Raw genomic sequence first — 576,716 nt, forward strand, 5'->3', positions numbered from 1 at the left:
TTGCCTTTGCAACGTGGTTGGAACAACGAATGCACCTTACCCAGGCATTCCTTTAGCATGCATTTCATTACAGCGACATGCCTTAGGCAAAGCGGCGTTGGACTTTAAAGTCCAACGCTTTCCCCAATGTTGCACAGACTAGAGTTGGAATAGTAAATAGCAATAGTAAATTATACTGTTCCAAATTCCAGCGCCTTCCCTAAGGCAAGTCGTTGTAAACACTTGTGTGGTGAAGGAATGCATGGTTAATATGCATTTGTTGTTCCCACTGTGTTTTTAAGACACACATGGTTTAGCCATGCATGGGTCTATCATACAACTAGATAAAAGTAGATGGCACGGGAGAAACCATGCATATCTGAGAAATAAGGCAATTGTTAAAATCAAGAGAAATACCATCCATTGTACATGTTGCTACAGGGTATACAATGGGTATCACATGTACTGTGCCAGAGAATATGCTCAGCAGAATTGCCATGCCACATAATAACTACATTGGAACTAAAAGTTACTATTCCCACCCATAGACCAATGCAGAGAAACAGCCTGCTGATAATGGAATTATATAAAAATATCGAAAAACCATATGAACATCTAAGTAACATGCTATACTTGTGTAATACATTGAGTTACTGGTGAGTCGATAATAGTAACTGACTGCACACGACCTTGGCTGACAGTCCAATGAGAGGTCGGAGGAGCAGTCTGATTGAAGTTAACAGGGGGCTGACTCCATGAACTGCAGCTTGTCTCTTTCCCCAAGACCCTGCTTGCAATTATATACAGAGTGCAGGCTCAGCCCCTTGTGCACACTTTAAGATCTTTCTTAACCGTCTGCCACGCCCAAAAATCCCTCAGGGCAGCCATGGCCGTGGTACTGATTTAGCCTTAAATACATGCGCGACATAGGTGTTCCCCCTATACACTTGATCAGGCGTGTTCCCTTTCTCACGCACTCCCTAAGACTCACTCATTCTAACAATCTGTTTTTCTCACTAAAGCTCTTATACTTTCACATTCACCCTTGCTTTTTAGTAACTTGCTTCAAGAGGCTCGGATTACATTTGGGCCACTTTTCCATGTCAATTTCAAACTCCTGTGCACATCTGAAAAGGGGATTTACATTGCCGTTGCAAAATTCCCTTTGTGGTTTTACCCTTTGAACTTTCAAATAAAACCTGCAGTAAATCAGGGATGGGAGGGGTCACATAGTATCACAGCTCGGCTTACACACCTCTGACTCCGTGAAAATGTGCAGTTGGCATGTGCTCCCCATTCTGATAGCTTTACTGCGTCCCAGGTGAATGGTAATTAGTGGGTGCACAATTTGCACCCAGACTAACACTTGAGTTGTAGTTGGGTCCCTCATTCTGCTTCACTTTCTAACTTTCAGTTTCGTTCATGTAAAATCAGCCCTATTTTCAACTAACTGCACATGCTGTTGTCAGCTACCTAGCACACATACAGTTACTGGGAAATGGGCACCCATACCAAATGAGTAAATACATAAGCAATTAAGGGGCATATCATCAAGGGACGGCGATAACGCAAAGCGCTCTTAGCGCTTTTTTATTTATCGACGTCTATCTCTGGAATTTATCGCCCTGGTAGCGCGGTATTAACAACGCGTTTCTCCAGGGCGATAAAAATTCCAGCGATAGCTGGGAAATCGCCGTTTTGCAGGGAACATCGCTGGTTTTCCAGCGATGTTCCCTGCAAAACGGCGATAACCTTGCTGATACGGCCCTGTGGTCGTATCAGCATAATCCACCCCCAATGTTAGGGGTAGGTAAGTCTGCATTTTAGCAGACGTTAGTTTTTGCCGAAAACAGTGGTTTTCTCCAAAAACTAACATCTGCTTAAATGCTGGGGCAGCCTTGTAAATATCGCGATGTGCACATCAGCGATATTTGCAAGGTTGTACTGCCCAGTGACATCCACTTTGCATCTCATTAGAGAAATAAAACATTTAAAATAAAGGGTAGGGGCTTTTACAGCAATCAACAAGCATTGGCACAGCCACTATGTCTGGTTTTGGCTGCCGGCTTTTTGGTTTTGTAAATCCTTGTTATATCTTGCCATGGTTTTTTGTGAAACTTTGATGACGGCCCATCAGATTCCCAAACAACAATCTAAAAAAACAATAATTTAAATAAGAGAAACGTGGCTAAGAGCAAAACTATTTTTGGACGTCACAAAGCACACATTAACATAGTAGTCCTCGGCACTTAAGGTACACACTTGTTGTGTACATGTGCTACTTTAGAAAGGGCAGAACGCTGTCTCTCACAGTGTAGTTAACCAATGACTAAAGTGGGCTCATCCATTACATCATGGTGTAGTGAATAGAGAAAAAATGTGAATGAAACAGCAACAGAACAATGGATGAGAAAGCTCCCTCTAAGTATATTATTTATATAATTGTAGTCAAATTAAAAGGTCTTGAGTAAAGGCAGACCTAAAAATGTACAATAAATCCCAAACCTATCATCCACACTAGCTAAACATACCTTTTAGTCAATGGTGTGGACAATTTGGGATGAGCCCTTGTACAAGTAAGGGAGGAAAGGACCCCCTAGCTGCTGTTTGAATTGTAAAATACAGCAATAGTTATGGTTGAGTGGGTCCCTGAGACCTCTGAGCCAGGCTGCCACTCCTCCTATTGCACTCATGGAAGAAGCACTCCTGGACCTAGTCTTCATTCTTGCAAGCTAGTTTGGTTGAAAAAAAGGTGAATGGTTTTATATGAAATCATTTGCATTTTTGGATAGTGTGTACAAGGCCCATTCGACATCAGAGATTTTACATAGAGACGAGAAAAGTCTGAGTACGAATAGAAAATACGGTGAAAAGGAGATACCAAGTAGACAAATAAAGTATATGCAGAAAGAGAGGAGTGAGAGGAAAGAAATATATGCATTTTTTATTGTAATACATACAATGGATAGGTTCTCAAAATATTGTATGGGGTTTCATTGCACAAATCCCACATAAACAGAACGCACGTGAAAACAGAGGGCTCAGGCATGGTAAGGTGCATAGATGTCAAAGCCACCTGCAGCCTGTGCGGCACTTGTTCTGAGCTAGTGTGCCCTTTCTCTGACGTTGTGGTGACGCAATGTAAAAGCGAGTTGCAGTCAGTGGTGCTGGATCCATTCTCAGAGTGGTGTGCTTTCATCAATGGAACATCACTGAAGTCATAGGGATTGTGAAAATTCCAAGCGTCACCGCACGAAGAAAAAGTGTAGAAAATGCATGCAGCAGGACAGTGGCAAGGGTGTATGTAGCTGGTGGTGTTTTTTGGAGAACAGATGACTAAAATATGGTGTGGTAGCGCACCGTCTTTTGCAGACAGCACACTTTCCACTTGAATACCCACTAAATTTGCTCAACTATAGAGTGTTTTACTGATAAAAAGTGCACAAGTGATAATGTGTGGAAATCGAATTTCAGGAAATATGTTCTGATTTATTTTTATCCTATTAAAATCTATGGGTCAGATTTACAAGCCACTTGCGCAACTTTTCGCCACTTTTAACATGGGAAAGTGGCGCAAGGGGCTTCTAAATCTGCCCCTATGTTTCCATTATTACGTCAGAAATACAAACAAATTGTGCTTCATTTGTGCTTTCGAACTGCTGATATAGGGTGAAACATTTGAACAGTTCATTTACAGGTATTTAGATTTTATTATGTGTTTGAAAAAATGACATTTACTGTACCCCTGCAACACTGTCAGATAGTTCACTTTGAAGTTCATGTAAACACCAATTCCCTTGTTAACATAATAAACAGCCATTTGACAGAAGTTGTTGCCTTTCATTTGACCTCTGTCTTTGAAGCACAGCAAACCTTACCAGATAAAAACAACATTTAAAGGCATCTTTATTGCTCATTAATATTCTGAACTCCAGCATGATTATTTTGGGGGTGCTGAAGCATCCCCAGCAACTCTACTTTCAGCACCTTTCGTTACAGTTCAGAGAAAACAATGTTGATCTTAATGTCACAACCATTTGCTTCCACTGCCTCAGCCAATTAGCTTTTCCAATTGGCGAAGGGTGCAGGAGTAAGATACGGAGGGAGACGTTGATGTGGGCACCATCTCGACCTTGAAGAGGCTGATGGAAATGTATTCATTCCATTTCCATCAGCTTCTTCAAGGTTGTGTTTGTTTTTGTGTCCAGGGGAGCAGCAGGGGACTGACGTTCCCTGTAGCAGTGCATCCAAGCCAGGGTATCCAGGAATGTGACGCCACCCATTTTCCATGTTTTGAGTTGCTGCAAAGGCCCACTCATCTTTCTAAAACAGACTTTTTATTAGAAAAGTCAGTTTACATTTTTAACATGGCCCTTCTGTCTTTTTTTAAATTTATTATGAGCCAGGGATCATCCATGCAGGTCTAGAACACATTTTAAAGTGCTTTCTTGTTGTAAATACTGTTTCAAGTCTGCACAGATAAGGGGGAAAAAGGCTAAAATTGTGGTGATGCCGGTGGAAAAAAAGGTCAGTTGGCAAACCTATGTAATTGCACCCATGATGTGCATGCATACATGCCAACATTTTCAATCTGGGAAGTGATAGATGTTGGAAACATTTGGGTGAATATATTTTCTTCATTAGCTTGTATTGCAACAGAGGCAATTTTAGTCAGGAGACACCTACAATAATGCTATTTTTGGCTTCAAAATCAGGATCCGCCCGCCCGAATAGGTTCTATTGGCATGTATGTGCATATGTGTACTGACCCCTTTGACATTTTTTGTGCTGGGCTTCACAAGTAACGGAGTTTGGGAATATGGTGAGGGAAAGCATTGCCCATCCAGGCAGTATTTCAGAATACCATGCAGAGATCCTTCTGTGTCCAGCAATTTTCAGGGACCAATAATCAAGCAAAATAATTCTGGTGGTTAATGCAAGCTATGGAAAGTTCAGTGATTTATCTAAGCATTGTTGTGGCTCATCATAAAATAGCATAGATGGTTAATGTTTCTGCTTCAAAGCACTATGTGTAAAATGTAGATCGCAGATTTATATTTTGTGTAGGTAGCTCAATGACTTACTAATCATGTCACAGAGATCCTTTTTAGGTCAAGCATTCAAGACCTGTTGTGTATACTTTGAATATACTTCTTCGTGGGCTTACAGCCTCCACATTGCTTTTCACTTGTTTCAGTGTCCTTTAAAAATCCTTGCTTTCAAGTGGTTAATCTTTCCTATTTGGCCATCCTGTTTCGTCAGTAATTTACCCCCACAGAGCAGCACCCTAGTACTGGTAACCTTCCACTTGTCGCATTGTAGCATCTGTATGGGGACTACTTTTCTCTTTCTCTAAGGTCATTTGACAGGAGCGCTAGATGTTTTCAGTCGCACAAGGTCTGTTTCTGTAAACAGGGCTGTAAAGCATGTTCTTGTCTCTTTTCATTTGCTGTGCATTGAAAGATAGAGGTCAAATGTAAGAGGCTGTTTTCCAAGGGCGCTTGTTTCCGCCCCCGCCTCCGCCACTTTCAAACATCTGAGCTGCCCCTGCTGCCATGTTAGGTGTTGTGCACACTGCCTGCTGGGACATGCAGTTCCTTGTGTGTTTTCAAAGCGCTTCTTTTCCCTCACCAGTCTACTCATGGGAACAAGAGCAACCCAATATGTACACGTGAACTTGGGTATAAATGTAGCAATTGATAACAAGTGTTCACTTGGAGCTCATTTATAAATACAATTTAAATACACAGACCTCTGTGCCAACTGAATCTAAATACGCAAATATCTAATAGAACGGACATAATATTCTGTAAGGAATTAATTATTTCTCAGACTTAAGTAAACTTAAGTAGAAACAACAACAACCAGTGTTTTAATATTTCATTGCCAGTTTCGATTCAACTGAATCGAAGTTTATTTAAAGACACATAACTGAAACATGTCATTGCAACTTGTAATGAAGTGAAATGGTGAGAAGATCTAAAGATACACCCCAAGTGCAAACAAGCATTTGCAATGTAATAGGTCTCGCATTTACTAGAGTTTGAGGTATTGGCATTGTAAATGACAATGCCATTTATTTACTTGAAGCAAATCCAATTTTGTGGGAAATTAAGCTAATGGGAAGAGAGGAGAGGATGTGAGGTGTAAAACTGTGCCCTGGTACAGGAGAGGAGATGCTAGAGGGGGGGTTGGACTTGGAGGTGCAGGATGAAGGGCGAGGAGGGACAGTGGGGAGGAAGCAAACAAGGGTGAGCACATCACGGAGGGAAGTGGGGAGGAAGCACACAGGGTGAGCACATGACAGAGGGAAATGGGGAGGAAGCACACATGGGTGAGCAGGACAGAGGAAAGTGGGAGGAAGCACACAGGGTGAGCACATCACGGAGGGAAGTGGGTAGGAAGCACACAAGGGTGAGCACATCACAGAGGGAAGTGGTGAGGAGTACACATGGGTCAGCACATCACGGAGGGAAGTGGGGAGGAAGCACACATGGGTGAGCACATCACAGAGGGAAGTGGTGAGGAGTACACATGGGTGAGCACATCACAGAGGGAAGTGGGGAGGAGTACACATGGGTGAGCATATCACGGAGGGAAGTGGGGAGGAAGCAAACAAGGGTGAGCACATCACAGAGGGAAGTGGGGAGGAAGCACACAGGGTGAGCACATTACAGAGGAAATTGGGGAGGAAGCACACATGGATGAGCACATGACGGAGGAAAGTGGGAGGAAGCACACAGGGTGAGCACATCACGGAGGGAAGTGGGTAGGAAGCACACAAGGGTGAGCACATCATGGAGGGAAGTGGGGAGGAGTACACATGGGTGAGCACATCACGGAGGGAAGTGGGGAGGAAGCACACAAGGGTGAGCACATCATGGAGGGAAGTGGGGAGTAGTACACATGGGTAAGCACATCACGGAGGGAAGTGGGGAGGAAGCAGACAGGGTGAGCACATCACGGAGTGAAGTGGGGAGGAAGCACACATGGGTGAGCACATGATGGAGGAAAGTGGGAGGAAGCACACAGGGTGATCACATCACGGAGGGAAGTGGGGAGGAGTACACATGGGTGAGCACATCATGGAGAGAAGTGGGAGGAAGCACACAAGGGTGAGCATATCACGGAGAGAAGTGGGGAGGATGCACACAGGGTGAGCACATGACAGAGGGAAGTGGGGAGGAAGCACACATAGAGAGAGGTGGGGAGGAAGGAAACAAGGGTGAGCACATCACGGAGAGAAGTGGGGAGGAAGCATACATGGGTGAGCACATCATGGAGGGGAGTGGGGAGGAAGCACACAGGGTGAGCACATGACAGAGGGAAGTGGGGAGGAAGCACACATGGAGAGAGGTGGGGAGGAAGGACACAAGGGTGAGCACATCACGGAGAGAAGTGGTGAGGAAGCACACATGGGTGAGCACATCACGGAGGGAAGTGGGAGGAAGCACACAAGGGTGAGCACATCACAGAGAGAAGTGGGGAGGAAGCACACAGGGTGGGCACATCACGGAGGGGAGTGGGGAGGAAGCACACAGGGTGATCACATGACAGAGGGAAGTGGGGAGGAAGCACACATGGAGAGAGGTGGGGAGGAAGGACACAAGGGTGAGCACATCACGGAGAGAAGTGGGGAGGAAGCACACATGGGTGAGCACATCACGGAGGGAAGTGGGAGGAAGCACACAAGGGTGAGCTCATCACGGAGAGAAGTGGGGAGGAAGCACACAGGGTGAGCACATCATGGAGGGAAGTGGGGAGGACTACACATGGGTGAGCACATCACGGAGGGAAGTAGGGAGGAAGCAGACAGGGTGAGCACATCACGGAGTGAAGTAGGGAGGAAGCACACATGGGTGAGCACATGATGGAGGAAAGTGGGAGGAAGCACACAGGGTGATCACATCACGGAGGGTAGTGAGGAGGAGTACACATGGGTGAGCACATCATGGAGAGAAGTGGGGAGGAAGCACACAGGGTGAGCACATCACGGAGGGGAGTGGGGAGGAAGCACACATGGAGAGAAGTGGGGAGGAAGCACACAAGGGTGAGCACATCACAGAGAGAAGTGGGGAGAAAGCACACATGGGTGAGCACATCACTGAGGGAAGTGGGAGGAAGCACACAAGGGTGAGCACATCACGGAGAGAAGTGGGGAGGATGCACACAGGGCGAGCACATCATGGAGGGGAGTGGGGAGGAAGCACAAAGGGTGAGCATATGACAGAGGGAAGTGGGGAGGAAGCACACATAGAGAGAGGTGGGGAGGAAGGACACAAGGGTGAGCACATCACAGAGAGAAGTGGGGAGGAAGCACACATGGGTGAGCACATCATGGAGGGGAGTGGGGAGGAAGCACACAGGGTGAGCACATGACAGAGGGAAGTGGGGAGGAAGCACACATGGAGAGAGGTGGGGAGGAAGGACACAAGGGTGAGCACATCACGGAGAGAAGTGGGGAGGAAGCACACATGGGTGAGCACATCACGGAGGGAAGTGGGAGGAAGCACACAAAGGTGAGCACATCACGGAGAGAAGTGGGGAGGAAGCACACAGGGTGGGCACATCACGGAGGGGAGTGGGGAGGAAGCACACAGGGTGAGCACATGACAGGGGGAAGTGGGGAGGAAGCACACATGGAGAGAGGTGGGGAGGAAGGAAACAAGGGTGAGCACATCACGGAGAGAAATGGGGAGGAAGCACACATGGGTGAGCACATCACGGAGGGAAGTGGGAGGAAGCACACAAGGGTCAGCACATCACGGAGAGAAGTGGGGAGGAAGCACACAGGGTGAGCACATCATGGAGGGAAGTGGGAGGACTACACATGGGTGAGCACATCACGGAGTGAAGTGGGGAGGAGTACACATGGGTGAGCACATTACAGAGGGAAGTGGGGAGGAGTACACATGGGTGAGCACATCACGGAGGTAAGGGGGAGGAAGCAGACAGGGTGAGCACATCATGGAGTGAAGTGGGGAGGAAGCACACAGGGTGAGCACAAGACGGACAAAAGTGGGAGCAAGCACACATAGGTGAGCACATCACGTGGAGAAGTGTGGCTCAATGATTAGAGCGGCAGACCCTGATGCAGAGGTCTAGCCCGGGACCAGGGTTCAATTCCACGCCTCGGCGGGTCTTGGGCTCAAAAATTCCACGGACCTGATAATTCTCGCCTCGGTGCCTATTCCAATCATGGAGTCCCACTCTGCAACTCTGGGCAATAGCTTGCTTAATCTCCACAACGGCCCCCACAACGCTAAGGATGCCTGGCCACCACCTTAGGGGTGCCCAGGAGTGGACGCCTCACAGGGAAAGCCAGGATGGGTTCCATAGCGGTATTCGTACAAGCGCCTTGAGACCCTTGCGGGTGAGTAGTGTGCTATACAAGTATCAAATTTACATTTACATCACGGAGGGAAGTGGGGAGGAAGCACACAGGGTGAGCACATGACGGAGGGAAGTGGGGAGGAAGCACACATGGAGAGAAGTGGGGAGGAAGCACACAGGGGTGAGCACATCACAGAGAGAAGTGGGGAGGAAGCACACATGGGTGAGCACATCACGGAGGGAAGTGGGAGGAAGCACACAAGGGTGAGCACATCATGGAGAGAAGTGGGGAGAAAGCACACAGGGTGAGCACATCATGGAGGGGAGTGGGGAGGAGTACACATGGGTGAGCACATCACGGAGGGAAATGGGGAGGAAGCACACAGGGTGAGCACATGACAGAGGGAAGTGGGGAGGAAGCACACATGGAGAGAGGTGGGGAGGAAGGACACAAGGGTGAGCACATCACGGAGAGAAGTGGGGAGGAAGCACACATGGGTGAGCACATCACGGAGGGAAGTGGGAGGAAGCATACAAGGGTGAGCACATCACGGAGAGAAGTGGAGAGGAAGCACACAGGGTGAGCACATCATGGAGGGAAGTGGGGAGGACTACACATGGGTGAGCACATCACGGAGTGAAGTGGGGAGGAGTACACATGGGTGAGCACATTACGGAGGGAAGTGGGGAGGAAGCACACATGGGTGAGCAGATCACAGAGGGAAGTGGGGAGGAAGCACACAGGGTGAGCACATCATGGAGGGAAGTGGGAGGAGTACACATGGGTGAGCACATCATGGAGGGAAGTGGGGAGGAGTACACATGGGTGAGCACATCACGGATGGAAGTGGGAGGAAGCACACAGGGTGAGCACATCAGGGAGGGGAGTGTGAGGAGTACTCATGGGTGAGCACATCACGGAGGGAAGTGGGGGTAGTACACATGGGTGAGCAGATCACGGAAGGAAGTGGGGAGGAAGCACAGAAGGGGGAGCACATCTTAATCTCCTTCTCCCGTGCCTACCAAAAACTAGAGACAATGATAGTTCTTAACATTTTGAAGGATGGGGGACTGAGGCTTCCTACATCAATAGTTTAAATAGAGCGAAACTTAGGGCAGCGAGATCGGTTTTCTCCAATTTTAGTGTCATGAATTTACGGAGAAGTTGTTCACTTCAATATCTCGGACATAAGGTGCATACTGGCGTGCCTGCAGCCGTATGCGCCGACAGCGACCAGTATATGCCTCCTGTTCAAAAGCACTGCCATGACCTTGCTTTCGCATAGCTCCAAATGCATCAGAAAGCAAGCGTCTTTGGCACTTGACCTGTGGTAAGAATCCGTCTGACCTGACAAAACATGGCCAACACTGCCGCTGGTGTACTGCTGTGTGCAGGCACACAGCACCTCCGAGAAACGACGCGGTTTCTGAGGCCATCGATTGGCCATCCGTCGGAGTACACAAGGTAAATGGCAGACGCAGGGCTCCCTGTGGCCTGGGCCGACGCAGGGCAGTGGAGCACGCACAAGGGTGAAGTGCCATACCTGGCGCTCGATCACGAAGCGCAGGAAGGCCTCACCCCGTGAGTAGCGGCTGGGAGCCTAGGGGTCTCTGTTACTGACTGGGTCGGGCCACTGCTCCTTGAATGGTCAACACGGGACGAGTCCTAGGCTGGATTCTGACCCCTAGGCGGGTCTGTGATATGGTTAGTGGGGGTGTATAGCAGCAGTGTGCCCAGGTCCCTACCCCTAAGAATGTTAGCTGATAGTGAGAGGCGCACCAGTAGACTAGCTGCCACTCTCAGCGGTCTGCGGTATTACTGGGTGGGTGGCAATAGACGGATTCTGGAGTGTGGCTACCACATCTCGATCTCGCAGTGTGTGTTACTGAGTGTGATGCACAGCAGTGAAGGGCGTCTCTGCCCGCCCTTCGATCCCTACGGGCATTAGTTACTGCTAATGAGATGCCCAGCAGTGCAGGGTGTTCTCGGGTCGGGCTCCTCGCCCATAGGCAGCGGCAGGCGGTGCTGGCATTGGCCCTCCACACCCCGAGGAGCGTCAGTCCATGTTTCTGATTTGGACAGCAGCGCAGGGGTGGAGGCCGCGCTCCCACTCATATGAGCACGAGCCTCTGTCCCGGTATGAACAGGGGGAGTGAACGAGCAGCCCACTGGGAAATGGATCCAAAAAAGAAGAAGCCCACGAGTGGTGCGCGGTGTCTGAGCACGATAATTGAAACCACATGACGGCCGGTGCGCATAATAGACACCGATAGGCCAGGGGCGGAGCAATCCGCCCGGCTTTGGCCAATTGCATGCTGTCTTTGCTAAAAAGACGCACGCAAAAGCCAATAGAGTGCCACAAAAGGAAAAGTACACGCACGAGCGTGTGCGATTCCTAGGTACATTTTCAAACCCCCCTCAAGAGGTCTCTCGCTGGTCGAGCAGGGCTGCGCACTGCAACGGAGGCGTGAGACCTTAAAAAAAACAAAACCAGAGAAAGGACAAAGTGATCAAATAAGTGAGCATAAATTGAAAATTGGTTTAATTGGAGAGACAGCCAATATATATAAAAGTAATAATTCACAAAGGGTAGATACACAATGTGTTCCTTATATATGATTAAGTCTGTCGCCTGTTTTCTGTAGTCGGAATTTCAACCCTCATAATGGGTACTGGGGTCTCATCAGGACTGACTAATAACCTGTAGGACTGAGAAGGAGTAAATGGTAGGCAATAGGGAAGAATTACACAGTCAAAAATATACATACTGGTTGTGTCGGGAATGCACAAATTTGCATCAAGTGGGTATACCATGGGTGGCACAAGGACATCCCCATGCAACTATCAATGGAGTTTTGATGATAAACTTCTACTAACATTTAAAGAAATTATGCCTCCTCAAGGCAGGTGTAACGTTGGGTAAAGGTTTTATTGTCTCTAAACTTTTCCAACCTTGCATGTGTGCTGCACTGTACAACAAAATTACAAAATTGGAAAAATGTTAAACTTTCTCAAAGCATAGGGGCCTATTATGATGGTGGGCGTATCGCCACCGCCCGGCCGGCGGTGGCGATCCGCCCGCCATCACAACTACATTTACCCCCCACCATATTACAAAGGCAGGGGCTACCGCGGCAGACGGAAAGTCCGTCTGCCGCTTTTCCGCCGGTCGGCAATCGTCACGATTGCCGGCCGGGCGGAAAAAGCCCACGATGGTGGTGGTGCCTTGCAGGCACCGCCATCCATATTATGATGGCTGTGGTGGGTATGCCTTTCCATGGCGGATACTTCCCCATGGAAAGGCATGCGGGAAATGCCTATCTGCGGGCCCCCAGGGGGGGTGGGAGGTGGAGGGCTGCACTTGAGGGGTACCTATGGTAGCCCCCTTTATTGCTATGCACAAGGTGGCAGGCACCGTGCGGTGCCAGTCACGTTGTGCATGGCAATGCACAACATGCCTCTTTGGCATTGGGGAAGGTGCTGCTTACAGCACCGCCCGCCGCAATGTCAAAGAAGCGGGATGCGACCGCCAGGGTGGCGGTCGCATCCTAATTGGCGGTGCGGGGCCACCGCACCCTTGGCGGGCGGTCCCAGCACCGCTAGGGTGGCGGGCGGACTAAAGTCCGCCCGCCATCCTAATGGGGCCCATAATTTTTTGTACTAGAAGTATACCCTTCCCATATTTAATCTATGCATGCCATCACACACACACCTTTTCACTACAGTGTAAGGGTGTGAGTTTTGGTTACAGCTATGTATTTTATATAAGGAGCAGTTAGTGCACAGCCTTGTGGCTACCCCATGTGTTCCAAAAGGTAACGTTCGGAAGGAAGGAAAGCAGTGTGCGAGCAGTCTACTTCATCTTCTTCGTACTGCATTATGTGACTCAAGGTTGCTGACGGGTTGCGCAGAAATGAAGCTGCAAGCGGTGATTGTTTTACAAACATTGATTCACATTTTCACATCAAGCCGCATCAGCAACGCTCCACTAACCAACTACAACTTTGATCATATGTTGTAAGGACTCTGCTTTGACAATAGACAGAGCTCCATTGATTTTCAATTAGGTTTATATTTAAATAACTTATACATACAACTTCTGTACTGAATATAGGCTAAAATATTAACCAAGCGTATGTGTGCTGCGCTAAAATGGCTTAACAAAAGCATGTATTATAGCTCGTTGAACACATGCCAAAGGGAGCTTAGGTAATCTGCAGTAATGGTTTCCAATTCCATTTAGGTAGCGCAATGCATTAATGCTTGAGCTGGCTAACATCAACAAAAAGCATTTGCAAACCCAATAGATCTACAGGGGCAGACAAAACATCTAACATACATCACTTAATCAGCAAAACATTCAAAACTATTTCATTAACACAATCTACACTTAAAATCCACACAACTACTGTATAATAGACAAAATAGAAAAATAATTATTGCAAAGGCAGGACCTATTGGCACTGTCAATGCTTGTTCTTTAATGTTCTCCAGCTGGACTACTGCAGTATATCACACTTCAGTAAAGTAACATTAGACAGTAGGTGGAGATTTCCAGAATGACATTTCACATTTGTTGGTATGTGTTCTACACACCACAAAGCTGAGTCACAGTAGCGAATACAACTAAAAAAAAGAATGTCTGCTGGCTTTGAAAACTGAGATAGAAACAAGACCACAAGGCACCAATAATGCCAACCACATCCTAAACCTAGTGTGAGACTCACATGCACGCCTCTGCCCTTTTACCCCTTCTGGAACTGATACCTTCCATTGTCTCAATTCAGGTAAGTTATGGAAGGACTCTTGCTTCAATCATCCCAATTCTTAAGCAACAGCTAAAAGAGCTCACACCCAGTCTCCTATAAAAACCCTCTCGCGCAGTTCACTGAAATGTAATGCGAGCCTTTCCACCCATCGCTCGGAAATGAGTAACCATACTCAGTCTTTGAGCCAGATCAAGGTTTTTTCACCACTCAAAAAAGCAATGATCTTGTCTACACTTTAATAATAATAATAATAATAATAATAATAATAATAATAATAATAATAATAATCTAAATAAATACATTTTATCTTGGCAGTGCCTCATTGGGTTGTGCAGAAACAAATATTTGGTTTTACATACACATGGCTACTCCTCACTGTCTGCAAAAAGTGGCTTTTTAGTTTATGACAGAGTGCATTATCAGAGACACCAGAAACTGGCTATAATGTCTCGATAATGTTTCGGTCTCTAAATGCTACAGTAAGGGTTTTGCAGAAACGGTGCAGGGATGTTTGCCACTTAGGATAACACAACATTTTGCCTCTGGAGAACTCCCCATCTTCAGCCATTTTCAGGCCTTTTTTCGTAACTTGGAACCATTCGGTGGTGCACTGAGGCTACTGATTACCAATGCACACGGAGCACCGTACCGTATGCATGAAGATCAGAACCACTGTATGATTTCCTGTCCGTTCAGCCCTCTTGTCTTCACTGTGGTGTGGTCAGGTCCCCCTGATAAAAGGGAACTTCTGGGATTTACAGTATCACCTTTTGGATGTTGGCCCAAGGGGCAGTAGCTGCCTAGTCAATGAGAGCTTGTCTTGGTGTGGAGGTGAAAGAGTGTGGCATCCTGTCATTGCTAGTTTGCAGTGGCCGCCATGCCTCGACATGGCAGGTTCTTACGTAAGCTCTGCTGACTTCCTCAGGCAGGTCTGAAAGAGAAAGGGCTAATAAGGAGGCTATCAGGATGCTAGATCGACCTCTTCAGACCTGACAACTCACAAGGTTCCATGGTGTGTCACACGATATCGGCTCTCTTCACACCGTCACCTGGCGAGGAGCCGATATCATATGCACTGAGCACATTTCCAGCTCACCTTTGGAGGCTCTAAGGAGCTAAAGTCCACACAGTGGTGTGAAAAACCCCCAGGATATTGGCGGTAGCCTCGACAAGCTTTTTTATTTTTTGGGAGGAGAAGGGGGTTTGGTGGGGGTAAGAGACATGAAACCCCTCCCCCTCCAAGGCCCTGCCCCACTCGTAATTATGAATTTCATTTTTAAGTTGGTGGGTCTGCATTCTATTCAGCTTATTTCCAATAGCACCTAAAAGCTGCCTAATCAAAATGTTTTATTGAGTATGGACGTGCCTGTGATGAGTTCTTTGACTACTGCACGTGGTCGGGCGTGGGGATTTGCAAAGATTGAGTTATTTCTTAATGTACTATTTCTTAGTGTATAAGAGAATGCAATCACATATCGCTTTTTAAAAGACGACCAGGAAATTGAATTGCATACTTTAAATGTAGTTAGATGGTATTATGTATAAGGGCGGGTGTAAAATGTAAACTTTACCTGCAATGCTAGGGAAACATCACACTCCATGAAATCATGTAAAAATTACATACCGCATAAAGCGGCAGGACATCTGGCATCATGAAGTGGACACTCACAACTAGGGAGTTCTGAGGTTTAGTGTCTGCTGACCGACAGCTGCACTCCTGTGCCCCTAAGGAGATGCAGGAACGCTTTCACGTCATCATGGCGGGCTCAACTTTTTTGTGTCTTCGGCCACTTCGCCCTCAATGAAGCTGGTAAGGTTATAAAACATTATGTGAAGTTGAAAAGTTTGCAACTTTGCATAGTCCCGATTATGTTCCCCATCAATTTCACTACTTTTTGAGCCTTCATCATGATATATCACGAAAAACAGTTACAATTGATATACAGTTTTCTCCAGTGCTATACCTGTATCTTCCTGTTCATCAATGCAGCCATTTGATGTGCAGGAAGATAGGTAAGGGCATAACACATAAAGATAACATTTGGGCTGGGCTGACCTTTATCCAAGGGTTTGATTTATTACCCTGCAGCATGCAATGGAGACCTTCACATTAGGCCCTGATCAGTTTCTTCAGTATGCAAAAATTGCTGCTACGGCACGCCAAATATGGCAGATGTTTCTTGATGTTTCTGAAACCACACACACACTTGCCACTAATTTATCAATAGCGATGGTCGCAGAATTATCACGCGTCTTTATCGAGTGCCGCGTATGGATAGACCAGTTAAACCGCTATGGATAGAGGAGACATGGCAGCAATATACCGATGAACTTCTCTTCCTTAAGTACTGGTCCAAGATTCATGTGGGGTTTTGAAGGGTCTCAGTATGCGATAGGTTCAAACAAATACCTTATAATTTTACACATATGACTTACCTATCCCCCAAACGGCTCCACGCTATTAATGCAACAAGAGATCGGTGTTGCCCTGGATGCAGGGAGGCAGAGGCTGACTTTCTCCACATGGTTTGGAGGTGTAAGGTGGTAGCTGCATACTGGCAGGCAATTTTAACCCGGCTTAAACGTTCGACAGGGTGGGATGTTCCATGCACAGTCACTAATTGCTTGTTGGGGCTTTTCCCTGAAGACCCGAAGCGGCGCTTAAGCAGGTGCTTCACTGTATTAGGACTTACATTGGCGAAGCAGCTCATACTGATACGCTGGTTGGGCCTCCGACTACCGACTAAGGAAAACTAGAAGAAAGGCATGCTGGAATGGGCGGGGGCAAAACAGGCGCATATGAGGAGGACCAGAAAAGATGATAAAGCACAGGATGTTCGTCTTGCATGGGGTGCGATGACCCAGGCATTTTCAGAACCCCCTGGTTGGACCCAGGATGTGCCAGACTAAATACGTAGCATGGTGCCTTGACGCAGTACTGGGTTGGGTATGGTGGGTTCCATGGCCCTTTGTCAAAGAATCTGACATGCATGGGTTAATTGGTATCATCTCTGAGAGAAGAGCACTTGCGGGATGGGACCCAACACGTTCATGGAAGATTCGGGGGTAGGATTGGGTGGGGGGTTACGAAGGTTAACAGAATTGTTGTTTGCTGAGACTGTTTATCTCTGTTCATATAAATGTTTGGTGCATTGTCATGCATGTAATCTTGTATCCTGCACACGCATACTAAACACCAATAAAGAAAATAAAAAAAATAAAACATTTGGTGTGGGCTACATGCTTAGTAGATTAAAAATCTCTCATCACAATAATTAATAATACTGGAGCTTGGAAGTATGGATGTGTGGGATTCTTACCCCAATCAGATTCTTGTCGGGTATTCTAGCACAAATAAATTGAGTTACGTAACATTCTACATATTATTAGCAAATATCTTTACGAAAGAGAACATGTGAAATAAATAAACATTCACAGCTATTAACTAAAGGCATCTCCGGTATGAGTCTCATTTCTTAATATTATTTATATAGCCATTCATGTCACTAAAGCTGCGTCCGAACACTTGCAAAATGGCTCCCAGTACAGGTAAGGCAGGATGAAGCCACTGACTCTATGTGAAACTTCTCAGACAAAGACCAGAGATTAAGCATCTATGTGATTGACTATGAGAAAGAGAAAATAAAGGATATGGATACATAGTTTATGCTGTTCTTTTAAGGGGTCCATATTCCACAGAAAGAGTAAAAAGATAGTGCATGCATACCATGCTTCTTGAACACTAAAATGACTTCCAGGCTTATATAGCTAATAGACAAACTCTTCAGGCTGGACTCAATTTCTCATTGAGCTTTTGTGTTTGTTCACAACATGTATTCCTTTCTCAGTGAGTCTAAATGGCACTTGCAAGTTCTCCTCTGCTTTAGGTAGGGCAAAGGAAGGAGGAAACAAAGTTCAGTGTGTTGATAGAGCAGATGAATTTACTTTATCAACATACTTGAAAGGGAACCTCCAGGTGGTGACTACTAAAATGTAATCCTCGTTGCTGGTTATCCTCTATGGGTAGGCCTTTTCTCTCTAAAATGTCTTGTCTAAAGTGAAGGCTAATGACCCTTTATCTTGCAAAGTTTGGCCAGCACTGTGCCTCCTTTGCAGCTAAAGGTGAGGTGGACGTAGGGCTTCTTTTTGCAGATATCTCAGATACTAATCATTACTCAAAAATGCATCTGATCTTCTTCTTCCTAAAAAACGGGAGGGCCGGCTTCAAGACGACTGAATCCTTTCATGTTGTTTTCATGGCTATCCAGGAAAATGTGGAGATGTGGGAAACAATGCCACTGTCATTTCGCTGCTCATCCCTTCACAACCTTCCCATGCACAACCTTTCTCACCGAGCAACCAGAAGAAACTCTGCAATCAATTCCCTTAAGAGTGCTAGGTTGAATAGCTAAGTGCAGAATCCTGTAAGAGTCAAAATATTTAATTTGTTAAAGGTTGGCATATAGAATTTTTAGTATTAATCATACAACATTACAAGCTACTGTTGCTCTGTCATAACATTGCCTCTCCAGTGGTTGCTCACGGTTGGTAAGTGAACCTGAACAATTGGTTAACTTTCTCCCATAAAAATGGTAGATCGCTAGGCAGGTGATTCTCAAGCAACCGTGGCGTGAAAAGCTATATCTAGATTGGCTGGTCTAGAAAATCATGCTGCAGTGATAGGTCGGAGAAAGTGATCCCACCCCGGCAACTTATGACAGTGCAACTTTCCTTAAGTTTAACTGTCTTAGGAAGGATACTGTACAGGCTGAATGGGGACCAGCCCTCCTCATCTTATATGTAGTCACCATGATGTTCATACTTCTAATATGTTTATGCATTATGACGTACCATGATCTCAGAAACAGAATGGTCTTCTTAGCTCAGTCTATTTTGAGAATTTGTCCTTCTGGAATGTAATAGCATATGGAAATACCAGAACAGATGTCACAATGAAAGAAATTTGATAACAAGACCATATGAATTTGGTGTTTCCTTCATAGGCTATGAAATTCCAAACGGTAATGTGTATACTAACACAAATGTTTTGTTTTCACTCTCTTCAAACTTCATGTGTGTATTTTGGATGGTGAGGCCAACTCCAGAGGATCCGATGAGCACGTGACTCCAGCAGTAATACACCAAAACACTAGTTTTTTTCCCCACCAGTCAGTGGCTGAAAGACCTTGGATCCACATTGGCACACATTGTCTTGGGGTTAATAAATGTTCTCCCCTCTGACGTGCCAGGGGACTGAGGCTTCTCACGAACTGTGCGGCAGAGCTATTTAGACCAATGCGTAATTGTTTCAGTCTGACATGCCACATGCAGTGCAAAGTAACTTCCAAGCAGTAAAAGAAGACCCTGGATAGAAATATAAGAATATAGGAGTCGTAGAATTATTTTAACAATGTGAACAACTACTGATAACAGATGCAGAAGTTGACAGCTAGATTTTGTAATATAAAATTGGGTTTCTGCTATTTCTGTGTTAGATTTTAGATCTGCTACTGGGCAAGTCCACATGGGGACTGAAACCAACTGCTAAGGAGATGAGTAATAAGAAAACAGGCGGGGAGCCAACAAATAATAATTTCCTCCTGTTTATTGTTTCATGGAGCAGTGTCTCCATTCTTTTGCCACTCAACAATGGTCTCTCTTCTGTCTTTCCCGGGCACCTCCTTCCTTGTCCACATCCCAGCCTACGCAAAGAGCTGAAGCGACACCCAACCATGGCTCTGATTCCATGGAGTGATCAAGGTGAGAGCTTTAGAGAAAACACAATCATGTTTATCTTTCCGCCATATAAAATAAGATAACCTTTGTGTCGAGGAGGCTGTTATTAGAGCGCTCGGATCTCTCTGTTTGTTAGGGAAAGATGCCAACACTCTGTAATTTCAGATCTTGGAGGGCGGCGCTGCCACCCCGCAAGCTGATCCTTCTCTCAGTTATCCAAGCAGGGCGCCTTTGTATGTGCTGATCCATAGAGCATAAAGCCCCTGCAGCTCAAGTAAAATGATACCCTTAGGGAAAAGCGCTTTGGCAATTTCATGAAGACAGCGCAAAGAAATCTGAATAGGTGTCTTTTGCTAAATATCATGTAATCTGAGAAGCCAACTAATCCTCCCATCTCTATTAAAATACACCTCTCTTTTTGAGTCAACATGGTCCCTCGAATTCTGCATGCCATGTAGGCCGCGTATCAGAAAACTACACTGCTATGTGAAGTATTATGGAGCTAATCCTTTTCAGCGGCAGCCCACCATGCATGCAGGATCCGTCATGAAGCCAGGACCATCCACTGCCTGCATAAGATTGGTCATGAGGCTAGGAGACTTACATAAGATGCATCATGAGCTTAAGACAGACCAGATCCATGTAAAATTTGTCATGGGGCAAGGCCATTGCACCCTTACATAAGATCCATTATGAGAGTAGAATTGCCCACCAACCACTCATGATCTGTTATAAAGGTAGGGCCGCGCACCAGACAGTTATGACCTATTTTAAGAATAAGACAGCACACCAATCACATATGATCCTTTAAGCAGTGTGATGGTCGTTGCCTCATCTTACCTCCATTTATATGTGTTTTTATTCACTTGTAAATAGTGGCTCAATAGAAGCAGTTCTGTGGTGATGAATGCAATTTTTTATAAATATAAATTAATGACTCGCTTAGTTCTGGAGTAAAACTTAAAGCCGAGTTATTAATGTCTAGCAGCGAACCCTTCAACAGGTGAGTTCAAGTCTACTGAAGTTGCTCGGTACACAGTACACTGTTGTTGTTATTCTTTTTTGGGATGATCATGCTGCTGGCCATGTGTGGCAGTCTTCCTTGGGGTCAGACTGTCCTGCTGTTATGAAGTGCACCAGTCCAGGGTCACATGCTCTGCTTTTGATACCCAGCCCACAGCAAGAGAATTGCACTCCTGCAGCAGCCTCCCTGTCTCTTCAGTGCTTCACCCCTCTCAAGATGGTGGTAGCTTTGCTCTCTGCTGACAGTCACTCTGCTCAGGGGGCAGGTGACTTGTCAGTTGTTGTTATTACAGGTTGGAGCTGGTGAAACTAGCACATTGTGTGATCCTCTAGGATTCGGTGTCTCCTTTTCTCGCCATATTCAAACGCAGTCCCACAAGGAGGTAAAAGACACGTGGAAGGTGAAGAGAGGAAGACATAGTTTCAGATTATAATGAAGAATTTAAGATGGCTTATTATACCAAACTCGGATACTTATTTGCTTCCTTGAGGTGTCCAAGGACACAGATGTCTCAAACTTCTTTTCAAAAGCATGCCTGGCGCCCTTGGGAAATGAAGGGCGGAAGCGTTCCTCTTTCTTTATATTTCACCATCCCAAATCCTACAGGTAACAATCAGGCTTTACCTTACTGCATTTGCTTCTTGATCACCCAATGGGAGCTGAATGTGCATTTCTGTGCATGAATGAGCGAGGGGATTATATGTGCATGAAGGTTTTGTGAATTTATATATGCACTTATTCTGGGCATTATAGGCAGCCCTCTTTGTAGAGTGTGCATTTTGGCACCATGCTCACTGGTCCTCATCTAATGGCGGCCCCTGGGGCCAACATCGTTGCTGTCGCTCATAAAATGGCGGCTCATGAATGACCTATTACCTTAACACTAAACGACAGCTGGCTGCCATTACAAATGTTGACTTGAAGTTGTCAATTTGCAATGGCACTTCCTTTAGAGGACTGTTTTTGTGATAAGAAAATCTGGAAATACATAAATCCTTTTTTTGTGGCCATTGGCAGGGTTGACTGAAACAAAGAGCGGAATGGAGGCACTAAAAGATGAATGAATCAATCTGGAAATATGATATCAATGAGAGGTCAAGGAGCTCCCCATGCAATCAATGAATTCATAAATGTTGGTGCTGAAACGCGTTGCTGTTCCATGTGCACTCGACAAAGTCTATCGAGGAGGCACTGTTGAGACTTCACAGCCCTGACAACAGAAGCCTATGCACAGTTCTTTAGGGGAAGACATTTTTCGAGATTGCAAAGCCCTTAGAAAACAATAAGTACAAAATTTGCTCCCATTGACTTTTATTAATCTTAGATGGTGGCTGCAGTGTATGTTCTGTGTAGACAACATGTGAAATGTGTAAGGTGAGGCGCTCTTTGTCCTCACTCCCTGCAACGTGCCTCACCTTAGAATGAGTCTTAGGTACCTTCTGATAGGGTTCAGTGGAATACAACCAATCCATTCCAACAATGCGGCTTGCCCCACTCCCTCCTCCTAGTTGATCTTTGGGGTACACTGATTTTATGACTTTGGCCTCTCTTTCATCTTCAGACACCTACCCATCTCTGCCCTGGATCATCAGCCAAAAAAGACCTCCTGCAGCCTCCGCTGAGACGATGGCCATCTTGTTTGCTTGGAGTAGGGAGCTGCTCCTCTTGTAGCAGTATCTTTGAGCCGGAGTACCATTATGTTAGGGGATTAATAGTACTTTGTTGTTTTCAACCCAATAAAAGGCATCAGAACCTCCCTGAATGGATTTGTCTAGCTGTGTCTTATGTTCAATAGTACATATATGGTTCTGTACATGCTTACGTTCAGCTTTGGCTTATGGCCAGGAGGGTCAGAGATTTTTTCAGTAATTCTCAGGTGAAGAGTAAATGCATAAACCTTGTAGGCTGTACTCTTGTTTGAATTACAACATCTGGCATTACTGTCTTGACCAAGTGAGTTACAGAAACAGCCAGTCGATGCAAACAAATGCTACCAGAAGGTGGTTAGAACACTGATTGTTTATAAAGAATGGGAAGAAGACACACAGAAATATAATAAAAAATATATACACATACTTCAAAAATAAAATTTCTTTTCATTTTTAGAGTGGTTGCACTGATTTATAACATAGGTTACCCCAGATAGAGGCTTTCTCTTCCAAGGTGGCCAATTTGCGAAATATGTTTTGTTGTTATGTGATTTATGTTGCCCAACACCCTGACATGAGAGTCAAGCACCTTTTCCAGACGTGTGTGGATAGGTTGTTTAACAGCCAGTAGAGTTATGTGACCCAGAATGACGGTGCAGGGAGGAAGATATATTATATACTCTCATGTAGCCATGTGAGGTGTTCTCAGGCAATCGCCTTCTGTTGTCCAGCCATTTTTAGGTCTCATCTACCAGCGAGCACAAGCTGTTTGTTGGCAAAAAAGATCTATTGTCAGAGTTCACCATTGCTTACCATTGGTTGTCTTTAATAATCGCATTTGCTTGCTTCCATGTGTTAGCTTGCATGGGCTTTCCTTCCTCTTATGTTTCTCCCTCCCTTAGAGCATGGATATGTTACTTGTGTCCTTCTGCTTTTCGATTCTCAAGCATTAGTTGTAACTTTTGGGTTAAGCACACCATGTTAGTGCATGTATTTTCCAGCTGTCTCCCTGGTGTACTTCTCTGACTGGCTGCATTCTGTGTTGCTCTCTGTCGCCGTGAGCTTCTCCCCTTCTCCATGTGGTGCTGGCCCTCATTTACTTCTTCCCCATGTTGCTTTTTCACCTGTGTGCTTCTCCCCACCTGTTCCACGCTTTTCTCTTTAGCCCTTTGCTCTTTCCACTACTCCCACCTTCAGAGTTGCTTCCATCCACCTGCGCTCTCATTGATGCATCCTGCCACCAACGCATTTTGTGTTGCTTCCTGCCCTCCGTGTCCTCCATGTTGTTTCTCTACTCACCCTCTTCGTGCTCTTTCCCCCACCTGCACCCTTCGCTATGCTTCTCCCACCCACTCCCTTTGTAATGCTTCCCCCACCTGCACCCTTTGTTATGCTTCTCCCACCTGTTGTGTTGTCCCCTGCCCGCCCGCCCACAGAGAACGTCGGAGAAACGTCGGAGAACGCCGATTGCGTTGATCGAGCCCCGCCCCGCCCATTGAGGCCGAGGGGATCGCGCTGCTACGGAGCACGGACGCTGGAGGATTACGGCACCGTGTAGTGCAGCCGTTACAGGAGAAGGGCAACAGGAGAAGAGAAGAGAAGTCAGTTTTGGTATACGCTCTCGGGAGCCGGCAGACCTGGAGGACCTGGCGGTAATGTGTTAATGGAGTAGGGGAAAGAGAGGTAACCCCAGTTCTTTCAGGTACCGGGGAAGCTGTACTGGAAATTGACCTCGGCCCCCCCCTCTCTGTAAAAGGAGAGAAGTAAGAGGGAGGCCCCAAGGTCCTAAGGACATTTGGGACATTTGAAGCATTTAAGCCACAAAAACCATAAATTGCAAATTCCAAGGCACTTGGTGGGCAAGGCAGGTTAGCGGCACAACAGAGGTAAGTGGATGTGGATGAATGATTATTGACCCTGAATATTCCCCCAAAAGTACATAGACTTAACTGTCTAGGGGGGTAGTAAGGGAGGGGAAAGTCAAGCGAGGAATATATAAGTCCATTCAATAGAATATACCTATTTACGGCTGTTCGTTATGGGGTCAAAAAGAATGTTAAGAACCCGAAAAAAACAAACGGAGGGAAGCCCAGGTTGGAGAGAACTACTCGGAAAATCAAAGTCTACAGAAGAGAGCCTGGAGAGTCAGGTTAGCCCCAAAGCAGGTGCCAAAACAGTACCGCAAAGGAGAAAAACTAAAAAAGTTAACAAGCAAGCTATTAAAGAGATCGAGCAATTAAATAAAGGATGTTTATCAGCCTCCAACTCCGTAAAGGATTTTTTAGGGAAATATTACAAAAGAACTGATACACCTATGAGAGCCATGGTTATGGGAGCAGCGCAGGAGATCGGAAATGGCACTGTAGAACTCGTGGAAGAACTACAGGAGACATCACTTCTGTTAAATTATTCACAAATAGGTCAAAGCGAATTGTTAATACCGCCGCGACTGTCTTCATCCCCCAGATTATTCCTGTCACAAACTCAGGGTCTGGAGACCTCAGGTCAAAGGGAAAACATCAGTGAAACGTCAAGAACTGAACGGAGTGAGGTATCAAATATATCGGCTCAACAGTCAAATGAAATTCAGCAGGAACCGTTGAGAAGCACAAGAAGCGACGACCCTGAAAGGAATAGCCTACATGATTTTGACATTTCCGCTACTTCTTCCTCTTCAATGATGGACATACTGTTGATGCTTCAGAAAACCCTGCAGGGTATTCTAGAAGTTACAATGCTAAACAATGGGGTTCTAAAAACGCAAAAAATATATTTAGAAGAGATAGAGGAGGAGCTGCAAGGAATTAGAGGACAAATGCTATATATGATGAGACCGGTAGAAGATTTACAGTCTGTAGAAAAGCTAGGGAGTGCAGAAACGGTACAACCAACCCATAATGTATATATATCTAAACGCCCGATGCTGATAAGAAGAAGAGGAGAAATTCCCAGATATAGGTCTATGAACTATAGCTGTCAAGCTAGGTTTACAAACTATAGTGGCCAGGCCAGAAGAACACTAGGTAGAAAGCAGGGACCCAAAGGTAATCTAGGGGTAAAACAGCAGGTAAAGGAAGTTGAGAATAAGCCAAATCAAGCAGTAATATTAGCATCTGATAAGTCTGCAAGAGAGAAAAGTAAGAGGAAGGGTCCCAAGGACCAAGTAAAGAAACAGATCTGTAAGGGACCAAGAAGAGAGAAAGTAGAAGTAAAACCTCCATTAAAACAAAAAAAACAGGGGGGAGGAGCCTAGCGCGCAACCAAGATGGCCGCGTAGGTGCGAGGCTCCCGAGGACCTCCGCAACCTCCTACATTTATCCTGTATTCATCCTGCCTCGGTTGAGGGGACTATGTTGGTGAGCCTGAGCTGAGGTGGTACCCGTTTCTCGTTCTCAAATCGGACCTCGGGTGCCGGAGTGAGCACCGATTGAAGTTTGCGGCCTTCTCCTCGCCGGACCCCGGATTTGCGCTGGGGGGTGACCTGGTGGCAAAGTGAAGAACAACGGCGGGCTGGGCCTGGCGGGTCGCGTACCCCACACTTTCGCTTTCACTTTCGCACCCCCTCGCCTTCTCTGCGAGTGAGATCGCGGAGCTCTTTGCGTTGGTGTGGCCTCGCTGGGGGACCCTGCCTGCCTGCCGGCTGTGACCCACCCCGCCGATCTGGGGTGGCCCCCCCCGGAGCTCGTGGCCCCGATTGCCTGCCCTCTACGGCATCGCTGGTGCGAGTGTGAGAACTGTGGCGATGGCCACGAAACAAGATGGAGATCGATCAAAGACCAAGTCGACCCGGCGTGGCGCCGTACACCAGGCCAACATCATGGACCGCTATACCCTCCAGAGGGGATCTCCTGGCGGACCACACAAGTCCTCTGAGGGCCCTTCTGATGCCCCGGACTTGCCAACGGATCTGACTCTGCAAGACGTCATGGGCGCCATTGCCGAGATGAAGGCCTCGGTGGGCCAGCGGTTCGATACCCTGGCACATAAGATCGACGCGGTCCTCGTGGATGTTGGCCTGGTGAGGGCTGATCTCTCTAAGACCAACGACCGGGTTGATTCTTTGGCCCAAACCGCATCGGGCCTCACGACTGAGGTGGCGGCCCTGCAAACGGAGGTGCGCCGACTTCGTCAGGCGAGTGCACTTATGGATCGGCGCCTTGAGGATTCCGAGAGTCGGGCCCGGAGGAACAACATCCGCATCATCGGGGTACCCGAGGGACGGGAGGAAGCAGCGGCGGATCTATTTGTGGAAGACCTGATCGCTACCCATCTCCAGCCTCGGGGACTGAGTAAATTTTTTGCCGTGGAGAGGGCCCACAGAGTTCCCGGGGGAAGGCCGAAGGTCGGAGCCCCTCCGCGACCTCTCATTGCCCGGATTTTTAACTTTCGGGACAGGGACGCGATCTTGCAAGCCTCCAGACTGCAAGGGCCGATTAAGCTGGAAAATATGGCGGTGAACTTTTACCCTGATTTTACCCAAGCGGTCCAAAAGCAGAGACTGAGCTTCCTGGGCGTCAAGCGCCGACTTCGGGACATGAACCTAAAATATGCCATGCTCTTCCCGGCCAAGCTGCGAGTGGAGGTGGATGGTCGCACGCACTTTTTTGATCGTCCCGAAGCGGCCGGGGACTGGCTGGATACTCTGTCTGGGGATCGTGATCGAGATGGCGGGGGGGGCGGCGGGAGGAGACGACCCACTGGATCGGGTCTGAGGGGTTGATATTGGTCCTCACTCTGGACGACTATGATGCCACTTTCGACCAAGCTCCTGTCTTTGTTCTTTCCTCTCCCATGGAGGTTGGGTGGGGTCTGGAAGGGATACTCTTTCCTCCTCTAGGGGGTCTAGCTAGTTTCATTATATAGGGGCGACAGGCACACTGCAAGTTGGGGGGGCTGTCCGGGCTCATGCAGGGGTGCAGGGAGGGGGGAGTTTTGTTGGGGCGGGTGGGTTGGGGTGGGGTGTTGTTCGTTTATACCACAAGGCAAATGTATCATTGTGTTATCTCTAAGTGCTCTCTGGGGGACGAGTGATGGCTTCTGTTTATGATGGGGGGTAGGGGACTGGAATGTTAATGGACTGGGGGACAGGATAAAACGAGGTGTGGTCCTGCAGTTCTTGAAGCGAATTTCGCCCGATATAGTTTTTCTGCAGGAGACACACCTCATTGGCAACTCCTTTCGTGCTATGAATCGACGGGGCTACCGCCTTGTGGCCCATTCGGGCTTCACGTCTGGTTCAAGGGGTGTGGGCATTATGGTTAAGAACTCGCTCCCGTTGGAGATTGATGAGGTGCTCCATGACGACAGGGGACGTTACACGGTTTTGGTGGGCAGAATGGAGGGCAGAGTGGTCGTTTTTGTGTCAGTATATGTCCCGCCGGGGCTGCAGACGACCACCTTTGCGGACCTGGGGCGCCTCCTCCTTGGCCTTCCGGAGGGGATTCTAGTGGTGGGGGGGGATTTTAATGCTGTGGTTTCCAGAACGGTGGACCGTCACCCCCCTAGGGATCTCCCCCGGGCCCAGGCGTGGTTGCCTGGCCTCTTGGATACCTTGGGGCTGGTGGATTGTTGGCGTTTGAAACATCCCACGCAGCTACAGTACACCTTCCATTCCGGGGCTCATGGTAGTCTCTCACGGCTAGATTATGTCCTGGTTCCGGCGGCTCATGTGGGGAGGGTGGGAGAGGTGAGCCATTTGGCACGGGGTATCTCGGACCACTCCCCGCTCTTGTTGCGCTTTGATATTCTTCCGAGGGGAGAGGGTAGGGTGGCCCCGATTAATCCCTGGTACCTGCGTGACCCCACCATTCGCGCGGAGCTGGTTAAATCCCTTAAGCGCTACTTTGACGAGAATGTGGGGTCTGTGTCGTCGGCGGTCTCACTGTGGGAGGCGTTCAAAACGGTACTCCGGGGAGAGGCCCTGTCCCTTATTTCCCACTCCCGGAGGCGCGAGCAGGAGGAGGTGACCCGTGTTGAAGCTGAGATAACCGAGTTGGAGGGTGATCTAGAATATGGGGTGACGGATGATAAATTACATGTTCTCCGACTCAAGCAAGCGGCCTATAAGGCCCTCGTCACGGAGGCGGCCAGGGGCCTCAGTAGAGAGCAACAGGGGAGACTGTACGATGTGGGTGATAAGGCTGGTAAATTGATTGCGTGGCTGGACAAAAAGGAGAGAGCGAGTCGAGTTGTCCCTTTGATTGAGAAACAGAATGGTGTGTGTGTCACTGAACCGGAAGAAATTGTTTCTTGCTTTGCAGACTATTTCCGTGGGGTGTATTCCCCGGTGTCCTCCCGCTCTGAAGAGGATTCCCATGCCCTGCTCAGAGATATCGCGCTGCCTTCCCTTTCGGAGGAGGACAGAGTGTCGTTGGACGCCTGCTCCAACTTCTGAAGAAATTGCCCTCGCCATACGCTCGGTCGCTTCCGGCAAGGCCATGGGTCCTAATGGTCTTCCCATCGAGTTGTATAAACTGCGACCGGATACGCTGGCACCACATCTCCGTGCTATTTTCCTTGCGGCCCACTCGACGGGTTCCCTCCCGCTAGACCAGCGTCTGGCTACAATTGTGGTTATCCACAAGGAGGGGAGGCCGCGGGACCGAGTTACATCCTATCGGCCCATTTCGTTATTGAACGCGGAGCCCAAAATTCTTGCCAAAGTGTTGGCCAATCGGCTGGTCGGCGTAGTGTGTGACTTGATTTACCAGGATCAGTCCGGCTTCATCCCCCATTGCAACACAGCGCTTAACCTGCGGCGTTTGCATGGGGTGCTCGCACGTGTCCCGTACATACGGGAGCCGGCCATCTTGGCGTCCTTGGACGCCACTATGGCGTTTGACACACTGGAATGGCCATATATTTGGGCGACGCTCGCGAAATTTGGGTTTGGCCCTGGGTTTATCAGTTGGGTTAAATTGTTGTACTCTGGCCCGCTGGCACAAGTGGTCGTGAACGGTAGAGTATCGGCTCCGTTCGAGCTGGGCAGAGGCACGCGGCAGGGCTGCCCGTTATCGCCGCTCCTTTTCGCGCTCGCCTTGGAGCCCCTGGCGGAGTGGCTGCGGTGGGAACCTTCTATTCGTGGTCTCCGCTGGACCCCCGAGTTTGAGGACCGCGTATCTCTATATGCTGACGATATTCTCCTGTACCTGGCTTCCCCACGTAAATCACTGATAGTACTGGTTGATGTATTGCATTCATTTGGTCTTAACTCCGGCCTTGTCATCAACTGGGCTAAATCGTGCGTCTATGTTCTCTCTGGGGAGGATCCTATCCTTCCGCGGGGCTGTCCTATCCAGATCGCCCCGCGGGGATTTCGGTACCTGGGTGTCTTCATTACCCTGGATGCGGAGGCCCGATATAGTCAGAACTTGCTTCCCCCCCTCCAGCACCTGAAGGAGCATGTCGCACGTTGGAGGCGCTTGCCGCTCTCGCCGCTCGGCCGGGCGGCATTGTTTAAGATGATGTCGCTGCCGCGTTTCCTGTACGCTCTGCAGAACACGATGGACGTCGTCCCGGCGCGCTACTTCCGCGAAGTGGAGAGTTTGCAGCGCCGCCTGTTCTGGGAGGGGAGACCGCGTATCGCCCTGGCGAAGCTGACGCTCCCGTGGTATGACGGGGGGATTGCCCTCCCGGATATCAAACGGTATTATTGGGCCTCCCAGCTGGCTGCGATTAATCACGGCATGTACGGGCCCGCTCTAAACCCGGCCTTTGAAATGGATAAGATGTTACTGCCGGGTGGTGATTATAACCGAGCGCTTTACTCCAGCTCGCTCGACGCACGTCATGGTACGAGTGTGGCACGCGGCTAATGTAGCGATGGGGTGGAAAGATCGTTTGACCCGGGCGTCGCCACTATACGCATCTGAGCAGTTGGGCACCCTGTGGACTTCGAAGGGCTTCGAGAGGTGGGACATGATAGGCATCAGCAGGGTGGGTGATCTCTGGACTAGGGGGGGATTCAAAACGTTCGAGATGCTGCAGACGGAATTCCAGTTGCATGACAGGGAGTACTTTCGGTATATGCAGATCCGTCATGCGCTAGGCTCCGTCTTCCCGGATGTTGCCTCCATCCCGGAGTATTCCCCTCTGGAGGACAGAGTGCTAGATGGACATGTACCGGAAAGCACGATTTCACTAATCTATAAAAAGCTTATTAATGACCGCGCGGGATTGCTAACTAGCCTTCGTGAGGCATGGGTTGCCGATGGATTGGAGCTGGACGACGAGGACTGGGTCTCTGCGGTGGCCTCCCCGAAAGAGGTGGCCATACCGGCCCGCCTTCGCTTCGTCCAGCTCAAGATACTCCATAGGGTCTACGTCACGGGGCCAAGGCTATTGCGTATGGGCTATGCTGTGGACGGGCTGTGTAAGCATGGGTGTGGTTCTTTGGGGACCTTTCTTCATATTTTGTGGGACTGCCCGGAGGTGGAGCGATTCTGGCGTGGTGTGCATGAGGTCCTGCGAGTGGTTACGCGTGTGTCGCTGCTGCCTGAAGCGAGGAGATGCCTTCTGAATGTGTGGGAACCAACCGACTACTCGGCGCCACAGACGTGGTGGGTGACTCTGGGATATATGGTGGCCAAACGCGACATTGCCCAGCTGTGGGGTTCCCAGAGGTCGCCGACCGTCTCGGCCTGGAAGGACAACATGGACTGGTGCATGTTTCGGGAAAAGGTGGTGTATGTTGCGAGAGGTAAGCCTGGGACATGGGTGAAAGTATGGGGCCCCTGGAACGCCTACCGCGGGGGAATCTGTACCCCGCCGTTATTGCCCGATCCGTCTCCGGCCCCGTCCCCTTAGCCGGTTTATCGCCCCGGTACCGGGCACTGAGTCCACCTAGTCCCTGTCCTGACCTTTTCCCCCCCTTGATACTCCTATGGATTGGTAGGGTCCCCCTTCCAGGGGAGCACATGTTGCTGTTTCCGATTGTGGGCTGCCTTGTGGATTTGTTGTCTGTTGTTATTTATATCAAAAAGAAACCGTTATATGGGGTCCGGATGGGGTGGCTATCAACGCTGCTAACTCCTGTGTATCTCCCTTTGCCGCAGCATGCGCGCTATTGTTTGTACCATATGCTCCTTCTGTCTGCTAGCGGCCGGCCTGAAGGTTGTAGGCCCATCTTTGTATATTTTTTTGAATTTTGTAATAAACGGTTTCAAAAAAACAAAAAAAAAAAAATGGGGAACATGATAAATACCCCCAGAAGACCCGAACCCTTGGAAAAGCCGCTCCGCAATCAGGTAAGATAGGAGTGAAAAGCAACCAGGGCAAGGCTATATGGAAAGATAATGGACAGTTAGGTATAAAAATACCTAAGATAAAGCCAGAGCCTCTAAGTAATAAATGGCTATACTTTGAACCAGCCCAACCAGAGAAAAAGGGAAAGAAAACACGAAAGATCCAACCCTTAAATAGGTCCCAAATCCTGTTTTCCTTCTCAAAATGTCCAAGCTTGAGGGTAATAGGAACAAAAGATCTAAGACAAGTAGGCTTTGTAGAAGACACAAATGGGAAAGAAATTACAAGAGTCCTTGTTTATTCAGACTTGGTGAAAATGACAGTATGGAAAGCAGAGAGCGAGCTAGAGCAGGAAGGGATACGACTACTGTCAGAGAAGGAAATGGAAAAAAAGATGCACCCAGGTAGTAATTTTTTAAATTACCATGCAGGACTTGGAAGGAGACAAGTGAGGTTAACGGAGGAAAACAGAGAGGGGAGAGGTATTCTAAATATAGTAGTGAATAATACAGAATTTGATAATACTCGGGGTAACTGGAGCCAAAGAAATAGTTCTGCAGGCCCCTCCCAGTGGTATAATGAAGATTTGGCAGAGGATGGAGGTTTAAGTGAGGTAGAATAGGATGAAGGGGTGTCGCATAGCCTTAATTTCTTATCTTGGAACATAAATGGTTTGGGTGATAGAGCAAAACAGGAATGTTTAAGTAAGCTACTAAAGGATGTGGACATTATGTGTTTGATAGAAACCTGGCTATGCGACGAAACCCCAATATTTGATGGTTTTATCCAACTGCATCGATCAGCCAGGAAAAAAAGATTTGGGCGCCCGGCGGGGGGGATTATGACTTTACTGTCTACAAAAATAGCAACGAATGTGACTCCGGTAAAAGTAAAATGTAAATGGCTTTTGGTATGTAGACTGTCATTATTGATGCTAGGGAAAAAATATGAAAATGTAATTATTATAAATGTGTATATGCAATGGGGGGACATCAAGGAGTATGAAAGTGAGTTGGAGTATTTTAAAGAAGATGTAGATGTTTTATGTGAAAGGTATGAATTGGATATGTTTTTCATAATGGGGGATTTTAATCATAAATTGAGCCCAAAGAAGGTTGATCTCTGGTATAGGGATATAATGGATGCATATGAGATAAAACAAGCAATTTTTCCAGCCTGCGACCCCCAAAGACGGGATGAATGGCTGGGAAATTATTTAGGGTCGAAGGGCCTTTACGGTCTGAATGGTAGTTTTGAATCTTATTGACAAGCAAAGAAAACATTTACAATTGGTACACAAAACTGCCGAATAGATTATATGTTTATGTTTGCATGGAACTTCCCTCTAATAAAGAAATTTAGGATACTCCAGTTAGAAGGGAGTGATCATAATCCCCTGCAGCTGACAATCCAAGGTGGACGTACGAAACCCTGTGATAAGGTAATTGAACAACAAGTTGAATACCCAAAAAGAGTAACAACTAGATTAACTGAAGAATATTTAGAAAAATTAAGGAAATTGCAACAGATGATACCTTTAGGAGATATAGCGGGTCAAAATCTGGAATGGTACGAGGGAAAAATAGCGCAAGTGGTGCAATGTCTTCGAATTGAATTGAAGAGAAATAAAGTAAATCAACATACAATCCCAGTAAACTGCCTGAGATGGTTCACGGTAGATTGTCAGAAGAAAAAAAGAGAGATAAGGAGAGAAATTAGAAGTAGTAAAAAATCTAACTGGAAGAAACAAAGGCATCTTGAAAAATTGATAAAAGAATATAAAATGTTACTTAAAAATACAAAAAGAACCTATAGAGAAAAAGGCTGGGAAAATTTATTGGTGTCTATTGAAACGAAGAACCTAAGACAGTTTTGGAAACTGGTGAAAGCTGCAGAAGACCATCCTGTTGGGGCCATGAATTGTGTGATAGACGAGGCAGCATGAGAAAAGTATTTTAAGTTATTGTACGGCGTACGTAGAGAACCAGAAGAAAAAGATCCAGAGCAATGGCAAGGGCTAACGGATGAATTAAAATCAGATTTCTCAGAACAAAATGTAAAAAAATCATAGCTGATTTAAAACTAACACGGGCCGCAGGGCCAGATAACCTCCCAGCAATAATAATAAAGTCAGAGATGCAGTGGTGGGCCATTTTTTTTCTCTGATGTTTTCGGTAATTTTAGAGGTAGGGAAAATACCCAAGAATTGGAAGGGAGCCGTAATAAGGCCAATCCATAAAAAAGGTGATATGAGCGCACCACAAAACTATAGGTTAATTAACCTGCTAGATGCTGGGGAAAAAGGTTTCTCAAAAATAATTCTGAATAGATTAAAGAACTGGGTGGAGGAATTCTCAATTGTACCAATTGAACAGGGGGGCTTTAAAGAAGGACACTCCACAATCGACCACTGCTTTGCTTTATGGGCAGTGGCACGCAAGTCATTGGAACAAAATGGTAAGATGTGCTGCTGCTTTGTTGACTTTCGAGCAGCGTTCGACTCAGTTGATCGGAACTGCCCTTGGGAAACTCTAGTAAATAAAAATATCCCCGTGGGGTTGCTGAGCATAATAAAAGAGCTACATAGTGGCAATTGGGCACAAGTAATAAGAGATACAAAGGGGTCACTGACACCAAAAATAGTAATTGAAAACGGCCTTAGACAGGGCTGTGTGTTAGCCCCCCTGCTCTTTGCAATATGTTTGGCTAACCTACCAGCAACCTTAGAGGTTGAAAGAAGTGCAAGCCCAAAAATGGATGGTAAGAAAATGTCCTGCCTGCTATATGCTGACGACCTGGTGATTTTGGACCAGACTGAAATAGGCCTTCAAAGAAAATTACATGCGTTTAGAGAATATTGTGAAGGGAAAAGTTTAATTGTAAATATGGAAAAAACAAAAATTTTATGTTTTGGAAATAAAGACACAAGCTTTAAATGGATGTTAGGAGATTTTAAACTGGAAATAGTGAATGAATATCGCTATCTGGGCGTGAGGTTTGACAGGAAGTTAAAATGGTATACACATTTAGAAGCTCAGAAAGCAAAGGCCGTCACATCGATCTGTGGATTTAAGAAATTCAATCGGGACTATGGATATATGTCACATAGACCGCTGTTAAAGGCTTTTAGCTCTATGATCCCACCACAGGTATTATATGGAGTAGAGATCCTTTATCTAAGCGGTAAACAAGTTTGGGACCAAGAGGAAGGTATGTGCCTGAAAACATTGTTGGCGTTACCACGCTCTTCGATGATCCAAGCAATAAGAACCGAGATAGGTACAACTGCTTGGAGTATTCAGGCCCAAATGACTTTGGTTAGATTTTGGAAACGCCTGGATTTAGAGACAGGCCAGAAGATATCACATTGGTGTAGGAAAGAGATTATATCAAGTAGCCTAAAATGGGCGAAAGACACAAGGAAGAACTTATTACAGGCCAGTGAGAATTTAAAGGTGAAAATCACCCAGAGCCATTTGCAGGTAGAGTTCTCTAAGAAGGAGCTCATAAAATATGGACAAGAAGCCTCCCGAAGAGGAGATATGGTATATTTGGAGAAGAAAAAATCTGTGCAATTAATGAGGGATTCATGGCGAAAAGAAAATTGGTTCCCCTATCTGGAAATTTTACCAAACATGGGGTATAGACAGGAGATTTTAAGAATGAGAATAGGCATAAATCCCTGGCTGGTAAATGAGGAACTGAAAAGAAAAATGTTACATTTTGATGGCCATTGTAAGTGTAATTTGGGCACTAAAGGCGATATATTGCACATTCTTTTGGACTGTACAATGCTACTAGAACAGCGTAAATGTTATCTCCGCCCAATATTTCTAAAATATGAAATAAGGCAAAGGAATAAGGCAGCAGAACTACTTCCTGAAATGCCAAATCTTGATATAGCGATTGCAATTGGGAAATATATTAAAGAAATTAAAAAAATAAAATACATTTCCTAAGAATGATTTAGTTAAAAGATTTAATGATTTTAAACTATTTTAACTTTTGTATCATGGTACTAATAATTGTATTTTCTAAGAATATTTTTATATTGTATATATTTTTAAAATGTGCTGAGCCTCCCTGAGCTGAAATACTGGATTCATGTACTATCTATAAAAAATGTACCAACTCCCTAACATTGATAATGTATATATTGTGATGTTTTTTAAAATGATTTCATAATTGTTTAAAGACCAAGGTCTAAATAAACATTGTTTTTTGACTGACTGCTTCTCCCACCCACTCCCTTTGTAATGCGTCCCCCACCTGTGCTTAAAAAACGCATTTCACCTACTTTTTTTATTGAACATCGCAACTCGCACATGGAGTCCAGCCGGGAACAAGAAGTACACAAATGACATGGCTGAAAAACACAGGCAGCTCACAGCCTAATTAACCCAAAGTAGTGTTTGAAAAGCAAGTAGTGGAAGGACATAAGTAACGCGCCCATGTTCCAGGGGAATTACAAGCACAAGAGGAGGAAGGAAAGCCCACACACGCTAGCAAATTAAAAGCAAGAAAATGACACTATATCTGGCAAGTCTGAAGTATTTGTACTCAGTATGTAGGTCTCTTGTAAGATCCAGAGGTGTATCACAGGGTGTGTTGCCCACAGGAGCTCCTGAATGGTCAAGTCCAGGGCAGGCCTCTGAATGATGTTCCACGGGTAGTCACCTGCCGGGCGCATTCTCCTGAAGAAGAGACCTACAAGAAACAAATATAAATGATGTGTCATGAAGGAGCAGAGCTTGCTTACTGATTAAGAACAGTTGCGGGCGCTATGTATTTTACTACCTACAGTCCAGGAAGCCCTTCAACATGCAGAGGTGGTAACCTGTCAGAATCACATAGACATGTAAAAGATTGAGCTTGTCAGTGCTATCAGTGGTTATCCAACCACTCCAATGCATCTGGTGTCGCCATACATGGATTTGAGTGGCCTTCTACACATTAAATAGGCCCGTAAAGCTCTTCATCCTCTCTCTTAGCAGACCACAGCTCATTGAAGAGACACTGATCCACTGAATGTCATTGCACTAGGGAGGCACCTGCAGGTATGACTGTGGACGGATACACTTTCCTCATTTTATATGTCACTGTGACAGCTTGATTCTCAAAATGGGTTGAACAGTGATACAAAATAATGAATTACTTGTCTCCCTGCTTCTGATGTTCTATTTTGATAACATATTTTATACACAATATATCCCTTGAGGCATTATTTCTATCCAAAGTAAGTTTGACACTTATTCACAGTCACAGATGTGATCCAATCAGTTAATCGCAAAAAGAGAGGTTACATTCACGGATGTATTTCAGATATGAATGTTTTTATTTAATTTATATTATACTTATTATATATAATGCATTACACAAAACATCCACAATTTTAGATACAAACAGTATACACAGATAGCAACACTGACACTACCAAAACAATTCCTTCAACTTTCTCAATTTTATAAAGGGATTGATGGGAGTGTAATCACCCTTTTTACTTAAAACAATATGGACAGCATATAAAACAGCCCATACGATCCAAACTTCAGATATTTACATAAATGGGACAAAACGTTTTAATTCATTCTAATCCAAGGAAATAAGGGTGTGTTCTCGACGTTTCGGTCTTTTATGGCCCAATTGGTCCGCCAGACCATCCTCAGGACTCAACATTACATAAAGGATGATGACTCCTGTAGATAGTAACAAAACAAGCTAATCCCGTGACCACATTTATCGCATGCTCACAAAAAACAGTCAGTGACCGGCATACCAAACCATGCACCAGTGATACTACCACCATTTAAAAAATATCCCAAAGAAACAGCCTAAGTACCCATTGTTATATAACACCAAGTGTAACCTAGTACTTGAAACCTTACACCCAAAAATATTCCAAAACAATGTACTTTGCTTCCTTCTCACTAAACTTCAAAGCAATTTCAAAGACTCTATGTATCCAATACTAAAAGAATATTAAAGAAAAATAACCTACAATCAGTTCCAGTGATGCCACTAAGAAACAGACTGCAACAGAAAGTGCCAAAAGAACCAGAAGAAATATGTATCATGTGTCCTTACCCGACTCCAAACAAATTCGAGTCATATATTCTTCAAATTAATAATAACAAAGTAGCCACACACTGAACTTTAGATGTAGAACAATCGAAGAAAACGTGTCTTTGATAAAAGGCAGAGGTGTATTTTGATAACAGTCTTTTGTTTATCTTGAAACAACTCCAAGTTACCAAGTACAAGGCTGTCGACTTCAGGGCTGATTCACAAAACATTCTTGAGTACTTACATTTGTTTGGGAATTTCCCACAAAGCATCTATAATGTAAGGAAATGGGACTAAGCAGAAAGTAGTCATATACACGTAATACAAATAGAAAGGACTGTGCCCTCTTTGCAATTCTCCTGATAGAGGGATGGCCATTTCGGGCTGATTCACAAAGGCCTTTAAGAGTATGTAAAGTAGTAATGCTATAGTGTTATTTCACATTCTCATAAATGTCTTTATGAATCAGCCTATGGGTATGCTTCCACTGTCTGGAAGGCAGCAGGAAAACTTCCACTTGTACCCGGGCTCACAGCCACACACACATTTTCTTCAATGAACTTGGATCGCCAAATTTTAGGTATGTGCCAGCTCTTGCTGAAAAATGTAGTTTTTACATCCTACCTTACTGTTCCTTGTGAAGAAGGGAAAACATCTCACCCCATCAGAAAGCCCATCACGTGGATCTACCATCTGATCTCCTTCAGTTTAGAAAGAAACTTAAAACCTGGTTACTTGCTCAGTGATTGTGAGCTCTGATCCTTTTGTGACTCAGGATTGTTTTAGAGATTCGTAGCAACGAGTGCCATGAAACCCTCCAGAGTGCTCTAGAAAAAACTCAAAACAAATATAAATGGTGTGACAAAGTTTGGTAACAGATCTACAAAACAGCACATTTTGTGCCCCATTCTGCAAAAAAATTCATAGTACTAGTGGAGGTTTACATCACAGTCAGAACATTCTATTAAGCGCCTCATTTGGATGTCAGTTGGAAAGCCTACGACCACAGGTCGGAGGCTTTCCGATCGACATCCAAGGTTAAAACTTCTACTGCCCTATTACGAAGACAGTGGTCGGAGTTTAAACTGGCCGGTCGAACAGACTGGCTTCCGATGGGCTCAAGGACTCTATCGGGCAGACTGAAGCCGCACATAATCCCTAACGAACAGCGTTACTGCCGTCGGGATTATGATGCCGGTTTCCGACAGGCTTTCCAGGTCAGGCTTTCTGACATGGAAAGCCTATTGGTAAGCAAATTTGTGGGCCCCTGGCAGGGTCCCCTTCCCTCTGCTGCCTATGGTTGAGGGCCTGGTGCCCCCCAGAAAATCCCTGCACCGTGTCACGGTGCCTGCCACATGGTGCAGGGATTTACACAAACTCCCATTCCTCTATGGGAGTATGGGAGCTGGGGGTGATTTCCGCCTGCACCACAAGCTCCCATAGAGAAATGAGAGTTAGCAACAACGCCATGGAAGGTTGCATTGCAATACAGTTTTCAGAACCACCGACCTTCGGTCGGTCAGTTCCCACACCTAGATTGTGTCGGACCCTAAGTGTTTTGCCATTCACAAACATCACGGTAGTACACCTGGAAAGCTGCACCATGTACAGGTTTTGAGGCATGTTACTGGGAATGTAATGTGACTTTTGCCAATGGCTCCTTTTACCACTGCTCAAACTTCTCCAAAAGGGGACTCGAACTTCCAAGCAAATGCACGTTTATTTTCTCCACAGGGGAAACATTTTTAATTTTTCCTCCATGGAGAAAGCACCCCAATACCCCAAGCAAATCTGGTGGTAATCTGTTCCTCCTATCAGCCTGAAAAGGAAAGTCCTCCAGCCGTTACAGCGTGGGGAAAAATCAGAGAGGACTTTTGGAATGCCCACAAATGTAACCTTTTGTGGTCATTCTCAAACTTCCAAGGCAAAACACACTTTGGAACACCCAATTCTCACCCCTTGAATCAGTTTCACTAATATGGATTTCTATATAGTTGTGATGTAGAAATCTTCAATAGTAAATGCATTTATGCCTGCCCCAGAATCCCTTAATGAATCGTGACAGAGGTCAAAGGGTATTTTCAGCGGTTACCTTACATTTCTAATGAGATGAGTTGCTGCATTTTTACTTTTCATGCAACATATGGTTGTCAAAAATAATTGGAAAAAACGTACCTCTTCGCCGTGTCTCTCTGTTGTTGCTGCCTCTCTCCTGCATCTTCCCAGCTAGAAACAGGAAGCACATCCAGGCTTCTCTGACCAATCACAACGCTGCAATGCAGCATTGTGATTGGTCTTAGCATCATGGTTCGGCGCTCAGCCAGGAAATGGGAGCCTGGTCATGTTCTCCAACCAGGCTGTAATGCAGCCAGGGTGAAGAACATGCAGAGTACACTTGACTGTTTTGCCGGCCCGAGGGGGCAAGTCAATTAGTCATTGCACACTTACAGAGTGCTCACCCCTCCTCCCCCCTGCTCTGAGAGCAAAGCAGCCCTGCCCACCCTGCCCCGCAAAGACGCCCTAGCAGGAGCAAATAAAATGATAACAACAAGAAGTTATAATTTTATTTTTCCTTTATTTCCACTGCTAAAAGCAGTGGGGCAACGCTCCTCCGCCTTAGCGGAGTAGCCGCCACTGTCGTCAAGTACAGAATTGTATTTCACTTGTTTTATGCCACATCGACAATCACATGGGGCACACCTCTTGTAAAGGATTTGTATTATACTTCTTTGGCCACATCCCTTTTGAGGACCTCGACTTTTTGTATCCCACTTAAATCACTGTACAAATAATTTTTACTGGATTGATTTATGGAAAATGGGGTTTTGGTGGCTTTATGACATGCGTTTACCAGAACAGCAGGAGCAAATAAAATGATAACAACAAGAAGTTATAATTTTATTTTTCCTTTATTTCCACTGCTAAAAGCAGTGGGGCAACGCTCCTCCGCCTTAGCGGAGTAGCCGCCACTGTCGTCAAGTACAGAATTGTATTTCACTTGTTTTATGCCACATCGACAATCACATGGGGCACACCTCTTGTAAAGGATTTGTATTATACTTCTTTGGCCACATCCCTTTTGAGGACCTCGACTTTTTGTATCCCACTTAAATCACTGTACAAATAATTTTTACTGGATTGATTTATGGAAAATGGGGTTTTGGTGGCTTTATGACATGCGTTTACCAGAACAGCAGGAGCAAATAAAATGATAACAACAAGAAGTTATAGTTTTATTTTTCCTTTATTTCCACTGCTAAAAGCAGTGGGGCAACGCTCCTCCGCCTTAGCGGAGTAGCCGCCACTGTCGTCAAGTACAGAATTGTATTTCACTTGTTTTATGCCACATCGACAATCACATGGGGCACACCTCTTGTAAAGGATTTGTATTATACTTCTTTGGCCACATCCCTTTTGAGGACCTCGACTTTTTGTATCCCACTTAAATCACTGTACAAATAATTTTTACTGGATTGATTTATGGAAAATGGGGTTTTGGTGGCTTTATGACATGCGTTTACCAGAACATCCAAGGGAAGCTCTATTTAAATAACAATATACTGCAAAAAATAGCTGCCATCAGATACCGGTAAAATCTCCTAATAAAGTAGTGGAGTCAACTAGAATGCTCTTAGTAGTGCTCCAGCAGATCTCCCAAATTCCATGTCCAGGGACATTGTTTCTGTGAAGTAGATTAAATATATAAGAATCCTCCCTGCTAGTTTCAGAGTATACACAAGAGCCCATCCATTTAACATCGCCATTTTTACAACCTCAGCAATGCAGCTCCTCACATTTCAAAGCACAAGAGTCTCCACTCATTGACTGAAAATTGCAGCAAAACAAAGGCGCATGCAAGTTTCACATATAAGAACTTCATCAGTGCATGATGTGAGTTACCTAAAAATATCTGCAGTACTGTAGAGGCCTTTTTCTCCATTGTGATCTAAGCACTTTCCAAATATTCAGTGTCTTTTGTGTTTTTGTCTGGTGTGAGTTCGAATCCTCGTTTATCTAGTCTACTGTTATAAAAAACAAGGCTTTCCTATTGTCAAGTGTAGCGTCATTTGTGTACTTTGGGTTACCCCCTCGTCACGCTCAACTTTTAAAACACTTCCCTCTTTTGAGCAGAACTGGTGGTACAACAAGCCATGCTCAGGGAAGGGATAGTCAAAATGTTACTTTGCCTAGGGCACCATAAAAACATAGCCCTCCCCGCTGCCCCACCACACACACACCCTCGCATGCAAGCACAAACACTTACTCCCCATGCTGGGAAAGCTCATTGATTTGCTTTAACAACATCTGTAACATAAGTTCTGTAGTAGCTAATCCTGAGGACCCCATAGAAAAATGCCTTAAAATCCTACCCAGTCTTGCACAATGGTACTGGCCCAATTTGGCCTAAAATGCATCCCAAAGATACACCCTTCGCTCTGATATGTTACCTGAGTAAAACATTGCCATTTGCAATATGGGGGCTATTTGTAAAGCCTTTTATTGTCCTTCGAGGTGCGAAGTTCAGAGCATTAAAAAAAAATAGAGCAATACATGTTTAGCGTCTTCCAAGCCAGGGTACCCATCAAAGACTAAGCCACACACAGAGCTTAGTAATACACGTCTTTATTTGTTGGCATGTAACTGTAAACTGAACATTCTAAAGCAGCCTTCACTGCAATACTCTCTATTCATTACGTCATAGCTCTACAGAGTTCATCAGGAGCCAAAAGGGTTCCATCACTGTTAATTCTCAAGACACGAAATCTCCTCCTCTGTTAAATGAAAACTTGTCACTTTTACATAAATATACACACATATATACATTTATTATCTTAAATTAATCTTTTTGGTGCTATAATGGTATGAACTGACCATGTTTCATAAAGTTGAGGCCGGCCATCATCATGATCCAAGATGTGCTGGGATGGTGAAAAGGCAGCAGCAGTCACTGGTGTTTCAGAATTAATCTCTCCTCCACCGTGGAGATCTGGTGAACTATGAATCAAACGCCAAAAGTGAGAAGGGTCTCTTGTAAAAGACTTCCCAGGGCTCTGGGCAGGCACCATGTGTGTTTTGGTTGATACTACTTGGAAAGTTTCTGCATCAGATTTACTTTTCTGCATCTGTAGGACGAGCACTTTGTTTACTCTCTGGAAGGTAATGTTTTCCGAATGTTGTCTTCATTTAGCATGTGTTTTCATCTTTTTTTGCTGACCCAAGTCCCTCATACAAATGGCATTCTCATCTCTTTCTCTCTGAATGGTCCACTGGGGTATCTTGTTAGTCGTTGTTCTACTGAACATCAATGTTGGCGGATTTCACTGGTGGTGACGTGAGGTGTTGAACGGTAAGCTCGCAATGCAGAGTTTAACACAGTTTGTAAATTGAGCTTTTCAAGTATAGCACGCTAAACTGCTTTCTTTAGCATACTCATAAACCTTCCAACTAGTCCCTTTAGGCTGCCACCACCTAGGAGTTCTCTTTTGATGCTTTATACTCAGATGCTATAAAAATCTTAGAACTCCTATCTATTAAAAGGTGGGCCATTGTCAGATCTTATTATGGCTGTAACAACCCATGTGGCAAAGATGCCATCTAATCTCTCAATGACTCGGTCTTGAGTGATGGATGAGAGCTCCTCAATGAATGGAAATCACGTCAAGGAAACAACATACTTGTGTAAGAGCTTTATCATGTTCTTTTTGGGTATCTACGAAATCCAATGTCATTGCTGTAATTAAACACATTTGTGACACTGTATGATAAGTTAACCCCTTCAGTGCCCGCCCCTTTCCCCGCCCTGTGCCGGCCGTTGAATTAGCGGGCGGGGTCTATGACGAGCTGGACTCGTCATGGGCACAGCGCCACCGCGGCCCATGACGAGTCCAGCTCGTCATGGGCACTGAAGGGGTTAAATGAACTCTTCAGACTTCTGCAGCAAATGACACACCAAAACTTAGGGCCTAATTTAGATTCTGGCAGATGGGAATACACCGTCACTAAGGTGACCATATTACTATCCCATTATATCCTATGGCGATTGTAATACTGTGGACAAGATATTGCCACGTTTGTGATGGAGTATTCCATCCGCCGAGATCTAAATAAGGCCTTAGGGGCATATGTATCAAACGAATTTTTAATCGCAAACGCTGCGATTCGCAAAATAACAGCGTTTGCGATTAAAAAATCGGTAATCGGGATGTATGAGGCAAATCCCATCGCAAAATTAAGGAATTGCTAATTTAGCGATTTCTTAATTTTGCGTAAGCATTTAAGAAATCGCAAATTGCGATTTCTTAAATGATATGTAAAAAGCACCCAAGTTGTGCGAATTATCCTTAAGAAATCGCAAATTACCACCAACTTCCAGTTGGTGGTAATTTGCGATTTCCTTTCAAAAAGCACTTTTTTGAATTTTACAAAGTGCCACGTGGCGCTCATACATGCCCTTAGGGCTTGTATGTGCGCCATATGCACACACATGCTAATTTCAGGAGTGCATTAGGGTGTCATCATGACACCCTTGCACCTTTGAAATTATTCTCAAATTGCGATTCGCTATTTGAAAATTACTTCCCATTCATTCCTATGGGTCTCCTGGCCCATAGAAATGAATGGGCAGGTATTCCTTAATTGCGATTTCGCAATTTGCTAATCGCAATTAAGGAATTTTAAGAAATCGCAAAAAGTTTGCAATTTTTTAAATACATCCCGTTTTGCAATTCTCAAATAGCGATTCTTTAAAAACCGCTATTTGAGAATCGCAAATGGTGATGTTGATACATATGCCCCTTAGTCTTTTATATCAAGTGAGACCAACACGTGTAATACGGGTTGTAATGTACCTGTAATCTTCTTCAAGTTCCAAATCATGATAACCTTTATTTAAATGAAGGTGAGAGAAGACCATTGCACCATTTAGCTGCTTTGTCACGTCAGCAATGTGTGGTCCTCAATGCCATTCTCGCTCAATTGCCTTGTTTGCATGACGCATGCCAACCCATATTCGCACCACTCCTTCACTGTCTTTTTGGGCACTCGAACGATGAGAGAAACTCATGGCCTTCGTACCACTCGAACACTAAATAATATCATGCTTAAGTAATGATTCAAGTTCTTTTTTAACAACATCTTGTAAATGAAAACCAATTTGCCTAGGTCTACAAGCAACAGGACGGACTTCCTCATTAATATGTAACTTTACTTTCATAGTCTTAAGCTTTCCTAAACTATGAAACAATGAAGGGAACTGACATGCTATTTCATTGTGAGCATTCATGTTGTAGATCACAGAAATCAGATCAGTTCCATATCCGCAGCTGTACTGAAGCTGAGTAGACAGGCACTTGATGCGTACTTGCACCTTCATTTTCTTGTGTCTCATCGTCACTATAAATGATCCTTGACTTTTTAATGGTGCTGATGCAGCATACGTTGTGGAAAGGGATGCAATTCAGTATATTTCTACTCAGGCATAATGTTTATCGACACACCACTGTCGGTGATGAAAGGTATCGAACAACCATTTAATTTCAGTGTAATTTTTGAACAATGTTTGAATGACTTTGGTGCTTTGACATGCTGACTGTTCTTTGACTGACAGTTTTCTTCACATGCGAGCAGTCCGACATGTACACATTTTTTAAGTAAACATAGACACTGTACAACCATCTTCTTCACTTTCACTTGATACTGATATGCATGAACTGTTTGACGATGAATTGGATGACAATTGACTTCGTTCTGTGTAGATTTGGTGTACCTGACGCCTCAGCTGGGCAGATGGGTAGATGCACATTGCAAATTATTTCTGGAACTTTCCGACGTCCATTTTGTCTTCACGCCGTGACACACTTGTTTTTCCTTTGCTTTGCACACCATCTTCAAATGGTCCCACAGCCTCTACATGTCTGTCCAATGATGGGACATTTGTATTTGTGGGTTAAAGAAAATCCACATCTAAAACATAACATATTTTTGCGTGTAGACACAACCATATGTCCCTTAGTCTTGTGCTTTGACCTGCTTTTCAAATTCATGTCTGGCAGGGCCAGACTGGCCGTAGCCGGCACCGGGTGTTTCCCGGGTGGGCCGCTAGGGTGGGGGCCAGTTTTGGGCCCCTGGGGGCCGTTTTTGTTACCATGGTCCTGCAATATCGGCCCCTGGTAACAAAATCAGCCAAAACCAGCCCTTGCAAACAGCTCGGCTGCATCCCCTCAGCCCCCCAGGGGGGCTGGCTGAGCAGATTGCCAGGACTGGTTTTGGTTCCCAGTCCGGCCCTGATGATTGGTTCATTCTGGGCACCTCCGGCATCCATGTCAGCATCTTGTTGATCAGCACACTCGTCAGTTCTAGCAGCCATCAGCACTCATTCCAGACTCAAAGCTTCTCTCAGCATTCGCCATCTGAATGAATCGGCCAAGCATCCAGCAATGACCTTAAGAAGTTTGGCTCCTTCATCATTAAATTAATTGAACTTACAGTGTTCGATGAGTGTGCCAAGTCTCTCTACAATTTCATAGATGGATTCACCAACTTTCTGTCATCCTTGACTGAAAATATATATTTTATAGTCAACGTTTGGCATTAGATTAAACTTGACATTCAAGGTTTTTTAATCTGGTGGCATGTGATTCTTCGTCAATTTGTGGCATTTTCTTTATGATTTATTAATGCCATCACCAGCAAGATTTTTCATGTCTTTGATAATATTTTTGTTATCATTCTCTTCAAGGGTATCAAAGAAATCTTCAAATGTCTCTATCCATGTAGTCCATCAGTCGCCAATATTTTGCTTTTTGGCGGTATCGAATGATGATGGTGGTTTCAAGAAAGTGGCAACATTGAAGACAAGTGTGGAATTTATTGAGGCGGGTCGTGGTGGTCTTTCAGCCTCTGCTTCTAGCTCATTCTCCCTGAGACCCTGTGACATACTGGCCAGCAGATCATCCTTGATGATAAATGGAAACTTGATTTTTTTCTTGGTCTATATCGAAATAACAACATGTCTCTTTTCCAGACTCCTCACTGACTTTCTCTCTTTAGAAACTGTGGATTTGTTCTGAGACCCACTCAGCGGCATTGGTGGTTCGACTCTTCAGGTATGGATGGATCCATAAGCATAATGATGGGCACTTCTCCTTGGGCTACTATGCCCAGTGCTACAGTATGAAGACTCTCTTTAATTTCTTCTGCTAAGCAGACAACTGTTTCTTGCATCTAGTTTGCTTTGCTTCTGATGTTTGTGTGTACTTACTTACACCTGATTGATCTCTGCCTTACAGCACTTATAGTCACAGTATTATCTTGCGGTTGACTACCTCTTTGCACTTTTTGACACCAGGTGGATCTCTGCTTGGGTGCACTTGCAATCGCAGCGTTATCACTCCATACTGTGTATGGTTCTATGTTGCATAGTAGGGCAGTACCTTTACATATGGCCTGACCAACCGGTTCTCGAGCAACGACATGTAGATTCTCTGTAAATGCTTTAGTTTTCATCTGCTTCACAGCGGCTGGAACTACACTTTGACTCCACATGCATTAAAGGTCAATTCTATACTTCTACGGTACACACATGGCACACACTGGCAGTTTGCTTTAACCGCAACAAACTCTCTGAGAGAGCACAGTCAGTCTTCGGGTTACTTGTTCCCTGTTACGTCGCCATTTGTAGTGTCTTCCCAGCTGGAGTACCTGGAAAAGACTACACCAAACATGTATCTTAGTAATACACGTCTTTATTTGTCGGTGTGTAACCGTGAACTCAACATTCTAAAGCGGCCTTCACTGCAATACACTCTATTCATTACTTCATAGCTCTATGTGGTTCATCAGGAGCCAAATGGGTTCAGTCATTGTTAATTCGCAAGACACTATAACATGCAGCCTCGTTTTCTGTCACAGCACACCCTATGTTCTGTTCAACCGTTAATTAGGATGGTTTGAGCTGAGCAGAGACTTGTCTCAGTGAACGCATAAACCCTTTTGTTTACAAATTGTTCAGTCAGTCTGCTGTTTGGTTATGCCTGCTCTTCTCCTTCTTCTGTGACGCAGTGGAAATTTAAATAACACACTTTTTACTACGCTGAACTCCTCTTTTGATAACTGTAATTTTCTAAATAGCTGCAAAAGTTCTCTGCGGCAGAAAGATCTATTCTTGTCTCTCCCCAGGTGAGCTGCTCTGCATTGTGCAAGATGTTATGTGTGTGCCCTTGACAAATGAGATATCAGCGCGCTCCCCAACCGCGGCTTCATCTTAATTCGGCTGGCACAAGTCACGCGTGTTTTCCTCCGGGTGCACAGACTGCAAAATGTCACCTTGCTCTGTTCAGTTGGGAACCAAGACCAGAAGTGCACGTCCATCTGAAATGCTTCTGTTTGGAAGGAAATGTCTGCATGCTATTAGTTCATTTGAAGAACAAAAAAGAGAATTCTACTCTGCATTAAAAGGATGAAGAGAAATATTATTATTTATATTGCTTATTTAAAAAAAAAAACTAAAAAAAACGAACAAATTATATTGCACTGCAATCCCTATTTTTTCCATATAAAATCTCACTAAAAAAGCAGTTCAAATATTAATAGTTCAGCATATACAAACTCGAAAAAACCCTGACATTCCTCAATTATTGCATGAAATGCACACACACTGTAACTCACGCCACCAGCCAAGTTTTGCTCTTGATAGCTGTTTTTTTTCTAAGCAATTGGCAAGGTAGTTGGTGTATTGAGCATGCCAGAAGGAATTTAAAGGAATTGTACCCCTGTTCCTTTATGGTGTATCATGCATGACATGGTGCATGCCACACTGTGCAGGAGCGTGCTGTAGACGCTGTCATGGCGGCGGTCTGCTGTTAAGGCTCTCCTATAAGCCTAACACAGCTACTGGCATGAGTGTGCCTCAGTACTACACGACTGCCATGAATTCAACTCAGAATCCCAGGTGGGTGTGTGCACGATGGGTTTGGTCGTCATCCTGCCAGTTCAGAGGTGGCGGTGCTGCAGGAGGACTGCCAAACTCATAATAAGTCCCTCAGTCTCAATCCACCACAGAATACACTTTTAAAGCCCCCCAGGACCTGTGGAGAGGCACTTAGAGACTCATAGGGTGTCAGGTAGAGGCCAACAGTAGAGTCCAGGCCAGGTTCAGCTTCCACTGCTTAGCAGGGCAGTTGCAGGAAAGGCCTTTTGCAGTTTGCTGCTTCCCTGTGGCTTTAACAGCAGGTCCGTCTTCTTTTTCCTGGGTACAGGAGGGAGCATGTTCGTCCCTATTGGCTCTTCTTAGGTCCCAGTCAGCAGGTTCAGCACTTTTCTGATCTTCCTTATGTCCAGGACTGTTCAGAAGTGGCTGCCTGCAGTTCCCACATTTATGCCTGGCACGGGGTAGTGGGTAGGAATGACTCTTTGGCATACCCTAACCAATCGGGTAAAAGTTCCCATGGCCAACCCTAGCTAATTTGGGCATTTTCAAAATGGCTAAAGTCTATTGGAAACACTAAACTGAGTATATTTTGCGAAGAATAAGGGCACCCAAGTAATCAGAGAGGGAGCTGGAGTACAAGTAATTTTACAGAAACAATGGTCACTTACAACATAGGTAAAAGACAATGGTCAACACAGTGATTCAATAAAGACTGTATCATAGGAATCCCAATAGGGGATCCCTTCTCTGACATCCTTCAGGAAAGCTCTCAAAACCTGGTGGTTTAACAAATAGAGGTTCCAGCTCGCTCAGGACTGCTAACGCCAATTTGGTATTTGCGCGCTTTATAAATTTTAATAACATAACATAAAGTAGGAATTTAAATACTTTTATTTACAATAATGAATAAAAAGAACATGTAAAGTGGGACAGTATTCAAGAAGAACGATTCAAAGAACTCAGGCGGGACCAAAATACAATAAACAGCTAGGTCGCAAGCATAGGAAAAGCACCATTACACATGTGTGCAGTAACTATTTGAACCAATCAGTGTCAAGGTGCTAAAGCCGACGGCGTTTCCATCCCCAACATAATAATGGTACTATCATCAGGACAAAGGATATATGGCCTGAGAAGGATGCCTATCAGATGGAAATATTGAACCATGCATCAGAAACAACCAACAATATGAATGAGACAGTGGAATAGTCCGCACTGATCCACAGAGGGATCTAGAAATGTGCAACACACAGCGAAGGACCAATTGTGAGTACAAATTAGAATTAAAATGGTCGGTCCTGATGTGGTTCTTTCATCACTTGTGACCACTCTCAAGTCAAGTCAAGTCAAATATACTTATATCTGATTTGTTAAAAATTATAAAAGGATGGAGAACCATTGTGGAACACAATACTTTAAGTGTACATTTTTAAAAGCATATTATTAAAAAGCCCTTAAGGTCATAACCGCGAACGGTGAGCAACTAGTTGAATAAAAATATTGACAGGTGTATCAGTGCTTAAAGAATGTGTAACTACAAGTTATTTTTAGGCTACTTGAATTGAGTCACTTTTTTCCAGTTATTTTGCCGCGATTTTCCAAAATCTTTTGGCTTTGCAAGACAGGGGAATTGACAACCCTCCAAGACACCTGATGACTGCTGCTCTGCATGTTCTTATTTGTTCCTTCTTTAGAGCCTCCCGAAGGACGATTTTTTGAGTTTCTAATAAAAAAGGGCAAGTACATAATAGGTGTAATAATAATTCGTCCCCTTGTCCACAAAGGCGGCATTCCTTGGATGGCCATGTGTGTTTCCATTTCGGGGTCAGGTCCTTTGAGGGAAATGACCCTATTCGTAGCAGCGTCAGATAGTGCTTTTTCTGGTGCGAGAAGTATTCAGTCAGGTACGGTTGCGGCTTCAGCTTCTGGTAGGCATGTATCACAGCCCAAGCGGGATTTTTTTTGCAAAGGTGGTTTTGTCCGTTAATAGAGAAATCCGCTTGATGGCATGATTCACAACGCTTTTCAAACCGGAGTACGTTGAAGGGGTAAACCAGGCCTCCTCTAGCTGTAATGACAACAGGGATTCCTTCAAAACAGTCGTGGTTGAATTGACTATCCTTACTTGATTTTCAATCTCTACCCAACAGTGGTGGGCTAGGGTGTTGTCTTCTGCTTCCCTCATCCTCCAGTAATACTTTACTATTGGGCCTTGTCTGGCCGGGATCTGGTTTTTTAATCCATATTCTAGGCGGATTTGTGCCTGTGAGGTATGTAGCGGGATTAAAAACAATCTCTTGAAGAATGTGGATTGTGCTATGTTTAAAACTGTGGCATCTTTAATATTCAGAATTTCCGAGCCATAAGAGATGGAGGGTAGGAATTTTACTGCAATCACTTTTAGCAGATGGCCGATAGAGCAGCCTATGAGCTTTTTTTTAAAGATCTTAAAAGCGTACAACAATTGTTTGGCTTTCATGCGCCCTTGGTCCAAATGTAGTTTAAAGTTAAGCTTGCAATCTAGCTGAAAAGCTAGGTGTTTGTAAGAAACTCCCCAGGTCAGTGGTTGCTCACCCAATTTCCAGGAAAATGTGTGCTTTTTCGTTGTTTTATTGTGTTTAGAGAAGCACATCACTTTTGATTTTTGGTGGTTAGTCGTTAGTTGGTTCAGGGTGGTGTAAGCTCCTAATTCCGTAATCAGTCTCTGAAGGCCTACGTGAGTTTGTGCTAGCAAAACGATGTTGTCCGCATATTGGAGACACTGGGCCTGATTCACAGAACTAATTTAAGAAAAAATCCTAAACTTACTACCATTTTCGTATTCACAGAAGGCACTTACTCATTTCGGTATTCACAGAAGTTAGGAGTCCTAACTTTAGGACTCCTAAATGCCTTCTGTGAATACGGAAAGTCTTAAAATTAGGATTTTTCTCAGTTTAGGAGTCCTAAAGTTAAGACTCCTAACTTTACTACTACTAAACTGAGAAAAATCCTAATTTTAAGGCTTTCGGTATTCACAGAAGGCATTTAGGAGTCCTAAAGTTAGGAGTCCTAACTTTACTACTACTAAATTGAGAAAAATCCTAATTTTAAGACTTTCGGTATTCACAGAAGGCATTTAGGAGTCCTAAAGTTAGGAGTCCTAACTATACTACTACTAAACTGAGAAAAATCCTAATTTTAATGCTTTCGGTACTCACAGAAGGCATTTAGGAGTCCTAAAGTTAGGACTCCTAACTTCTGTGACTAGCGAAATGAGTAAGTGCCGTCTGTGAATACCAAAATGAGTAAGTGCCTTCTGTGAATAACAAAATGGTAGTAAGTTTAGGATTTTGTCTTAAGTTACTTCTGTGAATCGGGCCCACAGTGTTGGTATTTTGCCCAATTTTGGGGGATCGGCTTGAATTAACCGAAGGCGTTTATCAAGATCGGAGGTGTAAATGGTGAATAGACAGGGTGCCAACACGCAACCCTGTTTTAACCCATTAAATGTTGGAATCTTGTTAGTTAAGCTGCACCCATCTCCTTGTTTGATTTGGACCCACATGTGTGAGTAGAAATTAATGATGACCTCCAGAAGTTTAGTCGGTACCCCCCAGTCTTGCATTTTTGGCCATAACGTAGCTCTCGATACTTTGTCGAAAGCCACTTTAAGCTCGATAAAGCAGGCATACAAGGGCCTAGATTTTGCTAAGGCTTGATTGGCTAGGAGAGTAACCACATATATATATATGTATATATATATGTATATATATATATATATATATATATATATATATATGTTGCAAACAATCAGTCCATCAGGAACGACGCGAACTCCTCTTGGTGGCAAAGTAAAGTTTTTTATTTTAGTTCTCTCTGCTGCTTGTCATGACGCGTTTCGGCCGAAACGTCGGAATTGCTCACATACCATATATATATATATTTATATTTATATAAATGTAAATAAAACCTACATTTTAAAATCACAATGTATTTTAAAACATGTAAATAATAAATTATGAAAAAATAGACAAAAGATAAAAATAGGCATTCTAACTAAAAAACAACCTAAAATAGATATATAAAAAATATAAACAATTATATATAAATATATAAAGTCAGTATAACCACCTAATAAATAAAAATATATTTAAAAACACTTCCACGCTACTTCCCTGAAAATAAAACTATCTTCCAAAAATTAAAAATAAACATATAATTATCATAATTTATATTATATAATAAACAGAAAAATACAGTTAACATAATGAAGCAAATATTACATATTTAACAATTTTACAAAACAACCAAATACTCATAAAACGTTTCCCCCCTAAAAATATATATCATTACATATTTATTAAACAAAAAATGAATTAAAAATGAATTAATTCAATTCTTATACTAAAAATATATACCTTCAAAATACATCCCATAATGTCCTTTGGACTCCCTTCCTCATAAAATCTGGAAGGAACTTGCCTCAGAATTGTTTCCTAGACTTCGACAGATTTGTAATCAGTCGCTCCTTGTATAGCACACTACTCACCCGCAAGGGTCTCAAGGCGCTTGTATGAACACCGCTGTGGAACCCATCCTGGCTTTCCCTGTGAGGCGTCCACTCCTGGGCACCCCCAAGGTGGAGGCCAGGCATCCTTAGCGTTGTGGGGGCCGTTGTGGAGATTAAGCAAGCTATTGCCCAGAGTTGCAGAGTGGGACTCCATGATTGGAATAGGCACCGAGGTGAGAATTATCAGGTCCGTGGAATTTTTGAGCCCAAGACCCACCGAGGCAGGGAATTGAACCCTGGTCCCGGGCTAGATCTCTGCATCAGGGTCTGCCGCTCTAATCATTGAGCCACACTTCTCCACCTTAGTGGAGTGGTACCTTCTGGCTGGAAACAGGCTGTAGTTACGCCACTTCTGAAGAAGGCCACCCTATACTCAACCTGCCCATGCAATTATCGGCCCATCTCTCTCCTCCCCTACCCAGTGAAAATTCTTGAACGTCTGGTTAGCAAATCCCTGTCAGTTTTTGTAGAACAGACCACCTGCCTGGCAGATGTACAATTTGGCTTCCGTCCAGAACACAGAACTAAGTCAGCTCTGGTGACCGTGATGGATGATCTTCGGCAGCTGGCAGACAGGGGACAATCAGCAATACTGCCGTTTTCGACATGGTCAACCATGATATCTTGCTAACCCGTTTAGAGGAGGTGGGAGTAGTGGGTACTGCCCTGGAATGGTTTCGATCATATTTATCGGGCAGATGTCAAGCTGTGGCTCTTTCACCGTTCCAGTCAGCTTTCTCCAATATCTGTCATGGGGTCCCACAAGGATCCGCTATCAGCCCGATCTTATTCAACATCTATTTGAGCCCATTGATTAATATCATTCGAGCTCATAATATAAAATTGATAAATTACGCGGATGACACTCAGATCATTCTGTCTCTCGGTGGAACTCAATCTAATGCCCTGGAGGAGTTCCATGCATGTATGCATGATACTGCGCAGTGGCTACGAGATAATTTTTTACAATTTAATTTGGATTAGACCGAAATTTTGCACTGCACAGTTGGGAAGGTCCCTCTGCCCCTTCCTGGCAATTTCTGGCCTCTTGGCACTTCTGCTCCCTTGGCACCATCTAGGACAGTACGAAACTTGGGAGTTATGTTCAATGCCAATCTGTCATTGGAGACACAAGTAAACAAGACGGTAGGGTGTTGCTTTGGCCTCATGAGAGCCTTAAGGAAGATCCTCCCACTGCTTCCAATCTCGGCCAGAGCATTGATTGTTCAAGGCACCATCTTAAGTAGACTTGACTACTGCAACGCCTTACTGTTGGAATCTCCTAAATATTTAATCTAGAGACTACAACGTGTTTAGAACACAGCAGCAAAATTAGTTTTGTCCAGACTACGTAGCTCTTCTGCTTTGTTGTGCCTGTCCGAGCTACACTGGCTCCCGGTGCAGCAAAGGGTATTTTTTAAATCCCTTTGCATTGGGTTCAGGGCGCTGCATGGACTGGGCCCCAAGCCACTTCAGAAGAAACTGGTTTGGTACACTCCAGCCCGTAGCCTTCGTTCTTCTTCTGCCTGTCTGGCAAACGTACCCAGATTTAATAGGGCCAGACTAGGGGGAAGATGTTTTAGCTATGCTGCCGCAAAACTCTGGAATAAGCTTCCACCTGCAATCAGACAATGCAGTACCTTGTCGCTGTTCAGGAAAAAGATCAAAACATGGTTGTTTCCTAGAAATTGATCCTGCCCTCCTGAGTATCGCTCTTCCTAGGTCTTGCTATATTTTTTTCTCTTCCTGCTTTGTGTTGGTCTGTGCTCACGTATCTTTAACGACGAGGTACCCGTAGGGTGATTGTTGCGCTTTACAAATACTATATACAATACAATACAATACTCTGCTACAAACCCAACAATCCACCAACAAATTCAAAATAATATATAAAATATACACAAACATTAGACTAAAAATAATACAACATAATAAGTGTCATAAATTAACACCTTAAGAATAACTTGCACTGCCATAAACTTCAGATGTCATCAGAGATGTAATATGTAAAGTCATAAACACTGCATCACAGCAGTGCAAGTTATACTTAGGTCAGTTATATGTTTTTTTTGTTTTTGTTTTTTTGGTTTTAAAACTGTAATTGTTTTATTATTAGAAGACCTACGTATAATTCCACTTCAACCTTTGTTTTTTTCATTGTTCGCATTTTTGTGACTATTTTGCCATGTATATCAGTGGCTCACATACTGAACATGCACTCTCTAGCAATCACATTATTCTGCCCTTGGTAATCGTTTGCTTCATTGCCCTTCTTCCAACCATCCAGTGCCTTCCAAAGAGGATCCACACAAGCCATACAGGTCTGCTGGGGCAGCTTCTGGCAGTCCCTAATCTCCTGCCTCTACTTTTCAGGGGTCAGCTCACACTTCCTGGTCAGGGCTTCCTAAATGGGGGGATTCTTCATCCTAACCCCTTTTCCCAGGGCTAACAGGGCACCCCTCTGTTCATTGGAAATAGGACTCTAGAGATTGCCCCTCTCAATCCTTCTCAGAGACCCAGTTCATCTCTAAGGCAACCTCATAGGCCTCACACCAGTTATCTGCGTCATCTTTCACAGCAAATTTAGCACCAGGTCTTTTGGGATGAGGACCCTCTTTTTACCAGTGGATACATGGGTAGAGCTGCCACCACTGCTGCTGCACCTAGCTTGCTTGGCTTTGATTTCCAGCTCCCTCAGCCCCTCTCATGAGCCAATCTTTTCTCTTAAAGAACCAATTTTTTCTCTATTTTAAACCTGTTTGTTGTAGCCTGAACTTCCTCTCTGACAAACTGCTCCCTGTCCTCACACTGGGCCCACTTTCAGTTGCAGATGTCGCCCTCCTCTAGGTGCTGCAAAGCCAGGGACTCCTCAACTCCTAAAGCAAGCTCCCCCTCATTAGAATCATCCCCAATAAATTCCCCATTCTCAGATTCCTCAGGTTGGGATTGCAACCTTGAGACCTCCTAATATGCACGGAGGGCTATCTGAAGGTCCAGCTTTGTGGCCTTCTTTTCTGCACGAAGCCCCCACTCCTTGCAGAGTTGCTACAGCTCAGCCCTGCTGAAGCTGTCCACATTGATCATCTCCATCTCCCCGGTGTGAGAAAAAGAGGTAGGAAGCTAACATTTAGAAAAACAGCCAATCAGAAATTTAGGGGAATTTAAAAAGGCTAGGCCTGCTGAACAAATGTACCTTAAGTCCTGGTTGCAGGGCATTGTGGAGTCCTGCGTCAAGGATGAGTCGCACAGCGGTTATTCCTAGGAGCTGTGAAGCTGTAATGCGAGGTCCTGCATCGTCGTTGAGGATGCCATCGATGAGGGGCTTGCGATGTGAAGGCATGCATCGAGGATGTGTTGCCCAGCAGTGGTTTCTGTCAGCTAGCGGACGGCGATGCAAAGTCTTGCGTGGAGATGAACCATGCAGTGGTCCCGACATGAAGTTTGGTGAGATAATTGGTCGTGCAGCAGCCCTGATGAGTCGGTTCTGCGGGAACCGCGTTTGCGGCTGTTGGAGCACCTTCAGACCCACTCCCAAGGGTCTAGGGCTGGGGTGACACCAGTTGGGAGGGTAGGAGTAACAGCTGCTAGAGTCCATGTGCTAGGTAGAGGATGGAGGTAGCCTGTTCTCTCCCTGAGGCTTCTGATCAGGAAGTCAGCCAACTAGCCATTGGTATCTTTTTGGTGGTCTGGGTTTAAGATGCTAGTCCAGTCCTTTTTACTCAGACAGGAGGACAGCAGGCAGCTGGGCAGCAGAGTGGCAGTTTTTCTTGTTGAGCAGCACAACATTCCTTCTTCTTAGTCTTCCACTGGTCCAGATATGTCCTGGAGGAATGGGTGTAAGAGTCAATATTTATACCTGGTACCCATTTTGAAGTAGAAGAAGGTTCTGAACATTTCTAACCCCACCCACCAAGGAATCAGGCATCCTCTTACTTCCTGGTCCCAGCTTGTCTAGGGTCACAAAAGATCGGTGTCAACCCCTACTCAGAGTGGCCATCCTGCCAACCCCTTCCCTACCTTTATCTCACTGTCTGGGAGCAATACAAAAAGACCAACTACACCTAGCCATGTGACCCAGGGACAGGCTGCAGGCACCGAATGATTAGTGCAAGACAATGAAAACTTTCTAAAAGTGGCATTTTCAGAAATGTAACATAAAATTGACTTTACCATTAAAGTAGCACATTAGTGAAAAACACATTTAAGAGTTAGTTTTTCACTACCAGGACATGTAAACCTTAAAAGTACATGTACAACTTTTTAAATACCTGTGGGCTATGCAATGCCTACACTAGGGGTAACTTACATGTATTAAAAGGGGAGGTTTAAGCCTGGTAAGAGGTTTACCTTGCCAGGTCACAATGGCAGTTTACGGTTGTACACACAGCCTGCAATGGCGGCCTGAGACATGTTTAAAAAAGGGCTACTTAAGTGGGTGACACAATCTGTGTTGCAGGCCCACTAGTAGGAGTTAATTTACAGGCCCTGGGGACATGTGGTACTACGTTACTAGGGACTTACAAGTAAATTTAATAGGCAACTGTATGTAAGCCAATTTTACCATATTTAAAGGCGAAAGCACAAGCCCTTTAGCACTAGTTAGCAGGGGTAAAGTGTGCAGTCTTAAGAGCAGCACAGACAAAGTCAGCAAAACCAGAGGCTGGAAGGCAAAAACTTGGGTGAAAACCACGCCAAGGATTTCATGTCCAACAGGATCTCTTTTGGAACATGACTAAACTTTAATTTCACAACAATTTCATTTTGTTTTATCCTACAAGTTTGATATCACAGTATTGTCAGGAAGGAGAGACGTGCGCCTTCTTAATCAACACACTCTTCTATAATTAAGTGTAGACAAGAAGGGAAATAAAGAAGCCCTGATGAAATATGAGCGACATTGTATGTTGATACCATTGTGCTTTCATGAAACATCCCAACGTTGTGTTTTAGCTATGATATGGGTACTCATTAAATGAAAGAAAATGTCCAAGGCACACCCATAATCATTTTCAATTTGAGTGGATCCCTGCTTCTGTCCAGAACAATATTTTATGATAATCTCCCACTTTTTGGTTTAGCCATTCGGGTGGGATTTACCTACGAAGCAAAGACACCAAAGATGAAGCATGCCACCATTTGGAGATGTGTACAAGAGTAACACCACAATGTTATTTCAGGCCATTACCTACCATTCATTTTATAAGCATCTTCCAAGCACTGCCACCAGTCATACCTCTCCTCCAATCAAGCACTGTACAATCCACACAACATGTTTCATCTATCAGGCCTTGAAATAGGCCTGCCCGCTCTAGAAACATGACAGGGGTGGGAAAAACATCTGATTTGAATACCAGTTAATTGGACTACTGCCACTGACATGTTGTTTTTTGTTTTAGATAAAGTTCAGTTTGTTCAATTATTTTTCAAAATTTTATAACATTTGTATAACTGATTTGGTTGTGTATATTTGAGAGTGGTGGATGTAGAGAATTCCTAAAACGGTTGCAATCAGGAGGTTGGGGTAGGCCTGCTCAGCAAATTCCTAAAACATTTTTTATAGAGTAGCCTTCTTGTGTTTTATGTTGCTGCTAGCTGTGTACATATGAGAGAAACAAAAGGAAAACTACATTTGGTAAAAAATAAACCACTTTCAGCACTTATATTTCCATGATCTCTCATTTTGTTGAATTCATTCATTTTGAATGGTGTTCAGTGAGTTTTTTTTGTGCTACAGCAAGCTCCATTCACACCAATTATTCTTAAACATTTGCATTTATTCATCCACATATATGAGTAGTGTTACCATGTTAATGAATGTGTGCAGGGCCAGCAAATGTGTATGTGTGATGAATAGAAAATTACAGGTTTTGAAAATAAAGGTTAGACATGTAATTGTATAATGTAACATTCTTTAATAACTCATTTATAGTTTCAAATAATCGGGCACATATGTGCACAATTGCATAGTATATACTTGTGCTGTATTCTTATTATTTATACATTTATCACATTAAAAACACTTTCACATCATCTTAAGATTGTTAAACAAATACACATATAAAGAGTTGAAGGTGTGTGATGCAAACACTTATCACTAACAATGATTACCACCTACTCTGAGCAAGATCTTTCTCAGCAACTTGTAATCTGAATCACATGGATTAACTGCAAACCACTTTATGGAATTATAGCATGCCACTGGGCTTGAACATGGCTCCCCAGATCCAGAGTGGGCAGTTCTGGCCCTTAGACACATCAATATTTTTCAATTTAGTTTTGAAAGTCAGGCACACATGGGATGATTGTGTATGATCATGTATAGTGAGCACATTCTCTGTTGAAATGGCTTTGTGAAGTAAAAAACACAGAAACAAAAATACTGAACAGTTAACCCAGAGTTTTGCTATATTTCCATCACACTTCACATTTACAAACAAATGTGATTCGTGTTGGCTTTTTTAACTGCTGATATATTCTGAAATATATGTACAATTCATTAACAGGTATTTAAATTGTGTTGTGTGTTACAAAAAATGACATCCTACAGCCTTTCCTTTCACACTTCCTGTATCCCATAAAGATTGTCACATATTTCACTTTAAAAACTCCTCTCACTTTGCAGTCAGAGAAATAAAAGTAAACACCAATTCCCATGTTAAAAGAATAAGCAGCAATTTGTCAGAAGACAAAGCCTGATATTTGGCCCCCGTCTTTGAAGCACAACAAATGTGACAAGATAAATGCAAATGGTGAATGCATGTTTACTTATTGCTCTTTCGGGACCTACCAGAAATTGACTGGTGACCACCAGTGGGTCGTGACCCACAGTTTGGTAAACGCAACCCTAGTGATAAATCACAAGCTCTCCTTTCTGTCAACAAACTGAGAAGCTATTTGACCTTAAATAACCCACTCATCGTGCAATGAATGGAACAAAAAAATCATAAGGACTAGTAGCAGCTCTGGCATTTTCGAAGATTGTAATTCATAAAAAGCACAATTCAAACAACCCTAACCCCAGGTATTGTTTGGGGAATTAAGAAACAATATGTCCGTCCTGTCCCAGTGCACAGTTGCAGATCTAAGAGAGCTGGGAAGAAAAAATAAAGCTGCCAATCCGAATCAGATTCAAATGCATCAAACACTGGACCAAAATTCCATAGACAACTTTCTGTTCATTCTCAGTGTGTCTAGCTTTGCACACTCTTAACTCATCATGCTTCAGGCCAAACATCTTTGTTTCCTCATCTGTATTCAAACTCTCAGGTCCCACTCTCGGTTATCCCTTCCTCCCCAGATAGATAACATTTTGAGAGCAATGCATTTGATTCTCAAACAGAGCAAAGAATGAATAAATGAATGAGTTATCTTATAAAGCACGCAGCTACTCCGAGGAGCATCCTGCCACTGAAGTAACTGAGAAGGATATGGCATTCAAGTCACTAGTATGATGCGAATAGGTGGGTTTTAAGAGCTTTTCTAAATTGCAGTTCAGAAGAAATAGTGCAGAGAGTCAGAGGAAGCCAACTCCATTTTTTCCTTGAAAGAAATGAGAAGGCCCTTCCTACTTGTCTGACTCGACAGACCCTAGGTACAGTGACTAATAAACCAGTAGTGGACCTATGATTTTTGGTTGGCTGATAGTGGACAATCCTGTCAATAAGATACCTAGAACCACACTTATGGAAGGTGCAATGAGTTGTGAGGAGAGCTTTGCAAAGAATCCTTTTTTAATTGGAAGCGAATGCAGATCCCACAGATGTTGTGAGATCAAGTTCCACTTAAGTATGAGCAAAATAAAAGCAAACATCCGCATTTTGTGCCACTTGAAGTTTTCTGATTCATTTCTCAAAAACTGAGGTGCAGAATGTTAGAAAAATCAAACCTAGAGGTTATCAGAGCATGGACGACCCTCTTGTAGGTTACACACGGGAGGATATTAAGAAACTTTCTAGTCAAGTTCTTAGCAGTTGTGGTAGAGTCTGGGAGGGGGAAGATCACTGGGACAGCAATTATTAAGCCAGTGCTCTTTAGCTTGACTAAATAGAACAATCTCTGTTTTCACTGACTTGCATTGCAGGTGGCTGTCATACAACCAGTGCAGGACATCATTAAGACAGGATTTAAAAGCCACAAAAGGGTCTGTAGATGTACGGTCAAGGAGTGGAGCGATTGGGTATCATCAGCACTTGAAATGGTTACACCGCCAAATGATTCTATCAGTTTTGCTAAGCAGGCCACATAGACATATAAAAGTGTAGGCCTCAAAGAAATGTCCTGTGGCACCCAAAAAGCTAGCTGTTGGCTGGTCCTGGAATAAGGAGCCAGCTAAATATATTGCTCTCTATCTTCCAGAACTGATTTTATTCAACTCCACGCAGTGCCACCAATACCTATCTCAGCCATGCACTGAATAGGAATGGGATGGGAAAGCATAATAAGCCCACATAACCAAAGATATACACATGTTCAGCAGTTTTAATGGGCACATTGCTGCAAAAGAGAACAAATGCCACAAGGCCTTCAATTAATGGAAGGCCCTAAAAAGGAAAAATAATGATTGAGTGATAAAGAGAGCAGAATGTTGGTAACAGCATAAGAAGAATTATAAATTCAGTTATCTCTGAGCAGCTCCAAAATACCAGTGATCCAGATTTTGACTCCCGCTTAAAGGGATTCTTCTAAATCTGAGAGTATTGGCTAGTGCAGATTACCACTAACGACCTCATTATATGTGCCCTAAGTTCGATCCTCTAGAGTTATCAACATTGGGGCCATCAGTAACTCCGGGGTGGAGTGGAGTTAAGGGGGATTGCATGTGAAACCTAGTGTTAGTAATGAGTCATTACCATGGGAAGTGACAATTCAGGTCCTGGTCCCCTTTCAACATTATTCCTCATTCTTTCATTGAGAGATTTCATCTCCTTTCTAAATCTAAGATCTCGAGTTAAAAAGCACAGGTTTCATGGATTCTGATTGGCCCAGAAGCTCTGGTTACCAGTCCCATTGTGATTACTGGGGCACTTATAATCTGCCCCTCAGTGTGGACGGATGGTCAGCAGGTGGCATAAGAGCCTGATCACGGATCCAGGGAGAGAACCCAAAGTCACATCACCATTTCCTAAAATCATAGTCCTATTTCAAGCTCCAGGGTGGTATGCAACAGTTCTACCAAAACTAAGCTCCAAAACCAAGATCTTGGACGAATAATCCCCAAAGATCTTTACTGTGATTGTGACTGTGGTAAAATGAAAGCATCGAGAGAAACTGTGGCTAGCAACACCACTGTAATGCTACTGATCAGTCTGTCTTTATTTTTTCCTTCCTGATATAATTTTTTAGGTCTCGCCTGAGCTAGCGCGCATGTGCCGCCCTGCGAGACTTTTTGTAAGGGGGCTTAAAAATCTGATCACAAGCTCGTGCGTGTGGTTTGTTTTTGGTCAGAGGCTTTTCGCCTTTGTGTGCGTCTTTCTAAGAAAGACAGCACGCAATTGGGAAAAGGCAGGTGCATGTCCCGCCTATGCTCCGCCCACGGCCTATTGCTAGCGGTTACCCACACAGGCACCATCTGTTTTGAATTATCGTGCCCAGACGCGTGCACGATAATTCAAAACAGATGACTCGCTGTGGCGCGCGCACCACTCGCGTGCTTGTTTTTGTTGGTGACGTCTTTCCCTTTCACGCCGCTTATTCTTTAAATGTGTTTCAACATGGCATGCGGTTTAAATCTCCATATTGGACTTGTTTGGAAATACTCGCGGACGCATCTGACTAAGTTAAAGATTGGCCCTATATGGATGCGGGTTCTGGTCATTAGATCTACAGTATTTTGGCACTCTGCAGTTTATGTGTTTATACGTAGTATGTAATGTATGGTATTTAACATATGGTTACCTATGGTCACGCCGAATAAAGTGGCTTCATATTTGGGATCGTGCAACACTTAATAGCATGCCGCATTTCTTGAGATTTAGCCTCCACTATGTTTGTGTGCGCAGTACACCTCATAACGATTTCCATTAATGGGTACTATTTTTTCCGTATTAGGATGCGGGGTCTTATTTCCATCACGCCGCATCTCTTAATGAGGAGTCTTTACTACGGTTACGTGCACAATATGCCGTTTGTGATTGAGCACTGACTACGATCCTCACTACTGGGGATAGACTTTAATTCAACTGCTGGACACTGTGGTCACCCTAACTAAATATAGTGCGTGGCATCTATGTGCTTGAATAGGTGATATACACGTTTGTTAATGTCGACTTGCTAATGGTGCTTTCACCTTTTTAGGTCTGCCTCTCGTATTCAGCCCTCATACTCCCTCCCGTTCCCACCCATGTCCGTTTTCTTCCCACGTTTCTCGCCCGGCCTTCATCCCTCTTCCACCCGCCCTTCGTTTCACCTCTCTCCGCCATCTCTCATTCCCCCACCCCACCACTCCTTTTGTTCTTATGTCAATCCTTTAGTCCCCTCTTCTTGTCTTTTGCTACCCACCTCTCACCTGATCATTTCCTCTCCCCTCATATCCTGCATGCCCTCTTACCCCTCCACTATAACTCTTTCCCAGCTTTATTTTCTCTGCCCCTCCCCATCACTATTTTCTACACTTCTCCTCCAACTTCCTTCAGTGTTGCCTCTCCACCTTCCTTCTCTTTTCCCCTTTCTTATCTCCCATTCTCTTTTGTAACCCCTCTCCACCACCAATTCTTTCCCCTCCTCACTCATTCTCTCTCTTCACTTCTCCCTCTTATACACTTTTTTCACCTTTGCCTCTCTACCAACCCTCTCTCTCATTTACACTTTAGCTTCTTGCATGTCCTACCCAGGAGGTCCGCCTCCCTCCACCATCCCTTCTCTACCCCCTACTCCGCTTTCCCTCCTCTCCCCCTTCGCCCCCATCTATTCCTCTCTTTTTTTCTAATACCTTAAAAGTTTTCTAATGTATGATGTAATGGCTCTTTCTCGTAATATAAACTACCTAATCCTATCTCACTCAGCCCCCGCCCTTCCACACACTCACCCACTGCAGACTAACATTGGCATAAACAGAAAAGTCAATGTAATAGATCCCGTCAGTCATACATATTTTAGGTGTGTTGCAAAGCGCCTAATGGCTCCTTCCGGTACATTCTGAGCGCTAATATCTACACATATATGTGTATTTCAGCGTTACCAGTAAACAGTGGCATAGAAAGGAGAATTCCTCCCACTGCAACTGTTTTGGTCGTAAAACAGTCCTGATAGGGGTGCTGTGGGCCCCTCACGTGCCATTGCCCAAGGGCCACAGCACCTGCTGCACCAATGAAAGCCGTGAATCCGTTCAGTATTATGAATGCGCTCCGTCGCTCTAATGGGGTTTCGTGATCTGGTGCTTGACCTATCGTGGGTGCAGGGGACTGCTACAGGATAGAAGGCTTTGGTGTGGTTTCACTGTCACTAAAGCGGCCACAGCTGCCAGAACTGGCGGGGACTCGATTGAGCAGTCATGATGTGTCGGGATAGACGAACCAAAACAACCAATAGAACAGGCAGGAAAGAGTTGTCAGCATTGCCCCCCTCATAAATAAAAAAATAAACATTTGTATATTCTTTTTTTTATAAGGTTGTTCAGTTATACATATCAATCAGCTTAATTATAGAAAAGGTAACAAAATGCTTAAAACACTTTTTACTATTACTTTGCTACACACAAGCCACACTTATCTACAACATAGCTTAAACATATTAGCAAAGCCAATAGGTCTAGCTAAACACTTACAAGGTCCCAAAGGCGAGACCTATTGGCTATGCCAATGCTTGTTACTTCTTCTCTGTACCTAGAGGTGTTTTGAAGCATCCTTTGGCCCACTCCAGTGCTGTAGAAATGCAATAAAGAAATAAAAAGAAATAAACGATCACCACTCCCACATGCTAGACTGTTGTGTGACATAAGGCTGTTGTTGGACCTGACACCCTCCGAAGGTTGTTACTATATAAAAGCTCCATTAGGTCCCCCAGATATATCACGAACACACACGAGGCCCCCGCACAAACACATTTTAAACAAGCAGACAATGCTAGGCAAGAGGTCGCCGAACAGAACTGTGGCTGGCACTGTACAGACACTAGTCATGCCAAAATAAATCCAAATGTATCTGATGACAACGACAGCCCCAGGCCTCTTGAACTCACTCCTGCCTCACAGCAAGCACACACACAAGCTGAATGCTTGATACAAACACCTCAAACCTCCCATATTCGATTTGGGTTGAACGTCACCTGATCTCCTCAGCTCTGCTTCCATCGAACTCCCTCCTGTCTTTTACTTGCTCTTTCTTCACCCCTTTCTACCTGTTCGCTGACATTTTTCGCCCACATAGCAACAAGGCGCGCAGTGTTTTTGTGTCACAACTGCTGGAAGTTGGATAAGGTCTGAAATTGCTGAAAGAATGTTTCAGCTGGGAAAGGATTGGCAGAGAATCATATGTGAATGGCGTATTGAAATGAAAGCAGAGCATAAAACAATTCTAGCTTGAAACTGCAGGTCTAATATTAGGAAAACGAATATTTTGAATAATAACTGCCACCTGTTTAAAATGGTTGCCCTCGAGCTGGAATCAAACGAAAATGCCAGTTTGAGGATGCAAATAGATGTACATGTACACATAGAGAAGGGTAGGCGCATCCTGTTTGGCATCGATCTGCCTTTCTAAGAAACAGGGCTGCTTTGTGCAGGCGAACAGCCAGCCGTGGATGAATGAACCAGCAATGTGAGCGCAGGCCGCTCTTTAGGGAACGTATTCACATCATCTCTAGGAGCCTGTGTTCTGACTGACTGCCCAGCTAAGATAGGAGGATTAGGGCCAGAGCGGTGTAACTATGCCTGGAATGTAAAATGCCCGCACAGCCACAGATGGCTACAATCAAACTTCACCTAAGGCCTGCCACAAATAAAGGTAAAAAGGTTACGTTCAATGTAAGTGTGTTTGAAGGGTAGCAGACACAACGGCCTCACTTTGTCTGAAATGGTTGTTTGCAGTAAGTCAAAAAGTGGGGGTGTGAGAGGGAAAAAAAGTCGGGCCATATTCACAAAACATCAATTGGAATTCGACGCCTGTAAATTTACTCCTAGGGTACATGTTTTCCCTTTTCTGTATTCACTTAGATTTCCAAGAATGTTTCAGTAAAGCTGTGACTGTTGCAATTTCCCGAGAGCACTCCTGCAATTCTTTTGCATATTTGTTTTCCACATTAGCACCCATACACTGAATATTGGCTCATAGGAAACCCATGCCCAAGTACAAATATATTTACTAATTTTTCAATTTTTTACGTCATGTGAAAAACTTTGGGGGATATTCACAAGGATCTATCGCCGAGTTAACGGCACTTTATCGCAGTCAAAGTTGCAATAAACTTATCGCCTCAATCACAAGCTGGTGTTAATAGCCCACAGCACCAGTTTACCCACGATAGCAGCCCCAAAAAACATCACCACAGATGACCCCCGCAACTATCGCTAATGAGATGCAGAGTTGGCGTTCCCGTGCCAAAAGCCGCGACAACACCACTCCACAACATTCACAACGACCAGCCAGAATTGCGATAAGAACACAAAACAGGCGACAAGGCGCGTTAGCAGCAGGAAAATAACACCTGCCCTGACATGGTGCAAAGTTGGACCACAGCATGCACCACAAAAGGGAGCACAGCCCACAGCCACATCGAAAGGACAGCAGATGCCATGGAGCCACTGGTCATGCGGCCCGGACACCCAAGAGGGCCACAACACCCACCGCCACCACCCCAGGACCCCAACCTGCACCCGGGACACCCCCCCACCGGACCACCACAGAGGCAGTGCAGACAAAGACAGCGGACCCCCTGGAAACGCACCAGTCTCACAGACTCAACACCTGACAATGTCATTGCCCACTACAGGCTCAAAAGGACAACCATCCAGCGCATCCTGACCAACAACGGCCAACAGGCCGACGGCACTAACACAGTGGACAACCAACATCCAACCCCACACAAAGCTGCTGGCTGTGCTGCACATGTTGGCCCGCAACCAACACCCGCCAGAGTCGAAGGAGTCACACAGCCAGCCACATCCAAGTCCCTCACACCTGTCCTGGACATCACCATCAGCCTGGTACCCCAGTCCCCATACGTCCAACACAATGCGCAGGATCCGCTGGAGACCAAGTAAGGATCATACGCCATAGCTGGATGCACACGTGTGTTGGGGGCAATCCACAGCACATATGTCATACCTGTGCCCCCTGGTGCCACAGTACACAATCACCGCAACAGAAAGCACACATCTCACATGAATGTGCAGGCAACAACCGAACACTGTGGAACCTCCACCAATGTCGCCTCCAAATACCCAGCCAGTGTGCATGGTCCCTTCATCCTCCGACAGTCCATCAGCAACGAGCGTTTCCAGGATGGCACCAAGGGAAATGCATAGCCCCTTGGCAAGTTCCAAATGAACCCCCCACTCACCTTTACTCCACAACCATGCAACTCACAACTCTGGCAATGCACCGTCACAAAATCACAACCAACATGCAAAAAAACATGCCCAGAAACCAGACACGACCGAACAACTCACAATGGTAACGTGGGCAAGCCGTGAACATGAGCCATCAACGGCATGGCATCTCAGCCACACATTGGCCCAATGTGGGGATAGGTGGCAACCAGGCATGTGTGAAGGATGCAGGAGAACCATGATTGGGAAAGTACACAATTCCAAGAGTGGCGGAGATGTGCTGGACAGACCGCAGTATGCTGAACACACCCATATCCATGGCGACATACACCGCTGGTGCATGGAGTGTAGTGGACAGTGGACACAACCATGTTGCCCCAGCCAGCGGGGGAGTTCGTGGAAATGTTGCCTGTTATGTCCCCCCGTAAGCGTGAGTGGAGTGGGATGGCCCGCCGGGCCAACGTCGGGGTGTGAATAAAAAGCACGTAGCCCTGGGCGTGGTCCTCTTCCGGAAAGCCCAACGTCTCTGCCAGGGCAGCGTCTCTCACCACGCCACGAGGCCGATGCCATTCTCGTGAGCGGAGTTGCCTGCGATCCTGTGCTGTACTAAGGCCCGCTGGACCCTGAACCCGTCAGGCACGCCCCTGCCCAGCCAGGCCACTCTGATCACCTTCCGACACCGGCATGTGTCAAGGAGGTCCCACCATGTGTCAGCGCAAGCTCCAAGCCCGAGGGCCGCGACCTTGGCAGCCTCTCAGACCATCACGGCCTCCACGACACAGGCCCGCTTTAGTCCTTTCTCGTTGACGTACTCTAATGCCGCCTTGCCTACACTACGGCTAAGTAGGTCACACATTTGGAACTGAGTCTTGATCATACATTGTCTGTGTATGCACAAAAAGGAATATTCTACTTCACTGTACTCCCTTTGGTCAGGTGGCAGCAGCCATGTGCAGAGCATCCCAACGACATGTGGCTGTGGGCCCTTGCTGACCGCTGTCCCCGGCCTACAATGCGGTCGAATAGGTCACACACACCTTCGAATTCAGCCTTGATTTATTTATGGCAGACTTGATGTCATTGTACAGGCCTCATCGCAGACTGCATCCCCTTCCAGCCCAGGTGGCACTATGTCTATTCCCCGAGACCCATGGACACTTTATGGTTGGACTTTGGTGGTGACTGACACATCAAATCGAATCCTGACCGGCACAGATGTCACATCACAGCAGGAGGCACACGCCACCACCGCCAGGACCACCTCCAACAGCCATCTGCCAGAGTTGAAACGGTGGTCCTGACAGACTGACGGAGTTGCTCACACCTGTCGTGGATGCCATCATCAGACTGATACCCTGCTCGGCACTCCAGGTACCACTGACTCAGTGCACAGCAAGCCATCGTCCGTTACTGATTGAGTTTTGTGTTGTTGAGAGTTTGCGCATCAATGTCACCTCAAGCAGTGTGGGAGACCTGGGACATTGATGAGGAAGATGGTGCAGGTCTGACACACCCCACTGCATCTGCATCAGGAATGTCTCGAAGGCACACAATCCGAGACTTTTTCTGCACATGGGTGCACTCAGCTGTAGTGCCCCAACCTCAGTGCACTGCAGCTCGCCGACACTTCTGTTTGCTCATTTTGTTCCCTCTGGACTTGCTCAGGCTACCTCCATGATGCTCCGCAGTTGTCCCCATGATGCTGGTGTTGTCTGTTTACGTATTCATTGTGTTAACTGTTGTATTTGTTACCAGCACCAACAACTCTCTGAGGGCTGGCTTGCACCCACCCCACACACATCCAGCACAGGCGTCACTGTACATATGGCCCTGCCAATAAAGGGGCCGGGCGCACGTGCCCATAGCCAGTTCAACAAAATATCTGCATGTGTCCCTGTGGTCTTGTTGTATGCATGAGGGCCCAGGGCCCTACGACATTACATTATGCTGTGTACAGAGGATGCAGGCATGTCACCGCAGACATGTAGCTTTGTCGTCACCCACTCAGTTCGTAAGGGGAGTGGCCTGGGCCGTCGTACGCAGGGCCAACATGGGTGTGTGACTGGTATATGGGTGCCCCTGGGCGTGGTTGTGTACTGTGAATGTGCATCTGCATGTGTCTCTATGGCAGTGTGGGTCTCTTTTGTGGGGTGTAGGTGGTCCCTGAAGGGTAATAGACACCAACGTATGTGATCTAGTTCGCCTTCCATGGGTTGGGACCCCACCCACACCTGTTCGGCCACCTCCTTTTGGCGTGCTGACACATGGCATTGGGGTGCCATGTGTGGGTAGGTGAAGTGTCGTAAGCCAGCTGTGCTTGCAGGTGTTTCCTGCTGTGTGGTCTGTTGCAGGCTCTGTGTTCTCCTCTAAGTAGCTTGGCTGCCCGGGTCCTGGTGGTGGGACATCCATGGGCTGTTGTAGGGCATCAGGGTCGAAGGTGTGGTGGTCCTCTTTGGGATCACAGATGTGTTGTCTTCTGTGCTCTGCTGGAGGTGTTGTGTGCCCCTCTGCAATGTGAAGGGCAGTTGCATGTTGACATTGTGTTGACATGTATGTTGGTGCATTGTTCTGGTTGACATGCAGACTGTATGACAATGTACATTGTGACTGTTTGGGAGGTGCTGAATACTGCTGCGGGACAGTGTACATTTGGACTTCATGACAGATGTGAGGTCGTACGCGTACATTTCCATTTCACAGTTTCCTGCTCTGTCAGTTGTAGTAGGCATGTTTCTGTGCATGTGCAGAGCCAGTTGTGTCCTCTGTTCTGCAGTGTCGGCTTTGCGCATTGTACCACGTTGTCGTCAATGTGGGTGTGCTGTTCTTGCTATGTGTGTATGCTGCAGTGTGCCAAGGGGATGAGGGACATGATCCAGGGTAATTGTAGGTGTGCAGTGTGCTACACCTCGTTGTGCATGTGTGCCATTGTGCCCATCTGGCCCTGTCCCCCCAGTCCCTGGTCGTTACTCACCCTGTTGCTGTTGTGTCAGATCCTCTCGAGCTGTGTCCGTACTCCCTACTCCCTGCACCATCTCCACACTGATGACTGTGGCCTCGGTTTCCTCCAGCTCCTCCTGTGACGCAGAACTGCAACCTCCTGTCGCCGTTGCAGCCTTCCTGTTGGCAACGGGTTTGTGCCTGGTTTAGGTTGTCACATCATGCCAGCGCCTCTTGGCCTCCTCGATTGGTCTCCTCGGCACTCCGACTGCATTCCAGGTGGTCTACTTGTGGGTCAGTTGCTGGTAGTGTTCTGTCACGTCTGTGATGCTGATCTGGTTTTGCTGCGGACTGCACCCCGTCTTCCTCTCCCTCTTCTCCACGGCCGTCCCAGTCCCCGTTGTTCCTTGCTGGTGGTCTGTGGGGGTTGTGGGGTTCGCATTGGCCTCTGCGCTCGGTCAGGGTGCATCCATGTTGCTACATGCTTTTGCTTGTTTCTGTGGTTTTTATGGTGCGTTTTCCCGCCAGACCCGTGGGATTTGCAAGGGTGTGGCTGGTTTTTCGCTACTTTTTGTACCGCGATTGGCCTCATCAGATGATTTTTTGCATTCGCGTTTCGCATTTTTGCGGCGTGACATTGATTTTTGTGCGGCCGTTATCTGGTGACTATTGCATGCTACATGCGAAAGCTAACATTATTCTATTGCAGAAACTCAATACAAATTATTCAACAAAAAAAGAGGTTAAATAATGGATGCTAGCTCAGCAGCCATCTTATATTTTCATCAGAATCTGAAATGATCATCCAGGTGCTGGTACGGAAGGCAATTTAATTTAATCAGTTCAACCCGTAATTTAAGATTTGGGCTGCAGCTCCGCACTACGTTCTTCTTAGGGCAAATTAATCTTTGCCACTGTATAAATCGAAAATATAATAACAAACATCATCATTACACTTGATTAGTTCAGTCAATGATTAGAGTTTAGGATCGATTCAAAATCTTTATTTCTCGTTTGCACAATTATGTTCAGCTGATATATGTAAAAGGCATGATTTTAGAGTTCAAATTCCCGTTTGTAATTCATAAAACATAAATTTACGTCTATGAATCAATTTAAGCGCATATACTTTAATACCATTACATTCTAAAATGATGTGTGTGTGTAAATGCCTAAAGGGGCATGGATGGACATACGATGACAGGAATGCCGTGCAATTTTTTAAAATTGTTAATACACACATAAACATACCATTGTTGTATTTCACAGTGATTGATTGTTATATTCTTTACAGCAAAAACGATTATATTTAAGGTAGAGAATAAAAACAGCTAATTTAATTTTGACGAATCAACAAGAATCTAAAAAGATTCAAAAGCAAAACACTTTCTAAGTGATAAAGCTGAGTGAGATGTTCTCACTCTTATAATGCTCAGGCTAAATTCAGGCTGGAAAATACTAATTCCAAAGAGAGAGGCCTCTAGGAAAAAAAAACCTGTCTTTTAAATGCATACCATGATTTTCACAGGTAGAGATGCTTCACCATAATGCATGCACCATAGTCGTAAGCCATGCTCAAGAAGCCATTTTATGACAATGTTATCACGCCCACAGTCACTTAGGCCTCTGCAGGTGGTGAGAAATCCCAAAACGCCCCCTCCTCCTTTTCACTGACATGGCCTGGGTCTGGCTCGATGACAGGGTGGTGAACACCGGAGAGCTGCTGAGCTTAACCCACACCTCCTCATGCCATCTTTCAAACCTCACATTTTATTTCACAAACAAAATACACCATCGTTCATAATACCAGCACAATGACAGCAGTGGTCGTTCCAGTGCAAGATAATTGGGCTTAGATAAAGATGAAAGAGCAGTCTTTTCTCGTTCAACTAATTTAATGACTGATGCTTCCAAAGTCTTCCATACTCTGCCCCAGGTATCACTCGCGGGTGATAGTGTGCTTTATAAATACACATAACAGTGAGAGACACACCTAGGCGCATATTCTCAAGGATCTATCGCCGAGTTATCGGCACTTTATCCCAGCCAAAGTCGCGATAAATTAATCGCCTCATTCACAAGCTGGTGCAAACAGCGGATACCACCAGTTTACCTGTGATAGCAGTCGCAAAAAACATCGTCACGGATGACCCCGGCAACTATCGCTAATGAGATGCAGAGTAGGCGTTCCCGAGCAAAAAGCCGCGACAACACCACTCCACAACATTCTCAACAACCAGCCAGATCTGCGATAAGAACACAAAACATGCGATAAGGCGCGTTAGCAGCAGGAAATTAACACCTGCTCTGACCTGATACAAAGTCGGACTACAAGCTGCACCAGAAAAGGGAGCTTAGCCCACAGCCACACCTGAAGAACTCCTGATGGCCCCGAAGCGCTGTCCCTGAGTTCCTGGGAGCCTTAGAAGTGGACCAGAGGAGCTGCTCCAAGAATTCTGAAAATTTGGGACTTAGAACATTTTGTGACTTCCAAGACCTCTGGACCATCAGTAGGACCAGGCATCAAAGGTGTCTCATTTGGATGGGACTTCATTGAGCACAGCTTCAGGCTTGCCCCACTGAAGAATTTTGATCTTCATAAAAAGGACTGAGGCCTAATTCCGAGTTGAAACCTGGGTTGACAGTGAGGCGACCGACACACCAGCGGCCTGACCACCGTATTACAAGATGGGCAGTAGGACCACCATAGGACCACTGCTACCTCCAAGGATCCACAACTCCTGGCGGTCTAGCAGTGGTCTGAGACCTGTAATATGCTGGTGGTGATGCTGCGGCACCGCCAAGCATATTACGAGTTTCTTCACCACCACATTTTTCATGGCTGTAAGCTGGCCATAAAAAGTGTGGTGGTGAGGAAACTAAGATGGCCCTACATGGCCCCCTGTTGCCTTTGGGCCCGGGGCTGCATGCAGGGAGGTCCCTGTTTTAGTATAATATTAGTCATACTTATATCCACAGATATCACTGAAGTGTGTTTTTGAATAACCCCTGGTTGAAAGGGACGTTTACCCACAGCTACAGAATCAAGGACAGAGGGGGTATATATATGGGATCAAAGGTCCTCAAGGAAGCTGTATAGACCCTTGGCAAGGGCCAAAGAAACGGCTGAAACATGTTGACAAGTATGCAGTGAGGAGGGGTGAGGGGTTGCCAATAATCCCTGTCACCACCATCCCATTCTTCTTTTTAATCCTGGCCGGATAATCCAGGAATAAAGCATAAAGGGTAGATATATCCGAGTCAGTTTTAGATTTCACAATCTGCACAATTAATTTGTTGATCCTTTTATTATTTTTATGTTTTATGTATTGTCTTCCCCTTTACCTTGCTCCACCCCAGGCGTTGGTCTGTGCAGGGGTGTCAGTTAGCAAGCCACACGTAGCACATGCCACTTAAACTTAATAAGTGAGAAGTTACATCTTTTTGTGTGTATACAGTTTATTTGGAGAGGTTGGGCTAGGAAGTTGCCCTCTTCCCCTTTCTTTATGTGTGTTGGACAGCCATGTACATTGACTACTAAATAGCACATTACCTTTCCTTGGCACTTTTTGCATTACATCTTTGAAGAATCATATCTCCAGCCCCTTTTTTGGGATTTTTGTTGTGTAGTTCTTCAAAGTTGAACCAGTATTTAGTGGATTCCAAGCTGACTCACTTCAAACAGATTGGCAAGCCAGTAAATTTGTGGCTGTTGAAAAAATCCAGGGGGAGTGATAACAAGAATGGGGCCAAAACAGCAGCAGGGAAACGAGGGGGCAATAGGACTCCAAAAGAGAACTCCTTACAGTCCAAAAATCCTGACAAGGGGAAAGAGTCTCAAACCACTTCTAGGAAATAAGAAGGTGAGAACTCAGGGAGAAAGAGGCCCTTGAGACGGGTAGGTATTTTGACACTCTGCAGTCAGGTTACAAGAAGAGTGATTCCTCATGCCTAAAGAAGAGTATGCTTACAAGTGGACACTACAGGAGTGGGCAGTGGAGCACACAAGGAGTATTACCCAGAGGAGGGCATATATCATACCCTAGAGTCGCTTAGTTGGGAGGTGGATACAGAAGGTAAGTTGGTGATCTTGAAGGGTGGTAGGAAACTTTACCAAAGGGTCATAATGGATGGGGCATTTCACTGCTCCATGAGCTATTTATGCGAGCCAGAGTCTGGTGTTGGAACGGCTACTTTCCTCAGAAAATTATCTGCATGGAATGAGGGTAAGGAATGAGGGTAGTCAGATAGCTCAGTGGCCATAGTCTCAGAGTGGAAGGGGCTAGTTTCCCAGAAAAGGGAATTTTATGTTCCCACTTGCCTAAAGACTGTATCTATGGTGGTGAACTACCACAGGTGGAGAGCGTACCAGTGGGTAAGAGCACTTAGGTTAGTCCTACGCAGCACTTGAGGAGAACTTGAAAATTCTAATTTCTCCTCTGAGTTTTTCCAAGCTTTTCCTGTCAAAACCAACAGCTGCAGCACAACATCATCCACCAGCTATCTGGCTGTTTGAAACCATCAACAGATATACCCTGCGACCTTTCTGTGCTGGAGGATTTCAACAAAGTTAGAAGGTAAAATATTTGACTGGGACAAACCAGCTTGGTGTATCCAACCTGCACTCCATTACGGTAGGCCAGAAAGCATACGTAGGTTCCAGTCAACCACACAGACCATGATGCCAGTGACTACTGATAGGTGCCTCTACTTTTTATTGGTGCCTTTTGCCTTAAATCGTTACAAATTCATATCTTTAGTTCCTCTTTTTTGGTTTTTGACATTTTGGTTAAGTAAGGGTGTATGAGATTCATATAAGTTTCTTTTGCGTAATTCTGTGAAATTTCAGCAAAATTTGGTGAAATTACAGGCAATTACAGAGAATGCAATTCTGTAATTTAGGGCCACATGCATCAACGAGAAAACTGGTCGCAAACGGGCAGATTAGCAGAATCTGCCCCTTTGCGACCAGTATTTTTGCATTTGGGATGCATCATCCCAAATGCAAAAATCGCATTTTAAGGAATCTCTAAATAGCGATTCCTTAAATTGCGATTGCATTTAAGGAATCCCAAATTGAGATTCCTTAAATGCAATGCATTAAAGTTAAAACATTAGCGATTTCGCTAATAGGGGGAGCAAATTACCATGAAGTTGAACTTCATGGTAATTTGCAAAAACTTTGAAAAATGCACTTTTGTGCATTTTTCAAAGTTTCATGTTGCGCACACACATGCCTTTAGAGCATGTGTGTGTGCAACATATGTGCACTGATCAATTTCAGGGGTGCAATAGGGTGTCATTTTGACACCCTTGCACCCTTGAAATTGCATGAGCAATTTGCGAGTACCTACTGGTACTCGCAATTTGCTCATGCAATCTCCAATTCCTTCCTATGGGCCTGGAGGCCCATAGCAATGAATGGGACGGCATTCCTTAATTGCGACTCGCAATTTGCGAGTCGCAATTAAGGAATTTGTAGGAATCGCTATTTTTATAGCGATTCCTACATGCATAGGCTTTTGCAATTCCTTAATTGCGATTCCTTAAAAATCGCAATTAAGGAATCGCAAAAGTCTTTGTTGATGCATGTGCCAGTTAGTGCTATATTTTAGCGTGAAATGCACCATTTTGTTAAACATTTTGCACGAAAAATAGAGCAAAAAAACAAAAGCAGCTCAAACAATGCTACTCGCTTTCTGTTGTTTGAGTGCGTTCACTGTAAAATGATACCATGATTGGTACTTTTGCAGTAACATTTTTATGTGAATGGTGCATAATTGCATAATGCGGCGTAGTAGTGTACTTTTCAAGAATGTCACATAACAAGTTTAACATGAAATTCTCAAAATTACGCAAATTGTTCTGCCATAAATAATATTTTGCACTGGTCTAATTTTTGTGTAATTTTATTCATTACACTTTTTAACTGTTTTGTTACTGCTAAATACTTTGCACATATTCCTAAATTCAACCTGTTTGCTCTATGCCACAGCTATCAAGGGATTGAGACCAGGTTTCAATTATTGAAACTCTGTTTTAACCTGACAGGTTGATGGCCTTATCCCTTGTTGTGGACTCACATCCACCCCAACATCAACATTTTAAAAAGTCCTGTAAACCTCCACAAATTTGGTTGGCCCAGCGGAACTACTGAACAGTTTTGAACAGTTTGAAGCTTTATTGTGACATCCAAGGCTATAAGAAGTCAAGAAAAAAACATTGTGCATTTAATTCAAATGGGCATCATTGCAAACATTCTTTCACTCTCTTAACTGCTTGAATGAAAAAGTGTTCCATTTAACATGAGAACAGTTAAGTTTCTTCCACTGCTGTCCCTCGAGAGATCATCTAAACCTGACTCTTCCCTTCCTCCAAATCCTCCCACATCCTTTTTCAATAAACCACATTTAGAATTGTTTGATTTTTTCATCAGTAGAAAAAATGGAGCACTTGGATAGCAAAGAGTAGTGCTTTTAACTCAAAAGCAGTTTCCTATACTAAATAATTCCATTCAATGTATTCCTTGATTCATAGTGTTTGTCTATTTTTCCTTTGCCAAAGTTTCCAAAAGTCTTCAATATTATTGTAGTATTTAAAGACATCCTTTTTTCTTTTTTCCCCAGTTACCTTGTTAGTTCCTGCAAGAGACCTCATTCCCCTTCTCATGCTAATCCAGATTTGGGCAACAATAGAAATCAGGATTATGGATCTTTACGTAATACCAGTAGTCGCAGGCTTGTTCCCTCACTATTTTCCCCAGGTAAGACCTAGACAAAATTGTGTGGGCAAACACTGTACATTATGAATTTGTGCAAATCACAATGCTGTGGCAGTTTTCCACTTAATATTATTTTTATCATAAATTGCTTATATAGCGCTACTGTCATCTAGAAAGGTATTCTGGTGCTAGTCTATCTGTGTTGGTATTTACCAGGTGTTCAATTACCACCTGGGGTTGTAAGGGAAGGGGAATGAGCCAGTAGGTGTCCTAACAAGATTATATCACTTTGGACAAGTTGATTGTAATTATATCTCTAAAAAACAAAATAGTTACACTTTAATCTGCTGCTGTAGGATATCTCAGGACTTCTTGATTGTTTTTAACAATTCCTTCCAGAAGAACTTGAGTTTAGGAATTGCCCGCCAAACACGTACCGGGTTGTCAGCTACCCTGCAGTGTCTCCAGGTGTTGTGAGTTACCAATTAAAGATTACTTTGTACTGAGTTTCCTTGAATAAAATATTCTTGAACCCTGTGATATGTTTTAACACAACTGAAAGTAAAAATCGATATGTAGTATTTACCTTGCATGGAAATCTTGTACAAACCTATCCCTTTTTCTATTAATTAACGTGATATACCCTGTCGGCTAGCGTCTGCTTCAATAATGTTCTCCTGCCCTAGCGCCGCTCTCGGAATGTCGCCTGTATAGTCCCTCTCAGAATTCTCCACTCCTACCATTTTAACTCTGATTTTAGGTAGCCTTACGAATGCATGTCTGACAGGGTATGAGGTATGGTACGTTATACAGACTATAAAAAAAAAAAAAAACGAACTAACAACTGTTGGTATGGAGCCTTACCTGTATGCACTTATGCACCACCGACAACGTTTTCATTTGATTCGATTTAGATTTGGCATTGCCAACTCTTTGTCTCCTATCCCAGATCCACCTTTAGTGACTCAGATTTGGACTTATGTCCTTGTGATTCACACTCTAATCAATCGATGATACATTTCCTGATATTTTGCACTTTATATGATCTGCCAAGGAAGACTTTTCTTATACCCTTGCTTTGGTCTCTTAACATAAGTAAATGTGGATCAGCTTTATTTTATCTTTAGCTCTTACAGTCTGAGTATATCTGTTTGATTGTGCACAAGTTCTAACTGGCCGCTATTAGATTGAGGAAAATGATGGGGAAGTTATTTTATATTTTAGCTGATGTACTTTTTTGATATCCTCTTTTTAACGGAATGCTTGTCTAATTTTATATTTGTTGCGTTAGGTGTTCTTTAAAGTTTTACTTGACCAGATACCTCTTTTTATTAATGGAATGTTTATGCTTTGTTCTTTGATGGCGTTATATAAACAGGATAAAGATTTACAACAACAATAACAACAATACCTACTAATCCCCGGGTGGCGAGTGAGAGAGGAGAGGCCTGCTGTCCCCCGCAGGGCTCTGTTCCTGCCCAGCTCCTGCACTGCAGCAAACATGTACCCCATTCATGGCTATGAATCTGTATTGATTGTGTTCCCCCTTTTCAAAGTTAAATGGTAAATACCTCAAGCAGGCTACTGATGATTCTACGTGCAAACAGGGTGCCAGTGATGTGTGGGCCAATGAAATCCCCCTCCTCCGAAAGCTGGGTTTCACAAGGACCTCTCTGAGAGACCATCAACCAGAATGTGCCGAGGCGACTATCTTAAGTGTTTGGCTTAGTGGAATTCCCTTTTTTTTGGTGCCTCGATTGGAATTTTGACGAAACTGCAGCAAATACAAAATGCAGCAACCAAATTAGCTTTGGCTGGTCCATGGCCATCGTCTTCATCAGCAGCATTGGATGCCTTCAATTGGCTTCAAGGCACTCTAGAAACGAAAGGTATCAACTGTATAAACTCCGCTTAAAATGTTGTCCTGTTTTTTGAGGTCGCTCACCCACTTGTTATTATTATTTAATATTTTTATTTCGAGAATTTCTTTTAATTCTACAAGCAATCTGCCCACAACAATTCGTCTTTTTGTACTTCATCCAGAAAATTTTCCCCTAGAAAAAGTAAAACAAATTCCATTGTGTGCTATAAGTCAAAGGAGTCAAAGATTCAATGTAGGAAAGGCAAACATCCTGTGTGTTTACTAACTGAATTAGCTCTTGGGTGGTTCCTCCTCCCTCCATCCTGTTGGCCTCATTTGAGTACTTAACAGTTGTGTCATTTCCTGGTCTTAAAAATATCCTGATTCCAGCTGGTGCAACATCACACTCAACCTTTCACTCGACCTCCTAGCACCAGCAAGCACAGTGACCCATCTGCCTACCCTTAATGAACCCGTGACCTGTGAACCATGGTGTGCACGAAGCCATTATAACTGTACACAATGGCGCTACAGTTTGACGAAATAAACCAGACAGAAGAGGACAGGAAGTGGGCGCCCACAAATTAGTCTGAAGATTGTCTCTTAAACATGTGTAGCGGGCTTTTTATAATCATGGCCACTCTCTTTACTTCTCGCAATCCCTTGATAAATGCCACTAAATGAAACACAACCTATAGCTTGGTTCCCATAGTGATGAGGAGACGGCCACCATAGGGGCTTCATAATTAATTTGCCTTAATTCTGCTTCTTGGGTGCACCTCCAAAGTCCAATGCAATAGAGTGCAGAACACTTGGTTGTTTGGTTGGTGTTTTAAAATGTAGCTGTGTTAGCTTTAGCTTTTAGTAGAGGTGACCACCCAATTGGACCTCACATGACTGGCTTATTTCTGTGAGCAGAGGACCATAAACATTCCCCTAAAGGAGAAGCTGGTTTAAACAGTGTTTTCTTGCTCGTCGAGGAAGCCGGGCCAGAATTGAATCATCATGAATTTACTTTTATACATTTATGAGCAGGCCTCTCCAGTGTTGGTGCGAAGGAACTGCTCCAAGTTCCCATCTCAGTTCAGTTCACTTACTTTCAATCTTGTTAGCTTTACTCTCTCTGATTAAAGCACTTTGAGATATATGTTATGTTATATAGGATTTAGCATTTACACTGCAAACAAATTCCACTGGCTTGATGTGTGAGATCCTGAAATGTGGCGTTGTCAAGTTGTGACCAACTTGCTGGCATGATTGCCAATGTTATAGAGGTATAAATAATAGCAGAGAGGACTCAATATAGATTGTTTTCTATGTATCTGATTGATACATAATGTCTTGGTGTCTGTGCTGCCCAATACTTAGTTCAAAGGTCTTGGTGTGCAGCATCAGGGTAGTGTCGTCTTTTCGACGGAGATTCACTGGCAGCTCTTAATTGTATAATTCTACTGTTATTTGGAGACGAGTATTGTTAAGAAGGTTGCTGTGTTTGACAGATTAGTCAATGTTGTCTTGTGGCTAGGTTAGGATCACACCGTGAGCGGATGGTTGAAGAGCATGTTTTACCTTCCAGCAGGAGAGATAGTCAAACATCGGATGTACTTTAATTTGTGAGATATTTTATTACCTTACAATGGGCTTGGAGCATTGCTTACTACTGGTAGGCTTCATCATCAGTCTCATTTTCTTGCTTCTCTTTGGTCAGCCCGTGTTAGCTTCACTTCCCCTTTATGTGCTTGTCTAGAGCATAGCCCAAGTACTTGTGTCCTCCCACTGCTCTTGTTTTCAGAGCTACTATTATTTTTAGTTGAAACAGTCTATATCAGTGCTTGGGCTTGTAGGCTGTCTCCCTCATGTGCTTCTCGCTCTCTCTTACCCATCTGCTTTTGTCCCCCTCAGTGTTGTTGCTTGCCCCACCCACTCTCCCCACCCACCATCCGCTGTGCTCCATTTTGTTGCTTTCCCCACAGACCCTCTGTTGAGCTGTGTTTTTGCTTGTTCTCCTGTCCTGCTTTGTGTTGTTGCTTGCTCACACCCACCCTCCTGTCTCAATCTGCAATGTAGCTTGCTCCCACCAAAGCTCCCATCCTACTCCGTGCAGTTGCTTGCCCTGATTCACCTTCTATCATGCTTCATGCTGTTGCTTGCCCCATCACGCATTGTTGCTTGCATTGTCCCTTTGTTGTTTGCCCTGTCCCACGTTGTTGTTTTCCCCACTCCACTTTATTGCTTGCTCCCAGGCATCCTCCTGTCTGGGTAGCTGCTTGCCCCCATGCACCACGTTCTACACCTATTCTACGTTGTTGTTTGCCCCCAAGTCGCCCTCCTGTCAGCAATAACAAAGCGTTATGAGGAAGCTTGCGCTGGCCACGTCATTGCGCTTTTTTTCTACCTTTCAGGCATACCGTGAAGCAGTTGTGCTGCTGTACAACATGGCTAAAATACATTTGCAAAGCCTATAGCTCTTGTACGCAAGACTTCATGGGCTTTGCCAATGCTTGTGATTTTATCTGTTTTCGCCGACCCTTGGTGCAGACACCTCAGCTCCCCACAGCCCCTCCATCCGTGTGCCCACTGCAGCAAACATGAACAGGAGCAGCACCACCGCCAGCTCCATCTTCCACGCATGCATGCATGTTTGTGGTCTGGAATTGCACTTTCGAGGTCTTCCGTGGGGGTGTCAGATGAAAAATATAGTGCATGACCAGTATAGTGTTTGTGGTGTAGTGTTGGATGATGGTGTTTCCCTACAGTTGTGTTAGTCTCCGTTGCCGTTCCCAGTGGGCCGACCCAGCCATGCATCATTCCAAGGCTGACAAAATGAACAGCAATTAGTTGAGTAACAAAGTCTTGTTATTTACAGTGCTATGAAACCACAACGACATGGCACCAAAAACAATATAAAATACACATTTCCAGGCTGGGATACTGCCCCCTGCAGGTGATGCCATCACCATGCACTTCTGCGCCTAGCTGAGTTCAGACAAAAGTCCTGAATAGTGATTTTACAAGCATTGGCAAAGGCAATAGGCCTTGCCTATGGGAGGTATTAACTTTGTTAATCGGTGGCCTAATGAAGCTTGAGAGCCCCCCCCTCTGCAAAGTACATGGAGGGGCCCCCACTCAGCTCACTCAGGAGCTCTCAGGCCTGGTTACTGTGCTGGGGGGGCCTGGAACTCCGCCCCCCCCCCCACACTGCAGGGACTGCAGGGGCCTTTGTTATGCCATTGTTGTTAATCTTTTAGCCATGTTGTACAGCATCGCAGCTGCTGTGCAGAATGGATGAAACTTTAAAAACACAACAAAATTACAGGCCAGTGCCAGCCGTGCTGGTGTATAATATGGCTAAAAACATTGACAAAGCCAATACCGCGAGTAGATCAGACCCTTTTACTTTGCCAATGCTTGTTTTCCCCCCTATGTAGTGAGGTACGAATTGCCACCGTTTTCTGGAGGAGCAGCATTTCATCCATAAATTTAAAGATGTGCTGTTTTAATTCCTAGCACAGACTTGAGGCTTCTTCTATGCCAGTGAAGTCAGCGAGTGTGTGATTTCCGCTGCAGCAGCCTTGGTCTAAGGCTCGCTGTGTTACGGACAATGCGTCAAATGCGATCTAAGGTGACACTAGACACCAGTGCAACATCAGGATGTCTGGGTAATGTGATCTGACAGAACGGTCCCCGCTGGGATCATATCTAAAGCTTAATGCTAAATAAATACAGAAATATGAAGGAAACTGCATGTCAGAACATGATATTCTTAGGAAAATAATAAACAGTAGTCTGCCTGGAGACACAGAATGTCTGGAGACTGGCCTCGAGTGAGTGGGAGGGGTGTGAGAAGGACTTCCAATCCGAGGCATCAGCATCTAATTCTATTTATTTATATATTTAAAGTGGATTTGTTTGCAGAGAGGAACTGAGGACATTGTGGAACACGAAATGATTCCGAAAAAGGGTATAGCATGGGCACTGCTCCTGTGAGTACAGCCAAAGGGGAGCTTCCGTTGTTTACACTAGGGCTAGTACAATTTTGCGCTGGCATTTCAGGCTCATATAGACTGTATAGGAGAAGTACAACTTTGCACTGACATTGTGCAGTGTAGAAATTGCATTTGAACAGACTGGTGGGTGCAAAAATATAACATTTTTATATGTGGCTACAATTGGCATCAGCAGAAACACAATAGAAACCCCTGGTTCTGGCAAATGAATGAGTGCTATAGGAGTGTACCTTTTAAAGTGTGGTTCCCTTACCCACCTGAAAGTGACATGCTTCATCATAGGGTAACCTCCTCAGATTAAGAACCTAGTCATAATGCAGGCTACAACCCCCTCACAGAGAGGGAGGAACTCAGGGATGAAGAGGGTGAAGAGAGGTATACTAAATACCTTTAGATAAGCTGGGTGTGTTGGGGTGCAGAGCAAAGTGATTGTGAAGTAAAACTAACTCCATGGTGCGCAATAGACTTTATTGAAGTGCCCCTGTTAAAGTAAGGGTGTGAGCATGTGTTCCTCCTTTCAGTTGGTCTATTTTTTCATTAGGTTCATTCCTTTTTTGTAATATAACACAGTAGTCCAGTTAGCGTTCAGTGATGGTAGATATTCTATTTCCATTTATCACTTTTTAAAGCCAGTCCACTCTTTTTTATCATGTTTTATGGCAGGTTGTTAAGAAAAAGGGGACAGCCGACACGTGTTTCGCCCTATGTGGCAGATTGAGCCAGGGCTTTCTCAAGGCTGTAAAGGGAAAAAAATGTACTATTAATAACCAGATAAAGGGACCCAAGGGAAACACCAGTTGTGATTTATAAGTGAAAGTAGTGGAAATTAAAAGATGTAAATATATTTAATTATTTTACCGGTAATTGTTTTTAAAAAGAGCTACACTGTTAATGTTAAAGACAAGTGCGAATGGTGAAAAGAAAGTGACCCAAAGTTTCTTAGCGTAAGTTTGTGAGACCAGAAGATGAGAAAAATAGATTTGATAAGAAAAAAAACATAAAAGAAAAATAACGGACTATGGTGCTGGCAAGAGCAGGACTCCAGAGAGAATGTTCTGGATGTTGAAAGAGCATGTGACCGATATCGGACTAAGGATGATAGTTAGAGTGAAGAAATAGAAGCCTCATTCTATTCTATTCACAGCTTCTTTGAAACGCCCGACAGTTCGTGTGACCACTTGGGTGAGTTCATGCAGTGTCAAGGCATGCCATCAAGAAAGGTTATTATGAAAAGTGATCAGCTACAGTACCTAGTTATGATGTTCAGAAGTCTTGCAGTCTATTAGAAGTATATTACTTTCCAGATTTCTTCATAGTGCATGAGAATATTCACAGTCTTCGAAAAACAAGCATTAAATGAAGTACATTCAGGATTTCTTAGATGAAATAACATTATTATGCAACGCTTGCATCAACTGACTTTGGTAATCCATTCAATCCAGTTTCTGTATGTAAACACTATCATAGGAAAAGGCGACATTAACATGAATAAAACAGATTCCAAAATAATCCACAATGAAATTACCACGAGCTATAAGAAACCTTCCAGATGAATTTGCGGTCAGCATACAATCCCTAATACAACTCTATTAACAGTGTAACATTGTGTAGCAGTATGAGAGGTATTTACCGAAAGGAATAATGTGAACAAAGGACAGAAAAGGGTAAATTCAAATGCATCATTACACATTGATCAGTGGAGGTCTATCTTTAAGAGGTTTTTGTGCATGTATTCTTCCAAAAGAGGTGCCACGGCAGAGACACAACAGGAAGACATTAGAATGGAGGAAGAAATAGAAAACTAACAAAAATGGGATAACTGTATTGAAGCTTTCTAATTAAAAGTAAATATCGCAAGGTCTACAAAGTTTAGACAGACACCATCAATTCACAAATAGAATACCAAATTTTATCACAAAAGCCACATTGTTGAGTACGGTACCTCCCCTCCTGAGTAACAATTAATCTTGTGAGGGAAGAGCAGGAGCGTCTATATTAAGCGCACACAAGTAAGGGGATGTCAATGCTAAACGAGGCTTGTTAAGAAAACATTTAGCTGACCCGGACACTCTTAAATAGGGACTAAACAAGCAGCAAAGTATACGGGCGGCTCCTCTAAAAGGCGGACCGGACCATGCTTTTAAACCCGTGAGACACATTTAGATTGAAACAGCCATTTATTCGGCACTGACGGGTTAATGTTACCAGCTATGCACCCATTTAAAAGTTAAAAACATTGTGGCGCGCATAATTTACTTGAAGTTACGAGTTTTTAGTCGATCCATCTTTCGGAGTGTTGCTGTAATCTGACAGCATTCCGACTATGCCGCCATATTTCAATGTTGCCGGTATGCATTATAACCCAGAACTTTACTACTACCCATCTGACCCGGAAGGAGTTACTCAGAAAGAGCTTTGTGGAAATGCTAATTATTTTTAGATGTAGATTCATTGTATATTATTATTTTTAAAATATAATTGTTAAACCACAGCACTGTACGCAATACTCATACTGTTACTTTGGCGTAGTAGAGTATATTGTAACATACGGTCTATCGCCGTTAAGCTAGGGAGTTGGGGAATGGCCACCGTTTGATTTGCTGCGGGAGCGGGTCTTAGGGCAGGGCGCCTTCCCATTTTGTGGAAATTTAATAGCAGTTGTCAACCTAAATGCGGAATGGAAGTTATTATTTTTTTTTTTTAACTTTGTTAAAGCTATCCAAGATGTAACACACACAATGACACCATGAGGAACATAAGGTAAATTGAGGAAAGTGTACCTATATGCAAGCAGACCTCAGCTTGGCAGCTGCTCGCAAGGAATCACAAAGTTGACAAAGAGGCCCTTAGTGCTGCTACAACTGTGGAGAATTGGAACCAAAGGGGGTAGCACAGCACAGCCTCCTCATGCCACTGAGGGCCCGCCCTTTGCCCGGGCTTCGCCCGGCGTCCCGCGTCGCGGGAGGTCCCGACCTTTCAAGCGCCTCCAGGCGCCAGGAATGACGCACTCAGAGAGCGCTGCCGCACAGCCCGCTGGGAATCCGAGTCCTCCGCTCGGCGGCCGCGAAGGATCTTACATGCGGCAGCGGGAGGACTCGGCTGGGCAGAGGCAGGGGAAGCAGGTCTGCTGTGGCTAGGGGTGAGCTGCTGGTACACCGTTCACAAGTTAATGCCCCAAAGTTGAAATGAGGAATCCACGCTCTGTCGGGAGGTCCCAACCTTTCAAGCGCCTCCAGGCACCAGGAATGACGCACTCAGAGCGCCGCCGCACAGCCCGCTGGGAATCCGAGTCCTCCGCTCGGCGGCCGCGAAGGATCTTACATGCGGCAGCGGGAGGACTCGGCTGGGCAGAGGCAGGGGAAGCAGGTCCGCTGTGGCTAGGGGTGAGCTGCTGGTACACCGTTCACAAGTTAATGCCCCAAAGTTGAAATGAGTATATTGGCTTACATATTGGTCAAAGCTGGGAATCTCCGGCGTGGGGAAAAGACCCTGTGCGTGGAAAGCGGTGTCAAGGTACGTGTAAAGACGGGTCGGAGACAGAGGTGTTGATTAGTAGTGTTTAATCAGGAAACACTGGATCAGCAGAGAAACTCCTCTGCACTCTTCTCAACTCAGCATCCACAACTCCACGCTCTAGAACACACATTGACGTGGAGGAGTGGAGCGAGAACAAAGTGAGAAGCGTGAGACACATAATATGTACAAGCAACATATAATAAAACATAACACATCTTCCCCCTAACAAAATAAAGAAAAATAAAAAAATAAGATACATCATCACAAAAATAATCTGACATCCATTTAGGTTTAGAACGAATACGTTTGTTGTCACAACGTGGTAGGTCTACATCAGCGTTGGCTTGATCTCCTCCTTGATCTCCTCCAGATGGTAAATCCATGTTACTTTGCTCTCCACTAGATGGTAAATACACATCACAACCTCCACCAGAAACAACAATACTATTGTTCACATTGAAAGAATCAGAATCAATAATAAAACAATCAGGAGTGCTATCACAAATTTCATCACAATTGGTAGTAACATTGTCCCACTCAGAGTGAATATCATGCGAGCGGGTAGTCTTCAAAGGAGGAAATTTATTAAGCAAACTTGAAGGACGAAAAATGGCTACTCTTTTAAGGTTCCAAACTTTACCATCAGACAATTGTACAGCATATTTTTAAACTTTCTTAACTTTTAAAGGTTTGAAGAATTGACTTTCACCCTTACTAGTTTTCCAGGGTTTCTTGACCCTGACCCAGGAACCGACCATGATATAAACATCCTTAGTATGATGTTTTTGATTATACGCTTCTTGGTACTTTTTACATTTATCAACAATCCTAGACCTAATGACTTCAACAGGGACAGTAGTGGAAGTAGTTTCTAATAACCACTAAGGATTGCACTTAGTTCTGGCACCACGGCCTCTCATAACTTCAAAAGGGGATACCTCCAAAGATTCGTGAGGTGTGGTTCTTTACATCCACACAGTTTTAAAAATTTGCACTTCCCAATCACAACTGTTCTGGACGGCCATTTGAATAGAACTCTTTAAAACTCTATTAAATCTTTCAATCATGCCATTACCAGAAGGGTTGTAAAGAGAGGTTGCCCTGTGTTTAATGCCAGCTCTTTTAAAATATTCTTGGGTCAAGTTAGACATAAATTGGACTCCATTGTCAGAAATAACTTGGACAGGTAAACCTTCCTTAATGAAGGTCCTGTCAAGAAACTTCCAAAATTTCTTCAGAAGTAATTTTGTTAACAACTTTGATGACAAGCCACCTTGAAAAAGTGTCAATGAGCGCAATGACATATTTCTTCTCCAAGCCAATTGGGCCCATAATGTCAATAGCAATTGTGTGCCAAGGTTTGGTGGAAACAAAAGACTCACCTAATTTTGGTCTCAAAGTAACTAAGGATTTATCTGCATTACAGCAAGGTAAATATTCACGTCCAACTCTCTCAATTAAAACATAGACGCCAGGCCACCAAAACCATTGCTTGACCCTTTGCTTGGTTTTAACGATGCCACTGTGCTCCTCATGACAAAGTTTAACAATTTTCATTCTCATTGAAAGAGGAGGAATAACTTTGTCACCTCTGAAAATAGAACCATTGGTAACAGAAAGTTCATGTCTGATTTCTCAAAAGGTTCTAAAAGCCTAATGAAGTTTGTTTTTGCAAGACCAACCATTATTTATAAAAACGGTCAATTGTTGTAAAATAGAATCAAGTTTATAACCATTTGACCATTCTTTCTCATCAAGGTTGGATAAGCCTTGATTGTGAATCAAAGCAACTTGTTCAACGTCCAAGTCAGAAGGGTCGCACTCATGCATCTCGATAGGCAATCTAGACAGGAAATCGGCAATTACATTCTTTTTGCCTGGGACATACACAATTACACAATCTGGTAAATGTAATCTTGTAACCGCAAAGACAATCTAGCGATTCTAGTTGAAGCATTCAAGATTCCTTCTGTAGTAAGTAACTTGACTAAAGGTTTGTGATCAGTACGTATCACACAGGACTTTCCCCAAATAATAGATCGAAAATGGTCCATAGCCCAAGCACATGCATGAGTCTCCTTTTCAATGACAGAAATGTTTTCTTCAGAAGGAGATAAGGCACGGGAAGCATGACCAACAATATTCTCTTTACCATCAGCTCTTATTTGAGATAACACACCACCCAAACCCTTGTTGCTGGCGTCCACAGTTGCCTAACGTGGAACATTTTTGAGGAAAAATTTGGCGCAAATCTGGAATAGAATTCAGCAAGTCCCAGAAAGGACCGGACTTCTTCCTTGCTCTTGGGGTTGGGTGCATCACAAATTGCATCTATCAAAGAAGGTTTGGGAGAAATACTTTCTTTACTGATAGTATGACCTAAGTACGTGATAGATTTGACTGCAAACTTACACTTGGAATGCTCAACTGTTAACCCTTTGGACTCCAGGATGGTAAGGACTTAATTCATCCTGTCCGCCCCAAAAACAAGAATATCGTCTTGGAAACATCTGACATTTTTGATTTGGCCAAATAAGTGGTACATTAACCGCTGAAAGAAAGCAGCCGCAGAGGCTAAACCAAAAGGAAATCTCTTATATTGGAAACAACCGAAAGGGGTGATAAAGGCTGTCAACGGTTTACTCTCATCTGCAAGGGAAATCTGATGATAAGCAGCAGAAAGATCTATTGAAGAAAACCACTCTGCATTTTTCACCAAGGACAGCATTTCAGAAATTTTTGGAAGAGGAAATGTATCTACTACAATATTATTGTTTAGATGCCTAAGATCAATACACAATCTCAATTTGCCGTTACTACGTCTAGCTACTACTATCGGAGAAATCTATTCCGCGGATTCAATGGGTTCAATAATGTCAGCTTTAACCAATTTATTCAGCTCTTTTTCAATATCATCCCTGAGGAGAACAGGAATTTGTCTGACTTTGTGTATTTTCGGGCAAGCACTAGACTTCAATACAATGCGATGTTCAAAATCATTAAGATTCCCTATGCTCCCATTAAAGACTTTGGGAAACTTCTCTAACATTTCCTTACAGAGCAAATCATCCTCATTAAGCACCATGACAGGATCTGGACTGTTAGGGTTGAGAATTATATCTAATTTACCCTGGTCCTTCCAGCCTAAAACTGAAGTTCCTTTCTTGGCAACATATAGTTTGCTGGTGGTCTGTCTATTTTTAAACTTAAAGACTAAAGACCTGTACCCAACCATATCTATTTTCTCTCCAGAGAACCCTACTGGTTGAATATCAGGTTCGAGGAGTTTGTCACCCAAACGTGCAACAAAAAGGGATTTCCACGTTTCTTCATCAACAATAGTATATGGCGAGCCAGAATCAGCATACATTTGTACTGAAATGCTTCCAATAGACATAGTACACAGAGGTTTTTTTAAGGTTTTAATATTACTGTCATATATATTCCAAATGAATAACTCTTTCGGATTCAAATTTTGAGAACTACTGGGATCATTGATGGTAAGTTTCTTAATACTACATTCACAATCACTCGAATCACAGTCACCCTCATCCAGACACTTGATTTTCTTTTTACTGTTTCTCTTACAAGCTTTGGTAAAGTGACCCACAATACCGCAATTTGAACATCGTCGCCTTAAAGCAGGACATGTTTTACTGGATGCTAGATGTGTAGGACTATCACAACGGTAACATCTAAAATTGGTATTGCGATTATACTCTTTCTTTTTAGTGGTGTCATTTTTATGTTTTACCGGATTATTTGTTTTGGAAGTAGACATTTTGGCTTTAATCTTGCTAACTACCTCTGCAGAGCTTTCTGCAATAGCGGCATCTTGTTTAAGCAACTTTGCGCTGCGACTAGACATTTCAGCCATTCTGACAATGCTCAAAACATCTTTTAACTCAGCATCTCCATTTATTCACAACCTATCTTGTACAGCTGGGTCATTATTGTGCATTACTACTTGATCTCTGATAAACTGATCAACAACTGATCAAACTTACAATCATCAGCAAGTTTTCTCAAAGCTGATACGTATTCGTCTATGGTTTCATTAGCTTCTTGTTTCCTGTGGAAGAATCGAAACCTCACAATGCCAATATAAACTTTAGGTGCAAAGTAAGTGTCAAAATCATTCATTATGGCGTCAAATACATTGGCATCGCCACCTCCTAAAGCTTTGGTCATTCCTTCATAAGCCTTTAATCCTCCTGGTCCAACAGAATGTAATAGCAGCTTCTTTTTCCTCTCAGGCGTCATTTTCCCATCTTCATCAATAGTGTCTATAAAGTTAAGAAAATAGGCTTTCCATTCTGACCACTTCATGCATAGATCAGATCCAGCAGGCCAGAACGCTTGGGGAGGCTGGATTGAATATTTTTGACTTGTCATATTGAAGATTAGCTAAAGCAAAAAAAAATTAAAATAACTCAAACTGTCCAATTACAGAATAGTCGTAAAGGAGGAGTGCGCGTCAACCCACTGAATGAAAAAAAATAATTGTAAAATGCAACTAAAATAAGTGTGCGCATCACTGTAGGATTTAAGGTAAGATGATGCGCAGGAGAATAACAGAAGCAGACACGAGGTGTGCGTATCACCGTAGAGAATTGTATAATTGGATGCGCAATTAAACAATTAATATGGTGTGCGCATCACCGTGTACATTTATTAGCAATTGAAGGATGGTTATGGTAGAATACGTTGTAAACAGGATGCGCAAGTAATTTGGTGTGCGCATCACCGCGTATGATAAATAGAATTATAAACAGCTGTGTAACGAGATGCGCAATTGATTAGGTGTGCACATCACACGTACACTAAATGGAATGAGGAACAGCTGTGTAATAAGATGCGCAATCCGTAATATGAGGAATTACGGTGAGCGTTGGTGCCTGACAAGATGGCGGCACGTAGAGGTTACAGTACGTGACCTCAGGCGTCAGTGCTTAATTTGTAAAAATTGAAGTACAGGTGCTCAAATGTTTGTCAAAGGCCACACTCACTTTCCTCGGCTCCACCCACTTCCTCCACTGGCTCCACCCGCTTCCTCTGGGCCACTGGAATTTTATGTCAATGAAGGGTCAAATTATGCGCCAGGGTTGAGTAAATTATGCGGGAAGAAAAGGCAAAATATACAGCACAATGAGGGACATTTTATGATACTTCATTATTTTGTCAGTTTTACACTTGTCAATACTTCCTGGGCACTGACTGCACCTTATTAATACAATTTTAACACAAAAATATAGCAATAAGCAAAAGAAAGGTGGCCAGTCAACCTTTGCAAAGTGCCTTCAACTACTCAGCAACATCTGCTGCTTGCATGTTTAATAACTTTTTAACCATTTGAGCTAGGAACATTTTTTTGTTGAAAAAGGCAAATCATGAAGCAGATAATACATTATGTGGCATATGCGGCAAATCGATACTTATGTGAAAAATACTGCTGCCACACAATTGCATAATTCCAGTGGCGCTGCCTGCAGGTATGTTATCATGTACTAAACAGTGCTGTTATTGGAAGGCTTTCCAAAGTCAACCTGGAAAACTGTTATTATATCTCAATTTAAACCACAGCATAACCTTTTGGAAATTGCCTATTAGACGCTCTTGTCCATGATAACTACAGAAAACAAGATAAGGAGCAAAATATTAAGAAGATATCTATATTCATTGTTGCCATCTTCGTTACACTGGTTACATGAACATCAGAATGGTTTCTATCACTCGCTGAGCCTCATACACAGTTTCTGGGTTCTTGAGGGAACTATGCAAATGCATCTGCACCAGGAGGCCCTGGCTGAGTCAATAGAACAACAGAAAGAATTCGATCCTCTGAATTTGCCATATATGCTTGCAATATTCCGGCACATGGGATTCTGTGAGGGGATATGTCACAGGATCTCTCTATTTAATGCTATACCATCGGCAAATGTTAAGACGGGTGAAATAATATTATCACCTTTGCAGTGTCCCTTAGCACTACACAGGTATGCCAGCTATCAAACATGCTATTCGCACCCTAGTCTGGACCCTCCTGTCAACATGCTGAGAAACAAAGGGGCAGTGAGAGGGTTACAATACTCAGAGGGTCGCACAGATCACCTGCTTTATTTTATGAGACAACTGCGAGCAGGCTTAGTCTCAATGTTTTATTCTCTTCGTGGAACAGTCATGCCTCTTCGTCTAGTGGAAAAAACGAGAAACCATACATTTTCCAATCCACCCAGCTGTTGATGATGAACCACTGAGGCACTAACTGTGAAACACACACATTTAGGTATCTGTGTGTATGCACGCATTTACCATAACATCGGGCGATGAGTACAACGAGAATCTGTGGGCAACACTGCACTCGCTGAAAGACTGTCTAGAGTGCGGGAATTAAACAAAAGGGTGACGTAAGATTAACACTTTCCGGAGCGCTTTGCCAGAATGAACACATGGCTTAGATGACTTGCTTGTATATCTGAACTCGGGAAGTGGGAAGACATCGAATCCCACTTGATAAACTGACATTTCTGATCACACAAGCGCCTAGGGGGATTTAATCAAGATTTTGAACACTAGTAGGCAGCAGCACTGTAACATTCCTTTTGTTTCTGTGGGCCGATTTTGGTAAAAAACATAAATAAATAGGCCCCAGTAACAAAACCAGCCCATTTTAAAACCAGCCCAGCTCCCGCCCTTCCAGGCTCCTGGCGTTGGTTACTACTTACTCGGTAACATAACATTGCTGCAGTTACAGACCGGTCACTGCCTTATTAGGAGGCCTGCTGCACACTGCATACTACACACTTCTTCAAATAATAGTGCATTCGCTCCGAACTGCAGTGTGCTCATGATGAGAAGGCGGGCGGGAGTGGATTCTAAAACAAGCATTGGCATAGCCAATAGGTCTCGCCTTTGAGACCTTATAAGTATTTAGTTATGCAGCACAATATCATTGGTGCAACAACATCAACTGTTGCATGGGTAAACACTTATAAGGTCCCAAAGGCGAGACCTATTGGCTATGCCAATGCTTGTTTGGTTTCTGATCGCGACAGATCTCAGGACTGCCTGTAATTTCGGTCGCGATAAACGCGACTGCCGTGGGCCCGTGGCAGTGTTCTGCCAGCAGTGGTGATGCATCACGATTAAACACCAGCGGCGGCCGGGCTGGGCCCGGGCTGTGATTGTTGTTACTTATTGATATCATCTTGGCTGCAAGTTATGACTTTTGATATTTATCTAGACAAATTACCATTATTGTCGCTTTAAAGGTGCTATTAAAGGTGTTCTATTATGTCGGAGCATATTAAAGTGTATTTCCCCCATTACAATACGCTATATTGCCTTACATTCATTTATTTTCGCATCTGCGCTGCACGTCCTATGCTTTCATTATGATCTACTTTTCTAGGAGGGGGAAATTAAGCATTGCTTCCCTCTAAGTGCTGCGTTGTTTTTTTTTCGGGCTTGGGCCCTTTCCATTCAGGCTGCAAACATTGTTCATATGTACCACAAATGGGGTGGGAGAAAGGGTAGGTTAATTACCTCACTTCCGGAAAGGGAGGGCAGTATGAGGAAGGTGAGGGTGAAACATGCAGTCAGATTCGGCAAGCATGTTTCCTATTCCTGGCTCTTTGTAGACGCGCAGTGTGATCTTGTCTTTACAAATACAGAGCCCAGAAGCGTTTCATTCATACCTCAGAACCGTGGCCGTGTGGCCTTGCGTGCCACTTCTCTCTGTATGGCTACAAGCTAGACAGTTTGTGGGGATTCCGCAAAAATGCACGTAACAGTGACGCCTATTGTGATCCAAAGACAGTGCGGACTACTTCAAGCACTTTTAGCGCGCAGAAGAGGCTGGAAGCGCTATGCACATGCGCGTGCAGAAGAGGCTGGTAGCTCTATGCACATGTAGGCTCTGTGAGCATGAGTTAGAGACATTAAAGACTATTTACCCTCAGCAGGGTGAGCGCCTTCTGTACTGTTGTAGCGCCAATATGTTTGGAGCATGAAGAAAACAATGGACTTGACCTGTCCCTGTGCAAGAAGAAAGGCAGACTGCCGGGGAAAGGAAAAAAAGTCAAACCTCCGCAGAACACATTACAGCTGTGGCCAAATCTACCAAAGGAGTTTGCGCACGCCCTGCAACTGTGCCAGGAGCTTGAAGGGAAAGAGAGCCATCAGCTTCACAAATTCCCAATATGCGCTATATTGCCTTACATTCATTTATTTTCGCATCTGCGCTGCACGTCCTATGCTTTCATTATGATCTACTTTTCTAGGAGGGGGAAATTAAGCATTGCTTGCCTCTAAGTGCTGCGTGCTTTTATCGGGCTTGGGCCCTGTCCATTCAGGCTGCAAACATTGTTCATATGTACCACAAATGGGGTGGGAGAAAGGGTAGGTTAATTACCTCACTTCCGGAATGGGAGGGCAGTATGAGGAAGGTGAGGGTGAATAATGCAGTCAGATTCGGCAAGCATGTTTCCTATTCCTGGCTCTTTGTAGACGCGCAGTGTGATCTTGTCTTTACAAATACAGAGCCCAGAAGCGTTTCATTCATACCTCAGAACCGTGGCCGTGTGGCCTTGCGTGCCACTTCTCTCTGTATGGCTACAAGCTAGACAGTTTGTGGGGATTCCGCTAAAATGCACGTAACAGTGACGCCTATTGTGATCCTAAGACAGTGCGGACTACTTCAAGCACTTTTAGCGCGCAGAAGAGGCTGGTAGCGCTATGCACATGCTGCGTGCAGAAGAGGCTGGTAGCGCTATGCACATGTAGGCTCTGTGAGCATGAGTTAGAGACATTAAAGACTATTTACTCTCGGCAGGGTGAGCGCCTTCTGTACTGTTGTAGCGCCAATATGTTTGGAGCATGAAGAAAACAATGGACTTGACCTGTCCCTGTACAAGAAGAAAGGCAGACTGCCGGGGAAAGGAAAAAAAGTCAAACCTCCGCAGAACACATTACAGCTGTGGCCAAATCTACCAAAGGGGTTTGCGCACGCCCTGCAACTGTGCCAGGAGCTTGAAGGGAAAGAGAGCCATCAGCTTCACAAATTCCCAATATGTCAGGACTTTAAAAGCGACATAGGGCTTGATCTGCAACTGGTCCGAGAGAAAGACAAGTATTTTGACACGCATTGGCCGCGCGCGAGCGGCCGGAGACGCAATATGTGGTGGGGGAGGGGGAGAAGCGGGAGTTGTGTGTGCGCGTGTGTCATCGTGATCGCGATCGCTCTGAAAGCGAAAGTGTTCGCGATGACGCACGAGTTTTCAAAGTGCTGCTGGCGGCCGGCTGCGCGCGTGCACGATCGCGTGAACGCAAGCATTAGGCCAGCCAGCAGCACTTTGAAAATCCCACATACAAAATGTCTCTCCGAGACAGCGCATGCGCTGGTCTCAGCGAGACCTAAAAAGGTTACGTTTGGTTACGCTTTACGCACGCTGTAACGGCACCCCCAAAGGACCAAATCCAAGCAAATCAGTGTCCCGCCCACCGGCAACACAGACTGAAGGCATGGAATGCATGGATTTGTTATTGGCGAAGTCCACCTCACCAGAAAGACAGAGTGTGAGTAAACAACAGTAGATTATATTTGTGTTGCACAGTGACACACATGCAGTCAGTCAGTGTTGATGTGAGTTGGCAGTGGCAGGCACTCAGGTCTAGACCCGGCCATGATAAATAAGTGCCGGTGCTAAGCACCGGAAAGCACCGGCACAAATTAAGCACTGCACTGCGTGAAAGCGTAGCTGACACCAAGGTATGGAATGGCAGCAAGGAAGGCGAACTCTGCTGAGTATTCTTAAGATCGAGACGCGCAAGGTAAGTGCGCTCGTGAACAGACGGTTAAAGATTTGAATTCAAACAATAGTAGAGAAGAGAGTCAAAGGATAATAAAATCATTTAACAGGTAAATACGACCTGTAGGATAATGTCCAGCACCTCACCGAGGGCAGGAAAATCCAACGAAGTAAACTCCCGCTTTCCGATCGCTGAAGTCTGCAGTCTTTAACTTGACACAACAGAAAGCACGGAAAAGCAAAATCCGATGCATAGGTCCTTCCAGTGTTCCGCTCGTCGCCAATTGTAAAGACGGGTCAGAGACAGAGGTGTTGATTAGTAGTGTTTAATCAGGAAACACTGGATCAGCAGAGAAACGCCTCAGCACTCTTCTCAACTCAGCATCCACAACTCCACGCTCTAGAACACACACTGACGTGGAGGAGTGGAGCGAGAACAAAGTGAGAAGCGCGTGACACATAATATGTACAAGCAACATATAATAAAACATAACAGTACGTCAGCACAAAAGAGGGGACGGAGGTCAAGGGTCTAGGGACAGCCTTTGTGATGACAAAACAGCCGTCATTACAAAATGGGTCCAAGCTCGTGGACTGAACAGCAAAGAGCATTTTAAATTATTTTAGAAAAGAGATAAAAACGACCGTCAGGTTGATAGACAAAAAACGGTATGCATAAACACTTTCAATACTAACTCGCATTTTTCTCCCGAGTTAAATTCTGTTCATAGCAAATTAGGGGGAGCAGCATATGAGGTCTAGCTACAAATATTAAACCAGCAAAGTTTGAAATAGACGGGAGATAGCAAACTCTCATGTAGAGAATGAATTGAGAAAAAATGAGGGAAAGTGCAATTTAGAAGAAACAGGTCTCTTATTAAGAGGACAAAATTAGCACTGGTAATATAAATGTTCAAATGAACGAATATAAAAGTATTTTAGGTTATGGCGTGTAGAAGGGAATGCACGTAAAGTCCTATCTACCAAAGTTGTGATCTAGAAGGGCACATTTGAAATAGAGAATTAGCAGTGACGATTTAGTTTAGCAATCCAGTATTTTGCACATTTTGCACACAGTTGCGAAGAAACATAGTTAAATGGTGTAGGAATAGAATTTGGTTGGCGATTTAAACAATATGAGTTAGACATGTGTAACACTGGCAAAGATAGCTTTTCGCTGTGCAAGAGCATAAATGTGACAAACTGTTTTGTTTAATCATTTAATTATCCATTGGTAGGACGTTATCAGAATAGATGAAGGACGATGGCTAATAGGGGAGAAGAGAGGTAGCTTGCAATACATCGTAATGAATACACTGAGAATTAGAATGCATTATGATCGTGTGAGTTATTAACAGGCAACGCTAAGGGTTATATTGGTCCGTTTGGTAAAAAGAGGGAGTCCATGTATACAGTTACGCACATTACATGGTTTCTCGAGGGGATACATTAGTTTCTAGTTCCACTTTAGAGTAATTGAGACAAAGCACGCATTTTTTCAGTGCATTATGTTGAACGAAAACTGATTGTTGTTTTTTTTTTTTTTTATTATTGATAGTGACCCCTGACGAAGGGCGCTTGAAGCCCGAAATGCATTGGGTATTTTCTGAATAAAACACTGCTTTTTATGAACCATTGCTTCAGTCGTGTTCAACTTAAGAGGTCCGGATCGACACAAGTTGGGCATTAGAAATCTGGGAAATCGCAAAATATTCCACGTGCGGATGAAAACATAGATGGTGCAAATAATGTTGGATCATATGGACAATATTGGCTGACACAAATGAATAATGTTCGCCAAAATTGGTGCAATTTGGCAGTGCATCTGGTTTGGGGTTCAAGGTGGGCCCCGTTCCTTGTTGATCTTTTTGACTGGTGCCATATGGGCTGGCACCTAACCAGCTTGCACGCAATACCAGGACAGAATGGATAAATATTGAAAATAAGGAAAGAAATGGTGTGCATCCCACCCCCATTATTGATGCAAAATAGTTGCACCATAAGATGCAGGGTTTTTCCGATGAGAATATTGAATAAGATGGTAATTGTGGTATAGATGTTAAGTTCATCTCCATTGCAGCTTATCAATCTGTGGTAGCTTGGCAGAGACACCGGGCAAGATATGCCCTTAGAGCCAAATGATGCCACTCGTGTTCTTTATTTAGGACCTTTTCCACAGTTTCCAAGCCTATAATCAAGGCACTTTCCTCTTTGCCGAGACGTAGTTCTAAGTTACCGCCTCGTTTGTGCTGTTTCAGTTTTTTGAGACCAATGAAAGAGAAAGTCCGTTGGTGACAATGATGTGATACAAATGGCTGTTTCAATCTAAATGTGTCTCACGGGTTTAAAAGCATGCTCAGGTTCCGCCTTTTAGAGGAGTCGCCCGTGTACTTCGCTGCTTGTATAGTCCCTATTTAAGAGTGTCCGGGTCAGCTACATTTTTTCTTAACAAGCCTTGTTTAGCATTGACATCCCCTTACTTGTGTGCGCTTAATATAGACTCTCCTGATCTTTCCTCGCAAGATTAATTGTTACTCAGGAGGGGAGGTACCATACTCAATAATGTGGCTTTTGTGATAAAATATGGTATTCTATTTGTGAATTGATGGTCTCCGTCAAAACTTTGTAGACCTTGCAATATTTACTTATAATTAGAACGCTTCAATACAGTTATCCCATTTTTGTTAGGTATGTGTAAACAAAAGTGAAAAGAAGGAAATTTTCATATATAAAGCCGGTGGTTTGAGTGGACGTCCACTATGTCAGGAGTACACTGGTAGGATTATGCGCAAAAGTCAGGAAACATGCCTCAACTTTACCTTGGCACAAAACTCAAGGTGGCATCAAGTCCTTGTGGATTCGATGGCCTGCGATGCGGATTGTGCCAGGGAAGCCATGATTTCCTCGGCTTCCTGACTTTTGCGGCCGTATGAAAAAGAGTGCCCCGGGGGCTCAACGGGTGTTTGTGCCCACTTTGCATGCACCGCGGCACTTTGGTGTTCCAGAAGGCGCCACAGACAATTTTATGGCCCCTTCTGTAATACAGATAGTGTTTGTGCACATGTAGCTCCAGTGCTATTGAGAAACAGCATTCTCTCATTTGCATGGGGGCGTGGCCCCACGCAAATGAGGGAATCACTTTGCATCTGCACCCACGCTGTATTACTGTTGTGGGTGCAGAGGCAAACATGACCTTAGGAGGTGCACTGAAAGTGTGTCCCAAAAAGGAGGCACACTATCAGTGAGCCCCTTGAGAGCAGCCCTCTGAAGGGATGAAAGGGCAAGGCTCCCCAGACATTCTCCTGCAGGCGGACCTAGGATCGATTTTAGGGTGACCACACTGGAGCGCAGGTCAGATACACAAACCAGGTTCATCCTGGTCAAGGACTTTACCACTGACATAGAGGTGATTACGAGTTTGGTGGCCCATTGGGCTGCCTAACCCGTGGTGGCAGTCCACGAACCGTCAGACTGGCAGTCTGCCCGCTGTATTTTGAGTTTGGTGATTGGACCGCCACTGGACCACTGCAGCCGCAGGAGATCCTGGGTCCTGCTGCGGTTGCGCAGTGGTTAGGCTGAGTAATATGATGCCATTGTTCATCATTCCGTCCATCATTTGCTCCTTTTGCATTTGTCGTCCCAAGTGGGAAGAGTATGCCCAGACGTGGGTCCCGTGTTCACTATGCCACTGGATTCAAGCTAGCCTGGCTGATGAGGGGCGATACCCCGAAACTGGTCCCAGGATGCTTGGTGACAGTCCAGGGAGGGCTGGCTTGGCAGTTCGGGCTGGAGTGTTCCCACGAGGAACAGGGTCAAGACAGATTGGCATTTGGCTGGGTCCAAACTGGAGTGGCGTGTTGAGCAAAAGAACAATGGATTAAACCCAGATCTTTGTGACTGGGGGTGAATACCTGCATTGTTCAGCATTCCTTCCACCATTTGTTCCTTTTGCATTTGTTGCCCTAAGTCAGAAGGATATGCCCAGACGTGTGCCCCGTGCTCACTGCGCCACTGAATTCAAGCTAGCCTGGCTGATGAGGAATGATGCCCCGAATCCGGTCCCAGGATGCTTGTTTCCGGTCCAGAGAGGACCTGGGTTGTCAGTTCTGGCTGGACTGTTTCCATGAGGAACAGGGTCAAGACTGATTTGCATATGGCTGGGTCTAAACTGGGGTGGCATGGTGAGCAAAAGAACGATAGATTAGACCCAGATCTTTATGACTGGGGTGAATGCTTGCATTGTTCAGCATTACGTCCATCATTTGTTTCTTTTGCATTTATCGCCCTAAGTGGGAAGCGTATACCCATATGTGGGACCCGTGCTCACTGCACCACTGGATTCAAGCTAGCCTGGCTGATGAGGGGTGATGCCCAGAAACCAGTCCCAGGATGCTTGTTTCCGGTCCAGGGAGGGCCTGTCTTGGCAGTCCGGGCTGGACTGTTCCCATTAGGAACAGGGTCAAGACTGATTTGCGTATGGCTGTGTCCATACCTGGTTGGTGTGGTGACTGGGAGTGAATGCTTGCATTGTTCAGCATTCCATCCATCATTTGTTCCTTTGCGGCGCCGCTAAGCATATTACGACTTGCCTCACGGCCTGCCTTTCCACAAGGGAATCTGCCATGGAATGGCTGGCGGTGAGACAACAAATGGGGCCGGTAAATCAGGGCACATGTTGTCCCCCCCCTGCAAATGTGAACCCCAGTTCCTGCATGGCACACCATACATGAACATGCTGCCGCGGTGTCATGGTGGTGCCTGTCTCAGGCTTATCTATGGACCTCGATTTGATTTGATTTATTTTCTTATAGAGCGCCTGAATCACCCCCCAAGGGGTATCTCCGTGCTGTCGGAATGCTTGCTACCAGCCACAGATAGATACGGATTAGAACAGTAGGGTTTTAAGGAGTTTTCTAAACTGTAAGTGATCCGAACATTGTCGCAAGTGCACCAGGAGTGCGTTCCAGAGGGTAGGGGCCATGTGGAAGAAAGCTTTTCCTCCCAAGCACTCTTTATTCTAGCAAGGAGTAACAGGGAGAGATTTGGACCCTGATCGAAGAGACCTAGTCGGCAGGTAGTTGGTAAGTTCCTTCGCTAAGTAGCTAGGGCCTTTGCCATTCAGAGATTTGTGCACGATGCAACAAACCTTAAACCTGATCCGCATCCGCACTGGCAGCCAGTGTAGCTGTCGCAAAAGGGACAGGGAGGCAGTTTGAGGGGGGCGATTAGCTACCAGGCAAGCAACAGTGTTCTGAAATACTTGCAGCCTGTACAAAGATACTTCATTTGCTGAAATCATCATGGAATTACAATAGTCTAGCCGGTTTAACACTAGTGCCTGGATAACTTTTTCCACGTGTTTAGTGGCAGAAAGGAGAATACCTTCCTTAGGAGACCAAGCACGTGAAAGCATGACCGTTCGATGTAACGTGCTCTTTCATGGTCACCTCCTGATCCAAACGGACACCCAAGTTTTTTACCACTAGTTTAGGCATAGGTGCGGTGCCCATTTCCTCGGGCCACCACCAAGGGGACCACCTCAACATTGCCTCGCCAAACTGCATTATCTCCGTTTTCCCCGCATTGAGCTGGAGAACGTTATTTCGCATCCAGCTTCCGAGAAGATAGACTGAGCATTAGGATTGTTCTTGTCAAAGGAGAGTAGAAGCTGAGTATCATCAGCATAAGACATATGAACAAAACCTAATTTCCTTAGTAATCCTGCTAAGGGGGCCACAGAAATGTTAAATAAGGTGGGACTCAAACAGGAGCCCTGCGGCACTCCCTTAGTCAATTTTGTGGTTTTTCAACGAAATGGGCCAAGATTTATAGTTTGTGTTCTGTCAGACAGAAAACTAATCATCCATTTCAAAGCGCCCCCATGGAGACCAATTTCCTGAAGCCTCCTGAGCATGGTCTGATGGGAAATAATATCGAAGGCTGCCAATAAGTCAAGCAACACCAGCAGCATCGCTTGTCCGTTGTCTAGGGACATTCTAATATTGTCAATAACTTCAATCAAAGCAGTCTGCGTACTATGTCTGGGTCGGAAGCCCGACTGAGATGAATCAAGGCAGTTCGAGGCTTCGACAAAATCAGACAAATGTGTGTTGATGTGCTTTTCTAGTACCTTGCTCAGGAGAGGTAATAATGAAGTGGGTCGGTAATTGGATAAATCTTCCAAAGGGGCTTTAAGATTTTTACGGATGGGAATTATTTGTGCTGCTTTCCATGCAGAGGGGAGGATACCCTTTTCTATTGAACAGTTCAAAACTGAGCAGAGAGGAGCTGCAAGTTGCTTGGGCAGCAAAGAGGTGATCTTAGCAGGGATGATGTCCATCGGGGAACCTGATTTTATAGTTCTAAGTAGTGTCTCTACACCTTCAGACAGCAATCACTGTAACACGGCTGCAGCATCACCCACCTGCCAAGGATTACAATTGTAATCCTGCCGGTGATGCCCGCACGAGGACCACCAAATTCATAATAAGGCCCATTGGTTTTATAAGTTCTAATCCACTATAGGAGTAGCTTTGTAAACCCCACAAGACCTCAGGGGAGGCAATTAGTGTCTCATAGGGTGTCAGACAGAGGCCAACAGTAGGACCCAGTCCAGGTCCAGTTGCCACCGATCAGCTGTGCAGTTAAAGGAAAGGCCTCTTGTAGCATCCCTGTAGCTTAAACAGGAAGTCAGCCTTATGATCCTTGGAGTCCACTTCTTTGTCCTGGGCACAAGAGGAAACAAGTCCAATCCTTCAGGTCTCCTCTAAGGTCACAGACAGTAGGTCTAGTCATCTTCTGTTCTTCCTCAGGCCCAACATTGTTCTGTAGTGGGTTTTTTGGAGAGGCCACATGTATACCTGGCATGACCTAGTGGGTGGGAATGACTCCAAGCAAGCCCTAACGAATGGGGCAAAAATTTCTGGGGTCGACCCTACTCACTTTGCCCATTTTCAAGATAGCAAAAGGCTTCAGCTACACCACACCTGGGCTCTGAGGGCTATATGTGTGTGGGGGGAGTGTAATAAATAAACTCACAGCTAGAAGTCTGGTTGAACAAAGCAGGGTTCATCAGCAACCAGACAGCTGATGAACAAGATTTATCTTGCCATCCAGTTTATGTCCTTTCCAGTGCACCCCAAGAGTTATACGAACCCCAGCAGACCTGCCAGGATTTGACACTGTATGTTACAAAGGATGCTCATAGCCACCACCTGGCATACTCTGAGAGATTCGGAGGAGTCATCTCTGCTCATCCAGATGAGGCTATTGTTTGCTCCTGAGAGGCATTTCACACCTTTTTTTCCTTCACCTTTTCAAAAGCTAATCACATGCTGGTAGAAATTTGAGAGCAAATGCAAATCATTGTCCACGAAATTCAAGCAGGGAAAATGTGTCCAGGAACGTCAAGCAGGGAAAAGGTAGCTTTCCAAAAAGTACTTCTCCTTACTATTTATTAAAAATCTAACTTCACCATTAAATTGAATTATTGAATAACGATTACAAATTGTTGTTTAATTTTCCTGCTTTTAAATACCATGCACCCTGCCTTATGGGCTACAAGGCCCACATTGAGGGGATTTATTAATATTTAAAAGCGAGATTTTTACCTGTCAAAGCTTTCATTTTGACAGGTTAGATTGCAGTTTTTACACTGCTACTGTAAGGCTACACTGGTAGGCCATGTTGCGCTGGCACTATAGTGGATGATGCAATAGATTCTGCAGCCCACTAGTGGTATATAACTCCCAAGCCTTGGATACACCTTGTACCTCCTACTAGGGACTTATAGGTAAATAAAATACATCAAGTAGGATCATAACAATTTCATAATGTTGACCACAGGCATATTACCACTGGTTAGCAGAGTTAAACTGCACAGAGTTTCAAAGCCAGCAAAATTATAGGGTCCAGCAAAACAGTGCAACCACTCACAAAAAGGTGCATTTCCTACACTCAAATTTAGTAAGGTGGGTTTCTTGGAGTAAAACCACTTGATAATTAGCAGAATAAGGATACTGAAACATCCTGATTCTCTTAGCTCTCCCTGTCAGTCCAGTAATATTCCAAGAAAGAAAATAGATGTTCTCCGGGCCCCTCTGTACTGTATCAAGCATTACATATATAAAAAATGTGATAACAGAAGAAAAAACTTGGAATATCAAATAAAGAGGACTATCATTATTTTCTTAGGCTCTTCCATCCTGTGAACCCCACATCCCCGCGAACCCTCCTTATTCTAAATTGGGACACCCAGTACTGATGTAAGAGCTCATCGCTTTTTCCATCGTCCCTACCTAAGTTACATTCAAATGCATATCTTGCTTCATTACGAATAAATCATCAACCTGTTCTGACCTCAGATTATACCTTTTATAGTTAAACGTTATGCAGAATGTTGGAAAGATGAATTGCACTTTGGCTCCCAAAGCCTTTAACTCACCCATTCATTGACCCAGTCCCATTGTGGGTCATCCATGTACCTACAAATGCCCAGCCGAATATGAAATGTGAAAGATAATGTCTAAGATGACTTGGCTTTGAAGGCAATAGTTACATTTTGTTAATCAGGTTTACTAAGCTCTTCTGTGTTTTTTCTCATTAGGATTTGTTTAAAAGAGTCTCTTTGGAAACTTTGTGGTTCTTTTTCAAAGTTTATGTTTTCATTCTATGGAAAAGCCATCACTTGCAGTAAATTAAGGCAGAAAGACATTTTATGTAATTGCCAACTAATTTATCTGGCGTATTTATGAACCTTAAGAAACCTATTTAATGACTCTCTAGCCTTTCTAGATGTTCAAGAATGGCTTTATCATGACTGTAATTCTCTGATGGCCTGAACGTTCTAGAATATCTTGTTATTGGTTTGGTGCATTGATTTTTTCAGTAACTTAGGGGTTTATTTAGAGATTGCCAGTGAGAGACATGAACAAATAAGACTTACATTCTAAGAAGGATGAAGAGTCTGAATTTCCTTTTGATTAGACTCTGATATCTCAAATAGTTTTCTTATGTCCATACTGTCAGGTTCACAGCTTCCATTTTACTCATTGAGGGCAATCTATAGGCGATATGCAGCCCCTTTCATAATTTCCATCTGAATCCAGCAAAGCTTGTACATGGCCCTCATTTCTAGACAGCAGATTCCTCTCTTTTTTTAGGGGCCAGATTCCAAGGAGTCATTTTCACCCTCATTGTTACCAAAATTGAAAATAGATTTACAGTAATGAACTCACTATTGTTTCCCTCTAATACTACTTCTGAGTGCCTCTTCATTGGCCTTAGCTTTACCTCTTGTTTGGGACTGTACTACTATCTCTGTTATTTCTTAATATGGCACCTACTCTAACATATATACCCCTTGAGCCTACTTCACCTGATGTCAAATTGTATTTTGAGTACATCACCACCGTAGACTGAAGATCTTCCATGGCTGATTTTGCATAACCTGTACATTCTCCGGAAATGAGCTGAAGAAGGCTTGATCTTGATGAGTATTCATCAGTAGTGGTATAACAACTCATCTTCACCCAACACCTTCAAGTTTAACACACCTTTGCTAAGACTTTAAAGGTCGTACTACCTTGACGGGTCTCCTAATTTGAGATTTAGTCCACATGTGAGTCTAATTTTGTGTACAATGAGTAAACGTCAGGAACTAGCAAGGGAATCATGTACAAGAACATTTTCAACAAATTGATTTAGAACACCTGGCTGTCCAAGCAGTGACAGCAAGAGATAAATCAGATCAAGCGTTAACGAATATCATGACACACTTAATCCTAAAAAAGAGGTGCACACAGAAAGTTTTTGTTAATCGTTATAATTATATGTGTGTTTAAGGGGTGTTCAAATCAGCAGAATTCCACCGGTGCATCAACCTTGCCAACACAGTTTCAATCTCCAAAAAGGGAAACAAAGATTAATGTCCCCAAAAAGTCCTCTTAATTAGAATCAATATCTTAACACCATAAACATCAATAAGCAGAATGGTGAAGATACGGAAGATTAACGCAGCAAGAGAGGGACTTGCCATTGAAGTTTTGGTCTCGAATGTCACTAGTTCAAGAGACCATCCTAAGGACCATCATAGTAAATAGGAATTACAGAGACAAACCCTCATGTGTTTGAATAATCAGTTTCAAAAGGTCATTGACGCAAATGGAATGTAGGCTGCTGTTCATACCTAGACACTAATCAGGCAGCAGCTTACGGAATAACCCAGTATTGAATAAACAATATTTGAAATGGAGCACAACTAGAATCAATCAGCACATGCATGCGACGCCTTTTGTGATTTTGTGTACAGTCGCTAGCCTTAATGCGTACCGTCTCCTGAGGTTAAAGCAGATCTTTAGTCTTGGTTCAACAATGACTTTGCTTGCTTCAAGTGGCCAACAAGATGGCGGGTTAGACGAAGTCCCCGGGTGATCTGTCCAGCCACATTGATCCTGCTGTAATCCTGCTACTTATGAGGCCCATCCAGCCTCTGAAAACACAGCTACCTGCTCTGTAGGTTGTCTACCACTATTTGGAGGCGGCGGTGTGAACAGTCGTCCATACCGAGCACCAATGACTGAATCAAGGACGGTTCTCAGAGATGGGCTGCAACACCAATATGGTGCCTGAGTGAGGCGGGTCCCAGCACCAGAGATTCAGGTGTGTGTTGGGAGGCTAGTGAAGGAACCCCCCCATCCCTGTGTGGACCTGAGGAGGCTGGGAGCTGCACTTTGGAGCCCAGCCAACTCCGGCCACAGTTGTCAGATTCCCCATGAGTGCCAACAGACCGAGCTCCCGTGAAGCCTGATGCCGGGTGCGAGGTTGGGGTAGGCGAACACAGATCCAGGCAAGCTTGTGGTCAGAGAAGGAGCGCTGCCAGACTGGGTTGTGAGGCAGAAGCAACAGTAAGATGAGCCCTTCTCATGTGGGGTGCACCCCGGCCCGTTGGTGACCCCCCCCGGGGACGTGCTGATTTCCATAGCGAGGGACTCCGCTTTGGATGTTGCGGACGCTGGACTGACTGGCACGCCTAACCTGTTCTCATCAGCGGCCCTGGGAATCCTGTTACGGACTAAATGCATTATGACATTTGTCCACTCTCTTCTTCCCTCCCCCCTGCATCAAGAGATGCCAACTCGGGAGGGGGCTGCAGGGCATGTGTCACAGCGACCCCAAAGAGAGCCTGAGAGACGTGGGTTGGTGACTGCCCTGGCCAGAGGGAGGATGTGTGACACCCCTATGGCGAAAGGAAAGTACCCGAAACCTCCCCAGCAGTGCAAGATTGACTGCTAAATGGAGATGGTGGGGCCTCATGTAGAGGGCTCTGGCGACTCCCCCCGTGATTCCCAGCAATGCGGTGCTGTTAGCAGCAATCTAGACTTCCAGAGAAGCCTTAGAAAAAACAATTGGGGAAGTTCGCTCTGAGGTGTCGCTCCTCTGACATGACCTGTGCAGTGTGGCAGAGGAAGTGACCACAGCCAAGGGCAGAATCTCAGACCTTCAAACAGAGATTACAGTGGGGGGGGGGTCGCAATGGTTATGGAGACCATGAGGACCTTGCCTGGGGAGTTGAAAATGGCAAAAACAGAGCACAGATAAATAACCTGCGCCTAGTGGGATTCCTGTAGGGGTCAAGAGAGGTGACATGTTGGGATTTCTGGACCAATGGCTTTGTTCCAGCTTTCTAACAGAAATATTCTCCACCTGCTTTGTTATTAAAAGGACAGCACTATGGGGTAACGAAGTTACTAATCTTCACAAGCATGAGTTTGAGTCAAAAGTTCATTTATTCATAATGAAAAGTATGTTGCCATATTGTAAACTTCAAATGTTAAGTCACAACGATATCAACGGATATCCTCTATGCATTTCGGGTAAAACCCTTCATCAGGAGGAATCCTGTAACAGAAATAGGAGAACATGTTGCTAATCCCCTTAAAATGCAATAATTAAACAAAGCATACAAAAGAGTAAATGACATTGCCCTTCCGTGAAAGGTCAAAATTAAACTAAATAGAGTTACTCGAAAGAGTATATGTGACAGTGTTGCAGTAAAAACTGAAACGAGAAGAAGCACAGTAACGATGAAACTTAAGAGATAATAACGGTGAGAAGTGAAAAATAAAATACAAATAAACTTGGATGGTGAGAGACACCACGCGTTGTGATGCGACAGTAAGTTCAACATATATGCGAAAAAATCAAACTTTGAATGAACCTGGGTCAAACACAGGTGCATGAGTTAATACGTGAAACTGCGTGTGTGAAGTTGTACGTTTGAAGCGCTGGGGTGAACGCTCAAGCGTTGTAAACAGGCTAATAAACGTGATAAAATCAAAGGAACAGGGTCAAAGGAATCAGGGTTAGAAGAGAAAATTACCTCGATTCGTTGGTGAAACGAGCATGGTGAAATTGTGCCGATCCGGAAGATCGTGAATTGTAACGGTCACCATGTTAAATAGGAGATTGAGTGATAAACAAAAAAAGAGGACTCAAAGTGCGGCGGCCATCTTAAAGATGCAAAGTGTATTAGTAGTTGTACTATTAATCGGCAAATGTGAACCAAAAAAAAGCAAGAGATTTATGTGATAACAAAGGTTTACCAAAAAAGGGAATGTTGAAATGAAAGACATGTCGGAAACAATAAAGTTAGGAAAGTAAATAAAGTTGAAAGGGATAACAAAGTTCAAAAGAAATGTTCAAGAAAATAAAATAGGGAAAAAAGTTCGTAAATGTTAGAAACGTTGAAAACGAAAGTATAGAAAATAATGGTTGAAGAAGGTTAAAAGAAAAGATTACGAAAAAAACAATAACATTGAAAAAAGCATTAAAAGGTAATCAAAACATTGTAGAATTAAACGTAAATACATGAATTTTCACACAGGCATCGATGCAAAGTCAAATAAAGCAACTGAGTTCAAGGCGGTCATTCAGACCATGTGGTACCATCGAGTTCATTTTATATATCCAAGATGTTTCTCTTTGGATCAAGAATTTTCGATTGTCACATCCATCTTTTACTGGGACTGTCTCGCACACCAAAAAGCGTAGTTGACTGACATTGTGTTTGTGTTCGTTGAAGTGTATTGCTACTGAAGATTTGAGATTGTTGTTGCGGATATTACTTTTATGTTCATTTAATCGTATCTTCATCTTTCTTTCCGTCTTCCCAATGTATGGAAGACCACATGGGCATTTCAACATGTACACGACGTTTTTGGAATCACAAGTTGCAGACACAAAGAGTTTAATATTGTGACCCTTAGTTGGGTGCTGTATGTTGTTGCCTTTGATAATGTTGTTGCAGTTGCCGCAGTTATGGCAGGGTATGGTGCCCTTATATTCAGAAATACACTGTGGTGAGCTTGTTGGTTTCAGAAGATCCATGAGATTTTTGCTCCTTTCATAGGCGAACAGTGGTTGATCTGAAAAAATTTGGTTGAAGTCAGGCTCCATACGTAACAAAGGCCAATGCCTAAGGATTGATTTTCGTATGTTGAAACTTTCAGTTGAAAATTTGGTCACCATAACTAATCTCGCATATGGTTCTGAGGATGTCGGTTGTTTGTTTAATAATGATCTCCTTGGTTTGTTTAGCGATTTCTCAATAGCCTTCTCTAGAATTTGTGATGGATAGCCCCGCTCAGTAAAGCGTCGTTCCATGTCTGAAGTTTGTTGGTTCAGTTGATCCGGCTCAGAGATGATGCGTTTTATCCTGAGGATCTGTGAGTATGATAAGTGACGTTTCAGTGATGGCTGATGAAAACTGAGGTAGTGTAGCAAGTTGTTTCTATCAGTATCCTTCCTGTACAGGGTGGTTTGAATGTGTTGATTAACAATGTAAATGGAAACATCAAGGAAGTTTATGTGTGTATCACTGATTTGAAAAGTGAATTTCAATCTGTCGTTGATGGTGTTGAGATCCTCCATCGCTTCACTCAGGATGGGCTTGGGACCCTTCCAAATTAAGAAAATGTCGTCAATGTAACGAACAAACAGTAACAAGTGGTTTACCCATGGTGTGGTGTGTAGAATATGATCCAACTCAAACTTATGCATGAACAGGTTGGCATAGCAAGGGGCTGCACAATTGCCCATCGAAGTTCCATTCAGTTGAAGGAAGAATTGATTATTGTAACAGAAATAGCTGTGGTAAAGTGTAAAATGTAGAAGCTCCATTAAGAAAACTTGTAGATCGTGAGGAGTCTGTGATTGCAAAAGAAAATGTTCCGTGGCCTCCAGCCCCATGTCATGGGGGATTGAGGTATATAAAGAAGTCACATCTATAGTGCAGAAGTACATATCAGTTTCCCATGGAATATTGAAGTTCAAGAGGATATTCAAAAAATCCGTGGTGTCCTTAACAAAGGTAGACATGGCCTGCACTAAAGGTTGAAGATGTCTATCTATGTCCTTGCCAACTGGTTCATGGAGCGAGCCTCTGGTGGAAACAATGGGCCGCATAGGAGGATCCAATAAGTTCTTATGTATCTTGGGTAGCATGCGTAAAGATGGATTTTTTGGGAATCTAGAAATCAGAAATTTCTTTTCCGTATCACCAATGGTACCAGATAGGACTGCTTTGTCCACCAAGATCTGTAATGTTTTCAAAATAGCCGATGTAGGGTTGTAATCCAGTCTAGCGTAGGTGTTTGAATCTAGCACATGTTCATCTAATTTTCGAATGTAGTGTGTAGTATCCATGGCGACAAGTGCGCCGCCTTTATCAGCATCGAGGAAAGTGATGTCAGGATTATTTGCCAGTTGTTTGAGCAATGATTTGTCTTTTGTCGTAATGTTAGGATGTCTAGGTTTGCGATGTTTGAAAACCGACTGAAGATCTTGTTTTACCAAAGTCTCAAAAGTATCAAGAATCTTGTGGCTCACTGGAGCCACAAAAGTACTCTTTGATGATAGTCCTTTTAATGTGTTTTCGGTTTTTTTTGTAGGTTCAATAAGGACGTTGTCAAAGAAGTGTCTAAGTCTGAGTTTCCGCATGAATTTGTGGAGGCTTACTTCTGCTTCCATAAGGTTACTGGAATAGGTGGGAACAAAAGATGACCCCTTCTGTAGTAAGCGTAGTTGTGATTTATTAAAGGTGCTTGTAGAAATGTTAATAACCAAGTTATCACAATCCTTCACCGCTGGCTCCTTGTAGTTCTCTTGTCTAGTGGTGGAACTGCTTTTTTTGCCCCTCCTGGGTCTCCTTGATCTTTTTGGCCTGTCCCTAAAAAAGGGACCGCAGAAGATAAAGGGGTGGAAGTTGAGGTTGAGGGAATTTCAGTATCTGTTGTTGTTTGTGGTTGTTGTCAAAAAGATCGACAACAACCACAAACAACAACAGATACTGAAATTCCCTTTTTTAGGGACAGGCCAAAAAGATCAAGGAGACCCAGGAGGGGCAAAAAAAGCAGTTCCACCACTAGACAAGAGAACTACAAGGAGCCAGCGGTGAAGGATTGTGATAACTTGGTTATTAACATTTCTACAAGCACCTTTAATAAATCACAACTACGCTTACTACAGAAGGGGTCATCTTTTGTTCCCACCTATTCCAGTAACCTTATGGAAGCAGAAGTAAGCCTCCACAAATTCATGCGGAAACTCAGACTTAGACACTTCTTTGACAACGTCCTTATTGAACCTACAAAAAAAAACGAAAACACATTAAAAGGACTATCATCAAAGAGTACTTTTGTGGCTCCAGTGAGCCACAAGATTCTTGATACTTTTGAGACTTTGGTAAAACAAGATCTTCAGTCGGTTTTCAAACATCGCAAACCTAGACATCCTAACATTACGACAAAAGACAAATCATTGCTCAAACAACTGGCAAATAATCCTGACATCACTTTCCTCGATGCTGATAAAGGCGGCGCACTTGTCGCCATGGATACTACACACTACATTCGAAAATTAGATGAACATGTGCTAGATTCAAACACCTACGCTAGACTGGATTACAACCCTACATCGGCTATTTTGAAAACATTACAGATCTTGGTGGACAAAGCAGTCCTATCTGGTACCATTGGTGATACGGAAAAGAAATTTCTGATTTCTAGATTCCCAAAAAATCCATCTTTACGCATGCTACCCAAGATACATAAGAACTTATTGGATCCTCCTATGCGGCCCATTGTTTCCACCAGAGGCTCGCTCCATGAACCAGTTGGCAAGTACATAGACAGACATCTTCAACCTTTAGTGCAGGCCATGTCTACCTTTGTTAAGGACACCACGGATTTTTTGAATATCCTCTTGAACTTCAATATTCCATGGGAAACTGATATGTACTTCTGCACTATAGATGTGACTTCTTTATATACCTCAATCCCCCATGACATGGGGCTGGAGGCCACGGAACATTTTCTTTTGCAATCACAGACTCCTCACGATCTACAAGTTTTCTTAATGGAGCTTCTACATTTTACACTTTACCACAGCTATTTCTGTTACAATAATCAATTCTTCCTTCAACTGAATGGAACTTCGATGGGCAATTGTGCAGCCCCTTGCTATGCCAACCTGTTCATGCATAAGTTTGAGTTGGATCATATTCTACACACCACACCATGGGTAAACCACTTGTTACTGTTTGTTCGTTACATTGACGACATTTTCTTAATTTGGAAGGGTCCCAAGCCCATCCTGAGTGAAGCGATGGAGGATCTCAACACCATCAACGACAGATTGAAATTCACTTTTCAAATCAGTGATACACACATAAACTTCCTTGATGTTTCCATTTACATTGTTAATCAACACATTCAAACCACCCTGTACAGGAAGGATACTGATAGAAACAACTTGCTACACTACCTCAGTTTTCATCAGCCATCACTGAAACGTCACTTATCATACTCACAGATCCTCAGGATAAAACGCATCATCTCTGAGCCGGATCAACTGAACCAACAAACTTCAGACATGGAACGACGCTTTACTGAGCGGGGCTATCCATCACAAATTCTAGAGAAGGCTATTGAGAAATCGCTAACCAAACCAAGGAGATCATTATTAAACAAACAACCGACATCCTCAGAACCATATGCGAGATTAGTTATGGTGACCAAATTTTCAACTGAAAGTTTCAACATACGAAAATCAATCCTTAGGCATTGGCCTTTGTTACGTATGGAGCCTGACTTCAACCAAATTTTTTCAGATCAACCACTGTTCGCCTATGAAAGGAGCAAAAATCTCATGGATCTTCTGAAACCAACAAGCTCACCACAGTGTATTTCTGAATATAAGGGCACCATACCCTGCCATAACTGCGGCAACTGCAACAACATTATCAAAGGCAACAACATACAGCACCCAACTAAGGGTCACAATATTAAACTCTTTGTGTCTGCAACTTGTGATTCCAAAAACGTCGTGTACATGTTGAAATGCCCATGTGGTCTTCCATACATTGGGAAGACGGAAAGAAAGATGAAGATACGATTAAATGAACATAAAAGTAATATCCGCAACAACAATCTCAAATCTTCAGTAGCAATACACTTCAACGAACACAAACACAATGTCAGTCAACTACGCTTTTTGGTGTGCGAGACAGTCCCACTAAAAGATGGATGTGACAATCGAAAATTCTTGATCCAAAGAGAAACATCTTGGATATATAAAATGAACTCGATGGTACCACATGGTCTGAATGACCGCCTTGAACTCAGTTGCTTTATTTGACTTTGCATCGATGCCTGTGTGAAAATTCATGTATTTACGTTTAATTCTACAATGTTTTGATTACCTTTTAATGCTTTTTTCAATGTTATTGTTTTTTTCGTAATCTTTTCTTTTAACCTTCTTCAACCATTATTTTCTATACTTTCGTTTTCAACGTTTCTAACATTTACGAACTTTTTTCCCTATTTTATTTTCTTGAACATTTCTTTTGAACTTTGTTATCCCTTTCAACTTTATTTACTTTCCTAACTTTATTGTTTCCGACATGTCTTTCATTTCAACATTCCCTTTTTTGGTAAACCTTTGTTATCACATAAATCTCTTGCTTTTTTTTGGTTCACATTTGCCGATTAATAGTACAACTACTAATACACTTTGCATCTTTAAGATGGCCGCCGCACTTTGAGTCCTCTTTTTTTGTTTATCACTCAATCTCCTATTTAACATGGTGACCGTTACAATTCACGATCTTCCGGATCGGCACAATTTCACCATGCTCGTTTCACCAACGAATCGAGGTAATTTTCTCTTCTAACCCTGATTCCTTTGACCCTGTTCCTTTGATTTTATCACGTTTATTAGCCTGTTTACAACGCTTGAGCGTTCACCCCAGCGCTTCAAACGTACAACTTCACACACGCAGTTTCACGTATTAACTCATGCACCTGTGTTTGACCCAGGTTCATTCAAAGTTTGATTTTTTCGCATATATGTTGAACTTACTGTCGCATCACAACGCGTGGTGTCTCTCACCATCCAAGTTTATTTGTATTTTATTTTTCACTTCTCACCGTTATTATCTCTTAAGTTTCACCGTTACTGTGCTTCTTCTCGTTTCAGTTTTTACTGCAACACTGTCACATATACTCTTTCGAGTAACTCTATTTAGTTTAATTTTGACCTTTCACGGAAGGGCAATGTCATTTACTCTTTTGTATGCTTTGTTTAATTATTGCATTTTAAGGGGATTAGCAACATGTTCTCCTATTTCTGTTACAGGATTCCTCCTGATGAAGGGTTTTACCCGAAATGCATAGAGGATATCCGTTGATATCGTTGTGACTTAACATTTGAAGTTTACAATATGGCAACATACTTTTCATTATGAATAAATGAACTTTTGACTCAAACTCATGCTTGTGAAGATTAGTAACTTCGTTACCCCATAGTGCTGTGCGCATAGAGGGACACCACCCCGAATGGGGCAGTGCAACTAACATTTATCTACCGACCTAGGTTCAGGGGTCGCTCCTCTAGCTGCACGCAAATTACCTGCTAAGGATTTAACTAATTTCTTGACAAACAATTGGTGTGCGTGATATCTATCTCTTGTTATTAAAAGGACCCACAGAGGACTCAGTGGCAAGCCTCCGCCTGGCACTCTCCCATGACCTGTCATTGCCTGCTTCTTGAACTTTCAAGATTGAGATATGATCCTTAAGGAGGTCTGACAGAAGGGTGTCATTGAATATGACACCTCCATGATCATGATCTTTCCAAACTACTCTAGGGAGGTCCAGAAACAAAGGGGGACATACGATGTGGTCAAGGCCAAGCTCTGTGCTCTACTGTTGCAATATATGCTCTTATTCCCGGTGAAGCTTAAAGTACTCTTCCAAGAAAAGACCTTCATATTTCATTCATTGGAGGAGGCATGGCAATGGCTCAAGGAACAACCCCAACTTAAACCGGCACATGAGCGGTCAGGGATGGACAGTCGACGGGAGGAACCGAGGACCCGACCCAAGCTCTGGCCACTGTGAAAAGGTAAAAATCACGGAGCAGGTTGGGTGGCAGGAGACGCATGCAGCTGCTGGGTGGCACTCATAGGTGGAGAGGGGACACAACTTACTCTGAGGGGGTCTCACCTCCCCTGGTGCGCCTCACACACTCCGGGGGGATTCGGAGGGGGCAGTGCCCGACATACCATGGAAGATGGAGACAATTGATGTTCGGATGGTGCTAAACTGAATTCTGAACTGGAGGGCTTTTGGACGGGGAGAGATCACTTCTGTGTTTAATGTGTTTTTTACAGTTTTCAGAAGAGGGGGTTAGAGCAGACACATCACAAATGGATTCATAGTAGGTAAATGTATGGACACTGTTCCAAATCTGCCGAATGGCACAAACCAGGACCCTGGATGATATACGATATTCTCTTTTAACATGGAATATCAGTGGGCTGGGGTACAAGGCCAAACGTGAGCTAGTAGTGCAATATATCCACCTCCTAAAGCCTGACATAGTTTTTCTCCAGTAAACACTGTTGATTTCTGGGTATGGGAGCATACATCACATTGGCACACACAGGTTTCACCTCGGGGATCCAGGGGCCTAGCTATATTGCTAAAAAAGAGTCCTCGCTTTCAGGAAATGCACATGTGGATTGATCCACATAGCAGTTATGTGGGGTTCCAGGGTGTCTGGGAGAGAACAGATATTACCATGCTGAGTGTTGTTATGTTATGTTATGTTAAATGGGACTTTTATAGCGCAACGGCTACTCCAAAGGAGTGTCCCGGCGCTTTTGTGCTCCAAACCAAAGAAAGAGCTGGAAAACATAATAGTAAAAAGAGCAGGGGCCTAAAGAGGGGGCAGATTATCCAGTGAACAGCCAGGTTTTTAAGTCTTTTCTGAAGGCAAGCAGGTTAGCGGTGTTTCGCAAGGACACCGGTAAGGAATTCCATAGCTGCGGAGCAAGAAAGCTAAAGGACCGGCCGCCTAGCCGAGCCCTTTTGATGCGTGGCACCCGAGCCAAAGCCAAAGCTTCTGACCTGAGGGATCGTACAGGTCGATAGAAGTGTCTATGTACCCATCCCCGGCTGCAAGCACCCACTTCACATCTTGCACAGTTTGTGTCAATGCTGGATCTCTCGGACCTTTGGAGACACCACCACTCAGAGGAGAGATATTATTCGTATTTCTAAGGATCACATCGAGTCTCTTCCAGGCTGGACTATGTGTTTGCCCCAGTGGGTGAGATTGGTAGTACAGAATGGGCTGATTATCTGGCGTGGGGTCTTTTGGACTGCTCTCTCCCTCTGGATCTCTGTGGAGTGGAAGCAGCAGAGATCACGTGCCAGCTGGAAACTGACCCCTTGAGAACTGAGGGATACGGCATTGGCCCTGGAGCGCCAGATGGATACAGAACTCTACTTTACCAAAAATGAGGGGTCAGTGGACTCTCGATAGTCCTTTGGGAGGCATATAAAATGGTCCTCAGAAATCGAGCATAAAACATTACAGGAGAGAGATTGTGGGGTTGAGGAGACAGAGGCGATAGAGCGTCAACTTTTGCAAATGGCGGGCTCCCCCGGGGCACTGGTTGATCCGCTTGTCTTTAGAAAGACTAAAATATTTTGTACCGACTATTGTAACCTGGCAAAGGGCAAGTAAAGAAACAAATGTCAGCCACATACACCATTGATTATACGATACGGGAGGCAAAGTAGGTAAGATGCTGGCATGGTTGAGCAAGAGGGACTCAGAGACCCATTGGATGAGGCACATCACAGACCACTGCGGGTGATCTACACGTAACGGATGGCCATATTACGGACAAATTTACCCGCTGCTATGAGTCGTTCTACAAAGCATGTCCCTGGCAGGCACTGACCAAATCATTGAGTACCTTGACATGGTGACCACTCCTGTGCTCTGGAGGGAGACATTACACTTAAGGAGGTTCTTGCTGCCATTATAAAACTAACATCAGGCAAACACTCGGGTTCTAACAGCATACCAGCAGAGTTTTGTAAGTGCCACACCGGGCTCTTGGGGCCACATTTGTTGAGTCACCTCTGCGGGCATAGGGACAAGGGGGCATTACCGCCTGACCTTCAACATGCCAGTATCACTGTGATCCATAAAGAGGGCTAGCCTAGAGGAAGTTGTGGGCCATATCGTCCGTTCTCCTTTTGAATATTTAAGCTTAAATACTAGCTACTATCCTGCAACCAGGCTCCTCAGTGTTATTGTCCCTCTGATACACCGAGACCAATCCGGTTTTATGCCTGGTAGGTCCCCTAGGTTCAACTTGAAACGGCTCTATAATAGGGTGGCTGAGATACGGGAGAGGCGCGAGTCCCATTTGTTTCTTGTGTTAGAAGCCAATAAGGCATTTGATGCATGCACTGGCCTTTCCTCATGCAGACATTAGGGAAGCTTGGTTTCTGCCCCAACTACAGATAATGGTAGCACTATTGTACCAAGCCCCAACGGTGGCAGAGAGGGTGAATGGTACCCTTTTGTCAGTGTTTCCGATTGACAGAGGGACCCGACAGGTTGCCCACTGTTCCCCCTCTTGTTTGCGCTCAACATTGAGCCCTTGGCCTGTTTAATACGTGCCCACCCTGAAATAGGAAGATTTAAGATAACTGACACAAGTGCAGATGAGTAAAAGATCTTGTTATATGTGGACAATATCTTGCTTAACATCACAGACCGGGTAACAATAATCCCTGCCGTCTTCTGGACATTTGAAACGTATAGTAGCTACTCTGGCAACAGAATAAACTGGGGAAGTCAGTTCTCTGCCAGTCGTTTAGATTGACAGACCTGACTGCCCTTCCTCAGAGATTAACAGTGGAGACAGAGGGCTGTAAGTACCGCGGAATCTATGTGACCCCACATAATGAGCTGTGCTTGGCCAAGAATTAGGAATGGGCAGTGCAGAACTTCCTGGAGGACGCAGATAGAGGGTATGGGTTGGCCCTGACGTTGCTGGGTAGGGCCACCATTTTTAAAATGATCACACTTCCCAGGCTTCTCTATGCCCTCCAGAACACATATTACAAAATGTCTGATGATATGTTCACCAAAACAGATAGGGAGTTAAGGCACCTCTTATGGAACAAGGGTGGTGTTGAAGACGTTGCAAAGCAACCCCTATAACAGTGGGATTGCCCTTCCAGATGTTAAGGTTGACTATTTGGCCGCCCATCTGATTGCTATTACCGACTGGGTATTTGCAGCTCAGGACCACTCGGCATACTGGCTAAAGTGGGACAAGTTACAGACACCAACACCCCTGCATTACTATTACGGGGGAAAAGGAGTCAGACAGTTGCTACCAGCTAATCAGGTGTCCCTAGAAGCATGGGTGAAACAACCTGACGCATGGGATGGAACAATAGAGTAACCAGAGAGATGCCACTGTGGGTGGAGTCAATGATGCAGGACCTGGGGAAGCTGGGGTGTTTTGAGGCCAGCGACATGCAAGGGAGGTAGATATAAAGTCCCGACTGAGGTTAATACAGCTCAAGGTACTGCATAGGGTCTATTATGATTGGGAGGGATTGCATACAATGGGGAGAGCGACATCCACGGAATGTGTGAGATGTAATGAGAACAGAGGGGCTTTCTTGCACACATTGTGGACCTGTCAAACCTACTGGGGTACGATAATATGAGACTTAAGTGCCATTTTGAAAGTTGACATCCCACTTGAACCGAAATACATCCTCCTGGGCATTCCAAATGTTCTGAATGTCCCAAGGACCATACTTCTCTACAGCAGCCTAGGTCTAGTAGTGACGAAGAGGAATGTTGATAAATACTAGGGGGTGCCAGAAGTTCATACTGTGTTGGAATGGAGGACTGGGATGGACATGCATATGGGAGCCGAGAAAGTCGCTTATTAAAGTAGAGGATGCCCTCGGAAATTTTACAAGGTGTGGGGAAGGTGGATAAAGTATTATGATCTGGGCCTGATTGATGAAGAGACGGATCATGCCTTGGTATTGTATCATTTACCATGGATTTTCAAATTGTGTTTGATGCACTGCTGGTCGTTCTCCATGGTGTGTTGCAAATGTGGTGATGTGCTCTCCTCCTTCTGGAATTTCATTGTTACAGCTGCACAGTTGCACCGCATTGTGTTTTTTAACTTCATGCTAAAAATGAATATATTACCCCAAAAAATGACTTTGCTCCAAGTTGTATATCATAATGTGGATAGTGAGTTCTATGCTCCTGGAAAATTTCAGGTAAAACTGATTTCCTTCTCAAAAGATATTTATGTACGGCTTTTTTTTATTTTCACTTATTTTTTAATTTCCCCAAATCCAAAGCTCCTTCCCTGCTCGTGCACCTCCTCCGTACCCATTGCCCCTACAGTTACTCCTCCATTTCTCTCCCCTTCCATTCATACTATAAGTATTTTTAAAAACAATTGTTTTTTTTCGATGTTTTGGACTGGGCTGCTCCTTTTATAGAATGCACTTACCAAAATGTCAGCCGCTTCATGCCTATGTACATGCATTCGTTCTGATGCATGCGCATACATGCATAATTACGCTAGGCTGCCGTGGCATCATCATGCATGTGCTCACCTGAGTTTTGAAACATGCGCGAATACATGTCTTTCTGCTTTTTTTGCCAATGATACACAACATGATTAAAATAAATTTAATTTGCTGATGCTGAACAGCATTGCCAAAAACATTGTCAAGTCCAATAAGTTTGCATCAGCAGCCAAAAGGTGAGACATAGGGGTTGATTACGATGGCGGTCGGACCGCCACTGACAAGCCATCTGTGGCGGTCGGACCTCCGACAGCCCTTCGGTCAGACCGCAGCATTATGATGCTGGTGGTGGACCACAGCCTCCGCCAGAACCTCAGATCCCGATGGGGTGGCGGTCGGAGTTGCTCCACTGAATTGCGGCGGTGCCGAACCAGCCTCCGCCGTCGTGCTTTCGATACAAACTGAGATTTTGAGATGGATGAAACTTTGCCATTGCCACCCAGTCAACAAGTAGGTGTTCACTCATAATCAATGACTAACAGTATGCTTAGATAGCATAGGATGGAAAAATGAAAGGTGGTGAAAGGCAGACATAAGCAATGATATATACTTTTCAAATAATAACCGAACCATGTCAAAATGCGTTCCAAGATTATTTTACTTAATTGTGAAACCTTTGGCTTTTTAGCCAGTTGTTAGGGAAACAAGACTAAAATACGCTATCAGTCCAGTGCCTAATTTGAGCCGGGGGTTTCCAGTGTTTGGCATCGGCAGTTATCAACACTGGCGTATATGATGGTCTGTCAAATGGCACTGTTTATTTAATTTAGGGACAAGCATAACAACAGTTGTTTGTCAATTCAATATACCTAAAAACCTGCCCCAAGCCATTCTTGTAACTAATAGTCTGAATTTCCACACAAGAAGTCATGTAATAGTTAGTAGTTGTGTTGGTACTGTCATTGGCAGCGCCGACAGGGGCAACGGGTGGTGCAAGCTGCAGTTGCCTCCTGACAAGGGCCCAGCACTTATTTTTTCACAAATTAATCACTGCAGCAGTCCCCAATTTATATGAAGTTTCTTAGGTGTGACGCTCTGAACAACCATAAGGAGGAATAGACCTACTGTCACACCATAATAATGTGGTAATGTATCATGAGAGCCCTTTAAGAAATAGCTGTAAAACCTGCAATGGCTGTAAAACGTGTAACTTTGACAATTTTCATGAGGAGTGTGTGTGAACCCTCAAACCACCCAGAGGGAAGATAAATGCAAGATGTTTACACCTCACTACTTTAAAAGTTCACTAGTCACCACTACAAGCTGAGATACTGCTGTGCTCTCCTCTGATTAGCCAGTAGGTCTGAGGAAGAGTCAATTTCATGTTATACTCACTTACCAAGCTTACGTATGATGAACAAATGACAAGAGGCAAACCAAATCCACTGATTTTCACCTCTGAACTGCCAATATGACTGAGGAACATCAAACACACAAAAGGTGTTGGGAGGAATGCTTGCAATAAGTCTAACTACTGGCAATCACTCAGGGTAGCATTCCAATCCGTCATTCTTTTGTCTACCCTGCCACCTCAGTTTGGATATAGCCATATACAAATTAGTCTTGACACTGCCGCAATCGAAACAGTCCAGCCCAAACTGCTAGGCCAGGTCCTCCCTGAATTAAAAGATAAGCAACCTAAGATCGGTTTCACCCTGCTTGGCGCTCCTCAATCAAGTGTGGCTTAGTTCCAGTGGCGCAGTGAGCATGGGACTAAAGTTTGGGTATAGCCTTTTCACCTAGGTGGCACATCAAACACTCAAAAGTTGATTGGAGGAATGCTTGCATTAAGTCTAAGGACTGGCAATCAATCGCTTGGGTAGCATTCCAAACCATCATTCTTTTGAACACAATGCCACCTGAGTTTGATCCAGCCATAAATAAATCAGTCTTGGCCTGGATGAAGAGCATTAATAAGTCTAGCATTGCTTGTGTTCCATTTCATGTAGGACCTGGCCTGGCAGTTTGTGGTAGAATTGTTCCTATCGGAGCAGGGTCAAGACTGACTTGCATATGGCAGAGGTGGCATGGTGCACTAAATAATGATGAACCAGGATGCAGCCCCAAGTAATTACCAGTGGCTGAGATTAATTCAGGCATCACTTTTTTGTATACTTCAGTGCGATGCCTTAAGTGGGACAGGTATTCCCAGACTTGGTTCTAGTGCACTCTGGAGCTAAGCTATACCCGATTGAAGAGCTGCAAGGAGGATGAAAACGGTCTTGGGTTGTTTGTATTTCGGTTCAGGGAGGACCTGGTCTGGGAGTCCTGCTTAGACTGTTCCTATTGATGCAAGGTCAACACTGATTAGCATATGGTTGGTAAAAACTGAAGTGGCATGGTGTGCCAAATAATGATGGTCTGCGATGCAGACAGAGTAATTACCAGTGGCTGGGAACAACTCAAGCATTTGCATCCATCTCTTTTCCTTATATTACTTAAATACGGCTGAGGACATCAGTCACTGTCCATGTATCTGAGAGGCTGATAAGTCTAAGTCAATGACCCTCATTAAAAGTTTGCAAGAATTTGATGGGGAGGTACCATGGGCGGTGGTCTGGGGGAGCAGGGAAATCTACATTACCAGCTAGGATTGCTCCACTGAATCCTGGCTAGTAGGTGTATTTTGCCTAAAATGGCAAATACCTGTGTGGACTCTGTATTGCTGGTCCTATTGCCTTATTATGGCAACAAAAACACTGACCTCTTTTCATCTTCAATGAGCAAGTGGAAAGTATGAGTGGGAAAGCAGGTGGGGGTGGAGGAGTTTGATAGGGGAGCAGGGGAGCAGGAGAAGCTTGCGCCCTCCCACTTGGAACATTGTCTGCTCCCCTTGGGCTCCTGCAAGGGGACAGATGAGGGCTGGCAATGCTGCTGCCTGCAGTTAATGCCCCTGCAGCATCTGTGGCAGGCTGTGTGTCTCTGGGCCCAGAATTATCAGGTCCAAACTGTTCAGACCTAATAATTCTGTTTTCAGATGCACATAGAACTGTGACTATGTGATCACACATCAGGCATCTGAGAATCCAGTAGAGCGGGGGCACAATGAGCCTTGTGCCAATCTGATTCCTCTAAAAGGCTGGTTGGCCTGGATCAGAGTGAGATATATGATAGGACATGCTTCTAAAAATCTCATCATGTAGGTTATACACCTTTACAATGCATCCAATATCATGTATGATACTTACAACACATTTCTTGCAATGTATCTACATTTCCAATGTGGTAAGTAGGCCCAGGCGAAATTTCAATACTGGGGTAATGTGCGTAATTGCAGGAACATCATCTTTCGCTTGTTATGGGAAATTTCCCAAATTATGCATAATTACATGGAAGCAAGGTGATTGACCACAAAGTAAGCGGCCGTCATTTGCAGTACTTGTGTTTTTGGTGCTATTTTATTTTAGCACAAAACGCATCTTCGCATCCAAAATGAACACAGGATGATTTTGAGTTAAAATGTCATTCTAAATGCCATTTTTGCATTTCGCGTAATTGCCTAAAAAAATATGCCTAATTATGTGAAAGGAATTTTATGCAAATTTCAAACACTCCGTCGGTAAGTTAGAACATTTTGCATTTGCAATGCTTTGTAGAGGGGTTTAAAATAATGGGCTTTGAGGGTTTAGGGATAGGCAGTGTTAAGTTGTGGTAAGGGATTTTAGGGTGCTGGGTCGGGTAGTGAGAAGAGGTATAAGGAGATTTTAAGACACAGGATGGTTAATGCAAAGGGTAGTAAGGTGTTTTTTGGGTTCAGGGATGAGTAGTGCTAAGGGGTAGTGCCGGTGTTCAGGGCAAGATGTGTTAAATAGTAATAAGCTTGTTTTAAGGTTTAGGCAAAGGTAGTGTAAAGGGGAAGCATGGAGTTTTAGCATTCAGTGATGGTTAATGGTAAACGATTGTAATGAGTATTTAGGGTTCAGGGAGGATAGCATTCAGGGTAGTTATGAGTTTTTATGATTCAAGGATAGTTAGTGTTAAAGCCTATTAAGGAGTTTTTAGGGTTTAGAGAAGACTAGCATTAAGAAGTTGTTAGGGTTTTTGTTTGTTTCAGGAAAAGGTAGAGTTAAAGGGTAGTAAGTAGCCTTTAGGTTTCAGGGAAGGCTAGCATTACGTGTTTTTAGGGCTCAGAGAAGGGTAAGGGAAAGGGTAATAAGGGGCTATTAGGGCTCAGGGAAGCATAGTTTCAGGGGTTAATTAAGTGCTTTTAAGGTTCGGAGAAGGGTAGCACTAAAGGGTAGTAAGGGCCATAGAGGCTTCAGGGAAGGGTAGCATAAAGGGGTAGTAAGGAATTACTAGGTTTCAAGGGTGGCTAGATCAATGCCATCTCCGCCACCTGCCTTCTCACTCTAGCATTCTATGTAAGATCTTCAAGTGGCTACCCTTACACACAAGATGCACCGTGACAGAGGCCCTCATCACCAGCCGACTGGACTACGGCTGCACCCTCAAAATAGGAATCGCAGCACACCTCCTACAGAGACTTCAGACCATACAAAACGCCGCAGACAGACTCATCCTTGGCCTTCCCCAACAAACTCACATCACACCCCACCTCAGGTAACTTCACTGGCCCCCCAAACAGAAGAGATGCAAATTCAAACTGCTGCCCCACGCACATGAGGCTCTACACAACCAAGGACCTGCATATATTAACCATCGCCTGAACTTGCACCAACCGGTGAGAAGACTACGCTTCACCTCTGTTTTACTTGCTTATACTCCCCGTATCTACCGAAGTAGAAGTGGATGACGCTCCTTTTCCCATATAGACCTGGAAAAGCCTCATCATGCACCATCACTTCGCTTCCAGAATTCTGAATGGCCCTCAAAACCTGGCTGTTTGAATAAGCCTGCAAGCGCCTGAATACCATATCGGGTGATTAGCAGCGCTTTATAAATCCTTATTGATTGAAGGGTAGTTGTAAAGGGTAGTAATGAGTTTGTAGCATTCAGGGAAAGGCAGCCTTAAGGAATGCTAAAAGGTTTTTGGGGTTCAGGAAATTGTAGTGTTAGGGGGTAGTACAGAGGTTTTAGGGCTCAGGGAAGGGTAGAATTAGGAAGTAATAAAGTTTTCTTTAGGGTTCAGGTCAGAGTAGCATTTTTTATCGAATAAAGTATTACTGACTGACTGGCATTATGGAATATTAGAACATTGGAATGTTGGGAGCTCCATTGAAAACAATGGAGTGCTCCGGGCTTATAATGGCTGGTATAAGCCCGGAGCTCCAACATTCCAATGTGTCTTTGTTCACAGCTCTGGCTGTGAACAAAGACTTCAGGGAGCCTGAGGGGATTTCAATCCCCTTTCGCTCCCTGAAGGCTTTGTTTTGTTAGAACATTCTGCCCTCTAGTGGCAGAATGTTCTAATAGCCTTATAGCCCTTCGTAGCAGGGCTATACCGGCTTTTAAAGTCCCTCTGCTTTGTTAAAGTCCCTCGCCTTCGGCTCGGGCCTTTAACGCTGCAGGGGGCCTTTAACAGCCGGTATAGCCCGCTACGGCGGGCTATAAGGCTATAGTAAGGGATTTTTAGCATTCATTGAAGGGGTTTTTATTATTTATTCATATAGAGAGAGAGGGAATACATAATGGGTAACTGTGTAATATGGATAGGTTTTCCTGTTTTCAGTTTCTATTTTTGGTAAATTCTGGTGGGGTTTTTTCAGTTTTTTCAATACCTTAAAAAACACTTAAATTACTTCATAATCCAGATGACAGAGCTGCCGCTATTCGGTGAATATGGTGCCTTACTGATGCATCAACGGGCTCCTTGAGCCTGTCGGAACCACCACTAATGGTCTCTCTGCCCGATGCCTCTGCCCGCTACATCATAATGCGGCTGGGCGGACCACAGGGGCAGAGGTCAGTGGGTCCTACACCGACATGCCGTCGGTGTTAGACCCACTGACATCATAATCAGCCCCAATGTGAGGAAATATAAACATGCATTCTAAAATATGCTTTACTTTGTAGTACATAGACACTATTGAGAAGTTTTAACATAATATGTATAAAGAAAGAAAATAAAGTGCAATGTGTTTTGCCTTTGCAATGTTTATTTTCATGTAATGGGTATGATTTAGTGACAGATGCATGCATCATGACTGGCCCAGCAAGTGTGAGCTTATCAGGTTTTCTAATTAATGTCCTAAAAGCAATACTGCCATTTTGAAAGCATTTTTTTACCAGCACTAAAAAAAGATGAAATGCTGTGTTTAACTTTTTATTTGTTTAAGGAAGTTACATATCCTGCAAATTAATTCAGCACTGTGAATTATGAGAAAGAATTCACAGTTAGACATCTTTCCGGTGAAATACGAGCTTTTAAACCACTTATGAGAATCCAGTAAGAAGGCCTAACCATGTAAGGTTCTATGACAGAATATCATGGAAAAAATATTGATTCACTAAAATATCAACACAATAATATTGATTACAAAAATATTGCCATCCTATACTTAATTCGAGAAAAAACACAAATATCAATGACAAAAGCATAGTAGTCAAAAATATCTAAATGTAACAATAGCCAGCAAACAAATATGGAAACAAAAAATATCTACTACTATTCAAATATTTACATGTTGGACGTGTCTGCAGTGTCATCCCCAAGAATTTTGCCTACATTCTCCTGATTTCTGAACCCATTTTGTTGACTTTTAGGACTCTGCATACTTTACTACATCTTGCCAGTACTAAAGTGCTAGTGATCTCGCCTGTAAACATGATAGAAGTGGCTTACACCCAATCAGCATATTCAATGTACTCATACATCCTTAGTAGAGTGGTACTACATGTACCCAGGGCATGTAAATTAAATGCTACTAGTGGGACTGCAGCACTGGTTGTGCCACCCACTGAAATAGCCCACTAAACATGCCTCAGGCCTGCCATTGCAGCCTGTGTGTGCAGTCTTAAAATAAACCTTTTGCTAGGCCCAACCCTTTATTTTTGATACATATAAGTCGCTCCTATGTAGGCCCTGACCAGCCCCTATTGCAGGATGCAGAGTATTTAAACAGTTGGAACTGTACTTTCAAATTTTAGATGTCCTGGTAGTGAGAAATGCCTAAATGTGTTTTTTACTACTGCAAGGCCTACCTTTTCCATAGGATAAAAGTGGATTACCTTGTTATATTTGATAAGTGAGAACTTTCAATTTGGAACAGGTAGACAGGTTGAGTTTGGTGTCTAAATAATTTAATTGAAAGCCCTCTTTAATGGTAAAGTCGAACTTTTGGTCACAAATTCACAATTCTAAAAATGCCTCTTATAGAAAATTGGCGTTTTCTTGTCCTAACCATTTGGTACCTGCAGCCTGATCCTGGGTCACATTACTATGAGTAGCTGGCAGTTTGTCTTTGTGTATTGTTCCCAGACTATGAGACAAAGGTAGGATAGGTGTTTGCAGGATGGGCCACTCTGAGTTAATGAGGGAGAGGAGCTGTCACCTACTACACTTGCAGATCACAAAGGCTTTGCCCGAGCACTCTCACAAAGGGTTTGTGACTGTTCTTTTGTGACCCCAGACAAGGTGGGGCCAGGACATTGAGGAAGGGGATGCCTGACATCTCATTGAATGGAAACCTCTATAAGTTTCCTCTACTTCAAAGTGAGCAAAAGGAATAAATATTGGACCCTTACACCCAACTCTTGCATACACTTCTTGATCAGTGGAAGACATACCTGCCAAACTATAAACAAATTTCACTGTGCGAGAAGAGGGCGTGGCCTTAAAGGGGACAGAGCCTTGTGCCCCTTGAACCTCCAAAGACAAGCTGGAAAGCCCCTCTATGCAGTGCTTTCCTGCTTGTCTTCCCTGCCATTGTGTAATTTCGATTCCCCACCGGGTGACTGTGTGAAGGGAGCTGAAATTATGGTGGCACCATTTGAGTTGTGTTGGTGAAAAGGACTAGACCTGCAACCTGTACCCAGGACCTTCAGAGTGACTCCAAGAGTGACTCCAAGAGCTAATCTCTTGTAAGCTGCACCTGGACTGCGACTGTGAGTCCTACCCTACAAATGGTGCCACCCCACTACTGGAGCGCTCAGAGTGGGCCTAAAGGTCGTCTGCTAGCCCATCTGTGGACCCAGCAGCACTGACGTATGTTAAAATGCCCTCTAATCTTGATCGGAGGCTATCTGACTGACATTTTAGGTTTAAAATCCAACCACTGTATTATAATGATGGCGGTAGGAGTTTAAACCGGCCGGGGAATCTGACGTGGTTCTGACGGGCTCAAGGAGGGAAGGCCTCATAATCCCTTAAGGACAGCGTTTTCGCTGTCGGAAGTATGATGGCACTTTCCGACAAAAGGTCCATGTTGGGTTTGGGGGCCCCTAGCAGGACTCCCTTCCCCCTGGCACTCCGCATGTGGCCTTCTCAACCCTACACCGTGTGGTAGGCATCGTGAGGTGCCTGTCACACGGTACAGGGATGTTTGAAAACTGAACATTTTCAATGGGAGCTTGCGCTGCGGGCTCACTGCACAAGCTTCCATTGAAAAATTGAAGTTTGTGGGGTGTCAGTAACGCTGACCTGAGGTCGGTCGGTTCCTTATCCGCAGCGATGTCCCAACATCAAAATCAGGGGCTAAATGGCTCCGATTTACTATTCCCAAAACACTATACGTCATTTTGCAGAATAGAGGTTAATTACAATAAATATTTACAGTTTAGATAAATATTAAATATTTAGGGACCGATTACAATGCAGCCCGGAAAGGCTCCAACCATCGGTCAGAGCCTTTCCGGGCCGCATCTTGGTTTACTTTCCGGCCACCAGATTACACTGCTGGCGGTCGAAAACTAAACTGGCCGGTCATACCGGCTGGCTTCCGATGGGCTCAAAGAGCCCGTCGACCTGTCGGAACCAGTTTGTAATCCCAAAGGGTTTGCCTTTCTACCCTTGGGATTATGATGTTCGGTTTCCGGCATGGTTTCCATGCCAGCCTGTCCGGCATGGAAACCATGTGAGATAGCGTGTTTCTTAAAAATATGTAGTAAATACTAAATAATTGAAATACATTTCTTTGTTTAAAATGAACCTTAAGTAAATATTGCAATAGTAAATAAATGCTTTAAAAAAAAATAATTGAATGTTATTAAACATTAACACAAAATATATATATATAAAACAATAACAGAAACATATAATTAAATTCGTAGAAAATATATTAAAACATTTTTAAAAAAGACAAACTTTTTAAACTTAAATTGAATAAATCAAAATTATACATACATTCTTAAAAACAAAAAATGATTGTAATATTTACATATAAGTTTGTAACATTTAACATTTCTGATATATAGAAAATTACTAGTTAAAACGTTTTAATCTAAATAAAAAATATATAAAATAAATATTTAAAAAATATATACTTTTAAAATCTCCCCATCCTTTTCCCCATAAGCTGAATTACCCAATACCAAACATTTTATTAAACCTATGTTTTTATTAAAAAAAATAAAAACAACATTTTAAACTCAAATGCAATACAATTACTAAATGCAATAAACATTACAATTGCTTTTTAAAATAAATATACATAACATCAATCTATTTTAAATTAACAACATAAAATAAATTAATAAACTAACACAACCATTTAACAAAAAATAGATATATCTATCTATCTATATATATATTTATATATATATACATATATATATATATAGATATATATATAAACTTTACATGCTGATCATGTAAGGTGTGTAAGCATAGTGTCAATTGTAAGGAGATAAAGTTGTCTAAATGTCAAAAACCATTTGCAATCAATAAGGACCTATCCTGTAAGTCTGATTATTGTATGTATGCCTTGATCTGCCCTTGTCCTTTAACATATTGGGAGTACCATTCACCAGGTGAAAAAACGTATCCTGGAACAGATGAGAGCCATTGTAAATGAGGACTAGCAAAATCCAACAGCGAGGCACTTCAAGGATGTCCATGATAAAAATGTCAGACTGTTAAGATATTGTGCTTTAGATAGAATCCCAATCTCTGAGAGGGGTGGGAATAGAATTAAATAACTTAGACAACTTGAATCTAGAATGATCATTAAATATGAAACTAGCACCCCTTAGGGTTAAATAAGCATGAGGAATTGTCTTTCCTTTTAGGTTAAGATGTTAGCTGTCACAGAATGATGTATATATTTTATCATCTACTATAATTGTTTGCTTCTTAGATAGGTTTGTATTTTAATTGGTAACAAGTGGATCATTGATCGTGTACTTGTTTTTTATGATTGTAGGAGACGGAGACATCATCATCATATTATGGGGAGGAAAGCAAAAGAGCTCAACTTATCTGTGAAGTTTATATAATAGGCTCACTGGGTCAGGATTGTTGAATAAACATCACATATTCTGTGAAGTATCGGACTCTGGAATAAAAGCCATATTGTGGGGAATTGCGGTAACCAGGATATAAAATTATCCGTATTAATTTGATTGTCACGTGAAACGGTAAGAGTTTAAGACCACTGGGGCGGTATTAGTGTAAGAAGTCTTCATAGCACAGTGGCTGTTATTTGACGAATGTAATATGTTAATATTATAGCATATTAGCGGTCTGCTGATAACCATTGGTGCTACAATACAAAGCTATATATACATTGCTGAAAGTGACACAAGTATAAAATGCATAATATGTATTAGGAATTGACTGTGTTAGCAATTTCACCTTAGGCTATATTATATAAGAATGTCACCACTCTAAAATGGATGCATATATATGGTAAATAATGCAATGTAAATGAGTGGTTATGGTTTGTGTAGTTAATGTAAATGTCATTGTTTTGATGTGAATGAGTTGTAAGTGTACTTACTCATTGTGCATGTGGTAAAATCATGTGTCACGTAATTGTGTGTGGTAATGACCTATATTCAATATGGATGGGGTACAGGTAGTCACCTTTTTGGTAATTTTCACTGTGCTAAGTTAGTGTCTATAGAAGGCTGGCGCCTGTGGAGCAGTCAATCACAAGTCAGATCCATGCTTCTCGAGGCTGATATGGGCTTGGATGAAATCAGTGATGTACTCAATCAGTAACAGAGCACTAGAACCTTTGTATTCATGCTATTTCAATTTTGAAATAGCATGATTCTGGAACAGACCATTGAAGTTGTGATGAGTTTCCTTTTATGCATTTCATGACGCCATAAGAGTAGTGATCTATGTATTGTTCGTGGGTTGCCCTACATGATAGTACGGACCTTTACCTTTCATTCACATGCTTGGGTACAGAACATTGTTGGGGGACATGTTAATCTCCCCTCTACTTGTAGTCCTGCCCCATGTGGTATCTTAATTCTATCTGGAGCATATATATTTTTGAAGGCCAGACACCTATTACTCTGGCACCACATAAATACATTTTAGTTTCTACGGCAGGTACCTAATGTCCTGCAAAATTCATCTCAGATGGTCGGTTTAGAGTAAGGATGGACAGATATGTGAATTCTACTTTCTTGATATGTCTCTGTCATAGTCCCTTGCTGACTTTGCCACTGGATTCAGCTAGCCTGACTGAAGAGGGGTGTTACCCCGAAACTGGTCTCAGGATGCTTGCTTCCAGTCCAGGAAAGATCTGGCTTTGCAGATCGGGCTGGACTGTTCCCATGAGGAACAGGGCCAAGACTGATTTGCAGATGGCAGGGTCTGAACTGCAGTGGAGCAGTGAGCTAATAAACAATGATGGATTCAACCCAGATCTAATTGTGACTGGGGGTGAGTGTCTGAAAAGTTTCAGCGCTCTGTCCATCATCTCTTTGTATTTGCTTTGATCGCTCTAAGTTGGCAGGGTATGCCCAGATGTGGGTCCCTTGTTGACTTTGCCACTGGATTCAAGTCAGGCTGGCTGATGAGGGGTGTTACCCCAAAACCGGTTTCAGGATGCTTGTTTCTGGTCTAAGGAAGACCTGGCTTGGTGTAGGAAGGTGGAATCTGACTATATGGTTGCCCCCACTTTTATCCTGGTGTTTGAATGGTTTTTGACTAGTCTGACTGGGATCCAGCCTATCTGCTTACTCCCTTAAAAGATTGGTGTGCATATTAGATGCACTAGTGATTGGATACTGTGGTGCTTTATGAGCCCCTAGTATATGGTACCTTAGGTACCTAGAGCATTGGTACTTCACAGGCCTACCAGGGGCTGCAGCATGTATTATGCCACCCCTGGGAAGCATTCCCAATCTGACAACACAGGCCTGCTACTGCAGCCTGTGTGAGGTAGTGTTAGCACTCCTCACTGAGGTATAGGTTTCTATATCTCACCATACACACACATATAAACCTATCAGTCACCCCTATGGTAGGCCCTATCAATCCCAAGGGCAGGGTGCTTGGTTTACTATGTGAGGGGGTGCTTCTGCCTGAGCAGGACCCCTCTGCAGCTGGCAGAGTCTATTCTCTGCTGCTGTTTGTGGATGCGGTTAAACCATATACTCTTAAGTGCATTATAACCTCGCGGTAAATGCTAACTTTGGAATGACTGCATCAAAACATGTTGTGTTTGGTGTCAAACAACTTGGAATCCTACCCCCACACCAGTAACTGGTGTGGGAGTAGGATCCCACCCTTCTAGAGGGGACGACATGACCCCACTGTACTACACGGTAGAAATCTTTCAGAGCCCTGGCATCACAAAATGGATGCCACCAGCACACACACCAGGCTGCCCTCCTGCTGCTGACCGAAACTCGCAGTGGAGGGAGCCCAACAAATGGTTTCCTGTCACAGGGAGGTGTCACCACCTCCCAGACAGGATTTAGTGTATTGGAGCTGGGTGGGTGCACTCTTAGAGTGCTTTGAAGTCCTGCACTGGGGGAGCAGTAGGCTCCTCTGTGCATATGCCAGCTCAAACCGGTTCAGGGGCTACCTGCCCCTGCTCTGGCGCGAAACTGGAAAAAGGGAAGTGGGTGTAACCACCCACTACCCTGACCCTCCTAGAGGAGTGGTCATAGAGCTAGTCCCTCCCATCTTTTCACTATAAGATACCACACATTGCCAATGCAATTTAGTTTACACCTGGACGACGCTCTACATAGAAGAATCCTGGCCCTTCGACGTTCCACTATCTCTGGAAGACTGAAGAATCTCCCTCGGAGTCAAGGAGTGACTCCCCTGCTCGGCAGGCACCAAAACTCTTCGACAACAGTTGCAAACTTTACCGCTCCCGCCGGAGCCCGAAGTCCCTGCGTCTCCTGAAGCAAATTTCCTGACCTCTCGATGGCCATTTTGAGTCCCCAGCGAAACTGTGGCATCTGGACCCCACAAGTGACGAGGAACAGCAATACCAGGGAACCGTGCACTGATTTCAAGTGCAAGCCCTAATCTACGTCCAACGAAATTGTGCTTTGGACCACTTGTTGTCCAAGTCCCGAGCAGGTCTAGTACCGAAAATCAGTGGCCTACCCTGTCCCGAGTGACCGTGGGCTGTTGGTAAACTTTTCCTGCAAAGGCATCTTTGCGGTTGCTTGCCCATTGGCTAGTTACTCACCTGAAGGCTTCCACATCAACTTCAAGGGCTTGCCTGGTTGCGCTGGGCCTGCCCTCAATTACCCTCACTGGGTAAGTCCATCAGACCTTGCTGGTCTGCACCATTGCCAATCTTCACTCTACACAAGACTTGCAGTTGCCAAGGCTTGTTGGCTCCAATCCGGGTGCCGACACCGTCGTCAGCTGCAGACGTTGTGGGAACCTCCAAAGCCAGCTGCTGGTCATCTTCGATTCCTCCTGGTCCTCGTGAGTGAAGAGACAAAACAGCATCATCGACCTGAAGAGACGCGACAGCTGTGGTCATCCATCTTGCTGGCCACCGGTCACTGGCAAGTTACTCTGAACTCTGTCCCCACAATTTCTAGGTCTTCTGCAACTCCAATCAATCTTCGGATTCGAACGGACACCTCTCCAGTCGTCACAAGCAGCAAGTCTTCAGTGATCTTCATTGAAAACAGCATCGCGACCTGACACCAAAGGACACCTATGCACCCGGCTTCCCTGGGTGAGGTAACTCGTGCACTCCGGTGCCCAAGTGTGTGTTGGCCCTCGAAATACTTACCCTGTAAGTTGCTTGCTTGTTGACTTTTGCGAAGTGCCCTAGAACTGTAAAATACAAACCGCGACATTTGCCATTGAAACGTATTGAAAACCCGCGTGTGTGTTTAGACACTGCATGCGCCTCCTGTGGGCTGATTACTTACCTGCTAACACTGCAGAAGTGAAGCCCCAGCGATTCCCAAGGCCCTAGGCCTCTTCATTTCGCAAGTCGAGTTTGTTACATCATTTTTTTAGTATATGGTCTGGTACGCCCCTAGGGCTACAGCCATATTTGTGCTTAATTTATTGAGAACTGTTGATCTTTTGAATGTTTACCTGGCTCTAATCTCATAAAGAGATTAGTAGAGTATATTTAGAAATAAATACATATATATTTGATATATATACCTGTGTGGTGTCTTTTCATTTGGTAATTCAAGAGATTATAAGGTAAAACAAGCTGCTTTACATTCCTAAGAGACTTAGCCTGAAGGCTGCTCTCCACAGCTACCACTAGGATAGCTTTTTTTAAAAGGTTGTCTTTAAACCTATCTACCAAGAGTCGAATTGGACTGGTGCAAGGTGGCCACTATAACTAGTGACCAGCATATGCCAGGCCAACTTCTCACATTGGTGGGCAGCGTGTGGGATTCCAGCTTGCCATTGTTTTACCAGAAAATCTCTATTTGAATTACTAACTGAAAACCACTTAAGGTACTCAAGGTACATATAAAGTCAAGCTAGTATCAATAAGTTCTACTGAACTTAGAGCTGTTTGTGAAGGGACAAGCACACCCTTGCTACAGCTCAAGCTAGGTCTAGTAGGCCTCAAACAGTGTAGGTAGTACAACACTGCACAACACTAGTATGTCTCACCATGGTGGAGCCAGTGGGTCCACCCCATCTCAGTACAAAGATATAGCCTACACTGAACTGAAGGCCTTAAGCTTTGAAAGACAACTGAGGGTGGGCAGGAGTCCCTCATCACAACACCTGATAGATCTGTTAGTAGCAGATTACCTGAGACAAGCTCTAGGAGCAAGTGGGTCTGCATCAGGGGATGGTTCAAACATAGTCTCTGGGTCTGATGATGAAAATCAAGATGACCTAGAGTCTTTGGTTGAAGGGCCAGACCCAGAAGGGTCTGAAAAGAATAGAGGAATTCCCCCTAAGAGAACTGACAAAGTGGGAGGAAGGCCTAGGTCCCTTTCAGGGGACTCTGACCATTCATACCACTCTGGAAGAGAATCTGTTCACCAGAGGAACTCCAACTTTCCCAGGGAGTCCTCCTCTGAAAGAAGGTTCAAGATGCTCCAGTATGAGGAAGCTAGGCTTGCCCTCAGAACCAAGCTATTGGCCTTAGATAGGGAAGCCTTCGAGCTCCAAAGAGCTTCTAAGCAGGAGGGGTTAGATACCCCTGGTGGCAGCAACAGTGTCCCTAGAGGCAGAGATTACATGCCAGATCATAGGAACCTGTCCAAGGTTGTTCCTCCCTACCAGAGTGGGGATGATATCCACAAATGGATATCTGCTATGGAGAGGGCCTGTAAAGTTCAACAGGTCCCCCAGAAACAGTGGGCAGCAATCTTGTGGCTCTCCATTTAAGATAAAGGTAGAGACAAGCTCCTCACTGTCAGAGAAGAGGATGCTAATGATTATGAATCCCTGAAGAGTGCATTAATAGATGGGTTTGGCTTAACCACTGAACAGTACAGGTTCAAGTTCAGAGACACTCAGAAAGCACAGACTCAGGATTGGGTGGACTTTGTAGATTGTGCTACCAAGGCTCTGGAGGGTTGGATAGTTGACAGTAGAGTCACTGACTTTAAAGGATTGTATAATTTGATTATGAGAGAGCAGATCCTTAATAATTGTCAAAACCAACTCTTACACCAGTACCTGGTGGACTCTGATCTGACCTCTCCCCAAGAATTGGGAAAGAAGGCAGACAAATGGGTCAGAACCAGGGTTAGGCCCAAGAACCAAGGTGGTGACCAGAAGAAAGATTCCACTAAGCCCAAAGAGAAAGGTGGGGATGATAAAACAGAAAAGTCCTCTGAAGGGCCCCAAAAACCCAGTTCTGGGGGTGGGTCCCAAAATCCTTCCAATAAGAAACCATATTGCCATGTGTGCAAGCAACCTGGACACTGGAAAACTGACTCCAGCTGTCCAAAGAATGCCAATAAAGAAAATGTTCCTCCCTCTGCAGCTCCAACACCTCCTGTTACTACCAGTAGTAATCCCCCAGGTGGTGGGAGTGCACCCAAAAAATTAGTTGGGCTTTCTTGGGGAACTCAGGTGGACTCTGGCCTAACCAGGTCCCCTACACAAGCAACTCTAGTCTGTGATGGTGGCATGGGGTTTGCCAACTTTACCATGAGTCCCAATATCTTGGGCAGGTACAGACAAGAGCCCATGATCAATGGTCAGAAGGCTGTGGCCTACAGGGACACAGGGGCTAGTGTCACCATGGTGACAAAGAGACTAGTGCCCCTAGAACAGCTTTTACCTGAGTTTAGCTACCAGGTGACCAATATTGATGGAATTAGGACAGACCATCCCATGGCAGTGGTAAATCTCAGCTGGGGAGGGGTCACTGGCCCAAAGAGAGTAGCAGTGTCCCCAACCTTGCCTGTGGATTGTCTACTGGGGAATGATCTGGAAATCTCAGCCTGGGCTGAGGTAGACCACAATTCCCATTTAAGAATGTTAGGCATCCCTGAGAGAGTGGATGAGACCCTGAGGGCCTCACCTCCACCCCAGGAGAAATTAAGGGGAGTGAAGCCTGAAACTATGGATCACTCCACACAAACAGAGAGCATAGGGGGTGAGGAACAGTCCTCCCCCCACCAGACTAAAGGTAAGGGTCAGCTTTCTAAGGGAACTGCCCCTGCCCCTTGTGAAGTAACTGCCCCAGAAGTGGTCAGGCCTGTCCTGGCCACAACTCTGATGGCAGGGGATCCTTCCAAGGTGGCACCCAGTCTGGAGCAGGTATCCTGCCCCTCTCTACCCTGCCTCAGTCAGCCCAGGGCTGCAGAGGTCAGGGATGTCAGTGGACCCTTAATGGGCCCCTGTCCAGAGGAACCCCCTCATCAGCAGATTAGGGATACCCAGCAGAGTAGTTCTAGCCAGGTAAATATTCCTCTGCAAACTGAGGGATCCCCCTTACCCCTAGGTACAGGTACCCCCCAGATGGACTTTGTTGGGCACAGGGAAACCTGGGGCATAGTTGCCCCAAACATTCCAATGCCCTCCACTACTCCAACTAGAGGGACCCAACCCCCAGCTGTAGGCAGCCAGAGGTTGACCCTTAGGGCCAGATATGACACAGTCATGGACAGAAAGGCTTCCATGGTGACCAGTGTGCTGAGGAAGTTGAGACCACCCCAAATAGGGCCTCACTTCCGGACTCAGACACCCCACCAGCCTACTTAGCAGAAAACAATACAGGTAATTTCCCTAGACTTTGGAGAAACTCCAAAACCCCTTGGGGTAGGATTTCCCAAGTGGACCATGAGACAGGGAGCAACCATGCTAGTGCAGGTTCTTCCTTATATGGCCACTCAGGAAATAAAGGCTTAACTGGGCAAGGTTAGCCTTATCTCCTTTTGTTTGGGGGGGGGGGGGTTATGTAGGAAGGTGGAATCTGACTATATGGTTGCCCCCACTTTTTTCTGGTGTTTGAATGGTTTTTGACTAGTCTGGCTGGGATCCTGCTATCCAGGACCCCAGCCTGTCTGCTTACTCCCTTAAATGATTGGTGTGCATATTAGATGCACTAGTGATTGGAAACTGTGGTGCCTTATGAGCCCCTGGTATATGGTACCTTAGGTACCTAGGGCATTGGTACTTCAAAGGCCTACCAGGGGCTGCAGCATGTATTATGCCACCCCTGGGAAGCATTCACAATCTGACACCACAGGCCTGCTACTGCAGCCTGTGTGAGGTAGTGTTAGCACTCCTCACTGAGGTATAGGTTCCTATATCTCACCATACACACACATATAAACGTATCAGTCACCCCTATGGTAGGCCCTATCAAACCCAAGGGCAGGGTGCTTGGTTTACTATGTGAGGGGGTGCTTCTGCCTGAGCAGGACCCCTCTGCAGCTGGCAGAGTCTATTCTCTGCTGCTGTTTGTGGATGTGGTTAAACCATATACTCTTAAGTGCATTATAACCTCGCGGCAAATGCTAACTTTGGAATGACTGCATCAAAACATGTCGTGTTTGGTGTCAAACAACTTGGAATCCTACTCCCACACCAGTAACTGGTGTGGGAGTAGGATCCCACCCTTCTAGAGGGGACGACATGTACCCACTGTACTACACGGTAGAAATCTTTCAGAGCCCTGGCATCACACAATGGATGCCACCAGCACAGACACCGGGCTGCCCTAATGCTGCTGAACAAAACTCGCAGTGGAGGGAGCCCAACAAAGGGTTTCCAGACAGGATTTAGTGTATTGGAGCTGGGTGGGTGCACTCTTAGAGTGCTTTGAAGTCCTGCACTGGGGGAGCAGTAGGCTCCTCTGTGCATATGCCAGCTCAAACCGGTTCAGGGGCTACCTGCCCCTGCTCTGGCTCGAAACTGGACAAAAGGAAGTGGGGTAACCACCCACTACACTGACCCTCCTAGAGGAGTGGTCATAGAGCTAGTCCCTCCCATCTTTTCAGTACAAGATACCACACATTGCCAATGCAATTTAGATTACACCTGGACGACGCTCTACATAGAAGAATCCTGGTCCTTCGACGTTCCACTATCTCTGGAAGACTGAAGAATCTCCCTTGGAGTCAAGGAGTGACTCCCCTGCTTGGCAGGCACCAAAACTCTTCGACAATGGTTGCAAACTTTACCGCTCCCGCTGGAGCCCAAAGCCCCTGTGTCCCCTGAAGCGGATTTCCTGACCTCTCGACGGCCATTTTGAGTCCCCAGTGAAGCTGTGGCATCTGGACCCCACGAGTGACGAGGAACAGCAATACCAGGGAACCATGCACTGATTTCGAGCGCAAACCCTAATCTACGCCCAACAAAGTTGTGCTTTAGACCACTTGTTGTCCAAGTCCCAAGCAGGTGTAGTACCGAAAATCAGCAGCCTACCCTGTCCCAAGTGACCGTGGACTGTTGGTAAACTTTTCCTGCAAAGGCGTCTTCGCGGTTGCTTGCCCGTTGGCTAGTAACTCACCTGAAGACTTCCACATCAACTTCAAGGGCTCCCCTGGTTGCTCTGGGCCTGCCCTCACTTACCCTTGCTGGGTAAGTCCATCGGACCTTGCTGGTCTGCACCATTGCCAATCTTCACTCTACACAAGACTTGCAGTTGCCAAGGCTTGTTGGCTCCAATCCGGGTGCCGACACCGTCGTCAGCTGCAGACGTTGTGGGAACCTCCGAAGCCATCTGCTGGTCATCTTTGATCCCTCCTGGTCCTCGTGAGCGAAGAAACAAAACACCATCACCGACCTGAAGAGACGCGACAGCTGTGGTCATCCATCTTGCTGGCCACCGGTCACTGGCAAGTGACTCTGAACTCTGTCCCCTCAATTTCTAGGTCTTCTGCAACTCCAATCCATCTTCGGATTCGAACGGACACCTCTCCAGTCATCACAAGCAGCAAGTCTTCAGTGATCTTCATTGAAAACAGCATCGCGACCTGACACCAAAGGACACCTATGCACCCGGCTTCCCTGGGTGAGGTAACTCGTGCACTCCGGTGCCCAAGTGTGTGTTGGCCCTCGAAATACTTACCCTGTAAGTTGCTTGCTTGTTGACTTTTGCGAAGTGCCCTAGAACTGTAAAATACAAACTGCGACATTTGCCATTGAAACGTATTGAAAACCCGCGTGTGTGTTTAGACACTGCACGCGCCTCCTGTGGGCTGATTACTTACCTGCTAACACTGCAGAAGTGAAGCCCCAGCGATTCCCAAGGCCCTAGGCCTCTTCATTTCGCAAGTCGAGTTTGTTACATCATTTTTTTAGTATATGGTCTGGTACGCCCCTAGGGCTACAGCCATATTTGTGCTTAATTTATTGAGAACTGTTGATCTTTTGAATGTTTACCTGGCTCTAATCTCATAAAGAGATTAGTAGAGTATATTTAGAAATAAATACATATATATTTGATATATATACCTGTGTGGTTTCTTTTCATTTGGTAATTCAAGAGATTATAAGGTAAAACAAGCTGCTTTACATTCCTAAGAGACTTAGCCTGAAGGCTGCTCTCCACAGCTACCACTAGGATAGCTTTCTTTAAAAGGTTGTCTTTAAACCTATCTACCAAGAGTCGAATTGGACTGGTGCAAGGTGGCCACTATAACTAGTGACCAGCATATGCCAGGCCAACTTCTCACATTGGTGGGCAGCGTGTGGGATTCCAGCTTGCCATTGTTTTACCAGAAAATCTCTATTTGAATTACTAACTGAAAACCACTTAAGGTACTCAAGGTACATATAAAGTCAAGCTAGTATCAATAAGTTCTACTGAACTTAGAGCTGTTTGTGAAGGGACAAGCACACCCTTGCTACAGCTCAAGCTAGGTCTAGTAGGCCTCAAACAGTGTAGGTAGTACAACACTGCACAACACTAGTATGTCTCACCATGGTGGAGCCAGTGGGTCCACCCCATCTCAGTACAAAGATATAGCCTACACTGAACTGAAGGCCTTAAGCTTTGAAAGACAACTGAGGGTGGGCAGGAGTCCCTTATCACAACACCTGATAGATCTGCTAGTAGCAGATTACCTGTGACAAGCTCTAGGAGCAAGTGGGTCTGCATCAGGGGATGGTTCAAACATAGTCTCTGGGTCTGATGATGAAAATCAAGATGACCTAGAGTCTTTGGTTGAAGGGCCAGACCCAGAAGGGTCTGAAAAGAACAGAGGAATTCCCCCTAAGAGAACTGACAAAGTGGGAGGAAGGCCTAGGTCCCTTTCAGGGGACTCTGACCATTCATACCACTCTGGAAGAGAATCTGTTCACCAGAGGAACTCCAACTTTCCCAGGGAGTCCTCCTCTGAAAGAAGGTTCAAGATGCTCCAGTATGAGGAAGCTAGGCTTGCCCTCAGAACCAAGCTATTGGCCTTAGATAGGGAAGCCTTCGAGCTCCAAAGAGCTTCTAAGCAGGAGGGGTTAGATACCCCTGGTGGCAGCAACAGTGTCCCTAGAGGCAGAGATTACATGCCAGATCATAGGAACCTGTCCAAGGTTGTTCCTCCCTACCAGAGTGGGGATGATATCCACAAATGGATATCTGCTATGGAGAGGGCCTGTAAAGTTCAACAGGTCCCCCAGAAACAGTGGGCAGCAATCTTGTGGCTCTCCATTTAAGATAAAGGTAGAGACAAGCTCCTCACTGTCAGAGAAGAGGATGCTAATGATTATGAATCCCTGAAGAGTGCATTAATAGATGGGTTTGGCTTAACCACTGAACAGTACAGGTTCAAGTTCAGAGACACTCAGAAAGCACAGACTCAGGATTGGGTGGACTTTGTAGATTGTGCTACCAAGGCTCTGGAGGGTTGGATAGTTGACAGTAGAGTCACTGACTTTAAAGGATTGTATAATTTGATTATGAGAGAGCAGATCCTTAATAATTGTCAAAACCAACTCTTACACCAGTACCTGGTGGACTCTGATCTGACCTCTCCCCAAGAATTGGGAAAGAAGGCAGACAAATGGGTCAGAACCAGGGTTAGGCCCAAGAACCAAGGTGGTGACCAGAAGAAAGATTCCACTAAGCCCAAAGAGAAAGGTGGGGATGATAAAACAGAAAAGTCCTCTGAAGGGCCCCAAAAACCCAGTTCTGGGGGTGGGTCCCAAAATCCTTCCAATAAGAAACCATATTGCCATGTGTGCAAGCAACCTGGACACTGGAAAACTGACTCCAGCTGTCCAAAGAATGCCAATAAAGAAAATGTTCCTCCCTCTGCAGCTCCAACACCTCCTGTTACTACCAGTAGTAATCCCCCAGGTGGTGGGAGTGCACCCAAAAAATTAGTTGGGCTTTCTTGGGGAACTCAGGTGGACTCTGGCCTAACCAGGTCCCCTACACAAGCAACTCTAGTCTGTGATGGTGGCATGGGGTTTGCCAACTTTACCATGAGTCCCAATATCTTGGGCAGGTACAGACAAGAGCCCATGATCAATGGTCAGAAGGCTGTGGCCTACAGGGACACAGGGGCTAGTGTCACCATGGTGACAAAGAGACTAGTGCCCCTAGAACAGCTTTTACCTGAGTTTAGCTACCAGGTGACCAATATTGATGGAATTAGGACAGACCATCCCATGGCAGTGGTAAATCTCAGCTGGGGAGGGGTCACTGGCCCAAAGAGAGTAGCAGTGTCCCCAACCTTGCCTGTGGATTGTCTACTGGGGAATGATCTGGAAATCTCAGCCTGGGCTGAGGTAGACCACAATTCCCATTTAAGAATGTTAGGCATCCCTGAGAGAGTGGATGAGACCCTGAGGGCCTCACCTCCACCCCAGGAGAAATTAAGGGGAGTGAAGCCTGAAACTATGGATCACTCCACACAAACAGAGAGCATAGGGGGTGAGGAACAGTCCTCCCCCCACCAGACTAAAGGTAAGGGTCAGCTTTCTAAGGGAACTGCCCCTGCCCCTTGTGAAGTAACTGCCCCAGAAGTGGTCAGGCCTGTCCTGGCCACAACTCTGATGGCAGGGGATCCTTCCAAGGTGGCACCCAGTCTGGAGCAGGTATCCTGCCCCTCTCTACCCTGCCTCAGTCAGCCCAGGGCTGCAGAGGTCAGGGATGTCAGTGGACCCTTAATGGGCCCCTGTCCAGAGGAACCCCCTCATCAGCAGATTAGGGATACCCAGCAGAGTAGTTCTAGCCAGGTAAATATTCCTCTGCAAACTGAGGGATCCCCCTTACCCCTAGGTACAGGTACCCCCCAGATGGACTTTGTTGGGCACAGGGAAACCTGGGGCATAGTTGCCCCAAACATTCCAATGCCCTCCACTACTCCAACCAGAGGGACCCAACCCCCAGCTGTAGGCAGCCAGAGGTTGACCCTTAGGGCCAGATATGACACAGTCATGGACAGAAAGGCTTCCATGGTGACCAGTGTGCTGAGGAAGTTGAGACCACCCCAAATAGGGCCTCACTTCCGGACTCAGACACCCCACCAGCCTACTTAGCAGAAAACAATACAGGTAATTTCCCTAGACTTTGGAGAAACTCCAAAACCCCTTGGGGTAGGATTTCCCAAGTGGACCATGAGACAGGGAGCAACCATGCTAGTGCAGGTTCTTCCTTATATGGCCACTCAGGAAATAAAGGCTTAACTGGGCAAGGTTAGCCTTATCTCCTTTTGTTTGGGGGGGGGGGGGGGTTATGTAGGAAGGTGGAATCTGACTATATGGTTGCCCCCACTTTTTTCTGGTGTTTGAATGGTTTTTGACTAGTCTGGCTGGGATCCTGCTATCCAGGACCCCAGCCTGTCTGCTTACTCCCTTAAATGATTGGTGTGCATATTAGATGCACTAGTGATTGGAAACTGTGGTGCCTTATGAGCCCCTGGTATATGGTACCTTAGGTACCTAGGGCATTGGTACTTCAAAGGCCTACCAGGGGCTGCAGCATGTATTATGCCACCCCTGGGAAGCATTCACAATCTGACACCACAGGCCTGCTACTGCAGCCTGTGTGAGGTAGTGTTAGCACTCCTCACTGAGGTATAGGTTCCTATATCTCACCATACACACACATATAAACGTATCAGTCACCCCTATGGTAGGCCCTATCAAACCCAAGGGCAGGGTGCTTGGTTTACTATGTGAGGGGGTGCTTCTGCCTGAGCAGGACCCCTCTGCAGCTGGCAGAGTCTATTCTCTGCTGCTGTTTGTGGATGTGGTTAAACCATATACTCTTAAGTGCATTATAACCTCGCGGCAAATGCTAACTTTGGAATGACTGCATCAAAACATGTTGTGTTTGGTGTCAAACAACTTGGAATCCTACTCCCACACCAGTAACTGGTGTGGGAGTAGGATCCCACCCTTCTAGAGGGGACGACATGTACCCACTGTACTACACGGTAGAAATCTTTCAGAGCCCTGGCATCACACAATGGATGCCACCAGCACAGACACCGGGCTGCCCTAATGCTGCTGAACAAAACTCGCAGTGGAGGGAGCCCAACAAAGGGTTTCCAGACAGGATTTAGTGTATTGGAGCTGGGTGGGTGCACTCTTAGAGTGCTTTGAAGTCCTGCACTGGGGGAGCAGTAGGCTCCTCTGTGCATATGCCAGCTCAAACCGGTTCAGGGGCTACCTGCCCCTGCTCTGGCTCGAAACTGGACAAAAGGAAGTGGGGTAACCACCCACTACACTGACCCTCCTAGAGGAGTGGTCATAGAGCTAGTCCCTCCCATCTTTTCAGTACAAGATACCACACATTGCCAATGCAATTTAGATTACACCTGGACGACGCTCTACATAGAAGAATCCTGGTCCTTCGACGTTCCACTATCTCTGGAAGACTGAAGAATCTCCCTTGGAGTCAAGGAGTGACTCCCCTGCTTGGCAGGCACCAAAACTCTTCGACAATGGTTGCAAACTTTACCGCTCCCGCTGGAGCCCAAAGCCCCTGTGTCCCCTGAAGCGGATTTCCTGACCTCTCGACGGCCATTTTGAGTCCCCAGTGAAGCTGTGGCATCTGGACCCCACGAGTGACGAGGAACAGCAATACCAGGGAACCATGCACTGATTTCGAGCGCAAACCCTAATCTACGCCCAACAAAGTTGTGCTTTAGACCACTTGTTGTCCAAGTCCCAAGCAGGTGTAGTACCGAAAATCAGCAGCCTACCCTGTCCCAAGTGACCGTGGACTGTTGGTAAACTTTTCCTGCAAAGGCGTCTTCGCGGTTGCTTGCCCGTTGGCTAGTAACTCACCTGAAGACTTCCACATCAACTTCAAGGGCTCCCCTGGTTGCTCTGGGCCTGCCCTCACTTACCCTTGCTGGGTAAGTCCATCGGACCTTGCTGGTCTGCACCATTGCCAATCTTCACTCTACACAAGACTTGCAGTTGCCAAGGCTTGTTGGCTCCAATCCGGGTGCCGACACCGTCGTCAGCTGCAGACGTTGTGGGAACCTCCGAAGCCATCTGCTGGTCATCTTTGATCCCTCCTGGTCCTCGTGAGCGAAGAAACAAAACACCATCACCGACCTGAAGAGACGCGACAGCTGTGGTCATCCATCTTGCTGGCCACCGGTCACTGGCAAGTGACTCTGAACTCTGTCCCCTCAATTTCTAGGTCTTCTGCAACTCCAATCCATCTTCGGATTCGAACGGACACCTCTCCAGTCATCACAAGCAGCAAGTCTTCAGTGATCTTCATTGAAAACAGCATCGCGACCTGACACCAAAGGACACCTATGCACCCGGCTTCCCTGGGTGAGGTAACTCGTGCACTCCGGTGCCCAAGTGTGTGTTGGCCCTCGAAATACTTACCCTGTAAGTTGCTTGCTTGTTGACTTTTGCGAAGTGCCCTAGAACTGTAAAATACAAACTGCGACATTTGCCATTGAAACGTATTGAAAACCCGCGTGTGTGTTTAGACACTGCACGCGCCTCCTGTGGGCTGATTACTTACCTGCTAACACTGCAGAAGTGAAGCCCCAGCGATTCCCAAGGCCCTAGGCCTCTTCATTTCGCAAGTCGAGTTTGTTACATCATTTTTTTAGTATATGGTCTGGTACGCCCCTAGGGCTACAGCCATATTTGTGCTTAATTTATTGAGAACTGTTGATCTTTTGAATGTTTACCTGGCTCTAATCTCATAAAGAGATTAGTAGAGTATATTTAGAAATAAATACATATATATTTGATATATATACCTGTGTGGTGTCTTTTCATTTGGTAATTCAAGAGATTATAAGGTAAAACAAGCTGCTTTACATTCCTAAGAGACTTAGCCTGAAGGCTGCTCTCCACAGCTACCACTAGGATAGCTTTCTTTAAAAGGTTGTCTTTAAACCTATCTACCAAGAGTCGAATTGGACTGGTGCAAGGTGGCCACTATAACTAGTGACCAGCATATGCCAGGCCAACTTCTCACATTGGTGGGCAGCGTGTGGGATTCCAGCTTGCCATTGTTTTACCAGAAAATCTCTATTTGAATTACTAACTGAAAACCACTTAAGGTACTCAAGGTACATATAAAGTCAAGCTAGTATCAATAAGTTCTACTGAACTTAGAGCTGTTTGTGAAGGGACAAGCACACCCTTGCTACAGCTCAAGCTAGGTCTAGTAGGCCTCAAACAGTGTAGGTAGTACAACACTGCACAACACTAGTATGTCTCACCATGGTGGAGCCAGTGGGTCCACCCCATCTCAGTACAAAGATATAGCCTACACTGAACTGAAGGCCTTAAGCTTTGAAAGACAACTGAGGGTGGGCAGGAGTCCCTCATCACAACACCTGATAGATCTGCTAGTAGCAGATTACCTGTGACAAGCTCTAGGAGCAAGTGGGTCTGCATCAGGGGATGGTTCAAACATAGTCTCTGGGTCTGATGATGAAAATCAAGATGACCTAGAGTCTTTGGTTGAAGGGCCAGACCCAGAAGGGTCTGAAAAGAACAGAGGAATTCCCCCTAAGAGAACTGACAAAGTGGGAGGAAGGCCTAGGTCCCTTTCAGGGGACTCTGACCATTCATACCACTCTGGAATAGAATCTGTTCACCAGAGGAACTCCAACTTTCCCAGGGAGTCCTCCTCTGAAAGAAGGTTCAAGATGCTCCAGTATGAGGAAGCTAGGCTTGCCCTCAGAACCAAGCTATTGGCCTTAGATAGGGAAGCCTTCGAGCTCCAAAGAGCTTCTAAGAAGGAGGGGTTAGATACCCCTGGTGGCAGCAACAGTGTCCCTAGAGGCAGAGATTACATGCCAGATCATAGGAACCTGTCCAAGGTTGTTCCTCCCTACCAGAGTGGGGATGATATCCACAAATGGATAACTGCTATGGAGAGGGCCTGTAAAGTTCAACAGGTCCCCCAGAAACAGTGGGCAGCAATCTTGTGGCTCTCCTTTTAAGATAAAGGTAGAGACAAGCTCCTCACTGTCAGAGAAGAGGATGCTAATGATTATGAATCCCTGAAGAGTGCATGAATAGATGGGTTTGGCTTAACCACTGAACAGTACAGGTTCAAGTTCAGAGACACTCAGAAAGCACAGACTCAGGATTGGGTGGACTTTGTAGATTGTGCTACCAAGGCTCTGGAGGGTTGGATAGTTGACAGTAGAGTCACTGACTTTAAAGGATTGTATAATTTGATTATGAGAGAGCAGATCCTTAATAATTGTCAAAACCAACTCTTACACCAGTACCTGGTGGACTCTGATCTGACCTCTCCCCAAGAATTGGGAAAGAAGGCAGATAAATGGGTCAGAACCAGGGTTAGGCCCAAGAACCAAGGTGGTGACCAGAAGAAAGATTCCACTAAGCCCAAAGAGAAAGGTGGGGATGATAAAACAGAAAAGTCCTCTGAAGGGCCCCAAAAACCCAGTTCTGGGGGTGGGTCCCAAAATCCTTCCAATAAGAAACCATATTGCCATGTGTGCAAGCAACCTGGACACTGGAAAACTGACTCCAGCTGTCCAAAGAATGCCAATAAAGACAATGTTCCTCCCTCTGCAGCTCCAACACCTCCTGTTACTACCAGTAGTAATCCCCCAGGTGGTGGGAGTGCACCCAAAAAATTAGTTGGGCTTTCTTGGGGAACTCAGGTGGACTCTGGCCTAACCAGGTCCTCTACACAAGCAACTCTAGTCTGTGATGGTGGCATGGGGTTTGCCAACTTTACCATGAGTCCCAATATCTTGGGCAGGTACAGACAAGAGCCCATGATCAATGGTCAGAAGGCTGTGGCCTACAGGGACACAGGGGCTAGTGTCACCATGGTGACAAAGAGACTAGTGCCCCTAGAACAGCTTTTACCTGAGTTTAGCTACCAGGTGACCAATATTGATGGAATTAGGACAGACCATCCCATGGCAGTGGTAAATCTCAGCTGGGGAGGGGTCACTGGCCCAAAGAGAGTAGCAGTGTCCCCAACCTTGCCTGTGGATTGTCTACTGGGGAATGATCTGGAAATCTCAGCCTGGGCTGAGGTAGACCACAATTCCCATTTAAGAATGTTAGGCATCCCTGAGAGAGTGGATGAGACCCTGAGGGCCTCACCTCCACCCCAGGAGAAATTAAGGGGAGTGAAGCCTGAAACTATGGATCACTCCACACAAACAGAGAGCATAGGGGGTGAGGAACAGTCCTCCCCCCACCAGACTAAAGGTAAGGGTCAGCTTTCTAAGGGAACTGACCCTGCCCCTTGTGAAGTAACTGCCCCAGAAGTGGTCAGGCCTGTCCTGGCCACAACTCTGATGGCAGGGGATCCTTCCAAGGTGGCACCCAGTCTGGAGCAGGTATCCTGCCCCTCTCTACCTTGCCTCAGTCAGCCCAGGGCTGCAGAGGTCAGGGATGTCAGTGGACCCTTAATGGGCCCCTGTCCAGAGGAACCCCCTCATCAGCAGATTAGGGATACCCAGCAGAGTAGTTCTAGCCAGGTAAATATTCCTCTGCAAACTGAGGGATCCCCCTTACCCCTAGGTACAGGTACCCCCCAGATGGACTTTGTTGGGCACAGGGAAACCTGGGGCATAGTTGCCCCAAACATTCCAATGCCCTCCACTACTCCAACCAGAGGGACCCAACCCCCAGCTGTAGGCAGCCAGAGGTTGACCCTTAGGGCCAGATATGACACAGTCATGGACAGAAAGGCTTCCATGGTGACCAGTGTGCTGAGGAAGTTGAGACCACCCCAAATAGGGCCTCACTTCCGGACTCAGACACCCCACCAGCCTACTTAGCAGAAAACAATACAGGTAATTTCCCTAGACTTTGGAGAAACTCCAAAACCCCTTGGGGTAGGATTTCCCAAGTGGACCATGAGACAGGGAGCAACCATGCTAGTGCAGGTTCTTCCTTATATGGCCACTCAGGAAATAAAGGCTTAACTGGGCAAGGTTAGCCTTATCTCCTTTGGTTTGGGGGGGGGGGGGGTTATGTAGGAAGGTGGAATCTGACTATATGGTTGCCCCCACTTTTTTCTGGTGTTTAAATGGTTTTTGACTAGTCTGGCTGGGATCCTGCTATCCAGGACCCCAGCCTGTCTGCTTACTCCCTTAAATGATTGGTGTGCATATTAGATGCACTAGTGATTGGATACTGTGGTGCCTTATGAGCCCCTGGTATATGGTACCTTAGGTACCTAGGGCATTGGTACTTCACAGGCCTACCAGGGGCTGCAGCATGTATTATGCCACCCCTGGGAAGCATTCACAATCTGACACCACAGGCCTGCTACTGCAGCCTGTGTGAGGTAGTGTTAGCACTCCTCACTGAGGTATAGGTTCCTATATCTCACCATACACACACATATAAACCTATCAGTCACCCCTATGGTAGGCCCTATCAAACCCAAGGGCAGGGTGCTTGGTTTACTATGTGAGGGGGTGCTTCTGCCTGAGCAGGACCCCTCTGCAGCTGGCAGAGTCTATTCTCTGCTGCTGTTTGTGGATGTGGTTAAACCATATACTCTTAAGTGCATTATAACCTCGCGGCAAATGCTAACTTTGGAATGACTGCATCAAAACATGTTGTGTTTGGTGTCAAACAACTTGGAATCCTACTCCCACACCAGTAACTGGTGTGGGAGTAGGATCCCACCCTTCTAGAGGGGACGACATGTACCCACTGTACTACACGGTAGAAATCTTTCAGAGCCCTGGCATCACACAATGGATGCCACCAGCACAGACACCGGGCTGCCCTAATGCTGCTGACCAAAACTCGCAGTGGAGGGAGCCCAACAAAGGGTTTCCAGACAGGATTTAGTGTATTGGAGCTGGGTGGGTGCACTCTTAGAGTGCTTTGAAGTCCTGCACTGGGGGAGCAGTAGGCTCCTCTGTGCATATGCCAGCTCAAACCGGTTCAGGGGCTACCTGCCCCTGCTCTGGCTCGAAACTGGACAAAAGGAAGTGGGGTAACCACCCACTACACTGACCCTCCTAGAGGAGTGGTCATAGAGCTAGTCCCTCCCATCTTTTCAGTACAAGATACCACACATTGCCAATGCAATTTAGATTACACCTGGACGACGCTCTACATAGAAGAATCCTGGTCCTTCGACGTTCCACTATCTCTGGAAGACTGAAGAATCTCCCTTGGAGTCAAGGAGTGACTCCCCTGCTTGGCAGGCACCAAAACTCTTCGACAATGGTTGCAAACTTTACCGCTCCCGCTGGAGCCCAAAGTCCCTGTGTCCCCTGAAGCGGATTTCCTGACCTCTCGACGGCCATTTTGAGTCCCCAGTGAAGCTGTGGCATCTGGACCCCACGAGTGACGAGGAACAGCAATACCAGGGAACCATGCACTGATTTCGAGCGCAAACCCTAATCTACGCCCAACAAAGTTGTGCTTTAGACCACTTGTTGTCCAAGTCCCAAGCAGGTGTAGTACCGAAAATCAGCAGCCTACCCCGTCCCAAGTGCCCGTGGACTGTTGGTAAACTTTTCCTGCAAAGGCGTCTTCGCGGTTGCTTGCCCGTTGGCTAGTAACTCACCTGAAGACTTCCACATCAACTTCAAGGGCTCGCCTGGTTGCTCTGGGCCTGCCCTCACTTACCCTTGCTTGGTAAGTCCATCGGACCTTGCTGGTCTGCACCATTGCCAATCTTCACTCTACACAAGACTTGCAGTTGCCAAGGCTTGTTGGCTCTAATCCGGGTGCCGACACCGTCGTCAGCTGCAGACGTTGTGGGAACCTCGGAAGCCATCTGCTGGTCATCTTTGATCCCTCCTGGTCCTCGTGAGCGAAGAAACAAAACACCATCACCGACCTGAAGAGACGCGACAGCTGTGGTCATCCATCTTGCTGGCCACCGGTCACTGGCAAGTGACTCTGAACTCTGTCCCCTCAATTTCTAGGTCTTCTGCAACTCCAATCCATCTTCGGATTCGAACGGACACTTCTCCAGTCATCACAAGCAGCAAGTCTTCAGTGATCTTCATTGAAAACAGCATCGCGACCCGACACCAAAGGACACCTATGCACCCGGCTTCCCTGGGTGAGGTAACTCGTGCAATCCGGTGCCCAAGTGTGTGTTGGCCCTCGAAATACTTACCCTGTAAGTTGCTTGCTTGTTGACTTTTGCGAAGTGCCCTAGAACTGTAAAATACAAACCGCGACATTTGCCATTGAAACGTATTGAAAACCCACGTGTGTGTTTAGACACTGCACGCGCCTCCTGTGGGCTGATTACTTACCTGCTAACACTGCAGAAGTGAAGCCCCAGCGATTCCTAAGGATCTAGGCCTCTTCATTTCACAAGTCGAGTTTGTTACACCATTTTTTTAGTATATGGTCTGGTACGCCACTAGGGCTACAGCCATACTTGTGCTTAATTTATTGAGAACTGTTGATCTTTTGAATGTTTACCTGGCTCTAATCTCATAAAGAGATTAGTAGAGTATATTTAGAAATAAATACATATATATTTGCTATATATACCTGTGTGGTGTCTTTTCATTTGGTAATTCAAGAGACTATAAGGTAAAACAAGCTGCTTTACATTCCTCAGAGACTTAGCCTAAAGGCTGCTCTCCACAGCTACCACTAGGATAGCTTTCTTTAAAAGGTTGTCTTTAAACCTATCTACCAAGAGTCGAATTGGACTGGTGCAAGGTGGCCACTACAACTAGTGACCAGCATATGCCAGGCCAACTTCTCACACTTGCTATTTCGGGTTGGACTGTGCCCATGAGGAACAGGTCAAGACTGATTTGCATATGGGTGGGTCTGAACTGGGGTGGCCACGTGAGCTAAAGAGCGATGATGAATTAAATCCAGATCTAATAGTGACTGGGTTTGAGTGTCTGAAAGGTTTCAGCGCTCCATCCATCATCTCTTTGTGTTTGCTTTGTTTGCCCTAAGGTGACAGGGTATGCCCAGACTTTGGCCTCTTGCTGACTTTGCCACAGTATTCATGCTAGCCTAGGTGAAGAGGGGTGTTACCTCGAAACCGGTCTCAGGATGCTTGTTCCTGGTCCAGGGTAGACCTTACATGGCAGTTTGGGCTGAACTATTCTCATGCAGAACAGGGTCAAGACTGATTAGCATATGGCTGGGTCTGATCTGGGGTGGCAAAGTGAACTAAAGAACGATTATGGATTCAACGCAGATCGAATAGTTTTTGGGGGTGAGTGTCTAAAAAATGTCAGCGCTCCGTCTATCATCTTTTTGTGTTTGCTTTGTTTGCACTAAATTGGCAGGGAATACCCAGACGTAGGTCCCTTGCTGACTTTGCCACTGGATTCAAGCTAGCCTGGTTGAGGAGGGGTGTTACCGCGAAACTGGTCTCAGGATGCTTGTTTCTGGTCCAGGGAAGACCTGGCTTGGCAGTTTGAGCTGGACTGTTCCCATGAGAAACAGGGTCAAGACTGATTTGCATATGGCTGGGTCTGAACTGGGATGGCGAAGTGAGCTAAGAAACGATAATGGATTCAACCTAGATATAATAGTGACTGAGGGTGAGTATCTGAAAAGTTTCAGAGCTCTGTCCATTATCTCTTTGTGTTTGCTTTGTTCGCCCTAATTTGGCCGGGTATGCCCAGTTGTGGGTCTCTTACTGACTTTGCCACTGGATTCCACCTAGCCTGGCTGATAAGAGGTGTTACCCCGAAACCGGTCTCAGGATGCTTGCTTCCGGTCCAGGGAAGACCTGGCTTGGCAGTTTGGGCTGGACTGTTCCCATGAGGAACAGGGTCAAGACTGAGTTGCATATGGCTGGGTCTGAACTGGGGTAACAAAGTGAGCTACAAACGATGATGGATTCAACTCAGATCTAATAGTGACTGGGGAAAAGTGTCAGAAAAGTTTCAGCTCTCCGTCCATCATCTCTTGTGTTTGCTATATCTCTGTTATAGTCTGACATACATCAATAAATACCTCTGTGGGATGCACATTTTTATCCAGTGTTTAAACAACTTATAAAGCAAGTGGCTGCAATAATGTTATCATATGTTCTTGTTTAATGTTATCGATTTCCTAATATTGTTTCCCTGCTGTTTCCTTTAATACTTTTTCTATTTATATCCAAGCTCAATATGTCCTTGGCGCAAATATTAGCTCTGGGTGCTCTTCAAGTTTTAGAGCCTCATTTTCACTGCTCAGTGCTAAGAATGGAGAATTATATTTACAGACTGTCGAGCTTGTTTTGTTGAGGTTATAACTGCATCTTGTGCTCTATATTTGACTTAACTCTTGGTTGGTACGGTGCTAACAACAGGTACAAAAAAACATTTGAACTTGTTTTTGCCTCTTCATCGACCTCTACTTGTGCATCTGAAATTACCTTGTAATTTTCCACATATAGTTTCTATTTCCAAGGAGTTTACTGCTGACATTTTCCATCAGCTAAAAGCAGGTAGAAGGTGCCAGTGGACCTGCATGCGGTCATGTTGGGTCAGTTTTCACCAGACCAGTATCCCCATACAGCAGGTCACTCATAACTGGTGATATACATTCCCAGACACCACTCCGGCCCACATTTCATGAATCCCTATTTAAAATTAGGCAGAACAGACTCATTTTGCCATTTGGTCAAGGCAAGAAAATGGCAAATTTCTAAAAGGGCTATTTTCAGAATTGCAATTTAAAATCAGACTTCTCCCTAATTTAGGATTTTAAATTAGGATTCTAGAGACACCAAACATGATCTGGTGATCTCTTTCTATTTAGAAAGTACACTTAAAAAATGTAACTCCAATATTATCCTATGGGAGGGATAGGCCTTACAGTAGTGAAAAATGAATTTAAGAGTTGTTTGCTACCAGGACAGGTAAAACTTAAAAGTACATGTCCTACTTTTTAAAAAAAACTCCAGCCTGCCCTCTGGGCTGCCAGGGCTTAACCTAGGGGTGACTTAGATGTATATTTAGGGAAGGTTTGGACTTGGCAAAAGGTTGATTTTGTCAGGTCTACATTGTAGGTTAAACTGAACACACAGGCTCTGCAATGGTAAGCATGAGACATAAAGGACTAATTAAGTGGGTGGCCAAAATCAGTGCTGCAGACCCATTAGTAGCATTTAATATACAGGTCCTGGGCACATGGAGTGCCACTTTACTAGGGACTTATACGTTAATTAAATATGCCAATTTGGTATAAACCAATTCCACCATGTTTCAAGGAGAGAGTAAAAGCACTTTAGCACTGGTTAGCAGTGGTAAAGTGCACAGAGTCCTAGAGCCAACAATAACAAATTCAGCATGCAGTGAGAGAAAAGTCAAAAAGTTTGGGGATGACCCTGCAGAAAGTCTGTTTTATGATACCCGATGTTCTCGTTGTGAAAGAACCAGACCCGTTTTTACCATACTGTAATATCACACGGTAAAATTGCATGAGACTTTGGCTGTAGCATCAGCCAAGCCTCTTTCCCCATTTTCTTTCAGACAGGATGGGACATACAATGTTCCTGCCTGTCAGAAAACACCTTTCCCTTCCCTCACTAATGGCCCTCATCTACGGCCCTCCACCTTGACCCTACCTGGAGGTCTCCAAATAAATTTACCACCCGCTCAGCTTGTAAGTGTATGCGTTAAACTCCATGTTAACTGAGATTTCGATGTCACTTTACAACAGGAAAAATCAGTCTGACAAATTAATTCCCAATTCTATTGGGTTTAAGTTGTCATTGCACAGTACTGGGGTGGATTTGCTGTATGGTAGTGGTAAAAGAATGTGATTTACAGTTCTTCCAGTACCGTGCAATTCAAAACCAGGGCCCACATGCTTTAAGATGTTAAGGCCTTCTATAGGCATATGAGAATAAAGCACCATGTTTCAGTCTCAGCTGCTAGGGAAAAGTAGTCGTGGGCTGGGGTGGAGTAAGTACACTTTCCTGAGGACGTCCACTACCTCTCTTTCATCCTCCCTCTTTTCCTGACTCCCGGCTGCACACAGGCTCCCAGACTCCTCTAAGCCAACCACAACGCTGCTGTCACCAGAATGACAGCAGCATCGTTATTGGTCTGAACGTCTTTGTTCGATGCTCAGTCAGGGATTGGGAGCCTGTACATGTTCTCCACCTAGCTGTACAATACAGGTATTTGGGGAAAAGCTTAGTGTCTGTTTGACCGGCCCAAGTCAGCGGGCCAAACCGTCATGTGCACTTAAGTGCACCAACCACTCCTCCCCCTGCTCGTCACATAGTCCAGCCCGCCCTGCCCTAAACTGACTCCTACTAAAAATGAAGTGATAATAATGTAACTGTAGTGGGCTGGCCCCACGTTTTCAGGTGATGAAGTAGACGTAGCCGAGATGGTTTTATGTAGTTTATTGAGTCCATAAGTAGATGCTACAGCAAGCCCACCATGAGCAGCCTCCTAGCTGCCCAGCCCATCTCCCAACTCGCAACACTCATACCAGGCACCCAAGCATTCCACTCGCACTGACATTCTAACCGGAACATTCACACTGGCTGAGCAGCTAGGTACAGAGAACATAATGACGTGACTTAAGGATACTACATAAACGTCATTAATGCTGTGTTATTATCATTTTATTCTTCCTTTTGCACTCAGTGGGTCGATGCTCCTCCGCTTTAGTGGAGGAGCTGCCGCTGCCTTGTTTATATCACACAGCACTCCCTAGTGTGACATACAGGTGTTGTCAGTAATGTCTTCACATTTCCACAATTGAGTGAACATAGGGCTTGCAGTTGCTAATCTGCCTAAAGCATATAACTCTCCCTTTACTTGGCACTGCAGCTTTGTTTACTTAACGTTGTCTCCGTGAGCGCGATTGAGAAGAACTATCTGGAGTCAAGAGTGTGATTTCCCTTGTGAACCTTTGCAAATTAGTCTAAAGCCTGAGCCATTTGTGGTGTGTGGTTGATGATGGTGAAGATCACTGTCTGCATTAAGTCAGCTAATGGAAACATTGCAAAATGAGGGCTTGAAGCACTTCAATTGCGCCATGCACTCCAAGGGGATACACAGCAAATTCCCAGCAGTGTAATTGTACCTTTAAGGACAATGTTTGTAATAACAACTTTGTTATGGGAACTAAGCTTTTCCCACACAGCAAGCCACTAAAAACCTTTTAAACTATACATTCGAACGTGATGACTAAGAATTGCTATATAAATGCTACACACCCTGTAGCATCTCAATCAGCAACGACAAAGACCGTTGTCCCTAGCAAAGTGGTATATACATACATACCATTACAACACAATGGAGCATATGAGATGTTATTTTGTCTTACGTTATATTATGTTGAAATACTTGCAGTAGGCATAGATGGCCATTCAATAAAATGCTTGGGGTAGTAGTAATGACATCACATAACCCCTCTTTCACCCAATGCATCACAGGAAGTGATATTACATGATCTTTGACATGGAAATCTTTCCGGACAGTAATATCATATGACCATCATCCTAATGATATCACATCACAGCAGCCGCGGCCCGTGGAGGGAGTTCCGTGGGGCGGAGGGGAAGGGTGGGGGGTTCTAAACACCGGAATATGGATAATTGCAGGTAAGCAAACAATTAAATAAATAAAACGAATTTCGTTGCGCGCCCTGCATCGCAAAATGCGATGCAGCACGCGCTACGAAATTCGTTTTATTTATTTAATTGTTTACTTACCTGCAATTATCCATATTCCGGTGTTTAGAACCCCCCACCCTGCCCCTTCCCCGCCCGCCTATCCGCCCCACGGAACTCCCTCCACGGGCCGTGGCTGCATCACAGTACTGAAGTTAAGATCCTCTTAAGTGCACAATTATAAAATAAAAGTTACTAACACAATTAAATGTCCGTGTTATATAAGACCTCCATTTTAAATAGGGTGCTGACATGATAGGAACATTGTACCTTTCTCTTTTTTTATTGCATGAACAAATATGTGTTTGTTGTAAGAGGAGAAACCAGTGCAACAAAAAACACAAAACAACACTGGGAAGCCAAATTATTTATACCACAAACTGTCATGATTTATTGTTTTATCGAGTGTATATCCCAAGCATAAAATATACAAGATAAACAAAAGATTTAAAAAATAATGATGCTTTTATTGACCTGTATATCTTCATTTGGACCATATATTGAATGTGAACTAGATTATGGGGTAAATTATTCCTTGGCATTTATAACACATTTTGTTTAGTAAGATTATGATAGTCATGGTCCGAACACCGGATCACCATTGCGGGAGTCGGTAGAATGCTGCCAAGCCGGCGGCATCCCAACCGCTGTATTATGAGTACAACACCGGGCTGGTGGTGTTGTGTCAGCGGTGCCATGGCGTCGGCATGCTTTGGCTCAAAGAAAGAGGCTGAAGAATATGCTGCACGTCGGTGTACTGTGTACCATGCACCATGTCATGCATGGCACACAGTGCATGCACAACAGTGCAAGCAGAGGGGGGCACAACATGTGCCCTCATGCACAATCCCCCATGGGCAAATTCGCATTGGGGTCCTGTTTGGGGCCCCTTCCCCGCCTTTCTTCTGACCTTTTCATGTCAGAGTCTGCAGAAAGGCAGACCGTGATCAGCACGCAGGTGCTAGCTTTGGCACTGCCGCCATTGATCACCCCTTTCGCCACGATCTAGCATCCTCGTGGTGGTGGTGATCTTGCATCAGGCTTGTGGCGGTCTGATCACCAACCTCATAATCGCACCACCACTGCGCACCACCCGCCACTGTGGTCTTGGGACTGCCGGACTCGAAATCAGGCCCTAAATCACAAATGTGAGGCTTTTAATCAAACATATAATTTTCCATTTGTTCATAACGATTAAAATAATCTTTAAAATGTGTATTTTTTTAGAAGGGTATACTTTGCACTGCTGTGTTTATCTGTTTAGCAGAGATAAGACTTTAACCCCTTAGCTGCTGTGCCTCCAACCCTCACACACCCCACCCATTTTTGGCTATTTGGGGTAGTTCGAGCCTAGGGCTCCATAACTGTTTTCCAGATAAGGTATCAACGTCAAATTTATGTCCTTTTTTCCAACATCCTGGGGATTCTAAAAGTAAGGGTTTGCAGGATTACCCTAGGCAAGACCGAGAAAATAGGCAAAATATAGCAACATTTCGAGTTTGTTTAGAAACATTTGAAAAAGTGCTCAAGATAAAAGTGTCTGTTACTTTACTTAAAATTACATCTAAAAAAGGTTTGCTGTACTAAATTCACAATCTTCCCAGCTTTCGGGAACATGCAGAGCTGATATACAAAAGCAATATACCATTACATCCATTAGACCCTTCTGGTTGCAGGGATATGTAGGATTGTAGGCTTTCCAAGAACCCAAGGGACCCAGAGCTAACAACTGAGGTGCATCGTACAATGGTTTGTCATTGAGTACTGAGTATAAACCAATTCATATAGTGAAATAGATAGACTGAAAAATGGGTATTAAGAAAACCTATGCATTTTTTAAATGGGCCAGATGTACGAGCCGCAATTAGCAAGTCTCAAATTGCCTCGCAATTTGTGACTCACTAATTGGGATGCACAACAGTCTAAAACCCATATGCACCCGCAAGAAACCTTTGTACATCTGGCCCTTGGAGTTTAGAAGCAGTGGTTATTTGTACATCTCTGAATTAGTGGGTACCAGTGCTAGAATATGATTTAGAGGCTATTTTTCAAAATGTCTTCTTTCTTACACACTGGCATACATTTGAAAGGTGCAAATGCAGCGACATCCAATTAGTAATAACAAATGTTCTACTATTCTATGCTCCCACATGTCTTCTTCTAAAAATGTTACCTCACCTGCGTGGGTAGGATTGGTGCCTGTGACAGGAAATTAACCAAAACACAACATGGACGCATCACATTTTTCTACTGCAAACTGACCATTTTTTCCCCACTGAGGGTAGATGTAGATTTTGGACCCTAGCTCAGTCGGCTCCTGGGGAAATGTAGTAAACCTGTAAAAAGTTTAAAACTAGACACCTAGGTGTATCCAGGGTTGGGTGACTTGCGTGGCTCCCACTGTATTTTCTTTTTACCCAGAACCCCTTGCAAACATCAAACTTTGATTAAAAAACTAATTTTCCTCACAATTCTGTGATGGAAAGTACTGGAATCTACAGGAGGCCACAAACTTCCTTCCACCTGACATTCCCCAAGTCTCCTGATAAAAATTGCACCTCACTTGTGATGGTAGGCCTAGTGCCCACAACAGGAAACGGCTCAAAACATAACATGGATACCACATTTTTCCACTGAAAAATGACCCTTTTTTCAATGTTGGTAGCTGTAGATTTGGGACCCTAGCTCAGCCAGCACCCTGGGAAACCTAGCAAACCTGTAAATGTTTTAAAACTAGACACATAAGGGTATCCAGGGTGGCACGAGTTGCATGACTCTCACAGTTTTTTTTTACACAGAATCACTTGCAAATCTCAAACTTTGACTAAAGAAACACATCTTCCTCACATTCTGCGATGGAAATTTCTAGAATATGTAGGGAACCACAAACTTCCACATCCCCCCAAGCATCCCGATTAAAATGATACCTCACTTGTGTGGCTGGGCCTAGTCCCCATGACAGAAACAGATCAAACCAAGGTCAATGGGAGTGCCCTTGCAAGGACTCCCATTGACCTTGGTTTGAGTTGTTCCTGTTCCAGGCGGCCCAGCTACTAAAATGGGGCAGTGTTTTTATTAGTACAAGTGGCTTAATGCAGAGCGGAGGAATTTTGTGGATTCCTGAGGATTCCAAAAGTTTCCATCACAGAAATGTAAGCAAAATGTGTGAATTTAGGCAGAGTTTGAGGTTTGCAGAGCATTATGAGTAAGAAATTCCCGTGGGATCCATTCAAGGCACACAGCCCTGGACTCCCCCTGGTTGTCTAGTTTTAAAAAATGTCTGTGGTTCATTGGTTTGTATGGGTTGCCCCACAGCACAGCCCCAAATAGCACACCTACCCCTATTGCTTATCTCTCAACACAGCAATTTAGGGCCTTTTGTGTGGTTTTCTCTTGGCTCACTGACACAAGTAGGGTACCGTTCTTATCAGGAGACGTATGGGAACTCAGGGTGATAGGAAACGTTTGGCTCCCCACAGATTCCTTGTTTGTCCATCATAGAAATGTGATGAAAATGTGTGTTCCTTAACAAAGCTTGACGTTTGCAACGGCTTTATATAATATTACCTGGTGAGAGCCATGCAAGTCACGCTCCCCTGGACTCCCCTGGTTGTGCAGTTTTAAAAAATGTACAGGTTTGCCTAGGTCCCGGCTGAGATAGGGCTCAAAAACCACAGCTTCTCACATTGGGGATAAAAAACAAGGAATTCTTGGGAATGGCCATATTTACATTTTGGCTGACAAAGAAGACTCCGTCACCCTGGTGGAGGACTTTAACGTCTGCCATGCTGAGACCACTCCACCCTCCAAATGTAGAAATGACCTCCAAGCTGGGGGTCAATTAAAAAACATTGACAGGAGCCGAAGAAACGTCAGTTCCTGCCAATTCTTTTTTACGTTTGGCGCACTACTCGATCAAAATGACAGTCATCCATCCATTTTTTTGTAATTTTTAAAAGCAATATCTCAAAGCTGTATTTTCTTTTTTTTTTTTTAAATGCCCCTCTCACCCTGGGAGTTATTTCCCATGGCAAGGAGGGCATTAGAGCGTTATCACTAGTTTTCCAGGTGGTGATGGGCAGTGACAACTGACCTATTTGTGTGCACATCTAACTTAGATGGGTGGACACAGAGGTCAGCAGCAGATTGCCCTTACTCAGTCGGGACATGGGAGGGGTACAACTATGCCACAAATAGAGTAGTCTTCCCCACGGTTACACCCATGCTCCATTCACATATCTATCAGGCAGCCAGACCATTATTTTCACGGTAAGGATTCTATGTCAATCAATCAATCATAGGTTTGTTAAGCGCAGCTACTCATCCGAGAGGGTCTCAAGGCGCTGAGGGTCGCAGGTCCCAGATGGTAACAGCGCTCCGTTGAAAAGCCAGGTCTTGAGGTCCTTCGTGAACTTTGAGAGTGTAGGCGTCTGTCTGACGTGGAGTGGGAGGGTCTTCCAAGCCTTGGCCGTGAGGAAGGAGAAGGAGCGACCTCCTGTTTTGGTCTTCTTAACGAGAGGCACCATAGCAAGGGAGAGCTGGGTTGAGCGGAGGGATCTTTGGGTTGCATGAAAAGAGAGGGGGTAGTTCAGGTATGCAGGTACAGTGTTGTGGAGGGCTTTGTGGGCGTGGGTAAGAAGCTTGAAGGTGATTCTCTTCTCGATGGGGAGCCAATGTAGTGTCAGCAGGTGTTGGGTCATGTTGCAGTGGCGCGGTAAGTTGAGGACTAGTCTGGTGGAGGCGTTCTGGACATTCTGCAGTTTGCGGCTGAGGTTCTTGTTGATTCTGGCATAGAGAGCTTTTCCGTAGTCAAGTCTGCTGCTGATGAGGGCATGAGTGACGTTTTTTCTGTTTTCGAGTGGGATCCATTTGAAGGTCTTTTGTAGGAGGGTGTGGAAACAGGAGGATGAGACAGCGTTTATCTGGCGGTCCATTTTGAGTTTGGAGTCCAGGATGATTCCGAGGTTGCGTGCGTGGTCCGTGGGGGAGAGCGGGTTCCCGAGGGCGGCCACTAGGTGTCGATCCAGGCATCAGGGTGAGGGCCCATGATGAGTACTTAGATTATGTCCATGTTGAGTTGTAGGCAGCTGATCTTCATCTACCTGGTGACTGCTTCCATTCCTTCTTGAAAGTTGTGTTTGGATACGTTGGGTTTGTTGGATAGGGAGAGGATAAATTGGGTGTCGTCTGTGTAGGATACAATGTTGAGTCCATGGGATCTGACGATGGGGGCGAGCGGGCCATGTAGACGTTGAGCAGGGTGGGGCTGATGGAGGATCCTTGGGGAACTCCACAGGTGGTCAGTGTGGCTTCCAAGAGGAAGGGTGGAAGTCTGACCCGCTGCATTCTGGGGGTGAGGAATGAGCGAATCCAGTCGAGGGCTTTGTTCCGGATCCCTGTGTTGTGGAGTCTGCGGGCTAGGGTGCGGTGTGAGACTGTGTCGAAGGCTGCGGAAAGGTCCAGGAGGATGAGGGCCACAGTCTCCCCTCTGTCGAGGAGGAAGTGGATATCATCTGTTGTGGCGAGGATGGCGGTTTCGGTGCTGTGGTTTTTCCTGAAACCGGATTGGGAGGTGTCGAGGATGTTGTTTTCTTCAATGAAGAAGGCGAGCTGGCTGTTAACGGCTTTTTTGATATGTTGCCATTGTGATGGAGTATCCTTGCCGCCAAAGATATAAATATGGCACTAATTTTTTTAAGTTAATCCACCACTTACACTGGTTGGTTTCAGCACCATCAGAAAAAACAGCTTCAAATCAAAAATTCTTATCAAAGTAGCTCAATATTACAACCAAGACTACTGAAGATGAGCCATAAAGCTATGTCATGGCACTATTCGCTTTATGGTCCATTCACATGCCATTCACGCACCAAACACAAGACTTTCATACCGCTGGCCACGGGCCCAATCCAAATGTGTATCAACATGCTGCCACAATGCAAGGGCCTTTCACATTCATATGCTACAGGACAGAATCCCCATTTATATCCAGACATGTTAGCATTTGATGGATTCACAACCTTCACAAATGAAAAAATAGTTTGACTACATTTTTACCACTTGTTGAATACTCTCCTCCATTCTGAACATTACCAAACTCATTCCTAGTGAGCCTTTACTAATGGCTCCCATGACAGCCACATGAGGCTCAGGAATACATCTTTTACATGCGTCTTTAGCGCACTCATTGTGGTAAATCAAACTCCTCCCAGTTTGTGGATGCATGTTGGGGTTGTCCGAGTATGCCTTCGAGGCCTTATTCTTTGAACTGAGTGAACATATCTACCATTGAAACTAAGACAAACATGCTGGTTGATACTGCTGATGTTTGGTAAAAGAATCGTCATAAACTACGAAGAACTGTCGTTTTTGACACACAGGGTAGTCAGTGGGAACATAGCATATGTCATGTCCACTGTTATGTTCAATGCTGTGACTGTAATGCACGTTATACAGTACCTGAACATATACTCAGCAAGATGGCCACCAAGGTGGAAGGACCAATAGGAAGCTCCCGGGTAGGGGATCACTAATCAGTGTATATCGCTGGCATACCCCAACATCCACCCTTTTGCCACACTGCTTTGTAACCAGGAACACTAAGAATTCTCTTGAAAGTAACTGGATTCACTCACCTCAAATTCGAAGACTTGAAGTTGACACTCTTGTGGCCCTTGGTCCATCTCGCTGACTGTTGGAGTAGCGATTCCTCAGCCTGCTGGGAGGTGTCTGGGAACTGTGGCGAGGTTTCTGAGTGACCTGAGATCGCTCCTCTGGCACGCACTCTGCCTGCCAAGCACCAGAGAGTCTCCAGGTTGGCTTCCAATTGACCTGAGACCTCTCTTCCTGCACGCACTCTACCTGGCCAACGCCCCAGGTGTCTCCTGGGTGGCCTATGACAATACGTTTGGCTACCATGCTACCGGTAACTTCTGATATCCAAGTATGCCCTCTCCACATGCTCTCAAGTAGCCCAGTATTGAGAATTGAAGGATAGATGCAGGAAAGTGTGGCCTGATGACTTTTGTGTTAATCCGACCCTCAGTGAGAATGCGTGCCATGCAGCCTTAATAAGTGGTGGCTTTGCTGGTCGGCTTGGGGGGCTGATCCCCCATATGGACTCTACTCCCTGGTGCCTGGACATTGTTCTTACCAGTGAGCTGACTTTGATCATCTGGCGGACCGCTGTTATTCTAAGATCTGGCTGCATATGAGTCGTCTGGTCTCCGTTCCCCGATGCCCGCTTGGTTCACGCGCAATTCCACAAAAGGCTCTGTTTTGTCATAGGGATTTTGTAAATCCGACATAATTTCCTGCGATGGTATATCACTGCTGCTGGTGCTCTGAAGTCACGGAGGCAGTGGTTTCCCAGGCTACCCGCTACTGACGCAGTCTCGGCAAGAGCTCCATTGCCCCCCTTGGGGAGAGTGGTACTGTTGGAGCGTTGCGAGACTCACGCTGCCCCTGAGGGCCCTTAGTTTTATTGTGGTGGCTGGAGTGTGCAGATTTTGGATGGGTGGTACAACTGACCTACTCTTCTACGTGGGTCCAACTCACCCTCTGTGGCGCAAATGGGTTCAGACTGATGACATTGTTTATGCTCTCGTGTAGTGTAGGGCTACGCTCCGAGCAGTTGTTCACATATGTGTCGGGCATTTCATTTCCCTAAGCACGCTCACCCACCTTATTACAAAATGGTGGTCAACTCCCACTAACAAAACTATCATAGGACTAAATCCTCCAGTGCTCATAGAGCCAAAAAAAGGATTATAGCAACCCCCCGCCTGAACAATACAAGACTAGAGCTTTTTCATCTCACAAGCATAATATAGAGTCCTCCTAGGCATCTCCCCTAAATAACGTTATCATCATCTAAATTCTTGCATAAAGCTTGAATAACAACACAGATCTATACACATTTTTTGGTTAACAGAAAAGAACCCATTGAGTTAGAGTTCTTACACAAACTCACTATTAGGATTCTTGGTCTATCTGACACGACACATTAACTTCTCGGTGCTTACCCTGTGATCACAATATATGACCATCATTAATCCCAAGCCCATCACTTATCTCTGCATGCACTAAACGATACACCCCAAGTCATTCCCCTACTCTCTCACTTTATTCCCTTGCCTCATACATTCACCTGAATAAGACAGATAACTGAATCAATTCCTCACTTTCCATTCCCTAGGTTGATCCCACTCTCTATCGAACACCCGGTCGATTCATCCCGCTCCGATATGGATCCATTGATAACAATAGACCCCAAGCTAGAACAATCTGGCAAACATGTCTATAAAATCAAGTACCCACAAAAAAAGCTGCTAAGAAGTTAAAGCACAATCTTCTAAAAACTCATCTAGAAACCCTTATCTCTGATCCCTACTCCTGCGTAAAGAAAGGCATTATTATATGTGGCCTCATCCTTTATACGAGAAGAAGAGCATACTGGAGAAAAGCCATGCTCTCAATGCTCCAGATCTCCACAACTAAAAAACTCCATATTGTCTAAGACTCCTGGTTACCCCTTCGTCATTCTATAAAGCAGAAACAACCATCTCCATCTACAACAATGGGACAATCCTCATCCAATCCTCGGAACGTGACCTAGAACTATTTGAAAAAATATTCCCCCTAATCAAAAAAGCTGCAGCCACATACTTGCCCTTCCCCTCCCAAGTCCTCTCTAATCAGGCATGCAATATGTATCCTACTACATCCCCTAATGGACACGAATCCACCTCTACAAATCAAAGTGCCACTCCACATCCACAACTCACACCTAGACCAATCACCTTAGACCCACATAGACTTGAAAATGTCTTACTCCCTGTTAACATTATGATCACCCCCTCCTTTCTACAACCCATGGTATACCCAATGCCTAAATCTAATATTTCACTCACCAACCTGTCAAGTACTCCTTCTCACACCATATATACATCCACCTCTACATCTAAATGGGAGTGCGCAACCACTTCCAGCTGCACACCTCTACTTTCCCACCCCCCTGCCCAATTGTACTACACCGCTGCAGGAACCAACATATCATTACCTCCACTCTCCACACTACCTCTTTTCGACCGATTTCAATCTGGCTTCAGCTCCGGGCATAGCACCGAATTGGACCTGACACATATAATGGACAAGGCTTTGAAAATGTTGGATCAAAATAAATCATGCCTATTAATCCTCCTGGACCATTCCTCAGCATTTGATATGGTTAAGCATGACTATCTACTTAGCTTACTTGAACACAGGATGGGTATCTCAGGATCCGTCCTAAACTGGTTCACCTCTTTTCTTCAAAATAGAACACAAAATGTCAAGGTAAATCAGATTCAAGATTGCTACGGTCAAACTCTGGGCCTCACAAGACTCCGCCCTCTTAACCACCCTCTTTATCCTATTCATGGAGCCACTAACAGAAATCCTAAGGGCATCCAACATCCACCATCACCTATACACTGATGATATCCAACTGTACTTGAAAATCTCATCCCCTGAAGTTTTACAAGCCCTGAATCCTATTCTTTAAAATACCCAAAATTGACTGCCATGCAACCACCTCAAACTTAACACTCAAAAAACTTAATTTCTCTAAACCCCCCTCCGAATCAGCTATGAATGGATGAAGCAATAAACAGTTTTCAATTGCACACCACAAATTATTGATTCAGCAAAATCACTAAGAATTACTCTTGACAAAACCTCAATATGCAGAAGCACATACGTGCCACTACCAAAGGAGCATACCTCCATGTGAACATATGAATAAAACTAAAACCCTTCCTCCCCCAAAAATACCTCAAATCTGCCGTGCAAGCCCTTGTGATTCCCAGATTGGAATATGGAAGCCCAACCCTTTCCGGCCTGCCCAGATCCACTACAGCCCCATTAAGGGCTTATCTTAACTCAGCTGCAAGATTCATCACGATCAAAAAGGAACAATCACATCTCTCCAGACCTGAAATCCCTTAACTGGCTCCTCAAAGAAGCAAGAATTGAACTGAAAATTGCATGCATGACTAATAAAGCTTTATACTTTACACTCCCCAAGAAGCTTGTACTTTTGGTAGATCCTCTAGAAGCTCCAGCAACTTACATCTAAAACCACAAAGAATCTCCAGGATGAAAACCGACAAAAGGGCCTTCTCTGGCATTGCTCCTCATATTTGGAACTCTCTCCCCCTGAAATAAGAATGAGCCCCTCAACCACATTTTTCAAGAAAAGAGTCAAACTTATATTTATGAACACATTTCTAGATTAGAGTACATATTTTCTTTCCTGTTTGAACAAACTTTTTTCTTTGATATATGCATGCAGACCATGTTTAACTGAAATATATGTTTGTGCCTAGATTTGTTTGTAAAGCATTCTGCCACCTGCGAGGGTCACATTTGCGCTATATAAAACTTTTAAAATGAATACAAGTAAATAAATACTAAATTCTGATGGAGGATAAACATGGCAAGCAGGACAAAGATTTTATCCATAAGTGTAGTGTTGGGTGCAGAATTCTCTGTAATGTTATGAATTGATTGTAAAATGCACTATCGCCCGAGAGGGTATCCTGTAGCCGATGCAAGAGCATTCAGCACTGATCAATCAAATAACTTAGTGTTCAGCTTCATGGTCACTAATTTTAGAGGCGGCGCATAGGTGTAGAGGCAGGTCATTATGCCTTTTTGGAGCCAATTAGCAGTAGTCTATTCTCCTTATTCTGGTGCTGCCTATGCTAAGCAAAGATGTCTGGAAGGTTTATGAAATCTGAGGTGATATTGAGGTATGCTGGGCCAGTGTTGTGTAAGGCTCTGAAAGTGTTTTTCAGGAGTTTGAAAAGAGCTATGGATGGGGAGTCAGTGCAGCTGTTTGAGGTGTAAGGTGTTGGAATGTTGAAGGAGGACGCTGTCTGCTGCATTTTGCATGGTTTGGAGTCATCTGCTTAGTTGAGTGAGGGAGTAATTCAGTATTGGGGCGAATGCGACGCCTATGGGTTTAAATCTGTAGGTAAAGTTGAAGTGATGGCATGTGTATGTGTACTACCTTTACTATCTGCCTTCTCCCTAGCAATATCCCTGTGAAAGCACACTTACCCTAAGCTTTTCTTACCCATTCATGTCTCTGTCCTCATAAGTGTCCTGACTGATCCTGCATACTCACCAAGTGGACCCATACTAACGCCTTCATTCAGTCGCTACTTGAAGCTCAAGAAAACGTGTCTTTCATGTGCCTTAAGCACACTCACTGTGCTAAATCCAACTCCTTTCAGTCTATGGATGCAAGTTGAGAGTGTCCAAGTATGCCTCAGAGGCCTCATTCCTCGAACTGAGTGAGCATATCTATTGTTGAAACTAAGGCAAATAGGCTGGGGAATACTGCCTAAGTTCCCTAAAGTAACTAGCCGCACAAATGTCCTGTGATACTAAACTTTCCCTGAAAACGTGGAATCTTGGGACCTTCAAGCAGAAATTATGCAAGCAATACATGCAAGAATACTGCAAAACAGAGTTTACAATGTATACCGGGCCACTGGGTTAGTCGAACAGTTCCAGTGGGGTAACCAAATTATTCAGGAAAAGCACACCTTTGTATTGTGTGAAGAAAGTGGTCACACCCACACATCCAAGAGTATTCCTAGACAAAGCCAACAATGAGAAATGGGACACTCGGTTCCTGAGACAGGCCCGTTGAGGTTCTGATTACTCTGGAAAAGCACACCTTTGCATTGTGTAATGCAATGCCTTCGACTCGAGTGGACCGGTATACATTGTAGACTGTGTCTTGAAATATTCTTGCACGCATGGCTTACAGGATGCCTTATTGAAGGCCCCAAGATTCCATGGTTTCTAGGGAAGTTTAGCTGACCATTTGTTTCTGATGAGATCTGAAGGCTTGCTACAGGTTGAATTGTAGACATCCCATCCCTAAGTTCCTTTCAAAACATGTCATGGTTCATCAGGAGAGACCATATATAAAACAGACAGGATCTTTGCTTATGTTTGTTTGATATAAAATCCTATGCAACCTTGGGATTCTGATTGGTTGTTAGATGTCAGTAAACATTCGAATCGGTAGAAATCAGGAAGTGGCGGCCGCCATTTTGTCTCTCGCAGTCTGAGGTAGTGAAAAACAAAGGTGGAGAATGTGAAAAGGGGGCAGGGTGGACAGTTCCTGACCCCCTAGCCTTTGTCAGGGGGTCACTGAAGGACCCCCAAGGGTGAAAAAAACATTTATTTTTTTGTCGAAAATGTGCGGGGTGCGCGCACGGAGCGTGCACGGTGCGCGCACGGCACGCACAACGCTTCGTGGGCGCTCGGTGCGCGAAGCGCACCGCGCGCGCACAGTGCGCGCATGGTGAAAAACCTGAAAAAAACAAATATTAATAAATACATAACTTAGCATTTAAAAAACCGTACAAATTCACTTAAAAAACCATAGGTTTCACACACGTTATAATTAGGAATTAGCATTTAAAAAAACCTTGCAAATTCACTTAAAAAACCATAGGTTTCACACATGTTATAGTTAGCTGGACATTTCCCTCGTAAAAAACCAATGAAATTCCCCCGTTATAGTTAGTGCAGGCAACTATAACTCACGCGACCGCAATCTTCTGCTGATGACGTCAGATATTACATCACTGATTACATATGTGTCTCTCTGAAAAATAAATATTTGTAATATATGTATAGCTAAAGATTAATGGAAGAAGACATGGGTAAATAAGTGTCTAAATACAGTGATGTAATATCTGACATCATCAGCAGAGGATTGCGGTCGCGTGAGTTATAGTTGCCTGCACTAACTATAACCGGGGAATTTCATTGGTTTTTTACGAGGGAAATGTCCAGCTAACTATAACATGTGTGAAACCTATGGTTTTTTAAGTGAATTTGCAAGGTTTTTTAAATGCTAATTCCTAACTATAACGTGTGTGAAACCTATATATATATATGTGTGTGTGTTTGTGTGTGTTTTCCCCTGAAGTCATTTTCTACCCCACAGTGAAAAACACAAATTTGAAAGTATACATCTCTTTCTCTGTGTGTCTGTCTGTCTCTCTCTCATACATTTATAAATATATACATATATATATATATTGCCCCAAAGTGATCCTTACAATCTGAAAGCGCTCCACAGCAAGTGCTCTGCACAGGGGCCGGATCTGGGCCCTGATTAATTTTTAAGAACAAAGGGTGCGGCACTCTTGAGCAGATTTTGCTTAATTTTTTGATAAACGCTCACTCCACCAACGTGTTTCAGCCTTACTCTGCTTTTTTCACGGTTAGTGAGTCTTTCTTCACTTTCACTTTTATACTGCCCATCTGTGCCTCTAAGTGGCATTATGGGAGTTGTAGTGTTTGGCTACAATCGACAGTGTATCAAAAAGCTTTATACATATTTACAAGAAAGACAATTGCGCATATTTCAGATATTTACATTTTCTGCGGTTTTTATCTTTACGCAGCATAATTGTCTATGACACTCGTATTTAAGCTAACCCTGGGCGTAGCACTTCGCGAACTGCATAGTACCTTGTTCGCACTGTGCCAGATGTCGTTTTCAATGATTGCACAGTGCGGACAAGCAACCGGCACTGTGCAATCATTGAAAATGGCATCTTGCACAGTGCGAGCTGTAGTTTTCTGCTGCTCGAGTAGATTTTTACTCGAGCGGCAGCTTTCTCAACGCGAACTGGTAGTTTCTCATCGCGAGCGGTCGCGAGCATACGCGACCACTCGCAATGAGAAACTGGACCTCCTCGCGTTGGGAATCTCGCCGGGAGGTTTATTTTCCATGCTCGCGATCGCCAACTTGATGTTGCTGATCGCGAACAAGGAAAAAGTCTCGCCGGGTTGTCATTTTGCATGCTCGCGGTCGCCAACTTGACGTTGAGGACCGCGAGCAAGCAAAAAATGACCGCAGCACTACGCAACACTACGCTATGCGTGTTCGCACTGTGCTACGTGCAGTTCGCGTAGTGCGAAGTAGCGCGAACTTCGCACACTACTCGAGCGTAGCGTAGTGCTTTGCCCAGGCTTAATTTAAGCCATGTTGCTCACGCTTCGTGCATTTTAACCATTCTATGTTCAATTAATGTATCTCATTTTAGGTATAGTACCAACTTAAATGCTATAGATGTGTACTTCTTTGAAACGTTACGCTACACGCAAATTTGCTTATTACATAGCATCAGTGCTTATAATATATATATTCTGAAATAACCAAAGGATGTAGGGACATTATAGTTAGGTTTTACGTTTTACCCACACAAAACCATAGAAATGCAGCAGTTATAGTTATACTTATAGTTACACTTATGTTAGGAAACTATAACCCATGGCTTAAACTTACTTAACGGCAAGAGTTATCGTTTCTTCAGAGAGGCATAACTATAAGCATAACTTCTGTATTTCTATGGTTTTGTGTGGGTAAAATGTGAACCAAACTATAATGTCCTTATAACCTTTGTTTTTCTCAGTTAATTTCTCTGGATTGTTTATGTAAAGTAATGTATAATTACCGAATGTTAATGCAACCACCGCCACGCATGGCCTTTGGGCGTGCATAGCAGGGGCTGGCCAACCCTTAACAAGCACCCACCCCCAAGCTGTGCTCCGCCTTTGGCCATTTGTGGCGGGGTATGGTGTGCGAGTGGGTGAGTATCTTTTTTCCCCATTGGGCTTCGGCTCCGCAGATACCCCCAGATCCTCAATTTGGGGGGGAAAAATTGGGGCTAAAAACCCTTCATGTGTCCTATGGGGTTAGAATAACTGTATCCTAACCCCTTATGTGTTTTGACACTTTTGGGCCTCATTACGATGTCAGTTGGGAGGCCGTCCGACTGCTCATCAGTGGCGGTCCACCTGACATCTGAGACATCAGTCTGACTGCCGTATTATGATACAGGTGGTGCGACAGATGCCTGCGAGGGAATCCACTCCACCTCTGACAGGCTCATGGAGCCCGTCGGGGTTGAGTGTGTATTTTAATCCTCAAAATGGAGGTGGTGTATGCTCAGGTACCGCCATGGGGATTATGATGCACGTTTCCGACAGCCTTTTCATGTTGGTTTTTCTGTCATGAAAAGGTTGGCAGAAAGGGTCTTTTGGGGGCCCTAGCAGGGCCCCTGTCCCCTGTGGCCCTCAGCTATGGGGGCTGGGCCTAAACATCCATGCATCGTGTGGCAGGCGTAACGTGGTGCCTGCCACAAACTGCTTGGATGTTTAAAAAGCATATTTTTCCTATTGCGGCTTGTGCTGCAGCCCGCGGCACAAGTTGCAATAGGAAAAATACACTTTCCGACCACCTTCAAGGCGGTCACATCATAATCTGGGAAGCAGGACCATGTAATGCTGGTCAGACGCTGGTCCGACCGGTATTGTAATGAGGCCCTTTATTTTTCCCTCCAAGCGACAAATAAAATGGAAGCTGCAACTTTCCTTTCAGGTTGCCGTCAGCCAATCAGGGCCTTAAACCCCCCCCCCCGTGGGTAGATCCTTGAAGGATACGTGTCCATAGATATCTATACATTTCTTTCTTTAATAACTGCCAAACTACTGAACAGATTGACAGCAAATTACAAAATGAGCTGTTTCTGGACCAAGATCTATCTTTATGTCAAATGTGGTGTAATTCTGTACAGCGGTTCGAGCTGCAGTTCTGACTAACGCAGGAGGCGGGGAGCAGGCAGGGACTGCGAGTGCCTCGAGCCTTCCCCCGCGGTTCCAGGGAAAAGAGCAGCACAAAGCAAAATAAAGGTGAGAAACGAACAGAAAGAGGCAGAATAAAGGTGAAAAACAAGCAGAAAGAGGCAGAATAAAGATCAGCAACAAGCAGAAAGAGGCAAAATAAAGGTGAGAAATGAGCACAAAGAGGCAGAATAAAGGTGAGAAACAAGCACAAAGAGGCAGAATAAAGGTCAGCAACAAGAAGAAAGAGGAAAAATAAAGGTGAGAAATGAGCAGAAAGAGGCAGAATAAAGGTCAGGAACGAGCAGAAAGAGGCAAAATAAAGGCCAGCAATGAGCTGAAAGAGGCAAAATGGATATCAGGAATGAGCAGAAAGAGGCAGGAGAAAGGTAAAAATCGAGCAGAACGATGCAGAAAAAGGTCAACAACGAGCAGAAAGAGACAGAATAAAGGTCAGAAACAAGCAGAAAGAGGCCGAATAAAGGTCAAAATCGAGCAGAAAGAGGCAAAATAAAGGTTAGAAACGAGCAAAAAGAGGCAGAATAAAGGTCAGAAGTGAGCAGAAAAAATTCAGAAAGCGAGCAGGACCCACTCAGGCAACGATAGGCGTTCTTGGCCTCCAATGACCCTCAGCTGCAAAGGGGAGTTCATCCCCCATCCAGTAGTTTGCTAGGAGGTGTGTTTGCAGAGTGATTGAGAAATGGGGTGGTGCATCCGATGACTTCTCAACTATCTAGCTGTGATGGACATACTTGTGGCAACAATAGGGGTTCTTGGCCCCCAACGACTCTCAGCAGCCAAGGGGAGTTTATACCCCAACCAGTAGTGCACCAGGAGGTGCGTTTGAAGAATGGTTGAGAAAGGGTCGGGGACTCCAACAAGGTCTCAGCAATACCGCTGTGGAGGACTTACTTGTGGCAACAATATGGTTTTTTGGGCCCCAAAGACCCTCAGCAGTCAAGGGGAGTTTATCCCAGAACCGGTAGTGAGTAAGGAGGTGTGTTTGCAGAGTGATTGAGAAAGGGCGTGGGGCCTCTGATGAGGTCTCAGCAAACCCACTGTGGGGGACTTACTTGTGTCAACAATAGGGGTTCTCGGCCAAGGGGAGTTCATCCGCCAACCAGTACTGCGCCAGGAAGTTCATTTGCAGATTGGTTGTGAAAGGGGCCGAGCCTCCGATGAGGTCTCAGTAATCCCCCTGTGAGGGACTTATTTGTGGCAACAATAGGGGTTCTTGGCCCCCAATGACCCTCAGCAGCGAAGGGAAGTGCATTCCCCAACAAGCAGTGCACCAGGAGGCACATTTGCAGAGGTCTCAGCAATTCCACTACGGGGGACTTACTTGTGGCAACAATAGGGGTTCTTGAACCCCAACGACCTTTGGCAGTCAAGGGGAGTTAATCCCCCAACCAGTAGTGCGCCAGGGGGTGTGTTTGCATCCTTTTCTGCCACAACAGGAGACAGCACCAATCAGTATGTTTCCACACTTATTCATTTTATCTCATTTTCACAACATTTCAAAAGTGCTTCATGCTCATATGACCGGCTGATGCGTTTCAACAAAAAAGTCTTCTACTGGGCCAACAAGATTTCATGATGCAGAGTTTCTATTTAAAGGGAAACTTCCCTCCATTTTTTTAATCCCATCCCCAATTTAAAATCCATCTCAGACCTTACTTTGATATCAACGTTCCGGTAAAGTACCATTCGTTACTTAACCTAATTGTTGGAAAATAAATATCATATGTAAATCTCACAATTTGCAATACCAACACGCTTTCCTATTTGGATCTATTTTTTCGGGGTAATGTGCCCATCTACAATTTTCTGTCCACAACAAATTTCATTTGGATTTTCTTACAACATTCAAGAGGTTGCCCCTAAGTGTTCATTCTTGTACTCATATGTCCTTGAAACTGGTTTTGCTGTTAAGAAAATGCGACATACAGTAAAACACTTGGAGGAAAGTATAATTAATTCATGCAGGAGATGTGCGAAAAAAAGCATATTAGCTGTCATCTCATTTTTCTACTTGCTTCAATCCTCGATTTCACATTCCAAATGCTCACATATTTTTTTTTTAAATATCTTATTTTTATCCCCTTCCTGAAATTAAAGAAAAATGCAACAATCTCTTAAATCTGAAGCAATCAATAAAGTGCAGAAAGTGTCTCGTTACCTCACTAATTTATCATCAATAGCATTTTAATAACAACAGATTATTCTTAAAGTGCATTCTATAGCAGCATGTTCTCTCGGTCTTACCAGTTTGATATAAAGTGCATTCCATAGCAGCATATCATCTCGGTCTCACCAGTTTGTTATCAAGTGCATTATATTAAAGACTGATCATTTCTAAAGTGCATTCTCGTAGCAGCATCTTATAGTGTAATGCAGAATCATATCAGTTATATAAGACCTGATCCCTATTGTGCCCTTACACTGTTAGGTTGTTCCAGAAGTACCACAGAATCCACCCCACATTGTGATTAAGAGGAAGCAATAAACAAATTTGATACAGTAGCTGATTTGAAAATTGTTGCAAAAAGGGGGGAATGTGTGGAATGAAAATGAAAGTTAAATTACAGTTACAATCGGAGTAGCAAATAGTCACATTTAAAGATGTACATGCAATATAGCGTCCGTATTCAGACCCTATGGGATTTCAGTCCCTTTTAACTGAATCCATAGGGATTCACATCTCCTTAGTGAAAGCTCCGATCTCCGCCTCTTCAATTGACGCCTATATGTTGTATCCCATAATATTAAAGTCCCCATTTATCTCCTCTATGTTCTTCCCAGATATGTTTTGCAACCACATAAGTATAATCTCGATTAGTGATCGCTAAAGGTGCTGAAGTATATGAAGTTTCAGCTTGTTTATGGTGCTTTCAATGTATTTCTTGCAAAAACAACAGTTGATGGACAGAATGCAGAACAATGTCGTACATTCACCCCAGTACAGAGATCTGGGCCTAAATCCATAGTTTTTTTGCTCACCATGCCGTTCCAGTTTGAACCCAGCCATATGCAAATCAGTCTTGACCCTGTGCCTCATGGGAACAGTCCAGCCCGAACTGCCAAGCCAGGTCCTCCCTGGACTGGAAACAAGCATCCTAGGACCGGTTTCGGGGTTTCACCCCTCTTCAGCCAGGATAACTTGATTCCAGTGGCATGGAGTGCACGGGACCCACGTCTGGGCATACCCTTCCCACTCGGGGTGACAAATGTAAAAACAACAGTTGATGGACAGAATGCAGAACAATGTCTTACATTCACCCCAGAACAGAGATCTGGGCCTAAATCCATCGTTTTTTTGCCCACCATGCCGTTCCAGTTTGAACCCAGCCATATGCAAATCAGTCTTGACCCTGTGCCTCATGGGAACGGTCCAGCCCGAACTGCCAAGCCAGGTTCTCCCTGGACTGGAAACAAGCATCCTAGGACCGGTTTTGGGGTTTCACCCCTCTTCAGCCAGGATAGCTTGATTCCAGTGGCATGGAGAGCACGGGACCCACGTCTGGGCATACCCTTCCCACTCGGGGTGACAAATGCAAACACAACAGTTGATGGACAGAATGCAGAACAATGTCGTACATTCACCCCAGTACAGAGATCTGGGTTTAAATCCATCGTTTTTTTTGCTCACCATGCCGTTCCAGTTTGAACCCAGCCATATGCAAATCAGTCTTGACCCTGTGCCTCATGGGAACAGTCCAGCCCGAATTGCCAAGGCAGGTCCTCCCTCGACTGGAAACAAGCATCCTAGGACCGGTTTCGGGGTTTCACCCCTCTTCAGCCAGGACAGCTTGATTCCAGTAGCATGGAGAGCACAGGACCCACGTCTGGGCATGTATTTCTTATCACACCCACATTTCAATATGTACACTACATGTGTGATTTCACAATGTATCCATTTGTTGATCTGTTTTATATTGCTATCTGATGTATTAAAACTTGTCACATTTTGACCTATTTGGCATGCTTTGCATATCTGGCATCTATAAAAACCCTGTTTCTTTAGGCAATTTTTTTACTCATTTCTTTGTTTTACAAAATGGCTTTGTAACAGCATGTCTCCTACTGAGGCCGTCTTCTAGTATGTGATTTTAGGGAACTTCGAAATTTCCTCAGATCTTCATCTTTCGTGAGAATATTCCAGTAGGTGTTCACCGTTCTTTTGACTTCTCTCTCTGCCTGATTAAAATCCATTATATACCTTGTGACTTTATCTTCCTCCACCTTGTTCAGATTTTTTGGAATCAGCAAATCATTCCTATCCTTGGTTCTAGCTCCTAAAAAGGCATCTTCAAGCACACTGACCGGATATCCTCGACGTCTGAATCTCTTGAACATCTTCTTCCCTTCTGATTCAAGTTCCTCTGTTTCAGAACAGTTTCTACTTGCTCTTAAAAATTCCCCATATGGAACGCTTCATTTCAATGCTTTTGGATTGGCACTGTTTGCAAATAAAATGCTGTTGCAACTTGTTGGTTTACAATGCAATTTAGTGCACATTTTTCCTTTTTCAATATACACCTCAGAGTCCAGAAAATAAATGTTTTCTTTGCTTGTCTCATAAGTAAAAATTGTAGTTTTAAGTGATTCGTGTTTAATGATGCTAAAAAGCTTGTTAACCCCTCCTCACCTCCTTCCAAGATTAAAAACAAGTCATCAATGAAGCGGAGGTACATTGACAGTCACGTTAAAATAAACATCTCCAGAGTTTGCCCACATCAATCCTACGTCGCTGGATGTTTACCAACGAGAGGCCTAGGAGGCCTTGAATTCCGGCCTCTTGTTGATAAACATCCAGCGAGGTAGGATTGATTTGGGCAAATCCTGGAGATGTTTATTTTAACATGACTGTCAATGTACTCACCTACTCAGCAGGAATACAAAGCTGACGTGCCTCATAGAACATCAGGTCCCAGCATGCATTGTGATTTGAATGGGTTCAATTGACGCTCATGAAAGAGCATTATGGATATTGTACATAATTTGGAGCAATGTTTGAGGCGCGCTTGTACTGGCAGCTGCGTGGCCTATGAAAAATAACTTTATTAGTTCGAAACGCGTTGGCCAATCATCATTGCTTTTACCTGATTTTGCGCTGCACTAACCAATAACATGTTAAGCTGGATGTGAGTGCATCTTCGTCTCCTCGACCAGGAGGTGTGAGTTGTATATATATATATATCTATACACGCACACACACACATATATATATATATATACACACACATATATATATATATATATATTCACTGAAAAAAACAAAGGCTACAGGGACGTTAGAGTTATGCTCAGATTTCACACGCACAAAAGCAGATAAATTCAGCAGTTATAGTTAGCTGAGCTAACTATAACTCACGCCCCCGCAATGCACTGTTTATGATCTCACATATGACATAACTCATGACATGGTCAGTGACATCACTGATGACATCTCAAATGACATCACTGATGACATCATCCAGTGACTCTGAGTGTTTTTTTAAAGTTTATTTGTGTTAAATAAATATACCAAGGTGTATTGGTGAATCAGTGGATGTACAAGTGCCTGTTTGTATGATTCAGTGGGTGCATGACTGACTGTATAAGCGAGTGATTAGCTATCTCACTGAATGTGTGGGTGAGTGACTGGTTGTGTGAATGTCTGTATCAGATTGTCAGTTGGTGTCTAAGTGTCTGTATGGGTGTGTGAGTGGGTATGTGAGTTTCTGTATGGACGAGTGATTGGTTGTCTGTGTACCGCTATGGGTGTATGAGTATCTCTGTGGGTGGGTGAGAGAGTGTGTGAGTGCCTGCATAGATGAGTGAATGGGTGAGTCAGTAGAAGTATGAGTTAGTGAGTGTATAAGAGAAGGGCTGTATAAATGACTGTGTGTATTGCTGTGTCTATGAGTGAATGGACATGTCAGTGGTATATGGGTGAGTAACTGCATATGTGGAATGCAGTATTAGTGAGTGTTGGAGTATATGAGTGACTGTATGTATGACTAAGTACTTGTGAGAGTGGCTGTATGGGTGAGTGTGTGCTTGTGCCAGTGACTGTATATGTGAGTGAGTATGTGTCAGTATCTGTATGAATAAATGAGTGGGTGTGTGTATAACTGCATAGGTGAGTAAATAGCTGTGTGACTGACTCTATAGGTGTGTGAGTAGCTCTATGAGTGACTGACTTTGTGTGAGTGGCTGTATGGGTGTATGAGTAGATATATCAGTGGCTGTATTAGTGAGTGAGTTGGTGTATGAGCGGCTGTATGGGTAACTGAGAGAATGTGTGTGTAGGTCTATGAATCAGTGAGTGGGTATGTAAGTACTGGTATTGGTGTGTCAATAGTTTTGAGAATGCTAGTGTAGAAGTTGGAGTGGGTGTATGAAAGGTTATATTGGGGTGTGAGTTGGTGCATCAGAGATTCTGTGGATGATGTCATCAGTGATGTAATTTGAGATGTCATCAGTGATGTCACTGACCATGTCATGAATGATGTACTATGTGAGGTCATAAGCAGTGCATTGCGGGGGAGCGAGTTTCAGTTAGCTCAGCTATCTATAACTGCTAAATTTCTCTGGTTTTGTGGGTGTGAAATCTGAGCCTAACTATAACGTCCCTGTAACCTTTGTTTTTTTCAATGAATTTCTAATGTTTTTTTAATTCATTTCCTAACCATAACTGCCCTGTAACCTTTGTTTTTTTTCAGTGAATTTCTAAGGTTTTTAAATGGTAAATCCTCACTAAAATATCCCCGTATCCTTTGGGTTTTCCAGTAAATTTCTAAGATTTTTCAAATTCTATTTCCCAACTATAACGTCCATGTAACCTGTAATTTTTTTATTGAATTTTTATTTGTTTTTAAATTGTATTTTCTATTTAAAATGGCTCTATAAGAGGTATTTTTTATAAGCTTGTACTTTCTTCAGTGGATTAATAAGCGTTGTTTTTTTCTTTACATTTTTTACATTCACCACAACATCACGATACACACGGACACGTCACGAAAACGTAAAACAAAAGCAGACATTCAATGACCACCAACACATCTAAAAACAATATGTAAAAAACTCCATTCTGAACATTACCCTACGCATATTACTATATACATACTTCTTTAAAAACATGCTTAAACTTATATTTTTCTACTAAGTTTCTTTAAGCATCATCTTTCAGACCTATTTTCAGTTTTCGTGGTTATTCTTGACGTCACGATGACGTCGTTAACTGCGATGATTGTACCTTTTCATAAAGTGAAAACACATATATGCACACATATTACAGTATTTTACACACTAGGGGTTTATTACTAAACACTTCAAACTCATGTTTTTCTAGTGTATTTCTAGAACAACCATCTCTAAAACCAATTTTCTGTGTTCACGGTGAGGCCAGAGATTGCAATGGCGTTGGTCATCGCGATCACCGTGGTTACGTCACGAAAGCAGAAAGCAAAAGCAGGAATTCAATAACCACCACATAAAAAAATTATAACCATATATTTAATTCTAACCATCACAATACATAACTCACTATATAAATAACTCTATAAAAAACATTTAGCATAATTTCAATATCTCTATAATAATGTGTGTTAATGATTTACTGATATATATATTTTTTTTCCACCAATATTCATGATGACCTTGATATTCGCAATATCCCCACGACGGTATATGGAAGGCCGTGCTGACAGTCGCTTGGTCGGTGCAAATATCGCGCACGATAAAAAAAAACATTTTGGACATTAAACTTGTGTCACTTACATCCCCATTTCTCAAACATGGGGTCAGAATACCTCTAATCTGACCCCTTATGTTAGCTTTTTTAGAATTGTCAGCCCCGGGAACCATTCACGAGCAATAAAATTGCAGCCACAACTTTCTGTTCAGGTTCCATCCAGCCAATCAGAGCATTCCCATTGGCGCATAAATACGTTAATAATGCGAAACCACCGTGAAATATCCATGGCAAGTGATATCACTATAATTTTAAACTTACATTTTTCAACAATTACTGAGCGGATTTACACCAAATAAGCAAAAGGCACTTTCTTGAACCAACATCTATCTCCCTGCCAAATTTGGTGTAAGTCCGTCCAGCGGTTTGGGCTGTAGCTGTGGCTAAAGGTTCCTATGGGAATTAACATTACAAATGCACCCTTATTCCATGACCCAAATAATTGGTCGCCACTCCATAGATCACACCCAAATTTTTCATGACAACTAGAATCTAGTGTCTATTACACTGTAAGTCAGAAGTGTATGATTGCCTTGATGCATTTTGTGAAAGTGTCTTGCTACTGAGTATGTGTTGTCTTGATTTTTAATAGCTCGTAGATGTTGGAGAATTTGTTTGCGTGCCCGTAACTTAGTACTACTAATGTACTATTTTGAGCATTGGCACGATAATGTGTATATCGCATATTCTGTTTTGCAAGTGAGTGTTTTCCTTATCTTGATTCTTTTCCCTAGGGGAGTAATTACTTCAGACAAGTTTTTTCCATTTATAGAGACTTTACACCTTGTACATTTTTTAAAACCTTGGCTCGGCCATAACCATGTTTAATGGCTGGTTGTAACATTACTGTTGACTAAAACATACCTCATTGATTTAGACCTTTAAATGTTATTAGAGGTTTAGTTGCCATGTCTTTTCCTATTACGGGATCTTTCCTGACTAAATGCCAGTGTTTTCTTAATGCTTTTCTCAACTGCAGATGTTTAGTATGAAAAGTGGTAATGAATTTGACTGGTTGCTCCTTTTCAGGATAATTGAGGATTTTTTTTATCAAACAATAACTCCTCCCTTTTGAATGCCGCCACTCTCTTTTGTGTCTTCTGTGTATCCCCTTTCTTTCAACCTAGATATCATGCTAGTCTGAGTTTTCTTGTATTGGTTATCCTCACTGCAAATGCGTTTTGCTCTTAAAGGTTCACCAAAATGTATATTGTTTTTTAGTGATTGGGGTGAAAATTGTCAGCATGCAGTAAACATGCTCCCTGCTGTAGGTTTTCTGTAAACCATAGTGGTGAGTTTAGAACTCTTTATCTCAATCTTTACATCTAAGAAGTCAATTTGTTGTTTGCTTATTGCGCTTGTAAAATTCAAGTTAAGACTGTTCTGATTGAGTTCTTCCACAAATAACCTCGCTGCCTCTATGTCACCTTTCTATAATGTAAAAATATAGTCAATGTAACAAACCCACAAAAGGATATTTTCTGACCACTTGCTCAAACCTGGTCCATTGAGCACCTTTTTCTCCCAGCAGCCCATGTGAAGATTCACAAAGCTGGTAGCGAAGCAGGTGCCCATCGAAGTCCCTCTTAGCTGTTGAAACAATTTACCATCAAGCCGGAAATATTTTCAGTTAAACACCATACCATCATTTTTAGAATCATACTGTCATGCTCATAAAACTTGATTGATCTGGCTCTCAGGAAGTGTTGTGTGGCTAGCAGACCATCTCTGTGTTTAATACTAATGTAGAGCGATGTTACATCTAGTGTCATCATTAACATCCCTTCCTACCGTGTGACATCAAAAATGCTTTTAAGGAAGTCTGTAGTGTCTTGGATATATGAGGGGGGATTTTGTACTAATGGTAGCAAAAAGTAGTCGACATACACTGAGGCATTTTCAAAAAGACTATCATTAGCTGCCACTATTGGCCTCCCTGGTGGTTTCATTCTGTCTTTATAGATCTTGGAGATCAGATAGAATATGGGTGTTTTCAGGATCAATGTTTTCGATGAAACTCCACTCATCCCAGTTTAACAGCCCTATATCTCTCCACCCGTCTAGTTGTCTGTGGAAATCTTTCCCCACTGTGTCCAATTTGCTCTGCCCAATTCTGGCATAGCATTCAGTGTCATTTAACTGTGAGAGGCTTCATCTATGCACATTTTTAATCCCACATGACAACATTGTCCCCTTTAGCTGATCCTCTGACCACACAACTCTCATTCTCACTCCACTTTTTCAGCACTTGTCTGAATTTTTCATTGCTCTTAAACATTTTCCTTATTTTGGTTTCATTAACATATTGCATTTCTGATCCTCTGACCACACAACTCTCATTCTCACTCCACTTTTTCAGCACTTGTCTGAATTTTTCATTGCTCTTAAACATTTTCCTTATTTTGGTTTCATTAACATATTGCACTTTTTTCAACTCTACTGCCACTAAGTACGAGAACACTTCAATACTATCATGTTACGTATACTAGGTGGAATGAATTTCGATTTTGCCTTAAATTTCGTATTCCCACCTTCGTTTATATTAATGCCAGCCAGATTAAGTATTTGGGTGTTATTCCTTCAAAAGTCACCAAATCTCTTAGACAGTCCACATCTGCAACTTGTAATATTTCATGATTGCCAGTCTCATTTGTCCTTGTCAATCTCAGGTATGATCTATTATAGAAAAAAAAATGAGTCTTAGTTTACGTATGAATTTAACAAGTCTATCCTGGCTTGGGCATAGTCATAACCCGAGACTGAACAAAAAGAGAGGCCAAGAGCTAGCATTTATTCATCTGTTTTAGTAAGTGGAATATTATTAAGATTAATTACCGTATACCGTTGTTGAATTATTTCTTGGTTGTGCGTGTTGATCTTCCTTTGTTTTCCATTCCTTTTCCCTTGGCCCCCTCGCCTGAGTTTCCTGCTCCTTTTTGTTGGTGTTCTTGTTTCCGGGGTTTGTCGTTTGTCCTCCGAACCCGGCATACAAAACGAAACTCCTCTTGCAGGCATGTACCTGTCTTTTCAGTTCCTCCGATGCCCGGCCTGTCTGATTCCCATTCTGACCCTGTATTTGAACTGAAATCGCTTTGTGAGGCTTCCTTCCTTATCTGATTTATTTCATTGCACCGTTGTCTTCGCATTGTATCAAACCGTCTTGCAAAAGTGAAGATCTGTCCTCTTTGGTAATCTACTTAATAAGTATCTTCATCATGTTGTGAGAGCTTTGGTTGTTGGATTCCACCCATTCTTTAATTAAATTTGGGTGTGGATGCTCATAGCTGGGGGTTATCATGATCCTTAAACCCCTGGGGATTCTTCCCACTTCAATATATTTTTTTAATTGGCATGCCAAAAACAGTTCTAATACGGCATGGACTTTACGTGCAGGAACTGGGGGCATGCACACAGGGGGGGCACATGCTGTGTCCCCCTGCATGCATTCTCATGCCCATGGGCAACAGGATAGGTCCCTCTTTGTTTCAGGACCGCCGGCCTTTTCGTGGAGTAAAGACCTCCATGACACCGCTGGCGGTCCTGAAACTGGTAATAAGCATGGCGGTGCCACAGCGTCACCACCAGCATATTACAGGGCCCCTGACTGCCGGGCCACCACCAGGGAACAGCGGCTCCCTCGAGGTTTCGGCGGTGCAATGGTAGTCTGAACTCCAAAGTTGTAATTGGGCGGTCGGACCACCGGTGCGGCAGTGGCTGGACCGCTTCCACCGCCAGACTCATAATTAGGCCCTATGTCTCATCCTACAACTCTTTTAATATATACTCTACCTCCTCTTTCTGACTCAACCCAAGCCTCATTCTGCTACTATGTTTTTCCAAATGACACTTTCTAGACTCTTCCCTCTTCTATCTCTCCTTTGACTCATTCCAAACCTCATTTTACTACTACGAATTCCCAAATATCACTTTCTAGACTCTTCCGCCTTCTATCCCTCCTTTATCCTGTTCAATCAAACTAACAGATTTGTATGTCCATTGCTCAAATTAACCACATGTATTTCCCCATACTAATCCACCACTCATCCTTTTGGGTTCCGGAGTACCGTGCTACTTGCTGAAAAGCGCTTCAACGCCTTGGCAGGGATAATAAGCGCTGTATAATTAGAATTACAATTCTATATCAGTGTAAAGATTTAGCACGCTCTCAGGGACTCGCCTGTTGTATATACACACATTAGAGTAACGCCATCTGTAGACGCTATTTATTCCACGCGCACCGAGCCGGGAATCCCCGCGTGGAGGAGTCAGGACTCAGGAGGGCTGCTCCGCCGCCCTGGCACTCAGCCGGTCTTCACATTGCAGCGTGTTCCCTTTCCTCCCCCTTGTCAGGGCTGCACAATGCATTGTTTCTTTGCGCCAGGAGCGAGAGGGAAGCCGGGCCGGCTGCACACCTGTTGTAATTCGATCTGGCTTCGTGAGTGGCTGGGAGGCCCTGTTGGGAGAGCGGCGGGCTCTGCTTCACCTCTAAGCCCCTGATATGATGCGTCAGAGGGAACCTTGGCCAGGAAAAACACAAGGATCAGTGACAAGGGCAGTGCTCTTTCTTCCCCGCAGCTGCGCCACCGAGTACTAATTGAGCTCGAACTTGAACGGTCTGCACAGGCTCTTCCCACAAACTTCATAAATCACGTGTAAAACCACGCAGATGTCAAACCTGGGCCATTCCCAAATTACAGAGAGTTGGGGGTGAGTGGTAGCACAATGGAAAGCAAAGTCAGTACTGCCTAACATTCAGAGTTATCAATGTTGCTGCGATTATTATTAATAATTGTTAGGTTACATCATTTTATAAAGTGCTTGTTAGGTGAGCTTCTTCGAACAAGGTAAAACGCAACAACACAACAAAGTCAAAACAGGAGCAGCTGCAACAGCTGAGATAAAAGAGAGTAGAATAAGTTATGCAAAAGGCAGGCCACTCAAACCTTTAAAAGCTCATTTTATTGAGCTCTACACCTTTACCGAAGGACAAAGTATCCCATACATTTGGATACAGCGTTGGAAAGGACTTACCACCCTAGGCAACCAATTATTGCCTTAGCGAGCACAAGAAGAGATAGGTTGGAAAAGTGCAATGATTGGTTGAGGGTTGTACCACTCAAACCTAGTCAGAAATAAACCCTTCTGTGAATGGAAAGCCAGTGAAGAGATCTAGGCACTGAGCGAATGAGCTTACGCCTTGATAGCCTGGGGATCAGGCGGCAACCGCATCATGTGCTTGGTGATATCAACGGAAAATCTTCACTCGAGAAGCCCAATAAATTGATTTTGTAAGGTCGAACCTGGACTGGATCAGGGCATTTTTTCACAGGTATAAGTAAATGTTTCCTAAGAAGCAGAGTAGCACCTATGCAGAGCAGTTGTTAGCACTCTGTCCATCAGGGTGCCCAAGCCAGATTTAGATCTATATAAATACAAAGGTTACAAATTTCCTTGACAGGATGAGGGTAGACTATAACTGGATAAAGAAGCTTCAACCAGAACCATTGGAGGTGACAAGCAGGAGCTCCAGTTGATCGGATTAAGTTTGAGATAATGGGTGGCCACCCACCCCCGCATAGAGGCTCATCAAAAGGCCTAATCCTATTGATCACTGAGCTTGCCAGCATCCCAAAATTGTTGTAACTCACTAACAGGCACCAAAATCTATGCTTTCACTGACTCTGCAGTTGTTTGGTACTTCCTCGATTAAAAAGAAACCTTGCTCGAGAAGGGCTCGTTCGAGATTCGGTGACAATTGATTTTTGAAAGCAGTGAATTTTTTTCTGAAGGGGGAGGGAAAAATTGGATTTATTCGTGACCCTTGTTGTTTTACAAGCTTCCATTGGCTACTCTAAAGCTCTGATCTTCAGTGTTGTGTGCCCTTCTTGGGCAGACTCTCTGGCTAGACATTAGCTAAAAGGGTTTCTAGTAACGGTAGGGATATTAGGGAGAACGAGGAAGTTTCACAGCTCTGACTTATGTTTTTGTCTATCAGTATAATTTTAGAAGTGAATAGTATCAGGAAATCACAATTTTGATTTGATGTTGCAGATACACATCCACTAGAATATTAGGGGCATAAAAATGATTTAAACTATATGGTTTCCTCTCAGTACTGCTTTGATGATGGGGACCTTTGTATGTTGATAAAACACAAATCCTTCATATTCTTAAGCATAACAGTGACTTTCGTCTTTATGTGGGAAGCCCACGGATTGAAGTCATATATGATGACATTCTTTGAGCCGTTGTTTGTAGGATGTCATGTCAGTTTAAAGAATTTATTTTAAAAAGTGATGTAATGCCCTTAGCACTGTAAGATGGTGGAGTTGTTTGCACTGAGTACATGTGATGGTTTGAAGTTCAATGATTGTATTGAGTGCTCCACTGGTCTATGTGCATTACACGTCAGTAATTTGGAATGTTAGCACTCTACGCTGATTGTGTGACTTTGAGAGATCATTGCTAATCGTAAATAACAATTGAATATTAGAGAACCATGTTTCTAAGTGGCTGAGCAGTTTGAAACAGAATTCTTGAAAAAGATTGCAGGTCTGATTCACAAAGGTAAGTTTACACTTTAGTGTAAGTTTATGTTTTTTTCGGTATTCACAAACTGTAAGTTTACGATCGAGGAGACTCCGTAGTCAGAGCAGAGAACCCTGGACATATAAAGATAGACCTGTCCTATGTTTTTATGTGAGAAGTTCTCCGACCCAACTGCGGAATCTCCGCAGACGTATTAACTCGTCGTTTGTGAATTCCAACAAAACTGTAAACTTACACATAAGTGCACTGCATACTTTGAGAGTCTAGTCAGAGAGAAAGAGTTTTGATTCAGCCTACCTTGATGGCGTTGGCAGGCAGGTTGGCTATATTTCTGGAATGCTGTACATTTTAGGAGGCAGCTACTTCTGTCCCTGCACATTGCTGGTAATTCTATTGTGTGGTATTATACCAATGTTATTTCAGTTGGCCTGTGCTTTGGTTGTGGTAAGACGAGGCCTTTATTCAAAATGGGGGTTTTGTTTTACAGATGTTTGCATGTTTTTGTATTGTCTTGGTGGCACAAGGTGTTCAATGGAGTGTTGGACTGGCTGATAGGTCTTCCTGGCAGAACCAGAAGGGCTGAGGTGACAGGTCAGTGTGTGGGTTGTTTTTATGTCTGCTTGTGTGTCTGTTTTATGGTTTGATGTGCGGGTGTTTATAATTGATTTCCACACTATTTCCACAAACATTACCTGCAAGCACAAATGCTCCCATGCCTTGCAAAACGCCAATAGACTGTGTCTTTACAAGTACAAAACTGTCCTTGTTGGACTTAGCCCTCTCTGTAGGGTCATCCCCAGACTTTCTGCCTTTACCCTCCTGTTTTCTCAAACCGTTTTTATTGGCTATTAAGACTCTGTGCACCTTACTACTGCTAACCAGTGCTAAAGTGCTTGTGCTCTCCCCTTTAAACATGGGAACTTGGCTTACATCCAATAGACATGTTTAATATACTTCTAAGTCCTGAGCAAAGTGGTACTACATGTAATCAGGGCCTGTAAATTAAATGCTACTAGTGTGCCTGTAGCACTGACTGTGCCTCCCACTTATAGCCTTTTATATATGTCTCAAGCCTGCCATTGCAACCTGTGTGTACAGTTTACAGTGCCATTTCCACCTGACAAAATAAACATTTTGCCAGGCCGAAACATTCCTTTTCAATAAGTGCTAACTTTCAATTGGGAGCAAGTGGGAATGTCGTGTTTGGTGTATAAAAAGTTGTAATTTAAAACATTCTTTAATGATACATTTGGATTTTAAGTAACAATTCTGAAAATGCCACTTTTAGAAAGTTGGAATTTTCTTCTCCTAAGCATTTGGTGCTTGCAGCCTGTATCCTGGGTTACATGACCAGGCGTAGCTGGCAGTTAGTCTTTGTGTATTGCTCCCAGACAGTGGGACAAAGGGGGAATAGGTGTTGGTAGGATGGGCTACCTCTGACTTGATAGGAGGGTTGAGTTGTCCCCTACCAAACTTGCACATCACAAAGGATCTGCCTGAGCATATTTGCCAAGGGTTTGACACTAGTCTTTTGTCTGTCAAGACAAGCTGGTGCCAGGAGAGGGAGGCAGGAAATTCCAAGCATCTCTGGGGTGTAACCCTCTAGAAATTTCTCCTACTTCAAAGCTGGCACCAAAGATAAATTGTGGACATGAGGCCCAACACTTCAGTACACCTCTGGACCTGTGGATACTTCAAAAGAAGGACTACTGTGGTACTTTGCTGTCAGGAGGGATGCCCCTCTTCTGCCCTGCTACTCTGCCACCCTGCTGACTGATGCCTTCTGCCCTGCTACTCTGCCACCCTGCTGACTGATGCCTTCTGCCCTGCTACTCTGCCACCCTGCTGACTGATGCCTTCTGCCCTGCTACTCTGCCACCCTAATGACTGATGCCTTCTGCCCTGCTACTCTGCCACCCTGCTGACTGATGCCTTCTGCCCTGCTTGCTGCAAAGGAAGACTGGACTTTCACCTTTCAACCCAGGCTGAAGTGACTCCAAGGGTCAGCTGACTGACTCCTGTTCTGAGCTAGAGGGACATAACAAGCTGCAGAGGCGTCCCTGCATTTGCCCAGCTGACCTGCTGTCTGGACCTGCGGGAGCCCTGCTGGCCTCTGATGGAGTGAGTTCCTGTCCCCAAGAGGTGTGTCTCAGGTCCAGGACCCTTGGTGTGGCATCAGTTGAACCCCCTCCACCGAGAAAGGGAGGAATACTGAAGTTTTGGGCTGTGAGGTGCCACCTTAACTGTGTTCATTTTAAACCAGTAATGTGTGCACATTACTGGTTTAAAATGAACACGGTTAAAGTCACACCTCACACCCAATAAGTCACAATCAGGGGAGTGCCTGTCACCATACTTAGTGCAGGCTTGGAAGGATTAGCACTCCCTGAAGTTACTTGACTAGCCTGATGAATAAGTTCCCTTGAAAGCTAGCGTAAAACTCTGTACTCCTACCTGAAAAATGGAGATGATGTCGCAAACTGCACTGGACTGCTATCATTTATTTCACCTCAATGTGACAAGCTCCTTCTTGAGTTCACTCTTCACATTAGGCCCAAGGTTAAAGGAAGATTCTGTGCCACTGCTCCTTAACTTCTTTTATTGTGTACAATGTCACACCACCAACAGTGCAGCCTGCCAGTATGCTCCCAGTCTCCAACTTACACAATGGAACATTCCTCCGTGGAGACTGTGAGCATTCCTGGCATGAGCTGTGCACGTGCACTTATAGGGGCTGTGCATGATATCGACAACACCCAGCCACCTTTCCCTAACCTTAAAGATGGCCGCGATGTGTACCAGCGCAGATACATGATAACATATTACGCACATGCGCGGGGTAACAAGGATCTTCCTTCATCCACCATCCTCCTTGCTTCATGGAGATGCTATTGCAACACACCAGATGCCGACGTCTCCTGGTTGGATTCTCTGCATCCACTGGCCAGCAACAAAGATGGAGAGGGAAGGGTGATGATATGATCACTAAGAGGTTCAAAGTGGGACCTGACCTCACCCCTCTCCTGTGCCTTGAACACCTGGAGGACATCCAATATTCTTCCTTTCTTTACATTTCGCCTCAAGTGACAGCACACACAGAGCATCCAGACTCTTTCTGCAAACGCAATGAACGTGCTTTGCAAATGGACTGTGTTGAGGTGTACAACTCTGCAGCTTGTCACCAGTGTAAAACAGGCACTCACCTTGTGCTGACTTCAGCTTTAATTCTTTACACCCCAACCACAGTTGATCCGGAGCAACTGGCTGCAGACGAATACTGTGCCAACACTTACATTCCAGCTGGGAACCACCTTATGTTGCAGGATAGAATCCCCACTCACAGCAACATGTCTCAGGTTGATGGGGAATTTCCAGCGTCTCTTTAGCTTGTCTCAGGGTCAGATTGTTAGGTGTGGAATGGCAGCATTGAACTTTTCTATAGTTTTTATTCCTTGATTTAGATCCCAATCCTGTCAGTGTTAAAAGTACTTATGCAGTAACAAGATTTTAGCTGCAGTTGCCCGATGTTTCTGGCACCTTGAGTAATTTTTAGTGGGCCGCGATGGTTTGGCATATTGAATAATTTCAAGTGTGGCACACTCTGTGTAAGTTCCTTTTCATCTCCTGAAATCTGCTATATGAAGCAGAAGTCCGGCAGTCATTTCTCCTGTCCTTGAGTTGGAAAGTTCAGCAGTTAACGCTTGTGAGGGCGCGGTCAGTGCATCGCCCTTTTGATCTCTTATAGTGCTGGCATGGATCTGGCTTAAAGTGCATGCAAAATGTTCTGTTCAGTGGCGTTGCTTAGGCCTAGCTTCCACTTTCGCTATCTCTGAACCGTGATTTTACACCTTGCGTTTTTTAAATCGTATTATTTACATACCACTAAAATGTTGAGGTGCAGGCACTTAAATAACGCACATTGTTATCTGCGTTGCTGGCCCATGTTGTAATGAGCTCAATATGGTGAAATGCCGAGCCAGCATTGCCAAGATACGAATGTTTAGCCGCTAGGTTACACCTAGACCTCGGCAGCAGGCACTATGCCTGCTACGCTACAATCACAGCTAGAACGCAGTCTTTACAAATTCTTATGCAGATCGGGCAACATATATTTCCACAGAACCCCGCTCGCTGCACATAAACCATTTGGATGCATAGTGTGTTGGGATCTTGCTTGAAACGAAAAAATAACTTGTTTAAAGCAACACTTTATCATCTTCAGAACCTGTGCACAGCGTTAATTATTCAACTGCACAAATAGAGCGTGCGAATTCGGGTATTGGTGGCACAGAAACCATAGCAACTGCTGTTACTTTGCTGTTGCGCGAGGTGTCTGGCTGTCCTCCTCGGAGACGGCAGGGGGTTCGCTGCGAGACCCCTCAGGATGCGCACTGCTGCTGTGATGGAGGACGGCAGCTCTGCGGAGCGTGCTCTGCCCCCCTTGGAAACACGTTCACATTTACAACCTCAGCCTGAGGTTTAACCCTCCGTGCCTTCCTCGCGCGCAGGAGTTCCATTTATAGAAGTGAGCGAAGGGGGTGGGGTAGGAAGAATGAGAACCATCCACGACCCCCTGCTATCCTGGCAAGTAGATTCTGATTGATGTGAGTGTGGTTGGGTACACTGTGTGCTAGCTTGCGTGTACGGAGACCCCCCCCCCCCCCCTTCAGTCAGATTGGTTTGATCCTCTCCAGGGTTGTTCGTGTTTATCGTCGGATCCGGTGAACTATAAGACAGGTGTTTGGATTCCAGGCCTTGAAGAAAGACATTGCTCACTTCCTGCACGCACCCACATACATTTTACTCTGCCAGCTGCTGAAACCGCGTGTTCAAGGTGAGGGCATTTACGGCACCGGTGCGGGCCCGGCGCAGCAGAGAATGTAATTGTCAGAAAGCATTCACATATGGGTCAGAATAGTGACCTGATCGTGCGACCCAAACACCGGGACATTTCGCAAAAATAGAAGAAAGGTCTACAAATGTACATAAATAAAGTGGCAAAGAATGACAGCCCTCATCCCCATAGAAACACAGAAGAGGCACTAAGAAAATAAATAAGATGTAATTTTTAAAACCAGCATCATACCTGTTAATTAAATTGCTTACTCATAACAGCTGCGTACTAGCCCTGCTTTGGAACACCTAAAAAGTGCCTCTCACTGTTTTCAGTTTACCCTCTAAAAAAAACCGTGACATGAGCCACTTTTACAGAAATCTGCCGGGACAGCTACCGAAAACCGGGGACTGTCCGGGCAAACCCGGGAGGCCTGGTCACCCTAGAAAAGGGACTTTCTGCATCACGACTGTGTTCGAGGAGCGGCCTAGGGCATGCCCTTTCTTCACCATGCTGGGATTGCTTCGTGATGCGCCATGTTTTGAATGTCTTTCACTTGTGCTTTAAATGGTAATTCAGATGCGTAATCACTATCCCAGAGGAACCTGTTTGTTACCAAGGAGAGTTGGTGCTCTCCAGGGCACAAGTCCTAAAAAAAGAAGTGTAAGGACTAACCAAGTTAGGCAGTATACAAGTGACATCATGGTGCGTGACATCACAGTGCATGACATCACTGCGAGTGGCATTGCACGTGGCCTCATGGGAAGTGGCATTACAACCCATGACCGCACAGGGAACGGGATCAGATCTTACGACCTCACATACATTTGAGCACATTTCAATATTTAACAAATGAGATTTTGCATTGGGGTTGCGCCAAAATATTGACACAAATCTAACACAAAATCTGGGCCTCAAATTATACATTTATTTTTTAAAACCCTGCCATAAAGAAATTGGCAACAAGGAGCAACATGACTGTAAATCTGATCTGATTAACTGGCTGCAAGTTTTTTTTTTTTTAAGTATCTTATGGGGTTAAGGCACGTGCTGCAGTGATCTTTGTATGCCAACTAAATCTCAGGGAATAATAATAATGGCAAGTTAACTCTGGAGGATAATGTATTTGCTGGAGAGATAGATCTGTGTTTTGTCTAGTCACAGTTTTGAATCAAAGTAGAATAGAGGGTTAACATGTCTCCTGCAAAGCACATCATGTAACACGCAGATGACAGATTTTTATTTTATGTAGATGGCTAAATGGTTCACTGCTTTTAACACAGAGATCCTTTGGTTACTTGCAGTTCATCTATTGTAATCCTTCTAACATAGCACAGTGCGCTATGAATAGAGTGACCAGATGTCCTGCATTTCCCCAGACAGTCCCCGTTTTCAGAGGACTGTACCAGTGTCCCAACGCTTTAAAAAAATGTAAATACATGTCTCAGTTTTTGGGACAAAGGTCAGGTCATCTTGCAAAGCAGCATTGAAAGGTATGATGTCCTTTCACAGGCAGCTCTGAAGTCTGGAATAATGTAAGTAATTGATCTGTTTCTACCAGACAGCACAGGAGGAGGTCGCTACTTGCTTCCAGTAGAGAGACAGAGTGGGGAGAAGGGGGCAGGGGACGCAGGGTAGGCATGCAGTCATTGTTAAGGTAATGTGAATGTAGCTTTGTAATGTGTTAGTATGTATATATATATATATATATATATATATATATTATCTACTGGCGGTCGCCAGTAGATAGTTATAGTTACAACCTAGTTTCCATAGGAAATCTCAAAATTCTATTTTGAATAACTTTGGCGCCGGTTGACGAATCCTCGCGAAATTTTCAAAACAAATGGGGCGCTCCGTTCAGCTCCTACCCTGAAAGTCTCGGGGTGATTCGTCAAGCGGGGGCCGAGAAAATGGGTGGGTCCCAAAATGCGTTTTCCCCATGCATTTTTCCATAGGACCTTTAGTCGCAGCTGCAGCCCGAACGGCTGAACAGAATTACGTGAAATTTGGCAGAGAGGTAGCCATAAGGTCAAGGAAGTGCCTTTTGCAGGTCTGGTGTAAATGTGTTCAGTATTTCCTGAGAAAATAGCATTTAAAAGCATATCAATATCTATACGCGCGCACCGTGCGCGCTCTGTGCGCGCACCCTGCCGTGCGCGAGCGCAATTCTGATTGGTTGTTAGATGTCGGTAAACATTCGAATCGGTCGAAACCAGGAAGTGTCGGCCGCCATTTTGTCTCTCGCAGTCTGAGGGGGTGAAAAAAAAAGGTGGAGAACGTGAAAAGGGGGCATAGTGGAAAGTTCCTGACCCCCTAGCCTTGGTCAGGGGGTCACAAGAGGACCCCCAAGTGAGAAAAAAACAATTTTTTTTTTTTAAATCGCGAGGTGTGTGCACCGCGCGCGCACGGCACGCACTGCGAACCGTGGGTGCTCGGTACGCGAAGCGCACCGAGCGCCCACTGCGTACGCACGGTGAAAAACCTTAATTTTTTTTTTTTTATAAATACATAACTTAGCATTTAAAAAACCGTACAAATTCACTGAAAAAACCATAGGTTTCACACACGTTATAGTTACGAATTAGCATTTAAAAAACCTTGCAAATTCACTTAAAAAACCATAGGTTTCACACGTTATAGTTAGCTGGACATTTCACTCGTAAAAAAACCAATGAAATTTCCCCGTTATAGTTAGTGCAGGCAACTATAACTCACGCGACCGCAATCCTCTGCTCATGACGTCAGATAGGTGTGGCCTCATTACACCTCTCTGCAATGCAGCCCCCTGGTGCATACTGGAGGTTCCTGGTGGGCTAGTTGGCCCCCAGGGACCCCCAGTATTCAAGGGGAATTAAATCCCCCTCTGCAAACACGCCAGGGGGCGCATTTGCAGAGTGGTGCAAGGAGGGGGCGTGGCCTCTGGCCCGATCCCTTCTTTTTTTTTCTTCTTTTTTTAGAAGGGGGATGTGTAGCCCCCCTTCTTTTTCTAATGTATTGGCCCTGGGGACCCCATCCCCCAGGGCCTGCCCCCAATTTTTTTTTTTTTTTTAAAACAAAAATCAGGAAGGGGGCCGCGTGGCCCCCCTCCCGAGGCCTTAATTTGCCCCGGGGACCCCATCCCCTGGGGCATGGCCATATATATATTTTTTTGTTTTTTGGAGGGGGGCTGCCTTGCACGGTCCCAGCCGGCTCCCCGCTTCCTGCGGGAGCCGGCATTACTTTTCCACATGGGGAGAAGCTAACATGCTGCTCCCCATGTGGAAAAGCAATCTGCTTTGCTTCAATGAAGCAAAGCAGTTTGCAATGGCAGGGTGGGAGCCGCGAGGCTCCCGCCCTGCCATTGCAAACAGCAGTGGCACGGAGGTGGGCACACCGGGACACTGCAGGAGCTGGCCCTGGGGGGTGGCGGTCCCCAGGACCTTCATTGGCTCCAGGAGGGGGGCCGCGCGGCCCCCCTCCCACTTAATTTAAAGCCGCAGGGAGTGGTGGTCCCCGGGGCTTGGGGGTCTGTAAAGGACCCCCTATGTTAAATAATTAGTGCCCCGGGGAGGTGGCGTTCCCCTGGGGCATGTGGGGGGCTCGAGCCCCCCCCCACAGGCTTTAAAAAAAAAAAAAGCCCCAGGGGGTGGCGGTCCCCGGGGCTGCGGGGGGGGGGGGAGTTGTGAGCCCCCCGCATACATTTCCATAAAGCCCCGGGGGTGGCAGGCCCCGGGTCTTGGGGGGGCCTTTGAGCCCCCCCTCCCATGTTTAATAAAGCCCTGGGGGGTGGCGGTCCCCGGGGCTGGGGGGGCTGAGAGCCCCCCATAATTTAGATAAGCCCCGGGGGGGGCGGTCCCCGGGGTTGGGGGGCCCCTTTGGGCCCCCCATTATAATATAAATATTGCCCCCGGGACTTGGCCCCCCCGGGGGCTAAATAAAAATGAAGCGCAGGAGGCCGCGCTTCATTTTTTTTTCAGCAGTGGGATGCGCGGATCCTGAGCGCATCCCGAGATTCCCAAAAATTTTTTGGGGAGGCCTTGGGGGTCCTTGTGGGACCCCCTGAGCAGGCCTTTTTTTGGGGGGGGTTTTCTTGTGCCTCGGTTCTACCGAGGCACAAGATGGCTGCCAACACTTCCTGATTCAGAGTGTTGGCAGCCAATTAGCATTCAGCTCGTGCTCTGGAGGGTGCGGGGAGGGTGCGCGGATCCTCCGAGGCCATAGATATATCTTTTTAACTCTAATTTTCTCAGGAACTACTGAGCGGATTTACACCATTTAAGCAAAAGGCACGAGTCTGAACTGAGGACTACCTCTTTGCCAAATTTGGTGTAATTCCGTTCAGCAGTTCGGGCTGTGGCTGCGTCAACAGGTCGTATGGGAAAATGCATGGGGAAAACGTGTTTTGGAACCGCCCTTTTTTCTCGGCCCTCGCTTGACGAATCACCGTGAAATTTTCAGGATAGGAGCGGACTGGAGCTGGCCAAAAGTTTGGAAAGTTTTGCGAAGATTCGTCAATCGGCGCCAACGTTATTCCAAATAGAATGTTGCGGATTTCCTATGGAAAATAGGTCTTAACTATATCTACCTACTGGCGACTGCCAGTAGGTAATATATATATACATCCACAACCCATTTCTAAACAGAAATTTGACGACTTCAGGTAGGATGGATAAAAAAATATTTATTTCAACTTCGAGGCAGGCTGACAGTCCATTCCGAGCACTCGCCCTTCGATATATATATGTTCTCTGAAAAAAAAACGAAGGTTGCAGAGACGTTATAGTTAGGCACAGATTGTACATCCAGAAAATCATAGAAATTCAGCAGTTTTAGTTACCTGATACCTGAGCTAACCATAACTTACGCCCCTGCAATGTATTGTTTATGTCTTATTGGGTCTGTGAGTAGGTGTGTGTGTCTTAGTGGTCTGTGAGTGTGTGTGTGAGTGTGCGGATGGGTGTGTGAGTGCCTCTGTGGGTCTGTGAGTGGATGTGTGAGTGTCTTAGTGGGTGTGTAAATATGTTAGTGGATCTGTGAGTGGGGGTGTCTTAGTGAGTCTGTGAGTATGTGTTTGAGTGTCTCTGTGGGTCTCTGAGTGGGTGTGTGAGTGCCTGTGTGGGGATGTGAGTCATTATGGGTCTGTGAGTGTGTGTGTGTGTCTTAGTGGGGCTGCAAGTGGCTGTGTGACTATCTTAGTGGGTCTGTGAGTAAGTGTGAGTGTTAGTGGATCTGTGAGTGGGTGTGTAAATTTGTTAGTGGATCTGTCAGTGGGTGTGTGATTGTCTTAGTGAGCCTGTGAGTAGGTGTGTTAGTGTGTTAGTGGGTGTGTGAATGTGTTAGTGGATCTGTGAGTGGGTGTGGGAGTGTCATAGTGGGTCTGTGAGTATGCGTTTCAGTCTCTCTGTGGGTCTGAGTGGGTGTGTGAGTGCCTGTGTGGGTATGTGCAAAGGTGTGGGAGTGTCTGTATCGGTCTGTGAGTGGGTGTGTGTGTCTTAGTGGGTGTGTGAGTGGGTGTGTGAGTGTCTTAGTGGGTCTGTAAATGTGTGTGTGTGTGTTAGTAGAACTGTGAGTAGGTGTGTAGGTTTGTTAGTAGATCTGTGAGTGTGTGTCTGATTGTCTTAGTGGGTCTATGAGTGGGTGTGTGAGTGCCTGTGTGGGTCTGTGACTGGTTGTGTGAGTGCCTCTGTGTGTATGTGAGTGAGTACTTATGTGGGTCTCTGAGTGGGTGTGAAAGTGCCTGTGTGGGTCTGTGAGTAGGTGTGTGAGTGCTTGTGTGGGTCTGTAACTAGTTGTGTGAGTGCCTGTAGGGGTCAGTGGGTGTATGAGTGCCTTGAGGCTCTGTGAGTGGGTGTTAAAGTGCCTGTGTGGGTCTGTCAGTGGCTGTTTAAGTGCCTGTGTGGCTCTGTGAGTGGGTGTGAAAGTCTCTGATTGGGTTTGTGAATGAGTGTAGGTCTGTGTAGGTCTGTAAAGAAATGCGTGAATCTTTATGTGGGTCTGTGAGTGGGTATGTGAATGTCTGTGTGGGTCTATGAGTGGAGCTGTGAGTGTGTGAATAGGTCTGTCAGTGAATGTGTGAGTCTATGTGTGGGTCTGTGAGTGGGTGCATAAGTGTCTGTGTGGGTCTGTGAGTGGGTGTATGAGACTGTGTGTGAGTCTGTGAGTGGGTGTGTGAGTGGGTGTGTTAGTGTCTGTGTGGGTCAGTGAAAGGGTATGTGTATGTGTGAGTAGGTATGTGAATAGATGTGTCAGTGTCTGTGTGAGCCTATGAATGCATTTCTGAGTGTCTGTGTGTGTTGGAGGGAGGACCACCGGGGAGTCGGGGAGACTATTCCGGGGCACCTTCCTACCGCAAAAGTATAGCCGAGCGCCGCTGAGAAGCCCCCTTCGGGCAGGTCCTTCTCCTAGGATCGTACTAGGCCCAGTAACACCACCACACAAGACTCGATATCAGTTGCTTGACTGGTTCTTTATCAGAAGTAGTACGTTCAATATTTACAGTGGGATCGAGGGATCCAGTAAGAGTCTCAATGTCTGTTAGAGGGATAGGGTAGCGGGACAGTCTTATTACCAACCGGGTACGGGAGGGCTCTGCGCCAGACCTTGAGTGCTGATCTCAGAGCAGCTCGGACGTGGGGAGCCGCGACGGCGTCTGCAGGGCTCGGGTGGTAGTTCCGCTTGGGTCGAGCCGCGACACAGTCAGCAGGGCTCCGGTGGTAGGTCCGCTTCGGTCGAGCCGCGACGAGGTCAGCTGGGCTCTGATGGTAAGGTTCAACAAGGTCGGGCCGCGACAGCGTCAGCAGGGCCCCAAAGGTTCGTGAAGGTCTTTAAGCACGGTGGAGCCGCGACGTCGTCAGCAGGGCTCGGAGTGTGGGTTCAGGATGAGTCTTCTTCCGTAGGGTCAGCCGCGATCCGATCAGCAGGGCTCTTGACTCCGGGATACAACTGTTGTCCTGTTGTCGGGTCGCCCCAGATATAGGACTGGAGCCCTTTGATGTCCGGACCCTTGTGCCCGGAGGGGGCGGAGAGGCCGGGTGGGGAGCGGCCAGACGCCCAGCAGGAGAGGCGCCAGGCCCCAGAGAGCTGTGGGGCGATCGCACCTAGGTGTGGAAGGACGGTTGGGGGTCCCATCGATACTGCCGTCCGCCGGGAGTGGGAAGGGTTCACGTGGTATCCCCCGGGCCAGGGGTTGGCGCCTCGATGTCGGGCCTCGCTGGGACAGAGGCCGGGTGAAGCGGGGTCACGCAGGTGGTCACGTGGAGTGACGTATAATCCAAAATGGAGGAGCCCCGAGGTGCATGGGACCTTGTGTGGCTTAGCGAGGGGGAATAGGACCACGCCACGAGGCTGGCTCCCACAATGTGGGTATGTGAGCGAGTCTGTGAGTGTCTGTGTGGGTTTGTGAATGGGTGTCTGTGTGGGTCTATGGGTGGGTGTATGGCTGTCCCTGTGGGTCTGTGAGTGGGTATGTGAGTGTCTGTGTGGGTCAGTGAGTGGATATCTCAGTGTGTGTATATGTTTGTGAGTGGGTGTGTGAGTTCCTGAGTGGGTGTATGTTTGTATGGGTATGTCAGTGGGTGTGTGAGTGCCTCTGTGGGCCTGTGAGTGGGTGTGCCAGTATTTGTGTGGGTGTGTGAGTGGGGCTGTAAATGCTTGTGTGGATCAGTGAGTGGGTGTGTGAGTGTCTGTATATGTCTGTGAGTGTGTATGTGAGTTCTTGTGTGGGTTTGTAAGTGGGTGTGTCAGTGGGTACATGAGTGCCTGCGTGAATCTGTGCATGGGTGTATGAGTGTATCTGTGGGGCAGTGAGTGGGTGTGTGAGTTCCTATATATGTCTGTGAGTGGGTGTGTAAGTTCTGGTGTGGGTTAGAGAGTAGGTGTGTGAGTTCTTGTATGTGTCTGAGTGGGTGTGTGAGTGCTTGAGTGGGTCTGTGTGTTTGTGTTGGTCTATCAGTGGAAATGTGACTGTCCGTATGAGTCTGTGAGTAGGGGTTTGAGTGCCTGTGTGGATCTGTGAGTGAGTGACTGGATATGTGAGTGGGTGTGTGAGTAGGTATATGAAGGCCTGTGTGGGTCAGTAAATGCCTGTGTGAACGTCTGTGTGGTCCTCTGAGTAGATGTGTGAGTTCCTGTGTGGATTTTGTGATTGGGTGTGTGAGTGCCTGTGTGGATCTGTGAGTGGGTGTATGTGGCTGTGTGGGGCAGTGAGTGGGTGTGTGAGTCCCTGTATGTCTGTGAGTGGTGTGTGAGTTATGGTATGGGTCAGTGAGTGAGTGAGTATGTGATTTTCTGTATGTGTCTGTGAGTGGGTGTGTGAATGCCTTTATGGGTCTGTGTAGGTCTATGACTGGGTGTGTGAATGTCTGTCTAAGTCTGTAAGTGGGTGTTTGAGTGACAATGCGGATCTGTGAGTAAGTGTGTTAATGAGTGAATATGCGAGTGGGGTTTTGAGTTCCTGAGTGGGTAGTCAAGTGTCTGTGTGGGTATGGGAGTGGGGGTGTAAATGCCTGAGTAGATCTTTGAGTGTGTGTGTGTCTGTGTATGTCTGTGAGTGTGTGTGTGTTTGTGAGTGGGTATGTTAGTGGTTGTATGGGTATATCAGTAGGTATGTGAGTGCCTGTGTGGATCTGTGAGTGGGTGTATACGTGTCTGTGTGGTACAGTGAGTGGGTGTGTGAGTTCCTGTATATATCTGTGAGTGGATGTGTAAGTTCTGGTGTCAGTCAGTGAGTGAGTGTGTGAGTTCCTGTATATGTCTGAGTGGGTGTGTGAATTCCTGAGTGGGTCTGTGTGTTTGTGTTGGTCTATGAGTGGACATGTGAATGTCTGTGTGTGGGTGTTTGAGTGCCTGTGTGGATCTGTGACTGGGTGTGAAGGCCTGTGTGGGTCAGTGAGTGCCTGTGTGAATATCTGTGTGGTTTTCTGAGTAGATGTGTGACTTACTGTATAGATTTTGTGATTGGTTGTGTGAGTCCCTGTTTGGATGTTTGAGTGGGTGTGTGAGTGAGGGAGTGGGTCTGTGAGTGCCTGTCTTGGCCAGTGAGTTGGCATGTGAATGTCTGTATGGGTCTGTGAGTGGGTGTGTGAGTGCCTGTATGGAGTTTGTGAGCGGGTGTGTGAGTCCCTATATGGATCTTTGAGTGGGTGCATAAGTGCCTGTGTGTGTCTGTGAGAGGGCATGTGAGTAGGTAGATGAGTATGTAACTGAATTGGTGAATGGGTGTGAGAGTGCCTTTATGGATCTGTGAGTGGATGTGTGAGTGTCTGAAAGGATCTTTGAGTAGGTAGATGAGTGTGTAAATGATTTGGTGAATGGGTGTGAGAGTGCCTGTATGGATCTGTGAGTGGGTGTTTGAGTGCCTGATTGGGTCTGTGAATGGGTATCTGAGTGAGTATCTGGATCTTCAAATACATATATAAGTCTGTGTGGGTCTATGAGTGCATGTGTGAGTAAGTAAATCTAAAAATGGGTGTGTGAGTGTCTGTGTGGGTCTGTGAGTGGGTGTGTGAGTATCTGTGTAGGACTGTGAGTGGGTATCTGAGTGTGTGTATGGGTCTTTGAACAGATGTCAGTGTCTGTGAGAGGGTGTGCGAGTGTGTAAGTAGGCCTGTGAGGATGTGTGTAAGTGAATATGTGGATCTGTGAGTGGGTGTATGAGGGCTTCGGTGGGTCTGTGAATGAATGTGTGAGTGTCTGTATTCGTCTGTGAGTAGGTGTGTGAGTGTATAAGTGGATCTATAAGTGAAAGTGCCTATGTGTGTTTTTGAGTGAGTGTGTGAATATTTGTGTGGGTCTGTGAGTGGGTGTGTGGATCTGAAAGTAGCTCTGTGAGTATCTGTGTGGGTCTGTAAGTAGATGTGTGAGTCTATGTGTGGGTCTATGAGTGGGTTTGTGAGTGTCTTTTTGGGTCTGTGAGTGGGGCTGTATGAAAGTGGGTCTGTGAGTGAGTGTGTGAGTCTGTGTGTGGGTCTGTGAGTGAGAGTGTGAGTGTCTGTGCAGTTCTGTGAGTGGGTATCTGAGAGTGTGTGTGGGTCTATGATTGGGCATGTAAGTGTCTATGTCGGTCTGTGGCTGGATCTGTGAGTGTCTGTGTAGGTATGTGAGCATGTGAGTAGATGTGTGAGTGTCTGTGTGGGCCTGTGAATACATGTCTGTGTGGATATGTGAGTGAGTGTGTGAGTATCTATGGTGGTTTGTGAGTGGGTGTATGGCTGTCCCTGTGGGTCTGTGAGTAGGTGTGTGAGTGTCTGTGTGGGCCTGTGAGTAGATGTCTGAGTGTTGGGAGTGTGGGTGTAAATGCTTGAGTGGATCTGTAGGTGGGTGTGTGAATTCCTGTGTGGGGTTGTGAGTAGATGTGTGAGTGATTGTATGGATGTGTCAGTGGGTGTGTGAGTGCTTGTGTGGATCTGTGAGTGGGTGTATGTGTCTGTGTGAGGCAGTGAGTGGGCGTGTGAGTGAATCCCTGTATATGTCTGTGAGTGGTGTGTGATTTCTGGTATGGGTCAGTGAGTGAGTGTGTGATTGACTGTATGTGTCTCTGAGTGGGTATGTGAATAAATGTGTGGGTCTATGTTTTGTGTTGGTCTATGGCTGGGCATGTGAATGTCGGTCTAAGTCTGTAAGTGGGTGTTTAAGTGCCTATGAGGATGTGTGGGTGAATGTGTTAGTGAGTGAATATGTGAGTGGGTGTGTGAGTGCATGAGTGGGTCAGTGAGTGTATGCGTGAATATCTGTGTGGTTCACTGAGTGGATATGTGAGTTCCTGTGTGGATTTTGTGATTGGGTGGGTGAGTCCCTGTCTGGCTGTTTGAGTGGGTGTATGAGTTTGGGAGTGTGTGTATGAGTGCCTGTCTGGACCAGTGAGTGGAAATGTGAATTGCTGTGTGGGTCTATCAGTAGGTGTGTGAGTACCTGTGTGGATTTTGTGAGTGGGTGTGTGAGTCCCTGTGTGGATCTTTGAGTGGGTGTATGAATGCCTGTGTGGGTCTATGAGAAAACGTGTGAGTGGATCTCTGAGTGGGTGTGTGAGTATCTGAGAGGGTCTGTGAATAGGTGGGCAAGTGTGTAAGTGAGTGTGTGTAGGTGTGAGAGTGCCTGTATGGATCTGTGAGTGGCTGTTTGAGTGCCTGAGTGGGTCTGTGAGTGCATGTCTGAGTGAGTGTATGGGTCAGTGAATATGTGTGTGAGTCTGTTTGGGTCTGTTAATGGGTGTGTTAATAAGTGGATTTGTGACTGGGTGTGTGAGTGTCTTTGTGGGTCTGTGAATGGTTATGTGAGTATCTGTGTGGGTATGTGAGTGGGTATCTGAGTATTGTGTGTCTTTGAATGGATGTGAGTATCTGTGTGGGTGTGTGAGTGGGTGTGCAATTATATAAATGGGTCTCTGAGTGGGTGCATGCGTGATTGCGCAGATCTGTCAGTAGGTGTGTGAGGACCTGGGTGGTCTGTAAATTTGTGTGTGAGTATCTATGTTGGTCTGTGAGTGGGCTTGTGATTGTGTAAGTGGGTCCATGAGTGGGTGTGAGTCTCTGTATGGATTGGAGAGTGGGTCTGTGAGTGTGAGTGGGACTTCAGTGGGTTTGTAAATATCTGTGTGGGCCTGTAAGTGGGTATCTGAGTATCTGTATGGGTCTGTGAGGGGGTCAGTGAATATCTGTGTAGGCCTGGGAGTGGGTGTGTCTGTGGGTAGGTGTCTGAGTGCCTGTTTGAGTCTGGGAGTGGGTGTATGAGTGAATCTGTAAGTAGGTGTGTGAGTGGGTCTGTGAGTGCCTTTGTCGATCTGTTAGTCTGTGCATGAGCACCTGTGTAGATCTGTGAGTTGGTGTGTGAATGCCTGTGTATGTCTGTGAGTAGCTGTGTGAGTTTCTGTGGGATTCTGTGATTGAGTGAATGAGTACCTGCATGTATCTGTGAGTAGGTGGGTGAGTGCCTATGTGGATCTGAGTAGATGTGTGAGTGCCTGTGTGGGTCTGTGAGTAGGTGTATGAGTGTCTGTATGGATCTGTGAGTGTGTATGTAAGTGACTGTGTGAGCCTATATGTAAATACCCAAGTGGGTCTGTGAGTGGGTGTATACATTTCTGTTTGTGTCTGTCAGTGGGTATGTGAGCTCCTGTGTGTATCTGTGAGTGGGTGTATAGGTGTCTGTGGTTAATGTGTCTGTGTGGGGCAGTGAGTGGGTGGTGTGTGAGTTCCTGTATCTGTCTGTGAGAGGGTGTGTGATTTCCTGTGTGGGTCAGTGAGTAGGTGTGTAAGTTCCTGTATGTGTCTATGAGTGTGTGTGTTTACGTGCCTGAGTGGGTCTGTGAGTGGGTGTGTGGGTGTCTGTATGGGTCTGTGAGTGGTTGTGTGAATTCCTGTGGGGATATGTGAGTGGGTGTGTGAGTGCTTATGTGAGTCTGTGAGTGACTGTATGAGGGCTGTTGTGGATCTATGAGTGAATGTGTATGTGTCTGTGTAGATCTGTGAGTAGGTGTGTGAGTGCCTGTATATGTCTGTGAGTAGGTATGTTAGTTTCTGTGGGGATCGGTGAGTGAGTATATAAGTGCCTATGAGTGGGTGTGTGAGTGCCTATATAGATCTGTGAAGGGGTGGTAGAGTACCTGTGTGAATCTGTGAGTGGGTGTGTGATTGTCTGTATGTGTCTGTGAGTGGATGTGTAAGTTTCTGTGTTGGTCTGTCAGCGGGTATGTGAGTGGTTGTATGGTTTTGTCAGTGGGTGTGTGAGTGCCTGTGTAGATCTGTGAGTGGGTGTATAAATGTCTGTGTGAGCCAGTGAATGGGTGTGTGAATTCCTGTATTTGTCTGTGACTGGGTATGTGAGTCCCTGAGTGGGTTTTGTGAGTGGGTGGCTGAGTGTTTGTGTTAGTCTGTAAATGGGCATGTAAATGTCTGTGTAAGCTTGTGAGTGGATTTGTGAGTGCCTATATAGATCTTTGAGCAGCTGTGTGAGTGCATGAGTTGGTATGTGAGTGCCTGTGTGGGTCAGTGAATGTGTGTGTGAATATCTGTGTGGGTCTGTGAGTGGGTATGTGAGTACCTGTTTGGCTTTTGTGAGTGGGTATGTGAGTCCCTGTATGGATCTTTGAGTGGATATGTGAGTGAGTATGTGAGTGTATGAGTGCCTGTGTGGATTTTATCAATGGGCATGTGAGCCCCTGTGTGGATCTGTGAGTGGGTGTATGAGTGTCTGAGTGGGTGTCTGAGTAAGTATGTGGGTCTATGAATATGTATGTGAGTATCCATGTGGGTCTGTGAGTGGGTATGTGAGTGTACAAGTGGATCTGTAAGTGGGTGTGTTAGTGTCTGTAGATCTGTGAGTGGGTGTATGAGTGCCTGAGTGGGTATATAAATGCCTGAGTGGGTCTGTGAGTGAGTGTAAATGGGTATGTGAGATGGTGTGTGAGTGTCTGTGTAGATCTGTGAGTCAGTGTGTGAATGCCTGAGTGGGTGTGTGTGTCTTTGTCAGTCTGAGAGTGGGTCAGTGAGTGTTGGAAGGCGGACCTCGGGGAGTCGGAGAGACCACCCAGAGGGGCCCCCCACACTGTACGAAGTAGCCGAGCGCTGCTGAGAAGCCTCCGGGGAGATCCTTCTCCTATCATGTACTAGCACAGTAACACCACCACACAGGACTCAAGGAGGTTGTCTCAAGACGAGCAATTCTTTATCAGCACTTAAAGGTTACGGGATCAATATTTACACGAAAGGGATCAAGGGATCCACAAAAGTCTCAGTGTCTCGTTAGAAGGGAAGGGGTAGCGGGACAGTCTTTGGCAGGAGCTTGGTACGAGGGTACCTGGGGCCCAGTTCTTATCCTCAAGCTGGAGGGCCTCCGGATCTCGGGGGGGTCGAGCCGCGACGGCGTCAGCAGGGCTCTGGCGTTCAATTTGTGGAGAGCCGCGACCAGGTCAGCGGGGCTCTCAAGATGGTTTCTGCTCAGCTCGAGCCGCGACGTCGTCAGCAGGGCTCCGAGGGAGGTTTCAGCGAGGTTGGGCCACGACAGCGTCAGCAGGGCCCCCATGTTCCGGGGGTTTCAAGGTTTCAGCAAGAAGGAGCCGCGACGCAGTCTGCAGGGCTCGTGGTGGTTTCAAGCAAGAGTTCTTCTCCGTAGGGTCGGCCGCGATTCGATCAGCAGGGCTCTCGACTCCGGGATACAACTGCCGGTCTGTTGCGGGGTCGCCCCAGATATAGGCCTGGAGCCCTTTGATGTCCGGACCCTTGCGCCCGGGGTCAGAGAGGCCGGGTTGGGAGCGGCCAGATGCCCAGCAGGAGAGGCGCCCGGCCCGGGAGAGATGGAGGCCGATCGCACCTCGGTGTGTGGGGACGGTTGGGGGTCCCATCGATACCGCCCTCCGCCAGGGGCGAGGAAGTGTTCACGTGATACCCCCTGGCCAGTTCTTGGTGCCTCAATGTCTGGGCCTTGCTGGGGCCGAGGCCGGGTTGAGCGGGGTCATGGGGGCTGGTGTGCAGGGTCACGTGGCAGGCAACAAAATGGTGGAGCCCCGAGGTGTATGTGACCTCGTGCGGCTCGAACGGGTAGCCCGTGGAGGCCAGGGCGGGGAACGGGCCCAACCCCAGGGAAGTCAGGACCACGCCACGAGGCCGGGTCCAACAGGCGTCCCCCCCAGCCGAAGGCAGGGAGAGTCACCCATCTCCTTGGGGATTCTCCTCGTCAAGGCGGAAAAAGCGGGATAGGCCATCAGCGTTGGCGTGGTCATTGCCGGGCCGGTGCTCAACAGAGAAGTCCATCCCTTGCAGGGCAATGGACCACCGCAGCAGCTTGGGATTCTCGCCTCTCATTTGCATTAACCACCGCAAGGGCCGGTGGTCGGTCTGGACCCGAAAGTGGGTACCGAAGAGATAGGGCCGGAGCTTCTTAAGGGCCCACACTACTGCGAAGGCCTCGCGCTCGATGGTGCTCCATCGTTGCTCCCGGGGCAGCAGCCGTCGGCTGATGAAGGCCACTGGTCGGTCGAGTCCCTTCTCATCAACCTGAGACAGGACGGCCCCGATCCCATATTCGGAGGCGTCTGTCTGCACGATAAACTCTTTACTGTAGTCAGGGGCCTGGAGCACAGGGGCAGTGCACATCGCTGCCTTGAGGGTCTCGAAAGCTGATTGGCAGCGGGGAGTCCAGTGCACTTTCTTGGGCTGTTTCTTTGAGGTGAGCTCCGTGAGAGGCCCAACAATGCTCCCATAGTCCCGGATGAACCGCCGGTAGTATCCGGTGAGGCCCAGGAAGGCCCGTACAGCGGTCTGGGTAGTGGGGGGTTCCCATGCTTGGATGGCATCGACTTTTGGCTGGAGGGGGGCCACCTGACCGCTTCCCACCTGATGGCCAAGGTAGGTCACCGATCCTTGGCCGATCTGGCATTTGCTGACCTTGATCGTGAGCCCGGCCCTTTGGAGGGCAGCCAGGACTGCTTTGAGGTGACCCAGGTGCTCAGCCCAGTGGTTGCTGTACACGGCAATGTCATCCAAATAGGCCGCGCTGAAGGCCTCGAGCCCGGCCAAAACCTTGTTTACGAGTCTCTGAAAGGTGGCCGGGGCGTTCTTCATGCCGAAGGGCATCACCCGAAAGTGGTAATGCCCATCAGGGGTGGAAAAGGCGGATCTTCCTTGGGCGCCGGGGGTGAGCTGGATCTGCCAGTACCCAGCGGTGAGGTCCAGCGTGCTCAGGTAGTGGGCGGACCCCAAGCGGTCGATGAGTTCGTCGGCCCGGGGTATAGGATGGGCGTCCGTCTTGGTCACAGCATTCAGGGCTCGGTAGTCTACACAAAATCGTAACTCCGGGGGATGGCCTTGTGCGGCGGCCTTCGGTACCAGGACGACAGGGCTGGCCCACGGGCTGTCGGAGGGCTCGATCACCCCGAGGGCCAACATCTTCGCTACTTCGGCCTGGATGCATGCCCGTACTCGGTCGGGTACCCTGTAGGCTCGGTGTCGCACGGGGGGGACTGTCACCGGTGTCGACGTCGTGGACGCACCAGTGGGTCACCCCCGGGGTGAGGGAGAAGAGGGCTGCGTAGTCCTGCAGCAGTTGTTGACAGTCGTTACGCTGTTCCGGGGTCAGGGAGGAGGCGAGTTGGACACCCTTGATGGATCCGTCATGGACGTCGTTCTGCAAGAGGTCGGGTAGGGGCTCGGAGTCGTCCTCGCCCCCCTCGTCGGTCGCCAGTAGCAGGCTCAGTTCGGTCCGGGCAAAGTGGGGTTTGAGCCGGTTAGCGTGTAGAACCCGGAGGGGGTTCCGGGGAGACTCTAGGTCGACTAGGTAGGTGACAGGGCTCTTCTTCTCCACCACCTTGAAGGGCCCGGTCCACTTGTCCTGGAGGGCGCAGGGCTCAACAGGGGCCATGACCCAGACTCGCTGGCCTGGCTCGAACTCGATTGTAGAGGTGTTCCGATCGTACCACCGCTTCATGTCCTCCTGGCTGGCCTCGAGGTTGGCTTCGGCCATGGCTCGGAACTTGCGGGTCTGGTTTCGTAGGGTCAGGAGGTATCGGTAGACGTCAGGAGGGGCGCCTTGGAGCTTCGTCTCCCAGCCCTCCTTGACCAGGCTGAGGGGTCCACGGACCGGATGCCCATACAACAGTTCAAACGGGCTGAACCCCAGGGACTTCTGCGGGACCTCCCGATAGGCGAACAGGAGGCATGGCAGTAGGACATCCCATCTCCGCCGGAGGGGCTCTTCCAGGCCCTGAATCATCCCCTTTAGGGTTCTGTTAAAGCGCTCGACCAGTCCGTTCCCCTGAGGGTGATAGGGGGTGGTGAATTTGTACGTGACCCCGCACTGCTGCCACAGGGACCGCATGTACTTGGAGATGAAGTTTGTGCCCCGGTCGCTCACCACTTCGCGGGGAAATCCCACTCTTGAGAAGATTCCCATTAAGGCCCGGCCCACCACGGGGGCCGTTACAGTTCTCAGCGGGACAGCCTCCGGGTTCCTGGTGGCGTGGTCCACGAGGACCAGGATGAAGCGGTGGCCCAGGGCGGTCCGGGGGTCCAGGGGCCCCACAATGTCGATCCCGACCCGTTCGAACGGGGTGCTGACGGCTGGAAAGGGCTGGAGGGGGGCCTTGACCCGACCCCCCGTCTTCCCGCTGGCTTGGCAGGTCTGGCAGGACCGGCAGTGGTTGTCCACGTCTCTCCGCATCCGGGGCCAGTAGAAGTGGGTCACCAGACGGCTGTAAGTTTTGTCTTGCCCTAGGTGTCCGGCGAGGGGCACGTCATGTGCCAGGTTGAGAAGGAACTCCCGGAAGCAGAGGGGGACCACCAACACGCGGCTGGCCCCGAGTTCTACCACTTTCTGTTCACTGTACAATAGGCCCTCGGCCCAGTAGACCCAGTGGGTGCCGGTCTTGTCACCGTTGGCTTGTGCGGACGCCTGTTGTCGGACCCCTTCGAGAGAGGGACAGGACTGCTGTTCTTGCTGGAACTGCTCTCGGGTGGGGCCCCCTTCGTGGCGCCATTGTGCAAGTTCTGGTAGGGCGCCGAGGGAAGCGATCTATTCGGGGGAGGGTTCAGTAGGTCCAGTGTCGGTGTCCGCCTCCCCCTCGCTGCAGGCGGGGGGGGGTGCGAGCCCCGCGGGCTGGGCGGAACCGGAGGCCAGGGACGAGCGGGGGGCCTGGGCGGCCATGGACCGGGTGATGGCGCAGGCCCATTCGGATAGTCCCAGCATTCGGAGGTGCTCTCGTCGCTCCACTTGAGCCCAGGGGGAACTCTCTAGGTCGTTCCCCAGGAGGCAGTCCACGGGTGCGTCGTCGCGGACAGTCACTTTTAGTAGGCCTGTCACCCCTACCCACTCGAAGGGGACCAGGGCCATCTGGCACAGGCTTTCGCTGTTGTCGGCCGTCCGGACGGGGCACAGCACATTGGGTAGGATTTGTTCGGGGGTCACCAGGTGGCAGCGGACAGCGGTGACACTGGCGCCGGTGTCGCGAAGGGCTTCGGCACGTCGTCCATTGATGGTGACCTGCTGCTGGTATTTCTGGGTGTTGCTTGGGATGGGTGTGCGGGGCGCCATTTCTCGGCTGCCCAGGCAGACCAGGGACATGGCCGCCGGTTCCCACTCGGTGGTTCCTCGGTCGAGGGGTTCTTCCTCTTCCTCTCCTTCCCCCAGGGCGGCGGCCGCCAGCTGTCGGGGCGGGGGCCCGCCGGCCCCGCTTCTTCGGTTCAGGGGGCAGACCGGATCGCTGGCATAGTGCCCGGTTTGTTGACAGCCGTAGCAGGTTATTGGGGGCCGTGGTCCGGTTCTGGCTTGGGTCGCCCCTCTTCGGGCTAGGCTCGGGGAGAGGTGTTGCTGAGGCGGCCCTCGAGGTGGGCTCCGGGGGGTCCCGGTTCCAGTTCGGCCCTCCCCCTCCACCGCGTTGGCGGGGAGGTCCGGTGGGGTTCCTCTGGTACTCCCCCATCGAGTTCCGGGGGACTCGGGTGTTGACCCATCGATCGGCCTCGACGGCGAGTTTTCGTGGGTCAGTCATCTTGCTGTCGAGGAGGTGTTGCCTTAGCTCCACGAAGCAGTTGTTGGAGAGATGTTCCCAAACAATGAGGTCGACCAGCTGCCCGTAGGTGGTGACCTTGCTACCCTTGATCCACCCTTCTAGGGCCCGGCTGAAAAAGTCCACATATTCCACCCAGGTGGTACCAGGGATCTTCTTGCAGTCTCTGAACCGCTGGCGGTACATTTCCGCGGTTAGCCCGTAGCGGGTGAGCAGGGCCTCCTTCATGTGGTCGTAGGAGGTCATCACCTCTTCTGGCAGCTGGAGCAGGGTGTCTCGACCTTCACTAAGGAACCGACCCCACAGGCCGGCACCCCAGTCCTTTCGGGGCACCCGATGGGAGGTCATGGCCACCTCGTATGCCTTGAACCCTTGTTGGATGTCGTCATTTTTATAGTACTCCTTGACGACATCTTTAGGGATATGTACCTTGGCTTCGGCAGGCGGTAGGGTGTCTCTATTACTGGGGGTGTCGGTCCCCCCTTTCTTTGCCTTGAGCTCGAGCTCTTTGAGACTGCGCTCGTGCTCAAGGGTCAGTCTCTTTTCTTCCAACTCTCGATGCCGTCTCTTCTCTTCTATTTCCTCTTGTAGCCGTAGCTGCTCTAGGGCCAGTTTCTTTTCCGCCAGCTGGAGTTCGCCGTCCAGCCGCAGTCGTGCGAGCTCTAGTTCGTGGTTCCGGACCTTCTCCCATTCTCGTATCTCCTCTTCGGAGAGGCTGGTTTCTAGGCTGTTTCTTCCTCCGGTTGCCGGAGTCGGTGCGGTTGATGTGGCCACAGTCAGGGGCAGGGGCAGGGGACCTTCGTCCTGGGAGGGGCCTGCCTCGGCCTCTAGCCAGGTCCTCAGGGCTTTCTGCATCTCTTCTTTGGTACCTAGGCCGGTGGTTGCAATGCCCTTGTCCTTGCAGAACTGTTTCAATTCTTTGTGCGTGTATTCCTCCAACCGTTCGGGCTGGAACTCCGTGGTCGCGTTGTTTTCTTGGTTGCTCATGACTTCCGTTTGTCTGGATGGGTAGCTAGTGGGTTACTGGCTTGTACGTACTGCGTTCGGCTCGGATCCCGTCGCTGGCCACCAAATGTTGGAAGGCGGACCTCGGGGAGTCGGAGAGACCACTCAGAGGGGCCCCCCACACTGTACAAAGTAGCCGAGCGCTGCTGAGAAGCCTCCGGGGAGATCCTTCTCCTATCATGTACTAGCACAGTAACACCACCACACAGGACTCAAGGAGGTTGTCTCAAGACGAGCAATTCTTTATCAGCACTTAAAGATTACGGGATCAATATTTACACGAAAGGGATCAAGGGATCCACAAAAGTCTCAGTGTCTCGTTAGAAGGGAACGGGTAGCGGGACAGTCTTTGGCAGGAGCTTGGTACAAGGGTACCTGGGGCCCAGTTCTTATCCTCAAGCTGGAGGGCCTCCGGATCGCGGGGGGGTCGAGCCGCGACGGCGTCAGCAGGGCTCTGGCGTTCAGTTCGTGGAGAGCCGCGACCAGGTCAGCGGGGCTCTCAAGATGGTTTTTGCTCAGCTCGAGCCGCGACGTCGTCAGCAGGGCTCCGAGGGAGGTTTCAGCGAGGTTGGGCCGCGACAGCGTCAGCAGGGCCCCGATGTTCCGGGGGGCTTCAAGGTTTCAGCAAGAAGGAGCCGCGACGCAGTCTGCAGGGCTCGTGGTAGTTTCAAGCAAGAGTTCTTCTCTGTAGGGTCGGCCGCGATTCGATCAGCAGGGCTCTCGGGATACAACTGCCGGTCTGTTGCGGGGTCGCCCCAGATATAGGCCTGGAGCCCTTTGATGTCCGGACCCTTGTGCCCGGGGGCGGAGAGGCCGGGTTGGGAGCGGCCAGACGCCCAGCAGGAGAGGCGCCCGGCCCAGGAGAGATGGAGGCCGATCGCACCTCGGTGTGTGGGGACGGTTGGGGGTCCCATCGATACCGCCCTCCGCCAGGGGCGAGGAAGTGTTCACGTGATACCCCCTGGCCAGTTCTTGGTGCCTCAATGTCTGGGCCTTGCTGGGGCCGAGGCCGGGTTGAGCGGGGTCATGTGGGCTGGTGTGCAGGGTCACGTGGCAGGCAACAAAATGGTGGAGCCCCGAGGTGTATGTGACCTCGTACGGCTCGAACGGGTAGCCCGTGGAGGCCAGGGCGGGGAACGGGCCCAACCCCAGGGAAGTCAGGACCACGCCACGAGGCCGGGTCCAACAGTGAGCATGTGAGTGGGTCTATGAGTGGGTGTATGAGTACCTGTGTGGGCCTGTGAATGGATATTTGAGTATCTATGTGGGTCTGTGAGTGAGTCAGTGAGTGTCTTTAGGGTTTAAGAATGTCTGTGTGGGTGTGTGAGTCAGTATATATGTAAGTAGGTCTGTGAGAGATTGTCTGTGTGGGTGTGCAAGTGGGTCTGTAAGTGTCTGCATGGGTCGGTGTGTGGGTGTTTGTCTGTGTAGGTCTGTGAGTGGGTGTATGAGTATGTTAGTGGGTATGTGAGAGGGTGTATGAATAGCTATGTGGGTCTGTGACTGGGTGTATGAGTATCTATGTAGGTCTGTGAGTTCCTATGGTGGTCTGTGAGTGGGTGTATGAGTGCCTATGTGAGCCTGTGAGTGGGTGTGTGAGTATCTGTGTGGGTGTGTTAGTAGGTATGCACCTGTGTGAATGGGTGTGTGTATCTTTATGGATCAGTGAGTGGGTGTGTGAGTGTCTATGTGGGTCTGAAAGTGGGTCTATAAGTGTGTGAGTGGGTGTGTGATTTTGGCATATGAGTGTCTGTGTGGGCCTGTGTCCAAGTGTCTATGTGGGTCTGAGAGTGGGACTATGAGTGTCTGTGTGGGTCTGTGAGTGGGTGTGTGAATGTCTGTGTGGGTCTATGAGTCAGTGTGTGAGTATGTAAGTGGGATGTGTATCTATGTGGGTCTGTGAGTAGATGTGTGAGTGGCTTGGTGGATCTCTGAGTGGATGTTTGATTTCCTTTGGGGATCTGTGTGAGCAGGTATCTGAGTGCCTGTGTGAGTCTGTGGGTGGCTATGTGGATCTGTTAGTGAATGTGTGAGTACCTGTGTTGGTCTGTGAGTGGGTGTGAGAGTACTTGAGTGGGTCTGTGACAGGGTGTCTGAGTGTCTGTGTGGATGTTTGAGCGGGTGTGTGAGTGTCTGTGTGAGTGCCTGTGCGGATCTGTCAATGGGTGTGTGTATATATTTATATATATTTATATATATATATATGCTGCTGATCGAGTGCTACTCACCAGATGGACAACCTTTGGAGCAGAATGTAATACGCGGCCGTCCTGCCGCGGAGTGTGCGCCACCCCGTAATGTTATGGGGACCACCCGACATGGTAACTATAATGTCAGCTATGTGGGCCAGCCGTGGCAAACAGGATTGAGGACGAGTCCACTTGCAGGGTCCTTACAGGACAAGATTTGTGTGCTGTCCAGACCACATTTCCCACAATGCACAGTCTCATTCAAGCTTCCCATTGGTGGGTGTGCAATATGAAAATGGTGAAGTGGGTTCAGCGTTTGCACCCACCGTCTCTGTTCAAGCCTCTGAGGAGAAGCATATGGAGCTTCGAAACGCATCAGGCAAATCCATTACGGAGCGGCTTCTACAAGCGGATCCTCGTCCCTGCCTATCATAAATAAAGCTGCTGATCGAATGCCATTCACCAGTTGGACAACCTTTGGAGCAGAATGGAATACGCGGCCGTCCTTCAGCGGAGTGTGCACCACCCCGTAATGTTATGGGGGCCACCCCACGTGGTAACTATCATGTCGGCTATGTGGGCCAGCAGCGGCAAACAGGATTGAGGACAAATCCACTTGCAGGGTCCAAACAGGATAAGATGTGTGTGCTATCCGGACCACATTTCCCACAATGCACAGTGTCATTCGAGCTTCCCATTGGTGGGTGTGCAATATGAAAATGGCGAAGTGGGTTCAGCGTTTGCACATACCATCTCCGTTCAAGCCTCTGAAGAGAAGCATACGGAGCTTCGAAATGCATCAGGCAATTCCATTCCGGAGCGGCTTCTACAAGCGGATCCTCGTCCCTGCCTATCATAAATAAAGCTGCTGATCGAGTGCTACTCACCAGGTGGATAACCTTTGGAGCAGAATATATACATATTATATATATATATAAGTAAGTGAGCCGCACACTTACGGTGATTAATTTGACTTTATTTTGCAGCGCTGGCGATCCTTATGCATTTCGGTCTACCTAGACCTTTCTCAAAGGGGTGCCACAGCATCTGGAGGTTGGAACACACACCAACAAACAATTGCGCTATTTCAAAAGTTTTCGCCCCCTGGTGGGCGCCCTGATGGGTTGACTTCTCACGCATGCTGGTACTTGTGGTGTGCTTTCAAACCCATAATTACTTCCCTTCAATGGGTGATGCCGAATGTTTTTGCTGTTTGGAAAAGTTCATCGTAACTCCTTTGCATGCCACTTTTAAGCTGCTGGAGACCAAACCAAAGCACAATCCTTGGCGGCTACCTACTGCCCATGATTGCTTTCGCATACAACAAAAATGGTCCGATTTCGGGCAGTCTTGGTGCTCTTTTTGCGGCGGTGCGTAGCTCAACAGCAGGAACAAGCCGGATAATTATCCCAAAAAGCCTCTCTGTGAAGAAAGGAGTGAGCCGCACACTTACGGTGATTAATTTGACTTTATTTTGCAGCGCTGGCGATCCGTATGCATTTCGGTCTACCTAGACCTTTCTCAAAGTGGTGCCACGGCATCTGGAGGTTGGAACACACACCAACAAACAATTGCGCTATTTCAAAAGTTTTCACCCCCTGGTGGGCGCCCTGATGGGTTGACTTCTCACGCACGCTGGTACTTGTGGTGTGCTTTCAAACCCATAATTACTTCCCTTCAATGGGTGATGCCGAATGTTTTTGCTGTTTGGAAAAGTTAATCGTAACTCCTTTGCATGCCATGGAGCTTCGAAATGCATCAGGCAATTCCATTACGGAGCGGCTTCTACAAGCGGATCCTCGTCCCTGCCTATCATAAATAAAGCTGCTGATCGAGTGCTACCCACCAGGTGGATAACCTTTGGAGCAGAATATATATATATATATATATATATATATATAGAGAGAGAGAGAGAGAGAGAGAGAGAGAGAGAGAGAGAGAGAGAGAGAGAGAGTGAGAGAGAGAGAGTGAGAGAGAGAGAGAGAGAGAGAGATTGATTTAAGGACACATTTACAAGGCTACATAAACAAGCATTGGCATAGCCAATAGGTCCCACCTTTGGGACCTTGTAAGCATTTAGCCATGTAGCACATTATCCTGGGTGCCAGAACATTTACTGTTCTTTATTGTGTAAAGTCCAGAACAGCGTTGTGTGAGCGGCTGTCACGTTTGGTAAAACAACATAAATCCAAATTAAAGTATGAAGTGTTTTGTTAAACTTCATAAAACACACTTGTGCAAATAGTTACATCCTGAGGAGTCGTAGTAGGACAGTCTTGTTTGTACTCATGTAAGCTTTCAGAAAACTGAGGCCACCAGTGCACTCACTTAGCAGACAGTCACAGGTCTTTCTTGTGCAGGAAGACACGGATGCTAGACCCAAGTTGTGTGATTTACCGAGAGTACCTAGATCGAGGCGAATAGGTGAGAATTACCTAGATTGCTTTTGGAATAAAAGGTGGATACCTTTTATTTTTTCATGAGTTCAGGTTGGCATTGTTGTGTAGATTACTGACGGAGAAGTAGGTCTTGCCTCTTCACATATGCCCTGAGAAATAACCCTGGCGTTTGCGGATATACATTAGTGGTGGAACATCTAGTGAGGGAGGAGCGGAATGGCCTATTACAAGGTACAGTTTGTCATGTCAAATGAGGGTCTGTGTGAGTGGTGCAGATAGACCAGCGTCAACGCTTGGGTGCGGTGAGGAGGTTGTTGCAAAGTAACTTTGAGCAACTGTTACAAAGAACATGTTTGCAGGAAGATATAGATTGGAAAGCTCACCGTGTGTTGTTTCCGAATTTTTCTCGGTTGTGTGCAGTCATCATAACCCACCCATACACAGTGACAAGGCATTTGTGTGCAAGCAGTGTTACACTGTCACAGCTGTTGTATGTTCACAGTGTCCGTGCACTAATGTGCAGGCAATCTCAAAGCATTCACAAGTGTGCACGAGAAGCCAGTGAATCTGCGTGCGCATTCACCCATGGACCTAGCAATCAATCCGCAGCCAGCAACAGGGAGGAAGCTGCAGTGAGAGGCAGAGTAGCCGGTCATATAGAAGCAAATAAAAGTTTTGTGCACTGAGTAACTGAGCAGTCAGAACGAAAACACTCTCAGAGTACGCATATAATCTCTGTCACACAGTAGTCAGTCACTCAAACAACAGTCATGCGTATTTAATCGCTGAGCAGTCAGTTACAAAGCCGAGTAGTTAGAGCCGCAGAGCAGTGGTGGGTGTGCAGGCAGTCAGGTGCAGGCAGATAAAGAGCAGGCGCGCAGAAAGGTCACAAACCCCACTGCCCATCAGGCTGTACCCGTTCCCGAACTGCAAAGTCCTGATCAGCACTACATGCCTATGTCTCAGTTTTAAACAAAATACGGTGTTTGTTTGAATGCATTGGTATTGGCACTACATGCCTACAGTACAAGCTCACAAGCACAGTTGTTACAGCAAAATAATAAACACAAAGATAATGCCTACCTTTAGGTGTCCGTAAAAATGCGTAGGTATCCATGGTATTGTCGGTTTCCATGACAATAAGAAGCCCGGGCTGTCCACATGGGCCGTCCTAAAAGTGGACAAGGCGGTAACCTGAAAGGCCGTTCTCCAATCACGCATCAACGTTTAACATAAACGATGACGCGCGCCAATTAGAAACAAAGCCGTGGCTTTAAGTTAGTTTGGAATGTGAATTGATTACAAAAGGCCATCGCATGGCGAGAGCAATGCATGTGCACTGGTAACGCAAGGCGAGACCTAAAAAGGGACAGGCCAGATATAAAAGTAAGACTTAAGGCTTTAGTCATCCTTTTATGTCTGACCTGACCTGGTTTTTGCTTCTCAAAATCTGATCACCCCAGTTCTGAAGGACATGTGGCTCCTACAACTTGTAACCCTCACTGCCTTATGTAGCACATCTTGTACATTGATTTACACACAAATGATTTACTGTCAATGAAAAATGTTTACGTGTTATGTAAAGCACTCTGACACCCTGCGTTGGGATGAGTAGTGCTATAAACGAAATAAAATAGTGGTATTTAAATAATTTGTGTTAATACTGGGACAGACCAACACATCTGACAGTCTTATAGGGCTTGCATAGCTATTATATACAGGAACTGAACAAATTCAGAAACAAGTGTGCCAGGTGCAAAATGGAAAGTGCGCCCTATCAGGAAGAAGGAGCTGCCCTTGAGGCAGCCACTAACTTGCGCTTCCCCTAGGACAGCGCATTCAATAAAGCTATTTAAAAGCTGCTCCATGTTTCTCTGTGCAGACGGCAACCCGAGGCAAAGTGATTCCCTCATTTGCATGGGGCCTCGCACCCATGCAAATGAGGAAATGCCCTCTAATGATAGTGCTGGCGCTGTATGTGTGCCAGTGCTATCTATATTACAAAAGGGGCTGCACAAGCATCTGCGGCTCCTTCTGTAATAACAATGTGCCCCGGGGTTATAACGCAGCGCAAATGCCTGGGTCGCTTGTGTAATAAGGCCCCTGGTGTCCTTGCAAACAGGACTCATTGGGAGCCTCTTCTGTGGGGATGGTGGTTCTCACGGTTTCTGCACACGATGGCTGTTGTTGTGGAGTATGATAAAAATGAACCCCATAAAGTGTGCTACAAAAGGAACAGGTCCAGGAACCATCTACCTAAAATTCCAGAAGACCAAGCTAGGAGGCCATTCCTTCAAGAAAATGTATCTGGGGCTGAGAGAGAGATTTTCTCATCATTTCAACTACAAATTCTGTATAAAAACTGCTCCTCGAGTATAGAAATCTTTTATTGGAACATAATTCGCCCTAAGCTTTGCAACGGTGTGCAGAATAATGACTTTTGCGTTTTTGCCTGGAGTACTATTTTCACCTAATTTTTGCTTAGCAGTTTTTCACTGTAAACACTATTCCGTCCATTTTGTATTATGGGAGTCAAGAAAATGTACTTCACAGGGAAGCAACTTGATAACTTGATAAATAGAACTGTTGGCATGTTAACACATTGGGAAAACCTGTCTGGCCAACAAGAAAACCAAATACTTTTCACGTAAATTGCATGTTTTTAAAACAAGGCATGCATCTTAACATGGTACAACATCCAAAATGCTCTTTCATGTACTACTGGGGAGAGAAATCTGGCACTGAAAAAAAGCCAAATAAAATTGAAAGTGTGTAATTAAAAATGAACCCAAAAGCACTTGTTCATAAAAAGGTAATTTAAAAAAAATGCTCAATGGTTTCCACCGACAGTGAAACAGCATCTTGTCATTCCCTGCTCTTCCTAGCAAAGGTGTGCACATTCTGGTCGCTGGTTCGGGTGGCACATGACACAATGAGTTGGAGATATTAGTCGATGAAGCACATGGGTGATGGGTATAAGCCAGAATATAAAGTACAGAAATTTGTAAAGATAAGTATAAATAGGTATGTATGTTAAGTCAGACTTTCTATGTGATGAACCTACACAAATCAAAAAACAAAGTTTATCCACTATGGCTCCGTCATTGAAAAATACACTGTATCCGATCACGTGCCGAGGCAGCTTGTTCTGGGTGAGTGCTTGTTCTGCATCGAGGCTGGCATGGGCAAGGTGCTATCAGAAAATTCCATTGTCAGAAAGCATTCACCCATGGGTCAAAATAGCGACTTTCTGCATCACGATTGTGTTCAAGGAGCGGCCTAGGCCATGTACTTTCTTCACTGTGCTGGGATTGTTTCACGGTGTGTCATGCTTTGAATGGCTTTTACTAGTGCTTTAAATGGAAATACAGTCGCGGACATACTCACTATCCCAGAGTACCTGTTTGCCGGCGTAGCCGGCACAGGTAACAACGGTTGGGCGGGGCGGGGGCGAGTCGACAGACAATGGGATGGTATAGGGAAAGTAAACAAAACTTTTTTATTTCCCTATCCCATCGTCTGTCAACTTCTCCCCACCTCGCCTCACCGCTATTATCTGTGCCGGCCGCGCCTGCCTGTTTGTCACTAAGAAATGTTGGTGCTGTCTCATTAAAAGTATTGCTGAGATGTGCATTTACTTGCCCTTTAAAAATGAAGGAAATGCAGGTACTCAGGACTGGAGGGTACCTGCCCACATCTTGGGCCTGATTCACAAAGGTAACCTTAGACCAAAAGTCTAAGTTTAGACCTGAAGTCTAAGTTTATACCTAAAGTCTAACTTTACTCAGTGCTTAATTTGTGCCGGTGTTTTCCGGTGCTTAGCACCGGCACTTAAATGACAGGGTCGGGTCTACGCATCTCGCACATGCGTCACATGTTTTTTTAAATTTACCGTAAGTCTGTACTCGTGCGTTGTGCAGCCTCAGCGACAGCGTGTTCAATGTGAGTCAGTCACAGCGGTTAACAGTGACTGGTTGCGACTGTGTGTGAGACAACTTCACTTCTCATAATTAGCTGCCTGCCCTGAGGCTGCCTGCCGTGCCGTCCAATATAATAAATTATGTCATGATCATGGTGCTCGCGGGCCGCAGCCCTTAGTTTACTTCACACAGTGAGTGGGTGCGTGCAGTTGACTGTGCGTGCATTGCAGTGTTGCCACTTGCCGGTAGGTGGGATGCGGGACACAGTACACACACATGGTAGTACTGCATACTGACAGACACACACACTGATTTATTGGGGTGCCAGAGGCGGGCTGGATTTGGGTTCTGATGGGGGGTAGGGTAGGGGCTTTACGAGCAGCGCGCTGCAGTGTGCGCAGATTTTTTTCACATGACCACGCCACGCCCCAGCATAACTACCGCAGCGCACTGCTAACCAGGACAGTGTGAGTCATCATCCATTGTTCAAGCTATCCGCGGGCCGGTACTGCCCGACCCCCGACAGATGATGACGTTGAGGGCAGGGCAACCTGTTTTCAGGCAGGCATCGATGTGCAGTACTGTCTGGTTCTGCTGGTAGCAAACAGCAGCAGTCCACCAGGCCACCTAATCCTAAAAAATGAATTATTCACACTGAGCCGGACCGCCCACCCCGAGTAACGGTAAGAAGTTAAATAAAACAGTGAGTTAGTCAGGTTTTAATGACTGCAGTAATACACAAAAACCCTTCATCTGTTTGTCCCATGGATTTTTTAAAGCCTTGTCTCTGTGGTGCGCAGCGCGTGCACAAAAGAAAGCACAGCCCTCTTCGGCGTCTAGTACACCTACAGTTTTCTTCCTTGGGCAGTCACGATAGGCTTGGGGACCGGGGTAACGGTTAAGTTGAAGGCCCCACCCAGACCTCTGCCCTTCCAGCCTCTTACGCTAGTCCTGGCCCCGGTGGGCATTGTGCTTGCAGTTGCACACGCCCGGAGGCATGATTCATTGCTCAAGGCAGGGCGCAGGCCTTGCCTTGAACTCGTCACTTGCCGGTGGTACACTTCACAGTTCACTTCATACGTATACTATGAAGTGAACTGCTTCGGCTGAAATATGCCTGCTTTGCTGGGCGGTCTTCATACTGCTGCCGGATGGTCTATTCTGGCAGCGTTTATGTCCCTGCGCTTCTGGCTGTGGGTTTGTGTTTCTGCTGACTTGTAATTTACTATTTTGGTAATTCCCCCGGTTGCGGCCTGCATTACTGGGTACACTGGCTGTGCCATTTCTCTTTTTGGTTTCTAGTGCCTGTTGGAAGTAGAATCGGAGTTATGGGGTTACCAGGAAGAAAATGAAGCATTCATGTTGCGCCTTTCAAGTGCCCACAGAGAGAAGAGAGAAAACTCATTTTATAGTGAAAGATACATTCAATCACAACATCAAAATATGTTTATGTGATTTGATGACATATGCCGCAGTAAAGAGAAACTGTATGAACATATATATATGAAGAATATTTAAAGATGGTGCAGATTCACATAGGATAAGAGAAATAACTAATTATGTGATGTCTTCGAAAAGGTGACGGTCTCCCCAGTAGACAAACTACAACTCTGTCAGACAGATATGGTGGTGTTTTGTCACTGCTGGGACACCTATTTAAACGGTAATATTGTTTTGGACACGTTGCAAAAATCTATTCTATTATTAATGTCCATAAGTTTGTTGAATCAGTTAAATGCTTGCTGCCACCACAAATGCGTAAGGCATGCTGGGAAGGGAACAAGTGCAAATTCCAATATAGCTGAACTAACGCCTTCATTCTCTAAAGGTGAAAAAATAAAGCGACTTTTACATTAGTGGAAAATAATAATAATATTGCTACAAAATGGCAAAAATACGAAGCAAACAGAATAGAAAAATCATTTTACTATTCAGTCTGTGTGCAAACTTTCTGGTCAGTACTTCCTCAAATGTTTCTTTTATAAACTCCAGTTTGCTTTCACTTCCAGCCTCCTAGTCCAGGCCCGGGGCATTTTACTTGCACATGCTGCCTGGCGCCGGAGGCATGATTGCTCAGGGCAGGCCTTAGACTCGTCACTCTGTGGTTCACTTCACAGTTCACTTTATATGTATGAAGTGATCTGTGAAGTGAACCACCGAGTGAGGAGTCTGAGGCCAGGCCTGCCCTGAGCAACCATGCCTCCAGTGCCGGGCACCGAGTACAAATACAATGCCCTTAATGGCATTGATTTTTTTTTTGTTTATGTTGAGGATTCAATTATGATGTAGCACTGCACTGCATGGTCGAAATTCTCAATATAAAAATGCAGGATGCAGTTAGTCTGGGATCAGGGTCATGCCTATGTCTTCAGCTGTTCTGTTCAGCAGAATGTGTGGAAGAGAAAATAAAAAGCTGTTTGAAGGAAAGAGACTGTAGGATTGTCAGACATTTCAGCTGCATGCAGTATCATGTGCTTTGGACTTAGAGCCACCTCTGCAGTTTGGTCGCCTTCATTGCACAGGTGGTCCTATCTAGCCCTCCTCTAGAGATGCCCGTTAGACAGAGAGACATCAAGAAATATAGCAAAGAAACTTTAGGGAGTGGTAGTAGGGTACAAGAGAGGTGAGTTAGACACAGAGCTAAAGTAGAAAGAGGTTAGTAAGAGAGCACTCGAGGCAGAGAGAAGTAGTGAAAGCAGTGGCAGGTAGAATGTGGGCAGTTACAGTACGAGAACTATATAGGGATGCTAGTTAGAGAAATCAGGGTGAGGAAATGAAAGAGGTAAAATGTGAAGTGAAACATTGAATCTGCGTGCGCATTCACCCATGGACCTAGCAATCAATCCGCAGCCAGCAACAGGGAGGAAGCTGCAGTGAGAGGCAGAGTAGCCGGTCATATAGAAGCAAATAAAAGTTTTGTGCACTGAGTAACTGAGCAGTCAGAACGAAAACACTCTCAGAGTACGCATATAATCTCTGTCACACAGTAGTCAGTCACTCAAACAACAGTCATGCGTATTTAATCGCTGAGCAGTCAGTTACAAAGCCGAGTAGTTAGAGCCGCAGAGCAGTGGTGGGTGTGCAGGCAGTCAGGTGCAGGCAGATAAAGAGCAGGCGCGCAGAAAGGTCACAAACCCCACTGCCCATCAGGCTGTACCCGTTCCCGAACTGCAAAGTCCTGATCAGCACTACATGCCTATGTCTCAGTTTTAAACAAAATACGGTGTTTGTTTGAATGCATTGGTATTGGCACTACATGCCTACAGTACAAGCTCACAAGCACAGTTGTTACAGCAAAATAATAAACACAAAGATAATGCCTACCTTTAGGTGTCCGTAAAAATGCGTAGGTATCCATGGTATTGTCGGTTTCCATGACAATAAGAAGCCCGGGCTGTCCACATGGGCCGTCCTAAAAGTGGACAAGGCGGTAACCTGAAAGGCCGTTCTCCAATCACGCATCAACGTTTAACATAAACGATGACGCGCGCCAATTAGAAACAAAGCCGTGGCTTTAAGTTAGTTTGGAATGTGAATTGATTACAAAAGGCCATCGCATGGCGAGAGCAATGCATGTGCACTGGTAACGCAAGGCGAGACCTAAAAAGGGACAGGCCAGATATAAAAGTAAGACTTAAGGCTTTAGTCATCCTTTTATGTCTGACCTGACCTGGTTTTTGCTTCTCAAAATCTGATCACCCCAGTTCTGAAGGACATGTGGCTCCTACAACTTGTAACCCTCACTGCCTTATGTAGCACATCTTGTACATTGATTTACACACAAATGATTTACTGTCAATGAAAAATGTTTACGTGTTATGTAAAGCACTCTGACACCCTGCGTTGGGATGAGTAGTGCTATAAACGAAATAAAATAGTGGTATTTAAATAATTTGTGTTAATACTGGGACAGACCAACACATCTGACAGTCTTATAGGGCTTGCATAGCTATTATATACAGGAACTGAACAAATTCAGAAACAAGTGTGCCAGGTGCAAAATGGAAAGTGCGCCCTATCAGGAAGAAGGAGCTGCCCTTGAGGCAGCCACTAACTTGCGCTTCCCCTAGGACAGCGCATTCAATAAAGCTATTTAAAAGCTGCTCCATGTTTCTCTGTGCAGACGGCAACCCGAGGCAAAGTGATTCCCTCATTTGCATGGGGCCTCGCACCCATGCAAATGAGGAAATGCCCTCTAATGATAGTGCTGGCGCTGTATGTGTGCCAGTGCTATCTATATTACAAAAGGGGCTGCACAAGCATCTGCGGCTCCTTCTGTAATAACAATGTGCCCCGGGGTTATAACGCAGCGCAAATGCCTGGGTCGCTTGTGTAATAAGGCCCCTGGTGTCCTTGCAAACAGGACTCATTGGGAGCCTCTTCTGTGGGGATGGTGGTTCTCACGGTTTCTGCACACGATGGCTGTTGTTGTGGAGTATGATAAAAATGAACCCCATAAAGTGTGCTACAAAAGGACCAGGTCCAGGAACCATCTACCTAAAATTCCAGAAGACCAAGCTAGGAGGCCATTCCTTCAAGAAAATGTATCTGGGGCTGAGAGAGAGATTTTCTCATCATTTCAACTACAAATTCTGTATAAAAACTGCTCCTCGAGTATAGAAATCTTTTATTGGAACATAATTCGCCCTAAGCTTTGCAACGGTGTGCAGAATAATGACTTTTGCGTTTTTGCCTGGAGTACTATTTTCACCTAATTTTTGCTTAGCAGTTTTTCACTGTAAACACTATTCCGTCCATTTTGTATTATGGGAGTCAAGAAAATGTACTTCACAGGGAAGCAACTTGATAACTTGATAAATAGAACTGTTGGCATGTTAACACATTGGGAAAACCTGTCTGGCCAACAAGAAAACCAAATACTTTTCACGTAAATTGCATGTTTTTAAAACAAGGCATGCATCTTAACATGGTACAACATCCAAAATGCTCTTTCATGTACTACTGGGGAGAGAAATCTGGCACTGAAAAAAAGCCAAATAAAATTGAAAGTGTGTAATTAAAAATGAACCCAAAAGCACTTGTTCATAAAAAGGTAATTTAAAAAAAATGCTCAATGGTTTCCACCGACAGTGAAACAGCATCTTGTCATTCCCTGCTCTTCCTAGCAAAGGTGTGCACATTCTGGTCGCTGGTTCGGGTGGCACATGACACAATGAGTTGGAGATATTAGTCGATGAAGCACATGGGTGATGGGTATAAGCCAGAATATAAAGTACAGAAATTTGTAAAGATAAGTATAAATAGGTATGTATGTTAAGTCAGACTTTCTATGTGATGAACCTACACAAATCAAAAAACAAAGTTTATCCACTATGGCTCCGTCATTGAAAAATACACTGTATCCGATCACGTGCCGAGGCAGCTTGTTCTGGGTGAGTGCTTGTTCTGCATCGAGGCTGGCATGGGCAAGGTGCTATCAGAAAATTCCATTGTCAGAAAGCATTCACCCATGGGTCAAAATAGCGACTTTCTGCATCACGATTGTGTTCAAGGAGCGGCCTAGGCCATGTACTTTCTTCACTGTGCTGGGATTGTTTCACGGTGTGTCATGCTTTGAATGGCTTTTACTAGTGCTTTAAATGGAAATACAGTCGCGGACATACTCACTATCCCAGAGTACCTGTTTGCCGGCGTAGCCGGCACAGGTAACAACGGTTGGGCGGGGCGGGGGCGAGTCGACAGACAATGGGATGGTATAGGGAAAGTAAACAAAACTTTTTTATTTCCCTATCCCATCGTCTGTCAACTTCTCCCCACCTCGCCTCACCGCTATTATCTGTGCCGGCCGCGCCTGCCTGTTTGTCACTAAGAAATGTTGGTGCTGTCTCATTAAAAGTATTGCTGAGATGTGCATTTACTTGCCCTTTAAAAATGAAGGAAATGCAGGTACTCAGGACTGGAGGGTACCTGCCCACATCTTGGGCCTGATTCACAAAGGTAACCTTAGACCAAAAGTCTAAGTTTAGACCTGAAGTCTAAGTATATACCTAAAGTCTAACTTTACTCAGTGCTTAATTTGTGCCGGTGTTTTCCGGTGCTTAGCACCGGCACTTAAATGACAGGGTCGGGTCTACGCATCTCGCACATGCGTCACATGTTTTTTTAAATTTACCGTAAGTCTGTACTCGTGCGTTGTGCAGCCTCAGCGACAGCGTGTTCAATGTGAGTCAGTCACAGCGGTTAACAGTGACTGGTTGCGACTGTGTGTGAGACAACTTCACTTCTCATAATTAGCTGCCTGCCCTGAGGCTGCCTGCCGTGCCGTCCAATATAATAAATTATGTCATGATCATGGTGCTCGCGGGCCGCAGCCCTTAGTTTACTTCACACAGTGAGTGGGTGCGTGCAGTTGACTGTGCGTGCATTGCAGTGTTGCCACTTGCCGGTAGGTGGGATGCGGGACACAGTACACACACATGGCAGTACTGCATACTGACAGACACACACACTGATTTATTGGGGTTCCAGAGGCGGGCTGGATTTGGGTTCTGATGGGGGGTAGGGTAGGGGCTGTACGAGCAGCGCGCTGCAGTGTGCGCAGATTTTTTTCACATGACCACGCCACGCCCCAGCATAACTACCGCAGCGCACTGCTAACCAGGACAGTGTGAGTCATCATCCATTGTTCAAGCTATCCGCGGGCCGGTACTGCCCGACCCCCGACAGATGATGACGTTGAGGGCAGGGCAACCTGTTTTCAGGCAGGCATCGATGTGCAGTACTGTCTGGTTCTGCTGGTAGCAAACAGCAGCAGTCCACCAGGCCACCTAATCCTAAAAAATGAATTATTCACACTGAGCCGGACCGCCCACCCCGAGTAACGGTAAGAAGTTAAATAAAACAGTGAGTTAGTCAGGTTTTAATGACTGCAGTAATACACAAAAACCCTTCATCTGTTTGTCCCATGGATTTTTTAAAGCCTTGTCTCTGTGGTGCGCAGCGCGTGCACAAAAGAAAGCACAGCCCTCTTCGGCGTCTAGTACACCTACAGTTTTCTTCCTTGGGCAGTCACGATAGGCTTGGGGACCGGGGTAACGGTTAAGTTGAAGGCCCCACCCAGACCTCTGCCCTTCCAGCCTCTTACGCTAGTCCTGGCCCCGGTGGGCATTATGCTTGCAGTTGCACACGCCCGGAGGCATGATTCATTGCTCAAGGCAGGGCGCAGGCCTTGCCTTGAACTCGTCACTTGCCGGTGGTACACTTCACAGTTCACTTCATACGTATACTATGAAGTGAACTGCTTCGGCTGAAATATGCCTGCTTTGCTGGGCGGTCTTCATACTGCTGCCTGATGGTCTATTCTGGCAGCGTTTATGTCCCTGCGCTTCTGGCTGTGGGTTTGTGTTTCTGCTGACTTGTAATTTACTATTTTGGTAATTCCCCCGGTTGCGGCCTGCATTACTGGGTACACTGGCTGTGCCATTTCTCTTTTTGGTTTCTAGTGCCTGTTGGAAGTAGAATCGGAGTTATGGGGTTACCAGGAAGAAAATGAAGCATTCATGTTGCGCCTTTCAAGTGCCCACAGAGAGAAGAGAGAAAACTCATTTTATAGTGAAAGATACATTCAATCACAACATCAAAATATGTTTATGTGATTTGATGACATATGCCGCAGTAAAGAGAAACTGTATGAACATATATATATGAAGAATATTTAAAGATGGTGCAGATTCACATAGGATAAGAGAAATAACTAATTATGTGATGTCTTCGAAAAGGTGACGGTCTCCCCAGTAGACAAACTACAACTCTGTCAGACAGATATGGTGGTGTTTTGTCACTGCTGGGACACCTATTTAAACGGTAATATTGTTTTGGACACGTTGCAAAAATCTATTCTATTATTAATGTCCATAAGTTTGTTGAATCAGTTAAATGCTTGCTGCCACCACAAATGCGTAAGGCATGCTGGGAAGGGAACAAGTGCAAATTCCAATATAGCTGAACTAACGCCTTCATTCTCTAAAGGTGAAAAAATAAAGCGACTTTTACATTAGTGGAAAATAATAATAATATTGCTACAAAATGGCAAAAATACGAAGCAAACAGAATAGAAAAATCATTTTACTATTCAGTCTGTGTGCAAACTTTCTGGTCAGTACTTCCTCAAATGTTTCTTTTATAAACTCCAGTTTGCTTTCACTTCCAGCCTCCTAGTTCACTTTATATGTATGAAGTGATCTGTGAAGTGAACCACCGAGTGAGGAGTCTGAGGCCAGGCCTGCCCTGAGCAACCATGCCTCCAGTGCCGGGCACCGAGTACAAATACAATGCCCTTAATGGCATTGATTTTTTTTTTGTTTATGTTGAGGATTCAATTATGATGTAGCACTGCACTGCATGGTCGAAATTCTCAATATAAAAATGCAGGATGCAGTTAGTCTGGGATCAGGGTCATGCCTATGTCTTCAGCTGTTCTGTTCAGCAGAATGTGTGGAAGAGAAAATAAAAAGCTGTTTGAAGGAAAGAGACTGTAGGATTGTCAGACATTTCAGCTGCATGCAGTATCATGTGCTTTGGACTTAGAGCCACCTCTGCAGTTTGGTCGCCTTCATTGCACAGGTGGTCCTATCTAGCCCTCCTCTAGAGATGCCCGTTAGACAGAGAGACATCAAGAAATATAGCAAAGAAACTTTAGGGAGTGGTAGTAGGGTACAAGAGAGGTGAGTTAGACACAGAGCTAAAGTAGAAAGAGGTTAGTAAGAGAGCACTCGAGGCAGAGAGAAGTAGTGAAAGCAGTGGCAGGTAGAATGTGGGCAGTTACAGTACGAGACCTATATAGGGATGCTAGTTAGAGAAATCAGGGTGAGGAAATGAAAGAGGTAAAATGTGAAGTGAAACATTGAATGGTAAGGCAGGTGTAGAGAGGTAGAAAGAAAGGTAGAATTAGAGTGCTGAAGGGCAGAAAGAGGAGGTGTTGAGAGTAAAGAGGTAAAGCAAAAAGTCATAGGTGAGGTAGTGAAAGAGAGCTGAAGTTGAAACAAAGCTAGAGAGTGGTTGAGGTAAAGAGGTAGAGAGTAAGAGGTGAGATACAAAAGTTCATAAAGAGAGGGAGAAGTCGAGGTATGGTTGTCGGTGAGGAAGGGAGAGTGGGTTGATACTGGGAAAGGGGCACAGAAAGATGAGAGACGAACAGAAAAAAAGAGGTAGAGAAGGAGAGGTGTAGTAAGAAAGAAGTAAGACCATGAGAGAGGTGAAGGGAAGAGTGGTAATTTTTAGGACAACACTGAAAATTGTTCCAGCGCCACTGGCCTGGGTGCCTTTGTGCGACATGTCCATGCTTTCTGGCCTGGGTGCCGTTGTGTGATGTTTCCATGCTTTCTGGCCTGGGTGCCTTTGTGTGATGTTTCCATGCTTTCTGGCCTGGGTGTCTTTGTGTGACGTTTCCATGCTTTCAGGCCACGGTGCCTTTGTGTGACATTTCCATGCTTCCTGGTCTGAGACTGAGTACTTATGTGTTTCCAGGCTTTCTGGCCTGAGGGCTTATGTGTGACATTTACATGGTTAATGACCTGGATGCTTATATGTGACATTTTCACAGTTCAAGGCCTGAATGCTTATGTGTGACATTTTCACAGTTTATGGCCTGGATGCTTACGTGTGACATTTCCATGCTTTCTGACCTGGATGCTGATGTGTGACATTTCAATGCTTTATGGCCTAAGGGCTTATGTGTGTCATTTCCATGGTTAATGGCCACGGTGCTTATGTGTGAGATTTCCATGGTTTATGGCATGGGTGGTTATGTGTGACATTTCCATGCTTTCTGACCTGGGTGCTTATGTCAGGTCATCATTTACGATTTACTATGCTTTGAAATTTAATGCAGCTAAATATGTAATGGAAAATGTGTTGTCCACCATCTTGGTCTTTCTTGTTACAAAATGTTCTTGAGGGGATAATTCCCCCCAAACACCTCTAGCAATCGTTAGGCACAGGGCAGGGGAACCTCCTATCAAAACCTTTCTATGATGAAGGCTCCCTTGCTGAAATTCAGATCGGGTATTACATCTGACTTTTAGCAGTGCCAGTTGAGGATGTCGTTGGAGCCAATAGAGTAAGTGGGTGGAACCAGTGGAAGAAGTGGGTGGAGCCAGGAGAGTGGGTGTGGCCTCCGACAAACATTTGGGCACCTGCACTTCATATTTTACAAATTAAGCACTGACTTTACTACTAGTTGTTGGGTGCCCGGAGCGTGGCTGTCACAAGTGTGATTCTTCATCACAGCTCGTGACTGTCTCGCTCTGTGCCACGTGCGGCATCTTTTAAATGTATTGGTGGTTTGGGAGGTTGGCATTGTATAGCCGTTAAGGCATTCTACGTTTGTCTCCTGACTCGTGAAGATGCAATAAAGGACATCTCCAAGTTTACTACTTCGGTCGGCGTGTTTTCTGTAATCATACCGAATTATTCTTCAAAAATTGACCCCTTTAGATGCCTTCTTAAAAAGAACGCTAAGTTTTATTGGGCTAATGATATGTCCCTTGCCTTTGAGAGTTTGAACATTTTTATTGTTAATGCTCCATGTCTCAGACCATTTGTATCTGGGAAAAGTTGTATCGTTATGGTCGATGCTAGTAATACTGGTCTGGGGGGAGTCTTACTACAGAGAGATAATGGAAAGGAATGGACCGTTGCATATGCGTCCAGAGTGTTAAAAGATTCAGAGAAAATCTACTCTGTCATAGAAAGAGAACTTCTAGCGTGTGTGTGGGGGGCTGAACACTTTAGAACATTTTTACGGGGTACAAAATTTACTATTGTGGGAGCCGGCCTCGTGGCGTGGTCCTGTTTCCCCGCGCTAAGCCGCACGAGGTCCCATGCACCTCGGGGCTCCTCCATTTTGGATTATACGTCACTCCACGTGACCACCTGCATGACCCCGCTTCACCCGGCCTCTGCCCCAGCGAGGCCTGACATCGAGGCGCCAACCCCTGGCCCGGGGGATACCACGTGAACCCTTCCCACTCCCGGCGGAGGGCAGTATCGATGGGACCCCCAACCGTCCTTCCACACCTAGGTGCGATCGCCCCACAGCTCTCTGGGGCCTGGCGCCTCTCCTGCTGGGCGTCTGGCCGCTCCCTACCCGGCCTCTCCGCCCCCTCCGGGCGCAAGGGTCCGGACATCAAAGGGCTCCAGTCCTATATCTGGGGCGACCCGACAACAGGACAGCAGTTGTATCCCGGAGTCAAGAGCCCTGCTGATCGGATCGCGGCTGACCCTACGGAAGAAGACTCGTCCTGAACCCACACTCTGAGCCCTGCTGACGACGTCGCGGCTCCACCGTGCTTAAAGACCTTCACGAACCTTTGGGTCCCTGCTGACGCTGTCGCGGCCCGACCTTGTTGAACTTTACCATCAGAGCCCAGCTGACCTCGTCGCGGCTCGACCGAAGCGGACCTACCACCGGAGCCCTGCTGACTGTGTCGCGGCTCGACCCAAGCGGAACTACCACCCGAGCCCTGCAGACGCCGCTCTGAGACCAGCATTCAAGGTCTGGGCAGAGCCCTCCCGTACCTGGTTGGTACTAAGACTGTCCCGCTACCCTATCCCTCTAACAGACATTGAGACTCTTACTGGATCCCTCGATCCCACTGTAAATATTGAACGTACTACTTTTGATAAAGAACCAAGTCAAGCAACTGATATTGAGTCCTGTGTGGTGGTGTTACTGGGCCTAGTACGATCATAGGAGAAGGACCTCCCCGAAGGGGGCTTCTCAGCGGCGCTCGGCTATACTTTTGCGGTAGGAAGGTGCCCCGGAATAGTCTCCCCGACTCCCCGGTGGTCCTCCCTCCAACAACTATCAAAACCGATCACAAGCCTCTTGTCTTCCTTATGGCTCCAGGGGGTGGACGTTCCATATCAGCACGTTTACCTAGATTGGCTTTGAGGTTGCAGTCATTCCAATATAAGATAGAGTATGTCCAAGGGAAAGCCAATATGCACGCCAATTGCATGTCCAGATTACCTGTTGGAGGCGAGTCAGACTCGTATGATGATGAGTGTGAAGTTGCTTTCACTACTGGTGACTTGGAATTTTTTATACGGTGATCAATCTAATTTGAGTGAAGACAGTTGGGTCTCTGAAATGGAAAAGGATGCAGAATTAAAAAAAGTCAAAAGTTACATTATTCATGGAGGGCCAGATCAGAGAAGAGTGTCAGGAGATATGATGAGTTATTCTGAAATTCATGATGAGTTGGCTGTTGAGAATGGTCTTATTATGAGAGGCGACAAAGTTATACCTCCCTTTGCTTTAAGAACCAAGATTGTAGGAATTGCTCATGAAGGGCATTTAGGTATATCTTTTACCAGGAGGCGTATCAGAGAGGCTTTTTGGTGGCCAGGCATTGATTTATCTGTCGAACACTTTGTACGCTCTTGTGACAAATGTGCAAAGAGTGATAAATCAGCAGTTGTGTCGTGAGCTGAACCTAATCCTGTTGATTTGCCATCTGGTCCATGGTTGAAATTAGGGTTAGACATCATTGGCCCTTTTCATGACCTCCCGAAACAGGAGAGTTTTGGTATTGTTTTAATAGACTACTACTCGAAATGCCAGAGGTAAAAATGATCAATGAAGTAACCTCACGTAGCATTATAGAGTTTCTTGACGATGTTTTTTGCAGAGAGGGTATTCCCCAAGAAATTGTTTCAGACAATGGACTCCAATTTATGAGTAAAGAAATGTATTTGTTGTTTGAGAAGTGTGGCATTATCCATAGAAAAATAGCTGTTTTCCATCCAGAAGCAAATGGTCAGGTGGAGCGCTTTAATCGCGTTGTGAAGGAGGCTATTCAATTATCAGTTAAGGGGGAATTAAATTGGCGTAATGCATTACAATCTATGCTGTTAGCCTACAGGACATCACCAAATTCTGTTACCTCAGTTAGTCCCTTTGAACTCTTAAGAGGACGTAAACCTAGCACCAAATTAGCTCCTTGGTGGTTAAAAAAAACACATGGGTGAAGACCAGAGATTTGCGTATATAGATTATGAGTTAAGTCATAGTAGAGTTGTATCTTACAAAAGGAGAATGAAAGAAGCCATGAAAAAACAAAATAGGCAGCGTGAGTAAACAGAGAGTGGCCAGAGGTGACCTGGTTCATATAAAGAAAAAAGAGGGAGTTTGTTAAAGGTTCTTCCATTTGGTCTGCTCCTAAAAGAGTTATAGAAATTTTCAGAAATGCTGTCAGGGTTAAGGGCGGAAGTGTTTGGAATTTTAACAGGATATCCTTGTTTAAGGGTGATTCAGCTACGCATGAAGATTCCAACAGTAATGTGTTTCTTGATGTAGAGTCCAGTGATGATCTGAGGAATCACCAAACTGCTCCTACTAACCATGATTTTGTTCCCACCAGAGTAATGCGTGATCATCGTCTTCCTGCCAAATTCAAAGATTTCATTATGAAGTAATGTGTTTACCGTGTTGTTTACATTCTTATATATTTATTTATGTATTTGCTTTATTTTTTCTCACTTGTTGTTGTCTTTTTTTTGTGTTCAATTTTAAGGGGGGGGAAGGTGTGTTGGGTGCCCGGAGCGTGGCTGTCACGAGTGTGATTCTTCATCCAGCTCATGACTGTCTCACTCTGTGCCGCGTGCGGCATCTTTTAAATGTATTGGTGGTTTGGGAGGCTGGCATTGTATAGCCGTTAAGGCATTCTACGTTTACTACTTCGGTCAGCGTGTTTTCTGTAAACCGAACTTCCCTACACTAGTAAAGTTAGACTTTTGGTCTAAGTTAGACTTCTGGTCTAAACTTAGACCAAAAGTCTAACTTTAGTAGTAGTAAAGTTAGACTTTTGGTCTAAGTTAGACTTTTGGTCTAAACTTAGACCAAAAATCTAACTTTACTAGTAGTAAAGTTAGACTTTAGGTCTAAACTTAGACTTCAGGTCTAAACTTAGACCAAAAGTCTAACTTTAGTGGTAGTAAAGTTAAACTTTAGGTCTAAACTTAGACTTTTGGTCTAAGTGTACCTTTGTGAATCAGGCCCCATATGTTCACATGATCTGTGATATGTTTGGCTCCTTCTTTGAAAGTTTTGTGCTGATCCATCAAGCAGAAACCAAGAAAAAAGAGGGGTCCCCAAAATTTTTATTTCCCATATGAAAGTTTACTCTCTAAAGCAGAAAAAACTCCTGAATTTCCTTACAACAAATTTGGCCCAAAGTTAGAACTTTGCTCAGAGAGCTTGCTTTTTGTAGTTTGGTGTAAATCGGTTTAGGCGTTTTTGAGAAATTAGTGTTTCAAGAGGGGATTGGGTTGTGTATGAATGGTTAATTCTCAGAAAGGGTTAGAGATATCTGGACAGTTGGAACCATTGGAGATACTGAAACCGGATTAGCCAAGGGAACTTTTTCTACCATTGGCCAATTCTGTACCATGGTACCACACAAAGTACCAAAATGATCTGATTGACTGACCTCAACTTCTGAGAAAATGTTGTGGCCACCATTACAGGATTCAGGGACTTTATCCCCAAGTTCTGAAATAAAATAAGGTGCATATAAGGGTGCAGCGTGAGGACACCATGTACCCCAGACCCATGTTGAGGGTCCAATTAAAACATTCTTTTTGTCACTGGTAAGTGTACTACTGCAGGACAGAGCATGTGCGTCCAAGTGGTAGGATGTTCAACTTTGTCCCTATTGCACTCAAAAAATAATTAGCAAAAAAGTTTGGATCATCGCTCTGCAGCATCTGGAGTGTAGTTCTAGGCCCTACGGCCAACCCCCTCTGCACACTGCCTTCAACCCCTGCTGCATACGTTATGAACCCTACATTTGGTTGGGTTCAGGCCCTGCAGCCACGACCGCAGTGCACGGTCAAAGGACATGTGCAGCAGGGTTGGCTGCCTCCTGGGGGTCGGTCACGGATCCTGGCTTTCCCATTAGTGGTCAGGTCCTGCGTCAGGTAAAAGGTCTGCAGAAAATAGCCAGTGTGCCAGGTTGCCAGCTGAGTGGGGGTTAGTCACAGGACCTGGGCCTGGCTTTGGCAAAGTAACCACAGACATGGTGGTCTGCTTACCCCCACCAGCAGATCATCATTTGTTTGATGGCAGCCAGTCATAGTAGGTTGCAATTTGAAACTATTTCATGAATCCTGATGAGGTAGGTAGGATTGTGACCTGCTATGATTTAGTATTTTGTGAAACAAACTATTAACAATAGGTTGGTTCAGAAAATATCTTTGGATTTGAAAAAAATCAATGTCTGTGTTGTGGCAACTTTTTGCAAATCGTCTGGACCCAGGTCCATAGTGACAAATAGTAAAGTTACGGACAAATAGAACAAGCATTATTTTTTTCTATTTTTGAACCAATTAAGGTGATTCTAACAAGAAACGTTTACATTTTTTTTAATGTATTTCTTTCTAGAACGTTTTTAGATTAGCTAAAAAAGCAACAGAACACGCTGTCAAACATTGGGTGAAAATATGTATAAGATTTTTTACACGAGGCTTCATGGCAGCCACCTGGTTATCACAAGCAGTGGCACTCTACTCACACACAGAAATTATTTTGCCACACTAAAAGCAATATAACCCAATTTGGGAGTATGTCATATTGGACACCTTTTTGCAAACCTAAAGGTTAGAGTAATGTTACAGTTAGGTGTTGAAATAACACCAGAATGTACTTTCAAAAACTGAAACACACAGAGATTCAACAGTTATAGGTCAGTAAGCTAACTATAACGTGTGACCCTGTCATGCCTTTCTTATCACTGCACATAATACATCACCCATGCAATGTTAAATTACATCATTCATGATATAACTGATGAAATCTCAAATTAAAACAATGATGACATCACTTATAACATTACAGATGATATCATCAATTACATGATATTCACTTGGATTCATAAACTCTTAAATCATTTTAAAGAAGGTAGTTGGCAGTAAAGAGTTCTCAATAATTCATAGCATAGAATCAGTGTGTGTACACATGTGGATGTATAGAATAGAAATAATATAGCCCTGAAGCAAATCTGGTTGTTTTCTAAAAGCTATATGGCGCATTGTTTAACTACCAATAACGTTTTGAGTGCAAACAGTATTCCAGTGGTAAACAAGATAAAGACTGAACGCAACTGGTGTGGGTTGCAGGGTCAATTTTCAAATGGCTTATTCCCAAAGCCTGTTGCAAAAATCGTGAGAAGAGGCAAAGCTTCTGTTAACCGTATATTATCCATCTGTGGATGTTCTGGCACATGCCCATGTTAAATAGTTGTCATATAGTTGTCATACAGTGCTCAAGACAATTTCTACATAAAGCGGTGGTTTATAAGATGTGGATATTTATTCATTAGTTTCCGTAGGTGATGCTAGAACAACTTTGTCAGTTTCTAAGGCATCGATGTGAATATGTTGACTCAAAATGTGGGCCAGTTGAGGTGTTACCAGTCCGATCTCATTAAGGTAAATAAAGAACAAACACTTTTTGGAGGGCATTTATGTCTTAATAAATTGGTAATCCCATTAATGTCTACAGAAGCATTTTGTTTCTTAATCTGGTGAACATCAGTAAAAAGAGCCCAACATCCAGCAAATGTGCTGTGTAGACAGATATGATATGCTACATGTTCTGCATGTTGCGAAAGGTTATGTCCTTTATCACTTGATTTGTGGTAGAAAATTGGCCCCAGGTGTAGGCCGTTGAATTGCTTCCAGTCCACAAAGCCTATAGCACCAGTCCACAAATTATAATTCACACTGTCCAGTTCATTGAGTGATGTCATCAATAATGTCATTTGAGATGTTATCATTGATGTCATCAATGATGACATTTAACGTTTTGAGTGATGTAATATGTGAAGTGATAAACAGTGCATGACGGGTGTGTAAGTTACAGTTCGCTCACTGAACTATTATTAGTGATTTTCAGTATTTTTCTTTTTAAATCGGTTCTGGTGTTATTTGAAAATCAAAATATACCATCACTTCAAAAGTTTCAGCACTACGTCCATCATATTGTTATGTTTGCTATGTTCGCCCTAGGTGGCAACGGTATGCCCAGACGTGGGTCCCTCGCTTGCTGTGCCAATCGATTCAAGCTAACCTGGTTGATGAGGGGTGAAACCCTGAAACCGGTCCCAGGATGCTTGTGTCTGCAAAAGGAGGACCTGGCCTGGTAGTTCGAGTTGGACTGCTCCCATGAGAAACAGGGTAAAGACTGATTTTAATATGACGGGTCCAAACTGGGTCAGTATAGTGAGAAACAGAACGATGGATTAAACCCAGATCTCTTGACTGAGGGTGAGTGGTGGAAAAGTTTCAGCACTCCGTTCATCATCTTGTGTTTGCTATGTTCACCCTAAATGACCAAGAGTATGCCCGGATGTGGTTTCCTTGCTCGCTGTGCTACTGGATTCAAGCTAACCGGGCTGATGAGGGGTGAAACCCCAAAACTAGTCCTAGGATGTTTGAGTCTGGTCCAGGGTAGACCTGGCTTAGCAGTTCAGGCTGGACTTTTCCCATGAGGAACAGGGTCAAGGCTGATGTGCATATGGCTGGGTCCAAACAGGGGTGGCATAGTGAGCAAAAGAATGATGGATTAAACCCAGATCGCTTGACTGGGTGTGAGTGGTTGAAAAGTTTCAGGACTCTAGCCATCATCTTGTTGTGTTTTATTACTTTGCGTCAAGAAGGCATTCCATGGGTGGTGCATGGGCGTTAAAGTGCATTTTCCTGCCTTATGCTAACAAGGCCTCAGTTAGGTCTCAATGCCATCTTGTTCAAAATGTATATCTCATTGTGTCACAATCACTGTTTATTATTTCTGCTGCACATATTCGGGCAAGTCATGTTTGTTTATTTCTGAATGATATTGTTCTCGAAGAAGACTCTCTAGCATGGGCTCGGTAATGTAACTTCTCTTCAAGGTTCCTCTGCCTGCTCGCAGTATTGCATTTATTCACAATGGTTCACTGTTGGTTTGTAACTAGTTTGTTCTGACATCTGCGGATGACATTAGCATAGAGGGGGAAAAAATCAAGATTCATGTAGTGGGAGAGTGCTTAGGTGGTAAGGCTTTATTACCCTCTCTAGTTCAATGCTATGATTTGTTGAACTGTAATTGTTTTGCTCACACCATGATGAATCTGTACTTTAAGTGAGAAGATTTCCTATATAAACCCTCAAATTTGGGGGTGAGCCTGAACTCAATTGCTGACTTTCCGATGCTACTAGGGATGCTGTCTAATTTCCTAATGGGTTTTCTGCTCATTTGGGAATTAGAATGGTTTTCTTTTTGCCTAATATTCTGTATTGCTCTATTACTTACTGCCCTCATAGTGATGACTTATACATCTGTACTTTACAATTTCTTTATTGTATCAATTAACATTTTTGTAATAAAACTTTCAATTTTTTTTTACTTTGCTCTAGTACTCACTTAAGTCTGTCTTTCCTTTTTTTTACTGTATTTCTTCAAAGGGACAGGAGGAATCATGATTCCGAAACAGCCAGTCCCCCAATGGTACCATGTGCACCAATTAGTAAAGGCAAAGTTCTGGCACCCCTAGGCCTTCCCTTGAAGTGTGTGGCTGTACATTTAGAGCTGGATACTCTGGGTGCCTTTAAAGACCTGTAGACCCTTGTTGCCATGGACTGCAGCTATGAATAAAATGTTGGGGGACGAGTGTACAGGTGGTTGTGAAGCACATCAAGAAAACTAGGGAGGATTATTATCTTATAAAGGGCGATGCATCCTAAGAGATTAAATGAAAGGTTAACCCATGAATTGCGGTCGGTTTGCACTTGTTTGAGGATAGGTGTGATGTTCAGGTCCAAGCTGTCTGCGGGTCACAGAACAGAATAATGCCGAAATACTTGAATGGGCAATGCGTGATCCATAGAATTTCGTCTGGCATAGGATCAGGGAGTTGACCAGGCAGGTGTATATATGAGGATTTATCCCAGTTGACCGGTAGCCCCACTACATTTCCATATATATTAGGCATGGGTATTAAGCAGGGTAGAGTCACCTGAGTGGACTGTAAGTATAGAAGCATATCATCCAAGTAAAGCACTACTCTATCTTCATGGTAGGTAGACCGGCGGAAGCCTTTCAACTGGGAGTCCATCCTGATCCAGCTTGCAAATGGTTCAATCGCAAGACTGAATAAGAGGGGTCACAGAGGACACACCTGTCGAGTGCCACATTGTATGGGGAAGGACGACGAGAGCCTACCGTTCACCGATCTCTAAAGGTCAGGGAGTCGTAGGGGGTGTGGATCATGGAGAGGTAGCTGGGGCCATAGTTCATTCTTTAAAGTATTTGGAGTTTGGCAAGTTGGGAGAGGGCCATCTGAAGTCTACATAGACAATGCTGGATGCTTCTACCAGGTATGAAGATGTTTTGATCTTTGTGAACCAAGTGTGAGATTACTGTGGTCAGTCAGGTGGCTAACATGCTGGCCAGAAGTTTAGGTCCTGTATTTAGGAGGGAAATGGGTCTATTGGAGGAGCACATCGTTGGATGCCTGCCAGGATTAAGTACATTGGTGACAGTGCCTGACTGTAAGTCCAGCGGCAGAGAGCCTGAGCGCCCTATTTCTTCAAATAGAAGGAGCAGGTAGGATCCCTATTAGGTGAACATTTTGTAGAACTCATCTGGGTAGTCATTGGGGCCTTGTGTTTTCCCAGATGGAGAAGACGTGATGACTGCCTGGAGCTCTTCTACAGTGAATGGCTCATCCAATTTGGCCTGCAGGGTCACAGATAGTGACTGTATTGGTAGGTCGCCCAAGAAGCGGAGGGGATCTGTAGCTATAGAGCATGGCATAATATTCTGAAGGACTTGGTTATTTCTGTGGCTTTAGAAGTGTGGCAACCATCTAAAGTCCGTATTGCTGTAACTAAGTGGGGCCCCTCATGGTTCTGGGACAGTCAATATATCAGCTTCCCGGCATTGTTGCCATGCTTGTAGAAGCGGTATTGGGCCAGAGAGTTGGCCATGCTGGCTGAATCCAAAAGTTTTAATTTGAGTGTGTGGTGGATGTCCATTATGAGTTGTGCATCCAGCGGCAGCTGGCAAGCCCCGAGAGTGGTGAGGCAGGCAAATAGGTGGTGGGTGGCTGAAATCATGTGCTGTCAATCAATCAATGAGCATTTGTATAGCACAGCACTGTCACCACTAGGGGTATCTGGTCGCTGTGGATGCAACCTCTCCGTTGAGGAGCAAGGACAGAAACGAGTTGAAAGAGGAAAAATAAAGGTCAGTAACTAGCAGAAAGAGGAAAAATAAAGGCCCGAAACAAGCAGAAAAAGAAATAATAAATGTCAGAAACAAGCAGAAAGAGGGCAAATAACAGACAGAAATAAGCCGAAAGAGGCAAAATAAAGGTCAGGAACGAGCAGAAAGAGGAAAAATAATGGTCGGAAAGAGGAAAAATAAAGGGTCTCCTCCTCCAGTCCTCTGCTTCAGTCCCTCTGTGCTGGAAGCTTGAAGCAGTGAGTGGTGGGGAAGGAAAAGGGTGGTGGGTGGGCGCAATCATGTGCGGTCAATCAACCAGCAGAAATTATTAATTTCTCCTAGTTTTTTGCTCTTTCCATGTGTGCTGCATTCTGCAGCACACAGAATATGCAAATTGCCATTATCGAATGTTTATGTGCAAGAAGGTACTATCCCTGCTGCGCAGGCACCCTTGCAACATGGCGATAGGACGCCTGCACTGGCGCTAGGCAGCTATTTTTGCGCCACCTCACACAGGGGAAACACAGGGGTGCGCAGCATTCTTGTGAATATGGCACATCCCTGCCTTTTGAAAATGTCAGAGCAAGGGGCTGCAGATCCGCGCTCTGACATTTTCTAGTGAATGAATATGCCCCACTGCCTCGAGAAATCTAGGTTTAACACCGTCCTCGATCCACCCATATGTGAGCATGCCATTGAGGTATCTTTTTGGGTGTAAGATTTTAGGGATACAACGATACCACACCATGCATCCACCCATGGATTTTTATGCAAATCCATATGGTGCGTCCATTGGGGCGCAGGGGCGGAGCCCCACTTAACGCACGCGACGTGCTTGCACTTTGCAGCAAATCCAGCAATTAAGCTCAGCTCTTACTGTGTAGCGGCCGGGAGTTGGGACATCAAGGGGGTGGGGCCGGGGGGCGAGCACTGACACTGACTGACAGCGGCTCGCAATGTATTTGCGCATGCTCGAGTTTGGCTCACGACAAGCACGAGCATGCGCATTCGCCGATCTGTCTGCCATGTACTATGTACTGAGAGGAGGGGGCCGAGAGGCTGAGGGTTGCCTCATGCAGCAGCCCCTTCTCTCAGTATCCGGGCGAGCCCTATCCGTGCTCTTTAGCCAATCCAGGGCAGGCGCTGCTAATGCAGCGTCTCTGGATTGGCTGAGAGCCTGAGACAGTCTCAGACCTCACCCCGCGCGGCAGCCTACGACGAAACTGCATTGGGTGCCTCGCTACTATGGCCAATCACTGTGGCTTATGTCTGAACACAGTGACAGTGATTGGCCATGAGGTGCGCAGCGCACTCTCTGCAGTCCGTCGCGTCATCACGCACGCGGTGCCACACTGTCTGCATACACACCTCGTGGCGGCGGTGTACAGTGTGTGTCAGCTCTCCCGGAGTCGGACCCGTCGTGTGACTCGTGTCGTCGAGGACTCGTGACTGACGTGACTGCCAGTGCCATCGTGACCGTGGTGTTTGTCGAGAAAGTTAAATGATTAGATTCGATTCTGTTGAGATTCTAGGTGGTGCGGACATGCATCTACATTGCTGCTAATGCACTGAATAATATATGCATCCCGTGAACTTACTACTGTGGGAGATGTAAAAAAAACAAAATCGGGAGAATGGGGCCTTGAATCGGGTTACTGTGACTGTCATGTGTGGGCTTTGTAAGTGTGCTGCTGCAGGATCGGACATTTGAAACGCGAATGCACGTTTTCGTACATGCCAACATTTCAGAAGAGCAAAGTGGGAGATTTTAAAAAGAAAAGCGGGAGAATGGGGCCTTGAATCAGGTTACTCATGTGTGGGCTTTGGAAGTGCATGCTGCTGCAGGATCGGACATTTGAAACGCAAATGCACGTTTTCGTACATGCCAACATTTCAGAAGAGCAAAGTGGGAGATTTGAAAAAGAAAAGCGGGAGAATGGGGCCTTGAATCGGGTTACTCATGTGTGGGCTTTGGAAGTGCATGCTGCTGCAGGATCGGACATTTGAAACGCAAATGCACGTTTTAGTACATGCCAACATTTCAGAAGAGCAAAGTGGGACTCTGTGATGCAAGTGAGTTATAGAAAATCTGACAAATAAATGGAACAAGGAATGACTGCATGAAGCCTGTTCTTGGATCCACAAAAGCATCCCTTCTCGCCGCACGTGTATCTCAGATGAAGCCAGATGGCAAAGGAACACAGTATAAAAGCGGGCACGCGCCGAGCTTTCCGGTGTATTCTTTGATGCATGAATCACTGTTCGAAACAACATACTACAAAGATCCACAAACATCTAATATACACTAAACCTCTTGATACAGTTGCTATATACACTATTAAGATGTTCAAGACATTACAACAATGGTAAGTCTATTTTTCAAATTAAGTGTTTGCTTTCATTGTCAAATCCACTATACTATGTTGTTGGTGATGAAGACAAAACCATAGAAACGCCATGTTCTCATCGGGATATTTTTAGCAAGTCATCATTTCTACACGGTATATTCATCGAGCCTGCATTTCAAAATCATGAATTGATAGCATCAATGAAAAGGGCTTAGAAAAAGATATAACAATTTCTGTTAGTAGCCTTTAGAAATGGGCTGGCAGAAATCTTAAATTCTATTTTATGCCCAATAATTACTATTTGTAGCTTAAGCTAATGAGAATGAACAGTATAATTCGTACTGAATAAGCAGCTACCTATGTTATATGACATCTCTTTATTAATGTTATAACTGCACTTTCACAATTGCTTTATTAACCTTCCTGCTTTCTCAAATTTGCTTGAAAATGCACCATTTCTCTTCTCTTTTTTCAAAATTTTCTTGGGGGGAACGGTGAAGTATACCAATCATTTTACGCCCACCACTTTCAAATGTCACCAGCTGCCCCTGCTACAAAGACTTGGAGGCATGGATTTGCACCAGCCAAAATCCTGATTCACCCAGAGGCTTGCATAACGAGGAGAAATATGTTTATTTCTTCATTTTTATTGGTCTTTGACTGTGCATTCTGCAGCACACATAAAAGTGGGAATTATCTTGCAGCATAGTTTTGTACAGTAAGGGACCGTTTCCCTCACAAACAGTATGCTGATGACAATACTATGCTGCAAGTGTATCTGTGTTGGTGCATAGTAGCATAAATTGAGCCAGCACAGGGAGAGAGCAGAACAGTGACACATCTTTGTAGATACAGCAATGTTCTGCTCTCTCTCATTGGCGTAACACAGCTACTTCAATCAATCAATCCGGATTTGTGTAGCACTGATGATCACCCGTGAAGGTATCCAGGCGCTGAGAGCCCTGCAGCACGGTGCTCAGTTGAACAGCCAGGTCTTGAGTCCTTTCCTGAATTCCAGTAGGAAGGATGAGGGTCGGAGGTGGAGGGGGAGGTAGTTCCAGGACTTTGCAGCGATGTACGAAAAGTAGCGACCTCCATTGTTGCTTCAGCGGATGAGGGAGGTGGGAGCGAGAGAGAGGGAGGCAGAGCACAGGTACCTTGAAAAAAGAGGCGCCTGTGTAACAGAGCCTGCCCATGACCAGAGGAAATGTCTGCAAGAGCACTTCCGGGTGATGGCAGACTGGAGATAAAGCTGCTGAGGCTGGAACCAAAATTATTTACCCGGAAGGTGGAAAAACGAGCAGAATTGGACCTACTATCCATGTGTTATTCCCTTATCCAAGGAAAATAACTCATTAATCCTCTATATAAGTCTGACTATCCTGCCCTGAGGCATCCTTTCACCTATATCCGGGTAACTTGTAACGCTGTCCCATTGTAATAAAAATACAGACTATATAGTCTTTAATATCTGAACTACACTAATTAAAAACCAAATATATTTCACTCTCCCGGCATGAAGAGCAGAACAAGAGGAGGGCAGTAGTGTGGTGGCCGGACACCAGGCATTGCACCTACCGTCTCCGAAGCAGGGGGTAAAAGTAAGGTTTCCTATGGGCGGGAGGTCGTTAGTGACGTTTAACTGCGTCAGCAGCCTTAATCTGAAAATGAATTCGGTGTTTGAACATTATAAATGATTCAGTCACACAAGAAGGCCTCCGAGGACGAGCCTTTGCAAACGGGCACAGCGTGGTAACAGTTCCGCAACATGCAAAGAAGAATGAAAAAATCGTCACAGTAGCGCAGGTCAGACACCTTCGTTTGCAGTCTGGAACACTGCTGTCATTAGAATAATTTCTCATTATCCCGCAACAGCAGTTTTGATCCATACCTTAGAGGTAATTAACGTTAATTATCATTCTCATTCTGTACTCAGTAATCAGGTTTCCTCCCAGCTCATCTCTTCAAACATCGACAAAGAATTCCCTTTCTCCCAAGCGGAGCTGCCGAAAATGCACCATCCCCTCCCCCTTCGCTGCAGGCCACCATAGAAATACACAGATGCAAATATGTAACTGGATACATGTACATCACCTGTTTGGGTGCTTGCATTGCAAAAAATACAGCGGTATAAAAACCCATAGGGAACCGTGAAATACGAAAAATGTCACAAGCCCCTGTGGACTTGGGCTCCATCATTATTCATACCTCTCAACCATTGGCAGGTGACACACCCAATTCCTGATTTTTGTTTTACCTAAGTTTGATATTATTTTAGCTTCAGTCTGTATTTGCATCCCTACATATATATTGATTCAAGTACCTATGGAATAATTAACAAAGGCACGTGTTTTTATACACAGGCTATCTTCTTCCAGCCAGAATGGTTCAATGGTTCAATGAATTGAACAGTTGTCAAAGTGGGTTGCAGCAGCTTACCAGTTTGAGTCCTGACTCAACATAGCAGCAAAACGTGTGAAGAAGGGAAGCTAGCAGGAGAGTGGGTGTGAAACTCCCAGGGTCTGTGTCACCCACCCAAAACACTCTGTGGAGCTTTATCAGTGGATCACTAAGCGTAAACCGCAATAATGGACCAAATTATGTGGCAGGGTTATTATCTATATTATGCTTCAGGAAAAGTCAAATTATTTCGCATATTCTCTTGCAGTATATTTTGATCAATTTGAGTTATAAACAACACATTTTTAAAAAAAATCTGCAAATGATGCAGCAAGTGCAGTTAATGCAGAATTATGATGTAAACACCGTGTCCATAGTATTTCATGATTCCACTGGCCCACACCATTCTCCGTTGTGTCGACAACAATCTAGTCATGAAAAGCAAACAACCCCTAAACATTCTAATTCCAATCACTGCTCATTGTTAACTGCAGACCGAGTGAGTTCTTAAAAAACGGAAAGAGTATTTTTAGCTAAAACTCCACATTTTTACCCACAGTGATGGACAATAAAGTGGTCGCTGGAGTTTAGTACAAGACATTTTTGTTGGGTTACATGCTTTCAGTGGCAGTAACTGGAGGTGTTGTATTTTCCTATTGTTTGGCCAATATAAATGACTGGATCCTTAAATTATACATCCCCAAGAACATAATCAGGCACTGTTATTTTCTTTTTACTAGAGACAACTAAAATGTACATGCCAATATTTCACTAATTATTTTCCATAAATATTTCCCTGCTTAAAAAACACTTTTTTCAATCTAGCTACCACAATATAAAGGTATGTAATATGGGTAATATATGATGTAATGTTCTATCTCAGGGTTCTGGTGACATTCAGTAACAAGTAAATAATCAATATAGGGAGTGAAGAGGTAATGCTTTGAGAGAAAAAGAGGTGGATACGTCCTCCTCTGAACAATATATGAGAAACAAAAGGGATCCACCCTTGAATAGATATGTAACTGTGTTCTCCCAGACTTTGTATGTCTCCTACAATGGTGGAAAGCACACAGCTTTGTTTAAATACCCCTGAAGCATGACACCAAGGGCCCTTTTGGTGAGTGAGGGGTATTTAAACAAAGCTGTGTGCTTTCCATCATTGTAGGAGCCACACAGAGTCTGGGAGAACACAGTTACATATCTATTCAAGGGTGGATCCCTTTTGTTTCTAGACATTCAGTAACTGGTCAGCATTTGACATCCGGTATCTGGTGTAACCAGAACCTCTCAATCGCAATATTGGACCATATTACACATTAGCCCGTTGTGCAGTCTGTGAGGCTGTACACGGTATTTCCTCAAGTCAATGTTGCTGTGCTGTGGTAATAATAACATGGAATTTGACCTTTGCAATGCAGTAATAAATGTGTTATTGCTCATTTATGTATACAGTTGCTGTAAATAACATTTTAATGGGTCACATTTATTTTAGCTGCCCTGGCATGTCTGTCTGTCTGTCTTCCCACCAGCATCAGTGATGAGCGATCAGGGTGGAATCGATAGCTCATTCCAGCAGAGGCTCAGCGAATAGGCAGTGCAGAAGCATGTGTGAGGCGAGGCTCCGGGGAGTCCATACACACAGCACGCGCCGCTCTCTTAGAAGCAAGCTCGGGGGCTGAAATGGCTCAGAGGTGGAACAATGGCCGCCGGAGAGGGAAGAACAGGCTGCGCTGCTGAGAGTCTGCTGTGGCTGTGGGCAGCAGCATTGAATTAAAAGAAAAGGCTGATTAATACATTCGAGATCTTTAAAAATAAGCCTTGTGGCCTCGCGCTTCAGCACAAGATGTCTTAGAATTTTCATCGGTGTGATTTCACTCTCCTTTAATAGTGCCTTTGCATAACAATTCTTTATTACATTTTTCAAAATTACATAAACAATGAATAACTTTCAAGTTTCTTCACAAAAGAAATAATGTAGCAAGGCCACGCCTTCAACAACTGAAAGTCAGTTGCTTTCCCTTATCTACGCAGGCTTGGTTGTGCTCAGATAGTATATTATGTCTCAAAATAAGCGTGGGAGAACAGCACACCTTCACTCACTCCTGGAGCCTCGCACACAGGTGTCTGGTAACAGAAGATAAGTGAAAAAGGCGCGTGTCGCAACTGCATTCCTCTGTAATCGGCAAAACCTTTTTTATTGCAGAGGAAGACGGTGAAGCGTCAGATAACTGAGCAACCCTTGGCTCTGCCGCAGGGAACACCCATTTTGTAGTTGTGATGCCAACTGACTGGGCATTTGAAGGGCTGTCCACTTTAGGATGTTCACTGGAGTGGTGTGGCTGACTGGTTAGAGGCGGCAGACCTGGAAGCAGAGGTCGGCCCGGGACCAGGGTTCGATTCCCGATGCGGCAGGGTCTTGGGCCAAGGTCAGCGGACACGATAATTCTCGCCTCGGTGTCTACTGTAACCATGGATCCCACTCAGCAACTCTGGGCAATAGCTTGCTTAATCTCCACTTACGGCCCCATCAGCGCTGGGGATGCTTGTCTTCACCTTGGAGATACCCAGTAGTGACCATCTCACAGGGAAAGCCAGGATGGGTTCCCCAGCGGTATACAGCGCCGGGACGCTCCGTTGCTGGGGCAGCTGTGCGCTTTACAAGTATACAACATTTATATTTACATTTACTTAAATGCTATATTGGCTGGTGTCTCTTATGCACAAGACCACTATGGCAGCAATTCCTGTCTTGTACACAAAAAAACATGATGTGCTAGAAGTACATAAAAGACACTTCAAATGTGTGTTAATGAATGTTACCCATATTCTATGATCAATTTCCAGAACCAGCATTCATTCTACAGGGGTCGCAGCAGGGTGACATAGTCTACGGGGTCTGATGCAAGGGGCATATCTGGGGGTATGGTGAACTAGAGAAAAGGGTCCGTGTAGGCGGATAGATTTTTGTGGGTTGGGAGAATATTCACTAGCCACACCCTGTGTAATGCAAAGAGTTGCCACTATGGTTCAGCAGCAGAAAAACTTTGCTTCGGTCGACCTCTTAGTGTAAAAGGGGCCTGTGATTTCAGTATAATATTTTAGTCAAATTTTGCAACATGACTGTCAATCAACAAGTAGCATCATGTTATGTTTATGTTAATTTTATTTGTGAGCACACATACACCTCTCGATGCTATAAATCCAACTTACACAACTTTGGGCGTTATTTAATGCTTGGCATCTAGGGTAAATGGAAGAATAACCTTTGAACCAAATTCTCTGTCCTCCCTCTCTGTTTAGAGTTGAGCGAATATTTCTACTGGTGGAACCTCCTCTGACCTGCTGGTGGAAACCTTAAACTGGCAGCCATCAGGTATAAGGACCTCAGACCGGTGGTGGCTTGTGAACTTAGAAAACGGTGAGGCGTTACTGCTTCACTCAAGTTGTACCACCCAAGCGAAACAAGCGCACTGAGCTTCCTCCTTCCAGCATTCCAGCGGCATGGCATCTACGACAGGACAACCTGTTAGATGTGGGATTATCGGTGTGCACTTCATTGCTTTTATTAGATAGAATCTCTCTTAAAGCAAGGTTAAGCTTTGAGGAAGAGAGGTGCCATATCAACAGAGCTGTAAATAGCTCTGTTGGATGGAGAATTATAAGGAGTATCTCCAATGGACATCTACAAAGGTGCATGGGTTCCCATCAGGTCTCAGGCCACAAAATGTATTTTCCACAAGCGAGTATTCTGTTCTGTTTATGGCAGAACATAGAGAATGCACAACAAGATGACAGCACCAATCCAAGATGGAAAAACTTGAATACAAGTTATAGAGTTAGAAACGTGGGCATTGTCTTTGACAATAAACTAAACTTTGAAGATCAGGTCAATGCCCTAGTTTCATCCATAGTATTCATTCTGAGAATTATTTGAAAGATTTGCCCTTTTATTCCACGTGATCTTAAAAAAACTGCTGTGACCACACTGGCCTTATCCAAATTGGATTATGGCAATGCTCTGTTTCTGAATAGCCAATAAAGATTCCTTCATAATAGGGCTCCCAGTTTTCCGCGTTTACTGATTTTCACAGATAAATACAGACAGAAAACTATTTATTTTCCTGTCTGTATTTATTTTTAAATACAGAAAACTAAAGAAAATAGGCGTTCTTTGGGTGATATTTTCTATTGTCAATCATGAGTGCCAAGTCGGTCAGTGTACAGATTGAGATGTAGGGGAGATAAAAAAAAAGACAATAGATTTCCTAACTAAGCGTAATTAAGTGCATATCTACAGGTACTTGTGCTATTTTACAATGCAAGTGTTTTTAGATAATGTGATTGCACTGTATACTGCTGAAACCTTTTGGACATTTAAATGCGAATATACATTTATCAGTTAAATAAATGTGGAAAATACCCATTGCAGCTTCATTTATACAGAAAACACAAAAAAGGTTCTGGTAATTCCCAAGACTAAACGAGTCTTGTGAGTAGCAGAAGTTTTATTTTGGGAACTGCAAATCTGTGAAACCCTCTTCCCATAGCTTTGAAGAACAGCCCTAATCTTTTGTCCTTCAGGGAATCTCCTAAATAATGTTTTTTGAGCAATTAGGGTAGTATCTCCCTCGTAAGGACAGAAGCAGCACCAAGATACCTCAGGGATTCCGAGCGCTCTACAAAACCAAAATCAAATCAAATCAATAGAGGTGTATAATAAGAAAACCGAAAAAGGAGTGATAACCGAAAAGCAAATCCTGTTAAGTTCCCTTAGAATGAACCAGCCATTTCGCTTATAGGTACATTATACTATAGATGACGTGCAGAGGGGCAGGTTTCATTGCCCATTCAAGTTAAAAAATGCAATGATTATTATTTTTTGCCTGAAAGACACTTTACATGTGATCTGTGCAAGGACGGACTTCAAATGCTTGCTGTAGCTTGAGCGCAGCATGGGCTGCGACTGTGGTTAGGTTTCCAATGCAGTGCATGTGTGCCCTTGCCAAGGAGTGTGTGTCTGTGCTTGTCTGGACATTGGGGTATTACCTTACTGTTGGCTCAAACAGCCGTCCAGCAACACAGGATATCTTCAAATGCATTCAGCAGAACCTTGACACACTTCTTTATGGGCAGCAGATCTTCTAGTTTTCTGTCTGATCACCAGAGTACATCTGCTGCTGATTTGTCCCATCATACGCCCAGGGAGCCTTTCTAAGGCCCTTTAGGTCCATGGATCTATATTGTCTCACTGGGTGATTTAGAGATTTTGCCAACAAAGTCTTGACAAGCGCTGCCAAAAATGTATGTGGCTGGAAGCTTCACGCTTAATGTAAGAGTGCATCGTTACCCACTTTTCTGATGTAACGGCAGGATTATTTTTTAGTTTGCTTTGTCAGATTTCTGCAGTGCTGCTGTGTTTATTAATGGAAGGGCTGATCCCCAATGTCCATTATGGTAGAGCTGCCACTTCCTCAGACTGTCTGCCGTATTTAGGGTGGACGTTCTGAAGACCTATTATTCCAGTTTGGGGCTGTTAGGTAATGCCTGGCAGCCCTGAACAGGAAAAGAAATGACCCCCAACACATCTGGAAAAACGTTCCAGGACATCATGGCTATTAATTTCTCAAAAAGAAACTCCCACTATGGGAGCTGGTTTTTGAAAAGCAAAAAACTTTGCTGAGCGGCGGCATGAACATGTCTGACTCTCAGCAAAGCAACAGCGCATTCAGTGGAGCCGTCAGGGCAGCGGCTCCTCTAAAGGCCTGCATATCTCCGCCAGGCAGATGGCGACCTCTAATTATGGTGTGTGGTCATCCACCATGGTGGCAGACATTATCAACTCTCACAGCCTTGTGGGACAGTAGGACATCCGCCAAACTCGAATTAAGGCCACTAGACTATAAGCAGTGAAAGAAAATTAGCTGAAACAAAACATAAGTAAAATGATTACTGATTAAAAAGCCAAGGTGTTAGCATCTTTCTAAATACTACTAGGTGATTTGCCAAGCACAGAGGCAGCAACCAAATATGCCCTATTGCCATAGGTAGAGAATCCGGATTTGAAGAATTTGTAAAAGGAACTGCTCCCCAGACCACAGGCATCTGGCAGGTCCATACCATGAGAATTTAGATGCCAGCATGGCTGGGGAATTTTGGTAGATAATTTGTGCATGATGACCATGGATTTGAAGATAACTCATGCATCTATGAAAACAGCAATCAACTGAGGAGTGACCCTTCATTTTACACAAATGATATGCACTATGCTTTGTGATAAATCAATTATTGGGTCCAAATAATTTTATTTACATAGCCCACTAATCTGCATCCATGAAGATGAAACAAATCAATAAATGTCGTGGAAGAGAATTTTGAAACAAACACAGCTGAATTCACTATAAATTCTGTTTGTACTGAACACAATAATATGCAAATATTGTATGAAAAAAAGCTTTGGATGACCAATGAAATAAACATGTTTAATCACAACACATTTAAATGTAGCATCTTGTAAGCACATGTACTGTCAAGTGCACGCACTATATGGCACAGTGGAAATGTTGGGCTACAATACGATCCTGGAGTGGACCCAACAATACTGTCAATGTTGCCACCACAGGCCCGAAGACTAATAAATAAAAAGAAATTAAACTTCTCAAAATGAAGTAGTTGCTGCTAGGAAAGTGAGGCCTTGCAATGCTGTGTGGTCGGTGTTGGGAATGATTTCTGGAGTTTAGTCCTAATTTCCATTTTTGTCAAATTACTTCCATATATGCATTTCAATGATATCATAGACATTTGGACCCATATTTATTATCGGTTTGCACTGGCTCTCGTGTGATGCAAAGCAATGAAATGCAGGTCAAAGCAGAGAAAATAGAAATGATAATCAAACCCTAGTGTGCTCCCAGACATTGCGCCAGCTCCCTATGAATGTATTTAAAGGAGCGTGTTTTGGAATGATTCAAGGAACCAAGTCTGGGATTTCTGAGCACTAAAACAGTAGGTTTTTTGGTGCAAAGCCATATTTCCTAAAGTCGCATGATTTGGCTTTGGCTCAAATCCTAATACCTAGTGAAACCAGATGCAAGCAAGGGCACAAGTATTAGTACTGTCCTCTTAATATACCTCCATAAAAAATTGTTGTCCAATGTAGGCATTGCTAATCCAGGCCAAATGTTTCTGGACGACATTTTTAAAAATGGAGGATGTGTTGCAGTAATGATGTAATATTTCAGGAACCATGAGACCAATATATTTCATTTTGATGTCAAAACATAGTTTGTGGCGTTCAAGTAGTCTTATAGAGACAGAAAATAACTCCTCAGAGCAACTCTACCGCCTTTTTCCAAAATTGCATCTCTATAATGATGTGTTTTTAGCCATCATATTGGTAATTTATTTTAATATTGTTTTTTGTTTCAGGTTTTCCGTTGATTCACATTTGTAACCATGAGCAAAGCAGGTGGTAGCAGATTATCTTTACCTCCTGACAGAGAGTTGCTAACTACAAAATCTGAGGACTCCTTCAACAAAGACAAATGTGTCATATGTCAAACTAATCCAAAAGAAAAGCTTACATCAACTGTGGATGAACAGAAGAGAGTTCACAATACTACAGAAATATGGCAAGACAAAGTTCACAAAAGATTTAAACTAATGGGTAAAGAGAATCAAATATTTATCATTGTTACAATAAGTGCTACAAGTCATATACAATGGAAAAAAGCCTTGAAAAAAATTGTCAATAATTAGCAGAAAATAGTGAGTCAAAACAATAATCCGAATCTCCTGAGAAAGTGACGTCAACCAAACCCAATGCCCATCCACTTAGTAGATCGATGGTTACCCCTCATCTACTTCCAACTGATCATAAAGCGGAGGATTTCAATGTGTTATCTGTGGTTTAGCTAGAACAAGGGCCAAAGGGATTGATGAAAATAACAAAGTACAGAGTATGTGAGTCTTAAAAGGCAAACATGTTTTTATCTGCAGTTAGTTTCTTCCAAGATTAAGTTTTCAGCCGAGTAGCTGATCTAAACAGCAAGGTGAATGTATTTGAAGTGGATTTGTATGCCCACCTGAACTGAATGCATGCATACATTCGAAAATATGAATGTACAATGAGCTCCCAGCAGCAACGTAACCGCCAGCCTTCAGTTAAGTTTGCTTTCTTTGAAAAAGCTAATTTAGTTTTAAAGCTACTTTTGAGTGCTGGCTATGGGTTCATATTCATACTCAGTGACATCAGAGAAATCATAGTCAACATTGATGAAACTGTATTGATTAACATTTTTTACATTACTGTTTAATATCAGCAAACCAAACAAAGGTTCTTGAGTTTGGAACAGAAGCCGAAAACATTGATGATGGTTTTGCAGATATAAACGAAAAAGTGGAAGACAATCCCATGAACCGACAGGCTTATGCTGTGCAAATGTACTGTCTTTTCCAAATCATGTTTAATGATTACATCACAGCAAAAAGAAAACTCTGCTACACATGATGACTGCTCACGCAATCTATGACAAGTGCCAAAGTAGAGAGCTAATCACTTCAATGAATAGGATTGGTGTATCAACAAGTTATAATGACATAGTATGGAGCAGGAACTTGTTAGTTGCGCATGCTGTAAAATCTTGGGAATCCACCAGCACACTACTTCCAAATCACTTTACCAGGATAGGATTTACAATTGTTGTTCTTGATAATTTTGATTTTGAAGACAGCTCTTCTTTGTCTGGAACATCCAGCACATATGATACTGCCATGGTGCTTTTTCAAGACCGTATCAATGAAGTAGCTGTTAGAAAACAAGCTGTGTCAGCTGTAGGCATAAACAAACGAAACTGCAAACTTATAACCCAACTGGCTTGCCAACATGTGCAAAACCACTACAAGCCATCAACAGGTCCCAGTCTATCAGAAAGTTTCAAAGTAGCTGAGGAGATGGATCTTCTTCTACCTTATGCTGAGGTCCACAAAGCTGATTTAACTGAACTTATAACATCGGAACTTTGGTGCGGACTGAAGGATGAAGAAAAGCCTGTTCCTTCGTTGGCAGGAATTAATGCTCTGATCTCCTAGAATTCCGTCCCACTGAAGAAGGTTGGGTTTTTACCAGTAATACAAGCTCGAACCACAAGCTATGCAACAGAATACACAGCTCTAAAGAATTTCCAAAATGTGAATGCTCAGCTTGAAGACCAGCCTATCCTGCCACTTTTCTTCGATGAAGGTGTTTCCCGTATTGTAGCTGACATTTTTATGCACAATACTGCAGCATTTGATGATCTTTATCCAATGATAGGCATTAACCACACGACAAAAGTTGCACTGCAGTGTGCAGGAAGGTATCTCAATGGATGTGGCATAGATGATGCACTTATTGAGGGTGAAATCTTTGGAAGAAAAACTGTCCATTCAGTATCGAGCAGAACCCATTATGTTTGTTTGTTACAAGGTATGTTCGTCATAACTGAGGCTACAAAAGCATTGCGTTGGAATGTTTTCTGAACAAGAATGACAAATTACGTTTTGAAATCGAATCGAATCGAAATCGTTTTGCATATCTTATCTCAGAAGTGAACAAGGGCCAGGGTGCACTTCATTCAAAAGACATAATGCAAAACTAGGCAATGTTCATTACGCACAATTCAAAATCAGAACACCTGAAAAACAAGTTCGTAGAGTGTGACAAAGAATGTGAAGAAAAATCAGAACTTTGCAAGTACTGGGGAAATGTTTTGAATATGATAGTGCTAGTGAAAGACTTGGTACATGCTAATCGGGAATGTGATACGGAGTTGCATGTGAAGACTATGGAGTCACTAATTACTGTGTTTTGTGAATTTGATTGCATAAACTACCTGAGATATGGGTCCTGGTATTTGGAAAGAGTGAAGAAGCTAGAGGTGGAAAAAACATAGCTCTACAGAAAATTCCTCCTAAGACATTTTGTGGTGAAAGGCAGAGAGGGATGGTTTAATGCTGTGGCTCCAGATATGAAACTGGAACAGACAATCCAGAGATCACATAAAAACTTTAAGGGAATTGGTTGTCAGACATGTACAAGTGAATATGTTGCTTAATTTCAGCTAGTTTATCATTAGGTCCTTCCTATTTGCAATGTTTTCAGAGAGATGACGAATTCAAAATTAATGGACCATCGTAAAACTGTTCCACACCACAAACGTGTGGGAAAGAGAGGAGAACATTTTAATAAACATGTTGTCAGTCTTTTTCTTTTCATGCAGCAGCAAGAAACCCCTTTGAAACGACAGAGCCTGTGCAACTACTCAACTTCGTAACCAAATATGTAGATAAATATATAAAGACACATCTACTAGATGTCCTGGAACATGGATGAAAACTATACGCTAAACTGAAGCAGGAGAGATTTGTATTGAAAGAGAAAAATCTGTTTGATATAATCACTAAAGCTACACTTCCATGCTTTAATTGCCATAGTAAGAGTTTCATCCAACCAGCAACTACAAAACAGGTTACCAAAAACAACTTTCGCACACACATAGAGAGATGGATGTAGCAAAAGAAAGGGGTGAATTTATGAAGAACAGTCTGTCGCATGATCTTCTTCCAATGAACACATTATTTGATAGAGATGCTGCAACCAAACCAGTGAAGCACAAACTTGTACTTGAGCTAAAATAAAACTTTCAACTGAAGAATTTCAATTTGAAAAGGTGTCCTCATTGAAAACTGCTTTTGTTGTGGACAATATGTCACAATTGCGACCAGTGAAGATTTTATCCATGCAAACCTTCGGAGAGGTCGTTTAGACTGTTCTACAGATATCAAAGTCAGTGTGCACCTTGCAAGAACAGCGCATTGTCTTTGACAGTTATCTTGAACTATCTGTCAAAGAATGTGAGAGAATCAGATGAATGTCTAGAAGTGGAACAGTTGACATTTCCTGCATCACAAATAGACACTGATACCTATGCAACTCTATAAATTTTGGTCATCATCATCGAACAAGATGATCTTTTTGATGTTAACTCGCCAAAACATTGCTGATGCTTCAGTGAACACTGAATTTCCATAATTGCAAGTGGAATGATTGTCAATGAGGAGTTGATGCCTGCAGAGATATATTTAAAAGGTACGGACATATTTTTCAAGAACTTAACAGCAAATTGGAGGAAGTTGACCTTTGTGTTGTGGTACATGTTGAGTGAGCTGTTCGAAATGGTTCCAATTAAGTAATTGTAGGGTCAAATGACACAGATGTTATTATTGTGCTACTTAGATTTGTTGCAATGTTCATAAGTCAAGGATTGTCAAAGTTATGTTACCTTATGAAAAAGGTGAGAAAAGACACTTAATCCTGCTTCATATTCTGTACAAGAACCTTGACCCAGAGATGCCCAGTGTTCTTATACAGGCACATATTCTTACAGGTGATGACACCATGAGCAAAATAGGAATAAAGCTTGGAGCTTTAACTGCTGAACAAGTGAAGTTTCTAAAAGGATTTGCTGAGACAGAAGAAGAATGTGACTTTAAAGACATAGAAAAATACCTTGTGTGTGTGTGTGGAAAAAAAGTTCTGACTGTCAAACATTTGATGATCTTCAGTATAGTGAGTTCAAAAGAACAGTCCCACTTAGTGATCTTTCACCGATGTCATATTCTGTGCATGGACACATTAAAAGAGCGTTCTACTCGATCAAAAGATGTGTAAATGTTTTGGATCATGCATATGTAGAGAAAGATCCATGTGAATTTGGTTGGGAAGATATTGATGGGGTACTAAAACATACAAACTTTTGAAAGCCTCTACCCACAGAACTTACGTATGCTCTTCTTAAAAGTTTAACATTCTGGAAATGTGCCACAAAAGATTGCCGAAACAAATAAATGAGACAGAACTCTTCTGTAATTGATTTTCCTGGTCTAGTATGTCTGCTTCTTTAGCGCTGAGATACCCCTTAGGGGTTGATTCCGGAGCTTTACAAATTCCTTCCTTCCTTCCTCCCTTCATTCATTCATTCATTCATTCATTCATTCATTCATTCATGTGAACTATGAAAATGTGTCTAAAACAGGAGTGATAAATCATAAGCATTATTTGGTGTATACATAAAAGGATTAAAAACAATTATTATTTGTTTTGTTTCTATATATGTCTCTTCTGTCTCTATTATAGCCACCATTTTGGAAAATGTCGGAAGGTTTGTTCTGAGTTATTTTCAGTCTCTAAAAGACTACTTGACCTCCAAAACCTATGTTTCAAAACCAAAATGAAGTATACACGTTTCATGGTTCCTGAAATATTACATCATAACTGCCACTCATCAGCCATTTTTTTTTAAAACGTCCAGAAAAATTCAGCCCGGATGAGCAATGTCTACCCAAGCTAAATTATTTCTCCTATGATCCAAAAACACAAATCAAAAATGGAAATTTTTGGACAATTATTTATCAAAGGTATATCAAGGGCCGGGATTATATGGGTTGTTTAATACATAGCAATATTTACCGGAGAATTTACCTCAAGAACAAATCTTAGACTAGCATGCCTTCGCACAGTAGTGCAAGGCTAAGTGTCACTCAGAGCAGGCAGATTTAGCGTTTGCACCACCAGAGACATCATAGGCTGGTAATGTTGCTAAATTTTGAACTTCAAAATTGTATGTCCTTTGCACTATGTGGCATTGACATTTGTCACAAAACCCTCCATTTCATCTGGGCCTTAGCACTTTGAAACTTCGTCCAAGGTATGAAACCTCTCATTAAAAGTTTTGTTGTAAATCATGAGTTTTTCTAAAGCTAAACTTTGTTTATTTTAAAACTTCTCAAATGTGTTGTTAAAGATTATGGATGAAAAAATCGTTTTCACACTCCCTTAAACCTAAATGATTACTAAATGTGTCTGAATGCGACTATCCATATTTATCTCTGAATACTTAGGTCTACATTGGAAACTTTTTAAGAAACCCAGAACTACATTTGCACCAGAAAATGTGCTATCTACAAGAGGTTTCAAAGTTCAGAAGTCTGTAGTCTGAATTTTGTTTGCCAAGCAGAGTCACAAAAAACTTCTGGAGAGTCATTTTTGTAATGTGATTAATCTTCACCATCCCATGAAACACAAAGAGGAGATTATATTTTATTGGTATTTGTCATAACTATTTTGACTCACGTTCCTTAAATACTGTTTTTCAAGGAAATGATTCATAGTGACGATAAGATAGAGCAAACTGAAGCGTGGTTCTGTAAAATGCTATCCCCTTAGAAAACATGATATCAGATGCATAGAAATACATTTCTCATAGCTTTGAAGTCCTCACTAGGAAAAACTAACTTAAAGCCCTTGCAACTTTATTATTTATAAGATTAATGTAAGGTAATGGTTTAAGAGAGGATGGTCGAGTGACAGCATTGTTAAGTGAATGTGACAGAACACTTTCTGATAAATGCACATTTCTATCACCCTCACATTGTATGGTTGGGCGCAGCTGGGTTCTACCTAAGCACAACTTGAGTGTGTGTGCAAATCCCGAGAGCTTGGGAAAATTGTAACCTGTTTGTTGAGCCCCAGAACTCCCTAATAGAAATGGTGGCTGTAGGAAATCTGCCTTTTTTTGCATGGTCCCCATATTTTTCATCTTTTGCTAGACCCTGTATTTTTTGTTGGTTTTAGAACTGAGTGCAGTTTATCTCTGCTAACCAGTGGTATAGGACCTGTGCTTCTCCTATCAACATGATGAAATTGGTTTACTCCTAACTTTTGTATTCAACTTACATATAAGTCCCTAGTATATTGTAGGGAATGTACAAAGGGCCTGTAAATTACATTCCACTAGTGGACCTAAGCACATATTCACCACAGTGTAAATGATAGCTTCAAGTCTACTGTTGTAGCCTAATTGTGGCAGTTTAAACACTGCAATTTGTCCTGCCAAATGAACCCCTTTGATGGGTCAAAATGGACCTTTACAAATTTTAGTAAGTTACCCCTGTGTAGGCCTGTTTGCCCATAAGGCAGAATGAATGGTATTTAAAAGTAGGCCATGTGGAAATGTAATGCTAAACTTCCAGTGAAAATGCCCTGGCTGTTCCATAGGAACACACTGAGGTACATTATCACATTAAATAATGCAATTTTCAGTTGGAAAACAGCTGGAAAAATATTTAACAACTATTTTTGATAGTTATTAAAATAATTTAATAGTGACATTGTACTTTTAATAAATAATAAGGAAAAAATACTTTTAGAAACTTACCTTTTCCTGCCTAAAGCCTCTGGGGTCCCATTTGCATTTGTTCTCCCACTTCTGTCACCCAGTAATTAGCATCTGAAGAGGTGTGAAAACTGCTCCCAGAGCAGAGAACAAAGCCCTGGGTGTGGGGAGCTGTTGTTCCCATTAAATGATGACCAATGGGGTTTGGACCAGGGACTGGATTACCTTCAAAGTGGACTTCCCTACCTAATCATGGATCTTCCTTTGCAACCCCCAGCCACGCAGGTTCCAATCATAGTGGGCCTCCTTTTGACTTTAGAGTGCCAAATTCTGCTTGACAGGTCTACTGGGCTTTTATATATAACGACGGGAACACACTTGAAAGCATAGGAAATAGCATGCCAAAACAAATCTTGTGTAACCGCTGTCTAGTTGCATGAAAATCCTGCTTTGTTCAACCAGACTTCTGTCTCTGGGTTTATTGGAGGTACAGTGACTGTCCCAGACTGGATTTTAGTGTTAGATGTCAGAGGACACTAGGATTGCCAAAGTACACACACACACACACACACCAAACACACACACACACACACACACACACAGCCCTCAGAGCTTAAGATGAGTGTGGCCGAAGACTTCAACTATCTTTAAAATGCACTAAGTGGGTAGGAATGGCCCTGGGAACATTCACCCCATTGTTAGGGTGTGCCTAGGAGTTACTCCTATCCACTAGCTCATGGCAGGCATAAATGTGGCATCTTCATCACTCCTGGACCCGAGGAAGCTCAGAAAAGGACTGAACCTGCTGCTGCAATCTAAGATGAGCCCTGAAAGGACTGGATATGCTTTCTTTTGTACCCAATACAAAGAAGTGGACTCCAAGTGGCATATGGCTGTCCTTCTGTTAAAGCTACAGTGACACAACAAACTACAAGAGGCCTTTTCCTGCAACTACACAGTTGACCAGTGGCAAGAGAACATGTACTGGAGCTGTGTTGGCCTCTGCCTGACACCCTATGTGTCTTTATGTGCCTCCCTTGAGGTCCAGGGGTGCTTTAGAAGTGTACTCCTTTGGTGGATTGGGACTTAAAGGACTAAAGTTAGAAGGTTAAATCTTTGACCAGGATGAACCTGGTTGGCGTATCTGACCCGCGCTCCTTTGCAGTCAGTGTCAAATTGTGCATAGGTCCTGGTCAATTGCGACCATTGACTATCATTGGCAATTTCTGCTCCTGCTGAAAACTTTCAAAATTCATATCTCTGGTTACACTTATTGGAGTTTTGTCATTTGTATGTCATTTTGTGTACTAAATTGTGCTCATTTTCTACTTCACATTCGGATTTGTATTGTTTTGGATTTCGACTTGATTACTGTTTTGGTACTGCATAAATATTTTACACATTGCCTCCAAGTTACGACTGTCTGCTCTGTGTCATAGCAACCAAGAGGTGGAGCTCAGGTTTATCTAATGACTTTGGGTTCACACTGACAAGGGTTGTGATTGTTCCTTGAGGTGGGTACTCACACACCCCAAATATTAATCCCATTTCTTACAGTGGTGGAAACTGAATCCACTCCATGGCATCAACCATTGACGCATTGCCCACCATGCTTTGATGGTATGCTGGACTAGTGGCCATTTTTTACTTTTTCTAAAGACAGAACACTTCCTAGGAAAATGAAAAAAACATTCTCCATGACGTGTTGGTATTTTAATCCCAGTATGTGGTACCAGAAGGTAACAACCGTAAAATGCTACCCATTGTGCTGGGGTAAACTTTCTATGTGTCAGAGACACTGCTTTTTCACGTGCCAAACACAAGTCCCCGCTTTGAAAGCTTGTCTTTGGGAATCAAAAAAGTACCATCAGTCCTGTCCTCCATATCCTTATAACATGGCATATCAACAATCACTCTGAGCAGTTTCAGCAATCGTCCCTCCCCTTGCCAATACAGTGGGTAACTTTAAATATGGCAGGCTAGTTGTGTCTGGATTTGCGCCACAATGGTTTGTTGGCTGGCCCACCAATTCGTCAAACCCTCCCTTAGATTTTAGCACTTAGTCTCACTGTATTTCATTCTCCGAATCATCTAAATATAAGAATATATCACCATGAATAAAAAGCATTGGTTAAGCCAATATGTGTAGCTTCATCAATGCTCTGCAGATGTCACTAATGACTTTGCCAGTAGACGATACTTAAAAATGCACCAGCATTAGCAAAGCTAATAGTAGCAAATAGTTATCTTCAAAGTATAGAAAATAACGTTTTCTGTACGTTCAAGATGGCCATCAGGATGCTTGATGCTAGTGACAAAGCAACAGAACACAAACGTTTACAAAAACAATGTTTTCATATTTCTAAGATGGTCCCCACCTTGTGCGATGCAACGTGACGATGCAACGTAGTGGGCATCTTGAAGCTCAACCCACACAGCTCACTCATGCATAAGAAATCTGTTCAGGAAAGAAAGAGGAATCAGTTCCCAAACCCTTTCAGCCCTTAGAGGTGAATATTTACCGACTGTATTTTTTGAAAATATGTTTCAGTTTCCCATGCTTCTACTCTTCTTGGCTCTCTCCAGAGACAGCTAAAGGAGGTGATTAGTCCCCCTTTTGTGACGTTGTATGTAGAGAGCCATGCTTGCTGAAGGAGCCTGGGTATAGTAGCCAGAGTCCTGCAAAGGAAGAGTGAGACATGTGTTTCTTGTTAATTGAATGCAGTGTGTGAGAAGAGAGTATGGACTACCAGGTGCATGAAAACTCCCAAAGCTAGAGTTCACTGCATTTAAAAATCAGTTTCCACTTCTTGCTTCATTGTACCCTAAGTAGTGGCCTAGTCTTACCTTAAGCAAGAACTGGTTACATCCAACCATGGCGACTGTGGACCTCCTTTCAACAGTCCCTGGACAGTCTCTTACCTCTTGGGAATCCTCTGACTTAGGTGGCATAACCCATAGGATCCTGTGTAGGTCCTCTTTAAATCTGCGAACAACTGGTCTGTGCATCGGAAGCTGTAGCATGATCTTCATATCTTGCAGTGGCACCTGTATAACTCTCAGAAGCTATAGCATGGCCCTCACATCATTTGGCATGATTCTCAGACACTGTTGAACTATGGGCGCTCCTGGTCATATAGCGATATCTTCTAGCCACGTAACTTGTCAATCCTTTACCATGATTGATAGGAGTCTTTGTGGGTAAAGTATGCACTAGGGAGGGACGCTTCCATGTAGCACAACACCACGGACACAAAATACACGCACACGCGACACAGGCTGACCTACACAAACTCAAAATTATGCAAACCGTCAGGAAATCGAACAAGCTCACTCCAACCTCTATAGACTGCAAAACCTTTTTTACTAGCCATGCATTTGGCTCCAGCTCTACCTCTCTCACCTTGCTGGATGGGTCTCCCTTCTCCTTGTTCCTGCTGCTCTCTGCATAACAGACGTAGCACGCACACCAACAACGTGATCGGCAGCACAGGCTCTGAAATATGGGCAATCACAATAGGACTAGAACTGCATGGTGATTTGTTGAGTTAAAGGCTCTGCACTGACAATCCAACTGCATGTGTGAGGGCATACTCTGCCAATGGCTTCGAAGCATTGACCCGCTGCACTCTGAAGGAGAACTGCACACAGAAAATCTATCTATCTACCTATCTACCTACCTACCTACCTACCTACCTATCGCTGTATGCAGCTCTATCTGTTCATCTACTCTATTCATCTATGTTATCCATTTACATTTCACATTATGTATACGTATAGCCATCCAACCATTCATCCAACCACACCCACCAATCCAGATCCCATCCATCTATTCATCACTCCATTCATCACTGTTCAAATGTGTCTCTCTCTGCCCTGTCCTTCTCTCTCCCTGTCCTCCTTCTTTGTGCCCGTCTCATTCTCTGTGCATCAGTCTGTGTCCCTAAAGACACTTTGTTCAGTCCCTGTATATAAGAGATATGCGTGCAATGTAAGAAGGTCAGATGTGTTGGTCTTTCCCAGTATTTACACAAATAACGTTTTAAAAACGACTTTTGTTTTATTTCTTTTATAGCGCTACTCATCTCAATGCAGGGTGTCAGTGTGCTTTACATCACAAGTACACATTACACATTGATAATAAATCATATAGGTGTATAAATATATGTACAGGATGTATTACATAGGACAGTGAGGGTTAAAAGGTGTGGGTGCCACATGCCCTTCATAGCTCCCTGTGCGATATTAGAAAGATTACAATATATGAACTGCAAGTAACTAAAGGATCTCTGTGTTAAAAGCAGTAGCGCACCTATCTATCTACATAAGGTAAAAGTATGTCACCTGCATGTTACCTGATGTGCTTTGCAGGAGACACATGAACCCTTTATGCTACTTTGATTCACAACTGGGGCTAGAAAGAACAGCGATCCTTCCAGAAAATGCGTTAACCACCAGACTTATCTAACCATTATAATTATTCCCTGAGAATTATGGGGCACACCAAGATCTCTGTAGCAGATACCTCAATCCCATAAGCTATTTTAAAATGCAGACATTGCAACCAATTTAGCAAGACAAATTTACTACCGCGTTTCTCTTTGTGACAATTTCTTTTTGGCTGAGTTTTTTTTTTTTTTAAATGTGTAAATTGAGGTCAATATTTGCGCCAGGTAGTGCCACTTTTTTGGCACTACCGCACACAAAATAAAATGTTTTAAATTTGTTAATGTGCTTAATTGTACTCATTATAGACCTGCTAAACATATGTGGGAGGTCATACGATGTGATGTCATTTCTTGTGATGTCATTTCCTGTGAGGTTATGGGTTGTAATGCTCCTTCCTGTGATGTCATTGCGATGTCACGTGCTGTAATGTCACACACTGTGATGTCATGTATCATGATGTTACTTGCATGCTGTCTAACTTGGTTAGTCCCTCCTACTTCTCTTTATAGGACTAGTGCCCTGGTTAAGACAATTTTTTATACATTAAAAATGTGCCATGTGCCATGGAGCATGAGGTGTGTGATCTTAAGTGTCATCCTTACTGCAGTCCACATTACAAACTCAACTAATTAATGCCGCAGCCCAAAAATCTGAAAAGGACATTTTGAAAGTCAATTTTACTTTTTATGATTTATATAAATCAGTGTGAAATTGAGCATAGCAAATATGACACTTAAATTGGTTTTACCAAATATAAAATAGGTGCTTGGTGTATTTTCGAAATTGTAAACTACTTGGTGTTAACTTTGAGCCACTAACAGATCCAAAGAAAACCCCTCCAAAGGCGTAATCAAATGTAAAAAGGATGTTGCCACCAAGATGGGGGGTTGAAAACACTGAGGTTACATCACTGGCCTATGTGATGACATATTCTGTTTGACATTGTGAGCAGATGTAGTGGTTTGGCACAAGGTGACACCAAAAACACCTCTTAGCTTCCTCTGTCCATAGGACAGAGTGCATCTTTAAAACGTGTGAGGGACTCCTTTCGCCTGCATCCAACCCTGACCTACGAGTTTCACGGTGCGAGGGGGCCAAACTGCTAAAACTACTGAACCTTTAATCATGAATTTCATCTGGTAGTTGCAGCCCTGCACCATATAATCACAATCAGTCAGTAGATTTGCAGAGCGCTTCTTGTCACCTGTGAGTGTGTCCAGGCACTGGCAGTGTCCAATTGATTAGTTATTAACCAGGTCTTCAGGGTCTTTCAGAACTCTGAAAGAGATGGGGAGGTCCTTAGATGAAAGGGTGGCTCATTACATGTCTTTGCTGCTAAGGGTGGAGAAGGAGCGACCTCCGCATCTGCTATGTTGGTTGGGGGGGGGGGGGGGGGGGGGTGAAGATTAGAGAAAGAGAAGTTGAGCGGAAGTGTTTGGTGGGCTGATGGAAATTCAGGTGGTGGTTCAAGTAGGCGGGTCTGCAGTTGTGTAGGGCCTTGTATGCATGGGTCAGGAGCTTGAACTGACGTTTTCAGTTCAGGGAATCAGTGGAGTTCCCTGAGTTAGGAGGTGATGTGGGTCTAGGGAGATCCAGGTGAAGTCTGGCAGTGGTGTACAGTATGGTCTGTAGTCATCGGTGGAGGTGAGCTGCGATCCCTTCATAGAGAGTGTTGCTGTTGTTGAGTGGGCTGGAGATGAGGGTCTGGGTGATGGTGGGTCTTGAGCTTTGGGGCAGCCCTTTGAATATCTTACGGAGGATGAAGAAACAGGAGGAGAAGAAGGAGTTGACCTGAGTAGTCATGGTTAGCTTTTTGTCCAAAATGATGCCTAGAATAGTCAGTGGAGTTAGGAGAACGTCCGAGTTCTGAGGTCCACCAGGATGCATCGCATGGGGAGCTTATGTTTCTGAAATCAGTACCTCTGACTTAAAGGTTCTGAGCTTCAGGCAGCTGTCCCTCATCCTGTTGGCCACTTCTGTCATACAGTTGTGGAAGTTGGTCTTGTTGGTGGTGTCTTCGGTGAGGAAGAGAATGAGTTGTGTGTCATCAGTGTAAGATGCAATGTTGACTCCGCAGGTTTTGGCGATGTTGGCCAGAGGTGTCACGTAAGTGTTGAAGAGGGTAGGGCTGATTGAAGATCATTGGGGTACTCCACAGATGATTTCCTTGGGTTTGGAGGTGAAGGTGGACTTTTTTTTAATTCTTCCGGTACCAAATGAGGCGATCCATCTGAGAGCGACTCCTTGGATGCCTATGTTGTTCAACCTTGTGATGAGTGCGTGGTGGGAGACTGTATTGAAGACTGCAGAGAAGCTATGAGGATCCAAGCCCTAGTCTCTTCTCAGTCGAGTAGGGTTCAAATGCCACAATATTTTGGCCTAGGAATGGAAAATAATATGCAGACATGGAGTTACTGGGTCATTTTACGCATGTAGATTCCACATTTATGGGACATTTCTGTTCCTATTTATCACCTCCAGTCAGCTAATGGTAAATAGGCACATGAGGGCGGTGTGGAGCAAAGGGACTGGGGGTGGGGCAGTTCAAAGGGCTAAGAGGGCACGCAGGACAGAGTCTTTCATGCTTAAGCTGTGCTAAATTTAGCTTTCAGCCCATGCCGGGCCAGCATCGCAGCTCACCTCCACTGGTGACTACAGACCATGCCGAACGCCACTGCCAGTCTTAACCTGGATCTCCCTAGACAAACCCACATCTAAATAAATATGGGTGTGAGAACACTGGACACCTTGTGTTCAGGCTGACAGTAACTCACCCGAGGATATCGCTCAGCCAGCATAATTGGCCCCTAAGAGTCAAGCTCTAATAATGGGCCAGATGATGGCAAAATACCTTGGCAAAATCTCTAACCAGCAATGTGTTGCTAGTTCTCTGATGCGCCTGCAAGGGTTTGTTATAGCACTAATGACACAATCATTGTTTCCTATTTGACTTCAGCATTAGTCAAATTTGCTTAATCTGTGTGCAGGCTAGCCACCTGTCGGAGAAACATTCGCAAAAAAAGTCGCAGCTGGCAGTAAGCAACCTTTCCAAACCGTAGTTTTATTTGTCGTTTTTTTAACCACACTTTTTCTCATAAATGGGGAATAACTTGTGGAAATGTTGTTTCCTGATGTTATCAGTATATCTTTTTGTCGAGTTGCTATAGATTGCTTGTTGGTAGTAAACTCATAGTTGTTTTAGTCCTCTGTCCCAGGATTACAAATGTGGTAGTAGTGCTTTACAAATGCAATAAATGTGCAGCATAATTGCAATCGCCACATTGTTGGACCCAATTAATAAGGCCCATCTTCTTCTAAGGGAAAACTACTTTTACCTCCTCAAGACACCATACTCTGTACTCTGATTTTTCTGTCGTCTACCATCTTGGTGATACCACACTAGTAACTCCTCCCTCCCAACACGGAACTTTATTCATTTTTCCAAATCAAGTTCTAATGTGCATGTGTTTCCCTTCTGAAATGCTATGCTTGTTTATTGTATGGCCTTTCATTTGCCATGGTTACTTATAAGGGGGCTAATTCTCTTCCTCATATTGCTAGTTTGCCTGCCAGCCCTCTCTGGTAATGCTGCGTTATGTAAGAATATACATAAATAAATACAATTCTGATAGTTTTCTGATGACTCCTAGGTCTGCTACTGTTGAGTAAATTGACATGCATTGCCTTGGAAAGGAGCAGTAGGCAAGAGAAGTGATGACAAAAGGAGCATTTGAGAGGGCTCGAGGGGGGGGGGGGGGGGGGTGTGAAGCTCTCCCAAACAATGGTTGTATCCATGTTTGTCACTCTGAATCTGTTTGTACCGGGTGCACAAAAAGGTAGCCTTTGACCTAGTCAAGGTTGCGTGTGGCAGTTTTTGGCCGTTCATGACCCAACTGAGGCGCAGGGTAAACTGAATTGGTACCCGAATTTGAATAATTAACTGGCATCATGCGAGAATAACGTACAACGGGGAAACAAAATGAATAATCAAACAATGGAGTGATAAATTATGGTTATCGATAAAATCATTTTTTTTTATTTAAGGCAATATGAGATTAAAAAAACGTACACATGAGGTGTGTGTGTGTGTGTGTGTATACATGCGCACATATATATATATACACACACACACACATACACACACTACAGAGTAGGTAGCCTTTTCTTCCATCACAGGTTTTGCGCCTGCAAACTCAAAGCTGACTCTGCAGTCCTGAGCACTCATTGATTGACCATGAAGGAGGTCCCATGACCTTTAAATGGGAGGAGTGCATATAAGGGAGCAGAGTGGACTAAAGCTGACCCCAGACCTAGCTAATGCGACTCCAAAGTGTAAAATGAAAAATGCAATCATTGCGGTGGGTCAGCCAATTTATCAGTGAGTTCACTTGCCAGAACAGGCACTGACTTACTTCCATAGCAGGGTTCTAGATCTGCAAACCTAGCACAGAGCCCCTCAACCGTGAAACCCATGGAGCGATGTTGGGTCACCTGCCATAGCTTTTAAGGTTTTCATAATTAAATGAATGCACACTAAATGGAATCTTTTAAAAACGGAAAAGTAAATGTGTTTGTGGTACATGCTCAGGAAAAGTTCACGACACAATCTTTTTTTGGGCTATTAGTATCAGATGGAAAAAGATTTATCTCTTCTATTAAGAAAGCTAGACTTCTCGGGAACGGATGTGGTTCTCACTGAATGGAAACTCCCATGAATAGCTACACTTATCCAGTGTGGCATCTGTAGAAACCCTTATGAATGATTTATCAAAGCATAACTGGGGGAAATTGGTTCATTGGAAATCCCCTGAAGATGAAGCATTTCTCTCTCCGAAGTTTACAGAAATTATTTTTTAAAGAGAGATTAATATTTCATTCCCTCATAATCTTCATGTGCCCCATGTGATGTGTGACACATTCAGTCAATACCAGGAGACAAAGGTCAGGATCCCTACTGAAAGGGAACACATTTCATGACTCCGCCCACTGCGGGATTATTCTTATCACTTCTGCTACTGAAGAAAAGGTCAGCGTCTTTGGCCCAAAGTATTCATAGTGTTTCACCCGATCAAAGATGGTGCCGCACCGCGTGGCCTTGGGAAGGTCGAAAGCAAACATGCGAGAGAGAGACGGACACGGTCATCTTTATTCGCTTTTGCTTATGTTGTTGTTAATATCACTATAGCAAACAATCTCTGCGCCCAAAGTTTTTAGATTATGATAAAAATATCACAGTAACTGGCATTTTTTTTTTAATGTCCCCCTGTCTTTTTAAACCCAGTGCAGTAGTTGCCGAACGCTGAGGGGGCGGTATCTGTACTTGTGGCTAAAAAAAGGGAGGGGAGGGGGGGCGCCTCCTGTCCCTGTGGAAGACACACTACCCGATCCCCTCGGATTGGAATCGCCACCCGGGCCCTTGTGATGTCACGTCTGAAGGATGGAAATTCCATTGTGGATGGCTTACCCACTGGTGCTCTAATTTTTCCCTGGAACTCTATGGTACACAATGCTGCTCGTTTGATTTTTGCCACTAACACGTTTGATCACTCTCACACAGAACAGTTTTACTCACACTGGTTGCCCTTACACTTTAGGATTAATACCAAACTTTTCTTCGCAGCTTTAAAGGGCTCTTGGTCAAACTGTTTAACGGACAAATGAAAGACCTCAAAGGGCTCACGGTCACGAGTGATAAGAGTAAAGTGGTTCACAATGTAGATGGCTTTCGTTTTAGTGTACTACGTCTCCAAATGCTCTAAATTTGTGAAATTATTTTTCTCAAGATCTTCGCCTTGTCCTGATCTCCTCGACTATTTAAGACTTATTTTAACGAACCTACTCATGCTGAATTACACATTATTTACTTGTTTTGATTATTTCTCTCGTTTTATTGTTCTATTTTATTTGAGAATGGTACTTTTGCTTACGTATTCAAATTTATTGTTGCACGATGTTAATTACTTTGTTTTGAACCCCTAGACCTTTGGTAAGAGTGTCAACGTTTGTCTGTATTTAATGTTTTATGTAATTATTTGAATGGCAATGCATTGGTTGAATATTTTTCTGTATATTTATGAACTGGACAATTTGGTCTTATAGCGCATATTTTGCAAAGGAAATCATCCAATTGTGTCTTGTTTTTATTTGACTTAATTGCTAAAGTAAAGACATAGGGTCAGATTTACAAGAAACTGATGCTTCTCTGCATCATAGCATGGATGCGTCAGTTTACTTGCTTCGCGCAAAAAAAAACCTTGCGCCACCATGGATGCGTCGCATTTACAATGCGGCGCACCATGGCGCAAGGATTGACCGATGCGTCACTCATTTGTTGGTGCAAAGGCCACACATTGCTGGAGTCGTGTCGCAAGCACGACGCAACTCCAGCAATGCTCAGGAAGGCCTATACCTATTGTGCTCCGTCACTCCTTATGCCTGCTTCAAGCAGGCGTAAAGTTTTGACGCAGTGGTGTCGAAGTAGTGGCGCAGTGAAATCTTGTAGATTTCACTGCGTCACTTTTACAAGAATATATGTCGTTACTACGCATTCCGTTGCAACGCATGCCTTTACCACGCATGCGTTACAACGGAATGATTTTTCTATGCATATCCTTTACCTCGATTATTCCTTTACCACGCATTTTTTGGAGGGGGGAGGAAGACCCCCACAAGTCCCTTTTTTTCTTTTTTTTCCCTTTTTTTCACATCTTCGCCGACACTAAAAAAGGACTGAATCGGATGAGGAAGAAGACGTTCCTTGAAGACGTTGCTTGCGTGGTAAAGACGGTCGTGGAAGCAATACGCGTTGTAAAGACGTTTACGAGGTAAGTGTACCGTTGTAAACATAACGCGTAGAAAAGCCTTCGTGGTAAAGGCTGTTTCCCCTTTTACAAGGCATTCTTGCGTCGGAACGCATATATTATACCTGAAGCAGGTATAATGTGGCACAGGGCTTTACAACGTGACGCATCTCCCTAGATGCGTCACGTTGTAAATGTGTTGCAACGTGGCGCATTGTTTATGGCGCCGCTGCATCACAAAAGTGACGCAATGGCAGCGCAAAAGTGTTGCAATGGACGTGTAAATCTGCTCCAATGTTTGCACAACTTGTATAGCAATGTTTTGTTAAACAAATACTTAATAAACCGGTTTAACCAGATTTTACATTTCATACTAAAATGCTCAAGGAATCATCCTAGGTGGTCTTGTGGAATTCTTTGTGATCTAATTGAGTTGTCTATGGGATATCGATTTGCTGCTAAGGTCCCTTACACCAGCTGGTAGCAGGCTCAGTTAGCTAGGTGCTGTCGCTGAAATCTGTGCTTGACCGGCAGATCATGGCTTTGAATTGTGGTGCTGCCAGCTGTGCCTACATCTTTCTGAGATTGTTAAATTGAGCACTATTTATTTGGGCAAACAATCCTCTTGTTAGGTACAGGACTTAGAAATAGCAACAACGTCATTATTGAGTGCTATATAACAACAAGTTATTATTTTGTTTTCACGGAGAGCTACTTACATCTCCTATATGTGATTGATGTATTTAGCAGGCCTGTAGCACTACAACACAACATGGAAAAATCGGACATAATGCATATGGCCATGTTGTAGATCGTGGTGGGAGGAAAACATTGTGCTGTATCCCTTTGATTTTACACCGTGTCTTATCATCTGCTGACTCATACTTGTACGCCTGTACCCTCCTCTTTGCAAATCCGCCAAGCCACATAACTCATCATTTCATAAGTCTTTATTCGGAACAAAAAACAATGTCCATATAAGCACATACATGATAAAATTGATAGCAATACAGTAACATCACAATTGGCGGCAGATAACTAGAAAGAAAAATACAGACGAGGGGAAAATACTTAAAAACTCATACTTTTCCTGACATTAATAGCTTTTAGTAGGAAAGTCGCAGTAGAAAAACATATCAGGATGATGCAGATAAAAAAGCAGTTTAAAAGAATCATGTACTGTCCTAACACCAAACTTTACAAAAATGGGTTTTAAAAAAGCTACACGACAGTTCCCATATAATGGACACAGCAAAAGAAAGTGCATAGTGCTTTGTGCTGACAAGTTGTCACACGGACAGGGACCAACAGGCTGCTTGTTCATGGAAGGGAATGCGACCAATTTATGCACAATCCCCATTCTGAGTCTAGTTAAAACAAACTTGTGGGAAACTCTGGTCACCAGGGTTAAATACGGTTGATAACCCTCCAATTCATTCATAATGCTATATTGCACACAGATGGAAAAAATGCCAGTATTACAGGCCCGTCTCTCAGTTTTACACAGCAGAAAGATATGCTTCATTTCTGACTTAGAAATTTCTGTGGCCCCATATCTATCAATTTTAATATCAATGCCATAGATCTCCTGAAAACTGTTGATAATATATTTAATCCATGGGATCTTTAAATGGTTATCAGCAGTGAGACAGTCGTTAATAATGGCTCTATTTAAAGACGTCTCTTCTTTCAGCCAAATTGACCGCCACAACAATAATGGCCTCAGGAGAATCAGATCATTTAGAAATGGGATACCAAGTTCCCTGTGAACTAAGTCATTTGAAGCAGATTTGGGTAGATTCAAAAGTTTTTTCAAAAATACATTCTCCTCCACCTGTAAACACCCGGCCGGGGCAAAGCCCCAAATCCCCGCCCCATAAAGGGCGGTGGAAAGGCATCGTGACTGAAAGATCTTAAGCATATCACTTATCCGTTTATCCCCTAGTTTAGTGGCAAAAGTAAAAACCCCATTGGCGCTTCTAGCCATCTTAGCTCTGACACTAGTATGCTCACTGGCCCAACTACAGTTCTTGGAAAAAGTGATTCCAAGATAACTAAAATTATCAACTAGTTTGACCCTGTGTTGATCAATATAATAAGAATGAGGCTTACTCTTCCCCGGCCCACACTCCATGGTATAAGTTTTGGTTTCGTTAATCACTAGTTTTCTAGATGTAATAAACTGTGAAAACCCATCCATTAAGCGTTGAAGACCTATCGGGGTCCTGGACAATAACACGGCATCATCCGCATAGAGTATTACCGGAACATTAATATTATTTACTCTAGGGGCGTCTACCGCTACTAACTGTAGGACAGAGTCCACTTCATTAATAAAAAGGGTGAAAAGCAGGGGGGCAAGAACAAACCCCTGTCTTATGCCCCGCCCGATCCGAAATTTAGTGGTACACTCCCCACTAGAACCATACTGTTCACTGGTTCGAAGTTTGGCATAAAGTCGGGCCAAGAAAAAGATGATACCCTCAGGGGCCCCCATTTCAATCAACTTGGCCCAGAGAATAGCATGGTCCACCATATCAAAAGCACTACTCAAATCTGCAAAGCAGAGATAAATAGAGCCCTTCCTAGCCTGGGTATATTTCCCAATCAAGAGTTCAAGATTCAAACATTGCTCGATCGTCCCGCGACCCTTTCTGAACCCATACTGGCAATTTGCCAGAATGCCATTGGTTTCTGCCCATTCTTCCAGCCTAACCAAGAGTACCCTACTCATTATTTTTACAGAGGAATCCAGCAGGGAAATGGGGCGATAGTTCTTCACATCCCCCCGATCACCTTTCTTAAAGATAGGTATTATAATTGATTCCTCCCAAGTTGGGGGTACCCCGAAGCAGACTGCGGCATTAAAAACTTTAACCAACATAGGACCCCATACCTCCGGGACTAACTTATAAACATCAATGGGCACACCCTCCTTTGCTAGCACCAATGCTCCCTAAAACCTCAGTAATACTAATATCCAAGGGAACTATGGGCCAGCAGTCATTGTAATTGGCCAAAACTTTATCCGAGTCAAAGATAATAGAAAAATGGGAAATCCATGTTTCCATACTAACCATGGGGGTTAATTCCGGTACCTTCTCATCTTTTAAAAATGGGCAGTTAACAGTGGCCCAGAATAATGTACAATCTTTCCTTTCGGCTGCCTGTGTCAATTTATCCCAAGCCTCATGTTGTAGCTCTATCTTCCTACGCTTAACTGTATTCTTATAGTTTAATCTAAGCTGAGACACCTGACCCCTAACTCTAGGTTTGGTTGCCAGTGCATCTTTAAGCTTTTTAAGAGCACGAGTGCAAGCACTATTGAACCAACCCCTTTGTTGATTAGACTTATACTCAGTTGATTTAGTAAATTTTAGGTCAATGATGGAATTAATTCGGATAAAATGTTGAACAGAATCGGCAGTAACGTCAGCCTGCTCAAGAATCTCAGTAATTTCAAATAGGCAGCTATTAATAATTGAATCAGACGTCATAACCGCTTTGTCACCATTCCATCTTAACCTTATACCATTGGATCTATGTGGTTCAATATTAGCTATAACCTCAGGTACAAGTACAGGTTTTTTATTCCATAAAACAACCTCTACAATAATACAGTTATGATCGCTAAGCACAATATCCACGACTTTAGGTGCCAAACTCCATGGGACAAGACTTGATGACATACTAATAAAATCAATAACAGTATTTGCCCCCCTCCCTGTAAATGTGGGAATACTCTCACCTTGATCATTCTTTTCGTTGACCAATATTTCCATATCAAGGACCGCTAAGAGATGGTTCAAAGAATCCCCATACTTATTATGAGGATAATGAAGATCCGAATCCCCAAAGCGGTTGGTAATCCCACACAAACAATGGTTAGAGAGGGGACAGACTGCAATATTAAAATCCCCCGCCAAAATAAATTCGAAAACAACATTAGAGCCCTCAATAATATCATCTAGTGCACTTCTTAGTGCATCTACCACCAAGTGCCTAGTGCTGTCAAATATATTATTGTAAAAATTAATTAAAAGAATATTTCTTCCATCCCTCTCAGAGAGCCATAAAATCTGCGATTGGGCCCCCACTAAAACATGTTTTTTAACAATAATGGGGACTTTAATAGAAATCAGAACCAAAAGCCCTCCCTTAGCTCTACCAGAAATGGATGCCATAGCAGGTAACTGATAGAAAACAAAGCCATTATAACCTGAACATTTTTTGCACCATGTTTCCTGAAAACAGCAGATATCAAAAAGATTGATAAACTCTGACCACCCCAGGCTATCTTCTTTGGATGCTAGGCCAGCAACATTCCAGCTGACAAAAAAGCTACTCATAGACCCGGAGGGTATTTCAATGCCTTCATCCTGGAAAAATAAGCTTGGACTCAAGCTGTGGTTGTCTACTGCAGGCAATACCCCTTTAGCCCCCTCAACATCACCCGCAAGGCTGATTAACAGGCAAAAGTCAGGAGGGATACTAACATTACCTAGGGGCCCAATAGTAATTCCTTCAATCTCTGCTCCACAGGATACTGTTCCATCTTCAAAGGGCGCCACATCAAAATCCAGTCAATCATTACAATCAAAACCACTCAGGGATTGAAACCGATTGGATGTAACCACCTCAAACCTGCAGGGCACACTAGAGGCACTGCCACTACCCCTTTTGAAGGCATTAGATGGTTGAATAATTAAATGTTGATAGAAAAACCCCAGAGGTCTGAGTGAGATTCCCTGATCTTTCAAGGGTCGAGAAGTGGCTCTGAGCAGAGTAGTGGTAGCTAGTTGGGGATTATTAAAATTGACAATCACACAATCGCCAATAATACTTTTATGAGAGTTCCCTATCCAGTTAGCTCTGGTAGTGGTTAAGATTTGATCAGACAGAGCTACTGGGAAACCACACTCTCGATTAAGCCAAGCCACAGTTTTATTCTTAACCTCTTCAGTGCCCATGACGAGATAGTCTCGTCATGGAGCACGGTTGCGCTGTGCCCATGACGAGACTCTCTCGTCATGAACCCCACCCACCAATACAACGCCCGGCACAGGAGGGGGAAAGGGCGTGGCACTGAAGGGGTTAAGGGACTCGTGGGTTTCTAGGTTACTACGAGTCCCAGTGTCTAGAAGTGGTGGAACATTTGTTAAAACCACCACATATGGTGCACATTCCAGGGGTAAATTAGGCGTCGAGTAACCATAACTTTTAGACTTAGCAGCGATGTTCCCTGACTTATCCACTGCCGCAGTTTTGGTTGAAGTACTTAGGCACACCGTTGGGTTCAATACAACTGCAGTGTTTGGGCATAAACCCCCATTGGGTATCTTAGAGGTCTCCATTTCAGAAACATTAACCGTTGACGATTCTACTGAGCTAACCTTTGTCCCAGTATGCGAATTCAAGATACCTCCCAATCTCTTAATTTCTCCTGAAAGAGTATCAAGTCTATCCATTACAGACATAATAATTTTATCAAGCTTTGTATCTATAATACTAATCAAAAGCTCTAACTGCTTGGGATCTAATTTTACTTGGGTGTTATTAGTTTCTGTACCTAGATCACTGGCAACACACTTAGAAGGGGGGTCCAATCTTTTTTTATTATGATTCCCCCCCGTTTTGGGAGAGTTGTCCTGGCAACGCCCTTCCCTGATCTTAATACTCTCTGCACTCTCGGAGCCAGAGAGCATAAAACTGGTAATACTTGAGAACGTTCTGGCGTAGTCAGGTTGGAATCTGGTTCTTCATAGGTAACCGTTGTTGAAACTAAAGTACTGAGGAAATATGAATTTTTTATGGTCAATTGTGTCCCCTATCTTAGACCCCAACGGCTCCATGTACATGCTACAAGTACATGTATGTTCCCTCCAGTTCCAGCTATGAAGACGCAAATGCATGTGCGTCCAACGTCAACCTGTCCTCTTTCAGATTCGCCATGAATGGGTCGAATATTCCATTCCTAAGTATGATTGGCCACCGACTTTATATGGTTCACTTTTCACGTTTTACAGTTCAGGCGAGTAGGCCCTGAATTCTGCCATCAAGCCTTTTCCTGCTTCTGTCTCTGAAATGCTCCAGCCTGGACCTGCATCGGTATCCATGAACTTTGTCCTACTCCCTGCGCGGCTAACGGTGCCGGACGTGGCCTGTTGCCTGCCAAAACAGTTCAGCCTTCAAGTTATCTGCTCTGCTCCTCATCCAATGCATTCCTGTCTAGTAGTTTAGGTAAACATCCTTCCTGCTACCGAGCAAAGGGCTCGGCCTCGCCGTCTTTATGCAAGTAATTCATAGCCCCTGTTACCATGGAAGATTCCTGCCCCCTCGCATCTCATGTAGACACATAGACGCTTGTACATGCACTAACAGTCAGTATAGAATAGATTCCGTCCGAGAGACCTTTTCTTTTGGATAAAACAGTTCCTTAAACAAAGATATTAGATACAATTTGGGATTAGGTTGACCTGACCCCCCAGACTTCTGTCTCCACATGTAGAGCTAAATGTCAATTCCCCTTCACCCTCTAGTTGCACGTCAATCACACGTCATGCGGCTGCGCGCGCATCTCTGCCAAATATTTCTGCTGACACTGCAGGATTCTCTTATGGATCCACCCACTTGTGACATCATTTTAAATGACGTTTCTAGTATACGCCTATTATTACGCCTATTTTCATTACGTATGTGTATTCTTATCTGTATTATCAGCTGTTACGCCTCCTGCATCTGTCTTAATGTAATGCTTTTCATATATATATGATTACTTGTCAATAATGCATTGCCTATCCCTTCCTGAACCTTTGTGGTGATGGAATATTATTGCCTGGTTCGAACCATAATTCCTTTGTAAGGAATAAAGTCCTCTTCAGAACCTCTAATACCACGGATTCGGCCTCTTATTTTGACTGAGTTATTCTTACTAGACTTTACCGCATAAAAATAGTACAGGTAATTTAAATATTTACCACATAATTGGCGCCTGAACAGGGACACTTTCTCATCTCACGCGCCGGAGGTGCGTTGCAGGCCCGGTCTCCTGCCACAGCTGAACGGACAAAAACGCGTACCCGCAGGATTTCCTGTATCTCCCTCCGGCCAAGCGGGGGTGACTGAGGCTGCGATCAACACCCAGACGAGGCGGTGAGAAGTGCGAAGTATCCCGACCAGAGCCTAGCTGAGAGAGCAAGATCCGAGGTATACAGAGGCCCACCAGGTTCCGAAGTTCCGAGTCGAGTCGAGTCCGGTCCAGTTCAGTTCAGTTCCGTTCCGAGGCCTTCCGTTCCGTGCTACCCGGTGAGTACCGTTGCTGGGGAGGCATTTAGACGTGCACATTAATTTGTGCCGGTCATGACGGGTTTGGGTACACAAATCCGGTCTGCACTGTTTTAGCAGTGTATCTGTACTGTTTAGCAGTATATCTAGTATGTTCATGTATATAATTCAGTAGTATCTAGTATTAGTATTATGTTGGTGACTAGTTTTCTTCTAATTATCATTGTTCGTTAAATGTTAAATGTTATATGTTAAATGTTTTAATAGGTTTTAAAATTGTGGCATGAATGACTGTTCCTTATTGTGTTTATTGTATTAATTGTGTTCAAGTCCAGTTCAAGTAAGAATCAAGTAGCAAGGTTTAAAGATGCCGTTCTTCTGAAAATTAAGACAAATCAAAACTAGAAAAGGAGTACTCGAAGAAGCTGTTCCCATTCCACCTAGGGACACTCCAGGGTATTGTATGTATCATAAACATGGCCTAGATGCCGTATTATATCTTGACTTATGGGTGGACTACACCAAGGATCTAGCGGAAAGCCAGAGGTGGCCCGCAGCTGGGACATGGGATGCAGATTGCATCATAAGAGTAGAAGAAGAATTATGGAAAAAGAAAGCCAGACAGTCACAGAAAGATGCCATTGAACTGTGGCATAAAGAGTCGCATAGGCGCACAGAGAAAGCGCTCAGACAGGAAGAGAAAAGTAGGGAGAACTCAAATAAAGCCCGAGAAAATATATTAATTGAGGAAGGTACCCGAGTAAAAACAGAACAAGTAGACAGACAACGAAACACTGTTATGAATGGTATGTATCCTCTTTTGGCCGAAGATTTACCTAAGGCCACCCCGGAAATACCGAAAGATTTGCCACCCCCATTACTACCGATTAAAGCACATCCCAAGACCGCAAAAGATATTTTCCTTTCCTCCTATTTAGACGATGTAGCTCCCGAATATGTTAATGTTCCACCACACACGCCACCTGTCGATGGTGCTCAACCCCGAGATCATCCGCCCCCACCTCCGCAACAACAAACTCCTCCGCACAATCCAACAGGTCCATCTGTTTCCACCGCTTTTCCTACATCCACAGTTTCTACCTTACATCCCACAAATCCTTTCGTGCCTAGCACCTCAGAGGGTGCGACAGGAGGCACGATAGCAATTTTTGCCACGCCACCGTCACGAAGTAAATCGTCTCTTAGAGATTTAGCAAACCAACGTACACCCCAAATAGCAACGTCCGACATGTTTAAGGAACATCTTGTGGATTGTAGATATGATCCAGTGCCCGGTAAAAATGACAGAATGCTGCTATCATCACTACGTATACGACGAGCTTCACTATATTTAACGACACTACCAGGAATGGTTAATCATCTAGACAATATATATCGCTTTGTCCAAACAGGGCAAGGCCCTGAAAGTATTGACGAAGCCATGGATTACCAGAAAGTGGATATACAGAGATTACTGTTACGCTTCTTCATAAACTGCTTGATCAGAGACAAAGACAGGCCTGGGGTAGATCAGGATGAAATGCAAGTACTTACCAGATGGGGTCAGAATATATCAGAGGGAAAACATGATAAACAGACGTGTATAGTAGCTATGTGCCGAAAGATCCGCAAAGAAGTAGAACGAATACATAAAGCCAGAATGGAGGCAGACAAAACTGAATCAGAGGGAGAGGAGGAGGAAGAATCAGAAATGGCCACAGGACAACTAGAAACGATAGCTTATGTAGGTAGGGGAAGACCTTGTAACAATACCAGATACTTTACTGATCCGATACGTCCGATACGTCCAGAATGTAACAGACATTTTCAAGCCCCTATGCTAAATACAAAGTCCCCTGAACACTTATTCCAGGCTGCTGATAAATTACTCCGAGACCGAAGGGGGTATCACATGCTCGACTCTATGGATGAACAAGAATTAGCCAGGTCAGCAGTACAATGGGCTGACAGTTCTGAAAAATACAGTGATGATGCGCTAGCACACACGTTTTTGAATCTTACCCCAGACGAACAGCGTTTAGCTGGTATATACATGATACAACACCTCCTTATATTATATAGAAACCAACACTCCGATCCTGGTCCCCTACCTGATATACTGATAGAATTACTCACGAACAAATGGAGAGGTTCAGGTACTGATTTAATTCAAGAAATTCTAGAATATCGACACCAGTACATTGTCTTCGTATACCCAGAACATGTTTCAGTTCCCCCCAAGGAAAGAAAAACGTATCACATAGACAGACAGAATCCCTTACGCGAAGTGCACCCAGTCAGAGGTGACGACAATACTTTTAAACGCGTGTTTGTGTACACGCCCATAACTAAAATTGAATTATTAGAAATGAAGAAAGTAGTACCTAGCCATGACAAGGACCCAGCAGGTTTCCACCGTGAGATAAAAGACATGTTACTCATGGGAGAGTATACATACCCTGACATTATGAAAATATTAAAAGTCTCATTACCTGCCGGTATTTACGAGAAACTCAAAGAAAAGGAATGGGAGGTGGGAGACCAAAAGATAGATTGGACAGCATTAGAAAACGAAGAAAAGGCCTGAGCTGCAGGTTCAGGGCTTGGGGAAAAGACCACAGCATTACCAGGATTATTAGTGCAGGTACTACCACGTTTATTGACTACGAAAAAGGAAGACTGGGGTGCAATTTCAGCTTGTAAACAAAAACAAGATGAAGATACTAGTGATTTCTATTCCCGATTTGAAAAATGTTTTGGTATTAATAGTGGCATAAAAGCAAGTAGTGAGTCGTATCCACATCTGTTTGTGACAAAATTAGTTGAAAATTCCTTGCCCCAAGTTAAGAGTAGAGTACTGAAATTCGAGAGTACTTGGCAAGGTAACACACCGTCTCAGATGTTACAAATGTTACAATATCATCACAACAGAATTAGGGAAGAACATGAACAAAGACGTATGAAAGACACGAAAATGAAAATGCTTGTTGCCCAGTCAGTTCCAGCTGACGGTCATAAAAAGGGTACGACACAGTCCAATGATTCAGCGGGTCCCGTTAGAGGGACATGCAACTATTGTAAACAGCCAGGTCATTATATACACGATTGCGCAGTTCTGAAACATAATATCTCTACGGGTATAACGAAAGAGAGACCACGTCCGCCTAGACAGGATCAGATCCAACAACAAGTACCTCAAAATATACAGCCTATGCCAGCTGTACAACAGACCGCACCACAACAACAACAACAACCACAACAACAGCCACAGCCTATTGCTGCAACACAAAACACGACACAACAGATGTACCAGTATGCACAAAATGACTACCCAGAGTATCAGCGCTACACATGAAATAGCCTAGAGAGGGAAGTTGGCCTACCCCTTATTGAGGTTCCCGTAGATCAAGAGGGTCCTTACGTACAGAGTCAAGTATTAGGGAAAGACAGAAAGTTTCTACTCGATACAGGGGCAAGCAGAACCACTATCAGTCACAGCGAAGTCCCAGGGGCACCCCTCTCAGGCTCACAAAATATTTCCCTTGGTTTTTCAGGAAAGCCCACTATTAACGAAGTATCGCAACCACTTGCATTCACAGTTGGTCCATTGACACGGACTACAGATCTATTGCTTACGAAATCATGTCCAGAAAACTTGTTAGGTATAAAAACATTGAAAGCTCTAGGAGCTATAATATGTTGTTCTCCGGAAGGAGTACGGTTATTTTTGCGTGACTTTAAGGGTCACTACGTGTCTAGAGACATGGATCACCGGTTACAGAATCTACCTGCACATTTATGGGCACAAGGCCCCACTGATGTAGGTTGTATGCACATTACACCATATCGAGTCACACTCAAAACAGGAGTAGTACTACCACGAATGCGACAATACAAATTACCACCAGATGCTGTAGTGGCTTTGCTGCAAATCATTGACGAGCTCATTGCACAAGGAGTGGTCGTGGAAACCGACTCCAATGTATGTAATTCCCCGATAATTCCGATTCTTAAACGAACTGATCCAAAAGCACCGCCAGTATATCGATTAGTTATTGATCTGCGCGAATTAAACAAATGCATTGTACCACAATACCCCGTGGTCCCAGATATCTCTTCATTATTAACGGCCATAGATTCAGAAGCAACGTTCTTTACTGTAATTGACCTCAAGAACGCCTTCTTTAGCGTCCCAATCGATCCGGAAAGCCAATATTTGTTCGGATTCAGTTTAAATGGACGAAGTTTTAAATTCACACGCGCACCTCAAGGATTCACAGAAAGCCCCAGCATCTATAGCCAAGCACTGAAAAGAGAACTTGACAGTATCCACATGCCAGCTAACACTGCCCTGCTTCAATATGTCGATGATCTGCTGATCACCGCCCGAAGCGAACCTGAATGTGAAAAAGCATCACTGACGGTTTTACATTTTTTAGCCGACAAGGGGCACAAAGTGTTCCCTTCGAAGTTGCAATTCTGTGTCCAGCAAGTTGTGTACCTTGGGCACTTGCTGTCCAAGGGGGGAAGACAGCTTACACCCGACCGCATCCAGTTAATTGTTAACATGCCGCCACCCAAGACACAAAAGGAGGTGCGGGCATTCATAGGCCTCACTTCGTACTGTAGGCAGTGGATCCCTCAATATGCATTTCTAGCAAAACCTCTCATTCAGTTGACAACACAGGAGGCAGCGACATCGATTGACCTCCCTTGGACTCAGGAACATACACAAGCGTTTGAATGCTTAAAGAAAGCTTTATGCCAAGCACCTGTTTTAGCAACACCATGTTACAGCAAACGTTTTACACTCTTTGTCACGGAACGTGAAGGTACTGCTTTGTCAGTACTCACACAGGAACAAGCAGGATCACACAAGCCATGTGCTTATTTTTCTAGTACATTAGATCCCGTAGCTCAGGCTCTTCCTGCGTGCCTGAAATCAGTCGCAGCAACAGCTTTAGCAATCAGACAAAGCGATGCCATAGTGTTAGGACATCAATTGACAGTACAAGTACCACACGCAGTAGAGGTTCTCTTGAACCGGACCCAAACACAACACTTGACTATAGCAAGACTGACGGGTTATGAATTGACATTGTTCCAGCCACACATAGAAATCAGACGTTGTAGTACGTTAAATCCTGCCACACTTTTGCCATTAAGTGGAACAGACCCATTGGCACATGATTGTATTGAAGTTATTACTATTACGACGAAACCCAGACAAGACTTGACAGATATTCCACTATCAGATCCAGACCTGACATTGTATGTAGATGGTTCATGCATGAGAACAAATACAGGAGAGTTAGTGGCCGCCTATGCAGTCACGACAGACACCGAAGTCATTGAAACAAATTGTATCGACACATTATCAGCTCAAGCAGCAGAGCTTATCGCTCTGACACAAGCCTGTATTCAAGCCAAAAATAAGAAAGTCAATATATACACAGATTCACGTTATGCATTCGGAGTCGTTCACGACTTCGGAGTCCTTTGGCGAGAGAGAGGTTATTTAACTTCTCACGGTGCCAACATTCAACACGGTCCCCTCATTCAAGCTCTATTAGATGCAATACATCTACCTACTTCAATATCTATCATGAAGTGCAAAGCCCATACGAAAGTGACTGACATTATTTCTCAGGGTAACGACCTAGCTGACAGAACAGCTAAACAGACTGCTCAGAATCAGACTCATCCAACTGACACGACAAAGACAATAGTTCCGACACCAACACACTGCATGACAGTTAAGGATCCCGCCCTTGATGTAATTGACATACAGACACATGCTACACCAGAAGAAATAAAGAGATGGACTGAATTAGGAGGGATCCAAACGGATCAAGGATGGATGACGAAGGGAAAATCTATATGGTTTCTCCCCGACTCAATGGTTCAAGTCATCATTAACACAATACATAGTCCAGCGCATCTAGGAGAGAAAGCTATGCTAGACAGTATTCAACACATTTGGTTCAATAAACACTTGCGAGCAGCAGCTAAACAGAAAGTACGTACCTGCATGATTTGTTGTCAGTTCAATCCAGGAAAAGGCGTACCTGTAGAACAGGGTGGATTTCAACCCCCCGATCACCCTTTTGAAGTCCTCCAGATGGATTATATCCAGATGGAACGATGTCGAGGATTCAAATATGTCCTCGTAGTTGTATGCGCTCTTTCCCGGTGGACAGAGGCGTATCCCGTCTCAGATTACACTGCCCCGACTACTGCCAAACAATTAGTTCGTGAATTCTTCCCACGATATGGTTTGCCCCGTATCGTGTACTCAGATAATGGCCAGCCGTTCTCATCCGAGTTAATGAAGCACATTTCACTCTTGTTAGGCTATCAATGGAAATTCCACTGTGTCCGACATCCCGAGGCAGCAGGTCTCGTGGAGCGACATAATCAAACTCTGAAAATTAGACTGTCCAAAGTATGTAGAGAAAAAGGTGTCGACTGGATAGTAGCTTTACCAGTTGCGCTCTTTTACATGAGAATGGTAGCACACTCTCGAACAGGGCTATCCCCGTATGAGGTGATCTTCGGTAGACCACCAAATATGTGGGGGACGCCTATACCTCGTAAAATCACTGATGTTGATTGTAATATGCTGACAGATTACCTGGCTTCCTTGATGTCTGCACTACAATCTTGTCGTTCACAGGTAGCTGCAGCTTTTCCCGATAACACTGAGGTGAAGCCCCATGACGTGGTTCCGGGGGACCTTGTACTTGTAAGGAACTTCGACAGAAGGAACCCGCTGGAGCCTCGCTGGCAGTCGCCTAAGCTCGTCTTATTGACCACAAGGACAGCTGTGAAGATTGAGGGACGTAAAGGGTGGTTACACTCGAGCCATATCAAGAAATTTCATGGACTACCATCGGATTTAAACGTTCAGCCCTGCATTCCCTCACAGACTGACTCAAAACTTCCCCTGGTTGAAAAGACAGAAAAAGAGAACTATAAACTGAAACTAAGGTCTAGCAAGTCAGACAATTCGATTGTTTAAGTCCTCTCCAAGGTGAATCGGTTGAATTAAGTCTCTGACATGTATCCTCTAGACCGAAATAGAGAGAGAAATAGACAGAAACAGCTCAAGAAACATGCGTACTGTAAATCACTTCGTAGTCACTGCATAGTGACATTGTTAATTATGTTTTTTCTAAGTCTTCTGATTATTATTACCAGTATATTATTACACATGTATTACCCTGTTTCCAAGCGTGCTTTTAATGCTACTGCCGAACATTCTTTTAGCGAATTACCTCCGCATGAGTTGTCCTATAGATTTGCGCTGCGCAACAACACATTCATTAGTATGTTACATCATTCCCATCAGACCAGCAACGCTACAAATTGTTGGATATGTGGCCGACTCCCTCCCTATCAGAAATACAAAGGAGTTCTGCCTCTCTTTCCATATCCGTTCACACACAATGGCTCCTGTGGAGCATGGTTTAGTTTGATTAATTCCCTAGATTCAAATTCAGTAGTTTATCAAGACAACTGGGTATGGGGAAACCTGAACCTAGTTTTACTTAAAGTCTGCTACCCTAACAAGGAGGGACTTCCCAAAAGAACAGGAACTGATCTAGAAAATGAAGTATATGGATTAGGTAACTTTACACTTAACCTCATGATCCTGAATGTTGAATCCGAAGCTACACCAATCTTGCCCGCTATGTCAGTATTTCCAGTTAGAGGCGAATTATGTGTAAGAAAGAATGGTTCAATACACATGGGCCATAGTAAATGTACCACTGTAATAGAATTCAGTGATAAAGGCAAGTCTACATTTAGAGCTTCCCGTCACTCCTACTTCATCTGTGGTCACACCGCATACATACGCCTACCCCTAGATTGGGATGGTACCTGTTACATTGCATTCCTTCTGCCACCTGTTTTCCTAGCCCCGCCTGATTATCATAGGAATACCCATTTAGTACACAATAGACAGCAGAGAGATCTCCCGATTGTCGACTACACTGAAACAGCATGGGAGAAATACACAGATTTCAATAAAGGTTTCTTTCCCTACATAGGTACAGTCACCAATAGTAAGCTGATACGTAGATTAACTAGAACCCTTGAAGCAGTAGTGAATGAAACTACTTCCGCCTTAGGCAACTTAACAGAGGAGCAGTCTGCGATGCGGATTGTTGTTCTTCAAAATCGTCTTGTCCTTGACGTCATTCTGGCCGATAGGGGCGGAGCTTGTAGGGTCATCGGATCAAGTTGCTGTGTTTTCATACCAGAAAACGCGCCGTCAGTATATAAAGCCATAACTCGACTTCATAAGATCGTAAGCCAGACACACCAGAATCCAGGCACCTGGACTTGGTCCGGTTGGTTCTGGAGCGTGTTGTCAGCCTGGGGATGGAGGATCCTATCCTTCCTAGGTATTGGCTTTCTCATTCTATTCAGTTGCTGCTTGTGTCTACAATGTGGGCCAGCAATTTGTGGTCTGTGTGCCACATCGTGTATCCCGCCTTCAAATTTTCATTCAAGATCCTGGAAGAAGAAAGAAGAACAAATGATGCTATATGAACAGATTGATGGATTGATGAAGATGGATATTTCATGAGGGTCCGTAGGGGACAAGGAGGGAATGAGGAAATATGAATTTTTTATGGTCAATTGTGTCCCCTATCTTAGACCCCAACGGCTCCATGTACATGCTACAAGTACATGTATGTTCCCTCCAGTTCCAGCTATGAAGACGCAAATGCATGTGCGTCCAACGTCAACCTGTCCTCTTTCAGATTCGCCATGAATGGGTCGAATATTCCATTCCTAAGTATGATTGGCCACCGACTTTATATGGTTCACTTTTCACGTTTTACAGTTCAGGCGAGTAGGCCCTGAATTCTGCCATCAAGCCTTTTCCTGCTTCTGTCTCTGAAATGCTCCAGCCTGGACCTGCATCGGTATCCATGAACTTTGTCCTACTCCCTGCGCGGCTAACGGTGCCTGACGTGGCCTGTTGCCTGCCAAAACAGTTCAGCCTTCAAGTTATCTGCTCCGCTCCTCATCCAATGCATTCCTGTCTAGTAGTTTAGGTAAACATCCTTCCTGCTACCGAGCAAAGGGCTCGGCCTCGCCGTCTTTATGCAAGTAATTCATAGCCCCTGTTACCATGGAAGATTCCTGCCCCCTCGCATCTCATGTATACACAGACGCTTGTACATGCACTAACAGTCAGTATAGAATAGATTCCGTCCGAGAGACCTTTTCTTTTGGATAAAACAGTTCCTTAAACAAAGATATTAGATACAATTTGGGATTAGGTTGACCTGACCCCCCAGACTTCTGTCTCCACATGTAGAGCTAAATGTCAATTCCCCTTCACCCTCTAGTTGCACGTCAATCACACGTCATGCGGCTGCGCGAGCATCTCTGCCAAATATTTCTGCTGACACTGCAGGATTCTCTTCTGGATCCACCCACTTGTGACATCATTTTAAATGACGTTTCTAGTATACGCCTATTATTACGCCTATTTTCATTACGTATGTGTATTCTTATCTGTATTATCAGCTGTGACGCCTCCTGCATCTGTCTTAATGTAATGCTTTTCATATATATATGATTACTTGTCAATAATGCATTGCCTATCCCTTCCTGAACCTTTGTGGTGATGGAATATGATTGCCTGGTTCGAACCATAATTCCTTTGTAAGGAATAAAGTCCTCTTCAGAAACTCTAATACCACGGATTCTGCCTCTTATTTTGACTGAGTTATTCTTACTAGACTTTACCGCATAAAAATAGTACAGGTAATTTAAATATTTACCACAGTACAGGACACTCCAAATTGCCACTACCATCCCCTAATAAGGTAGGCAAAGAAGTGGGTGAGTTGGGAGTACTGAGTAGAGGAACCGAGGTACTCCCCCGACCCAAAGAAAGTCGACGCTCTTTGTTAATTTTGTCGACTACTTTCACAAGGTAATTATCAAGGGTGGCTATATTAGAACGTACAATCTCCTTGTTAGCTGTAGACATGATTGGCTCGCTAAATATACATACTAAGTGTATGATTAAAATATAAACCAGAAAAAGCCTTAATCTGGATCTACCAGAATCCCTTAATCACTTTAAAATACAAATAAACAACAACAAACAATCCTCATTTAAAAATTGGACCAGATGGTGAAATGCACTATAACCCAGGTCTATATAATCGATTACAAAGAAATACACTGGAACAAAATAAAGCCCAGCCCAGCCTCGGCCAGCCCCGGACAGCCACAGACGGCCCGCCCATTGCCCGGGGCGGAAGTGTCAATGGGTGGGGCCGGTAGCGCTGCCGGGATTCCTGGGAGGCGTGGTCCTGCACTCCCTACGTCGAGCGCTGCAGCGCCAGTAGCAGCGGCAACGGAAGGGGGAGCGTCCGCCTCAATACAGCTGCCCAGGTAAGAAGCTCCGTACTGTCTGCCCGTAGCAAAGTCACCCGCTCCACCGAGGGAGCCGTTTGATTTTATCGCCTCCTGGGGCGGAAGTGTCAATGGGTGGGGCCGGTAGCGCTGCCGGGATTCCTGGGAGGCGTAGTCCTGCACTCCCTACGTCGAGCGCTGCAGCGCCAGTAGCAGTGGCAACGGAAGGGGGAGCGTCCGCCTCAATACAGCTGCCCAGGTAAGAAGCTCCGTACTGTCTGCCCGTAGCAAAGTCACCTGAATCTGAAGGACTGAATTGGATGAGGAAGAAGACGTTCCTTGAAGACGTTGCTTGCGTGGTAAAGACGGTCGTGGAAGCAATACGCGTTGTAAAGACGTTTACGAGGTAAGTGTACCGTTGTAAACATAATGCGTAGAAAAGCCTTCGTGGTAAAGGCTGTTTCCCCTTTTACAAGACATTCTTGCGTTGGAACGCATATATTATACCTGAAGCAGGTATAATGTGGCACAGGGCTTTACGACCTGACGCATCTCCCTAGATGCGTCACGTTGTAAATGTGTTGGAACGTGGCGCATTGTTTATGGCGCCGCTGCATCACAAAAGTGACGCAATGGCAGCGCAAAAGTGTTGAAATGGGCCGGTAAATCTGCTCCAATGTTTGCACAACTTGTATAGCAATGTTTTGTTAAACAAATACTTAATAAACCGGTTTAACCAGATTTTACATTTCATACTAAAATGCTCAGGGAATCATCCTAGGTGGTCTTGTGGAATTCTTTGTGATCTAATTGAGTTGTCTATGGGATATCGATTTGCTGCTAAGGTCCCTTACACCAGCTGGTAGCAGGCTCAGTTAGCTCGGTGCTGTCGCTGAAATCTGTGCTTGACCGGCAGATCATGGCTTTGAATTTTGGTGCTGCCAGCTGTGCCTACATCTTTCTGAGATTGTTAAATTGAGCACTATTTATTTGGGCAAACAATCCTCTTGTTAGGTACAGGACTTAGAAATAGCAACAACGTCATTATTGAGTGCTATCTAACAACAAGTCATTATTTTGTTTTCACGGAGAGCTACTTACATCTCCTATATGTGATTGATGTATTTAGCAGGCCTGTAGCACTACAACACAACATGGAAAAATCGGACATAATGCATATGGCCATGTTGTAGAACGTGGTGGGAGGATAGCATTGTGCTGTATCCCTTTGATTTTACACCGTGTCTTATCATCTGCTGACTCATACTTGTACGCCTGCACCCTCCTCTTTGCAAATCTGCCAAGCCACATAACTCAATTAGATAAGCAGTCTGGAATGAAAGTGATTTCTTTTGATCTTTTATCATTGGGATTAAGATCTTTAAAACGTCTTTACTGATAGTTCTTAATTAAGTTTATTATTATAAAGTTCCGGTGCAGTACACAGATTGCATAGTTTGTTACACGCCACATGAGCAGACCAAAAACCTAGTACCTTCCATATTTGTATACCGGTGCATTAGCATTGAAATAAAAGTCATTAATCTGCAAAGCATGTGCTTAGATTTGAGGCCAAAGCTTCAGTGGTGATTGGTTAAGGCTTGCAATTTTGAGAAAATCATTTTTCCTTACCGCAGTTTAACTTGGCTGTGTTTTTCATTAACTTCATGTTATTATTGTACTGCAATCAACTGCTTGTTTATGTGGAATATTCGCCTTATGGAGATATTTGTGTAATTTTGAGCTAGGTAATAAAATATGTTTTGTATGATGATACAAGTATACATTTTTTCACAGCTGCAGGTTCCTGCTTTCTCTTTTTGAGACGGTTTCGCCGTCTTTCTCTCCTCTGTCAATCCGATCTGTGTTTTTCCTAGGCCTGGGCTAAATTTCCGTTCCGCTCGCGGAAATTGCGATAATTTGACATTTTCGCGTTCCGCGGAGAGCGCAAAAAAGTCAACATTTCCGCATTCCGCAGCTTAGCGATAATTTGTTTCTTGCTCGCGCTGTAAAATAATACATTCTCGCGCGATCGCCTTACCTGAATCCCCGCGTTCGCCGACAAGTTTTCCCGATCCGGTCGCGTTCTCCACGAGATGTTGGATTGTTGGTAGCCATTTGCCCTGTCTCGCGACAGTTCGCGCCCGCAGTAATGTCATTGGTCGCGCAATCACGTCTTTCTTCTCGCGATCATGCACCGCGAGAAGAGTGAAAACAAGATGGCCGCGCCCGCGAGCAACCACATGGGTAAGTTGGTGAGCCGCGACCACGCAGAAAATACCGCGAACGGGCGGGAAAAAAATTTCCGCATCTTCGCGATATTTCTGCGTGTTTGCGGAGATTTTTAACATTTTCGCGATAATTTGCGAAAGTCACTTTCGCAAATTCCGCCCGCCCCTAGTTTTTTCCTCTCTAGCATTTGGAAAATATCTGATTGCGAAAATAAGTGCCGGTACCCAAAAATCGTACTGTGGCCCCCGCCGGCAGCCACCCGTTCAAATTAAGCACTGGGGGAACTAAGCTTCGCAAAATGAAAGCAAACCAGATGGCCCAATGGTGATGCTTGTTGATGGTAGCCTGCATAACCCTGGCTTCCAAGTAGAATCAAAATACTGATTCACGTGCTTGCCATCGAAAATTTAGCTGAAATGGGAGCAGGGCTCGCGAGAACTGAGGGGAACTGAGTTCAAAGACCTGTGCCGACTCCTCCGCTAAGACGAGGAAGGTCGCCCACAGCCTGCATGGAGAACATGCCCAGCCCCCCATTCCCTGGCTAAGCGTCAAGCCACGGCGCTCAGACCAATTGGCTCAGGGGATCATTACCAATCACAACGCTGCATTGCAGCAATATGATTGGCTGTGGGGAGACTGGGTGCTTACCAGAAGACTCGACATGGGAGAGATGGGGGAGAGAAGTGGCGAGATCAGGTAAGTAATTTGTTTTTTTATTCAAACCCGCCACCTCCCTGCCCCGCCACCCACCTGCCATGCCAACCCCGTACCTTACCAGCCACCACTGTCATAGACTTTTTCTTTTACTTTTAAATGGCTCCCTTTTCATGACTATTCTTGCAAGTCCTTCCTATTGATTTTATGGTCAAACTCCAGTTTCTCTTTTCTGAAGTTGGTAATCTGGATAACTGCTTTGTCATCGCAGGTTCCACGTGTTTTCTAAAATGTTCATATATCACTGATAGGAGAATCGAACAAATGTACTTACAAAGTGGATACCTCTAGAAACCCTGGATCTCCAGGCCTGGACTTTACTTTCAAACGAGGGAAAGTTGAATGGACTGGAATTGGGGTTTAGGGAGCAGGAGGTAAAGTAGGGTGTGGAGAGCATGAGGTAAAGTAGAGTATGGAGAAGCAGGAGGTAAAGTATGGTGTGGAGAGCAGGAGGTAAAGCAGAATGCTAGGAGGAGGAGGAAAGGTAGGGTGTGGAGAGCAGGAGCTCAAGTCTGTGTGGAGAGCAGGAGGGAAGGTAGGGTGTGGAGAGCAAGTAGTAAGTTATGGAGTGGAGAGCAGGAGATAAGGTATTATGTGGAGAGCAGGAGGTAAGGTATTATGTGGAGAGCAGGAGGTAAAGTAGGGTGTGGAGAGCAGGAGGTAAAGCAGAATGCTAGGAGGAGGAGGAAAGGTAGGGTGTGGAGAGCAGGAGCTCAAGTCTGTGTGGAGAGCAGGAGGGAAGGTAGGGTGTGGAGAGCAAGAAGTAAGTTATGGAGTGGAGAGCAGGAGATAAGGTATTATGTGGACAGCAGGAGGTAAGGTATTATGTGGAGAGCAGGAGGTAAAGTAGGGTGCGGAGAGCAGGAGGTAAGGTAGGGTGTATAGAGCAAGAGGTAAGGTATGGAGTGGAGAGCAGGAGGTAAGGTATTATGTGGAGAGCAGGAGCTCAAGTAGGGTGTGGAGAGAAGGAGGTAAAGTAGGGTGTGGAGAATAGGAATTAAAGTAGGATGTGGAGAGCAGGCGGTAAAGTAGGGTGTAGAAAACAGGAGGTAAAAAAGGATGTAGAGAGCAGGACATAAAGTAGGGTGTGGAAGCAGGAGCTTAAGTAGGGTGTGGAGAGCAGGAGGTAAAGTAGGGTGCCTTTTGCCATGTGCAGTGGGAGATTAGCCACAAGGCCTGGCCTTCTCCCCAAAGGCAGACAACCTATGGGGCCCATCCCTGGGCCGCTTTAGGCCGCGAGGACCCCATCCTCTGAGGCCGGTGCATTTTTTATGGGGAGGCACATGGGCCCTCCTCCCCAAGCTATTTGTAGCTCTGGAGACCCCATCCCGAGGGACTTGCAACATATTTCAGAAAGAATGGGGCACACAGCCCACCTCCTCAGCCTGATTTTGGGCCCAGGGATCCCATCCGCTGGGACCTGACACTGTATTTAATGTGGAGGGTTGCATGTGGCCCCCTTCCTGGGCCTATTTCGACCTTGGGGACCCTATCCCCCAGGTCCCAGCACCTTTTGTGGGGCAGGGGGCATGTGTGTGAGTGGCTATGTCTGAGTGGGTGTGTGTGTCATTTTGTGAGTCTGTGAGTGTGTGTGTGTGAGTGACTGCATGGGTGTGAGTGGGTGAGTGAGTGGTTGTGTGGGTGTGCAAGTGGGTGTGGGAGTATGAGAGTGGCTGTGTGGGACTGTGAGTGGGTATGTGAGTGGTTTTGTAGGTCTGAGAGTGGGTGTGTGATTGACTGTATGGGTGTGTGAGTGGTTGTGTGGGTGTGTCAGTGCATGTGTGAGTAGCTGTGTGGGTGTGTGTGGGTGGCTGTATGGGTGTGTGGGTGTCTAAGTGGGTGTGTGAGTGTTTGAGAAAGTGTGTGGGTGTATAAGTGGGTGTGTCACTGGCTGTATACATGTGCACATGAGGTGTGTGAGTGGGTGTTTGAGTGCCTGTGTGGGTCTGTTACTGGATGTGTGAGTGGTTTTCTGGGTCTCTGAGACACTGTGTGAGTAGCTGAGTGGGTTTGTAAGTGGGTGTGCGAGTGTGTTTAGTGAGTGCCTGTGTGGGTCTGCGAGTGCTTCTCTGGATCTCTTAGTGGATGTATCAGTAACTGGGTGTGTGAGTGGGTGTGTAAGTGGTTGTGTAAGTGTGTAAATGGGTGTGCGAGTATGAGCACAGCATGTAAATGAGTGTGTAAGTGGCTGTGTGGGTCTGTGAGTGGGGTGTGCCACCAGAATTTATGAGTGTGTATGTGGGTGTGTCAGTGGCTGAGTGGCTGTGTGGTGAGTGTCTGTTTGGGTCTGAGTAGATGTACGAGTGGTTCTCTGGGTATGTGAGTTGCTGTATGAGTGTGACTCACTACATAGGTGTGTGAGAGAGTGTGAGTGGGTGTGTGTTTTTTTCATTTGGATCTGGATCCGTGGATCAGCGACAAATTCAAACAAGGGGCCATGCTAGGCACCGCAGTGGATCTGCAGATCCCTGCGTGCCCCAAAAAGTTTTTTCCACAATTTCTTATCCATCCCCATCAGGGGACCCTAACAGACACCTCCATCAGTCCTATGGGGTAGGATACCACTATCCTGACCCCTTTAATATAATTTCTACTTTATTTCCCCCCTCAGGAATTATGTCTCCATTTTCAAAATGGTGGGAGCAACCTTTTTTTCAGGATGCGGACAGCCAATCACGGCATTGCTGTTGAAGGGTGGATCCGCAGATCCTCTGCCGTGTATCCACATCTCTGGATATGCATGAATATTAATTTTTAATAACTACTGGAAAAGATTTACAGCAAATTACAAAAAGCACTTTTTCTGGACCAAGATCTAGCTTTCTGTCAAATTTGGTGTAATTCCGTTCAGCAGTTCGGGCTGAAGTTGTGTCTAAAATCCTTATGGGAAATTGCATAGAGAAAACACGTTTAGGGATCCTCACCCTTTTTCTAGAACCAACTTTGGCGATTCACCCAGAAACTTTTCAGACAACAGCTGAAGTGACTGGCAAACTAGTTTTGAAAATGTTGTGAAGATTTGTCAAACGGTGCCAAATTTATTAGCAAAATAATGGAAAAATAAGGGCCTGATTGAAATGTCGGTGGATGGGTTCACCACAACAGTGACAGATATCCCATCCGCCATAATATAAATCCTATAATATCCTATATGGGATTTATATTACAACGCATGGGATATCCGTCCTTGTTGTGATGGAGTAACCCATCCCCCGAAATTTAAATCAGTCCATAGGTCGTGAGTTAACATCTTTTTTGCCCTCACAAGATTTAAGATTTAGTACATTTCTTGGAAATTACATATAGTGGCACTGAACAACCTTCCTCTTTTATGGCCAAACGCCATTCCTCCATAATTGACTTTATTTTTGTTTCCTATAACCTCGAAGGCCTTTCACTTCACGGTGAAGTGATCTTTCTCCTGTAGTGACCACGACCCCATTGAAATGTCTTTTGCTATGGCTCCCAAACCTGTATATGTTAAGGAGATCCGGGTCTGCCACCTTGCACTTTCCAGTGGTAGACTATTTTAAAATGGAGAGCAGTACCCCCTGACCACTTATTTAAGAAATTGATTGGCAAACATCTCCCTTTGGTAAAGGTATGCCTTACCGAGACGGTTAATGTTAACCCTACAGTCGCCTCCTTCACTCAACTGTAACTAAAATCAAAAAAGAGCTTATGGTCTGATGTAATTCAATCCCGGAAAATCCCAGATGGTTCAGCCAGCATGCTCCGTGTCGAGTTGCCAGCTGCGTCGTGCCTTTAAGACATCACCAAGGAACCCCTTGATTGTGACTGAATTACGTAAGCAATATAACCAGGTTATTTCAGCCAGGTAAGTTGAATTGCTAAATAGACAGTGGGATTCACTAGCTACAGCCGGCAACAATAAGAACAGCAAACTTGTCTGGACTGCCATTAAAGAAATGAAACAATCAAACATAAAAGTGACTATTAGCTGCAACATCACTAGCCAGGACTAGGAGGCTCACTTTACTAGTGTATATGCCCATGATCATCCTGATGTTAACATCCTTCTTAAGCCCGACTTTCCTTTAGTACTATTTACTTTAGAAGAAGCAGAGAAGGTATTACATCAGAGTGTAGGGGGAAAGGCTCCTGGGCCTGAGGGGGTACCCATAGATCTTCTAAAATATAATCCTTATTTTTTGGCACCTCTTTTATTAAATGTGTTCAATAGTCTTGCCTTTGCCCCTGCCCCTCATACATGGTCTAATTCCATAATTGTGCCCATTTTAAAAAAAGGGGATCGCTCTTTGCCTAGCTGTTATAGGCCCATATCCTTAATTGATACTACCCTAAAAAAAAATTAGGACGGGTCGTATATAATAGTATAAAAGAGTGGAACAAAGAGAAGGCCATACTTTATCCCAATCAGTTTGGCTTCAGAGCTTACAGTTGCACAGTAGAGCAGTGCCTTAATTTAAGCTTGATTATAGGCAAATACACCATAGCTAAGAAGTCCCGTATTTATTTGGCCTTTATGGATCTTTCCACCGCTTTTGATGGTGTGAGTCGTTCAAAGCTGTGGGCCATTTTAATATCCCTAGGACTGGATAAAGCACTTGTGCACTTTCTGGCATATTTGCACAGGGACATGAAAGCGAGGATCAGAATTAACAATCAGGGGAAGGTTCTGGAGTTGTTAGTATTCCCAGAGGTGTGAGGCAAGGTTGTGTTTTAGCTCCACTTTTATTTATCTTGTATATAAATGATCTTCACCCATTTTTACTTACCATCTTTCCAGACGTTCCTAAAATCAAAGGCTCTCTCGCCATCATTACTCTATGCTGATGATGGCTCGCACTCCTAATGCACTGCATCAGCTAGTAAGTGGCTTTGTAAATTTTATGGTGCTATTAGATCTGCACACTAAATTTAATAAATAGTTTATAATGTCTTGTGTCCCACAAAAGCATAAATTGGTTAGCCTGTAAGTGAGCGACTCATCTCTCGAATGCACAAGCACTTTTCCCTACCTTGGCATGATCTTTTCCGACAGTGGCTCCTGGCAATCCCACATAGCATCTAATGGTAGCAAACTTACCAGAGCTACAAACTTTATACTAAGTCTACCCCGCCGTAGAAAGGTAGGAGCCTTGGTTTCATTCTTGAACATCTTTAAGACACAATGTCTTCCAATTTCCACTTACGAGGCAGAAATCTGGGGCAATGAAAAATGCCCCCACATCCAATCAGAAGAGAACGGATTTTGTAGGATAATTATGAGTGCATCAATCCAGAAACCTTATAAGTCATAGCAAACGGAATATTCCTTTTTTCGAGGATTACAATAGTGGTCACCCACTGCTCCTCTGGTTTGCAATCTGTAATAATACAGAGGTAGTTCTCACACAAAACATCATATTAGATTGTCTCTTATGCGACAAAGGTAGAAATATTCTGTGGTTGGCATACGTAGGATCCTGCATGTATAAGTTAGGCTTCCAACAACTATTTGAGAAACCAGGTGACCCTCATTCCATTACTAAAAGACAGTTGTGAACTGCCTGGTTTGAATTTACTCATGCGGAGAGACTGAAGAATGAGCTTGGCAAACCAAGAGTGGCAGCATATTTGAACATGAACCCTGATGGGTGTGCCCCAATTCAAAGGTATTTGACAAGCCTGATGGGGCAGCGGGAGTGTTCCCTGCTGTACGGCGGTACAGCAGGGAAGCCATGGTCAAATATCTGCTATGCTTTCCACTTGGTTTTCAAACCAGTCTAGACTCCCGCCCCTGTCCGTGTAAGAGGAGATCGGGTCAATCGACATTTCTTATTGTTTTGTGATTTTTATCTAATGTACACCAGAAGCTTTTTTTTACCACTAATTAAGAGGGTTCGCATTACAGAATTTCGAGAAGCCTATGAGATCTTGCTTCAAATAAATAATGAGGAAAGCATCTTTCATGTTGGACTGTTTTTGAAAACATCGGTGAGGGCCCAACAATCAATGACTGCTTTTTAAGTGCTCAGTCCCCTGTGGTTTAACATTTTTGTGATCACATTGATTTTATTATCCTAGTTTGGATATGCTCGAGGGCACAAATGTGTATTTATGTATTTTTTAACTATTTAACTATTTGACGTACGTTTGTGTAGTGAAGACTGCTATTTATATACGTACAATGCTAAGTTAGCACAACCGCGTTAGATGTTAGAAAGCCATCTTGCCACTTTTGCTGCGTTTGCCCACGAGACTGTAGTTACATGTTATTAATTGAGAAATGCTTGTTCGCCTTTGCTTCACATGAGAACTGTCTGTTGTTCACATCGCTAACAGTGAGCAGCGACCTTGGTCTGAACATTGTGTAAAGAAACAGTCTGGGTCGCTAGACGGTGCATGTTGTTGGGTTCAGGTTGATCGGCCCACTATTTAGCCATAACACGCACGCAGCTGCAAATACCTGAAAGTCGAGGGCTTTTAATATTGGCGGCAGCATGCTTTAGACACATTCGGAAGAAGAGCTTTCCCAGGTGCAGAGTCTAGCTGATCCTGTGATGTGATTCCACTAAGCTGATCTTTACGGTATGGGGTTCCCCATTCAAGCCTAGAGACCTTTTATTAGTCTAATAATAATAGTTTACTAGCGAAAGGAAGGTGGCTGTCATCCACTGTCATTTTATTATGATTACTCCTTTCATTTTCTATGGTATTGTAACTATGCTGATGGTTTTGATCTTAATCATTTGTCTGCTTATGTTAGCCAAAGTACTGCATCTTAGGACACAAGGTTTATATAATAAACTCTTTAAACTTTACCGTGTCTCTGTTTATTCTGTTGTGGACTGATATGAGAATAATTACGAACAGGTATTTCTGATTCCCACCATTCCTGAGAATGCCCTAAAGTCGCTTGTTCAGGGTTGTCTATACATTGGGACAACGAATGGGACACTGATGCTGGTCGGATAAGGGGGTTCTGGGTTCTGAGGTGAGTTTTTGGTACACCACAATTCACTGAGGTCCTGGTTTCCTGTGCATAAGCAGAATCCCTGCAACATGGCGCACCTAACGTTTGGTTGATTGATTTGAAACGCCTTAGTAGTGCTTATATTAGTCCACAACACCCTCACTCTTGTTTCCGGTTAACGGGAGTGATGGGTTTAACCTACCTGTGTTTCGACTAATAGGTTCTTTCAAGCTTGATCATTAAAAAGGTTATTTTTACTGAACCCCAGTGCTACTGTTGATATCGTTGATACTTTTTAGGGTGTCCTTATGGCGGTTGACATAGCCGCACATAGTCGTGCACCTCTGCACCGTCATATGACGTATGGGGTGCCAGATGATGGGATGGCTGTTATTTTTGTGGTGAGCACTGATGCGGCTTACCCTTATGAGTTGATTTACTCTGGGGTGACTTTTCCGGCGGTGGATGCAGACGATGATACGTTTCATTCCTATACTCCCACGCAGCTACCTGCGATCTATACGCCGTATAGGACACAAGAAATTCCTATTTCTGCCTGGCAGCATACCATTTGGTTTAATGGCGCCCTTCCCCATGCGGTTGCACCGGCTAGAATGGGCCCGTTGTCTATTGCAGGGTCCACATGGCCGGTGCTAGCCGGATTTACGCCTCATCCCCGCTATCTCACGGTGGCGGTGGCTGAGTTGCGGGTACTACACACAGCCCTGATTACAGTTCATAGGGCTTTAGTGCAGTACGTGTCACGCAACGTGCAGGTGGGGGCACCTGCTGTTGCGGGACAACCAACGGACCACCACGCGGTGGTTATTAGTCCTGTTATGGTTAATTCGGTAATGGGCAAGAGCCCCCAAAATAAGGATGATTTACCTTATTGGCTTGCTGAGAAATTTGACCAACTGGAGGCGGTTTTTCCGCACACCTCTCCTGTGGAGAAACACAGGATTCTCACCATTAGTTTGCGAAAGACTTGGTCCCAGATATGGCCGATTGCGCAAACTGGGGCAAGGTCTTTGCCGCGACCTACTCGAAGTGCTTCGGCACTCCGTCTATGTCTGTACTACCCTCCGTCATTAAACGTGTTCAAGAGAATCACGGAGCGGAGGCTGCTGTTGAATTGGGAATGAGGCTTGTCGGAGTGTTCGATGTGGTTGCTTCCATGGTAATGGGCAACCTCAAAGGCGATGCCATGCAGTTCCAAGTAGCTAATAAGCTGGACCGCGTGGACGCTAGAGTTCGCTAAAATAATTGCGGAAGCCTATAGGACCATAGGCCGCAGTGTCTTAGGTGTTAAACCTACTGTGATAATTCCTGATATAGTACAGCAAACTAAGGTGAGTTCGTCTACTAAAGACGAACGCCCTAATTTTCCTAAACAAAATTGGCGAGCAAAGAAACAGGGGAAGCAGCAACAGAAACAGGGGTCTCGTCCTGCCTCACCCATACAGTCTAGTGAACGCACATATGATCTGCGCGATCGATCTAGTATTAAGTCACCTGATAGATTTCAGGTTTCTCAACAACGTTCTCCTCGTTCTTCACAGGAAACATCGGCTTCACAATCTGGTGGCGGAGACTGTGGGAAAGAACGGGGTGCCCAAAGTCGTGAGCAACCCCGTCAGACTGACGGCAAAGGCAAGCAGGACGAGTCTGCACGTCAACGACCCCCGTTTCAGAAGAAGAAAGTTGCTGCGCTAACAGCGAGGTATGCCACAGATAGTGCGGACGCAGCTTCAGAACCTGACATGGGCACTAACGCTGTTCGACAGCGAGGCGGAAGTTACAGTAGTGCGACAAGCACTGCATCCATATCTGGTGGCGACAGCAACTGATACGTTCATAACTGTAGAAACTGCTGACACTAGAGTGGCTCCCCCTGACAGACTGTATAATATAGTCCTTTTAATTGAAGGTGACATACAACGCACGATTCAAGGGATTTTTTGGGATAATCTGACCTCTTCGTATGATATTCTATTGGCAGAGGCAGACTGGCCCCCTGCTTTCATTTTAGATGCTCCTAGAGGGGAGGAGACGATCCTCCCGTCCTTTGCGCACACAGTGCCAAAGGACCAAGCTAAGAAGTTCGCCGAGGAGTGGGCTCTGGTGCTTGCACCTGCTTTGTATCGTAATCAGGTAGGCTGGGATAAATTGTCCCCCAGCCATGAGATTCCGTTGCGGTCCACGCCCCAGCCACAACTCCAATATCCCATGCGTCATGAAGCAAGACCTCACGTCGCGGCTATCCTTGAACAATTGGAATATCAAGGCGTAATTGAAACATGTGTGTCACCAATGAATAATCTTTTATTTACTGTGACGAAGCCTGATGGGTCGTACCGCCTGGTTTTGGATTACCGGCATTTAAACTCTCATTGCCGGACATGTGCAGTACAGAATACCCACAGTACGGCTCTCGTCGATAGTCTCGTGAGAAAACAGTTTAAAAACACACTTGACATTTCCAATGGCTTCTACAGCCATAACCTGTCCTCTCTTAGTAGTGAATGGACAGCATTTACCTCGGGTGGCAAACAAAAACATTTCAAAAGATTACCGATGGGCTATAAGAACAGCCCTGGTGTCTTTGCCGCTCGTGTAGTCTCTCTGTTAGAGAGCATAGACCTTGATGCGTACTCGTATGTGGATGATATTTATCTCACAGATGACGAGTTGTGGCCGCATCTGTGTCGCGTTGAAGCATTATTGTTTTGTTTGCAGACTTCGGTTACAAATTCAACTTTGCGAAGTCTCACATTGCGGAATATACATTGTTGTTTTTGGGATAAAAACTCAACAATGAAGGTCGAGGATTGGCTCCGCACTTCCTAGAGAAATACGCATGCCTACGTGCTCCTACGACACTGAAGAAATTACAATCTCTGCTGGGCTTTCTGAATTTCGGTCGAACATACATTCCTGATTATGCCCAGTGTATCAAGTGGCTTTATGCCTTGGTACAACCTACTTTTTCCAAATCATGCTGGCTGCCGGAGCATTCAGCTATATTGCAATCGTTGCAAGCTGACCTTCTTGTTTCAAAATACTTACTGACGCATGATAACCACACTAACCTGGTCATAAGAATTGTGCCAGGCGCAGTGGGTTTCACGTACTTAACGTTCAATGAGGGCGACACCGTCCCCATTGCCTACAAATCACACCTACACTTCGGCTGAACTGCAATTTTCCGCTGTTGAGAAAGTTCTGACGGCAGTGCAGATGGCGATTCTGAAAGAACGAGCGCTATCGCAAGGTAAACGCATGTTGGTGGTAACACCATATCCTGCCCTTGAGGCAGTGACGAAAGCAAGTGTACCTAATTCTAAGGCTTTTCATCCACGGTGGATACAATGGGCCACTTTCTTGACATTGCCCGACGTCACATATCTTTGACGCGGCTCTACAGACTCAGGAGTTCTCACAGTATGAATTCGTTCATCCAGCTCCTCTGTCCTTGCGCCCGCTCGAGGATTACCATTGTGTCATTTACACTGACGCAACCGGCTACTGGATCGAAGCATGCCTATTCAGCGGCCTGCGCAATTGTGGTCGGTACTTTCGTGAATGGTGAATTCCAATCCGATGTCATTGGGTGATTGTACCGCACAGTTGGCGGAGCTTCGGGCTCTGGTGCTTGCACTGGAGTTTGCTGATCCTCGAGTCACTACTCTTATAGTGAGTGACTCATTTTATTGTGTACAATCTTACAACGACAATCTACATTTTGGTCTCAAAAATGACTATCGTGATTGCAAAGGTAGCACAATTAAGCATAAAACGCTTTGGGTTCGAGTGGCAGAACTTAAAGAACATCTGCCTCTCGTGAATGTTATTCACACTCTTGGTCACCAACGAGTTGGTGTCCATGCTGTCGGCAACAGCCTAGCTAACGAGGCAGCAAAAACAACAGATCATGTCCATGAAAGATGCGACATACTCATTGCTGCACATTGAAAAGTTAGAACCTTTACCTTTCTCTGTTGCCGAATTAAACTCCGCTGTGTGGCTTATCCACGGGTTGATCACATTACCATTCCCCATGTTTAAGTTCAGTTTGTGCATGAAACATTATGCCCTTGGCAGATATGAAAAACTGGGTACTGCCTTCCTGCACGAAGTTTGGTCACTCCCATTCACGTACAGATGCGTGAGGGACGGAAAAGAGGTTTACTTAAAAGGTGAAGAGTGCACTTCCACTCCAGATCATTCTGTAGTGTGTAGGCACATTCAATTGCATGGTGCATGTAATGTGCACGCTCTTAATTTAGCTTGCGGCCTGAAAGGGATCCCGGTGCCAGTTATAACACCGTCATTTACGCTGCTTGCTAATGGTAGTTATTTGCTGTTAAATAATGAAGCTTGCTGTGGGATGTTAGTGGGAATTCCCTACATAGTGACTCTATCACAGAGAGTAGTCTGCTGTAATAACGTCCTTTTCCCACCCTGCATGGACGGCTCGATGTATCCATCTGGCCTTCCATTCCAACCTTGAAAGCAGAGTTCAACAAGATGAGCAGAATAAGGGCTCTATTGTCTCAAAAAGAAGTCGCGTTGACTTCATCCCGGGAAACATTTGTCCTTCACGTAGCAAACACGCGCACAGAGGTGCAAGCGCTTTTGAATACTGATCTCCCACTTCATTTTGGGGCCCTGATTCAGACTATCTTTAATGCCTCGTCAACAAGTGGCCTGGCACATTTTTTCAAAATGGTGGGCTCCGGCCTCGTGACCTCCTTTTAAACTATTTTTGGTGTGATCCCGGCATTTTTTCATTCTATTTTTTCCAGCGTCTTTTGATGTCTCCCTTTGATTCTCGCCCTCGTAGATGGGATACTTTTGTTGATCTGCGTACTACGCTATGGATGCACAACTTGCGTCACACAACAGCATGTCCCGGCTGCTCCATCTTCGTAACCGGATACTTGAATACTATGGCACTTTACCACTGGCAACTCTAAGCATAGCCTATGGATTGTCCTTCCGGTTTCCCTACTTTACTTGCGTGCAGCCTGTCTTTCATTGCCTAGAGTGTCCGTTCCAATGGGCTCTGGATTTGTGCTTGTCGAACTCGGTGTCTCCTGCCCCGGATTATGATCGGCTAATGAGCCCCTTAGTGGCTCATGAGTTGGACTGTTCTGGTTTCAGGATTATGACCTGTGGAGCAGCACATGGAGTCCTAGGGAATTGGGACATCGGAACGGCTGCAGCTGAATTCTTAGCGAGAAGTTATCTTGAAGAACACAACAGTTATCCTCTGATGGTACTAGAGGCTCCGGTTGTCGAGGAACATGTGTGTTCCTTCCCCTTGCTAAATTGGATGGCAGATTATTTTGCAGAACGTTCCAATGATTTCCTCTTGGAAGCTGTTGCAACTTATTGAGCTTATACCTTGATGGATTAACTTGGAGGTCATCCAGAATTCCTGTGGAATGCCTTTTTTTTTCACCCTTCATTTCGTTGAACATCTATCGATTATATTTTTTCCCCTTTAAATGTTTTTTTTTCTCCTTCGAACTTTTCACTTACCTTATATGGATTCACAATTTGTGCCCTTAGTTCCGTTCTATCGAACTTGAACTCTGCGTTCTTGAAATTGCTCCCCTACTGGTTAGTGGTCCGATCAAGGGGGGGGTGTAGTGAAGACTGCTATTTATATACGTACAATGCTAAGTTAGCACAACCGCGTTAGATGTTAGAAAGCCATCTTGCCACTTTTGCTGCTTTTGCACACGACACTGTAGTTACAGGTTATTAATTGAGAAATGCTTGTTCGCCTTTGCTTCACATGAGAACTGTCTGTTGTTCTCATCCCTAACAGTGAGCAGCGACCTTGGTCTGCACGCTGTGTAAAGAAACAGTCTGGGTCGCTAGACGGTGCATGTTGTTGGGTTCAGGTTGATCGGCCCACTATTTAGCCATAACACGCAAGCAGCTGCAAATACCTGAAAGTCGAGGGCTTTTAATATTGCAGGCAGCATGCTTTAGACACATTCGGAAGAAGAGCTTTACCAGGAGCAGAGTCTAGCAGATCCTGTGATGTGATTCCACTAAGCTGATCTTTATGGTATGGGGTTCCTCATTCAAGCCTAGAGACCTTTTATTAGTCTAATAATAATAATATTAGTTTACTAGCGAAAGGAAGGTGGCTGTCATCCACTGTCATTTTATTATGATTACTCCTTTCATTTTCTATGGTATTGTAACTATGCTGATGGTTTTGATCTTAATCATTTGTCTGCTTATGTTAGCCAAAGTACTGCATCTTAGGACACGAGGTTTATAAAATAAACTCTTTAAACTTTACTGTGTCTCTGTTTATTCTGTTGTGGACTGATATGAGAATAATTACGAACAGGTATTTCTGATTCCCACCATTCCTGAGAATACCCTAAGTCGCTTGTTCTGGGTTGTCTATACCTTGGGACCGCCGAGATAAAACTCGGATAACGTATGGGACACTGATGCTGGTCGGATAAGGGGTTCTGGGTTCTGAGGAGAGTTTTTGGTATACCACAATTCACTGAGGTCCTGGTTTCCTGTGTATAGTTCTGTGCATAAGCAGAATCCCTGCAACATTTGTACTCTTATGGTTACTAGTGTAATCGAATACATTTTTGAGAATCAAATTTAATCAGTCCATAGGTCCTAACTGTATATATATTCACTGAAAAAACCATAGGTTTCAGGGGTGTTATAGTTAGCTGGACATTTCCCTCGTACAAAACCCTAGAAATTCCCCTGTTATAGTTAGTTCAGCTAACTATAACTCGCGCCCCCGCAATGCACTGCTGATGACGTCACATATTACATCACTCATGACATGGTCAGTGACATCACTGATGACATCTCAAATGACATCACTGATGACATCACTGATGACATCACTGATGACATCACTGATGACATCACTGATGACGTCATCCTTGTGATAAATTAGTGCATCTTCTCACACCCTAATATAACCTTTTATACACCGACTCAAAATTTCAAACGCCCATTTTGACAACCATAGATACTCCAATACCAATAACTGCACACCAACTCATTGACTTTTAGGTCTACATACATGTCTACTCACTCACCTGTACAGTCACTCATACTTACAGTCACTCTGTGCATTTATACACCTGTATAGACACTCACACACCGCCAATCATCCATTGAGGTACTGACACATCTAGTCAGTCATGCACATAATTAATCACAGTCCAATTTACTCACCTATACAGTTCAACACACTCAAGTTCACTTACTCATAAAAATACTAACAAATTCTGTGTCTTCCTGCAGAAAAACAAACAGCACATGACACAGATATCCTTGCACTATGGCGCATACAGTCACTCCTAAAATCACACACTCTCACATATAGATAGTTATATACTCTTACACACATATACACTGCGTTTCACATATGAGTTACTGACACATGTACAACTGAGATATACATTCAATCACTAACACACCCATACATACACTCACCCAACCATCACAGATGCACTCTTAAAGCCATGCACCCACTGAATCACCCACTCACACATCTAGTCACAGAGTCACACACACCCTACCCACACAAACACTCAGGCACCCATACAGATACTCAGACAACCAATCAATAACCCATATAGACACTCATATAGCTATTCACAAAACCATGCAGCCACTTATACACCAACACACAGACACATACAGACATTCCCACAGTTTAGTCACTAGTCTGCAGTAAGACACATTTAATGACTCACTTATAGAGTCAGTTACGCACCTAGAAAATCATCCATTCACACACTTGTACACCCACTTATTTTTCAACAGGCCTTTCCCTATATATATTAAACATATTAAAACTGTTCAGAAACACATACTCAATGGATGATGTCATCAGTGATGTCATCAGTGATGTCATTTGAGATGTCATCAGTGATGTCATCAGTGATGTCACTTACCATGTCATGAGTGATGTAATATGTGACGTCATCAGCAGTGCATTGCGGGGCGCGAGTTATAGTTAGCTGAACTAACTATAACAGGGGAATTTCTAGGGTTTTGTACGAGGGAAATGTCCAGCTAACTATAACACCCCTGAAACCTATGGTTTTTTAGTGAATTTCTAAGGTTTTTTAAATGCCAATTCCTAACTATAACGTGCATGAAACCTATGGTTTTTTCAGTGAATTTCAAAGGGTTTTTAAATGCTAATTCCTCTCTATAACTTATCTCTAAAGATATCATGAAAAGCATTCTTTTTTAAAAGTAGGGTGCACATTAGTTTTGTGGAAAAGCATCTTTGTGATTGGTTAAGAAAAAGCAGTTTCAACGTGGAGTACATATCATAGGATAAAATTTGCTCAGCTCAACCACACCTGCTACTTGCATTTGGAAGACACTGTTCGAACTTAAAACAATCGTCAACTTTTAACCTGCACGTGTCGTTAAATGTTCAAGAAAATGTTACAAAAAAATATCGTAAAGCTTTAAAAAATGTATGAACTTTTAACCTGCACGTATTGTAGAATGTTCTAGAAAGTGTGTTGATAGAATACGTTGCACTTCAGACTTCTATGTGTTGTTGAATATTAAAAAAATGGTTCATATGGAAAATTAATAAGAAACCAATAGATAAGTTTTGAAACCTAAAAGAATCAAGGAACTATTCTAATTTATTCTTTACATGTATTTATGTGTGCAGCAACAAAATTATAGGCACAACAGCACTAGGAAGAGGAAGAAGCAGGGAGTGGGGGGACGGGGGGGGGGGGGAGATGGGCAGAATGGCACACATGCAAAATTAAGTACAGCACAAGTATAGACAAACATTGGCCAAAATGAAACACACTAACAAGGAGCACAAGTCACACAACCTGCCAACATCACACCACTGAACGAGTATAGAAGTGAAAACCACGCTGTATTCATACAGGATGTGTACAAAGGCCAGTCGTTGGTGTTGTGGGATGTCTGCGACCGTGGTAATCATGGATGAGATGCCCAGCATGTGGCACATGGTCGAGTTCACTGTGTGTTATGATGCCAAACGGCTGCTCCTCCCTCCCACGAGCCCCCCACACTTTTGTACAGTGCGCTGTTGTATCTCGTGCACTCGTACGGCACACCATTGTAATGCCTATTTGCGCATGTCCTGCTACATTCCAACTACAAAATCACAGTGCTGTTTGGATGTGGTGCATGCCACTTTACAACATCGACTGCTGTGGCTCTTGAAACAGTCCACACCAGAACACAGAGACACACTTACCGCACTTCCTGTACACGGACATGTCCGAGACACCCCGTTCCCCTTGCCGGATAGGCACACCCCTCCACTGACCTGTGAACCCCAGACCAGCACACGCCAGTTGTGCATGCAGGAGGATGCGTGCGTAGCTACACATCCAGGCTCACTGCCAATGCTGAGGTGACAGCACACTGTGATGTTGCAGGGCTCGTGCCTATCATGCTAAGACAATGACCACAGGGACACACTTACTAAGATGTGGGTTTGGGGGGCATTGGCGGTCCTGGAGTTGTTGAGATAAGTCTTCTGGCCCTCATGGGTATCCCTGTATCATGCTCATTGACTCTATGGCACCTGTGGGTGTTCTGGTGTGGCTCTTGGCTGTGTTCCCTTTCAGGGTGCAGGTAGTTGTCCTGCTTAACACCAGCAGAAAGCAGGTGTAAAATCCCTGGTGCTAACGTGTCTTATCGCCGGAATTTGTTTCGCATTGCAATTGGTGTGAAAGTTGTGATGTGATTTTTTTCGTGTGCAGAACAATATACGAACTGAGCAGTGTATCTCGTCAAGATCCAGCACCTGATGCACTATTCCCAATCAATATAAATACAATGAGATTTCTTAATAGATTTTGTGTGTACACTGTAAGTGCAGCCAATACCTCAGTGCAATACAATACAGGATTTTAGTATTTAGAATAAATCGGAAAGGTGCACCTCGTGTCTTTTTGCACGGGAATGGCTACTCTCCATTTCATTATCAGCACTTTAACGGAAGTAAAGTTGAGATAAATCTAACACACTATTCAGAAGTTGGTGCAAACTGCAGATATCACCAGTATTCCAGCGATAAGTGCCCAAAATTTAACACCATGGTGGACTCCATCAAATACCAGTAATAAGAACAAGAAAGAGTCACACAGCAGTTAAGAGAACAACCAAAAACATTATTAATTTTTTTTTCAAACTTTATTTTTTATAATAAAAAAATATATAAAACGATAAACTATTTTCAAACTTTATTTTTTTATTAACATAAATATAAGCAATAAACTAATAAACAAAATGTAACAACAATAATACAAAACAACAAGGCGGAACACTCCTGTGGGAACCACGGATGTCGATGACAGACCTGGAAAATCAGAAAGATTGTAAAAAAAAAAAAAAACATGGTATTCTCAACAAAATACCACAAGAAACAAATCACAGATATATAAAATGCATACAGCTAACAACATTTATAAGTTTAACTTACAAAAACTGTAAATGTTGCCACTTTAAAATATTTACCGAATCTGAGGAAAATGTTTTGCAGAAGGCACCACGCCCACAACGTTTTTCTTCAGTGGTGAGGAAATTTATTACTTTTTCCAAGGGGCAAACAAAGACCAATGCCACCTTCGTCACTCGCAAGATTTGCCCAAGAGTTCTGTTACGAGGGGATCCTAACAAAAAATACTCGTGCGGCACAGCAAGTATGATGAAACACCTAAGGACCCTTCATCCAAACAATCTTGCACGAGAAGAGTGCAAACAGATGAGAAACACTCCTGTTCTATATCTGTAAAAAATAATCACAAATAAATGTATATTAATAACTTTCAAATTTATACTTTTCCATTACTGTACAAACACATTTTATATAAAAACTGACTAAGAAACTATAGCCCTGAACCACAAGTGTGACGATCGTTAAAACACTACATGCATAGTGCATACTACTTTGAAGCAGTTCATGCCCTAAAGCCTACCTCACTAAAAGACTACATGCTAACTGACTAAATGATTACAGTACTATAAGGAGACACACTAGGTGAGTGACAGGGTGTTTGCTAGAAGAGTATGAATACTAACTAGGGAATTGAAGGTGTGAAACACAACTGTGTAGGTGATTAGAGGACTGCATCCATACTGCATAGGCATTTAAAGCAGTCCATGTGCTAAGGCCTGGCTCACTGCATGACTACTTGGGTACTGACTGAATGATTAGAGTACAGCAAGGAGAGTGCCTAGGTGAATTTATAAGTGCTAGGCTTTTCGCACAGGGAATGGATTAGTACTTGGTACTGAATGGGTCACTAGAGGAGTGCAAAGGCAGTGACAAGTGCTGGACTGTATGGATACTGACTAGGAAATTGAAAGTGTGAAAGACAAGTGTCTAGGTGGTTAGAAGACTGCATGCATAGTGCATAGGTGTTTGAAGCAGTCCATGTGCTAAGGCCTGGCTCAGTGTATGAATACTTAGACACTGACTGAATGATTAGAGTGCTGCAAAGATAGTATCTTGGTGAATTTATAAGTGTTTGGGTTTTAGCACAGTGAATGGATTAGTATATGATACTGAATGGGTCACTAGAGGACTGCAAAGAGAGTGACAGGGTATTTCGTGGAAGTGTATAGATACTGACTAGGGAATTGAAGGTGAGAAAGACAATTGTGTAGTTGGTTAGAGGACTGCATGCATAGTGGATCAGGGTTTGAAGCAGTCCATATACTAAGGCCTGGGTCACTGGATGAGTACTTGGGTACTGACTGAATGATTAGAGTACTGCAAGGAGAGTGCCTGGGTGAATTTATTAGGGTTTGGCGCAGTGAATGGATTAGTACATGATGCTGAATAGGTCACTAGAGGAGTGCAAGGGGAGTGAAAGGGTGTTTGCTGGAAGTGAACGGATACTGACTGGGGAATTGAAGGTGTGAAAGACAAGTGTGTAGATGGTTAGAGTACTGAAAAAAGAGAGTGTCTTGGTGAATTTATAAGTGTTTGACTTTTAGCACAGTAAATGGATTAGTACATGCTGTTGAATGGGTCTCTAGAGAACTGCAAAGGAAGTGACAGGGTGTTTCCTGGAAGTGTATGGATACTGACTAGGGAATTGAAGGTGTAAAAGACAAGTGTATAGTATGTTAGAACACTACATGCATACTGCATAGACATTTGAAGCAATCTATTTGGTACTTAGAAACTGACTAAATAATCAGACTACCTCTAGGACAGTGCTTAGGTAAAACTTTTAACTTTTCAGTTCTGCCACAGTGAACAGAATAGTACATGGTACTGCACCTTAGTGTCAAACCCTGACTCATTTTATCAATGCATAAGCAAATACTAGCTTCTAATGCTACTAAAACTTGACAACATGAGAGGTTTTAAATTAGTTATCTGTCAGCAAATATGCGATGTTACCAAATGCTTCTCTCAGTGGTTCTCAAATGCACACAGACTCACAGTGTGATTCTAGACAACAACCACTATACCTAGGAGTTTACCCAAAATCATTCACTACTGTGGAAGTGGTAAGGGAACTGCACACAATCTTCATATTTCAGGACTGCACTTTTATGTCAAAGCCTGACTCATATAATCAAAGCATACGCAAAGACTGGCTTCTAATGCTACTAAAACTTCACAACATGACCTGTTTTAAAACAGGTATCTGTCAGCAAATACATGATGTTACCAAATGCTTCTCTCACAATCCTTCCCCAAATGCATACAGACTCACAGTGTGATTTTAGACAAGCAACACTATCCTAGGAGTTTACCAAAACTCATTCACTAGTCTGGAAGAGTTAATGGTACTGCACACAATCTACATATTTAAGTACACCACATCAGTGTCAAAGCATGACTCATTTAATCAACGCATAAGCAAAGACTGGATTCTAATCCTACTAAAACTTCACAACATGACAGGTTTTAAAACAGTTATCTGTCATCAAATACATGGTGTTACCAAATGCTTCTCTCACAGTGATCCCAAATACACACTAACTCACAGTGTGATTCTAGACAAGCACCACTATCCCTATGAGTTTACCAAAACTCATTCACTACAGTGCAAGTGGTAAGGGAAATGCACACAATCTACATATTTCACAACTGCAATTTACTGTCAATGCCTGACTCATATAATGAAAGCATAAGCCATAAATGTCTTCTAATGCTAATAAAACTTGACAACATGACATGTTTTACAACACTTATCTGTCAGCAAATACACGATGTTACCAAACACTTCTCTCACAGTGGTTCCCAAATGCACACAGTCTCACAGTGTGATTCTAGACAAACAACACTATCCCTAGGAGTTTACCAAAACTCATTCACTACAGTGGAAGTGGTAAAGGAACTGCACACAATCTACATATTTCACGACTACACTTTAATGTCAAAGCATGACTCATTTAATCAACATATAAGCAAAGACTGGATTCTAATGCTACTAAAACTTCACAACATGACAGGTTTTAAAACAGTTATCTGTCAGCAAATACATGATGTTACCAAATGATTCTCTCACACTGATCCCAAATACACACTAACTCACAGTGTGATTCTAGACAACCACCACTATCCCTATGAGTTTACTAAAACTCATTCACTACAGTGCAAGTGGTAAGGGAACTGCACACAATCTACATATTTCACGACTGCAATTTACTGTCAATGCCTGACGCATTTAATGAAAGCATAAGCCATAACTGTCTTCGAATACTACTAAAACTTGACAACATGACTGGTTTTAAAACAGTTATCTGTCAGCAAATACAAGATGTTACCAAATGCTTCTCTCACAATCCTTACCCAAATGCACATAGACTCACTATACCAAAACACATTTCTTCATCTAGAAGTAGTACTACATTTTAGTATAGAAACATAACATAACTCATTTCACAAATTCATAAACAATGACTGGTTTCTAATTCTACCAAAATATAAAAACAGCACAGTTATCTGTCTACAAACACATGAAAAACACAAATGCTTATCACAGAATGGTTTCTACATGCACACACATTGTAGAGAAAAAAAGTACTCCGTACACTTTAGCAGGAAAAATACATTAGTCTGATTAAAATCAAAATAGTCTACATACATCCCCTCACAATTAAATAACTCATCTTTCAAGTTCTTTTGTAGATTAAGAAGTATATCAATCACTCGCCATATTTTCTTTTACAGAATCTCTGCACTGTGCACCTCTCAGCAAAAGCAAAGAATGGAAAAGTTTCCCTTTCATTTTCCACACATATACATGTAAACATCAAATCACAATCCTTCGCACATAAACTCAAAAGCAAACACACATTTCTGTTGGTTAAACATTTCAACCCTTTCCAACTGAAATACATTTCAACCCTTCCACCAATCTGCCTTCTGCCTGTTACCATAGAAACAGGTCATGGAACACTGCACTGAGCTCACAGGTCACAAGTTCAGCACACAATGTTCCTACACAAGACAGGAAGTGTGCTTGACTTTTCAACACATCAGCTTATCATATATAATGTTCCTTACAATCTGTTTTTGTTAACCAATAACAATCATACCTTTAAAAAACAGAAATATACACCCTACCTTTCAGTGTAGAAAGTTGTCATATAACCAATGATTTCTTGTCGTTTTAAAAAAAACGTTGCCGTGGATCCACGCACCCACCGCGAGAGAATCCGTGCATCCAATGCAATAGGTTGCGCGCACCGTGCGTGCATTTCCCAGTTTGAAAAAAAGGGGGCCCAGGGGGTGCTTCTGGGACCCCCTAAGCACCTCTAGAGGGTCAGAGTATTTCCACTCTGCCCCCTTTATATGTTTTACACACTTATTCCCCTTGCATCTTCAGCCTCGCTTCTACCGAGGCAGAAAATGGCCGCCAAAAGTTCCTGGTTTCGAATGTAGAGAGACACTCGACAGCCAATTAGCATTCAGCGCGCGATCGTGAGGGTGCGCGCTCAGTTCGGGGAGGGTGCGCTTATAGTGCGGGTAAGGTCCGCGGATCCTCCGCGGCCATAGATATCACTAACTTTTTTACCCTAATTTTCTCAGGAACTACTGAACAGATTCACTCCATATATGCAAAAGGCACGAGTCCGAACTGAGGACTACCTTTTTGCCAAATTTGGTGTCATTCCGTTCAGCGGTTCGGGCTATAGCTGCGACAACAGATCCTATGGGAAATTGCATGGGGAAACGTGTTTTGGGACCCCCCTTTTTTCTTGGCCCCCGCTTGACAGATCACCGCAAAACTTTCAGGGTAGGAGCGGAGCGGAGCTGGCCAAAAGTTTGGAAAATTTCGCGAGAATTCGTCAACCGGCGCCAACGTTATTCCAAATAGAATGTTGCGGATTTCCTATGGAAAATAGGTCCTAACTATAACTATCTACTGGCGACCGCCAGTAGATTATATATATATATATATATATATATATATATATATATATCTATCTATCTCCAACCGAAACTGCTCCCAGAGTGAAGATGCCACACACAATCGTGTTTTTCACTTTTTATTTGGCAGGCAGCAGCGAACTCAGTTATGACCTCCCAGCTTGTTGTGCGCCAATTACGCCATACGCGTTTCGGGTACTCTCCCTTTGTCATTGGCTTGGCTTTGCGGTGGAGAAACGGCTAAGCAGAATTATCTAATATATATATATATATCTTTTGCCCTTTCCAGTTCATAGGATTGGCCTCCCTGTTAATATACTAACAAGCTTGTTATATTAGATGAGTGATTCTTTTGGAAATTAATTAATTTTAGAGCCACTAAAAACATGTACCATTCCAACAACTCCAGTATCATAATTACTATCTCTGATACCCTTGATTGAAAGCTAATTATTAACAACGAGGTAAAATAACTCATGGATGTTGAGTCACCAAAATTCCAGGGGTAGTTGAAGTGACATCATTCACCCTGTTGACCTTATTGACATCACAAGAAGTGACATCATATGACCTTTGTCCTATGAAATGTCAACGGTAAATTTACCTGAATTGTAGAAAGTGATTGACATAAGTGAGTCTGTCAACTTCTTGGGGGGAAGGGGTTGCCGGGAGGGGAGGATTTTCTCCCCAGAGAAAAAGAAAATGGTAAATTAAATGATCTCTAAAAGTACATTTTAAAGCATAGTGCATTTTTAAACCAGAATGCTATCATAGATTGCTAAAAAGCCATGTTCTCTAAATATTCAAGTCCTTTCATGCTGTGCCAAGTTAATCAAACTTGACAGGCCCCATGAGTTGACCCCGTTTTGGTTTTAAAATGTCCTATTTTAAATGTCCTACGGGTGACCCCATATGTCAACAAGCATATGTAATGCAATAGGTTTCGCATTTACGAGAGTTTCAGTGAGCTATTATCAATGTAAATGACAATGCCTTTTATTTATGTTTTAAAAATCAACACATGAATAAAAGGCCTTGCCTTTTACAATGACAATAGCTAAAACTCTTGTAAATGCGAGACCTATTGCATTGCAAATGCTTTTTTTTTTTTAAACATTGCGTGGTTTTATGAAAATCGTTTCAACTTTAAGGTTTCTAATTGTTTTTGCTCTGCTACATTTGCAGCTGCTTGGATCCCTTTTTAATCAAAACTATTTAATACAATTATTCTATATTGTATACACTTTGCAGAAAAGATGGTGCATGATTCTCCTGAGCTATACCAATGTATCTGGAAAAGCTTGGCTTTGTGGAGAAAAATTCTGCTTACATTTCACTACATGACTGCGATTGATTACAGTAAAAAACATCTGGCTAAGCTGCGAAAAACTTATTATGTAAATAAAAAACTAATCACATAGTTGGATTAAGGCAGACTGTAAAACGTTGTGAAAGGTGAAAATTGGGAACTTAGCCTGCCAAAAAAGAAAAACAATTTGCACAACCTCGCCTAGAGCCCCTTGAAGACAGATACGTCTTGTTTGGTGCAGCCCAGTGTGCCTCGGGAGTGAGAGGGACAGTTTTAGTTTTATTCATAGTAAGTGCCAAGCATATGTGTTGAGTCTGCCCTGCGGAAGTGGTGGTGCACAACGGCACTGTCCATAGCGCCATGAGTGGTGGTGAACAGGAAGCGGCAGCTGTTTGTGGAAGTGATGGGAGCACTGCGACAGCGCACTGATGCATCGGAAGAGGAACAAGTGAGGATGGGCGAATGCCTGCATGAATAAATCTCTGCCACGGTTAATCATTCATGGCAGCCCCCTAATCCACCTTTTTTGCCACCATGCCACCTCTGTTTGGACCCAGACATATGCAAATCAAGCTGGACAATGCTACAATCGGAACAGTCCATCCCAAACTGCCAGGCCAGGTCCCCCCTGAACCGGAACACAAGCAACCCAGGGCCCCAGTACCAGCAGTACTGTAGTGATGGGCCTAGTTGAACACACACCTCCCCTCCTGAAAACAAAAGCAGCGCTGAGTCTGCCTCGGGGGCGCTGAGAGGTACAAAGCACTGCAAACTTTGCAGTTTAGCAGCAAAAGACTTTCTGACCTCATCTGAAGTCTGGGGAATATGTTTGGTGAAATCATTTGGTAAAGAAGGCAGCAAGGCTTGTGCTTAGAATCACAATTTACTCTCAGTCCCTGCCACTAGGTAAATCATATTCTGGTCCTTGTTTCACTCTAAAAATCCTTGTAATCCAGAGCTTTAGTCCCACTTAAAACCCAGGTCCTCAATCTTCATGTAGTTGGGGTCCTAATGCCACGGGCTGGGCAGACATTGGTCTGATAGTGTTTCTCACACTGGAGGGTCTCCTAAGGAAAAAGGATTAGCTTCTCTGACCTTGGGGCACTCCCCCTCAACCCTTACTCCAAGAGGAGGCCGGTAAGTACCAATGCCAGGCTATGGGTACCAAGCATAGTGCGATTTATTGATCTTTCATGGAGTCACCCGTGAGAAGGACCAAGGCTTCATACCATTATCCACTCCGATATTATTTGAAAACATTCTGGTCAGAGTGTGGGTAGGGTCTCGGAATCAAGGCTGTACACTCCTGCAAACAAAATAACAAACAAGTTATGTGTGCACCATAAAAGATATATTTTTTTAAGCGGGTGCTGTGCTCAGATGGCAAATTCACTGGAAGCACTTCCTATTCTAGGGCCATAGTTTCCGGCTTTTGGAAGTCGTGTGTGCTTAGCTGCAAGGCGAGGGTGGGACGTGGCTGGCCTTATCTTAATCTCCCCTCTGACTGCCCATAAAAGCGGGCGCCGTGCTAAATATAAAGTGCGGCGCCCAAATACATACAAGTTATGTGCGCACCATAAAATAAATCTCGGAATCAGTACTGTACGCTCCTGCACACAAAATAAAAAACAAGTAATGTGTGCACAATAAAAATAAATCTAAAAAAAGTGGTTGCTGTGTTCAGCTGGCAAATGCACTGGAAGCACTTCCTAGTCTAGGGCCAAAGCTTCCGGCAGGTGTGTCTGCTTAGCTGCAGGTCGAGGGTGGGACACGGCTGGCCTTATCTTATCTCCTCTCTGACTGCCCATAAAAGTGGACACCGTGCTAAATATAAAGCGCAGCGTCCAAATACATACAAGTTATGTGTGCACCATAAAATAATTTTTTCTTTAAAGAGAGCGCCTTGCTCATGCAATTTATGTGTGTGACGCAGAATGAAAACGGTGTGGAAGCAGCCACGGGACAAAAGCATGAAAACAATAAAGTAAAAAAGTTCTCAGAAACAGGAGATAAAGGCAAGCGTAAGTACACTGTAGTTTACCGGTGCTCCTGAGCCTTTAAAGGAAGTGAGCTATCGGCTGCAGGAATAAGACAGGAGGCAGCAAGGAAGAGCTATGCTGGAATGGACCAATCATAAACAGGAGGCGGGAGTAATGTGGCTTCATTGACTACAGCAGATCTTGCAGACAGTGCATGAGCGCTGATGCTCGACCTAAAAATTGCCTCCATTGCTAGGGTCAGCATTTTGTCATTGTTGCTTCTTTTTGCCCAAGCATTATATACAGTTTGACAGATTTTTTCCAATACTGCAGTCTATGCTCTATGAGTGACTTATGTCAAAAATTACGTGTAGTATGTCGGGGACACCATTTGTTATGGATGCCCCTGACATATGCCACCGTAGTCGGCCCTTATGCCAAGAATTTCCTCTAGTGTACAAGTCCCAACATTTCATTACTGATGCCACCTATACCAAGAATTTCCTCCAGTATGCCAACACCACCATTTTGCCAAGGGTGCCCCATGCCAAGATTTACCTCCAGTATGCGAGCGTAAGCATTTTGCCATAGATATCCCATATTCAAGTATTACCCATTTTCCATGGGCACTTTCATTAGCCAAGAAGCACACCCGGTTCAACAGCATACTTACAATAATAAAACATTCTTCCTCATTCTCACTTACATTAACTTATTCACACTTATTCTCTCCACTCCCACTCACTCTTGCTTATTCATTTGTACTCACTGTCACTCATTCATTTTCACTCAGTCTTTTGCACTTACTCTTACCCCGACTCACTGATTCGCACTGTCTCACTCACTCTTATTCTGACTCACTGATGCTTTCTCACTCACTATCACCCACAAACACACACAATTCCACATAAAAACATGCATGCTCACGCATACAGATGGTCTCACACAAAATAACTCTCACCCACATGCATGCACACAGCATCCATTTAAAATCATTTTATTTTACATATTATTTTACTTACCTAAGGTGCAAGTGAAGGTCCTGTTCCAGAACCTGCTGCTCGGCTTTTTATTATATTCATAGTGAATTATAGACTAATATTCACTAATAACATAATAGTGAGGTGGGGGTGGCTAGGTTGGGGCGGGGAAGGTTGGGGTGGGGAAGTTTGAAATGGGGTAGATTAGGGTAGCTTGAGGTGGGGCAGATTGGAATGGGAGATTGGAGTGTGGTAGATTGGGGTTAATTGGGTAGTTTGGGGTGGGATAGATTGGGGCAGATATGAGTAGATTGGAGTGGGGTTCATTAGGGCAGCTTGGAGTAGATTGGGGTGGGGTACATTGGAGAGGGGTAGATTGGGGTAGGTTTTACTCAAGCCATATTGCCTCAGTAAATAATCAATTAAAAAACGATTTCTGTGGCCAACTACGTGAACATTGCATTAAGCAATCATGTGTTGCAACAACAATCCCTTTACCACAGCACCCTAATTAAAGTAAGGTACAGCATATAACTGATGAACCTTCCTGAGTTAAGCATCTTTCCCATATATGATCTTGTCACCTTTTAGCAACCCCTAAGTAACTGAGAACGTGCTTACCGTAACATGTGATGGATTACATCCCTTGTTTAAATAAAACCCAACTTGCGAAAGGCCAGTTTTTTATGCGACGCAAAGCAAACAGACTCCAGAAGCCACAAAACACAGGAAATGTATTTGCACCCTACTCCGTTTATTGGCATGCCAAGGCAGAAGGCAAACGCAGTGTCACGTCTTGAAACAAGCTTCTTCTGCCCCACATAGATAATCAGGGGAGCATATATAGGGCAGAAAGTGCTGTCATAAGTAAAATCCTTAGATGTGGACATGGCCAAATACGTTGTACATATACAAATAGAATTGTCATGCAAGCACAAGACACAGAGCAAAAATAAGGACACAAGGGGACAGAAAGCAAGTTTAAGCGAAACCTGCAAGAATCGGAGGCTGTTGACAGCTGTTAACCCAGGACATTTCAGAGAGGGCAATAAAAGGTCCTTGGGTCCGTCTGGAATAGATTTGTAAAGGAGGGGTGATTTTAGGAGTACAGAGCAAGCAGTTTGGTCAGTGACAGACATAGTTAGCTCAGTGGGTCTGAGAGAGTGTGGGGGAGAATTTGGAATGGATTCACTTATTTGGCTGATGCAAACATATAGATATATATTTCCTCACAATATCCCTCCTTTTTGATAGCAATAGCAAATACCATTGTAAGAAAAATATGAATATATATATATACATATGGTAGAAATATAATGTATCGATAAAGTACGTATCTTTGAATGGCATTACATAGTGTTTAAATAACATGCATATTTAGCGTAGACACATCTAAGAGGTATTCATTTTTCAACATAGATAAAATTATATACTAGTACTCAATGCATTTATATTATATATCTATAGCCATTAATTCAAATGTTTATTTGTGTGCTTTCTCTACATCCTGTTGTATTTGGAGATATCTGCAGGCTAGCTCCTGCTCTGCAGGAGGTAGAATTTTAACTGCAGACATTGAATGGATGCTTTTACTACACAATTGCTGTCCCATGGAGCAACAACACTGAAGACAACACAAAAATATCACTATTGTTAAAAAGATACTGTTAGAATCCAGGGTCTCAGGTTGGCGCAGGTATGCACTTGCGACAAGCAGGGACCCTTTCCTCTAAGTCAGGGCAAAGGATCACCTCTTTAAAAATAACCCCTGCTCACCCTCTAGGTAACGTGGCGCGAGCAGTCAGGCTAAATTTCCAGAGGGCATAAGGTTAAGCGTTCAAGTTGTCCCACACAATAATCACCACCCCACCACACAAAAGACACAAGGCTGTATTTATCAAAAATAGAAGTCTTTATATAAAAGGTTTTCTTTCAGGCAGGTTGCACAAATACAGTTCTCTTGGTGAATACTACTCCAGTTACTCTTTAAATGCTTAAGGGCAGTCCACAGGTCTTTAATGGCAAAGTTCTCCCCAAAATAGGCTTCTTAGGGGTTCTGCGTGCTTCGTAGCGCCTTGGTTATGCTTTGTACAAGTTTTTAGAGGTGCCTTGCCGTATCTCACGCTTCTCGCGTGAGCACGAGTACGATTGCCCTTCCTCACGCTTATCGCGTGAGCACCGTCAATGGATTTCACTTGGTACGGGACCGTACAAGCACAAGTACGACTCGTACACGGGCAGTACGGGTCGAACTACGGCACCACAATGATTTCAAAGGCAGGTTCGACTCAAAACAAGGCACTTCAGAGGCAAGTACGGGTCGAACTACGGCACCACAATGATTTCAAAGGCAGGTTCGACTCAAAACACGGCACTTCAGAGGCAAGTACGGGTCGAACTACGGCACCACAATGATTTCAAAGGCAGGTTCGACTCAAACTTCGGCACCAGACCCAAGATCAGTACGGGTCGAACTATGTACGCACAATCCAAAATACTTCAAAGGCAGGTACAGCTCGTACAAAGGGCAGTACAGGCCGTACGTTTAGCGCGAAGGGGCACAAATACTTTTGCTCTTCATGAGGATGGTCACGGCGTCCTCGGGTTTCCACGGAGCGGTGTCCCACGTCGCGGTGTCATCCCTCGCAGTCAAGAGGGCGGCGGTGCTTCGTGGGGCACCCGAAGAAGGTCTCAGCCACACGACCAAGGGCAGAGGAGGGGAGAGCAGCTCCGGGGCAATTCTCAGCGCATTGCAGCGCGATCGGCGTCTCAGGTGATCACAAGTGTGCACAGGTCCTCGCTGTGATCTCGACGGCACAGGGTCGCCAAGGCCCGGTGCGCAGGCCCTCAGGTGCCTTTCTCAGTGTTGTGAGCTACGGCTCGGAGGGGCTGGTACTTGCGGTGCTTGGACCAGGTAGGCAGGTCCTTGCGGTGCTCGTGGTAGTCCCAGGTGGCAGATGTCACGGTGTAGAGAAAGGGGGAGAGGCACACAGGTTCTCTGGGGATCAGCGTCACGGGATTGAATCCAGCTACTTCTCCTCTTCTGGGGGATAGGTTGCGCCCACTGTTCCTGGGGCGCAGATCAGGGGGCAAGTTCACAAGCAAGCCCTTGGAGATTGTTTAAAAGCGCAAGTTGAATCAAAGTCTTTTTCTGTAGTCTTTTCCTCTCCTTCCAGCAGACAGGCACCCACTGCAGGCCAGTCTCTCAGGCAGAGAGACAGTATTCCTCCTTCAGCTTCTCCAGGTCCTTCTCCTTCAGGCAGAGGTTCGTCGTTGCGTAAACAGGATCTGATTTCTTAGGAGCCAGGCTCCTACTTTTATAGCACAATTCTTTTGTTCTTTAGCGCCAGGGGGCCTGGGCCTGGCTCAGTCCAGTTTTGGAGCACTTTGTTGTGGTGACTCTGCTCTTTCCTTTCAGCAGCAGGGAAGAGACATCAGCCGCTCCACAGGTGGCGGAGCCGGCATTGTGGTGGCAGGGCACAGGTCTATTCAGAGTCAAGGTGTACTCCTCCCATCCATCCTGGTGTAATCTCTCTACCCACCACCTGGCAGCCAGCCTGTCTCTTGGAATTCCCCAGCCCTGCTCCTTACTGTTGCTAGGCAGAACACACACACACAGCAGAGGCGGACTGAAATGGCCAGGTCAGTAAATACTAACTTTCTAAAAGTAGTATTTACAAACACAGGATATTAAAATAAACTTTACTAAAAGAAGTATTTTATTATTCTGAATTCAGGCATACTAAACTTGACTTTCTACCATGCCCTATGAGTCCACTGGGATTACAGCGTGTAGTAAATCCAGCAGCCCATTCTGGCCTATGTAGAGCAGGTAGCCTTCAATAGTGAAAAACGAAAATGGCTGTAATTCACTATTAAGACATGCCACACACATCAGGGCATGTCCTACCTTATGCCTACAATGCACCCTGCCCTTGGGCCTACCATAGGGATGACTAATATGTAGTTAAGTGAAGGTTTGGGGACTGGCAAGTAGGTGCTTTTGTGCAATCAGCGCAACAGTACCAGACCGCGCGCAGGTTCTGCAGTGGCAGACCCTAGACACATTTTACTAGGCCGCTTCTGTGGGTGGCACAACCAGTGCTGCAAGCCGACCAGTGGTATTTGTATTTACAAGCCCTGGCACTCCTGGTGCACTTTACTAGGGGCTGACAGTAAACCAAATGAACCAATCATGGACACCAATCAATGTTAACATTTTACCATAGGGAGAGCATATGCACCTTAGCACTGGTCAGCAGTGGTAAGGTGCCCACTGGAGTCAAGCTATCCTGGCTGATGACGGCTGATAGCCAGAAACCGGTCCAAGGATGCTTGATTCCGGTCCAGGGAAGACATGGCTTGGCCGTTCGGGCTGGACTGTTCCCATGAGGCACAGGGTCAAGACTGATTTGCATATGGCCATGTCTAAACTGGGGTGGTGTAGTGGGCAAAAGAACGATGGATTTAACCCAGATCTCTTGACTGGGGGAGAATGTCTGCATTGTCAGCATTCCGCCCATCATTTGTTTGTTGTAACGCTTTTCGCCCTAAGTGGGATGGGTATTCCAGACGTGGGACCCGTGCTCACTACACCACTGGAGTCAAGCTATCCTGGCTGATGACGGCTGATAGCCAGAAACCGGTCCTAGGATGCTTGATTCCGGTCCAGGGAAGACATGGCTTGGCAGTTCGGGCTGGACTGTTCCCATGAGGCACAGGGTCAAGACTGATTTGCATATGGCCATGTCTAAACTTGGGTGGTGTAGTGGGCAAAAGAACGATGGATTTAACCCAGATCTCTTGACTGGGGGAGAATGTCTGCATTGTCAGCATTCCGTCCATCATTTGTTTGTTGTAGAGTCATAAAACAGCCAACACCAGGTCAGAAAAAATACAGAAGGAAGGCAAAAAGTTTAGGGATGACCCTGCAAAAAGGGCCAGGTCCAACAGATACCTAGTAGTGCTTAACCCTGGGCGCGACACTACGCTTCGCCCACGTAGTGTACGTAGCGCTGCCTGCTTCGCAGTTTTCGAAGTAGGCGAAGCAGGCAGCGCCTACGCACACGCAAGGGCGAAGCGTAGCTGCCTGACGCCCACCACCCGCCTCCCGCCTCTCGCAAGAAATGCGCATGCGCGGGCGTCCGCGCATGCGCATTTGTCAGAAAAGTTGAAAACCAGGAAGAGGGAGCCCCGGAGACGCAGCGCTTCAGGCAAGTGCCTTTTAATTTGATTTATTATACATTTATGTTGTTATCTTTTAAAAGGAGGGTGGGCGGGAGGCGGGTGGCGCGTAGTGGGGCTACGCGAAGTGCGTAGTGTGCGTAGATTGGGGCACACTACATGCTGCTTCACTTAGCCCCACTATGCCCACCCTTAGTAGTGCTAGAACTTAGGGGTATATCATCAAGGTCCGCGATAAAATTATTGCCGCTTTAGCGTCCGTTTTCGGACGAAAAGCGGCGATAATTTTATCGCACTATCAGCAAGGACGCGCTAACGGGTGTTTCCATGCCTCAAGGCCATTTACATTAACGCCCAGCTTTGCATCGCTAATATTTCGTTTTACTCATTCCTTATTATGAGTAGATGTTCGCACAGGAGCATAGGTAGGCACTAATATTTTACACTGGCAGTCAGTGGGTCAGGCGCATCCTTACTCATTTGGGTTGCCTCCAGAGAGGTCCATGGCTTTAGCATGGCTGTCCCCGCAATACTATTTTTGGTGCAGTTATTTTAGTGTTCAATACTATGTCATCAGTATATGAGTTCTCACCCTTTCCCTTTAGGGTCCGTGTCCGTGATCGTGTATGTATCAGCCGTTCCCTCCTCTTTAGCTTATTCTGTAGTTTATTAATGGAGCGTTGTATTTCCTCCCTATCAGTGTTCACTTCTTCTTGGAACTCATCTGCCTCTTTTCTCAGGTGTGTCAACTGCTCGTGTTCCTCCTCATTGTTTCTTTCTTTTGCTCTGAGCCCTAAATCTTCCCTCAGACCAAAAGTGGAAGTTAGGGCTGGGGATTCAAAAGCATATAGCATGTCCCCTGCTAAGGATAAGTGCCCTTTCAGGACTGGTGTTCTAAAACTGCCTTCTCTCGGGCTAGTTGGTATGTCAGATACCCCAGTTAAATCACCTTCCAGGGATATGTGGAAATAAGGTACACATGTTAAGTTTGCTTGTGAAACCAGTGCTTGCTCAGGTGTGTTATGTCTTTCACACTGTATGTAGGGGCCTGAAAGTGATGGGTAAATTGAAGTTGTTGGAGGAGGGGCTGAGAATTGAGGGGCAAGAGAAACAGGCCCTGCAGACTGGATGTTTTGTCCCAATGTTGGGTGGCTGTTCTCATTGCTGGCTCTGAGACCCAGGAATTAAATTCACTATTTGCATCTACTCTGTCTTTTCCTTTCTTCGTCAGTAAACAACAAAATCTCCTCATCCGTCAATGCGCTACTAGTTATTTGCCCACTGTCTCCTCCATTCCCCAGTTTGACAAAAAGGCCTTGAGGCTTGGAGGCAATAAACAGTTTCTTTAACCTATTTATGTCAATATTTAGTTGGTGGTACGTCCAAATACATAGCAGAGCAGCAGTCCTAGAAGTAATGGCATTTGGTATTTCTTTTACCCGGTCTGCTTCAATTGTTGAAAACCCACACTTTTGCCATAGTGACAACAAATGCTGTTCTGTTTGCACATAGTTACTTAATTCCAATAAACACTGGCCATAAGATGTGGGCCAATCTTTTGCTAGTTCTAGCTCCTTTTTATAACGTTTCTTGCACTCACTGTTTATTATTGCTATTGCAGAGCAGTCTCTGTATTCAGTAGAGGCATTCCCCTGGCCTTTCTTTTTTGAATGGAGGACTTTATTTCTTGCAATTGAAAGCCACTGCTGTAAACAATCTTTCACATAGTGTGAATCCCATGATGGGTCACCCTTTAAGTGTATACTTTCTGTCAAGCGTTCAGTATCATCTATCTCAAGAGAACCAAATCTAGGCCACAGCCCTTCATTCCCTTTCCACGTCCATACTAGCGTGCAAAAAGGTGTTACATATTCTAAACAATTTGTATCTTTTACAACCTGAGCTGCTGGGCTTTCTGCTGGTAATTTAAAATCCTTCTCTAATGATAGTTGTTTAAACAATTGTTTTGTCATTTTTACCATGCAAGGCCTTACCACCTCCATTGTTCCATTAGAAGTGCCGGTGCCCATTGTGCCCTTCACTCACAATTTTAAACCCTGAAAAATAAACACATTTGTCTCCTGGAAGGAAAAATTGGTTAAGATTTGGATAGAGAGATTTGAGAGGAAAAAAAAAAAAATCAACAGTTGGGGACCACTCAGACACTACACAAAACAATGTGACTTCTCTGATGCATTAATGCACTATTTTTTTATATCACTCAAAGAAGCATTTCAAAGAAACATAGCGGGACAATACTTTTAAAGAACACAAACATAATTAAATACAGCCATTGATCAATGACAGAAAAGTGCAAATTTGAAAATCATTTCCTTGTCACTTGCCGCCAGCCAATAGTCAATGCCTCCCACGCTACATTCCGGGAGGGTTGTTATTATTTCTTTGTCCCCTCTACTTTTGGGTCATAAATTATTCTTTTGCCTAGGCTCCCCTGTTGTGGGTTATGGGGTCCCATAGACCCCTGCCACATATCACTTCAAAGGTATTGATACAGAGAAAGATTTCAATGATGATAAAAAATGTCAATGAATGTTTCTCTACAGTCCCATAGTTAGATTAAATGCCAGTTACTACCCCTTTTTAAAAAAAAAATAATACTATGTTTTAACTAAGCATTTGAAACACTGAAAGGTCACTTTAGCAAGTTATTTTAGCTTTACAGCCTACTTACCAACTGCTGACATTACAGTCCTTCAATGCATCTCACTTCTGACGCCATTCTGCTGGGTAATAAATCTTCCAACCCTCCTCAGAGCGAAGCAAACAGACTCCAGCAGCCACAAAACACAGGAAATGTATTTGCACCCTTCTCCCTTTATTGGCATGCCAAGGCAGAAGGCAGACGCAGTGTCACATCTTGGAACAAGCTTCTTCTGCCCCACATAGATAATCAGGGGAGCATATGTAGGGCAGAAAGTGCTTTCATAAGTAAAATCCTTAGATGTGGACAAGGCCAAATACATTTGTACATATACAAATAGAATTGGCATGCAAGCACAAGACATAGAGCAAAAATAAGGACACAATGGGACAGAAAGCAAGTTTAAGCTAAACCAGCAAGAATCAGAGGCTTTTGAGAGCTGTTAACCCAGGACGTGTCAGAGAGGGAAATGAAAGGTCCTTGGGTCAGGCTGGAATAGATTTGTAAATGAGGGGTGGGTCTGAGATAGTGTGGGGGAGAATTTGGTATTGATTCACTTATTTGGATGATGCAAACATATAGATATATATTTTTCCCCACACTCGCGTTCAGATTTCCTAGTGTGCCATGCCATGCATATCCCTTTCAGTGAAAGCTGAAACCATAGGTGAGAGCCTGTTCTTTATTTTGAAATCCTCCTAACTCTCCCTTGGTGATTAGTCACCTGTCTATAGAGACGTTTTTCCTCAGTAACATGCATGTTTCATGTTAGCTCGCATCGTCCTCTCTAAAAAAACTGCATATCCCAGAATGCCTTGTAATAAACCCTTTTTAACATGATGGGTTCCACAATACCCCAATTACCACTGCAATGTGACAATACAACAACATTTACAATGATGAGTGAACAAAACTCAAACCCCAGAGAAATGCGTCTAAAATGTCCTCAACAAACAGTTCGTATGCGTTAAAAGTGGTAGCCACATAAACAGTCATTGAGGTGCCTATTAAGTGTACCATCTCAAGCTGCTCTGCCATGACAGGAAACCAAACTCCTGTGCCGATCGTCATAAATTACATGAAAGTCATACTCCATTTCTTTTCCTGCTTGCTTACTACGTTTTAATCAAGTTTATTCTTGGGTGCAATCTCACCGATTTCGGACGAGAAAATTATATTATGAGCAACAAAGGTGGTAAGATGCACACCAGCATACTCCCAGTTTGTCAGAGTTTGACCAATTTCAGAACTATATTGGCGTGCAAACTTGCTCCGCGCTCCATCCCATTGCTCTGCAAAGTAACCAAACACAAAGGAACCACTTCGGTTCCTATTCAAGCTGCACAGCCACATCGCTGAATGAATCAAATGAATTAAATTCATGTTGTTTAATTTTCATTTTATCCATGTTTTGCTTATACTTTTTACTCCTTTCTTATTCATTATTCCTTCAATTCGTTTTACTCATTCCATATTATGTGTAGATGTTCACACAAGCACAGGAGCAGAGGTAGGTTCCACATGTCACAATTTATTAAAAGTAACCCAATGCATTTCGGGAACAAATCCCTTTGTTGGGGGCATCTATAATACAAAAAATAGGTTTTGCACATAACTCTCAACCTTGAAATTACATTCCTAGTTGAATTTAATAGCATGAATACACATAGCATCAATTTTACTCGAGCCATATTGCCTCAGTAAATAATCAATTAAAAACAACCGATTTCTGTGGCCAACTACGTGAACATTGCATTAAACAATCATGTGTTGCAACAACAATCCCTTTACCACAGCACCCTAATTAAAGTAAGGTAAAGCATATAACTGATGAACCTCCCTGAGTTAAACATCTTTCCCATATACGATCTTGTCACCTTATAGCAACCCCTAAGTAACTGAGAATGTGCTTACCGTAACATGTGATGAATTGCATCCCTTGTTTAAATACAATCCATCTTGCGAAATGCCAGTTTTGTATGCAACAGCATTACAAATACCATGGCCACGCGTTCAGATTTCCTAGCGTGCCGTGCCACGCATATCCCTTTCAGTGAAGGCTGAAACCATCGGTGAGAGCCTGTTCTTTATTTTTAAATCCTCTTAACTCTCCCCAGGTGATTAGTCACGTGTCTATAGAGACGTTTTTCCTCAGTAACAAAATTTGCATGTTTCATGTTAGCTTGCATCTTCCTCTCTAAAAAACTGCATATCCCAGAAGGCCTTGTAATAAACCCCTTTCAACATGATGTGTTCCACAATACCCCAATTACCACTGCAATGTGCCAATACAACAACATTTACAATGATGAGTGAACATAACTCAAACCCCAGAGATATGCGTCTATAATGTCCTCAACAAACAGTTCGTATGTGTTAAAAGAGGTAGCCACATAAACAGTCATTGAGGTGCCTATTAAATGTACTATCTCAAGCTGCTCTGCCATGACAGGAAATCAAACTCCTGTGCCGATCGTCATAAATTACATGAAAGTCATACTCCATTTCTTTTTCTGCTTGCTTACTCCGTTTTCATCAAGTTTATTCTTGGGTGCAATCTCACCGATTTCGGACGAGAAAATCATATAATGAGCAACAAAGGTGGTAAGATGCACACCAGCATACTCCCAGTTTGTCCAATTTCAGAACTATATTGGCGTGCAAACTTGCTCCGCGCTCTGTCAAGTTTGAGAGATATACACACATTAAGGAGATACACACACATTAATGTGTGTTTCTCCTTTCCCCACTTTTAATAATACCAGCTATAGGATTGAATAAATATTTAGTTCCCAATTAGCCAGGTATTTTTAACCCACTAAATAGACCCTCTTATACCATCATTTACCTTATAGTTTGCATCCTACAAAGTGCTCCCACGTCTCCGTTGGTCGCAGCACGTCCGTCCCGCAGCGTGTGGGAAGAACCCGATGATGATGCATGCCACTATGGGACATCTTGGTGGGTGAGGGTTAGTTTAAGAAAACTTACAGTTTTCCTTAAAAACTATAAAGGTCACTGGGAAGATAATCTTTTCCAATACAGTGGGACTCTTCTTGTTCGTTCGTAGAGTAAGGGAAACAGTATACTTGTGGGACTCAAGTCAACAGCTAGTCCAGCCCGCTACACACACGCCAACCAGCCTCATGCAGAAAATCACTTCCTCACAGGTCCAACATAGCAGGGACCCTTGAAGTGAAGGCTAGTCAGTGCTTAGCCCAGTTCCGTAAGATGCTGCCATAATTGTTTGAGAAGTTATTTTCCCCATAAGAAGGTCTGGTTGTTGTATTAAGTTTCCTGCTCCTTCACAGAGGATAAACAAAAGCCAGATTCACAAAGTTAGTGACAAAAGCTCAGAAGATAAGCACGTTACATATAGGCATGTGGGTAAGGTGTGAATGTTTGTGAGGTGTGGGTTGCCCTTAGAAATACCTGAACAAGTCATTACCTCCAAACAGGGTTAGTTCTGCATCACCTTTTATCCAGCTTTCATACTCACCACACGTATGCCAGGTCCCATTGCCACCCTACTCCTTATTTCTCCACTTCTTTGCAAATGGCAGTGGTAACTCTTAGAGGGTTTCTTGCAATACTTGCCGCTCTCTCGGGCTGTTCCTCATTTTAGTGGGAGTGGCTGTGACACTTATGCTGTCTTGTTGCATCTCCTGCTGGGCTTTGCTACAGATGTGGAAGGCAGCAAAAAGACTAGATATGTTTCTCGCACACTCGACGGACTGGTCCAGCTTGCACCTTGTCTTCCACCTCTCAGTTTTCCCACACCAGGCACAACGGACCTGGGAAGGCATCAGCTTGCTTTGCTAGGCAGCTGCTAATTCCAGGACAGCCCGGACAGATCTGCCCCCCACCCATAATGCTCCCTCTAAGCATAACAAAGAACCAAGACCAAACAGGTCCAATATATGGAAAGGGGCATTGTGGACAACAGGACGCAAAGGCATTGAGTTAGACTGGTATGCCCAGATTGTTGATTCCCGCTGTCTGCGTCTAAGCCAGAGTGTGTGGAAAGGATACGCAACAAAAGTGGGACATATTTGGTTCAGTGGTTTAGTAACCTTGAAGTCTAGGCTGCTAATCCCATCTTGACACTTGATCAAAAATTGAGTGATTTATGGCAAATCGCTTTCTGTCATTTTATCTCATATTGTGAATATGTTTGATCTAATGCAAATATTTTACTTGTTTGCAAGTATTTGTGATACCTATGGTATTAAGTGCTGTCCAAAGTACTTGTTCCTACCCCGTCGTCTGCTCCTTGGAGCTAGGTCCATGATATAGTTAACATCTAAAATACGTTCAATGATAAAAAAAGTTGTGTCTTAGCCTTACATGGCCTAGAGTTTGGACTTTCTCTCTTTGTCAGCCCAAGGCACACTGAGGGGGCTCATTACAGGCTATCTTCCTGTAAATTACCTCCCCCCGCCACCCACATCACGAAATTGAAGATGGAAGATGAAGAGCCCTGTGCTCTCCATTGTCATTATAGACACAAAGAGACGCAACAGTTGTTAGGGTAGGCTCCTGAATATAAGAATTAATTAAATGCAAGTGAGGTTTTTAAGGCAAGCTCACACAATTGTCTGGTGACAGCTGCGCTATCAAGCCAGACCATAAAAATATGCAGCAACATTGGTAAGGCAAACTATTCCCCATTTTTATGGTCTGGCTTGACAGAGCAGCTGTGGCCAGAGAATTATGTGAAAATCACAAGGAGAGGTGCTTTGGCTCCGCCCACATCTTCAGAGCAAGGCGCACATGTTTTGATTGGGCAGGCGTTGTGTGCTCCCACAAAAAGTGCTTGACCTTTACACAATTTTGTGTATTTGTCAAGCTGCCAGAGCTTGACTTTTCAGGGCCACACATGACATTGTAATGAGTTTTAAGTGTGTTAAATAACTAGAGAATGTATTGTGTTTTTCTCTGCAAGCAGCACAGATAGGAAGAGGACAGTCATTAACCTACACAGATTGGTAGGTCTGGCTTGACAGTGCAACTGTCACTTGGCCTTCTAACCTACATCAATATTATTATATAGCTCTTTGCTTCCACAGTAACACATATCCATTCCCATGATATCTACTTGTAACCAGTAGCGACCATTCTCAAACCAAAGTAGTGGGGTGGAGGGGTGGACGGGACGACGGCATAACACAAAACACAAAAACAATTAACTTACCTGCCGCATCGCCACTCTTCTGCTCCTCTCTGGCTCCAGTCCCCCAGACTCCTCTGCAGTCAATCCAGACGCTGCTCTCATACCGTTGAGAGCAGCATCAGGATTGGCCTGAGCACCCTCAATTTCTGCTCACAAAGAGACTGGGAGCCTGTGCCTGCCGTCTTCGACTCGCCAATGCAGTTCGGGTTGGATACAGCTCAGTGCACATGTCGGTTTGGCCGTCTTAAGATGGGCAGCAAAACCGACATGCGCACTGATAGCAACCATCGCAATGGCCCCACCGTCAAGACTCAGCCCTCAGAGGAAAAAGAAAATGATACAAAACATGTTTTATTATCATATTCTTTTTCACGTGTTCAGGGGAACGACGCTCCTCTGCCATAGCGTAGGAGCCGCCGCAGCTTTTTAACGATTCACATTACCATATAACATTGCGTTAAAGACAGACCTATTGCCATTGCCAATGCTTGTTTCACTTTTAACCTGAAACCCAAATCCAAAGTAATTAACCTGCAGTTTTGTTATTACCAAACAGGTTATAACAACCAAAGTCCCTGAGGGCCTAAGGGTCATTCTTCCTAGAGTATTCCCTGGGAGACCAAACCCTGTTGTTTCATCGTTATATAAGCAGCAGAATACATGTATTCTGTCATTGAGTAAAACTCTTGACAACAAACAGCAACTACACCCTATAATTTCCTAAAGCATCATTCTCTAACAAAGGAAGAGTGTGGTTTTGTTTTATTAGAGTGCGTGCTCACACGTTAAACCTAAAATACATTTTGTTAATAATTTTGCAAAGCTCAAACAAGTAAGAAATAGCCGTCCTACTTTTTTGTTTATATTGGTGACTCAAAGCTAATTTCCAATGAAAAAGTCAAGTCATATTTCCCTCTGGTAACAGCGAGGAGGCCTGAGTTTACTGTTCTAGTCTAGACCTGCCCCCAGAGAAGGAGCCGCATGAAGGAAAAGGCACTTTTTTAATGCAGGGACAGTGTGGCCACAGAGTGAATCATCGCATTGCAGTGGTAATATGGGCAAACATTACTCATTGCATCAGGGCTGGGCTGCAGCAAGCCCTGTATCTGGGGTTTTGGGGTTTCTCTCCTAGAGTATACATGCATGCGTCCATATGCTTGGAGTTTCTCTCCCAGAGCATGCATGCATGTCTCCATATGTTTGAAGTTTCTCTCCTACAGTAAGCATGCACGCCTCCATATGCTTGAATTTTCTCTCATAGAGTATGCATGCATGCATCCATATGCTTGAAGTTTCTATACCAGAGTATGCATGCATGCCTCCATATGCTTGAAGTTTGAAGTCTCTCTCCCAGAGTATACATGCATGCCTCCATATGCTTGAAGTTTCTCTCCCAGAATATGAATGCATGCATCCATATGCTTGGAGTTTCTCTCCCAGAGTATGCATGCATGCCTCCATTTGCTTGAAGTTTCTCTCCGAGAGTATGCATGCATGACTCCATATGCTTGAAGTTTCTCTCCTAGAGTATGCATGTATGCCTCCATATGCTTGAAGTTTCTCTCCCAGAGTATGCATGCATGCACCCATATGCTTGAAGTTTCTCTCCCAGAGTATGCATGCATGCTCCATATGCTTGAAGTTTCTCTCCTAGAGTATGCATGCATGCGTCCATATGCTTGGAGTTTCTCTCCCAGAGTAGGCATGCATGCCTCCATATGCTTGAAGTTTCTCTCCTAGAGTATGCATGCATGTGTCCATATGCTTGTAGTTTCTCTCCCAGAGTAGGCATGCATGCCTCCATCTGCTTGAAGTTTCTCTCCCAGAGTATGCATGCATGCCTCAATATGCTTGAAGTTTCTCTCCTAGAGTATGCATGCATGCGTCCATATGCTTGGAGTTTCTCTCCCTGAGTAGGCATGCATGTGTCCATATGCTTGCCATTTCAAATGGGAGCTCAGTGCTGTCTTGCGAGCGTGCTGAACTCTTGTTCCCTTAGCCCCTGAGCACTCATACGCAGGCCCAGGATATCTCCATCCAAGCCAGGGTGTCAGAATATCCACGTAAGATATATTTACGTACAATGGTTCTGAATAGAACGCCTTTACAGAGCGAGTGGGCATGAAGATGAACACCCTGACCTGAACCAAGTACATTATTAAGTACTGGGATTCTTACAAAACAGGGACTGACTAATCCTTGGAGGGCCTTGGCAATCAGTCACTTCAGGCAACACATATTCTTCAGGCAATTTGATTCACTGGACTCTACTATGTATACACAAATAAACTGATGATAGACCAATCATGGCCTACATGCACACGTGCTCATGGAAGCAATACGTAGAGCAGATTTATGGGTAATGAAGTGGTCCTTTTATAACTATGTCTTCAGGCTTCACAGTATTCATTTTTTTTATTTCTGGCTCCAGACACCTTTTTAGATTTCTGGACGAGTTGGTGTCATCAGTTCTTGAAAATATACAAAGCTAAGTACAGAGCGAGGGGGTCTTTGGATCTGCCTCCTTCAGCCTTTGGCTTTCACCTGTTTTTCATGACTTTCCATTGTTTGGATGGGCTATACATGAAGGCTATGGCACTTTGTGGATAGTACGAATATCCCATTTATGATCCCAGTAGCTTCAATAATGGGGCATTAAGTCCTTTTAGTTAGACTTCATTAGACACCGGATGCAGAATAGTGCAGCTTGAAACTTTGCCAGTGACACTGTCAGTGATATTTTAGTTGCTGGTGTATGTATGGCTTTTATGTTTAGGACGTGCTTGCTATCTGGACGCCTTAGTCTTTTATGAGGAGACAGAGCTATTCACTAATCACTCTTGCAAGTTTATTTGTTTTGCTTTGCTGTCATGATAAGATTTAGTTGAATTTACTGCTCTTCTATTAAAAAAGTAAAGGTTTACACACATGCATAGACATTTTTAAGTTGCGCCTACTAGATAGCACATATGCTTTTTGTGAGATGCATTGCCAGCTACAGTGGGACTTCGAGCCCAGTCCATTGCTTACCATTGGTTGGCTTCACTGTCGCTCAAATTTGCTTGCTTCTTATTGAACTAGTGTGTGCAGACAGGGCCGGCTCTAGGGTGCTGCTATCGGTGCCACTGCACTGGGCGCTGACTTGAGGTGGGGGCGTCATTTTTGCAAATATATTCTCATTTTAAAAGCACCTGCAGCTGCGTTCCTGGCCTCCAGCAATTTTCGGGCATCAATTAAAATGTCAAGATAACTCCTGTGATTAATTGTCCTCCTGGAAAGAGACCAGGTTTGTTTAGTGGAAGTTTTTACTCATCCTAAGGAAGTGCAGAGGGTTAAAATGCCTGATGCTAAGAACGTGTACCATGCAGATAACAAAATGCATATAATGTAAATACATCAGTGGGTTACTGCTTCTGTAAGAGAGCTCCTTTTGTTACTTGTCTTTTATAAGTCGAAATCCTAATATAGAACATTGAGCTATTAACTGTCATCAAAGAGCTACATGCAAACTGCAGGGAATATGTTAGAGCTGTATGTTTTTTTGCCCAGTCTTTTATTATCCTAATCTTGCCAAAAAGGTTTATTTGGGTATAAAACAATTCTTATTATTAAAAAGAGCCCCTAAAAATGATGTTACGTTTTAAATTCAGAATTTGTGCTTTTCCAGAGTAAGGACTCAAAACTATATTGCCTACCAGTATCGCTGACATGTCACTCCTACACAACAACTTGTAGTTCTGTCTGATGTAACATTTCCTATACTCTGATCACACACATGATTGACTCTGTGCAATGTGTGTGTGATGTAAAGCGCTCTGACACCTCACACTGGTATGAGTGGTGCTATACAACTAAATGAATCTGAGAGACAGTGGTTATGGAGACTTGAGGGGCACTGTTATAGGGTGCTAGTGAGGGAATCCGGGGCAGAGGTGGTCATTGGTGGGGGGCTCCAACAAACATTGTCGCACAGGGCGCCACCAGTGTTAAAGTCAGCCCTGTGTGTAGACGTTCCTTCCTTTTCTTGTGTTTGTCTCTTGCATGGATTATTTGTGTCCCTCCACTGCTCACTTTTCAGGTGATACTTTTTTGTTTATGTTTAAACACTCCGACTTGTTTTCCAACTGTCTCCCTCTTATACTTCTCTCATTACTTTCTCTCGCCCATGTGCTTCTCCTCTTAGCTCCGCTTTTCTCTTTACCACCTATTTGCGCCCCCTCCTGAGCACTCACTTTACTCTCTCTCTGTAGCCTTTCCCCCATCACATGGTACCTAGATATCTACCACCCCCAGTGTTGCTTGCACCCCCTGCTCCCCTGTGACACTTATGCTCCCGCCCACCACGTTGCTTGACCCTGTTGCTTCTACCCCGTGTGTAGCTTCCCTGGCGCTCTTTAAAAAACACAATTTCACCAGTTTTTTTCCGTTTTAGTTACCAATCCAACTTGGATTGATAACTGAAAAAAAGCTGCTGTGTCATTTTGAAGGTACGCACATGCATGGTGCACGAGCTTACAAAATTACGCCAGTGCTTTTAAAAAGTTTTTGTTTTAATTCTTTAGCCATGCTCCACTGAATTAGTGATTCAGTGGAGTACATTGTCCCCATTGTCAATACAGTCTGTAAAGCAATGGGAAGGTATCTGACTGTTGTGAAGCAGGGCTGTCTCATTAACCTGACCTTTTTCACATATAAATATCAGTGGTCCTGCACCTTATAGGGCAGGGAGAACAAGCTTCCCTCCCAGAAGTGTGCTTATTCCCTGGGGCGGATTGTTCCATGGGTCGATCCTGTCCTTGGCCAACTCTGTGCAGACTAGAACTAAACAACAGAGTCAGTCAATGCTTTACTCCCCATCAAGTTTCCTGGTTGGTTGAGCGCTGCCATTTCCTGTAATGCCATCATTACGCAAATTAGTGCATTTATACTAAAAAAAACACTTTTTGTTGTTAAACAATGTTAGTAAGCATCCCTGTTCATGGTGGTTGGTAGTGACCATACATCACAGAAGAAGTTACTTCTTGCGCGGCATTCACTGAGTTTCTCTGTCACCATCCATTCATGCTCATTGCTTTTACATCAGGCATTGTCATGGGCAGCATGTCTGGCCACTGTGAGGCCCTTCCGGGAGTGGGGAGACACTCTTGTCTTCTGTTCACTGGTTTTAATAGCTCTGGTATGGACTGACCACACGGCCGTCCAATTTGAGTTGACTCTTACGGCTCAGCGCGCTAGTGGGAAACATCCTAAAGGACAAATAGAAATCAGAGCCTAGAATAAAGTTGAGGGGACCGCTCTACAGGAACTCCTTACCTCCACAGCGGCCCAAATGCTTTCGGGAGTGGAGGAGGCCACCATTGTATATACCAAATGGGTGGAGCAACCCTGTTGTAAACTAGCCCCAGTAAAGAAATACTTACGAAAAAGATTACAACCCTCCGCTCCATGGTTTTCGGAAGAACTGAGAAATCAAAAACTCATATGTAAACGTCTTGAGCGGAGCTGGAGGAAAGACTACAAAGAAATGGAGAAAAAGCGATATAAAAACAGCCTCCAGAGTTATAAACAACTCCTTCTTCTGCTAAATAAAAGTTCTACAAAACCCAAATTGACCTAGAGAAAAACTCTACGAAAGAGCTATTTAAAACGGTATCTAGCCTGGCTTCTCCTGGCCCGGCTAGAGTTCAGTTGAGTCAGGAACTATGTGAAGACATCGCCAAGTTCTTTTTGAATAAAGTGGAGACCATCTTCTCGGCCTTTAACGGCCCAAGCGGAGCTGGGACAGATATGGTACGAGATGAACTTAAGTCTAAGGAGGATCCCCCCCATACCTTTGACAAGTTCCTGCCATTGTCCTCTAATGATACTCTTAAACTCCTTATGACAGCAAAATCAGGGTCACCCTATGATCCATGCCTGGTCGCTGCAGTCAAATTGGCCCCGGGTCCGGTTGCCCGCTCACTGTAATCTATTTATAATGGCATGTTTGAAACAGGGCAGTTCCCTAAACTCTGGAAGGTTGCTTCAATCCTGCCCCTTCTAAAGAAGCCTAGCGTGGACCCTAAGGATCCAAATAACTTTCGCCCAATTTCTCGTCTTCCGCTTCCAGCAAAACTGATTGAAAAAACTATGAATCGACAACTTAGTGCCTTCTTAGGCAAAACACAAGCCTTGGACTCTACCCAATATGGCTTTAGAGAGGGACATAGTACTGAGTCAGCTCTCATGAAGGCTACTGAAGAGATTACGGAAGCCGTGGATCTGGGTGGCAAAGCAGCCGCGATCCTATTGGATCTGTCTGCGGCCTTTGATACGGTCCATCATGGCATCCTGATGGATCGTTTATAGGCATGTGGGATCCAGGATAAAGCATGGAATCTTATAAAATCCTTCTTAACAGACCGAGTACAAACTGTATCTCACATCAGGCATTGTCATGGGTAGAATGTCTGGCCACTGTGAGGCCCTTCCGGGAGTGGGGAGACACTCTTGTCTTCTGTTCACTGGATTTAATACCTCTGGTATGGACTGATCACGTGGCCATCCAATTGAGTTGACTCTTATGGCTCAGCACGCTAGTGGGAAACGTCCTAAAGGACAGATAGAAATCAGAGCCTGGAATACAGTTGAGGGGACCGCTCTACAGGAACTCCTTACATCCACGGCAGCCCAAATGCCTTTGGGAGTGGAGGAGGCAACCATTGTATATACCAAATGGGTGGAGCAACCCTGTTGTAAACTAGCTCCAGTAAAAAAATTATTTCCCAAAAGATTACAACCCTCCACTCCATGATTTTCGGAAGAACTGAGAAATCAAAAACTCATATGTAAACGTCTTGAGCGGAGCTGGAGGAAAGACTACAAAGAAATGGAGAAAAAGCAATATTAAAACAGCATCCAGAGTTATAAACAACTCCTTTTTCTGCTAAAAAAAGTTCTACAAAACCCAAATTGACCTAGAGAAAAACTCTATGAAAGAGCTATTTAAAACGGTATCTAGCCTGGCTTCTCCTGGCCCGGCTAAAGTTCAGTCGAGTCAGGAACTATGTGAAGACATCGCCAAGTTCGTTTTTAATAAAGTGAAGACCATCTTCTCGGCCTTTAGCGGCCCAAGCGGAGCTGGGACAGATATGGTACAAGAGGAACTTAAGTCGAAGGAGGTTCCCCCCATACCTTTGACAAGTTACTGCCATTGTCCTCTAATGATACTCTTAAACTCCTTCTGACAGCAAAATCAGGGTAACCCTATGATCCATGCCTGGTCGCTGCGGTCAAATTGGCCCCGGGTCCGGTTGCCCGCTTACTGTAATCTATTTATAATGGCATGTTTGAAACAGGGCAGTTCCCTAAACTCTGGAAGGTTGCTTCAATCCTGCCCCTTCTAAAGAAGCCTAGCGTGGACCCTAAGGATCCAAATAACTTTCGCCCAATTTCTCGTCTTCCGCTTCCAGCAAAACTGATTGAAAAAACTATGAATCGACAACTTAGTGCCTTCTTAGGCGAAACACAAGCCTTGGACTCTACCCAATATGGCTTAGAGAGGGACATAGTACTGAGTCAGCTCTCATGAAGGCTACTGAAGAGATTACGGAAGCCGTGGATCTGGGTGGCAAAGCAGCCGCGATCCTATTGGATCTGTCTGCGGCCTTTGATACGGTCTATCATTGCATCCTGATGGATCGTTTATAGGCATGTGGGATCCAGGATAAAGCATGGGATCTTATAAAATCCTTCTTAACAGACCGAGTACAAACTGTATCTCACATCAGGCATTGTCATGGGTAGCATGTCTGGCCACTGTGAGGCCCTTCCGGGAGTGGGGAGACACTCTTGTCTTCTGTTCACTGGATTTAATACCTCTGGTATGGACTGATCACGTGGCCATCCAATTGAGTTGACTCTTATGGCTCAGCACGCTAGTGGGAAACGTCCTAAAGGACAGATAGAAATCAGAGCCTGGAATACAGTTGAGGGGACCGCTCCACAGGAACTCCTTACATCCACGGCAGCCCAAATGCCTTCGGGAGTGGAGGAGGCAACCATTGTATATACCAAATGGGTGGAGCAACCCTGTTGTAAACTAGCTCCAGTAAAAAAATTATTTCCCAAAAGATTACAACCCTCCACTCCATGATTTTCGGAAGAACTGAGAAATCAAAAACTCATATGTAAACGTCTTGAGCGGAGCTGGAGGAAAGACTCCAAAGAAATGGAGAAAAAGCAATATTAAAACAGCCTCCAGAGTTATAAACAACTCCTTTTTCTGCTAAAAAAAGTTCTACAAAACCCAAATTGACCTAGAGAAAAACTCTACGAAAGAGCTATTTAAAACGGTATCTAGCCTGGCTTCTCCTTGCCCGGCTAAAGTTCAGTCGAGTCAGGAACTATATGAAGACATAGCCAAGTTCTTTTTTAATAAAGTGGAGACCATCTTCTCGGCCTTTAGCGGCCCAAGCGGAGCTGGGACAGATATGGTACGAGAGGAACTTAAGTCGAAGGAGGTTCCCCCCATACCTTTGACAAGTTCCTGCCATTGTCCTCTAATGATACTCTTAAACTCCTTATGACAGCAAAATCAGGGTAACCCTATGATCCATGCCTGGTCGCTGCAGTCAAATTGGCCCCGGGTCTGGTTGCCCGCTCACTGTAATCTATGTATAATGGCATGTTTGAAACAGAGCAGTTCCATAAACTCTGGAAGGTTGCTTCAATCCTGCCCCTTCTAAAGAAGCCTAGCCTGGACCCTAAGGATCCAAATAACTTTCGCCCGATTTCTTGTCTTCTGTTTCCAGCAAAACTGATTGAAAAAACTATGAATCGATAACTTAGTGCCTTCTTAGGTGAAACACAAGCCTTGGACTCTACCCAATATGGCTTTAGAGAGGGACATAGTACTGATTCAGCTCTCATTAAGGCCACTAAAGAGATTAGGGAAGCCATGGATCGGGGTGGCAAAGCAGCCATGATCCTATTGGATCTGTCTGCGGCCTTTGATACAGTCCATCATGACATCCTGATAGATCGTGTATAGGCATGTGGGATCCAGGCTAGAGCATGGGATCTTATAAAATCCTTCTTAACAGACAGAGTACAAACTGTATCTCTGGGTGAATGCCAGTCTATACCTTTTGCACTGCCCTGTGGCGTCCCGCAGGGGTCCTCACTAAGCCTACACTTTTTAATGTATATGTTTCATCATTGGCCCCTCTTATTAGTGCTTTTGGGTTTGGCCTCACCTCATACGCAGATGACACCCAAATTGTGGTGTCTCTGATATCAGGTCAGGAGGTGGGATTGGATAAACGCTTCCAAGATTGTATGGAATATGGATGTCTGAAAATTGCTAAAACTTAATTCAGGCAAAACTGAAGTCATACTGTTAGGGAATGATGCCAGCTTCTGGACCCCAAATTGGTGGCCGGACTCTATGGGCACTCTCCCCATGCCTTCTAAAAAAGTTAAAAACATAGGAGTAATAGTGGATGAGCGACTTACCTTTGGTGACCAAGTAAATGCAGAGGCATCGACAACAGCATATGTTCTTAGAACAATCAAGAAAATACTGCAGTTTTTACCACCCGTCAGCAGGCTAACAGTGGTCACAGCACTGGTCATGTCAAGGCTGGATGAATGTAACAGTCTCTATTTGAACATTCAAGAAAGATTTATGAATACTCTCCAGATACTGCAAAATGCAGCTGCGAGATTACTCACTGGTACGCCCAGGTTTTCCTCATTCTCTAAAGAAATACCAAAATTGCACTGGCTCCCTGTGAGGAATCGAGTGCGTTTTAAATCCCTCTGTATGGTTTTTAAAGCTCTCCAAGGTATAGGACCCGACCATTTAAAATGTTAGTTTCAATGATATACACCGAAAAGAACTCTTCGCTCGCTGGGAGCCAAGTGGGTCACAGTGCCTTCCACAGAAAAAGCATTGTGGGGTGGTAGGAGTTTTTCTTTCTGTGCAGCAAAAGCCTGGAATGACCTTCTGTGTCACCTGAGAAGTGCCACTGATCTTTTGGCATTCAGGAGGGGACTACAAACCTGGTATTTTGATAAGTAAAACTCCTGTCTTCCGTTTCTGCCTAAAGGAGAAGTGACTAGTGCCAGGACACCCTCGGGTAACCGCCGCGCTCTAAAAAAATATCTATAGCATAACTGTGAGGCAGCAAGGCCCCACTGCCCAGTGCTTCATTTGCAAAAGAATAAGTGCCAGTGTTATGTTATGCTAATTGGGTGCTTATAAAGCGCACAGATACTCAATAGAGTGTCCCAGCGTTGAAAGACCACCTGCCTGGGCTGACAATGTGCTGGCAAGAGTTTGGTATGCGTGTTATTGCTGGAATAACCAAGTTTTCAGTGACTTTCTGAAAGTGAGAAGGTCCTGAGTCTGTCTGAGTGCCAGAGGCAGACTGTTCCAGAGTTGAGCGGCTTGCACCTGAAAGGAGCCTCCGCATATTTGAGTACGGGAAAGCTTGGGAAAAATCACCTGCTGCAGTGATGATGACCTCAGAGTTCGGAGCGGACAGTAAGACTGGACTATTTTCCTGATGTAAGAAGCACCTGTTCCATGGAGAGCTTTAAAGGCCAGAACCACCGCCTTAAAGCGAATCCTCTTGCGGATCAGCAGCCAGTGCAGGAATTTCAGATGAGGGGACATCCGTGTTCTAGGGCCGAGCATGAGAATTGCCCTTGACGCTGAATTTTGGACAACCTGCATCCGTGTTAGTAGGTAATTCGGTATGCCCAGGTACAGTACGTTTAAGTAGTCCAGCCTGGATATTATTAAAGCCTGGACCACTGTTTTTCTGTGTAGAAGCGGAAGTAGGGGCAGAAACTGTCTTAGCATTTTAAGCATGCCAAAACAGGATCCCACTACTGCTTGTATCTGAGCCTTCCTAGACAAATTATCCTCTAGCTTGACCCCTAGATTTTTGACTGTCTTTACCGAGGATGTAGGGGGGACATATCTGTAGGCCACCAATTGCACCATAAATCGCTTGGAGGGAGACCAAAGAGGATAATCTCTGATTTCTCATAGTTACACTTCAGTTGATTCAATTGTAGCCAGACAAATACCTCTGACAAGCAGTTGTTGATTGTATCTCCTCTGAAATCAACCTCCTTATCGCAGGTGAAGAGCAACTGCGTGTCATCCGCATATGACACTATTTTTGCTCCATGCGCCTCGGCCAAATGTGCCAAAGGGGTCTTATAAAGGTTACAAAGGGTCGGGCTCAAGATCGAGCCCTGTGGGACTCCCACCTTTATGGCGGAAATGGGGGCCGCAAAAGACGGAGACCAAACCGTTTGCTGACGGTTCTGCACAAAGCCCAAAGATTCGTTCTGAAGCCCACAGGTGGTTCTATTGAATGTCAGGTGAACCAAAATCCAAGGAGGTGCAGCCTTTATTCCACCTCATGCCTCCCTGCTTTCTTTCTCAGTCATAGTTTTCTTCCTTCTTCCTTCCCCTTTCATGTTAGTTTCTGTCAACTGAGTTTGGGTTAAAGTCTAGTGCGAACAAATAAGTGCTGTCTTCAAAATTAAGTGTCGGTCGCCCCACCTGCCAACACTGGCTCAGATTAAGTATTGCCACTGCTGTGGCTCAGTTAGGCCTCAGTGTAATGCAGGAACCGACACAGACACTTGGGTGAGGGATAACTTGGCACTAAGCTTGTGCTTTCTGTCTGTCTTTATTTCTCTCTGTGCTTCGCCAGGCGTCCATGATGCGCGTTGCATGGTGATGCACCATTTAGGTGCTGGGTGAAATACTGCCCACTGGGTTCTAGTTGTACAAAGAGTTCAGGCAACACAATGCAGCAAGTAAAGTTACTGCACTGCTTTGCATGAATGGGAGAGAGCAGAACTGTGCCATATTTACTAAGAAGTGATGCAGTTCCGGCCTTTCCCTGCGCTGCTGCATTTTTGGCAGCCATGCACCAATCCATGCACCATTGCACCATAACGCAAGAGTGTCTGCATTGTGGTTAACATTGTTTCTTTTCAGGGAGGGCACACTTCATGTTCAAAAACTATGTTTTACAGCATTTCCTCTTTGTATGTATGCTGTAGAATGCAGCACACATGCAAAAAGGAACAAAATGAAGAGAAATTAAAATAATGTATCTTCATTATGTTTGTCTCAGATAGGCGCAGGATTTTGGTGCAAATCAATGTCTACAATAATTTGTAGATAGTGATTTGAATCAAAACCCATTAGTGGTTACATGGGAACACCCAAGCACCTTCCATGGAACACCCCCTTGATGCAAAGTAACAAAAGACAGCGCATTGTACAGCTACACGTTACTTTGGGTTACAATCCAATGCAAATATCTATGTTAGTTGGATTGTAAATCCCACCAATAGACTTTGTGTTGAGTCTGTCCTAAAAATGTAGCGCACACACCACACAAAGTCTTTGTAAATCTGGGCCTGGGCACGCATGATTTCATTTACCGACAACAGCTGAGCTGACTCTGAGGTTGTTGCAGGTTTTCCACATTCTCAGCCCACCTGATGAAAATGTGCCAGACAGTAAACAAATCATGAGTGGGCGAAGCAGGATCTGCAGATTCATAAAGTACTTTCCAGGCCAGCTGTATGAGCAGATCTGCCTGCAGAGAGGTTTACACCTGCACTGCCACAACAGAGTACTTTAGCACATGGTTCTCAGTAGGACATTACTTCCAGGTAAGTATTGTTATTAGGCATACACCTGCTAACTAAAATACGCAATGGAAATGCATTCAAATTGCTACATAATTCTTGCACAGATGTTTTCAAATGTGAGTGCCCTTAAACGGTTCTCAGTGACACCAGGGGCATAACCCTGTTTTCCCTGTGAAACATCTCTATCTCGTCAACTTGACACAAGCCTGAATAAGACTAGAACATGACCGAAACTCATCTGTTCAGACTGGCCCTTGGGTTTTAGTATTGATCGATCTCAGTCTCATGTACCCCTACCTAGTTCAGATTCACACCCCTCCCAGTGCTTAATTTGTCAAAGAAAGAGGGCTGGTATCTGAAGCTCTGCTCAGAAGACGTCGTTTGGTTCAAGTAAACATTGGTGCGCCAAACATCAAGGCTGTTAGTCTTAAATCCACCTCATGCTTCTCTGCTACCAGACACTCCCTGCCCCTTTCTCTCACTCTTTCAGGTTCCTCCTTTCTTCCTTTGTGACGATATTTCCATCTTCCTCTTGCTCCCTCTTTCTGAATTGTGCGCTTTTCTCTCTCTGGCTCTATATCAGAGTTTGATGCAGAAAAATAAGTGCTGGTCCCCAAAAATAAGTATTGGTGGCACCTGCCGGCTCAAATTGAGCACTGTCTCTTCTGCTCCTAAGTAATTCATCCTTTCCCCATAAAAAGAACTTGAAAGTGGCTATTGACATGTATGAGGGCGATGTAAAAATATAACTAAAATAGCATTAAATGTGCATGTTCATCGGGAGCTGCACATCTCTGTTTAACCAACCAGGGGTGTAAGGCAGGCCCCTGCAGCCCCTGCGGTGCAGGGGAGGCCACAACACTGTTATTATTGAGAAAGTCAATGCTAATATGAATACTGAAACATTCATGTATAAAAGCAAAATTGCATCTTTATTAACGAATTCGCCGATTAAGAACTCCACATCAAACCAAAATCAGAAATACGTAGTTAGGCAGGCTCTGAGACCCAGGCATGAAGTCACCAAATGACAGGTCACAGGTGGGGTGGCACGTAGCTGGCAGACAAACGCTTCAACAAGAAACCTCAGATTAATTCCACAGATAGGCGCAGTGGTCTGTGGAATGGTCCAGGGAGATTGGCCCCAATAAAGCCCACATAGCCATAGGGGTACGCACGCTCGCAACACACCATATAGTCAGATGCCACATAAAGTTAGAAACACATAGCCAATCAGGATGCAACACACGCAGTACATGCAGTGATAATGTACTCCCCAAGTTGGACATCTGGACATGTTACCCATTGGCTGCATTGTGTCCACGCAAGGTCGAGGCCCACCTGGATTCCCTATCAGATAGATTAATTTATGACTCCAAAAACAGCGGTTCACATTCCATAAAAGGGTCGCTGTAACTGTTTATGACATTTAATGAATTGTATATAAACCCATACCAACTCAATTGTATGTTGAGACAGTCCTCAGACTCCATTTCTGTAACTGTACTCAACGCCAAGCTGTTTAATTAAATGAACTGTTACTGTTTTGCCAAACATCTCTTGTTTTTTCAAGGTATTTCATTTCAAGCAACATTTTGGCGAGCCACCATTGGAGCTGATTGGTACCTCGAACCCAACTGCAACCAAATGAAGGAGACCCTGCCTGCATAGATTCTGATTTCCACATTAAGGAAGTTGAGCAGACACTGCAATTGATTGGAAGTTCTGCTGAATTCGCGGAGCCAAGGTCCATCCCGAAGAAGCCATCACAGAGGGTAAGAGACTGCATCCAAACCTTACTAAAGCATATGACATTTGGCAAACTACGGAGAAGCGTAAAAACATAACCTGAGAGCCCTGCTACCGACAGAAATCTGGCTATCACCTCTTTTATATGTCCTAACTGAGTAGTCATAAGGTGGCCTCGGAAGCGATTCCTCAGAAGTCAATTTTTATTTCAATAGTCAGCACACTAGGAAAGGTGACTATTTATTGTATAGCACTTTATGGCTCCCAAGATGCTATTTTTGAGATAAAGCTATCCTGATTGGGTGAGGTTGGCACCTCAATCTTATTTTTTAGCCTAAAAGGTTTTCTCAGTGCTACTGGTTTCTAAACACCGCTGGTATCCGAAAGAAGTGAGAGGTGTTGGTTGCTTGGACCGCTGGGCATAACATAGACAGTATGACAGAGTCGGTATGCTTGGACTGCTGGGCATGACACAGAGGGTATGCTTGGCCCCTCAGTGTGATATAGGGTGCGATTTGGACATTAGGGAAAAAGATTTGGACCTGGAAAACTAGGTGTAACTTATGTATGGCCAAGAGGGGCCTGTGTTCTCGAGTTATTCCCTTTTTTCACAAACTATTGTTATTACCTTTGTCCTGGAGATGATATTGGCAAACTATCTGGTTCACTTAGTTCCGTGTACAGCACATAGCTTCCTCTGGTCACAGGATAGCATGCCCTTGGAGCGGGCTAAGAGATTTTTGACAAAGTCATACTTTTTTCTCTGTCAGTTTTGCTGAGATTGATGTATATGTGATGTTATGGTACTGTTAAATATTCCAAACTGTATTTTGTCCTAAGTACTGTGTTTTTTGTTGATGAGTCAATGATTCATATGAGGGTGCTGCTATTTCTCACAAACTGTATTTGATGCCAAAAGTCAACATCATTCAGATACTGTTTATATTGACAATAGCACTTTTTACCTATGTTGCAACCCTTCATATGCATTGTTATTTGAGTTGATGAAATGTTCATATTGACTTTTTGATGACTCTGTAGATAGCGCTGAGATCATAGCAATGTAATTACATAAAGTACACCACGTACATTTAGCCCACGTTTAGATCAAAACCAAAGATTCCCCAAAAAGAAGCTAAGGTGTCCTTTGTCCACTAAAACTTCAAGACTTTCATGGAGTCACCATTAAAGCACATGCAAACCAATTTCCCCACTCAGGCTAAAAAACATAATAAATGTTGCCAAGAATGGCATGCACACACGAAGGCACACACATTTCCTGGCCAAAAGAGGGAACTTTTGACACAAACTCAATCGAACATATGAGAACACACATACAAACCAAATACACAGGTCAAAAGAAAGACAGGAGAGAGGCACTCTTAGACTATGGGCCATCTTCAAGGAGGCCCACATCGATAATCCTACATCACAGTTAGCGTGCAAAGCATAAACACCTCCACCACCATATGCAGATATAGAAGTGCTCTCCCCAGTTCCCTCTGCATTAGGATATTCCAATCCACCAGTATTAGGAGCTTGCTGCCCCCCCCCACCCCCACCGAACAATGAACGGTTAGGCCCCAGCATGAAAAACGAACAGACCAGCATGCCCAGACAACCCCAGCGTACCCCAATACCCCATGGAAAGGCTCCCAAAAGTTTGACTCCCCTTCCGTCATGTCCAACACATAGAAGCCCAGCAACATGGAGAACATGCAATCCCACTGGTTCAGGCGAACATACACGAGTGATAGGGAGATTTGTGGAGATTCTAAGGACAGTGATACAGCTAGTAGGGGGAGAAGACGAGAACCCCAGTCCCCCGGGAACCCATGATGAGGTTGAGACTACCGGACTTGCCCAGTCACCCAAAGGAGAAAGACGGGAACTGATGCTCAAGGACGAAGAGGCACACAACCACACATGCGTCGTACTGTCAAAGACAGGTGGACCAGAGGAAGAACTAGTAGTCATACTCGTGAACAATACCCCAAACAACTTTGTAATAGATACAGGAGCAGCAAGGTCATGCATAAGGGAAGGGATGGTCCCCTTTTTGAAAGACACTGCAGTTATCTAAGGGTTCTAGGGTACAATGTTAAGAATCCCCTTCACAAAACCCCTCAAACAAAGGATAGGAGAGAATCACGTAAGAAGACATTTATTATATTCTCCCTCATCCCCAACTAATCTTTTAGAGATGTGCAGAACAAACTAAAAATGACCACCCAGTTGTCAGAAAACTGGACCATAGCCTGTTCCTCCCCAAGGGGTCCCACCCTAGGACTCGTATCATTGCAACACCCCCACATCATAAGCATACAGGCAAAGACACCACCTTCCCTGAGGCGGTCTTGGCATACATGGAAGACTTCTTGGATATCTGCAAACTTGTTCGGCAGTGGGCCCGTCGTACTCACTGCCTCCTAGTTGAGACAGCTAAAAGGCAAAAGCCTTCATAGCTAATAAGGTATTTGAGGAGGAAGCGGGTCGTGATTAAACTACACAAGCGTCCACTGGGTCCCCTGGAACAAAACAAGAAAGGGGGGCATGGCACGTGGGGGTAATGACTATAATGGCTAGAATCTTTTGAAAGGGTGTGCTCAGACTATGCCACCACTACGGCACCTCCGTGTACCTGGGGATGGTGAAGACGGGACTGTCTGGTGCTATGTGGTGCACTCACCATGCCTGAGGACCCCATTCCACTGTTGAATACAATACTGAACACATAGCTATTGTACAGAATACTGCATGTAAGGGAGACAGAATCCAACTACAAGGAAATGTCCCCACTGACAGCAGAGAGTAGGGAGGCTGAGTATGGGACAGGCAGGCAGTCACACGCACCCCACGATCAGCGACCCACAAGGACAATCCGCAAACAGGAGCATGCCCAGAGAGACACTGCTAAATTGGTCCAACACAAATGAAAAACAGAATGCCCTTGAGTGAGCCGTGTTGGCCGTGAGCTTGCAAATGGCACCAGTCTTATAGGGAGCTCCACTGCAGAACCCCATAGAGGTTCAACCTAGTTATGGCGGCAGAGGCCAGGTAGGTTGGCATCAACCAGACCCTAAGGAATGTTACTATTGCCACAAGATGGGCCACGTGGCAGACAGATGCCAGTAAAAAGCATTCCACAAACAGAGATCGATGGGCCAGGACCAACCACCACAAAACTCCATGAATGTTTATCCACTAAGGCAAGGACATAGAAATCCAAATGCCCTTTACATTCATCCACAAGGAGGTCAGTTAGCTGCTGCACCCACGCAACAGAGATCAGGCAGTTGAACAAACATGTGGCAGCAACAACAACAGACAGGGAACTCAGACCAACTGGGACTGGGGCTACAGCCTTGGCAGTGAGGGGTGACTGTATGGGGTGGTCATGCCTTCACACAAACACAGAGTCCAAAAAATGCAGTAAAGTGAACCTCCAGATTCAATCCCACCCATTCACCAACATCACCCCTGAAATAAAAAAACAATTGTGCAAAAATAAAAACAAAACAAAACCAATGAAACAACGTTGAGAATACAAACTTTTACTTGCGTCTAGGGATTCAGAGCTTCTGTATGTGCTCTGTCGATCGAGTATCCTCACTAAAAGTTAACCATCAAGGGGGCCTGCGGGAGCCAAGGTCATGCTCTGCTGCTGATCCCCAGGGCAGGGTTGGCTGACCACACCCCAGCAGGGGGGCAGTCTGATGAGAAGACAGGGTGGCTCCAAGATCAAGTGCTTAAAAATCAGGCACCCAGATCCCCGTGTCCAAAGTCAATGGGGATGGGTTCCAATGACCAGATGGAGAGGTTCCCATTCTCAGGCACACGACCCTGGACAGATGTTTCCTTCATGGCATGTAGCCTCAACAGCACCTCCAAAACCAGATATTTCCCCTCAATGGAGGCCAATCTTTCAGTTCTTAAATGAAGCTGTCCTCCAGTGGTGGGAGCAAAGAATTCCTGTAGGCCTGGGATAGTGAAGACCCCACAACCCCCACAGCACATGCACAAGAACCAATAAGTTGTGAGGTGCCCGAATGGCATCGAGTTAGTTGGGAGGTTCACCAGAGTAGCCAGGTGTCCCAGAGCTACTGGGGCAGTCCCGGTTCATCATCATCACTAGGCAGACTTTGGCGAGAGTTTGGGTCCTGGGAGAGAGGAATACCCAATGTCAATCACAGCTCCAGGTGAGAGTAGCATGCTGAGTGGGCCCATCCCTGTATCTGGAAAAAGCAGTAGGCCCCAACCTCTGACACCACAAGACTGCATAATCAGGGGAATACGGGGGCCTCAGAACAGCTTTCCGACACCTTTCGCCTCAGGATAAATAAGGTAGCAGATTGCGTGAGACCAGGGAAACACCCCAAGCACAATAAAAGAAGCCCAAAGTTAGTCCAAAAGAAGCCTCTAGAGAAAGGGGCTAGTCAAGATATCTGGCGCCACAAGGGAGGGTCACGTTGCACATCGCATGGCGGGAACTGAGAGATACACACATGATCTCGGGGCATATTGCGACCACCAACAACACTTAATCTCAACATGTCCCCTCCTCACATAGTCCCATGCATGTGTAGGTTGGAATACGAAGCCAACACCAATGGCACCCCCATGCACACACCAGGAGAGGTATGTTTGTGCAAAACCTGACAGCGCCCATAAATCCCTAGAAAAAAAACCAACTGATGCGATCCATCCCTATGATCACAAGACCATTCCAAAAACATTTCGCACTAATCCATGCACCCAGTTAGGTAAGAAGAAAAAGGGGGGGGGCTCAATGGTTCATAAAAGAGAATAGTTTGTCTGATTATCAATAAGCTACCTTTAAGTGCCACGCCGGGGGTCACCTTCTGGTGCCTCATTAAAAATTGCATAAATTGAGTGTGGAGAACACACCCTTAAGTGAAATACAGGAACCCAGAAGAAAAAATCATTAACAACAGTGCACATGCAAGGCTTTCTGACTTAACAAAATGAACCAAGTTCTAATCCAACAGGTCTGCAATCGAACCTCCAAGTGCACCACCTTTTAGCTGCCACATCAATACCGCAACACGGATCTAAAGTGTGCAAATCAAGATTACAAACTGCACCGTGAACTTTTTGTTTGAACTGTTAAATGAGAAACTCCAAACACCAGAGGACCACAGACACCTCCCCTGGATCCAAACCAAGACCTGCAATTTTCAATAACAAGCTATGTATTATTGTACTTCTATGTACCCTCTGTCTATTTTGGGTGCTGCTGTACCTATTCACTGCTAAAGAACGGTCTGGCCAAATGGAGCCCATTCAAGAACTATCACAGCGCTTGTACAGGGATCTCTCCCATGTCACTTACAATTACACCGACCCAAACACTAGCATCCAGCATGCTCTACACAGCGCCCTCTTGCACAACACGTGGTATCAGCACATGCATCCGTGGGCTCTCAGACATCAGGCAGCTCGTGTTACATCTGTTCACTGATACTGCATGCTGTAGGAGCAGACAGACTTTACTTGTCCCAAGAATTAGCCCCTGAAAAAGCAAAATGCGTTCTCCACATATACCTATGCAGAATTAGGGCCAAAATCCATCCCAAAAAGGTAGAACCCCACAGAGTAGTAAAGAATCTGACCCGATACGAGACCAATCCACCGGCTCTATACCTTGTCACTGAGCTAGATAAAATGCACAGAAGCGGCACCATAAGGGAGGATACTGTTTGGCCCCAAGACTTCCATGAGATCAGATTCTTGGAGGTAGCAAAACCCCCAACTAAATGCACAAACACATCTACTCCTGCATCCGTTTGTGATCCAATGGTGGCCCTTAGCAGTCCTGGGGCAATCTTCTTTAGCAACAAGTGGACCCCCGACATGGAGTTCCTGTGTAAGGCCTTCCAGCTCAAAGATACAAAGACAGAAATGGGTCAGACAGTGGAGAGTGTAGAGCAACAGCATGACCACCCTATTTCAGAAAATCTGGGATACCGAGGTGGGTGGATACACTTGACTAGAAGGGAAAGAGCAACACCTAATTGTACGGAAACGTACGCTGTATAATTTGTGTTTCAGAGGCAAAGGAACTCTTTCACTGGGCATGAATGAGAACTGCGGCATGATTGTGCACATTTCTGATATGCAATGGGGCATCTTGATGCTGATAGGTATCTTCTGGCAGTGCAACAAGTTTGCCTACTCTCAGCTCGTTCACTGATGGCACGGACTCGGTTCCCTGATCACCATACGCACCCCTACCCTGGTCATTCCTGGTGAAGAACTGTCGGATTTGTACCAGCACCCGCTACGGAAGAAAAAAGAACTGCAGATTATTTTGGCTGGGCTCAGTTCAAGGACATTCCAGAAGAGTTCAGGCTGTTCATGGACACACAAGTGTTGGCAAGAGGATCCATACCATTCTTTACCTTGCAGACAAAAGCTAATGCCCGCTGGCTCCAAATAAACATGTGAGAAATGCTTAAAATGATGAACAGCACTGAGCTCAGCCTTAATTCAATCAAGGAAGAACTGAGAGAAATCCGCTTCATGGTAGTGCAGCATCGATATATGTTAGACTTGAGAACCACAATGAAGGTAGGGGTGTGTGACAAGATCTGTTTGTCCTGCTGCACATTTATCCCTGGGAATCACATGGGTAACGAGACATTGACCCTTGCATCCAAGCATTGCGCGCCATTTACAAAGAGACATGCGTGAGGTGCTCCTGAGCAGGAGTGGTTCACAAATTTGTTCTCTTGGCTCCCCCAGTGGATCTCCAGTCTCTGCACATCATTGTTGCCAGTTTTCATTGTCTTCTTGTTTTTGTGTCGAACCGTGCAGTTGGGGATATCCTGCTGTAAAAACGCAGTCCTCAAATTGGGTACAATGCATGTAACTAGGAAAGTAGTAATAGTCAAAAGCACACTTAAAGAACAACAGGACCCCAATAAAATAACTGTCATGAAGCATGGGTTATATAGTATAGGTAAAAATTCAACTAGAGGGGTTAATGTTAATATTCAGAAAGCCAAATGTCAATATGAATAAAGGTACATTCATGTAGAAAAATGAAATTGTATCTTTATTAAGGAATTTGTCATTTATGAACTCCACTTCAACCCCGACTCAGAAATGCGTAGTCAGGCAAGCTCTAAGACCCAGGCCTGAGGTCACTGATTGACAATTCACAGATGGGGTGGCACGAGACGGCAGACAAATGCACAAACAGGAAATCCCAGATCAATCTCACAGATAGGCGCAGTGACACCACAATGGTCCAGGGCTATTGGCCCTAATAGAGCACACATGGCCAGAAGGGTACGCGTGCTCCCAAAACACCATAAAGTCAGATGCCACATAAAGTTAGAAACAACTAGCCAATCAGGACCCAGCACACGCAGTACACACAGTGATCACGCGCTCCCCTGCCGGACATCTGGACATGTTTCCCACTGGTCGCAATGTGCCCACGCAAGGTCAAGGCCCACCTGGATTCCCTATCAGATACTTAATTTAAGACTGCAAAGACAGCAGTTCACATTTCTTACTAAAAAACGATCACTAGATTTGTTTATGACTTTCAATGAATTGTATAAAAACTAATTTCAGATCGATTGTAAGTTAAGGAAGTCCCCAGACCCCATGTCTGTAACTGTACTCCCGGCTGCACTGTTTAATTAAACAAACAATTCCTGTTTTGCCAAAAGTCTCTTATCTCTTATTTTGTCAAGGTATTTCACGTTAAAGCAACACTTCTGGGGCCCTCAACCTTTCAGGGGGCCCCCGTTTAGCCCAATGCCAATTAATATCTGTGAGATAAGGGAGACTTAGGTGCCCCTAATCACATTCACAGGGAAGCATCATTTTGTGTTACTCCTCTGTAACCAACAGGTCACAAAATGGAATCTTTGAAAGGCCAACTCAGCCTTTCGTCTTCTAGAGTTCAATAAAAAAAGAGCACCATTATGTTAGATGTTTAACTAAATTCCAATTATTATTGCAACGTGAAATAATTAAGTTTTATCGAGCTCTATAAATGGTTTAATGTCATGCTTATGTCGTACTCCTTTTGTACATGTTTTATTTGAAGGAGGGTACATGTTAGCATCTTGGCATAAGGGCGTAATTGTTAATGTTGTAGGTACATTTGTTTTTTATGTACTTGCTATCGATGCTGGACTGGCCCAGCAAGACATTAGAATTACACCAGAGCAGTGGGGTTTGGGGTTGGGTGTCAGAGGTCTGGTCTCAGGGCTTGATGAGAAGTTCTGAAATAGTACTCAGGAATCATCACACAATATTGTCACAGTCACATACAGGATTTGCTGTTTCTCTTCAGAACTGACTGTAAAATTATCAAGAAATTCAGTAACAGAATTGGAAGCACTTTATTCCGGGAACCAGTAAATTGGGGGTCAAGGTGTGGTAACATAAAGCTGGTAGAGTCACAAGGGTTGGTCTGACAATCAACCTTTTCATTTTCTTAAAACTGTCACAAAGAAATATCTGTTCCGGCTTAATTGGTTGCAAATGGCATTCTGAGATACCTTATGGGGTTAAAGCACCTGCTGCAGAGAGCTGTGTGTGCCCAGTAAATCTCAAGGAATATTAATAATGGTAAGATAACTCAGGTGGTTAATGAACTTGCTGGAGACACATGTGTTTTGTTTAGTGACAGTTTTGACTCATAAAGGAACATAGAGGGTTAATGTATTTCCCGCAAAGCACATCATGTAACATGCAGATGACAGGTTTTTATTTTATGTAGATAGGTAAGTGGGTTATTGCTTTTGACACAAAGATACTTTTATTAATTGCAGATCATAAATTGTAATCCTGCTGATATAGAGCAGTGAGCTATGAACCGTCATCAAGGAGCAGCATGCAAACTGCAAGGCATTGGTTTAGAGCCTTATTCTTGTCCCTCAATCTGTTGTTATTATAAAGTTGCTAAAAGGGTTTCTTTAGATAGTAATAAAATCTTATTAATATTGACAACTGCAAGCCGTGTGCTACGTTTTAAAATCTGAGTTTGTGTTTCTCCTGGTCATGCATTCAACATATAATCCCTACCAGTAAATACATTGTGTGACTCCTACACCTTGAAACCCTCACTGTTTTATGTAACATCCGACACATAAAATTACACATTCTAATGATTTATTGTCAATGTTTAATGTGCATGTGTGATATAAAGGGCTCTGACACCCTATATTGGGATGAGTAGTGCTATAAAAGCATTAAATAAAAGAAATTAGAAAGTGATATTTAAATTCTTATTTGTGTGAATACTCGTACATACATATATATCTCTTACATCCAGGTATAGAACAATGTCAAAAGGTTGCCTCCAAATAGTAGTGTCTCTTAAGTGCTTGTGAAGTGATAGCAAGATAGTATTTGTTTGCTCTCCTTTGCATTGGTGTCTTGGTGTTAGGCTCCAGATGGCTCCCCGCCAGGATCGACTGGAACAAAGGAAGAGCTAATGGTCCTTTGTTTTAGGCCCAGCTGGAATCTAAAATAAGAAAGCCCCCAGGACGCCTGCACATTGCTGCTGTGACCAGAAAGCAGACAAAGTGCGGGGAAATTATATTGGGACAAATTCAGCATATTTATAATAATAATAAACCACATTTGTAAAGCGCGAACAATCACCCGTAAGGGTCTCTAGGCGCCGTCGGGAAGATTAAGCAAGCTATTGCCTAGAGTCACATGGTGCTGGGCTAATCTGCCGCCGGCGATCGAACCGTGTTCCCCAGATTCCAGCGTCAGTCACCCTGGCCGCGGCGCCACACCTCTCCCTTCACTAGTGCCAACCGGGTCACCAATCTGGCTCAATAATAGCTGCTGAATCCCCCTCCCCTTCATTAGCACACTGTAGAAAGGTGCGATGTAAACGTATTAGCAGGCCCCCTTTTTGAACAGTTTTTAAAAAACAGTCTTTCGGAGAGAACCCCTTAAAAACTGTCAGTTGAAGGTCAGGCGTGCTTGCTGAATTTACTTGCTGCAGCCTAGCACTCGCGTGGGAAGCTTTTTGGGGCATCTTCTAGCTATCGTTCTCGGCAACATTACTCATACATTTTAAAAAAAAGTTTAACCCAAGTTGAGATCTTGTGCCATATCTAAAAGTAAACACTGTGCTATGAATCAGGACTTTAATTGGGAAGAAAAAAGTTGGGGTATTTAAAAGGGGTGTGGCCTTCGAAGCATATCTAGGAACCCTTTTCAAGAGGCATGGATCATGTAATTAAGGGTGTGGCATTAGACCACATAAACTAAACTCCTGTGCTTTCTAAAGTATGCCATCCAACCAGTGGTTTGGTGCCCCTTTGTGGGCTTTCTGTTATCACATCCAGACATAACACAAAAACATTCATGCACCCAAAATAAACCAGAATAATTAGAATTGAAAATGTTTCAATTCTGAAATTATGAGGCTGTGAATTAAATGTTACTGAGGTATGTGTAAAGGGCATTGGCCTTCAGAATGCCACAATCACTCCTGTTCCCCCTTCACACTGTTTTCTCTTTAGTCTCTGTGAGACACATCCTTTTCTCCCCACATCTTTCTGAAATCCTCCATCAGCATATTCCTTACTTGGGGCTAGACATGCAAAGCCTTTTTGGCCACAAACGGTCCGATTTGCAGAATCGGGCCGGTTGCAAGTGAGTGCAAAAAGTCTTTTCTGTAAGTACAAACCATGCATTGCAATTTGGTAACAGGTTATCAAATTGCAATTTGGGTTTGCAACCAAATACCGATTTGGTATTTGGAAGTGGTGTGTTTAGGGTGTCTCTAAATTACGGTCACAAATGCTAATGGGAAGGATTCGTGAATGTTGTCAAAACATTTTTCAAGAGTAGGCAGTTGTCCCATGGAGCACAGCCTACCCTTAAAAAATGAAACTTACACTTTCCATTTTTTGCATCCATTCAAAAACAATTTGCTTTCTTTAAAAGCAATCACAGCTATGGTATTCTGCTGACTCAGCAGGTCACCATCCCTAGATGCTGTGATTCCTAGCCTAGAAGATCACAAGTTGCACCCTACCCCATTAATATTCATGAGGTAAATTGAATTGTGGCCCACTAGGAATTGGTAATTTGTGAAGTGACTTATTGGTACATAGGTAGGTTTGCAAATTACCACAAAAGTACTGACTGCAAATTGTGACCAGTATTTTGCAACCGTTGTTACGTTCATATAGCACCTCATCTTTTTCCTGCATCCTCCTTTCAGTCTCTCCTGCATGCACTTTCTTGCATCTTCCTTACTTCACCATCTCCCTAAACACACTGTGCATCCCCTCACGGGTAAGCACCAGATTTTAATTTACTTTCGCACTGTAAATAATTTGACACGTGGGGATGAAGCTAAACCTTGGTATAAAAAAACATGAATTCAATGCACTATTATATCAGTAAAATGTAAAATAAAGAACAGCTTTCTTATCATCCACCCTGAACCTGGCTCACACAGACACCTGCAGGCGAGCCATCTCAGTATGAAAAGAAAAGCACAAAAAACAACATCCTGGAAAAGGCAAATACCCTTGGGAAAGTAGCGAAATTTAAACATTTGACATGTAAACAGGGGCTACCTTGTTGACATGGGTTGTCTTAACGGTTTATACAACCATTGTTCAGAAAAAGACCTATGTTTTACTTGCAGAGCTAAGGACAGAATATAGGGCAGATAGAGGCCCGTTTCAATGTCAGGTTTTAAATACTGCTGAGGAGGGGGCGGGGAGAGAGAGAGAGAGAGGGAGAGAGAGAGAGAGAGAGAGAGAGTTCTTACTATCAGATGTACGTCATTTCTATTTAACTTAATACATGTAAAGTCTGACTCGAATGCGGCCCTTCTTGTCCGTCTTTGAAACACCTGCCTTCAGCTGTGAAGCTATACAAGAAAGGGCGAGAGTTCAGAATTGGATACGTAGCAGATTTCCCCCACTCCAGAAGGAAACTGTAGGCGTTTCCCTACAAACAAACCTGACATCTGCCTTTTGTAATACCAATACAGAACACTACCTCTTGCATAGCTGCTGAGGCTGGTCTGCTGCTTTGCATAGATTGACCTGGTTTCTGTTCTGCTACAATACAACTGACAAAAACAAGTTTCTTCATTCACAGCTTGGTGGCATGGCCTTGTAGCCAGTGGAATAACAATGGTGCTGTGGGCCTCAATGCAAGCCAGTACATTTGACCCCCTGCACTTGGAAGACTCCTACATCACAGCCATATTAGGGGTGCAGTGGGTCTCTCATTGCCCTAAGCCCTGGCAACAGCACACATGTTGCACTAACGTTAACCTCACCCCCAGCTTGTATCTTCACAGTACTTTCAATAGCTAATTTTACTACTATAAAGATTCTTCTGTATGGGTTCACAGAGGACCTAGGTTGGCAGTTCGGGCTGGACTATTCCTATTGGAGCAGGACCAAGGCTAATTTGTAAATCATTGAGTCTAACTTTAGGTGGCATTATGGGTAAGGATACAATGGACTGGGATGTAGCCACAAGTACTTACCAATGTCTAAGGTTAATTTCAGCATCCCACCCATCACTTTCTTGTATACTTTATGTTTACTAGAAAAGCACCTTTAAGACGAAAAATAAGGATTGCATCTACAGATGATCTAAATCACAAGGTAGCCATGTTTATGAATCGGATGGAAAGATAACTCCAGGTGGACTACCACTTTGCCTAATCACAACCGGCCTGAAAATGCCAGCGCCAAGACGTTGAAGGTTTGGGAACGTGGAGCCTGATTTTACCTGCCAGAATATCTAGCCAATAAGATTGCATGGAGATCGGGCAGGGGATGTGGGAACAAATGCAGCCAGACCCTGGACTAACCCCATCCTGTGGCACTGGTCCAGGAAGGATAAATTCCTCCTGCCTGACACTAACCTCCCCTTTCCCCTGAAACTCCCACGCCTCATAGGCACCACTGCTCCCATTTATCAACTGCTCAGAACAGATGATAAAGAGAAGCATTATCATTTGGAGTTCTATGCATATATAACTTGGAAAAACCGGACCGGCATAGTTATTTATAGGGGAGGGCAAAACTCACGTAGTTTCACTCCACAGAATTCTGCAGAGATACAGAAAAAAACAGTGAGATTCTGCAGAATTCGGCCAATGGGTGGAAAATATACAGCTCACACTGCTCGTGATACAATTTGTCGTCAGTAGCTCGAGCAGCACTAAAAATCAGTGCAAACGGCACCATGCATTGCACAAGAGTGTGCTGCCATTTGAGTTGATTTAGCTGCCACCTGAGTAAAAACTCTACTCGAGCTGCAGCAAATCTACTTAAACAGCAGCCCTCTGAACATGACTGCTTTTCAACGTAGGTGACCGCCCGCGTTAGAAAATCACGCTAGGGGAGGCCAAATCTTACTTGCGCTCACAAGCTCACATATTGTGGAGCCTCGCTCGCGGCAGAACAATTCTGCCATGCGGCGGGTTGGCAGAATTTGTCCCGAACTCCGCATTAAAGAGTAATGCAGGGTGGCCAAAATTCTGCCAATTTCTCGGGTGGAATGGAACGTTATGCCCACCCCTAGTTATGTGGCGTTCCATTGGGATTAACTCGTAAATCCATGGTACTGGTAGGGTGGCTCTGCAGGGTACCGTTTTTATAGGCGCAGACTTTGCATAGTACCAGTACAACTAACTCATAATTGGGCCCCAAGTCGAGGATAGGTGGAAGGAGGAAAAATTGCAAGCAGGCAAAAGTATATTAAAATGATGATTTGATTTGCAAATGCTGAACTTCAAAGAGATCTTGCCACGGTTCAATATTTGCTGGGCATAAAGTGCCTGCTTGAATACTGATTATTGCATAATTAAGGTAATCAGGTGACTTGTCATTGAGGATAGTACAATTCAGTGCTGATATTTTATTTAACATTTCTGGTTCACCTCAAATAACCCAATCAGACCAAATATCTAGATTAGATTTAGTTGTATAATAAAAACAGTGTAGGAAGAGGCACCTTCCTGCACAAAAAACATCCCCTGAGGCGTTCTGTAGCACACATAGAAAGAGAAAAAAACTAGGAGAAATAAAGTTATTTCTCCTTGCTACTCTTCCCCTGCGAAGACGCAGAATTCTGACGCATTCCCAGGTCTACCAGCATTGGTAAATCTGGGAATGCTTCAGAATCATGGGTGGGTGCATGGGAACACCCACGGTCCACCCATGGAACACATTCTCAGGCAGAATAATGCAACACAGCGATTTGATTTCCATTGTGTTGCATTACTCTGGATTTATCAAGCCTCTCTGGGCCACGCAATTTGGCCTTGCGTGGGTTGATAAATCATACTTAAAGGTTGCGTTAATTTTGCTCCATGTTGTATGGCGCAAAAGTGATGCACTCCTATGATAAATGTGCCCCTTAGTACCTTTACCAAATTGTTAGTCATTGTTTCTGCCTTTCATGACAATTTTATGAAATTAAAATTTCAGCACAAAATGTGGTGCCTCAGTATCTATTTTTATTATATGTGAGCTCACACCTCTCATAAAAAAGTGTCTCTCACGATGGTGGCAGGAGACTGGTTTGAGCAATAATGTTTGTCAGCAATACATTTGCTCCAGAAAATGTGCTTTCTTGTGCCAAAATAATGCAAAATTATTTAATGCAAAATGTCATGAAACTTCACATATTTTGCATGAAGCAACATTTGTGAATTTCTCAAAATTCCTCAGTATAAATCGTATTTCGCCCAATTCCAGCATAATGTACGGTGTACGCTTACTCTTCAAATTTGGCTTCAATACCCATATTCATGCTGTCCTGAAAAACCCACTGATGTTATCAATATACAATCAAGCCTTTTATTAAAATGCCACAATTAGCAGAAAGGGTGATAACCAATGTAAATACACTAATGGCTAATTCTCGATAATCAGCCAAAACCCTCTAAAACACAGGATAGGAGAGGCAAATACAGATAGGAGGTGCAGTGAAGCCTAGTCATTATTAGATAAACATTCTTCATGGTTGGTGTAGTTAGGTCACCTAGCAAAGTGATGCAACACTAGCCATGTAGTACAATGCTTATTGTTTATCTTTAGATGCAGGTGGTACCAACACCATAATTGTAAATGTGTTTATGTAGCGCTTGCAAACCCTGATTAGGCACTGAAGCTCTTTTTCGGCTAGTAGCATGCTACTCCGAAACCCAAGATTAGTGGTTAGTAGGTTAGTACAAATACTTTTTTTTTCTTGTGCATTCGTTGTGTTAGGTTTGTGCTCTTGATTTCTTGTGTATTTAGCAGAGTTTGGGGTTGGTATTGAATGATAGGAGTGGATTCAAAAAGGGTAAGTAGCAAGTTGCTTTTGCAAGTAATAGTTGTGTGTGCTTGTTAGTTGGGTCGCATGGCTAAAAAAGAGGGATGGAAGTTTGAGAAGGATGTGGCAATTAAGTATAAAAAACTTAATGGATATAACTTGGTGTTAGAACATAAATGTACTCTGCATTGCAAAGATGTATAAGACCCTGAGTGTCCAGCTGTGTAGTTGTCTGGATCCCTACTGCTGATTTTTTGTCATAGGAGAACATGGATCATGCATGAGTGCCATGATATAGACTTGTCTCAAGGGTTGCGGTCTTGTTGGACCGGGAGGGGTGCACATAGAACTACCCAAATAGTGGTGGAAGGTTACTGCCTTCACCAGGAGTTAAGCAGCACAAGCAAGGTGGTGGCAGCATACCATGTAGTGATTAGGACTAGCGAACAGGACCTTTTTACCCTGTGTCACTGGAGTGAGGCTTACAGGCTCACTCACCTTTTTAAGAAGTTCCTCTGCTGTATGTTTATCTATCCCTTGGCCTACATCAGGTAGCTGTACAATGCTGCACAGGAGTAATAACCCTGCTTTGGTTGTAAGTGTGCCTGGGAAGGGTACAGTACAAGGATGGAGCAGTACTGTGCAGTGCATGTGTGATTTGTACATGTACTGAGTGTATGTATACCTGAGAGGAATACATTATATGAGAGATGCAGTGCTATGCAGTGCGTGCACAGGGAAAGCATGTGCTGGGTGTCAGTGTGCTTACGTGGAGTCCAATACATGATGGGTGAAGTGTTGCGCAGCACGCACATAGTGAGTGTATGTGCTGGCAGTGTGTGTGTTTGTAAAGAGCACATCCTGGTTAAATATACAAAAGCTTCAGTGCTGAACAGTGGACACAGACCAAGTGTGTATGGTGAATGCATGTGCACATACATATAAGGGTACAATGCATGGAGGAAAAGTACTGGACAGAGAGTGTACTCAGGGTGTACACTAAGTAAGTATGCCTGGCATGGTACATTACATGGAGGATCCTGGGTTCCATTTTGGTAAGCCGAGGCCTGCATGGTGAAAACATGAGAAGAGGGATCTTCCCAGACAGATTTGTGTATTGCTGCATTCCTGTGATCTGGGTGGAGACATACTGGAAGGAAAAGGAAAAAACTCCCTTTACACTTCAAAAGACTGCTCAGGAAGGGAGATGTGGCTAATAAAGGAATCATAAAGAGTAAGGCTGGGGGTCTTGGGTTAACCTTGTAATGCACATATCATTGCGGCTAACATCCAGGTGTGAACACTGGCCACTCCCATGATTTGTGTTGTGGACAGGCGTTGTGCCTGCTGGGACAGACATCTTTCATGAAAAAGAAGAAAGGGAGAAGTGCCCACTTCAAAAGAAGCTGAACTCCAACATAAAATTCCGATGACCTAGACCCTAAATCGCATTTGGCATCTTGAAAATGACTATAAGCGGAGTTTGAATGTGCCATCTGCAAAGCCGCCAGACAGGCTGTGTAAAAAGGGGAAGCTCTACAAGACGTTTGCCTATGACCAGGACTAGGGCCAAGGCCTGCTAGTCTTCCTGCTGGGTGAGGAGACATCAATAAGGAAAACCAATATCATCTGTCCTGGAGCCTAGAGCACAGGTGGCCTGCCTACTTGCCAAAACCAGTGTGGCTTGTGAGGAAGAGGAGAGCATTCGATGGAGCAATGTCCTGTGGGAAGCCCTACTATGAGGACTCCTGGCCTGAGGTGTGATGGTTCAGCTGTGCACAGATAGGGTCGTAGCCCTGAGCCGGATTGGTTTTAGTGACCCCTGTGTGCACAGAAAGGGCTGCTGGAGACTGAGATGCATGTTGAGCACCATGCTGGTCTTGCCATGTACGTACTGTTGCTCTGCGCTGACTACAGGTGCCAGCTGGGGGCCACCAGTAAACTTACCACTTCAAGGAGTGCCAAAACTTGAAACCATCTGAGCCGCTCCTCTAATGCTGGAAAAGTCTGCGCCTGTATAACCACGTACCATGGCAACCCCATATGCCAGGAGGGGCTGCCACCGGTACCAACGTTGCCAAAGGTTTTGGGTAGGGGTGGTTGGAGTTAAAGGAATTCCATGGAGTTGCATAAAAAACGTGGAATTCCGCAGAGTTCCATGGTTGGGCGGAGTTGCTCCACTCGCCCACCCAAATTCAGACAGTGCTCAGCAAACATAGCTTCTACAGTCTCCAGTCCCCTACTCTACAGCGTGCTGCCTGCAACATGTTGCTCTCGCCCATGTGCGGTGAGTGCTGATGCAATTCTCAGGAGCTCTTGAGTCAATCATTTCCGGCAGTTTTTGAACATGGCGGGTCTCCTTCCCCTGAGCACATACCCAGACACACAGCATGGCTACTGGCACTGAGAGCACCTGCAACTTTGTTGAGAGATATATAACGCAGAACAGTACCAGCATCCTGAGGAGCAAAGCACTTACAGATATGGGTGGCAGACTGTATTAATTATATAAAAGGACATGAACATTAATATTTCTGTAAATACAAGTAAATTAAGTATCCCGCTCGTATAAAGCAGCCACCCGAACGTTTACTCTAATCCCCTCTCACCCACATGTCCCACGTAATAATATACCGAGAAGTGGCATACAGTGGCAATGTACATTTGGCAAGCTGGGCAATTTGTCTTTTGCTATGCATCAACCAGCGTTTGCATTATCTCAGCACATTCTGTGTGGCACAACCCAGGCATTTCATGCAACTGAAAATATAAGGAAAAGAAAAACATGCCTTTCGTTGTCAGAGCAATGTTCCATGACTAAGGAGCTGTGAAAGATTTTAAGTCATTAAAATTCTCCTTTCCCTTATTGTTGGAAGTCTCAATTTTATTTTCCAGATAGCTCTTCTTGACACCATTGACATTGGTATAGTAAGATTTCAATGACGCCTTATACTCCAATCTATCCTCAAAATTATAGTTTTTCCGCCACTTCCTTTCAAGCTTTTACACATGCTTTTGCTAGTTCTCAGAAGATCATTGAACCAGGGGGCTGAAGGTCTCTGCTTCTTGGACTTGCATATCTGCAAGGGGGCTAATTCATGGACGTTTTGCCTTAACCAGGATTCCAGTTGCAGTGCGTCCCCATCAGGGTTACCTGATAACGAAGGGACAGAGGATTTAGGAGCATCATCCAGAGCTGACGGAGAAATTCTGTGCAGTGCTCTATATTTTCTTCTACCTTACTCAGGAGATCCTGGCCGCCAATTCAAGTGATGGGCACCCTAAAATTGATTAGGCAGTGGTCCGGCCAGACCAAGGGTAGAGGCCAATAAACCTCCAGCACAACGTTAGAAAAAATCTTGTCAAGGGTATGACCCAAGCTGTGAGTAGGAAGGGAACCAGAGGGGACTAGGTTGAGTGCTCCAAGGGGGGGTGTGGCTAACAGCCCAAGATTGTGGTCGCATAAGCAATGAGCTCCGGGCCGGGCTGCCATACCAAGAGGAAATATCCGGGCCCCTACGGCACTGCTGTGCATTAAAGTGTCGGTGGACAGAAAAGAGTGGAGCACCTACCTTCCAGTGCGGAGCTGGTTCTGGGCCCAAACATGGCGTGCCGCAAGTATCCATGGCACAGCGGGCCTGGTGCCGGTGAAGCGACAACCGTCGCAGCGGTCTCTCCTGGAGGTGAGCTGGCTGGAGTTTGCGTGAGAGATGGGCGCACTCCAGCGCGAGGTCCGGGCTCTTGGCCTACCGGGTGCGATCACGGCCTGATGGCGAGTGACAACTCGGCGGACTGCACGGGGCTTATACATTGGGGACGGGGAGTACCACCATCATCACCTCCGGCAGGGAGCACACCCCCCCCCCACTCCCCCACCGCCTTGGAGGCGGGAGATCCTGGACTGCACCGGTGCCAGCGACGGAGGGTGTGCGGGTGGTAGCGGCCTGGCTGGCTTCCTCCTACCCCCCCTCCCCACCCCCCAGCTGGCAGAATCTGCGGGGGACTCACTCATTTGGGCGGCGTGCCTCTGCTGATACCCAGGCTGAGGTGGCTGGAACACTTGGTGGCAACGACGAGCTCCCGGGGTGAGAGGCATCGGACCAGAGCTGCGGGTACAAAGCAGCGCTGGTTGAAGCATAGGGAGTCCCCCCCCTCCCCCAAAGGGGCAAGCTGCATCGCAGACTGGCGCCCACAGTGGGACGGACTGTGGGTGCGACGTGGGGCCTGGGACCGATTGGCGACCTGGTTCTGCCTCTGAGAGAGAATGGCCTGCTGGAGCCCCGAGCTTTCCTAGCAGTGGACAACCTGCGAAGGGCTGAGACCTGGGCACAGAACCGCGTGAGGTTCTGCATTGCTTGAGACACTGGTGGGGCCTAGCTTTGTTATTCCTGGAGGTAATTTAGCCCCCCCCCTGCGTCACTGGTTGTGGCCCTATACCACTGTGCGTGGCGAACTCCTCCCTGCTGAATACCGGGTCCACCTGGTATTAGACAATGGGACGAGGGAAGACCCAGACCTCCACGAGGTCGAGCAAGAGGGGATCCCATTCACCGCCTTCGGAGTCCTCATCTGGCAGATCCCTGCAGATGGCAGCGGACCACGCACCCACCCCAGCAGGAGACAAATTGGACATGATCCTGAAGGAAATTCGTGACTCCCGCTCTGCTCCAGAGGGTCAGCTGGGCACAATATCAGAGGACTTGAACCTACTTAAAGACGACCACCAAAAGTTGTCCGATAAGGTTAAAAACACTGAACACCTGCTGGACACCATGGGGCCTCAAGTGACTGACCACGATAGGCAACTGAAGGAGATGCGACAACAGATTGATGCCTTACACGCCCGGGCTGATGATGCAGAAGGGCGGGCGAGGCGCAACAACCTCAGAATAGTGGGTATGCCCGAGGGGACAGAGGGGCCCAATCCTACGACCTACATCGAGGAGTGGCTGCAATATGTGACACCCACGGGTCTATCTCCGCACTTTACTGTTGAGCGGGCTCACCGGGTTCCTACATGATGCCCCTTGCCTGGAGCGAACCCACGTCCAATGCTGGCCCGTATTTTGAATTATAGGGACCGAGACCGGGTACTGCAGGTGGCAAGGGAGCAGGCCCCACTGCAAATGGAGAACGCAAGGGTTTCCATATTTCCGGACTATACTCTAGCGATCCAGTGAAAACGCTTCTCTTTCATGGAGGTCAAAGCAAGAGTCTGTGCGGCGGGCTTGACATCTGAATGACTTTTCCGGGCTATGCTCAAGAACAATCACAACCAACAGTCATTGTTCTTTGATAACCCCGAGAGTACGTGGGAATGGCTGGACCGACACTTCCCTGATGTCCTGCCAGAACGGAGACTGGACCCAATGCAGCCAAAATCACAACGGCCCCCCCGCCGGTGCAGGAAGGGTATGGTTACACAGAGTGGGAGACCTTCTCCCCCGCCAGCAGGTGTTGGAGGGTAGGCGGGAGGCCCTCCGGACAGCCGAGACACTCAGAGTCCCCTGGCCGGAGATCAGCTCTAGCCCTTCTGAGGCAGCCAACTCGGACTCCGACTCTGGGGGTTGCATGGCCTTATTCCCGTCGACATCCACTCAACTTAGTCGAGACCCATTAGGTTGACTATAGAGGATCCCCACCCCTCCTTTTTGAAAGCATATAGACGCTAAACTACCGGAGCCATGTCCGCACAGTTCAGCAACTTACTACTCGATATGGGTTGCTCCATTCCCCACTGGTCTACGCCTATCCCAACATGTCGGCTGCAGCCTGTGGCCTTGAAAGATCAGGTGTTCCGTGCTATATTAGCTGACACTGTTACTTCGTATTTTGCTGACAACGAGGACACAGCTTCCACCAGTTCGATTGAATGGGAGGCTTTCAAGGTCACAATACGGGGGGGCTGCTATGGGAAGTTTAGTGAGAATTAGGAGAGAAGTGACCAGAGACTTGGCAGAGTTGGAGGAGAAACTGCAGGCGCTAGAAGTGGCTGCTCAGGGACATGTAACGGGAGTAGAGTAATTGCAGGAGGCAAGAATTAGGTACGCTGAGCTATTAGAGAGGCTCCGGACAGTAGACCTCCATGCATACAAGCTGCGTACGCATGCTGAAGCAGATAGGGCTGGCACGCTGCTGGCGCGACCGATTGCTCCCCTACTGACTCCCACCTTGGAGGTCTATGATGCTCACGGCGCGTAACTAACTACCCAGGGCGAAGTTAATAAGACTTTCTATGACCACTACGCTACTCTTTATAGTGCACAACAGTCAGAGAGATTAGAAGAGATGATGCAATTCCCACGGTAATGGGTGCATCTGCTGAGCTGTTGGCGGCACATTACCATAGCAGAGATCCGGGTTGGAATAAAAGAGCAGGCATGTAATAAGACCCCAGGCTCGGATGGCTTAGCTGTAAAATTTTACTCCACATATGTGGACGCCTTGGCCCCAGAGTTATTACAACTGTATTGTCACCTCCCTTGAGGAGGGCACACTGTCCCCCACTACTAAGGAAGCAATAGTCACGTCCCTATTGAAACCAGATAAAGCTCCCACTGAATTGACTTCGTACTGACTGTTATCAATACTTAATAGTGAATATAAAATCCTAAATAAAATCTTGGCATCCAGATTACTTCCCCTGTTGCCTAAACTAATACACACAGATCAGGGTGGCTTTATTCCTAAACGTAGTACTTCTCTCAACATTCGTGGGTTACACGCCTTGATGCATGCGGTAACAGAGTCATTGCCATTGGCTGGATGCCTGTCCCTGGATATACGGCAAGCGTTCAACATGTTAAGCTGGTCCTATATGCTTGCAGTGTTAGTAAAGTTTGGTATACCCCCCGAATATTGCAAGTGGATTCAGTTGCTCTATACTGACCCCACGGCCCGCGCCAAATCGGGAATGATCATATCCCCTGCATATCGTATTTATCGGGGGACTCGCCAGGGTTACCCCCTGTCACCCCTGTTGTTTGTGTTGGCATTGGAGTCAATGGCACAACGACTGCGCTGCGTGATGGCCCCATATGGCATACCGTTGCAGCCAGCAATACATTCTGTTTCGCTCTACGCGAACGATATGCTGTTATTTTTTAAGGACTTTGGCATGGACATGAGGGTCATTGTCACTGTATTCTCGCAGTTTGGAGACATCTCAGGTCTGCACCTTAATGCTGCAAAGTCAGTTTCATACTCTGACACATACGAGGGGAAACACCTACAATTTGGTCCAGTGCAGATCAGAATAGAACCCACAACATTTAAATATTTTGGAATACAAATTTATAGGTCCTCCGCTGACACTATCGATGGGAATGTAGTGCGGACTATGAACTTTCTCAGGTTGCAAGTATCCTTCTGGAACACCCTGCCGTTGTCCATGGGGGGCCGGCTAGCAGTGTCCAAAATGGTCATGCTACCTAGACTCTTATACCATTTTATCAATATTCCTGTGGTCCTGCCGGCCTGGATTTTTAGGTCACTAAATACATTGCTCACGTCCTTGTTATGGGGACAAGGGAGACATAGACTAGCACTATCCAAGATGCAGCTGCCAAGCACGGCGGGTGGCATGGGGGCACCTGATTTTAAAATGTACTGTATTGTTGGGCAATTGCAGTAGCTGGCATATTGCTTGGTGGTACATTTCAAAAAAAGGGGTTGTCCAAGTGCACACCTGTTGTACAAGTTTCACTACAGTTTCTCAATTTAATCTTTTTAGCGTGCAGCCCAGATCGTGGTCCGCCCTGTTACCACGTGTAGACATTCAATTAAATCAGGAGCGACGTCTCGCTCCAATCCGAACGCACAGCTGAATCAGTGACTTCTAATAGAAGATTCCACAAATGTATACGCTTTTTAGAATTTGTTTATTCCTTGTATTTTAACCTCTTTATCAGTTATTCCTCATGTCCATTCTTCGTGTCACATGAGAGGCGAAGCATATTTAAAAACATCTAATACTTCAGATATGCCAATCCAGGCCTTTTTCGGAAGCAAGAAAAATACACAAATCATCCTTAGTGAAAAAAGTTCTTCCCAATGCATTTCGGGCATATGTTTTGCCCTTCGTCAGGGGTTCACTAAAAGTAAAACAACATCGACATTTAGTTTATATGTCCAGAACTATATATATACAAGCACCAAAACTGTTCTTGCCCCTTCACTAGTTTATAGTACTAGCCCATGATCAACATTATCCCTCTAGTTGCGTGCTTACACGCTATCTGGTAACCGGACGGAATGCCTCCGGATGCTTACTTTCTACCCCGTATGCTGTGCATGTACCCTTCAAGATTAATTCCCACCAGCTTGTACCCCACCCCTGCGCAACCAGTCCTCTCTGCGATATTTTCACAACCTTATTAGTATTGCATTATACCTTAATAATAATTAGGCGACCGATGATTAAGGTATAATGCAATACTAATAAGGTTGTGAAAATATCGTAGTGAGGGTAAGAGCGGGTGAAGTGGGAGGGAACCATTGTTGCTAGTGGTTGAAAGGGATGGTTTGATGTTTTTGGCAGAGAGGACTGGTTGCGCAGGGGTGGGGTACAAGCTGGTGGGAATTAATCTTGAAGGGTACATGCACAGCATACGGGGTAGAAAGTAAGCATCCGGAGGCATTCTGTCCGGTTACCAGATAGCGTGTAAGCACGCAACTAGAGGGATAATGTTGATCATGGGCTAGTACTATAAACTAGTGAAGGGGCAAGAACAGTTTTGGTGCTTGTATATATATAGTTCTGGACATATAAACTAAATGTCGATGTTGTTTTACTTTTAGTGAACCCCTGACGAAGGGCAAAACATATGCCCGAAATGCATTGGGAAGAACTTTTTTCACTAAGGATGATTTGTGTATTTTTCTTGCTTCCGAAAAAGACCTGGATTGGCATATCTGAAGTATTAGATGTTTTTAAATATGCTTCGCCTCTCATGTGACACGGAGAATGGACATGAGGAATAACTGATAAAGAGGTTAAAATACAAGGAATAAACAAATTCTAAAAAGCGTATACATTTGTGGAATCTTCTATTAGAAGTCACTGATTCAGCTGTGCGTTCGGATTGGAGCGAGACGTCGCTCCTGATTTGGTTGAATATTGCTTGGTGGGCCATAACTTGTTTGAAATAGGTTACACCCCGGCACACTTACAGCTAAGGAATTTACAGGCACTGCTATGTCCCGGGGCAGACAAGATGCGAGACCCTCCCTTCCTGTTGTCCACTGCTTTCCACTACTGGAAGCAAGCTCAGAAATCTGCTAAAGCCCTAAATCCATATGCTCCGAACAACCCCCTTTGTGGTTTGCCTACCCGACGTGGTGTATTGTCGGCTGGCCAGGTACGGGACTGGCTCCAGGCAGGCACATCCACAGTTGGGGATCTCTTCCTAGACTAGGTAGACAGTAGGTACACTGATGACACATGATGAATTTGTCCGCACTAGAGTGGAGACTCTGTTCCTCACACATGCGTCGGTAGTACAGTATGTCCGGAAGTATTGGTAAGTGGCAGAGACGGAACCCGCTACATTTCAATTGTTGCTGTCACTTCACATCATGGACGCCACCTAGTACACTGGCTGTACTGCGGACTGCGAGAGCACCTACATGTACCACTATTGCCTCTCAGTCAGAAGGGGGAACTGGCGAGGGACTTGGAGTATAGGGGATGGGATGCTGCCCTAGAACATCTCCAACGGGTGTCCCGTAATTTTCGTCTGAAATCTATACAATTACTAATACTACACAGGGCTTATCTTACACTACAGGCTATTCACAAGATGTACCCCTTAACTGCTGCACAATGTCCCAGATGTACCCACCATCCTGCCGATTTTACTCATATGTTATGGTCATGCCCTGCCCTGGGAAGGATTTGGTCTGAAGTTACCCACGGGTTATCTACACTCACGGGACGCACCCGTTGGGACACCATGGAAGTGTGTCTATTAGGTCTCCTTCCGCTCCCGAAGAAGGCGAAACTGACACGTCTCTTTACAGGGTTGGCTCTGATGCTCGCTAACAAATAATAACACAGCGGTGGAAGTCTTGCAGGGCACCACGGGAGGGCAAATGGAGAGAGGAGTTCATTAGATGGACGGTAGCAGAGGGAGAGGCGCTATCTCACAAAGAATATAGGGCATTAAGGAAAAGACCAATTGCGCTAGAATGGGCTCAAGTGTTAGAGCAATTTAAGGCAGAAACAGAGGATGACGCGGTGGATGCCCTGGACCCCTCTGTTGATTTAGCCACGTCTGTCTAATTCTGGCTTGGGCAGTGACCCGGACAGGAAGAGGGTTTGCACCAAAGGCCCCCCTCACTCTTTTCCCCCTCAACCACTCAGCCACTTTCCTGGATGCCAGTCGACTCCCTTCCTCCCTCCTCCTCCCACCCTCCCCCCCGCATAGGGACACACTGGAGCAGCACTACCTTGGTTGACCCTCAAGATCCTGTCCCGGTGAATCAGATTAGAATAGAGCAGCCACATTTATGGTTAACAGTTAGTAGGGTGGGAGAGTTGTGGGTGGGGTACCGAGGGTAGGTGTTGGGTAGGAAACTGAAGATATACAATGATACAAGCTCTACTGTTCTGAACGCATTATTGGGTTTACATTGGAGTTATGAGCTAATAACTCACGTGCCGAGTAATTGTATGCATCAATGCAATGTCACACAGACACTTGATAAGGTATGCAAGCAATCTGAAGGCTTATATGTACCCGAAAATGTAACTATATGCTGTTTCATGATATGTACTGGAAAATGCTAATAAAATTGTGTTAAAAATAAAAGGCTGAGCGCTGCAAGAGTCTCTGTAAGGGAGACGACATTCGACTCCATAGGTTCATCCATATGTAAATTAGGATCACCTATAACCATAAAGTGGTTGTATCTGAGGGTCTGGGGAGCAATCACCTCATTAAGTGATCTCAAAAAGGAGCCCGCTGGTCCAGGAGGCCTGTAAATTAGGACACCCGCCAGGCATTGGTGAGACGATAGAGTGCAGCAGAAACCAAGGCATTCCACATCATCTAAGTCTTCCATGTTAATGGAGACACAGTCAAATTCTTGTTTAAAAACAATAGCCACTCCATCCCCCCCTTCCCCACAGATTGGCCTTTGTAAGCACCTTGTACCCTGGAGGGATAGCTGAGGCAATAGTGGATTCGAATATTTAGTCAGCCACGTTTCAGTTAGAAACCAGAGGTAAGGGAGAGTGTCTTGCAGAAGGTCACAGACCTGACTTTCATGTTTCTGAAGGACAGCAGAGCCTTAAAAGTCCTACCCTGCTTCTCTTTACCATGATGTGAGCTACCACCGCTAGGGAGTCCGTCGCATCCCAGAGAAAGACCCACCCCACTTGCAGCAAGTAAATCGGAATACGGGCCAGTTCTCACAGCTCGCAGCTTCACCCTGGCAGTAACAGTGCGTACCTAGTCTAAGAAGCAATTCTCTCCCATACCGTATTCCCTGCTTCCAGGCCCAGGCATGGCAGTCAGTGTGGCCCGCGCTGGTTGCCTCCGGGACGCTGACAGGCGCAGACGGGCTCGTCTTAGGCGCGCCTTTGGCATGCCAGCAGCACGTCTGAGCACCGTCTATGCTTTTATACATGAAAGACTAGAGCGCGAACTTACTAAATATGGTGTTGCTCTGTGTCTCCACTGAGTAGATAAACAAGACTACTCAGAAAAGGCTGTGGAAGCCTGTCCCCTCCTCCCACAAATTCAAATACAGTCTTCAGAACACACAGAAAACAAAAAACACAGTTTAAAAATGTTCAGAATAAAAAGCTCAGAACTAGGCCTGGGCGAAGCACTACGCTACGCTCGCGTAGTTTGCGAAGTTCGCGCTACTTCGCGCTACGCGAACTGCACGTAGCACAGTGCGAACACGCGTAGCGTAGTGTTGCGTAGTGCTGCGGTCATTTTTTGCTTGCTCGCGGTCCTCAACGTCAAGTTGGCGACCGCGAGCAAGCAAAATGACATCCTGGCGAGACTTTTTCCTTGTTCGCGATCGCGAGCATGGAAAATAAACCTCCCGGCGAGATTCCCAACGCGAGAAGGTCAGGTTTCTCATTGCGAGGGGTCGCGTATGCTCGCGACCGCTCGCGATGAGAAACTACCAGTTCGCGTTGAGAAAGCTGCAGCTCGAGTAAAAATCTACTCGAGCAGCAGAAAACTACAGCTCGCACTGTGCAAGATGCCATTTTCAATGATTGCACAGTGCCGGTTGCTTGTCCGCACTGTGCAATCATTGAAAACAACATCTTGCACAGTGCGAACATGTTACTTCGCAGTTCGCGAAGTGCTACGCGTAGCTCGCGTAGTGCGAACTTCACTTTGCGTAGCTTCGCGAAGTGCTACTTCGCGAACTACGCCCACCCTTACTCAGAACACAAAGGCAGGGGGTGCAGGTCAGCGTCAGAAAGGGATCAACTGCATCCGCGCAGCATCTCTGCTTTTATACATGAAAGACTAGAGCACGTACTTACTAAAAATGGCGCCGCCCTGTGTCTCCACCGAGTGGACAAACACGACTACTCGTTAAAGCCCGTGGAAGCCTGTCCACTCCTCCCACAATTTCAAATACAGTCTTCAGAACGCACAGAAAACTAAAAACACAGTTTAAAACATTTCTGAATATAAAGCTTAGGATACAAAGGCAGGGTGTGCAGGTCAGCGTCAGAAAGAGACAAACTGCGTCCATGCAGCGTCTCTGCTTTTATACATGAAAGACTAAAGCGTGCACTTCCTAAAAATGGCACCGCTCTGTATCTCCACCAAGTAGACAAACAAGACCACTCGGGAAAGCCAGTGGAAGCCTGTCCCCTCTTCCCACGAATTTCCACAAATTCAAATACACCTGGACATGTTGTGTTCCGACCCTTCAGTGGTACAGATGAGGTTGAAAAAACGATTTTCTGGTATGTGTCAAATGGAGTGGCAGTTTGGCTTTAATTGGTTGACATTGAAAATGTGTCCGGATTTGAGCCGAACTCTTACATTCCAGACAGGGGTGAATCTAACCCTGTTTCCAGTCCATTGGGATTTGAGCAGCTCTGTCAGTTCCAAAGCGTGTAATATTCACACATGTCTCCTGTGCATTGCACTAAATACCCTGGTGTACTATGTTTAAACACCCAGCTATGGAGGCATGCACGTATTTACAGTTGTTTGTAATGGTGGGTGCCTGTAAACTCCGCATCGTGTTGTAGGCAGAGTTTTTGCCAAACTCTGCCCTACAAGTGGAGTGAGAGAGACTGTGGCTATGATCAGTGGGTTGGACCAGCACTGCGAGGGAACGGCCCCCCGGACTCACCACTGAGGACTGCCAGAGACGCCGTGGACAACGTCACATCTTCGCATGGTCCAGTTTGGAGCTGAGGAAAGCATTTCCTCACTACCCCCCATTGAGTAAAGTCAACCTACCACGTTTTCGCAAGGAAACAGCTGCTAGGACAACTGAGACACCTCTGCAAGCACCGCTGAGGAGAGAGTGCTGCCCGGTGCAAACATTCTCCCCCAGTCAAATGATCTGGGTTAAATCCATCGTTCTTTTGCCCACTACGCCACTACGCCACCCCAGGTTGGACCTAGTCATTTGCAAATCAGTCTTGACCCTGTGCCTCATGGGAACAGTCCAGACCGAACTGCCAGGCCAGGTCCTCCCTGGACCGGTGACAGGTATCCTGGGACCGATTTCAGGCTATATCACCCCTAGCCAGGCTAGCTTGAATCCAGTGGCACAGTGAACAAGGGACCCACGTCAGGGCATACCCATCCCACTTAGGCCGAAAAGTGTTACAGCAAACAAATGATGGACGGAATGCTGAAACATGGAGTAGCATAGACAATGAAGGGGGCCGTAAAGACTCTGGGTGCATCCTTTGACCGGGTTCATATCACTGTGGCTACACTGGTGAGTTTGAGGAATACAGTGGGGATGGGTTTGGTGTTAAGTAGCTGCTTAGGGCCTGATTTAGTCCCTGGAGGAAGGATTACTGTTCGTCAGGGCGGTAGAGGAATTAACGTCCTATGTGGAGGTAACAGTCGGCCAGAATCAGGATGGTTCCCTTCAAAGTATAAATATTTTGATGGGCCGCAGCAATCGATAATGATGGATTTCACGAAAAGTTTTACATTTATTTTCAATACCAAACTCCTAAAGAGGAAGTTTGTTAGTGTGTTATTGGAAAACAAAAAATGAATGTCCCAGTCACCCTAGGAGCTTTTTTCCATGGTTCGGGGGTGGGGGAACAATAATTTTTTATTTCTGTCCCTGGATGCCAGGTTTTTCCTGGCATTGATTGACAGAAAAAAACCATCAGATCGTCCACTCTAAACAGAGTAGGCAGTGTGATAGCGTTAGTCCAGCGGCCCCTACTCCTTAGGACTATCAGATGTATCTGTCCATTGATGGAGCCCATACGGGCTATGTTGACAGAAAGTTGATGGTCCTTCCTACCCAAAATAGTCCAGGCAGATCGACAATTTGGTAGTCAGTGTACTCAGTTACATTTGTGACAAAGTACCCTGTCTACCAAACTCTAAATCACGCCATGGTGAGTTACTGTGGCCCCTGGGTAGGACGGGAATGTGCCCAGAGAAAAGGAGGCTGAGAGGTCATAACAGCAACGCCTACAAAAAATCATAGGAGGCTTTCATCACTGTGACCCGTCTAACAATTACAAATGAACGATGATCGTGGTTTGGTGAGCAGCACTGCCAGTGGAGAGTGAGTCGGCTTGTACTTCCTGTTCATAAGTATCTGAAATAAATTACATTTCTGTTAAAAAGGCAATTCAATTGACGTAAGACATTGATGAAAAAAGGCAGAAGGTGGATGTTGAGACAGAAATGTTCCCAGCATGGTGAGCAAATGTGTTTTCTTCCCTTGAATGCTTCACTGCATGTATCTGGTATCCTGATTTTTTTGATTTTGGCAATAGCCTCACACTAATCTAGTGTGTGTGTGTGTGTGTGTGTGTGTGTGCGTCTGTGCGCAGAGACATAGGTCTGTCCACTGAAATGAATGAGGTCCTAAACCTGCCCTATGACCTGCAGGGGCATACGAAGCATGCCCTCATTGTACTGACAGTGAACTACTGCCCCAGTCATGGCTTTAGCACATGCAGCAGTGGTGGCAGTGTATCGTGTTTTGTGAATCCATAGTTGAGGCCAGACCTTTTTTCTATGTCAATTGACTGGAGGGCTACTTGCCCACTTTTGTAGAGTTCTGCTTCTGTGTGCTAACCAGAATTCAAGAGCTAACATCCCTTGTGTGGTTGAGCATGTTTGTGTGTGTGTCCTGAGTGCTACATGTGTGGCGTATATGAGTGAACCAGAATAAAGGAGGCCTCTGGGATCCGTTTTGGATGCCTCAAGTCTGGCCTTGTAGACAAGATGGAGTTGATTTCCTAGACAGTAGAATCGTACTACGGACATTCTTGAGGATGGAGGGAGAAGTCTTAGGCAGTGATATTGGGAAAAAGGAAACAAAACTTCTATGGAAATTCTATTAGGCTTTTTAATGATTGAATTCCTGTAGCACTCCCATTTGATAGTTGATGGGATGAGGGATGAGACAGGAATCTCCTCAAGGTAAATAGAATTCCTTTGGTGAGTCCAGCCTTTTTGTCTTTTCTCTGTTCACTCCTCAGTGTGGCCGATGACAGCCAGGTGAGGAAGCTCATACCTCTTTGTGACTCTGTTGTGTGTGCTCCAGACTGGAGACTACTCTGCTGTGAGGCATATTACCCTCTACACATAGGATATATCTGGAGGACAGCCTGAAGAGTACACTTGAAAGGAAAACCAACCAAAACCACTTCTGAAAGTTCAGACAGAGGAGCCACATCGCCATTGACTGTACAAAAGTGGGACTCACTTCTGGTTCTATTCCAAAGTTCTCTATGGCTAAGGAAGGGTGTGCTCTGCAGAGTTCTCAGAAAACAGCTTTGCACCCAGAGGTGGCGTCTGCTTGAAAGTTAGCTTGCCAGGGTTGAGGGGTTTTCAGTCCACACTTTGTTGTAAGAGATGATTACCAGTGCTGAAGTGCCTAGAATCAGCCAGTCTGAAACAGGGAGGGAGCATGCCACCCCTGTAGGAGCACTGACTGTACAGGAGGAGAGAGATACAGCATGACTGTAGTGTGGTGGATTGTTGGATGAAGAGGAATGCGAAGAGCGATCTGTGTGCCCTGGTGTCAGAGGGTCCTAGTCTCTCCTGTGCAATTCCTGTCAGGAATCTTGACAATTGTGGTGTAACCTGAGCCGCTGTGCCCAAACTCAGACTTGTGGCATCACCTGAGCAATTGTGTCCGATCTGAGAACTGTAGCATCACTTTAGTAACTGGGCCTAATCTCATGGGTGAGGTAAGACCTGTGTCGCTGAGCCTAAACTGTTGAAGATTGTGGTGTGCACTGAGTCTTTTTCAGACCTGTGAAGACTTCAGCATGTCCTGATCTGCTGCGGTTGAATTATGACTTCACAGCGGGCCCAAGTTAATGCACCTGCCCGCATCACTGTATGACCCACAACTACTGTGCAGTCAAGACTGCAGGATGCCTGAAGCCATGATCCAACATTGGATCTGAGATGCCTATGCAAGGCCTCCACCTGTGCTCTATTCCGAGCTGCAATGATCATCCACAGGACCAGCCATGAAAAAGATCTAGCTCTTCCCTATGCAGCCATCCTCAACTGCAGCCACATCTACTGAGGAGGTTGAGGAAGACTACAGGCTTATGCTCAGGCCAGAAGCAGGTGAACAAACGAGCCCCAGAGGAGCCAGGGGGCTTTCGCAGAAGCACTAGCCCCCCCATCAAGGACTGTAGAAAGGCATGCTGGTAACAACCAAGACACTTTGGGTAATCTGCACTTGGGCAAATGAAATACCCAATCCAAGGTGGGAACCAGCTGGACCATAAGAGTCGGATATCTGGAGGTCAGTGATAGGTCAGTGGTGGGCGCTAACCCGTTCTAAGCACAAGGCCACTAGCTTGCATTGTGTAGGTATCTTTCTGTGCAATATTAAGTTCTAGTAAGCATTACAAGTACTTTTCTTCTTGAAACTCAAGAACTTGGTTTGACAATCATGTATTAAACAGATACATGTTTGTTGTGTGCTGAGACTGAGCACCCCAATACTCCCTCCCTCCCTGAGAAGCCTAAGATTGCACATTATCGCTACCACTAAGAATCAATCGCAGCGCTTTGTCTGCAGGGCAGGGCCCGTGCCTAAACCTACACTGCGTATGGACAATAATAAACTATAACTGGTGAATTTCAGTGTTTTTTGTGTTTTTTAAACATTTGTTTTTACCTTATTTCAACACCTAACTGTAGCGCCACTTTAACCTTTGTTTTTTGCAGTGAATTTCTGAGGTTTTTTCCCACATAAGGTAAGATTTTATTACCATATCTAACTATAATGTCACTTCAACCTTTGCATCTTCCAGCGAATTTGTAAAGGGTTTTAAACGTAATGTAAGACCTTATTACCATACCTAACTATAATGTCACTTGAACCTTTGGTAATAAGTTTGGTGCCATTTGACAAGTCTTTAGGAACTTTCTAAAAAAAAGTCATCCACCTCAGCATCTTCCAGGAAAGTTTCGAAGTGATAGACAAGCGGGGGGCATAGAATGGTTCCTAAAAATCTGAATTGTAGTCTGTTGTAGTAGGTCACAAACTGCGGCTCACTACTATTGAAGGCCATTACAGGGATGGTCCCTTGCTGTAACCAGCAGACCGCAATGTCTGTGATTGCCTTTCAATAAAGTAAACTTTGTTTTTTAAATGCAACCCATTTTAATTAAAGTTATCGGTAGTGTGTTTAAAAAGAAAAGTTTACTTTTTTTATGTGTTGGGACCACTGCCTACTTTTCAACAAATGTATCCCATGGGAACCTCTTCCCTTTTGCGAATCCATTACCATCTCCTTTGAGGTGTCAGCAAAATATCAGTGATTTCCTGCAGATTTTCAGTTGCAAAATATTGGTACATTAGATACCGATTTCGTATTTGGAAGGGACTGCCTATCTAATTTACTAAACTGGGCCACTTTTATTTTGGTGTCGGGCCAGTTTACAGTCCCAGCCCGACCCTGTGCCCCTTCCAATCTGTATTCTGTATCCATGAGCAATCACATTTTACAAGCCTGAAAAACACTGAATTGGAGCGTTTGCGACAGTATCAATGTTTACTACATCTGGCCGCTAGTGCTTTACTACTCGCATGTGTGGGGAGAACTGCCCAACAACGTGAAGCAAAAGCAAACAAGCCCCAGACCTAATTTAATTGTTTTAGCATATTGTTCCGTTATAGACCTTCTTTTTCACAAACTGCCACTCTAATTAACTGCTTCCTGCTAAATCCTGTCCATCAGAAATATTTTAATTATGCAGATTTCTTAGAGCAATAAACATACCCTTATCTCCCTTCTGGCAGTATCTGATAAGAGTGTGTAAAAATATGTCTAGTTACTAATACATGAAGTTGCAAATATATGCTAGAAATAATTTTACTATTCTGTATAGTTCTTGATGGTGGGTGGTGAACTTTGAAAGTAGTGAGATGAAAATAGTCTCCTTCAGTTGCAACAAGTGAGCAAATCCTTTTCACAGAGGTGTTGCATATGCACTTCCCCCAAAATATATACATATTTAAAAAGTATAGCCAAGTAGTGCATTCTATAAAAAAAAGTTCAGATGAACTGGTGAAAAATCAAAGATTTTGCAGGTCTTTCTGGAGGATCACTCAGAAATGATCCAAGTAATTTTGTGGTGTGCTAAGCAAGTCCAACAGAGACTCTTTAAGGCATGGTCAAAGTTGTCAATTGACCAGGGCCCAAGTACATTCCAAGGGACCCCCTGTGATAATGAATCTTCTTTCTATTTGACCTCTGCCTATTCTATTTTTCTATTTAAAACTCTCTCTCTTCCTGCCTACCTCTGCCTCTAACCTTAGCTCTGTCTGTCTATGCAATGTCACCTTAATGATTTTTGGAGTCCTGGGCAAGACATATTTAAACTGTTTGTGTGTGACCCTCTATACAATGTTGTATTGTTTGGCAACATGCAGTGTTTGTTGAATTTTAGGGGCAGGGACACTGCACTTCAACTGGCCTTGGAGCGGGGCCTGCTGCATTATCAGCGTTTGGTCTTTTCCCTGTCCCCTGACTTCATGCTCATGGTGCAAGAGTCTTGCCACAAATTTCAAGATGCCAAATTCCTACTCTGGAAAAAAGGTATCAAATATGAAATGCTACATACTGCTAGACTTCTTGTTGAAATCAATGGAAAGGTGCGCTTCCCCACTCCCTGACTCCCCAGCTGAGGCATTATCCTTCTGCAAAACATTAAGCCCTGATGGGGCCCGAGCGATCCACTTCAAACCGCTCATAGACCGCCTTACACTCCTCTCAAAGTTCGGACTTTCCCCCCCCCCACTAACCCTCTACCTCTGGCTCATCAAATTGTTACTTATATACTAGTGCTGTTGATCGACAGTTAGATTCTCACCCCCCATCATACGTTATACAGAATGATTCGTGTTATGCCAGTTACTAACTGTCATTTCATATCTTTCTTTACCTCTAAGTTCACCTGGGCTCCGTGTTCCGTAGTGTTGCCCACCCTCATAGTGTATACCAGCCTGTTTTTAGGCCTTTTGTTTGCTTGTTGATTTCTATGGGATTCACTGAATAGTTGGTTGCTCTGTGTGGGTGGGGATGGGTGAATGTTTATCAAGAGGTCACTGTTATTATGTTGTTTCTTTCATATCCTATGTCGGGAGAGAGCAGCAACCAGAACCACATCTTCTAGGCAGATTTACTGTTATCTATAATAGCTGATACACAGAAGGGGTGGTCCACATCGGCTGACGTCACATGCCTAACATGGAACATTCAGGGTTTAAATAACCCTAGGAAGGGTAAACAAGTACTAGCATACTTCAAGAGACATGGGGCTAAGAAACTTTTCCTACAGGAAACACACCTCCCGCCACAGGGCTCTCCCGTCTTTGCCAATTCCTGGGGGACACATAGATATTTTTCTAGTTATAGCACCTATTCACGTTGTGCATGCCCCCTTATTCATAGGAGTGTACCCTTCAGTTTTTCTGCCAGCTATATCGGCAAGGAGGGCCGCTGTGCTATACTTTTTGGTCGTTTGGCAGATAACGACGTGCTCCTAACATAGATGATCCAGGCTTTTTCCTTGAGCTCTCTTTGACTCTCGGCAGATTCGACACCGACACTGTACTACTGGGGGGGATTTCAACTTGCCACAAGACCCGCTGCTGGACTCCACCAGAACCCACACTACTAGTAAACCCCAGGCAGCATCCTGACTGCTAGATATCACGGAAACATAATCCTTGAAAGCTGCATGGCAACACATATATTCTACCACATCGGCATACACTTTTTATTCAGTGCGTACACCTTTTATTCAGTGCGGCATGTGGTATGGACACGTATCAATTACTGGCTATTGTCAGGCAATGCCCTTCCCTGGCTTGGCGACACCTGGCACTTACCACACACATTATCATACCTCTCCCCGGTCTTTGTGACCCTCAATATCCCGTTTAGTGGAGGACTTGAAGGAGATGGGGCTCCCAGGAACTGCTCTCACAGACGTGGTGTTCTGGTTGGAAATTCATGACTCCATTTTGGAGTATTTTAACTTAAATAACAGTTCAGTGCTCCATCAGGCCACCCTATGGGACGCTTTCAAGGCATATGTCAGAGGTACATATATATTTCAAAACATGAGGGAGTCCTTCGAGCTATACGAAATAGTATAGAGTAGAGTCTGACTTTGGGAAACTAGACATGCTCAGTACGCAACCTGCTGATGATTCTCACTTATTATGCAGTTCACAACTCCTTGACGAATTTCGATCCTTAGCCAACATAGATGTTTCTTATCTCTGAAAAAATGGGTGCCCAGCATCAGTTTTTGAGCGAACCCTTCTCGGCGGAGGTGATAGAACTGGCTATAGATGATTTGGATGGCTCCAAAGCCCTGGGCCTTGATGGCCTAATGGGTATATTCTATAAAACATACAAGTCCATCCTTATCCCCCATCTTCTGGACATGTACACAGAAACTCTGGCAGATGGGGTGCTGCCACCCTCCTTACGAGAGGCGGGGATCACTCTCCTGTTCAAACACAGCAAGGACCCTCATCTCTGTGCTTCATATAGACCTCTCTCTCTATTAAACTTTGAAAAAAATGGTTTACCAAAATTATATCCACCAGACTGGTATTGTTGGTTGACCAGATTATTTGCCCAGTCCGATTGGGGTTTGTCTCCCACAGGTCCACGTCTCATAATCTCCTGCACGGTGTTTGCTGTACTGAATCGAGTGTCCCCAGAGATCCCTGCAGCTCTTGCGCTGTTAGATGCCAAGAAGACCTTTGACTCCCTGGGGTGGCCCTTCCTCTGTGCTGTGTTGGAGAACCTCGGACAGCCTTGTTTTTTTTTTTTGCACTGATTGCACTCCTCTATTCTTCGGGTGAACTGCTCCATTACTCACCAATTTTTGGTCACGGGGTACACGACAGGGTTGTCCTCTGTAGCCGTTAATTTTTATCATCGCGATGGACCCTCTGGTCCGTCACTTACAGGACAAACATATGCATCATGGTCTTCGTTTTAGACCGGGCTCCATGCTCAGCTCAATGTATGCTGATGATATTTTGCTGTTCGTCCGTCAGCCAGCTGTTAACCTTGCTCCTGTCCTTCACGAAATTATCTTGTTTGGGAGATTTTCAGGCCTCCAGGTAAACTAGGTAAAATCAGAAATGTTTCCCCTGACTGACATTACACCGACTGTGCCAGATAAATACCCTCTACAGTGGTGCAGGGACTCCACTAAATATCTTGGTGTAATACTTCACAGAAATAAAGAGCAAATCATTTGCTTAAATTATGGCCCTGTCATTGACAGGCTCACGACCCAAATGGAACAATGGATAGGATTTCGCCTTTCAATGGCTGGCCGGGCAGCCATTAATAAAATGGCTATCTTGTTCCATGTTTTATATCTTTTTTTTACTTTCCCAATCCTTTTACCAAACTCATTTTTCCTTACACTTCGGTGTCTGTTGCTACGTCTTATCCGGGCAGATCAGCGACCCAGAATTCGATGGGACACACTCGTTCTTTTCTATGACAGAGGTAGGTTCGGAGTTCCTGACTTCCAACTCTATTATCGTATAGCACAAGGACAGTTTGCATCCTATTGGTTTCACCCAGATGCCAGAATCCCCTATTCCATTCCGAAAAGAGACCTTGCTGGTGACCTCCCACTATCCGCAATTTTGCCTGGTGGCCCTAAATTAGACCCTACTGATATTCAAGCACTCTCCACCATGTGTTGGGCGTGGCAAAAACTAAACCATTTGCTTGGGTTGGGCCCACTATACTCCCCTCTACTTCCATTGATCAACAACCCTTGGGTTCCACCTACCCGGGAAAAGGTGGTGCAACGTACACTTAACAAATTTGACTTACACACAATGGGTGACTTCTTCCCTAATGATCACGCTCTCTCCCATACTGACGATATCAGATTCTCCCGAGCCATACCAAAGGATCTTTTCATTTTGCGCTGGCTTCACGCATGTTCCACGCTTGCATCTTTTCCTACCCCATAGCCCCTAATGATTTCTCACCTTTGACTCTTTTGATCTCCACATCAGATGGGAGTTGACTGGTTGGGGGCGTGGCCAAGCCGCGGGCTGAGATGGCTGCGCGGTGTTGAAGCTCCGTAGCCGACTCAGCGCTAAACCTGTCTTTCCCGACCTCCTGATGCGGGCGATGGCTGCCCGGAGCCGGCGCTGACTCCCCTGTTCCCCAGCAGCGACCCGGAGTGGCGATCTGGCCCCGACTGCGCCCGGAGCGACCGACGAACGCCAGGGCCGAGCTGACCTGATGCCCAAGATGGCGGCCTGACTCGACGGCTGGGGAGGTTGGTGCGGCGGCGGCGGCCGGTTATGATGCGGGGGGCCGGGGGGGAACCGGGGGGGGGGTTCTGAGCGCTGGGGCGCGGTCTGGTGTGGGTCTGCTTCGCCCCCTTCACCGCCGCTGGCCAGGTGCGGTCCGGGCGTTGGGCCGTTGCTCGGCGCCGCGGTCGCGGCCTCACTCGCGGGCCCCACTCGGGATCCCCGGGCTGTTGCGGTCTGGGGGTCTGGGGGGGGCGACGGAACGGCTGGCTGGCGGTGGGGGTGGGCTGGGGGGGGCCCGCACTGACCATAGCGCCCGGGCCGCCTCTGCCCCCCTTCCCTGGGACCTTGCTCGGCGGCCCCTGGGCTTTACGGCCTGTGCCATCCGGTCTCCCGCTCCCCGGCCCTGGGTCGCCTGGCAGCATCTGCTGACGCGCCGCCGGCCGCCCGCCCTGCTTGGTCCGGGGCCCTGACCCCCAAGGCAACGCTCCCTGGTCTTTGGCGTGGAGAAATCGCCCTGTAGCGGGGCGGCCGGTGCTGGTGCCTGGGTCTGGTGTGCCGCATGGCCGGCGACTGCGGGGGATCGCTACATCGCCCACGCTGCGGGCCAAAGAAGTGACGGATCCGTTCCTCCCCCTGGGCCTTCGTCGCGGCGCCTTGAAGCCGCCTTGTGGCCCCCTGCCCGCGACTCGCAGTCTGGCCGTGTGGGGGCATGGGACGGAAGGACCCCAAGCAAAAGACTCTGCCCTTTGAAAGGCTCCACGATCCGCCGGCGGACCGCCGCCCGGACATGCCGGACCCTGCTGGGGGCCAGTCCTCTGGCCCGGCGGCCGTTGCTCCATCCCCTGACTGGCTGCAAGAAATGCGTGCGGGATTTAGGGCCCTCGATGGTCGCTTTGATGCCCTGAACAAAACGCTAGAAACGATGGGGGCGAAGATCCAGGCCCACGATCAGCGTTTGGTGGAGGCTGAGGCTCGAATATCGGCGGTGGAAGATGGCGCAGTGCAGGACACCAAGCGCCTAGATCGGCTGGAGCGCATTCTAAAGGACGTGGCCATCAAGAACGAGGACTTGGAATCGCGCAGTCGGCGCAATAACGTTCGAATCACTGGGGTTCCGGAGTCCACGGCTACCGGCAGGCTGGATGTTTTTGTTGAGCAACTGTTGTCGGACATTTTTGGGAGAGACTCCTTCACACCAGGCTTTGTGGTCGAGAGGGCGCACCGCTCCCTGGGGCCACGACCTAACCCGGGGCTCCCGCCTCGCCCTCTGATCGCCCGGATCATGAACTTCCGAGACCGGGACACGGCCCTGCGGCTGGCCAGGGAGAAGGGCGAGATCACCTGGCAGGGCTCGAGACTCTCGTTCTACCCAGACTTTACCGTCATGGTACAGGAGGCCAGGCGTAAATATGTTGGGGCGAAAGCGGCGCTCCGCAACCTAGGCCTCAAATATGGTATGCTGTATCCGGCCCGGCTGAGGGTTGACATCGATGGCCGACCTCGGATTTTTGACAATCCTACTGCGGTACAGGAGTTCTGCCGAGCATATAAACCACGCAGGGGCCCTTCGGGGGGCGATGAGGATGGACACTCTCCTCCGCGCAGTGGTTCTGCGATTAGCCAAGACCTGTTTTCCGGCTCTGGGCCTGGCTGAGTCAGTGCCCGCATCCCAGCTTTAGACTGCGTTTTCTGACTGTTTGCACTGGGGAAGTTAGAGACACTTTGTTATGCCCTTGATTTTTCTGTGGTGCTGGGTCGGCGGCGGGTCGTTGCCATTCACCTTTGGTTGACACCGCCGGGAGCACTTTTGGCTTAAAATGCTTATTTCTTGTCTAATTGTATATCATTGGTATTGTTATTTGGAACTTTGTTTTTTTTCCACAGGTTGGGGTTTGCCTCACGTTTGCATGATGTGGCTGGGTGGCGGGTGGGGGGATGGGATGGGGAGTTTTGATATTCTTGACATGGCTGGTCAGATTGTAACTTTGCGGATACACGGAGACGCTTCTGATTTCCTGCTCTCATTGTTAGTGGTATGGCAGCTACGGTACACATAGGCTTACACGAAGCCCCCCTTGGCATATCTCTCATGTCTTGGAACGTCAGAGGCCTGAACAATCAACGAAAATGCAGGCAGGTACTACACTATCTGAATCGACACAGGGTTGACATTGCCTTTCTGCAAGAAACGCATTTACACACCTCTGTTCCTGCGCGCTTTGCAGCTTCCTGGGGCGCCCATAGATACTTCTCCAATTTTAGCAATTATGCCCGAGGCACCGCGGTGCTGATTCACAAGAGGGTCCCGTTTCACTGCCAGCTGTTCCGGGGGGATCCGGAGGGACGCTACTGCATAGTACGAGGGGTGTTAATGGGTCATGCGGTCAACCTGGTATGTGTGTACGCCCCTAACACTGATTCCCCGGAATTTTTTCATGCGCTGGCTGCCCAACCAGCGGGCCTCATTCTTGGCGGCGACTTTAACTTATTGCTCGATGCTGGCTTGGATAGCACGTCTGGGGCTGCTCCTTCCAAGCCTAGGGCGCGGGGCGCACTTTCGGACCTTTGTCACCAGTTCTCCCTTGTCGATATTTGGCGCAGGCGCAACCCGAACACCACTGACTACACACATTTCTCGGGGCAACACAACACTTGGACCAGAATTGACTATTGGCTGCTGTCCCCGGGCCTGTCCCCATGGTTTCGTGGGCTACTTACACTCCCTAGAACGTACTCAGACCACTCCCCTGTGTCCCTCCGCTTGGATGTTCCGCGCCCCGAGGGTTTTGAGCGACAGTGGTGATTCCCTGGGAGAGCACTGCTGGACGACTTATTTGTCCATGAGATTTCCGAGGCGATAGAGGACTACTTCACGCTTAATGCGGGTTCTGTAGACTCTCAGGCCGTGCTCTGGGAGGGGTTTAAGGCCTACATCAGGGGGATTTGCATAGCTAAGCACGCTGGGGTCCTGAAGGCGCTGCGCGCGACCATTAAGCAACTGGAGACACAGCTAGAGTCGATTGATGCTGAGGCGCAGCGTGAGCCGGCTAGTGACGTGTCCGCTAGGCGGCTTTGCCTCCTGACTGACTTTCGGGAGGCAGCGGACAGAGAGATTCTGTATCTGGGGAAGTACCAGACGGCGCGTAGATATGGGGAGGGGGACAGGCCGGGACGCACGCTGGCTCAGGCTTTGAGGCCTCCGTATGGTAAGTCCTTAATAGTTGAGGTGCGGGGCGTAGATGGTTCACTCCGCACAACACCCACCGAGATCAGAGACGAATTCCTGACCTACTTCTCCGAACTCTACAAGACCAAGCTGGGGGAATCCCCAACCTCTCGTGCGGCCTACTTGTCGGAGATCGCGCTTGTGTTCCTGGATAAGGGCATGCAGGAGTTCATGGCGGAGCCTGTAACTGTGGCGGAGGTGCGCGGGGCGATTAAGGTGCTTCGTGGGTCCACAGCCCCCGGCCTCGATGGCTTCTCCGGGGATTTTTATAAGGCCTTCTCTGATCTGCTGGCGCCACAACTGATAGAGGTGTATGCGGAAGCACTGGAGCGCGGCTCCCTTCCGGCTACCCTCAGCGAAGCGGTAATAGTTCTGCTTCCGAAACCAAACAAGGACCCGACGTTGTGTAGCTCATACCGGCCCCTCTCCCTTTTAAACTTTGATTACAAGATCCTGGCGAAGATAGTGGCCAACAGGCTCTCTCAATTGATGGAATTCATCATTTCGCCCGTCCAATCGGGCTTCGTCCCGCGCCGCTCTACGTCTTTAAATTTGCGGACGCTTTTCACGGTGCTGCATAGAATTAATCTGGCCACGCCTGCAGCGGCGGTCCTCCTGGATACCGAGAAGGCCTTCGATACCCTAGAATGGCCTTTCTTCCTTTCTGTCATGCAACGTATGGGCATGCCGGAGGGCTTCCTTGCTACCACGCGGCTTTTGTATAGCCGCCCCACGGCCCGATTGCGTATCAATGGCACGCTGTCTTGTCCCTTCTCTCTAACGCGTGGTACGCGGCAGGGCTGTCCACTCTCACCGCTACTGTTCATTTTGGCCATGGACCCCTTGATCCGGCATTTCCAGGAGCGCCATCTCCACAGGGGTCTCCAGTTCCGGACGGGTCCCTTGCTTGCTTCCCTCTACGCAGATGACACCATACTGTATGTAAGAGAACCGCAGGTCAACCTAGCCCCCCTGATACGGGAGATCCTTCGTTTCAGCGCACACTCCGGGCTGGGTATTAACTGGAATAAGTCTGTAATTTTCCCCTTAACCAGCAGCACCTCCCCATGGCAGTGCGAGTTCCCGTTGGAGTGGTGCTCTGACTCGGTTCGGTACCTGGGCATACAGATCCACCTAAACACGGACGAACTCATCCGCCTCAACTATGGCCGCGCTTTGAATAGGCTGGAGGCACAGGTGGAGGGATGGTTGAGGCTCCCGCTGTCCATGTCGGCCAGAATTGCAATCATAAAAATGATAGTTCTCCCTAGATTTCTATATCTCTTCAATAATATCCCTGTCCCTCTCACCCGGGCCTTCTTCTCCACGCTGCGATCCCAGCTGATTAGGCTGGTATGGGGCGGGAAGCATCCCCGGATCGGTTGGAAGAACCTCACGCTCCCTCATGATAGGGGCGGCCTCGGAGTGCCGGATCTGTATTTGTACTATCTGGTTGCTCAGTGTGCGCACGCCTATGCCTGGTACCACCCTGACGCTCGTATTCCGTTCCTGCGTCCCGAGGCGGATTTCGTTCTCCCGGGCCGTTTGGCGGCTGTGTTGCCAAAGGGGGTTCCCCGGGACCCAGTAGACATTCAAACGGTGTCCACCACCAGCTGGGCATGGCATCGCCTCACTCGCTATCTAGCCCAGCCTCTCCACTACTCCTCTTCTCTTCCACTTCCCAACCCCGGGTTGCTGCCTGGCACGGGGGAGGCACTGGTGCAGCGCACTTTGGCCAAGTTTCATCTTACTAAGATCGGAGACCTCTACCCTGGGGGCCACATATTTTCTGTCTCGGAGGAGGAGCGCTTCAGTGAGGCCACGTTCATGGACAAATTTGTCCTGCGCCGGCTTTATTGTGCTGCTCGTTCAGTCATTGCTGGATTCCCACTCGAGCCCGAGTCCTTCGAGCCCCTAACGATCCTCATTGATAAAGACTCTGGCGCCCATTTGGTTTCTAAGCTTTATAAGGCTTGCGCAGCGCTGGTTCCATGTGATGATGGCCGATTGAGAGCAGCTTGGGAGGAAGATTTGGGTAGGCCGATTACAGATGACCAATGGACCGCCTGTTGCAAAGTCACTAACGCGATATCACTCAATAGTCGACATAAACTCCTCCATTATAAATTTCTTTGCCGCTGCTACATGACCCCTGATAGGCTCCACGCCATTGACCCCGCGCGCCCACACACATGCTGGAAATGCGCTGCACCACACGCTGACTTTGCGCACCTGTCCTGGACATGCCCCAGACTGCAATCATACTGGACGCAGATACATGAGATCCTTGGCACTATGTTGGGGCTCACGCTGGTTCCCACTCCGGAGGTCGCTTTACTGGGCTACACAGTAAATTTCCCAAAGAATGTCCGCAGGCTTGCCTCCCTGGGCCTGCTACTCGCCAAGCGGGAGGTGGCAAAACATTGGGGCGGTAGAACGGCCCCCACGGCAGGGACATGGCTCACGTCTATGGCTTATTGCAGCACAAATAGCGAGATCTACGCCAGTCTCCTCCCTACAGTGGCGTGTCCCAAAGATATCTGGGGCCCCTACAAGACCTATATAGCTACCCTCCCGAGCTCTTCCCAACCGCGTGCCAATTCCGGAATAGTGCCCACGGGAGTAGGGTAGTTCTGGTAGTCCTCCCTGTTGGATGTTGGGGGGCTGCACTCTCTCGGGGCGGGCTACATTGGGGGATTTGGGCCGAAGATGGCGATGTCCGCTGTCCATGCTTGGTGTGTCCTGACTGCGTCCTTTCCCTTTAGTGGGCACGGGCTGATGAGAATGGTGGGCTCTAGATGGAGGGTTTTCTATGGACCGCTGCCCTGATGCCGAACTGCTTTTTGTATACGAGGGGGGAATGTAATGTTGTATCTCCGCACTTGCTCTCAACTGTCTGCACAGCCGATATTTTCACATTGTTATGTTTTTCAAAACTAAATAAAGCTTTAAAAAAAAAAAAAAAGATGGGAGTTGACTGGTTTGCAAACTATACAAGTCCTGTATATAACTCAGGCCCACACATGACGAGAAGACAACGGGTCTTTGGGGAAATGACCTGGGCCGTGCATTAACCAATAAGAGTGGCATTATTGCTGTACCGAAATTAAACTTGTTTCTCCCAACCACCACCACAAACTACTCCATTTTAAATGTCTACACAGGGCATATGTCACCCCTAGCGACCTTGCAAGAATAGATCCCACTAGATCTTCCTGATGCCTGAGGTGCAATGGACCCGAAGCTGATTCCGCACATCTCACATGGATTTGCTAACACGTTGAGACCTATTGGATTGTGGTCTTTGAACATCTGTTCTTAATGATCAATGTTACATTACACTCAGACCCTCTTATTGCACTTCTAGGCGATGTTGCAGACATTCCCAAATCGACCCATAGATACACAGCCATGGCGCTACTTCTGGCCAAACGAGAGGTGGTGCTGCACTGGGGTAGCCAGATCCGCCCACCACTAAGGCATGGCTTAACAGTCTGATTCATTGTGACTCCACCACTGAAATATATGCTACTTCCTCCCACCTCTCGACCGAAGGACATTTGGCAGCCACTCTGGGGTTATCTTTTAGCCACGGATGCATACTCTCACATTTGACCATAATTAAATGCGCTCACACTCAACTCCCGTTGTACTGCCGAACCGAGTGCGCTCCACTTGAAATTACCTACTGTGCCCATGTCTGTTCCCTCCTTGACTGCTTTTCTTGGATTGTTTCTTTATACTCGTTGTAATATTTTCATGCTCTCTTCAACACCAATCTGATATACTACTGTCCTTATGCATGGGCTTACATATTGTATGTATTAGTTGTTTGTTTCTTTTGATTGAAAATCTATAAATAAATTCTTTAAAAAAAATACCAGCCCAGCACAGCAAAAGAAAGAGTCCCTTTGAAAGTATGAGAAAATAAAATGGTAGAAAGCACAAGGAAAGCATTTAAAGACAGGAGTATGCATGAACCAATGAGGTCCATTCCCAGAATCCCACCCAGGCACGACGGAGCAATGCTTTATACAGATGAAGCACATTCCACAAACATTAACAATGATGTAAATATTTGACTTGCTTTTTCTTTCGCTGGTGACACTCACCCACTCTTTGGTTGACTGTATTTTCCAGCTTCAAACAATGTCCCCGTCCCACGCGTTGCTGGTTTACTGTAAAACAATGGCTTTGTGAGTAAGTCCTTTGGAATCTGCTAATGTTGGGCTTTGCCTCTGCTGCGCCCAAGAATTCCTTCCTCTCTGTCACAATTGTGAGGGTTCCCAGGGTTTGACACGGAGTCTATGAACTCAAAGTAGCGGGACAGCCAGCTTTGTACAGCACTGCGTTGGAGGGAGAAAACATAGGATTCTCTACACAAAATATGTTTATTTAATCGTCTCCATATGAATGTGGTTAAGTGCCTTGAAACGCAAAGTCTAACTAAGAGTGAATGAGGCCTTGAGGTTGGTTTTTTCCCTGTTTTTTGGAGTGGAATGGGACTCGCATCTGGCGGAGTGTCCTGTTTTTGTTCTGTCAGTGAAAGGGCAATGTTGAAAGTATTTTGAAATGTATTCATTTGTTTCTCTTTCCACATCTTGACATGGAAAATGGGAAAATGTGTGCGAGGTGAAACAAACCCAGCGCCGCATTGGTCCCCATTTTGTCTTCGCTTACAAAAGTAACAAAAACACAGTAGCAGAAAAAAAATATTTGCGCATGATATTGGTTTTGTTTTCGCGCCATAATCGTCCCCGAATACCTGCAGGCATGGGGGCGAGTCTGCTGCAGAATATGCCAGTGCTATTGTGGACAAAATCCACCTGCTGATGGGCACTGCAGAAGCTAGCTTTCCTTGCAAAAGTGATATAGACATCTCTCCCAGGGACTTCTGAATGCTCTGATTGCTGCCCCATGGGCTCTTAAGGCTGAACTGACACTTTGCATTCAAACCCATCCCAGTGGAACTCAAGAACTGCAACTAGATCACACTTTAGCAGCCATCAAAGAATACATATTATATCTCTTATGGAGGTTTCCCTAATACATTGCATATAACTTTAATGTTGATGGATGACGAGACTCCCGAATAACAGTAGCTAAGTGTCTTAGAATTCCCTTATACAGAAACCCCATACTTTCAACTTCCAAAGGGCTGGGTTGGAAGAACGTCTGAGGGCGTCTGAGGAGATGGGCACAGCGTAAGAATCCAACAACACTGAGTAACTAATGCTTGTGAATGGGGAACCTGAACTTTCTAGGCCCAAAGGAACTACGAGAAGCAAAACCTGGAAACCTGAGTATTGCAAGGGGATGCAAAGAGATCCAGGACTGGCTTCCCAAACATTCTGCTTATCATTTGAAACACACCCTTTGTCAGGGACAACTCCTGCGACTATGGAAATATCAGCCTCAAACTGTCTGCCTGGACTTTGTCTGTCCCTCTTAAGTGAGCTGTAGCTATATTTTTTTAAAGACATCTTTTATTGTTTACTGCTTCAAACAGAAACACAAATGAAAAAGACATAAAAACAACAGCTAACCCAAAACATTTGACATGCAGAAATAGATTAACGTAGACCAATCTCCACAGAAGGAAGAAATCATGAGTATTATGTCTCACAGCTCTCCTCCCAGGGTACTGCAGACGTCTTTATTTCTGGAGGTGTATCTCTTCAGCCACAGCCCACTCACTCACATCCCTCACCCTGCCCCATCCAGGTAATTGCGACTCTTCTCTTCTCCAACGGCAATGGCAAGTGCAAAAATTGAAATGCCATCTTCTTACCTTTATGCTTTTTAATATCTCCCAACAGGCAGACTACTAGATCCAGCTTCCATCTCAGCGCCAGAAAAGTGGCCATCAACCTCACTACAGATTCCCAAAATTAGCTAACCAAGGGACAGCCCCAGACAAGGTGCAAGAACGATGCTACTGCTACCTGTCCCTGACACCGGTGACAACCACTAGGCCTTCTGGGGTCTATCCTGTTAAGCAACACCAGAGTGACATACATACGGTGTAGGAAATTAAAATGTACCAATTTAAATTGTGCATTACAAGATACAGTCCTGATCATAGAACAAGACCTAGTACATCGTGCATCCCACAGGTGCTCTCCCAGTTCCTCTTCCCATGCAACCTTAGCCGGGAACGTGGCTCACAGTTTATCAGACATCATGGGCCTATATAGGTGCGAGACCAGATGGCGGGCTCCCCCTAGTTCCAACAGCCCTCGGAAAAAGAGCAAAGTGGAAGGTGCAGCCAGAAACGTGGGCCGTATTCCCAGAGTTATGGCAGCTATACTAGCATGTGTCAAAAATATCCCATTCTTTATTCCAAAGGCCTTCTGAGCTGCTTCAAACATGATAAAGTCCTCATTGGGTTACAAGCCCCCAAGGGTCTCGCATCTGTCCCCAAGCAAGGCCGAAACATCGACCAACTCTGCAAAGGTACGAAAAGATGGTAGGTCCCAGAAATTAAACCCCTGTGGAAAGGGGCTATACCTAACACCACCTTGGTGGCTCTCTCCCAAAGGGACACTGTATGCTTAATGATGTATGACACCGGTGCCTCACCCCCCCCCCCCCTCCCCGAGAACAACAACTGTGGGAGAGTAGTACCACAAGTCTCATAGGTCAGAAGTGCTTTATCCCAGTTCTCCCCCTCTGACAAACAAATATGCAGCATGCTGTAGCAGGGAGGCCAGATAATACATCTCCATATTGGGGACCGCCAACCCACCCTCCAATGTAGGCAGAAACAGAAACACGCATACTACCCAACTCCTGCCTCCTGTGCAAACAAGCATCATAAGAACAGAGTGGAATATTCGAAAGACCGCCCTGGGGAGAGTGCCAGACGAATGCTGCAGAGTGTATAGACACCGTGGCAAAAGCAACATCTTAGCCACAGCTACTCGTCCTATGAGGGACAGCGGAAGGGTATTCCAAAATTTGACCAAGGCGCTCAGTCCCTAGTAATTCTATCAATGTTGCAGTGTCATCGTTGCAGAGCAGTGGGAGCCACCTTGATCCCAAAGTAACAGAACTGACCATTTTCCCAATGCAGTGGTGGGAGTGGCAGGAAGGCAGGGTCTCCATCCACCAATGCACCCAGTGGAAACAGCAGCAGTATGCCCTGATTAAGCCTGGGACCAGCACACTCCCCAAACGTGTCTAAATACTGTTGAAGCAGAGGCAATAACTCCTGAGGGGCAATAAGATAAAAAAGGGTATCATCCGCATCGAGAGACACCATATGATTGACATCACCCACCCGGAAGACCCACTCCGCAATTTTCTGTCAAATTTGGATCTCTAGTGGTCAAGTGCTGTAGCGAAAAGTAATGGCGAGAGAGGACAGCCCTCTATCCACCACCCACGAGCCAGAGCACAGGCGACCAACTTTCATTTAGCCGTCAGTGCAGTATACAACAGTCACACCCAAGACGCATACTGTGCGCCAAAGCCCATTACTTCCAGTAACACCATCAGATAATGCCAGTCCACTGTATCAAAAGCCTTCGCAATATCGAATGACACCACTTCCAATTCCTCTCCCCTACCCTCCATCTCATGCATTACATGCATTAGCTGTCGTAGATTCATGGTAGTGTTATGCCCCAGAATAAAACCACACTGATCCACATGGCCAAAATGTGAGATCACCGGCTGCAGCCTAAGATCGAGTACCTTACAGAGAATCTTCGTGTCCATGTTTATCATTGCAAGCGGCCGATGGGCAGACGGGTCAGAGACCACTGCACCTGGCTTTAACACCATGGAAATGCAACCTTCGCGCAAGGATGTGGGCAAAACGCCACTATCACAGGCTTCGTGATACATCTCAAGCCGTTGGGGGAGCTCCGGAGTGAAGGCATGATAAAACTCGGCAGGGAAGCCATCACGCCACCACATCTTCCCTCCTAAAAGGCATGCATAAGCCATTCTAACCTCCAAAGTGAGATCTGCATCCAGATCCTGGGCCGCCACAACCCCCAACCACGGAATAGGGAGTGAACTGTAGATATAGTAAGGAGATGCATCTCTGCACATGTTAGAAAATGACAAGCTATTGAGTTCAGTGGCCTTGACTTAATGCTTCTTTGATTGTTCATGTATTCCACTGTTATCAATGTGAGTGTAGATGGAACAACAGAAGATGGAGATGAAGCCACACCTAAGGTGTTCTGGGCACTTCTGCCACCATATGACCCGGAGCCATCAGCGATTATCTTACTAAGGCTTATTTCTGGTGAATAATCTAGCAATCACTGTTTAGGGATTCTTCACTTGATGGCGGAAGAAAGACTCTGTCGACATCTTTTTGGGATCTTGCTCCAATAAATGTTAGGTCTTGAGAGGGTAGTAAATGACACTTTGCACTGTTCAGTAGAAAACTGTGATACACAGGAGAGTTGCACACTGGTTTCAATCATTCCATTACTTAACTCCTTCAATGAAGCATGGAGAAGCCAGTCAACAAGACACGGGTGCAACTTCCTTCTCTGCAGATGCAACAACGTAAACACTGCCTACAACTTTCGTAAACATCCAGAGGGTGGTTTTGAGGTCAAATAGAAGGATTTTGAATTGAAAATGCTTTCTATGAATGCTGAACTATAAAGATATTTTTGATGCTCTACGGCCCTTGGTAAACGAAACTACACCTCATGCAAATCCAAGTTTACCATATAATCCCCTTTGGAATTAGAGGAATTATTTGCCGTAATAGTTCTAGTTTGAAGGCGATTAACTTCACCCACTGATTCAAATCCTTCAGGCCGAGGACCATCCTGAATCCACGCAAGATCTTCAGGACTAGCAATGCAGTAGTGTAGAAACCTTCCCCTCTCTCCTGTTTGCGTAGTGCTGCATTCATTTTCTTAAGAACGAGAAAATGTGATCCTTCCAGCAGTGCTTTTCTCTTCTCTTTGTTGGGAGGTCAAGGAGTTGGTCACTTAGGAACCCTTCTCCATAGACCCCATCAGCTGCAACGCCCCTCTTTCATGCTCTTCTGAGCCAGCATCTTTCTTTCTATTTCATTTGTTCTAACATGTCCAATGCCTCCCTGTGGAGCTTATACAAAATGAATCCTCCTCCCCATAGGAACTGCTGACTAGGGTGTGCTGAGAGGTAGCTGGGAGGCTGGAGAGGGTCAGAAGCAGCAGTCTACTCCCTTCTTGTGCTCTGCATAAAGGAAGCAAGACTGTGCTGAATTGTGACTCTGTGGAAAGTAGCATATTGGGGCAATGTAAAGTTTCATGGCAAAGCATACTTTCGTAACACTGGGCCAATAAAAAAGGGCATGGTAATTTGAATATGTAACAGTGCATATAAATGGTAATATGTATAATACATGCTAGGAAACTGTGATACTTTGAACTAGCATGGCAATGTGTGCTTTATATACTGGCACAATATCAACTGGCGCAAGAATGAGTTATCTACACATTGGGCAATATAACTTACAGTACAGATGTATGCATTACAACACAAAACAATATATATGTGGGCATGACAATTTCTGCTTTAAGTGCTGGGGCCGTTCGGAAAGTGGCATGGCAATGCTTGGTCTACATACTTCTAAACTGGCTTAGCAATGAATGTGTTCTATACATGCTGTAGTATTGCTGAAACTGACACGGCATGGTATGCATTATATACATGACCAATGTGGACACTGACTGACTGACGCAGCATGGTATGCATTATATACATGACCAATGTGGACACTGACTGACTGACACGGCATGGTATGCATTATATACATGACCAATGTGGGCACTGACTGACTGACACAGCATGGTATGTATTATATACATGACCAGTGTGGACACTGACTGACTGACACAGCATGGTATGTATTATATACATGATCAGTGTGGACACTGACTGACTGAACCAGCATGGTATGTATTATATACATTACCAATGTGGACACTGACTGACTGACACAGCATGGTATGTATTATATACATGACCAGTGTGGACACTGACTGACTGACACAGCATGGTATGTATTATATACATGACCAGTGTGGACACTGACTGACTGACACAGAATGGTATGTATTATATACATGACCAGTGTGGACACTGACTGACTGACACAGCATGGTATGTATTATATACATGACCAATGTGGACACTGACTGACTAGCTTTTAGAATATGATGCATAGAAGTATTGTCTGTACCTGCAAGAGCATTAACTGAATAGTGATGAGTAAACTCAATCACTCACACCTGGAGCGGTCCCACTGGCACTGGGAGCAGCAGTTGCCGATTAGGACAGGATCACTGTGTTACTGAGATATTTGGGCACGTTTAAGGAGCATCAATGTCAGATTCAGCAGCCTGGCACCCTGAGCAACCCTAGCTTATACGAGCATCATAGAAGCCACCCAAAAATGAAGGTTTATTAAGAATAACTTGAGCAACACCTCTACAAGGGGATTCGTTGGCTATTTTAATATTAGCAATCTTCTGCAACATATTGCTCTAAAACTAATCATGGCTCAATGTGGCTATAATCTCATACATAAAAACTATTACAATTGCCAAAATAATGTGTTATTTAGAATAAAACAAAGATTTCCCTTAATAAAATTTAGCTGAAGGAACTCTAAAAGGACATTTGATAACAGCCTGTGTTATTACACCTATTTATTTTTTAAAACACATTATAGTTTATATCATCCACGAAATCACTTCACTTCAATGAGTAGATTTGTAGGAAATGGTAACTTTTAATATGAAATTAGCACAATATATAGAGTAATGCCCTGATAATTGTTTATAGGGAACTGTAACTTTGAAATATAAAGTCACTAAAATATAAAAATCAACACCCTGACGATGTTGCTTTGAGTAGTCCAAGAAACCATTATATTTTTTGTAAGCTCTAAATTAATAGACAAAAACATTATGTGCAGAGTGACATTGAAGTCTACTAAACCATGATAGAATGACCATACTGTGAACTGAATTATATTGCGGCTGCTAAAGACGGCCAAAACCAGCTCACTGCCCAGTTGACCACTTCCAAAGGCTATGCCCTGGACTTTTTGGGTGCAGGGTGTCTGGGTGCCAAATATATCTAAGTCCAATTGTCTGTGGCCAGATCCAACTTGGCCCCATTCACTTAAGACTTTTTGGGCAGGGCGGATATCAATGTTATGTCCCAGTGGTCACTTGGCATCGTCTGAGGCTTTGCCCTGGGCACACTGGCAGCAGATGGACTTGGTACAACAAATGGTTAATGAGCGCGTCTTATGTGGGTGCACATGAAACACAGGCGAAGGACTTAGATTATAGCATCTAAAAGAACATTACCTTGGGTTTTGGATAAGGGCAAAGGCCATGCTGCTGTAGCCCACTGGGGACTCTAGTGGCCATGCCCTGCATGGTCCGGGGGTAGCGGGCCTGGGCTAAGAGATCAAAAGAAGAATGCCCCATGTACACAGTAACCGTTAGGCATGGCAAATTCTGTACCTACAGGACAATAAATGAGCAGGCTGGACACAGTTGAAGACCATGTGAAAAACATTGGATGTCAAGAGATTTGGGCACAAGCAGTTGCTGAAGCCATCCCTTCAGCCAGGAGTCTTTAGGCATGGAATATGGCCGTGCTCTGTGAGGATATGGGGGCAGGGCATGTTGGAAGTCCACACCATGACCCAAGAACCACATGAGCACCACCACTGTTTGTTCCAACCCCCCTCTTGCCTTCCAAATGTGTTGCGTCAACGTCCCCCCGCACCCATCTTTTGCTTTGGTGACCCTGTTTCCTTGGCATCAGCCCGCTGACTCCCGTGTCAGTTCCACCCCTGCTGCTTCCACTTCCTCTCATCTGCTTAAAAAAACGCTTTTGCTCCTTTTAATTTTCTGTTTAGGTACTAACCAAACTCAGACCTGTAACAAAAAAGAAGAAAAAAATGCCTGCGTTCTTTTTTAGGTGTGCGATTTAAAAATAATGCGGGTGACCCTGTCAAAGGCTTTTAAAAAAAAGCTTTTCTTTAGCTATGCTGGACAGCATCACAGCATCAGGGATGCGGTGCAGCGTGGCTGAAAACACTTGCAAAGCCAATAGGTCCCACTGGACAGACCCACTGGCTTTGTCAATGCTTGTGTTCTTATGCAAAGGGCCACTCCTGAACGTAGCTGTTTCTCAGTGAAGTCGATCCTTCTCCTTTATTTTTCAACAAAAGGATGACCACATTTGGCAAAAAAGTGTAGCGTTCCCTCCCTCACATAACCAAGGACCTTGCTTCACTCATTTCACTACCGCCACCAGCTACAGCACAGCTTTTGAAACAAGTCTGTCTACTGGGATCTCAGGGAAGTTAGGACTAGCCGAAGGCACTACCAACATATTAGCAGATGGAGAGAAACTGATCGTGAGGCAAAAGTTAGGAGAGCAGGGCATGCCAGGATGAGGACAGGAGAAGAAAAGTGCACGTTAATAAGTATTATTTGTTCACAGTCCATTATTTCATCATCTGTTCGTGTACTTCACTATTAATTGACTTTTGACAGCATAGATAAATAAAGAAAGACAAACATGACGTTGAGAGCAAAAACAATAAAAATACCAATAAAGATAAAAGGGAATGAAGAAACTAGATTCTAAGATACCACTGTAATACCGATAATCACTATTTACACATCTGATGTGCATAAAAAGGAGGACAGGTGAGAGAGACACCATAATTCAGGCTGTCAAGGGTGAAAGGAAATATGAACTAATGTATTTCAAGATCCTGGCATCAGAACAAAGTCAAATAAATGATCAGGTTACGCGAACCCCAGGCAGGAAAACCTTCTTAGTGTATTTCTTCAGGTAGGTGTAAATAATATCATCTGTTCCAATCTACAACTGAGAACATGAGAAATAAATTCCCACAGCGACTCTGCTCCTCAGTATGACCACACATTTTACGGAGTCCGAAGGTATATCTTACGCCAATAGTAAGTTAAGGCTACGTTGTCCTAAATTGCACCTAATTCTGGAATATATTTTTACCGCCTTCACTGGAGATCATTTTATATGGGTGACACTCCTGATTTACCAGCATGAACCATACTCTCTACCACTAATAAAGGAGTAGCCTAGCAGCACCCCCATTGAAGTACACTACGGAGGCACACTGGAGTTGGGCTGGAGTTGCCCGTTACAGTCATAGTTGCAGTGGCGGCTGGCATGTTCCAAGGCAGGTGGTGGGATGCTAAATAAATAAATATATAAATAAAATGGACTTACCTCCCTAAATTGCAGCGTGACCTCCTCCTTCCTCGGGGGTCTTCTGGAAGCTTCGGACGCAGGAAACTGCACTAACCAATCCTGGTGCTGCTGTCACAGCATGAGAGCAGCACCAGCATTGGAAAGAGCAGGGTCTATCAGCGCTCCTAAGAACACTGGAGGCCTGAGTTTTCTCTAACCTAGCTGTCTAAGACAGATAGGTCAGAAAAGTTTAAAATGCTCATGTCTGGCTGGCTGACTGGCCGTCCTAAGACTGCCGGCCAAAGAGACATGCACATTTTATCACGCATAGCTCACTGCTGCTGCCCCTTGTCAGCACTGGCCCCGTCCTGACACTTAGTTCAGGACGGGTTGCTGAAAAATAAAATGGTAATACATAAACTATATTACCATTCTATTTTTCAGCTCTGGGGCTTGTGGGGCGACGCTACTCCGCTCAAATGGAGGAGCCGCCCCTGCATAGTTGTGAAGTCGATTGTTATCACTTTGTCCAATTCGAGCAGTATTGCATATGATCTTTGCCACTCCAGAACTCACTGGCCCCAAGAAGGAAGGACTCTTATTACCTTATCTTGGTCACTCATTTCCAGGTTCATTTACATACCCATGAACCCAAGGTCCTAGACATGAAGAATACTACGCAAGCAAATGATGAACGGAATGCTGAATAAATCATACATTCACCCCCAGTCAAGAGATCTGGGTTAAATCCATCATGCTTTTACTCACCATGCGACCCCAGTTAAGACCCAGCCATATGCAAATCAGTCTTGACCCTGTGCCTCATGGGAACAGTCCAGACCGAACTGCCAAGCCAGGACCTCCCTGGACCGAAAACAATTATCCTGGGACCGGGCTCTGGGTATTACCTTTCATCAGCCAGGCTAGCTTGAATCCAGTGGCACAGTGACCCACGTCTGGACATACCCATCCGGCTTATGGTGAAAAGTGCTACGCAAACAAATGATGGACAGAATGCTGAATAAATCATACATTCACCCCCAGTCAAGAGATTTGGGTTAAATCCATCGTTCTTTTGCTCACCATGCCACCCCAGTTTAGACCCAGCCATATGCAAATCAGTCTTGACCCTGTGCCTCATGGGAACAGTCCAAACCAAACTGCCAAGCCAGGTCCTCCCTGGACCGGAAACAATTATCCTGGGACCGGTTTCTGGGTATTACCCTTCATCAGCCAGGCAGAAGGTGGCACAAGGGTTGCGTTTGCTGGGGGCTGACATTGTCAGCCTCCAGGAAACACATATCGAGGGATCGCAGATATATCTCTTAAATTCTTTGGGGTATAGAGTAATTGGGGGGACATCTTAGGGTGCACGTGTGAGAGGCGTAGGGATTATGGTCCAACAGAATCATCCACTTAAATCTGTCCGTGTCAAGGCCGACTCTCTTGGAAGATGGGTTATAGCAGAATGTCGGCTGTCGGCAGACTTCTCTTTTACTCTTTGTTCCATATATGGGAGCAATACTGATGATCCTGGGGTAATTAATTGGATAGCAAAAGTTTGAACAAGTGCACTCCATGGTAATATAACTTCAATAATTTAACCATTGTTGGTTAAATTATTGAAGTTATATTACCATGGAGTGCACTTGTTCAAACTTTTGCTTTACGATATCGATTCTGTCCTGACACAAGTGGCACCACGACTACTGGATATGAAACTAAGTTACAATGTCACACAATAAGACCTTGGAACCATCATTTATCCTTTTACAACGGCAGTTTAACGAGCATGGCGACAAAAAGTTGACACTCGCAATGTCAAAAGACGTCTTATCACCATTCTATGCAATTGACAATTTGCTCATATCGGAATTGGACTTCCTGACAAAATTGATTTGACGTACAAAGTATACTTTTAAGGGAGGGAGGGGCATACGTGTTAAAACTCAAACTGTTTCAAAATGATTGACACATTGGTTACCCATGAAATGATTGTTGATGTATATTTTGCATTATGGGAGTTGTAGTTCAGGCGAGTAATGATGTGTAACTACCGGGTAACGACATTGGTCAATTGAAGGGGAGGGGTCCGTAGAGCATTGTTTAAATATGAGGACGTTAGAAGTTAAACACAACGCTGCATAGCGCAAATGAAAGTCCGTAATGACAGATATCGAAAGGTAAGAAGGACGGTAGTTGGGTAACACTTGAAAGCTTGGGATACAGGGGTGAACAAATGGGAAATTGGTCATTGAAATGTGGTATAATGTGTTCGTATGATAAAGTGATATACCAACGGTTGGGAACCTACAGGGGAGATTAGTTTAAGCATGCTAATACGTATAGCGTCAATTAAAAGTCTGGGTTATGTAAATGAGTAATTTGTTGAAATGTGAAATGCAGTTGGGACGTATAATCTAATGGTAATTTTTTTTAAACTTTTAGTGAATCCCTGAAGAAGGGCTATAAATTAAGCCCGAAATGCATTGGAGAATAATCACTAAGGATATGAATATTGTATAAGGCATGCGACAGAAAGAGGCCTGTGGCACATCTGCCGTTTTAGAAGCTAATTATACGATTGAATTACCGTGTAACTTGATGAATTAAGATTAATAACTTGGAGTACCTGGAATAAATGTATTAAATATTTGAGCAACTTGGTGTATTTGTGATACATTGTTGGCCTTCAGCAGTGCGTCCGAGGTTGGAGTGCCCAATCGCTTCACTTTTCTTTTCAAGTAATTAATTGGATCTCAGGAGAATTAGCCCATTGGCGTCTTCCTGTCATCATTTGTGGCGATCTTAATTTAACTTACCTAGTAATTGGAGAGTGAACGACCAGTGGAATTAGGTAGGCAGGAGGCCAAAAGTATATCGGGCCTTAATAAATTTAATGCACACTCATGGGCTCGGTGAGGTGTGGGCTAATTCAAAATAGAATCAACCAGGCTTCTAATATTACTCTGCCCCGCATCTTTCTCTAGCTAGGGTGGATTCTTTTTTGGCTTCATCATCTTTGATCCAGGATTGTGCTATTAATACCGCCCGCGATTTCTGTCGGATCACAATCCACTCATCCTAAATATAAAGGGGTTGGGCCCCTGTAGGGAGACTCCATTGTGGAGCTTCGAAAGAGCGCTCTTGTATAATGTCGGATACCAGACATATATGAAAAGCTGGATCCAGGAGTTCCTTGAGTTAAACATTGGGTCTACCCCAGCCACAGTGGTATGGGACAAACTGAAAGTGTGTATACCGGGGGAAACCTTACGGTACGCCATAAGAAAAAATAAACAAGAAAAGACTCAGATTTTGAAGCTACATGACAGGATGGCAAAGGCAGAAGAGAAATTAATTGGGGCAGTCCAGACAGGGATTGAAATCGAAGCGGCACAACTCGAAGTGGCAGCCATTTAAGCCGAAATTGGATCAATATTAGCAGAGAAGGTTGCCGCAAATTGGGCGTCTGCTCGTGAAAAAACTTATGAGTGTAGCGAGCTTATTGGCCACCAGTTGGCCAACAGAATTTGGCAGCAGGTTACCTCCAATTAAATACTCTCGATACAGGTCTCTACAGGGGAGATCACTATTGACCCGATTAAAATACAAGGGGCTTTTCGAGAGTTTTATAAGGGCTTATATACAGAAGAGGATACCGGCTTACCGGATGCTAGAGGGGCAGAGATCACTAATTATCTTGATGCAGTCTCGCTGACTCAACTTAGCGCAGAAGACCATGACCAACTAGAAGACCCTCCATCTTGGGAAGAAATTGCTATAGCTCTAACTAATCTATCAGATGGTAAAGCCGCTGGTCCCGACTGTATCCCAGTGGAATTTTATAAGATTTTTTCTTCTCAAATAAAAGCTTTTTTTACAACATTGGTAGTTTCCATCTTTAATGGTGCCCCCCCCACCGGCTTCATGGTTATCAGCCAAGATCATAATCTTTCCAAAGAAAGATAAGTTACAGCTAGAAATTGACTCTTATCGGCCAATCACGCTCATCAAGTGATTCTAAAGATTACTCAAAAACTTTGCATCCAGATTATCCTCCAAAATTGAGCATCTTGTCTCTAAGTGGCAGCACGGATTCATCCCTAAAAAAGGCACCACAGACCAAATTCAGCAGACCTTCACCTTGTTTGACGCTGCACAGATTACAGGAGACACGAATGCGTTAATTTTACTTGATGCTGAAAAAGCATTTGATCAGGTCTCCTGCCAATTCCTCTGGTGTGTCATGAGAAAGATGTATTTTGGGCCTAAGGTGATTCAAGCTGTTCAAGCTTTATATCAAATCCTACAGCCAGGATCTCAATAAATGGGGAATTAACGGAGCAGATCGAAATCTCACGTGGGACTCGGCAGGGGTGCCCCTGGTCTCCACTGCTCTTTGCCTTATATATAGACCCTCTCATTAAGAAAATTAAAAATAATCAAGAAATTCTGCCTGTAAGTAGATTAGGTCTAGATACTAAAATCATGGCCTATGCCGACGATCTTGCCTTGGTGACCCCGGATCCTTAGACAGCTATTTTAGCCATAGAACAAGAGGCTCAAGGGTTTGGGAAGATCTCTGGATATGCACTTAACAAAGGAAAGACGCAGATCATCCTAAATAGGGAAATCAAGTGGACATATAGCAGGGTTATCCATAAGGCTAAATATTAAGGGGTAAACATAGTGGCCGACATTGACTCAATTGTTAGCGAGAATTTGATCCCGCTGGCGGCGGAAGCCAAGAGAGCACTTAATCGGATCAACAATCTACACTTGACCATAGTAGGTCGATGTAACATCCTTAAGATGATTTTCTTCCCCAAAATTCTTTACTTTTTGAGAGCTATCCCCCTTGAATTTAGTAAGGTAATGCTTCAGAGATTTGAACAGCTCTTCTCTCAATTTTTTTGGGCATACTCTCAGCCAAGGAGATATTTTAAGCTTTTATCCCTTCCTCGGGAAAGAGGGGATTGGGCGCTACCCAATCTAAGGCTTTACTATTGGGCCACGGTCCTGCAGAATTGTACTATATTGCTACATGAACAACCACCTACTTCAACATCAGGGCTCCCATCTCCCTTGGAACTACTACTTGGGGCTGAAGTCGGGGGTTGCCTGTGGCGACAACTTGAATACGGGTATTACAAGCGGGTCAGATTAAAGACCCTGCTGGGTGCCTTTAGGGTCTTCTCTAATCTGCGTAAACTTTTAGGTTTAGGCAGATTGAATTTTTAAACCCCTATTAACAATAATGCTAACCTGCCCGCTATCTTTGGAGTATCATATCTCCAAAACTGGTACTACGCTGGCATATTAAAACTGGGAGCCTTGTACTGTGCTGAAGGAATCCGGCCTTTCAATGACCTTAGGACTCAATTCAATCTGAGTCATAATGAGGCTTTTAAGTATTTTGCCATTAGGGATTTCTTTGCATGTAAGGCCGGCGGGCCCACGGAGTTTGTACAATATGATCTTATCGACAAGCTAAATGATCCTACCTCACCCCGCATTGGGTATATATATTCTACACTAAATAGCCAAATGCCTGATGACGTAGCTAAAATCGCAAGTAAATGGCAACAAAAATATTTGCTATTGGATATGTCCAACAATACTTTCTATCTTGCCATGCGATCTGCCCAGAGCGACCTGTTATCCACTAAATTGCAGGCACAGTTTTACAAAACTGGCTTCTTCTTGTACATTACACCCAGTAGAATTGCAAAATGGGGACAGGCAAGGGAACGTTTTGCTCTAGATGTGCGGAATTTAGTGCAGATTCTGGTCATATGTTTGCCACCTGCATAGAACTTGAGTCACTACTTAATAAGATACAGAACTTCCTAGGTGTAGTCCTATCACGTGATATCCAGCTAACCCCCACGACCATCTTGCTGGGTATACAAGATATGATCGATAGGAAGAGCGGTGGGGCGCTAATCTTTGTGGCAATGACTATTCTCAGGATTTGTATAACTACTGCCTGGATAGACCCAAATCCCCCTCTATTTTCTCAGTGGCTGACCCGATTCGTAGCGACATGCAATCTTGAGAAAGCTATTTATGCAAAAAAAGGTAATTGGGCCAAAAAGAAGGGATTAGTCATCTGGTAACCCCTATCTAGGTGGTTCAATCAGATGAATTCCTAGCGTCTCCTAATTTTATTAACTTATTATATGTTTGCACTATAAATCGTTAAATTGTCCTATTTCTACAGATAATGGTCATCCATTAACCCTGTATGTCGATGTATGTTTTGCGATCCTTGCACAGAGGCACGATTAACTTTATTATTCATGGATTCTTTGTTGTGGCATTATTATGCCCTATGGTCTTAAAAACCTAAGCAGAGGCACTTTAAATACTATGTGCTTTCTATTTAAACAATTAGTATTATGATTGAAAACATTAATTTGTTCTTCTTCTTTTTGAAGATTTAAAAAGGTGATAACTGCTCAAATGTAATTTGTTCTTCCCGCTGTGGTAAAAATGTATTGTTCTAGTTTGGAGGGTGGGGGGAGGATGCTGTACTGAATTATTTCACTCTTTGACTTTTTGTACTGTACATTTATTAAATAAAAAATAAAAATAAAGAAAAACAAATTCTTGCTTTATTCACATCCAATTCTCAGATTTAAAAAATTCGCTTGAACTTCCTCAGTGCTGATTTCAATTCAATTCAATAATCTTTATTCGGATACAAATATCCATAAAAAGCATAGTTCAGATACACCAGCAACAGTACAATTTCTTGTTTAAAAGCGCCATATAAAAATCAATATTTAAAAGAACTTTCAGGGTAAAAAGACTACAATTGTGTACAAATGTTAAAAGGGACATAATGTGCAAGCAGCAATATCATGATTAAAATTTTCAAACGGACGGATAGATGGCAGCGTTGAAATGTTAGCACATTAGAAGGTTGGACAAACATATAGCAGCATATTGAGGTAAAGTGCAATCAGTTGTAAACAATTTTAGCAGCATAATGTAAGTGTGAATACATTTTAAACTTATAAGATGTTCGAGACCGTAGGTAGCACTTTAATTAGTATTCCAACTATAAGGTAAAGGTAAGTGCATACAATAGAGCAGTATTATGTTTACAGGTGCACTTAACACATCAAAAATTGCTCATGGAAATACATGAGCGGACTGCCGCTCTCAGAAAAGAGCTGACACGAAAAATCAGATCATCGCTCTCAAGTCTAATAATCTCCAGGTATGCTGTTCTATAATCGATGTTAGTGAATGCCTTAAAATACGGAATCAGGTGTTGTTTTGTGTATTTTTCATAAAAATTGCAAAATAAAAAGTGTATCATCGTTTGATTGCTGCAGGTGCCACATGGGCAGGGGATTTGCTCAAGATTAATATTAAATCCCAAAGGGAAGCAGAGTGAGTATTTTAAGGTGCCATCCCTAAGACCAAAAAGCAGGCTTCTCCCCCAACGTCCAGTATTCTTCAGGAGATATTTGTATGGCATATGCGTTTGAAGGCTGTTTGACTCCAATTGTGACCTGTACCTAGCGACTGATGGTTTTGAGCGCTCTGTAACGTGTCTTGCGTTGTTATAAGACTCGTACAATGCAACCATGAGGACTCTTTTATTCATACCCTCTAGATCCGATGGGTTCAAGAAGATATGCTCTAGGTTCACACTGGTTAGGCTTTTTCTGACAGTGGAAAGCCAGGGTATGCACCCTCCCTTGTCGCAGTTAAGGCAGTCTACAATAATCTCCCTTGTCAGGGTCGCAGCAGGGTTTTGCCCAATTTTTAGCCAAAATATAGCTAGACGTGACCTGATAAAATCTTCTATATAGTGCAAGTTTAGTTCCTTATGACACACAAAGTTTGGGGAGGAGATTTGAGCCCCTAAAAGTTTCCTACAAAATCTGTTTTCCTCTCTTTGGATCCCACTACAGTTTATAAAACCCCAGACTTCAGCGCCTTATGTGGCAGTGGGAATGCACTGTAAATTATAGATCTCGATTATGGGTAAAACTACCTCTGCAGCATGAGCTGCCCAGGATCCAGTATCAGAGAATACTAAACCCAAATATGGGAAAGTGCGAGTGCGTGATAAGCGTTCAGAAACTGAGGTTATTGAGTTGATACAGTGTTTTGTAGGCTACAAAACCCCCAACTAAAGTGCGTAGTGCATTCGGAGTGCGGCCCATTAGGACCGCATCATCAGCATATAAAAGGGCGGGGAGTACATTACCGTTGATTCTTGGTACATCATTACTGAGTTCTGACAGACATTATGTAATTCGTTTATATAAAGAATGAATAGGAGAGGGGCCAGTACACATCCCAAGGGCTTATGCTTGTATGCCGTTTTGCCTCTATTTTAATAAGTATTGATCCTTCGAGTATCCATACTGTTCCATTTTGCAGTATAGTCGACTCAAGTGTTGATTAATGTATTCAATATAGGGATATTTCTTTCCCTTATCCAATACCTGAATCTGTATTGTCTCATGCCTACCCGGGTTCGGTCGTTCCTCTCTCCCAATACCACACAACGGCTGGTGTTGGGAGAGAAGTGCACCGTGTTGTACTGTTTAAACTATATGTGCGGTGCAGTAGGGAGGTCTGCCGTTGACACCTAAAATTAATGTATTAACAAAAAAAACATTGAATGTATCAAAAATTATATTTATTACAACTATATTAACGTCAGTGATATTAAAAACAACAATATTCTTAACAACTATATTACATACCTAAATAAAACGATATTCTTGGGTTAGATATTCTGTTACACAATATTTTTGTAGTCACTAGATTTTTGACACACTATTCACATCAGACAAAATGTTCAATTCGATATTTGTGTCATTCACCGATCATCATCAAGAGTTGCACTACATTTACCTAGGGTAGGCCCATCATGCTGGTAACCAGCCATGCAATACATGTGTTCATTTGGTTTACATGCCACTCATCACATATCATATTTTAATTGTTGGTAACTGAAATCTTTCATCCCCACCATTTCTCTACAGAATACATCCTTGTATAGCGCCATTAATTCTTAAAGATCTAATATCGCAATAACCAGCCTGTCTGTTGCCATCAAGGGCTCTGGTGTTGTATGCACATGCACATTTACATTTACATTTAATGTTGTTTCCATCTACCCTACTGTCCTCCTCACTCCTCTCAACATGCCCTTCAATATTATGTAATGCATGTGATGGTATCTGACTTCTGAATGTTTCTTCTCTGACACTGCTTATTGGTTTTGTGTACCAAACATACTCATTGGATCAAGTCTATGTGTACTGGGCTTGGGATTGGTGCAAATTTGCTTTAACATTTGCAGAAAATTAATTTTTGCATTGGGTAATACATGGAAATGAGAATGAAACGTTGCTCTGCACTGGTGCACATTTTATGTGCGCTGCCCCCTTAGTTTATCGTGGGTCTGAAGGGTTCTTTTGACTTTATTTAACATTGGAATGATTGGGGGAGCAACTACTTCTGTTAGATTGTCACAACCTTTGTTTTCTTACAAGTAGGTGAGAGTATAGCCCCGCAACAAAATAATTATTCAATGGATGGTAGATCTACATTTGACTAGCCTCACTCTTGGTAAAGCAAACAACCTTCATTCCACCCTATGACCCATGAAAATGTGGTGGTAGAATTTGTGAAAGGGAATCCGCAGCAAGGAAAGTGGTCTATACACAGAGTATTGAAAAGCGTGTCTTTCCTATAACCAGAAAATAAACCCAAAATATGTTTACAACTTTAAGACTAATCTATTCTTCACGCCAGTTCCTATCACTTTCATTTTGTTCCTGCTTCATTTCATAAGCTCATAATTACCAAGGCATCAGAAGCACATTTTACCATGCCAGCAGGAGGAAGTGACAATGGTGTGAAAAGCACAGAGTGTTTTTCTCCAGTAGAATTATTGGTTGAGGTCCAAGAAACTAGACCTTTTAGAACAGTATACACTGGGCTAGGATCTCATTGTATTCTCAGCATTTTCATTGTCTACCTATTTCTGTAGTATCTTTCATAGGCATTGAGAATAGTAAGAGCAGATAGCAAGATCCCCTTGTGAAGACCGCTCTGTGTCTAATTGAACCTAAATCCATAAAATCCATGATTGAACTTTCGACTAAAGATTGCTTAGTGAAGGAAATGATTCTGCAGAGCACAACTTTGTTGTAATTTGGATCTACTTAGTGCAGGCATATATAAATCACACAGAATAGAATCACCGTCTTTATACAAACACATCAACTGTGGTGGCACATCTGCACTTTCAATGTACTCTCACAATGCTGTACATAGATGCAATGCCTATTAAGAAAACTCTCAAAGCCTACTTCGAGCTAAAGTAATATATTCAGCGAAGTTTCTCGCAGGCAACGGCTTGTGATCCCTGGAGTCTTTATTAGTATCAAGGAGTCTGCCTAAGAACCTTATTAGGAGGTTTGTGGTCTGACCGACCTAAGACCCCGGCCGCACCCTCTAGAAAAGTGCAGTGCTGGCGGCCTTCCGACCGCCGTATTCGGGTTGACCACAGTTTCTGTGGTGTGGCTGTGGAGGTCTTGGTGAGTACTTTTCCATATTTATCGATGCATGTGTGAGCATTTTGACTGCATATGTGTCGAATGCACACATATGCATGATGGATGTGGAAAAATGCCACATACCCATTGCCGGAGTCTGACCAATATGTGGCAAGTTCTGGCAATGGGTATAAAAAGGACTTACCTGTGTATCTCCACAGACAGGGTTCTAATCCCCGGGGTGAAGATGCTGCTGTGAAACGGGACCTGGAGAAAGGGATACACATCGAATGCTGATGGAAAGAACAGGAAAAGGGTGAGTATGCACCCCAGATCCTTCCTTCCGACCGACCTGAAACTGCCAGTCCCACTGCCACAGTCATCTTGTTGGAAAGCCAACTAATAATTTGGACAGTGGTGTAGCTCCTCTGCACCACCCTATGGCAGCTGCCTTTCCCGACCGCAACCCTGGTGGTCAGCAGTGGGCGGTGTGGTGATGGTGTTGGCAGTTCTTTGCAAACACAATACTCCCATCTCATAATACGACAGTCGGACCGCAGAGCTCGCGGCAGTCGGGCCACGACCGCAGGTACGGTGGTCTGCAGACCGCTGAACATAAGGCCCTAAAAGTTGTGTGGGAATGGAAAATTCTCAGATTTCCAAAGAAAGTGCTAAATCCAGTGCGTTCATTGGTTCACTTTCCTCTACAACAGAGATGGTATCCTACTATAATTTATAAATTGTCAACTCATTGTCAGCCTTTACTCCAGTCTACCATTTTCTATCCACTGTACAACATTTTATGGAGGGATGTTGCTCAATAAATACATATAGCAATAACATGTAACACTCACCCATTGGTGCACTAGAAAAGTACTTCTATAATATTACAAATAATACTTGACATTTAGAGCAACCTACACCCAGACTGTAATCCACATATAGATACTAGAAGGCAGTCATGCCTGCCATGGCTCGCAGGAGGGGGTAGGGGGGTCGCACGGGGGGCACGGGGTGGGGGGGTTTAATTAAAAAAAATGTTTTATTCAAACGTACCTTTGCACCGGCCGGGTCCCCCGTTTTCTTGGCTCCTGCTCCTGCTCTCCTGCCTCCAGCAGGAACAGGAAGCAGACAGCCAGGCTGCCTCCCCTAATCCAATCACAACGCTGCAATGGCAGTGTTGTGATTGGTCGGGACGCCGCCCAGGCAGGGGCTTACGCGGAGGCCATGTTCTCCATGCAGGCTGCATTGCAGCCTACACGGAGAAGGGCAGAGTGCGCATGACTGGTTTGGACAGTCACTGTGACCTCAGGAGTAGACACACCACTGCAGTGCTCGCAGAGCAACCCCAACACCCGCCTGCCTGCAACCAAACATAACAAGCATTTGCAATGCAATAGGTCTCGCATTTATAAGATTTTGAGCTATTGGCATTGTAAAATTACAATGCCTTTTATTTATGTTTTGGTTTTAAAACAAATAAAAGGCATTGTCATTTACAATGTCAGTAGCATAAACTTGCATAAAAGCAGTGTGTGAAGTGCAGCAGTGTGCGGCGTGCAGCAGTGTGCGGCATGCAGTAGCGTGTGGTGTGCAGCAGTGTGTGGCGTGCAGCGGCTTGCAGCGGTGTGCGGCATGCAGCAGTGTGCGGCGTGCAGCAGTGTGCGGCGTGCAGCAGTGTCGTGCAGCATGCAGCAGTGAGTAATGCAGCAATGTGCAGCAGTGTGGGGCGTGCAGCAGTGTGCGGTGTGCAGCATTGTGCGGCGTGCAGCATTGTGCGGCGTGCAGCATTGTGCGGAGTGCAGCATTGTGCAGCGTGCAGCAGTGTGTGGCGTGCAGCAGTGTGTGGCGTGCAGCAGTGTGTGGCGTGCAGCAGTGTGCGGCGTGCAGCGGCATGCAGCAGTGTGCGGCGTGCAGCAGTGTGCGGCGTGCAGCAGTGTGTGGCATGCAGCAGTGTTTCGTGTAGCAGTGTGAGGCATGCAGCAGTGTGTGGCGTGCAGCGGCGTGCAGCAGTGTGTGGCGTGCAGCAGTGTGTGGCGTGCAGCAGTGTTTCGTGTAGCAGTGTGTGGCGTGCAGCTGTGCGGCATGCAGCAGTGTGCGGCAGTGTGGCGTGCAGCGGCGTGCAGCAGTGTGTGGCGTGCAGCAGTGTGTGGCGTGCAGCAGTGTGTGGCGTGCAGCAGTGTGCGGTGCGCAGCATTGTGCGGCGTGCGGCAGTGTGTGGTATGCAGCAGTGTGTGGCGTGCAGCAGTGTGTGGCATGCAGCAGTGTGTGGCATGCAGCAGTGTGTGGCTTGCAGCAGTGTGTGGCGTGCAGCAGTGTGTGGCGTGCAGCAGTGTGGGGCGTGCAGCAGTGTGGGGCGTGCAGCAGTGTGGGGCGTGCAGCAGTGTGGGGCATGCAGCAGTGTGGGGCGTGCAGCAGTGTGCGGTGTGCAGCAGTGTGCGGCATGCAGCAGTGTGCGGCGTGCAGCGGCATGCAGCAGTGTGTGGCGTGCAGCAGTGTGTGGCATGCAGCAGTGTGTGGCGTGCAGCAGTGTGTGGCGTGCAGCAGCGTGCGGCGTGCAGCAGCGTGCGGCGTGCAGCAGTGTGTGGCGTGCAGCAGTGTGTGGCGTGCAGCGGCTTGCAGCGGTGAGCGGCGTGCAGCAGTGTGCGGCGTGCAGCAGTGTGCGGCGTGCAGCAGTGGGCTGCGTGCAGCAGTGTCGTGCAGCATGCAGCAGTGAGTAATGCAGCAGTGTGCGGCGTGCAGCAGTGTGCGGTGTGCAGCAGTGTGCGGCGTGCAGCAGTGTGCGGCGTGCAGCAGTGTGTGGCATGCAGCAGTGTGTGGCGTGCAGCAGTGTGCGGCGTGCAGCAGTGTGTGGCATGCAGCAGTGTTTCGTGTAGCAGTGTGAGGCATGCAGCAGTGTGTGGCGTGCAGCGGCGTGCAGCGGTGTGTGGCGTGCAGCGGTGTGTGGCGTGCAGCGGTGTTTCGTGTAGCAGTGTGGGGCGTGCCGCAGTGTGGGGCGTGCCGCAGTGTGGGGCGTGCAGCAGTGTGGGGCGTGCAGCAGTGTGCGGCGTGCAGCAGTGTGCGGCATGCAGCGGCATGCAGCAGTGTGTGGCGTGCAGCAGTGTGTGGCGTGCAGCAGTGTGCGGCGTGCAGCAGTGTGCGGCGTGCAGCAGTGTGAGGCGTGCAGCAGCGTGCGGCGTGCAGAAGCGTGTGGCGTGCAGCAGTGTGTGGCGTGCAGCGGCTTGCAGCGGTGTGGAGCGTGCAGCAGTGTGCGGCGTGCAGCAGTGTCGTGCAGCATGCAGCAGTGAGTAATGCAGCAGTGTGCGGCGTGCAGCAGTGTGCGGCGTGCAGCAGTGTGCGGCGTGCAGCAGTGTGTGGCGTGCAGCAGTGTGCGGCGTGCAGCAGTGTGCGGCATGCAGCAGTGTGCGGCGTGCAGCAGTGTGTGGCATGCAGCAGTGTTTCGTGTAGCAGTGTGAGGCATGCAGCAGTGTGTGGCGTGCAGCGGCGTGCAGCGGCGTGCAGCGACGTGCAGTGGTGTGTGGCATGCAGCGGTGTTTCGTGTAGCAGTGTGCGGCGTGCAGCAGTGTGTGGCGTGCAGCAGTGTGCAGCGGCGTGCGGCGTGCAGCGGCGTGCGGCAGTGTGTGGCGTGCAGCAGTGTGTGGCGTGCAGCAGTGTGCGGCATGCAGCAGTGTTTCGTGTAGCAGTGTGAGGCATGCAGCAGTGTGTGGCGTGCAGCGGTGTGCAGCAGTGTGCGGCGTGCAGCAGTGTGCGGCGTGCAGCAGTGTACAGCAGTGTGGCGTGCAGAGGCGTGCAGCAGTGTGTGGCGTGCAGCAGTGTGTGGCGTGCAGCAGTGTGTGGCGTGCAGCAGTGTTTCGTGTTGCAGTGTGTGGCATGCAGCAGTGTGAGGCGTGCAGCAGTGTGAGGCGTGCAGCAGTGTGAGGCGTGCAGCAGTGTGTGGCGTGCAGCAGTGTGTGGCGTGCAGCAGTGTGTGGCGTGCAGCAGTGTGTGGCGTGCAGCAGTGTGAGGCGTGTAGCAGTGTGAGGCGTGCAGCAGTGCGAGGCGTGCAGCAGTGTTTCGTGTAGCAGTGTGCGGCATGCAGCAGTGTGTAATGCAGCAGTGTGCGCAGCATTGTGCGTGCAGCATTGTGCGGCGTGCAGCAGTGTGCGGCGTGCAGCAGTGTGCTGCGTGCAGCAGTGCCGTGCAGCATGCAGCAGTGAGTAATGCAGCAGTGTGCAGCAGTGTGTGGCATGCAGCAGTGCGCAGCGTGCAGCAGTGCGCGGCGTGCAGCAGTGTGTGGCGTGCAGCAGTGTGCGGCGTGCAGCAGTGTGCGGCGTGCAGCAGTGTGTGGCGTGCAGCAGCGTGTGGCGTGCAGCGGCATGCAGCAGTGTGCGGCGTGCAGCAGTGTGCGGCGTGCAGCAGTGTGCGGCGTGCAGCAGTGTTTTGTGTAGCAGTGTGAGGCATGCAGCAGTGTGTGACGTGCAGCAGTGTGCGGCATGCAGCAGTGTACGGCGTGCAGCAGTGTGTGGCGTGCAGCAGTGTGTGGCGTGCAGCAGCGTGTGGCGTGCAGCAGTGTGCGGCATGCAGCAGTGTGCAGCAGTGTGGCGTGCAGCAGTGTGTGGCGTGCAGCAGTGTGCGGCGTGCAACAGTCTCGCATTTGTGAAAGTTAGAGTTTTTAGCATTTAAATCTAATGTCCACGGCCCACTTTCACTTTCGTCCGTTGTTAAAGCTTTGTTGTCTTTATGGGGCCATGTGTTTGAAACACATGGCCCCATAAAGATAAGAAAGCTGACCCTTTGAAGTAGTATGATGGCGAGGCTGACTGCAAAGTTGAAAACACTCCATTAAAAGCTCAGTTTTTCTTTTCTTCTGCAGTTTTATATAACGTGAACTCTACCCTAAGATATTGGAGTGCGTTCACGCCCTTAATTACATCGGCCACGCCCCTTTGAGAGACCCTCCAGTTTATTCATCCCACTTAAAGCCCTGAGTTTGACCATGCCGTTTGTATATTCTTGTGTGTCTATTAGCTGTTTGCACAGATGCCGTGCTGGGTGTGGAGGAAAAGCGTTGCCGTGTCCTGTCCATCCTTGACTTCCGACAGCGACTACAAGCCAGGCTAGAACTCTGACAAATGTCTTTCACCCCCACTGCCCTTTCCAGCCTGCCCCTCCCAACAGATCAAATTAAGCTGTTTTGTGTACTTCCACGTACAAGAGTGGCTGTAAAACTCGGAATGTACTAACTAGGGAGGGGGTGGAACAAACGGAGTGGGAGGTGTATGGGCGAGCGCAGACAGTGCAACACGAGCAGTCTGCACATGCACTCTACAACATAAAAAACAAGAGCGCACTGAAGCTGACGAGGAGGGAGTGGGAGGGGGAGTGGGGGGCGGGCATGCTTTACGACGCGTGGATTCTGTTGGGTGTACGAAGAATGTCTTCAAAGTGGTCGATTCCACACACCAGCCTCATTCGATTGTTTAAACGCACAATCTTGGATTTCCTCTATTTTTGAAAACCCAAACACCACTGTAGCACAATGATCGTGTTCCTTAGAATGTTATTATTTTTAAACGGGTCATGGTTAAGATAGCCCCTGTTGGACAGGCCTCACAAACGGCTTGCTCCCTCCCCGCTCGACGGGGCCCGAACCCCGGCCCACCTGGCATATCCCCGCAACAAGCACCTGTACTCCGTCTCCCGACGGACCCTCTGCCCTCGGACCCCTACTCATCACGGGGTCCAGCCCCACCGGCTTTCCCGGCCGGGTCAAGCCGCCATCTTGGGCCCTGCACCACGCGGCCGCATGGCCTCCCCTCGACCCTAACCCCGGGCCTGGCCGGCCCCGACATCCCGGCACCACCATCCACCCAGGAGGTGAGCGGACCACTTGGCAGGTCAATGGGAGAACAAAGTGTCAAGGGCTCTCCCCCGCCAGGTGCCGATCGCCCCCAGCTCCCCCAGGCACTGGCTCCACCCCCTGCTGGGTGTCTGGACACCTTCATCCCGGACCCTCCGACCTCCAAGTGCGAGGGTCCGGACATCAAAGGGCACCAGCCCTATAACTGGGGCAGCTCCGGAGCAGGAAGGCAGTTGTATCCTGGAGTCGAGAGACACCGAGTGAACTCAACCCTGACGGTCTACTGGCGCTGCCGTAGCCCGCTCTTGTGAACCATCGTCCTGCCTGCTGGCGCTGCCGCGGCCTTCTGCAACCTTCACCTTCCTGGGACCTGCTGGCGCTGCCGCGGCCCGTTGTAACGACCATCCTCACCGGGACCTGCTGGCGCTGCCGCGGCCTTCTGCAACAGTCATCTTCCTGGGACCTGCTGGCGCTGCCGCGGCCCGTTGTAACGACCATCCTCACCGGGACCTGCTGGCGCTGCCGCGGACCGTATATCTTCCGGGGACCTGCTGGCGCTGCCGCGGCCCGTTGTATCGCCCATCCACACCGGGACCTGCTGGCGCTGCCGCGGCCCATACCACCTAATCACCAAGCTCGAGGATTGTGAGCTCATCATCATCTCATCCGAACTACCTGATTGGTAAATAGACTATCCCGCTACCCCCTTCCCTACCTTGCGAGACTCTAATCGAGGGGACCCCTGAGTCCAGACCTCCTTGTACCATTTAACCGTACCTTAAATAAGTGCTTATAAAGAACACTGAACCTTATCCGTGTGTGATATCTGTCTGTGGGGGGGAAGTTACTTGTCTGTACGATCGCTGGAGACGGCTCTCCCCGGAGACCTCTCCTCCTGACCCCGGCCGACCCTCCCGGTCCATCTACCTTTTCTAACATTGGTGGCCAGCGGCGCGATCCGAATCAACGCGTAATCGTACAGAGAGTAGCTCACCCCACGACAAAGCACGATGTCGACCAAAGATAGCAGCCCCACCGAGAAGTTCCAAATGGAGAAATTAGAAGAATACAACCACCGCGAACTGAGACAATTTTGCATAGAACTTGGCATTGCTACCACCGGCCTGAGTACCAAGGATGATCTAAAGCGCGCTCTTGAGTCATGGACAGAAACTGGGGTCACAGGACCCTCCGACCAAAACAGCGTCACACCAGACCAAACCAGCATCACACCAGAGGGGAACGCCACGGCTCCCGAGGAGCGGGGAACGGGCCTCTCACAGGAGGAGATACGAGAAAGAGACAGAGTCAGATTACACGAATTAGAGATGGCACGACTCAAGATGGATGGGGAACTTAAGTTGGCTGAACAGAAAATCAACCTCGAGCATATGCGGCTTCGGGAGGAACGAGAAGAAAAGCAGAGACAAAGAGAGCTGGAAGAGAAAAAAATAACGCTCGAGCACGAGCGACGACTGGCGGAAATAGAACTGCGCAAACAGAATAAGGAACTGGGGGTGCCTGAGCGACCACACACCCCGGGGCCTATTGAGAAAAAAGTTCACATCCCCAAGGATGTGGTCCGCGAGTATGTCCGAGAAGACGACATACAACAGTGGTTTAAAGCCTATGAGATCGCAATGACCTCCCACCGGATCGACCGGAGTGATTGGGGAGCCGGACTTTGGGGGAGATTCATCAACGAGGGTCGCGATGCCCTGCTGCAGCTCCCCGATCACCAAATGTCGTCCTACGACCACATGAAAGCTGCCCTCCTCACCCGCTACGGCCTCACGCCCGAGATGTACCGCCAGAGGTTCAGAGATTGCACCCGGATCCCCGGTACAACTTGGGTGGAATACGTGAACTATTTCAGCCGGGCCTTCGAGGGTTGGATCAAGGGAAATCAGGTCACCACCTACGAACAACTCTTCAACCTTATGGTATGGGAGCACCTATCAAACAACTGTTTCGTCGAGCTCAGGCAGCACCTACTCGACAGTAAGCTGACTGACCCACGGCAGCTCGCCGCCGAAGCTGACCGGTGGGAAAGCACCCGAGTGGGCCGGAAAGGACCACACGACCAGAACAGAAGCAACCAAGGCCAGCACCGTCCTCGGGGAGGAGGAGGGGGCCAGGGGCGAGGGAGAGACGCCTTACCAGCAACCCCCGTGGCCAGCACCCCACCTCCGGCCGGCCGGGGCAACCCCCCATTGCGGCCTGGGTACCGAGCCCACGTCACGTGCCACCGGTGCCAGCGACTAGGCCACTACGCCAACGATCCGAACTGCCCGCTAAACCAACCACCCAAGCCCCGCCAGGTAGCTGCCGCTGCCCTGGGGGAAGAGCAATCATCGGAGGGACCCGAGGAGTATGAGCCGGACCAGCAAGGGTGGGAACCGGCCGCCATGGTCCTGGCATGCTTAGGGGGAAGGGACATGGTTCCGCGGGCTCCCCTACCCGCCAACACCAGAAAATATGGTCAGTGGGTGACCATTAATGGACAGAGAGCCGAGGCCTTGCGTGACACCGGCGCCAGCGTGACGGCCGTCCGCTGTCACCTGGTGAAGCCCGAGCAGATCCTGCCGAACATTCTCTGCCCCGTCCGCTCGGCAGATAACTCTGAGAGCATGTGTAAGATGGCCTGCGTCCCGTTTGAATGGGGAGGGGTCTCCGGCCTACTGAAGGTGACGGTCCGGGACGATGCCCCCGTGGACTGCCTCCTGGGGAATGACCTCGAGAGTTCCCCGTGGGCCACCGTCGAGAGAAGAGAGCACTTGGGGATGCTGGGCCTCCCGGACTGGGCCTGCATAACCACCCGATCCATGGCCGCCCGTGCCGCCCCCCGATCAGAAGAAACCGAATGGCCAGCACCTCCGCCCCCGGTTGCCCCCGTAGAGGACAACGGCGAGTCCGACCTCCCGGACCCGACTACCGAGGAAGACGCGCAACACCAGGACCTCCCGGATCTGGCTCAGTGGCGGCAAGAAGGGGGGCCCACCCAAGAACAGTTCCGCCAGGAACAAAAGACCTGTCCCTCCCTCGAGGGACTCCGCCAACAAGCCAGCACCCAAACCGCCGGGGACACCACAGGAACCCACTGGGTCTACTGGGATAACGACCTGCTCTACAGCGAGCAAAGAATCGCCGAACTGGGGGCCGGTCGAGTTCTGGTGGTACCGCTCCGCTTCCGAGACTTTCTGCTCAACCTAGCCCACGATGTCCCCCTGGCTGGACACCTGGGCCAGGACAAAACGTACAGTCGCCTGGTGACCCACTTTTTTTGGCCGAAAATGAGGAATGACGTCCTGAACCACTGCCGATCGTGCCCCACATGCCAAGCCAGCGGGAAGAGTGGCCGGAAGCTGAAGGCCCCTCTACAACCCTTCCCGGTGGTCACCACCCCGTTCGAGAGGGTGGGGATAGACATTGTGGGACCTCTGGACCCCCGCACGGCACAAGGACACAGGTTCATCTTGGTGCTAGTGGACCATGCCACCCGCTACCCCGAGGCGGTGCCTCTACGGACAGTGACCGCTCCAGTGGTTGGCCGGGCCCTGATGGGGATCTTCTCCCGGGTAGGCTTCCCCCGAGAAGTCGTCAGCGATCGAGGCACGAATTTCATATCAAAGTACATGAAGTCCCTCTGGCAACAATGCGGGGTCACCTACAGATTCACGACCCCCTATCACCCCCAAGGGAACGGACTAGTGGAGCGTTTTAACCGCACTCTCAAAGGGATGATTGGGGGATTGGAAGAACCTCTCCGTCGCCAGTGGGATGTACTGCTCCCGTGCCTCCTCTTCGCCTACCGGGAAGTGCCCCAGAAGTCCCTCGGTTTTAGCCCCTTTGAACTCCTATACGGACACCCTGTGCGAGGGCCCCTCAGCCTAGTCAAGGAAGGTTGGGAGATGGCCCCCCTAACGACCCCTCCAGACGTCTTCAAATACATCCTGGCCTTACGAAACCAGACCCGGCGCTTCAGGGAGATGGCCAAGGCGAACCTCGAGGCCAGCCAGGAGGACATGAAGAGGTGGTATGATCACAATGCCTCCTCCGTTGAATTCGAGCCTGGGCAGCAAGTATGGGTGATGTCCCCCACCGAACCATGTGCCCTGCAAGATAAGTGGACGGGGCCCTTCAAAGTGGTCGAGCGCAAAAGCCCCGTCACTTACCTCATCGACATGGGGTCCTCCCGGAACCCCCTTCGGGTCCTCCACACCAACCGGCTCAAACCGCACTTTGTGCGCTCCGAACTAAGCCTCTTGATGGCTACAGACAGTGGCACAGAAGAAGACTCCGAGCCCCTCCCGGACCTCCTGAAGACTCAGGAGAAGGACGGCTCCGTGGACGGGGTCCGGCTCTCGGACGCCCTCACTTCAGAGCAACGCCAGGACTGCCGGAACCTCCTGCTGCAGTTCGCTGCCCTGTTCTCCCTCACCCCCGGGGTCACCCCCTGGTGTTTGCACGACGTAGACACCGGGGACAGTCCCCCTGTCCGGCACCGGGCCTACCGCGTACCAGATCGGGTACGGGCCTGCATCCAGGAGGAAGTGGCCAAGATGCTCACGATCGGGGTCATCGAGCCCTCGGACAGTCCCTGGGCCAGTCCGGTCGTATTAGTTCCCAAGGCCGCTGCCCCCGGCTCCGCCCCTGAACTGAGATTCTGCGTCGACTACCGGGGCTTGAACGCTGTCACCCGGACCGACGCTCATCCCATCCCCCGAGCAGACGAGCTGATCGACCGGCTGGGGGCCGCCCGCTACCTTAGTATCTTCGACCTAACGGCGGGCTACTGGCAGATCGGCCTCACACCCAGGGCTCAAGAACGGTCAGCCTTCTCTACCCCCGATGGCCACTATCAATTTAAGGTCATGCCCTTTGGCATGAAGAATGCCCCCGCCACGTTCCAACGCCTTGTGAACCAGGTCTTGGCAGGGCTTGAAGAATTCAGCGCTGCCTACCTGGACGATATCGCTGTATACAGCCGCCACTGGTCCGACCACCTCCGCCACCTCCAAGAGGTCCTGCAAGCCCTCCAGCGGGCCGGCCTCACCATTAAGGCCGGCAAGTGCCAGATTGGCCAAGGGTCTGTGACCTACCTTGGGCACCAAGTGGGGAGCGGGCTGGTGGCCCCACTACAACTTAAGATTGCTGCCATCCAGTCCTGGCAGCCCCCCGTCACCCAGACCGAGGTCCGAGCCTTCTTGGGGCTCACCGGCTACTACCGGCGGTTCGTGAAGGACTACGGCAGCATCGTGGGGCCCCTCACGGGTCTCACATCCAAGAACCAGCCGAAGCGGGTCAACTGGACTCCTGATTGTCAAGCGGCCTTCGAGGAGCTGAAGGCCGCCCTGTGCACCGCCCCGGTGCTCCAGGCCCCCGATTACAGTCGGGAATTTGTGGTGCAGACCGACGCCTCCGACCACGGCATCGGGGCCGTCCTCTCTCAGCTGAACACCGAAGGTCATGACCAGCCGGTGGCCTTCATCAGCCGACGTCTCCTGGCCCGAGAACAGCGTTGGAGCACCATCGAGAGGGAGGCATTTGCAGTAGTGTGGGCCCTCAAAAAGCTCCGACCCTATCTCTTCGGTACCCACTTCCGGGTACAAACCGACCATCGACCCCTGCAATGGCTGATGCAGATGCGGGGGGAGAACCCAAAACTCTTGCGCTGGTCCATTTCCCTGCAGGGAATGGACTTCACCGTGGAGCACCGACCAGGCCAAGATCACGCCAACGCAGATGGCCTGTCCCGCTTTTTCCGCCTCGACGAAGAGAGTCCCCAAGGAGATGGGTGACTCTCCCCGCCTTCAGCTGGGGGGGACGCATGTTGGACAGGCCTCACAAACGGCTTGCTCCCTCCCCGCTCGACGGGGCCCGAACCCCGGCCCACCTGGCATATCCCCGCAACAAGCACCTGTACTCCGTCTCCCGACGGACCCTCTGCCCTCGGACCCCTACTCATCACGGGGTCCAGCCCCACCGGCTTTCCCGGCCGGGTCAAGCCGCCATCTTGGGCCCTGCACCACGCGGCCGCATGGCCTCCCCTCGACCCTAACCCCGGGCCTGGCCGGCCCCGACATCCCGGCACCACCATCCACCCAGGAGGTGAGCGGACCACTTGGCAGGTCAATGGGAGAACAAAGTGTCAAGGGCTCTCCCCCGCCAGGTGCCGATCGCCCCCAGCTCCCCCAGGCACTGGCTCCACCCCCTGCTGGGTGTCTGGACACCTTCATCCCGGACCCTCCGACCTCCAAGTGCGAGGGTCCGGACATCAAAGGGCACCAGCCCTATAACTGGGGCAGCTCCGGAGCAGGAAGGCAGTTGTATCCTGGAGTCGAGAGACACCGAGTGAACTCAACCCTGACGGTCTACTGGCGCTGCCGTAGCCCGCTCTTGTGAACCATCGTCCTGCCTGCTGGCGCTGCCGCGGCCTTCTGCAACCTTCACCTTCCTGGGACCTGCTGGCGCTGCCGCGGCCCGTTGTAACGACCATCCTCACCGGGACCTGCTGGCGCTGCCGCGGCCTTCTGCAACAGAAACAGCTCTGATTGTAACTGAACAATGAAAATCCCCATTACAGAACTTACAGATCTTAAAATGGCGGTGTTTGTCCATCTACAGGAGTAAGAGGTAAAAGTGGAACTCCACAGCAAGCCCCCAGCAGACTAAGCGCAGAACAAAAGCATCCCCGGTTCGTAAAACCTGGCAAGCGAACAGACACCTATTCCCTGAATTTTAATAGCTGCATTGATTTTCTTGTCCTGCTCTCCTGGGAAATCACAGATGACCCCCGGGGCAAGAAAAGTCACCCACACCACCCCCATACCTACCCTCCAGCTAATTCTGTGCTCACGGGGACGTCTGGAAGGGTCCCTTTTAAGAAAGCACAAATTTGATTTTGAGGCCGACCCCAGAAATGGCCCTGCTCCCTTCCCCATTGTTTGGCAGGCTGCATAATTTGCATTGCAGATCAACCCTTGCAAGCTGCTGCCCCCTCCTCCCTGCCCCCTCCCGTCTCAAATAACTGACCACTCAAAACACACACGCACGGCACCCCCGCCACGTACCCAGATCCGCCACCTATGCCCATGTTTGACTGACAAGGGAGACAATCCAGCAATCTAGGGAAGCCGAGGAAAAGAGGCTCACATCAAGCAGAACTATGCAAAGACTTGAAATCAACTGGGCCCTTTAAAAGTTTAGAACTGACAAGACGATCAAGTTTAGACAATCATCTATTTGAAGTCTGCATCAACACCATACACTAATAAATGCAAGGCCGATATTTATTTACACCTTATTAGATGGTCTTACACTTTAGATGAGATCTTGTTGTACATTATTATCCAATCAACAGTGCATTAAAGTAGGAAGGGAAGCGGCCGTACGGCCGCGAATGTGAAAGTGAAGCCGAGGAAAAGAGGCTCACATCAAGCAGAACTATGCAAAGACTTGAAATCAACTGGGCCCTTTAAAAGTTTAGAACTGACAAGACGATCAAGTTTAGACAATCATCTATTTGAAGTCTGCATCAACACCATACACTAATAAATGCAAGGCCGATATTTATTTACACCTTATTAGATGGTCTTACACTTTAGATGAGATCTTGTTGTACATTATTATCCAATCAACAGTGCATTAAAGTAGGAAGGGAAGCGGCCGTACGGCCGCGAATGTGAAAGTGATCACGATCACGATAAAACATCAAAGCGGCGAAAGTGAAAGACAACGAGTGCTTTCAGGCTGCCAAATGGTGCGCGCGCCCGGCACACATGCACAGTAGTTGGCGGCCTGAAAGCACTCGTTTGCACTTCCAAAAGTGCTTACTATAAGTCTCGCCAGAGCAGCGCTAAAGCGCTGTCTCAGGCGAGACCTAAAAATGGTAATAACTGAAAGTTATTACTTATTACCATTTTATGTTTCTGCTTCTCGCAATGCGAGAAAGCAGTGGGGCCAAGCTCCTCCGCCCTAATAGAGGAGCTGTCCGTGCTAGAAGGAAGTAGAAGAGAGCAAATGTACAGTTCCGGTTCTTACATGGCTGAAATGCGCAATTTAGCAATTTCATGAGACTGCAAAAACATTATTTTTGTATTCCACTGTCCCTTTGGTGAAGTTCTCCAATTTTTGTTTTTTTCAGCAAAATATTTGGCTGAAGAATATATTAGCAAAAAAGTCAATTTGCTATTTTTCTAGCTTTTCTCCTGTAGGTGAAATGAACTTCACAAATTTCTTGACATTCGCCACGACTTAAATAGATTTTAAGGAACTTCGTGCCAGAAATTTTTCACAATTCATCAGAACATTATGAGATAGTCTGAAATGTTAACCCAAACCCAGTTCATCATTATCTCTGCTCGAATATGTGATCATGTGTATATTATTCACAATAAAGATTCGTGTTTTCCGTGCAATTAATACAGTGTCTATAGTGTGTGGGCATTTTCACTCCCAGCAAAATCAGCACACGAGCACCGATTTAAAATCGTTTCTCATTATTGTTTCGCAAAGCAGTTGTGAGGTGTTCCAAGCATCTGCATGAAGCGCTTTAAGAGTTAGCGGAGTGTAATGCCTCGGCTTGGCATATTACACAACTTCCCTGGATTGATTTCCAGTCCGCGAGCCCTGCCTAGCTCTTGCTCCACATTCTCAAAGGTACCGTAATTACTGAAGTGCACTCGTAGGCAGATATTGCAATTACTGGCTCCGTCCCCGCAGAGATGACTCGATGGCTTTGTGTTCTTTGAGCTCGGTCTAGGGAGAACACTAACGCACTGAGAGGCGCACAAAGGCCGCCTTTGTTCCGGCTCGTGCGTTGGAACACAAGACCTGCCTGCCTTCAAGGCACACTATTGGGCTTGGACAGGATTCGCCCTTGTTTTGTTAGAGGCGTCATTGGGTACAGTCATCTAACCTACAGGCCTGCTCGAATTCCAGATTTCATTCTTCCAGCGTCATGTAAAGCCATATAAAGCATCTCAAATCTCTTCTAGCACATGGCAGTCCCTCCCAAACCACAACGCCATCTTTGCTTCCGGAGCAGTGTAATATAGACCCGTTGCTGGCATCCTTGAAATATTTGCCTTTTAGGCACATGCTTCTCATTATTTTCTTTACAAGAACATTAGGAGTACGGTGAAGCAACCGCCCCACCTGCCCGCCCTCACTAACCGGAATCAACTGCTATAATTACACTGCAGAATAAAAATTCGAAGAGAAGTTTAATATGAACCCCCACTCCATTGCTCCTAAAACACTGTATTTTCACTTAACCTTTCAATATGTAATAACGGTACATATTTGCAGGGGCAGCTCCTCCGTTTGTGCGGAGGAGCGGCGCCCCACTCATTTGCCCCAGAGACGAAAAATAAAATGTTAATGAAGATAATTTATTACCATTTTATTTTCCGTCAACTCATCCTGAACAAAGTGTCAGGGCGGGGCCTGTTGAGTGACAGCGGTGGTGGGCTTCCTGACTGTGCACTAGTTTATAGTGCGCATGTCCCTTTGGTCAGCCATCTTGCGACGGCCAGCCTCACATGCGCACTAGAAACCTGGCTGTCATAGACAGCCAGGTTGAGAGCCTACACAGGCCTCTAATGTCCTCTGGAGCAGTTGGAGACACCGCTCCCTCCAATCCTGGCACTGCTCTCATGCAGCGCCCGGATTGGTTAAACCCAGCTAGACATGAGGTGACGTTGGTGACGTCAGGAGAAAAAGACGACCAGAATGAGGAGGATGTGTCTCTGGAAAATCGTAAAAACCTTTCTATTTCTTTTATGTATTGAATTGTAGTTATGTACTTTTTTTTTTTTATGTACTAAATCTTTTTCCTGCCCCTCTAATCGGCGGACTTTCCAGCTGCCACTGCCTATGGGCCTGATTAGGATTGTTCGTCCCCTCTTGCAGCAGACTTTTCTGGGGGGGGAGTTTTATATAGAGCAAACTAGACCCAAAGGTATCAGAGCGCTTTACATGAACACCAGTTGCGTTACAGACAGACACATTAATTTTTGTTAGGTACGGGGAGATTAAGTGACTTGCTCAATATGACAGGATGTTGAGCATCCCTGCCGAGACTCGAACCAGGATCCCCAGCTCCGAGGTCGGCTGTCCGCTCTAGCCATTAGGCCGCATCCTCTCCCTCCTCTGAAAATATGGTGGAGGAACAGCTGCCATATCTTAAATTGGCCATTAAAGTGCAAGAGACATACCCACCCAAAGGCTGTAACCTCTGCCATTTTTATGAAAATACATCAACATTTCAATAAAGGAGATAATTAACATAAGAAAGAACGGTGGACTTTTCATTGTTGGGTGCCCCATTCTGTGATTTTTCTACGTGTTTCTTCTAAGCAGTGGTATCAAGCAACAGCTGATACCTAGGATGAAGTGCACCATTTTCTAATTGTGAGGAACTGTGTGGGAGGTGCAGTTCCAGAAGTCCTCCGTTGTATCTGGTGATCATAGCACCTACCTAAATGTCTGCATCTTCTGCAGGAGGAGCAACTTTGGGGGAAGGAAAGCCATGGTGGAGAGGTCCTTCCTTGAAAGATGCATTAATTCCAATGTCGGACAATGAAATTTCCATAGCCAAAGTGGGAGTAGACACATTTCTGGTCTTCATACCATGCTGTGGGGTGATTTTCAGCATGGTAAAGGAGGTGCACATACTGGCAGATGTTGTTACCTTTTTCCAAGTACATTGTGCGAATTTGGTGATATTTATGAATCTGCCACTTCAATTTATTCACTTACATTCAGTACCTTCATCTGACTATTTAAGTCAACACTTTGTGGAGTGGATTCCCATAACAAAGGCTGTACTAGTCACAGCAGTTCCATGATGTGTTATGAATAAAAAAAAACTAATTGGTAGCCTCTATGGAAGTACTGTACATAGCCACTCCATGCATTTACGCCACCTTGAATTATGATCAGATCTTTAGCAATATATTTTTCATACACTGGTCTTATATGAGCAGTTGGCTCCCTTTTAGGTGAGATGAGAAAAAAACATACTAGTGTCGCTTGGTTGCATGGCAAATTTGAAATTATGAAGAAAAATGGCCACCATTGGGAGAACAATTGGAGGGATTACCATCAGTATGCTCTAATTAGAAGTTTGCCTCGAGCAACTTTGGAGAGGCTGTTTATCAAACTAAATATAACTATCTCTTTAACAAGCTCCTTAGAGCTATTCCCAATACCAGGGAGCTGTTTATGACTGTTCAGAATTCTTTCTTGCCCCGCCGAACTGTCAGGATAGCTAGCTCTTTCATTAATCCCTTTTTTGAGTCCAAAATTTGTGACATCTACATCCTTACTCTTGTACCATTCGGACTGTTCATATCGAAGAGGCTTTGGAGGGTCCACCATCAGCGCCTCTAACATTTATGCTTCAGGAGATTTCTCAAACATTAAGTTGCAGGTAAACCAGAAGACTCCTTCTCAGCATTAGTGGTTTTTAAGTTGCTATACAAGACAAAGAGCACATCTGGGGCATTCTCCTTTTCCCTGGAATACAGTAGAAGTTGGATACAGATTTGAATTCCTGGAGTTTGCCCAATAACAGGAGGTCGTCTCCTCGATTTTCCCCATAAAGAGCAACGTCAAAAAAATGAATTAAACATGTGGCCCCATACCTCAATAACTAAGTAATGTTTGTCTAACAGCAGATGCACCTTGATTGGATAAGATCTTGGAGAAGGCAGCGGGCCCTTAAAAATCTTAAAATTACACGCAGAGCTTTGCGACTCTCTCTAAATGTACTTTAAACAAACCTTCTATACATAAACATTATTAGAAGAACACCTTGAAAGCTGGGTCAGGCGCAGGCTTCTAGGCATACTTCTTGGAATGTCATGTAGCTTTTTTACTGGTTCCCATTTCCCCTGTACAGAGTTCTCCATAGCAGAGAACTCTGCAAATAGGAAATGGAGCGGGTGCTCAGTGTGTTTGTGTGCGGGGAAAACCCTTACACAACACTCCATTAAAATCCACAAGAGCTATGTTCCCTTACTATCCTGGAGTAAAACCATTTCCGAGGTAGAAACCGGTCGGAGAGGACTTTGGGAAAAACACAAATGTACAAATTTGTGGGCATTCCCAAACGTCCATAGTAAACCACACAGTCGAACTTCCACTTTCTTCTCCTTGGGATTTGTGCGGTAACTCGTGGTAAAAAAAGTCACACTATTGAATGCATTTACACCCACCAGAAATCTCGTTTTGGGTTCCTGGCAGACATGAAAAAGCACATTAGTCCTTAAATATATTTTTACCACCAAATACACCTTTGTGAATATTCCTACTATGTCTACAGCCTCAGAATTCTATGGAAGTGTGTTAGACGGACCGGGAGGGTCGGCCGAGGACAATGGGAGAGGTCTCCGGGGAGAGCCGTCTCCAGCGATCGTACAGATAAATAACTTCCCCCCCACAGACAGACACCACACAAGGAGAAGATTCAGCGTTCTTTATAGGCAATTTCTTACGGTATGATGAAATGGTACAAGGAGGTCTGGACTCAGGGGTCCCCTCGATTCAAGTCTCTCAAGGTGGGGAAAGGGGGTAGCGGGACAGTCTGGTTACCAGTCTGGTAGTTGAGGTGGTATGGTGGTTAGCTCACAATCCTCGAGCTCGGTGTTCTAGCTGGGACGGGCCGCGGCAGCGCCAGCAGGTCCCGGTGAAGATGGTCGATACACGGTCCGCGGCAGCGCCAGCAGGTCCCGGTGAAGATGGTCGGTACACGGTCCGCGGCAGCGCCAGCAGGTCCCGGTGAAGATGGTCGTTACAACGGGCCGCGGCAGCGCCAGCAGGTCCCAACGAGGATGGATGTTGCAGAAGGCCGCGGCAGCGCCAGCAGGCAGGACGATAGTTCACAAGGTAGGGCTACGGCAGCGCCAGTAGTCCGTCAAGGCTGAGTTCTCTCGGTGTCTCTCGACTCCAGGATACAACTGTCGTCCTGCTCTGGAGCTGCCCTAGTTATAGGTCTGGCGCCCTTTGATGTCCGGACCCTCGCACTTGGAGGTCGGAGGGCCCGGGATGAAGGTGTCCAGACACCCAGCAGGGGGTGGAGCCAGTGCCTGGGGGAGCTGGAGGCGATCGGCACCTGGCGGGGGAGAGCCCTTGACGCTGTGTTCTCCCATTGACCTGCCAAGTGGTCCGCTCACCTCCTGGATGGATGGTGGTGCCGGGATGTCGGGGCCGGCCAGGCCCAGGGTTAGGGTCGGGTGGAGGCCACGCGGCCTCGTGGTGCAGGGCCCAAGATGGCGGCTTGGGCCGGCCGGGGGAGCCGGTGGTGGCTCGGTCCCGTGATACATGGAGGTCCGGGGGCAGGAGTTCCGTCGGGGGACGGGGTGCGGGTGATTCTTGTGGGTCACGCCTGGCGGGCCGGGGCTTGGGCCCTGTCGTGCGGGGAGGGAGCAAGCCCTTCGTGTGGCCTGTCCAACATGCGTCCCCCCCAGCTGAAGGCGGGGAGAGTCACCCATCTTCCTGGGGACTCTCCTCGTCGAGGCGGAAAAAGCGTGACAGGCCATCTGCGTTGGCGTGGTCTTGGCCCGGTCGATGTTCCACGGTGAAGTCCATTCCCTGCAGGGAGATGGACCAGCGCAATAGTTTTGGGTTCTCCCCCCGCATCTGCATCAGCCACTGCAGGGGTCGATGGTCAGTTTGTACCCGAAAGTGGGTACCGAAGAGATAGGGCCGGAGCTTTTTGAGGGCCCACACCACTGCGAAGGCCTCCCTCTCGATTGTGCTCCAGCGCTGTTCTCGGGCCAGGAGACGTCTGCTGATGAAGGCCACCGGCTGGTCATGACCCTCGGGGTTCAGCTGGGAAAGAACCGCTCCGATGCCGTGGTCGGAGGCGTCTGTCTGTACAATGAATTCCCGACTGTAATCGGGGGCCTGGAGCACAGGGGCAGTGCACAGGGCGGCCTTCAGCTTTTCGAAGGCCGCTTGACAGTTGGGGGTCCAGTTAATCCGCTTCGGCTGGTTTTTGGACGTGAGACCCGTGAGGGGCCCCACAATGCTGCCGTAGTCCCTCACGAACCGCCGGTAGTAGCCGGTGAGCCCCAAGAAGGCTCGGACCTCGGTCTGGGTGACGGGGGGCTGCCAGGACTGGATGGCAGTAATTTTAAGTTGCAGCGGGGCCACCAGCCCGCTTCCCACCTGGTGCCCGAGGTAGGTCACGGACCCTTGACCAATTTGGCATTTGCCGGCCTTAATCGTGAGGCCGGCCCGCTGGAGGGCCTGCAGGACCTCTTGGAGGTGGAGGAGGTGGTTGGACCAGTCGCGTCTGTACACAGCGATATCGTCCAGGTAGGCGGCGCTGAACTCTTCGAGCCCCGCCAAGACCTGGTTCACTAGACGTTGGAAAGTAGCGGGGGCATTCTTCATGCCGAAGGGCATGACCTTGAAGTGGTAGTGGCCATCGGGGGTAGAGAAGGCGGACCGTTCCTGAGCCCGGGGTGTGAGACCGATCTGCCAGTAGCCCGCTGTTAGGTCAAAGATGCTGAGGTAGCGGGCGGCCCCCAGCCGGTCGATCAATTCATCCGCTCGGGGGATAGGATGAGCGTCGGTCCGGGTGACAGCGTTCAAGCCCCGGTAGTCGACGCAGAATCTCAGTTCAGGTGTGGTGCCGGGGGCAGCGGCTTTGGGGACCAGTACAACCGGGCTGGCCCAGGGGCTGTCCGAGGGCTCGATGACCCCGATCGTGAGCATTTTGGCCACTTCCTCTTGGATGCAGGTCCGTACCCGATCTGGCACGCGGTAGGCCCGGTGTCGGATAGGGGGACTGTCCCCGGTGTCCACGTCGTGCAAGCACCAAGGGGTGATCCCGGGGGTGAGGGAGAACAGTGTAGTGAACCGCAGCAGGAGGTCCCGGCAGCCCTGGCGTTGCTCTGGGGTGAGGGCATCGGAGAGCCGGACCCCGTTCACGGAGCCGTCGTTCTCCTGAGTCTTCAGGAGATCCGGGAGGGGTTCGGAGTCTTCTTCCGCCCCACTGTCTGCAGCCATCAGGAGGCTGAGTTCTGAGCGCACAAAGTGTGGTTTGAGTCTGTTGGTGTGGAGGACCCGGAGGGGGTTCCGGGGGGTCCCCATGTCGATGAGGTAAGTGACGGGGCTTTTGCGCTCGACCACTTTGAAGGGCCCCGTCCACTTATCTTGTAAGGCACATGGTTCGGTGGGGGACATCACCCACACTTGTTGACCAGGTTCGAACTCGACGGAGGAGGCATTGTGATCGTACCATTTTTTCATGTCCTCCTGACTGGCCTCGAGGTTCGCCTTGGCCATCTCCCTGAAGCGCCGGGTCTGATTGCGTAGGGCCAGGAGGTACTTGAAGACGTCTGGAGGGGTCTTTAGGGGGGCCATCTCCCAACCTTCTTTGACCAGGCTGAGGGGCCCTCGCACAGGGTGCCCGTACAGGAGTTCGAAAGGGCTAAAGCCGAGGGACTTCTGGGGAACTTCTCGATAGGCGAAGAGGAGGCACAGGAGTAGTACATCCCACTGGCGACGGAGGGGCTCTTCCAATCCCCCAATCATCCCCTTGAGGGTGCGGTTGAATCGCTCCACTAGTCCGTTCCCCTGGGGGTGATAGGGGGTCGTGAATCGGTAGGTGACCCCGCACTGTTGCCAGAGGGACTTCATATATTTGGAGATAAAGTTCGTGCCTCGGTCGCTGACGACTTCTCGGGGGAAGCCCACCCGGGAGAAGATCCCCATTAGGGCCCGGCCAACCACCGGAGCTGTTACAGTTCGCAGGGGCACCGCCTCGGGGTAGCGGGTGGCGTGGTCCACCAGTACCAGGATGAACCTATGTCCTTGTGCCGTGCGGGGGTCCAGGGGCCCCACAATGTCTATTCCTACCCTCTCGAACGGGGTGGTGACCACTGGGAAGGGTTGCAGAGGGGCTTTCAGCTTACGGCCGCTCTTCCCACTGGCCTGGCACGTGGGGCAGGACCGGCAGTGGTTAAGGACGTCGTTCCGCATCTTCGGCCAGAAAAAGTGAGTCACTAGGCGACTGTAGGTTTTGTCCTGGCCCAGGTGTCCAGCCAGGGGGACATCGTGGGCCAGAGTTAGTAGGAAGTCTCTGAAGCGGAGAGGTACCACCAGCACTCGACTGGCCCCTAGCTCTGCGATTCTTTGTTCGCTGTATAGCAGGTCGTTATCCCAATAGACCCAATGAGTTCCGGTGGAGTCCCCTGTGCTCTGGGCGCTGGCTTGCCGGCGGAGTCCCTCGAGAGAGGGGCAGGTCTTTTGCTCCTGGCGGAACTGTTCTTGGGTGGGCCCCCCTTCTTGACGCCACTGAGCCAGGCCGGGAAGGTCTGGGGGTTGCGCGACCCCTTCGGCCGTTGGTTCTGGGGGGTTGGCCTCGTCGTTGTCCTCTACTGGGGCAACCGGGGGCGGAGGTGCTGGCCATTCTGGTTCTTCTGATCGGGGGACGGCCCGGGCGGCCATGGACCGGGTGGTTACGCAGGCCCAGTCCGGGAGGCCCAGCATCCCCAGGTGCTCTCTTCTTTCGACGGTGGCCCACGGGGAATTCTCAATGTCATTCCCCAGGAGGCAGTCCACGGGGGCATCATCCCGGACCGTCACCTTCAACAGGCCAGAGACCCCTCCCCATTCGAAGGGGATGCAGGCCATCTGACACAGACTTTCGGAATTGTCGGCGGAGCGGACGGGGCAGAGAATGTTCGGAATGATCTGCTCGGGCTTCACCAGGTGACAGCGGACGGCCGTCACACTGGCGCCTGTGTCACGTAAGGCCTCGGCCCGACGTCCATTAATGGTCACCCACTGGCCATATTTCCGGGTGTTGGCGGGTAGGGGAGCCCGCGGGACCATGTCTTTTCCCCCTAGGCACGCTAGAACCATGGCGGCCGGTTCCCACTCCTGCTGGGCCGGCTCATATTCTTCCTGTTCCTCTGATAGTCGTTCTCCCCCCAGGGCGGCGGCAGCTACCTGGCGGGGCTTTGGTGTTTGGTTCTGCGGGCAGCTCGGGTCATTGGCGTAGTGGCCGACTCGCTGGCATCGGTGGCACGTGACGTTGGCTCGGAACCCCGGGCGCATCGGGGGGTTGCCCTGGCCGGCCGGGGGCGTGGTGCTGGCCACGGGTGTTGCCGGGATGGTGTCTCTCCCTCGCCCCTGGCCTCCTCCTCCTCCCCGGGGACGGTGCTGGCCTGGGTTGTTTCGGTTTTGCTCGTGTGGTCCTCTCCGGCCCACTCGGGTGCTTTCCCATCGGTCAGCTTCGGCGGCGAGTTGCCGGGGGTCAGTCAATTTACTGTCGAGGAGGTGCTGCCTGAGCTCGACGAAACAGTTGTTCGACAGGTGCTCCCATACCATAAGGTTAAAGAGTTGCTCGTAGGTCGTTACATGGCTCCCCTTGATCCAACCCTCGAAGGCTCGGCTGAAATAGTTGACGTACTCCACCCAAGTTGTACCCGGGATCCGGGTGCAGTCTCTGAACCTCTGGCGGTACATCTCGGGCGTGAGGCCGTAGCGGGTGAGGAGGGCAGCCTTCATGTGGTCGTAGGACGACATCTGGTGATCTGGGAGCTGCAATAGGGCATCGCGGCCTTCGTTGACGAACCTCCCCCATAGTCCAGCTCCCCAATCACTCCGGTCGATCCGGTGGGAGGTCATGGCGATCTCGTAGGCTTTGAACCACTGTTGTATGTCGTCTTCTCGGACATATTCTCGGACAACATCCTTGGGGATGTGGACTTTTTTCTAAGTTGCTCCCGGGGTGTGCGGTCGCTCAGGCACCCCCGGTTCTTTATTCTGTTTCCGAAGTTCTATTTCCGCCAGTTTGCGCTCGTGTTCGAGTGTTATTCTTTTTTCCTCGAGCTCTCTCTGTCTCTGTTTTTCTTCTCGTTCTTCTCGGAGCCGCAGATGTTCTAGATTTAGTTTCTGCTTGGCTAACTTTAGTTCCCCATCCATCTTGAGTCGTGCCATTTCCAACTCATGTAATCTGGTTCTTTCTCTTTCTTGGATCTCCTCCTGCGAGAGGCCCGTTCCCCGCTCCTCGGGAGCCGTGGCGTTCCCCTCTGGTGCGACACTGTTTTGGTCGGGTGATCCGGTGACCCCAGTTTCTGCCCACGACTCAAGGGCGCGCTTCAAATCGTCTTTGGTACTTAGGCCGGTGGTAGCAATGCCTAGTTCCATGCAGAATTGTTTAAGTTCGCGGTGGCTATATTCTTCCAACTTATCCATTTGGAACTTGTCAGTGGAACCGCTATCTTTGGCTGACATCGTGGTTTTGTCGTGGGGTGAGCTACTCTCTGTACGATTACGCGTTGATTCGGATCGCGCCGCTGGCCACCAATGTTAGACGGACCGGGAGGGTCGGCCGAGGACAATGGGAGAGGTCTCCGGGGAGAGCCGTCTCCAGCGATCGTACAGATAAATAACTTCCCCCCCACAGACAGACACCACACAAGGAGAAGATTCAGCGTTCTTTATAGGCAATTTCTTACGGTACGATGAAATGGTACAAGGAGGTCTGGACTCAGGGGTCCCCTCGATTCAAGTCTCTCAAGGTGGGGAAAGGGGGTAGCGGGACAGTCTGGTTACCAGTCTGGTAGTTGAGGTGGTATGGTGGTTAGCTCACAATCCTCGAGCTCGGTGTTCTAGCTGGGACGGGCCGCGGCAGCGCCAGCAGGTCCCGGTGAAGATGGTCGATACACGGTCCGCGGCAGCGCCAGCAGGTCCCGGTGAAGATGGTCGGTACACGGTCCGCGGCAGCGCCAGCAGGTCCCGGTGAAGATGGTCGTTACAACGGGCCGCGGCAGCGCCAGCAGGTCCCGACGAGGATGGATGTTGCAGAAGGCCGCGGCAGCGCCAGCAGGCAGGACGATAGTTCACAAGGTAGGGCTACGGCAGCGCCAGTAGTCCGTCAAGGCTGAGTTCTCTCGGTGTCTCTCGACTCCAGGATACAACTGTCGTCCTGCTCTGGAGCTGCCCTAGTTATAGGTCTGGCGCCCTTTGATGTCCGGACCCTCGCACTTGGAGGTCGGAGGGCCCGGGATGAAGGTGTCCAGACACCCAGCAGGGGGTGGAGCCAGTGCCTGGGGGAGCTGGAGGTGATCGGCACCTGGCGGGGGAGAGCCCTTGACGCTGTGTTCTCCCATTGACCTGCCAAGTGGTCCGCTCACCTCCTGGATGGATGGTGGTGCCGGGATGTCGGGGCCGGCCAGGCCCAGGGTTAGGGTCGGATGGAGGCCACGCGGCCTCGTGGTGCAGGGCCCAAGATGGCGGCTTGGGCCGGCCGGGGGAGCCGGTGGTGGCTCGGTCCCGTGATACATGGAGGTCCGGGGGCAGGAGTTCCGTCGGGGGACGGGGTGCGGGTGATTCTTGTGGGTCACGCCTGGCGGGCCGGGGCTTGGGCCCTGTCGTGCGGGGAGGGAGCAAGCCCTTCGTGTGGCCTGTCCAACAAAGTGTATATAATTATTGATCCATATCTGCCACTTTTCCAGGTCAGCCATGGGAAAAAAACCTCATTGCATCTCATCGCAGCCAATATCAAGCTCATACTACTTAGCCCAGCACAGACTTGTGTGTGCCTCCCCTCCATTATCTGCTTAGCCAGTGATCCTTTCTTGTGCTCTCTCAATATTAGGAGTTACCTATGATGGAGATATTAGCCTTACACCTCACATTAACAGCATAGCATTGTCAAGGGCTGTTTGTTGAAGGGCCACCAACCTCAAAGGGCACCGTCGTTTCTATCCTCAGAGACCCACAAACTAGCGCTGGTGGCGTCTGTGAGCACCCAATTCCATTCACAGACACACAAGTGTTTGTGCAGCCATTATACAATGCTGCAGTCCATCAGATTTTCATAGTCAGTGAGATGGACCATGTATGTTGTTTTAGGAGGCCCATCCAGGGACTATTGGTAAAGGCTGGAATACTCTTTAAAATTCTGACACTAATATTAAAGTGTCTGTGCGGAATGTCAAATTTTACTCAGGTAATATCCCTGTACCAGCTGAGATGGGTAGTAGGCTCTGCGCATACTGTCTTCTCATGGTCCTTCTAATGAAATATAAATCCCCGGGTGATAGACATTTTTTAGGTCGAAGCCTACCAGACAGCAGAGCTGTCTGGTTTGCTGAAGACATCTTGGGGGCATTCAGAAACCTTCCCTAAGAATGTATTCCCTCCATTGCTTACCAATCGTTTTGTGGTTTGTAACTCACATTTTTGGGCTGTGTATTTGCTGGCTTTATTTCTTTTAGGCTGTCCAGGGTCCGTCAGTCCCTCTGACAGACCAAAGCCTTTTCACTCTACCTCTCCTTGTATTCTTCCACAAGTGTTCCCTTCTGTAAACAGGCCTGTCATTCTTGTTCTTATCTCGTCACATTTGCTGTACATTCAAAGACAGAGGTCAAATGTTAGGCTCTGTCTTTTAAAGGGAGCTTGGTTTTTGCTTCTTTTTCTCCAACTGCAAAGTGAGAGGATTTATGTGACAAGCTTGCTAGATACTGGGGGTAGAGGAAAGTATTTTTCTATCACACAACAACATTTAAATGAACTGTGAAACTATTTCAGAATATATCAGAATTAGCGAAGCACAAATGAAGCACCTTTTTGTTAATTCTGAAGTGTGTTGGAAACAAATACTTTAATATGATCTAAACAAAACATTGCTCTATGTAATGCCATTACCACACATTATCGTTTGTGCGCCATATAGTTTATTAGTAAAATGTATGTCTGTGCAAATGTAATGGTCATTTCAATTGAAAATGTGTTGTGTATAATGGCAATGTACTACCACATCAATCATACTCCATTCTACGCCACTCTACTCTACTCTGCACCACTCCACTGCACTCTATTCCATAACACTCCAGTTTCCATTACACCACTGCACTCTGAGGCACTGCACTCTACTCCACTCTGCACCACTCTACTCTATGCCAATGTACTCTACACTACTTTATGCCATTACTCCAATGCCACTCTACACCACTGCACCCTACCCTGCGCCACTCCACTCTATGCCACTTTACTCTTCTCTGAAACAATCTACGCACTGTATGCCACAGCACGCTACAACACTGCTCTCTACACCACTCTACTCCACTTGACACTACTGCACTCTACGCCACTACACTCTTGACCACTGCACTCCTCATGGATACACTCTATGCCACTGCACTCTACTCCTCACCACTGTTGTCTACGTCACTACTCTCTACGCCCTTCTACACCACCGCAAACTGCAACACTCTACTCTGCACTACTGCACACTATGTCACTACACTCTGCAGCACTCCCCTCTACCTCACTCTACTCTACCTCACTATACCCTACTCCGCACCACTCCACACCAATTGTACTCTATGCCACTTTACCCTGCACCACTCTACACCACTGATCTCTATGCCACTCTACACCACTCTATTCTGCACCATTGTACTCTACGCCACTGCATTCTGTGCCACTCTAGTGTGCCCAACTCCACTCTGCACCACTGTACTCTATGCCACTGCACTCTACTGTGCACCACGCTATGATTCTGCATTGTACACAGTTGAATTCTATGTAGCGGCAGTCTATGCGACTGCACTCTACGCTACTATACTCTGCAACACTCTGCCCCACTGCACTCTACACCAGTCCACTCTATGTCACTCCACTCTACTGTACGCCACTTCACTCTATTTCACTTTGCAGCACTCTACTCCATGCTACTGCACTCTACTTAACTCTACACCACTGCACTCTACTCTGCATCACTGTACTCAATGTCACTCTACTCTGCACCACTCTACTCTGTGCCACGGCAAAATCTACACCACTCTACAACACTACATTCTATGACACTCTACTCTGCAACATTGCCATCTATGCTATTGAACCCTACCCCTCTCTACTCTGCACTGCATTGTATGCCTATGCACTCTACTCCACTGCACTCTATACCACTCTACTCTGCATCAGTCTGCTCAATGCCACTGCATTCTGCAGCACTTCACTCTACAAAACGGCACTCTATGCCATTGCATTGTATGGCACTATACTCTACTGTACACCACCTACTCAGCACCACTCTACTCCACTGCACTCTGTGCCACTCTCCTCTGCATCATTGCACTCTATGCCACTGTACTCCATTGCACTCTACTCTACTCTACACCACTGCACTCGACACCACTGCATTCTATGACGGTCCATTGTACGCGGCTGAATTCTATGGCGCTGCACTCGATGCCACTGCATTCTGTACCACTATATTCTGCAACACTCTACACCCATGCAATCTAACCCAGTTCACTCTACATCACTCCACTCTAAGCCACTCCACTCTATGCCACTCCAACACACAAACTCTATGACATTCTTCTCCACTCTTTGCCATTCCACTCTACAACACTTCACACCACTCTCCTTTACCACACTAACTTGCAGCCAGGCTGTACAGCAGCCATGCTGGTGTAACTGGCAAAAACACAGTGACCAAGCCAATAGCTCTTGCATAGGATAGCAGTGCCTTTTTGTTTAGTCTGATTTATTACTAGATATAAATAAATTAATGAATAAAAATGTTAGGGGCACTTCTTACTTTTACCTGGCAGCTCACCACCCTTTCCATGGCTGCCTTTCAGAGAGGTAACACCACCAGATATGGCGCAGACCAGCCATTCTAGGTCAGATAGTTGAGTAGCCACCTTTTTTTGGTGGTCGTACTTCGGTAAAGCAAGTTTCAGCGCCACGGTATTTCTGCACCGAACCCCAACTGCAAAAGGCTGATAGTAAAAACGCCATTGTTTAATGGAATCAATATTATCCCTTCCCCTAAATTGGGCCTTATTTATATTGCAATATTTAGCCTTCCAGGTGAATGATCTGGTTTTGAAATAAATCGCACCCACTGCCTATGTTCTAAGTAACAAAATCTGTTTCCATGTAAAATGCTTCTGTTCAAAATGTTACTGTACAAACCAGTCAATAAATAATAAATGTTGTAGTTGTTGCGCTAGATGGAGGTTTTTAAAATAATATTACACTTAATCTAACTATCAACAAACATTTAACAATTCCATATGCATACACGCCCTTTTTTCGGGGTCATTATTAATCACCGTTCTGTGTGAAATACATGATATTTTGCAAAGAGGGATTTGGGTAATTGTTAATCTAAGTGAGTGGGTGGATAGTCCAAGAAAAATAAGCAGCGGCAACTGTGAAAGAGGCTTGGCATCTGACACTTTCTCATTTGTTTAACTACTTGAGTGGAATTTCTGGATGTGCTAAGGCTGCGGGAATGTTGTTGCAAACGACCCTCTCCTACAGTGTGCCTCATGAAATAAAACAAATGTGCTAGAAGGCAGTTACGAGCCACACAGGATAAATCCGCTTGTAACTACTTACATCCCTGGGAAGAAAATGCGAAATCTGGGGGTCCTTTTAAAACTTTTGAAACCATTTAAAAGTATTCCTAAAAACTATCATCTACTGTAAAACCTATCGAAAGGGTGATTCTCATTGAGCCCGGACTATCAGGGTGTCCAGCCTTGCTCCACGGTGTAACTAGTTTCAATTTAAATTCATTCTATGCAAATGTATGTCCTGTGGAAATAGTCAAAATTTGGCAGAGCATAGGAAATTCCTTCTTCATGCAATAGTGATTTTTCGGGAACATTTCTGCATGCCAGTCGGTTCTCTGTTCCTAAAAAGGCAGTCGTTACAATTGAATGAACTTGGTCCCACGGATCATCGGCAGCAGTTGTGTCAAATGTAGGTCCAAGAAGACCAGATCATCCACGATTTTCAGGATAAACACTGGCTATGAAAATTAATTACATTACACAAAGTTTTTGGTATGCAAATTTACCTTAAATAGAAGTCCTGAAAATCTGCCATGGTCTAACTCTGGGCTCTCCAACCAGTAGGTCGTGAGCTACTGTAGCTCTCCAGCTACCTCTGAGTAGCTCATCTGCAACGTAACCCTCTTAAGCACTAGAGACCCGGGTAAAATAACTTGTGGCATCTAAACACCAAACTACTCTATGAAGTATCAGAAGGTAAATCTTTTTCTAAAGAATTCAAACGATTCCCTAAAGAGAACATAAACTTGGCCTCTTCCCCAGTTACCATATAGGACACCCTAAAGTGCTACTCCACACTGGGCTGGACTGGCCATGCGGGAATTGGATATTTACCTGGGAGGCTGGAAGGGTGGGGGACAGTTTTTCAGCTGTGGGGGCTGGTTTTGTTCCTGGGGGCTGGTTTTGCAGCGTTGGTGCAATATAGGCCCCCAGTACCAAAGCACGCGGTGCCAACTGGCGTACGCACCCCCAGCACCTCCCCCCACCGGGGGCTGGTCCTACAAAATTACCAGGGCTGCTTTGGGTTGCCAGTCTGCCCATCAGCAAGATGGCTAAAAGGAATCAAGTGATCAAGTCTACATTTAATGCCTCAAATGACGAAATCAAGACAATTGACATTCGACATAGGTAAGCTAAAATAAATAGGGGGTTTAGACTCGCTCAAATGCTGGAAATATGAACATAACAAAGTAACAAAGTCGTCAGTTAATATGCACATCTCTGGATCCGCGCTCAGAAAGCAAAAATGGTATGACACCTCAACAAAGTGGGCAGGCCATTGGCTGTTTGCTTGAAATTCAAAAGAAACAAATCACTGATCACTGGCATCGGAGAATTCGATGGCTCCATCAAAGCTAAATCTCTAAGCTAATGTCTTGAAAAATGTTTACGCTGTGGCTCACAAAGCAATGGTCCTTACTGACGAAGAAGCCTGTCTAACCTTTCCCAAAGATAATTTGCAAGCCAGTTCTATATTCAACACTGAAAGAGCAAATTTAAATATACGTGTGATCGAACAGGGTCCAACAGTAGACTTCTGTTCATACACTGCTTTAAGGGGTTAAACACTTTATTTAAGCTTTCAACTTCTTGAACTGAAAGTCTTTTCTTTTTCTTATGTAGGTTTCTTTCCATTGTCTAATTCTCTAGATTTCTCTTGACACATTAGCTCTTTTTTTCTAGGGACTTTCTTCTGGGGGATCAAATTGCTCAGAAAAAAACATACAGAAGTGACAGTTAAGTATTTGTTATTTTCCCTTATTTACCTGATTCTTTCTCTCTCTTCTCCATTTCCTGTTTAATTCCCTTTTGTCTTTTCCTTCTTCTCTATTTTTCCAATGATCTTTTATATTCTTTCTGTGTACTTCCTGTTAAACCAAGCATGTTTCCTTGTGCTTGGCTAGTGAATTATAAGTAAACAAAATGAGTAACAAAAAAATAATTATTCCCAACTTAAACTTTCCTTTCTGGATCAATCAAGTTTTTACCAACCAAAAGCAAAGCGCTAATACCCACCCATGAGTCACATCCTTATTAAAACTTCAAATACCTTTCTGCATACCAACTTTTATGGTTTCTCCATTCCTCCAGCCTAATCCCATGAGTGCTCCTTCCATTCCCATATACGTGCGCTGAACTGATTGAGCCACACTCTCCTCTGAGCGTGGCTGGCTAGGGTCAAGTGCCTCTCTGGTCCTGCTTACCCTTGGGAGGCCCTGCCACTCAGGCAAAGGCCTCCCCAATTCCACCTCTGATTAGTTGCTCACCTCGGTTTCCTCGGGTCTCAGTGGGTAGTTGCCAGCCTCCCCGCTAGCTTCCGTCATTTCCCCTATTTCCTCCTCAAACACCTAGCAGCTGTTCCTCAGCGTTTCTTGGCACTCCCTGTTCAGCAGCATCCTGTCTCTTCTTCTCCCATTTCTCTGTGCCACCTCCTCTTGTTCCTGTTCTTCTTCTGTCTCCCTCCAACTGTCTGACTGCCGTCCTTTGTCTTTCTTTTTTTCTCCCTGTGGAAAGAATGTGAGTCCTTTTTCTATCCCTGTGTTTTCCCTTATTTCCACATTTGTCTTCTCCCTCTTTCTAATGGGTCTGTTCCTTTTCCTTTAGGAGTCGGCATGGAGGACCAGGTCTTCTCTAATGCCAGAATCGTGGTAAGTATGTGACTAGCCTGTAAAGATCCACTTCCACGCAAAATGAGAAGAGATATATCTTTATTGTAGACGAAGTTGCAGGTACCTCCAGCTCAGCTTCACAGCTTCAACTACTCTTTTTCCCTTGAAAGGATTACGTTCCAGCCTGGCAACAGGCCCAACATTCCATTCCACACATCTCCACACATCTCCCCCTTTATATACCCCTTTAACAATAAAGAAATCCACAAAACATTAATTATCAAGAACTGACTGGGGAGCACGATATTTACAGACATTCCCAGTGCTCCAAGCAGAACCATTGCGTGGGTTCAGATACCATCCTCGTCGCCAATGTAAAGATCCACTTCCACGCAAAATGAGAAGATATATATCTTTATTGTAGAGGAAGTCACAAGTACCTCCAGCTCAACTCCGCATAGCCCTCTTGTCCCTCTTCCATTCCCAAAACATTAATTAGAGGAAGCCACAGGTACCTCCAGCTCAACTCCACATAGCCGTCTTGTCCCTCTTCCATTTCCTCGTCACAATGCCCATCACTTTAGATGAAATTATTGAAGTGATTGGATCAATCCCTAGTTTGAAGGCTCCTGGTCCAGAAGGGTTCCCAATTTGTTTTAATAAAACCTAATAGATATCATTTTCATTCCCCTTGAGGCCACTCTGAACCACTTTGCACATACAGGAAAGGACTCGGGTTCAACAGCAAAGACAACAATTGTAATGACTTCAAAAGAAGGTAAGGATAAACAAACCCCAAAATATTCCAGGCCTTTTTCCTTAATTAATATGGGAGCCAAAACATATGTGAAAATTCTAGCTAAGTGCCTGAAACCTATCATTCCAAATTTGGTTCATAAGTCCAAATCAGATTTTGTGAAAGGTAGGCTTGCGAGTGACAATACTTGCACTTTCTGGCACATTATTGAAAGGGCCCATCTTTTCCCCTTTACCGTGGTAGTTATTGCCCTGGATGCCAAAAAGACCTTTGATAAGGTGACTTGGCCCGATTTAGAAGTGGTACTGCATCATCATAAGTTAGGCCTCCACTTCAGTCACATCATTATGGCCCTATATGCCAACACGAAAGCTAGAGTTAGAGTAAGCCGCTAGCTATCAGATCCCTTCCTCCTCCAACAGGTCACATGCGAGGGATGTCCTCTTTACCCATTATTACTCCTGTTGGCCATTGATTCTCTGCTACAATTTCAATTGATAAGCAGCTCTGAGGACATAAAAACTACTGGCTTGGCTTCAAATCATTCCAACTCAAAACCGCATCTTATGCTGAATACAGATTGGTTTTAATATGCTGACTAGACCATCCCTGCACCGTGAAGTACATTACATTGATTTACTGCAATTTCCGGATATATTCTAAATACGGATAAAGCCAAAGTCCTTTCCCTGAATGTGTACTGTCTCCCATGGTGCATGGGTGATTTTGGCCTGCATTGGCAACCCAAATTTATCAAATATGTTGGAGTGTGGTTCTACAATGACCTATTACCCTTAAGAAGACAAAATGAAACGGAAACTCTGGACAAATTGAAAGACCTACTAGGCTCTTGGTCTCCGAAGCACATCTTATGGTGGGACAAAGTAGAATCTATAAAAATGATGATCACTCCAATGATTAGTTTGATATGTAGTATGTTACCTATACACCTGTCAGACCAGTTTTTCCTCTTTGGTGAACAGAATTACCACTTCTCTTTTTTGGAACAATAAAAAGACCAGAATATCTTATATAAAACTATGACCACATCACAAAGATGGAAGATGTAACCTCCTTAATTGGTTCCACTACCAAATAGGGTTGGGGAAACAAACAGAGTTTTACTCTGCAGAATTACATAAAAACTCAGCGAGATTCTGCGGAGTTCTATGAATGGTGGAATTTTGGCACGTTTCGCTGCTTGCACTGATTTTTAGCCCTGGGAGTTTGTTCTGCGCTATAAAATCAGCACGAACAGCACTATGTGCCGCGTAAGAGAGCATTGCTTCTTTCTGCTGCTCGAGTAGATTTTCTACCCAAGCAGTAGCTATGTCAATGCGAATGGTAGTGACCTGCCATGACCGCTCATATTAAGAAATCACGCCAGACCTCGTCCTAGCGCTCTCTTTTTCTCACTCGCTCTCGCCAACTTACCGCTGGCAAGCCACACGCTATATAAACTCCACCACACAGCGGTTTGCAGAGTTCTTCCAGAACTCCGCGTTCCAGACGGAGCACGGGGTGGGCAAAACTCTGAGAACTCCACCAGCGACGAGGAGTTTGCCACCCACCTCTACTACCAAACTGCCTATCTTGCCACGCCAGTATCATGATGCTTTCTGGATAATAATGATACCAAACTCTACTCGTGCTGTATAGAAAAAGAGTCAACATCTCCCCATCATATTATTGCGATCTTTACTATGCCCTTGTACATAGTCTTACATTTGCACCAAATTCTTAAGGATACTACCAAGGGAATTATTCTCTTAGATAACAAAAATGGTGACTCATATATCAAACTCCAAACTTTGAAATTGTAAAAAGAATGCAATTGATCTAACATCTGTTAATGTGCGCCATTGTGCGGAGAGAGGCATTTTACTAGTCATAGATCTGTACTCTGCTTCCAGACCCCGGTAATTTTCCGCTCACTAAAAATGTATCCAATCTAGGTTTTTACACATTCCTAAAATGAGAGGCAAGAATATCTAAACTGGGCCCGCTTACAGAACTGGAGATAGGCTCCCACGTATTGACATGGCTAGCTTCAGGTCACACTAAGTTCAAAATCTACAAGTTTTTAAATCCCCATATGGCAAAACTCTGCTCCCCTCTCCTTTCCATGTGGGAAAAATATTTTGCAAACCTCAATTGAGAACCTCCAGATGAAGAACCTTGGTCTAAAATAGACCCCATTGCTATACAAATAGATTTACAGTGACATTGGATATATAGTCTTCCTACGAACACAGGTTCTTTTCAACTTCATTTTTGCCTTAATGTGTTTTAATCACCCGTTGAACTGTATGCCTGAGAATGCTACCCTTCCCCTCTTCTCAGTTCTTCCTCTCCACTCTCTTATTTCTCACTCTTACTTCTCCCCTCTCTTCCCTCCTTGATTTACTGTCTTCTCTGTTTACTAGGATTGCTATGCTACCTTGTCATTTTACCAAATACATGTATTTACTGTCATCAACTGTCAATTACACATTACAGCAAACGTGTGTATTCTGAGATAAGTGATTTGGTTTGTTTCATATACCATCTTATATGTATAGTTACATCATATGATTACATCTGATATATGTATGGTCATATAGTACCAATTTGGGGATTTCTTTCCTTCTTCTCGCGTAATTTTCTAATTTCTGTACGTTCTACAAAAATTTCGATAAAAATGCATTGAAAAAAATAAAAAAAACACGTCCTTAATTGCCCATAAAAAAGGAAAGGATGACAGAAAACAAAGAAATACTAGCACCACTAATGTAAATCTGTGTGCACGCGCAGAATGAAGCAATGTGCTTTTCTGTATCTGAACATTGTTATGCTGTCAACTGCGCACAAATTTACTCTGAAACTCCTTAAGGTAGTGAATGAACTGCAGACACTGAGGGCCAACTACAGCTCCCTATTTCCAAACTATGTAGTCTGCAACTCATACACTAACTCAGTGTTTCCCAAACTGGGGTCCGAGGACCCCCAGGGGTCCGTGGCACATTCCCAGGGGGTCCGCAGGCAGCAGTTTTAAAAGCACTGCAAAGTTCCTTGTAAAATTAGCAGTTTTCGAGCAACTATACAAGTGTCAAGAAAATACCAGTGATTAATGTACCTGCTGGAGAGAGAGGAAAGTTTTGTCTAGTGGCAGCTTTGACTTATCTAATGTGACACAGAGGGTTAATATGTCTACTGCAAAGAACGTGTACAATGCATTTTAAAAACAGTATTGTATGTGCATAGGTCAGTGGGCTACTGGTTTTGTCACAGAGATTCTTTTGTCACTGTGCAATTCATAAGGGACAATCGCAATCTAGCACAGTGTCCTATAAACTGTCAAAGAGCTGCTTGCAAACTGCATGGTAAAAGTTAGCAACATATGTTTATTCCCAGTCTATCATTATCCTGATGCTGCTATGTTCCCACTTCCTACACATGAACAATTTTGTAATGCCTTTTTGTCACTTCTATGTGTGCTGCCTAATGCAGCACACATGGAAGTTACAAAACGTCATTTTTATTAAAGATTGTTTATGTGCAGGAAGGGTCACCATCCTGAACATAAACAAAGGTGTTTTGCTTTTTCTGTTGGAAAAAGCAAAAACGAGGAGAAATAAGGCACTTCTCCTCATTTCGCCAAGTTAAGACCAGGTTTTTCAAGGTCTTAATTTTGGTGCTGTCTGCTATTTAAGCTGACCTTGTAAATAGAGGGCAGCGTCAAAATCAATGGGTGTTGGAGTGAAACGCCCACTGCAACTCCCACTGCCCACCTTTTTCACGCTAAGCATTGCGTGAAAGGGGGCCTTATTTACAAGACAGCGTTAAGCCACAATAAGTGGCTGAACGCTGCCTTGTAAATAAGGCAAAGCCCCTATTGCCACAGGAACATCGCAACAAGTGACGTTCCCATGGCGATAGGGACTTGTAAATATGCCCCTAAAATCCTTAGTAATTTGAGTATTTGTTTTGAGTGCACACGTTTGTTTTTGTTTTTTTAATTACTGTTTTAATGTTTAAAATGTAAATCCTACAAATTGCTTGGGGGTCCCCGGCTTCCAGTGGTGACTCAATGGGGGTCCTCAGGAGTCAAAAGTTTGGGAACCACTGCACTAACTCATACATTTCCTAAATTCAATGATTCATAAATTGACTAGCACAATCAGTTTCAAAAGAGGCACATAGCTGAATTCTGCACCTATGCAGTTTGTTCATAATTGACCCAGGAAAACAGTTCCTGAAGCATATTATGATTAAACAACATCAAAAAGGCTTTGGTAAATTGAAAAAGGCCCTTGCCAAATGGGGAGAGAATGTGGCCTAACGCTAGGGTGGTTGACCTCGGAGAGAGGGAACCGGGCTCGAGTATCGGCAGGGACGCTCAACATTCTGTGATTCTGGGCAAATCACTTAATAGCCCCGTGCCTAACAAAATGAATGTGTCTGTATGTAACGTAACTGGTGCTCATGTAAAGTGCTCTGATACCTCCGGGTCTAGTTAGCGATATATAAAACGCCACAAAAAACTAATAATAAATAAAAAACTGTAGCTCACAGGAAACTTAACCAAAAGAATATTCTGTTGACCTAAAAACCACATCACACTAGCCTTGAAGGTACTTCACTCTCTTCTTGTAACACAGGGGATTAAATGCAAAACTGTTTATGCCTCATCTACAAAGCTGTGCACTAGAATAATTAATCTCTTCATTAGAATCTTGTCACTCAACAAAGCACCAACTGCATCACCGCACCTAGCCGGTGTCTACATTGTAAGAGTAAGTGCCAGAGACACAAGTATTTTTCAAGGCGCCACTGCAGCTTGCACCACCCACTGCCCTAGAAAGCACTGCCAAAGGTCAGTACCAACACAAGTACCTATCAGCACACTCCTACTAGTCTAACACTTTGGACTATTCCAGAACAACCAAAGCTGTCGGATTGGCCTGGGTGCTCTGGTATTATTCATTTTTAACATATTTTTAATTTTTAAACACTGCTGGAGTGTTTACCTCAAAAAGTGGCTAAAAGTTACACTGTTTGGTAGACTGTCATAAGTGCCTGTGTTCAGATAAGTGAGCCCCAGCAAACACCGACTCAAATTCAGCATGCACCTAATGCTGATATATAGCTCACCAAGTAGCCCAGGTTCGAGAAAAATGGCAAATAACTGTCAGTCACTTTCTTGAGTCACTCAACACAGGAATTCTCTTTTTCCCCACTACAGCCCAGTCAGCGCTTACTCCTGTTCTGAAAATATGCCTTTAAACCCAGTAACTCCTACATGCTTTTTAGCTGAAGACTTGTTGCTGATGCATTATTCGCCTGGTACTGTTTCGGTAATAAATCACACTACAAAATACTATAAATACAATAAATAAATAGTTCCTATTTGAAGCCAAGTAACACACTATAATCACTGACGTAACGAAAGCTGAGGGGGCCCCCCTGCAAGGTACACGGAGGGGCGCCCATTCCGGATTAAATCCGGAGCTCTAAGGCCCGAGTACTGGGCGGAGGGGGCCCCCTGCAGCTCGGTGCCCCCCCCCTCCCCTCCGCACTGCAGGGGATGCGGGGGGCCTGTGGTACGCCCCTGACTATCATTATTAAAACATTACATGCGACACAGCCATGTTGAAGAAGGCACTGTCTTTTGTCGACATTATTCTCAGTGTTTGCTTAGAGTCTATGAAGTCAAAATATGGATGTGTCCATAGGCGCTGGAGGTAGGGGTGCTGGGGGTGCAGCAGCACCCCCAAAATAAACATACTGGGGTTCAGAAGGTGAATGGATCTCTACATTTTATTCTTATCTTGTCACGTTTTCTATGTATTCATAGACAGGGGTCAAATGTCACGGTATGTTGTCTTCTGACAAAGATGAAGCACATTTGTTTGTAATTCTGAAGTGTGATAGGATCAAAGATTTTACTAGGACCAAAATTAAGACTCATTATTTGGCAAGGTACAAATAAAAAATATTTCCTGAAACCTGATTTCCCCATATTATCGTTTGTGCACTATACACTTTTATCAGTAAAACTGTATGTTAGTGCGAATTCTGTTGCCCTTCGAAGGAAAACATGCTCTCAGTAAATGACAGAGCTCTTCTCCACCATGCTTCTTTATTAATAGATTTGTGCATCAAATGCACCACCGTCTATAAACCACACCTTTCTCGCTGGTCTGCTAAATTGGCGTGGCTCCTTTGCTATACTTATTCGTGTGGCGCCTGTGTTTTTCCCAATCCCTTTGGCTTCAGTGATGTAACATTGATGACAGCACCCCCACTCTGAAAGTGGTACCAGCACCACTGGACGTCCCCCTAGGGAACTGTTGTTCCCCATCGGTTCAGCGCGTGTCTTGAAGCCAATGAAACGTCTGGTTTTCTCTGCTTTCACGAGTGGTAGTATTGTATCTACAAATGGGCATAACTCGCCTTAAGGCTCAGTCTGACAGTAATGACTCTTGTCTGCTGTGAGAAATGACACCTGACGCTTCAAAGCGAGCTGATGAGAAGTCGGTCTTTCTTCGATACCTGACAAATGGTATATGTTGCGCCGCTCAGCTTCTTTGAATACATTTTTCTTTCCCTCGAAAGTTTTCCCTAGAAAATGATGTGAAGGGCAGAAACATCATGATGCATTTAAACCAAGTAGCATGAATTTGCATACTGCCCAGTTAGTAAATCCGAAATGTTAAGGTTTTTTGTGATTCTCCTTTTTATGTTGCTTGTTTCGCAACAGCTTTTCCCCACTTATCTTCCATTCCACCATTTTTTTATATTTAGTGATGTTAACCCCTGATCCTTTTATTAAGAATGATGGGTGCCACATGTATTGATATTTCTTTCTAGAAGCTCTACACATTTTTGGGCATTTAAAGTGGCCGGGTTTTGAATGTATTATTCTTTCAATGTTCCTTTCACTCAAATGTTCAATGTATTCCAAAGAGAAGGGCTCCATGTTCTCCTCCTATCTCACAATACTCTCCATTGTAAATCAGAAGAATATTGTTCTCTTTGTAATTTACATTTCAATGTGCTATGTACTTTTTGCTGGCTCCATTTATCACATCCCTCTCAAATGCTGCCGCTGCTTACAAATAAAGTGGCATATATCAATCATGTAAGATAAGAAACCTAACTAAATAAGTATTGTAGTGCTTTAATACAGCTCCCTGATGGTCTTTAAAAGATTGCTTAGATTTTCATTATGAATCATTCTATTTCCTCTTGTCCTGAGGAACTGCTCACAAAAGCTCCTAGGTTCTGCTCGCAAGACTTCCAGGCACTTGGACACTACAAAGCGAGACAGTCTCAGGACTCAGACAACATAAAGTCCCATTCGCCAAATCAAAGGGGAAGAGATTGACTTTCCTAAGTCTATTACTTAAAACAAGACAGTCTTTGGTCTCATACAATAAATACAGAGTCCCACTCAGCCCAAGGAAACTACGTAAGATTGGATCTCCTAAGTCTACAGTGATTTTCAGTTCAACCAGAACACATCGGGTACCACAGCACTTCTTCACCTTGACAAGGATACAATTTATTTCCAGAGTTGTTACAAAGCTTGACATTAAAGACCTTAATTATGATAAGCAAAAACATGAAAGTACAGGTGGAGATTTACATATCCACCTGAACATACTGTTGCATTTTATTTTTACAATTCACGAATATTATCAGAAGTATACCAAGAGAAGGCTTCCAGGTGTGCTACAGGCAACGTGATGTGACATCTGCGGGCTCCTAGTCCCCATTTTAGAAAACATTGCGGGTAATGGTTCCTGCTTTGCAAAGGCACATTTCTTTCTTTTTTTTTCTCTGTGGAGAATTTTATTTTCCTGTTGCCCCCAAATCCTATCACATATGGGGCTAATCAGACCTTCTTCCCATTCTTGAGGTACACTTCCAGGCATTTCCAGGGTGGCAAGGGGTCGGATCAGGGATTTTCGATGCCTATAAATGTTCATGCTTGAGGGATTCATAAGCTTACAAGGCAAACCATGCAACTTCCCAGCCCTTCCATGGGACAATATACTACCGCGGATTTCTACATACTCATGGGGGAGAAATCAACAATACATTTAGGCCTGCCAGTAATCCTTTTTTAAATCGTTCACATGTATAAATAGGGGTATTTCCAGGGGCATTTTAAATCAGAAACGTCTGTCTAAAGCAAAAGAATCTTTGTGAATCAGCCAGTTGGGTGAGTAATGTTGATTGCCTCATGCCCCTCCAGCCTCAAGGCATTTACGTCAAAGTGGGCACCAACAACGTGTGTAAGAATTGTTTGGTGTTCCCAGTTCACCCCAGTCATATTTACTGTGCAGCCAGAATGGATATTAAGATATTTTCTGAGGCAAGTTTCCCAGGCTCTGGTTCCTTTCATGTGGGTCAGGTATTTTAAGGCATACACGTGCACAGCAGCTTAATTCAAGAGCCATGCCATTTCCCCTGGGTGATATACAAGCGTTTTTCAATGCTTTAGTTCCCATCTCTTTAGAACATTTACAAACTCCTCAGACAAGAGTTGTAGCCCATTGTCACTCGCTATTTCAGCAGGACAACCTTCTCTAGAGAAAATATCCCCACACAAAATATTCACCTTTTTGGCTTTCACCTCTGTCATAAATGCCACTTCAGTCCAAGTTGAAAAAAAAAATCCATCATAACAATGGCAAACCTGTCGCCCATGCACAAACATTCAAATCGACCACATATATCTACAGCCACATTCTCCCATGCACGCGTAGGTAAAGTCACAGGACATATAGAAGATTCTTGCAACTTGTGTGACTTATCACTGCATGTGCATGGAATGCACTCCCTGACAAATCGGTCAACGTGCTTATCCATGCCTGGAACCAAAAATCCTCATGGGCCCTCCTTTTCATTGCCGACATTGGACCATGTCCTTTGTGTAGCAAACAAAGTATCTTCTCCCTCAAATTCTCGGGTACCACCAGCCTCTCACCTCTTCTCACCACACTATCAATCACTGAAATCTCTTCCCCCATATTTTTGAAGACATCTAAATCTCCAAATATCTTCCACCTTTGTGCCTGTGGTAACATTTCCATCAACCTCACCAGCAACGACTCGGACATAACAGCTTCTTTTCAGTCATCCTTTCCATCGGACCCACATGCGGGAAACAACCTTTACAATGCAGTCATTACATCTCACTATCTTTACATAGCAGTCATTACATCGCAACATCCTTTACATCGCATGTCATTACAGCACAGCCATTACATTGCATGTCACTACAAAGCATATCATTACAACGCATGTCACTGCAACGCAGGCATCATATCGCAAGTCATTACAATGTATACCATTACAATACATAGTCTCCTTACACTATCCAACACTTACCCTACTGTTGCACTCACTGGAGTTAGAATAGTAATTTTTACCCGTTCACTATCCAACACTTACCCTACTGTTGCCCTCACTGGAGTTAGAATAGTAAATTTTACCCCTACACTATCCAACACTTTCCCTACTGTTGCACTCACTGGAGTTAGAATAGTAATTATTACCCCTACACTATCCAACTTATCTTAAATGCGATGTAATGGTATGCATTGTAATGGTATGTGTTGTAAAGGTATAATGCGATGTAATGGAATGCGTTGTAAAGGTAGTTTCTGAAAATGCAATGTAATGGCATGCGATGTAAAAGAATGCGTTGTAAAGGATGTTGCGATGTAAAAACTGCGTTGTAAAGGCATGCATTGTAAATGTATGCGTTGTACTTGTAACGTCATATATTCCCCACATGCATCTAATATCTCAGCCACCATCCATTTATCCTCTTCACTCACTCCAGTGAAGTCCAGAGGCAATCTTAACAATACAGTCGGCATTAATGTTCTTAATCCCCGGAACATATCTCACAGTAAAAAAATGCTTTTGTAAGTGGGATAACCATTTCGCCACCCGCATAGTGGCCTTTTCAGCTCCTGCCATGGAAAATTACTCCACCAATTGCTTATGGTCGGTGTGAAGTTCAAATTCCACACCCCATACAATGCTGCACATTCCACCAGCACACTAAAACCTCCTTCTTCACTGTTGAATATGTACTTTCCACACCCTTCAGGGTGCATGAAGCAAATGCCACCACCCTTTCCTCGCCATCATGAACTTGCAGAAACGCCACCCCTAGATCATAATTGCTAGAATCAGTCACAATTATGGGCTTGTCTTCAGGATCAAATGACTTTAAAGTCAGAGCCTGCACAATGGATTTTTTCACAGTCACAAATGCTTCCCGACAGCTCTCTGACCATTGAGATCTACCCTACTTATTCAGCAGACTTGCTCTGCGAAGTGATCCATAAACTTCACATAATACTCCATGAGGCTTAGGAATGACCTTAGCTGATCCTTGTCCTGTGGGGAAGGAGCCTTCTCTATGGCCTCCACATGTTAGGTCTGATTCCTTCCTGGTTCACTATGTGCCCCAAATACACCTCCTTGACACAGAACGTAGAACTTACACTTACTTATCCCAATAAGGAGTCACGACTTTTCCTTCCTGTTCAACGCTTCCTCTAGAAAAGCATCATCAATTTGTTTACCCTCCCCCACAACAACACATCATATTGGACCATGAGCGTGTTTGATATAAAGTTCAAGACCCCTTGCATTACCCTCTGAAACTCAGCAGACGCCGAAGCCAGTCTGAAGGGCATGTGCAGAAATTGAAAATCTCCCTCGGGCGTGATGAACAATGTCAAATGCCGAGAATCCCTATGAAGACTCACCTGATGATAGGCGCTGCATAAGTCCAAATGGGTAAAATTCCTTCCACCATTCACACTCGCTAACATCACATTTATGTGAGGTAGTGGATAGCGATCAATCCAGATATATCCATCAAATCTCTCAAGTCCACAAACATGCAGATTTTTCTACTGGGTTTCCTAGCAATAATTATTGGACTTAACCACTCTGAGGCTTTGATAGGCTCGACCCCACCCTCCTTACATAACCTTTCTAATTTATCCTTCAGTGATCCTTTAGGGCAAATGGAACGTTTCGCATCTTGTGCACTTTAGGTACCAGTCTTTCTTTGAGCACAATACGATGCTCGAATTTCTTGAGACAACCCTATCTTATCTCTGAATAAGTCAGGAAATGTTGTGGCCCACTCATTCACCTCCTGGGGTTTCATTGATAACACTTGATTGGGATAGTTTGGGTTTATGACAATACCTTCCATCCTAGAAGGGACCTTCCCTTCTCAACCACATATTTTTTCACATCAGCCTTTCTTCCCCCAAACTCCCAACTTGTCTTGAAATAACCTAAAATAGGCAGCTTAGCCCCGCACTACCCTTCAGGTTCCACGTCTGTGGGATTCAACTCACCCATTTTCAGATTCTTCCCCATCAACTTGTCAAGCAAGGTGAATGGTGAGCACGAATCAGCCCACAGCTACACCATTTTACCACCCATCCTTACCGTACATCTAGGTGGACAGTATACACTCTCCTTTTCCAATGATTGTGCGCATACCACTTGAGATTCCTCCTTACACACAACTAAAACTTCTACATCGCCCTTTCCACTTGCACTCAGCTCAGTAGATTCACGTTTGTTCACTAAATGCACTACCACTCTTTCCATTTTTTTTACCTTTCCTTTGTCATTTTCATCAGTTCTTTTCTACACCTTCTTGACAACGTTAACCTCATTTACAGACTTAGAATCCTTCCCTCTGGATTCACTGCCTCCAAATTCTTTGAAATAACGTGACGTGTTTCCCATGTGCTTGGCCACATCAGTTGTTTTATTCAATGTAGGATCTTTTAGACCCAATAACTTCTCCTGGATCCGCATGTTGTGTTATTTATTAATAAAATGGTCCCTAATTATCCTGTCTCTAAAATCTTTAAATTTGCATGAAACTGCCAAACGTCTTAAAACAGCAATGTATTGTTCAATAGATTAATTTTGTTTCTGAGCACTGGAAAATACCATGTCTTTCAACCACCACACTCATTTTTTTTCCAAAATTCTCTGCCAATGCTTTCATTGCACCTTCATATACATCCTCTTCATCATTGTGAGATCCTTCTTCATCTCCCCTATTACCGGTCCCTGGCATAGGCAGAATTTTTAAAACTTTCCTCCCAAATTGTGCTTCAAGAGCGTCAGTTTTCCCTTTGCTGTATACACATCACCACCTATAGCTTCAAGATACGTATCAGAGGCCTCTTTCCAGTCCTCCCATGCCGTGCTTGGCTAACCAGGGTCTTGCAAAAATGAGGGAAGAGGAGGTAAAGATTGTGATCCCATGACTTACTACAGCCGCTAAGGGCTCAAAAATATCCAAAAACGTGCACACACCAATCTGTACACAGCACATAATAGTGCACAATAATACACAGTGCACTTATGTTCCCCCACAAGCTGGTTGCGGCGCTACAACCTAATAGTAGAGATGCAAGCCAATATCAGCTAATTACACAAATGATCACCCCACCAGAATATTTACACCATGCACAATGGTCACACTGGTATATTGCTTAAAACTGTGCTTGTAAGAGCTGATACAAAATTTGCACTTCAGCTGAACACAACAGCAATAGGCCTGTTACTCAGCATGGGATGGTGCCTTTAAAAAAGCACAGTATAGTACCTTCGAGCTGTGAGCATCAGCAGTGTGCCGCTGGACACGCACTGCTGTTCTCGGCCGTGTGCCATACAGTGCTTTCAAGCTGTGAGCATCAGCAGTGGAGATGTTGCCAAACGTGACATGTTACTGGACACACTAGTGGTCATGCACTTACTATTCTTGGCAGTGCGCATCAGCGACTCCTCAGGGAAATGTGCACATTCAGCTATTCTGATCAAACGGGCTGCTCGATATTTATACTCCGCGGCAAGCTTCTGTTACTAAGGTCCTACTTAGCAATTAGCCGCATATGCGATCGTGCTTCTGTTGCAGTCGCCTTGACGTTACAATGCAGCTGGCCAATGCATTATTGGGATAGAGCTGAACATATCTACTAAGATATGGTGCATGTGGTTATAGGCTTCTATTATATCCCGCAATAAAATATCAAATCAACCAACACTTGGATCATCTTACAGGAAAACACCTAAAGACAGAGACACAAGGTAGTGCCCTCTGGCTACAAGAGCCATTATGCTCTTGAATTCCCCAAAAGTCAGGCATTAAGGTGCATCCTAGCCACCTCTTCTTCAAAAAAAGTGTGAAAATCAAATTTTCTTCCACAAGTCTAGAAAGGAGGACTAGGATAGTTAGACACAGCACCTAAGTAATGCTGGCTGAAAGGACTTCAAATGCTGTGGTTGTCCATACCAACCAGTATTAGGAACTCTTTTTCACTGACTAGCTTTCATTCAGAGTGGACAGGAATTGAACAGACTGTATCAAAGGTACAACTGGCGCATGCTATTCCCATCTGACTCCATGTATTGCTTCAAAGGTACCACTGCATTATAGTGTATACAACCAAGTGATCAGAAGTGGCTTCTAGGTAATGTGTGAGGCACTATAGAGAGCACCTTAAATGAAAGAATAAATATGTCATATCATGAATATGATTTACATAGTCATGCAGCATCTGTTACATCCAGCAACAACTATGCCTTCAGCGCTTAGTTCCAGCACCATGCATTAAATGTAAAACACCTTGGCTCTCCAGCATAACAAGTGATAGTCACTCCCCAGTGGAGACACGTATTAGTCATATTTATGAAATGTAGTAACATTCAGGAAAATAGCATGTCAGGAAAAAGCTTGTGACTCAGACATAGACACCAATTAGAGGTTGTCAGGGTAGCACTCCACTTGCTGTTTCTGGGCTCAGGGATCATGAAGACAGTGACAAGAACAGAAATTGTACAAGGCTTTAGGAGTCTTCTTTGCTTCCTGTAGTTGCACCACTTATCCAACCACTAGCTACTCTACAACAGACATGAAGATGTTGATGGGTTACGTGTGGAGCAAGGGGTTAAACCACTGATACTATGGAGAAAACTGGTTAAACTCCATTGCTTCTTACTTAAATAGCAAATAAGGGGACGCCATCATTTTGCTCTGGTTTTCTGTTTTGCAATAGTTAGGTCACAGCTTCCATATAAAAGGCATTCTTGGTTACTTTGGCAGCCCACCTTCAAGAAATTGAAGCTCAGGGCCACTGCTCAACCGACTAGAATGGCCTTCACATAAATGTGATAAAGCTCAGGGCGGGCTTCAAACTTTGGCGAAATTTGGTGCACAAAACTTTCTCTCAAAAATGTTCAGCCACTTTGGCTCCTTCATAGAAGAGTTCACCCAGAACTGTAAAGTGAAGCCAATAAAAAGGAGGTGGGAGAAGGGTCCGGATACAGAAAAAATGGCTGAACGGAATTACAGCAAAAATTGGCATACTGTTGAAAAGCATGCTTTTTGTTTTTTGGTGTATATCTGTCAGTGGCAGCTTGTATCTTAAGGGAGTGGAGCACATAAAATAAAAATTAAATGAATAAAACACTTACCTTCCTTCGACAGGATCTCCTCACTCCGGACATCCTTGTCGCTACTGCAGCCCGGCCACCAGGAAACGCCCCTGACCAATCAGGGTGCTGCTCCCACCCGTATGAGAGCAGCAGCACGATTGGAGGGAGCGGCCTCACTAGGCGCTCCACAGCACCCTGGAGGCATGCACTTGCTCTAACCCAGCTGTCTTAAGACAGCTGGGTTAGAGATGTTTAAAGTGTGTAGGTTTGGCTGGCCGTCACAAGACACTGGCCAAAAAGACATGAGCACCTTAAACAGTCCATACACAGTCCACCCTCCTCCCAGCTGCTGTCACTCAGCAGTGGCCCTGCCCCCACACTGATGCTCTGGTTGGGGGAAGAAATATAAAATGATAATCAATTACCATTTTACTATTCATCTTGGTGGTATTTAATTGGGGCGAAGCTCCTCCGCTCCAATGAAGGAGTCGCCCCTGTATCTGTTCAGCCATTTTTGATAAATTGGTATTAAAAAAGGTGCTCTGGTGGGCTTGAAGACGTCAACCCTGGTAACAAGTTAGAGCTTTCTGGACCAGTGGTGTCCAGAAATACTCTGATTGACCCATTCAAAGTGGATGTACAGATCATGATTGGCTGGACATACCATAAAATGGAGAACATGTTGTGGCAAGACTCGGGGACTTGGTCACCGAATCCTGATCACAAAAATATAAAACACCACATAAAGGAGCGGAGTGGGCACACCTTGACCACCAGGGCCATGTGTGTGTGGATCGACCTTAAATCAAAATTAGGAAAAGAAAATTCGGACCCCAAGTACTGCACTACTAGCACCTGGCATCCTCTCTGGTACAACAGTACCGATTTTTTTTAAGTGCTGCATAAAATATGCAAAAAAAGAGCAGAGAACCCTGGGTAGTTTCCACGTTTTAGGCGGAGAGCAATTCTTTTATATGTAACACTCTACAATACCACCAACATTCTAAACCTGAACATCTCAAATGTCTGCTTTCTAGCAACGTTTTTAAGCATAGGATTAGCACAGTGCCATTCACGCCGAGCTAGACAGTGACAAGGCATTTTCCTATTTATACAACACAAGTCTTTAAGCAGACGATTAGCAAGTGCCATCCACCATGAGCTGTAAAATGAAAAAATACCTTTAGCATTCTAGGCACAGTATTACAGCTTTCACTTTCACTGTTGTCACTTTATACCTCAGCGTGGATTGCACTCTGCAAATCCTATGCTTAAAGACTTTCATTTAAGTACCTCGATGTGGAGTTAAAAACAGTAAATCTATACTCACCTATAAATACTAATCTTCATGATATTGTTATAAACAATATTTAGCCAATGATATTGTTGTTAGTGACCAAGGTATCTGACGCACAACTCAGCAAAAATGGTTAAAAATGGGTGTACAGTAGAATCGGTTCCCATATTTTTCATCATTGACACTTGTTGCTCTTTACCTAGAGCAAAGCATTGCCATAAAGCCTCTTAAATGGATGCTGAGCTGTTTAAGTGTTTATTCATTTTATAGACTTGTCAATACTTGTCCCCTCAAAACTACACTCAATGGAAAAATGCTAAAGCAATGTAAAGGTGTCACTCCCAAATGCCTGGCAGTGTGCCACACAACGATGGCTTTAATTTGTGTAGAATATAACAGACACCTCTCACAACATGAACCCTGTGCAGTGATGTGTGATTGGCACAGAGGTGAGCTATTGAAAGATTTTTTTGACCACAAACATTTATATGTCTGTCTATAAGACATGGTATAATTGGTTAGAGAAACTGCACTTTTAGAGTTGTCACAATAATGCATGCACAAGGCATTGACATATAGGAAATTGGGCCAGATTTATTAAGGACTTGGGTTCTCCTTGTCCTTGCATGACACATGTCGTTGCAGGGCAGCGCAAGTCTTTAAGGGGATTTATAAAGCCTCTCAAGAAGCTATATGTGCCAGCTTGTGTGACTCAAGTGTGCCGGAGCAGACATAAAGCTGATGGCTAAGTGTTCCTAACGCATGTGACATCTGACTTTATGCCATTTTTATGTGTACTATGTGTACTTTATCGGGGCAATCTCCCCTGACCATTGTAATGTCTTTGTGCCTATCTGTGGAATTGATCAAGAGTTTCCTGCCCAAGTGTTTGCCTGCCAGCTATACACCCTCTCTCCTGTGACCCATCAATCAGTAATGCCGGACGCACCCAGGTCGCAGGGCCTGCCTGACCACGTACTGTGTCTAGGTAGATGTGGAGTTCAGAAAGGGTGAGTTCATTTTTGCCGACAAACGCATTGATATCCATATTAACATTCCTCCCTCTAGTTGATTCTTCAACTACTCTAACTCATGCATTTGTAACATTATTTTATTTGTGTCCTGCTGTTCCCTATGCTCGCTCTTGACTATAACAACCTTCCTAATTACTTGCATTTGACCTAGTTTGAGGAATGCGTTTTTACAGCAGGTGATTCCCAATTATATAACCCTGCAAACCAATAGAAACATAACGATAACTGGCAACAGTGATTTACACAGATCAAATATCCACCTTGGGAGCCAGGGGAGCCAATTCCAGAACTACCTCTGCTCTGGGTCACCTCCTTCTTCACACATGCTTCTCTGTAGGTTATGCATTACTTGGATGGCAAGTATCAATGTTCCATTGTCCATATTGTTACCTGGGATAAATGTGCAACAGACGGAACCTATCTTGGCACAGACTCCTCCATCCATTTCGGTTGTTAAGTCCAGCACATATCAGTGCTGCCTTACCATGCGACGGATGGATTCCATCGAATTGAGGCCATGTTCAGTGCTGTTCATCATCTTGGGCTGTTTATAATCTTGAGCATTTCCCACCAGCTAATCTGGAGCCAAGGGGCATATCGACCCATCTTTTCCCAGCTGTGCTTCTGTGAACAGCCTGAATTCTTCTGACATGCCGTTGAGCTGAGCCCAGCCAAAATAGTCCACTGCTCTCTTTTCACTAGCTTGGTACAGCAAAGTGGTCTTTTTCGTTAACGGGTGCTGGTACAACTCTATTAGTTCTTGCCTGGGAATGACTAGGTCGGATGTGCAAGGGTCACAAAGGAGCACAGTCCCCTCTAGCTGGGAGCCAGCTAGGTGTAGGCATGTTCACCACAATGCAAATAGAAACTCATCAGCGTGGAGGTGCCCCATTGCATATCCGGAATTCACTCCATAGTTAGCATTCGTGCCATTGGAAGCATTCCCTTTCCTCTGAAACATAGAGAATGCAGTGTAAGTCTCCGTACAATCAGGGGTTGACCCTTCCCTTCTTGCCAAGTGTATCCACCCACCTCGGTGTCCCAGGTTTCCTGATATGGGTTAGCCATACTTTCATTGAACCATCCACCATGTGATCCATTTTCCTTTTTATACCAGAGTTGGATGACTGCACGCAGGAATTCCATGTTGGGAGATCATTTGTTGTTAAAGAAGACCACCCAGATATGCTAAGGGCCACCCTCGGGCCACAGATGGATGCTGGAGTGAGAGTGTTTGTGTACTGAGTTGGAGATTTTGCTACCTCCAAGAATCTCTTCTCTGGGAAATCTGGAGGCCAAACAGTCTTTTTCCCAGTTCAGTTTGGATATAATTGGGTTCAGTGAAGAGTTATAACGCTGTTGGGTTGGTATCATATCGGGTCAGGTTTACAACTACCCTATCTAGTTCTATCTTGTTAGGCTGAATCTTGGCCCTTTTCCTACATACGTAGGGGTGAATGAGGCACTTTGCTTTTTCAGGGGCTACCTCTTGGGATAGGTAAGGCCTAGCTGCCCCTACCGCAAGTGGGATTAATGAACAGACATAACATGATCTTGCTGATACTTGGGATCTGACTGAGGTCCTGTGTTCGTACCAAGTGTTGTGTAGGAGGGCACTATGTAGTGTGTGCGGGATGCTGGTGTTCGGTTTAGTGTACGTGTAGGTGTCATATGAGAGGTCCCTAAGCAGGTGCTGTAGTTCCCCATTTGTGATTCTCTTTTGACCCAGCAGTTCCTCAATAGTAAGTAGTTGTGGGACCACCAATAGTAGACAGGGGGTTTATATATATGCAGATATATGCAGAAATATACACAACTTTGTCGTGATATTGTAGCTCATGGGGCGGGTCCCCTGGGAGTCCTCTGTTCCCCTCCAATAGCGGTGTTCCAAAAACAAAATCTTTGTGGTTTTTAGTTCATAGAGGGTTTGTTGTGGAAGGTTTTAAGAGCATGTCAGGGAGATGGACCCACACACTCTTTCCCTACACCTTGAGGGCCGTAGGTGTCACAACAATTACCTGGTAGGACCTCTCAGACTTGGCCTCTCTCCATTTTCTTACACATTTTCAAATGTACGCTTCTTGTCTGGACTGAGGTGTTTGATATGGCAGCATAGCATTGGTGCACCTGGTGGTTATGGTTAGTTCTGACACGTATATATGCAATTCGTATCACAATGCTTAGCACATCGATAAATCATGTCAATGAAGTTGATGTGCTATGCCTTAAAGGGTCAAGTTGGTCTAGGGTTGGACGATGCTATGACGTTGATTGTGTGTTTCCGTGAGTATAATTGCCAAATGGCGCACTCGTTTAAGTACATCATTACCATCTCCGTAACATTGGGGTTGAACCTGTCGGTCTGAAGCTCCACCAAAATGTTTTTATTTGCAGTGTGTGCTGGAAGGTGCAATTGGGGTACTGGTATGTTTACTAAGCTCTGGGGCATGACTGGTTATCCCATGGGTGTGTGTCGATAAATGAGGTTGTGTGCTGTCTGTGTGCAGCCCCTGGCTTACCATAGCTCTTTCTCATGTGATAATACTGTTTCTTGTAACTCCCTCAGACATAATTTGGCTGTCTCTGTGTAAGGTCTGTCCTAAGTGAGTTTTGGCTCTGCTGCTTTCTGTAAGGGGAGTATGTGTGTCTTCCCAACCGCTCCTTAAGCTGTCCTTTTTGCCATCTGGTCGGCTAGTGCATTCCCTGTGAAACAAAGTCCTTGCTCCCGGTATGCGTGGCACATTTCACTACACTTATGCGTTTAGGGAGGGTTAGTGCATTTATTAGCAGTTCAAGGAGGTCCTTGTGCATAACAGGCATACTGTCCTATTTCAGGAAGCCTTGCCTTTTACACCTCCTTATGCTTGAATGCACCAATCGTAGTGACATAGGCTGAGTCCATGTAGATTGTTACTGTCTTTCTTGTGCTCTGGGTGAGGGCTTCAATCAGCGCTATCAACTCTGCCACCTGAGAGGTGTGGTAGAAGAGTTAACTGTGCTGTGACTTGCAGTGCTTCCGAAGGCAGGTGGCTAAGAGCTGTCACTAACACTGCCCCATGTGTCTTACCCCTTTCTCCTGGTCTGAACAGTGTCTCACTGTCTGGGATTGGATCCTCTGGTGCCTGGTTGATCCCATCAGGGGTGCATGCTGCACAATCATGATCTCCTCCCCGTCCTGAACTTCCTGGGGTATGAAGGTGGCTGGTTTCAGCAGGTGACATCGCACTGTTTTTAATACAGACCCCGAGAGCATCAGTTCGTATCTGGAAACCCGTCAGCATGCTCTTGCTCGCATAGTCAGCATGCTCTTGCTCTTTTGTATGACTCCAAAGACTGAATGTTCTGCATACAGTGTAAGCAGTGCCCCCATTTCAATTGAGGTGCTCTTATCAATGGCAAAAGCTTCAACTGCCAGAGTTTGCTCGCATGGGAAGTGGCCCTGCAAGACTGAGCCTAAGTGCCTGCTCTGCTTAAGTGCCTGCAATGGGCTTGTGCCCCAACGGATATTTCTGCATCAAGACTACTGACATGACTTGCTCATCACTGTGGCTAAATAAAAAGAATTCCTTCTTATGGTCGAGTGTCCCTAGCACTGGTGAGCACCTTATCTCTGTTTAAACTTTACAGAAGGTATCATGCATTTCGTGTGTTCATATTAGTTTCTCGCTGTCATTTTTTGCCTTTTTCATGGCCGCGAGTAGGGTGGCGATGAGCATGCTGTAGGTGAAGGCTGTAGGTGATTTTTTGCATGCTTTTTAGGTCGAGCCTAGCGCAGCACGCATACGCTGCTCTAGGAAAGCGATCTCTTGAAATCGCTCTCGACTTTTCACACGCTTGTGCGTGTGTTTTTTTGTTGTTGCTTTTTTTCTATTGGGCTTTGCATGCGAAGACAGCACGCAATTGGGCAAAGGCACCTGCCTTGCATGTCCCACCTTTCCCAGGAAATGTATCCGCCCACGGCCTGCGGCTTGCGGTTACGAGCAGGGGCAACATCTGTTCGGAGTCATGTCAACATGTGTTTTAATTAGCACGTTTGCCGCGTTCACTTGCCCCCGCTTCTCTTTCGCACATTGTCCCTGCCAGTGGCTGACTGTCACGTGATCTGTCCCCGGTAGCCATTGTTTAAGACATACTGCTGACTGAAGCTTGAATGTCGGCAGGAACCAGCGCGCTTCTTTAGACTGCTTTCACATACAGGTCTCTCAAGCTGGCCTGCGTGGGAATATAATTGCAGCACGGAGGCCCAATTATTTATTTTGGAAATACGAGTAGCTGACAGCATAAAGCTGCGATGACTTGCTTTACGTACTCCCACGCTGTGTTCCCCTGCGAAGCACGTGCAGGCGCTGGCTTTGGATTTGCACTGAAGATAAGGACATGGGAAGGTGAGCCCGGACTCCTGACGGTGCACGCTCTGTTTGAGCCCAGACTCCTGCCGGTGCGTGCGGACTCCTGCCAGTGTGCGCCCTGTTTCTGAAAGGAAAGTAGAAACGTGCACATTTAGAAACTGCGCCCGGTGAGCTGTGCCTTGCTGTTGAATGGGGTGTAAATCTGTTTAGTTGAAAAAACAGAAACCGGTGAGGCATCCTATTCATATTAGGGGTGGGCGGAATTTGCGAAAGCGACTTTCGCAAATTATTGCGAAAATGTTAAAAATCTCCGCAAACACGCGGAAATATCGCGAAGATGCGGAAGTTTTTTTCCCGCTCGTTCGCGGTATTTTTTGCGTGGTCGCGGCTCGCCAACTTACCCATGCGGTTGCTCGCGGGCGCGGCCATCTTGTTTTCACTCTTCTCGCGGTGCATTATCGCGAGAAGAAAGACGTGATCGCTCGACGCATGACGTTACTGCGGGCGTGAACTGTCGCGAGACAGCGCAAATGGCTACCAACAATCTAACATCTCGTGGAGAACGCGACCGGATCGGGAAAACTTGTTGGCGAACGCGGGGATTCAGGTAAGGCGATCGCGCGCGCACAAGAATGTATTATTTTACAGCGCGAGCAAGAAACAAATTATCGCTAAGCTGCGGAAAGCGGAAATTTTGACATTTCCGCGCTCTCCGCGGAACGCAAAAATGTCAAATTATCGCAATTTCCGCAAGCGGAACGGAAAGTTAGCCCAGGCCTAATTCATATCCCAATTGCGGGTATTAGTTTAAACCCTGAAATATTTCTTGTCACTTATAGTTAGATATGACTAAATTTTCCACACTGGATGTAACACAGGGTATACTTATTTGTGGAAATACATCATCAGAACGTGCAGTATGCTAATTCCGTGTTGATGCAGTGGCTTGCTTGTGGAGGCCTGGAGAAGCAATGAATAGCTAATTGTCGTATGTAAAGCACTAATTATGAATTCGGTTACCTGACATCGTAGGCAAGCGTTTAAAAATAGTTTGTGGTTTGCTTGGCTGTTGCAAATTATTGAATGTAGCCCGCCCTCGGCCACGTTTGGTGGATGATTCCCCAAGCATTTATCGAATAAAATACATAATCAGAAAATTCACTGCTTGCCGAAGGAGCAATATATGTTAATGCTCAGGATGAGTATGATAACTCTGCATGTCTGCGGTTATGTTTTTAAAGTGTTTTATTACTAATTGTATGGCCCAGTAGCACTTTAGTGAACTGGATGGCGGCTCGGTTCTGGAGTAATCACCCTGAACAGAAGTGGTTTGTTCTTATTGCATTTTCTTCTTTTTATATATATATATATTTAGTGATTCATATATGGTAGACTAGTGGCCGGTGAGGCTTGAATAGACTAGTGTGCATGGTTAGTAATGGATTACATGGGATACTCGCCAGTTAGCCCCTGTTATGGATCTGTGGAACATTGTCTGCAGAGGCCTGTGCCAAAGCACATTGGGAGGTTATGTTTTAAGTCAGTTTTTTGCTTTTTCTATTTGATTGGGGCATAGCTATTAATAGTGCAGCAGGTGCCGTGGCACCAGGGCCCCTACAGAAAATCAACGTTATCTTCTGGTGCAGACCCTGCTCCCCAAACACACTTTCTGGGGAGAGTCAGATATGCTATGCAGACCACGAAGAACTGGAATATTTGTCGAGCATCCCTATAGTGCTGCCTCGGATCCTATAACCTAATGGTTTTGTCACCTCAGAAATCTGCAAGCACTACTCCTTTCCTTCCTTTTAATTTTTTTCATTATGTAGCGCGAATGAAGGTATCAAATCACTTTACATAAGTACTAGTCCCATTACAGAAATCTGCCGGGTGGGTGATAATGTGCTGCATGGCTAAACACTTACAAGGCCCCAAAGGCGAGACCTATTGGCTATGCCAATGCTTGTTTTAGTTTGCTGTGGTGGTATAGCACTAATGGAGTTCGCATATTCTTGGGTGACCCGCCAACTGGCCCCCGAGATCAATCGTGCTAGATAATTAACATCCTGCTGCACATATTGCACCTTGCCCTGCTCCACCTTATATCCCTTTTCAGCTAGAGCAGTAAGGAGAGCTATCATTTCCTGATAACATATTGCATATTAAGATGTCATCTGCATATTGTATCAGGATGCTACTCGACTGGAAGTTAGCGAGTTCTCTCTTCATTATTCTATTAAAGATACTTGGGGACTCACAGTACCCTTGTGGTAATCTCCAGAATAGCAGCTGAACCTCTCGAAATGTAATTGCGGTCAGGTACTGACTGTAGGGTGCAGCAGGATGCTAAAGAATGCATTCTTGGTGTCTATTATGGAAAGGTCACTTGCTTTGGCTGTATATTATGATAATGGAGGAGTCAGGTACTATGGGGAACTCTGGGATCATGATGTCGTTGAGGGGGCGTAGGTCTTGTACCAAGCACCACATTCCTCTTTTACTCTTTTTAACTGGGAAGATCAGCGTATTACTGGGGGGATACTCCCATGTAGAGGGCCCCTTGATCAATGAGTACCTGGATAATGGGTGCTGTACCCTTGTTGGCTTCCTTAGAGAGTGGGTACTGGCTCACTCTGGGAAGGGTGACCTCAACGTTATTTTCGCAAGTTCGGCTGTATTATTGAGATCCACATCATATGGCCCCCGCGCCCATAGTTGAGGTGGCACACCTTTGACAAGTCCTGCTTCTGGAAGGTTGTCAATACTGCCAGGGGTACTGGGTCCTATTTCATAGCGCTACCCTAACTTCAATTGAATCTGCAAAAATAATTCCTGAAGCTCTTGGACATTCGCCAAACAGCTGATCATTTGTTATCTCCCATACACTGAGACGAGGTGTTACAAAGAAGACACATGCCCGCATCACATTCGCCTGATCGGTGGCTAGCAGGACCCCATAAGCAGGCTGTATTGCAACTACCTCTAAGCAGAACAGTACTTCCTCTTGGGGTTCCCAGTCATGGTGTCCCTCCTGCAGAATACATATTCTTTGGGCAGTTGCAAATTCTGTCCCAGCAATTACAGCATGTTAGCGAATAGCTAGGACTGCCTTAGTGAAGGCAGTCTGGTCAGCGGGTGACGCTCTCATTGATTCATCTGTATTGTGGGGCATTTTAATGACTTGAGTCATAAGGGTGAAACCCCAGGGGTGGAGCAGGTCAGTGTCCCATCATCAGAGAAGTGAATGGCTATGTTTAATTAGCCCATTAAATCTTGTCCCAATAGGTTAATTGGGGATGAGGGATGATATAACAGTTGCCCCTGCATGTGACTGCCTCCTATATCCAACTGTAGGGGATTTGTGAAGGGGACACTCATCACCGTTCCTGAGAATCCGTGAGTGTCCATGGTCTCTCTTGATAAGGGGACTATTCCTTCCCTTAGGCATGATTTTGTTGCCCCTGTGTACATCAGGAAGCTGTAAGGAGTGTTATTTACTAGCACTAAAATGGTAGGACGTTGGGTCGGCCGTTGTCCCCGTGACCTATCTAATTCTGGGAGCTGAGGAGTTACTGCAACCAATCCTTGCCTTTGGGAGTACTGTGTTGTCTGCCCATTTCTTTCTGTCCACTGTGTACTACTTCCTCGGGTCCCTCTACTACACACTTCGTCCTTTCTAAATCTCTGCGGCAGTACCCCCATCATTACCACCACCTTCTGTGCCAATGTGGCTACAGCTGTTCTTCCCAGGACGGCCCATGGGAAACAGCCTTTACAATGAGGTTTGTACCTCGCTGTGCCTCTACCACGCATTTTTTAGCATGCATATTTTTACCATGTGCATGCCTTTACAAAATATGCCTTTACCGCCCATTTATGGTAAGTTGGGGAGAGTGGAGGATCTTCCCCACAAATACATTGTTTTGATATATAAAAACAATGAGTGGCAATGGCATGCGTTGTAAAAGCATGTTCGTGGTAAAAACATGCATGGTAAAAAATGCGTGGTAAATGTATATGATGTCTTTCCCTGCGTTGTACCATCATTCAACCCCACCCATGTGCTTTGCAGCAGTGGTTTAGCTGTGATATACTGTTTCTGTCCCAACTTCTTTCTGTATTTTCACTCCCTCTCTCTATGGTTATCTTACTTCTTCTTGTGGTAGTGGAGTATATGAGCTTGTATGTCCCACCATCATTTGGTGTCCAGCCCCATTACACTGTCCAGCCCACCATGTATCTCGGTGGATAACCCTTTTTAAAGAATATTGCAGAAAAATGTGACTTGTGGGTCCGTATCTGTCCATGGCTGTCCGGTTTCCTGTCCCCATCTCGCCCTCATTCTATTCAGGAAATCATTTATGCTTTCCTCTGACTTCATGGTCTCTGCCATAAGTCCTCCTACATCTGGGCAATCAGGGAATACTTCTCTACAGGCAGTTCCGATCGGTTGCCGGTGAATAATAAATGCGGCTCCGTCATGCTTGGTGTCTGTTAGCGTGATTGCTGGATTGCGAGCTCAGATGAACCCCATTGTTCGTTTCATCCCCAATTTGACTGCTTAGCAGACTCTTAATATCTCCTATCACTAGGTTGATACCTGCGGTGTTCTTCTCGAAGCATGTAATCCACTTCCCTGCCCCATCAGCAATGGAAGTAACTTGGTTCCCAACCCCTCTTTACCCATCAGGGCTGATGGTATGTATATAATGCCGCTGTGCTCTTCTGTAGAAATGGGCACTAGTTGACTCTACGGGTCTACCCTCAACATAGCATTCCCATCTTGCAAGGCATCGCTGCATGTAGAGGAAGTCCCACTTAGGGTTTCTTCCTTCTTGTCTGTTGCAATCCTCCACCACCTTCATGCATTATGGCTCAAATGATCCTTCCCTTGGCTAAGGCCTGTCATAGTGGTCCCTCTCCTTACTCCAATTGGCTAACAGGTCCCCAATCAGGTTCACAAAGGTCTTGCCTTCCCTCTTAGTGATTATCTCCCTTGGGGTTTGCCTATCTTTGTCGTGCACCCATGAGAAGCAACGCATATCCTCATCACTGTTCCCCTCGTGTGCACTCACTGTTTTTTCTGTGTCAGGGGTGAGTAAGTACCAGGCTGCGCTCTTCCTTTAACTCTTGGTCAGCCCCTTTCCTATGCCTGAACGATGTGGCTCTCAGTCCTGCTAACAGCCTTTCATCGACCTCTGACTCCTCCCAGTATGGCGCCCTGTACCTGGCTTCTCTTATGAGGAAACTGTGCTGACCTGTAGCCTCGCTCAAACTCGCAGTCACATGCCCTTTCTCTCTTGAGCCTCCATTCATACCTCTCTTCCTTGCACTGTCTGGCCTGTTCTCTTTGCTCAGAGCCACAGGCTGCATTGGCCAGTGGCTTCACCCTCAAATTTGCTTTCCGTACCCTTCTCGGCTACCTGGGCAAACCCTGTGGCCCCACCCTCGTCATCAGTTCCTGGGGGACTTCATCTCCTGAGCTCACTGCATCACTGTCGAAGACTGTCGCAAACTTCCCTGACACACGTTTGCGCTCGCTCGACCTAGCGGGAATGCATAATTTGCTTGCCTTTGAGGTCTGGTGTGTTGAGTGTGGTGGACAGGGAGTCGAATGTTTGGGGAACTTGCATAGAAACATGGGCTGTGCTGGTGGGATCTGGGCTCGCTTGCTTTTAGATTTCTCGGGCATAAACCTGTCTGACCTTATTCCAGTTGGGAGCTCATCAGCTTCTACTACAATTGGGTTTGAATAACCTAATGCAGGAGGAGCTGGTGTGAGCACGTCCATCCCTGCATATGGTAGGGAAGGTGCTGATTACCTGCTTGCTATTGGCATCGTGGGGTTATCAGATTGAATCTCTTCAAAGAAAACCCACAATTCTAACACTACCACCCTTTTGTCTCTCTTCTGACCTGTATATCTGGTTTTTATATGGGTTTTAGTGTGCTAAGATGTGTTCATGTCAAATGTTCCCTCTTATTAAGTCTTTTTATTTGTTTGTGGAACCTAGTCTCCATGTGCTATAGTAGAGAATCCATGACAGTGGTCAGCTATCGAACAAATGACTGATACAGTTGGGACATATAAAATAGGTAATATGCCAGACCCCATCATCAGTGGCAGGGCACTCAGGTTACCTTTTTACGCTTCTCCCTAGTTTGCCATATTCTTTTAGATCATGATAGGTTCAGATGTAGTCTCTTACCCTTGTGGCGGCTGCTTCAGGATGGACCTGTGCCCCTCGGAGATTCAGAAGAACTTCCAATCAGTTGTGGTGTCTGCCCACTTTTCTAGTTGGACAGGGTGAATACGTCTGGGCAGGGAGACCTTCCTTCAGCTGCAGTTGGGTACGAGATTCCAATCCTCCTAGGGTGGCTCGCCAAAATGTGTCTCAAATTGGATTTCCTTAAAAAACAGAGGACAAGAGGTGTTTGGCAAAACAGGAACAGTTTGTTTAATTAAACAGTTTGGGTATGAGAACAGTTACAGGCACTAGGTCTGAGGACTGTCTCAATCTACATTGAATTTGAAGCTGTTTAAATACAATATTACAACAGCCATAAAATGTTTGCGGCGTACCATATATGATGAGGAATGTTGGTTGCTGCATTTTGGGTCATAAATTAATGGTCAATGGTTACTACAAGAGGATTTTGCACGGCATGGGCATAGTATGGCCAGTGGTGAATGTGTCCAGATGTCCAGCATGAGGAGTGCGTGTACAGTACTTGTGCTAGGCCCTGATTGACTAAGTGTTCCTAACTCATATGGCATCTGACTTTATGGTGTTTTTAGTCCCACAGCCATGCGTGCTTTATAGGGGCAATCTCCCAGAGCATTGAAATGTTGCTGGTTTCTTGGCTCATTTGTTCAGTTTAGAAAGGCTTGAACCTGCAGAAAGAGGGCGTTAGGTGAGGTGCTGCCTACTTCCTGGATGTTCTTCACAGAGCAAGCCCCACTGAAGAACATCCGGGGAGTAGGCACCCAGACAGCCACTCTTCCCAAGCACCCAGACGAAGCAGGATAAATGAAGCTCGAGGGCGCTGGTTTTACTGAAGCTGAAATAACGCTGGAGATTAGGAAAATGAGGAATGACGGGGTGCCAAGCCCTAATGGCATACCAGCCATGGTCTTTAAAACAGCTCAGATACTCTTCTCCACAGTCCTCACCCCCCTATACAACTTTTCATATGCAACGGCAGTAATTCCACAATCATGGAAAGGATCTATCCTCTTCCCAATTGATAAGAAAGGCGACTACTCCAACCCCGTAAACTATAGGCTACTGGCCCTGCTGGATGTAGGAGCTAAAGCTTTTGCCAAACTACTATTGAGAGATCTAGAGGATTGGGCTAACAACAACAACATACTTCCAATCTACCAGACCGGCTTCAGGAAAAATAGCGCAACAACAGATAACATCATGGCCCTGGCCTACCTCTCAAAACATGCTGTGAAAGTCAGGCACACGCCGCTGTTCTGCTGTTTCATTGACTACAGCACGGCTTTTGATAGAGTCGATAGAGGCAAACTCTGGAGAAAACTGTCATCCTGGGGGGTACCTCCTAAGCTACTGATGGCTATCATATCCCTTCACTAGGAGACTTGTGTACAAGTCAAGTTAAGCCCCACAGCTCTATCAGAAAAAGTTGAAACCAACAATGGATTGAAGCAGGGTTGCGCCCTGGCCCCCCTACTATTCAACCTCTATACAGCAGACATGGGGGCAGCCCTGAAAGAGGCAAGTCTAGTTCCACCGAGACTGGGCAAGGCGAGGATGGCAATTCTACAGTACGCAGATGACACCATAGTGATGGACCATACAAGGGTAGGCCTCCAAAATGCCCTTAAAGAGTTGGGGAAGTACAACAAGGAAAATCACCTGGAAGAAGGGAGACCACCAAATTGAGACCACCGCAGCCAACAACTATCTTTGAGTTTGGCTAAACGAGAGCGCAACATCAGCAGCTCCTTCAAAACATCTAACTGCTTAAATCAACAGAGTAATTTTTTCAATAAGACGAGTAAGCCAAAGCCTGACCAGCCCCACAGCCCCTGAAATTCCTCAGGGCAAAATTAATTCCAGCCATTAACTACGGCCACCTGGCATTTCCAGGAGCTTTAGACAAACTTATAGCAGCAGCGCAGGTCAAAGCCCACAAGATCGTGCTGCAAGTACCCAGGAACGCTAGGAACACGAGTATACGGCTGGAACTAGGGCTAGCCAGACCGGAACTGGTCCTCCAGGGAGACCTAATAAAGTATTATATTGGAGTCCTTAAAGCACCGCACAACATTCTAAAACCTCATTTGGCGACAATCTTCAATGAAGAGGCCTCCCTCTGGCACACCAAGCTGGGCAAAGCAATAAAGACCCTAAACATAGATCGAAACAGTCTGCCCCTAACAGAAATCCCGCACAAGGCCTAGTTGAACACCATGAGACGGCAGGTCTGCTCCATTTCCTATGAAAAGGATCTAACTGCACTCTGACACAGCACCCATATGAAGGCACTGGACGAATCTTACATCCTGGGGAAAGTCCAACCATACCTAATGGAAGCACTAGGGACCCAGGCCCGTAAGAAAATCCTTTTTATGAGGCTAACGGCCCTCAGAATTTAGGACTTTAACCCAGCATGGGCATGAACAGACAGAGCCGTTTCATGTCGCCTATGCAACTACCAACAGGAATCTTGGCTTCATTTACTGTGCTGTTGTCCAAAATTCATCAACGAACGACAGAGGCTGATTCGTCCCATTTTAAGAGTCCTTGGCATCAGAACTTGCAAGGAGGCATCAGACTGGTGCTTCTCGGAAACAAAAACACACCACCTTGCAAGAGCGACAACATTTATTTACCAGATTGAACAAGCTCTAGACGGTAGAGTATAAACGACTCTCCTTAAGCTCTCAAAATCAGAGTTGTCAAATGCGCCAACAAACGGTTTCCGTAAACACCAATGGGCAAAGAAGACCTCGCCGCTACTTCAAGTGCTCTGTCTGGAACCCTGCCGCATCAAAATTAGGTACCCGGATATAAAGCTGAAAGGTCTCCGCAACATAAGATTGACTGTTGGAACGGGGTTTTTAATCTCACAGGAGGCACTGGGAGGGGGGTGGAAAGGGTGGGTGGGTAAGGGGGTGGGGTTCTAATTTTAGCTTTTTACTGTAAAGATTTTAACTAATCGAAAAGTTAATAATAAATTAATCAAGGTGCTGGGAGGAAGAGCTGGTGAAAGAGGTTGGCTACATGAATTTGTTTGGTCATATTCTCCTGAAGCCTTCTGTTCTGTGCTATAGTATCCCTGTGAACTTGTGCTTAACATTGTCTTCTGTTCACAACATCCTTCAATGTTGCCTTTAGCACTTCAGCTTTTCTCCATCTTCCCCATTACTTTCAAACTGGTAAGTTATGTATTGTATCACTAGTTAGATGCTTTGACCTCTTGTATCCTTGAGGAATGTAACCCTGTTATTGTGTAAAAGCTGAGAAAGGTTGAAACTGTATTTATTTGAGCTACACTGACGGCAATCCCCAACCAATCTCCTTCAGATAACTAAATCTAACATTGAAAGCATGCTCATTTCAGAACATTAGAATGTTCATTACATAACAGAAAAGAAGGTAGGGACACGGATACAGAATGCAGGAAGCGAGGGTACAATGAATCTCTCAACCATAAACAGGAACACATCATTACTCCCAGAACAAAATAAAAGTAATATTACCACTAAACAGGGACAAACGTGTCTCACAATCAGACATGGTAATATGGATGAATCAATGAACAACATGACTCTAAATTAAGGCATAACTAAACTCTTACATTTTCCAAGTAACTTTAAGACACAAACACCAGTTCCCAGCCTGTGGACAACAAATCTTTAATACCCAATTTTCCCCAGCAATCCCGCTATCTCCTTCTCAATGCTTCCAGTTATATTGCTGCACGTTCCAAATCCCACCACTGTCCATTTGGCAACTTAGCCTCATTTTTGACACTTTCACAACAGCTATTTTCCCATATCTCAATACTTCCTTTCTGACTTTGACTTGAACTTTTGACATGGACCACTCCCCCAACCTTGATCTGAGAGCATTTAAGACACTTCAGTTTGTCATGTATTTTCTTACTTTTGCCCTACACATCTTGTACCTTCTACTTCACTTGGTGTCTGCCATTCTCAGATGGTAAGCCACCAGCAAATCCACACCAATCAATACTGACCTCCTTACGCACACACTTACTCACTCACTCACCATTCTGATGGGCCTCTTGGCTATGCCACTTCAACTTCACTTGGTGACTGTCATTCTTAGATGGTGAGCCACCAACTAATCCACAACAGTCAACAGTGACCTCCTCACTCACTCACCATTCTGATGTGCTTCACGGGTATCCCACTACATTGGAGATGATACAAATGGTACTTTTTGAGCTTTATCCCTAGACTTAATAAAAACTCTTGCATCTCCACTGAAGAGAACTGCACCTCAAAAGTTCACTGGGACTTCCCTCACAAGAGAAGACATCCATCAGACATTCTCTGACACTCTTAGTATTAGGAGGAAACCTGACAAAACAGACCTCTAAATATTTGAATGTGATATCTACTGAAACAATGATATAACTTTAGGTTGCAAGCAGTATAAAGAATGGACCTAAACAAAGTAAATCCCCAACTTCTCCCATGCTTTTCGTGGGGTTTCAACCTCTACTATGGGCTATATCATGCTCTTCAAATCTTTATCAGAGTGTCTGCATATTGCACAACCCACACTTTTCTGGTGAACATCCAAGTCCATGCCCAGCCATCAGATCTTCTCCAGCAACCGATTTTTGTTCAACATCACACCCATGATCCCGCACGTGACACATCTGGTAACCTAACTCTAATCTCTCCTGATGGCACTCAGTTATTCTGTCTGGACAACCCCAACTTATATAGAAAGATCCACCTCCACATTCCTGAAATATTGTAAAGCTACTCTCTCTTGGCTAGCCTTTTTCGATATATAAAACTACTTTTATAAGCTCTGGCTCTTTCTCCCTAGCTACTCAACACTCTTATTCTGAAACACACTACCCCCTTACCAAACTGGTCCTTGTTCAATACTTCATCCTCATGTACTGGTAGCTTTGACAATCATCTTTCCTGCTCTCAGCACTGGTAATGTGCTCAACATCAAAGTTATACTCAAGCAACTTGAACCAGACTGTATACTTTGTGGATATACTGTTGGTCCCATTGAGTATTAACTCCAAAGGCTTTTGATCAGTATGAATCTAGTTTTTTTTAAATTGTGGGGAATGAGTTGCTGGAATGATTGGAGACATGGATAGAGCAAAACTCTGTTCTTTCAGAAGTCCACTATAGGTTCCGGCATGGCGTTGGTACAGTTTATTAATGCCTTGACCTATACTTATTTATTAGCCAGCATGTAGGGCTACGGAGGGAATTCTGCACCTATCATTTATGGACCTGAGCCGTGCTTTTGACAGTGACAATTGGTCTGAGCTCCATTATGCATGCAATGGGGTTGGAGGCACCTATAGTCTCTGTATGGAGGCAGATGCATGCAGAGGTAACAAGCAAGGTACACTATGGGTCAAATGTTGAATGCACACATTGGATTAAAATAAGAGTGGCTCACCAAGGGTTTGTACTGGCACTTTTTTTTACACTTTATATGAATGGTCTTTAATGTTTTATAGTATCAAACAGAAAGGATTTGCCGTGGTTGGCCTCGCAGCCAATTTCGCTGTTGCTTTAAACAGATGACGCAGTACTGCTGTCCAGGATTGCTAATGGGCTCCAGAGTATACTGGCTCATTTTACAGAGTTTATGAAGCAGTCTGACCTAGAGAAAATCCTTTCAAAATCATAGAGTATGTTCACTGGGTCAAAATCCATTAAAACATGCTTCCATAATATCTCAATTATATGGGTGGGGTGAGCGCCGACCTTTTCTTATTTGGGCATACCAATAGATTTCACTCTCAATTGGGGGCATTTATATATTATTAGCACCAACAATTTTCCAAAACAATAGCATCCAGTTTTATGTTCACAGCCAAGGTAGAACACTAACTAATTAGAGAAATGCTCATAAATTTTTAGTAAGTGTCTCTCAGTGTCAACATTTAGTGTTGGTTTATGGCAATATTCAAATATTAGTAGCCTGCAAAAGGTAGAAAACAAATTCCTCCATAGTCTTTTGGCGGGACTGCAAACTGATAATTTACTATTCCAACTCCAGTCTGGGCAACAGTAGGGAAGGTGTTGGATTTTAAATCCAACACCTTCTGACCCCCCTACACCAAGTCGTTGTATCAACTTGCATTTGTAATGGTATGTGATGTAACAAGGCGGTCATTGTAATGACCGCGTTGTAATGGAATGCGTTGTATCACATTTGTTGTAAACGATGCTTACCGCAGTAGACCTCACATCCACCTGCTTGATTAATGATAGCTACTGCCTTGCCAAGTGGGCTGTCTTTTTGGGCTCCCAGCCACCATCTCCACCATCTTCATGAGGCCCAAAATAAGGTGTCTCCGTTGCTTTATTTTACCCCTCCCTTGGGACATTACTCTGAGGCGCAAAGCAGCACTGGCACAGCAAGGGTGAACTGTACCCTAGTGCAAGCAAGGAAGCACAGCAAGGCTGCTCTGGACCCTAATGCAAGCAAGGAAGCATAGTATAACAGCCATAATTGTTGTTTGGTTGGCCCTTCACACCCCTGGATCCTGGTGCCAGCGCACTTACAGTGTACCTACAGCTCTGCGCTGTGAAGTCAAGGGAGGGAAAGAGAGATAATAGGACCAGGAAATATCAGGAAATGGGCCTAAACACCAAGGAGCCTACTACCTGCTAGAAATGTAATTGTGTGCAATTAATTAAAGCCCAATTGTAAAGAGTGCTTGGGAGCTAGTATAGGCCTTAATTGATGGAGTGACTTGATGCTTCATGGTGACAAAGGGCTTGGTTTAGAGTTCGAAGTACGGTACATACTCCATCGGCGCAATGGACTAAAATACTGTCGCCCTGATGGAATACCCATACTTGAAACTACAGGTGTCCGCCACCCCAACGGACATCTCTTTCATTGGCAGTAACTACCGTGATAGTGGTTCCTGTCAATGTATTATGGACATCTCATATGTTTGCAGGAACCACTTTCACAGCAGTTCCTGTCAATGTATTAAAACTTTGAAGAATGGCTCCGTCAACATGATGGTACCCACCATCAAACTTTTAACCTTTTTTCAAAAATGTAAATACAAAATACCAACGCAGGATTTTGTTTTTGCAAATAAAATTTAAAACTAATCAGTCCAGTGATACCTCTTTCCCTCTCAGATGAGGAGTGCTCTATGAAAGACAACAATTCACTATTTTGTTTCTCTTCGTCCTGGGTCTGCATTGTGCCAGCTCAGCGCATGCTGCTCACTTCAGCTGCTTTAGAGAAACACACGTTTACAACACAGACAAGCTGAGGGTGCCCCCCTTCTTGCACTGAAGAATGGGGGCCTCTACACTATGAGGGTTGTGGGGGTGTCCATTACAACTGTGTAATGACCACTACACCATGGTAGGTGCCTCCCATAGTGTGGGCCTCATTTAAAAGTTTTCACTGCCCTTTAATGCCAAGTTTTACCTGGCGGTGATGGACAGGGTAAAGTGGACATTTAACTGCTGACTCTAAATCAGGCAGCCGGTCAAACGGTCAAACCTCTGACAGCCCTTACTCCGTTGGGCGATCAGGATTGTATGTCAGCAGTGAAAATGGAGTAGCGCAGCTCCTCCTGATTTTCAATGAGGTGGGCAGTACCCTCTCAGCCAAGCGGTGAATCAGCCCCAAATATTCATTCTTTTTGAGCGGTAATGAAATTGTGTCACCAGACGAGTCCTGGAGTGCGTCCTTTTTTAATTGACAGTTATTGCACTAGGTACAATCTGATAAGGTATTATTAAAATATATATTTTGAAAGCATTTGTTTTATCTTAAACACCAGCTAATTTTGCAGCAGCCTATCTTATACTGTGTGAGATACAATTTTAAAATAATGACCTACATAATCACAGTGCTTTCTGTCACAGGCTAGGACCTTGTAGCCCTACAAAAGTCATGAAATCACAGTCTATCAAGATTCTGGTGACACACACACAGGCATCTGCTGTGATCATGTTAGCTATTTAATGATTTGTAACCAAAAAGAGTACATTTCCTGCCAATTTAGTTAAACTTGCATTTATTTTTAGGTCTCGCCTAGGAAGCGCTTGTGCTGTCTGTTGGGGACATGTTGTATTCAGAATATGGGCTTTAAGTTTTGCCCATTTTCCCGCCCATGTATTTTAGTATTTTATTGGGTCCTTTTTCTTTCTTTTGGAAATGTATTTATTTATTTATAAAGTTTTATATAGCGCGAACATGACCCACGAGGGTATCGGAGCGCTTTACAATATAACATAATTGAACATTAGATGGATGAAGTGGTGTACATAAATTCGGTGTTCACCATAATACAAAGGAGGTAGGTAATAGTAAATAGATAGCTTAGGTGACTAGTAGTCAACAAAGAATGATCCAAGAGGCAACCGGAGCAATTCACGTTACACAGTGTTTCAGCTTTAGGAGGTTGAGATAGTGAAGGTACAATTGGTATTTGCAATTCAACACCAAAAAAGTAGATAATAATATATATGGATAGCATAGGTGCCTAGTAGTCGGTGGTGAGTGATCCATGGGGGAATCGGAGCGCATCACATTACACAGTTATTCAACCTTAGCGGGATGAGGAAGTATACATACATTTGGTATTCACAGTTCAATAAAAAAGAGGTAGGCGGTAATAAATGGATAGCATGGTCACTAGAAGTCAGCGTAAAGTATGATGCTTTAGGATGTGAATTTGTTCATTAGAAGCATTCTCACTTCTTTTTTGAATGGTTTATTTTCATTGGCTCAAGAACTTCCGGCCCATCTCCCTGCTTCCGATCCCAGCAAAGGTCATCGAGAAGATAGTTAACATCCAGCTCACCCGTCACCTCGAAGACAACAGCATCCTGGACCCCTCCCAATCAGGATTCCACAGCAACCACAGCACCGAGACCGCTCTCATCGCCGCCACAGACGACATCAGGATCCTGCTAGACAACGGCGAGACGGCGGCCCTCATCCTCCTGGATCTCTCCGCCGCCTTCGACACCGTCTGCCACTGCACACTACGCACGCGCCTCCACGACGCAGGGATCCGAGACATGGCCCTGGACTGGACCACCTCCTTCCTTTCCGACAGATCTCAGAGAGTCCGCCACCCCCCGTTTCAGTCCGAAGCCTCTGAGATCAGCTGCGGCGTCCCACAGGGATCCTCCCTCAGCCCAACGCTGTTCAACGTCTACATGGCACCACTAGCACGCATCGCCCGACAGCACGACCTCAACATGATCTCATAAGCCGACGACACGCAGCTGATCCTCTCCCTCACCAAGGACCCCCTCACCGCCAAATCCAACCTCCACCAGGGAATGAAGGCCGTCGCCGACTGGATGAAGGAAAGCCGACTTAAGCTGAACTCAGACAAGACGGAGATCCTCATCCTCGGGCCCAACCCCTCAGCATGGGACGACTCCTGGTGGCCCGCATCACTGGGGACACCCCCGGCTCCTACCAACCACGCACGCAACCTGGGAGTCATCCTCGACTCGAAACTCACCATGACCAAACAAGTCAACGCAGTCTCCTCCACCTGCTTCAACACCCTCCGCAAGATCTACAGATGGATCCCGACAAATATGAGGAAAACAGTCACCCAGGCCCTAGTAAGCAGCAGACTCGACTACGGAAACGCCCTCTACGCCGGAGCATCGTCCAAGCTCATCAACAGACTGCAAAGAATCCAGAACGCCTCTGCACGCCTATCCTCGACGTCCCGTGTCGCGACCACATCACCTCCCACCTGAGGAACCTGCACTGGCTCCCCGTCGACAGAAGAATCTCCTTCAAGCTCTTGGTCCACGCACACAAGGCACTCCACAAAACCAGCCCTGCCTATCTCAACAGTTGACTCTCCTTCTACGTACCCAACAGGAAACTCCGCTCCGCTGACCACGCCCTGGCCACGGTCCTGTGCATCCGTAGAACCACATCCAGAGGCAGGTCCTTCTCCCACCGCGCCGCCAAGACCTGGAACACCCTCCCCCTCAACCTACGGCAAACCGAAGACCTGCTGACCATCTCAAGACCTGGCTCTTCGACCAGTAGCAGCAGCACCCCCCCCCCGCCCCCTCAGCACCTTGAAACCCTCACGGGTAAGTAGTGCGCTTTAATTAGTTGCTTAAGGTGACCGCATGCCTTGGTTTTGCACAGCACTGCACTCCTGCACTCTATGCTACTTCACAGCTGGCCACCCTGCTTCATACATGGTAACGCTTTTAACATTACTTGCTTTAAACAACTGCGCGCCTTAGTTTTGCATGGCGCAGCACTCATGCATGTCTTATGTCATGGTGAGTGAAGCACACCACGCTTTATCAACAAAACATGGCGACCGCACACTTTTCTTTTGTTTTATTTGCAGCCACTACCAACCCACCCTATTTTCCAGACTCAAACGTTGCGCCCATTAATAGACACCACGCTTTCTCTTTTAAAGACATTCACTTCACGCTGTACGACCAGCCCTTCACTTCATGCGTGGTAAAAGTTTGACATTATTTGCTTTAGCTTTAAGCAACCACACGCCTTAACTTTTAATTGCCAGCACACTTTAAGGGAGGGACGCTGCACTTTCTCTTTTAAAAACACTCCCTCTCCGCTTTACGTCCGGCCACCATGCTACATGCTTGTTAAGAATTTTTAATTATTTGCTTTATCTTTAAGCAACAGCACACATTAACTTTTAGAAATAATGAGTTACATGCAACATTTATATGAAATAGAGATTGATTAGAGTGACTTAAATATTGTGCACAAGATTGACCGGTATTACCTTCAGATTCAGCAAATACATGGGGAAAAAATGCAACGTTATCACACATTGTCCCACATTTAATGCGCTGGCTTGCGCCTTTGTTTTAGACAGCGTGGCACTCATGCATGCGTTATAGGGTACAGACCTTACTCCAGTCCCGCCAACTCACCACCTGTAGTTTCGCAAATGCTACCACTACAAAAAGTGAGATCAGTACTTACACATCCGCCCCCACATGCTCTATGAACCAGGGTCTTCTTATCGCCTCCCCATTCATCTGTGGGTTAATACAGCTATACATTACTGCTGCAGTTTCAGGAAGGTGCATATCTCCCTCATGCTTTCAGTTTCAGAAGTGTTTGTTTTTAAAAGCTCAGGGTCAGATCATAGTTCTAGCTTCTCCATATTTGTGGAACACAGAAGAGGGGATGCGCAGTGCATCTCCTCAACCCACCCACTCGTTACTCACAGTATTTCTTTTGCAAAGTGAAAACGCAGATCTAAACCTCCCTACACCCTGTGCCTAACCCTGGGCGTAGTTTGCGTAGTAGCGCTATGCGTAGCTACGCAAAGTGCACTTTGCACTACGCAAGCTATGCGACCTGCGTAGTGCACTGTGCAAAATGCTGTTCGCACGGATTGCACAGTGCCGGATGCATGTCATTGCAAACCGCATCTTGCTCAGTGCAAGTGGTCGTTTTCTGCAGCTTGAGTAGATTTGTACTCGAGCGGCAGCTTTCTCAACGCGGACTGGTGGTTTCTAATCGCGAGCGGTCGCGAGAATACGCAACCACTCGCAATGAGAAACCTGACCTCCCTGCGTTGAGAATCTCGCTGGAAGGTTTATTTCCCACGCTCCCGATCGGCAACTTGATGTTGCTGATCGCGAACGAGGAAAAAGTCTCACCGGGATGTTATTTTGCTCGCTCGCGGTCGCCTACTTGATGTTGAGGACCGCGAGCAAGCACAAAATGCCCGCTACGCATTTTTGCACTGTGCTATGTGCAATTCGCATAGCGCGTAGTTGCGCAAACTACGCGAGCGTAGGGTAGTCCTACGCCCAGGGTTATCTGTGCCTAAATCATGACATCATTGGCAATGCATCACAGGAGCAAAACCAACCCATCTCCTAATTTCATGCCCCCTTCCTGCCCACTATCTTGGGAAGGAATAAAAAATACATTTAAACTCACAAACTACACCTTTAGTGGCAGGGTTTGATTTCAACCAATGAAATCCGGCTCCCAGCGAAGCTTAGGTCCTTGCAGCCCCTGGTTCTAAACTGCTTGAACCCAAACGCAAACACGGTTCAGGGTATGCGCATGCACAGAGGCTGGAATCTGCTCTTGCACAGTTGGGTCCCTCTATGTGCAGCTCCATGTGCTCTGTGGCTGGGTGGAATCCTGCCACCCAGGGGTTGTTGAAATGCAAGAAGCTCCGAGTGAGACAGATTAACTCTTTTCATTTGACAAATTATTTAGAAAGAAGCATGCAACAATGATAAGCCCCACTTACAGCCACCAAGGTTTTTTCAAGAACTAATTTGGCAAGAACCCATGGGTTTAACCCTAGTTTGAGGGGGATTTGACTGATCGGATCTAAGACGATATCTTACGTTTAGTGCCTGGAATATTAAATAGTTATTAGGCCACTTGTCTTCTGTCGATCTTGAAGAGGCCTGGAAAGGTGAAAGGCCGAATCACATCGACCTGCTTTGTACATTGGAGGAGCTCACAAAAGACGAACTTTGAGATTAACTTTCAGCTGGAAGGTCTGAAGCATTTGAATGGGCAGTTTTGTGGTTCTGACCTTAACGGCTGCATGGTTTAGCCCATGTGGCATCATGTCCTTGACGTAGTTAACCACACTATCTGTGAGTGTGTATCACTGAGTGGCATTGGACAACACTACAGGGCATAGCGCTTTATAACTGACCAATGTATAGCATTGTGCAGCATTAAGAACCGCGTGGTACTTTAAGACTAGCCACGTTGGTACATCCAGCAATCAGCAAAGGTCTGGCAGCACGGAGGGCATTGCATCTTCGGATAACAGAAGCATTTTCACATAAAAAGCTATACGTTATATGCTGTAGAAAGCAACACAGAGTGCATATCCTGTGCAACTAAAAGCGTGCATCTGGTTCATCTACACTAATAGCACTTCATAAAAATATGTGTTGGTTGTATATCAGAGAACATAAAATTCTTATGGCAGGTGTAGTACTAAGTATATATCGTTTGTATCACAGCTTTGTCTCTTAACACCACCTTTTTAAAAATGCAATGAGTTGAACATCCGATGACACACAATGCATGATCTGTCCTATGGTAAATGCATGCTCTGTTATATGGTATGATGCATTGTAGGTAGGGCTCTGTGCATAACAACCACACGTGATGAACACATCGAATAGTCGAGCATGGGCGTTTTAAAGAGTGTCTGAAAAGTTTCAGTGCTCCGCCCATCACCTCTTTGTGTTTGCTTTGTTTGCCCTAAGTTGGCAGGGTATGCCCAGACGTGGGTCCTTTTCTCACTTTGCCACTGGATTCAAGCTAGCCTGGCTGATGAGGGGTGGGACCCCGACACCGGTCCCAGGATGTTTGTTTCCGGTCCTGGGAAGACCTGGCTTGGCAATTCGGGCTAGGGTCAAGACTGATTTGCAGATGGCTGGGTCTGAACTGGGGTGGCGAAGTGAGCTAAAGAACAATGATGGATTTAACCCAGATCTGTGACTGGGGGTGAGTGTCTGAAAAGTTAAGTGCTCCGTCCATCATTTCACCCAGACATGGGTCTCTTGCACACTTTGCCACTGGATTCAAGCTCAGCCCTAGGATGCTTGTTTCCGGTCCAGGGAAGGCCTGGCTTAGCATTTCGGGCTGGACTCTTTCCATAAGCAACTGGGTAAGACTGAATTGAGCGTCTGAAAAGTTTCAGTGCTCCATCCATCATCTCTTTGTGTGTGCTTCGTTTAAAAGTAACAGCAGCTCTGGCTTTAATATACTCATACAATTAATCTCAGCAATGTACACAAATTCAAACGTTAGCCCATTAAAGCCAGGCCTGTTGGCTTTGCTAATGCGTGTAAGTTATTTTGAGCTCTCAACTGGATTGACATATTCTCCTTTAATGTTTTTAGTTCATTTAAAATTGTTGCAGTACCTCAGGGAGAGGCAGCGCTAGAGCTTCAGTGTACCGATAAATAATTCTACATTTTTTCTTGTCTACTTCGGAAGAATAAATCCTCAGTGATTTATTAAAAACATGTTGTGCTTTTTTGAAACCCCACACTAGAAGGAAGGAGAGTTTTCAAAACTTGCAACTTCTTATTGGAATTTGGAGGAGAATGTCTTTAGAACTCAGGCAGGTCAGGGGTGAAATTTCATTACAGCACGCGCCCTAAAGAGAGAAGCTGGAAATATGCGCATTCCGATCCGGGGAATTAAGCGATGTTTATATTTTTCACTCCTCACCTCTCCTGCACAGATGCCAGTAAATTAAACCACATCCCCGGAGTGCACAACTCCTCTGCACTGCCGTTTTAAGTGTCAGCCTGCACCAGCTCTTAATTACCCTCTGACCCGGAGCACGCAATCATTTTGGATCATGCCTGCGCCATGGGAAGGGAGGACGGACTAACAAAGAAGGCGTGTGTGCGCTTATTCAGTCTTGCTGTTCAGAACACAAGAATGGGGCGATATTTGCTTTGAAAGTACAATGAAAGGGAGATGTCTCAGTCAGGAGGCCTTGAAGGCCTGACTAGGCGGAATGTTTCATTGCTCGAGGAAGAAGGGCGTTGGAAGGCGACGCATCCGGGAAAGTCGTTACACGATACCATTGCATAACTAGACACCTCGGTATGCTTTTCATTTCAAGCATTTTTGTAAACTTTTTTGTTATTCAATCCTGTACGTGAGGTGTAAGAAAAGGAAGCCTATTTCACAACTTTTGTGGCCGCTAGTGTGTGGGGGGGCCTTATGTCGCAATTACGCGCTGCGGAGCAGGGAACAGACAGACACCTCGCGTGGGTCACGATCGGAGACCTCGCCCCCGAGCGGGCGGCTCCTTTTATTTCAACCCCGCAGGCCACGCCTGGCCCGCGGATGCGTTGGGGCGGTCTCACAACAACTAGACCGTGGAATATTACATCCCTATCCAACTTGGTAAATGAAACAAACACTTTTCCCCAACTCAAATAGTTCAGACAGTTCGACCACATAAGTGGCGGTACTTGCGTGCCTTCTGCCTGCGACCTCTGGAAGTCCTCAGCAAGCGAAGTCCTTCAAGCGCTGGCTTGGGCGAGGGTTCGGCCTCAGACTGTATCGCTGCGGAGAGCCTCGTAGCCGCGGACTAGCGTGAAGTCCGCTCTCCGGGGCTGGGTCGGACAGTGGCGCGGTGATGGTCTCTGTGGTGTTTGATGCTTGAGCGGGTGTGCCATCTGGTGGCCCCTCGGCATGCCTCCTGGGATGTTAACCATGACACATTTTGTGACACCTCTTCTCCTCCTTTCTGTGCGGTTACCATGGTCCCGTGGTACGCAGTGACTGTCCAGGTCCCTGGTTCGTAGTTCGTTTTGAATTTGCCTCCCGGGCGGCGGTCTCGCAGGAGGACGGTGACTCCCGTGTGGAGTGTCCGCTGGGCGGCCCGGCGACGGAGACTGGCTTGTTGGTTTCGGCGGATTCTCTGATCTTGCGCGTCTTCGGCCTCCAGCGGAGGTGATGACCACCCCGGACAGGTGGGGAGCAGATCTCTCCTTGGGCCGCAACATCAGTGCCCATGGGCTCCTTTGGGTGGTGCAGTGTGGCGAGCTCCTGTACTCCCGCAGGAATTCATGGAGCCGTTTTTCCGGGTCCGCTTGTTCTAACCCCGCTATGCGAAACATCTTGTTTAGCGTGCGCATAAAGCATTCGACATCGCCATTGGCTTGCGGCCACTGAGGGGTTATCCGCCGGTGATGTATTCCTCTTTGTCTCAGAAAAGTCGCAAACTCGGATCCTTGAAATGGTGGCCCATTGTCGCTGCGGATTTCGTGTGGGAGCCCGAACATGGCAAATACCTTTTCTAGGATGGGCTCTATGTGGGCGAACGCCGTGGATGCCACCGGTTCTACTATGGGATATTTCGAGAATGCGTCCACCAGCACTAGCGTGTGTTTCCCTCCGGGGAAACTCCCAAAGTCTATGCTCACTCTTGACCATGGGACGGTGCAGGCGTCTTCGGTGATCACCGGAGCGGGTCTTTCGAGGTTGCTGGTCATCTGGCATGATGGGCATCGCCGGACGTATTCCTCCACCATCTTTTCCAATTCCGGGAACCAGACTTTCTCCCTCATTCTTGCCTTCATTTTGGTGATCCCTTGATGCCCTCCATGGGCTAACTGTGTCGCTTTGTGTCTTAGGGCTCGCGGTATTACCAGCCTGGGCCCTCTGAGCAGGACCCCATCGCCTGTGGCGCTGAGCTCATTCCGTATTTGCCAGATTTTTGATATGTGTTCCCGCTCTTCCGGACTCCAGGAGTTAACTTACCGCAGATAGTTTGTCCATGACCCTTCCTGGACTGCTTTCAGAGTTCTGCTGTATACTCCATCCGTGGTGGCTGCCTCATTGATGTCCTCCAGGGTCATGTTCAGGGGGCAGGCCGCAGTGGACACTAGGTGAACGCAATGTTCTATGTCGTCTATGTCTTCTGGTGCCTCGATTGGGACGGGCTGCCTGGACAGGAAATCTGCGGGGTTCTTGGCTCCTGGCCGGTATACTACCTCCATTTCCTATGGCTGCAGTTGGACTGCCCATCTCACGATACGCGGAGGGCAGTGGGGCGCCGTCCCTTTGAAGAGTGGGACAAGTGGTTGGTGGTCCGTAACCATCGTGAACGGTTGTCCTTTTAGGTAGAAGTGGAAATGGTTGCAAGCCCACTTAATGGCCAGTGCCTCTCGCTCGATTTGAGCGTATCTGGTTTCTGTGGGGGTGAGCGACTTGCTGGCGAATGACAGCGCTGCCCAGTGGCCCGGCTCGTGTTCTTGGGCTAGCACAGCCCCGAGACCCACGGGGCTTGCGTCCACGAGTACCTCTGTTCGTTTTGTCGGGTCAAAGTATGCCAACGTGGCCTCTCCCAGAAGGGCATCCTTTATGCCTTGGAATGCACCTTCCTCTTTCTGTCCCCACTGCCCCTTGGCGTCTGTTCTTGTGAGGGCTCGTAGGGGTTCTGCTCTGGTGGCCAGTCCTGGGATGAATCTCCCGCAGTATGTTGCCATCCCTAGAAAGCTGCGCACCTCCGTCGGTGTTGCCGGTGCGGGTGCGTCCTTGATGGCCTGTGATTTCCTGGTTGAACACATGTCCAAAGAACTCGAGGGATGGCTGGAAAAACTGGCATTTGTCCTTGTGTAGGAAGGTGAAATCTGACTACATGGTTGCCCCCAACTTTATGCCTGGTATTTGAATGGTTTTTGACTAGTCTGGCTGGGATCCTGCTATCCAGGACCCCAGCCTATCTGCTTCCTCCCTAAAACTGATGTGAGTACCCTAGGTACATTCCAATTGGATACTGAGGATACCCTGTCAGCCCTTGTAGATGGTACCCAGGGCATGGGTCCCTCAGAGGCCTACCAGGGCTGCAGCACTTATTGTGCCACCCTGGGACAGCCATACCAAATGACACCACCAGACCACTACTGTAGTCTGGGTAAGGTGGTGCTTGCACCCCCTTACAGGGATACAGGTACCCTGTATCCCACCTATGTACAACACATGTATTCTCATTGGTCACCCCTCAAGCAGGCCTTGCTAATCCTACAAGGCAGGGTGCTGGGATATGTGTGAGGGGGGACCCCTACCTGAGTAGGGCCCCTCTGCAACTTCGTAAAAACATTGCTGGGTTGTTTGTAGTGTAGCCATACCATATACTCTTAACCGCATTATAAGTATATCGCGATAGCGTGATAACTTGAGAATGGCTACACAGAACCATATCCTGTTTGGTGTCAAACATGTAGGAATCATACCCCCAGTCCAGCCATGGGCATGAGGGCATGATTCCCCCCTGCTAGAGGGGCGATATGGGAAAAGAGGCAGAATTTAGACACCAATTTAAAAGTGCACACGTATCACAAAATGGATGCTACTCCCCACCCACACGACTCTGGCTGCCTGTTGCTGGGCAAAACCCCAGCCTCGGCAGCTGGACAATAGGGATCCTGTTGCAGGGTGGTGCCAGCACCTTCCCAGACAGGCTATGTGGATTGGAACTGGGTGGGTGCACCATAGGATGCCTTTCAGAGTTGCACGTAGGCTGCTACAGCGCCTGCATTCTGTATACACCGCCTGGAACTGGTTCAGGGGCATCCTGCCCCTCGCCCAGGCGGGAAACACACAAAGGGGAGAGGCTGTAGCCACCCTTTCCCGCCTCAACTCCCATTGGTAGACACTGATCTGGACACTCCCCATATCTTGTGGATAAAGGTGAATAACGTGTCCCCAGAGAATCAGATTAATCTTGGACTTTACAGACTTGACCTTCGACGAGCTGCTGCCCAGCTGACTGAAGAAATCTCCCTTGGGGTAAAGGAGTTAGCCCCCTGCTTGGCAGGCACATTAAACACTGCAAGTGACCCGGTTGGAACTTTGCTGCTACTTCGGACATCGACGACTCCTCTCAACCTTGAGGTGGGTTTCCTAGCATCCCAGAGGCCAGTGAGCGTGCCCAGCAAGTCTGAGCACCGTGGACCGCGTGGGTGCCGAGATCCCTGATACCCCAGGACACTGGCCACCTCTTGCGTAGCACACGACCCTGACCAGTGGGGAAGTTGTGCTTTGGTCCAATATTGAGCCAACCTCTCAGCAGCAACTGTGCCAAAGATCAGCGCCCTAGCTCACTCCAGTGGCCCGTGGGCACCCTTTTACGCACTCCAAATTGCTGCCTTCCGCTGTCCCTTGTCTCTCAACTTGTGGGCCCTGGCGGAAGACAATCCTTACTTTTAGGAATTCCCCTGGTTGCTCCAGGCCTGCTCTACAGTCTCCTTGAAGGAGATCTCTCACAGACCTCGTGGGTCTGCACCAGTAGCTGATTTGTTTATCTTGCGTGGGTTGCGGTTGCCAAGGCTTAGTGGATCCAATCGGGACACTAACACCACAGCGACCCTCATCCAACGTGGGACAGTCGCCCTCCAGAAGCTGGCCTTCCTTGAAGCCTCCCGGAGCCCGTGGCTGCAGATTCAATCTACACCTTTTTCACTTGAAGCACCCGACATTGAAGGGCTCTTTTCCTTGAGCTCTCTGGTCACTGTTCCGTGACCCAGACTCTGTCCCCTCTGCTTTCAGGTTCTTCTCTATAAGATCTACAACTTCAATCTTCACGGCATCCTCGACGCTTTTGGCTAGCAGCAGTTTTGTACATTTTCTAGGGGTGGGCGGAATTTGCGGAATTAACCTTCGCAAATTATCGCGAGAATGTTTAAAATTATCGCAAACAAGCAGAAATATCGCGAAGATGCGGAAGTTTTTTTCCGGCACGTTCGCGAGATTTTCTGCATGGTTGCGGGTCGCCAACTTACCCATGTGGTTGCTTGCGGGCGCGGCCATCTTGTTTTGAGTTGTTCTCGCGGTGCATGATCGCGAGAAGAAAGACGTGATCGCGCGACGCATGACGTCACTGCGGGCGCGAACTGTCGCGAGACAGCGCAAATGGCTAAAAACAATACAACATCTCATGGAGAACGCGACCGGATCAAGAAAACTTGTCAGCGAACGCAGGGATTCAGGTAAGGCGATCGCGCGCGCGCGAGAATGTATCATTTTACAGCGCGAGCAAGAAACAAATTATCGCCAAGCTGCGGAAACCGGAATTTTTGACATTTTCGCGCTCTCCGCGGAACGCAAAAATGTCAAATTATCGCAATTTCCGCGAACGGAACGAAATTTTTGCCCAGGCCTAACATTTTCCCATTGAAAATCAGCCCGCGACCCGACATCGAAAACGACCTATGCACCCGGCTTCCCTGGGGCAGGTAACAGTGGTACCTCGGTACTCCCGTGGTAGTGGGCTCCTCAAAAGCTTAACTCTAAGTTTTTAACTTTGAACTCCTGCTAGAAGTGTCTTTAATCTGTTTAAATCAAACCGCAACATTCTCCATAGGCTTTAATAGAGATCCCGATAGCAGCTACTTCCACTGCACGCGCCTCCTGTGGGTCCCCTTCCTCATAACCTGGGGTGGATTCTTAAGGGGCCAGCGATCCTAAATGCCCTAGGCATTGTCTGTAGAATTATCGTTGTTCTTATACCACTTTTTTAATATATGGTTTGGTCCCCCCCTGGGGCCCTGTGATTCCAGTGCTATTTATTGTATCTATAAATGCTTGTTTGAATTGTAACTTTAACTCTAGCCTCATAAAGAGACTTGTGGGATTCTGTTTAGAATAAATACATACATTTTATATATATACCTGTGTGGACTACTCTTTCATTTGGTCATTCAAGAGGTTATCTATGGTAAAACAATAAGCTTAACACTCCTTCAAGACTTAGCCTGAAGGCTGCTCTCCACTGCTACCACTACGATAGCTTTCTTTAAAGGTTGTCTTTTAGACCTATCACCTTAAGAGTCGAATTGGACTGGTGCAAGGTGGCCACTATAACTAGTGACCAGCATATGCCAGGTCAACTTCTCACACCTTGTGTAGGGTCGCCCCATGTTCTTTGAGTCGTGTTAACGTTTTACGAAGATGCTTGTAGTGATCCACAGCTGTTGCCGAGTGGATTACGATGTCGTCGCTGACGTTTAACACGCCGGGTAGACCTGATAACATTTCCCGTATAGTGTTTTGGAATACTTCCGCCGCTGACGATATCCCAAAATTGAGTCTTTTGTATCTTCGGAGCCCGAGATGGGTGCTGAAGGTGGTGATGTAACGGCTTCCCTTTGATAATGGGAGTTGGTGGTATCCTGCATTTAAGTCAATCTTTGAGAACCATTTTGACCCATTCACATCTGCGATAATATCATCCATTGGTGGCGTGATGTGACGTTCCCTTCGTATGGCTTTATTCGGCAGTCTCATATCAATACAGAGTCGTATGGCTCCGGGCTGCTTGGGCTTTTCCGCTATCACCATTGGGGACACCCAGGGCGTTGGTCCCGACACCTTTTCAATGACGCCTTGCTTTTCCAGGATCTCTAGTTCTTTTTCTACCAGCGGCCGCAGGTGAAATGGGACTCTTCTGTGTCGCAAAGCAACCGGGACAACTGCTTTGTCGATGTGCAGTTTGACAGGATCGCACTTGATGCGTCCAAGTCCTTGGAACAGCTCCGGGAACTGATTGATTAGCTCTTCTACTTGGTGAGTCTGGATTCGCCTCGCGAACGAAATTAGCCCAAGGTCCTCTGCGGTGTGGCTGCTTAGTAGCGTGTCCGCCTCCCTGTCGATGACGTGAATTGTTGTTGTCACTTCCACGTCCTCTGCCTTGATGGGAACGGTGATTTTTCCCTTTAGCGGAAGTGGGGTGTCTGATCCATATGCGTAGATTCTGGTCTTGGATGGCTTCACTGGAGGGCGTGGCCGTAGGCGCCGGTATTGCTGAAGACCCATGACGTTCACTGTGGCCCCGGTGTCGATGACGGCTTTTACTTCCGTTCCCGCCACGTGGATCATGCATGTTGGCTGAGGCCTGCGGCGTTGTTTGAGTTCCCGCGCAAATGAGATCGGGTCCGCCTCTCCATCATCATCATCTGACGCGTCTTCACTCGATTCTTGATATATTCTGCCTTTTCTCTTTGTGTCTTCCAGTGGCGTCGCCTCTGACACCGACAGTTGTTGTACTGCCCTTGTCGGGGGCCTTCGGTTCCGGAACTCACGGCCTCTGGTGCGCCTTTGGCATACGGAGGCAAAGTGGTTGGGTATCCCGCAGTTGGTGCACGTTTTCCCTTGCGCCGGGCAGTCCTTTGCGGCATGTGGTTCATGTCCACAATACCCACACCTTGACTTGGCTGCTTCCGGCTTTGGGTTTCTGACTGAGTCTCCTCTTGGCTTGGCTCGGAGAGCGTCTGCACGTTCCGTTTTGATATGGTCAGCCCGTCCTTGGGGTTTGATGAGTGCTTGGTCCATTTCATTTGCTCTGGCTGCTGACAGGTCGTGTGACCTCGCCAGTACTAGCATGTCTTCAAGCGCGATCTTCGGTTGGCGCAGGATTAGCCCCCTCAACTTCTTATCTCGACACCCTTGGATCAGTTGTGCACGGATCTCCTTTGGCTGATCATATTCTGTGCATGTGCTGGCGAGTTCACGAAGCCGGGCATAGAATACGTCCATCGACTCCCCCTCTCTCTGCCGGGCTTTAGCGCAACTTGAACCGTTCGAAATCGGGGTTCAATTGTGGATCAAAATGGGCGTCGAGCGCGGCCACCGCCGCATTGTAATCCGCTGCTGTGCCAGTGTTGGGCAAATGCTTGAATAGTTTAAAGATTTTGTCTCCCGCATAGTGTAGCAGCAGGGATCTTTTTACTGCTTCGTCTGTCTCCCGGGTTGCGATGAAATAGTTATTGAGCCGTTCTATCCAAATCTTCCATCGGGGAGATGCTGTCGTGGGATCCTCTAGTTCACTGAATGGGGGTAGGACTCCTGATGCTGCGTGTTGGAAAGGCACGTGGGCTGGTACTGCCACTTGGCCTGGTGCGGCCGCCACTTGGCCTGGTGCTGCTCCCTGGTCATTGTCTCCCATAGTGCTGAGCTTCAGCTGCTCCCTCGTCTTCCTGGGGCAGGTGGTCTGCTCCTCCCCCGCCTGTTGATTATGTGGGTGGTGATGGCCTGGGGGGGGAAATACCTTTACAACGCAACTTTTACAACGCTGTGCTATTACAACGCATTTTTTACAACGCAAAATCTTTTACAACGCATGCTTTTACAACGCGTTCCATTATATGGTAAGTACTGTTACAACGCATATACTTTTACAACGCATTATTTGAAAATGCATTTACAACGCATGCATTTACAACGCATGCATTTACAACGCAAGATGTTATATGGTAAGTACTTTTACAACGCATATACTATTACAACGCATTTTTTTTGCAAAATATTTATTTTGTTTATTACTTGGGTAGCAGTAAAATTAATACTAGAGTATTATTATTTTTTTAATATAGCAATTCTAATTAAAAAAAGGTGAGTAGTTAATAAAAATATTAATACTTGAGTATTTTGTGTGGTAGAAATGTTTGGTTGGCAATTCTAATTTAAAAAAGGTGAGTAGTTAATAAAAATATTAATACTTGAGTATTTTGTCTGGTAGAAGTGTTTTGTTGGTTAGCAGTTAAATAAATACTTGAGTATTAAAATATTTTTAAAAAATGCAATATTGTTTTTAAATAAGTGAGTAGTTTATTAAAATATTAATACTTGAGTATTGTGACTAGTAGAAAAGTTTGGTTTGTTTGCTGATAAATTAATACTTTAGAATTTTTAGTTTGGTTTTATCTACTAAAAAATAAGTTTATAAAAACATTAAAGAGTATATAATATTAAAATTTTAAGAAAAATGTTTGGGTACCTAATTTTAAATACTATAGTATTTTTAACACATATGAAAAGACAAGAGTATTTATATGTTGTAAAGAAAGTGTCCTTTTATGTAGAAATGGAATTGAATTTTTGAATTATTTAATATATAAATACAATAATAATATATTACAAATATTAACACAAACATTTAAAAATATTTACAGTAATAAATATAACAATATAACATTATTAAAATTTTAAAATAAGAAATATTAATTATAACTTACTGTTTTAATTTATTTCCCACGGTTTTCCATTTAAGTCTATGAGCGTGTTTGTCCTTCATTTATTTTGGCAGCCTCAGTATATGCAACCCGCGGAACAAGAAAAGAAGGTACAGAAAGTGAAGTAAGAGGAAGTTTTGAAAGGAAAAGACAATAGAGCCAAGGTAAGGAACATATTTAGTAATTTTACTTTTATTAAATTACAATATTGGAGTTTAAAAAACTTAAATAAAAATAATGACAGCAAACAATTATTTATTTTACAATTTTATTTTATTTAAAAAACATGAAAAAAATATACATATTTTTAAATTAATTTTGCAAAGTAAGTTTCATTTTTATAACAAAATAAAAATATTTTAAAAACATATATTAACATTTATTTACAGTTGAATGTAAAAAAGTAGTCCGCCATAAATAGAGAAGCACGCGATGACGTAAGGACGTGTGCGTCGACGTAATGCGCCATTTTGCAGAGCATCGGAGGAGGAAGCAGCAGGAAGCTGATCTGCGTCCAGGTAGGAAATATTTTCAGTTGATATTATAGATTAAACCTTTTAAAGGGATAGATATATAGTAAGGAAAGAATAAGGGGAGGTTGCTGGAAAACTAATAGATGTTTTAAAAGTTGGAAAACATGTCCACATTAATGTCATTAATACAGGCCTATGTCGGGTTATTAAAAGTAAGTTAGTTATTTTAAAAAAGTATGTAACTCTTTCTAAATTAAAAGTTACGGTTCAGACAGTTGATTTGTTTGTTTTCGAAGAAAAAAATGTACTGTCGATCTTCATTTCTTTGTTCAAAAATTGTGCGTACTTTTATATTTTGAATATCTAACGTTGAAATACAAATGATGATTCAGCTGCAATGTGCATTAAGGAATATGGTTTTATTTGTATTTTATACATCGGATTGTGTTTTGGAAAATGATTTTGACGGAATTTAAATTGGATTTTTTCGGTAATTTGAAAAATGGCGTACCGATAATGATAAATGGTTCAAATACTATGGAACAGTAAATTTGTCATCATTTGTTTATTTTGGATGAAATGAAGATTTGTTTTAAAAAAAAGGAAAAAACCCGACTTGTTAATTTGTAAAAAATTTTTTTAAAAAAATACTTTATATGCAAATTGAATTATTGTAATTAGTATAATTTTTGGCAAAGCAGGAAAGTAAGCAAATTCATTGTTTTAAAAAGAAAGAATGTTAGAAAGATTTTCCAGGTAGTCTATAGCCACACACAACGAAAACTGTTGTAGAATTGCCAATAGTCTCTCAGACATTTCCCTTGTTTTGACTGTTACTCGTGGGTTTAGACTACCTGCGAGTGTTTGTGCTAATCTCATTTCTTGGAAACTTTGCTCCTTCTTCAAAGTTTCCAAAAATGAGTAGAAGTTAGGATGTGGTTTTCCAATTGTATGATTGAAGGAGTTATGCCACCCCTCAATGGCATTGTTTGTTTTGGCCTCTCCCTCTAAACAACTCGTGTAGCAGTTCCACCACTCCACATGGAATCGTGGCTTCCTCCTGCGACCCGATCTGCTTAGGTGTCCAATCCATGTGTCCTCAAAATAATTTAGAATGGGTGCCAATTTTTCCTCGTTACTCGTATAATAAACAGATTCTATAATTGCAGTGTAGTACTCGTCCACACTATCGGGAGGAACAAAACAAAGTGCAGTTAATTTTTTTAGTTCAAACTGTAATTTGCTATCCCGAGAATATTCTGCAACTAGGGATGTTTTCTGTAGTTTACGCCAAAATGCCTGCGAAAAATGGAAGAAACATCCCTGAATTTGGGTATCCGTGTACGTTTTAGTGATCACATTGATCATGCTCAATTCGAAATCAATAATTATTTTTCGAGGACTTGCAGATGTTTTGCTTTTAATCACTGATAAAAGTTCAGTGTATGTTGCAGAAGTCTTATCAGGTAGCAAACTATACACTAAGGGAATTACACTATTGTTAATTTTCGCATGTATAGTGTAAATTTGAGTGAAAGGATGGGGTGTACTTTTAAACGTCCCATCCATCATCCAAATTTCACTACTTTCTAACTTAGCAAGGTTACGGGGGGTACTAAAAATTAAAATTCTTTTCTGAGGGTTTTCATTGTCATGCAGAAGGAAAGGTTCATCAGAAAAAGAAATAGAAAGATCATGAGGAATTCTAATGTCAGAAAATGTATGTGGTGTAGACAATTGAATATTACTTGCCTGCTTTTGTCTCTGAATAATTCTTCTCAAATTGGGTATTATAGGCATGTTGCTAGCAACATGACTGGGGACATGCTGTGCAACCTCCCTTAAAATGGATCCTGTAGAATCATTGGAGGTGCTTGCAATAGCTTTCATCTCATTAATTGTCTCTCTGATTTCTACATCCATTGCAGAGGCAGAGTGGTTATGTTCTGTGGTTTTCACAACCAAATTATCAACAGTAACCGCTCTGCCACTGCAATGGGTAGTGTAGTATTGCACGCACCTCCAATGATTTCTAGTTAAACTTATTCTTTCCTTACTATATATGTATCCACCATGGTTTAACACATTTTTGCCCTTCCTGGATTTAATGAAGTTTGCTGCTGCAAGGCTAGACATTTTCTGAAAAAGGAGAAAAGTTAAAAAATTTAGCCTGATATTTTAAAATATATGTATACAAAACATAACATGTACACTATCCAACACTTTCCCTACTGCTGCACCTTCCTGGAGTTACAATAGTAAATTGATACCCCTACACTATCCAACACTTTCCCTACTGCTGCACCTTCCTGGAGTTAGAATAGTAAATTGATACCCCTACACTATCCAACACTTTCCCTACTGATGCACCTTCCTGGAGTAAGAATAGTAAATTAATACCCCTACACTATCCAACATTTTCCCTACTGATGCACCTTCCTGGAGTTAGAATAGTAAATTGATACCCCTACACTATCCAACACTTTCCCTACTGATGCACCTTCCTGGAGTGAGAATAGTAAATTGATACTCCTACACTATCCAATACTTTCCCTACTGAAGCACCTTCCAGGAGTTAGAATAGTAAATTGATACCCCTACACTATCCAACACTTTCCCTACTGATGCACCTTCCTGGAGTGAGAATAGTAAATTGATACTCCTACACTATCCAATACTTTCCCTACTGAAGCACCTTCCAGGAGTTAGAATAGTAAATTGATACCCCTACACTATCCTACACTTTCCCTACTGCTGCACCTTCCTGGAGTTAGAATAGTAAATTGATACCCCTACACTATCCAACACTTTCCCTACTGATGCACCTTCCTGGAGTAAGAATAGTAAATTAATACCCCTACACTATCCAACATTTTCCCTACTGATGCACCTTCCTGGAGTTAGAATAGTAAATTGATACCCCTACACTATCCAACACTTTCCCTACTGATGCACCTTCCTGGAGTGAGAATAGTAAATTGATACTCCTACACTATCCAATACTTTCCCTACTGATGCACCTTCCTGGAGTTAGAATAGTAAATTGATACCCCTACACTATCCAACACTTTCCCTACTGATGCACCTTCCTGGAGTGAGAATAGTAAATTGATAACCCTTCACTATCCAACACTTTCAATAATGCTGCACCTTCCTGGAGTTAGAATAGTAAATTGATACCCCTACACTATCCAACACTTTCCCTACTGCTGCACCTTCCTGGAGTTAGAATAGTAAATTGATACCCCTACACTATCCAACACTTTCCCTACTGATGCACCTTCCTGGAGTTAGAATAGTAAATTGTTACCCCTACACTATCCAACACTTTCAATAATGCTGAACCTTCCTGGAGTTAGAATAGTTAATTGATACCCCTACACTATCCAAGACTTTCCCTACTGATGCACCTTCCTGGAGTTAGAATAGTAAATTGATACCCCTACACTATCCAACACTTTCCCTACTGATGCACCTTCCTGGAGTTAGAATAGTAAATTGATACCCCTACACTATCCAACACTTTCCCTACTGATGCTCCTTCCAGGAGTTAGAATAGTAAATTGATACCCCTACACTATCCAACACTTTCTCTACTGCTGCACCTTCCTGGAGTTAGAATAGTAAATTGATACCCCTACACTATCCAACACTTTCCCTACTGATGCACCTTCCTGGAGTGAGAATAGTAAATTGATAACCCTTCACTATCCAACACTTTCCCAACTGAAGCATCTTCCTGGAGTTAGAATAGTAAATTGATACCCCTACACTATCCAACACTTTCCCTACTGATGCACCTTCCTGGAGTGAGAATAGTAAATTGATAACCCTTCACTATCCAACACTTTCCCTACTGAAGCACCTTTCTGGAGTTAGAATAGTAAATTGATACCCCTACACTATCCAACACTTTCCCTAGTGATGCACCTTCCTGGAGTTAGATTAGTAAATTGATACCCCTACACTATCCAACACTTTCCCTACTGATGCACCTTCCTGGAGTTAGAATAGTAAATTGTTACCCCTACACTATCCAACACTTTCCCTACTGATACACCTTCCTGGAGTTAGAATAGTAAATTGATACCCCTACACTATCCAACACTTTCCCTACAGATGCACCTTCCTGGAGTTAGAATAGTTAATTGATACCCCTACACTATCCAAGACTTTCCCTACTGATGCACCTTCCTGGAGTTGGAATAGTAAATTGATACCCCTACACTATCCAACACTTTCCCTACTGATGCACCTTCCTGGAGTTAGAATAGTAAATTGATACCCCTACACTATCCAACACTTTCCCTACTGATGCACCTTCCAGGAGTTAGAATAGTAAATTGATACCCCTACACTATCCAACACTTTCTCTACTGCTGCACCTTCCTGGAGTTAGAATAGTAAATTGATACCCCTACACTATCCAACACTTTCCCTACTGATGCACCTTCCTGGAGTGAGAATAGTAAATTGATAACCCTTCACTATCCAACACTTTCCCAACTGAAGCATCTTCCTGGAGTTAGAATAGTAAATTGATACCCCTACACTATCCAACACTTTCCCTACTGATGCACCTTCCTGGAGTGAGAATAGTAAATTGATAACCCTTCACTAACCAACACTTTCCCTACTGAAGCACCTTTCTGGAGTTAGAATAGTAAATTGATACCCCTACACTATCCAACACTTTCCCTAGTGATGCACCTTCCTGGAGTTAGAATAGTAAATTGATACCCCTACACTATCCAACACTTTCCCTACTGTTGCACCTTCCTGGAGTTAGAATAGTAAATTGATACCCCTACACTATCCAACACTTTCCCTACTGATACACCTTCCTGGAGTTAGAATAGTAAATTGATACCCCTACACTATCCAACACTTTCCCTACTGATGCACCTTCCTGGAGTTAGAATAGTAAATTGATACCCCTACACTATCCAATACTTTCTCTACTGCTGCACCTTCCTGGAGTTAGAATAGTAAATTGATACCCCTACACTATCCAACACTTTCCCTACTGCTGCACCTTCCTGGAGTTAGAATAGTTAATTGTTACCTCTAAAGCATGGTACATTTTAAAATCTGCTGCACCTTACAATGTTGCTTGAAATTACCTTTTTCTTTCGAAATTGCTTTTCTGGCTGACTCTTGTTCAGTGGTATTGGTGTGTAGGCTTGTGTAGACACTTACAAGGTGATTTGTTGTGGAATAGATAAATAAATGTCTGGAAAAGTGAAAAAAGAAAAAAATTTGGAAACAGAACGATGTTGAGAAATGTGTTTTTTTAAAATTTCCTTTAAAAATCGCACATGTGATATAAGTTGCAGCACATAACAATTTCCGTAATGCTAAACCATCCGTTAGACATGAAATATAATTCTGAAATGGGGAAATGTAATCATAACTGCATTGATTTTTTTTGGAAAACTTTAGCAATGCGATAGTTAGTGTAGTATTTTTAAGGTTAAGAATCCGTGCTGAAAATATATACCTTGTTTCGTAGAACTCGCTTTTCTGGATGAGGTGGCTGAAGATGATTTCCTTTGTTGGCTCAAGATTTTAGTTGTGATTTAAAGTTGTTTTCTTTGGGAAAAAAAAAGAGGAAAAAATAATAATTAACGGTGGTTACAAATGTTGAAACTGAGTATCTTTATATTTATACTGACATACAATATAACTAGTACTACATGACACTGTCCTAATCAATGCACCTTACTGCAGTAGAAATAGAGATATGTATCCCTACCCTACACAGAAATATCCCTAATGTTGCTCCTTCCTAGAGAAGAAATAGTATATTGTTTCTCTAAACTATCCATTAGTTTTCAAATTAGGTCCGTTAGAGGAGGAATAATTGCAAAAGGAATGATTAATAATGTATAGTATTAAAAAAATGGAAAAGGTTACATACCTTTTCCAGTGGTTTTTTTGTTATCGTCCCTTTAACCTGATGCTTGTAGGAGGTTGAAATTTTTTGGGTGAAAAGATGTTCACTGGTGGAAAAAAAAAAAAAATATTTGTTCCTTTGTCAACGTTGGTTAGAAAAAAGAAAAAAAAAATCACTTTTGTAATATGAAAAAGGAGTATGATTAACAATTGGTGAGAGTAAACATACTACACATTTGATGCATTTTTCAACTAAAACATAACTGGTAATTTCGAAACTATTACGAAATTTGTAAAATGCAGAACATTCATGGACTTAGAATACAAATATTTGCCCTAGTAATATGAAACGCTTTTGCAGATGTGGTAACTAACTGAAGTCTTATTAGAAATTGTTACTCTAGTATCATGGTAATTTTTCCTTTATTATGTGGTGAGATAGAGTAATAATAAAAAAACACCTTTGCCAAACATAACTTTAGGAAATTTTTAAAAATAAATTTTACAAGTAAAACCATTACACATAAATAACATTTACCTGAATAATTGAGTTTGTCAATCGTTAACGTGGTGAGGATGCCAAAATAGGTGCTGCTATTGTGGAATGTCAAAATCTTCCGATTTTCTGGTTGTGGAAAATAAAAAATTTGTTTTAATTTTGAGTTTAATTTTGTTGATAATATATTGGAAACATTACATTTGTAAAGTTTTTATTATTAATTAAAATTATATTTTTAGTGGGTTAAGAAAATATATTGTTCTAAAAACTAACGTTTAGAAATATATTAATAACTTACTAGTAGTTGTTCTGCTGTTATGCTTTAACGAGTGAATTCTGTGCTCTCTGTGAGGAGGTCGCAGTGCAGGTGACAGAGGGTCAGCTTATTACGTCTGCTCTCTCTGCTAGTTGATAATCAACTGAGTGCAAAATGGTGTCTCCCTTGTATTTATAAGTTTTACTCTGTGTCACTATTAATTTTTTAAAAAACTGCGTTCGATGTGTTTTTTTTATTGCTTTGTTTTACTGTGGAAAATGATAATTTAAAAATGCTTTTTAACAAATATTGTTTTGATTCATTTGCTCCGTTTTGGCATCCATTTTGGAACATGTCTTTTGGTATTGTTTGCATAGAAACTGTGGTAGGACAAGTTTTACAAGTGAGATGGGTAAAATGGCGCCTATGTGTATGTGTGTTATGTTGCAGTTGGTTTACTTACTTTGCGATCTAATCATGTTAAAAATGTGTTTGTTATGTTATTTATAGTTTCGTTATTTTTTAAAAGCTTAGTAATGTGTGAAAAAGGATTTTTTTGGGGAATTTTGAGTATTATTTTTAATACTCGAGTATTAATTTTAATACCCGAGTATTAATTTGGTAATGCGTTTCAGACGATTTACGTACAGTTGTTCTCCACGTTTTAATACACTTCCCCACCCTAAAACCCCTAATTTCCCTGCATCCCGTGCCAGATTTTATTGTACTTTTAATTTAAAAAAAAAAAAATCGCGTTGTAATGGTATGCGTTGTAATATACTTCGTTGTAACAGCTCTTTTCTGTATTGTAATAGGTTTTGCGTTGTAACAGAATTCGTTGTAAAGTAATGCGTTGTAGTAGTACTAGCGTTGTAAAAAATGCGATGTAAAGGTATGCGTTGTAATAGCATGCGTTGTAACGTCATACATCCGGCCTGGGGTGTGTGTCTAGGCCTCTTGCTTTGAGGCTCCGCGTTGTCGTGGGCCTGTTGCAGTGAAATGCTGTGACTTTTCGGAGGGGGTGTGCTAGTCAGCAGCTCCCCTGGGGCCTGAGTCACTGTGTATTCCTATGCATGTCCTGCCCACAACTGGTTCTGGCCTTATTCTTAATTGCAGCTTATTTGTTCCTGCTGCTGGCTGCCCTCGTGGGGTGAGCGCGTGAGGTCGCACTCACCGTGTTCCCTCCGATGATTTTATCGATGTTCCTGGGCCGGGTGCACTTTGCCGGGCCTCGCGCACGTGCGCGCGCCGATTCTCGGCGCTCTGGCGTTTTCCTTTTGATGCGCGGCAGGTGCGCGATGTCGGGGCATGCGGGTTTCAGATCCCCCGCTCGTCGTCAGTGTTGTGCCCGCTAGTGTGGGTGGGGCCTTATGTCGCAATTATGCGCTGCGGAGCAGGGAACAGACAGACACAACGCGCGGGTCACGATCGGAGACCTTGCCCCCGAGCGGGCGGCTCCTTTTATTTCAACCCCGCAGGCCACGCCAGGCCCGCGGATGTGTTGGGGCGGTCTCACAACAACTAGACCATGGAATATTACAACAACTAGAAAACGAATCCTAAATTAGGTGTGGGTGGTGCCCTGTTTAGAATTCAAAAGTGTCTTTGAATCAGCTCTTTTATTTAATTTAATACTGGACTCGGGACTGCAGAGCTCTGCTTATGTTCACGCCTGACGCCAACGATAACCCACTGGGCTTTGTATTGTACTAGGGGAAACGATTCTGCCATCATGACCGAGCTCAATTCTCACATTCTTGTAGGAGTCATGGTGCAGAATTCAACCTGCAAACCCAGCTCTTGGACTGTTGTATATAACATGTCTGTCTAAATTTGAAGGACTTGAGCACCATTTACGTAATTTGTTCTCTCGATCCTTCATGGCACTTATTCTTCCTTATAAATTGCTGTATGATATCAGTTTGCATTTGCAGTCATTTGGGTTTTAACAGATAATGTAAAGGTCCTGACAATTCAATTGTATTTTTCACGGATCTAACTTTACTCTTCACAGGCAAATCAATTTTTTGAAGATACTCAATGTAGAGGACACAAAATATTTCCCACAATTCACTCAAAATCAACCAGTCTTTCCCCAGGACAATATCAAGGATATGCCCACCCAGAACCAACTCGGCAGCAGAAAATATGATTTGGTAATTTTCACAGAAGACCATTGTTTGTGTTTGTCTGTGCAGAGCAGGGCTTTAAGTGGGATGAACAAACTGGGGGGGTCTCTCAAAGGGGCGCGGCTGATGCAGTTAAGGGCGTGGCTTAAAACTCGAAAGCTACAAATCTGTGCTTGTTAGTGTGCTTTTTGTCACAGTGTCTACCTAAAGTGTTAGCTTTGCCAGTATTCCACATCAATATTAAAGAAGTTAAAATAACTACATTTATCTGTGGCTGTTTTGGATTATCATTGTTTTTATATGTTTATAGATATGGTATATTGCTGTTTGTGCATGTCTTATGGGGGTCCAACCCAAAATAAACATGCTAAAGAAAGACCTACATTTCTCTCACGTGCCATTTGCCCTGTACAAGTGGCACAGTGTCAGTGGCACAGGGAGTAACAAGACAAGGAGGATGATGATTGAGATTCATAAAGTGCTCGCATACTTCAAGGAGTGTCCCGGCGCTAACGGCAATGCTACTTTCAGCGATGCTGAACATCAGATCAGCTTGTTGGAAGAGCCATGTTTTTAATTTCTTCTTGAAGATGGCCATGTCAGATGTGGAACGAAGATCCAGGGGAAGTTTATTACAGGCCAAAGTCCCAAGGTAAGAAAGGGACCTGCCTCCAGTCCTGGCCCAGCAGATTTTTGGAATTCTGGCCAGTAATCCGTAGGCTGACCATAAATTCCTGAAGGGGTCATAGGCACAAATCCTCCTCAAAGGCACTGCTCCTTTGTCACGTAAGGCTTTATGAACCAGGACTAGGGTTTTAAAAAGAATCTTCTTTTTAATTGGCAGCCAGTGCATCACCTTCAAATGGGGTAATATGAGTTCATTGAGAAAAGTTTGCACTGCCACATTCTGCAATCACTTGAAGTCTATGGAGAAGGTAATCTCAAAGTCCCACATAAAGTCTGTTACCATAATCAAGTCTGGAAGCTATTAATTCTTGTACCACCGTTTTCTTCGCTTCAACAGATAGGAGAGGTAGATCTTTTTTCAAGGATCATAACAACCCAAAACAGGAGCCAGCCGGTGAATGATTTGTGTTTGGAAGGTGAGGGCAGTGTCCAATTTCTTTACCCTACTCTGTTGGGGGCTGGGGGAGTGCTCTTAGGCTAGCACTTCTTCCGAAAGGCTGGCTAAATGGGGCCAAAAAACAAATTCTCAATTTTGTTGGGATTACATTTTAGTTGGTTGGTGGACAACCATTTAAACACATTTAAGAGGCGTGTTTTAATAGGCCCTCCATCGATTTATTCACCTTTTTCACATGTAAAAATTAGGATCTCAGTTTGAGGAGACAGATACAGGATGGGGATTGAAGCTAAAGATACACAAATACTGAGAACACAGTACCCGTGTGATTGGCTGAATGAGCACATTCTCCGTCAGTATCGAATGCGGTTTGTTAACTTGCTTATGGTAATTTGTGGCTGTTGGAAGAGGGATCTCGATATATAATTAGCTGAAACACCTGTTGATGAAGATGTGTGTCTATTGCATCAAGTGTTTGTGTGTTGGGCTGCAAGAGAGAGGATGCACAGTAGAGAGACAAAAAGGGAGTTATGCTGTGAAATTCTATTAAGAGCACCAGAGAGCTCATCTGAGAGGTGGCAAAGAGGAAAGCACGAAGCCTCAAGAGAGTCATGTGACCTGAGAGAGTCCCACCAAATATGTGAGCACAGGGCGGATTTCCTTCACCCTCTGCTCCACCAGCTGGTCTGAGGCCTTTTCTCTGATCCAGAAATAACAAGGTTGTTACTCAGGGCAGCTAACCCTCCGTGAGTGGAACATTTGCATGGCCCTAGAGCCAGCACTCATTCAAATAAAAGCGGTGCACTCGCCCCTCAGTTTTCAGAACCGGGGTCGTCAGATATGCTCCTCACATAAAAAAAAAAGACAAACTACATGTTTGTACTTAAGTGAATCAGCTGATAGAGAAGATGGGCCCAGCAATGGAGGTTCCAGGTAAAAGGTGCTTTAGGAGAGTTATGTGACGTGGATTTGTAGAAAGAACAAAAGCATTTGTAATGGAAGGAAGACTGGTGCGACCACTGTTAGGTAAGATTTTCAAAGGATGTGACTTGAGCATACTATTCCCTGCAGACTTTGATGGGAGAACTGTCAACTTGCTAAAAAACACAGTGGAGAAAAGAGAACAGCAAGGTAGAGGCCTCGCCAAGGACAGAATTAGGGGTTTATGTACATCAGATACAGGAGGCGATAAGGTGTTCTTCCTGCACAATACACATGCTATTGGGGACCGTACCGGTTCATTCATCAATAATAACACAGGCCATATCCCCAAGAAGAGATTAGGTGCCCCCTTCACAGGACAGGGGCACCCCCACCCTTACAGGCTATAAATACCCGGTGGTGGCTGGGTGTAGCACTTTCACACGCTAGCACTACTTACTACTGAGGGATGCGAAAAAACAACAGCTTTGCACTGTTACTAGGATGCTACCAGCTGATGTGCACTGTTGCTATGTTGCTACTCTGTGCTCCTTTAGCCTCCAATATGGTACACACTGAATTAGAGTCAGCTGCTTCCGCTCAAATCAAGCACCGCTTGTGTTGCAAGATGCCTGTGTAAACTCTAAATGACGTGGACAAATCTAGGGAACATTATGTCTAAGAGGTTATGGGCTTTAGACCTCCTTGCACACTCTCTCTTGCAAGGTCTCCTGGAATTGTGCCGGAGTAGATACACAGCTTCCCGTGGGCCTCTAATGCAACACATCTCTACAACTTCAAAGTCAATATTAACTTCCTGTGCAGTGACAAACAAGCGCCAATTAGACATCCTCAACAGGGCTCATCAAAACTGGTGGATTCTGACTCCATTGATGGAACGCACTGGGGACTTTCCTTAATATTGATGGTGCCCGCGTGGCGCAGGCAACCTACTAGGGCAGTTTACAACCAATCTTCATTCCTGCACAGTGTATAGCCCACCTCTATCACCAAGGCAGAGCAACAAATGTTAACATTAGGCCCGAAATGCAGTATAGTCCTCTACACAGTAAGCTACGAATACTGTGTCAAATTATTTCACCAACGTCAGCAATTCAGTACTCAAATACATATTTTGCTCATCACAAGAGTAGGACGCTTTGAACACTAAGATTGGTGTAGCAAAGTGCTGGGTTAGGTGGGAAGAAATTTTAACATTTAGTTTCTGGTTAATAACACAGAACGAGTCACTCCTTTCAACGCAGAGAAAGAAAGGGGACAAGTTCCCTCCAAGCTGCCTGTCACCAGGCACAGATTGCATCCAGACATTTATCATTCCATTGACACGAGCCCCTGAGGTTCTGTTTACGTTGCTCCCTTTATAATTGACCATCTGTTTAAATCTGTCTTCCCTACGAGGAGGATATTTCAACAGAGGCGGTACCGGGAAGGCTTTGAATATGGCAGTGTTTCACATTTGGTAGCCGTCCAAGAGCGGCACAGTGCTTCCCACTGTACTCTGTCTTCAAAGGACCCGCCGGCACAGCTCCTGCTGCCGCCCGCATGCTGACGTCATCCAATATGGACGTTTAACTGCCACAGAAAATGTTCAGGAAGAATGACATCCCCTTTGCAAATGTAGGCCGCTACTTCACAGATCTTGATATTGGGAGTCATTACGTCACCGTGGGTTCATCCAGAATGCAGTTACGTCGCGTTTTTTTTAAACATTAAGAGTACATTTACTTCGCAGGTAGGTTGCCATGTACCCATCCCCGAACCCTAAAACCCCTCATGGCCCCTAAGCCCGACCCATCCCTGAAGTCTAAAAAACCCTCACTACCACTACATTCTACCCATATCGAAAACCTAAAACTCCTTACTACCATAAAACACTAGCCATCTGCAAACCTTTAAAACTCCTAATAGAGTACAGTGAGCTATTAAGTGTCATCAAAGAGCTGCATGCAAACTGCAAAGTATATGTTAGAGCATCGTGATTTCCCCCCAGTCTTTCATTAACCTAATGTTACAAAAAGGTTTAATTTGGAAAGAAATGATTACGTTTTAGTAAGACAACCCCCAACCACGGTGCGACGTTTTAAATTCTGAGTTTGTGCTTCTCCAGATCAAGCACTCTTAAACTATATGCCCTACCCATATAGATGACATGTGCCTCCTATACCTTGTAGTCCTCTTTCTGATGTAACATTTCCTATATACTGATATACACATGTGTGATTCATTGTCTCAATGTAACTTGTGCGTGATGTAAAGTGCTATGACAATTGATACTGGTAAGAGTAGCGCTATAAAACAAAAGAAAAGCATGTGAGAGGGTGGTTATGGAGACTTGAGGTCACTGTTAAATAGGTGGGCGCATATTGACAAGGGCCTTATCTCCGCTTCTTTGGCTTTAAAAGCCAAAAAAGCGTAGATAAGATTATCGCCCTATCTACAAGGGAATGCTAACATGCATCAGCGCATGTTAGCACCTGTTTTCCCGACGGCTCGCTTCGCATCTCTAATGAGATGCAAAGTGGGCGTCACTGGGCGAACCCCTGACGGACTACTAAATTATCGCTAAATACACATCGCGATATTTACAAGGTGGCCCTCAGGATTTTAGCAGACGTTAGATTTTGGCTGCTTTCAATGGAACATCACTGAAAAACCTGCGATGTTCCATGGAAAACATCGCTATCGCTGGGATAATTATCGCCATTGCGCTATGCGTTGTTAATACAGCGCTAGCATGGCTATAATTATCAGCGATAGCCGGCGATAAACATTTTCACGCTGAGGGCGGCCAGCGATAATTATCGCTGCCGCTTGGTAATATGCCCCGTGGTGAGGGAATTCATGGAGAAGGAGGTCATTGAAGGGCGCCAACAAACATAGTCGCACTGGGCATGGCGCATTAAAGCCGGCCCTGATAGCTGCACCCTAAACGCTCCTCACTACTCCTGCGCACTACTGGTAGCAAAGTTATTTATTCACATTTCATACCAGTTTATTTGGTGTTCCTAGCAGATTTTAATGTTTCTTTCAGTTCCTGCTTCCAGGAATTGACTGGAGAAAAGTGTTCTAGAAAGTCTTTCAACACATTTACATTTTGGAATGGTGTTTCCCTTTCTGAGAACAGGAAATCTGCAGATGCCATGATTTAATTTGGCAGTGTCAATCCTCATCATTTGAAAAAGCCTACTTCTACATCCTAACCGCTATCAGATGGGCATACAACGTAAAATGTCACTGATCCATTCATATACTGCCAGGAATGTCTTTTAACTATGGCTCAGACCTTACCATTTTGCTTTTCATCTTGGCTTTTACCACCAATGACCTTTATCCCATATGTTTTGTTGTGTTAACAAAGGTTTGTGCAATTCATTGCCTTCGGGAATGCACTGATGATGCTCTTCGGGGAAAATACAGTAAATATTTAGCTTTGCATAAATTACCTAAAGGTCCTTTTTAGGTCTCGCCTGAACTAGCGCATGCGCTGCACTGTGAGACATTTAGGTGCCAATTCCGATCCGGTAAAAAAATTCCCCGTCCGACTCGTATCCGGATTTTTTTCCGTCCGAATCGTCAAAGTAGCGTACAAACTGCCAAGTACGATTCGAACGGAAAAAAGTCCATACGAATCGCATTGGGAAGATTTCCCCACACGTCCTCGGGTCGGGAAAAGTCACCGACACGTCCCCGGGCGAGAAACCCACCGTGCGGAAAAATAAAGTCCGACTGCGCAAGTACGATCCCTCCCGTCCTCCCCATTTCACAACCGTACGCAAAAAACACCGTCCGAACCGAACTCCCATAGCAACCATGGAGACATGTGCCCGCATACGCGCCGAACACCCCACCACCCCCCGCCCGCGTATGTACGCCCCGAACCCCCACCCGTGTATGTACGCACCAAACACCCACCCGTGTATGTACGCCCCCGAACCCCCCCCAGCCGTGTATGTACGCACCGAACCACCAGCCGTGTATGTACGCCCCCGAACCCCCCCCAGCCGTGTATGTACGCACCGAACCACCAGCCGTGTATGTACGCACCAAACCCCCCCCCCAGCCCTGTATGTACGCACCGAACCACCAGCCGTGTATGTACGCCCCCGAACCCCCCCCAGCCGTGTATGTACGGACCGAACCACCAGCCGTGTATGTACGCACCAAACACCCACCCGTGTATGTACGCCCCCGAACCCCCCCCAGCCGTGTATGTACGCACCGAACCACCAGCCGTGTATGTACGCACCAAACACCCACCCGTGTATGTACGCCCCCGAACCCCCCCCCAGCCGTGTATGTACGCACCGAACCACCAGCCGTGTATGTACGCCCCCGAACCCCCCCCCAGCCGTGTATGTACGCACCGAACCACCAGCCGTGTATGTACGCACCAAACCCCCACCCCAGCCGTGTATGTACGCACCGAACCACCAGCCGTGTATGTACGCACCAAACACCCACCCGTGTATGTACGCCCCCGAATCCCCCCCCCAGCCGTGTATGTACGCACCGAACCACCAGCCGTGTATGTACGCACCAAACACCCACCCGTGTATGTACGCCCCCGAACCCCCCCCAGCCGTGTATGTACGCACCGAACCACCAGCCGTGTATGTACGCCCCCGAACCCCCCCCAGCCGTGTATGTACGCACCGAACCACCAGCCGTGTATGTACGCACCAAACCCCCACCCCAGCCGTGTATGTACGCACCGAACCACCAGCCGTGTATGTACGCACCAAACACCCACCCATGTATGTACGCCCCCGAACCCCCCCCCCAGCCGTGTATGTACGCACCGAACCACCAGCCGTGTATGTACGCCCCCGAACCCCCCCCCAGCCGTGTATGTACGCACCGAACCACCAGCCGTGTATGTACGCACCAAACACCCACCCGTGTATGTACGCCCCCGAATCCCCCCCCCAGCCGTGTATGTACGCACCGAACCACCAGCCGTGTATGTACGCACCAAACACCCACCCGTGTATGTACGCCCCCGAACCCCCCCCAGCCGTGTATGTACGCACCGAACCACCAGCCGTGTATGTACGCCCCCGAACCCCCCCCAGCCGTGTATGTACGCACCGAACCACCAGCCGTGTATGTACGCACCAAACCCCCACCCCAGCCGTGTATGTACGCACCGAACCACCAGCCGTGTATGTACGCACCAAACACCCACCCATGTATGTACGCCCCCGAACCCCCCCCCCAGCCGTGTATGTACGCACCGAACCACCAGCCGTGTATGTACGCCCCCGAACCCCCCCCCAGCCGTGTATGTACGCACCGAACCACCAGCCGTGTATGTACGCACCAAACACCCACCCGTGTATGTACGCCCCCGAACCCCCCCCCAGCCGTGTATGTACGCACCGAACCACCAGCCGTGTATGTACGCCCCCGAACCCCCCCCAGCCGTGTATGTACGCACCGAACCACCAGCCGTGTATGTACGCACCAAACCCCCACCCCAGCCGTGTATGTACGCACCGAACCACCAGCCGTGTATGTACGCACCAAACACCCACCCGTGTATGTACGCCCCCGAACCCCCCCCCAGCCGTGTATGTACGCACCGAACCACCAGCCGTGTATGTACGCACCAAACACCCACCCGTGTATGTACGCCCCCGAACCCCCCCCCAGCCGTGTATGTACGCACCGAACCACCAGCCGTGTATGTACGCCCCCGAACCCCCCCCAGCCGTGTATGTACGCACCGAACCACCAGCCGTGTATGTACGCACCAAACCCCCACCCCAGCCGTGTATGTACGCACCTAACCACCACCCCACCAGGGAATGTACGGACCGCACCCCCACCAGTGCATGTACGGACCGTACTGACGCCAAAAAAACACGTACTGAACCCGGACAAACCATATTTACACAAGGAGAGTCAAGTAGAGTTTCCCCACACCACCAAACAGGCCCAACAACCCCACAAACATCACATACACTCACCTGCAACTGCCAAACTGCCAAACAGAGGCCCAAAACTCAATCACTCCTCATAACACACCCACACAAATTTCAAACACAGCCACACCCACAAATGGACCAATAAAAATGGACCACACACACAAACCATGAGCCTTTGCAACAGACCCACTGCTGCCAGAGCCCACAGACGACCCACACCACCATACTTGAACCTCACACTTGCATACCTTCACACAACCACCTACACAAACACCCCCTCATCACATTCACACACACACCTCCACTACCACACCCACACACCCACAGCCATCCACACCCACACCCCCACAACCACACCCCACGCCATGTCCACCACCAAGAATCCAAAGTTCACAAAGGAGGAGCTGGAGATCCTTGTCGACGAAATCCTCAGAGTCGAGCCACAGCTCTTTGGGACATTGGTCAGACAGACCAGCATATCCGAAAAAACCGCCATGTGGCAGAGGATCGTCGATTCTGTGAATGCTGTTGGGACAACCAGAAGGACCAGGCACGAGTGCCAATCCAGGTGGTACGATCTGCGGAGGACGGTCAAGAGGAAGATGACTGACAATCACAACCAGGGGAACATCACTGGAGGAGGGCCGCCCCCCAGACCGGTACAATACCATCCCTGGGAGGAGAAGGTGATGTCCACGCTGGCGGTGGAGGGACTACACGGACTGCCAGGACTCCCAGACCCTGGTGAGTACACAAACAACTCACCTCACATGGGGGGGATGCCATACACAATCAATCATGCATGCCACCCCCCCCAAGCCACCACCGGACACAACAACACTCCACAAACACACACATGCCACTGGCACCTCCATGCCCCATGCATCAATCAGGGCCATGCCAAGTCACAGGCCACACAAAACACCAACACAACACAGGATGTGGTCGATGCTGGGAGTGGGGGCAGCAAAACTAACATTGAGCAACTCACAAGCACACAACAATGCCCTCAGCCCATATGGCCCAGGGCACAGCCATACAAACTGTGTGTACCCACACAGTACTGTCTTGCCTGCAAATGATGGCTGCCATGCAGGATGCCATGGGTCTGAAGGCACAATTTGCACATAACAGCAGACAATGAAGATGCATCGCTCTGATAGAGTCTCAGCACACACCGCCACAGCAGCAGCCTACACTCAGACACACTGCCCAATGGGTGCCCGGAGAACAGGGACTAACTCACATGAACAAGCCAATGGCCATTCAAAGACCGGCTAACTGTGTGTGCCCAGGAAGCTGGCCTGAGGTGACAGAGAGTGACAAAGAGAGGGAGGGAGAGGGGGAATGAGAGGGAAGGAGACAGAGGGGGGACACAGGGAGACAGACAGAGGGAGGGAGTAGGGTGACAGAGGGAGACCGACAGAGGGAGGGAGGAGGGTGACAGAGGGAGGGAGGAAGGGAGACACAGGGAGACTAAATCACCCTTGGGTGGTGTGGCCATGTCCACTCGTCAGCCGGTGGACTGTGTGCATGCAGACCAGGTCTGGCAGTGCCTCAACCCCCCCTTCCGTAGATGAAGACCGGTCCATGTGTCAATCTGTGCACGAGTCCATCCGTGCTGCAGGCACAGACCTAACCACACACCCAGTATACCCACCCACCGTGTCGGTAAGAACCCTGTCACAAATGCTTCAGTCCCCTACCTGCAACATCAAATTGCCTTGCCAAAACACCATTTGGCCACGTACAGTGCAACACGTAAGGCGCCTCTGCATGGCTCGCTACGCCCGCACACCACACTGCTGACTGTGTACCCAAATAGATGCATCAACTAAGATTGTGTCTCACACATGCGTAAAGCCCTGACAGCTGTGGCCAAGGGACATAGCCATGCACAAGTGCACTGTGAGAGGAATGCAGGACAGATCCAACTACCCAGAGGAAGAGTGCCAAATCAGAAATGCATGCAACATGGATGCCACATGTGACACTGTTAACATTGTCTCTCTCACACACAGGTCAACGTCGACGAACACCCCCCAACACTGGGGGGGAAGTCACACAGGACCAGGCTCCGCGGGATGATGACCCCACCGCCAGCGATGACTCTCACCACTCCGTGGATGACCCAGACCAACCTGGCCCCTCTGGTGTCCAACCACCTGCAGCACCTGCGTCAGGTACAACTGTGCCAACCACCACCCCCATTCCTGCCACATCCCAGGAGACGTCCAGGAGCCCTGCCCGCACACGACCACCCAGCCAGTCTGCCCAGGAGGGACACGGTCCTCCGGGCACCCAGGAGGAGGCAGGCGGCAACGCAGATGCCATCCCTCAGGGGTCCCGGAGACCCGATGCACCCACAACGGCAGGCCAGGTGCACGTGGGCAGGGGTGGCGGGAGTGGAGGACGGCGGAGGCGCGAACCTGACCAGGCAGCTCAGGACCCGGTAGTGTCCCAGGTCAGCAACATCCTGGATACATACCGGCGTGACACCAGGGGCATGGACCAGATTGCGTCCACCCTCAATGACATCAAGGGGACCCTCCAGGAGATGAAGACCCTGCAGTCCCAGCAACATGCCTGTCAACTGCAACACCAAGGAAGGATGGAGGATAGACAGGCTGAGCTCGTGGCGGTGCAAACCCAAATGACCGGTGTACTCCGTCGGATTGCCGACAACATGGGCAACCCTCCCTGTGGCACCAGGCGAAGGCCATTACCAGACACAGGGAGGGATCAGGAGGAGGAGGATTCATCCGACGGAGCGTCACAGACATCGTCACGGACTGCTTCCGAGGGTCCCCGCAGGAAGGTGGGTCGTCCACGAAAAAGACTGTGAGAGTCAGCAGAACATCACCATCTCCCAGGTCACCTGGCCTGGCACCTGGCCCTCTGGCCCAATAGCAGCACATGACATTCTCTGCCACATGGACTTGCTGGTCACTGTCTGACCTATGTTGACGAAGACTGTGGCATGGACTCTGACATTTTGCTACGACAAGGATACCAACTCCCCCAGTGAACTTTGGATTCTACACTCCCGCTGTGCACCTCTTGTCATCCCCACAAACCCGTACCCCACCACAAATAAATTAATCACACTTACAAGATGATGCCGTGATTCTACATTATTACAATACATGTGTGTGTCGTACAGTCAAAGCATGCCTGATCTCAGAATTAACTCCAACCATCCAAACCGTGGGGTCGCAGTCTTGCCCAGGACACACATGGGTCCCAATGTCTCATCTGATACAGACATGGAGTACCAAACTCACCTGTGCTGGGCCCAACCAGCTGAGTGGTTCCCGCACAACTGTGGCTACAGACACATTCAGGGGAGCAACAGTCATGCGCAGAGGTCAGGGATCATGTGGAGTGACCTGGCTTGCCGCTCCCAGGTATGTCTAGACATGTGTCCCTACAATGTGCAGCATGCTTGCGTCAGGCGGATGTTGAGAATGGTGGCTAGGCCAAGGTTGGATGCATGGAGATGCCAGAATGCAGTTTAGGATCACTGTGCCACATGGTTGTGTTGGGGTTGTGGGCTGCATCATGAGTGTGGGCGTGGATCTAGAAGGTCATCCTGCAGCTGGCTGTGAAACATTCCCCCCATCCCGTTAGGACGTTGATGTGGCCTGGTTGCCCGACGCAGTAGCAGAGCTGTGCAGATGCACTCCGGATATGGACAAGTACCATGGGAGTCGTGAGGCACATGTCCGTAGACTGCAGGGTAGGATTCTACACAGATGTTGTAGTTTCCCTGGGGGATGGTCTCTCTTGCCTTGAGGTGGATGGAACTGTGCATCTTGTGCATAATACAGTTCCCACTCCCTGACAAACCCCTAGCATCTTGTCACTCTACACATAGACACATATGCACCACCTATGAAAACTATGCCAGACCTGCGGCACGCACAGTGGCAACAGGGCACCATTGACAGGGAAGAGGCACCTTGGAGACAGAGGGACAAATTTATTAGTCATGTGTGTTGGAATGACAATGATACTCTGTCAACACATACACAGGTCATGTGGATGTACATGTGGGAGCAACACTGGCACCCCCCATTGCAACACAGATGCTGGCATCCCATTGACCTGGCACACAAGTGACGGATAACAGCTAAACACCCCCTGCTGCCACGGAGAGGCCGCTATACACCATTGAGGCCCTGATGGGGCAATCACACACCATGTCAACCCGGTGCAACCTGTATGTTTCCGAGGCCAGTGTTACACACAATGATGGCCTCATCACAATCCCCAATCCCCTGCCACATGACAGTCACCAAGTCTGAGCATGGCTCCAGGTGAAGCCTGCCCCATGTCATGTTCCCCATGTAGGATCACCATGTATGCAAATGGAACACACATGAACCGGAGAAGTGCACACAGACTACAAACAATTCACACACCCAAAACGACGTGAGGCATCCCTTACCCTGAGGAGATTTCAACACTTGCCCGTGCATGTGACGCTGAATCAGCACATGTCGCTGTGTTCATGAGGAGTAGCAGGAGCACAACAATGCCACCAGCAGACAGCATGCACATGGACCTGTGGAAGAGAGACACACAAGGATTCAGCACAAAGGAGCACATCCGCAAGCATGTACTTAACACGTATCATGTTGTTAACATGACAGGTGACAATGATGACCCTCAGACAACATCCTTCCATTGCGCCATCACTTGAGTGACACTTCAATACACACCACTGACTCACTTGGCAGACATGCAGATGGACACACACATTGCAACACATGCCACACACGGCCCAATGCGTGCACACTCAGACACTGGAACTCACCACTAAGCAAAGAAGTTGCGTATGAGCCGACTCCGCATGTCCTCCACAGCCTCCTCCTCCTCCACATCACTGCCCCCGTCACCAAGCCCTTCATCCTCCACGGGTGGATGGTCCTGGTCATCTTGATCCAGTATGAGTGGAACAGCTTCCTCCACTGCCATGTTGTGCAGCATGCAGCAGACGATGATGATCTTGCACACCTTCACCGGGGCATATGGGAGTGCTCCGCCGGTCTTGTGGAGGCACCGGAATCGGCTCTTCAGAAGTCCAAACGTCCTCTCAATGACTCTCCTGGTCCGCCCATGTGCGTTGTTGTAGAGGTGCTCGGCAGCCGTGCTGGGGTTGCGGACAGGCGTCATCAGCCATGGCATGTTGGGATAGCCAGCGTCCCCTACAAGGAAACATCATGGACAGAAGTGTGTCAGCACAGGCAGTGAGATTGGAAGATGACGCCAAACACTGAACTGCCAGAGTCTACCCACCAACAATACATGCTCGCTCGTTCCGCAGCTGCAGCATCATTTCTGGCACCCTGCTACGCCTCATGATGAAGGCATCGTGTGCTGATCCTGGAAAGCGAACACAGACATGTGAAATCACCATGTTGGACAGACACACCACAAGGGCATTAATGGAGTGATAATGTTTGCGATTCCTATACACCACCTCCTGTGCCTGTGGTGGTACCAACGCAACATGTGTCCCATCTATGGACCCAATGACATGGGGCATCCCTCCCAGGGCATAGAACTCACGCTTGACATCTGTCAACTGCTCACGATTTGGGAATTTAATGTACTCATCCAGGTGAACCAACATGGCCTCTAAGAAATCATGCAGAACACGGCTGAACATCGTCTGGGACATGCCCCCGACATCAGCAATGGTATGTTGGAACGTACCCGTGGCAAGGAAATGTAGGGCTGCCATCACCTTCAACTTGGGTGTCAGTGCACTTGGATACCTGTGGCGCGGGAGGAGTTGTGCTTCCAGCCGGCCAGTCAACTCATCAATCAACCGTTGGCTGAATCTGTAGCGGCGTATACAGTCCCGTTCATGCAGGGCAGCAATGTCTGGCATACGTCGAGGGAGAGGCGGAGCCCTGCAGTGAAATGGAAGGAACACCTAAGAGTGAGCACTGTACAACAACATCGTCAATGCACTGAGCACATGTTACACAGCCAATACACATATGCCACGTTGTGAGTCAGGTCTGTGCCACAGTTCCTGGACACGAACGCCAGTCAGGTTACACTCCTACCAAGGGACAGCCACTAACGGAGGGGGGCAAGATCACGATGACATGGCATGAGACTAGCTGTGGGCCAGTGTAAGTGAACATGCACACGCATCACAGGATTCACAGACATCCACACATGTGCAGAGGTAGTATACGTATGGTACAGACAGGTAGTTGGATGCGATATGCACTGGTCACATGTCATAGGAATAGGACAGGCCACACACATTGCCTTTGAGGAGTACATGTCGAGACAGAACATACATAGGGAGCATGTGGATATGTACTTGTGTTGATACTCCGTGTAGTTGGATACATACACACCTCATGGCAAATCACATATGTGGGCTGGTGTGCGGAACAGTGTGCCATGCCCATCGACACACAGACACATGTTGGCAGCAGCAACTGCTGACACATTGAATCACACACCTACAGCAAAATCATGGAAAGACATGCCACACACATGACATGGTTGCAGCATGCAACGCAGCCATACACGTGTCATATGTAATATTCCGTGTACCTGGCATCAGGGGACAGGTGCGGGTGTCCGTGACTGGGACATGCAAGTGACTCATGGCTCCACTAGTGTGTACGACATGCACACATGTCAAAGGAGTGCAGGGGATGTGTGGTACAATGCGCACCATCACACACGACATGTGTACACAGCTCATCGTACATGTGCTTTGCCCACACCTCAGGGGTAAAGTGCCACATCACATCCTGACACACCTGTGTCACACACAGGTGGTATTGCACAGACAATGCATTGGTGTCCACCCTTGGCAATACCTGTCCGCTCCATTCCTGTCTGTGTGCCGCCTGTCACCACTGACAGTTGTTATACGCACCGTACATACGCTCGGAGCGCGTGTATAGGGTCCCTGGGCCAATATTGCCGCTGGCGTATGCGTACGCCACAGTAGTACGGACTGTACACGCGCTTGTACGGTCCGGATCACAATATGGGCGCTGGCGTATGCGTACGCCACAGTAGTACGGACTGTACACGCGCTTGTACGGTCCGGATCACAATATGGGCGCTGGCGTATGCGTACGCCACAGTAGTACGGACTGTACACGCGCTTGTACGGTCCGGATCACAATATGGGCGCTGGCGTATGCGTACGCCACAGTAGTACGGACTGTACACGCGCTTGTACGGTCCGGATCACAATATGGGCGCTGGCGTATGCGTACGCCACAGTAGTACGGACTGTACACGCGCTTGTACGGTCCGGATCACAATATGGGCGCTGGCGTATGCGTACGCCACAGTAGTACGGACTGTACACGCGCTTGTACGGTCCGGATCACAATATGGGCGCTGGCGTATGCGTACGCCACAGTAGTACGGACTGTACACGCGCTTGTACGGTCCGGATCACAATATGGGCGCTGGCGTATGCGTACGCCACAGTAGTACGGACTGTACACGCGCTTGTACGGTCCGGATCACAATATGGGCGCTGGCGTATGCGTACGCCACAGTAGTACGGACTGTACACGCGCTTGTACGGTCCGTACTACTGTGGCGTACGCATACGCCAGCGCCCATATTGTGATCCGGACCGTACAAGCGCGTGTACAGTCCGTACTACTGTGGCGTACGCATACGCCAGCGCCCATATTGTGATCCGGACCGTACAAGCGCGTGTACAGTCCGTACTACTGTGGCGTACGCATACGCCAGCGCCCATATTGTGATCCGGACCGTACAAGCGCGTGTACAGTCCGTACTACTGTGGCGTACGCATACGCCAGCGCCCATATTGTGATCCGGACCGTACAAGCGCGTGTACAGTCCGTACTACTGTGGCGTACGCATACGCCAGCGCCCATATTGTGATCCGGACCGTACAAGCGCATGTACGGTCGGTATCACTGCTTGTGGGGTGCCCTAGGGCGTTGAACGCACCGTACCTGTGTGTAAATGTATGAAAACACATAGGGGACACATGAGGGACAAGTATAAGGGCCTAAATGCCTGATGGTTGCCATGGAGACTGAGTTAAATTTTTGAATTTGAGCACCAGGTGCACAGCAGAAGTCAGTTTGAAAGAATCTACATTGTTGCAATGTGGATGTTGACTTGACATCATTATCAAAACTGAAACCATGCAAAGCCACACACTGGGGTAGGTTTGAAGGGATTGGATGAAACGTAGGATGCTAATGTGACTGACCAATCAATCTGTACTCCTATACATGAACAGGCCAGCCAGGCATATATAAGGCAGCCAGGTCCCATGAGAGAGCACTTGCCTGCACATCCATTCATCCATGACCACTGCTGCTGATAGTGATTCCTCTGGCACCATGTCCAGGACTGTGGAGAGGTCACAGCCATTCACCCAGGAGGAGAACCTTGCCCTGATAGATGTGATCCTCCCACAGTTCCAGAGCCTGTATGGTCGACCAGGGGTTCAGGTGAGTGCAGACTCCACTAGCTTAGACTGTGCCCCTTTTGTGTGACAGTGACTTCTGGCATTGTGTCCATGTGTGACAGACATGCACTGTTGTTTGGAGTGGGTCCCAGGGTGTGGAAGGCCTCATGTCACCCATGCAGAGCATGCTGTGTTTCCTGTGTGCACTCCTCACTTGCATAGTGCCTACTGTGACAATGAATGCAAGGTGCATGCCACATTCTGCCTGCATACTCCTCCTGGGGATGTTGTTTCCACAGTCCTGATGTGATCCTGTGTTCCCCCCAGTGTGACAGGTGTCAGTACCCATGGATGTGTGTTTGTTCAGTGTACCTGTGCTGTGAGTGTCCAAAGGCCGTGTTCGTCCCCTGCACATTGGTGTGTGTGTTAGTCCCCTGTCATGTGGGTGAGTGCATATGGGGAGTGTTGCACACAAGCAGCATGAGGGATGGATATGGCCTGGCCATCGGATGTGAGCAGGGAGCAGTGCTGTGTGCATGCCGTGCTGAGCCAGCCCCACACCTGTGACACCCCCGTCTACTGGCACATGGGCAGAGTGAGGTGTGTACCCGCAGTTGGCAATGCCATGTGATTGTCCTGTACCTGTGTGTGTCTGTGTACTCTGCTGAGGTAGCATCAGTGTGCTGGGGCAGGTGACTGCTGTGAGGTGCTGTACATAATCCTGGTGTAGCCTGTGAGGCACAGTGTGATCCCTGGTCAGTGAGTGTGTGGTACCCCTCATGCCACCCGTGTGCTTCCACTGGCACGTAGTGCATTTGGCCTTCCACAGTGGATAATGTCCCTATGACAAAGGTGCAATTAGTTGCATGCATACCATGGCCTGTTCATAATGAGGATTGTTCTATATGTGTGTCTCTGTGTCTTTGCTCATGTGGATTAATGTATTCTCTCTTTTGCATCCTCACAGGTAGGCGCCATTGCCAAGGGGGAGATCTGGAGGGAAGCCGTCAGTGCCGTGAGGGGTACAGAGGGTCGGAGGCGGAGCCTGTCTCAGGTGAGGAAACGCTGGCAGGACATCCGGTGCTGGACGAGGAGGATTGCACGGCTCCTGCTGGGGGACTCACCTGAGAGCCGTAAGAACCGTGGCCGCCGTCGTCTGACCCACATCCAGAAGCGTGTGCTGGCGGTGGTCTTCCCCGATATGGACAGGCGCCTACAGGAGAGGCAGCAGCAGGAAGGGGGTAGGTACATGTGTGTCAGTTGTGTGTCCCCAGCCAATGTAAGTGTGCAGTTGCATGGATACACTGCCAGGGTTTGATTGTGCAGTGCGTCAACTTCTCCACAAAGTAGCACAGTGCTGTTCTCACTCCCTCCCTTCCCCTCCTTGCAATGTGTTCCCTGGTCTGTCGCCACTCTTGCACAAGGTTATTTATGCAGGCAGTTCATGCAGGTGCCCTATGCTATCAGCATCATGTGTGGGGGTGATGTGCCACAGGTATGGGGACCTTGCGTGTGCCATGGCCAATTTCAGTCATTGTGGTGTCCATGTCACTTGGCACTGATTGTGAATCACGACATAGGGGTGTGTCTCCAAAATGTACAGCCTTCCAGCATGCATGTCCAATTGTGTGCCCTCTGACATGATGTGCCTGAGTGGGAGGCCTGCTAAGTGCAGGGACGGTTGCTTAATTTGCAGTCATGTCCATCCTGGACCATGGAGGAGTGTGGGCACTACTGTGCCCTGGGGCACCTCTTCCTAGGTATCATGTGCGTCATCCAACAATATGGCCATTCACTGTGTCTTTGCCATGGGTTGCGTAGGGTGGCATTGTACCCTGGGCTCAACTGTTAGGACCTACAGGTTGCTACATGTGTCCACTGTACAGGGGGACCCATTTTGCTTGTGCATACTCACAGTGGGCATTACCTGTGTGTGTTGTTGAGACAATCTGATGATGTTTGCCTGTCAATGATGTGTGGACATGGCCACCAGGGGCTGTGTGTTTACAGTCATGAATTAGTGGAGGCCATGTGTTTCCATCCCAGAGTAAGAGGTGTACATACTTTCTCCGTCTCAATGAGATTGTCTCAGGTGTGGGTGGTTTGTGCGTACAAGGCCTACATGTCAGAAGCTTCATCCTCCTTGCTGGGTTTAGCCTGTGTGTGATGTTTGACTGGACATACGCTCAAGGTGCAGTGACCCTGTCATGTGTGGCCTGGTTTCATGTATTGCCTTTGCAGCATGCGGCAAGAGTAAATGGATATGATTCATGCTCATCCCTTTTTGACGACGCAGTGTGGTGCAGGTGCTGTGCACATTTGTCCCCAGAGGCTGACTCCTCTCTAAAATTTCAGGTGCAGTGATTTGCTGTTGTGTCATGATCTCCATTGTGTCTCAGTGGCATGGTGGGTAGAAAAACTGTGTGTTCCATGGCCTACATGTGTACATTGTTTTGTAGGTGTTACTCCTGTTGCTTTTCAGGCTATGCAATGTGACCTATGTATATTTGACTCATGTGACATAAGTGTACAGGTGTCTGATTTTCTCCTGTCTCTTCACCTTGCCCACAGCATCGCCGGGGGACACGGAAGGAGACACTAGCACGGACCGGGAGGAGAGATTGAGCACCAGTACCAGCAGTGCTGTCCTGTCTGGCACATGGAGTGGCACGGAGGCCGAAGGGAGTGAGGCGGAGGACCTGTTGACTGCCAACACAGACTATGACGCAGACGGGTCCGAGGCTGAGCTCCCAGAGGTGGCGGAGTCTGCCCCCCCAGCTGATGGCAGCCCTCCACATCCCCCCGCCACCTCAGGTTCCATCACCGGCCTCCCACATGCTCGTGGCCCTTCCCTCCGTGCTCGGTCCCCACATGTCTCCTTCCTGCCAGGCACCGCACCCCCTGCCCCTGTCACCACTGCTGCGGTGAGTGCGGAGTCTGTGGACATCCTGAGGCAGTTGCAGGTTGGTCAGACTGCGATGCTAAATGTCCTCCATGCCCACACCCAGGTGCTGACCCAGATGGAGGCATACATGGAGGGCATGTCGGCTGCGCAGTCTGACCAACGGCAGTTGCTGAGGTCCATAGACTCCACACTGACTGCAGCACTGGATCTCCTGCAGCGCTGCGTAACACCCCCTACCCCTGCCCCATCCACAATTCCCACTCCCGTGCCTGTCCCACGCACATCCAGACGTCAGCGTGCACGCACCCCAACAGACACAGGCACCACACCACCAGGGAAGTCGAAGCGCACACCTCCTGTCACGCACACACAGGGTGAGGAAGGCACACCCACTGGGTCGGGGGGGAAACGTAGAACACGCAGCCACAGTGGGAGTCCGCATTCCACACAACCCACTCCCTCCAAATCCACTCCCCTTAGCTCTCCTGGCCAACAGTCAGTGACAGCATCATCCACTGCGAGTGTGCCCCCCAGCCCCAGGATGACACCACCCCGCAAGCGGTGGAGGCGGGACCCGGCCAGGGGAGTTGAGTCCCCCACCCTGTCCACACCCTCCCCCAGTGGCGCTGCGACCCATCCCTTTGCCCCCCCCCCCTCCTTGGGGCCTGTGGTTGGATTGGGTACGGGGGAGTCGCTGGGGGAACTTGCCGACGTGTGCAGCGCCATTCTGTCCTCCACCTTTGGCGCTGGCACCCCCCCTGTGGCAGATTCATCCCTCCCTGCACCCACAACACCTACCCTTTCCCCTCCTGTCCCTGCGGTGCCTGTTTCCACCCTCCCCCCTGATGCCCCCTCTTCTGTGGATGAAATGGACTTGTGAACTGTGCAGGCAAGCTAGGGGACACACGTCCCGATGTGTACCCCCCCCCCGGACATTGCTGCTGGGCTGGCCCATGGCCCTTGTACATAGTGGACATTTTCTCTGATATATTTTCCTGCTGAATAAAGCCTTTTCTTTTTGTTTTGCACACTGATGCTTTCCTGGACTTGCTGTTGGTGCTGGTGCTCCCTGCGTTGGGGTGGTGATAATGTGTTAGGGGTCTGTGAAATGTTGGAGTGTGCTGCTCATGGGGTGTACCCTGCCATCTGCGTGCCATCACAAAGGTCTCTGCAAATGGTATTTGGTCATGTTTGCTCTCACTGTATGGTGACATTGTCCCAAGGTGTGTTCCGTCCTCTGTGGCCCAGGCCATTTTTCCTGCAGGGTGTCTCCCAAATGCTGTGCTGTGCTGTGTCTACATTTCCTGGATGTGTGAGGGTTGCCTTTCAATATAGCCATGCTGGCTCAGCGATGGCTCCGCCTGCATCTGGGGTATCACCCTTGTAGGTCACTGAACTTGTTGATGGGGTATATTGTCCGATGTCTGGGCACTGCTGGGAGTGATAGGTACACACCCCTCCTGTGTCTGGGCACTGCTGGGAGTGATAGGCACACACCCCTCCTGTGTCTGGGCACTGCTGGGAGGACCCTGCACCCACCCCTCCTGTGTCTGGGCACTGCTGGGGGTGTTTTGCACACCCCATTCTTATAGCAGGTTCGGTGCGTACATGCACGGGTGGGGGTTTGGTGCGTACATACACGGGTGGGGGTTCGGTCCGTACATACACGGGTGGGGGTTCGGGGCGTACATACTCTGCTGGGGTGGGGGTTCGGTGCGTACATACACGGGTGGTGGTTCGGTGCGTACATACACGGCTGGGGTGGGGGTTTGGTGCGTACATACACGGCTGGTGTGGTGGTTTGGTGCGTACATACACGGGTGGGGGTTCGGTCCGTACATACACGGGTGGGGGTTCGGGGCGTACATACTCTGCTGGGGTGGGGGTTCGGTGCGTACATACACGGGTGGTGGTTCGGTGCGTACATACACGGCTGGGGTGGGGGTTTGGTGCGTACATACACGGCTGGTGTGGTGGTTTGGTGCGTACATACACGGGTGGGCGTTTGGTGCGTACATACACGGGTGGTGGTTTGGTGCGTACATACACGGCTGGGGTGGTGGTTTGGTGCGTACATACACGGGTGGGGGTTTGGTGCGTACATACACGGCTGGGGTGGGGGTTCGGTCCGTACATACACGGGTGGGGGTTCGGGGCGTACATACTCTGCTGGGGTGGGGGTTCGGTCCGTACATACACGGGTGGTGGTTCGGTGCGTACATACACGGCTGGGGTGGGTGTTAGGTGCGTACATACACGGGTGGGGGTTTGGTGCGTACATACACGGCTGGTGGTTCGGTGCGTACATACACGGCTGGGGGGGGGTTCGGTGCGTACATACACGGGTGGTGGTTCGGTGCGTACATACACGGCTGGGGTGGGGGTTTGGTGCGTACATACACGGCTGGTGTGGTGGTTTGGTGCGTACATACACGGGTGGGCGTTTGGTGCGTACATACACGGGTGGTGGTTTGGTGCGTACATACACGGCTGGGGTGGTGGTTTGGTGCGTACATACACGGGTGGTGGTTTGGTGCGTACATACACGGCTGGGGTGGGGGTTCGGTCCGTACATACACGGGTGGGGGTTCGGGGCGTACATACTCTGCTGGGGTGGGGGTTCGGTCCGTACATACACGGGTGGGGGTTCGGGGCGTACATACTCTGCTGGGGTGGGTGTTAGGTGCGTACATACACGGGTGGGGGTTTGGTGCGTACATACACGGCTGGTGGTTCGGTGCGTACATACACGGCTGGGGGGGGTTAGGGGGCGTACATACACGGGTGGTGGTTTGGTGCGTACATACACGGCTGGGGTGGGGGTTCGGTCCGTACATACACGGGTGGGGGTTCGGGGCGTACATACTCTGCTGGGGTGGGGGTTCGGGGGCGTACATACACGGGTGGTGGTTCGGTGCGTACATACACGGGTGGTGGTTCGGTGCGTACATACACGGCTGGGGTGGGGGTTTGGTGCGTACATACACGGCTGGTGTGGTGGTTTGGTGCGTACATACACGGGTGGGGGTTTGGTGCGTACATACACGGCTGGGGGTTCGGGGCGTACATACCAGGGTGGGGTGGGGGTTCGGGGCGTACATGCACGGGTGGCGCTTGGGTGCGTACATACACGGGTGGGGGTTCGGGGCGTACATACCAGGGTGGGGTGGGGGTTCGGGGCGTACATACACGGGTGGCGCTTGGGTGCGTACATACACGGGTGGCGGTTCGGGGCGTACATACACGGGTGGGGGTTCGGGGCGTACATACACGAGTGGGGGTTCGGGGCGTACATGCACGGGTGGGGGTACGGGCCGTACTTCCACGGGTGGGGGTACGGTCCGTACATACCCCTGCCCACGCTCTGCGTGCCTGGGTACGGGCCGTACCCATGCCTTTGGTGTGTGGGTACGGTGCGTCCCACCATTGTTGCGGGCCGTGGGGTCCGCACCGTACACAGGCCTTGGGGGCGTGGCTACGGGTCGTACCACGCGTACCCCTACATGACCCCAGCAATGCTGGTACGAGCTGTACCAAGGCCTTTCTGACGTGGGTACGGGCCGTACCGCTATTGTTGGAGTGACGTAGGGGGACGCGTGGTACGTTCCGTACCCACGCTCTTGCGGCCTGGGTAGGGTACGTACCGGTTCGCGTGACCATCCACTTCCGTTGTGGCGGACGCTTGCGTTGCTGGCCTTGCCCCCACCCCCTGGAAGTGACCAGGCCCTGATGGTCAGGTATGTCCAGGCCATGTGTGATTTGGTACCATGTGTTGGTGTTGTGTGTCCTGCCCCTGCCCCCCCCTTTGCCCCTGGTTGTTGTGCTGACCTTCTGCGGCGTCTGCGTCGGTTCCTGTACGCCAGGTGGACTGCTAGGAGGGCAGGGATGGCACGTAGGTTCGGGTCCATGTCTGTTCGTCGCGTCCAGCTGCTCCTTGCGTGTGTCGTCCTGATTTCCCGGCAGTTTTTGGCAGCCGGTAAATATTTTCCGTGCGGGATGACGTCGGTTCGAATCGTACTTCCTGGTTCGTGAAACGTAGGCTGGATGCGTACCGACGTCACGTCGGCTCCTTTCAGGATCGGAATTGTGTTTAGTTTCTGTTCGGTCGGTGTTTTGTTCGAATCGTACGGAAATGGTGTTTCCGTATGAATCGTACTTGCATTTTCGGATGGATTTCGCACCGGGTACGAGTCGGACGGAGAAAAGGCTCCGTCCGACGGTTCGTACCCGGTTTTTACCGGATCGGAATTGGCACCTTAGTAGGTGATTTTTCAAAGTGCTACCCCACGCTTTGGCTGGCCTAGAGCTTGCGTTCACGTGACCGTGCATGCGCGCAACCGCCAGCTTTCAGCGCCCGATCAGGAGCCATCTGTCTTTCCTCTCGCTTGCTCTCTGAACGCTCCTCCGCCCCTCCCCCGCCGCGTCACGCGTTAATTTGCGCTGCTATCACTTTTGCCACACACCAAACAGAGCCTTGATGACTGAAGTGACTCGCTCAGGCTTTCGACCGGCTTCAACTTTTCAGGTACTTTCTTTCTCAGCATATACTTGTTGTTTATGCCTCTGCAATCTTTGGCATTTTACACAAGATGCTTGATATTGCTTTCGGGTTAAAATCTTATCGCACGGGAACCACGCAATGAATAGTACGTGAATGCTTGTTAACAACGCTTGTGCTTCCCCCCTCTCTTTTAGTGCGAAATCCTTCTTTGCAAAGATATATTTCACGCTTGAAAAATAGTGCAACATGCCAGAGGGGCATTTAGCACAATATCACGTAATTTTGTAACTTTTGCAAAGCCACTTGATGACAAAGGCTAGACTACTGGCTTTGCCAATGTTTTTTTGTAGGTCCTTCCTAAAGCAGAGCCCCTACTTTTCGTTGATGATAAAATATAAAAACCTTGTTTTTTGCTTATTGCAGTTGATCTTTGCATTTTAGTTAAGGACGGTTTTATTGTTGGCATTCTTTAAAGAGTTACAAAATAAGCTCTGCAGTCATTATTGAACCTTAAGGTACACAACGCCTTGTTTAAACAGTTGCACTAAACTCGTGTTGGTTCAGGCATGGTTTATAAGGTAATGTTCCAAATTGTAACATTCTTAGTGGCTGTAATGTGAAATGAATGGCAAGCTTTCTTTTGATGCAGTGACTCCACGGTGCACTAGGCTCGGGACTTATCACGTTTCAATTCCAAACAATATTGAACTTGCGTTGTAGGTCTGCACGTCTTCTCATGCATTGTTCATGGCCAGTTGTGTACTGTTGCCCCATTCAGAAATCCAAAGATCATTCTTTTTTTGAGTCTTCTGTTTTTGTAATAAAAGTTGTGCTTAATGTTGCTTGTACACATATATTTTTTTCCATGGCGTGGGTGTGGGGTTTGAGAGGGAAGGCATGCATTCGAATTGAAAGAGAGGCACTTTCCAATACAACAGTTAATTTGTATTTCTGAACTATGAAATTAGCACTTCGTGAGTAGTCATCAGACTTACTCTCTAGTTATGCTTTCTATATATATATATATATATTTTTTTTTTTTTGCATCACCCTAACATATTTAGGGCTTTGACATTGGCTCTATTTCCTAAGAGTCTCTACTGACCTTTACCAAGGAAGTTAACTCCCCAGGAAAACACTAATTTGAAACTAGGTAGTTTTCTAAGTTGACAACAAGACATTACTTTCAGCCCAGTGTTCCGGTTATTCTCTTTAGTAAGGCTTATGAGTCTGCTTAGCATCCGTTGTTAGTCTTTCGGCAGTGCACTGATCTAGTGTGGCAATCATCTACAGTAGCTTCTCTGATGCAGGTGGGAGCACGATTTTGACAAGTCATACCACAGGATTCATGGTACGTAAGATGATGCCGAAAGTAATTAAAGCATCTGAGTATTTTCTGTATTGCTTTTAACTCAGTCATGCAAACCAGCATCAGAATCCTCTTGTCTTTCTTCAAATACATTTGTGGGTGGTATCGACCTTCCAAATTAATACTCTTATTTGACTTCTCTTGGTCCATTTTTCTGCTTATTGAAACCCTGCTGTTTTCGTCTGTGTTTGCAACAGTTATATCAAGTATTCAGTTCGTCTTCAGAGGAGTCCAGCAATCAAGATCTGTCTGTTTGTGAAAATGCTGTCTCTCCTTTTATTGTTCTTTAGGATTGTCCACTCATTTGTTTTCCTTCCTCAGTCCAAGACGAAAATACATTTTCAATATTTCAAATTAATTCTTTATTATGTGGTTAGTTCAAGATCAATGCACAATACATTTAATAAATACATACATCATTTCAACTTGACAATCACAATAAAAATCAGTGTTTGGCAACAGTCTTTATAAAGAAACTATGGTTAATGCTAGTTGCAGATCCCGTTCCAGTATTCTCCAAAGTAAATTTGCTTCTTTCCATGGCCTTTCCCAATCTCCCTTTGCCCCCCAAGAACCTCTATCATGTGGTAGTACTATGTTTTAATTGCAAGTCAAGTCAAAAGTGCTTTATTCGAGTATTACTCATAAAAGCAGACATACAAACATATAATAAAAAAACAATTAAATCTGAGATGTCATATTGACATACGCACATTTCTAAAAAGAATACAGATTATTTTCAGAATAAAAAATGTACATAATCACAGAAGTAAAATTCATTAATGTTGGTAATGCAATTAAGTACAGTTTATAAAATCTTTATACTAAAAAAAGAACCATTTAGAATTTCATTTCACAGGTGTAAAGTTCATGATGTTGATGATACAATTGAGTATAATTTGTAAAATCTTTATACTAAAAAAGAATCGTTTAAAATTTTTCCAGATGACACGGTAAATTACACTAAACAGAGAATAGACAGTACTCTAGCAGTCTCTGAGCGTCTAGGCAGAGAGTAGTCACCGAACTAGCAATCTCTGCCTGATTATCCATGCCCACCCCAGATACTTAGCGGTGGCAATTATAATCCAAGTTAAAGTAGTCGATCTAACTATGCGCAAAGCCACCATACTACTTTTAGTACCCAGGCTCCTACACATAGGTGCCAACCAAACACGCCTTGGAGTAGAGTATGGTTTGCAGGAGAACAAAAAATGTCCAAGTGTTTCGTTACCTTCCCCACAAGCTGGGCATATAGCAGGGCCTCCTTCCCTCCACTTAGATGTTAGGTTACGAAGAGGAAGAGAGCCCGCCCTAAGTTGAAAAAGCAGTTTCCTATCCAAAGGTTTGGATATATAATCCCAATACAGTTCATACATGGGGTACAGTTTAACCTCAAGAAAACTAGCAGTCATGGACCCATAGTTGATACTGAGCAAACTCTTATTAGCAACATTTTCCCAAAAAATGTTTTTTAGGGTTGTCTTATTAGGAAATGATGCCCCAGCTGGGTCGGACCATAGTGCATTTAGGCCTAGTTCAGATAGTGCAAGTTTTAATAATTTGAACCATCTAATTCTATTAAAGCAATCTGCTTTAATGACGTCAGTGAACCCGGCCGCATAGTGAGTGAGCTCAGGTGTGGTCCATAATCTACGCCAATATAAAATTGGTCGTAGTTTGCCCATTTCCGAGATTTCTTTCCTGCCAAGCTCGTATCTCAGAGGCAATAACGGACTACTCTGTGGAGTACCCGTTAGTTTCCTAAAAAATTTGTTCTCTGAGATTTGTAGCTCCTGTAGATTCTCTTGCCCCCATAACTCAGCCCCATATAATGCTGACCCAATAGCTTTCGCCTCATATATAATCAGGGGTGGTTTGATCGGTTTAGTCAATGATTTCCTATGCTCCTTTATGATGGTTCCAGCTAATTGCTTATGCCTTAGAATTGCAATATTTAAATGCTGGTTCCACCTATTATCATTAGAAATGAGGATCCCCAGGTATGTAAATGATGATACAACCTCAAGAGTGCGTCCACTCATGGTAATGTTAGGTTTAAAATTTCGATACGGATTAAAAACCATGAGTTTTGTTTTAGACGCATTCACCTCCAGTCCGTGATCCCCACAAAACTTATCGAAAATGTCCAATGCTTTTTGCAGTCCACTTGGAGTTTTAATTGCATTTAAGGGGCATTACATCACCCATATTTTTGAAAGCTTTTCCCAAGCAAATTTAGTGTTCACCAATCTCTCTCTTTCCTCCACTATCTTTAAAGGACATATCTTGAAGATTGGCATTTTGTGTAGATCATTAAATTTATGGGTAATGTGAGATGGAATGTAGGTCTAGGCGAAATGTACATTCTTCTTAGTTATCTGTCTCGCACCCCTCATTACCTTGCCCACTACATTTGTGTGGGGCCGAACAGTGTGTTTCAGTCACTCGAAGGAATATACAGATGTGCGGTGATGTCCATTATACTCGCGGAATCTCGCACCCGAAAGGGTCGAAATCAGTTCTAAAATGAAAATTCTGCTTCCGCGTAAAGAATATGAGAGCGGTTGTAAAGCATTTTCAACCCTCAGAATAGAGACTACAGCTGAGGTGATCCTTGTCGTAGCACACAGATGGTACACAAGCATTGGCATAGCCAATAGGTCTCGCCTTTGGAACTTTATACGTTTTTAGCCATGCAACAGTTGATGTTGTTGCACCAAGGATTTTGTGCAGCATAACAAAATACTTATAAGGTCCCAAAAGCAAGACCTATTGGCTATGCCAATGCTTGTTTCATTTTGTTCAGAGGACAAGCCTATTGGGAAATATAAGATTCAGCCCAATATGCACCACTGATGCAGCGGTAATTTCCTTTTAAATAGGCTTTGTATTCCTTTTCTAAGGACACTTTTACACCCACCACCATTTTAAGAAATAATCAAGAAGCACATTGTGTATCTGCCTACAGTTTAAAAGTGTCAAGACTCAGGCTCTATTTTTAAGCAGAAAGACATTGTCAGTGCTACAATACATTTGTGAAAAGCTATAAGCTCACTGAATGAGCACATTCTTGTTGATGTATTAGCCAGTGTTGATATAAGGCCTGGGCAGAATGCCACCATGCTGGCCACAGAGCAGAAAAGCACAACTAGAGGCTGCATACTACAGCTGTGGTGATCCAAACCACGACCTCCCCAACCAAAATGCCATAATCCCGGGTGGAGAAAAAAACCTAGGACAATGTCCTGGCCTGCTGGTGCACTACTAGAAATCACTCAAAGAGTGTAAACACAAAGTAATCCTCTTTTTGATCAAGACTACAATAAGATGAGCAACATTTGACGTTATGTTAAATGTCCATATTCGCAGTGATCCAATCTTCAAGAGGACCACCTCCCATCCAAGGAATACAAAGCAAATCTACAAGATACATTTCCTGAAAATGATTTGGACATCCCATATGTAACTTGGGTCACCTTGTTGGGCTGGTGTGTCGGGCAATCAGACTGAACAAATTGGACTGGGCATAGTCCGGGGCAGGTCGGATGGGCACATAAAAAATATAGCTGACTGTTGAAAATTCCATTCAAGGTGGGCCCTGCAGAATCCCATGGAATACTGTAATTTTGTATTTGGGCAAGATGTTCTGCTCAACCCTCGTAAAGACCGAAATAAAATTTATCAAGCTCATTTTAGCAAAATGTATACCAAATTGCAAGTTGAAAAGGGCATTTTGTGAGCATCCCTTCCAAATTGTATTTCAGCATCGTAAATAGGAGTCTTTTCTCTTTGTTTGCGGCTATGGATTAGTCATGGGACTGTTATTTAATCAGTACTATGTACTTTATAAAAGTAATATAGGGTTGGTAGATTATTTGCGCACGGTAGGTGGAATCCTGGCCTTTAAAACTTTAAAAGATGGTATAGGTTTTTCTCAGGTTGCTAACCTTGATTGCTCTTCCACTTATTATCTCACTCACGATGCTTAAATATACAACAGCAGGGACCATTTCTGCTTTATAAAGCTATATGTCTCCTGCTCAAGTCACCAACTTCGATTGCTTCTGCATCTGATATTTTACCCATCTGGCATAATTTCATTTATTTGAACGTATTTCTGCCTTGCGCGTGTTACCATCAGGGTTACTAGACCTTCTGCAATTACCTACCCCTTTTGATGCAAACACACATGTACAACTCTAGCTAAGTTGGAATCATGTAGATGCATTTCTGTTTTAAGTAGGGTGTCAGGGTATCTGTACCCTGCCCCTTTTTTTCTTTCTTTTGTGTGTTTTCTAGGGACCTGGACTGAGCCCAAAGTCCTAAAATGACTACAGCCACTTCCTGGTTGAGGTGGTGATAGCCAATCAGATCTCAGCAGAGGAACTGCCGGAACCATGTCCTTAGATATACATTTATTTTAGTCTTAATTGCTAAAAAACGAGTGAACATACTTACACCAAACCACAAAAAGCACTCTTTCGTGATCGAGATTTAGCTTTCTGTTAAATTTAGTGTAAATTCGTACAGTGGTTTGGGCTGTAGCAGTATCTAAAGACCTAATGGAAAAATGAATGGGGAAAAATGCTTTATTGGACCCCCCCCCCGTTTTTCTTGCCTGACGGATCACCCCAAAACTTTACATGTGCAAACTAGTCAAACAGTTGCACTTTTTTGGACAGTTTCATGGAGAGTCATGAAATGACATCAAAGTTATTAGCAGCACAAAATAAGCATTTCCTATGGAAAGGCGATCCTAACAATTACTACCCAGTGGCAACTGCTACTGGGTAATATAGAAATTGGGGTTTAAGAAAGCTTTCTCAATAAAACAGAAAAATAAAGAAATATATAGACATATCAATATATAATAAAGGGTGGTCTGCAGTATATATGTGTATATAGGTGTAAATTATCATTAAAAAAAATTGTGAAGATTCATCAACTGGCACTAAAGATATAGGCAACTGAAAAACCGATTTTTAATAGAAATCCAGTCTTAACTATAACTACCTACTGGCAACCTGGGGGATACGGTGAGGGGAAGGTAAGTGGTTTTATTTATTTTGTAATTTAATTTTACCAATCCCGTCTGTCGACTTAGCGCCCACCCCCGCCGCACCACTCTTACCGGTGTTGGCCTCGCCTGCTGACAACAGTCAGTAGGTAATACATCAATCTATCTATCTATCTATCTATCTATCTATCTATCTATCTATCTATCTATCTATCTATCTATCTATCTATCTATCTATCTATCTATCTATCTATCTATCTATCTATCTATCTATCTATCTATCTATCTATCTATCTATCTATCTATCTATCTATCTATCTATCTATCTATCTATCTATCTATCTATCTATCTATCTATCTTTCTATCTATCTACCTACCTATCTATCTATCTATCTATCTATCTATCTATCTATCTATCTATCTATCTATCTATCTATCTATCTATCTATCTATCTATCTATCTATCTATCTATCTATCTATCTATCTATCTATCTATCTCTCTCTCTATATATATATATATATGCATGCTCACACACACACAAACAGATATAAATACACACACACACATATATATACATATATACACACACACACTGGAACAGACAAAGGTTAAAGTGACGTTTTAGTTATGTGTTGAACTAAGACAAGAATTAATGTTTAAAAAACACTGACATTCACAAGTTATAGTTAACTGAGCTTACTGACCTAAGTATAACGTGAACCCCACCATGCACCCCTTATCACCTCACACATGACATCACTAATGAAATGCTAAATGACATCAATGATGACATCTCAAATGACATCACTAATGACATTGCTGATGGCATCATCCAATGCATGTGACAGATTGCTGTACACCTTTGAACCTGGAAGGTATTTAGAAAGCTACACCTTGACCCATTTGTCTATCACCACTGTAGTGCTAATGGTCATAGTCTTCTGCAAAGTGCAGGGTATCGGCCATATCTGTGAAATCATCCACTTCACTAGATAGTATGATCTGTTTTTAGTGGTATTCAGGTGGGTGAGTAACGTAATGGCTCGGTGGCCATTAATGCGATTAGCAACTTATTAAACCATGAATAATGTTAAAAAAAGTGTTTGGTCATTACTTATCTTAACGTGATATGCTTGTTAAATTCAGCATCTGTCTTAGAATTTTAAGAGAACTGCTTAAAATCTCTACATTAGCTAATGATAAGGCATGCACAGCAGGCCCTTTTGACAGCCCTCCATACTTTGTTAAAGTACCCTACACATATAACTGAAATGAGTAGAACGTTGTACACCATTAGACAAAGCTTGTAATTTTACTGCCACTTAAACGTCTGTGAGTGAGTCACCCATACATTATAAATTTTACAGCAGTGAATAATGTCTCAGATTTTTCATTGAACTTATGCAAATAAATATCTGGATGTTATAAGTCTCAAGTTTATATAGAAATTGATACCACTAAATAAGAACCCTTTAAAATAAGTCAGTGCACGTAAATCCACAGGCACATAATGTACTGTACGGAGACACTTTTATTTTTGCACGTTTTGACAATATAACTTTGATTTAAGCCACATGCTCTTTGAAACGTATGAATGCAACGCACACTAGTTGCACTCAGTCTTTACCTTGTTTAAATTAAGTAGTGTTTCCACTCAAAACATCACTCAGAGCTAAAGTGTGTACCATATAACTTTCACCATATTGAATCAGACTTGTCCACATTACTACACTGTTTTTATTTCGTACATGCACACTGTACATATAGTCTATCTATTCTGTATATGTTTGTGGAAATGTTACTACTGCCTTTGCTTTTTTTTATTTTTTATAAATGATCTAGGCATTTATGGAGTCATTTTAGGAGCAGTAGGTTGGATGATGTCATCAATTATGTCAATTGAGATGTAATCTTGATGTCACGAATTATGTCATTTACTTTTCATAAGTAATATAATATGTGAGATCATAAACAGTGATTTGTAGGGGGGCAGGTTATAGGTAAGCCAACAAACTGTACCTGGCGAATTTTAGGTTTTTGTTTGTTTTCAGATATTAGTTTTTGCCTTACTTCAAACCCTAATTATAACATCACTTTAACCTTTGGTTGAAAAGAGGCTTTATTGTAAAATGTTGTTTTTTGTCAGGGCTGCACACAAAATAAATATTAAAAAAGATCGTGTAATGTTACACAAATACTATAAAGTCTTGGATTCGTAGCTTGTGGCTTGAATGGAACAAACATGATTTAGATACTGCCATAAAGACAGCTGTTTTCCTGCAACAAACCACACATTTTAGGTAGCAATAAAACATTTGCAACGATAATACCCAGAGCGAAGTTGTATGCGTAATTGACTGTTTGCAATGTGCAAAGATTGTTGCTGTGTGTTATCTGTCTCTCGCCTTACTTTGCTTCACTGTGTAAATTAAACCCATGCCCGGATGGTCTGCTTTTCTTCTTACAACGTCAAACATAATCTCCGGCTCCACCTCCTGGTCTGCGTGACTCGGCGCCCTGGGAAGCCTGGCACGAGGAAGCCTTGTTTATTAATACAGTAAGTAGGTCAAAGGCCGGCAGACATTGGCGGGACTTTTGCCACACCCACCACAGTCTTTGTTGCACATTGTTCATGTCACAGTTTGTTATAATTCTTTGTTTACAAGTTATTCTGAAATGGCTGGTTTGCTAAGCATGAAAATACATTACCTCTAAGTAATCAATGCATGCAAGCAAATATGTATGTAGATCGATGCAGTTGTCAGACGGCAAATACAGCGTGCCGGGGCTCATACTTGCTGCACACGGATGTTAGCTTTAAGAACTGCATTTATTTCCAGGACCTGGTAGCCATAGGGCAATCTGATGAGCTAGAGACCTTGGAAGGATATTTAAATCTGGTTTTTGTGAGAAGAACAAAGTTGGTAATGTGAGTTTCCCTAGACTTTATAGAGGAAAGTCCTGATTTTATTAAATAAATGTGGGCGAGTAGGATGCTTCTTGGCTTTATTGTTTAGTTAATTAAAACCATTACAATCAAATAAAAACAACTATCTGTTAAAATTATCTATAAGGTATTGTAGAAAAAGCTATGTGTGAGCAATCATTGCATTACAGAATGGTTGAGTGCTATGCCCACTAACAACACAGGTAGCATCTAAAAATCTAAAACTAAAAACCTGTTAAAATTATCTAAAAAGTTTTGAGCAAAACGCTGTGTCGTAAGAAATGATAAGTGAGTGCATTACAGAATAATTGAGTGATATGCACATTGTTTTTAAAGTTGCACAATAACAGCACAAATAGCAGCGGACCAGTGCGCCGATGCCTCAGTACGGCTTCTCCAGTTAGTGCTTGGCCAGCGCGGCTCAGGCTGCATTTGTTGTTGTTAGTTTTTGTCCTTCCATATAGTCAGTCACAGTAAACGAGCAAAGCCGCTGCCTGACTGTGTTAACAAATTTTGCACATATCACCAGTGTCCAGAATGCTTAAAACAGATAGAAGATGCTACAAGGCAAGTTCACACCCAGGCAAACTGGTCTGAATAATAGTTTCCGCTGATGGTGCAAAGAAATGCAGCAGCTTAGCGAGTGCAACCATGATTCTTGTAAGCAGGTATGGTATTCAATCAAAATATCGAGTTTGAAATGTCAACTTACACTAATATCATGTTTTAAATATTGTGACAGAAATATCGACAGCAAGAATTTTGCTGTCAAGAATATCGACTTTGAGGTAAGAAATATCATTTAAAAAAAAAAACTCATTAATATCATTTCCAAAAATATAGTTGTTTAAAATATCAACTTTTTGATTAGTGTTATGTATTTTAGTATATATTTTAAATGTATGTGATGTATTTTTCGTATGTGTTGTTTATGTTTTTTAATATATGTTACATTTTTAGTAGTTATTAATTTTATTTTAATTAAATTTTGCATTTTTTTTAGTTTGTAGCGGGTTGTGGGTTTATAGGGGAATAGGGTGGGAAGTAATTTATTTATAATAAATTAATGAATATATTTATTAATATTTTTTAATCGAGATTTTTTTAATGCTAATTATGTTTTTAATATTTTCGGCTAAATTTTAGGTGCGGGTTGTGAGGTTTATAAGGGTAAAGGGTGGAAAGTAATTTATTTTTAATTAATTTATAATTAGTTGTTAATTAATATCAATTAATTACTTGACAATTATTTATGGTAATTGTGTAATTAATTTTAGGTGCAGGTTTTAAAGTAATAATATTTGTTTCATTTAAAATTAATTATGTCAATTATGCAAATAATTTTTATTTTTTTGGTGTGAGTTGTGAGTTGTTTGGCGTTATCGGGTAGGAAGTAAATAGACTACATTTATGTAATAATTAATGTTTTTGATAATAATTTCTAAATAGAAATATTTATTTATTTGAAAAAATGTTTTTTATTTTATTTAATATAATAGTTGTATGTATTTGTGATATGTATTTAAAATTATAATATGTGTTTTATATATTAAATATATTTTTATTTTTAACATCTTTATATATGTTTTAATTTACTGTAAAAAAATATTTTTATTTTGTTGATGATATTTTGTTTGTTTTTAATTTTGAACTGACTGGAGTGAGAATAGTCAATTTTACCCCTCCGCAATCCAACACGTTCACTATTAATGCAGTCACTGGAGTGGGAATAGTACATTTTGACCCTCCGCTATCCAACACTTTCCCTACTGATGCACTGACTGGAGTAGGAATAGTAAATTTTATCCCTCCGAGTTCCAACACTTTCCCTACTGCTGCACTCACTAGAGTGGGAATAGTAATTTTTACCCCTCCCCTGTCCAACACTTTCCCTACTGTTGCACTCACTGGAGTGGGAATAGTAATGTTTACCCCTCCGCTATACAACACTTTCCCTACTGTTGCACTCATTGGAGTGGGAATAGTAATTTTTACCCCTCCACTGTCCAACCATTTCCCTACTGTTAAGCTCACTGGAGTGGGAATAGTACATTTTATCCCTCCACAATTCAACTCTTTCCCTACTGTTGCACTCGTTGGAGTGTGAATAGTATTTTTACCCCTCCACTGTCCAGCACTTTCCCTACTGTTGCACTCACTGGAGTGGGAATAGTAAATGTTATCCCTCTTCTATAAAGGGAGCTGTAAACACTCATTATCCCAGCAGGCAACAGGATGCTATATGCAAAGCTCATTGGAGGGCTAATATTTAAAATGTCAAGTGCTTATCGTGCTGTCGAGTAAATAAAGACTTTGCCTGAAGTCAGTTGTGATACGAGTGCGCTTTCATTCCAGAGCAACTTTGGACGAATGTAAACACGGCGGCTACGGTCGTGGATAGCGCACCACCCGAGGATTCCAGTGTGGCCAAGGGGATCGGTATTCGACTGATGTCCTATTTTGGATTCACAGTTTTAATCAAAAACATGGGAAGGTGGCAACTTGCGGCCCATACAGGATCGTTGTCATATGAATCAATGCAGGCTATGGACACACTCATTATCCCAGCAGGCAACGGGATGCTATATGCAAAGCTCATCGGAGGGCTAATATTTAAATTGTGTGCGTTAGCAGTGCAAGGTTTCAGCCATGAAAACCTATGATTAAGGGAGCAATTCTGAAACGCGTCAGGTGGCTGTAAGGATGTCAAGTGCTTACCTTGCTATCCAGTAATTAAAAACGTTGCCTGAACTCTGCTGTGACATGAGTGTGCTTTCATTTCAGAGCAACTTTGGCCGAATACGAAAACTTTTTTCGAGTTTGCGGAGGCTTTCTACGGTTCGATTTGTACCGAGGCATTCGGGAGAATTCTCCAGGAAAGACGTATGTAGACGGGTGGGACGTTCGATTGTCCTATATTGGGGGTTATTCATGCCCCATTATGGTTGGAGGATGGATGGCCTTTACTTTGGTTGCCGTTCCTTTTATTCTTATTAGTGGGTTATACATGCCACTTGAATAAAAAGACATGTGTGCTACGTACATGGGCCATTAAGAGAATTTTTTTTGACCAAGAAGGAATAAGGTTGCTAGTCTTCCTTATATAAAGATTGTGAAAGAGATTGACAACTGAAAACACTTGGAATACTCTATATATATTTCTTTGACTTATGATCTGGAACCACAAAGAAAATATTGAGCCCTGACGAAGTTCCATTGGAACGAAACGCGTTGGCTGAGCCTTTTTTTAAAGATCAAAAAAGAATAAAGGACTTCATTTTGACAAGATTGGAAGTTCTCTGATTTTTGTTTCTTGGTGCACCATCCTTGCCCTCAAACAGTTTGGAATCTGTGTCTACAGTGGAACATACGTGTGGCGAGCTCTGGACGTACCGTGCACAAACCAAGGATTTATAAATTGACTTTGAAACTGAAGTGCCTAAACATGGTCAGCCACACTGTCTATTCTTTACTCATTCCTTAAGGGTTCATGTTCCGTGAGCGATGAAACCTTGCACAACTCTGTGATGCTGGAGCTGTTCTTTAGAAATGGATTGCACATATTTCCTTCTTTGAGAGAGGGAAGCTTTCTTTGCCACTGCTGTACTGTCCCTGTTCTGTGAGGAACTAAAGCTGGCCCTGCTGCTACCCGGTGGGTACCAGCTTGTGCCGAGGTTATCCTAGCTGTACCTGTCCTCTGTAGGAGGGAGGCTTGCTGTGTTTCACCCAAAGTGTTGCTGTTGTATGAAGACGGGTGTTTCCACTGATGTTGCCCTATCTTACAAATAAAACAGAGAATAACTTGAATGCCCTTGTATTACACTACCAGACCAGTCAAATGCTTTTATTATACCCAAGGCAAAACTTGTTGTTGGGCCCTGACCCAGAGACCCTGATTTCAATCACAGCTTCTCAGTTTGACTAAACGGTGTGACCCAGGGCAATATTCTTGCCTCTGCTTCTTTTTTCAGTGATGATCATATTTGAGAGCAACTTGAAATAATTTAGTTCAAGATGTACTCTGTACAAAGTCCCCACCTGTATATGGTTAAATAGACCATCATGTTGCTCCATTTATGACATCAGTAAAGGCCTTCAAGTTCAATATGAGGCATAAGACAACCGACTTGCCTCTTGTGTCACTAATACAACATGTCATCAGGGCAGAAGGGTTGAAATATTTGTGATATTCATCCAGGTTCTGAAATGCACAATGTCTAATCATGAAACAAGGCTGAAATCCCAGCATCCAAGTTTGAACAAACAATGTGACCCTGGCAATTACTTTTCTCCACTCTGCATCCTTTTCCATCTGCACCACACTTGAGAGCACACTGAACTAGCTCAGGATGCACATTGTAAAACAGCCTCTTTTTTGTATGGTTTAAAACGGCCTTAATATTGCTCCATCTATAAAAATAAAAGTCTTATATAAGAGGAAACAAGACAACTGATATGCCTCTTGAGTCATTAATAAAATTGCCACAGCAGAAAGAGTGAGGCTCACTAATTTTAATAAAGGCCGCTCAGACCAGTGGTAAAATCTTAGGTACTAGAGTGAAACAATATAAAAGCACCTTTTTACGTAAAAGTTTGTACCTCAGATATAAACAACGTGGCACCCACTGACAATTTTAGAGCAGGTGGACCAAGCTGAACTGAGACATGTTCCCTTAAGCCTCCACACCACTGCTTTTCCAGACAGGATGCAATACAGATGGGGTTGCAGAGAATTATGGGACCCGACGGTTATCGCCTGACTACCACTGCTCTACTGGTGCTTGCAATGAGGCTGCAGATTCTTTGGTATTGGGTATATAGGTATAAAGTGTGCAGTTTCAAGGCCTAAGCTGCCCACACCCAGTCAGTTGTGAGTGTGGCGTGGCAGCATGGGCATGGTCTGTTTCATAGTGCAGGCTATGATTACAGTGACCCACCCTGTGAAACATTCAGCATACTGACAGCCTTGCCAATAGCTTGTTGTGAGGCCTGCCCCATTGTCCCTCCCCATTTAAGGCTGGTGAACATGCCGAATGAAGTAGGGACCAAGTACCAAACATGTTGATGAAAAAGAGAAGGATCCGTTTCTCAGCCCTCCTATTTTAAATCATGTGGGAGGCAGACCCCAGTAAAAACTTTTTTAGCTCACCCGCATAACATTTTAATATAGGTCTGACAGTTTAACGGGGTACATAAGTGTCGGCATAAGTGACATATCCTCACAAAAACTAGGAAACCCATAACTAGGAAACTGTACAACCAGTCCACACTAGTACTAAAAAATACTTCCCTCTGCAAGTAATGGAACCCACTGATACAGCATGCCGCATAAGGTAGGAGAGAATTCATCATCCTATAGGAGTACATGAATGTATGGCAATTCTATAGCATATTTGGTTATTTCTTGCAGGAGTTTTGCACTTCCTGTATGTTTATGTCTGTGTACACAAATTATACAACAGCCCTTTAATGCCTCCCACTCACTCTGTACTGCGTTACCTTCCTGTTTTGTCCCTGTCCCTTATGGGAGAAAGAATTATTGTGTGATGTTCTTTCTGCTGCTGGCACCTGTCCATAACCTATTATTCGTGTTAGGGAAGGTTTACTGCAGCTGACCATGCTGTACCTCCATTGTTCGTGAAGCTCGGTATAAAACATTCTACTCTGCATAATAAGAAATTAACTACATTTATAATGCTTGTTTTAATGCATGACGTGACTGAAAGTGCGAATCCTCACAACATATATGAGCAGTTTACTTTTGATATTGTGAGTGAAACAAGCTGTTTTTTAAATGGAGTAGGCAACTTTGAAAAAGTTTGAAAGATAGCTTATAAGCGACTCCATGTCTTGTATAACAACTCCGGCCCATTTTTGGCATTTTAGCCAACAGCATTTAGCATAGAGGGGTTTTGATCCCATAAGGAAACTGTTAAACACAAATCTATAAGCCCCACAATGCAACATACTGTTGGCTAGAAAAAACAATTGATGATTATATGTATGGCATAATGCCAATGTGCAGAGTGAAGTACAAAATAAAATGTACTTGCTGGCCTTTTTACCTGTTATCCTTGTAGGCAATCAGGGGTTAAACTGCCCAGTGGGTGAGAGGTCAGTGATAGCCTTTGAGATGCAAATGTAAACATCTTCTGCTAAGTGGCAAACATTCACACTCTCTGGAAAACCAGCTCCCTAAAAGGACCTATTTACCGGAGCATCAGCAAGTAAGACATGTCGATGTGCAAAACTATCCTAAAATCCAGCTTATAAGGCACACCAATGACTAGGACCGGGAGTGGTGTTGTCCTGATAGGGACCTTGGTGCTCCCCGATTAGAGCCATCACTTTTAGTCAGTTGACTAAGCTTGGCTGCAGGTGAGAAGCATTCTTCTAAGAATGACAGACAAAGGGTAGACGTTTCAAAGCTTTATATAAAGAATTAAGGTAAGTCCAGCGGCAAAGCGTACAAAACATAAGTACAAAGAACTCAATACCGTTCTAAATGAAATGAGGCATAGCTTTGAACATAGACCTTTTTGCACGTCCGTTTACAGGGCTTTAGACGACGTTCATACATTGTACATGAGTACATGGTTGTCAGGATATGCACCAATACAGAACAAGCAAGAAGAAACATTTCAGCAATTCAATTAATACATGGTACAGCAAGGGCCTGGGGCGGTTGAAATGTCCTTGGTTAGGTACAGAAGGAGAAAGATCTTTGGGAACATTTCTCTGATTATTACTGTGAGTCTTGCTGTTCTGTATTTAGAGCGAGAAGAACAGCAGCAGTTAACACGTGATGTTTTGTGTTGTCGGTGCAAGATGAAGGACACTGTAAACACAACCGAGGTTAGCGTAAGCCCCAATTTATGATGCAGTTAATATGCAGAAAAGCAGGCCTGGCCTAAAATTTCGTTCCGTTCGCGGAAATTGCGATAATTTGACATTTTCGCGTTCCGCGGAAAGCGCGAAAATTTCAAAATTTCCGCATTCCGCAGCTTAGCGATAATTTGGTTCTTGCTCGCGCTGTAAAATAATACATTCTCGCGCGCGATCACCTTACCTGAATCCCTGCGTTCGCCGACAAGTTTTCTTGATCCGGTCGCGTTCTCCATGAGATGTTGTATTGTTTTTAGCCATTTGCACTGTCTCGCGACAGTTCGCGCCCGCAGTGACGTCATGCGTCGCGCGATCACGTCTTTCTTCTCGCGATCATGCACCGCGAGACAACTGAAAACAAGATGGCCGCGCCTGCGAGCAACCACATGGGTAAGTTGGCGAGCCGCAACCATGCAGAAAATCTTGCGAAGATGCGGGAAAAAAACTTTCGCATCTTCGCGATATTTCTGCGTGTTTGCGATAATTTTTAACATTTTCGCGATAATTTGCAAAAGTGGATTTCGCAAATTCCGCCCACCCCTAGTTCTCACAGCCCCTCCCTGATGATTTTTAAGTAATCAATTCAATTCTTTATGACAGACCATCATTCATTTATTCGGCACATAGGCACAGCATCCCGGAGCGTGAATATCCTTGCCAACTTCGCTCTCCTTTGCAAGGAGGAAATGCAGCGCAAGGCGATTTTGCATAATCATAGCTCTCATTGCAAGCATCTCTTTATTTATCACTGTTAAAGCACCTGCTGTGTTAGTGTCAAGCCTGTCAACTACAGTAGATCATTTTCTAATCTTTACATTAATTCCACTCCTACAGATGGTATGAGCGCGCCAAAGATATCACTAAGAATCTGTTTAGAGCTACATTTGCCCCCCCCTTATATGTTGCTTAAGAGGAAAGTCCAACGTATTAGTATGATAAATCCGTAGGAAAACTAATGCTACATAACAACTACCCATCTAGTTATGTGATAGCTGGAAATAAGATGGCTTACAACATATATAAAAGATTTCTTTTATCTTTGCGTCTAAATCCGAAAAGGTTTTCTCTTTAACCAAATTGCTATATTCACATTTGCTCCACACTAGTTTTTCAACAGTTTGTTTCCCTCTGGCTGCCATATAGTGTATAAATATCCTTCTTAGTGACCTCAATATTTTATCTAGGAGGTGGTTCCTTTGTCGTCTCCTCACCTTTCCCAATAATATGTTCAGCACTGGTCTTTCCTTCTCTTTCCTCATCTATCCTTATCCTCTCATTTTAATAATCTATGAATACCCTCTTGTCTTGGTTAATTTTGCAGATTACATCATGCATCCTCCGGTTAGTGGTACTCACGTAAGTCATGGGGTAAAGAATTTCATCATATACTAAAGGTGATCCCTTGGTTTAAACCTTTTGTATGAGCAAGACATGTTTAGTAGCCCACAAATACAGATTTTTACCACAGACAATTGGTACCTATTCTAATAGTTCATCAAAATAAAAGTTTGATGGACAACTGACAATAGAAGAGATTCAAGAACACTAAGCAAGAAAAGTAGTAGGACAGAGGTAAGTGAAAATATGTAGGTCAGGGCGGTAAACTCCTGTCCGCTCATACAGTTTCTGGAATACGGGCACTCCGCGACGGAGCGGGGAGTTTCTAGAGTCCTCCTTCCAAGCGTGAAGCGTAGTTTTTTTTTCTGTTCGCTCACTTGAGATTTATTTTGGCGCTCATGCCACAATATTCTCGGGCCACTAGCAAGCAGGTGCAAGAATCAACGCCTGCTCGCATGGTTTCCGGCCCCAATGGCGCCAATGTAGTGCCAGTCGCGAACACATCATTTGAGTAGCTTTTGTGCTTGAGAAGCAGCTAAATCTACAATAAGAGTCTTTTGAGTGGATTTTCTTCTTTTCTTTTCTTGGTTTTTTGTGTTTTTTTGTGTTTTTTTAACTTTTTTTCCTGCACGAAGGAAGTGCCCCAGAGACTCCAACTTCCTGTTCCTGTCCAGCAGGCTCCTCACAGTACTTTGTCCATCTCTTGGTCAGTTTTCATTTGGATTTGGAGCAGAAAGGATCACTCTCTTTGTCTGCTGTATATATTCCATTAGATTTAAGGACTTTGTATTTGAAATTTCACAAGTAAGTTCAAAAACTTGTATAAGTGTGTTGTTTGGTTGATAAAGGACATGCAGCAGTATTTATTTGTACTTTATTAGAATTTTCAAAGTTATTGTGCTGGGTGGCCTGCAGTTTCAGTAGAGGCATAGTTATATTTTTGCATTTGCAATGTTGCACGATTCAGTACATTTTCTGCATGCTTGTCAAATTTTGCAATATTTATTTATTTTACTATGTGGCCTAGTCTGCCATGGGTCCATCCTGTCAGTAGGCCTTGGTCAGTGCTAGGCATGGGTGCATGAAACAACTGTTTCTATTGCATATGTTGTTTTAATACATAATTGAGGGCTGGGATGGCACTAGATTGAATAAAAAATGTGGTGGTTTTTTTGTATTTCAAATTTTTTGTGTATATGTGGAGTAATATTTTAAGCCTTGGGAGGATGTGTGCGTGGGAGGATGTGTGTTTTTGTTATAGCTCAGTAAATTTTAATTTTTGGCATTGCTGAATTAATGGCAGTGTTTTCTTCAGTGTAAGCTTGTCTCCTCTGTTTGTCCAGCGTGTGTGTGTGTTTGCTATAGGCCACCATTAGTTTGTCTTTGTTCTCCATGCCATGTGGCCCGTGGCCATTTTGTGGAGTCTGTGTCCATAGGCCTTAATGTGTTCTCTTTGTTCCCCTTGCCTCCTTGCTGACTGTTGTTGTTTGGCTATGTGGCTGGTAGACATTTTGTGCATCCAGCCAGTGTGCCTTTGCCAAAGGCTTGCAGGTGTTCTTTTTCTCCATGCCTTATTGCTTACTGTTATTGTTTGACCATGCAACACTGGCTGTCAGCCATTTTGAGCATCCAGCCAGTGTGTCTTTGCCATAGGCTTACATGTGTTCTTTATTCCCCAAGCCTCCTTGCTTGCTGTTGTTGGTTGACTATGTGGAACTGGCTGGTCTGGCTTGCATGGATGAATGTGATATCAGTTTAATATTATGTTTGAGGATCATTGTAGTATGTATATTAAGAATACAAATTTGATGAACAGTGCTTATATATTACGTGCATTTTTTTTTATTTTGCCCTCACAGTTGGTTTCTTCTCATTCTCCCATACAAACATCAGGAATTATTATTCTCAATTTTGTTTAATTGTTTTTTTTGTAACTTTTTTTTTAAGTAACAAAAATGGCTTCTTTTCATTTTGCCTCAGTTGCTCCATCCATCCATCCACCATAGGCACACAGCCATGCAACAGCATTCAGTTATTTTAGGTATAATTCCATTTCGTCCTGAATACCCTGGCTGCGGTGCACTGCAGGCACATCAGCATCATTAATTTTTATATTGATTATTCAATTTCCTCCTGGACCACATTGCCTGCCATAGGCGCACACTAACCTCCATTTTTTAAAGATTGTTATTTCATTTACCCATGCAGTTCCCTGAGTGCCGCAGGTGTCTGCTTTAGAATATAGAGACATAAAGGAAAAAGCTCTATCTGTGTGTTGTGTTATCCTGATGGGAAACTACATTCAATGGTATGGTGGTGTGGTTTGACTTTAAAGTGAACGATTTATTATTACCTAAGAAGACAACCACACTAATATTGCCTTTGTCTGTACTAATTCAACCTGCAACAATGCCATGTTTTCTTGCTTGTTTGCTTTAGGTACACAAGAGAAGAAGAGACATCACCCACAGTACTGCCAAACAGAAGGCTTGTACAGTGACGTCAGTCCTCCAATCTCTACTGCTTGTGCAGCTTAGTGCCCCTGGCAACTGCGAGCTTTAAGATGGCCCCAAAAAAAAGTTGCTCCCAAGAAAGTGGTCAGTGAGAATAAGCAGCTTTCCATCATTCAGGTGTCGGCCCAAATCTTTTTCGTACAACGTTGTGTGCCTGCTGCTCCAGCCTCTGGGAAGCAAGCGGGGATCAGCACTCCTGCATCAACAGCACCACCTCAACCTAAGCCCCAGACTATGTCTGTCAGTGAGGCAGCCACTGCAATCATGGAGACGCCGATGAGCAGTGACGTTGAATTGGATTTGTCCCTTTCACAAAGTAATACACAATCATTTCAGGAAACAGAGAAAAGAGGCCAGCAGCCACAGTCAGCAATAGTGCATCTTCCTGATGTTAGAGCAGCACAGGAAGTCGAGCTTCCTGCCGAGCATGAATCTCCTGTTTTAGAATCATTGGCTCTCAGACTTTCAGCAAGAAAAAATAAGGGTACTACTCCACCATCTTCTACAAGCACCAATCAATCAATCAATCAATCAATCAATCAATCAATCAATCAATCAAGTAATACTTGTATAGCATGACTTATCACCCATGAGGGTAGCCAGACACTGTGCTGCAGGTAACAGTTGAAGAGCCAAGTCTTGAGTCCATTCCTGAAGTGGGGCAGCGAGGGTGTGGTGCAGAGGTGAAGTACGTTCCAGACTTTGGCAGCGAGGTTGGGGAAGGAGCTTCCTCCAGAGCAGCAGCGGTGGATACTTGGTATCTGTGCAAGGGTGAGGTGTGTGAAGGGGAGATATCTGGTTGGTCGGTGGAAATGCAAACGGTGGTTCATGTAGGTTGGTCCTTGGTCATGGAGGTATTTATAGGTGTGGGCCGGAAGCTTGAAATGGCATCTCTTCTGGACAGGGAGCCAGTGGAGGTCCTTCAAGTGCTGGGTGATGTGTGTCCTCTTGGGCAGGTTGAGGATCAGTCTGGCTGCTGCGTTCTGGATCATCTGCAGTCTTTGTGTGACTTCAGTGGTGCTGCCTGCATAGAGTGCGTTGCTGTAGACTAGTCAGCTGGTGATGAGGGCCTGTGTGACTATTTTCCTGGTGCTGATGGGGAGCCACCTAAATACTTTGCAGAGCAGGCAGACCTGACGTTTCATGGAGAGTTCACTGTCCAGAATGATGCAGAGGTTCCGGGCGTGGTCTTTCGGTGTTGGGGTGGGTCTGAGCTTTGCTGGCCACCAAGTGTAGTTCCAGAGGGAGGTGTGTCTGCCGAAGATCAGAACTTCAGTTTTTTCTGTGTTGAGCTTCAGGCTGTTGTCTTTCATCCATACCAAGATGTTGTTTATACAGTTGTGGAAGTTGGTCTTCAGCTAGGTGGGGTTCGCTGAGAGGGAGAGGACGAGCTGTGTATTGTCGGCGTAAGAGATGATGTTGAGGTCATGCGACCTAACGATGTCTGTGAGTGGTGTCATGTAGATGCTGAAGAGAGCTGAACTGAGGGGTGAGCCTTGGGGTATGCCACATATGGTGTGCTTGGGTTGCGAAGTGAAGGGAAGGGATTCAGACTCTCTGGGTTTGTCCCGTGAGAAAGGACCACTTTTGATGATGATGATAGGGACATGTCGTGGAACCTGCCAGAGTCCGGGAGATGCCAGGGAAAAGAAACGTTTCTGAAAGCCTTAGAATGATGGGAGGGGATGATGAAGAGGGTGGCGACAACAAGTTAGTCATTGTGGAAGGTGACACAGTGGAGTCTAACATTACTATTGAACCTGCTCCGATGGATGTGGCAAAGGTAGCACCACCAGCTCCTATATTTGCAAAGCCCCAGTTGAGACATGCACTAACCCCTGCCTCAGTGGACGTATGCACTACAGAAAGGCAATCAACGACATGCCCACCTACCTCCAGTTCTTCTTCAGGCATTAGCAGTGGCCCAGTAAAGAAGTACTTCTCCCCAGTTTGAGACGTTTTTACTGTTAGCACACAGGGGAAGCATACTGCAATAGGCACCACTTGCCACACAAATGTTCATCAAGGTAAGTCTGGTTCACATAATGAATGTGATATCATAATGGGGGCCAAACAACCCATATGAAAAATCCCCATACAATCCAGTGGGAGGAGCACCTTCAAAAATTATTGCTGAAATTGGTTGTGGTGGTAAAAGTGATGAGAGCCGAGGAACATCAGTTACATATCCAATCACAGTGGGAGGTGATGATGAAGAAGAATAGGGTGACATCCTTGTGCAAAGCAGGCCTGTCCTCAGCAGTGTGCCAGCAGAATCACCCACCTCAGCAACTTCACAATGGCACAAGACTCAGAGTCAGATGGGATACAGTGACTGCCCACCACAACACACACTGAGTCTACCTCCACCTACTTCTCAAAAGCTGCCTGTGCCAGTGCTCCCAGAAAAGAAGAAAAAAATACAGGCTACTATTACGGGCATGTTTAGGCAGGAGGGGCAGAATGACTGCAACCACCCAACAGCAAATTTGTACAATGGGAAGCTAGCAAGAATGTTAGCGCTGGTTTTCAAATCCCATGCTCACCATTGCTCAGAATAAATTACTATTCCTAGATTTTGTTACAATATGTGGTATTCTTTTCTTTGATGTGTTTTTTTTTGTAAACAATTTTTATTGATAAGGAAAAAGTGCATTGGTTCCAAGATAAACAGACATAGTAAGCGTTCAGCATGAAGAAAACACAACATATGCATCAAATTAAAACATACTGCAAGCAAGGTACCATGCCCGAAGGCCACTTCCAGGGGAACCTTAAGTGTAGCCAAGTGTATATGTTTAACCTACTAGCTCTCAGTTTTTCTTTCACTTTAGTTGCCTGTGATCCTTTTGAGTAATCCTGCAGTTGGAGATCACCTAGGTGGGATTGGGACCTCGCTGTGATGCCTTTACTGTGAGTGCACCATCATTACCATGAAGAAGGCATCTTGGGAAACCCTCCAGGTGTTGGAAGATTGACAGAGGGAGCATCCACCAGCAATCACTTCATCTATTCAGGTAAGAGAACTTTGGGGTGAAGTGAACTACTTTACTCAGTACATAACTAACTTGTACTGCAGATTAAATTACTTAATTATTGATCTATGTTTCTGTAGGCAATATAGGGAATGGCAGCATACCCTCCTAACTGGAATACACTCTAAGAAATAGTAAAGACTGGCTGAGTGAAAAGGCATCAGTGAAAAGTTGAAGTAAAACACGGTAAAACAACTTCAGACACAAAGGGGATTATAAAAGTTTTCCTCTGTACTAACATAAATATAATAAAACCCACCCTCTCCACCCATAGCAGGCGCACCCCTCTCCCACATTATTTCTCCCATCCTCAACGAATGTCCAAAATAAATATACATAACATCCAAATTGTCCAAAAATACCCTGCCCAAATTCCTGTACTCTACACACACAACAACTCCCTCCCACCAAAGTAAAAAATTAAATAACTAGTTAGAAGAGGGCATTCTCCAAGAGGGTGTCTAGGTGGTGAATGTGGGCCTTGAGGCATGCCATGCGACGGCTCAAGTGCACCAGCTCGAGAAGCAACCGGCGATGGTGGAGCTGGTCTGAACGGGGGTGGTACAGGGGCAGGAAACGGCAGCTGTGAGCTGCTGGCAACATTGATGTGGCCTAGAGGCTGAAGGCCCAGGCAGCTGGCAGAAGCAGGGGCATGTGCCGGGCTCTCCTCATCCACCTTTCGTGGTAGTGCTCATTGGTGGCCTCCAGTCACTGCCGCCAGAGCCTGGTTGCGATCTCCTTCCGAAATCAGGCTCTTAGTCTGCAGCACCAGGGTAAGGTACAGGGAAGAGGCTAGGTAGGTGCGGTAGAGGTTTTGCTACTGAATAGTGGGGGGGGGGGGTCACTGATTATGTAGATTAGGCTTAGTCATTCACTGTAGTTGAAACTGAAAGTTGATGATTGTCAAATTTGAACAGGCATAAATCCATTATTGAATTTATATGAACCACTTGTCCTGTAACATGTGGCACGTGCCATAAATGTTTTTTCCAATGTTTCTGGTAGGCTAGGACAGAAGAACTTAAGAACGAATAAAGGAGTGCGGTACTAGGAGGTGAGTGACTGAGTGGGCACTGGGAGGTAAGAGAGAATTTCGGTTCGCAATCCATTGAAAGCTTAGTAAATGCTACATTAACCGAACCAGAAAGACCTTGCACAACCAACACTGCAGTGCCGTGCCGTATTGAACCTTGCTGCAGTTTGGTGGGATTATGGCCATTGGGTCGCGACTTGCAATGTGCCATGGGCAGGGAGGTCATGGGTGAATGATGGGTGAGATCGACCTCAATTAACAAATACCATGGGTATACTAGTAATTTTCAATAACCATAGAAATGTGACTTACCGTCACCCATCCCTGCTGCAGTAGAGACTCTCCCTTCAGCTGCTGCTGGCACACTGCTGCTGCAGTCCCCATCACTGGTGGTCTGTACAGCAGGAAAAAACATTGCACATTTTAGATGCCAGATGCCCCTTTATTATTTTTTTAAACAAAATACAACAGCAAAACATGACTACAGTTCAGTTTGAGTATCTCCGCTCACATCTAAAATATCACTCTGGGTAGCTTGCTGATTAACAATGCTAGAAAAACCAGTAATGAAGCCAACCAAGATGGAGGGGCAGAGATATGATGACTGAGAGTCATTTAAAGTGCAATGAAGAGGTAGAATACATTGGTCAATAAAGGACATATGGCTTTGGTTGGCACATGCAATGGGACTGTCCTCATACTACTCCCCTGCCATGCTGAACTGTCATCGAAACTGCTGGGATTCTGAATAATACATACAACACAGCATTGGGTGCGGGGGGGGTCACAATAACCATGGCAACTCATCATTTCAGAATGAGCAAGAAATGGGAAGCCTTCTCAACAAACAAGCACAGAAGAGCTTGCTTGGGTCTGCAAACTGCAATCTTCACACTAGATGACCTGATCTAGTGTCTTAGACTTACAGTACCAGTCCACAGGGTATAGCGATAGGGGAGGGCATAATCAAGTTGAGGAAAGCTTAAGCAATAGATTAGTACAGACACAGGAGGAAGTCAGCTACAGAAACAAGAAATATAGAAAAAAGGATAATGCAGGTAGGGGTACGTAACAAGAATAAACATTAAATAGAATGATGGGCATTTAAAAAAATGTAACAGAATAACAAAAAGGAGGAAAAATGTATCTATTGGAGAGAGTTAAAAGTTAGAGACATAAATACATTTAATGGGAACTTACTGGGTCCAGCAGAACCGTCCGCCACAGCAGCAGCACTGGTGGTGGAACTTCCTCCCACCACAGCACTGGTGGTGGCAAACTTCCTCGGCCTGAGCCTCTAATGCCCTCTTCTTGCCCTTTGGAGCTGAAGAAATAAAAGAAGATAACATAATAGATTAGTGGTACAGTTAATCTCCTATAAAATATGTTGACAGGGAAAGGCAAACGCAGAAACACATTCACATTATACTTTTCTAAAACAGAATGCTTCTATTATCCAGTTGACCTATTCCTGATTTCCAAAACCTTACCTAAGCCCTATTTCGAATTTCCTAAACTACATTTGGAAGTACTTAATAGTTGCTTCACAAATCTAACTTCCTTTGCTGAGCCAACTCAGTCAGTTTTCCTTTTCAATGTGTAGATGCATATTTTGCATACAACATCGCAGGAAGATTACTTGAGAGTGTACAAGCTACATGAAAAGAAACACACAGAGAAAGCTAACTCACTGATAATATATTACTGCTAGTACCACAGTACCACTATCTTAGTGACAGAAGGACAGAGGAGTCAGCATATCTTCTTACATAATCAGACTAAGTGAGCACCTACAGCAACGAGCAGAACTAGGTGGCACCGAGGACCTGGCTCGCTCAAATTGGATCGTATAATATTTGTAACAATACGTTACATGGATTTGATTTACCTTTGAGTGTGAGCAGCATGCTATTTGGAAAAAAATAGTATTATAGGATAGGAGAACACAACAAATTAGTAATAATTAATTATTAGTACTGATCAAGTTGCATGACCTGGACGCCCAGCAAGTCGTGCAGGTCCCTCTCCGGGTCCAGGATGTCAACCCAGCAGTGTATCAGCTGCTGCTGTGCTGGCGAACGCAACTGCGCACCCTCCCCCACAGCAGGCCATACCCACTCCCAGGCCTGCCGCCTGCTGATAGCTGGGCACAAAAAAAACAAGTGCGGCCACCTCCTCCCTGCTAAAAATGGCAAGAGGCTGCACCCCCTGACGGCGCTGCTGCCCAGTGTGTGCGGTTCACTGCAATGGTGCCGCCTCTCCCATAATCTGGCATGGCACTGGGTGAATAAGAAAAAAGAAACCCTAGAGGGAGTACAGGAATATACTATAGATCGAGAAAATAGGCAGTTAGGGAAAAGTAATAAAAGTCAAAGAAAATAAAAAAGAAGCAAAAGCATAAAATACACCAACACAAATACACACACTAAGGAAATAAATGTAAAACAGGGGAGAGTAACTTAAATAAAGTTAGGATGAGAAAGATATAATTAGGATTCAGATGTAGACCCAGCACTATCCAGAGAATAGGAAAAACAAAATGGCTGTGCATGGAGGCGACTGCCGTTCGTGTGCGCGTTGTTATGCAAAGCCTACTAGTCACACAAATCAGCATGAACAGGCAGCTGAGCGCAATTCCGCCCACTTGCGCGGAATTCGCAGAGTTTTTTTTCACTCTGTGTAATTTGCCATAGTGGAACTCCACCCACTCCTAATAATATGCTGCTCGCTTGGCTGCCGAAGCTGGAAGATAGGAACAAACGAAACAGTCTTCCACCTCCATGACCTTCACATATTCAGTTAACATCTGATAATATACATTATAACTATACACACTTTTATGCTGATGAATGTGTGGTACCTTACTTTTAGTTGGGGTAGGTCTAACTACAGGTTCAAATTAGAGTTGATTGACATATGAGGAATATCTCCTCCCAATGAATAGACATCCAACAGCCATCCAAATATGGTAACAGAAATGGCAACTGCCAAACTAACAAGCAAAACTTTGCAGTGTAGCTGCACCATGTTAATGTAAATCAGATCAAGGAATTTCAAGTAGAGAGATTAGTCCTCTGGATATTTTTCTATCATCTCTACCCTATCTCAGAAGCTACTGGGATTTTTTATTCGGCGTATACTGGACGCCTAAAGGAGCTTTCATCCTCAAACCGTTAACCTAACTCACTATCCACCCTTGAATCTGTTGTCAATGGTAAGTGTGAACAGGCTCTCGTCATGGCGTTTTCCCGTCTCTGGGATGCTCGTCAAAATCAGTCAAGAAGTTGTCAGACTTTTTTCTTGGCAAGATATGTCCAGTCTGGACCTGAATACTTCCGATTGATTTCTTTCTCTCATTTGGGTCACTTAGTACAGGTCGAATCCAGGATTTTATCCACAATGTCAATCTGGTCAACCTGTTCTTGTTCATCTAACTCACCATCTTCCCTAAATGTCTCTTCTTAGGTGTCAACACTCTCTTTCAGTTGGAAGTAGTTTTTGGCCAATCTTCTTCAGTTGGGCCTTGACCCTTGGATGCTTGAGATCTCTGGCCCTGATAAAGTGGACTCGTTCTCCAAGGTGGATCTTCCTTGCCCTCCACCCACCTCTGTTTCTTGCAAGGTTTTCTGTGGCAGATTAGGTTCAGCCTTCCACGAATTTCCACTGTCCCTGTGGATGCAAATTCTCAAGCCAGCAGTCGATGTCACAGTAGTTGGTTGGGCATTAGCACTCTCATCATTCTCTTGCTCCAAGCGATGCTCCTCAGATGGTGACAGTGGATCCTCAGCCTCATTGTCCTCTTTTTCCAATGTCCCAGACAGCTCAAACCTGGGGCAACTTGAGGAATAAGTGGATGTTGGCTCCGCTTCTTCCTCTTTGTGCCTTGCCCTCTTGGTATGGGAGGCGTGAATCCATTTCTGCAGACCGGCGTACTTGACAGCGGTGTCAGTGACCACGATCACCTGGTAGGGTCCTCTCCAGCACTCCCCCAGACAGGATTTGCAGACATGTTTCTTGATGTGGGTCCAATTGCCAGGGTTCAGGTGTAAGAAAGTGGCTCTGTATATACTGTTCCTAAATAGGTACAGTGTGCACAGAGTCCACAGTCCCCAGAGGTTTGGCAGAGGCTAAAGTTAGATATAACCTTACGCTCTAAAGTGGCAGCGTGGTCGAGCAGTAAGGCAGTATCAGAAGACAGTGTAAAGCATCTGTTGTACACACTCAGTCAGCAAATGGCCTCACACACTCAAGAACTGAACTCTAGGCCAATGGTTTTTGTATAAAATTATATAGTTGTTTTATTTTAGAACCAACAATAGGTATCTAAATATACTTTCTCTGAATGAGATGCTTTAGATAAATACTTTTCAATAGGCAATAGACTTTTGAATGGGGAACAACCTTTACAACGCAACTTTTACAACGCACTACCATTACAACGCATTTTTTACAACGCATAATCCATTACAACGCATGATATTACAACGCATGACACTACAACGCATTTTTAAAAACTACCTTTACAACGCATTCCATTACAACGCATACTACCATTACAACGCATACCATTACAACGCATAATATTACACTATACTATCCAACACTTACCCTACTGATGCACCCCCTGGAGTTAGAATAGTAATTTTTACCCCTATACTATCCAACACTTACCCTACTGATGCACCCCCTGGAGTTAGAATAGTACTTTTTACCCCTATACTATCCAACACTTACCCTACTGATGCACCCCCTGGAGTTAGAATAGTAATTTTCACCCCTATACTATCCAACACTTACCCTACTGATGCACCCCCTGGAGTTAGAATAGTAATTTTTACCCCTATACTATCCAACACTTACCCTACTGATGCACCCCCTGGAGTTAGAACAGTAATTTTTACCCCTATACTATCCAACACTTACCCTACTGATGCACCCCCTGGAGTTAGAATAGTAATTTTTACCCCTATACTATCCAACACTTACCCTACTGATGCACCCCCTGGAGTTAGAATAGTAATTTTTACCCCTATACTATCCAACACTTACCCTACTGATGCACCCCCTGGAGTTAGAATAGTAATTTTTACCCCTATACTATCCAACACTTACCCTACTGTTGCACCCCCTGGAGTTAGAATAGTAATTTTTACCCCTATACTATCCAACACTTTCCCTACTGTTGCACCCCCTGGAGTTAGAATAGTAATTTTTACCCCTACACTATCCAACACTTACCCTACTGTTGCACCCCCTGGAGTTAGAATAGTAATTTTTACCCCTATACTATCTAATACTTACCTTAAATGTAATTTAATATTATGCGTTGTAATGGTATGCGTTGTAAAGGTAGTATGCGTTGTAATGGTAGTGCGTTGTAAAGGTATTTTTTAAAAATGCGTTGTAGTGTCATGCGTTGTAATGTCATGCGTTGTAATGGATTATGTGTTGTAAAAAATGCGTTGTAAGTGCATGCGTTGTAAAAGTGTGCGTTGTAACGTCATACATCCCTTTTGAATATAACAGATACAGTGGTTGCAATAGGCAACACAATTTCAAACACAATAATACATTGAGCTCAATGGGGATTTCTAGTTAAATACAATTAGTTACTTTAAGGATTACTTTTTTAACCACAGGACTGGATCCTGGATTCAGTCCTGGGACATTTCCTGTAAACAATTGAGTAAAAGCGTTTTGGTTACAATTGTGATTTTTAAGCAATATCTTTGTATTTTAAAAGTTGACAGAATCTTTTTCACATAGAATCACCAATGTTATCCTATGGGAAGAAATTCACTTAGCAGGTAAGTGGGGTTATGGTTACCGTTACTAACTCAGTGGTGGATCCTGGATCCAGCACTAGTGCATCACCTGTAAACAGTTGAAAGAATGTGTTTTGGTTATACAGGCGATTTTTACCGAATATTTGTAAGTTTGTAAAATCGACACTTAGAAACTTTTTCAGCAAAAAACAGGCAATGTTATCCTATGGAAGGAAATTCAAATTGCAGGTAAAGTATGTTCTCGTTACTTTTGTAATTCAGTGCTGGGCTCTTAGGTTAAGCACTGGGACATCTACATAAAACAGGTAAGCAATTACGTTTTCACAGTTGGTGTGATTTTTAAAGAATATTTGTAGTTTGCAAATATTGACACAGAAGAAATTTCACAGAAAAATAGAAGAACATTGGGTTAGTGGTAAGTATGGTTGTAATTACTTTTCAGGGTCAGTGCTGGGCACCAAGATCCAGCACTGGGATCTCTCCTGATAACAGGTGAGTAAATTCGTTTTCATAATTCGGCTGATTTTAGAGGAATATTTTAAAATTTCACAACTCGACACTTAGAAGAAATTCCAAGTGAAACCAGTCAATGTTACCCTATGGAAGAAAAGAGAGTTATCGACTTTTGGGTAAGTACTCGACTGGCAGAGTTAAGGTTCTGGGCATAGACTCAGGGGTCTCCCAGGGTCAGGTAAGTACAGTTGTTACACCCTCAGAGGCACAGGGGCAGCCAGGTGCAGAGTTAGTTAGGCCCAATGTTATCCTATGGGAGGCAGGGGGCCTTTGGTTGGTGGCTGCTGGCTAGCAGGCCACGCGACTGTGGGAGCTGGTCTCCTGGTCACTTGCTCAGGGCAAATGGGGAAGTAGATGAGAGTAGAGATTGCACTGCCAGGGGCACTCGGGCGGCTGGGTGCAGGGTGCTTTTGAGCCGTCGGGCGCTCAATGGATTGCAATGGAGATGCTCAAGAACGAACAAAGGCTGCAAGCTCGGGGACGAAGATTCTTCAGGTGCGACCACCACTTCGAGAGGTAAGTTGGGTAGTTGGAGGATAGGTAGGCACCCAGTAGTTGGGCACAGGGGGCCGCAGGGCGCTGGATGCAGGGGTGCCTTTTGGTGTCGGGAAATCTTACACTCTGCTGGTCGCGGTTGGGGGGGTCCCTGGTTCTGAGGCTGCAGGCGTCGTCAGGAGCGTCGAGGTGGGTCCTTGGGTGCTGGATTCAGGGTCACAGCAGCCGGGGGGATGTCCTTGTGGGCTTTGTTCACTCCGGCACAGGCCAGGCTTAGTGGGTGCAGAGCGTGCAGGGTTCGCGGTTCCTGGCTGATGCCAGGGGTCAGTTACTTGCTTTGAACAGTGCCACTGCTCGTGGGAGTCCCAGGTAGTTAGAGTCACAAGGCAGTCAGGTCCTCCAGAGCTTCTGAGGTTGCTGACCACTGGAGATGCCGAGGTTTAGCAGGAGCAGGTTCGAGGGTCGACAGGCCGGTAGGGCTGGGGTCAAATCAGTTGGTGTCTTCCTCTTGTTAGCAGCTGCACGGCAGGTCTTCTTGTTTCTTGATCTTCTTGCTTGTTTTGGAATCTGGATCTGAGGAATGAAGGTTCAGGGTGCCCCATAATACTAGATTTAGGGGTGTTACAGGTAGGTAAAGGTCAGGGACCATGGGGTCCCCTCCCTGGGGTGGGTACACCCTCTATCCTGTCACTCTCCTGTGAGAGGGGGGCAGTAGCCTAGTCCTGATTGGTCACGGCTTCCCATCTTCAAGATGGCGAGAGCCCGGAGATGTGCTTCGCCTCGCCTCCCCCACCTGTAGGGTGGGGTTGGCAGAGGCTGGCACACGCCCTTTCCTTCCTTGGGGTTTCCGGACAGTCTTCCCGCCAGAGTGGGGGTCAGAACCGGTAGGGGCCAGTTGCTGAGTACAGCAAGTGGCCTGGAGAAGCTCACAAAGGTGGCATGCCTTTGAAGCCCATCCCGGCGGAGGAGACCTAGCACCTCAGCCAGGATGTGCATTGTTGCAGACCCAGGAGAGCAGATGGCTCTCTACGCAGGGGTCCAGCAACATGTCTGCTGTGTGGCAGCCTAGGCAGCCCCTCAGACAAGACGTGGATTGTAGGTTAGGTTCAGGGGGCATCTCTAAGATGCTCTCTGTCGTGCATTGTACATTAAATCCCACACTGGCATCAGTGCGGGTTTAATGTGCTGAGAAGTTTGATACCAAACTTGAAAGATATAACCTATTTCAGATAGGGGTACCAGTTGATGTCAAGAATCCTCGCTGCAACTACGACTGGCCGAAATCATGCGTAACATCCTCATACTGGCTGTCAGTATAAATAGTGATTTGTGAGCCTTCTAAAATATACAGCAGGCCCGAATAAGGGCAATCAGTTCAGACACATGTGCAGACGTTACGTGGCACAAGTAAGGCACTTCTACAACTCCCCTCAATGTAAATACTGTGTAAGCAGTTCTTAAAATGCTGTGTCTGTCCCCTAAAAAAGGTATGGTCATACTCAGGAAGAGGAACATCCACCATGTCGGGTCTTTTGCCCAGCTCGGTAATACTGACACAGTCATGGTTGAATCACCCTCATTGTCTCCCTCTGGGGTTGGCAACAGAGAAGTTGGGTTTACTGTGTTACTTCTCTGAATGGAACCATTTTCTGCTGCCTAAATTATTCTCTCATAGTGGATTTGGCGGCTATTGGTCACATGTTGGGTTCAAGTGTGGGTCATGAATCTCAATAGTATGGGTTACCATTACAACTAAGGGGTAACTCATCACTATCCCTCAGTTTGTTAAATGCTAAGGATCACCACTGCAACTGCTTTGAGACAACCAAACAACGCTGCTGCCACTGGGTCAAGAGTAGCTGAGAAGTAATGGATGGGGCGCTCAGTCTCTCCATGGGCTTGTGTTAGTACAAAGAGTGCACATCCTTCTCTTTCATGGAAAAAGAGCACAATTTCTTTCATATAGTCTGGCATTCCAAGAGTGGGTGCACTACAAAGCAGATTTTTGAACTCCTTTTGTCAACCCTTGGTACCGTGACACTGACATCAGTGTGCACCAGCCTTTTCAAAGGCTTCACCAGAATAAAAAAGTTTAATATCCATTGTCAGCAGTAGCCAACCATCCCCAAAAAATCCTCACTTCTTCTCTGAGTGGTTGAGAACTTCATCTTAAGGACTTTCGCTATGCACTCATGAGACACTCTCCTCACTCTCTTCTCTAGCTGATGCCCCAAATACATGACTTCTCTCTGACAATATTATAATTTCTCAAGTTAAACATTAGGCTTATACTTGCTCAAATGGTTAAGCAAAGCAATCATGTCCTGCTTGCAAGCTTCCTTGGTCCTCGAGGCGATGAGATGATCGTTAAGATATTGGATTAATGTTGAAGTACAGGGTAACTGCAGAGTCTCAAGATTCTTTTCGAGTATCTGAGTGACATAAGATGGACTTTCAGTATACTCTTGTGGGTCAAGACAAATCTTATCTTGGAAACGGAATCCAATAAGAAACTGGCTCACTTCGTGTATTGGGATCGAGAAGAAAGCTTGACAAAGACCAGTGACCATGAACCACTCTGCCTCCTGGGGGATTTGTAACAAAATCATGTCAGAGTTCGATATTATAGGATAGCATGGAACAACAATTTGGTTGATCTTTCAGTGGTCTTGTAAAATCCCCCACTTTTTGTTTGCCTTCTGTAAGGCCTTGATTGGGGAGTTACATGGACTCCTGATAATTTACTTCAAGATGCTTTGTTCTATCATACACTCAATGATGTGGGTGATTGCTGCGATAGCTTCGGGGGTCTTTTTATTGGGGTGAGTCTGTGGAAAAACTGCATTGGGTCAGAGAGTGATCTTAAGAAGGCTTGGCACCTCTAATCAACCCAACGTTTCTTCCTGTAAAGTCCCAGACTTCCTCCTTAACTGTCTCTCAAAACCACTGGTAAGTCCTCGGTGGTGATCACCGGATATAACCCAACAACAGGTTCCGAAGACTGCAACTTAAACTCGGTATCGGCTGCCTGTGTTTCTTTTGAGACTCCATCATGCGTGCAATAGATGATGCTGTTAAGTTTACACAGAATATATTGTCCTAGCAGTTTTACGGGGCTAGAGTCACAAATCACTAACTGATGCTGCTCTCTGATATCTATTTTTACTTGTACGAGGGTAGTGATTTTATTAGAGCACTGTTGGTTTGTAATGCCTAAGATTTGGACTTCTTTCCCCTAGAGGACCTAACCATTAGACAACAGACACGAGGAACCCTCCAATGCTGTCTCTCAGGGGGTCATTCTTTGCCTGTGCTCCCTATACACGTAAATCATTCTTTCAAGGTAAGTGTGTACCAACTCTTTTGGCTCTTGAGAGGTTCTGAAAATCTGTGGGCCTATTTATCTCCTCTTGTGTCACCTTCGTCTTTAGGTGCTTTATGACTAGGGCTCCCGGTTTTATGGTATTCATTTTTTTAACATTCCTGTCTGTATTTAGCCATATTTATTTTAGTCATTTTATTTGTATTTATCCACATTTATTTTTGTCACAAGCAAAAGAAGACGCTGTAGCTAGTATTTTCTCACGTATAATAGTCAATGCACACTTGCATGATGTTGTTTTTGGGTTCGATATATTTATATATATGTCAAATTTAGTAAACACAATACATTCATCTGAAAACGTTGCCATTCTAGTACAACCACATGCGCATTTCAAGAGACTTTGAGAACATTGAGGCTCTTTCTGGATTGTTAATGAACTGAAGACTACTGAAAACCCGTTCAATATTTGCTGATGATACTGGAATGACCATAAGATTCAAGGAAAGATTACACAGTGTTGGCCATTCTTGCTTCTGAGAACGCCAGTATTTCATTAGTATTTGGCCTTCTTTGGCATTAATCAAGTCTTGAGGTGGAACCTTTGGTATGAGTGGGTTTATCAGAATATTATTTGAGAATATTTTCTTTAAGGAGTCTTCCCCAAGGAAAAATATGAAAAAATTGCAAACATGCTGCCTTTTACAGCACATGTTTTCATGAAAGAATCTTGTCCAGTAATTGAATGGATGTCTGTAGTTTGGAGATCTGGCTGCATGTCTCCATGAATAAATGAATACTAAAGATGAGTGAGGTGTGGATGGGTGAATTAATTTGAGAATGGATGACATTTAATAAAGACTTTTAGCTACATGCAGCAAATGTTTTCAATGTACTGACCTTGGTGGGTGCTCTGGTTTTGATTTTAAGTTCTGCATTAAAACACCATCCTCCCCAAACACTACTACCATTAATCCTTATTCAACATACATAGACTGGACGTATTTAACACAGGGCGCTGATTTATTGTGTCAAAGAATTAAACCCAAAGCATTACGCTTTGATCTAAAATATTTGCCTTGACTTCTATGTGACATAATAACTGTGGGACAACTGCATGTGACTTTAGGAATACTCCTGTGCAATCCAACTCTAGGGGGCATATTATCAAGACAGGCGATAAAATTATCGCTGCTTTAGCGGCAGAAAACTGCCGCTAAAACGGCGATAATGGGCTTAATACTATGCTCTATGGAATTCCAATTGAAGCCCAGGTTAGATGTCCTTCACATCTAACATGGGCTTCAATTGGAATTCCATAGAGCATATTATCAAGCCCATTATCGCTGTTTTAGCTGCAGTTTTCTGCCACTAAAGCGGCGATAATTTTATCGCCTGTCTTGATAATATGCCCCTAAATCTTTTGTCTTGTCACCAAGCACTCCGAATGTACTTTCACAGCTGGCCTCCATGTGATAGAATGTTATAAGGTGTAAGGAATAACAGCTGAAGGGGATTGCTCAGAGGATTAAGCACCAGTGAGGAAGGTCTTTGTTTCATTTGTTTGTATTGTGCAAGGGATAAAAACCAGCATTACATACTTTCCTTGTTGCTTGCATGCATTGACAATGCCAATACGTCTGGCTTTTATGTGTTGTACCCTGCACTCACACAAGCACGCAACCTTCCCTTCACTTTCATGCATGCCCATCACCTTGCCTCCACATAGGTACTCCCTACACTCACACTGCTGATCACTCATGCTACACTCACACATGCCCACCTCACTTTATATCGTTGCAGACAGACACTCACAAATGGCTCTCCTTGCAGCCCTGCAAACACTCCCTTACACTGCATACACACAGATTGGGGAAGCATGACAGATGCTGCTGGGGCAGGATAGATGGTGAACAGTATGAAGGGTGTCAGCCACGCCCCCAAAAGAACAGCAGGGAGGTTGGAAAGGCAGCCTTTAGTGTGGCTAGCACAGGATCAGGGAGTAGCAGATGATAGGTAAAAACAGGGGCATAGCTTGGTCAGTAAGATGGGGGGTGGGGGGGTGAGCATCAGATTTCCGACCATCACGCTAGCATAAAATGTTTTTAAAAATTATATGACAAGCAGGGCGTATGAGAGGGGCCCAAGAGGCAGTGGAAAGGGAGAGGAATACAGATTAATAGGAGTATTAAATGAGAGAAACACAATATTTTGTAAAATAAACATTTTTTACAGCTTTCAAAACAGAGATGAGCAAGAATGTGTGTGTGTGTATGTTTGTCAGTGTGTGTACGCAAAGATCCCAGGTGAAATCCAACAGACACCTCACCATACCTGACTTAAAGCACATGTACCCAACTATTCATCTGAAAATACATTTATCAGGGGGGTGTAACACCCTAAATACCCCCTCTGAAGCCACTCCCCTGCAGGAGCAGCATAAAGGGGGTCCGACAAGGAAGCAGGGTGGGGCGTTGATGCAGGGCACAAGTAGACCAGCAGTGAGGGGGTTGCCTGGAGACCGCCCTGAAGCGCTCCTGGCAGATGAACAGGGGCAGCGCAGAGGTAGGGGGACAGTTCACTTCTTTTCTGACTAAATATGCCATAAAGGCTAAATATTCTGTTAAATCCTGCAACTGATGCAGCCTTGGCGTTTCAAAACTTAGTGTGAAACCCTCATTGTGCAGCTCACCCTTCTTTGCAACCGCAGACACTGGTGTAGATGTGCTCAATGCAGTACCCTGTCCAGGAGCTTCCCTAAGTTGGTTTCAACAGATATCTTTCATTAATGCCTCTAGCGTTTCAGTGCTTAGAGGCAGCACCCATGCAGCACAAAAGGCCTTAAAACCAAGTTAATGTTATTAATACGTGAAACAAAGAAATGCATTCAAGATTACAGTGGGTGTCACTTTTGCAAACAAGGCCTTGACAAACAGGTAATAACCCATATAAGCAGAACAGCAACAGGCTATTTTAGTGCTTTCTTCCTTTCAAGACTATACATTTCCATTGAGGTCCCACACTTGTGTCCATCCCACTTCTAGTAGATAGCAGCAACAATATTTTTCTTGGTGTCTTGACATCAGCAGTAAGCAATCATGAGCTGGGAAAGAGTAAGGACACCCGCATTTCCCTATATTTGCTGTAGCTGGTGACTCTGTTGGACACAGAAACAGAGGTACTACAAAAATAAATGGTTTTGAAGCGAGCATGCTTTAAAATTATTTGTTTTTGCAGTGTTTGCTTGTAAAGCGGTGAGGTGCTGCAAGCAGGAAACGTGGCCGACCAGGGCCACAGTAATACAGCCAGCCCTCACCAGTTGCAAAAATAGCCTGCCGGCCAGACCATCATGAAAACGCCCGGTAAGGCCAGTCCAGCCCTGTGCAGGAGGGCAGCCCCTGGAGAGGCAGAATTTGAAATGCAAGTACACTGTCCCTTGTACTTACCCTTGGCGTTGAACTGGCTAAGGGACTGGCGTGAGCTCACTCGAGAGACAGAGGCCCAGATATGGAGAATTAAGAAGGACTGGGCCAGCAACGAACAGCTGACTGCTGGGCAGCCAGCAAGTCCAAGGTCCTTAATGACAGTGAAGCATCCTTCTGCTTGCAGTGTGGCCGGTGGTAGTTACAGTGCAGTGTAGGTAAAAAAGAGGAAGAAGGGGGGGAGCCCCAAGAATATAGGGCAAAAAGTTATGAGGGTGGAGCAGAGAAGTCTTGACAGCAGAGTCGGACTGGGAACCAAAAACAGCCCTGGCAAAGTGCTCAGCCGGCCCCCCAGGGTGTTGGGGGTGTGGCCGAGCTGTTTGCCGGTTTTGGTCGATTTTGATACAAAGGGCGATATTGCAGCTATGCTGCAAAGACGGCCCTGTAACAAAAACAACCACCCATGGGCCCCACCCTGGCAGCACATCAGGGAAAAGCTCGGTGCCCGCTACGGCCAGTCCGGCCCTGTTGACAGCCCCACATAGTGATGGATGTATCTGATCCAGATTGGCTCAAAGCAACTAGCGGGCACGAAAGCAGGGTTACGGGAGCAGGTCAGTATTCAATGCAAGACCCTCACTGGAAGGAAGGTGTTACATGCTACTGTGGGCAAGGCACACACCTAAATCAGGAAGACAGCGAGGCAACCCTGGCTGGAGTACGGCAGCACAACACAATTTGTCTGTATTTTCCCATTTCTATTTATAAATACAGACAAAGGAAAAATAATTTTTCGTCTGTATTCATGTGGAAATATCAGCTTAAACGGAAAACCAAGAAACCAAGAGACCTATGTATGATTTCCTCGTATTTAGTTTTAACGATGGGTGAAGGGGCATTCGCCCTTGCCACCTGAGGTGGTTCTTGTGTTGGCTAATCCACCACCCTTTTGCATTCTGCCCACAGGTCTTTTGGCACTGCCATCTCAAATAATACATACATTCTTTCCCACAAGACTTTGGAGATGGTCACAATCTGTTCCATCAGGGTATACAACTTGTCAGGATTTTCTCTTAGCTTTGAAAGGGTGTTTTTGAAGTGTAAGAGATCTGAACGTGACCAGGGGCTGTGTATGTAAGCTCCTACCTGCACTTTCCACAAGGGATATTCCTTTGCCACTCCTCCTACAGCTCCTTCGTCATAGTTCTTGACGCTTCTCTCTTCTGCTTCACCTTCTCTTTCTTGTACCAAAGTTCTCTAAATTTTTCAGTATCACTCCATTCCCTAATGTTTTCGATCAATTCCCTCACATGTTTTCTCACCCACCTCAGTTTTAACATTCTTTAGCTCATTCTCGTCCATTGCCATCCTCGTGTTCTTTTGCAGCTTTTTAGGCTGAGTAATATCTATTCTTCATTTATCCGCCACTCTTTCCATCTTTGACTACGCCTCTCTTGCCACTCTCGCTGCTTCTTTACTCATATAAAGCAACTCATTCCCCCGATACTGTCAGAGATAATCCATTCCCACATCCCCCTTGACAATTTCCTCAAACTCAGTTTTTAGCTGGGTGAGGTTAGTCGTTGTGAGGTCTGCCCTGCGCCTGGCAAATTACCTGATAAATCTGTGCAAGTAGTTTGACCTCCCATCCCACCACTGACTGAGTTCCCTCGTTGTGGGGTACTAATGGCGTCCCCCCAGGCTGTGGTGCTGTGTCCGGGGGTTTACTTGGGATAGATTTACTCAGGATGGTACCCACAAGTGCTTCGGCTGGGGGAGTGACTATGGCATTTTTAAGGTAAAGTGCTTAAGAGTGTGGGGATCTACGCAGAGAATGGCATGGCTATGTCTGTATAGCTCATGGGTGCGCTAACTCCTGTGGAAGATTCAGCTGCTTCGATCTCAGTTACAGCCGGGGCTGTAGCACTTGGAGCAGCGGCTGTCACATTATACGGGGGTGGTCCTACTCTAAGGAGTTCGTCTATAAATGCACCCTCCACCTCACTATCCATGTCTGTTTCCTTCTTTGATTTCTCCTTTTCCTCACTCTCTATCAAGGGTTAGGCTCCAGCAGTCTCAATTAGTTCCTCCCTCATCTTCTCTGCCTCTCTTCATCTTGTGAGCTTCTCCATGAATAAGCCCTCCTGCCAATTTTTTATTCACATTTCTTCCTTTTCTTTTCCCTTGCCATTTGCTCCCAAAGATTTAAGGCTTTGAACTCCATGGGCCTAGGATGTGGTTTTAAATCATATATTCATCTCCTAAAATTCTGGATTTAAGGAATGTGGAAAGTATCACTCAATTGGAATCGGAGTTCCCCATCTTTGGATATATAATCATGCAATTGGTTAAGCCACATGCATGGATGTAAACCTTTTTTTCCACCATTTCCCTAGCTGGAGAACCTTTTCCTCCTTTTTTATGTCCTTCTCTTTCTTTGACAAGGGATTTGCATTTCCCACAATATCTTCCTCACTTCAATCTCTTGCCTTGTCCACACCAACAAGCTCACGGTCTTTCCACCAATACCAGTGCATCTCTGCCAAAGGTCACCCTATCACAGCGTGGCTACGGCGTCTGTCAGCCAATTCCTACAAGGCGCTGAAGTGGTGTAATGCTCTAATGCTCTAATGCCACTGAGCCATTTCTGAATCGATCTACATCTTTTTCACCATTTGCCTGCTTTAACTACACAGAAGTTTCCCCAACAATAAGAATGCTACCTACATACAAACTGAAACCCTCGACCTGCGAACGCGTCTATACCTAGTATGTCTGCTCCCCCTGCACTAAGGAGGGAATTTCCACTGAGCTTGGTTAGTACATTCATCCAAGAAGGTTATTCCTCTATCTTGGTGTAACTGATGGCACCTTACAGCACCCCTCACCTTGCAAGCAAGTTCAACAATTCAATCTTCGAACTTGAGGTACGTCTCTTTCACTCTATACCGTATGCTTGTAACAACTCCAACATTCGTCCCTTTCAGAAGTCCAAGAATATCTTCGGAATCACGTTAATGATTGTATCCACAAGTCCAGCAGTCAAGGCTACGTAATAGCTATTCTCAAAAACGGCCCACTGCATTCCACCACAATGTGCCAATTACAATTTCAAACATCCACTGTTCCACAACTGCTTTTTCTTCAGTTAGTGTATGATCCCTATTGATACTCATGTTGTTGTTTCTTCACCTGCCACCTTAGCCAATTAGGTTGTCGATTGTGGGTCGGCCCCAATTGGAACCCTCCCCTCTGCTACCAGATCTGTCAACGCATAAAACTATCCAAAAATCCAACTCATAGGAAATGCCAACGACTAGGATCTGGAGCGGTGTGGTCCCGATAGGGACCTTGGTGCTCCCCCACTGCAGACGTCACTTTCAGTTAATTAATTAAGCTAGGTAGCAGGTGAGAAACATTCTTCTAGGAATGACAGACAAAGGGTGGTTATTTCAAAGCTTTACATAAATAATTAAAAGCCAGTATACATAGAACATGCCATAAGTAAATCCAGCGACAAAGCATACAAAGCATAAGTTCAAAGAACTCAGTACAGTTGTAAGTGAAATCCGGCATAGGGTTCACTTTCTAAAGATTGGGGGAATGAGATCTTCTGTACATAGAAATCTTCATGGCCTTTTATAGGATTTTAGACAAAGACATTTATACATTCTACATGAGTACATGGTTCTCAGGAAATGCACCAATAGGGAACTAGCAAGAATAAACATTTTACTACAGAATAGATTTGAAGTTTCTCTCAAGGTTCTATTACATTGGGTCTGCAGACGGTCTCACAGTTTATTCAGCAATTCAATTGGTACATTGTATAGCGATAGCCTGCGACATTTGAAATGTCCTTGGTTAGGTACAGAAGAAAAAGATCTCTGGGAACATTTCTCAGCTTATTAGTGTGAGTCTCGCAGTTCTTTATTTAGAGCTAGAAGAACAACAACAGTTAACACATGATATTTTGTGACTCAATTCATTAAATGGCATACAAGTGTGTGTCAGCGGCTACATGTGTTAATAATGATTTGTAACTCTGTACCATGAAATGTAAAAATCCCAATAAACAAAACAAAAGTGTGTGTCAGGGGCTATGGGAAGGGTGTGTGGAAAAAGGCACATCTGGATCCCAACCCAACAACCACCAATACAATAGAGGACCATCAATGGTTTAAGCCTGCTAATTTCAGCACCCTTGCAACACAGAACTTGTTCAGTGTAAATGTACAGAAGAGGGGCAATACTCACCTCCTTGTCTTTAATAAAATCAGGACTAAATGATCAGAGGCACCTATCATTCTTTTTTAAAGCATAATTACTACTGTAATAGAAGTATGTTGAAATGGATTACAATAAACATTTCTAAATATACACTCATCTCACCAATCTGCAGCTCAGAAAATATTCTTTAGTCACACTCTCAAAAGATTTGGAAGCCATAGAACAACGTGATGAAGGAGCACCAAATTAATGAGTGCCAATATGTACTTGCTGTGTAACTCATTAACCCACATCTCCTGTCCCCTTGTTGAATTTGTTCAGTTTTGGTGTCATTTTGTAAATTAAAAGTTAGTCTATTTTTCTAATTCGGTTTGGGATTTTTGTTGTTTGGTGTTTTGACTTTTTACTATTTTGATACTGCATAATTATATTACACTTTGCCCTAAGTAAAGCCTGTCTGCCCTGTGCCATAGCAATGGTGACAGAGTATACAGACCGCCAAGACTGTGATCCGTCGGACAAATTTAAAATAAGGTGGACCTTAGGTTTAATTTCACCTGTCTTCGCAGTGATTAAACCTCTCAAGCATCCTGACGGAGACCGCTCCTTCCCCCCACCTGGTTTAGCTGGACGGAATTAGAGATCAGTTTTCACCGCCTTTCACAGCCAGAAAACCCTGCCAGTAAGAGGCAGTGAAAACTGGTAAATGCTCCCCTTGCCATGGGAGGGCACTGCCATGGGTAGGGGGACTTTCTTTTGTAGTTTCAAAAAGAAAGTTCCACTTAGGGATTTTCTTTGGAAAATAAGAAAGAAAACAGTTCCTGTAAATGCTTTAAGAAAAGGCCACCAGCTTGGCGTTCATTTCTAAATCTAATAAACCTGATAGCAATAGAGGGGTTTGTAATGTCAAAACAATGAATACGGAACATAATGGGCGTCCAGTTGAGTTACCCCCTGAATCAGTACCATATGTGGTAGTCCTTACTGGAGCTCCCGCGTTAGCAGAAGGCAAAAGAGAGGGTTTCTTCCAGCTAAAGCATAAAGTTATGCATTGGTTGGCTCAGAATAGACCTCTCCCTCGCAATATCGATGGTGAGATCTTGCATGTTCGGCGCCTCCCATGGTTAGGTCGCAGGGTTAAGGACCTACAGGGGGATATCATTATTGTCAACTTTAGAGAGCAGGGAGTTGTTAGGCATATCTTAAACTGGTTCCCGGGGAGTGGAAGTAATCTCATCACTCCCTACGACCTAACGTATTTCTATCCAAAACCCCTGGTTTGTCCCCCAGTGAATTCTGGGATCTTAGTTTGTGATAGACCTAGTCATCATCCCGCACCCCGAAGCAATTGGCCTGTGCCCCATGCACTGTACCCCTTGGCCACTAATAGATCATTGGGGTGGCAGAATATCCCACCGAGTCATTGTGGTCCTAGATGGAGAGGTATAACAGGCCCACTGACCCCTTCGACCCCCTTGGATGTGTTAAATAGATTTAATGCCCTCTCGGGTATGAGAGATTGCGATTGACAGTCAGGGTCCTTAGGGTATTCCATACCTGCCTCCACGGAAGTGGAGGGATTGGCTGACTGTGGTAATACCTCTAAGACACCGATACCCGATCAGGGATTGTACTCTCCAGCGGCCATCCAATCTCCTAATCGACCCACACTAAGCAATTCAGTAGTGGTAGTGGAGGTTGTGAATTCAGACGACACAAGTGCTTCCTGTATAAAGAATTCTGCACATGTACAGGGAGGGTCGGATGGCAATGGATTAATGATGGGGGTTATGAGTTGGAATATAGCGGGCATCTGTAGGAACCTGGATCTCCCCGAATGACACTTACAGGTAGAACAGCACTGCATCTGCATCTTCCAGGAAACTTGGAGCCTTGAACCTGTTTATAAAGTTGGGTATTCCACATATTATCTGCCTGCCCTTCAGTCATCATCCGGGAGGGGCCGGCCTTCGGGGGGACTCCTCATCTGGGTGGATATCTCCCTGGGGTGTAGTATTACACAGAAGCATAGTGGCTCAATGGACATTCTTAGAATTTCACTGAAAGGCCCAGGATCTAGGGGGCACCTAGAGATTCTGAATGTGTATGCCAGAGGTACTAGAGGTAGCTCTCTTTCCCCCACTATAGTGTCACTGGAGAAAGTCTTAGATGAGTGTGGTGAGGATGCCCAAGTCATGATTGCAGGAGACTTGAACTGCACGTTCGAACCCCTTGCCGCAGAAGATATTTTGGGTGTGCTAGAGGATGATGCGAGGAGGGGTATTCCAGCACTATCTGCTGAGCCGATAAAGAGATGGTCAGAGAGGGCGACTCAGCTAAATTCTATGACCTTGGAGTACGGCTTGCGAGCTGTTAATGGAAGAACCACCTCTGACCCATTGGGCAGTCATACATACAACAGGGTTAACCACTCTTCCCGTATCGATTACATCTTGCTTGATTTTGACCTTTGGCAGTCTGTTGTGGATATGGCTGTAATACCTACCACAGATAGCGATCACAATTTCCTTTCGCTTTCTTTAAGGCACCTATGGTTAAATCATAATACCCCAACCCTATCACCAGTCAAAAGGATAACATCGGACGTCACTCTGTCTAATTGTGGTAGGCGCCTCAAATGGCGGAAAGTAGCCTCTGACGCACCAAAACTACAGGCTATAGATCAATTTTTGGAAACCACACTAAGCGAGATGGCAACAATCTCTTTAGATAAATCTGCCTTACCCAGGACTACGCTGATGTTTGAGGAGACTATCAACTCGATTGGTAATCTCTTCAAGGCGCAAGCTCGTGTAGGTAGGCCGGATGGCCACCCCAGGTCAAAAGAAAAGCAGGGGTGGTATACGTCAAAATGTAGAGAATTGAAGGCGTGCCTCATTCAAGCTGTTAGGATAAAGTCGCAGCCCCTTGTGCTGCAGGCTAGAGCAGAATACAAACGAGTGATTGGGATTGCAAAAAAGGAATGGGAAGACGCATAGTGGCAAACCCTAAGAGAAGCAAGCACTGGGCGGGATGCAGCCCGTTTTTGGAATACTATTAGGGAAAGGAACAGACCTGTTAGTAACTTTACAACGTGTAATATAACTGGTCAGGCCTGGTTCGAACATTTTACTAACTTGTATTCGAACCATCAAGAGGCTTTTGCCCCCCCTGCATCCTATGGATCCTTAGTACCCATGGGAAATGAAATAGTCTCCCCATTCACAATCAAAGAAGTAGAACACGCTATTAGGTGTATTGTGCCCCAGAAAGCAGCGGGACCCGACGGAGTTCCGGGGGATCTGCTGCGCTCAAACCTGCAGAGGTGGGGGAAGCTTATTCATTTTCTGATCAGTGCAATCGACAAAGGAGCAGCCATTCCCGACTCTTGGAAGGGGGCAGAGGTTGTCCCTATCTTTAAGAAAGGTCGGAGGGACGACCCTGCCAATTACCGACCAATCAGTTTATTGGATTCAGCCCAGAAGCTTGTGGGAAAGGTGGTCCTAGAAAGAATCCTCCAATGGATTAACGACGAAGAGATTCTGTCGGACCATCAGGCTGGTTTTAGGGCTGGAACGGGCACGATAGAGCAGGCCTTCAGGCTTTTACTACTATACTGGAAGGTGGTAGTGATAGGCGGAGGCAGTCTTTATTTGGCATTTATTGACCTGAAGACTGCCTTCGACCTTGTGCCCAGAGGACAGCTATGGGGCGTGTTAGCTGAAATGGGGATTCCACCAAACATCCTCTCTATCTTAGTGCGCCTGCATGATGGCAATTATGTGCAGGTGCGCTGGGGTACTGATGGCCAGAAAACCAGCAGGATCCCAGTGGCAAAAGGGGTGCGCCAGGGCTGCGTCCTGGCTCCCACCCTCTTTTCACTTTACGTGAATGGGGTTGTGGACCATCTACTCAAACAACCTTCGGACGCACCATCATTGGCAGGGGAGAGAATTCCCACCCTTCTCTTTGCTGATGATACCCTTTTAATCTCAAAAAGCTCGGCGGGCCTACAGAGACTTTTAAACAACTTTCAGACCTTCTGTGACCAACGGGGCCTAGTAATAAATACAAAGAAAACGAAGTACTTGGTATTAAATCCCCCCAAAAAATTAGGCCGTCCCCCTGTCCTTAGTGAAACCTCTCTGGAAAGGGTCACTGTTTTTGACTATCTAGGGATCCGTATCACAGATTCCATGCAGTGGACCCCTCATATATTAAAAATGTCTCTTAACCATAAAAGGGTTATAGGGGCACTTGTCAGAGAGCAGAGATCTTCTTCGACCAAGCTTATTGCCCCTGTTTTGGATATCTACAGGGCAAAGGGAGTTAGTTCTGCTTTGTATGGCGCTGAACTTTGGGGTACCTCTAACATCAGTGTCCTAACTAGGTCTGAGAATAAGTTCCTAAAATGCATTATGTCTCTCCCGGAGAGTACACCTACGTTACCCCTCCTTTTGGACCTTGGTTGCCAGCAAACTTGCGATGTAGCAAGATTGCGTCCACTGCTCTTATGGGCCAGGCTATGGCGCGTCTCCGAACTCGCTAAGTATGCTAAAGGCCTAGCAGAGGTGATGTCTATGGTAGGCTAGGGTAGGATCAGATGGCTTACTGATGTCAAGTCTATGCTTGGTAAACTAGGCCTTAGTGAAGCTTGGGAAAATAGGTCTTCCCCTCCAAAAGCAGCCTTGAAAACCTTATATTGGAACTGGGTTAGAAGCAGAATTTCCACGGATTCTACTCATGGTAGGCTCACAGAGGAGTTTTTAGTGCATAAGGATTCACCCTGTCTGGAGCTCTACCTGGATTTGGTCTGGAAGCCATATGACCGGGCCCTTTATTTTAGATTTAGAGTGGGGTCCCTCCCTGTGCGTGCCCTAACATCTTGCTGGAAACCGCCTTACCAGACAGTTGCGTTTTGTCCCTTCTGTAGTACTCCCAAAGAGTCAATTGAACATTTTTTGTTTGTTTGCCCGGCCTATGCTTGCCCAAGGCAAACGTGGCTTAAGCCCGTGTGTAGGGCCTTGGGCACCAGGCATTCATCTGTGGCACTTCGAATTTTAATATCAGATACCCGGCCCTTGTATGGTTTTAGCCTTGCGAAATTTCTGTCATGGGCTTGGACAATCAGGACAAAACGGCTGTTAATTACTGTTTAACAGGTGACTTTTAATCGTCTAATTGCTTGATAAGTTGTTGTTTTTTTTTTTTTTCTTGTGTTGCTTTTATGATGTAACAAATCGAAATAAAGCTGTTAAACAAACAAACAAAATCTCCTGTTCTCCTTATTGGACTTGTGTCATTTTGGCGCCGTTTTGTTCCTTATGATTTATTTGATTTTCGCAGTTCATTTTGGAATTTTTATTGTTGTAATTTTTACTTTATTATTGTTTGGTACTGCATACATACTTTACACATTGTACTGTGTTAAGCCTCTCTGCTCTGTGCCATAGCTACCAGGTGCTTAAGCTCAGGTTACTTTAGTGAGTTTAGGGTTCACCCTGATAAGCTATTATTCCTTGAGGTAGGTGTCCGCCCACAACAAATAATAATCAACTTTTTAACAACAATGATAAGGTCATCTGCAGAAATGGCATTTCAATTTACATCCAGGCACCAACTACAGCAAGTTGATCAGAAAATTTATATTGTTTAAGTGTACACAGGGGCCTAGGAATCTTAATAAACACCACATTGTTTGCTGAAAGACTTAGAAAATTCCAGGCTTACCTGAATGCCAGGCCACTGGCACCATAGATTGTGTTTAGAGCCCTGAGAATATAGCAGAAGGTTTTGCATTGAAGGAGGAGAATTGGAAAGTGTTGAAAGTTCCAGCAGACCCTGAAACTATACTTGTGACCACAAAAAAGCAGTTACCATTTAAACCTTTCCACCTTGACAATGTATGGTGCTAAATGTCTGGGAATCACTACAAATAGAGGAAAAGCATAGAGAAGTCCTGAAGAGCAGCCCTTCAGGAAGGCATCCATAGCTAATGCTGCAAAATCTGTTTTCAGCTGAAAAAGAGAGGTTATTGGGAATATAGTTGAGAGGTCGAACATTTATTGACAGGGGACTCAGTAATAAAGCGAGGGCTTCAAATAAAGTATGATGAAGTGTCCCGTCATGGTAGTCTATGAAATTGTGTAAATACAAGACTGACATAATATTGTCTATAACTGTGCAGATGTTCTGCTGTGACTACACTGTGATGACATTGGCAAAAGCCCTGAATTTTCTTGTCTAGTTATTCTATCAATTTTTGATTTTGTTCATCCTAAGTAAATTATGTATCAGACTGCTGTTATGTTGTCCATTTGAAGGAGTATATAAAAGTGTGTTTTTTTGGGAACACTTGTATTGCAAAGGAACCTGCAGGTAGTTCAAAGTAGTTGATATGCATTTTTTACTCTCTCTGTGAGCATAAACTAGCAGTCAAGAATTGTCTGCTGTGAGCACCTCCATCCTAATAAGCTTATATCAGATTCTAAGAGTATATCTGGGAATGAATGAAACATGTTCACGGTTGCAGTCTTTTATGTGTCATAGCCACCACTGTAAATTGTCTTTCACATCTTGACCTAGGCGAACAACATCTGTGCAAGAAAGGTATTTCTTGAGGTGACAGAGTTTCAAATGTTGCTTTGCTTTACAATGGAGTTGTTAGATCTGCCAGGCATAGGGTGGTCTTCTCACAAAACCTTGGCTGTTTCCCCTACATTTTTGGCAACATTAATTTTTGTTGGCCTTCGGGCTCTGTGCATGTTAACACTGCGAATCAGTGCTTAAGTGCATGTGCTTACTCCCCTAAACATGGTAACATTGGCTTACAGCTCATTGACATATTTAATTTACTTATATGACCCTTGTATAGTGGTATACCATATACCATATACCCATGACCTGTATATTAAGTGCTACTAGTGGGCCTTCACCACATATTGTACCACCCACTTAAGTTGCCCCTTAAAACAGGTCTGTCATTGGACCCTTAATTCATCTTCGCAATAAAACAACCTTACCAAGCCTTAACCGCCCCTTTTAATACATAGAGGTCACCCATAAGGTAGGCCCTAGGTAGCCTTTAGGGCAAGGTGCATTGTAATTAAAAGGTCTGATTTGTATTTTTACATTTTACATTCTTTATAATGAAAAACTCCAAAATTTGTTTTTACTACTGTGAGGCCTACATGTTCCATGGGATAACATTAGGTTGCCTTATTAAATTTAATAATTATTAACATTGGATTGGGAACAGGTAAGAATTTTGTGTTTGGTATACAATTTTGAAAATGCCACTTTTAGAAAGTTATAATTTAACAACAAGAGAGAGAGGGAAATTTTATTGGAGCCACTCTTAATCCCCCGGGGCTAGTATATATAAACAAAAAAAGAGTGTGTCCGTTAGGATTTGACAAGTGCTGAGATATTCAGAAAAGCACAGGGGTGAATCACTTTGTTTTTAGAAGAACCCTCACTCACCAGCCTAGCTGGTGACATGCTTCATCATTGGGTTCCCACCGGAGAGACCGAATGTCTCCCCGGTGTGCTACGACGCCTGATTTACAGAGGAGCTGGGTTTTTTGTGTGTGTAAGGGTAGTACGATCCGTGATGGTGCTGTTTAAAATGTGTCGCAATTTAAACCAATAAACAACTTTTAATAGTGGTCAACAGG

At 45.4% G+C, this 576,716-nt stretch overlaps 1 long non-coding RNA gene across 1 annotated transcript; it reads right to left on the reverse strand.

The window, feature by feature from the left end:
- Positions 1-36,123: 36,123 nt before the first annotated feature.
- On the reverse strand, positions 36,124-327,751 carry LOC146855926 (uncharacterized). Its single transcript, XR_014980886.1, has 3 exons — positions 327,614-327,751; positions 325,730-325,931; positions 36,124-36,441 (listed from the first exon to the last, which is right to left on the reverse strand). It is a non-coding gene; the product is annotated as an uncharacterized LOC146855926 (long non-coding RNA).
- Between the last annotated feature and the right edge of the window lie 248,965 nt (positions 327,752-576,716).

This window comes from Triturus cristatus, chromosome 4_1 (assembly GCF_964204655.1).
Source record: "Triturus cristatus chromosome 4_1, aTriCri1.1, whole genome shotgun sequence".
Lineage (NCBI taxonomy): Eukaryota > Metazoa > Chordata > Amphibia > Caudata > Salamandridae > Triturus > Triturus cristatus.